Here is a 480702-nt window from a genome sequence, read left to right as displayed (position 1 = left end):
ATGTGTAGCTGCAGCCCAAACACCTCACTCTGGAAACCGTATTTTGGTGACAGCTACGGTTAAAGCCTGACCTTCAGTTCTGGGACAAGCTCAGGCTGTATTTCACAGGGTGTTGACTCGCACATAGCAGATCTGGCAGTTGTGTGTAACCACTTCTAGTTGTCTGCTCAGTTTTTCTCATGAAAGCTGTTATTGCAACTCATAACAAAGTTGTCACAAAGTTGGCTCTGGTTTTTGTTGGAGCATGAGCGTGAAATGGTTTGAGAATGGTGCGGCATCTCTGTCATTGAGCTCTTACTGCCATATGGGTAGCCAGCTGTGCAATAAGGAACCAGTAATAATTCCAGTGGGATCTGCATGTCTGTTGATATCCTCAGGTGCAAGTAAAATAGCACCAAGTGAAAGAGGAGATGCAGGCTGTTCTGTAGTTACTTGTGTATCAACACAGAGTAAGGAATGGGTCTGTGAAATTGGTGGTAAGAGAGGAAACCAGTCCTCTTGTCAAAACCATGAATTATTGTCTGCTAGCTTTAAAGAACAATGCAGTTTTGCAGAAATTTCTTTTAAATTACCTGAACCAGGATTAGGTTGCTTCTATTTTTAAGGAATGCCTATAAAACCTGACAGGCCATCTGGATGAACAGGATTAGAGCTACCAAACTCCCCCACCATGTGGAAGAAAATGAAAGTTGGAGCACTTTGCAGTTGCAGTGAACATGGGCAGAGAACTTCATTTGACAAATAGGGTGACTGTTGCTTTTCCCAGTCACTTTGATGAAGCTTGAGGGTTTTGCTTTTAAAGTTGTTTACTTGTTATGGCTGCTTATTTTGGGCTTTTTTTATTGCCTATGGAGAAAAGGCACAGTCAGAAGGACTTTGAGCCTTATGGTAATGTTTTCTTTTTCTTAATTAGAGCAGCCCTCGCCAATAGGCAATACTTGGATCACTTCACACAGCACGGCTTCAATTCTTCAGCAGTTCCTCTGGGGGCATTTTGGGCATACTATTGATATGGCAAATTCTCATAACATGGTGAATATACCTTTAATAGGACTTTTTGCAAAGAGGCTTTGTGAAGATTTTTTTTCTGATATTAGGAAATACAGTGTAGAGGAGACATAGCTGGTTAGAAAGGGGAATAGTCAAGGGTAAGTGTTACAGAAACCAGCCTTGTACTCACAAGCAGATCTAACAGCTGTGTGCTGCCCTGAAGGTAACTTGGGGGAATAAGTGGCCAGTATTTGACTTGTGCAGGTGTCTCTCTGCTGTACTCCCTCCTGCGTGCTAGGCTGTGGTATTAGTGCTAGAGGATATAGCTGGAAGCAAGTGTTTAATGCGCAGCCATGTCTAACACAGGTGCCTTTTTTCTTTCCTCCTGCAAGTTCTTTTCAGCCCTGTTTTACAAATGTGTGGAGCATGTCAGCAGGTTCCATCATGGGGAACAGCACACTCTCGACGGCCTTTTGAGATCTTGGTTTTGCCCAGGTGGCCATGGGCAGGACGTTCTGATGTGTGCTTGCCCTGCCTTCGGGAGCCTCTCCAAGCATCAATACCCTAAGAGCTGCCAGTCTCACTTTCCTTGCTCTGTCTACAGGCCACCCTGACAAAGGAATGGGCTGCACAGGGAACTGAACAGAAGCCTGACTTTAGGAGGTGATTTTCCCTGAACAGGGAGTAAGGAAGAGCTCATTACTTACTTATTTTCATTCTCCTTCATCCTTACCAACTGTAAAAAGGATCAACGGGAGTGGTTTCAAAGCAAGACTTGGTTTGGTGGTGTTTTTTTTGTTTTGTTTTGGATTTTTAAATTTTCTGTTTTTCTTTACTGGTATTGCCCTTCAGAGAGTGTTTGGATGTTAGAAACTGCCTGCAAATCAATTTTCGATTGAGAAACCGATTGAGAAACCGGGACTTCTGCTTTACAGCTAACCCAGTATCAAAAAATACATGGAAGTTACAGAAGAGGAGCAGGCCATTCCCTGCCTTCCTGCACTAGAGCTAAAATTAAAACACATCCCCATACTGGAAAACAAAGGATGTGCAGAGCAGACAAAATTACCCATATGCAGTCCTGTAACCCTTCCTGCCCCACAAATACTCTTGAGAACTCATTTCATCCCTGGGCTGGAATCCTTGCCCTCAAGACAAGGAAGGCAGTGGACCTTCTGACTGCCCAGGCACTTTCCCTGCAGAACAAAGATTAATTGTGAGCATTTTTTAATCCCATTTTTTCTAAAAACTGTTTGTGAGGGGGAGGGGGTAGGGGATGGACTAAGAACTACAGATGACATGGGAAATGAACAGGAATCTATTAATGTTGTATATGAGGAGTAGTAAATAATAGTTCAAAACTTACCTGCAGATGGTTTGGCAATTCCGGATCAGGAAAGTATTACTCTAAACCTGGCAGATTTTAGAAGCTATATACATTTTTCTTCCTAGACTGCTTCTTGTTATGGATTACAGATCCTGCTGTGAGACTTCCAAGCAAGCCCATATGGTTACGCAAGACAGTGAAACAAGACATGCAGGTAGTAGTAATAATTTTTATTTGCAAACTGTACTTGCCATGACAATGCTGCCTTTTGGGGATAATAATAAAACAGCCAACAAATTCAAGAGAACGTTGCAGACCTGTTCTATCAGAAATTTAACCCTATTTCAGCTTTTAGCATCAGGTGAATTGGAGATTACCTTCTCTTTCAACTGATCTCCTGGGAAGTTCCTGTTCATTTTGGGTTTGGATATTTCTTACTAGTCTCAACTGTTAGAATGCAAATTGTTTCTTTGTATTCAGGGAAACATACTGCATGCTTTATTTAAGTGTCTGTCATTTGTTGCTATCTTGCAACCTCTTCCATTGTTTTTTTTCTTTTTTTCCCTTTTTCATTCCTCAGTCCTGTATTAAGATTTCAGCATTATGGAGCTTTTGTATTGTAAAAACTATTACACAAGGCCCTTCATTATGGGAAGCTGTAAATCAAAGCACTGAATAAGTATTTCCATCAAATTGAATTGGATTGTTTGAGACGCAGTCCCGCTATGAGGCTTCCTTCCTGTCTTGACTAAAGTATATTTCTGTCTAAATATTTAATCCATATGACATGTTTGTGGTGGCAAGAGCAGAAGGGGAGTAAGGAGCATCCAACAGAGCTAAATATGGTCATTGTGGTCCATGATATAATAAGGAAGATGGTAGTTTAAATTTAGGTGAAATAATCAATTTTCTACAAAGAATCCGGGAAAAAAATGCTATGAGAATGAGAGGGATCAGTTATATTCAGTAAATAAAAATATTTAAACCTTCTTCTGACAACATAAGAGGCTGCAGCTAACAGGAAGAAGTAGTCAGGATTCAAATGCAGAATAGAAAGAACATCAAATATAGATGCTTCACTGATACTAAATTTGAGGGAATCTATTTCTATGTGATGGATATTTAAAACAGCTCCTGCTATAGGAAATGGTGATACCTGACCAAGTTTCTAAGCAATGCAGAGACAACAGCTTGACATGAAAAACACAAAAGCATTTGCTTTGCTATGCAGTGTTTCACAGGACATAGGCTCCACCCTTTCCAAGAAATCACCATTTGCTTGTGTAATGCCTTGACAAGTTATGGTGTGACTGAGTTGAAGGATTTCACAGGACAGGAGAGGGAACACATCCACAGCAGCATTATTAAATTCATCAGCACATAAGCAGACACAAGAAATGGGATTAGATTTCTTATTGGTAGGATGCTCCAAAGTGCAGCGGGGAAGCTGGCAGCTCCTACCGTTCTTCAGAGCAGTTCTAAAACTGTTCCCAAATGGGAAGGCAAAAGCTGCCCCAAGTTGTCATTAAGCGCTCTTTAGGTAGTCATAAAAAGCAAGAAATCAGGTTTGTAACATTTATACACCCTGTGTTTTGTAAAACATCATCTACATCATGTGAAGTATTACATATTGCTCGAATATAAATTCAGCATTTGCACAGCTTGACCACTACTAGAAATGCATTAACATTTTTAGGCTTGATTTTCTGTAGCTTTTAAAAAATAAAAGACATGAAAAGACTTATAATTATGGTGACAGCTCTATGCTTTAGAAAATGATGATGTCACTTAAAGCTCCTGTCCAAAAAGAGTCCCCAACCAAAAAACTCTTCAGGACTTGAAACCTCAACTCTGGAAATCAGTTTGTGGATTATTTTTCTGTTCTGAAGCATGGAAAGTTTATTACAATACATTTTATAATACTGTCACAATTGGCTTTCTGACTCATTAATCTGAAAAGCTGAACCACAGGAGACTGAGAGAGCAGGTGCTGCACCAGATCAACCATCAATCAGTTATTAAGATACTGGTCACTAAAAAAGAAAAGGTCTTGTTAAATTAATGCCTAGTGAGCTAAAGACTGGTTTGCTCCATGATAATTGCTTGAGAATCTTCCACTGGAAGGGGATATGCTTCTGATTACAGCATAAATCATTTCCATATGCAGTGAAATTCAATAGAGTAAATATTTCTTTTCTAAGGCGATTGTGACCTCCATTGCTATGGCGTTGTAAATGAAAACTTAAAACTATTGTCTTAGTTTGAAATTGTTCCTGCTGTCATTGCAGATTTTAGTTCAGACTAAGGATGAAAACCAGAACCCCTGTTAACTTCAGCAGGATTTCCATTTAATTCTCCAGTGTCGGAATTTCCCTTTTAAATAATGTTGGGGGTTTTTAATAAAACCACCTTCCATTAAAAAAATTATGTATAATTTGGCATACATATTTTGGCCATGGAATACTTTCTCCTGGAGAGCTGTGAAGCACACAAACATGTAGGTTATCAAAGAAAGCATGGAAATTCTCATCTATTCAAAGTCCTTGAATACTTATTCTTTTGTTAAGAGCAATGTTTCTATTTTTATTCTCTACAGTAGATTTGAAAGATGCTTGAGGAAATTAAGGAGTTCTTTTCAGAGCTCTATCAGAATTTGGAACATTTAATGAACAGTTACAGCAGAGAGTGAGAGAGATTCTCACAGAATTAAACAGCTACCACGTATCACTACCATGTGTTGGAAAGCATGGCAGACTTTCTACTGGCATCCCTCCTTCCAGGAAGGCAATGCATTTGAAACTTGATCTAAAAATGTTATTGATTAGGGAATGCAATAGGGAGGGCAGAAAACACTAGGTTCTCTTCTGCCACTAAACAATAATAAGGCTTAAGCAAGACATCTCCTCTTGCTATTCATTCATTTTCCCATGTGCAAAATGTTGGACTAATAATGTTATCCCCTCTGAAGACTTGTTTGATGCTTAATGAAATACAATTAATGTGTTGGTTAACTTCATATTAAAAGTAATGTTTACATCTGTAATGTCAATTTCTGTTTAGCAGGATATAGGGATTAAAGCCCTTTCTACAACTGTGAATCACTGTTCACCTATTTCCTCAGGTCTTCCATACTTGACTGTCTGGAGTCACAAAGAGGCAAAGTAATTAAAAGATGAGCCCTGACTTCTAAATCACATATAAAGAGGTTGTTTGTACTTCCAAAGAGAAGCACAAGAGATGGAGAGACTCCCACTAAAATACCAGACTTTGCCTAGAAAACTTTTTTTGAAGACAGCAACTCTAGTTTAGTGGTCTTCTTACCATAAGCTTACTGTACTTCACAATTTCCTTTACAGACTTTAGGTATACAAAAATTTTGTCCACTTTTTATATGAAAAATAAATTTGGTTTGATACTATTTTCAGACAGAATGAATTGCATTTCTAACTTCAAAGTTAGAACAAAACTCATAGCCAGAAGGTTCATGAAATATGTATGAGCCTCAGCACTTCATCTGCCTTTTTACTGGATAAAGGCATGTAGGGCTGGTGGCTGGAAGTGGCCTTGTCTGGAACTCCCTCTGGGATTCTTTCTATTCTTATGAATTCAAAATAAGGGTGAAGTGACAGCAAGCAGATGTCTGTGTTTACATGACTCCAGAACAGACCTCTCTGGAGAGGAGAGGGAAATTCCAAGAAAAAGCTGTGAATTGTTTTAACTCTATCTCCCTGGGATACCACAAAGGCAAATCTTTAAATATTAAGTGTCCTTGTTGTGGTTTAAACAAAACTGGTGGTTTTACATGGGAGTTCAGACATAACATTGTGCAGGATTTCACAGGATATACTTCTTTCTACCACCAACTGATTGACGGTGAGATTTGGGATTTGACCAAAATCTATGTAGCATTTCTTAGCAAAAGGTGCATTTCACTTACTGCTTTAGTCTATGGATACTGAAAAGGTCTGTATCCCATACCTCTTCACAACTAGAATCATCCAAGTTATTGATTTCACTCACTCTTTGGGACTCAATATGTATAGACACTACTTGGGACTTTAAAACTAATTTTTCTTTACCATTTTGAAAGATCCTTAAAATTTGCAGCTAGTAAAAAGAAATAATAATAAGCAAAAATTCAACAGGACCTCAAGACAAAAATAATGAAGCAGGATTGTGAAAACTGCAGGCAGAAAAAGCAGATTGAAAGCAGATTGTTACAGATTGAAATACCTTTGTAAATTGCTTTGCAATTCATGTTGCAAAAACAACACCATTATAAAAAAGATGGTCACAGGCAGCTCCCATTCTAAGATTCACTGTTGGAAAAGCTCACTGGAATTAACTTTCTTGTCTCAACCATCAGCAAGATTAGTTTGAAACACATTTTAAACTATTCAATCTTAATCTGTGAGATTTGAAAACACTTGTTTTTGCTTTGTCAGAACTAGGGGAACAGTGATAGTTCAGAATCAAAAAATCTTCTTGTGATACACATAGCTCTGAATCATAAATTAAATGTTTATTTTATAATAAATCAATACATTAAGAATAAAAAAATAATTTATGGATAGCTTAAGTCACAAAAGAGTGGAAGTCTTTTAAGAGAGAAATATCTGGTTCAACTGAAGTGTCAGCCACAGAAAGAATATTTGGAATTACTCATGGAAAATGACTCCAGAGAAAATGCAGGGCTTGGCCACGATGTTGTGGAGCCTGTGAAGAAACAGAGTGAGGGAATGAATGCAGGTCTTACCTTTCTTCAGCCTTCTACCCTTTTGTGTCTCTTATGGGGACACCTTTAACATGTTCTGGACTCCTGCCCATGTTCTGTGCTGACGCTTTGTGATATTACAAATGGCTGAAAACAACTCATGCCAGTGGTGTGGTTTTCAACGTGCAGACCCTTTCACCTGGCATTGTCTCCATGCCAGGAGGTGGAGGGGCAAGTTGGCTGAACTGATGATCCTGATGAGCCAGGCCTGAAACTGGATTATTTATTTTGGGATGCTTACCTAGAGACAGACTAGCTGCTTTTTAAGCCATATGCTTTGACTAGATGTGTTTCTGCTGTTTTTCTCTGATATATGAATACAGTTAGAATGACACCAGAACCTTGCTTTTTCCTTCTACTCATTGAAAGGTTTCAAGCATGAAAGCAGTTGCTCTGAAGCAGATCTTCGGGCTGTTCAAAAATGTCTAAGTAGAATTTAGCACTGAAGTAAGTAGTGCTGGACTGAAGTTGAACTGTCTTTTCAAACTGGCAGTAAATGATTAAGTATATTGAATAGGAAAGGTCCCTAGGCAGACAACCTTTTGATTTCTGCTGTCCACCAAACTCACTTCTCTCAGAAATGCATATCTGCTTTCTTGTCATTCATGGATTTAAAACCAGTAATACATCCTGTGGCTGCTGGAGCAAGAATATGTCGCAGACGTCTTTTGTGAAAATCCTTTTCTTTAGGACTTTTTCCCTTCTGAGAAGCTGAGGCCTCAGAAACAAAATGTAAACAATTCTTATCTGCTGCTGTGGAATGCAACAGGTCCATCTGTGATTGGCCCATCTTAGATGTTTATAATTAATGGCCAGTCAAGACGGAGCTATCTCGGAGAGCTGCCTTTTGTTATCATTCTTTTCTATTCTATTCTTAGCTAGCTTCTGAAGAAACCTTTCCTTCTATTCTGTTAGTATAGTTATAATGTAATATATATATATATATCATAAAATAATAAATCAAGCCTTCTGAACATGGAGTCAACATTCTTGTCTCTTGCCTCATCCAAGAACCCCTGGGAACACTGTCACAAGAATACTTGATATTTTTTCTTTCATGAGGTAGTTTTTCCTCCATCCAACTTGGTGTACTATCAATGAGGCTATCCTTAGTGAAAATATAAGTATTTAAGAGATGGTTGTGTTGGGAAGCTACCAGAAAAAACTGGGATCAATACAACACTTTCCCTGTGCCTCCTTCTTACATACTTTTTCTGTTGTCTTTTTAGAGTGGTTTTGCCTGTTTATTATTGCTAAATTTGCAATGTTTAACACAGATTTGAGCACCACTTGTCTGCATGTTCAGTAGTGGCTTTTTTTAAATCTGAAGGGTGGCCACTATGGCAAGGTCATGTCTGCATTTTTGTCTGCGTTTTATAGTTCTCACTGCACATCTGACAACAAAGTCCACCACTCAACCAGTGCAGGCTCATTTAGATGAGTCAGCAGGGATGTGTGTGACTTCATAATTCTGTCATCTCCAGCAATGTAAACTAACAGGACCTGTAGGGACTGAATGTGCTGGGTGGTTGGATGACACTGATTCCATCAAACCCTCCAGCAAAGCCCTGAAGGGTGGAGTGAACCTATTCCAATGGAAAGGGTAGGGAGGGCATACTTATTTCCATGGAAAACCAAGGCAAAGAGCCTTAACTTATGGCTGCTGTATGGACAGTACTGAAAAAAAAGGGTGGTGGGGGGGGAAAGAGACAATTGAAAACTCTCTGGAGAGGAAAAATTAGAGTAAGACTGCCTAAGTTATTTCTCTGGATAGAATTGGGTGGGGTTGTGTGTGTTAAACAACCACTGTTGGTAGGTGCCTTAAAACTGTTTGCTTGAAAAACAAAGTACACAAAGCCTTGTGGATATGTTTAATAATGTACTAGAATCTACTTTGCAAGCTGTAACACCATAGAGATTTGGTTTATGTGTACTGGGATGATCTAATAGCAGAGAGAAACTAAACTGGGCTGCTACCAGTAGTATATTCACAAAATACAGACAGTAATTATTTCTTCCTCACCCACAGCAGTGAGGATGACAGGCTACAGGACAGCCAATGAATAAAACATGCAGCAATTGTTGCAAGAGAAAATTAAATATCGTCAGAAAAAGCAACCAGATGCAATAGGTACCTTGAAAACACAGATTCAAAGGTTCTCTGCACAAGCTTTCTACATGCTTGGTATTTTATTTTAGAAACTATTCTAAGTACAGGAATGCTGCTGGTAGTGAGGTGTCTTCAGTTCCAACACTGACACAATTTGGCAGCTCATTCATTTGCAAACAGTTACCACAGTTTCTTAACCTGTTGCCCATAGTGTGCAAACAGCTTTCCAACATGTGGAAATTACCAACCCAATAATTTTCCTTAGTGTAATTTAATTGCCACAGGAATCAGGAGGCTATTAAAAATTTACAGACAAGGGAAACAGCCTTAGGAAAGTGCAATGCCAAGTAATCAATAGATTCTCAGTGCCTTCTTATAGTTATTAACTCAAGTTGTACTCTTGGACCATTTGCACATGTTAATTCTCCCTTTTATCTTTGTTACAATCCCTGAGATTTTCAAATCCTGTTTTTTCTTAGCTTGAAAAAAAAAAAGGCAAAGAAACTAAACTTCACAGACAAGTGATGAAGAAAGTCTCTTCTGCAAACTCAACTGTAGGAATAGTAACATTAATTTCCAACATCTGTTAAGGGAATATAGCTCAAAGCCTTCTTTTATATTAACCTAAAAATCTTCATAAAGCCACAGGAGGTGATGGTTTGATTTAAGAACACTGCAATTGCTACTTACAATCCAATTATTGATGATGCTACTCCCAAGCTGGCAATCAGTGCTTTTTAAAGCTTATGTCAGCCCTGTTATTTGTACTTTATGCTGTGCACTCATCCACAGAAGCTGTCAATTATCTTGATTCCTCTTCCCTTGTTTTAGCAGCAGCTCTGTGATGCTTGAAAAGAGAATCATTTGCCATCAGTGGGAAAAGGTTTTGTTCTTCCCTTTACTGGTATACTAACAGTTCCATCGACATCGTGTTCAGCAGGTTGAACTCACAGGAATTTACTCATACATACAACAAGGATTTGAACCCATTGACTCTACAGTAACAGCTTTTAACTACCTTGAATACACAGCAATTAGATTGTGGCAAATACTTATGGATACCAGGTTTAAGTGCAGTTTAATACAGCATCAAACAGCATGGTTACTGCTACACAGAAGCAGGGTGATACATGCAGATTTTTCGTGCAGATTATAATAGCAGGACAGTCAGCAGCATTAAAAACTTCTCTCTGGAACTGTACTGGTATGACCCCTTTTAGCTGCAGGAGTTACATTCTTGAACACAAATGTTTATACGACTAGTTCAGAACAACATTGTGTAACAGCCACAGATGAGTGAAAAAAGGGCAGTGGAATTCACCTGTGATTTTACTGCAGAAGATATTGATGAAACTTAAAATCCAGGATGTGCACTAACCAACCCCCTGATTGGGTTTGGACCCCACACAAAGCTGGTGAAGCAAAATGGATTACTATTTGTCTCAAAACAGCTCCTGGAATGGTCAAAGTCTAGGGGTAACCTCTAGGACAGGAAGGGTGGCCACACACCAAACATCTGCCCAGCTGTCTCCAGCCCAGGAGGCAAAGGTTTCTTGGTGTCATCAAGTAAGCAATGGGGATAAGATAAAGCCTTTTTTGACAGATCTAAAATAGATGAGTCAGCACCAGTTTAAAGGGAAGGACTAGATTTGAGGTTGAACACTCAAGAGTTACTTATTTTGTAAAAGAAAATTCAGAAGTTCAGATTGAGAAATTATTGTTAAGTCCTAAGTCAGCAAAACACACATTAAAGTGAAAATGGCAGAGAATGTGCCTTTTGAGACATACATACAAGAAGTTACTCTAGGCAAAAAAAAAATTTGGTTGTGAATTAATGACTGAATGCTGAAACTGCATTACTGTTGAGCATAAACACAACTTGATTTCTTTCATTTCTTGTACTGTAAAAAGTTGTTTGAACTATCTCAAATGATAAAAAAGTTTATCTAGTTCCCTATGTCAATTGGTATGCAAGTTTCTGAAAGCCTGAGATATGAAAATCATTACACGATTCTTCACCCATCAGCGTAGGCAATCCTCCCTCTCCTCTGCCAGTTCCAAGAAGATAGAAGGAAGGCAAGCACCAAGATTTGGGGACAAGAGAACGGTCTTTACTCTTGAGAATTTTGGAAAATATTCTACAAACGAGTTTAATTCATTGCAAGACAGTCACGTATAAAAGCCATGTATGAATTAGAATTCAGAGCAATTGCTAGGCAGAGGAATAAACTGCAGTGCTGGTAAAAAGCACTGATGGATAAATGGATGACAGAATTTTCAAACTGTAACACTAGATACTTACATATCCCAGCTGCATGAGCAAATCCTGTGACTTCAGTGAGATTACTCAGAAGCACAGCTTGAAAACCAAACATGCTATAAAAAATCTTTTCTTTAGAAGGAAGGTGAACAGCTACATGTAGAATTTCCATATAATGCATTTTTCAAATGCTCCCCCGTTTGATTTCTACTGAAGTAATTTCTATAAAGTTAAGAGCACATACAGATGGCCTTAACAACACAAGCAACCTGACTGCAAAAGTACTTATCCATTCTGCTGATCAGACACATTTTACCTGCTAAATGTTCGCAGGTTTGACATTAGGAAAATGCTACATCTCAATGCATTACTTCTAATTCTAAAGAGGAGGAGTTTAACATGAACTTTTAAAATCCCACTTTAATTTATATTTTAATATGCTAAATTATTTAACAATTTCAATGCATGTACTGAGTGCCACAGAAGAATGAATATTCCATATGATAAAGCTGGAATGAAACCCCAAAACTGAAGTTTGAACTATTATAGTGCACATCCTGAGGTTAATACCCACCCAGTGTATTGCTGCATTACACGTGTCCTAAGCTGACTTAAGTCCTTGTTACTGTTAATGTAGTAGTGATGCAGTTCAATTTTAAACACAGGAGCAAAACCAGCAGCAAGTGAATTACATTTTTGCTGGAAGAGTTACTAATGAGATACACTTTAAAACAACTGAAGAGATAGTCAAATGGACTTGACAAACACAAGGCAAACAAAACAGAATGGTATGGTGTATAAACCCAAACTTCTGAAAAAGAAGCTAACTTACCTTCAAATCTATGAAGTCTGTTGAAGAAAGAGCAATGCCCATATATTGTGTTCATTACAGAGGAATCCCTTCATTAAAAAGACATAAGGACTATTTTGTTTCACGGGCTCATGAAAAAATGATGTATTTTGTGCTTTACATTTTATCATCACATGCTATTCCAGAGTCATAGTGGTACTATGAAGTGTCTTCATTAACAAATGAGGAAGTGATATTACTCTCTCCATCAGATGTTTGCCAAATGGTAAAAAGAAAAAAAAACTGGTGAGGAGGTATGTTCTTAAGCTTAATAGATATCATGTCAAAAAAGGCAAAGATTAACTTGACTTTAAGAACATTATATTTATAGTTCTGAACACGTGTTCATGCATTTTACAGCTCTCCAACAATGACATATTTAAATTTTACTGTAATTACAGAATTTCTCCCAGAAGCCAGAAAGGTGAATAATTTTAAAGTTTTTGGTGCTGATTCTTGACCAAATGACTGTAGCTTTTAGCAGTATGATGTACTTAAAATTGTTGAGTCATATCCTGAAGTGCACTGAAGCAGCAATTTAACAGACGACATAGTGGAAGGTCTGCACGGATTAAACAGTGTTTCATAATTATTTTCTGTTCTCTTTCTGGAAGATTTACCTTCACCGATGTCTGACACCTGGTTCCAGTTGATGCCTGGGTCTACTGCAATGCCAAAGTGGAAAAATCCATCCTTGCAATGTGCAAGGGCAGCTCATACTGGCTACTCTGTAAGAAGTCCCACCTCTAACAGTCTCTTCTCTCAGGAATCCCTTACCTTTCCTTTCTCCTTTCCAAACCCAGACTCTCATCACATCTAACTGAGAACACATCATGGATTTACTCTCTTAAATAAAATCATATTCGTTTCTCCAAGATCACCAAATATTGCAAAAACTAAATTGCATTTCAATTACATGGGAAACGGCAAAGAAACAGGGCACTTGATTAAGCACACTGCAACTTTTTTTTTCCTGTGAGCTTAACAGCACCCGACAAGGTTAAAAAAACAAAAAAGGAAAGAAAAATTTACACTTCAGTTTTCACAATGATGTTGATTAACTTATGTATAAATTCTATAACTTGTCAAGTCATCTCAGTTTAGCTGGTACCTATTAAAGACAACAATACTGATAGCTGCCATTTAAGGAACCAGTTTTTGATTCTGGGATGAAGATTTAACCATTCTTGATATCCAGCAGGCTTTATGTTCTCAGTTCTTGAGGCAGCCTTTTTGGATGTAATACTAAAATAATAGGGTGAACCAGGGGAACACACAAGTGACATACTTTAGACTGTGGTCCTAAGAGTACAAGAGAGTCACAACATTTGAACATATTAAGCTCCCCTTACAGTCTGAAGTTGTTCCTGAAGGCAGTATTAACCTAACACATCTTATGCTGAAACAGATAAAGAGTACAGAGGACTATTCTACCTCAGCAAAAGACAAGTTACTAAGAACAGTTTAATGGGATTTCCTGTGCTTTTCTACTTAATCCTGCCTCAGGACTACAAAAATAAGTTTTGAGTACATAAGAAGCTTAAAAGAACACATGTATTTTGAAAACTAAACTAATGGTTTTATTTAACAAAGTTTTTACACTCTACCTTGGTTTAAAAGCCAAGATCAACAAACAAATAGTGTTAAGTTCAACAACAAATTTATCTAAATACTGCAGCTGTAACATGGCAAGTTAAGAACATGCCTGCAGCTGGAACTATGTCTTTTTTATTCTAGATTATGATATTCACTCCTGAATTTAAGCATGGATCTTCCATGTAAAGACAAGCTCTAAAAAACCCAAAGCATTGCTTTCCTCTTCAGTATAAAAATATAGCATGTACACACACAAATCAATTCTCCTGGCAATGATGCCTGCTCTAAGTAAAAATAAAAAATAATTGAAAAATATAAAATGGATTAAAAAAAGATGCAATGCACGTACTAATGTCAACTGTGTAACAAAAACTGTCACTCATTCTGTACTATTCTAGCAGGTGGATCCAGAAAGAAAATTTGCATTTACTTAAGCTTGATGTTTTATGCGTTCTTTAGACTTAAACTGTCAATGAGCAGACTTGTTACTATAATCCAGAAATTTCTAATACTGATCTAAATATATATATTTTTAAACACAAAAGCAAATAATTCCAGAATTAAGTTTGTGACTTGAGTTTGTTCAACAAATTAAACTTTCCAAAACCAATACATTTGTTTCCTGAGATGGCTATAAGTCATGTTTCAATTTCACATTACACTGCAATTAACAAAAATTATTATGCACAAAACCAGATGTTAACTACAGCATACAAGCACACTTACAGAAGTCACCTAATTTCAGTGTTGTGAATTACTGTGTTAATGTGTTCACCTTAACAAAGCTCCTAAAATATTCTTTATACATTACAAAACAAAGGTTTACAAAACTTTATTTTATTTCCAAGTTATTTCAATCTAAAAATGTTGAAACATAAAAAATACCACTTCCTAAAAGACTTTACAATAGAAGGCTAACAGTCTGGCATGGGAGAGGTAAGTATATGGAAACTTGCTTTAACAGTCACAAATCAGTCGCTGGTGATTAAAGAACACTGTTCTTCAGAGCTGGTAGGCACTTCCACATAGCCAGAAATGTAAGTTTTCCTACCACTCCTTTTGCCTCCCATACATAAAAATATCCAATGCAATAAAAAAGGTAGGATAAAAGGGTGGACATGTGATGAAATAAAAGTATTATCTAAGGTCTTGATTATTGTTCATCTTGTGTAAGTGTAAAGATTCTTTCCCAAAGTTTTCCTGACAAGATGGAATTATTTGGCCTTTAAAAGTGTTAGCTGAAATACCTCCCTTTTTTACCAGTACATGTTGTTTGCTCACTGCTGTATTGCTGGTTTATGTCTGTAACAGACACTGGCTCTAGGCCAGCCCATGGGTCCTCAAGCATTGAAGGTCTGTAATAGTTTTCCACATCATTAGAGACTCTTTTCTCTCTGCCATGCGCTGTACCAAATGGAGTAGATGTCCTGGGTGATCCCTTTGGAAGAAAATCATCAGGTAAAGAAACATTTAATAGTCTAATTCAAACTAAGAAAAAAAATGTAAAAAAAATGTAAAATGTTTCCTTCTACTGCAGTAGAACTCTGAAGCTGATTATTAATTTTAATTACTACATCTTGCATCTTCCTCGGGAAATATTAACTTTAATGTATTTTACTTTTAAGTGATGATTTACCAGGATAAGAAAAAAGCACTACCCACAATCTTCTTCCAAATACTTGTTTACATCAATCTGGCATATAGCTGCAGAAAAGCAGCTCATGCTATTTTTCATAATCTGTCAACATGTCTAAAAAAAACTGAACAACAAAACAGGGAGTTAGAGGCTGACGAAGAGCTGACAATATTAAAAAGAGCAGAAGTCAAATATTAAGTACTTACAAATTGAACACAGCATTCTATAATGCAAATAGCTACAAAGATTTCATTGGGGGAAAAAAAAATCTTCTTTTAGCCAAACCAGTATTCTGTGAAATTTGAAAACCCATGACTTTATTTTATATACAATCTCAGTGGTAATCAGTGACTTATTGGGTATTGGCTTTTGCAGGGAGCTTTTCATATTTGATTTTTTTTTTAGATCAAGGATCACAACAATTGCTTCTGTAAAGCTGCTACAAGTCTGCAGCTTAAAGAGTGCTGACATAAAGGAGCTCTATAATCTTTTTCACCTGTTAGCATCATCTATTGTTCTCCAGATTCACTCCTCTAAAAGGTGAAGTTCTATCTAAATCTGTATTTATTTAAATTGTTTTAACCAAAGTTAAGCAACCCATACTACCCAGATACACAGTAATCTTCAGGCATGCCCATTGCTTTCTGTATGGTCAGAGCAACAGGATGCCTTGAGTCTGGTTATCAGATTTTGTAAAACAGGGTAAAAGCACTTGATTAATGGCTGCTTTCCCCCACAACCCGGCCACCTCTGAATTTTTGGATCAGCAGTGATGGTATTTGAATTTGACTTATAAGCCCTAACATCTATGTAAATAGATCATGTAAAACAATTTTTGAGGAGAACTGAGATATGGTGCCATAAAGTGAAAGACCCAGTGTTTAGCCAGAAGAATAGATTTCACTCAAACAGCTTGAACCTATTTCTGCTAACGTGCTGTGGCAGGAATGTGTCAATGTGTTTCCAGCGAGAACTTTTCAGGAGCTCCTGAAGTTTGATGATAATGGACACATGATCAAATGTGGGAACATCCGTGTCTTATTTATAGAGCACATGTTTCTGATGATTCTTTGCAGCTAGGTTATGTAGCTAAGAGGATGATCTCAACACACAAGAATTTCTAAAAGGTGGCGAATTACAATATTGTATCAAACCCCATGAGGGTCAGCGAATCACCTCAGAATACATCTAAAAACTCTCTAAGGGGCATGGAGTTTCCTAGAATAAGCTGACATGCTCTAGCAAGAGACATTTATGTTAAGTACTCACATTTAGTAGCGAAAAAGCAGTACCCAGTGCATGCTGTCCTAAATAAACACAAAACTCCACCATCCCTAAATTACCACATTTAATGAAGACCTTTTGACATTGTAAAACAGATTGAATGTGGAGCTCATTTATTGCCATGTTTAATCTGCAGAAGGCAAAAGAAACATGAGCTGATATAATGATCTGCAGTATTCAGGGAAGGAGCAAAATAATTCAATGGTAAGGCTCATTCATATGGATTTATTTAATAATCTTTAATTTCACTACAGTATGATGCAGGTCATCTGTAACACTGACATTACACTAATTTTAGCATTTTTGAAATATAGGAAATTTATTATTCTGTAATACAAGATTGACAGCCTACAGTACATGTAAGCATGTAGATTAAGTTTAGAATACTAGTCATCACATGCTTTTTCCCCTCTAAATTATTTTTAGGGAAGAAAACCAAAATGTGATTATTTATGTTACAGACGAATGGAAAAGGAAATCAGCTCTACCTGTACAAGTGAAACCATTCAGTGCAAGAGGCACTATCTGGTACCAAAGATAGCTTAAAAAAACTTTCTATTAGTTGTCACTTATGCCAACAGCATTTTCTCAATGAACTTTCCTTAAAAAAAGTGAATCTATTCTCAGTACTTTTTCTCTAGATAACAAATCTCTCTTTGAAGCAGAAAACAACAGCTTTAATTGCTATTCATTAAAGGGTTACTGAGTGGAGTAATATTGCCTTGAAATTGGGGACAGTCACTCCCTTTATCAGCTTGCTTTGCCTGATGTAATTACAGCCACTGGCATATGCAGAGACCACAAAAACCACAACTGTATCATTTCAAAAGGGTGGTGTTTCTTTTACTTTCTGTAACAATTTTTGATCCATACCATTCCATAGCTGCTGCTAGCAGCTAGTTCAATAGTTCCTGCTGAGTGTAAGGAATAAAACATTACCTCTAAGTGAATTCTAAGTGGAGATGAGAAGTCACAGAATGGTTTGGGTTGGAAGGGACCTCAAGATCATCTAGTCTCAACTTTGCTCCCGAGGGCACAGACACCCCCCACTAGTCTGGGCTCCTGAAAGCCCCATCCAGCCTGGGCTTGAACAATGCCTGGGATGGTGCATCCACAACTTCTCTGGGCAACCTGTTCCAGTGCCTCACCACCCTCATAGTAAAGAGCTTCTCCCTAATCTCCAATGTAAACTTACTCTCTTACAGATTAAAGGCATTCTCCCTTGTCCTGTCACTACAGGCCCTTGTTGCAGAAACATGTTTTCATAAAATATAAAGCACCTCTGTGGAAAAACCAGAAAGTGCTGTATACTACTGGCCACATAAAGGCTGAGTAAGCCATTTCAGAAAAAAACAAGCTCAGTATGTTTTCCTTCAAGTTTTCTGTTTGTTTCAAAGAATGAAAATCTTCCAGCACAAAATGAGTACAGAATGCTAATGGCATGACACTAATAGAACACTAAGGTAAACATAAACTCTCTTTTGGATTTTCCAATGCAATTTTAAAGGGCCACTTAAGACTTTAATCTCAAAAGTGACTGTAGCATCATAAATGTCAAAGGTATTGGAGTTCACTTAACAGGATCTACAGAGGAGAGGGGACAATGCACATGCCTCACAAGAAACCTGATGCTCAGAAAATGCAAAAGGGCTTTCCATCTGAATCTATTTATGGCCTCATAGGCAGAGATCCTTATCCACACCTAAGCAGATGGGGACTCATGGTTTATGAGACTAATTCCCTCTGTGATTGCCTCTACTGCCCTCCCAGGCAGAACAGCTCGTGTACACGCAAAGTGCAGACTCACACATTTCTTCAGTCCTGGGCAAAGCTACAGACATTCAATATCCTCTGAGTCTCTGAAGGAGCTGCCATCAGGCCAGTGCTCCTAAACTACACACAAGGTCTAAAGAAGGAAAGGGGAGAGAATGTTGTGACAGTCTGAGACTGGATTCAAACTTGTACCTTCTTTATGTCATGTTTCTTACCTCAGAATGTAACCAGATTTTATGTCAGATTTCTTACATCAAGAATGGAGCCTATGGGAAGGTTCCCATCCTCAGGTGCTGACATGAAACTGACTAAAACGAAAGACAAAAGGATTCCTGCATATTCTTCTGCTCAATTAATTTTAAGGCACAGTCCGTTGACAGGGAAGTGAGTTTCTCGTGAAGTTCCAGCCAAACCAATCAGTGGTCAGGTTTGAATATTGACACCTGGTGTAACCACTGAAGACATGGATACACCTCTGGGATCACAGGGAGTTAAAAGCAGAGAACTCCCAGAGGACTTTCTCTTTCCTTCTGGTCAGTGCAGAGTTTGGACCTCCCCTGCCCGGCCACAGGCTGGGTAGGGGAGGGGAAGCCATGTGGCCTAGGCTGAGGTAGGCCGGGTGCCCGGACAGAGAAGGGGGAGGAAGGGAAAGGAACCAGGCCGGCCCCTGGGCCCCTGCAGGACACGACGGAGGGGTGGAGAAACAGTGGGATGTCCCAGGCAGCCCCCTCCCCAGAGAGAGAGAGAGGGAGAGAGAGAGAGAGAGCTGGCAGCACGGAGGCAGAGGAGGAAGAGAAGGGGGGAGGTGCGAGTTCAGCTGTCCCGAGGGCAGCAGAGCCCGAGATTTCAACCCTTTCTTAGACAAAGAAAACCTTGTGAAACACTAGTTCTCCTTGATCTCAAAGAGAAGAGAGACAGCCTGGGACCTGAGATGTCAGAAGAATATAGGAAAGAATCTTAGGTGGGAAGAGATGATGGAGTGGCCTTTGGCTGGACTTTTGTTGTATAGCCATGGACAGAATCATTTTTCATGTGACACAGAGACTGCATTTAGGGGGATGGAATGGTTTGAGCAAGAGAGTGACCTGCTGTAGTGATTGCCAGTGCAGGAGTGAGAGTGACCTGCTGCAGTGGTGCCATGTGCAGGAGTGAAGTGAACAAAGATGAGGAGGGTGTGGGGGTGCCTTCCACCTTCAGGGAAGAAGATCTCTGTTCTGAAGACCCTTGGCTGCAGGGGAGGTGAAAATGGGGGAGACTGTCGTCCCAAAATGAGAAACAGTTGTTTTTTTGGTACTTGGCAAAGCATCCCTAAAAGGAACCCTATAAGCAGTTTTGGTCCATATGCAGTGGTGAGAGCACTGTACATAGAAGGAGGATGTCAGGATGGCAGATCTTCTCCAGGTGGTGCCATGTGTGACATGGAAACACAAAAGGTTTCAATTGTATTTCCTGTGGTAGACTATGGTACAAGAGAGACTCCTCTCTCCCTTGATGAACTGAGAATTGATTATCTGAGAGGTGGTAACTTGACTGAGAATCCAAGGTTTTGTCTCATTGTGCTTTGGTGGAAATTTGGTGGGGGGAGGTGGAATCAATGTTTTCATTCTGAATTTTGTGTATTCCTTTTATTATTGTGTAGGTTAATAAAGTTTTTTTTTCTTTATTTCTAGGCTTGAGCCTGCTCTGCTTGGTTTCTGGTCACATCTCACAGTAACCATTTGAGAGAATACATATTCATGGGTGCACTGGCACTGTGCCAGTGCCAAGCCATGACAGGCAGGCTTTGAAAAAACCACTTAATTGAACAGCCAAAGAATGATCTTTTAAAAGGAAATTAGACATCAATGACATAAATTGTCCCTCCATAATCTGCAGCAGAAATGCCATACGCTTGGCTTTTTCAAAAGGCACTGAGGTTATGCAATCTGTTAGCTTCCACACCAGGAAAGTCTCTGTTGTGCTGAAGACAATGTATAAATTTTCTAATGATCCCCTTTCATCAGCTATGAGATTTATGAGTTAACTGCATCATAAGAAAATAACAAAATACTAGTCTTCAGTGGACACGTTACAATGCAGTGCAGGCACATTAAGATTTTACTAATCTCTATTAAGATGTGACTTCATTATCATATTTAATCCTTCAAGTATCAATAAGAGCACAAAAAAAAATTATCATTGTACTGCTCATATCACTTGTTACACTTTTAAGGCTTCTCTAATATTGCATAAAGCCAGTTATATACATAAAGCTGTTCTCCTGAGAACTGCCATCCCTGCCCTGTGTGCATTGCCAGTCACATATGACAACTAACACCGCTGGAAAAAAGCTTAACTCATAGAACCTACTGTTGCTGGCTTTCAGGAAGCTTTCAATGCAAAGCAAAGACTTTAAAATGAGAGTCTATTACCACAACAGATGCTTCTGCTTAAAGGAGCCTCAGCTTAATTCTTTTTAATGGAGCACTCCTTTTCTCTGTCCGTGTGCCTGGAAACTCCGTGTGGATAGGGTGTGGATAGGGCAGCTCCCACGATGGACGACAACCCGGGAAAAGTAAACGCACACCACCCTTCACCACTGCATTAAAGAAAACCGATCAGAGGGAGGCAGGAAGGTGATTGCTGTCGTTTTGGCCGGTGCTTAATTCTCTACCTTCATATGCCAGAATATGAAAAAGAAAGCTGCGCCAGCCTAGGGCCCTCTTCCCTTTCCTCATCTCACAGCTACCGGTGCTCTGTCCGTCCTCTCTACTGCGGGGGAATGGGCGGGGGAAAAGCTGATGTTGCCCAGTGAGGTTCAAGCCTCGCTCTTCCCTGAAAATCCTGTTGGCGGGTGGATGCTGCGCTGACACAAGGCCCCGGTGTGCCTTCCCCCAGCCGGCTACGGGCCTCGCTTAGAAGCAGCTCCCACCCTCTCTCTCCCCCTCCCTCTTTCCTTCCTCCCCGTGTCCCTCTTCGCCTTGCCCCATACCTGGAAGTGCCTCTGGAAGCCGCCGGGCGAGCGCTTGTGCTGCGGCGGCGGGTGCAGAGGCGCCCCGGCCGGGGACGAGCCGCCGTACGGAGCCGGGTACCGGGGACTGACGCTCTGCGGCCTGCGCGGGGTCTGCGCCCCCGGCGAGGGGCTCCCGAAGCGCCCGTGGAACCCGGGGCCGCGGGGCGAGAGGCCGCTGCCGTACGGCCCGGGCCGGTGGCCGTAGGGCGGCGTGTGGTGGGGGCTCCCGTAGCCCCGCGGAGAGGGCGGCAAGGGTCCTCCGCCGGAGGGAGGGCTCCGGAAGCCGCCGCCCGCATAGGGAGGTGTCGGTGCGCGGAATCCCGGCCGGTACATGGCCGGGACAGGCCGAGAATGGCGGCCGCGGGAGCGGAACCTGTGCAATGGCGGCGGCGCCGCGTCCGCTCGTTTCTCTTCCCCCGCCTCTTCCCCGCCGGGCGGACGGGCGGCAGGTTCCGGGCTCCAAACGTTCCGCGGCGGGAGGGCGAGGCGCCGTCCATCCCATCCCGCCTGGAAGCGGGAGGCGGGAGAGAGGGCCCAGCAGCCTCACACAGCGACCCGGCAAGCCGAGCCCGAGGGGTTCTGAGCTCCTTCAGCTGAAGAGGAGTAATCTGGAGTAGGAGTCTCAGAAGATGCCTGGTAACTCACAGGATGGGGCTTACGGCGTCCGTGGGCTCAGCGTGGCTGTCAGCGAATGCCCGCGGTTCTACAGCTGCTAAAAACGACGAAATGAACTCCTGTAAAGCAAAGCGAGTGTTTGCCTCACATTTCTTGTCACTACAGATATGCTCATTGTGCGCCTTTGTTCTGGAGTCTGAGCCTGCAAATGCTACGTGTTGCGGCAGTCCCGATTGAAAAAACAGAGTGACATTTAAACAGCACCTTAATGAAAGGGTTTTCCTCAAAATCAGTTTGAACTGTCAGCAATTGAGTGGTAGCTCAGGCAAAACTTACTCATACAAACTGGTGGCAAAATGCTACTTCGTAGGAGAACTTCACATTTAGCACAAAGTCAATTTAACAATGTTATTTATTCCACATTCCTGCTCTGTTCTCACATACATATTAATGCAAATCCTCAGCAGCTCTGAAAAAATGGTAAAGATTTTTTTATTGTTATTTATTTCTGACAGTACAACAAAGCACTACTTGGTTTTAGGACATTGCAACATAGGAAAATTAAGAAGGGCTTTCAGAACAGCAGTTAATAAAAGTTAACTATTAAAACAAGCAGAAAGTTTCTGTGCTTTATATACCAGTCTTGCTTTTCTTTAGCTTTAAACAGGTTTTGGTTTGTTTTTTTACAATGTGTTTACAGCAAACACTAAGTTTATATTCACAGGGAACTCACCTCCCCACTATGTTATACAATCTCTCTGTGAAAAATGAGGCAATATCTTTTAAATTCTAAAATAGAAAGAGACTAAAGCTGCTCATTTACATTTTTTGATAATCCTTTAGTCTGGAAGACTATCTGTTTTTATTGTGCACACAAGGTATGCCATGTCTACAGAAGCCAGTTTATCAATGTAACTTACCAAATTATCTGTCTCATTCCAAAAAAGCACAGTTTAATTTAAACCCTTTTCATACCATATGAATTAGAAATACATACCGTTGTGCACATGTTGAGTTATACTGGGGTAATTGTGCTGATTAATTTCTTCTTGTTGACAAAATTTAAAGCATCCATGTAGTACTTTTGTTTACACACAGCACGTCCAATGAACAAACCTGTCATGTAGATTTTCTCTATGTTCTTCCTCCGCATTTAGGCAGACTGACATGTGACATGTCTTAAGCCTGTGCTGCTCATCATGCTCATTTTCAAGCAGTCAGAAGTTTCAGTTGCTTTTGAGATACAGGAGTTGTCTTATCCTCACATATTTCAGACAAACAAATGCCAAACCTCTATGCAGCCTTTTTTATCCTGTTAGAGAGGCAAGAAGACACCATGGTGTTCCTGTAACAAGTCTTCTCCTCTGTCCTAATACAGACTAAAAGTAGTCTGAGGGTACTTCGTTCAGAGAAGAGTTGCTCAAAGGTCAGTTCAAGCTAACCCTTCCATAACTACACCCAGCTGAAGATACAGCTTACAGTGTGAGTGATATTGCACCTTCAGTGACGGCGAAATGAGGGGAAAGATCTCCCTCGTGCCGCTGAGCGCATCCAGTGCGGCTACCTGCCTTGGTAAGTGCGGAAAACCCTTCCGGGTGCTGGTGGTGGTGGAAGGGTTTTTACTTTTATTCTACCTTGGCAATGCTGTATGTCACGAGCTGGAATGTTGTATGTACGCCGAGCTGGAAGTACAAATTTCCAGCCGTCAAAGAGCGGAATTCCCGTCGCGAACATCTGCAGGACGCCTCCCTGCTTTCTGAAGTCCAGGCGAGAGCGCTTGATGGCACAGGAGCGGCGCCCCGTCCCGCCGTGCCGCGGAGCGTGCACCCAACCGGGAGCGGCGCTGGGTTCGGGCCTCCCGCCCGCGCCTGCGCGCCCCCCGTCCCGGGAGATCCGAGCCTGTCCCGGGAGCGGGACGGGAAGAGGGCGGCGGCGCCTGCGCCGAGCGCTCGGTGCTGTCGCGAGTGGCGGGGATGCTGCGCGCCGGGCTGGGAAGAAGGAGCCGGTGTTGCGGGGGGCTCTGGAGGAGCCCCTGCCCCGAAGCTGCCGGCGGCTGCGCCAGAGCCCTGAGCGCTGCCTCTGCCTCCCCTTCCCCGGGCAGCGGCGGCGGGGCGCGGAGCGGAGGCGCTCCCCCGGCAGGTACCGAGCCGTGCCGCACCCTCCTCCTCCTCTTCCTCCTCTGCCTCCCCTCTCCCGCCGCGTCGGGCCCCTCTGTCCCTGTGACCCCGTCGGTGCCGCTGGGGCGGGGGTCGGAGCCGCTTCTCGGGGGGCGCGGGCGCCAAACACCTGCGGGAGGTTCCTGCGAGGGCCGGGCCAAGGGGGTCTGAGCGCAGCCCCGGGACGGCCTCGGCGCTCGGACTTCGCCCGCAGGACGCGCCGCTTGTGACACGGAGCGTGTCGGCTCTCCTGGCAGCCCCGGCTAATGGCACGCCGTGTTCCAGGCCCCATCTTTTTGTAAGGTTACCAAAGTTCAACTGCCTGCAATTGTGCTTTTAAATTTTTTGAAAAACGAAATGAAATAAATCAAAGCTGCAACAAATTCATTGTTCTCTGGCTTCAACTTTCTCTGTTATTAAATAACAGAAAAATAGTAACAATAGCTTTGCTGGCACTAGAATCGGAGGAAGTTTGCAGTTGTGCCTCCTACTATGAACACACCAGGTGTGTTCCAGGCTGGAGTGTACCCACTGATTGTGAATTAGTCCACGGTAGTGATGGACTTGATTATAACTTACTGCATGGATAAAGTGAAAAAGTGCTGATTGTGCAGCAGTCATGTCCTCTGGAATTGAAAGTAATTGGAATGGTATCTCTTAATTTGCATTGTTGCAAATATTAATTGTCTCTTCTAGGTGCCCTCTTCTGTCACAAGTGTAAAGAAAATATTTTTGGAATATGACACAAGAATTGGTTTCTGTTCTATGGAATGGTCTCTCTGTTGGTTGCTTATTTGTATTGTTAGACTCGGCCAACCTTGGAACAAGCTATTGAGCTTAGCTAGAGAGTGTAAATCATATTGAGAGCGAGAGGGTGTATTTATTCTTAATCAAAGTTATTTATGGAAGATACATATGATAGTCTAATTCACAATAAATTCAAGCATCATGGGAATCAAGAGCTTACGCAGAGGATATAGTTAGAGCTGGGAGAGTGATTTTTCATTCAGTCATCAAGTTACTGGTATAAATAAAAGCAAAAATACAAGAGAAAATGTGAGTTTGCATTTTAAAAATTAAGACTGTTGAGTAAGAATTCTAATGAAGTCTAACTTTGGGTATGTCCCTGCTTAGGAAGCTAGTGATGAAAGTAAAAACTCAGGAGATATTTCTAGTTAATGCTGATGAATTCTGATCTCTTGTGTTTGTTTATTATGTGGTTTTGTTTCTTTTTGTTCCTACAATAGATAATACTCCCTTATTCAGGATTCATGTACCAGAGCTGCTGATGTCAAAAGGCTTTCTACTGCAGTTATTTCAGCAAATTAGTGTCACACTGCATATATAATCTAGTTCATATATATTTTTTTTGCTGAACATCTGCGTTCTTTTATTCTGAAGAGACTAACAGGTCTGTTCCTCAATTTTCAAAAGAAAACTTTTGATCTTTCTTGCATTTCTTCATCATCATGGATATCTGTTATTTACTGTCATTAAAAAAAAAAAACCAAACACAATGATATGTTTATCTTCAGAGCAAGAGTTGTGCTCTCCTATTCTGTTCCAGCTGTGGAAGAGTCCTAACCCCTGAATGGAGTGTTAGATGATGCCATAATGTGAGTCATATGATAGTTAGTAAGGGTTCATCAGTTTTAGTTATGCATAAATACATATTTACAGCATAATCTTAACATTTTTCTGGCTTTTTTTGAGAAATATCTTCATAGATTCCTACAACTTGACTGCAGGCAGAGAACCTGTTTGCTCTGAAAAGTTGCTATTGTTCTGATAGTGTATCTGTGAGTAGCCCTAAATATTGGTTCAGGATGAGAATAAGTGAGCTATCAAAGTGCAGCTCTAAAAGGTGTGGAAATAATAGAGGATACCTTTTTAAGCTGAAATTACATATTTTTAATTTTTGGGGAGCTTCAGTAAAGCTTTTTACATATTTTTGGAAAAAAAAGTAGAGGTTTTTGTGGAGAAAATTTTGCATCCAGCTTGATAAAACTAAAGTTATACTGGAGGGTCTGTGGTGTTTACCTGGCAGAACTGTTTTCCAATGTCTGGAACCCATGGAGGTGTGGAGCACTGAAGAGGAGTAGCAACCACTGGAGAGTAGTAGCCTTTAGGTTTTCCTAAAGGCTTTGAAAGTGCAAAACATGTGCCCTAGATGTATATGTTTTCAACATGGTGCTCAGTCTGCATATTATATTAAAGCACAAAACCTGTTAAATGGAAATCTCCCTGGAGTAAGTGGTAATAATGGAGGAAAATTTCTTCAAGTTGAACAATGGGATGCAAGTTTCCTTGTTGAGGGCAGTACAGTTAATGAAAATATTTTAGCAGAAACCTTGAATTTCTACTGCTGCTTCTCTGTAGCTTTCTTTTATTTCTCTCTTGATATAAATCTTCTTCCCATATGTAGGAAGGAGAGTTATGAGGGTGACTGAATGGTGGTTCAGGTCTAATGGAGGGAATGTGGAGCAGGTGGTACAGGCATGCACTGCTGCATGATATAGGAGATGCACCACAGTGTCCTGCAGGCTTTGAATGAATGTGGTTTGTTTGATTCCCACCCCCTCACCCCTCTCCCCACAATACGTTTTACATCCTTGTCTTACCAGGACAAGCTCCAAAAAGAGGCCACAAGCTGGTATGTGTCACTTTAGTGGTGTTACTGGCCAGGTGCTTTTGTTTTGTGTGAGAGACCGCCTTCCAAACAGTAGCTAAATGACCATCCTCACAGGATGATCAAGTGTTTGTGTCCCTAGCCTTCAATTAAAGACTGAAGGAGAAGAAGATAACCTAATGCCACCAAAGAAATAGTTGGCCAACCTGTGGTCTAGACTGTGAGATTATTTGCTCTGTCTGTGATGTTTATTGCCATTACTGTTGTTTCTTAGACCTGGTCAGGTTGGAAAGGGTGAGGGAAAGGAAGAAAGCATTGTGATTTCTTAGTAATTATCTTGCATGTGCAGCTTCCATTGAAAGTGTTTCTTTGGCTCATGTATTCTGCCTTAAGTTTTGTAAAGGGGATGTTCTTTTTGTGTTTGTGTGTGTGATGCAAGTGGATAGGTCTACACAGGTGAGAATTCACACTTTGTGAATTCTACTATGCTTGCCATTGGTCTGGTACCCTTACTTTTAGCTTATGTCATTCTGATGTTGCTTGCTAAAATGCTTTTGTTGTATCTTTCTTCAGATTAGCCTTTAAAAACTGTTTGAGTGTTTGTGGAAGGCACATATAAAGTATTGCTATAAAGTAGCTTTATTGTAGACTTGCTAGGGAGTTAGAATAGGTTCTGAAATGTCATACATAAGATTTTCCAACTTTGGAAGGCTTTACTAATGTAGTATGCACCTAATAACCAGGTTGTTGAGAAAGCTTTGTTATCCTTTATTAGGGAAGGGAGATGAGGGAGAATGATGAGTGTTCTAAAAACAATGTGTTTGGTTTTTTTTTTTGAGATTGAAAACACTGTTTTTGTTTCTTGTCAGGTGCTAGTAATGTAAAGCCATTGGATGGTGTGAAAATTCTTGATTTAACAAGGTTTGTGTTTTGTCTATAATTTGTAACAGTGTGTCTAAATGCAAATATTCTGATTGGAAAAACGAAGAAAACAATATTATTTTTTCATATTGAAGGGTTCTTGCAGGACCATTTGCCACAATGAATTTGGGAGATCTAGGGGCTGAAGTTATCAAAGTGGAAAGACCAGGTAAGATTTTTATTTGTTTATTTTAGATATAGTAAGAACTGGATAATAAGTGTGTATATATATATATGGATAATGTAAGGACATTGGATAATTGACTTATAATTAAATTTTGTATATTTTTTAGCTTAACACAATGGTTTTCTTCTTCCACTCAGCACATGTGCTTCTTATCCAAACAGTTTATAAGGATTGGGTAATGGAAAAAAATGCTTCATTCTTATGGTATAGCTACACTTCTTAGTTTGGAAGACCATTTAAGAAGAATAACAAATTGCATGGCATTTGGGTCTTTTTTAGAAATAGTCCCCTCACTTGGCTCTAAGTTTTATGTATCATTATGCATTTGAGGTGTGTGATTATACCATAGCAGCTGCAGGTTGTGTAATGCATTTTTTCCTTTAAGTTTCCATACTTTAAGTTTCTCTCCTTTGGTATTACTAGTCTTGAAACTAGTTGGTGAAATTAGTTGAGATACTAAACAATATTACAATCCCTATATTTTATAACAGTTTATAATAATTTATAACATAAATTGAGATACTAAACATGCTACAATAGAAAATATTGAATGTTTGGACATTTAATGAAACAATGAATTTTTGACAAAGATTTTGCCACATCAATCTATAGGTCATCCTTATTTACTGACCATTGTTATAAAGGTTTTCACTTTTGTGACCAGGCAAAGGTACATCAATTTTGTAGTATCAGATTAGACCAACACTGGTGGTATTCCAAACATCTGGGTAGTAAGAACAGAGCAATGTCAACAATTAAGTGTGAAGTAATGATTTTGGAGCTTTTCAGTTTTCTGTGATCAAAGAAGAAGGGCAGCTTCAGAATTCTAAATGTCAAACATTTTAGAAGGTGAGTAATCCTCTCTTTCTGTGAGAGGATGTCCACTTTCACAGGAGTATTAATCCAAAAGAACAGCAGCCCCACTAGCGTTCTACAGGGAAAGTATTACTGAAATGTTTTCCTTTGAAAATAGGTGAAAATACTTTCACCTAAATTACACAGAGAAGAGACTGCCCCTGCCCTCCTAAGCATCCTGCTTGAACCAAAATAGTTTTTTGAGAAATGTTGATAAGCAATTTATATGTTTGCATAACTTCTGCCACTGTAGATCTTAAATGGCTGTAGATTTTTGTGTTAGTATAGTGTATAGCATAATTGTGACAGTGGCTATGTAACATGCCACCTAAGGTTCTTCAGCTTGTTTCTGTATCTGGGTTTCTGTATCAGTCTTCCCTGCTGCCTCACTAAGGAAGGTTTTCAGTTATGTGAAGTTAACAAGTAGATGAAGGCTAGATATTGAAAAAGATACAGGAATGCACATGCTTGCTAACACTCAGGACAGTGATTCTATCTGAAGTTGAATTTAGCTTTAATTCTATTTAAAATAATTTCTAGCCTTCACGATGCTTAAGAAAGGTTAAAAATTGGAAATTAAGCCTAAATGATATTTTAATATCAGTGTCTGCAGCACATTTAAGGCAGGAGTTTTGGAAGGGCTGGAGGTGGGACCCTGCACCAGCCATCAGGAGCACTTCTTTAGCTGTTACTGTGCAGCATGTGACTTAATCAGTTGTTGTCTGTCAGTGGTATCTTGATGTTATGTCCGGAGTGTTTCAGGAATACCTTACTGACCAGATGAACTGTGTGACTTGGTGCAGGCAAGAGACTCAACTAAATTCTTCAGGACTGACTAAAAAGAATTGCATTGTAGGCCTATATAAAGTTAAAACAAACAAACTACCAAAAGAACTCCCAATTCCCCTTTCCCCAGGCTCCCCAAGAAAACAACCAAAATACCAACCCACAAGTGAAAAACAACCAAAAAACCTGCAAATACACTAGTGGTCTGTGGCAGTATTAGTATTTTCAAGACTAAATGGAATCCCAACACTAGCAAAAACTTTGTTCACTTCACTTAATTGCATTCTTTTTTAGGTGTTTTTTTTTGATATAAATATCCTAAAATAAATATTTTAAACTAATATTTGTCCTGCCTGCTAGATGAATCTTAGGTGACTTTAATGTAATATTGGAGAAAAGCTTTTTATTCTTATTTGTTGGGTGTGTGATATTTGGCAACTATGAATATGTGATGGTATTTCTTTCAGGAGCTGGTGATGACACAAGAGCTTGGGGCCCACCTTTTGCTGGGACAGAAAGTGTTTATTTTCTCAGTGTCAATAGAAATAAAAAGGTAAATGGGGTGTGGAATGGGACAGGAGCCTATGCTTTCTGTAATTATAACTGAATATAAAACACTTCTTAGTTTGATTCTTAGCATATATAATGGAGCAATACTTACATTGACCTAACGTTATGATGAATAAATTTCAGGAGAAAATCCCTAAGTTTTTAGAGCAACAAAGGTTGCAAATCTCTGGTACTGTGCTGTGGGCAGCTGAGGCAAAATAAAAAAAGCAAGAGTGCTCCTGATGGTCTTCAGTTGCTGGTGCTAATTAACTGAAAATGAGACTTGCTGAAAGCAAGGGGTATTTTATTTGAGTGATCATTTTTCCAGGTGCATCAGCTCAGTTGCCCTGTGTCAGTTGGCAGGAAGAGTGCTGCCATTATACCATGGTGAGGGTGGCTAAATCTAGCTTTTGAAACTTAAAATGAAGTTTCATGGCATACCTGAATTGTTTAATGGCTTGTTACCATTGAAACAAATGTTTCTGGTGTCCCCCTGTGTACTTGCCGTAATGGGTCCTGTCTAAATATATAGTGAACAGGCTGCCCACCTGTCAGACTGGTTTTGGTCCTTGTCTGATTCATTAATGAGATATAGTTCAGCTTGTTTTGCTGAGAGATTTTTTTTTTTTTTTTGCAGGAGGAGAAGGGCTATGTGTTAAAATTTATTTATCCAAATTAGCCATAGTGTGCAGTTTGACTGTTGGTTATGTTTAGAATAGGCTGATAATACCTTTCACATATTTTTTCCACAGAAATTACTGTTGTATTTATTTTTAATCCCCAGAGTATAGCTATCAACATGAAGGATTCAAAAGGAGTAAAGCTAATCAAAGAGGTAGGTTTTAATAGCATGTGAGGTGTCCTTGTTTTGTATTGTGGTGATCCTAAGTGATTCACAAGTTACACTAAGTAATAAGGATTAAACTCTGCATTTCAAATATTAATTTGATAATTTAAAAAAAATCGATGCATGCAGTAAATTTTGTAAATTACAGTATATGCTTTTGGACTCAATGTGCAATGTAACTTGTAATGACTTTAGATTTACATGATGACATGAAAACATCATCAAAATCTTCAAATTAAATATTGTGAGGAAATGGTCTAATAGCCTATTCCTTTCCTGTTGCTGCTGCTGATCTTGCTGTACTACTGCAGTAGAACGATTCCAGATGGACTGATCAGATGAAGCCAGTGAGCAGTCAGGAGGAGATGCTGTGCTCCAGTAAATGCAGTTTTTTGAATGTTACAGTGTTCAGTTGCTGTATATCCTCCTGAAAAACACTGTCCTGTAGGTGACACTTAGTATTGTGTCTTTTTCAGTATTTGACTTCAATGTCTTTAAGGTGATCCATTTCTCTATCTAAAAATAATAAAACCATAAAATATCACATTTTGTCAAACTTGAGTTTTGTCAACCCTTTATTTATTACTTGTTGAGGAATGCAAGATCTGCTACTTGCTAGTGGTGTGTTTTAAGCCCTGCAGTAGTAGCAGCTGACTTCTGTTACTGCTTGTTTCAGTATCAGTTCCAATCCCTTTTTCACAGGGACACTAGTGTCATGCAGTAGGTGGAATTTGTCTGGTAGTATTTTTTGTTGGGAATACTGCATAAAATGGAAATAGATTAAGTTTTCTGATGCTTTTGATTTGTTATCTGTGCAAAGGTACTTCATACAGAAATACTCTGGAGATTAGATATAGATATAATTCTACAGCGCCTTCTCTTTTTGCAGAACAGAGGCATTTATTGTTAATTTGTTATGGAGCTGTGTTTATCTTCTAAAAAATTTATAAGTAGAAATTTTCATTCGGAAAAATTTTACACAATATAAAAAATTTTTTGCACAGGCATCTTTTTGGATAAACTAGTCATATTCTAATTAAGTGCTATAAAAATTTTTGCCCTTGTGAAAGAAAATTAATTTATTATTTGACCTTTAAAATGGTGAAAGAGAAACTACGCAGAGTGTCCACTGATTCCACATGTGTGGGCTGAAGGTGTTTGAAGAGTTAAAGGCAGCTGGCCCTATGAGTCAAGATGAGGTGGAGGAAAAAGTGGCATCATCTGTTAAATATTTACCACACTAACTGTAAAAATGAGGAGACTGCCTGTGAAAAAGTAATTTCCTATATTTTCTATCCTTTTTTAAAGTGGCTTTAATAACCACTATAGCTTTCTGTTCCTTAAATCAATGCCATCCCTATCTGTGATATAGCAGCGTTGAAAACTGATGAAGCTCTGTTTGTCATGCTACTTGTGGAGTTGTTCATCCTTCTCCTTGATTTTGAATGATATGTTTTGAAAGCATTTGGTGCAAAGGTCTTGACATTCCATTATTCATCTCAAATGAAACTTCTGTTTGGAGTTTTGTCAAAAAGTAAGCGTAAAGGGAAGTTATTTATAACAGGCTTTTGTTTTCAGTTGTCTTCTGCTATCATCAGGACAGACCTGTATAGAATTGGGCATTGTTCAGCTTTGTATTTGTTACTATGACAAGAAGTGTCCATGTCTTTAAAGTAGCTGATGAAAAGTATAAATTGAAGTTTGTGGCACTGCTTATTCATACATAAATATGATCTGTGTCACCTGTGTAAGAGCTACAAAGAAATGTAATAAGGTTATAATTTTTACCTTTATTAAGCAAGGTGTCATGGTTAAAATAGGTTTTATTTCCCACATATATTTTGTGTAGTTTTAAGAGGGCAATTATCAATTTAGAATCATGTTAGAACAGCAGTAGAGAGTCCTCAAGTATATGTCAAAAACATAGACTTGACAATTAGTCTGTAATATCAAGTGAGCTGAAGAAATCTATTAATCAGGAATCCTGGCTGCTTTTCATCCTTTGGCACAACACTACAAAATATTTTTTCAAGGATCTATTCTTTCACACATGATTACTTGATTTCCACAAAACTATTCCTGTGACTTATTTCTTTCTTTCTATGTCACTTGTAGCCCTTTCTTCCCTTCTAGTGTTTTTGGCTGGCTGTTAATTTGCATTCCAAATATTTGTTTGTCTGAATAAAAATTATTTTTGTTGCCTTCAGTGATTGTACATGTGCCAGTCCCATGCTCTGATATCTTTCTGTTCTCTTTAGAACATTATTTATTGGTTATTGTCAGAAACTCATTTTAAGAACCTTAAGTATACTTCTCTCCTGTGGATTATTTAGCCTTAACTAATGAATTTTAAATTTTTTTATTCATGAAGAACTTGGGACTTGAATTGACTGGGAGCTGATGGCACTTCTTCTCTTCCACTATTTTTAGCTGAAAGGTCAATATGTCCCATGCATTGCTTTCTTACTTGATAAAGCAAGCTAGTCACACATATATATACACATGTATTTGTTTATATGTATGTGTTATGCAGATTCTTCTCTGTAGAGTTCTTGTAAAAACCAAAGCACACAAAACACAAAAAAATCCCCAAACAAAACACCAACCAAAACTTCCAAAAGATATGCATGGTTTCCTTTATAAAGTTAGTAGCATCATTCTTTGTTATTCAACTTAATGACTACTTTGGCATGAACTCTGCTGTTCATTATTTCCTGAAGCATAGATGTTGAGCCTATCAGTGTCCTCTCTGGAACAGATAGTATTCCAAGTCAGGTCTGTGTAGTATTGCTCTGTTAGTAGGTGTTAAAATACAAGTGATGTTTAGAAGAATTTTAGAGCATGAAGTATGAAATTTTAGTTGACAGTGGACTTAAGACCCCATTGAGACTGAAAATCTCTGTGCATTTTAAGAACATAGTTTGTTTTGGTGCCTTGAGAGGCTACCTAGAACAGAGGCTAGACAGTGTTAAAGGATTAAAGTAGGTATTTATTAAGGCCTTCAAAGGATACACCTTGGGCAGTACAAGAGCCTGGCCATGGCTACACCCAAGATGGACGACAGGTCACACGTTTTCACACTTTTATAAGTTCCGGTCCATTTATATATTGGGGTTAATTGTCCATTTACAGCTTCAGGTTATGAAGTCCCATCCTCCCAGATTGCTCTCCTCAATTCGCTTTTGGGCCTAAAGCTGCAATGATGTCCTTGGTTCTTAGGCTAGAAAAGAATTGTTTTGTCTAACTAAACTGTGAAGAAAACTTGCTAACACTTTATATGAAGTTCAGAGTTATATACTAATGCAGCATAGAATCTGGAAAAAATAAAAGCTAAAATGTAAGGCATCAGTTTGGATCAGACTGTGTATCCAGTTTTCCACAAATGGCAGAATTTTTGGTTCCTTGAGCATCATATCTACATGTAGACTGCCACCTTTATACATTAAAAACTATTTTAAATGAAAACTTTAGATGCAGAACTGGCACAGCACTTGTAATGTGTCTTGAAAACTCTTTTCTCTGATTGGCTGCAAATAGCATTAAGCAATTAATATATCAGTTATGCTTAAAAATGAGTGCACAAACATGTGTACCTGTTAGGGAGCATTTCTTAAATTCCTGTGCACTCACACATAACCCCACACAGTTTACCAGGCAGAAAGCCTACAAGTCCCTCAAGGCATACATCTGTCTTTTGACATGTAGTTCTCATGCTTCAGGAGTCAACTTGTGTTAGTCTCAGTGAAATTTCCATATGTAGATCTGCTTATAATTTTTATAAGAGAGGATGGAATTTAAAGCAAATCAAGGTTATATGTTAATCTCAAGATCAACAGATTTTTGGACTAGGTCATTCATTTGAAAGCAATGAAAAAAGTCATATTGCAGAACTTGACAGCACTATTGTATTTAATGTGACTTTAGGATCTCAATTTTAATTTTTTTAATTTTAAGTGTTGTTGGGCTCCCTATTCTAATTCTACATATAGGAAGTTGGATATATGGCCTTGTTATGGTAATTCTAATCAATGACTTGAAAATGAAAAAGAATTTTAAAATTATTTCTATTATGGAGAAAACATGAATAATGGAGATATATCACTTCACTTTTCCTAAGAAAAAGGGGGTGGAAAGAATGTATGTGAAGATTACTCTGGTAAACTGTTGTCAAGCCTTAGGAAATTGATGTGATACTGATAATACCACAGTTTTGTCTAATCACTCTAGATTTTTGACAGTCTTCTTTCTAGATATGCAGCATCTCTAATATGTAGCTTGCAGAAATGCACAATCTGACAGACAAAAAAGTATCTCTGTAGGCTTTTCTTTTATCAGGAAGACTGGAGCCATTTTGATTAGCAAGATTTTAAAATTAAGTTACATAGGAATTTATTCAACTTTTGGGAGCTAATTAACAGATTTTATTAATCCTTTTCTTTTCTAAAGCTTGCAGCAGCATCTGATGTTTTTGTGGAAAACTTTGTCCCTGGGAAGCTGGCTGAAATGGGTCTAGGTTATGAAGACATTAAAAAGGTTGCTCCTCACATAGTGTACTGTTCAATAACAGGTATTTTGTTTTCAATTCTTTATGTTCATTATTTCCTTTATTTCAGTCAAAGTGTTATAAAAGTCATGTGGTTGTATAGAAGTATGTTACTTTGATATCAGTTAAGATTATCTGAGAGTTTAAGTGAGTTCAGTTCAAAAACAGGTATAGAAAACTTTTGAGGAAGCAACCATGTCAACAGCTTAGTAGCTGTTCAGTGTCATTGCCATAGCAACCTGACATGTTCTATTGATATCCAAGGAGCCAGGATGGGCTGGCCTCCTTGGATTTTGCTTTAAACTATATGAAAACTGAGATTTCTTTTTTTTTAACTCTCCCAACAGTTTTACTGAATTAAATTACATATTGTGTAATAACATCTGGTAACCTTAGTGTTTTTTACTGCTCTGAAGTATCTCTCTCTTCAGAATTGTGCAGTTACCTGTTTATGGAAGTTTTGCATGACTTTTTACAGTCTATTGCTTGGTAACTGAAACAGTAGAAGAATTATATGTACTTTATAATGAATATAAAGGGAAGAATGAGATGGAAGTAGACACACGTATGCTGATATTCATATAAAAATAATAAGTCTGAAAAACTGCTTAAAAAACCCAACAAAAAACACCCCCAAAATCTTAATCAAGCACTAAAATGAAAAGTCTAATATTAAAATGCAATTAAATAACAGCAGAAATTACAGATATTTTTATACTGTTTTAAAATCTTAGTTATAAATCTGCTTTTCTCTTAAATTTCTGTAGAATAAATGGCTTTGTCGTTTTGGTTACTGGGTATGGATGTTATTTAATAGAAATCAAATAGCTTTTTAGTCTTTTGTGGTGTATTTATCATATTTGTGTGGCAAATGTCTGAAAATGTCAAGAGCAGAAAGACAATTATATTCAGGGCTTGCTGAGAATCTTTGTTTAAATACCTATTTAGGTTTGTCAATGGCTAGTTACTACAATGCTTATCACATTTGCTTGTGCATATAATCTCACAACTAGAATTTGTCTAGTGGATTTGCGTTTTTTGTTTGTTTTTTTTTTTTTTTGTTTAGTTGCTGTACCCATAATGATGGGAAATAATTAAAATTACATCCAAACAATCTGTGTGAGGTACAACACCCCCTCATTTTGTGTCAGATGCTCCAGTCTCTTAATCACCTTTGTGACTCTGTGCTTGCCTCATTAAGTCGGTGTCTGCCATGTACTGGGTAGCCCAGAGCCAGGCACAGGACTACAGATGTGGCCTCAGGACTGCTGAGAAGAGGGGAAGGATCTTCCTCCTTGGCCTGCTTGTCTCTCTTCCCAGTGCAGAAAATACTGCTGTCCTCTGCTACAAGGATGCACACTTTTATATGTTTTGAGTGCTCCCTCAACTGAGGTAACTCTTCCTTGCTGCAGACTTCTCCTCTAGGCTCAGGGACCTAAGACTCCTGAGAGCCATCTTTTTTTGGTAAATAGTGAGGCAAAAAAGCATTAAATGCATCCACCTTTGTGGCCTTTGTTTATTTTGCCATAGGTCCATGTCCTCCCTACTCTTCCTTCTGCTGCTGATTTGCTTTCATGTTGTCTTTTGTGTCTTTTGCCAAATTCAACTCCAGGTCAGCCTTTGCTTTTCTAACCATATACTTATATGATCAAACAGCACCTCTGTACTGCAGAAGAAGTGAAAGCACTTCTTCTGCTTTCACTGCTTGGAAGACAAGCTGAACAAAAATCACATAATCTTGCTGTTTAGAGCTTTGTGTAATGCATAACTTACAGTTATGTTCTATAATGGGAAACAATAAGCCTTATTCATAGACTATGGCAACTTGAAGTTGAAAGTGTTTGGGAGGTAAGACCTAAGTGATGTTTTGTTTGGCATTCATAAAGCAGCTTGAAATCCTAAATTATGGTTGTTTAAGTCTTGGATACTCAACAGGTATAAGCAATGTCTATTTAAGGATGATGCATCTTTTAGGAATAAAAATATAAGCTCCAGTGCCCTTAAAAAAAAATCAGCTCATAAATCCATTGAGTTAAAGCGGTAAATAGCAAAGCCTCAATCTAAGCATATTAAAAGAAGCAACTAGACTAGGACATGCAAGAAGTCACAATCAGGCAGAAAACTGATTTAAGAAGAATTCCTGATTGATTTCAAAACCCTCAGTGATGTGATTCTAGATATTACAATTCCTAACTATTTTGTGCTGTGGTTGACTTAGCTGCATTCAGATATGCTTGGGGGGTTTTTTGGGGTATTTTTGTTTTGTTTTGTTTGGGTTTTTTTGGTGAAGAGACATGGGACTAGGTATGAGGCTCTGGGACTCGAGTGTCAAGCAAGTGATAGTGAAGGTCTATATGGGCCAAGTCAGTCAACCAGCCACATTACAGCTACAGCTGTAAAAAAAGAAGGATGGGTTATTGATGTAGGTGACTCCCTTCTGAGGGGAGCTGGGGGCCCCATATACTGACTTGTCCCACAGGGAAATCTGCTGCTTCCTTAGGGTCTAAGTAAGAGATATTACTAGAAGACTCCTTGGACTGATTCAGCCCTCTGATTATTATCTAATTCTGCATTTCCAGGTCAGCTGAGACAGTTCCTACGACAATCAAAAACAACTTCAGGGCATTGGGATGACTGGTTGAAGGGATAAGGGCAGAGGTGGTGTTTCCCTCAATGCTTTCAGTAGCAGGGGAGAGTGCTGAAAGAAACATGAAAACCCTGATCAACACATGGCTTAAAGGCTGGTGCCGTTGGTGCAGTTTTGGCTTTTTCCCTCATGGGATAGTTTATACAGCACTAGGCTGGCTGCAGGCAAATACGGTTTGTCTTTCTAAAAGAGTGAAAAGGATTCTAGGCCTGTGTGTTGGCAGGGACAATTGAGGAGGCTTTAAACTTGGTTTGAAGGGGGAAGTAGGTAAGACCTAGGATCACTAGAGATAAATCTGGGGTGGCATGCTTGTGTCAGGGGTAAATTGATAGCCCAGCTAAAGTGCATCTGCATCAGTATGGGTAACAAACAGGAGGAGCTGAAGGCCATTGTGCAGCAGGAAAGCTGTGATGTAGTTGGCATCAGAGAAATGAAATGGGATGAGGCATTTAAATGGTGTGCTGCAATTCATGGCTACAAACACTTCTGAAGGGACAAGCAAGGAAGGAGAGGTGATGGAGTGGCTGTGTACATTAGGGAGTGTTTCAACTGCATAGAGCTCAAGGATAATGATGACAAGATTGAGTATCTGTGGGTAAGAAGCAGGGGGAAGGCCAACAACACAGACATCCTGATAGGAGTCTATTATAGACAACCCAGCTGGGATGAAAGGATGGATGAACTATTCTGTAAGCCTCTGGCTGATGTTTCACAATTGCTAGCCCTTCTTTTTGTGGGAGACTAACTTGTGGGATGTCTGCTAGAAACTCAACACAGTGGAGAGGAGGCAGTCTAGAAGGTTTCTCGAGTGTGTGGAAGACAACTTCCTGACACAACTGGTAAGCAAGCTTAGCAAGGGGTGGACTCTGCTAGACCTGCTTTTTACAAACAGAAGGGCTGGTGGGAAATGTGGTGGTCAGATGACATCTTTGGCATAGTGACTATGACATAATGGAGTATTCAATTCTTGGTGAAGTAAGGAAGGGGTCAACAAAACCTCCACCTTGGACTTCAGGAGGCTGGACTTTGGCCTGTTCAGGACACTGGTTCAGAGTTCTTTGGGAAACAGCCCTTAAAAACAAAAAGGTCCAGAAAGGCTGGACATACATTAAGAAACAAATTGTAAAGGCACAGGAGCAGTCTGTCCCTGCATGCCGAAAAATAACATGTCAGGGAAGAAGACTTACCTGACTGAATAAGGAGCTTTTGCTGGAACTTAGGGGAAAACCAAAAGAGCTTATCACCTTAGGAAGAAGTGGCAGGCAGCTCAGGAAGACTCAACAAGGGTGTTGTTTGGTCACATAGAAAGAAAATTAGAAAGACAAAAGCTCTTCTAGAACTCAATCTGGCCACCTCTGTGAAAGACAGTGGAAAGTGCTTTTATAAATACACTAAAAAGAAGAAGAATAGCCAAGGAAAATTTCCAACCTCTATTGGATGTAAAGAGGAATATTGCAACGAAGGATAATAAGGCTGAGCAGTTAATGTCTCTATTGCCTCAGTCTTCAACAGAAAGATGGGTTATCAACCAGCTTCCTGAGCTGGTAGATGGAGATGGGGAGCAGAACAGACTGCCTGTAATCCAGGAGTAATTAGTTTGTGACATGCTGTGCTAGTTAGACACTCACAAATCCATGGAGTGAGATGGGATTCACACAAAAGTAGTGAGGGAGCTGGCAGATGAACTTACTAAGCTACTCTCCATCATTTATCATCAGTCCTGGCTAACTGGGGAGGCCCAGCAGATGTGACACTCACCCACAGGAAGGGCCAGAAGGAGGATCCAGAGAACTACAGGTCTATCAGCCTGACCTTGGTGCCCAGGAAAGTTATGGAACAGATTATCGTGAGTGCATTACATTGCATATGCAGGATAGCCAGGGGATCAGGCCTAGCCAGCCCAGTTTGTGAGAGGCAGGTCCTGTTTGACCAACCTGATCTCCTTTTATGACCAGTGCCCACCTAGTGGATGGGAGAAAGGCTGTGGATGTTGCTACAGCAAAGCCTTAGATTCTGTTGCCCACAGCATTCTCCTGGAGAAGCTGACAGCCCATGGCTTGGACTGGTACACACTTTGCTGGGTGAAGAACTGGCTGGATGGCCGGGCCCACAGCCCACAGTGGTGGTTAGTGGTACCACATCAAATTTGTGGCTACTTCTAAGTGGAGTTCCCCAGGCTTCAGTACTGGGGCCAGTCCTGTTTAATAAAGTTATTAATGATGTGGACATGAGGATTGGGTGCATCTGCAGTAAATTTGAGGACAACACCAAGTTAGGAGGGAGTGTTAGTCTGCTGGAGAGTAGAAATCTGTAGAGGGTTCTGGTCAGGCTGGATTGATGGGCTGAGGCCAATAGTGAGGTTTAGTAAGGTGAAGTACCAGGCTCTTCACTTGGGTTGCAACTACTCCCTGCAGCCCTACAGGTGGGAGAAGAGCAGCTGGAAATCTTCCCAGCAGAAAGGGACCTGAGCATGCTGGTTGACAGCAGCTGAACTTGAGCCAGCAGTGTGCCCAGATAGCCAAGAAGGCCAATGGCATCCTGGCCTGTATCAAAAATAGTGATTGTCCCTCTATACTCACAGTGGCTGGTTCAGCACCTGCTGGCATTTTGTGTTTTTGGTTACAGTGATAGTAGCCATTACCCTATTGTGGATTAGGGTATTTGCCAGATCCTTGAAGTGGTTCAGATGCTGGAGTGCTGCACTCCTTGTGATTGTATTTGTCCTGGTTTAAGGAAATTTGGGAGAAAACCTCCAAAGGGGTTCCTCTAGAAAGCAGATTCAAGCAGCCCCTCCCCCAGCTGGTTTGGGAAAAGATTTCCTTGGAGAAAAGTGGAAAAAACTGTTTATTTAACAGGCAAAGCATTCACCAGCACAAAAAATAAAACCTCTTCCAACTCCAAAGGAGATGACAAACTCAGAAAGTCCCCTTCGTGGGCTGTAGCTTGGCTCACTCAGTCTCTTATCAGTCCCTCCAGCACTGGAAATGCTGAGGCCCAGGCCCAGCCTGGTGGGCCACAGGTGTGAGCTGCTGTGGGTGTTCAGTCCAGAACAGGTTTAAACAGGTCCAAAGAAAAAGAAAACCCAGAGTCCAGGGAACTTCTCTGCCTCAGCTAGCTAAAACCTCACTAAAAGCAAAGGAGAGCTCTGTCCCACCATCTGTCCGTGCTGCAGACAACACAGTCCAGGAGCAGGATGTGGGGGAGCAAGTGCAGTTTCTGATAACAAACTGTGTGCTTCTTCTCTCCCCCTTCATTCTTGGAACAAATCTTAAAGGTGCAAAACTTTAACAAATCTTAAAGGTGCAATACAGGAGATGTTATCAGCTTACTTTTCACTTATTATTTACTTTTCCCTCCTTTCTCTAAGCTATGAAATCTAATTCATCTGAGTTGTAGTAGTGTATGTTCCTTCTATCTTCCTTTTCTCATCAATTCTGATGGCCAACAAATAACAACACTAAAAAAAAGCAGAGCCATGGCAAAAAGGTTTCCCACTCTTTCAAGTCTTCATTTAAAACAAGAGAAGTTCTTGGTGGTTTAAGAAAGCAACTGTAATTTGTGGATTTTTTAATGTAGAAAAACAAACCTGCTTCCTTTTTTGGTTTTGTCTTTAAAAACAGCTGAAATGTTCTGTGAGAAATTTTGAAAGCATTCAAACTTCTCATTCCTATACAACTTAAAATTCAAGATTGAACTCTATTACATAAATTACTTTTTGTTAATGAAACATATATGGAGGTGCCTGCTTGTGGTGAATAGCCACATATTTTAGCAGAAAAATAAAAAATAAAATCTAGGAGACACATTTCTTAGAAATCAGAAAATAGGCTACTTTATAACTTAAACAGTATTGAGCCATTTTTCTTTAATGCAGGAAAAATTTTTATGTGGAGTTGCCTCTCTAAATTTTGGACAATTGAAAATAGTAAAATGAAATATAGTGTATTTTTTTCAGTAAGTCTAGGGTCATGTGTAGGTGAAGAGTTTATACATAGGTATGCTAGACTGCTGTCTCTTTTACGACACTTTGGAAGTTGTGATTTACAAACTGAGTTTCTTATCCAAACTACTCAGATTGAATCTATACAGCTTTGCAGTGAGTGCTGCAGGGTTTAGAGGATATCCGGGACATTTCCCAATGTTCCTGCTGCTTTGAGTGCACTTGAACTCCAAACTGCCTGTTCTTACTCACAAGCTGGCTTTGCTTGGCTAGAAATAGTTTAAATGTAATATATGTTGATAGTTCTGTGGTTGAGATTGGTTTAAGTTCTGGAAAATTGGATGGTTAAAGAAAATTATGTACAGGTCGCAAGGGAGTGACCATTTCTATTATGGTCTGCATCATGCTGTCACTAGGAAAGTCACAGTTTAATCCTGAACAGGAGAGGGCACTGTTTAAAAGGACAACATGGTTTCCACATCAAAACCTTATTTTTTTCTTAAAGCCTCTGAAGGTAATATGTTTTCAAAGAATTTTATAGTTTGTTTATGAATGATGAAATGTACTCCTCTCAAGTTCTCTACCCCAGCCCTTTGCTCTGCTAATCTATGTGAATTGTGATTATTCTTTTTGTGCAGGTTTGTTTTCTTCCTAATATTCTAGGAAGTAATACTTTATATCATATGCAGGCTGCTTTGCATGTTGCTGGTGATATTAAAAAATCTTGTTGTAGTATTTTTGGTAATTTTATTTCTTAGGATGTAATAAATCCTAATATATAATAAATGTGATGTTTTAGTTTTCTGCCTTTTAAAGAAATTTTACTCCTGTAAAGACTTGTTATTGTATTTATGCATGAAAAAAATTGAATACAGAATTACAGAACCAGAGAATAGGTAAGGTTGAAAGTGTGTCATATGGTCCAACCTCCTGACTCAAGCAGGGTCATCCTAGAGCACACAGCACAGAATTGTGTCCGGCTGGCTCTTGACTATCTCCAGTGAGGAAGACATAACAGGTTCTACAGGAAATTTGTTCCAGTGCTTGGTCATTTGGTGCATCTTCCAGTGCATCAGTCTTTGCCCATTGCCTCTTGTCCTAGTCCTTGGCATCCCTGAGAAGAACCTGGCTCCATCCTCTTGGTGCCCCCGCATTAGATATTTATACACATTAGTGAGGTCTCCCCTCACTTACCTCTTTTCAAGGCGCAAAAGGCCCAGCTCTCTCAGCCTGTCCTTTTGAGGGATATGTTCCAGTCCCTTATTCTCTCCATTGACCTCCAATGGACCCACTCCAGGAGCTTCATGTCATTCTTTTGCTGAGGAGCCCAGAATTGGACACAGCACTCCAGATGTGGCCTCACCTGGGCTGAGTAGAGGGGCAGGATCACCTCCACCAACCTGCTGGCCGTGCTCTTCCTAATGCACCCCAGGAGACCATTGGCTGCCTTGGCCACAGGGGCTCACTGCAGGCTCATGGGCAGCTTGTTGTTCACCAGGAGCCACAGGTCCTTCTGCACAGAGCTGCTTTCCAGCAGTTTGGCCCCCAGCCTGTGCTGGTGCAGGTTTTTTTTCTCCCCAGGCGTAGGACTGTGCAATTGCCTTGGCTGAATTTCAGGCATTGCTTTCTGCCCATCTCTCAGTCTTCCAGTTCTTCTCTTCCATCTCTCTTAAGGCCCTTTTGAAGACCATTTTCAAGCCCTCTGTGGTATCAGCCACTTCTCTGAGCTTTGTGTCACCAGTGAATTTGCTGAGGAGGCATCTGTCCCTTCATCTGAGTCACTGATGAACAAGCAAAACAATCCTGGGCCCAGGACTAAACCTTGGAGACACCACTTGTGACAGGCCTCCAGCTAGACCCTGTGTCAATGATCATGACTCTTTGGGATCTGTCATTAAATATAGCTATAATTGTAGAGAATCTGCCATGAAAATATACTTAGTTTCAACCAAAAGTAACGATGAAGATAAGTTTTTGGAATTGATATTTTAATTAACTTTGTGTTACTCTCACAGTTTATATTTCTTGGGCATTTGCACTCTCTACCCCACAAAACTTAGTTTTAACTCTGAATTGACATACAGGTGACTACACTAAACTGTTTGTTTGTTGGCAAACAGCATGTTGCTAAAGAGACAAAAATTAGGTGGAAAGAGTAACAGAAGTTTTATAGTGTTGTGGGTCACCTGAGTTTTCTATGGGTATGAATCTGGAATTGTTGTATATGTAGTTTTATTTAATGTACATAAAGTTGTAAAGATACATAAATGAACACATTTCAAAAAAGTAACTACATCCTCTATATATCTCTTGAGTGATTCTGGTTAACCTATGGAAAGTAAAATAGTTCTTCACTCCACCCAATTACATAATGTTTAGTAACAACTTAAGAAGCATTTGGTACTTCCCAGTATCTTGTTTTGTACAGATAATTTGTAGTGGCTTTCCCGGAGAAGAGGTAATGTTATAGTTTTGATGCATATGCTACTTTGTCTCTGGTATTTTCACAACAGGAAGGAAAAGACAACCACAATGTGTTTTGCTGGGCAAAGGCTAGCCCAAGCATCCTTCAGATCCTCTAATTTGTGAACTAACTGTGGTAAGATGTGGAATTGCCTGGATTAGGTACAGTTTTTAGACTTCCTCTTACCAAATGTTTCCGGCCCATAAAATTACACATTACTTTGAGTGGGTGTGTCTTCATGCCCATTCATTCCCCTGATTATTGATGGTTTTGTGGCTTCTATATTGTTTAAATCTGGATATAGTTACCTGATAGAAATGGATAGATTACCTGCCAAAAAAATGATAGCTTCAGTTGTAAAAATTGTTGAGCAAAATAGCTTCTTGATGGTGTAAATTATTTGTTGATAGCAGGCTAGTCAAAAGTCAGGTATTCAGAAGCTGACTAGGCAATGGTTGTAGTTGTAACTAAATAATAGCAGCCATATGAATGGTCTTGAGCATTAATCTGTTCAACAGCTTTTAAAATTTGTGACCCAAAGTTGCTAAAAATATTTCTTTGGGGTTTTTTTTTGTAATTACCAAAAAACAAAACAAAACAAAACAAAACAACAACAACAACAACAACAACAACAACAAAACCACCCAAAAAAACAAAAAAAAAAACCCACAAAAAAACCCCAAACCCGAAAAAACAAAACCCACCCCAAAAAACCTAGACACAACAATTTAGGAGAAAGAAAAGGAAAAAAAAAACCCAAAAAGGAAAGTAAAAAACTCACCTTGATTGCAAAACACCTGATTGAGTCAAATAGTCAATTCAAGCAGGATGATGTGCAGAATGAATTGGAAATTAGAATTAACTGATAATTACAGTTATCACTGACTTTTAAGTATATTAAAAGCAGCAAAAATTTGGAGAATATGTTAGTTAAGGAATTTGGAAAGTGCAAAAAGTAATATTGAGTATTGTGGTACCAGTATTCAGTAAAACATGTTCATGGACTTTTTTCAAAAAATGTATTATTTTCTGTTAATGGAAAATAATGCATTGTCTGATGTGTAAAAGAGGCATTGTCAGACCAAACTGAGTATCGTGCTTCCAGTAGTTCTTAATGTGTTTTAAGAATAAGGAGGGAGGTCTGGAAAATTGTGAACATTTATACAGCTCTTAAGTAAAAACAAAAATCACAAGTTTGCAAGCCTTAAGGTATGAACTTCAGTGCTCACAATGATTGAATAAAGCATTTGGAGGGGAAAAATATGAAGCTTCTACCTGAGCTTGAATTAATAAAAATAGAGTCTTCCAGCATTGGAAAAGAAAATTAAACTTCTCTAATCTGCTAGTTTTACATTATGCAGTTGGAAGATGGATGGATTAAAGAGTTTAATATACCATTTTTTTGGATAGCTGGAAGTTATCTGCGTGGGCAGTTAAGAGAAGTTTATCAGAGTCTAGAGATAAAATACTCTGAGACTATTTCTTGACAAGTTAATTAGCAGATACACAATTTTTTTAAGACAATGTAATTGGTTGTCTATATAAGGATAATAAACTTGTGCTATATATTTTGACTGTAGTAAAGTTTTTGACACTTTTGAGTAATTCTTTCACAGAAAAGCTAGGAAAATGTGATGTACAAGAAATAAAAAAACTTGGTTGAAGAGGATCAGAAGCTCTCTCATAGCTTGCTATGGATACTTCATGACAATGGAAGAAAATGCTTCAGAACTGATGTTTCTGGATTTTTTTTTGTTTTTCTTAATATAGATGATGGATTGCAATGTGGGCGAGTCCAAAATTTTGATACCATCATGTGCTACTGGGGGTTGTGGGGTTTAGATTTGAGAGACAGGAAGAACCTGGAGGTGTTTCACAGGTAGAAGGCATCACTTCCCTTACAGCCTTATACTGGCCTTTAGAATATTTCCTGGGGGTCTGGCTAACTCTCAGAAGAGTCATAGGGGGCTCTGCTCAGTTCTTCTCACTGAAGCCTGTAATTGGAACCCTTCCTAACAGTTTCTGTGTCAACACAACATGGTGATGTGATGAAGTCCTAATGTAAAAGATCCATTTTTAGTGGCCTGAGAGCTCCATGCGGCTCTGAAAACCCACAAAGCTGAAGGGAGTCAACTGACACAGCAGGATTAAAATTAAAGGTTACCTTGACCAAATTGTTTACATAAATATAAGAGGAAGGGTAGAATTAAAGATTGGAACAAATGCAATGTACTGTGCTTAATCAAAAATAATCAATATAATATAATTTGAATATAGTATGGGGAACACTGGGTTAGAAGAGGGTTCTCGGAAGACTTGGTTGTAAGGATGGGGAATGATCAAAGTTGAACTTGAGTCAGTGATGATATCATTAGATGAAGGACTAGTGCCATACTGGATTATATAAAGATGAGTATGGCCTAAAGGACTGTTTCTCTACCCTGCTCCACATTGGTAAGGTTGGAAGGTGAAGTCTACTTCTGGGTACCACATTTCAAAAACTATATGGAAAGCAGAAGAGAGTTGAGAGAAGAGCAATCTATAAGTAAAAAACGTTGTGTATGAAAGGTAGCTTGGAACATCAGTTTTTTTTCTTAAAAGAAAGGCTGCTGTGATCAGAAGTACTGTGGTTGGCCATCTGACCATCTCTTCCTAAAGCATTCTGTACATTTGCATGCAGCAGTTCTGCAATGAAGGTTCTTATAGGATGTGAAAGCATCAAAAACCTTTACTTATTGCATAGAATTAGCCAAACTGCTACTTAGAATTCAAAGAATGGCTGTCTTAAGAAAAGAAAATCTCAAGAAAACATTTTGTGAGATAGTAATTAAAATAAGGGTTCAGACCTGACAGTTGGGGAAATGGATTGCCGCTTTTCAGAGATCTAAGTAATTGGGACTACATGTGCAGTGTTCAAAATAAAAAATGATATGGACATTGAATACTTTAGTGTTTTTTTGCACTGCACAATATGCTGCTTTGTAATTCTCAGTGTAAACTGCACATTTGTGCAGATTGGTATGTGGTTCCTTGTGCAGTAAAGAACCAGCTTTATGGCATATGGCAGGAGCTCTAAGAATTTATTATACATCTCATGAGTAATTGCTCTGATCCCTGAGGTGGCCATCAATATATGGTCAAATGGACTGAGGCTTTTTGGACTGTATTAATTTTAAATATGAATTTCTGAAAGAATTTGGAACTGTTTTAACTTATATAGCACAAGTGTTAAATATTGTAGAGACATAACTTCATAAAGAAGTTAATTGTTGACTGAAAGTTTGCATGATGTAAATCAAAGCCAAGGAGCCAGTTCCCCTTATGCTTCCAGGCAGTAGGATGTTTTTTTAAGCTATTACTTTTTTCTTCCCACCTTCACTGTATGAATAAAGCTACTAAAGAAACTAATGAGACAGTTTTAATCTCTGTTTGTATTATAAGTGTTCACAAGCAGAATTTCTACAATGTAATATTTTAAAAAAACTTAATGTGGAAGAGGTAGTATTATCTCATAAGTTCAAGATATATGATTTCTTTCTAGACATCTAAACAGATTTGTGCCTTAGTCTGAAAAACTAATCCTATGCCATTTGAGTATTTAAGTTGTGTCAATTTTTCCTTTTGGCTGAGCCATCAAACTAGAAAACTTCTGTTTGAAGTGGCAAAGTGATTGCTTATGTGTGGAAATTAATTGGCAGAATGCATATATCCAAATACTACTTCAGTGATGTCAAAAAAGTACTTTTTCACTAAAACTTAGAAAAAAACAAAGAAGTCACTTGGTCCTGTGAATGAAGAAACAGTTCTTGTTTCTAAGAAAGGAATCAATTGCCACAGCAGTGCATTGGTGTATCAGTGGTGGTTTTAGGTGGTACTGCTAGATAAATTCCTGAGAGAACTATTTTGATCTGTTTCTGTAGGTTCTTTCCTTTACAAAAGGGAACTTTTGAGGCCAGTCAGAGTATATTTACATCACTTAATAGTGTTGTGTAGAAACAAAACGAGCTCTCTCTAAACCAGCACGGTAAATTGGACCTCAAGTATCATAGCTGCATTGCTTTTGTGGCCAAACTGATTGAGCCATTTATCATGGTATAGCAATATGTAATGTTGATTTACTCTCAGTACTTTTTTAGGATCAAAAGATAATTTGGGTACCTGCAAAACTTTAGGAAGGAAATTCTGGAAATAGATGTCCATTGATTTAAAGTGAGGCAGCACTATAGCTGATGCTTCTGAAAATAAAGTAGTATTAAGTGTCATATAGCACTTAAGTATCATGTTTTAAGGACTTGCTTCATTTTGGCAGAACATGTTTAGATAGTTCTGTGCCTCTCCTTTATTCTGTCTTGTAGAAGGCAACCTGTGCAGTCGTAAACCTCTTGGTGCTTGGCACAAGACCCATTCCAAAACAGTCTGATGCATTAGGTTTGGCACTTTGTGGCTAGTATTTCTTCTGAGGGTAAAGTACTCAGTATATGGAGTATAAACTGCAATCCTAAACACATGAAATTTAATTTTTGTAAATGTTATTTATATATAAAATAAAGCAGATATTGTTATAGCCTTCCGCAGTTGACTGCTTTATTCAGATTTAAATGAGGAGGACCAATGGGAGCTTTTAATTTCTATTCTTAGCTCATAGTGCCAATTATTATTCTACAGAAACACAGCTACACAAACAGGGTGTACCTTCTGATGGTGTAAAATAATTTGGTCTTAATTTCTGCTGCTTCTTCTTTTTGAACATCTCCTAAATATTTCCAGCTGTTTTGTATCAAAGGTGATCCATCTGCAAGGAGGTGTTTACCTCATGCTTTTCTAGACAAAAACGAAAAGCATATTAGACGTAGGATTATTTTTTTCTCTTTACTGAGATTAGAAATGTATTTGGTGGGTTTTTTAATGAAGAGTTGGTTTATTTTGTGTTGATATCTACTTTTACTGAAAAAAAAATCCTGATGATTGTGATGAAGACTGGGAAACAATGACTACACTGCTGATCCGACTTGCAGACAGATGACAAATAATGGGGCTACTTTGAATTACTTCTGCTTTTATTGTTCACATATTTTTCATATTTCTTTTTAAGAACCATGTGTTTTAAAAACCTGATTCATAGGATTTGAATTTTTTGGGACTGTGTGTTAAAAGTATTGTAATGTTTTTCAAAATATTCAGTTTTCTTTTTGGTTTAGTTTTTTGCTTATGATTAGGTAAGTTTGAAGTGTCTGCCTACCTTAAGTGACTGAAAATTGCAAAGGTTTTCTGTGTATTTACTCCTAAGCAGTTGATTTGGGAAATTTTTATTAACTTTATCTACTTAATCAAGAAGGTTATCAGCTATAAACTGTTGGAACCTGGATAGTACTCAAGAGTAGTATTAGGCTTAGCCTCTTCATCTTGTCATATATCTTTCTCTGTTTCTGGAGACAGAATATGCAGCTAGCTGGTCTTTTTGTCTCCATTTGTTTTCATATTTCCATGGTGCTCTATGCTTAAACCCCTTTAAATATGCTTTAACAACCCCTTTGGACAACCTGAGTTGCCAAGAGGTTGCGGAGTAAAATGTGAACCAGCAAGATTTGACTGAGGTGTGTTGCAGAGCAATTATGTTTGGTAGCTCTTGATTGGAGGAGAAACAAAATGGTCTTGAATTTGGAGTGTTTATGCTTTTCTAATGGTGATGGCAACAATGTTTTTTAACCTGTACCATACACAAAAATGTGTATTCCATTCTAGAGTGACTGAAATATAAATACTGCAAAGCTGCATTTTTTGGGTGTTTTACCATAAAAACAAACTTCAAGGTATCTCCTTCTATAGGATTAATGTAGTTGTGCTGTGTCAAGATGAAGAACCAACACTTAGTTTTCCTACTTAAAGCACATTCTTGTTGCTGGTGGGTTTATGTACTGCTTGCAAAATTAGCATAGGCCAAAACAAGTCTGTTCAAAAGAGGATTCTATAAAATTCAGCTGGTTGACAAACTTTTTAGAACTGAGCAAGAGGCTGTTTTCTATACAACAGACTTCTGTCAGCACAGCTGTGCTGGACAGGATTGTTAAGAGGTGCTAACACTGCCTGGTTTGGTTATTTTGGCAGAAGCATTAGCAAATACGTTATTATATTGACAAAACATTTCTTTTGCTGGTAAAATTGTTCTTGGAAATGTATCTCTGTAAATGGTTTTGCATTCTAGTATGAAGTACAATTTGGTCTGGAAAGCTGCATTTGCACTATACTTGCAGGGTTTTGCTAGTACTTCAAAAATAATAAAGGACTCTGGCATTGACACAGACCAAGCTTTTAAAATGTATCAGTAACACAAACAAGTATGAAAGTGGTAGAGACTGAGAGGTGGCAAATTGGAAAAGGGTAACTGAGAAGTGTATGGGAGCTGACAGAATCCCTTTTCTGTTGGTTGGATTGCTATCCTTGCAGGATTCACATCTGCTGCGCATCTTCAGGAAGGTGGGTGTTTTAGCTGACTGACACTAAGTCTTTGACTTTTTGCTACTTCTGTTATCAGCACACCACCAGCAGCTAGAGTGCATTAACTGTTTTTTTTCCCTGTAAATGATTGAGCTACCCTTTTGTATTGGCATTTAGCATCCTAGCAGGAGGGCTTAGCTGTTTTTTCCGCTATTAGTTTTTCAGTCACACATAGCCTGAATGTCCAGAATACTGTGAGTTTAGGAACAAGAAACAGTTGAAAATAAGTTCTCTTCTGAAACACTGTGTTCCCATTCTTTGTTCAGTATGAAGCATATAAAAAGTTTAATGAACCAGTCATAATTCTTCTTTGCTTTAATATTAAGTATTGACTTTCAGCAGTGCATGAAAGTAATGCTTTTCTTATGCCTTCTCACTCTATTGCTTGTTCTTTCATCTAAGTAGCAGTATTTTGTATAAAATCAAAAACTTCAGAATTTTGGACTCTGTCCTAATGAAGAATGCAATATCAGACAGAGAGCTTGTGAGCTGTAAGATTTAACACTGAGTTACTTTACAGTGAATGAAAACAGATTAGACACTGAAGATCCTGGATATGAACAGCACAGTACAACTGTGAAGACACTTACTGATGGTTTAATGTTTATTTTTCAGTAGCTATTATGCTTGGATTGGTGCCTAGCTAAGTTAACAGAAACAAAGCTGGAAGATTTTAGGCATCTTCAGAACCCATGCAGCAGGCTTTTGTAAAGCAGTATTGTGTTTGAGTTGCCATAGTCTAAAGAGAAGACTTTGATCATGAAAAGATCATGAACTGTTTTGTTTATTATTACTAAAAATTTCTCTGCTTGTTTCCAAATGAGTTATTTTTAGGGAATCTCCTGTCTAATAGCATTCTTATCTGCTTTGTCTTGTTCTGTTAATCTTTTTTCCTTGCCTGATGGACTTAGTTCATGACGATTGCAGGAGTTTTTCTTTGTTTGGTTTGTTTCATTGTTTCAAATGGTGAGGCTTTGTGATTTCACCAAAGAAGCAAGTATAACTAATTAAAATGGTGAAAAGATCCAGTGTCTTTTTTGTGCCCTTCCATGGTATTGTCTGTGGGTGTTGTTTGATTTGTAGGAAGACTGTAAGTAGCTGCTGTTGACCTGAAAATGTTTTCCAAGTAAGCATAAGGTTTTCATTACTTGTGTTTTTAGAATACTGTTATAAAATAAAACACTGTCAGTAGCTAGCAAACAGGAAAAAAACAGTCTTGGGTGTAGAAGACACAAACGATTGAAAAATAGCATGGTTTTTGTCATTTTTAGAAAACTAGATAGTGTCAGAATCTGGAACCTTTCCATGTACCTGATCATTAACAGCATTTTGTATCTCAGTGTTTATGCCAACAGCTAAATCCATTGATCTGTGAGTTGTCTTGTAGGGAAAACTTTGACATAGCAAGTAGCAAATGTTACTGTGAAGTAAGGATGTAATGAGAATAGGTTTGTGGATAACAGTCTTCTTGTAAGTTAAAGTTCTTGTAAAGAGGAAAGAATAATCTGTTATACAAAGGACAAGAAGTAACTGTTCAAATTTCTGCAAAAAAGGATTCCTATTAAACATTTATGAAAGCTTTCTAACAGAGAAGATGGCTTTCTTTTCCAGGAGAGTCTTTGTGGGTATTGCAAAGTCAGGATAAGGATACCTAGTGCCATTGTGATTGTGTCTTACAGTGACCTGACCACCACTTCAGGAGGAAAATTGGAGGCCAAAATTTTGTAACTTTTTAAAAGACTACATCTTCCAAAATTATTTTATGGAATTGCAACTACAAGTTGCTTATTCATATAAAATTATATTCTTCCTACAATTAGAAGGGGTGCTATATATCATGTGCCTGCTCAGAACATATAATACATGATTGTTTGTCAGTTTCTTGTATTTCTGTAAAATTAAAATAATGATCTTAAAATATATGGGAATGAATTCATTAATGAATTGAACTTCTTTTAATTTTAAAACTTAAAAGAGTAAATATGTTTATTTCCAGACCATGTATTTTACCATATCTTCTCTGTTTAAATATTTTGTATGTGTAGACTAAAGAGAACTAAAATCAGGCTCAAAAAATATCAGTTTTTATTAAGTTATTGAAATGGTTGAAATGACAGCCTGAGATTCGAAGACTATGTTGCATTCCGTATGACTTAATCCTCTTTGGGAATTAAACTTCATAGACTCCTTTTGAAAATTTTTGAGGAAAATTTTGGAAAGTTTAAAAAAAACAACTACATACTGATTTTGAGTTCATTTAATATGCTTTTCCAACTTCTGAGGCACTATGTATTTGATCTTAGAGGGAGAGGTCAGGATCAGCCACGCACATGCAACCCCCAGGGGAACTGTTTGGTCAGAGTCAGCTCCTTCACTGCACACTGCTGCACAGATTTTTCTGTCAACATAACTATGTACAGTCACAACAAATGGGTGTCTGTTCAGGTAATATCCACTTTAGAACGTACATCACCTGTTTCAGATGAGAAATAATTATGTAATTACCTTACATTTCTGTCATGGGATCATAGATAATCATGTCCTCATCAAAAGACTTCTCTGAGGCTATCCTAACACTACACTGCTTGGCTATAGCTTCATAAATATTAATAGAAAATACACCCTGCAGGTATTTCTTAATTTTACATGATTTTTTTCACTATAAGAAGTAGTAAGATTATTAATATCTGTTGAGCCGAAGTGTGGTGTCTTTCTGTTGACTCCTGATTGATTTCCAGATTAGTCAGATATTTCTCACAAATATTTGCTCCCTTACTTTAGTCATAATAGGGTGGCAGAGTTGAGTGGGTAGAGCAGTCCTAGCAAAGTAGGTGAGGACACACAGAGGTTAGGACAGACAGCTTGCCTCAGCATTTAACTAATTTCTGTGCAAATTTTGAAACCTGGATGTTCTGGGGAAATGTCATTGCTACATTGCTGGCAGTAATTCACTTCACTATTTTAATATTAGCTTTCACTATATAAATATTTGTAGTCCTAATATCAGCTGTATCTGTACCAAGCATGGAACAAGGAATGATTTGTTACTTTTAAGTGTGTTCAGCTGGGAATATTTGTGTAAACTCAGAACAGCAATGGGGAATTTGGGTGTCTATCAGCCTCCTTTAAGGTGGGAAGTAAAGTTTGAGTACCTAATCTCAGTGTCATCTAAAAGCTTTTAATTGAAACTTTGTTTTCAGAAATGGTCATAATGACACATTTAATTTCTTAGATCATGTAGAAAAGGGACCCCACTCAGATGGGGAAGCTGCTTCTGCCTTAAAATTCAGAGTGACAATTTAAACTTTCACTGACTTTGCAAAAGAGATAGCATCTCTTAAGTAATTATGCTTGGAGCTATGGAGGGAAGGACTGCTTTCTCTAATTATGCTTTGAGCTATGGAGGGAAGGAGTGCTTTCTTGTAACTTATATTTGGCATGGTATAAAGCTAGAAAATATGACCTAGAGTTTTGCAGACTGATTAAAAGCCTTTTGAAAACCAAACTTGTCTTGTTTGAAATGGTCTGTGACTGTGTCCCAGAAGTGTGGTTGGTGCCCTAATAGGAGTTGTGTGAGGCTGGGTACCCAGATCACATGAAAATTGAATGGAGTTGAACAACTGGCAGAGGCTCTGCCAGTGGTCCTCTTCTAGTCTTTCAGTAGCTAAATCTTAGCATAGAGTTTTGTGTTTGATTTAACAATTTTGTTTTATCTATGCCTTCCTACTTGTAACACCTGATTGCATTCAAAAGACAGGGTTAGAATGTCTAAATCAACATGTGTAAAAGCAATAAATACTGTATGCATTTGCAATCATCAATTGGGAAATGAAATGTTTTTATCAGATTGGTCAGATTTTATACTTGCTGACTTAAGGCTTATTTTTTTTTAACATTCTTTCATCTCTCTTGACAGTTTGCTCTGACTTCACCTTTCTTGTATCTGTTCTGATCTCCTGTAAGCCTGCCTATTCAGGAAGTTGTACTTCCTTCTCTTCTGACCAACACATGGCAAGCATTTTCCGAAAGTCGTTACTCGTTTTGCTAATGCATTTGGCAGCTCTGACACTGCAAAGTTTCTTATAATGCGTCTGTTAAACTTCGGCTTTTGTCATCGCAGAGAATTGCTTGTGTTCTTCTCCTTGTTTCATTAATCTTTATTAAGCAAAGATGTAAGCCGTCTTTAATTGAATATTTTCTTTTGGCAATAGAGCAAGCCAAAAGGTGTTTCTCATTAATTTGTTATTCAGCAGGGATAGCCATCTATCTGGATTGAATTTGTGACAATGTTTAGTTCCTATTTGTAGAAATGCCTATGTTGGACATATTTTTCTATGTTTTGCTCAGAATATCTTATACAGCCTGAATTTGTAATGTCATTTGTCATCTGGGAATTGAACTACAGGGAATTGGTCTGTGTTGACAACATGTCTCCATGTTGGTTTTTCCTATCCTTTTAGTACAATGTGTTTTATATTTGGCCTTATAAAGTTCTATCATGCTATCAAATAATGAAGAAGTGCAGAAATTATGGCTTTTGGTTTTCTTGTGCATGTGATACAAATATTTTGAACACAGGTCATAATGAGAAATGCTGACCTTTCTTTTTATGACACAGAAAATCATACTCAGGCTGTCCTGTAGATTTAATTATGATGCCATCATTAGCTTGAAAGCACATTGTATTGAAGAAGTGACAGTAGCAATTTCAGGTGTTGAATGAGTTTTCATTCCTCCTTTCCAGTTTCTGTGCATTTATTAATTTTGTGACATTTACTTCTTTCTCAGTTGTCTTTTTGAAGGTGCAAATTGTTTGTGACCCACTATCCTGAGCTGTTAAATTTCATGAAATACAAATCAAATACACAACAAGCTGAGAAATGGAGAAACATTTTTATTAAACTTCATAAAAATCCCAAATGAATCTAAACCAACCTACATAAAAATACTTCTTTTGGAATGATTGTTCCTGAAGTTATGATATTGCAACACAGTAGTGCCTGTTTATCCCAGATGCTTTCAGGCAGCTCCTAGCCAAAATGAATTTTTTTATACATGTTAGGAATTCTGTCATCATATCATCAGTAACTCCTAGGCAAGGAAATATGGTTTGTTCTGTATACATCTTGGAATAGCATAGAACCTACAGACATATGAAACTTTGTCTGGGACAAAGTTATTTAATTGGTCTGCCTGGTTTCTAAAAGTTTATGAAGAATGTCTGCCATAAATGTATCTAAAAATCCCACTGTTGTCTGGCAAAAATGTAGCTGACATGGTATTAGAAAGCTAAACATGTAAGAACACATTAGTCTCTTTTCCTAACAGAGTTCTTTCTGGAAACATGTTTGGGTTGGGGCTTTTTTTGCTACCATTTTTAAATTTAGTGTGACATTTTTGAACATTTGGCAATTTGGGCAGTAACACTTTTGTGCAGTCCAGCAACTTGTACTGTTATTACTTTTTTTTCGTAATCTTCAGCCTGACCTTTCTCGCTTCATAATATTTATTTCTGTTTCTCAGAACAGAATCATTCAGAGCGGATTGTAAAGCAAATTATGTCTCTCTTATGTGATAAATATATTGACCATTTAAAAGTGGATAAATTATTAGTAGTTTGTTATGACATGTTATTTTTTCCCCCAAACTTTTGTCCCATATGATGCCTGAAAGTATTATCATTTTTCCTGTGCTATGTTCCAAACCTTGAGTGCCATCACATGGCTCCTGCACACTAAACCCAGAACTATAAGCTTTGCTGTGTTAGAAGTAACTTTCAGAATAAATGGGCCTCTTTCATCACAGACAAATGTCACAATGTCACAGCAACCCCAGAATAGTAGGTAAGCTAAGATTTATTTCCTGTTGAAGAATGTTTTCGGGGTTTTTTTTGGTTTTTGTTGTTTGTTCTAATTTTTGTTTTTGGTTTTTTTTTAATGTATGTGTCTGATTTAACTAGAAAAATCTGGGAGAAAGAAATACTTTTAGTCTTTCCATTTGCCAGGAATTGTGGTGTATTAATACCAATGTAATTTAATCAGATAATAGCAGCAATTTGACTCTTTAATTGCATTGTGTCTATATTGCCAATATTCACAGGAAATTTGTATGCTTCAATTCATTCTACCAAACAAATATTCAGTCAGCTGCAAATAGTGTCCTGCATAAAGTTACTTCTGCCATGTCCCTAGCTAGTGATGAGTATCTTAGTGCTATTATAATTCACTGTTTATCTTGACATGATTATTTTTCAGTTTTGCTAGATAAATATTCTTAGACACCTTAAGTCTTCTCTTGTTGCTCCATATCAAAGGTTTGGCCATCAAACTGCTGGAGACTTTTCAGAACAGCTGTGAGCTGCACTATTACATGTTAGCCACCTTATTATATAAAACTTTAATTGTCATATTTATGCAAATATTAAAAAAAGAGATGTAGGAACAGGGAGATAATGATTTTTTAATGTTACATTAAGCATGTCTCATTTTGAATATCATACACTATGTAATGCTGCATACTAATAGAGAGTGATAGTGGAGATCCTGGTTAAGAAAATTCTTTAAAACTTTTCATTTGCAAATTTATATTTACTGACTCTATTTAGCATCCTCTGTTTTTCAGAAATTTCCAATTAGTAAAAGTCTCTTTCTTCCTTCTTGTTTGAGCTAAGGGTACTGGATTGCTGGTGGAAAGCTGTGGCATTTGCTTTGTAAATGGCTCGAGTAAACGCCCATTTCTCCCTCAGGCTGACACAAAGTAGCCGGTGCCAGTTCTTTCATACTTCTCATACCCAGTTAATTTTTCTTGCTCAGAAAAAGCTTCAAAGAGTAAAGGTTCTACACTTTCTTATGTAGAAGGTAGACTTGGCTGCAGGGTCAGAACAGGAGGATTTAGGTGTGACTATGCTGAATAAGCAAATAGTCCTTTGGTGGTTGTGATCAGTGGTGCAGGGTCTAGCTGGAGGCCTGTCACAAGTGGTGTCTCCAAGGTTTAGTCCTGGGCCCAGGATTGTTTTGCTTGTTCATCAGTGACTCAGGTGAAGGGGCAGATGCCTCCTCAGCAAGTTCACTGGTGACACAAAGCTCAGAGAAGTGGCTGATACCACAGAGGGCTTGAAAATGGTCTTCAAAAGGGCCTTGAGAGAGATGGAAGAGAAGAACTGGAAGACTGAGAGATGGGCAGAAAGCAGTGCCTGAAATTCAGCCAAGGCAATTGCACAGTCCTACACCTGGGGAAAAAAAACCCTGCACCAGCACAGGCTGGGGGCCAAACTGCTGGAAAGCAGCTCTGTGGAGAAGGACCTGTGGCTCCTGGTGAACAACAAGCTGCCCATGAGCCTGCAGTGAGCCCCTGTGGCCAAGGCAGCCAATGGTCTCCTCGGGTGCATTAGGAAGAGCATTGCCAGCAGGTTGGTGGAGGTGATCCTGCCCCTCTACTCAGCCCAGGTGAGGCCACATCTGGAGTGCTGTGTCCAGTTCTGGGCTCCTCAGCAAAAGAATGACATGGAGCTCCTGGAGTGGGTCCATTGGAGGTCAATGGAGAGGAATAAGGGACTGGAACATATCCCTAAAAAGGACAGGCTGCTGGAACTGGGCCTTTTCAGCCTCAAGAGAGATGACTGAGAAGGGATTTCATCAATGTCCCTAAGCACCTCAATGGAGGGTGCCAAGAGGATGAAGCCAGGCTCTTGATGGTGCCAAGCAAAAGGACACGAGGCAACGGGAAGAAGTTGATACACAGGAAGTTCCCCCTGAATATGAGGAGTGAGTTCTTTCCTGTGCTGGTGACCAAGCACTGGAAAAAATTGCCCAGGAAGAGTGTTGAGTCTCCTTCACTGCAGATACTCAAAAACCATCTTAACACCATCCTGTGCCATGTGCTCTGAGAAGACCCTGCTTGAGCAGGGAGGTTGGACCAGATGACCCATTGTGGTCCCTTCAAACCCCAACCATTCTGTGATTCTGTGTGATTCTCTGTTTCTGGCAATTTCAAAAGCTTGCTATGCAGATTAAATAATGCTTGACAATGACAATTTTTAGGAAGGACTTGGAGATCTAACTGGGGGTTATTGTCTTGTACTTGGTTTGATTGTGAAACTGCGCATTTTGCCGTAGAGAACACCGGCTCATACTGCAATGATTTTGAATTCTAGACACATGAGGATGTGACAGGTATCAGAAGAAATCATATCTTCCTACTACAAGGTATAGAATGTAGATTTGGGGAGTTGAATAGGGGTTTAGTGTGGTGCAACTTTCTTTTGCTATTTGCAGATTCTGCTTTACAAAAATCTAAAGCTTTATGTGAGATTTAGAATCTAGCCAGCTGCCTGACAAGCTGAAATGATTTAGAAAACATTGAGTTTTGTTAAATTAAAATTTAAATTCTATTGTCTGTCTGAAATCTATTACCCAAAATAAAAATACCTACATTGGACTTAGGGATCTAAAATAAATTCTTTTCCTAGTAGAGACTATTTAAATATTGACTGTAGCTTACAGTGATAAGCTCCACTAAAGGGGAGCAGGAGTGTGATCAGCTGCCTTATCTTACCTTCTGAGACCGTCACAGTTAAACCTATTCTCTCTGTATTCAACTGGGATTATCTCTTTACCGTAAAGTATTTTTCACTGTATCTAAACTTTAAACGACTAACTACATTTTATTTAACAGAAGCTTATATTTAGGTTTGAGGGTGTAATTGCAAATCTGCTTTTCACACTTAATTAAGTATGAGAGAACACAGGGTATTTGGACAAACATAAACTTTAGGTGGCATTTATATCTTTAGGGAGTTATTTTATATTTTTGTATATCTATGTACACATGTATATGTACAAATGTATGTATGTGTATATATTACAGTTACTTTAAAATCTGTGTACCAGGCTGAATATTTTTGAATGTAATTTTGGACTCTTCTTCAAGCTTTTTGTGTTTGTGTTCCTAGTTATTTCTAAAACATCTGCACTGGGTTGATCCATTGACCATGAAAATAATGTTCAGCCTTTGATTTTTGTCTGGATAAAGAGATCTTTCATTTTTAGCAATAGCTATTTCTCACTTAAGTCTACTTTTTCCTCTGGGAATCTTGTATATCCATAGTTCCTGGGGTGAAACATTTCCAATGACAACAGATTTTGTCCTCACACTAGCTTTGTCCACTCAGAATTCAGATCAAAAGTAGAATTATGTATTTTTTTCTTTTTAATCTATTGTGATGTGTGAAGACTAATTAAACACTCCATACAAGTTCTAATCTTAACCAGAACATCATTAAATAATACCTTTTATTTTGAAACCTGGATGTTACAAAGTGTGAAAAGGAGTTTAAAAATTTTATTTGTGAAACTGCTCTAGAAAAATGCAGATCTTGTTGCCTGTCACCTTTCCTGAATTTAGTGTTTGAGGGATGGATGTTTGTCCTTACCAAAGGAGCATTGCAAAGTGTTGTATAGTTGTTCTGTCTACATACTAAATGTTTAATTTTCAGATGTTTGCTGTTTATGAAAACATTTGTGTGAGTAGATGTGTTGAGATGTCTTTTCTTTGTTAGTAATTGAGGCCAGTACGTAGTTTCTCACTTACTTCAATATGCTTTTCACTATTCAATTAAAGTTGTTTTGAGTACTTTTTTTTATTGAGCAAGATTTTGTTTTTGAAGTGGCCCCACACACTTAACTGGTTTTAATTCTACAGTTCATTCCAATGAGATATTGGTATATGCCTAGTTAGAGCTCTTTGGAACATTTTTGGGTGGATCCAGTATATTTTATTTGCTAGTCCTCTTACATTTAAAGACATTGTTCTTTGCTGTAAACTTTAAGAATGTAAATATGAAAGGAAATACCATCAGTTCTCTTTGGGATCTCAAAGTCGGCTGCTGTCAGATTTCAAATAAAACTGGTTAAACTGGTAGATTTTTTCTTCTCTCTTGTGAGTAGTGACACAGATTTGACCATAAGAAAAGTGTTGATTTTTTTCTTGCAAAATATTTGTTTTGAAGCTACACTGATTAATCAGTGAATTGGCTGTAGTATTCTGATACTCGCTGTGACACTGAGTGTAGAAGTTGAGCTCCTCCACAGCTTTGCATGACATGGATTTCATGTCTCCAGAAAAAGATCAGGCAATTGAGATAGTTTGTAGTATAATGGAAAAATGTGTGTAGTAAGTGGATATTGTTTTGCTTAGTGTGATTTATCAATTGAAGTAAGAAGGTGCCTGAACTACAGTTTTCAGTCATCACAATCCTCTTGTAATATACATTAGGAGTAATTTATGAATTATGCACATAACAGTATCAGTCCAAGTGGATGAACTGAGGATGAACTCAATGAAAAATGATTTTTAGTTGTGTGCTTTTATTCACAAACCCAATGTTTAGACTGTCATGCCTACTGAATAGACTGTCTGAATATAGAGAAGATTTTCCCAGGCAAATTATGGAAAGGAATCTAGATGATTCAGGAATTTTTTACCTTGCAGTGTATGTTGATATAATGTAATTCTAATACTGTCCTCACAGGTAAGAATTAAACAGAAATGTTTTAAAACTAAAGTTAGATTAGGAATCTTGTCTTTGACAAATATCTTGTAACTGCTCCAAGGGATTTCTCTTAGAGATATCAGAAAAAGAAGCACTTAAATAGCTTTGAATGTGCTTCCTCTTAAATCTGCACTTAAATCTCATTATTGAGGGCTCTGCCACTATTAGAACTAATAGAAACCATCAATGAAATATGTTGCTCCTTCCCTGTTAACTTCTATCCTGTGTGATGGTGGTTACTGGTTACAGTGACCTCCTCAGCTGCTTGTACAAGACCTCCTCAATTGGAAGATTTTATGGTTGTTATTGGAAGAACATGATGACTATAGCAAAGAGAGGTAAGACAGCATCCTTCTGTCTACAGCTGTTTGTTTTAAGTTAATTATACATCTGAACAAAACTATATTTAGGTAGTTCAGTAAAAGTTCTCAGTATTTTGGACTTCATTGATGCCAACTCTTGGCAAACAGATTGTATGTACTTGCTAAGGCCTTGCCATCTTTTGTAAACAATGCTTGTTTTGAAGGTAACTCTGTTTAGATATGGAATAAAGTAACAGAAATGAGGAGGGAGCATTTAATGTGTCAAAACCATAGTGTCATGATTTTAGTGTTGCTTGAAGTATTTGAGGCATCCTTATGGCAGAGTGAAGATAACACAGGCAAGATGGGCCCTGTTGGACAGCAATTGTAGGCCTGTAGAGATACTGTAGATTCTCTGAAATAACATCTGAGTCCAACCTCAGCTGACACAGTGAATTACGAAGGAAATTTTATCCAGAAGGAATGAAACATAGCAGGGATACAAGTCTGTCTAGAATTAAGATCAAACGCATCCCCAACCCACAGAGGATAAATCCAAGTTTACTCTTACAAATGTGAAGGAATAAAGAGAATACAATAGTGTTCATTGGTTTTACAGGCTGGACAGCTTGTTAACAAAAGCTGAGGAGCAATAATAGCTTAAGTTCTACTTGTTCTTGATTGAATTACTAGTTGTTCTCTTTCTCTTTTAGGTTATGGTCAGACTGGTCCAGTGGTTCAAAGAGGTGGATATGACTCCATTGCTGCTGCTGTTTCTGGTCTCATGCATATCACAGGGCATGAGGTATAGTGCACAACTTACAAATTTCATAGAATCTTTGTGCCGTGTCCCAAAACTGGCTGCTGCATGGAACAAGTCAGCCTGCTGGTAACACATCTGTTATGCAAACCCTCCTGAGTCCAGCAAGAGGGAATCTAAGAAAATAATAGTACTTGTATACTTCAGCTATGTCACTCCAGGCTTGTAAAGAAAAATGCTCAAGAAACAGAAAGTTAAAGAAAAAAAGAAAAATCCTAAATCTCCAGTGAATAAATTGGCAATGTATGCTAACCTGTTAATGGTCACTTGTAGTCACTTCTAGAGCTGTAGTAGACACATTGTTGACAGCTGGATGATAGAACCGTATCTATGAGTGTGAAGTGTCACTGATGCTTGGATATTGATATTCCCTATGTAAAAATGGGAATTGTGAAGCTATCTAGATAAAATATCTGACAAAATAGATAAGATATCTGACAAAAGCTGGGTGTTTTTCAATCATTCTGCCTACAAACAGGCAGAAAGATGCCATGCATTTCTAGAAAAGCTTTATGTGCTACCTATTCCCACTGACATCCAAGATCTTTGTTAGCTGTGGCAGTGCAGGAAGCATATTATTAATTTAGTATCTGAATTCTAGACGTACAGAGAACATGTGTCTTCACCTCAGAAAAATGCTGGTCAAATAAACACTTAATTAAGCTGTCTTGAATCACCTACAGATGCAGGGAATGTGGTCCTCAAATGTCCCTTTTCAAGTGAGGTAGTGTTAGAAGTCTGTTCTATGCATTATAAATGCCAGATACTGTTCTAGTTTGGAGGTGCTCCTGGTACTCCGGAAGCAGTAGTGCAGATCTTGTGAGTACAATACTTGCATGTTCTAGATAAACAAGGAATTAATAAAGTTTCTGAACTAAGTGTCAGCTGTTCATGTTTGAGTATGTTGTTGAAAGCTAACCACATGATCTGGACACAACTCTATTGTAGGGTTGATATTCTGCCAATAGACTTGTTTTCTACTGAGAACAATGGCAAACATCAGAAGTTTGTACTTCTGGCAAGTATTGTTACCAGAGTTGTCCTTTTTATTAGGGAAAAAGCCAAAATTGAGCATTTTTTGACTGAGTAAGCTGAAACATCTTGTGCCTAGTTTCCTGAGGCTGTCTATTTCTGCTGTGTTACTGGTATGTACTCATAGGATGTTCCATCTCAGAACATGAGAAGACATGAAATTGAGTGCTGTCCTTACAGGCACTTCTCTTCAAATATATCATGTACATGTGCACTAAGCAATGACTGATCACAGTAACTGCAGTGTAAGTAAATTTAACATTGTGTCTGTAGAATGGAGGTTAATACTTCCAGTACAATGCCAGAAACTTCATGCACACCTCAAAATATACCAATCAAAATGGGAAGGGTATGCAAACTGTTAGAAAGGGGCAGATGTTGTTAGTACAACATGAATAAAGAAAGGTAGATAGAAAGATTGAAAAACACAGGACTTTTGTACTGCTTTTCAATAATATGTGAATGCCAGAACAAATAACTGTTATACTGAACAATTGTATATTATTCAGTATATTGAAAAGTTATATTATGAAAATAATAGTCCTCAGTGGTGTCATGAAGATAGATTTTATAAAAAGATTGTGTTAAGGTCTACACTGGAAAACCAGATGTTAGCATCACCTCACCAAGCTGTGAGGTAATGTAATTGTAGGAATCATTTAGCCACTGTCAGTAACAGCTTTGTCTGTTCACTGGGGGCTTCTAAGAGTTCATTCAAACTTAGTCACTCTTTTGCATGATGAAAATGAGCGTGCAAAAATTTGCTTGTTTTTCTTTATTTGAAGTTGTTTATGTGGCATTTCCTCAATTTCTCAAAACCATTTTTGGATGTATAGATGGACAGTATTGTTTCAAAGACTTAAGTAGTCAATGACTCCAAAAAAACAAATGTGCTTTTTGTTGTTGTAGTGAAAACTTATCCAAGTGGCTGTAAAATCATATGCTTGTTGGAAAGTAACTTCAAAATAGTGAGGTATTATTAATAGTAAAATCTTCCTTTTTTTTAAACATTTATGTTCATGTGACAGAATTGTGTTTAAAATTTCACAAAACTAAGTCTGAACGAAAGTAGAAAGCCTTGTTTCAGTCAACATGTAGAAAAGTGGCCAAAGAAAAAGAGGAAAAAAGAAAACATAATTTCATGCCTTTTTTTTTTTAATAAAGCTTAAATTATTTGTAGACTAGATAATGTGGAATTAGTGTGCTAAAACTAATAAGTTCATTTGAATGGGTACACTAGGGTCTGATTTTTTTTCTAGAATAAAATAGAAAATGCCACTCTTATAAACTGGAAATGAAAAAAAAAGGAAAAGTTATAACAGATGGTGTTGGTTTTGTATTTAGTTGCAGTAGCTATAGATAATCAGTATAACATCGTCAGTGCAAGAGTGCTCTTTGGAAACATCCCTTTGGTAAACAAACCATTGAATGCTCTTGCAGGATGGTCTTAGAAGCATCAGCTGATGTAGCACACAAATTGAATGAATCTGAGCAAGCAGTAAAAAAGCATCCACATACATGACTGAGGTGTTGAATGTTGAGGTATACATATTTACATCGATGTATAAATATTTACAGTTCCTTAGAAAGAATTTAATAATAGGGTACTAAAATTTTGTCCAGTATCTGACACATACAAAAATGTATAATCCAATAGCAGTATATATTCCTGCCTATAAAAAAAAATAAAAACGAACAGCTTGCACTTTTTTTGTTTATCTTTTTTTTCCTGGCATCACTTAATGGTAATAACTTTGAAATGCTTCTGAGTGATATTCTGAACCTTGAAATCAAGCTATAACTTCTGCAACATTGCAAAAATATTGGGACAAACAACTGCATTTGTGCTAGTCTTGTTTTTGCACAGTAAAATAGTGTCTTTAAATCATGGTTTTGTATACAGTAACCTGCAAGCTCTTACACATGTACTTGATTACTTGTGTATTAGAAGTTATCACACCTGTGAAATTTGAAATTCTAATTGAAATTTCTATGACTCATCAAAACAATAACTTGAAATTAATTAAATAAGGTCCAATTTGGTTACAAATCCCCTTCCATCTCCTAGTGGATTATTACATCAATTACTTCAATACTTGAAGTACCTTTATAGTGGTGTATTCTTTTTTGAGGAAAAAACATTTTTGTTTTACTGAATATGAGACAGCATTTAATCTGCAATCCAGAGATGCCATTCATTCTTCAGTTTAGTACCAAACAAAGTGTTACAAAAGAGTACACATGGTATATATAGCTGAGAGCTGTTGAAAAATACAACCATTGCTGGTTCATATTAGCTTCAGCAATTATTTCACATCTGTAAAACTACTGGACTTAAAATGCTTTTCTTAAACATGTAATTTCAAACCAATTTTCATTTTAAATGGATGATTTTTGTATTACTGATGTAAGTTTGGGAAGGGAAATGATGTCAAAGGGCAAAAAAAACCACCTCAGGAAAGGAAGCCTCTAAAACATGTTGTGGCTATGTCTGGCTGAGAATATGTCGACAAATTGTAAGGAATTTAGCAAACAGCAAAAATTAGGAATAAAAATGTAAACTATAAGATTGAGCAATCGCAAAGCACAGTGATTTAAAAACAAAAGGTCTGCTTAACTGGTATGAATCTTTATCCTTTCAAATGAGGAAAGGGCAATTCCTGATGTTGCACCTAATTTAGACTTCAAGCCAGCCCTTGAGGCTGGATGGCAGCTTTGTTTGCTTAAGACACATTCTCCCTGGCTAGTGCTACATTTGCTCTTCCTACCAGAACAATGAAATCCTTTTTGTCTGGCAGGGTGGTGGTGTTTGTCACTTTTGAAATAACTTGCTTGAATAAAAGATACTGTATAGATCCTTACTTTGCCCAGGTAAATGGTATAATGTTAGCTATACAAAGTACTGTTGTGCTAGCAGAAGCTCTGTCCAAAGGAAGGTTATTTCTCTGTGTGTTTAGCCTTATCCTTCATATAAAGCAGCTTCACATCCCTTGTTCTGCAGGATAGTGATAAAGCCTGAATGAATCCATTCCACAGTACTTACACCTGTGTGTCCTGCCACAAAAGACTGGTTTATGGCACAGGAGCTGATTGAAGCTGATTAAATGGTGAGACATGGCAGCTCATCATGAGTCTTGGTAGGAAGACCAAGGATGGCTAGAAATTGTGTGGACTGGTTCAGAATTATAGGTTATGGAGTGTTAGGATAAAATAAAGCCAACATGTTAAAAATAACATAGCAATGTAGTGCTAATAGTTTGTAGGAATGTTCTCTAAGGGGAAATTGTGAAAGTATTTTTAGAAATAAAGGTGAACTTTTTACTGAGGCAAAGGAAGTGTTTGCTTTTAAACATTAGATAGTTTAGTACTTGATGAGGAAGGTTCTGGAGTTAATTTATAACAACCTATTAAAATAATCCCAATTTTTTAATCTTCAAAAGGTAGTGTTCTCCTTAAAAGGTGAAATTAATGACACTCTGAAAACAGCGGGCAGTGTTTTCAAACTAAGAATGTTGCAGCACATCTGTTTGTAAACTCTAGTCTTTTTTGTTTCTTCTCAACCCAGTGAATGTAATGAAGTGCCAATAATAAAGAAAGAGCAATTTAAACAAGCTGATTACTTGCAGCAGATAATATGAGGGGTTTTTTTTGTTTTGGTTGGGTGTTTTTGTATGTGTGTGTTTCTTTTTGCTGTGTGGGTTTTTTTCTTTGATTGTTGGTTTTATTTTTTATTTTATTTCTTTGTGGTAGCTCTGAGGAGCATAAACCTTCTCATGGGCAAATTAGTTTTCTCAGTAGGCTTGTGCATATGAAAGTGAAGAATGAACTTTCCTGGTTTTCCCCAGAGTTGGGTACAATGAGAGTGGTAAATAGCTGGAACCTTTGAATTGTGTTTTCCATTGGGAAGCTGAAGTAGCTTAGTGTAGCATCTGGGGAAGGAAGAAATAAGAGATTATTCAAAACAGTACTACTTCCTAAAGCAGTGTTCACCTTAGTATTGTGTAGTTTATATATTATCCTATGGATATCTAGGCTATAGATAGTCACAGACTAATCCTTACTGCAGTTTGGATAAGAGTAACTAATTTTTTCCCAATTTTGCTATATTTTATACAGATTTTGTAATTTTTAGTCAATTTCATGACAAACAGTTATTATTTATCAATTGTAATGATTTTAAGTTGTCTTATGGTGGGCTTACTTGGGTGCCAGAACTCTGGAAGAGTCTCATTAGCTTTGCGCTGCTATTTTTCTTCACCGTTTGAAAACTTAAAAAAAACCCCAAACAAACAAGAAGTAAGACTTCAAAATAAGGAGCTGATGTGGTAATCTGATCATCTGACCTCAAACTTTTCATAGTAGGAAATGGAGAATATTTCAGAAGAAGCACTACAATAAAAGCCTAGCTGGGCTGAATTAGTAGTTCATTTTGCCATTGATTTCAGAGGGGACATATATCATGCCAATGATGTTACATGAAGATTCTTCCCTTGATGCTAGAAAAGGGATGACATACAGAAAAAGGATATTTGAACAAACAACTTTTCAGTGACTTCACTCAGAAGGTCATGAATTTGCATGTATTTGCATGTGTAATATTTACAAGTGTAAACAAAAATTTGTGTTTGTTTTCTTACTAGAAGCCTGGAGTGTGTATAGTGGAAAATACAAAACTGAACTTTCACTTGGGGAGGGACTGAAGATGAGATAAAAAAAGGGAATGAGAAGAATGAAGCAATATGGTTCTGTGTTTTAAACAGACAGGCAGCTGTGTCAGCATACTGTAGAAATTTTTTAGGCCTTTAGCTTCTGGACATAATAAAATTCAGTCTTCACTAGCTTCTCTTGTCTCTAACATTTTCTCTAACATTTTCATAGGATAATATATAAACTACTTTTCTTTTTGCATTGATGAGTTGAAGCATTATGTTATTAGGGACAAAAAGGCATAATAAATCCTTCATGATGTCAGTATGTGGCATCACAAAGTGGCGGTTTTGTGTACATGCTGCAAGAATACCTGGTTTTCAGTGGTAGTTTTTATACATCAGGTCACTCAAAGATACTAATTTCTTGCACTAGCTGCAACTGAGTGCAATCATCCAACCAATTCCTTATCTACCAAGTGTCTGGTTTAGAGACAAGTATGTCATGTGGGACGGTGTCAAATGCTTTGCACGGAACCAAGTAGGTGACATCAGTCACTCTTCCCAGACCTACTAATACTGCTGTAACCTTTCATAGAAGGCCACTATATTTGTCAGGCACAATTTGCTCATAGTGAAGCCATGTTGGCTGTCACAAATCATTGCTTATTTTCCATGTGCCTTAGAATAGTGTCCAGGAGAATCTGCTCCATAAGCCTGCTAGATAGGAAGAGGAGACTGGTGGGGCCATAGTCCCCTGCCTCTTCTTTTTTACCCTTTTAAAATATGGGGGTTATGTGTCCCTTTTGCCAGTCAGTGGGAACTTCCTAGGACTACCATGACTTCTCAAATATGATAGATAGTGTCTTAGCCATTCCCACTTCCAAATCCAGTTCTGCAGATGTATGTCATCAAGTCCAATGGGCTTATGCGCTTTCAGGTTCCCTAAATGGTCTTGAACCTGATCTTTTCCTACAGCACATGGTTCTATGTTGTTGTCTCTCCAACAGATATTGGGGTTGTTGAAGCCCCCCATGAGGACCGGGGCTTGTGAATGTGAGGCCACTGCGATCTGTCTGTCGAGGGCCCCATCCACTCTGTCTCCATGGATGGGTGTGCACAGCAGGATTATGTTAGCTGCAATTGCCCTCCCTGTGCTCTCAGTCAGCTCTTCTTCCACCCCCAGTGAAACTCCAGCTGGTCATTGACATAGATGGAAACACTGCCTCCTTGTCTCCTTTCCCTGTCTTTCCTAAAGAGCCTATATCCCTCCATTCCAACACTCCAGTCACAGGAGTCATCCCACCGTGTCCCTGTCATGCCAATAAGACCCCAGCCCTGCACAATTGTATTGTCTCTGCTTGTTTCCCTGCTTTTAATTTTTTCTTTGTTTATTGTTTTGTTTGTTTGTCTTGTTTCATTTTGGGGTGTTTTCTTTTTCTTTAGGATGGTGAGCCAGTTAGACCAGGAGTAGCGATGACAGACCTTGCTACTGGGTTGTATACATATGGAGCAATTATGGCTGGTTTACTTCAGAGGTATAAGACAGGAAAAGGACTACACATTGACTGCAATCTCCTGTCAACTCAGGTAGAGTTGTAAAAAAATTGCTTTTTGTTGTATAGATGTTTGAACCTAAGAATACCATTTGCATATAAATTAAAGTGCATTAGTTAGTATAACTAATGGCAACACTAATAATGATATTAGTGATCATTCTCTTAACTTGCCATTCTGGTAGTGACCATTTTATATGACATGGTTATTGTTACTACTGCACTAAGTTTGGTTTTCACTTTTTGCAAAGGACTGCCATGTTCTGTGAAAGCACAGGTTAATCAAGGTTTATGATATCACTGAGAATGCAACAGTTGTAAGTGAGTAATTGGAGACAGACAAGCTAAGTGGTGAAACCAATGTTGAAAGGAAGGCTTTGGCACTAGGTCACGTTACTTCTAGAGTGACTGAATAACTTGTACAAAATCATCCAGAATGTTAAAATATCACCCAAATTTCAAAGTAATGTAATCCAGGAGGTCTGCCTTTTGGCTCTGGGAGTTAAAAGAATGAAGTAAGGTTGAAGATGCAGCATTTTTCCTAGGCATTAAAGACAAAGTTGTTTTGTTCATGAAAGATATGGCATGTACTACACATAATAAGAACTTTAACTTTCTTCTTTGAATATTTGAACACCACTGGTGCAATGATTTATCATTTCTAAAAAGCAAGTGGCATTGATATGAGCTGCATATGATCAGATAATATGTTGTCTTGCTGATGTAGGTACTTGCTGGTACCAACTGAGCACATGGTACAGAGGAATTTTTGTTTTTGTTTTAAAATGTATGTCAAAATTGTATTTAGTCCTAATTAAAGAACCTACAGTGCTCCATTGTTTTCATCCTTATTTAATTGTATTTTTCTTCATGTTACAGCTGTCAGTACAGTTGAGAAATGACAGTGCCCATTGTGCTAAAAGTTGGCCCAGGTGTGAGCAAGAGGTTGAACACCTATATCATTGTATGGTTACAATGATTGAGACTAATGATTGAGTTTGCTCTACTTTTAGTGCCTACTGCTTTTGTCTGAATAACTATTGAAATCAGAAAGGAGGGGAAATCCTTGCTTAAATCAATAAAGAACTTCTCATTTATTTCGGAACAAATGTTTGTAAGAACTGAACTTAAATATACTTACATATATTTGCAAATGTTGTATCTGTATTGAAAAGATGTTTAGGGAAAAACAGTTCAGAAAAATATTTTAAATGTATATTAAATGCTTATTAAATATTTTGTAAATATATGGATATAGGGGGGGGTTTATGCTTAAGGTATTGTAGTGTTATATATTATGGCAGCTGCTCCTTGATCTTTTTAATTTCTAGTTTTATAAAAATACTTTTGATAATTTTTATTTATTTCCAGAGTAATTCTGGGAGGGGTGTGTGCATGTAATTCCTTGTTCCACTGGTTTTTAGCTTTTTTTTTTAATGAAGTCTTCTTGATTATTTTTCAATATTTTATCAAATGCTGAAAGCAAGAAGAGTTGAAGCAAGAAGGTGTTTCTAACTTCAACTCACTTATTTTGTTACCTTATTTGTCTTTTTAATATTTTTCCTTGATTAGTGTAGATTTGTCCATGCACAGAAATGTTCTTATATTGCAAAATTTCCACCTGAACTTCCACATCATCATCCTTTAGGCCACTCCTTTAGCATGCACAAGGAGGAGATTGAAGATCTGGATAGATGTTGGTGAACAAAGCATGTCACATGGTGTTTGTCTTCTACATGATTAGTTGAAGAAGTGCTAAATAGTCAAGGAAGAGCTTATTCTTTTTTTAGGGTTTTTTTAAACAGTAACCCCTTCTCTGCTCATTATCAAATTATAGTTATTTAAAAGTTATTAGAAATAATTTAGAAATAATTCTTTCTTTCTTTAGAAAGAAAGAAATAATTCCATAAATGCACACTCTCATTGAAAAAGAAATGTTTTCATTTACTTCAGTGTTGGGTAAATGAAATTCAAATAATTTGGTATATTGGAACAGAATATGGATAAAAGATGTTATTCAGAAAACAGCTCTTTTGTTTTAGATGACCCTGTTGCTTCAGTCCAAATTAATTTTAGGGTGTTGGCCCAAGACTGTAATGAGAACATCTATTAAATTGGAAGAAGTATTTATGGATGAGGTTCTAAAGATAAAAAAAAAACAACCAAGATGTGGTTAATGCCATTAAAAAGATGTGTTACAATGAATGAAAAAAAAAAGTAAGTGGCAGCTGAGTCTCTCTCAGAACATCTAGCTTCTTGGTATGTTTTCTTTCTTTTTGTGAGACTGCTGGTTACTTATAAGTCTTTAGGGGGAGTGTCTCTACTAAGAAAGAGTAGTACAAATCTGAAAATTAATGTAAATAAATAAAATACTCTTGCAATACTTCTGATGGTAATGAGTTCTTTTAAATGAAATTAGACAATTACTGTGGTGTGATCAGGGTCTTTAAAGATACATATTTCCAAAAAGGTTTTGGTTTTACCTCCCAACTAGGTATCTAAAACTAGCTTTTCCTCATGTGATGAATGTTTAAAAAGAAGGACTTATTGAAGTTTCTCATGGATGCTGCCAAAAAAATAAGGAACCTAAAGTTTTAGACTTTCAGTTTACTAGGTTCCTGTTGGTGTTGATTAATGGTAGGATCTAGGGGTCAAACAGAGACATCTTGATAACTTCTCCAGCAAGAGTTTCACTGAAATGTGGTAATTTTTAATGAGAAAAAAAGGAATCTACTATGCATACTGAACCATCCTATTTATAGTGTTTTGACAGCAGGGTCCTGTATGAAACTTCTTGGTTTTGCCAGCATTTCATGCACTGAGCTAATATAGCAGTGTGGTTGGATCTTTTGTTCATCCCTTCATCTGAACTGAAAATTGTGAAACTGGCCAATACATATTCATTGTTCACTGTTGATGACTTTGATGATGTCACAAAGGAATAAAAACCCCAGAGGTTAAGTCACTCAGGTAATTAGAAAATCTTGAAAATGGTTTGGTTTGTTTTATACAGAAAACTTAGCATCTAAATGTCCTAAATCTAAATCTGCGTCTGTGCTATCACTTTTCTTCATGCCTTGCAGAAATGCAAGAGAATTTATATTCTTTTTTGTGGAGGGGAGGGCTGGAAAATCCTTTTGATGCTAATTTCCTGCACAGACATGCAAATAACAAAGAGCATTGAACTGAATTCAGCCAACAAAGCTGATCTGAAACTTTTTAAAGAACTATCCCACTGACTGGCAAGTTAGTTTCATATTATCTGTGTAGAACCAAATTATAAGTGAGACTCTGTACTCTGAAAAAATATGATTTTTAGAATATCTTCAAATACATATCTTTTTTCAAATTCTGTGTTTTAAACACTTACTACTACCAAAGAAGATTTCTTTCCCCACAACAAAATAGGATTCTAGCATTTTTTTTTGAATGAGAGATATGGTAACTCTTAGAATGTGGTTTTGTAGTGAGCAGAAACTTTCTATATCTCTCATCTATAAACTTTTAACCTGTGTCATACAATTCCTTTGAAATTTTTGACTTTTAGATGATTCACAGTTGTAAGCTCCAGATCTTTCAGCATCTAAATAGTGTCCTTTAGATGATACTGGTAAATAAGAAGGAAGTGGGGTTTGGATTTGGTTCCAATTATGCAATTGTGCCTTTTCTTCTGTTGTGGCTTAAAAAAATCTCTTGGACGTTTTAATATCCTTCCTGTATTTAATTATGACCAGGCTCCAACAAATACTGTAATAAGTTGGTTTCATTTGGATTAAAAATCTGCAAGAAATATATTACATATAACATTTCTGCAATTTTGAATGTATTTTTTCCCAGATTCCACTGAGAGAAAAATATGGTTAACACTGTTTGTATAATATGATTGTTCATCAGACACTTCTCTGCTTCTAATTACTATGTTTTAGTTTGTATTTGCCATAGCAAATATCTTCTTAAAATGTTGAAGTGACTCTAGAAAGACCTAGAAAATTGGTATAAATTATTTTCTTTATTTCATTTTTGTTCCTTATTAAGCAGCTAGTTTACTGAGGGAATTATGAGGGTTAGAAGCTATTAGTTTTGTTTTTGTTTCTGCCTCACATTTTCCCATGATGATTCTGTTTAAGCCTTATCTATTTAAGGTGCTTTCAGTGCTATCTATTCAGGGCTTTCATGGCATCTCTTTTAGCAATTATTGAGTGTAGGTGAAACTGGTAACAGTTCCATGCTGCCTATAGGACATAGAAGGCTGAGAAGTAAGTCATGTGGAAATATCAGTCTTGGAACTTCAGTACTGCTCAGGTGTCTTGACTCTATCTTGTTGCTTCTCCGCTTGCTGAGAGTCGTGAGTTGAATGAATACCAAAATACCAAAAGAAAAATCATCTTTTTTAGAGGTTATTGCTTCTGGTGATTTTGGAGGCCAGCTATGAGGACTGTTACACAGTTGTCTTGGTTTTGGGTATGGTTTGAATAAGTCAGTTTTTTACAAGCTTATAAAGCATCATCTTTGCAAAACATCGTATTCTTAATCTCCATCATAATAAAAAATTGAGCATGTGCTGTATGGAGATGTCATTTTTTTCACTGTATAACTCTCATATAAAAAAATAACAAAATCGGAATTAATGTGAACATTTCTTTAAACATATACTGCACTTTAAACACTTCTTGGCTTGTATTCTTCACAATTTCCATTGAGGATAGCTGTATAACTAAGAACAGAATTTATCCCTCTGGGTTTTAAGCAGCCAGAATTTGATTGAATAGACCAGAAGACCATATACACATGACAGTAACTCAATTTAATATTGGTCTCTGTGGAATTTGTGTTATGATTTCTAATGATTAGTTATGCAGTCATTGGTAGAACATCCTCCAACTGGATCTTTGTTTTATTTAGAGGCTTTCTTTACTCTGTAAACAGAATACATATTCAAATTGCTAGGGATTTTCTTCTTTAAATGCTACCTAACTCTGTCTTTTTGTCTTTGCTACCATTGTTCTTGTGCTAAAGAAACCAAGCCTGAATGAGTTTCAGCTTCATTTTCCTATGTTGATCTGTCTCTGTCATTAATTAGAGAAAGACTAGAAAGGAGATAGAAAAAATATACCCCTTTTTTACTAAAAAAAAAAAAAAAAAAAAGGACACTGGAGTGGGTAGGGGAGAGAGTTTGAAGGTTTGAAGACAAAGGAAGACATTTCTTTTAATGAGTTTTTAATTTAGATGACCTTTAAATAAGGGTGTAATCTTGGTAATGGAATCAAGATGTTTATTACCAGCAGATCAGATTTCAGAATCATGCTGAGTATTAGGAGAAGGATAACCTGGGTAAATGAAAAGAAAGGGGAATGATTTAAGCAACTAGTACCAGAATAAACATGTTTAGTGTACCCCAAAATCTCACCTGCCCGTCTAAACTCATAGAAGTTTCAGAAGCAATTCTATAAGTTCATCAAACTAGGATAGAGCCTTTCAAGACATTGTGCTCCATTTTTTAATGTAAATAACAAGTAATAGGGTTTTAACTTGATGGAAGAGGTTTTAGTTTTATGTCATGGAAAATTTTAAGTTAACAAGACAGCTGATTTTTTTGTGCTGCTGAACCTCTGGAAATCTAATAAACCTTAACAAGTGTGACATTTTTGGGTATGGTGATAGAACTCTAGCTAAGGTTTCAACACTGCTTAGTTTGATGACTTTAGAAAACTCTTATTAAAATTTCTCTGTAGATTATAATTTATTTTTTAAAAAAAGGTAAAGGATGATGCTGAAACACATTTGAAATAATGACTTCCTTTGGTCTTCCTGCTGCCAGAATTTCTCTTTGTATTCAGCAGAGTATTGTTTCTCTGTTCATCATTGGTTTTGGCTAATCAGTTAGATTGCAAACTCTTTAGAGTAGTGACATGTGGTTAGGCCAAAAGTCACAACTTATTACTTACTATGTTATAGTGAAAGCTATAAAAAATATATTCAGACTCTAGTTTAGGACTTCTAAAACAGGTATCCATTAAATCGCATAAAAGTCATAGAATCATCAAGCTTGAAAGAGACCTTTAAGACCACGAAGTCCAGTTGTCAACCCAGAACTACCACTACAGCCCCTAAACCACTAAATCACGTGATTCAGATCAGCCACCTCTTAGGTGTCTCCAGGGATGGTGACTTCACCCTGGGCAACCTACTCCAGTGCCGGACCACCCTAACACTGAAATTTTTTTTCCTGGTATCTGAATCACCCCTATCTCAGCTTAAGGCCATTTCATCTGTAAATTATAGATTATAGTCCTCTTACTGCAGGCCCTACAAGAAGAGATCAGACCTCAGTACAACCTCCTTTCAGACACGTTTTCCAGACCTTTCACAAGCCTTGTTGCCCTTCTTTGGCCACACTCCAGCACCTCAATGTCCTTTCTAAAGTGAGAGGCCCAGAACTGAACACAGTACTCGAGGTGTGGCCTCACCAGTGCTGAGTACAGGAGGGTGATCTCTGCCCTGGTCCTGCTGGCCTCACTGTTCTTCATACAGGCCAGGATCCATTGATCTTCTTGGCCACCTGGGCACACTGCTGGCTCATACTGAGTACGCCAGGCCCCTTCCCGCTGAACAGCTCTTGAGCCACTCCTCCCCAAGCTTGTAGGGCTGCATGGTCTTGCAGGACCCAGCGCTTCCCTTTTGTCCTCACCATGTTGTCCTCAGCCCACTAATCAAGCCTGTCCAGGTTTCCCTGCAGAGCCTTCCTACTCTTGAGCAGATCAACACCCTCACCCAGCCAGTGTTTTCTGCAAATTTACTGAGGGTGCCCTGAATCCCCAGGCCCAGATCATCAAAAAAGATGTTAAACAGGGACCAGCCCCAAAACTGAGCCCTGGGGAACACGGCTAGTGACCCATCACCCGGTGGATTTAGTTCCATTCACCACAGCACTCCAGGCCTGGCCATCCAGCCAGGTTTTTATTAAGTGAGGTGTTCACCCATCTAGGAGGATGCTGTGGGAAACTGTCAAATGCTTTACAGTCTAGATAGAGTGCATCCACTGCCTTTCCCTCATCTACTCAGTGGGTCACTTGTTCATAGAATCAGATCAGATTGGTCAGCAGGACCTGCCTTTCATAAATGCATGTTGGCTGGGCTTGATCCCCTGATTGTCCTGCATGTGCCATATAATGGCACTCAGGATGATCTCTTCCATAAACTTCGTTGGAACTGAGGTCAGGCTGACAGGGCTGTAGTTTCCTGAATCATCTTTCAGCTACATCCTTTACATTTGCTAATTTCCAGTCAGCTGGAACTTCTCCAGTTAACAAGGATTGATGTTAGAAGATTCAGAGTGGTTTAACAAGTTCTTTTCCTTCCCTCGCTACCCTGGGGTGGATCAATGTGACCATAAATGTGATTGTCTAGTCAGTTATTTGTAAAAATTCCTTGCCTTGCTTTGAATGAATTTGGTAGTACTAGATTTTTCTAATAAATAGATTTGAAGTTATTTTTATTCTAGTTTCCTCTGTGATAAAGAATTTTTGGTTTTTTGTGATACGACTTAAATATTTTTGTAGATTGATTAAAGAATAAATTCCTTCTTCAATGTTGCCACTACTTAAAAAGCATTATGTAGAAGTGCTGTATTTTGACTCCAGACTCATTGGTAATAGTCAAGTCAAATAGAACTTTGCACCACATTTCTCTGACTTGCATGCTGTATAACAGCTTAGTAAATGAACTACATCTGCAATGTGAACAGCATTGAAATGCTCAGAAGAGCTTTATGGCCACTGCTTAATACTGCAGAGGCACAGAAATTATAATCTTGTAAAACATCCTATTTCAAACATTTCATTCAATTGCATGGATTTGTTTCTTGTGACATCCCTGTAGTGCATTAGCACCATTAAGTACTTAATGGACAGTGAATGGAGATTTTCAGTGTTAGAACCAAAGCCATTGTTGTTCTGCCGAGGTAATACTGTAGTGATTGGGAGATTTCACTGTGATAATAGGCAGACAACATTTGCACATTTCTCACACAACCAAAGAGGCATGACTTGTTTCTTTACGACCCTCCCTATGTATCAAATGAAGTCTAAAAATCTACCTATTTGCACTGCTGCAGTGCAAGCTATTGAAATTACTATTGTATTTTTTTTTAATTTGTTCACTACTGATAAGATAAAAATGACCATGTCAGTAGACAAACACACCTAAGTTTCTTTTTTTTATGCAAGAATTAATGCTGATAAATGTGGAGAACAAAAAGATGAGTGATGTAAATGATTAGACAAATGCATATTTTCATTGTAAATGGCACTGTTCCTATAATAAAATCAAAAGTGAAAAGTGCCTTAATACAGCATGTTTTGGATGTTGACGGCTTTCCATGGATAAGAATCCCTATTACTAATTAAATAAAAAAATAGTATCCCTCACAAAGCATGTATAAAATCCAGTTTGGAGCCTCTGGATATTACACAACTGCAAACAAGAACAAAAATTGCTATAGTTATTCTGATGCCTGTCTTCACAGGTAATTAAATTTTATATGAGCAAAATCTGTTTGTCTTTATCATATTTTTATGCTTTCTTGTTTCCATTCTCAGTCACCAAATACAGCTATTATTTTTAAATTAGAAAAGAATCATTTAGGTTGGAAAATAACTTTTAAGATCATTAAGTAATTCAGCACTGCCAAGTCCAATACTAAAGCATGTCCCTAAGTGCCACATCTTTTAAATACCCCCCCATATAGCAACTCCACCACTTCCCTGGGCATCTTGTTCCAATGGCTGACAACTTTTTCTGTGAAAATCTTTTTCTTATTATCTAATCCAAATCTTCTGGGTTTAGAGGCCTTTTCCTCTTGTCCTATCACTTGTTGCCTGGGAGAAGAGACTGGCTCCCCCACTTCACTACAGCCTCCTTTCAAGAAGTTGTAGAGAGCAATAAGAGTTATGTCTGAGCCTCCTTTTCTCCAGTTGGAGCAATTCAAGCTCCCACAGTGCTTCTTATAAGATTTGTGCTCCACATCCTTCACCAGCCTCACTGCCCTTCTCTGGACATGCTTCAGCACCTTAATATCTGTTTGGTAATGAGGGGCTCAAAACTGAACACAGGATTTGAGGCTGCACCAGATCTGATTATAAAGCACTGCCCTGGTCCTGTTGACCTCACTGTTCCTGATACAGGCCCAGATGCCATTGTCCTTCTTGACCACCTGGGCACACACATTGGCTCATGTTCAGCTGCTGTCAACCAGCACCCCCAGGTCCTTTTCTGTTGTGCAGGATCCAGCACTTCTTGTGGAACCTCATACCAGTGACTTTGGCCCATTGATCCAACCTGTCCAGGTCCCTCTGCAGAGCCTTCCTACCCTCCAGCAGATCAACACTGCTGCCCAGCTTGGTGTTGTCTGCAAACTGACTGAGGGTCCATTGAGTCCCCTTGCCCAGTGTGTTGTTAAAGATATTAGACAGAACTGGACCAAATACCGTGCAGAGAGCTAGTGACCAGCTGGATGTAGCCCCACTCACCACCACTCTCTAGGCCCAGCCATCCAGCAAGTTTTTTTATCCAGCGAAGAGTGCACCCATCCAAACCATGAGCAGAAGAAGACTGTGAGAAAATGTCAAAGGCTTTAATAAAGTCCAGATAAACAGCCACAGCTCATCCACTTAGTGAGTTACCTTGCCATAGAGGATCAGGTTGGTCAAGTAGGGCCTGCCTTTCATAAACCTATACTGGCTGGGCCTGATCCCCTGTTGGGCATGTGCAACATGACGATCCTATGCCTGAACCTTTAGGTGTTCCTTCCTGAAGAATATGCAGCCTTCCTAGATTCCTTTGTCCTACAGGACTTCTTCCCAAGGGACTCTCTCAACCAATCTCCTAAACAGGCCAAAGTCTTCCCTCTGGAGTTCCAAGGTAATTGTCCTCTCCTTCCTTCTGCAACAATTAAAAATTCTATCATTTCATGGTTGCTGTGCTCAAGACAGCCTTCCACTCCCACCCAGAATTTCCTCTCTGTTCACAAACAACAGGTCCGAGGGTTCTTTCCCTAGCTGGCTCTCACCAACTGCATCAGGAAGTCATCTTCCACACACTCCAGACTCCTAGACTATTGCCTCTTTGTTGTGCTGTATTTTCAAGACATCTAGTGTGTTGAAGTCCTTCATGAGAGCAAGGGATAGAAATTGTGAGACTTCTGCCAGCTGCTCATAGAGTATTCCATCTTCCCTTTATCCTGGTTGAGTTGTCTATAAGACTGCCACCAGGATATCTGTGCTGTTAGCCTTCTTGATTCTTACCCATGAATACTCAACCCCATCCTACCTATCATTTAACTTTAGAAAATCAAGATACAAAATGTGTTACAGTGTTAGAGAAATCTGTATACAATGTAGCAGAATAAACTTTTTTGTCAGTTCAATTTTTACTGGACTTGGTAAAGCTGTGTGAAATACAGAACACAATGCATTTGGTATTTCAATGCATATGTAGTCTTTCTTCAGAGAGAATAAATTCTTAAGAAAATAATTGTAGAAATTTATGGCTAAAGTTGTCTGATATGTCTGTTATCAACATCTGATTTCATTTGTTAGAACACTGCCAAAGTTTTAACTGTTTTGGCTGATTTTTCCATGCCATGGAAAAGAAAAGGGATTTGTTTTCAAAGTAACTTTAAAAACAATTCATCTGTTTCCAGGATCATGTTATGGGAAAATCCACTGATAGGCTTTTTGTTTTTTTTCCTTTTTTTCCTTTATGAGAAACCCAGTGCCTTCAGTTTTTGGATTTTGCACTGAGTTACAGACTAACTTCGGAGTTCTTAGTATTTTTAGCCTTAATGCTCTCCTTAATTTTTTTTAATGTAACAGGTTCCTTAATGATGTTTCTTTGTAATTATGAAGCTGAAGTAGTATCTTTCTTTATGCTTTCAGGAAAAAAAAAGACTACTATTTTATAATAATCAAGAAAATGACATTTATTATTCCTTTTAGAATGTGTTTTTCTTCAACTGGAGCTCATTTAAAAGAAATATTTTTTGTTTCCTTTTTCTCTTTAGTGCCAGTGCTGTCTAATAGCTTCTACGGTCAGGATTTTTATTTTTGATCCTCCACCTAAAATTCATCTGAGTGTGTAGAAGTTTATTTTTTTTGTTTGTTTGCTTGAATTCCTGTTTAATTGGAGAGATAGGAGTCCATTTAACATGTACTTACTCTTGAAACATACTTTGAAATTACAAGTACTACATCTGTTAGTTGCATCAATCTTTGCTATTGTTAATGCTAATTGAATCTTAATCAGGAGCTGATCTCCATGCTATGGGAAGCATCCATTCTGGTCTTTTATGAGCTCTAAATAGCTCATTAAAAGTAATTTGTAAATCAGTTCTTTTTTTGTTTCATTTCTCTGAACATAGCAGTTCTCCGCAATGCAAATGCATTGTGTTTTTGAAGATGTCTCAATTTCTCTCTATATGTAGTCTAAATTTTTTGATAAAGCAAAATATGTTATCAGACATCATTTTCAGGCAAAAAAAGTATTTATATAACTATGTATCTTAAAGTCTGTTTGCTCTTTTTATCTAACAACCTCTGAGAATTCGTATTCTAGATAAGGTATTCAAATACATTATCTCTTATTTTGTTTTTGCATGGTTTGGAGGTTTTTATTGTTTCTGGTTCAATTAACACCTTCTAGCACATCTTTTGTGTGACTGTGATTTGCTGTGTGCTATTATTGGTCAGGTGGCTAATTTGAATCAGGAATCCCCCATGCTGCATGTGATTGCTGGCATGGATTTGTATACCTGCCTAAGTGTCTGGTTGGAAGGTACAAGAACAGGACACTATAGGAGATCTGTATTAAAATTCTAGTTATTTGTCACTAAAGATCTGATTTTATCTTAACAAGATTGTAGTTGTGGCCAGGTTTATGCCATTTATGGATACTTCAGTGCCAGGAGTTTTCTTGTGTGAATGGTGAATTCATGATAATTTCCTGGAGTTTTTCATTGAGAGATATTGGTGTTACTGAGTAGAAAACACTTTTTACTGGAGCACAGTGTTCATAACATGACCACAGACATTTTTCAAAAATTGTCTTTAATAGTGTTAAGCCTTGACCTGCGTGATAGTAGTTTTACTTTTTTTAGTTAACTTTTGCAGGCCAGACCTGCTGCTTTGATGCAGGGACACGACGGATGAAGCAGTGGAATCTTGCTCCTTTGTGGGCAGTGGCTTTGCTGCGTACTTGCAGGTGGGAATGTCTGCCCCGCCTAGACGTGTATGCCACTCTTCAACTGATTTTTAGCTTCTGCAGATCTCTCAACTTCAGGCTGGATGGGCAGCCCTTACAAGCCTGAATGTAAGGTGATGTTTGTTGGTAGCACCTGGGAATGCTGTGGTTTCCTGCTGGACGCCTGCATGATGGGCTGCCTTGAATTGTGGCAGCTCTCTTGCCTCTAAACAAGGCTGTGGTTTCTGCTGACCAGTTAATACTTGCAGGAGTTTGAAACACAATTCCTGTGCAAAAACTGATAGAACTCCACTGTGCCTTGTGGTGTCATGCCACGTCCTGAAAACAGTTGGGTTGATGCTTAGGAATTGCATAATTAGCTGGAAGAGTGGGGGTTGCCTGGTAGAGATAGAGGTTTTGGGTTTTGATGTGGGGTTTTGGGGTTTTTGGATAATGCAAAAATGACTCAAGGAGCAGGAGCTGAGAGTCACTTGATGCACACGTACATGGAAACAGCTTCCATAAGGGCAAGAGGGAATAACTGCAAAAGCAAAATTAGTCAAACTTAAATGTTACTAGTGTCAAAATACTTATTAGGGAAAACATTAACCAGTAAAATCAGTCATTAGGTAAATATTAGCATAGGATCAGTGATTTTAAGAGATCTTTTATAGTACGCACCAAATGTGGATTGTGGTCTTATGTTCACACTTTTCTCGTGTAAAGATTTTTTTAATATGTCACCAGAAGTATGGAAAAGGTATAAATGGAAGATTATTGGCCTCTGTGTAACAGAAGGCCATGGAATTTTCTAGAATGATTTTTTCCTACAAAGCTATAAATTAATAATTGTGTTACTACTTCTGTAGCATAGCATAAAATAAGTTACCTATGCCAGTGCAGTAAGTCTACATGCTTGCTTTAAGAAAAAGCAAACAAAGAATGAGACAGAAATAAATTAACTTGGCTTAGAGTCAAAGCATTGTTAAGGTTTGTGGCAAGACAGCAGACACAAAATTGGAGGGAGAAGAAAGTAAAGAATATAATTAAAATGTTATTTTCTCTTTCCAGTTACCTGTCTTCTTTTGTTATTCATATACACTTGTTGAAATTGCATGTAAATGATTGATTGACTCAGCGAACTCATTGTAATAAATTATGTTTGATGTGCTATCTTGAAAAAAAATCTTTTGAAATTCTGTCTCTTTTCTTTGTCTGCTGACCTTGTGGCTTTTAATATCTTGTTTCCCATCTGTCTGATTTCATCATAATCTGAGCATAACTTTTCAGACCTTAATGCAGCTCTCTTTTTGTTCTGATTTAAGTAAGTCTGTTACACAAATATGGGATTTGGCCATCAACAGTAACATTAGAAAGGAATGTTGAAATGTGTTCCCTTTACTGACGTGAAATAAAGAAATGCTTATCTGTAGATATTTGATAATGCATATTTACAGTGCATAGATCTGTCTCTACAAGCAAATGAATACAGAGATGTCTGTATCATTGCATTACATCTGCTTTAATGTTGTAAGTTCAAAGGTTACTTTTGAGGATTATTTCTTAATTAAAGGAGCAAAGAAGTGGGTCTATAAGGTTTCAGGAAAGCAGTTTTAAGTATAGATTTTAAAAATACTTAGCTGACTATGTCACACAGATGTACCCAAATTCCAGTTTTAGAGATTGATTGCATTATAGATGTTTCTACTGCAAGAAGTGTCTCTATCAGTGAGGTCCTGAGTCTTGAATTACTGGGGAGTTTGGAGAAATAGACTTACATTCTTACAAACATTTTTTTCTAAAGGATATAACATCTATAAAAATGTTCATCTGGGATATCTTTTGTATGCTTGTAGTTCAGCAGTTTGCTTAACAGCTGTAAGATATAGGTAGATCAATTCTTCGTGTTCTTTATTAATTGCATAAATTGTATATGCTGAAAGGTTTTTTTGGACAGTCCCTTTTTAGTGGGACTAAATCTTTGGAAAGACCAAAGATAATGAACTGAGCCAGGAAGAGAGGAAAGGGAAAGGCACGGTAGGGGAAAGTTTCATGGGACAGTAGAAACAGAATTGTCTTCAAGTTTGCTGAACTTGTCAGAAAGTTATTATGAATGTGGCAAAAGGCCACAGAGTTCACTCAACAGTGTGTTTTCATATAAAACACAAAACATTGATATATTTACTTTATTTTGGTCTATATAAGCTTGGTGATGATACTATGGCTACTGCTAATAATTAATTTTGTCTGGCTAATTTGGCTGTGAATAAGGTACTCAGATCAGAGAAGGAAGTCAGAGGAAGCCAAAAGAATTTTCTTTCATGATTTATTGAAAAAACAAAAATAAGCAAACCAGTTTTATAGGCTACATAGGCATATGCATTCAAGCAAGTGGCCAGTACATTGATTGAAATGGAATTATTCTTCATACTAAGTACCAAGTTGAACTGAGACCTTGATATAGTCCGAGCAACTGTTAGTTCCAACATTGCCATCTTTACTAAGCCCTGACTTCCCTGGCATTTTTGGTCTCTTGCTATTGAAACAAGCATGAAGCAGATGCTTTAGTGGTCAAATGTCAATATCTAGTGAGCCTTATGTTTTAATCCCTTTTTTCCTTTTCCTGTACTGTGAACAAATGCTTTGGAGAAATCTAGATGTGTGGTTTTTTCCATTACTGAAAATATTACATTCATCTCATCCAGGAAGCTGAAGCAATTTGCAAGATATACCTTCTTTGTGCTAAGAAGGTATATTTTTAGGGTTAAAAGTCTTTTTGTGAAGAATTCTGTTTATGAGACTCCAATCCCTAATTCTATAGCATAGAATGTAGAAACAAATGAATATCATGAAATCTTGGCTCAATTGCATTCAATATCAATATTTTGGGATTTCTATTTCACTAGGTTTTAATTCACTTCATCCTTCCCAGAGTTAAGTTTGGTATAGCATTGCCTGTATGGAAAATGTGGAAAGTTAAATGCATATTCCTGGTCTCTAGAAGTAAAAGCTGATTGTAATGGATGCATCTCACTTCACTCAGTGAAATTTGTGGATAATGTGTTAGCTGTGTAGTGTTGCATGCAAATACAGAAGAATATCTAATGAATAATATTTCATCCTCACTGCAGAGCTATTTGCTGTGGTAGAGAAAGTATCATTATGGAGTATGACCCCAAAGTGAAAAATGGCAGGAATGATGGGTCAAGGCTACGTGTTACTAATAAACTCATTAACTCTCTCTATAATCATGGTGTTTCTTTCTATATTGCTGAGAAAAGTTGCAGACTAGGAAAAAAATTCTTCCTAGATACTTTCAGTACCATTTCCTTAACTACTGGGATTTTCCTGGGGACCAAAGAACAGACATGGTTCAACATTTTAGCCAAATGAAGTGATACTTGGCTATAAACAGCTGGACCTGAAATCCAGCTACAAAATGTTTTCCAAAAGTACTCAGGAATAAAGAATTTATTTCTAGTTAGTATATACAAATATAATTTTTTGTCAGTAGTTAGACACTTATTTGCTGTGTATTTTCTTAGTTTTTTTCCTGCTGTACTAAATTGCTCCATGCATGATTTACAGTTAAATATTTTCTTTAAATGTGACAGTGACACATTCTCATTTTCTTTTCAGAATACATAGAGAAAGAACAAGAAAATGAAATAGCTTTTGATTCCTGAGAATTCTGATATAATTCACATATTGGAATATGAATGGTGATCTCTGAATTAATTGTGTGTTTTGTTGTAGACTAGACCAATTAGTAGGTACAAAATAGTATAAACAATTTGATCATCAAAGCAAAATTTCTTTCATCTAATGGGAGAAATATGGAGAAAATAATATTTTTGGAAAAAATTGTTCACATGGTCTACTGTTGAGGCAAGCACTTGCACTTACTGGTGCAGCTAGTTAACAGAATAAAAAATGCATTGTGTCTGATGAATGAGTGATAACCTTCCATGGTAGCTGTAATGCTCTATTGTGTTATTTGGCTTCAGATATCATCAAACACTGTATTCCCTCCAAGAATAAAGAATAAGGAATCTGCCATGGATTATAACAGAACCACTGATTTTCATGCATTACTGCATCACAAATTTTCATTTGTTTTTCCTAAGATATAATCATACTTACAACATATATATTTATACTCTCACATTCTGGTTCCTAAGTTAGTATGCTGTATTTTCTTCAAAGTTAATACTTTTCCAGCTATGTCTGCCTAATAACTTGCTAAATCTCTCCTTATCTTCTAATGACAGATGATTTATCAAGACCCACGACTTAATTAATATTACAGAACATGTGGGGAGCTGAAGAATTCAGAAATATTTTCCATAGCTTGGACATGTAAAATGAGAAGCATGGAGAAAACAAAAAGATAATCTTGTAACTGAGGAAAAAGTTTTTGTGATTTAAGCATGGGATTGAGGTTCAGGAAATGGTGAGTTCTATCCCACAAATCCATCATGCTTCCCACTAGACTTCAGACAAGACACTGCTGCAGCTGACTATTCTGCAAAATATTTAGGGTAACACTCTCTTATCTCAGGATAGTTTAATGCTACATGTGTCCAGCATTACTGGTGTTATAGGGAGCATATTAATTTTTGAGTTTATGGAGTTGTTCTTAAACAAGCAGTTCTGTGATATAGCTATAGCCTGAGTTTTTCTCATAGTAAAAAAGTATACAAAATATATAATGTCTAAAGGATACTTTTCTGACATAAATATGTTAGCTTGTGTATCTAAAGCACATAGAAAGAAATCTCAGAGAAATTGTCAATGAAGTTCCAGCTTTCCTGAATACTATACTTTTTTCCATTTCCAGGTTGCATGTCTCACTCATGTAGCAGCGAATTACCTTAATTGCAAAATTGAAGCAAAACGCTGGGGTACTGCTCATGGGAGTATTGTTCCATATCAGGTAAGCAGAAAGCATTAGGATTTTTTCCCTTGGAATTCATTATTTTGTGTATTATGAGATTGAGAATTGACTTTTCCCATGACCTGTAGTCTGTAATGTGTCTGTATAGAGGTAGGACAAGGTTCTGTTGTTCATTGTCATTTCTGCATTTCGCATATTTCTTCATCAGCAGTAGATTAGTAACAGAACACTGAAATAGATCAAAGGTGTTTGCTGAAACTGGATGACTTTAAAGCTAGCATGATGACTTGATTGGTTTTCAACTAACAGAGAAACCTTTTTTTAAGGGTTACCTGACTTCCATTCCATACCAGTTATAAACTGAGATCTTTCAATTTTTTCCCTCTGAATGTTGGTGGTTTTATCTTGTGAGCCTACAAGAGCAGTCTAAATGACAAGATAATCTGGCAGTGCTACATATTTGTAATTTTCTATTGATTTTGCTACAAATCACTTCCTCAGTGAGACAACAGGTTGATAAAAGGAATTTAACAGAACTCAGATCTCCTCAGCAGAATTCATACTCTGCTACATCCAATGAAGGGTTGACATGCCTTAAAATAACATGACCTTCATCATATAAACAAACACAGGAAAAAAAAAATCTCACTGCAAGTTTTATCTTACTTTTGACCAGTACGGTAAACTCTTCGAGTAAACAAAAAATTTTGTTTTTTTCTAGCTCTTTATTTTGTGTTCTTAGTTGGAGGTCATGTCTTACAGAAACTTGAGCATATTTTTAACTAAGAAAAAATAAGAAAAATCTATGCTTTATTTCATATTTTTTGGCATTTCTTAGCAAGTGGTCATGTTTGTAGCTAGCCGGCAAAGCCTGTATTTCTTAATTTATGTCCAGAGTCCTTTAAGTCTTGAGAGGGGCAGTTTCCAGCATTTACTTGGGAGAACTGCAGCTAAACACTGCTGAGTATCTTTACCCTCTCCTTTCTTTTTACAGGAGGAGAGGGAAATTTAGTGCATAGTCTTCCCAGTGGTGAAGATCATGATGATCATAACTGAAAGATTAGCTCCTTGTGGCCATAAAATCTGAAGCAAAAATTTTCTACTATTATGCAGAACTCTTTCACTAGCTAGTAAAAGCCAGACCTCCTCAGGTCTAAAACCAAAATGAGCTGGTTTTGTGAGGACTAAGTCTACTTCATCTAGGAGGCTTTTTCCAATACTTGTACTACTGCACAATCCACTATCTTGTTATGCATTAGCTACAACAGATGGCAAATTGTCTCAGAACAATGGGGAGGTATTATGGCTCTTTCTGCAAGAATTAGTTTAGTCCTGCAGTATTCTTGTCTCCAGTGCTACTGGTGTAGCAGTATGGGTGAGTTTTCCAGAACCAGCTCTCATGACCCAGTGTAACCAGGTATTTACACTCTGCTGTGTTTCTGTGATGCGACCTTTTGGTGCAAGCCTTTTGAACTTTAGTATGTTGAAAGTATAAAACAGATCTGAAGTATCTGAAGTTTGTATAAGCAAACCCAAAAACCTGAGTAAACAAAGCATTTTATCTTCATCGTGTGGCATTTGGCTGAATAACTGAAACTTGTATTCTTTTATGTCCTTTTGGCCTTTGTTTTTCCACAGTCAAAATGAAAAGCATACATTGAGTATCCTTTGTTTCTTTTTTCATAGACAGCTCTTTAGGTCTAGGAGATTGTTTTAGCTGTTTTTTTATTTAATCTTTATTAGTCATTGTGAAAGTAAAATTTTTTTGAAAAATATCTGAATAAAATTATGGTTCCTGTGTTTCTGTGTGCTGTTTCTGTAGTAGGTACTAGAAATATTACCTCAATATTATAAAAGAATTTAATCTAATTTTCTTGTTCATAAACCAATAATTAGGGTGGATTTTTTATGGATGTAGTTGTGTGTGTATGTGCTTATGGCTTAACATTGCATCAGCTACTATCGTTGCAATTCTGATTGTAACCATAAGAATATTTTGGGTTTTAGAGGATTTTTTTTTTTTACTAACCCAAGCTATACTTAGATTGCAAAGTTCTTCATAAACTTGACTTAACCCTAACTGTTGCTATTGTACTGGCTTTACAGTTTCTCATACAGCTCATGTGTAATATTGCAATTTGTAATATAGAACAGATCTCTGATACCTGACTTTCATTCCTTATTCTACTTACTGAATATGCTTACTAAGCTGAGTTACACTAATCTTTACAATTTTTTCCCAAGATATTTTATGCATTCTATGCAAGTGAACTACAATTTGTTCAAATTATGAAAAGCACATTTCAGAAAATTGAATTTCTATATATTTCAAAAGAATTAGGCAGTGGCAAACTGCTGGTTGTTTTTTCACATGTCCTTTATTTTGTTTTCTTTTTTTGTATTTTAAGTGTTTATACAGATAATAAATTATGAAGTGAGACAGAACATGCAGTCCTGTACAAAGTGTCAGGTTATGTTAAATCATGGAGGACTGGGCAAAGATGAGATCCTCTTAGAGATATTAAAAAGGCAAAATCAAAATAACTTACATAATATTTCAGTGCGAGAGATGTATGATCAGAGTTACACTGACCAAAATAATAAAAAACCCTGTTAGAAGCATCCTAAAAATGTACATAAAAAGTACTTTTTTTGCTTACAATTGTTACAATAAGTGTTCTATATTGAATGTTATGGTAGCTCATATTTTATTGAGCTTCACCCGAATAAATTTGTTTGAGATATCTTTGCAAATGGCTCTATTTTTTTCTATTTACAAGGTCAAATTTACCTTTGACTGTAGCTCTGTCATTTCACTGAATTTCACTATTGCTTCTTGATTGAAATACTACCAGCATAATTTGTCCCTGAATGTGTTCTCTAGATTGACCTTTATTACTTTTCTTTGCATTTAAAAATATAAAAATTAAGCATTAATGGGAAGATGGGTTTTCTCCTTCCTGAAACTTTTATCATCTTTGGAAATCTGTTCCTGGTCTGGTCTGAGATGTTAAGTTTGGTGTGCAAGGGTTTTCATATTCTTCAGGTTTTTCTCATTTGTTGTCAATGTGCTGACTTTGTGACATGATCATCTGAAATGTCTGAGTTTTCAGTTCTCTGTGTTCATTACCAGAAGCCAAAGAAAAAGATGTGAATGTCTTTTGAGTATGTAATGTCTCCCAGGGTTCCTGTAAAACTAACTGTAAAGATTTACCACAGATTTTCAATGGAGGTGAAATTTGCAATGTGCCACAAAGATTAAGTACTCTAGATTCTTATCAGCCAAAATCAGGAATATTTTTTTGAGTCCTGAGACCTTAATGAGAAATTACCTACTTTGAGGATAACTGCTGTTTAATCAGAGCAATGTGGCTTGAATAGGTCACTCCAGTGATAGTTAATGGAATCAGAATCCAATGTGCTTGGTTTCAAGTGTTAAAACACAAACCTTGAGTTCTGGGCTGTATCTTTAATATAATTAGTACAATTTTTTAAAAAAACAGTTTCTATAATGAGACACCTTGTTTAGCAACAGCTGCTCCATGATTATCCAGAGGAAATCAAGGCTTCAAAACATCCGGTTTACATAATTGTGCTGAAAAGTAAAGTTCTTACTGTATTTCACTTGGGGTCATAAGGTCTTCCCTCATTCTAGTGGTTTCAGTAATGTAGCTCTCTGAGACCTGGACAATCACATTTTCATCTTTCAATTGATCCACTTGGAATTCATTCTCCTGAGAAAATCTGTCTTAGTGGAATGTTTACAAGATGTTTGATGTGGCAGCTTGTCACTCTGCCATCAGATACCCTGGGCAACTGAGCAGAGGCAAACTTTCAGCAAAAGGTATAGAGCTGTTTCCTCTCAGGCCATAATGATGAAAGTCTATTTAGAAAACTGAGAAAACAAGTTCTTGCAGATATCTACTGAATATGATTTTATTTTTGTTCTGGATTTTAAGACTCACAGGATTTTCTCAAGTATAGTTCATTTTATTTTCAGAACATTCAAAGGGCACAGCCATTCTAAATGGAAGTTGAAAACATGAGACAGTAAAGAAATTATTTTAACCAATTACCTTTTCTGTTGACTGACCTATGCACTTTAATAACTTGTCAGACCTAACACTAATGATTTGTTGTTACAAACTCACTTAGATTCTTTAAGTATCAACTTCTGCTTGTGCTAAGCATAAAATTTCCTTCATATGAGGAAATTATCTCAGGGTCAAAGTCAGTTAAATGTTATGGAAATCAAAGTATAAGCTCACAAGGAAGTGAAAGGTATGGGGTATTAGGAAGATGAGCACATTCTTAGATAAAATATCTCTGCATTATTTTTATCATCTGCATCTCATACTTTTTGGTCATAGAATTTCATACTGTCTAAGGAGTCTTACAAAGAAAATCCCACACATGTCACTTGTGTCTCATCACAGGAACAGAGAAATTCGATTATTGACCTGATTAATCTGGCAGAGATGCTTTTCACACAAAGGCACAATGTGCACCAATTTTTCTAACTCAGCTCTAGAGAATCTCTCAGAACTTCAGTCTCCTTTATTTTTTCTTTCAGTGAAGAGGACAGCAGAATAATGTCAATCATTTAGAAATTTCAAACTGCTTATTCCATCCAAGAATGGTGATATGTACTCATTTTCTTGTCTGCCTTTATGTGGTTTTATTGGATACTTCTGCAGTTAATGACTCTTGGAATCAAAAGCAACAAAGAATAGAACTTTTATTATTTGCAAAGTTTTGTTTTGTACATGAGACACTCCTTAAATAAATTCAAAATGGAAGAAAATCTTTCTGCTCTATATTTGCCCAGACTAGGAGAAGATGGAACTTATGCACAGGAAATATAGTAAAATACAGATCTTTTTTGTGGAGGGGGAAGTTTTAAATTCAGGCAATGAAAGATGACCCTTCTTACTCTGTGAGTGTTATCTACATAATAGTCATCTGGACTACTTAGACTGCCTTGGGGCTCCATTTTCCTATATTTTTCTTCCAAGCAGTGAAGCATACATACCACTAAACATGAAAATCAAATGTATTCACAGATCAGCTGACTAGGATCTATGTTCTCAAGCAGCAAAGCGTGTTTTATCACACTACATGGATAATATTTCCAAAGAACAGTTGGCCATCCTCACAATCAATGTCTTTACTCATATGAGGAATGCCAAATACTTTAGTGGCCTTGATCTATTTACCTATAGGTTGTTTTTTAACTCTGTCCTTCCTTATGTCTTTATCTTACAAGGCACAAGAAAGAGTGAAACCAGAAAAACTTGTGTCATAATGGATTCTGTAAAACAAGAAAAGAGGAATATAATTTGCAGGACTTTTCCCCTTTCTTTCTTTCTTTTTGAACAATTTTCTATTTGTAGCTTTCTTTACTAGATTTTTTTTCAGATGTTTCCTACTATAGTATGAAGACATTAACCACTATGCGCTTTTCACAGATGATTTGGTCTTATTGTGAATATGGAGGAGTTGGCACTCTGCTTGGTAAGAAGTGCTGGAGTATGGATTTTCCTTGCCATTTTAGTAATTGAAAAAGTATAGCAATCATCTGTGGCGATCTCTGTAGAAAGCTCATAAATGATGAGTAATTAATTCTAGTTATTCAAACCTGACAACATTATACTGATCATTTTGTGGGGATTTTCCTTCAGTGTGTTGTCAAGCCTCTCCCCTGGCAGAGCAGCTGTCTGGAAACCAGTCCAGTAGATTTGCCTTGGGCAGTTTTGGATATGTTCTCAGTGTATGATATGAGATGTAGCTATAAATTCATTCATATATATCCTCTCTTGTCAGAAACAGCACTTTAAAGAAGCTGACCTTGTATGCACACAGACAGCTTCTACCTGTACAAAGGGAATTTTCAGACTGAAATTGAATTTTTAATTGAAAACATGACACTGTTTTCTTTTTCTGAAGGAAATCCCCCTGGACCATTTCATTTTAAGCAATGCCTGCAAGGTATTTTTAAATGTCACTTATACTTTGAATTTTCAAAACAGGCATGGATAATCACAATTATTGTTAAGGAAGGATAGTTGACAACAGAGATAATCTCATTTTTTATTTCCTTCTGGGAAATGTCACAGGCTATTCTTGTATATGTACTTGAATATGTGTTCGTACTGACATATTTATTTCTACTCATTTAAATTGAATGTACATTAAGATTATTCACCTGTCACTTGTCCATGGATACATGAGAAAAACTCGAATTAAACCAGGATAGGAATACAAGTATACTCATTTTCAATGTCATTTGGTGGACATTTGTCTTCTATGTATACTGTTAATTGTTTCTTCCACATTTACCCATTGCTGAGGTGAGGGATCTAGTTGGTATTTACAGCAAACATGTTACAAGGCTACTGAATATTACAGAATTGTATATTCATGTCAAATTTAGTTCTTTGGAAGAGCAGCTTAACAGAGCCCTGATCAGTAGAGGGCTCTTCACATTGTAGCTGGTTGGAAAGTGATGAAAGCAGGATCTGTGGGATTGTAGAGGAGATACTGACTGCAGGTGGATCACTGCTTTCTTCTAATCTGTTTATTGGATCCAAGGCAGAAGAATGAACTTTGCTTTTTGTTTTCTTAACATATGTTTTATAGTCATTGTATTATTATACAGTGCAGCCACTCATGAGCTGAAACATATTTAAACAGTCTGAAAGAGAACTCAGAAATCTGTGTATCAGCATTGCTCAATGACTTTTGACATAATCGTCCTGCATAAAAAAAATAAAATTTAAAAAAAAATGTATATGCATGTACATAAATAGGTCCTTGTGCTGCTTATTTTTACCATGTGAAGCTTGTGTCAGTTTTGGTTGGGAAAAGTTGATTGTTATGGAAAGGTATGTCCACTAGATGTCATTCATGTAATCTAGTTTTTGTTGTAGCATTTATTTCTGAAGAGCTACAAAGGATGGTGGATACAAATTACTAACATTATTAGCTGTTTTTCTATATGCAGTGCTTTTGACTTTATATATGTGTGGCATGTTACAAAATAATATTAGGATTCTCTCTGTGATGGGTTTGACACATAATTTAGTCTAGAACTCCCATCTTTGCCTATTTTTGCTTAGAATGGCATTCATTGTTGCATGAGTAGGTGTGTTATATAAGAGCACCCAGGTGAGCTGCATGTAGTTGGTAACTCTCTGCAAGGAGAGACATGAGCATAGATGTCAGGGCATTATGCCCCAAAGGAAAACAAAAATATCATGTGATTAATAAAATTCCACGCCAAATGTGATCTTTTCTAAGCTCTATATAACTAAAACAGCAGTTCTTTAGAAAAGTGCATATCTTGTTAGGAAAGGGAACTCGAATTTCAGAAACTTACACAAGTGGATTTATATACTTACATATCTTTGCCACATAACGATGCTTAAATATCTGAGGGACTTAAATTAGAATCACTTTAATCTACCTTAAATAAAATACCCTGTATGTGGACAGGTCAGAAATGCATCTGTGTATTCAGTTGGGTGGGCTGATAGGATCTGTACTGACTGATATCAGCAAAGAGTTCTTTCACCCCCTGCCTCCCTCCACCCATCTTTGTAGTACAGCATGTGCTAGTAACTGCTAGACAGCTTCTGGGAAGCCATATCCATACTCTCATTGAAGAGCAAATGCTACAACGTTGGCCTGTGCTCTTTCCCACTTTCAGCTTGGAGCAGCTATAGTGAAACTGGAAGCTGGAGATCACAGCTTCCTCCAACCTCCCTTTCCCCTTCCATATGGAATAAAGAATTTCTCTGCCCTGTGTAGTCAGCCAGAGGGCAAGATGGGGAAGTGATAATCCTCTTGGAATGAGCACTTGCATGAAAAATGATAAATGCTACTTTGCATGGGGATTAACACTTGCTTATGAACTTGATTTTAATAGAGTGATGCTTCTCTTTCAGCGATGTGAAGGTTCATTGTACTCATAGACCTGATTAAGAAACACTGTTCAGCCAAAAGGGAGCCATCTGCCACCAGAAACATAAAGCTGTTCAAAACTGTTTCGCTCTTTTGCATATTGTCCTCAAGAATGTAAACCACTTACTTTCACATAGCATTTACTTCCCTAAAGAAAGGCTTGTTCCCCACATCTCATCACAACATTCTTCTTTCTCCCAGCATGAGAATTGCATTTCTGCTCACATTTAATGCATATGTTCGAAGTCTGTGCTTTATCTCCATGAAACTCTGAAACAGGACTCTCCAGAGGTAGTCCAATGAATGGAGTTGCTATATAAACTACATCTATTTTCATTTCTTTGATGGAAGACTTTGCATTATGTGTTGAGGATGTTCACAGGGCAGGTCAATCTGTCAATAGAGTTTGTGAAGCTTGTTTGGTATCTCTAGATATATTTGATATTAAGCACTGCTTCATAAAGTTTTGGTGCACAACCTGATTGCTACTTTGCAAGATGACCCCTTCTTTTCACAGTGAGATGACATTTCATCAAACCTGGTCATTAAGTTAATTTCCAAGCACTGATGCCTGCAAATAAATTTCATATGGGCTATACCGTTTTCTTGAAAATTATTGCCTTACTGCTACAATAAGGTTAGCTCCACTGGAATCACAACTGTGGTACTCCAGTACACTGCCACTCCTGAGAATTTAATGGGAAGGGTAGTGAGAGGGCTTCTGTCCTATTTTCAAAAATGACTTATGAACTTAAGAAGTATCTTTCCTGTTGTCTTTCCAAAGTATTGAAGATTTAAATGCTAAATCTGGTTATGTACATATGCTTTAACTATACAGTGTTTTTAAATGTTGTTTCTCATGCCTTTTGTTACATTCAATCATACATATAATGTTGCATGATGCTAACACAGGTATTTTTAATTATTAATTATTTAATGCTTTCACTAATAAAATTTGATGGAAAAAAACCCTTAAAATTGTAATCTAAGGCCTCTTCTATTATTAAACCACTATTATTACCAGAATTGGTTTGATTTCTTTACTTTTTAAGAAGTAGTAATTCTGTTGTATTGAGAGGGATTAGGGTGAAGGTGAGAGAAAAAATTTTTTTAAGTAGTTCTCTGTTTTGACAAAATCATACTTCCTGACCATCACCTAAAACATGCAGTACTCACTGTCTGGAATTTACTCTTCTAGTACAAATTAAACTAGAGAAATTGATCTTGCATCTGTATCCCCAAGGGAATCTCAACTAGTTTTATCCAGTCTACACCTTCACCTTCTTCATTATATCTAGGATAGTTTTGACAGATGTTTTTTCCAATTTCTATTCACCAGAAGTTTTACAATACATGCTACAGTCTTGTTTATGTAGATTTTCATGCCCACTGCGAGGAGTAAAAGAAGTAACTCTATTTTCAATAAGGAGGATAGAACCTGAATTTAGTGATAGGTTTTTGGTTATAAAGTTAGTGATGTGTTATGGCAGTTGATCACAATGTTGTGTCTAGCAAGTCTTTACATATGTAAATATATGTACATCTACAGTGCTCTTATTCCTGGATTATGTGAAGTCAGTTCATTCATGTTTCCCCCAAGGCTATATTTTTTACATCTCTTGTATCTTTTTGATTTTATGTCTGATATGATTTCCACTTTGATCACCTCTTCAAGTGACGTGTCCAGATCCACCAAGTGTCTTAAGTGGATTCTACATGTTTTTGAGTAACACAAAGAACTTTCACATGTGTTTAAGGCACCCAAGAATAGCTTGCTTTTAGTTTTTATCAGCAACGTGTTGTAATGTCTCCTTCATCTAAGGTGTTCTGTTGCCAGGGCAGGAGAACAGCATATAGTTCTATGCCTAAACTTTGCTGATTGCTTACCAGCTGCAGCTTCCTTTTGATTTACTGTTAAAAGGTTCTTGGGCTTCCTTTGTCTGTATTCCATATTTTTTGTTTTGCTTCACTGTGGATCATTTTGCACAATAGTTGTTAGTTATCAGGTACACTGATGACTCCAAGTCCAGTGAAGCCTGCAGAAATGAGGTTACTCTGCTGGAGTGACCTCTAAGTCTGAGGTAACAGAAGCCAAATGAATTGCTTGACTTTGATCTTGGTTTATGTCAGCTACAGCAAGTTGAGGGTATGCAAATTTTGAATGAGATGTCCCTGTGTGGTTTGGTGAACGTTTTAATTTTTGGCATGTTAGTTTTACATCATTAGTCATCTGTTTCTTCCTGGGTGTTTCTAGGTAGATGAAGCTAGAAATTTCAAAAAGTTGTAACAGTATGGAAGACCCAACTTGTGTTTCATGTTTTGTATTTTAGATTTTCTCTATTTTTTGTTTTAGAAAGCTACCACAGTAAAGAGTGGAAGTTAAATTATTTTAGTGGAAAGGCTGTTCTTTTCTAGAAAAAAATAAAAAGCATACAAAAGATTATCCTTTAATTTGCTGTCGGTTAATATTAGTTGTTCTTCATGTGGAATGGCCATAATAATAAATAGGAAGTTGATGTGACTTCCTTCAAGTAGAGAAACATTAGCTGAATCTATGTAACAGTTAAATCCTAACATATAGACAAGGAATATAGAATACTACAAATACCAATGTATGATCATGTCTCTTCTCATCAGAGACATGTTTTAACCTTGTCAAATTTATTTTTGGCATATATGGTTATGGTAGTGTCTAGAGAGCTTTGACCATGAATAATAGTTGTGACAATGCAACAAAGGCTTTTGTAGTATACACAAGTTGTTAACTTAGCTCACTGGGGCAGAGACTGCATTTTAATTTGGCTTGAGGCTTAGAGCAATGGACCCTGAGTCTTATTTTAGTGCTTTCACAAAACCAAGAATAATTTTTTCCTCTTTTGTGTACAAGCGTAAAGTATTTTATTTGAGGATGTAATATAGGACTGAATGTCTTGAAGTAATTTTATGATTTCACTTGTTTGTTCTTGATGTTACCCATTTTTACATGCTCAGTTGACATTCACCATTTTGTCGAAATTGGGAGATAAATAGGAAGTATAAATGGCCATCACATGACTCCTGATATTAGGAAATAATCTAGATTAGTTTTATACCTACAGTGTTTACTGATGTATTAAATCCATGAATAATGAGGAAGGCCATGGACAGCAATAATATGTATATTTGTATTAAGAGTCTGATCAGGTAGCTCATTTAAGCGAATGTTATTAGTGAAACCTCTTAGCACTCCTGCATAATTATGCTGTCTTTTCACTGTTACCTTTTCAAGCCTCTTGGAGATTCTTAAGTAGTTTATTTCCTGCCATTTAACAGTTTTGAGTAATAATGATGATGAGAAAACAGTTAAATAGTTTCTTTTTTCAAGTACCAGGTGCTGAAAGCAACTGAGAATGTCAGTGGTTTTTATAGTGGTTTCCTGTACAACTTGTGCAAGCTTCCTTGAGCTTGAGTCGTATAAGCCTTTGTCAGATTAAAAAAGATAAAATAAATGATTTGTAGTCAAGACATTGGACTGAAACTAAGAAATTTAGTTCTGTTTGCATGCAAAATAGCTGTGTTATTTCTGTTTTGGGTGTTATGATTTCATTTAATGTTACACTAATTTTTGGGAGAGTGCTCCCAATCCATTTTTAATACAAGGTAGAGCAGTTTCTTGAAATCACCTGTTCCAGATTACAGCAAGTAACAGAGTAGTAGTTATTTCCAGAATTTGTGCTGCTTTTTTTTAATCACATTTCTGTCTATGTTTTGAGATTTGATTGCTGTCTTTGGGATTTGAGTAGGGCACTTTTGCATGCCCCTGCTTCAACTTTTAAAGAGCTGACCTGTTCCTTCTACTTTTCTCCTCTTTGGTCTCTATTTAAATAGTAGGCTGTTCATAAGATGTTGAAAAGAGATGATTTGTGTCTTGCAGGCTGTGACTGCATGGCATTGAACAATGCAATGTACAGGAGCTAGTTTCAGTGCTGCAAGCAGGGAACAATCATAGACAGTCTTGGATGGGGCTATCTTTTCTCTATGTAAGATAATCTTTAAAAATATTGCTTTACAAAGATATTTGCCTGACTTATTCTGGGACTTCGCAACCCTCAGGCAGTTAATTCTAGTGCTTCACTATTTATTATCTCAGTGGCACACAAGGCAATATGCTAGGAATATTCAGATCAGATATTAAGAAAAGATTTCTAATAGAGAAATCTTTCCTCTTTTTCAATAGTCCTCTAGATCTTATAGGCTGGTATGTCTCAGACTTCTCTAGGCTAAATGTTCCCAGTTTGCTCAGTCTTTCCCCTTGGATCACATGTTCTAGAATTTACTGTTAATCTCTGACCTTTCCTTTTGGAACACAACAGTTTTGTGGCATCCAGAACCAAATGCAGTACGTTACTCCAGTTCCAGTTGCATCATCTTGAAGTACAAGAGAAAGAATATTTTGTGAATCTTTTGGGTTCTGTTGATGATCTAAAATTCCACTTTAATACTACCTTGCTGTTGCAAAGGAGCCTTTGTTAACTCATACTCAGTTTGTGAAACACGTAGATTCTGGATCCTTTTCTCTTGCATACAAATTATCTATGTCAATGAATTACTCAGGCCTAATTGTCGAACCTCCCAACTGATTTTCATTCTTGAATTTTACCTTCTGCTTTCAGATTTCATCTCCCAGTTAGCTACAAACATTTTCAGTTCTATCTAGTCAGCCTAGTACTTGCAGTTCCTTCTAGTTTTGTGGATCTTCAAGGTTGATGTATGTCCTTTCCTCTCTCCATATCTGTGTTTTTAATGAGAATATTGAAACGATCCATGAATAGTTGATAGTATTTTTTCAGATTGACAAAGAGTTCATAACCCCTTTGGGTTGATATCCAATCAGTTGATAATTTGTTTTCTCGTGTGGTCTTACTTAAATTGTACTGCCCTTCCCTGTAGGCTGGTGTGCAGAGACACACCTTAGTCAATGTATATGAACTTTGGAAGACAATTTTGGCTGTTTCCCTTCCTCTGGTTGTTTGGTGGTGAATGTATGTGTGTCCTTCTGAGAGGGAAGTGCTGACATATAATTTGCTTGATTTTATTTTTTTTTTTAATTCAATCACTCTGCACATTTCTAATCTCGAGTATCTCTCTTCTGTTCCCAGTATGATAGTGTGCAGCTTCCTCAGACTCAGCTGCAAGGATTCTAGAAAAAATATCTTAGCAAGTGCTTTAGCAGAGTGCTTGAAAACACTGTGTTTTCAGAAGTATGCTCTCAACACAGCATTTTCATAATCTAGCTCAAATTTCGTTGTATGTAGCCATGTTGGTGTGCTACTGTACCCTTGCTAATGAATTCCCTGAGTATATGTTTGTGTAGTGCAGAATGGAGTCATAGGTATCCTTTTAATGCAAATACCAAGCAACTAAAATAGGAACACATTGCAGAATGCAAATAGTAGGCAGATGGGTTGCTCCTGGAGATTGTCAATGTTCATAGGAATCAAGAGGGTCATCAGTTAGTTTCAGATTGCATTGATTACTGTGCTGAGCATCTTAGACACTCCAACTTAGTCACTGAAATGGATTACTGTGCCCAGCATCATAGACATGCAGACTTAGTCACCCAAATCCAACTGAATCCTTTAAAAGTGCAAGTTTAGTGTGGCTTCAAGGACATGTAAGACCTGTTGATTAATTTCTGTGTTATAGTTGTAGAATTTCACCTGGAAACAGAAGTTAAAACAATATTGTCTTGATGAATGTGCCAATTCCCCCTATATTATGAGTTCCAAAAATTGCTTTGGTGAAAAAGAAGGAAGACAGCTGACTCCTTTGCATAATTACTGAAGCTGACTTGGCAGCATGCTAGACTCTGTCTATCCTCCATTTTAATAAAAGCTTAGTCAGTTATTTGGTTTTTTCATCTTTGATTTCAGTTCCTTGAGGGAATCAAGACCCTGTTCTTGATTTAGCAAGACTTTACTGTCCAGATGTAAATGGTATTTTTTTGCTAATGTATATCAGACTCACCAGACTCATCAGTAATGTATCAACTCATCAGGACTTGGAAGGAAAGGCAGCTTCTCCCTGAAGCTCCAAAAATACTGAAATTGAGAAATGCTGATAGTTTTTGTTTTAGAGCATCTCATGGCTTTTAAGCCAGCTTTATGATTTTTGGGAGATCCGAGTGATTCTCAGTATGTGCCTTGGCATAATGTAATCATTCACTGTACCATCTGCTGTAATTCCATCAAGACATGCTCCCCTTGACATCCCTACCCCAAAACCATTTCTGATAGCATTGCTTCCAAGCTCTGCACCCATGTCTTCTAGTGAATAAGCACACCTTTCATGTCAGAAAGGCTGCTAAGAGACAAACCTAGTATCCACTAAATTTAAAATGCTGTTCAAATCCGTTGTAGTTGTTCTGATGTTGCACTCCAAGAGTGTCTTAAAACATGTAAGTAAAAGGGTTGTAATGAGCATTAGGAAAGCTGCAGACTGAATGTCTCTGGAACCCTTGTGGAAGTGGCTGCAGTGGAACTGGCAGCTCTTGGTGGCTGAGTGATGGCGTGATGGCAGTTTCAGCTCAGGCAGGGAAGACGCTGTGTTTGCCACATGTGAATTAATATAGTACTACTTTTTTACTGTTGAGGGATTAGCATACAATTTAAAAAAATATTTGAAGTATAGCAGAATAGGGGAATAGCTGAACCCATATTGCAGACAGCTGCTTTTTTGAGCTGATGAGCTAAGCTATAGCTCATAAGCTATAGCTGGTAAGCATCAAATAAGAAATTAAAACACTGCCAATGCATATGATAGGACTAAAATACCAAGTAAGAGCTATGCCCTTCAAGCAAGTAACCAGAAAAAGGATGAAAGACAAGAATATCTCCCTGCCATTTGGGCTAAGCTTTCCTGCTTAACAGTAATTTGTATCATATCCATTATTTTCAATGCATTTCTGAGTCCATACTTCATGAATAGCGGCCAGTGATAGAAAATAAAATTGTGAAAATGTAGTTCAGAAAAAGGGATGCTGGAAGCGATAGAGTTCTAAAAGTTCAGAATTTACTTTTTATCATTCTAGTTCTCTGTTTTGTTCTAACATGAGTACTAAAAATTATGAATAAAGTCAGACAAGCTAGACATTTTTTTCTTTAATTTTGTATCATCCATGAGCCCAAGATTTGATATTCATTTACAGAACATATCTTGCTGCAAATTCAGGTTAAGTATAAGAACCAGTGGAATGATTGTAAAAACCTCTTCTCGCTATGTTTACTTTATTTAAGTAAACATATGTATTTAAGTAAACATATGTATTTAAGTAAACAAATGTATTTACTACATTTACTTTATAAAAACTCAGATTCTTAGTTGTGGTTCATGCAGGTACATATAACTAGGATTTAATCAATTGATTCACACTGCATTGAGCTCTATCACATTAAATCACGTGTTAGTGGTAAGGGAAACATTCTGAGGCCAGTATTGCCCTTTCAGATTAATCTGTCAATAAAATTAAGAATACTAAGTTCACCAAGTTCTTAGAATAAGAAGGAGTATATGGACTGCAACATCATGCTCAGTTCTCTTAGAAATCAAGTAAGTGGAGAAGCAACCATAAAAATTTGCCAAGCTAGGGTTTAACTCAAGCACATTGAGACTACAGTGACTAGAAAAGGAAATTGGAATTTTGTGTGGCTATATTCTATTGTTTGACATCCACTGCCTGCTCCTGTGTAATTTACTTGCCTCTTTTGGTCACCTGACTGGAGACATTAAGTGGGCCACAGGGTAAGCCAGGAAATTCAGCTCTTGGCTTTCCAAGTCTGCAGCACAGTTGTTTTCCCTTTCCCCTTCCCCCCCTCCTCTCTCTTTCTTCACAGCTGGTCAGCACATGCACAATAATTGCTTAGGGCAGGTAAGGCAGATTTGGAAAGATACATATGGAGCACATGCAAATCTGCACTAAGTTTTTGGAATGCAGCAACAGAGTGAAGTTAATGTAAAGCAAGATTTCTTTTATGTTTAAAGTTTCTAAAACTTATAAAAAAGAGAGACAACAAATTCACTTAATAACCTTTCCTTTGCTCTACTACTGCTAACTGTGAGGGTCTGGGATTTTGCCAAAATATTACACATTGCTCAAGAAGATTACAAAGAAATCCCAGACATGCACTGGAGAGTTATTAAATTTAACATTTCTAAAAGATATTTTCAACAGCTAAATACTTGTTCGAGAACTGTTTTCCTCAACTTTCAAAAGTTGCCACAACTCAGTCACAGATAAGAACTTCCAGCTTTTTAATTGATATATAAATTGAGTTTAAAACCAAATCCACTACATTTCCTGTGGTAAAGGAAACACATACTCTTCAGTTGGGTTTGTCTCTAATTTGAAAATCATGTTCTCAGGAAATCCTGCATAATTTTTTTAACATAAACAGGAAAAGTATTTATTTGCTTGGGGCTCTGTTTGTGTGGACATGGGGGTGAGCAGAAATAGTGTAGATTCTGGAACTTATGTCTTAGTGAATATATCGCAGAATAAAGAAAAATAAATTCCAAATAAGGTGATTTTCTCTCTGATCATGGATGGGCTAGTAGGAAGGGGTTTAAAATGCTTTATTCTCCTTTATATGTTCTTACTGTTTCTCTGAATTTCAGTAATGAGGGCAATTAAAAATGAAAAGATGACAAATTTGTAGAGAAGGTTTCTTTTTATTCCTTTTCAGGTGTTCTTGCCTTGTCTGCAAAGTTGTTTTTCGTCATCTGGAAATGAATGATTTGTAAAAAGCAATTGTAAAATTGCTGCAGGATTTCAGCCCTCACATCCTTCTCTGCTCTCCCCCTCAAGGCCCTAAATTTACTTTTGCCATTTGTAACAGTTCAGTTGAGGGTTGAACTTCCCCTCCTGCTTCTTGTGAGCTTTCCTGATTTCACTTACTGTTTGAACAAGATATATTGGATTTTATTTTCTCTCCGTTATTATGAACTCTAGACTTCACACAATTGATTTTGTTTTCAGTTAGAAAATAGCGTTACACATTTTGAGTATAAATTGTGCATTAAGTAGGCTGCTTTTTTTTGTGTGGGTAGAAACAATCTGTAGAGTTATTGCAGGAGCTGAACCCTGTTTGGTTATAAAACTTTTGAAAGAAAAGGACAGAGATTTGTAAGGAACTATTTGTGGATACCTTTTTTAAAACCAGGATGTGATTCAAGCTATTATTTAACAAGAGGACTCGACAACCTCACCAAATGCAGAGAAAAATTAAGTATGGGAGCAGGTGCATGCTTGCTTTATTTGGATTTGTTTGTGGCATTTTCTTAAAAGTTTAAAGTTCAGTATATCACTCTAACAAACTGTGGTCATGAACAGTCATAGCTTCAGGGGAAAATTGGAAGCAGTGATAGTCTTAGCAGAAATGTTAACACTAAAGTTGCTCAGAGAACATAGTTTAAAGTGGAAAATCAGGTTAGTTTCCTCTTTTGTTTTCTCAAGGGTAAACTGTGAAGTAATGTAGTAACAACAAAATGATAGGTATTTCTTTATAGGTTTTTTAATTCAGTGAAACAAACAGATTTTTCCAGTAATCATTCTTAGAGGTATTTTAAGTATGTTAACCCAAAATGGTAATTATGAAGTGACCATATGTTGCCATGAGAAATACTTTGTGTGTTACGTTGCTGCACATAGCAGGACTTGCTGTGGAAGGGTATTTTTAGGAGCACTGAATGCAGTTTGAAAAGTCCACTTGGTGAAGTCATACTTGTGTTAGATTAATAACAAACATATTTGCCTCTTCTAGGTAATCTTGGAGGGGTAAGCTGGTTAAGCTACTACAGATTAGTTTTCCACCACACCTTTTTTTTTCCCCTACAGTATTCATATATCTGAAAACTTTGATTGCATGTTCCCCTTTCTCCCGTATGATCCAGGAACAGGGCATGAATTCTGATTGTGAATTTTTGAGACGAGTTTGTAGGAAATAGTAGTCACTTCTTTATATATATATGGGCAGTGCCAGTTTACCTTTTTTCTCTTTGAAATAAAATTTTAAATGCTCCATAGTGGGATTTTTGTAGCTATTTCTTTGATTTTTGAAGTTGATAAGTCTTTTGGTGGATAAGCTTGGTGGGAGCAGGATGCGTGGTTTATATACACGCTGTAAACTGTGAATTTTATTCAGAACTCTTGGATTTAGTTCCAAAAGTAGAACTAGTATGTATGTACTTCTGCATGTATTTTACTTGTTTTTAAACCTTGTGGGCAAATGTGGACTATACTCATGTCTTTATATAAGGAAATGTCAGGACTTCCAGGGAGAAAAGTAAAAAGCATGTGTCCAAATAATTCATTATGAAGAATTGAAAAGCCTTTACCATTCCTTTAATCAAAAATGTCAGATGAGGCGAGAATTTGTAGGCTACTGCTGCCATATGTGTTTGTAGTTTACAGGTGTGAGTCTAGTGTAGGTGTTTTTAAAGGATGTAGTGCCAGAGAATAAGGGATAGGAATCCCTCAAACTTTTCTCAGTTTAACCTTTTTTATTTCTCCTTTGCGGGCATTTTTAACAACTTATCTATGCTGTTCTTCATCACCAACAGTATTGCTCTGCCAGCAAAATGTACTGCTATTGGCAAATTTTTGAATACTGACTTTTTAGATGGGATAACAAACTATGTACCTTTTGGCCACTGATAATTATGTCTTTCTTGTGCAAATTAGTTAAGCTGTAGCCACAGAATAACAGCTGTTTTCTGACTTAGCCTTAGATCAGGCAGGAAGGCTGTGAATTGTGGTGTTATAAATTGTTTAGAGTTACTGTGTTTTTAATAATATGTTTATGAAAGTCTTAATAGATCTAAAGAACATAGTTTAAAAGGATTTCATTCTGTTTATGCATAAAGATATATATTTTTAACATTCCTTCCCCTTCACTTTTATTTTTAATCCTATCTTTTAGGAATCATTAAAAAATAAAAACTTTTAGCAGGTATTGCCAGGTATGTGGGGTTTTTTTTTTGAAATAAGGGGAAGATGATAGTTTATGAGAAGTAAAAGTTTAATCCACCTCTCAAAATTTGATGTAAATCTTTCCTTAGACTTCATGGGGTGCTGCAGTTAGACTAGGACCCTAATTCTTTCAAGAACTGAAGAGCTTTGTATCTTGGAAAACTTCTGAAGTGAAACTCCTCTTTGTACTCATTCCATTAATTGTCATGCTCTTCAGTTTATGACTCTGGCCAATGAGTTCAACATCAACTACTTGAAATAGCAAGTCTCCTATGTCTTCTCCAAGATTTATGCATCATACTTTAGAAGATTTTTTTCTAGAAATTAATGGAAGAGAAACCAAATCCTCATATATATTTTACATTTAAAATGCAATTTTCTTTGTTATATCAACTTTGATGACCACTTTACCTAGAACCATGGGTGGAAAAACAGACTTAAAAGAAAAAATATTAAATAAAATTAATTTCTGCAGTGATAAAAGCATTATAGTATCACATTTTCATTGGCAAAACTCTGGGGTTTTATTTGCAGAAAATTGGCAGAAACAACTGCAGGCAATTATGGGCTTCAATTCATCAAGGTACCTAAGCATATGTCTAACTTTAATTGAGTGAATAGTCATGAGACTTCAGGGGATTATTCATGTTCGTAAAATTAGACATATGCTTAACTAACTTGGTGAATCAAGGCAATAATGACTTAATAGAATAGTGAAGACAGAACAAGCAACTGTAACTTGCTCTGTAGATGTTCTTTGATTGCTCTGGTTGTTCAATAATTGTTCTTAGTGGGTGTATTTTCTGTTCTTTAGTAAAATATCCAGGCTTAGTAACTGTATAGTTTTGTTCATCTGCTATGGACAGTACCTTATACCCAAAGAGCAAAGAGTGTCTTACAAAAAAGTGAATTGAACCTGTGGAGGGCTGTTATGACTGTTCTCATGTATGTTAAGTATATTTAATAAATCACTGGGTTTTTTTACAGGACAGCAGCCCAGGGGCAAGAGTACTGTGCATTTCCTGCCAACTGTTATTTGTTAATTTTCTAATTTGATTTACAGTCATGGTACATACCATGACCAGTTCCCATCAAGACACATACCGATTTTTCATCTGAAGACTTTTCTTTGCTATGTGTTCTTGTAAGTGGTTTTGTGTTTTAAGGATGCACTGTGTTAGATAATTCTGCCTGAGACTCTCTTCAAGGGTTTTGTGAGAAGGCTAAACAGATTTGTTTCAGAGGGGCAACATGGTGATATCCTGAAGAGTAAGTGTTGACCAGAAAGAAACATGGGGACATGCAGTGGAGAGCAACTAGGAATTGAAAAATCAGATTATTTCTGGTTTAAAAGAGGAACATCATTTTAGGCAATAGTTTGCAGTATGGACATTTATGTAGATCAAAAACCTAGACTTTCATCTTGATCTGCAAAGAAGGATGTAATTTTGCTAAGTCAACTTCATTGATACCAAAATAAAAGAACTGATAAAGAAAAAACTTAAATTTAACTAACTGACGTAATCACTGATGCTGTACTGTTCAAGCAGAAGCACCTTTTGTCCTACAAAGAGAGCTGTGTACTCCTATATGTAGTTCAAACACTTTTGTTTTCATAGTTTTGATCAAGTTAGCCCTTTTTTCATTCAAAGTTAACTTATTCTCTTGTTTCTTTGTTTAGTACATTCTTACTTTTTCCTCAATAAAATTGCAACAAAGTATCTGGTATTATTGCAGTTTATCAGTATAACAAAATAGAATACCTAAACCACTTCAACTTATATTTATTTTTTTACTTAAGAATTGCAGGCTAGTGCTAGGAAACTTATTCTTTTTTAGGGGATTCTAGCATCTGGACTTACAAGTCAGTCCCTTTTTCTCCTCTCATCAGACCTAAATACCTTCTCAGGCATTTGACTAAGTGCATGATTCCTTTTATCATTATGGATAAATTTTAACTAAGGAAAACATATTGCTGTGATTTACCAGGTTTCTATGGCATTCTGCAAAAATCTGTGTGTTTATAAAAACCAGGAAAACAGAGGAATTATGATTAATGATTTTGAGAACTTGCAGTAGTATTAATTAAAGCTACATAAAACAGGCTTACAAAACAGTGAAGATTTGCTATGGGAAAGGGACTTTTTTTATTCTAAAAAATGCAAGTAGAAGGAAAGAAATATCTGTAAGTGGAAGGAAGTATATCCAGTTTGTCAGATGACCTTCCATGAGCTCATCAAACTGAAGAATTTTGCACTTTCATTTGTGTTTATTGGATAATGGGAATATATAACAAGGATAATGAAGGTAATGTGATCCAGGTGTACAGGAAGGAGCAAATGAATAGAAAAGGAATAAGATTTACGTATCTGATTTAGATAAAGTATATATGATACCTCTTATTTCCTTGGTTCCTTTCACTTATAACATCTTGGTGTCATTCCAAAAAACAAGTGAACAGAGTGCTATGGAGGTACATAATGAACATAAAATTAAGCAGGTGAAGATTTTCTTGTGAGAAATAAAATCTAACACAAGACATAATTTTATTGGTTAGAGCAGACATAAAATATTTGTACTCTTTTAGGTATTGCCAAAGTACTTTCTCCAAAGCCTCTGCATAATTAGGACAAATAGAAGTGAGCGCTTGATTGGGAATTACTTTCTTATCCCATTGACATACCAGGACATGAATAAGAAGTGGTTAGTGAACTGTTGACATGTAGCCTATTGGAACTTTGAAGCAGGTATGTGATTCTAAAATACATTTAAAACTGCTGCTTGCATGTATGGATGAGACTTAGAAAATTTCTTTTTCCCCTGCTGTACCTTATCCAATATCTTGTTCCATTTCAGATGAAGTGCTGCTGTCTCTCTGTTTTTGAAGTACTTTTGCTTTAGTAGAGTGATGGTTGTGTAATACATCCTGTTATACTATGAATTTAATATATTAAGGGATACCCTACAAAGCTGATACTGCCTTGTTAAAAGAAAGAACTGGGAAATGAGGCTCACAAGTTGTGCTTTGAAGGATCCTTGTAAAATCATATTGTTGACTATTTATAGTCATGTCTAAACCAGAATTGCATGGAGAGAAAAACTTGCTGGAAAGTTCCTTTACTTTGTAGGCTCTTTGAGGAGAAAGGCTAAAGTCAGGCTCGTTTTTCCTCAAGTAGTATACATAGGAGTTGATGGAGATCTGTTCTTTTTTATATTCATAAATCTAGACCTGAACTGGGGCAAGCCTAGTTGGAATGAAATACAGAAATACAAGCAAAATTATAGAAAGTGTAAGTGATAAACAGGTCTTACCCACTGGAGGAAGACTTAAAGCTCTTCTGGAAGACATGAGCAAATAAATAACTTTTTCTCTTTTTAAATGTGTTTTGTAACACAGTTATTTTTTTGATAAACAGAGAATATTTCTGAAGGAAAAGATTTTTTTCTGTATTATATGTAGTGCATATTAATTTTTTTAACTAGCAAAAGAAGGAGGCTTATTGGTTAATGCTTTAAAGCATGATAGCATCTGCCATTTGGACCATTCCACACAGTAAACTGCTTAGCCAGAATTGTGTGTCAGGTACAGAATAATGACTTTCCTAACTTCAAGAATGATTCTTGTATTACATATGAGTTATAAGAAAATTCTCTGTCTAGGTAGGTGGAGCAGGACTGCAAGTTGTGAAGGGTTCATTCCCTTAACAAAAAGTAGGTCGTGTGTGGCTTTAATTTTTTTCATAAGGCTTCGCAACTCCTTTTTCATTATATCTCAGAGTAATATAATGGTTTTAGACACTATGAATTTCTGTAGTGGACTTGTTGATTGACTACGTACAATATGGCAGAGGGATATGTGGATGTGATGTCAGGACAGAAACAACTACTGTCTATTTAAATTGGAGTAGAAAATGGACACTGCTGAGGTAAAGATAAGTACATAGCTGAAGAAAATCAGAAATATTGTTGGAATAATGCATCTAAACACACTGAACTATGCTGGACATCTTTATAGAAAATTAATAGCTATATATTATGTATTTTCAACAATATTAGTTTCTTAATCAGCAAATATGCGTAGACTGAATTTGTCATTGACTTCTATAGAATGGTTTCAGTTCACAGATAGAGCTTGAGGGGTAAATTAACCTAAAACTTCCCATTAAATTTTGTTCTATTCATTCACAAGTCAAATAGAATAGGGAAATTCAAAGCTATTTTTGAGAAAAAAGAATATTTTCCTAAAAAGTAAAAACATAGAGCTTTTTTTGTCAATTTTTCAACATGAAAAGACTAATTTAAACCAAATTAAACTGAAAGAAGGCTTGTGAACTAAAACTTCTGAATGTGGAGTTTCAGCCTGGAGTGTACTTTTTCATGACTGGATTACAGACTTCAGAAAAATGAGTTTTGAAGTAAGGTTATTGAAGTCCTTAAAGGCAGTGATAGTACAGTTTTTATATGACGTGATATCTGTTTGTGTGCATGGCTAATAAATTGTAAATATTTCATGGAACTGGTGTTTATCAAAAGTTATTTCAAAACCATAAAATTCCAAGATTTTAGATCAATGATTTATATATTTTTTAAATTTTAAATCAAATTTCATGTCTAATTTCTTTGTCTAATAGATCATTTAGATACTGCTTGGTTCTTAAGTCAGTCTGACTTTGTTCAAAGTAGTACAAATTTTTATGGAAGTCCTTTACCCATGTTCTGCATGCTTGGTTGGTGTTGTCAGCCCTGGAAGTGTGCATACATCAGTTGTGGCAGTATTTGTATTCTTATGCTTGCACTTGTGATGTATTGCCTTAATATTGGGAACTTTTAAAATGTGGACAAGATTATCCATGTGTATGTTTGATTGGTTTACCAAAGTTGAGTGTAATAGTGACAGAGATGTTCTTTTTCTTCAACTGGAGAAGTTTGTGAACCTGTATGAGCACTTTTAAGAGTGCTACTCAGTGAGAGTATGTTTGCCAGAACTACAGATTTTGTCCATGTGATCCTGAAAATGAGTAACTGGAAAAAATTGTTTACTTTATGAACAGAAAAAAATTCTAGCCTCTTTTCCTAAGTCACTCAACATGTTAAGAACATAAGGACTCTGTTCTCTGCACTCAGTGCATAGAAACTTTACAAAAACTGGGCGTGTAAAGATATAAAGAAAGATGTTTTTGTAATAACTTGGTGGGTGAAAAGGTACAATCAACAATGATTTAAACAAGCATCCTTATGCATCTAAACTTATGGACATACCTAAATTGATTCACATAAATTCTTACTGAAGACAAGAAGACTTAGTATTTTCAGTTGGAAGAGACCTACTTTGGTTTAAGTATTGCACAGAACAGAAACAGATCTAAGAATTTATTTAAGTTCTTTTTTACTCTAGATGATGGGGTGGGATTCACACTCATCTTGTTAAGACAGATAAAATGCATGAGAATTCAGTTAAGATCTAAAGAATTGTTTTTGAAGGAATTCTTAAAGGAAAGCAAAGCAATCACTGTTTGTTCCAAACACAATGTGAATACTGAAAATATAAGCCAGTTAGATGGTGTCCAACTAAATTAATCACAAGTTTGGAAAGCTCTAGAAACTGTTCACATGGATTCACCTGAAAATATTCCAATATCAATAAACAGACATGAAAGAAAAATCTATGTGAAGTTAAATAGTACTTATCAACAAAGAAATAATCCTTGTTTCTAAAGCCAAAGACATTTTGCTTTCCATAGCATCATTGTACTCATTATTTTTGGATTTTAAGACTGGTTGCTCTGATTTTTTGATATTGCTGTATCACTAGTGAGTGTTTCTGTAGTGGCAGCTTGACTACTGTCAGTACTTGTGCTGAAAGCTAGCTTAGGGTCTCTGTATTTAATTTCCAGTTTGTTCCATCACTGCAGTATCTTTCATTTCTCTTGCTTATAGTTCTTTAGATACAGGAAAAATGGCAAAATAGATTTAGATATAAATAAGTGGAGGTTCATATTTTGCTGTGGTAACCATAATGCACATGCTTTTTCCCAAGAAACACTTGTCACAAGCTGTTCTGATTTTGTTTCTGTATCATTCCTCTGAGCTGCTGTATATTCATCTCTTGTAGAAAGTTGATCTGATCATATGATACATTGTTGAGATTCTTATCTCAAATAGAATATAATTTAAGCTGGAGTTTTTGGAGTAGTTAGAATTACAAAGTGGTGTTTGTAGAGTTCTCTGGAAGGATGACTCAGCTTCATTTACAATCTGGTCAACATCTCTTTCTTTTACTGTGTCATTTGCTTAGATGTATTAAAAGTGTCCCATCTTATTTAGATGTGGTATCTATGGTTTAACAGTTTGGCATAGACGCAAAATGGTAACCTAAATAATGAGCGATAAAAAGGTACTGTGAATTTTGCTTAAATTTGGCATTTCCAAGCTTAAAAAAATAGGACAAATAGGACTATTTTAGACTACACTTTCAATTTGTTTTTTTTATACAGATGGCATGAATTGCTTCACAATGTCTCTGAATTTGAAAGCAAATGCATTTCTGTAGTTCAGTTTTGTGCTGGAGAGACATAAATGGTCACTAGTACCCTGTATTTGTTACCTAATACTGCCTTGGAATCTGCTGTTCAATATCTCATACTCAATCAAGTCTACATTTCACGACGTGGTACATAGGCAGCAGAACAAGAATAACCTGTGCATTTGAACACTGGAAGAAACAAAAGAATATTTGGCATACTAAAATATTTTGAGTACACTGGCAGGATACTTCAGTCAAAAGAGCTTCCTTTAAGTCAACAACTATAACTCATTTTTTTAGCCTCTTTTGGTAACATCTGTGTTTGAAAACTGGAATCCTTCTTATGAAGCTGTTTTTGCAGAGTTCTCTGGAAGAGTGACTTGGCACCATTCATGTCCTGGTCAGCATCTTTTTCCCTGCTGTGACATTTGCCTGTGTGTGTGAAAAATTTCCCACTTTATTTGGTTGCATAACATGAGTCCTAATTTAGTGCTGACTTGAACTTTCTATGCATATTCCCTTTTGAGCTTGTTTTTCTTCCTGGAAAGCTAAAGCCTGGGCCAGGTATACCAGTCTTACAGTCTTTTGCAGCAGCTCTTACTCTAGAGATAATGTCTTGCTGCCAGTAAAATTAAGTGTGGGTCACTCTTCTCTCGGCAATGAAAGCATTTCCTTTGACACATGACCATCTTCCTCACTCTGCACCCTTAACATGACCCACTACTATCCTTTCAGGGAAGAGCTGCCTGCTTTTAAGATCTTTCTAGAATTTCATGTCTTCCATTGAGTGGTCTTATGATGCAAAAAGGACACAATGAATAAGTTCAAAGACCATATTCATATATGTATATTTCTCATCTTGCTGTGGTTTTAAGGAATATGTCTCTGCAAATGATGATTTGCCCAGAAAAAAATTTGCATTGTTTTTTTGGCATGGGGTGTCAGTTTGGATTGAGGATTTTCACAGGGAATTGATGGATAAGTAGAAATTGAGTGTGACTTACAGTTTAGCTATTTTGCATAGCTGCTGTTGAATGTAAATGAACTATTTATTGGGACCACTGAGCAGCCCACAGACGCTGTTCAATCTTACTCTCATGAAATAAGGTATATACCTGGTATTGACCCACCCAGTCCATATGGGACATGTAAATTTGAGTAGGACTTGGTTCTTTTGCCTATTTTGTCACATTAAGCATGAGATTGTTTTTAGTTATCATTTTGACATGTGATTTGTATTTGTTATCCTTTAAAGACAAAGAATTTTCTCATGATGGTTTTTATTATTTAGAGTAAGCAAATACAGTAACTTTGGCCTTGAAGTAGATATTGCATTATTTTGATGCTAAGAAGTTTTGTCTGCTTTCATTATATAAGAGGCTCAATTAAAGTGTATTTCTACAGTTTTTAAATTTATGAGTTCTAAGGTAACTTGCAGGCAAATAAGAAAATTATTACAATGAGAAAATTCCATTCTTTTCATTTGCTTTGTAATCTCAGAAACACCCATAAGATGTATGAAAAGACATGATTTTAAATCCTTTTTAAATCTACTGTTCACTATGGAAAAATTACAACTGTGAAATCCAGACAAATAGTGACACACAATGCAACTGCTGTAGGGTGACACTGAAAGCAGATTGTGATTCCTGTAAACCTCTTTTTTCCATTCTCTCCCCCTTTTTTGTACAACCTGTCAGCTTTATTTATACTAAGAAATGACAGATATTTTTATCTCCCTAATAAAAAAGTGTGTTATTTCTACATCATTGAAAAAAAATTCGTAGTGCAGAATGGTACATTATATTCTACAGAGTGTGCAAGGGACACGCTGCAAAGAATGTTCAGTTTTTGATGCTCTCAATTGCTTGATTTTTTCAGGTCATAGTGTTGTAAATGTCAAGAGCCTTTGAAACATTTGAAGCAGATGTTCTACTGCCAAAGTGTAGCATTTGAACTCAAAATGAAACAGTTCCCTTAAACCTTGACATTAAGTCGTAACAGTTTCACTTCCCAATTGGATGTGGTATGAAGAAGATAAATAATAGAACTGTAGCGGGATAAAATATTTATTCTCCCATGAGGTGGAGAAGAAAAACATGTTTAGCATTTACTTTGCAATTTTATTTGTTCTGGCTCATTTCCCTCTTATACTCACATATATACATTTCCAGGCACATTTTAAAAGCAGTAACTAGGGCTTGGCTCACGCCCTGTGTCCTTCCTTTCCCCTTCCCTTTCAGTCTGAGTTTCTCTCACAGCTTCCTTAAACTGCCTCTTTGTCCCCATGTTCCTTCTGGGAAGCATTCATCAAAATGCTTTCACTTGTCCAAAATCTGTTGTGCTTAATCAAATGGATCAATTTCTATGGGAGGCAGTGTCATCCTTTTCAAATAGAAGTGCCATATTTAAAGACCCCAGGCTTTAATTTCCCAGGTTCTCAGTACCTGCTGCTCCCACTGTCATTGGGAGCAGCGTGGGTGAGAAAAGGTCTCTGCAATGAAAATATTTTAATTAGGTGTCCACTGTCATTTTGGAAATGTCTGTCTCCATTTTTTGTCTTGTGAACATGATGAAAGTTTCTGTCTGACATGTTAGTTATTCTACTGATCCACATATCTCATCCTATTTGCATTAGTGTTGTGTGCTTGACTGACAGCATCATGTTATAAATACTCAGAAGAACATAACAAACTTTTTAGGTCCTGTCACTCATCCTCCTATTGTGAAACCTATGGCACTAGTTTTGTGCCCTTCTCCACACACTATACTCCTGCTGTATTCTGTGCCTTCTGAGCAGAGATACTTTTCTCCCATATCTCCCTCAAAGTGAGTCTATCCAAAAATCCTCTCTGCTTGAGCAATGTTGGAGGAAGATCTGGAATTGGGCTGCAATGCTTTTTCTTTAAGCTAACAGAAGTCATCCCTCCCGTGGCCACTTCTCTTTTTCTGTGAATCCATCCAATGAGGAAGCTTGCAAGAGTAGAAGGGAAATTTAGTGGATAGTGGTCTTTTTTTGTTTTCTTTCAGTACTCAGAAAAAGTGGCATGGACAATGAGGATATTATTATTCCTGCAGTGATTAAGAAATAACCTCTAAGAAAAAAGTGGAATTTTGGTCAATCAGCACATTCTTACACACACACGTGTACATGTATCTACATGTAGAAATTGATAAATTACCTGTTCCTACTAAATTTTCCCAGTCATTCCAATTAGTCAGCAGAAAATACTCCTTGATTGTCTTGAGGAAGAAGTTGATAAAGATATAAATTAAAGCATCCAATTTAATTATGTAATGGGATCACTCTGTAAGCTTTATGCAGATACATGTGCTTGAAAGCAATGTGTACTTTTCTAAAGAAAATTTAGTATGAACATCATTAGAGTGGTACAGCATGTCTAGTATTTGTTGATTATGGGTGTGATATTTTTGTTCTGTAATAAGGTCTGTGTAGCAAAGTTGGCAAGAAATCTGGACCATGCACTTGCATAGATCTTGGAGCCAGAATGTACAAGTGCACTTTCAATGGTAACCTTATAAAGCAATGCTTTTAAGTGACGGGCAGTACTTAACATGCCCTCTATTAACAATGTGTACTGTGGTTCTGTATTGCTTGTTGAATTAGGGCTTCATCTGCACTGTTCTGTCTTTTAATAATCTGTCTGCTTTGTTTGGCTTCCTTACTGTAACCTTGTGTAGGAAGAAGATGATTTCTGTAGAAGCTGCAGAGTAACAAAGGTTTTTTTTCAGATCATCCTCTGTTTAGCCCCTTATAGAATAAAAAGCTATATCTGTCACCATTCTGAAGGCTTGGTTTACTAAGCCTTTGTGATATTTTATAATCTGTCTAGGAAGGTCTTCCAAGGGGGTAAGAGCAAAAGATTCTTCAACATACACTGTCATAGGGGTGGAGTAGTGCTGTGGAATTCTGATCAAACTGCTCAGTTCCTGTATTTTCAGTGGCCTTGGAAACAAAATAATAACAAGAATTATAGATTTTTTTTCCCTCAAGGGTGTAGAATGTAAAGAAATTTGATTTGTCTTATGGAAGGGCAACTTTGTTCTTAGGACCATCACAGTTTAAGTGAGGAGATACATATGCCCACACAAAGCACAATAATTTTTATGCAGTTTTTTAATACATATGTATATGCATATATATTCATACATGTATACATGTATATATATATATATATATAAAACCTTGTATGTCTGTAGGATTTAGATGTTACCTATCTGAATGAGGTTAATTGAGAAGCAGTTACTATAGGATGGTTATAGCTATGCTAGGACTACACGTGTATGTATATAAACATACATACACACACACACACATATTTATAATAGTTTAATATTTTAACAAGAGTAGTTACTTATATCGTATTGTAACCATCATTGTCAAAGTTACCCTTTCTCCTACCACTTTCTATCTACATCAAAAGGTTCTGCAGAGTAAATAGATCTCATTATATATTCTATGTAAATGAGGAATCTGAGACAGAAGTTAAGTAAGTTGTCAGCCACCAGCTAGAAAAGTCTGATTAGAAGTAGCCAAAAAGTCACCAGTTTACTTTGTTTTTCTCTGTTAAGCAGCACTGCATCTCATTAATTTGGTAAGGTCAATATTTAAAGAAAAAGTTTGTTCTTTATGCTTATTATGCCTAAGAGTATGTTCCAGTAGGAGGATATTCAAATACAGTCATATTTTCACCATAAGGGTGGTTAGTGAAACAAGTTGTCTGGAAAAGTGTTGCAGCCTCCATCCTTGCATTCTTTCAAGAACTGGTTCAATAAATCCCCAAGCCACCAATTCCGATCTCATTGTCCCAGCAGAGGATAGGCTGGAGACCTTCTGAAGTTTCTTCCAACCTGACTTATCCAATGATCCTACAATCCAAGGTTCATATAAATAAAATGTTCCACTCTCCTCAGTTGGAACAGCAGGAGAAGGAAAAATCACTGCAGACCATCCCTGCCATTATTCTGATCATACCATTTCATAGGGAGGGCAATGCCAGCAGCAGTGGCTGACTAAAGTAATGTTTTACAAATTGGTGCTGAGTGGCAAAGGCAGCAAAATTATGTGTGCTAGCAAAAGACTAAGGAGTAAGGAGCAGGCAGGAATACTGAACAAAGGGGGAAAAAGAAGCAGAAAGACCACAGTCTTCCCACCCTTCTGTAGTATAAAGAGGGTCACCATTCATGTTATTTTCTTTAAACAGAGTTGGTGACATCTGCTATGGTTCTGCCTGAAAACATATAGCAGCTGTGGGCTGAGAAAAACTGCCCAAAACTCTTCAAGATTGTTTTTAAAGTAAAGTTTTAGCCTTTACTGTTTCCATGACAATGCTTCAGTCATACAATTTGAATGGAGAATTTATAGGGAGCAAATGGGAAATAAGAATGTGACTCCAGCCCTTTGGAAAAAAGGGGACAATAAAGATCAGGACTTACTTGAGGTGTGAGCCAAACCCCTGCACCAGCATAATTGTAACTTAGTTGTGCATCTTGGCTCAGTTTGCAATGGTGTGAAAGCCATTAGTGTAGCAGAGGTGAATGCTGCAGGCCTTCTGTGCCTCAGCCCTGCAGTGAGAAAAGGCTGCAGGATGTAATACTGTAGGTTGTATGGGACAGAGCCCTACAGCTTCAAACTACAGGTAGGAGAGCTTGGTGGAGCAGAGAGAAGAGAATTGCAACCCTATTTTTCACAAGCTGAAACCACTGAAGTAATATTGCTCTTTGATTCTTCTTTTTCCATTACTTAGCATATTTCACCATATGAATAACATTGAAATGGAAATTTGTTTCAAAATGAAAACTTAACTTTGAAAAAGTAAAAATCACAAATGTTTTAAATTACTGCAACTTTTGATTTCAGTTTTGCCTAAAATGTGTCTTATTCTTTGAGACTGTGTGTTATAGTGAATGTTGCTATTGACAAATAAACATTTTTTGTGCTGAAAACCATTCAGTTCTAGTAGTATCCTGATGAATCTGACTTTGAATATATATTTCAGATGGCACTTAAGCATAGGTATCTACTGCATCCCTAAGCATAGGTGCAGAAATAGAGAATAAACTAGGATTAGGAGGAAAAACCCCTACCCAACATTATCAACAAAGCCTTTGATAATGGTGTTTAAAAAAGAAACAAAACAAAGGTCAGTTGCTTTTCAGCCATTGCAGCATTTTTTTCTCAGGTTGATAGCTCATGTGTTTGAATATATTTTTTTTCTTTTCAGTTTGATTGCTATTTTACAAGTGCAACCAGCTTATCTAGTATAGCTTCGTGTATTTCAAATAGAATAAGTAAAAAACTGTAGTAGTATGGATCCAGTTTCTGAATACTTACAGTAAACAGTTATGAAAAAGGAGGAAGGTAGGCCTTGAAAGCATAAGTACATTTAAAAAAAAAAAACCCATCAGCCTCTCAAACTTGTCTAGAAGTTGTTGATTCACTGGGGCTCTACAGGATGCGCCCATATTGGGGTGACAGGAAATTCCGTTTCCAAACAAATTTAAGTCCTAGACTTTCCCTGAACAGGAATGTCCAATTTTCTGAACTGTATATGTGTCTAATGTAGACTACTATTCTTCTGAGGTGAGAACACCACAGGCTTTCCTCTGGAGACATCAGATTGGACATCAGCTTTTCAATCAGTTAGGAGTGACTGTGTCAAGTTGCAACCTAAGCAATTGATGTTCTCAAAGCAGTTATCTTTTCTCTCTGTGTAACTTGTTCAATTTTTTCCCTATATGCTTTATTATTTCCGGTAGACTTCCCATTCCTGTTTCTCATAGCCTGTCCCTTTTCTTACATGCATTTTCCTATTTTCTTTTTTCCCATTTGGACTCCATCATGTCTTGAAATATATTTAAGATGCATTAATTTTCTCTTTGCTGTCATTTTCCATAATTTTATTAGATTTTGTACAAAACTGCAAGGCCTTCAGCTGCTGACCTGGTGGGAAATGCAAATATGTAGAAGATCCAAACATCATTAAAGTCTTTCTGTCTCAAATTAAAGAGTGCCATACAAGTTTTGTACTCTCAAATAAAGTGAGACCTGTCAATTAGAAAAAGAAAAATGCATATAGACTTCATCCAGGCTGTGCAGCCTGGCACAATTTTTAATGATACTGTATTGCAAGAGGAAATAAAATCTGAACCTGAATTCTGAATTAATCTGGCAGAGTTGTATGACCCAGGTGTTTTAGGAACAGCTGAATTTGTTAACAGTCAAGCCAGCAATGTTGTCTAGTGACATCTGTGTAGTTACAACAGGCAACAGAATGAATTTCAAAAGCATAGAAATGTTGTAAGCTTGGGTATGAAAATGTTAAATTTAAACCAGAATATTTATTGAAGAGTATAGAAACTATGCTGTTTAAACAGGAAGGAAAGAGAGCCCAAGATAAACATTTATCAGGCTCTTCAGAGAGCAATATTTTGTGGGAGAACATTATATTGCTGCACTGTAAAATACCAAGGACTGCAGGGGGGTTGTCCAGGTCCTTGGATCTGGTTCCATATAATACCATAGCATAATTCTGCACATTGAAAATGCTGCTAAGTCCTTTCTCTACAATGCTAGTAGAAAACAGTAAAACTCACAGTTTTGGTAGTGGATAGGAGTGACTATTCCACTAGATTTTCAATTGCTTTTATAAAAGAGTATGCTTTTCTTGAAATACATCTTGTTACATATTTGTATTCTCAATAGCCAGGTAAACCTCTAAATACAACTCATAAACAAATAGTTTAATCTGAAGTAGGAATGCCATTGTCACAGTCCTGATTGAATTGATTTAGACAGGCAATCAAGTCCGACTTTTAATCTCAGAGCCAGCATTATATTCTACCAGGAGGGAAGTCTACAGTGGTGAAGGCATTCATGATAACCCTTTTCAGCCTCATGGGAAGAGTATGCATATAGGTTTTCCAGTCCATGCTGAAGTTACAGTCACAAATTGTGTTTCATGATACAGAAAGGAGTTCATAAAATGATGTTGATATTTTTGTGATTGATGAAATGTGTGTATCAAAGCTAGTTCATTATTAAATGTGACAGGTAAACTTTTGTTAAGATGGTGAGCATATAAATGTCATTATTTGATCCACTAGCCTAAGTATATTTCGAAAAGCATTTGAGTCTTCACAAAAGTTTTGACAGCTGTACAAAAATCACTATTATGAATGTATTTATCATCAAAATTTGATGATAATCTACAAATCTGCAGATAACTTGGGACTTGAGATGTCTTGGCTTCTGTGGCAGTTCTGGGTGTTGCTTATGAGTTGTATTATGTGCTGATTGTGTGAGTTACTGGGCATCTGACCCTTAGTGAATGAATCAACTTGTTTTTCAGAGCAAATAATGAGAAAAGAATGTGTAAAGGGTGTTTCAAACTCCAATTTGTATGTCTAGGCTTTTGTTTATTTAGGAACTGTAATATTTTAGCCTGACAGGTTTCATTTGATTCAATTTACTACTGGATTTTCTCCAGTGATACAAGAACTAGCCTAAAAGAAGCCCTGCCTTTCCCTTGAAATACAGTCATGAGACTATTTTGTAACAATGTTACTGGGAACCATGGGAGCAGTATGTCTGTGAAGCCAATGGAATTATACAGAGGAAAGACTCAAGCACATAGGTAAATTTTGCTGCTCGCTTTTGCTCGTCTGTGACTTTCTCTGTTCAGAATCACAGAATCAATTAGGGAGGAAAAGACCTCTGAGACTGAGTCTAAGCTTTGGCCAAACACCACCTTGTCAACTAAACCATCGCACTAAGTGCCACGTTCAGTTTTTTCTTAAAAACCTCCAGGGATGGTGACTCCCCCACCTCCCTGAGGAGCCCAGTCCAGTGCCCAGTCACTCCTGTGAATAAATTCCTCCTCATGTCCCATGGCACAGGTTGAGACTATGTCCTCTTATCATGTTCGTTGCAGACTGCAGCTGCTTAGAACCGTTTTATTCCGTGTCAAGCAACTGACACTTTTTCCATATCCTCCATATCCTTTTCCTAGGAGAAAAAAACATTCAGAACACTTTTCCATCAAGGTTGGTGTACATATAAAATTCAGTGGCCTCAAAGGTGGCTGGTACTTCCATCATGAATAAAGAGGATCAGAAAATTCAGCTCTGAGTCACATCCCCTATTTTTTTAATTTTTGACTGTAGATAAAATTGATAAGCCTTTCCTTTTGGATTCTGAAGGATGGTTATTATATCCGAACAAAGTGGAACAGAAAACAAAAATCAAATGTAGCAGACTGAAGCTCCTAATTTTCTAAGATTAAAACTGTCTTAATATGAAACACACATACACAAATGTGTTGTAAATTCAGGATAATTTGAATCATGAAATTAATCTAAGCCAGGAACAGTTGACTCAAATGTTTCTTGTAATTAATACAAGCAAGACACTGGTAATTAAAAAAAAAATAATACTTACCCCCTAATTCTCCTTCATATGATGAAAATGCAGCAACATTTTCCTTTGACTATTGTTCTGTGTATCTTTTGTGGTGTTTTCCTCCAGTTGACAAACAGGGCATTTGGGTTGACAGATTTTTAGTAAATTTCACACAAAATCATATCACATGGACATGTGGAAAAAGATGATCTTTGCAATGGCTCCACAAGCTAAACTTGGCTGTACTTTAAAGCGTCAATGGCAGAGTCCTATTGGTTAGATGTGTGGGAAAATCGCAGCGCAACTGGCATAACCGCACTGGCAGAAGCTGCACTGGAAACAGGAAAGTGGGGCTGCTTTTCTGGCATATAGCTATCTCAGGAACTCAAATAAGCTATACCAGCAAAATAACTTTTCTTACACCATAGACTCTTACTCCATCAGAAAAATTGCTTGCATAGATCTACCATAGCTCCACTGCCTGGAATGTCTTGGATTTGTTTCTTAAGCTGTTGATAGAAATGATGTGTTAGGATATAGATAGCTTCTTTGGTTTCTGGGGAAAGACAAAACAAGGAACAACAAAGGAAAACAAGAGAATGATCAGGTCTGTTTTCAGTGGTATTTCTGATTTATAATGTGGCAGTGCCAGAGGCTCCTTCTGTATATGGATAACAGTACCTACCTGAAAGGAGCAGAGATTCAAAGTTTAAACAAGAACAAGATAATATTTTCAAGAAAGAAACATTAAGTCTAATGAGAACTTCAACTGATTAATACCATTCTAGGTATATGGCTAATTTCTTTAAATAATTATGGAAACCTCCTTTTAACTAAGATGTATATTCTTGTACAAAATCTAAAAGCATTAGCAGAAACAGATTTTAAAAGAATTTTGAAATGAGTTTTCCTCTAGATTTTTCTTGTCATCTTGACCACCATGGGTTTGTAGATCCATTTGTCTTAATAAAAAGAAATAATTCTAGATTTTCTGCCAATTTGGATTGCCACATAGTCTGTTGGTTGTGCTTGTCTAAAAAAATAAAAAAGTCTGTACAAAGTTTATCCTGAAGCAGATGAGAGAAGCTGTGTTAGATTAGAATTCTTTTGCATAGCTGTTCGTCAGCCATTTATTTAAACATCTTTTGTTTAATGTAGCTTGAAAGGGTGCTTAAACATTTGTTTGTTTGTTTGTTTTCCAGGAAGGTTTCTAAATAGTGAGTTTACATGAAACTCTATGACTACTGATATCCTCCATCCTGGAAATATAGTATTGCCAGAGCTGGTCAACTAGTCTCTCTTATCTTTCTGAAGGCCTTAAGTTACACTTCTGTAGAGAGAAAGCACACTATATTTTAACACTAGATTTAGCTACCTACATAAATAGTTAAAGAAATAGAAAGATTGCATTTCACATTGCACAATAATGCTATTATGCATTAAGAAAAGCAAATCTGTGATACTGTGTTTTTCTGTGTACTGGAAAGCAAGGATAGAGTAGAACTTAGTGATGTGGATTATTTTATACCTTAGCCTATTCCTCCAGCATTATTATACATTTAAAGACAGCATATATAATCTGTGCAGCAATAATCTATTCTTTCTTTAATGTTTCCTCTGTTGGATGTTTAGCCTTTTATTTTAAACATTTATTATCAAGAATAGTATATTCAGGGCAATAAATAAAAATTAGTGGAAGGTGGAAAAAATCTAAAAAGCAAAAAATCTTCCAGGTCCTAATTTATTTTTTTTTTTGTTCAAATTATTTAAAGTTTAGCTATCTTCTTTAGTCATAATTTTATTTATTAATATTTTAAAAAACTTTATGTCTGATTATTCCTATAGTAGGATTATGCAAGACTATGGCATCTGTTTGGTCTCTACACATGGTCAGACAACATGAGAGCCAAGCAAACGCCAAGAATGGTAAAAACAAGAGATAAGGTAGTCCTCCATAGTGACAACAAATTTGATTTTGAGAGTCACACTGAAAATGGAACATGAATTTATGGATTGTGTCAGATCTGAATGCCAATCCAGTGTTACTCTTAAACATGTAGAGTGCAGTGGAGCCTTCTCCTCCTGAAAGGGGAGAAGAGAAAGCACACACTTCAACTCACCTCCTTTTGGTGAAGACTAACACTATGGGCACCTCTAAAATATGACAGGTTTTTTTTGTATTCCTTGGGTAACAATACTTTTGTATTTCTCTATGCATGCCTTAGGAACAAGTTTAAGAAATGGGTACCTCTGTCTTCTGTTTAAAAATGTTGTAGGAGTGAAAACAACACAGTCCAGAGACTTAGCTATCTGCAAAACAAAGAAATGGCAATCTAAGCAAAGAGACTGGTTGTGCTATTCTTAGTAATATTATAGAGTGTATAGTCTTAAATGAAATTTTGAAGGTAAAGGTACTACTCTGTTTATACTGTGGTTTCAGAACTGATTGAAAGCTATTTTAATCTGGGGTTTTTTTTGCAGTGGGTGCTTTTTTAGCTGTTAGTAAAGTTTTAGCTGGAAAATAAAACAGAGGGAGAGCATGCTTTGAACAGCCCCAGCATCATAGTTTTGAATCTGTAAGATTGAATGGCATTGACAAAATTGAGGAAGATTAAATCCCTATGTAATGTACTAATAGTTAGTGTAGAATGAGGATCAGATACAATAGGAAGGTGAAACATAAGGTAAATATTTATGATTTCGGACAGTATGTTAACATTTATAACATAATGTTATGTTTTTAGAAACCTATCTCTTTGACTGTCTAAGGTGAAAGGAGGTATACTTGAAGAAGGGAGTAGTGTTGATTTTCCTGCCCAATCAACAAGAGAAGTCCCCCTTCTATGTTGCTTAATAAAGGCCAGTGGTTTTGTTCAAGTTCCTCTGGAAAATGTGAAGTTCTAAACAATTTTTTTATTATAGCCTTTTCTACTAGTAACAGATGAGTTTAACTTTCTTTGTCATCTTCATAATTTTCTTTTTTATGCACCTATATTTTGCATGGCCAGTGTTGTAATAGCAAGGCTAGTGTTGTAATAATAATAAAAAAAATTAGATTAAGGAGACAATTAGCTTGTACAAATTGGCTTTATTTAATGAAATGATGTCTTGTTATTTTTTGTTGACTGTAGTAAAGTCAAACCACTTTGCAGTGACTGAAGAGAATCTAGTGCAGAATTCCAGTTATGTAGTCTTTATAATATAAGAAGAATGAAGGGACTTGGTAATGCTGCTGAAGGTTCTTTCCAGATATCTTTTTCTTTTTCCATTTGAAAATAATTTAGAATAAATTTGGTGAATCACAATATTACAGCCTTTAATCATAAGCATGCTGTCTGATGCAGACATGGATGAATGATAATAAAAAAAATCACTTCTTTGTTAAGAATCCATTATCATTCCATGGTAATAAAAAAAAAAGATTTGTTCAACCTTGAATGATATCATAGCATCTGTGGTAAACAGCTAGATTTGGATGGTGTGTTACTTTGTGGCATCACTCAGGGTTGTATCATTCTATGTAAGCCCTTGAAAGAAAAGAGCAAGAAAATTACAAAAGGCAAGATTAAAACACAGACAATTTTCTCTGGCTTAAGATCATAAAAGGGAGGAAATTCATAGTTAAGGATCCAGACCTCAAGTATCTGAGCACAATGTAGTGGCAGCCTTAATTTTACATAATTGTACCCTGTTATAAGTAGACATTGGTGGTTTGATCCTGAATGATGAGTTATATTGCTCTTAGCAGCTGAAACCAGAACAATAATTTTATTTTAATGCTTGGCTTTGCTCCGTGAATAGAACTTCTTGAATCAGTTGTAATTGTTTTCTTTATATTTTCTTGCCAATTGAAATAAATCCTGATAAATAGTTGGAGTTTTTTTCAAAAGTTATCCTTAAAACTCTGCTACATAACATTTTGCTAAAATGGAAATGGGAAATTGTGAAGAAAAGCCAGTGTCACTCTTGGATTTCAGGAATTTTGAAACTTTTGTGGCAAGTTATAATGTCTATAATCCTGCAGAAGCTCAGTCAAAAAAAACCCAAACCAAACACTTAACTGATGAAGGAAGTAGTTAATAGTATTGTTAGCACAGAATAATCAGAATAATGAAAGTAGTACAGAGTTTTTAAAGCATCTGCAATTAATTGAACTTCTACTTCAGTTCTACTTTTCTTTAAAAGTTCTACTCCCCCAAGTTCTTGGAAATTGTAAAGAGGGTAGCAGAAACTGCTTTAAAGAATGTCAGACTGTGGATGCAAAATGGAGAGGAGAATAGGCAATGACATAGAATCTTATCTTGACATTTTAGCCTAAGGATATTGCTTCAAGGATTCCAAAAGGAAAGATTAGCGATTTCCTGTCAAGACAGGGAAAGGCCTTCAGCACTTCAAAAGCCAGAAGTGACCTGCCAAACAAAAGAATAAAAGCTAGTGTCTGACAAGGTGAGGCTGACTTGAGAGAGTAATGCCTGTGGTTTTCTCAGAGTCATTTTAATTCTGTCACTGTGCCAAGAAGCCACAACAGTATTTAAATGAATTGTACCCTTTCTGACTTGTTTCAGGTTTGGAAGGATTCACTGGAGTAGAACTGGGAGTTGAAGAGACAAATCCTAAAATACTGTAGGTTCCTTGCTAGAGCTGGAGCTCTATTTGGTTTTGAATGGTAGTTTACATCTTCTCTTGAGTAGAATATGGGAAATTCACACTGCAGATAAACTAGTCTCTTGGGTGTTTCACTGAAATGGAAAGGGCCCTGACCCACAGTCTGAAAAGTTGCAGCCCATGAGATGAGAGACATGAATTGTTCTGTGATAAATCTTTTGCTCATCAGTATAACTGTGGATATCACTAAAAAGATATACACATGAAAAAGAAAAGTATGGAGACAGAGAGACAAAGAAAACTGCTTGGTGAATATGAATTATACACTGAGCAGCATGGATAATAGCTGTGTGGAATGATAGCACCATGCTAGACCCACAGTGCAGTTCAACCATCAAAATGTTGCCTCAGAGAATTGCTGAATGTTGGATTTTCATGTCTGGGATTTAGTAGTCTCTTCTCTCTTCTAGTTCTGTAATCTCTTTAATGATACATTGATTGGGATTGTCTCTTATTGAAGGGAAACTGCCCCCTTTTCCATCTCAATGCCCATCCTTGGATTCTTCAAATATTCTCTGATATATATGTATGATGCTGTGAGAATCTTAGTGAGTTCCAGGGCCTGGGGTTTCCTTCTGATTTTTGATGCAATCTCTTTCACTTATATTAGAGTAATATTTTAGAGTATTATTTTCTCTGTTGTGACAGACCCGCGTGTTACGGAATCTTTTTCTCAGCAGCCCTCTCTGTTGATTTTTTTTTTATTTTTGGTGGCGAGGAGATGGTGGTGGTTTGGTTTTGTATTTTTTTGGCATGGTTACTGTAAGGTGCTTTTACCATGAAGCGCCTAATTGTAAATCCACATGCATGTCAGACCAGAGTGCTGTGTCTACACTGGCACTAGTGCATAAAGCTTTACAGGTAAGAGGTGCCCTAAGAGATGGCATTGCATGAGCTTTTCTGCAGTGTAATGTGGGAAAATTTTTTATCCACAGGCCACAATACAAAAATGCTTTTAACTTAACTAATTAAACCACGTTCATGAATTTTGTAAAAGCCAGTATCAAGGCATGGGTACAAGTTTAGATGATTATGTTTTCCATCTGTTAGCATGAATGCAACACTCATTTTAGGAAGAGCACATAATTCAGGGCATGACATGTAGTGAAAATAATTTCAAGAGTAGCTCATTGCCTTTAGAAGGCAGCAGCATGTTTTTCCAGGTCACTTGTGTAGATATGGAGACAGTTGATTCCCCATATGATGAGTAGCTGCAGAATCCTTATGCATCTTCTTGCAGATCTGGCATGGCTTCTTCTCCAGCTTGGAGGACATGCTCTTAGACCTTTGCAAAGAGCTTTGTGTGCCTGTGCATAAGAAGGACGTAAAGATGAAGGGAATACCTTCAGTACCTATATTTGCTGTGATGCTCTACTGCTGCTTTACTATTACTTGGTTTTGGCCAGTTATTTGCTGATGCCCACAATGTGTAATTATATATTTCAGCGGCTTCTTCAAAGCCAGAGGGCTGAAAAATGTTGGTTTCTCTGAAATTATGTTTGTTTTTTAAGAGGAAGTGTGAGAGTTTTGTTAAATTTTGCCCAACCTTCATATAGAAAGGATAATACTTGCCTGTTAGACAAGTTGAGGTTATCCAGATAAAAGGCCCCCAAATGGGGATATGAGGGAAGAATTTGTGATGGAGAGATAATCTGAAGATCCAATATTTTCTATTATTATTTTTAAATTTGCTACCAGCTTATTTTATTTCTGTGTCACATATGGAGTCACTAAGTTTAGTTGTTTAAAGCACCAGCAATTCTCAGCTGCCCTACCTCAAAAAAACCCTCAAAATGTGAGAACACCTGTCAGCAGAAATTTTTTTGTGTTCTTAGCAGTATATAGTTACATGCTGTTGGTATGACTTGGCCAACTGAGGCAAAATGGTATGGTCAGCCAATTTAATTGACAAAAAAATTCCTATGTCTGCTTACTTTTGAACCATACTAGCTTTCTGACATATCTGAGGGGGAGCAGGGATGGATTTCATTAGGATTAGGTTTGTGCCTGTAATCTGGCTACAGGCTGTTTATGACTCTGTCCATACCAAGAAATAAGCAGTTCTAGAGCTTGTATTTTATTTCCACCTAAATGCCAGCTGGGCCAGGAAAACAAACTGATCTCCTAAACATTATCATAAGTTTTTTATCCAGGTTTGTGTTTTGAGCTACATTCATCTCTGAAATTATGGCACTTTTTCTTGTGCTTCTGTTGGGTTCTTGACAACCCTATGCTACTCTAGACAACAAAGGCACTTGTAGTCAACTTCTCCCCCAAAAGGTCAATATCCAGATCTAATTCTTAAATTAGCTGTCAGTTTTAGAATAAGTACATCATTTTTGAATCAGATATTTGCTTATTTCTGTGTACCTAACAAAGTTTAGGAACTCCTATGTCTGTCATTATTCAAATTGATGCTGGTCTGTATTTACAAAATACTTCCTTGCCAAACCTCTGTCTTGGACATCCAGCTGTGGACAATTGTGTGGAAAGCACAATCTCCAGAGCAGTTAGTAGAATGACTGACAACTTGTTGGGGTTTGCAGAATTCCCATCACAGAATTCCCATGTCCTTCCTTCCCTTTCTTATGTGAAGAGGTGTTTGGGTTGGAAAGTTGTCCAGAACAAATGTTCCAGTCCTCTCACTTTAACTGTTCAGTACTTTTTTTGTAGTCTGGATGGGGGCAAATATGATCCCAAGTACACGATAATAATGCTTTTGCTTTCCTTCTCCTAACATGCCTGTGCTTTCCATGTGATCCTTGTTTTAACACACATTTGTGACATAACTTCTTTGTGATGTGTAAGTTTACATTCTGCTGACATGAGAAGAGAAAGGGAAAACCTAACAGTGCCCTCTGAAGCTATCTCTGAAGCTGCAAACCACTTGTTATAGGTGGCGTTTGAACAGTGTAAATGTAATAATGATCCATGGAAATATTCATTCCCTTCTCATTGCTGTCTGAGTTCATGATTCTTGATGTCAACAGCAGGCTAGCAGCAGGAGGTTTTCAAAACATCCAAGTAGTAGATGAGCACTGCTGTTCAGAGGGACGTATGCTCCTGTGCATAGGTATTATTGAAATAACCCTAGATCCCAGCCTGGGTGCTATCAGCAGTGTATTTGTTCTGGATCCCATTTTACAAGTACTTGTAGCAGCTCAGGAAACTCAGGAAGATTCTTAGGGTTCACATTCAGTTCACATTCTGCAATCTGGTGAAAACCAGGACAAATGTGAGGTCAGTTTTCATAGAATCATAGAATGGCTTGAGTTGGAAGGAACCTTAAGGATCTTTAAGTTCCAGCGTCCCTGCCGTTGGTAGGAACACTTTCCACTAGAAGTGGAAGTTATCCTTATTCTGTTGGCCTTGATACTCCTGCAGAGTTTCTTATAAATGAGCAGAAATTGTCTAGCCTAAACCTTGAAATGCCCAAACTCTCAGGGTAGGCAATCATATGCCACCACAGACTTCCTGTTTATTCTGGTTCATCAGGTTTTAAGTCCAAAAAGATTTTTAGTGGGTTTTAAACTTCTTTAAGGGAAGGCCACCCTCATGTTTTATACATTTGAAACCCAAATTTTTCTTTGTATGTGAAAGGAATACAAATCTTACTCTATAGGATCTTCATAGTCATCTGGAAGCTCAAGTCCAGTACACAACCATATGCCTCACTCATTTTAGTTGATTTGGCATTCTTTATGGCAGCTTAAGGTTGCCTTGTTTACTTAGTGTATTTTAACTTGTGCAGATTTTGAAAAGAAAAAGACAGATCAAGTAGCTGGAGAAATACATTCTTTGTGTCAAAAATCTTGTGCTTCAGTACATAACTTGATGTGAAAATTGGTATCCCTTCCTGCATAATTTTCCCTAGCAGCCATCCTTCCCAGTTATAAGCACAGATTTGTCAATGTCTAATAAAATGCCCAAGCTTTGTAACTGTGAAAGGAAATGTACATTGGAAGAAAATTAAATATACCAGAATCCCACTACTACTGAAACTGTCTCGTTACTAATTAGTTTTAAATGTATTTTGTTACTCTACATATTATTTTTTATACTGTTAAAATGAGGGTCTAAAACATCCATAGGCTTTCATCAGGCCACTGTGGGGAGGAGGAGTGAGTGCCCTTATTAATCTGTGCGCCTCTTCTCCTTATTTGCTCCTTTTTCCCCCTCCCCAGGTGAGGCAATCAGATATCAGCTCTGTATAATCAAGGGACAAGAACCCTTTTTCTGTGAAAGGTCATTTCATTGCCAACTCCAGGCAACAGTGGGTGGGCAGCACTTCAGGCTGTCATCAGGGTTGCAAGAGCAGGCCAAGCTTCTGCCAGCAGCCCATTTTAGTCCTTCCCAGTACAATGGCAGGTCTGTGTGCCGGGCTTGCTGCTGCCCATTTGATGCCAAGCCCAGTGTCACCAGAAGGCCATCTGGATCATTAGGAGACCAGCCCTTTGACTTCACCCATGCAACAGAGGGAGGAGAAAGCATGAGGAAGGTCAGGTGCCAGGCTGCTCCTCCAGACTTGCTGGCACCATCCCTTCACCATCACTAGACTGGGGCCCTTGGCAGCTGGGAACATTTCTGTGGCAAGACTCATTCACTCTTTAAGAGATGTTCTCTCTTACAGGAGATCTTTGCTGTTTGCACGTAGACTGTAACGTGACTGTGCTGTGGTGTTTGGATTGCAGTAGCCAGATAGTGTTAAACTTATTTGGCTACATGTGACTAATTAATTAAACTAATTTAACTTTATGCTATGTATATTTGCTTTGGGTTACTTTCTCTAAACTATTATTTATGAAAATGTGTGAAACAATGGTGTTTTTTGCTAGAGACTGCAGCAGAAGCAGTGTGTGCTGACGCTCACTTGTCAGTTGACTGAGGTGCAGTGATGCTGTTACAGTGTTCTGTCCTGCTACAAAGAAGGCCCTTCAAAAACCTAAATGGAATAAGAATTTGTGAGTTTCTTGACAGCCAGTCAACAGAGAAGAGCAAGGAATCAAATTAGGACTGATGCTGATGAAAATCACCAGAAACACCAATGTGGACATAATAAGTAACAGGGGTGCAAAATTGGCTGTATAAAATGTAACACTTTCATAACTTAAAATAAACAATTTATGGAAATTATCTATGGCAAAAAATGCAGTAATTTTGTGCTTTTCTTGATGTAACAGTGTTTTGCAGAGGTACATATAGTTCTTAACCTTTGAATTCACCGCTTTGGTATACGATTGAGCTTCTCTTCAGGAAAGTGAAAAGTAAGTTTTAGATTGACAGTAAAAGTAAATTTGCTGGTCATGCCAAGAAATTGAAACTCTATGGTACTGGGTGGTCTTCAGAGTCAGAATCCTGCCCTAAGTAAGCTCAGACACCTATGAACCTCTCATTATTAAATCAGGATTGTCCTTTGGGTGTTCATACTGTCATGTATGAGAAACAGGCTGCCCCTCAGCCATCCAGAGCATAAGGCAAGATGAAACTTCAAAATAAATGTAACAATTCCTAAGAATGAAGAGTTTGTTAAAGAAAAACATGAGTACTTGTGAGTGAAAACATAAAGGTTTTTTCCTTTCAAATCTGAAGGGGAAAAATATGGGATCAATTATTAAAATTGGAATTTTTGACTTCTCCTTTTGTCTCCTCCTACTGTCTTTTCACACAGTTTTACTGGTATACCTATGTCCATCAGATTTTGGGGCTACAGGGGCTGCAAGGGGATTTTGTATAAAGATGGATGTAGATTTTAGGGTGTGATAATAGAAGCACACTTATATTGTGTTGATTCTCCAGAACATGTGCTTTTGTAAAGGATAATTATGTTTGTTATGCAAAAGTCCTTTTCAAGGTGTAGACCTGATGATGTGTGATAAAAACTAGTATAGTAGTTTCCACTACACAGATTTCCACAGCTCTTTGTCAGTAGATAATTTGACAAATTAGGTAACAGAATGAAAATTGGTTAAATATTGGCTGGGAAAAAAGTAATTTGAAAAAAGGCATCATATTCTGGTTTCTAATTGTAGTGATTTTCAAAATTTCAAAATTTAAGTAATGCTAAGTTTTTGGAAGATAGATTTTTAATTCCAGTAATATGATATTAAATTTCAATATTTTTCAGACTAAAGGACATGATTACAAAATACTGGAGAAAACAGAAGTCTAAATTTTGTAGTTTTAAGGAAACCTAATAGAACTTTATAAGAAAATTAAGAGAAGTGCGGTTCTGACCTTTTTTTAGACAAAATTAAGCATTCCACTCATCAAACGTTGTTTTTCTAATTTTTTTTTAATAGATCTCACCAGCACTATTCTCATGGCCTGGAAATGAATTTTTTGCGTACATTCAGAACTTTAAGTAATGTGCATCTTAGATGTCTGGCCAGTTCAATATTTAAATCCTTGATTAGAGATAAATTAGTGTTTTAAACTAAAACAGACTGCATGCAATAAACCTTAATGAGTCTGACTTGAAACCACAAATCCAGGATACTGAAGAGTTAAGGTTGAAATATTTGAAATCCATCCTTAGTTCACTATCCTTTTTTTACTGAGGAGTAGATAGAATCACATAATATTTGATAGATATATTTATTGAGAGATGAGTAAAATAGGGTAAAAGCACATTTGTAGAGTGGATTGGAGTTTTGATCTCTGCAGCAAAATGGCAGTTTATGAACAGGACTGCTGTTTATTTTAAGTTATGAAAGTGCCAAATTGTGAAACTTGGCCAATTTTGCACCCCTGTAATTGTGTCACCATTGGTGTTTTTTCTGATTTTCACAAGCATCATTGCTAATTTGATTCCTTGCTCTTCTCTGTTGACTGGTTGTTGAGAAACAAATTATTTCACTCAGTTTTCTGAAGAGCCTTCTTTATAGCAGGACACTAAATTATTGAGACCTTTAAGTTCATAGCATTTCCAGCCCAGTCTGAGTTCTAGCTTACCTGCACTGGGTCATCTGCAGCTTGAAATCCCAGACTGATTGCAGGACTCAGTATGGTCCCTAACTCAGTATGAGTCAAATAGGTGGTCAGTATTATAAAACTCACCTTTGGAAACTGTACCACTACAACACTTAATTTCAAAGAGTAGAGAGGGAAAAGGGACAGAAGTAGTGACACAAATCCTGATCTGATGAGTTCTACTAAAAACAGAAATAAGAACTCATCTAGAATTACATTCAAAATAGCATTTTTAAAACCTCAAAACCTCATATTTGAGTACTCAGATCTTCCAGAGTTATGATAGTTTATGATTATTGGAAGATGTAAGAAATATTTGTCATTTCTGCATCACTAATGCCTGGAGGCCTGTATCAGGATCAAACTGTGGTCATATATGTTGTTTTTCAAAAGAAATGTTTTCATTGCATTCTTTTACTTTGAAAGTGAAACAAAAATACAATGCTTACAATCCCAAAATTGGAAGAAATTGTGTGAACTATTGTGTGAGAAAGAAAAAAGAATAAGGAAACATAGCATGGATTCAGGCTTTTGAGACATTATAAATGTTGAGAAAAATATTGTTTAAAAACTGGCTCTGCAGTGCCCTTTAAAATCAGTAAGCGTCTATTTTAATTCCCATATAAGTAGTAACTGGCTGCTGTCTGTATATATACTTAAATGTTGCTTGCTGTATAAGACCTTGTTTGCTTAATTTCAACCTAACTGAATTTTTATGGCTGTGCTATAAACCTCTTGAAAATAGTGGCTTAAATGGAAATGCTGACACAATATTAATTACACTGGCTCCAGTGTGATACTGTGATTAAAGTTTATTTATTTTGTATGTGCGTCTGTGTGTGTGTAATTTCATTGTTGAAAAACTAATGGAAAACTAATGTGGCAATGGAGAATGTGATTCTGTGCCTGATATTTTTCAACTGCAAGAAACAGTTTAAATGCTAGTTTACAGTACCAGATAATTTATTTTTAATTGAGGTATAGTTTAGGTATTTAAAATTTTAGAAGTTTGGGAAAGTGACAAGTTTCCCACTTTAAAACTGTTCACTGTTCTTACAGGAGTTTCTAAATGTCTTTTTGGGTGGTGAAGCTAAATGTATATTGCATTAGAAAATTAAGTAAATTGTTTCATTTCCTTGGTAGCATATGTTCTTTGAGATATTCTGGAGAAAAGTCTGAAAGTATGAGGGTATGAAATGCACTGTTAACATTCTATTACTATTGAATATGAAGTAACAACTGTAAAAGTCTATTTGATAAATAGTTTGTCCAACTGGTACTTTTAGATAACCGACCTATGGATTGCATCTAGTCAGTTGGGATATGAACAGTGCAAATATCTTATGGCCAGATGAAGAGTAAGTGAGGCAGAGAGAGATCCTGTCTCCAACCTGTTTCTTAGGACAGTGAGCTGGGATTGGAGAAGCCTTGGATTCAGTCTGTTTCCAGCGGTTCATAATTCTCATATTAGGCAAGAACTGGATAAAACATGACATGGTCTGGAAAGCAGTTCTAAGCTCTTCTGTTTCCTGAAGGAGTGTTGAGAGTAATACGCTATTATTGCCAAATGCACATATGTTTGATGCTGTGATTTTGTGTAAACTTTGCTGCCCCTTTCAGGAAGGTGCAATCAAAAAGAGAACTTTTAGTGGTTAATCATCTTTTCTTGTGGATCAGTTAGACAACATCAATTTTTTCTGGGTTCATGCATATATGGAACTTGAAGGCTGATCAGGAAAATTGTCTAATGAGTAGTAGGTTCTGCAGAAGTGAATCGTATGCCTGGCTGGTAGTCTGTGGTGTGCCTTCCTTACATCAGTGCCAGTGTTCTGCCTCATCTCAGGGACCAAAGCAATTATTCCCACTCTTGCCATAAACACCTTTCCTAGGAGCTCATGGCATCCAGTCGAACTTTTTTTTGTTTTTTTGGCAAGAGAATTTTTGCAGATATTGTTAATGCTAATCTGTCTGGTAGACTGACAGCTGTAAAGTTGCAAGGTAGCATGTCCTGCAATGTGGTAGGGAAGTGAGACTCAAGTAGTGTAGGTTGAAAAGATCAGAGAGGAAAAGTGAAATCTCTGTGTGGAATGTCCTTCTTCAGTTTGCTCGGTGAAAACATTCAGCATTCATTAATCCAGTTCATGAAATTTACATTTTTTTATTTTTACTGTTTGCTTTCACTGGAAGAGAGTGCAAAGTAGGCAAATAGTTTCAAAGTGTGTGGTCTTTATGGTTTATATGTATTGCTCAGAACTACCACTGACCACACTTCTTGGTCTTGTTCCCATTTGTTACAGTAATTAAATATTAAGCTGTTATGAAAGGATTGTGCCCTTCCCTTGAAAGAAAAAAGAATGTGACTCCTCCATGGTTCTGTGGTACAGCTGATGTTTTATTCAAACTAATGTGTAAAGATAGAGAAGTTATGTGCAAAGTTTATTCCATTTGTAAGGAATGTAATGATTCTGGATGTGAAGCAAAACTAAGAATCTCCTACACTGTAGTTCATTAGGTTGGTTTGGAGAGAGAAAAATCAACATATACCATAGATACATTTGGTTGGAAGGACAAGGGAGCCTGTACAGATCAGTCAAATCCTGAATACATCACCTTCTTAATTGTAGCCTTTAATCTGCATTAAGACTAGATAATGCTTGTCCTTAAATGACCTTTACATTGAATTGAATATTGCACTGGAAAATTTCAAAGTCTAATTGATGACCAATTATGTAATAAAACTGTGGCTCCAAGCCTGCAAGAGACCAGCTCCTCTGTTTGACCACACCCATGAATGCCAGGGAAGTACTTCAAGCTTGTAAACAAAGACCTGTGTATGGTCACCTAGAGTCTCAATGGTTCTGTAAATGAGAAAATGGAGGGGAGAGGAAGGAGTGACACTTGAAAAGCAATCTCTTAAAAAAATGTTAATGATATGTTTCAAAGCTTTGTTTGAAAATACTGGCTTGGCTTTTCCTGGTGTTATGTTTAAGACTTCACAAGAAAGTGTGTTTGTTCTGCATTGTTCCCAGCTGGTCCCAAAGTTTCATTCAGCCTCCACATGAAGCTGCTTGCTCCTATGTCAGCCTTGGGAGGGAGCTCAGAGGAGTGTTCTGCTGTAATGCCATCAGAGAGAGCTGCTCGTTGTGCTGACAAACACTCAACTTACAGAAATACTGTATCTAGCCTTTATTCAATGATACCATCATCACAAAATCTTTAGCAAGCTGTTTGATGATGCCAGTTGAAGCCTCTTGCTCTGTAAGACCCAGAGCAGTTGGAATGCATGCAAAAATTTAAGTCCCCTTAAGTCCTTTTCCAGAAGTTGCCAATACATACTGACTATCCCATAACCTTCAACTCTTCCCCTCATGATTCATATTTGGATGCTTTTAGGGATGCTACTATTCAAATTTATGATACAAAAGGCAACACTGTCTTGAAAGATACTTCAAATCCAAGGTTATCTAACATCAGGTATTCTCAATGAAAAGGGATTTTAAGTATCTCTACAGACCCTAATTGTTATTCACACTGGATAAGAAAACTCATAAATATTAGTTATGCATAATTTTTACCATATCTGATGTAGTACAAATGTTCTGCCAAGAGGAGGTCTGAAAAAATTCAAATATTTCAACCATTGACAGCCATTATCAGTAAACAGGCCAATATGGTAAATGGTAATGAATATAAGCATTTTTTCAGATAATTAACATCTCCTTTTAACCTCTCCTAAATATGGAATAATACCACATTTTGAAAAACCCAATACTTTGTTTTGTTGGTCTCTCCAAATATTGTTTGGCCTCCAAAATCTGTAGAATGAGCAAAATGGAGATGAGTGGTTGATACATGATCTACCAAGATATATTGTGCTGCCATTGAGGGACTGTGACAGGCTGGAGAGTCAGGCCATCAAGAACCTAATGGAATTCAACAAAGGGAAATATGATGTCCTGCACATGATAGGAAATAACCCATGCATCAGTACAGACTGAGACTGACCTGCTGGAAAGTAGCTTTGCACAAAAAGACCTGAAGATCTTGGTGAAAAAAAAAATGGAACATGAGCCAGCAATGTGTCCCTGTGAGAAAGAGATCATTCTCATCTGTATGAGTAGGAAAATTGTCAACATGTCAAAAGAGGTGATCCTTCTGTCTGCTCAGCACCACTGAGGCTGAATAACCACTCAATCCAGTTGTGGATCCACAACAGGGTCTAATTCTGGGGTTTTTGGAACAAGGACATGATCATACTGAATCAGGTCCAGTGAAGGGCCAAGAAAATAATTAAGGGGTTGAAGCATCTTTCATATGAGGAGAGATCTGGGATTGTGTAGCCTAAAAGGTCAGAGAGGAGGCTCAAGGAGATCTTATGAATGTCTATAAATACCTGATGAAGGGAACCATTGCCATAAACAACTGCAAATGTCCTAGTTGTTTTGATGACCATGTTTTGGACTCAAAAACTGACTTGGACTTCTGATAATTTTATTGGAATTGCCATATTTTTTGACTGGTCCCTTATATTTTAAAGTTTTTAGTTTGTTTGTTTGTTTGTTTGTTTTTGTTTTTTGGTTTTTTTTTGTGGAATCAACATGCAAATTGAAACACATGCAAAGATGTTTCTGTATGATTGATGATTGCCATAGGACATATGGACTTAAAATTCATAAAGCAGGAAATAAATACAAAGATTAATGGTCTTTCATTAATGCCTTCAAAGCTGGCAAATTTTGAAAGGCTATCAACTTAGAGCAGTGGAAAGAAAGGCTCTTTTGGCCTCATTATCTCAGCAAGTCTTTGCTTGCTCTAGTAGTAACTTAGACTAAGTTTGGCTTGCATCTTTATTGCGTAGTCTATGTAACACATTTAGATTTGGAGAATACTTGTAGACCACATAAAACGTTCCGGAAGGTGGATAGATTTTATATGCCACATGTTTAGGGAAATTAAAATATTTTAATACACAAAGTATCTCAGGCATATACTGTGTTCTAGGATCAAAGTTGGAAAAGTGCTGAGTGTTAATAAGGTCCTGGAACATCCATTTGACAGTGTGAGGTGGTGATGCATACACACTGGACCTTGAGATCTGCCTTTGAACATGCGTGTGTTAATGTCATGTACAAAATATCCATTCAATGGGAATTTACAGGCTATTTTCTTGGAAACCCTCAAGTTTTTGCACTACACTGAAAAAGCTACACCTTTGAATGCTCCCAATCTTTCTCTGCCTTTTCCATGAATAAGATTTCTAATAATTTTTTGCTTAGTATTTGTTTCTTGTCTTCACCAAATGATGTGCTATTGCTCAAGATACCTCATGGGAGTAGCAGGTTAACTCATGATTGTACTCTGAAGAATCTTATCAGAAGGCTTCATTCTTCAGAAGAAAAGGGAAGGGGAAAAGGACTTTTGCCTTGTGTGTGTAGTGCCTTTTATTGCACTAATGTGAAATGATTCGATGTGATGGACAGCAGTTTATCAAAACAAAATCTCATTAAAATCTGTCTGCACTTTGCCCTTACTCTCCTTTGTATAATAAGATTGTGAAGCTTTCTGTGACCAGATGGTAACCTGTGGCAACCTGTAGTGTGTGTACATTCATGGATGATGAATAAAACCATTGTCATCCTTAAATGTTGGCATCAACATTATGTTAGTAACATTTGGAAGTTTCTGCTTTATCAGCAGCAATGACTGGCAAATAATCAGCTGTTTTGTAATGGGAAGCTTAAAATAGCAGCTGAAGACATTTGAGTTAAGCTTCATGGAAAAAGACACTGCTGCATTTATTATGATACCATTTTTGTTGTGTAAGGATGACATGATTGTTATTTTAGCTTTTTAGACATACAATGCAATTAAGAATAATCAGTTTTCCCACACATTCCACAAAGCAACTGAAGCACACATGCTAATAACCAGGCCCTTAAATTCAGAGTGACTTCCGCTGCTGCATGGGCAGCCAGTGGGTACAGATGCATGCTTCACAGTGGTATGCAGCAGCTATTGTGTGATTGCAGCCTTCTTACAGAGACCTGTGTCTCAACAGAAGTTGCTGATAAATAATAAACTCTCTAAGATTTGCCCACAGTACCAATAGAAGTAATTTTTGGAGTGCTGAGGAAGAGGATCTGTACATATGACATATACTTTGTAAGCTGTAGCAGGCATCCAGACTGGAAGTTTAAAAGGATGTACAAAAGAATTCTGATTTGTATTTACAGGAAGTAGTAAATGGCTGCACCAATAAAAATTATTCTGTGTTATACATGCACACTGATACATACAGTGTTTGACTCATAATTTGTGTGACTTGCATGAGGCTGGTTTTAGAACTCTGAACATCAGCAAAGAAAAATCATGATTTGGAGAGGGTGTTCAGAAAACAGATTTTGCCTGTAACTAAAGGTAGTAAGTTTATTCAGACAGTTTTAATTCATAATTATTCCCACTAAAGGCCTCCCATTTACTGGGAGGGAGAGTCTTACATATTCTTTTACCAGGGTCTGCCATTATTTTTTTAGAGTGAGGTTTTTATGAACAGATTTAGCTAAGAAATGTTTATATGTTTACATACAAATATTTTTTGTATTCTTTTCTCCAATCTTTTTTCTTTGCTTACTGCTTTTCTCAGCATGAGTATGTAGTACCTTTATATGATGTATTTTACTAGACTTTTACTGTACTGGGGCCAAGTCAGTGGTACTTTCTTGCATGCTTGGGACTAATTCTTTGCTGAATTTTATCTTTGCTTGCTATCTTAGACTGAACTACTTAATTAAATGTATGAAAAATAAATTGTTAAGCCTTATGACTGGACAATACTCTTTACCATGAAATGAAACATAGAAAGAGCAAACAGGTGATATTTTAACTCTGATGCACAGTTACCTGCATTTCAGAGGACATGATTGTCCACATGCAATTTTAAAACTTGGACTATACCAGATGGTAAAAGAGTCTTAGTGAACGTATTTGTATCTATATGAAAGATTGCAAGTTGAGATAGCATATTGCTCTCTTTGAAGAGGAATAAGCCACAGTGGCATGAGAAGAATTTTAAAGTGTTTCCATTCCAGGACTTATATTTGTGTGTTATTTTACCAAAATTTATTGTGAAAATTCAGACCTTTAAATGAGAACATGATAGTTCATTAAAAAAAGACAAAAAAAAAAAAAAAAAAAAGAAAGATTTGTAGATGAAAGATGAGTTTCACTCTCTGCAAGAAAGGATTGAAAGTTCTTGCCACTATTAGTGCACCAGCCTATGCTGGCCTCTTACACTGAAGTCAAATTAATGGTGAAAGAACTTCTCCTAAATGTTTTCAAAAATTGGGCTAGTACTATGTATGACTGAAACTGCAGTTATACACCTTTGTATAAGAGAGAGGTATGGAGAAAAGAGGAATTGCATTATCCAGTTTTAGAAGATGCCCTAACACAATGGAAAAAAATTTAGGGTGTTGCCAATTACAGATTTTCTTTTTTCCAGTGGAAATCTTAAGTGAGATGGTTTAGACTGAAATGAAAGCTGTTATGTTCTACCCAGTTCAATGTTGTGTTTACCATGAAATGTGCCACTAAGGTCACTGTAATGAAGTCAAAAGTAAAAATTACATCTTTAAAATTGGACAAGAAGTCCCATTTCCTCCATAAGATCGATCTTGAGACTACTGACTAAGGAGATAGACTTATCTCCAGCTGAAGAGCTGTAAAGATGCAGTCTATCCCTTTCATTCCCATGGGAGTTCCTAATTTTTAGTTACTATTTGGCAATTATTTTTTGGTGTGTTTGGTCATGATCTGTAACATTTCAGTGCAGACGTCTGCTCTGAGTCAGTCAGAGTGAACCTGAATAAATTCCTCCTGGCAAGTAAACATCATCATGGCAATCCTCAGTCCTGTGACTGTGGGATGCATTAAGGGTAGCTCATGACACATTTTTAGCAAATAAACTATTAACCAAGATGACTTCTCAGCTCTAGGAAAAAAATTCAAAAAGAGCCTCATCCATCTTTGTGAATGGGTGACTTTGAGCACTTTTGTAGAACAAGAGATTGGGTCTGAATGGAAATGTTTAAGGAAGTCATTTGAACATTACTTACAGAGTTTCACTTCAAAGGTGTGCTAATATTTTATAGTTTAGTAACAGCTTATCACCTGTCTTTGTTCTTCCAGGCATTTAAGACCAAGGATGGCTACATCGTGGTGGGAGCTGGAAATGATCATCAGTTTGTCACTGTGTGCAAGGTGTGTGTTAGGCAAGAGTACAGAAATGTGTAATAGCTTCCATTCTCACTAGGAAAATTAAGATGTTGATTCTTCTTTATTATCTCTGTTTTTTATTCATTTTTTATTTTCTGTATGGAAATACGTGGTGAGTATAAATTCTAACCCTGCATCTGTTCTGACTGTGAGTTCAGAACACACCAGTTCTAAAACTTGTAGGTACTGTGCTCCTTTTGAAGTCTGTGCACATATGATTGAATCTACATCTACTTAAATCATTACCCAAGCACATTGTCCTTTAGAGACCCTAGCATGTGCTGATCTGTGCTCACTGAGAAACTTGTGGACTTAGAAATGTTACAGGACTCTGGGCTGATTTTGGAGTGGTGCAGAGACATGATGTTGAAGAACAATGTTTAAAAAAAATTGTTCTAAATGAAATGTATTAACATTCCAAATAAAAGACCCCAGTAACATGTAAGATGGGACAAGATAATTTTTGCATATAGCATTAGACAACGTTTCAAAAAATTACAGCTCTAGCTATTTTGGACATTGTGTTTTTTTTCTAGGAAATAGGATATTTAACATAGATTAATGACACTCAGGAAACTGAGCATTATTTTCCTCCATTTGTTCATGTCAGATATTTCACATTTCTGTGGAAGTTCATCAGTAATAACTGGAATATGTAGTAAGAGGACAGTGCTGTTTTGATTCTCTTTTAATACAGTTTGGGGTATGGATCCTCACCTCGCTATGTGGAGGGGTTCTGCTTTCACTTTGAATTGGCTCTTAACCTCTTCAAAATTTGCTCAGTGGGTTTTCTTCAAAAAAGTGTCTGACTACTACAGTCATCATTATCTTAATATGAAGGAAGACTAATAGCTGAATAAGTGTCTACCTGGCCCAACTCAGTTTTATCAAAGACTTATTATCTCATAAAGGAAATATTTCCAGAGTGTCCCAGGACATAGCTATGAATGTCTCCTTGGTGCTTTATCATCTAAAATGAAGAATTATGTAGCAAATGTTTGTCATCCTGCAATCCTTGAGTAAGACACAGCTGAAGATCCATCTCAATAGGTTCTGACTTCTTGATATGAGCAATCAGGCACTAAATCTTTAGACCATGCACTTTACCTGACTTTAGGGTGCAGCTGAGAGAATTACGGTGTGCCTTGTTGCTACATATTCTCTCTGTAATCATTAAAGAGTGAATGGAAGATGAAGCAAGGTTTTAATGGTTTGTATTACCCCAGAATATATAGGATGAATATTAAGTGAGATTAATATTATCACTGGTCTGCAGGCTGGTTTTTTTCTTTTTTATCTTGATAAATGTGTTCTGGTGTTCCTACAACTGAATATAAGAGGTACAGAGCATGGAAAAATGACAATTGCTTACATTTCAAAGGGATTAAAAAGGCAGAAAAAATACTTCAAATTTTGAGTAATTGTTAGATTTTTCTATACACCAGTTATCATATTTGTTTCTATAAAGAATGCTTTTTACCCTTATCAGGATATTATAGGTATGGATTTGGGCTGTTACATTGCCCAAAAAATAAAATGATGAAGAAGTCAGTGGAATGCTGGAATGAATGCCCATTAGAGATATGCTTTGTCCTAATCAAAGGTGATTTGGAGCTTAAAACAGTGTGAAGAGGGAAAGCCAATATGGGAAAAGAATTTTATTACAGGAAGGCCTGCAACTAGTGGACTTTAGTAAATACAGAGACAACTATTTCAAACACTGGAATTGCTATTAGAGAATCTTTCTGAGCTGAGTTGGTGCTGAAAATAGAGGCTGTATGGAAGCTGTTGCCCTGAAGGCACATAGTCTAGAGATGTAACAGCTGGCTCATGCTGTAAACAAACATTCTGCTTCGATCATTTCAGGCAAGCAGAAAGAAAAATATGGAATAATTCACTGTGGTATTTTCGAAATCAGTGACAACTAATGTAGCTTGTTTGAGGACTCAGATAATTGAAGAAAAACTTTGTGACACTGCTGGCTGAAATGCATTTCATTGTGGTCAAGTGTTACAACAGCACATCCTGACCTGTGGCTGATTTGGTCTGATTAGGAATACTGAGCGAGACTCTTCAGAAGACTGAAGTTTTGTGTACAGCAAGGGAGATTTCAAACAGATTTGCTAGTGTTGCAGGACACAAAAAAACGGAGAGTGTAAGCTCTGAGTGTGCATGTAGAGCTTGAACAAGGTCTCAAATAGAGAGCACCATTTTCATTCTAAATGTTCAGAGTGAAATAAAGAAAATGAGATTGGCAACATGATGCAGAAAGATGAATGGTGCATTGATGAATAACTTCTCAAGTGTGCATTTGTTAGTCACAAAAAAATTGAGAAGGACATATATAGACATGCAGCTTTGCACCAGATGGACATTAAGTTAAAGCTGAAATCAGTAACATTAATTAAAACAGCAGAGTGAGCAACTCCATATGATCATTTTTCATATAACACATCAAATGGAACCATGGCTTTCTGATTAATTTATTGGTTTTTAAGCTCACATAAGTATTCACTATCATTTAATTTGAACAATCTTACAGTTTTTTTTCTAAAGCAGTGATTTGTAACTCCAAACGAGCAGTATTAAGAAAATAATTTTAAGGGGTACCAATAATATTGATAAACTTCCAGATAGAAAAACTTAGCTATTTTCTAATGCTGATTTATGATATGTTGTGATTTCCATAAAATGGATTATATAAATGCAGAAGGAAAAGAAAATATGCTGTGAATTAGGTATTGATGGAAGATGCTATATTGATGTTTTATGTTACTTGCAGATAAAAATCTGCAGAAAAGTTTTGGAACATCACCATTGTCCTAGCATAACTTACAGATACCTTGCTTCCATGCTTAGCAAGCAAATATCAGAGAGATTGACACCGACTTGACACCCACTTACATGTGACAGTACACAAACATATGCATTCAGGGAGCAACTGAACGTGTTAATAAAACATAAATCCATTGATGATTGCTAAATATGTAGAAAACACCTTCAACTCAGAAATGTCCTAATCAAAAGAGGAGTGGAGTTTGGATGAATATTAAGGAAGTGTTGTATGTACTGTTCCTGTTCTTAAACTCTTCCTAAGCAACAGACAACGGGCAGAGATAGAATGATGGGCTATAGGAACTTCAGATTTGAGCCACTGTATTTTTTAAAGCTGTCTTAGAAATGGCCCTATAAAAATGTAGCATGTTTAGAATGATTATGACTCATCATAAGAAAAACTGAGCTTTAATGTGTGTTAGTGAGTAAAAATACATGAAGAATATGTGACAGTCTCTTTCTTTATAAGATTCTATGCTGCCTGTCTCTGTAGCTGATTTAATTGGTGTATTTTTAGAATTCACATTTAATTGTGTTTATTTATGTTCTATAGAAAGTCATTGTGGCACAAATAGGTAAATTATATTGATTTCCCACACAGCTGCTTTTCTAATGAATCCCTGTACAAAATAGGGATTCTGCATATTTAATTCCCCTTATAGTATAATACGCATGGTCTTCACATGTTGTTTAAAGCACATGTTTTTTAAAGGTCTAATGTGGCAGGTGGAAGTTAGACATCAAAAATGTATTTCTCCTTTCTCAGAGGCTATACCACCACTTTTCTTTAATAATTCTTTTGGAAAAAAAAAAAACTAAAAAAGACCAATGGCGTTTCAATAGAAAAAGACTTTTTTAAAGAAAATTTCTTTTGTATTTCTTTTTCCTTTTTTGACAGAGATTACTGAAGTGGAAAGAAATAATCTTAGACATATCTTTTCTCCATCTAGTTTATGAAGTACAGACGTATTTCTTTTTCTGTGACATATAAGTTAGTGCAGCATAATCCCACAGATCTATCCATCCCTATGTTAATAACTTACTTTTTTGGTGTTCCATGGTAAGAATTTCTCCTGACTGCTCCCAAAAGCTGTTAGCTAAGATTTGGATCTTCAGTCTGATTTCTCTCTTTTTCCTTTAATTGTTACGTTGCATCAACGAGGAGACTTTTTACAAAAAGAATTAAAAATTAATTTTTCATTTTTTTATATTAAATGATTGATAAATAGTGATTATTGGAAATCAGTTATTTTTTAAAAAATCAGTAATTATTTTGTTATATATATATATATATATTATATATATATATATATATATAATGTCAAGCACATTTTTTACTTACCTTTTTTTTTACTTAGATCCTGAATTTGCCTGAAGTTAGTAAAGATTCCAGATACAAAACTAATACACTCAGAGTCCAGAACAGAAAAGAACTTATTGACATATTATCAACCCGGTAAGTTAATTAAAAGGGAAGAATCTTTATTTAATCTGTAAATGCAAAGGGTAATGCATAACAAACCCTCATCATGTGAAAATTTTGTTTTACTCTTTTGAGATACTCTAGTTTTTATAATATGTATTGCAAAAGCTTACTGATGTTAAATAGTCAGCCTTTTGCACACAGACAATGGTGTGAACTAACTAAAGAAGCCAGACCACAGATTTAAGTTCTCAGAAAGCCTTTTAACTTCTCTTTAACATTAACTTGACTTTTAGTGAAACCAATGCTTTCTGCTTTCCTGGATGAATGTAGCACCTGGAAAAAAAATGCTTGGAGCACCATTTGCTTTTGCTGTGGGATTTTAAAGTTTTCAATGAGTGTTTCTGTATCCAGGGGAGTTCCACTTGCTTTTCTCCCTTACTGCTGATTCTGTATTGTAGTACTCTGTGCCACAAACTCTCCCTGGGCCATTCCTTTTGAAATCAAAAGGATATATGTTTAGTTTTCTGTTTGGGAATCATACTATTAAATAATTTTTTTAAGAGAGAACTGAAAAAATCTTTTATTTGAGAGATTATAATAGCTTAGTTATCTTCCTCATTCTGTTTGAGAAGGCCTTATACCTGTGGAGTGCTCTTCTGTTTAATGGAGAGGATGATAAATTTATGTAATGAAAGAAAAATCTTATCTGTGTAAACCTTCCCAAAGGTGGCTTTGGCAGCACCTCATACTTCTGGGGATGAGCACAGGAGGTGGTTAATTATTCAAGAAAAGTCATACTATCATGTTGACCAGTATTAGTCTTTGTCAACAAATGCATAACATTTATCATTGAGGCAATTTTACTGGGGGAGTTTAGAAGCATTAAGTCAGATGTCTCCCCTTTTTATTCCATCCAAGAAAAAGAGTTTCAGTTTCAGAGCACATCCACACTCCCCACTCTCAATCCCACATTTTTGGATATTGAGAACCAGAATCATGAGCCATTAAAGAGTGTAGAGGGTTATTTCATTTCTTCTGGTTGCACTTGTACTTTTGTCTCTGTCTGACCTGTATATTTTTAGATGTCCTGCCCCTAGTGAAAAAAACAAAGTACCAAGTGACTGCATTTTTAAATAATTATGGTGCAACTGTCCTTGATTAACTTTGGGAACTCTTCTTTTACATTCTTGTAACAAATGGATTGTGATAGTGCAAATGAGGCCACTTTTGCTATAAGTTTTGAGCCCCTGAAAGGCCATAATTTATCTTTTGACCTAATTTTGAGCTCTTACGTTATTTATGCATAGTTTTAGTTTCAAAGTTGGTTCATGTTGATTTATTACTTGGACTTCATTTAGTATGGAATTTATCTGATGTGCTCTGGTACCTTGTGAGAAGGCTATTTTGCCATCCATAGATCAGTTACTTGATAGCTTGTTGCCTCTGGTTAATTTTGGATGTTGTCTTTTTTTTTTCTCATGGGCAATGTCTGAGGAAGAAGATAAAGTTCAAGGAACAGTTGTTCTTTGAATTGCCAGAATTACAATTTGTTTTTGTATCTGTAGCTATTAGTTAATCAAATTTCATTATTGCTCTTCTAATTACTGCTTTATGTCTTTTTTTTCTCATAGTTTGTGTTCTGTTTTATTATTATAATTCAGGCTGAATTTCTGCATATTATATGCAAATATGTAAATGTATACACACTTTTGGAGTAGACATTTCTAAAGTATTCTGCTATGTCATATTATTGTGAGTTCATCTGGCAATCAGTTATAAAACACAGATATAACAAACACCTTCAATATTCTAATGGAAGTTGAATGTGTTTCCACACACATTCCATGGTAACTTTGCTCTAATTCACTAATGCACAATTTTTTGTAAAATTGTACATGGTTTATTTTTGAAGTTACTTAGAGAATTAAATGAATAGTTTCTCAGTGCTGAAAAATGTCAACCCTTGAGAAATGAAGGGAAATGACAAAATAGTAATGATAGAATTTCACTGAAAAATACCTTAATTTACTCACTGATTGCTTGATAGTATTACAGCTTCCAGCACATGGAAAATATAACCCTAAGGTGCATTACTTGGACAAAAACACCTGCAGACCCTTCTATTCACTCACTGTATGTGCAGTGCTGTCCACTTTAAAATGAATTTGTGGAGATATAAGCTGGAGCAGCTTAGAAGACATATTCTTTAGACATTGATTTTCTCAGTCTAGCAAATGAAGTTCAGTTGTGTGAAGTACAGTAGTTTTGTTAAGATGAGACACTCCTTTTCTCCCCAAACTCTCCTGCTGCCATTTTCAGTTTATACACCCTTTCTGTTCCACTAAGTCATTGGTATTTAAGCAGCATGTATGGCAGATGCTTGGTACTCTGCAGTTGCTTACATATAGCACTGCTGTTGCACAGTAGAAATAAGCATGTATTTTTTTCAAGCCTTTGATGTTGTTCTAATCCTAATAAACCAAGGCTCCACCAGAGCTTAGAGCAGGTTTCCACTGACCTATCTACCCTATTTCCTTGCCCTTATCCTTTTTGAACTGTTTCTGGAGCTGTTTTTTGTGTTTCACCTTTTCTTTTCAACTTATTCTTAATTTTCAAAATGAACTATCTGCAATTAATTTCTAACTTCTGAGCATTCAGTAAGTGCAAAAAGAAGGATTCTTTACTTAAGAAAAAGTAACCCTTAAGAAAAAGTGTTCACCAGGCTTTGTATAGGAATAGAAGGAGTTGTTCAGACCTACTCACAGGGTCAAAAACTTCCTGAAGTCTTGAGCATATAATTCGCTTCATGTGTGGAGCTGAAATTTTTGAAAGCATTGAACTCACCAAGGAGGCACTTGGTGGCTTGAGCAACTGGTCACTATTTTATTTTTAGATGCGTGCACAAAGGAAACATTGGGACAAGTGGTCAATGTTAAGGAATGCTGGTGTTTTTTAAGAAAAAGTCACTATATTGGGAATTCTTGACTCATGTGACCTCTAATTTAGATCAATAATTCTATTCACCACCTGTGGTAACCATGCCAGATTTCAGGGCAGTCAGGTAACCATGGGGATTATGCAGCACTTAGAAGAAATTGACCTTTAAAGAGAAGACTTCTCAGAAGGGTGTGAAATTATGTGTTCATCAAAGTCAGATATACTGAACTGAGTGAGAATATAAGATGGGGATGAATATGACTTCAGACATATATGCAACTTGAAACAACTGCTCTGAAAGGTGTGAATTGCTCCATTTATTTCAGAAAGAATTTCCTCATCCTGAGGAAATGAAGAAATGAAGAGTGAAGCATTCCTGTCCTTAGCTCTTTAATCCAGCTTGCTCTCTGCACATCTCAGTTCCATCTGTAGGGCACAAATGAAAGGTGGAGAGGGACAGCAAATAAGGAAGGATAAGTTCACATATCCACAGAGAATGTCATATGTCAATAAAAGTGAAGGGAAGGTAAACTCCTGTGGAGTGGTATGCTGCTTCTGAGAGAGCCTGCTCTCATACTGGAGCAATAGGAGGGATTACAGAAAACAGTTCCATCTCAAGACATGAAGTGTTTTTAGTTCCACAGTCTATGGGGAAATGAGTAAAATGCTGCAAGAAGGATATAGGCCCATGGGGCATTTTGAACTTGTTTTGCTACTGGTGGTGTTGTCCCTTTGCCATCTCTGGTCTCTTCCTTCTATGCTGTTTTTTTCCTGTTCCCATCATCTTCCTCCACTTTCTACAGGCCCCCTTCCCTCTCTTCATCTTATTTCCTCTTTCTCCTCCCACTGCTGGCATTTGCACATCTACTCTTCAGTAAAAAAAGAAAAAAAAAAAGAAAAAAAAAGTTTTGGTGCCTTCTGTATCTGCTTCTTTATTTATGTTACATTTTCCCCAAATGACAAGAAAGCAGAACTCTGACAAAAGCAAATTACCTCTGCCTTCCTTTCTTGTGTATGTGCCAAGAGTCAATTTAAAATGACCCTACCTGGGTGGAGGTCAGGTTCAATGGCTACCACTGAGGCCCCTGAGACTCCCAGCTCACGTGAGAACTGACAGACTACAGAGCACTCTCTTTTTTAAGTTTCCAGTGAAAACCTCTGGTTTGTGAGTTAGGTGTACATCTAACTCACAAACAAGAGAACCAAGTTTTAATTGTTGCTCTCTTCCCCCTCTGCCTCCCTTTCACTTTTGCTTCCACTAGAACATGATAGTACCAGACACAATGCAGATTATTTTGTATGTGTATATATAAGCAGGCATATGTCAAGACACACATATATAGGACTGCACATGAAATTTTACATGTGTGCAAAATAGTATAGTACCCATTTTAATAGTACCTAGTATAATACCAGTTTTAAAAGAAACTGCTTTGAGAAAGGGGGCTTAATCTGATTATCTTCTTCAAATTATCCAGAATTCAAACATTAATCCCACCATGTACCTCAGTAATGTAGACACATTTTAAGGGCAGCTAAATGTGTGCTCCAAGGTACTTTGGGAAATTAACCTGTAAATGGAAAAGAGTGTGTGGGGGTGTATAGGTGTAGGTGGAAGGTGAGTAGCAGACGTGCCCTCAGCCTTTAAACTGAAGCAGCTTCACATAAAGAAGAACACATAAATTCAGTATGATTAGTGCTCCTGCAGCTCTAACCAAATTATTGTGGACTCAGAAGTGTTAGGGCTGGAAATGATTCAGAGTGGAACTTCTATTCCTAGCACTCATATTTTAAGCCCCTTATTCTTGACTGTACACTACAGCTGCATGCTGCGTATGTAAGTGTGAGGGGAAAAGGAATGAGCAGGAAGGAAACACAGAGGAACTTGATCCTCAGTTAATAAAGTCGTTGCTAAATGGTTTCCACCTAGTAACAAAAGAGGAGGGCACCTAAAGGGGAAAGAGTATTGTAAGATGTTTAATTTGCCTGATGAGAAGCATTGTTAAATTCACACTTGTTGAGACACACCCAGCCTTTGTAAATCTCCTTCCCTATCCCCACCATTTCCTTTTCTAAGCCAAGTGCCTTGCTGACTAAAGTCACTTGATAACATTACAGGCATGAGCATCTGCTTGTTTACAGCTTCAGCAAGACAGGTGTTTGAAGTTTGAAAGACAATTGACTTCAGTGTGGCACAGCTGGTAAGGCTTACTTTCCCCAGTCACCTACCTTACCATCAGCACATGGAGGGTTGAGCTGTGTAGACAGTGGCTACCAAATTGCCACATTTTGCTTTAAAAAGCTTCATTTTAAATTTCTATTTTATGCTGACTTCTGTGTACACAAATGAGAGAGATCTAAAATGTCTCAAGCATCTGATTTTTGGACTGGGTAAGCTAATGTGTATTTTTTGTGGGTTTTTTCTTACCTTTAATAACCTTCTAAGATTATCATATCTGCGTGAAGTTCAAGATCCTTTCTGGGAAGGAACTTGCCGTCTCTTTTCTGATGACTTACATTTCCAACTTGAGGCTACAGAAATCAGTGATTTTAAATGGACTTTTTGACTTGTCTCTTGCTAGTTCCTTAATCCCCTTGGGTTAAAAGAAAACCAGCAACAAAATCAATGCAACTTTTCATCCTTCTCAACGTGCTTTTATTGATGTGTGTTTACCTAGCTGATTTTCAGTTAATTTGCACTTCTTTTGTCATAAGTATAAAAGTTATGGTCCTTTTTTTGTACTTGAGTAAAACAGAGGAAGGTTGGAGAAAAGCAGTGTATTTCTAATGTGCTTAGCTTACCACTATCTGACTACAAAATAATTAGTTCTTTTACATGCTGGAGTAACTTCTCAGTAGCCATAAGAAATGCATTTTACAAGATAGTCATGTTTGCCTCTGTCTGGTATGCCATTCCTTAAAAATCTTACATGGTTTTAAAGCAGCATGCAAATCTTGATAGAGGAAAGTCTGTTAACCTCTGGCACAAATTTAGTGCATAAAGGTGAAGATTTATTAATAGTTCTACAAAACTGGTAGCAATATTTATAGTATGCAATATTTATTTATCTATAAATAAACAATATTTATTTATCTATATAAATATTTTTATTTATATAGAAATATAAAAGAATTTTCATGGTGAATTTTTGTAACTGCAAATGTCTGGATAGTTTTTTTATGTAGCTACCACTTATAATCTACTGTATGTGACATCTTTTAAAGCATTTGAAATATCTCTCAGCAAAACCTGTACAATCATGTTGATCACGACTATTTTAATATTTTGGCTGTTGTGGTTTTCCCAGTGATTCACCAGTAACAGAAGAGTAGACACTAACAGAGATATTTACACACTATTGAGTAAATACTGTAGAATTCACTTTGAAAGCACTAATTCTGTATTCACTGTACACTACCGTTCTTTGAATTTTCCAAACAAATATTTTCTAGGGCTTTTGTTTTGTGTAGTGTCTTCCATAGATGCTACTGTAAGAAGCTGTACCAACCTCTTACTCATTTAACTACAATTAAAGAGGTGTTTGGTAGTGAAGAGAAAAAATATTCTAGGTATTTGGGAGTGAAGAGACTGTTGATAGAACAAAATAAAACAACAACTGTGATGCAGATTTGCGTTGTGCTAGAAAACACAGGAATGCTCTTGTGGACTTTAGCAAGAACAGAGGAGCTTTTTGTGATTGACCACATGTAGAAAGCTCTTACTAATCCTGGAGGTTGCTATTCCATCTGTATTTGGTAGCTGTCCAAATAACTTCTCTAAATTAATTGCCATAGGTTTCCTATAGAAAAGAGCAGTATTTTGCTTCAGTAGTTCTTCTAAACTTTGTGTGGAATTGGATATTTTTATCCATTAGAGAAACATGGTTGCCCTTCTACATAGGATGTAGCAAGGATTGAAGGTTTCCTAGGAAACATAAAATGGAATACACAAAGTGGATTCATTCAAACTTTTCAAGTCTTTGTTTCATTGAAAGACAAAATATTGCTAAAAACCACCAAATTTTATTTTAATAGTTATCAGGATGAGAAACTTAGAAACATACCCAAGTGCAATTAAAAAATATGGACACATTAAAGCCATTTCGTATAACTTGCACAAGTCCAGCAGACATCCTTTTTCTGTTTTACATGTAAAGATGCATTTCTTACTTTTTTCTTTAAATTAGAATTTGTTAGAAAGCAAAAAGGAATGTAGATCCTGCTTTTCAAGAAGCCAAACTATGCTTGTAGTTTATGTAAAAAAACAAGGTGTAAAACTTTTTTTATTTTATATTTAATTTTTGCCTTTTAGAGGTTTTTTCTTATATTGTACTGTAATTTTTTTTTATGAATTTGCTGAGTGTATAGTTCAAATTTAGATGTTTCCATTTAATGATGCCGGCTAGATTTACTAATTGAAGAAAAATATATTTAGTTGGATTTCTTCCAATTTCAATTAGTTCAGCTTATGCCACACTTTCTATTCTTAAAATATTTTAAAGCATGAAATGTATTTAATGTTAAATGTTCTGGAATTTGATGCCTCATTTCGATACTGCAACTTTAGTATTTTCGTGAGTGCTGTGTAATTTAGTGCGGAGGAGGCTTAGAGTATTGCTTAAAATGCAAATAAGACATCATGGAGACTTTGACCTCTTCAGGAAGTAAGCCTCAGTTCAGGCTTTGCAGTAAATGTCCTAGCAATGAATTTGTTCTTCATTGGGGTACATATCCTTCCTTTTTTAGAGGTGCTGTCAGAAAGAGCCTGAATTTAAGCTTCATACCACGAAGTAGTACAGTAAAAAGCAAATCCTATTGAACTTCTAAAATACTGGTAGTAATTGCAGAAGCTAAGCTACAGGTTTAAAACATTTTTTATAAATAAATCACAGGTAATTTAGAGGGCATTTCTGTGATTATACAGATATATATATGTGGCAGATGGAACATTTTATAGGAAAAGGGACTCCTCTGAAAAGAAATGAAGCTGTAGTTTGAGCAGTGTTGAGCTCTCCTGCAGTCACTGAGTATCTCTGAGGTAAAGATCCTCTTGCAAGTGTCATGTTTCAGAGTTCAGATGCTCTATGGTCCTGGATTCTTTTTTTCCCCCTACTAGTTCAGGTTTGGAAGATGGACCATTGTTTAGCCTTGTGTGTGTTTCCATCACAATGTTTTTATTTATGTATGTGTATATGTATATTTTTCAGTTAAGAAAAATAAATTATTGACTTTCTTTATAAAGTATGATATTTATTAAAAACAATGAAAAATCATAGAAAGACATTTTTAAATATGTTAAAAGAAAAAGGATTGGTCAGACCTTCTAAATTCCTGCTGGCAGAGCTTTCATTTTCAGGAGAGAATGTTAGTCTTCTACTTCTTGGAAGTTTTTGCTGAGGGTCTTCTCTTGTTATTTGGGAGTGCTGAGCATGTTATTAATGGGTACTTACAACCTAAACATCAGCCCTTCACTTTAAAATCATGGTTATGGTATTTATTTGTGTAAGTAGTATCACAAATTGTGTTTAGTTGGGGGAATAATACATACAGGTTGGTAAAAAAAATAAATTGAAATTTGTACAGCTGACATCGGAGGTAAAAATTAACATTTTTTAAATCTATGGCTTATCTTTTATCAGCTCTTGAAAGAGTATTTCTCCCTTAATGATGTACAGCAGATGTTTCAATATATAAAACATAGTTGAATGAGCAAAATAGTTCCATGCTGTTGCTCTCAAAATCTGAATACTAGACCTTTATTGGCAGTGGTGGTGTTCTGTTTTGGTTTTAAACAGTTTGCTTAACAATATGTTCCCAACAGCCTCTCTTTAACACAAATAAAGGGAGCTATTCCCCATCAGAGTTTCAATAAGAAACGCTGTGTGTCCCTTGAGGATAATAGACAATCTCATGTTTTCTACAAAATTGTGGGGTTTTTTTCCTGTCACGTAGGAAGGAAAAACCTAAGCGCAACCTTAAATTGTAGAAATTAATATAGAATCACAGAAATTTTGCTTAACATATACATAGATTCTGCAACTTGCATATACAACTTCAGTATATATTGAGTCACTCACAATGGTGTAACTGAAGAAGAATATATATCTTGAAAATTATTCAGATTTACCACAACATCAGGAAGTAGCCTACTGGTTATGCAGATATAGATTATAGACACCCCTGTTGAAAAAATTTCCTTTTCAGGCTATTCTTTAAATGCAAAAGTTCTGGTTTTTAGACTCAGGAAGATATTTATAAACTCTTTTTTAAAAAGAAGTATGGGAACATAACATAGCAGGACTTACTCATTACTAAGAGATCAATTAAATGTGATACATTGAGAATTACAATAATTTCCTGGTGATGGTGTTCAGCACCGTGGTTATGAAGTTGAGCCCAAGATTCCTCTTGCAGTTGTCCTGTCTTATTAGAAATGAGATAGTAGAATTTGAAGTGTCAAAAAGTAGTAGCTGAAAAAAGCTTTCCATTTATAACAAGGGATTTAGCGGGCCATGAAATATGAAGCATGTCTGTTGCTAGCAGGGAACAGAATAATTTTATATAAACAGCATGTGTAACTGAAGGGAAACAATTTTTAATGCAAATCTTATTTACCTTGTGCAGTAGTTTGAGCCCCAAACCTTAATACTAGATGGCTATGAATAACAAAAATATACAGATGATGAGAATTGTTGTTGAATGGAGAGTACTGAAGGGAACTACAAATTGTATTTTAGACTAAAATCATGGTTAATACCTGCAATCACTGAGGAAGAAAGGTTATCTGCCTCTCTAGAGTTACCTTTTTCCCAGTTTCCTGCAATGTACCTGGTTCTAGGTATGGCTCTGACAGAGTACTAAATTGGATAGACCCTAGATGGGTTCAACAGCAGCCCTGTCTTTATGGCTGACTACATCTTTACCATGAGGTCACTTTAATATTCAATGAAGTGCATTGCAATATTCTTTTATCTGTTTTATTTAGAAGCTATGCTGCATTATGCTTCATTCTTTCATGACTCATGCTTCATTTTATAACACATTTTGCACTTTTAAGGCCTTTTATTTTGACTTTTTTATTGCTCCTTCCATTTCTTCTAGAATTGCTTGTTGACTCCAGGAATAAATCTGCTAGCTCTGAGAAAGCGCCATGCATGTTTTGTGCTAGAAATAAAGCTGAATGTTACTGATGTTCTTCCAAATTACTCTTAAGGAACTGGTAGCTATAGAATACCGGTAACTGAGTGTCCCTTTTAAGGTTTCTATTAATTTTGTTTCCATCAGGTCTTTAATCCACATCTAATTTCTTTTCAGTGTTAGGTATATCATGAAGCCAGTCTTTGATTTCTAATAAGCTGGTAGACCTCTATGGTATTTATCTTCCTGAACTTTAAAATGCTATCTCCAAGTAAGTTTCCCTTTGATTCAGGATCCCAGATGACTGCAGAAAATACCATCTCTCAGTGACTGATATTACTCCAACGGTGTCTTTTCTTCATGTATGCAACTTCAGTAGGCAGATGAGGAAAGAAAATCTATCTAGCAAAACAGGGGAAATAGAGTGCTGTTACTAGTTATGAAATGGAATGCTTAGAAAGAAATAAAATTAGCTTTTTGCATGTGATACAAAGACCTGGAGCAATGTGTTCACCAGCATATAGGCACCGTGTATATATGCTGAACTGTGTGCTCTTAGGATAGATTGTGCAACCATACAGCAAATAAAAATGTGATCAGTCTTCTTATCTGACCTAAAAATGTGGATTTTAATCCTGATGTATGTTTTTGATGATGTTTTACATCAGCTTTAAATGAGAAGTATTGTATGGTACTTGCACTGTATCTTTTTGTTGTTAAATATGTACATGATGGGAAACGAATGTGAAGCACATTAGTATAATTACGGAAGGGAGGAAACCCATTGATCCTTATTTGAAACTGATGATAAATTCAGCTTTACATCATTCCTGCATTGCTTCAGATTATCAGATAGAAACAGAAGCTCGTTCAGAGATATTCTTTCTCCTATATCTTTGGGCTTTGCATTTCTGAAGAATATAGCTAGTACATTTTTGTTATTTTATTCACTGACTGGGAAGAAATCAGTGGAGAGGAGTATGGAAGCAGTGAAAGAGAAGAGAGATATGCTATACACTCCTTAGAATCTGAAAGTACACTGTTTAAACCACATTCATTCTTATTTGCTCTTAGGTTTTCAGAAAAAACGACGATGGAGTGGTCGCAGCTCTTTGAAGGGAGTGGGGTTCCCTACGGCCCAATCAACAACATGCAGCAAGTGTTCTCAGACCCTCAGGTTGGTCCTCACCAAGTCTCTTCTGTACATTACTAAATATGTCTTACAAGTGCTGAGTAATGATCACTCCTCCTGCCACTCAGACCTGATTTTGGCTACTTTAAAATGGGATTTGAGAGGTTCATGATGAATTGAGTGTCAGCCAATAGTAGGTCATATTAAGAAATAAATACAGATGTTTAAATGAATTATATGCTTGGGAACTCAGATTTTTGTCACAACAAATTAAATCATAGGTATTCCATGTCTCACATAGAGACTCTGTGTTTTAAAACTGGCCGGTAAAACAGAGGAAGAAACCATAATATAGTATATAATTGCATTTTATCACATAAATATGCAGAAAAGCACCTTTTTTTGGGCCCTGAAAGAACTATTTTTTTTGTATGGAGTATGGATAACCAAAATCAATTCTGTTTGAAAAAAAATGGGCAACATTTTGACTGGAAAAAGAAAAATTAAGCACAAAATCCATAGAAAGAAAGAAACCTTTTCTTGGCCTGGTGGTTTCAGTAGCTAAAAACAGTTCATCTCTGTATCTATTTTAAATATTGCACTGGATTACACCTATCCTTAATTATAAACAATATTTTTATACTTTAGTACCTGGAGAGTTATATTATCTTCATGTTCCCTGGTGCCTTCCTTGCTTTTTGACTCTCTGGCTTAGGAAGGGTTAAAGGGCCCAAGATAAACTGAATTATACTGTCTTGAGTACTGCAGCTGAATATTTTATGGCTGTTCTAATGTGTGATGAATCTTCTCTAAAATGATTTTTACTACAGAGAATCACAAGAAAAAATGATTTATCAATGACTATTTTGGTATTTTGTACACGTCCATGTCTGCTGTCAGAAATGTTTGTTGCGAATGTGATTGCAGTGTTGGGAAAATAAGAGCAGGCAAAGCAATCCCTGTCATAAAAAAATATTTATAATAAATGTTTGTTACAAATATTATTATATTTTAGAGGCATAAAATAATATTTGTTAGGTGACTGCAGGGAAAGAATATTTTTTTTATTAAATAAATACTCTCTTCTTAAAATGATGTAGTATCATGCCGTAAAGTATGCATGGGCCAAATTTTTCACTTCATAACTTTCACAGGGATTAAGATTGGGCTTTGAAGAACATACAGCAAGAGTATTTTACTCAGACTTGGCTCTGCTTAGGGCAACATTGGAAAAATATTCTGTGCTTTTTTGATGCTGTGAATTTTAAGAAGTTGAGTCTACTCTGAAAGAGACTGTTTTTAAAACATTATTTGTCATGGGCTGTTACCTCCCAAATTGGAAAGAGGATATCTTGGTTACCTTGTTCTTGTTAGAATTCACCTAAATAACATTTTCACATATATAACATTATGTTATATATATATGTTATTTATATGTATGTGTCGGGTTATTACTTGACATAGTTAGCCTATCAATAAAAGGTACCATGGTGCTTTGCAGTTAGATATGGCATGTTTTTTGAAATATTTTTCTGTAAGGGGCATGCTAATCTTTTCCTCATGACACTGCTTTAAAACTGTCTTTTCTACACACTTTTCTGAAATATGTGGCAACCAGTCATTTGAACTGGAATTTAATGCCAATATTTGTGCATAGCTGCATGTTATACCTTTATTTCATTTCTGAAAGAAATGTTTTCTCACAGATAGTTTCAGTTCAAAGGAAGCAGGGGAAATAAAAGACTGAGATTGTCTGACTGTGGAAGAAATTTATCACCTGAGAGACTGTAATCTAGGTGTCCTCTGCACTATGAAATTCCAGGTATAATAGGAGAAAAACAGCACCCACCAACAAGAACATACTCTAATCACAGCAAGATTTTTCATAGAACTATGAAATAGTTTGAGTTGGAAAGGATCTTTGTGAGGTCATCTATTCCAAAAACCCTGCAATCTGCAGGGGTATCTTCAACAAGATCAGATAGCTCAGAAGCCCCACCCAGTCTGATCTTGAATATTTTCAGGGATGGGTCATTTACCATCTATCTGGGCAACCTGTTCTAGTGTTTTCTGACCATCATTGTAAAAACTTTATTATGGATAATCTAAATTAACTTTTTTTATTTCAGTTTAGAGTCATTAACCCTTATCCTATCATAACAGGTCCTGGTGAAAATTCTTATAGTCCCCTTTTAAGTACTGAAAGGCCACAACAGGGAATCCCCAGAGCCTTCTCTTTTCCAAGATGAACATTACTAGTTTTCTCAGCCTTTCCTCATTGCAGAGGTGCTCCATCCAGCCCTCTGATCATCTCTACTGCACTCCTCTGGACTCCTCCAACTTGCTCCTTTTGATACTGTGGACCTCAGAGCTGGACACAATACTACAGGTGGGATCTTATGAAAGCAGAGTAGAAGGAAAGGATCTCTCTCTTGATGGGCTGGTCACACTTCCTTTGATGCAGCCTGAGACACATTTCACTTTCTGGAATGCAAGCAAACATTTCTGGCTCATGTCCAACCTCTCATCCACCAGGTCCCTGTATTTGTTCTCAGCAGGGCTGCTCTCAATCTTCTCATGCCCCAGCCCATATTGATCCTGAGGGTTGCCTTGACCCTGGTGTAGAACTTCGGGCTTGGCTGTCTTGAACCTTGTGATGTTCCCATGGGCCCACTTCTCAAGAATATGAGAGTCCCTCTGGATGGCACCCCATCCTTCAGGTGTGGCAACTGCACCACTCAGCTTGGTGACATCTGCAAACTTGCTGAGGGTGCACTCGATCCCTTTGTCTGTCATTGATGAAGACATTGAATAGCACCGGTCCCAAAAAGCGCCCCTGAGGGACACCTCTTGTCAACAAAATCATGTCTCACTGTGTCATTGACCCATACCCTCTGGATGTGACTATCCAACCAATTCTTTATCCACCTATTCATCAATCCACCCATTTTCTAATGTATAAACCAGAACCCAGATTTTTATCAAGTATGAAAACTTTGTAATAATTCTTCCCAGTGCTCACATTATAATGTGGTTTTCTCAGACTCAGTTTAGACCAGAAAATACAGTTCTAAGAAAGATGTCACTCAATTTGCCTATGATAAGCATGCATACTGATACTGTATGACATGTGAAACTCTAATTTTACTTAACACTGTTTGATCATAGCACAGTTAAGTGCTTCTCATCGCCATTTGCTCTCAACCATTGTGAAGAGTCCAGAAAAACATCAAACCCAGCGGTAGCTCAATTTCGCCCAACTCTTATCTAATTCTAATAGATAATACACAGGCTTAGCTAACATCTTCCTTTTTGTGTTACCATCAAGATTGGGTCTAAGCATTTTATTTACTTCATTTATTGCTGTTACCTTCCTCCTTCATCTTTGGATTTTTATATCCATAATACAAACCCTTTGCTTTGTTAGTGTAGTCTTGCACTGTTAGTGACCAAGATGCACTGCACGGATGTCAGCTCAGCTGTCAGTAATGATGTAAAGGGTGCTCTAGGCTGGTACCAGATGGAGACAGCAATCTAGGGAGGGGGCTGGAACAATGCAAGGGATGGCTAGAAGCACATGTGAGGAAGCAGGGGGAAAAGACTACTACAGGAGATGAATGAAATAGTCTAATGGAGCTCAATTGGCTACAGGCTGGTTGTGCTTTCAAATTTGATTTTAACTAAAAGGACCTCAGAGCTCTGAAGGCTGGGAGTGGCTTATATAACTCCTTCTATAAACTGAGATAAAACAACATATTTTTTGATCCCAGGACATTTCACTAATATCATTAACAGCTTCAGTCATACTCCAAGTGAGCTGCCAAAACCCAGGAAATTTCTTACTCAGCTGGAGCGCCAGGTGATACTGTTTTTCCATGAATGGAGTTAAATGTCCACTTTTCCCACTGATTATAATCTTTTATTCATTTGTGAAGTTAAATGAATACCACAGGCATTTGTACTGGTAAGTCAATCAGTCTGTGGAGAGAGGTACGCGTGTACTTGTGCATATTTGGATAAAACGGCTGAGAGAAAAAGGAGATTGCTTTCTCCCTCACATTTTTAAGAAATTTGTTCCCTTAACTAGCCAATGTTTGTGAAAGTTCTTACAAATGCTAAATAGAACAGTATAGACTATGAAAATTTATATAGTGAAACTTCTAAAAACTATTTTTAAAAAATGCTCTTTTAACCAGGCCAAGATAGTACAAACATTAAAAGAATTCTTAAACCATTTAAAAATCTTATGAGTGACCTCAGTATGGTCCCATTTTACATACCCTGGGGAATATGTGTATGAAATACAATGTGGTTTGAAGATTTCCAAACAAAACAAACTTAAAAGAGAATACCATTTTTAATAGAAACTATTCAAATTCTCCCAAAAGATAAAACAAAACAAAAACAGGTACGCACTGTACTGCAGCTAAGTATGCCAGGACAGAGATCTTTGCTGGTTAAGTGAGGTGACTGAAGGTGTTTTTTTCTTCTTTAGACCATTGCCCTCGCCTTTTTTGCACTGTAATTTCTTTCAACATTATTTTATAGCGTGTTCTTACTTTAATTAAATAGCTGGCATAATACAAGAAGCACCAAAACAACCCAGAAAAAAAAATGGGCAGTTTAATAAACTGTAATCTGGTGTTTTACTATATTAAATCCATTCATGTTGATGAGTTTTACTATATGAATGTTGTCAGCTGAAAATAAAATGAAAACCATGCAGTGGCACTTCCCCCATGCCCCCCCAGCAGTTCCAGTCATACCACACAAGTTGAGTACATCAGGTGTAAGACATCATCCTGATGCATCACTTCTGAGAAATATGGGGAGGGAAATATCGGAGCTGAAATATCACAGCTGGCCCTGATTTCAGCTCCTGCCAAACACCTGCAGACTCTAAAAGGATACCATAACAAAACTCCACCCTGTGGCAAGAGGCCATCCCTTAACAACCCTTCCCTGACTTTGCATCACTATAAAAATTAATTTAACATTTTTTACTGAAACCTTAGTCTTCCTGTCCCAGAAGGCCATTACAGTTCCTTTAGCCATTTCTCTGAATATGCCTCAGAAAAAAAGTCACAGTAAATTGAGTATTGAAATATCTGATAGCTGGTAATTATTGAATGTTTTAAGTTTATTATTTGTGAAAACTTATGAAGGAGGTAGTTTCTTTTTTTCGTTAACCTTCAGATTGTCTCTTATTTTGGAAGTTATTTTGTATGTATCCTGGCAAAAAAAATTCCTAGCACCTGGTAAAAGCTTCTGCATTCAGTTTTTTGAACAAATAGAAGAGCAAAAGTTATAAAATGTGTAGGGTGTTTTTGCTTTGGTGGTGTTTTTTTGTTGCTTTTTTCTTTTAATTGTTTGGGTTTTGGTGCTGGTTTGGGTTTGATTTTGGTTGGGGGTTATTTTGTTTTCTGTGAGGCTCCACCTTACAGAGCCTTTTTTTTTTTTAATGGGACCATATTTTAATTGTTATTCTTTGTTGAAATATACTTTTGTGGCATATTGAGGGCTGTCCCAAGACAAATGAAATTATATTCATGTTCATAATACTATAGGGAGGTTTTTTTACATGTAGAGGTTTCTGCAACTGAAAAGCAACTGATTGAAGGCCTAAGGCAATATGATATTTCTGGAAGTAATTCCTAATGGACAAGAGAGAGGAATTAAATTTTCTATGTGTCTATTAAATAAGTACTAAAACTGGTTGGAAATCTTATGATGGAATGTTTTTACATTTAAAAATTCCAATTCATTGAAAGTGAAACAACCTGATGAACACATCCAAAATTAAACTGTACTTTGAATCAGAAATTTAGCTGTATTCTTGCCTCTCTTGCTAAGTTGAAAATGTGTGCTGCCTGGCTTTGGTGTTTGAAGGCAAATTTTTACTTCAATTTTTAAATTCTGTGCAATGAAAAAACACCACACCACCAGCTATACCCAAGCCTTTAATTTTTTCAAGAGTAGCTCTCTTATACTGAATTACAAATGTTTTCAAGCTTTTGGCCTGTAGGAATTTTATGAAAGTGGATTCTGTTCTAAAGGGGAGTGGATTAAGAAATGGAACATATTTTGAAGAAGTAAAATGGAAAATCCAATTCCACTACAGTTTGTAGTATGTGATTTTCACATATACACAATTATGCGTTATATATATGTATTCTATATACAGATGTTGTAGGAAAGTCTCAAAATGAAACAGCACTTGTATTTTGGTATGAGAAATATTGTAATAGGAAGTGTATTTTAAATTTTGGCTGTAGTGAAATCTGGTCCATGGTTGTGCCATGTTTGTGCATGGCCTACCTCTGTTACAATGACTTGTGGAAAGCTTATAATGGAGAAGTCTTGAAAAAAACCCCTGTATGCTTATGTTAATGACAGGATTTTGTCTGTACACACTTTTAATATACAACTACTGTCTAGAAGTACTTACTACTTATAGACAGTGCTATAAGAAAAATAGTAGTAAAGAAGTAGCTCAACAATTTCTATTATGAGGTTTTGTTCTTGCTTGCCTTTAGCTTTACAGAATTTCCAGTGCTGGTTGTCTACCTAAATCTCAAGTAGATTTGGAACATTTCTGGTAAAATGACCCACTCATGGGGGATAAAAAGTTTCCAGAAATAAGATTTTTTTTCCATACCAGCATATTCTGACAACTAGGTTTTGCCTGGGAGCTCTTCTGCTCCATTTTAAAGAATTAGTTCTTTGTCCAAGAGACTTGAGCAGAAAGTTGATGGCAGTGTCACAGATATGATCTTTTCTGTTCCATGTTTTTAAGGTTAGTGTAAAGAAGTTGGCTGTTAGTAAAGAGGACTTGAGTCCCACACAGTGCATGCTTTTACCTGTTGCCACATATTCCCCAAGCCCTTTATGGCTTTTGTGAGCCTGAAGGTGTCAGTTTGGCTTGAGATCTAGATAAGAAATTGTCTACCTACGTTAGATAAAATGTTTAGGGTTTTTCCATGCTTGAATTTTGATTTCTAGAAATGCTACAATAAATAAGAACTATGCCAATATGAGAACTCCTAACAACTTTACTGTAGAACCTCTAATTCATATGCATTGTGATATTTTTAAAACAGGTAATGTCTTTCTGCTGTACCATCTTCCTGAAGCATGCAGGATAGGACTAGACTGATCATTAGGAGGGCATTGAGTCTGCCTCCTGAACCAGATTGTCTGTCAAATTCTTAATTCATTTGATTCAGAGTATAAAAAGAAGTACGAAGTAGCAGAAATATAGCTTTCTTTTTATAGAAGTTGAATGTCAGACAGGAATTTCTTCCTGCATCTGCCACGCAGTTCCTACATAGCTTTGGATAAGTCACTTCAATCAAAATATTAAAAGGTCATTTAATGTGTGTGCCTCATGTTTTGAGTACCTGCCTTGTGATGCCACATGCAAAATACATAGCAGTGCTGAGTCCTCATGGATGTAAATGAAACTGTTGAAAGTATTATTGGAGCACCTGAAAAATATGATGTTGTTAAAATAGCTGAAAAAATGAACACAGTGGGTTTATTCTTAATTTTCTCTATTTTGGCTTCTTAACCATGAAGTTGGAACTTGGAGAAGCAGTGTTTTAAAGATGCAGTAGTTATGCTTCTGTGAAGTATAACTTCTCATGTAAAAGCACCGGAGAAATTGGGAAATTAAATTTTTTATCATGTGATTTAACTGTTGTATATTAAAATAAGGCCTTATGAGAAGTGGCATCACTTTTGCACATCTTTACTGAATGATGGTGGAGCCTTACAGGAAATAAGTTGAGCATGCACTTAGATTGCACTGCGTTTTCTTTGTGCAAGCAAGTGATGCTTAGGAGCAACAATTTTTCAGAGGCCTTTTAAGTGTGTATATATATGAATGGTATGTCTTTAGCTAATCCTATTTTCAGAAGGAAAATCCTTCTGAGTCCTCAAATCCTATTTGAGAAGAGCATGATCCACACAAGTATTTGTGCGTTATGAAGAATATTAAGTTCTCAAAAAAGAGATCCATTCTCATAAAATACAATGTGTTTAAAAGTTATATTGCGGCCATGGCTGTTCAAGGACATGAAGAGCCACCTCACCTTTCTGGGCATTTCCTTCTAGAAGCACATGTGTCAAAAAGCCATGCTTGGGCATGAGGCATAGAGGCTGTTTTTGAAACCTCTCCGTTTTTGTTAGGCCTCAGTGTTAGGAGTCTATAATACATATCCCTTGTGCCTCAAACTCTTGGATTAGATTCTGTACTTGCAGGAGTTACACATTGGTTCCCTAATCTTGCAGCTCATCAAAGTGGCATCAGTTGGTTTCAAAGAATTTGTATTTGGTGTCTCACACTACCAGAGTGTGCTCAGGATAAGGCCATCAAACTTTGATCTACTGACTTAGATGTGTAAGTTCTGAGAAGTTCCCCACAGAGTGTGAACCCAGCCCTCATTTCTTTTTGTATAAACTGTATAACTGTGGAGTCAAAAGAGTTTTTAATTAACCCAGTTGTTGCATTTATGTAAAGTTTGATGAGTGTTAAGACTCTTATATGTATGGGAAAGAAAGGAATACAAGCATATGTCTGTCTCATCAAGTCTCTCAGCCACAAGTAAGTTTATATGCTGAAGTAATTGATTTTTTACAAGTTGATTTTACTTTTTTTCTGAAATCCAAGTATTCACTGAATCACCATCACAAAGTAATAGTGAGGTTAAATAGGCATTCTTTGCTCTCCCCACAGTATGGGAATTGTGAGACTATCTATGACTATTGGTTGCGTGACTCAAATCAGCTAAGTATATAAAATCAAGTAAGAAAACAACATTGTTTGTTTTGAAATATTTTTCTAAGGTAGATGTGACTTCATTTACTAAGCAAATTTTAAGTAGACTCAATAATAAACACTGTGATTTCAGATTAAATTTTAGACTTGCTTCAGTATAACTTCCTTGAACAAAGGGGTGCTTTTTGTGTTTCTTTTTTTTTTTTTGCAAATAAATGCCACCAAATTCTCTTTGGAGTTCATTTGAACATAGCCTGCAGGGGTTTTTTTGTGTCTCTCAGAGGCCATAAGGGCTGGTTTTTATCCTTGGTCTTTATTACTTATATTGATTACAAACTAATCTATTTATAAGTAGTGGGGTGAAGCTTTGTAGCATGAGTTAAGTTTTGTAGGCATGAAAATACTAAAGATATTCTGAAGAATACATATTTCAGAATCTCTCATATGATTGCAACTATAGATGATGGTACATGTAGTACAGGAAGGAAGAAAATAAAATGGAAAATCCAATGACTACAACAGAAATTGTGCTGTAATTGCAGAAACCATGCAAATCAGGCTTTACTTATAACTTGGTTTTCAGGTGCTTTATCTGAGTGCCCAACTTGATTAAAAAATCTTAGCTCAAGCCATGACCCTGGCCTGTCATCCTGAAATGACAAGATTTCCACGCTCATTTGCCTAAGTTCATCTTGGAGTCCCAATCACTGCTGAAAAAAATGAGATGCTGACATGTTTATTTTACACTGTAGTTATACAATAACATTTAGCAAAAATGTACTGTTTTAGTTTTATGCCTCTTAATAATAAGGAGAAATATCTTAGCCATCAGAAGACAAAAGTGGGCTGAGTAGGAGTGGGCTTTTGAAGATAGAGATTTCCAACCACCACAAAAAGGCATTAGTCAGTTAAGCTTTCTCTGTCATTGCCATTTTCTCTCCCATCTCTGAGTGGTTTCATGTAGGTTTATATTATTATTAAAGTAGACAGTTTATGAGGAAGCAGGAAGTGTTTCCTCACTGTGCACAGTCAGTCAGGCCAGGAACATAACCATTGTTCTAAAGAATTCATTCTAAGTTTAAAACTGCCTATAGCATTCAGATATCAACACTTGGAGCAGCCAGCTACATGCTGAAATTTTCTTCACACAATTTCAATTGGATTTCAGTTGGCAGCCATAGCATTGAATTAGAACAATTTAAATAAAAAATGGTGTGATTTTGTAGTATATGTTTTGAGAGTGAAACTTCTGTGGAATTACATATAAATCTGGATTAATATTGTTGATCTGCAATGTTCTTAAAAAAACAATCCTGAAAAACAATCTGGATTTGTTGCTAATTGAAAAACACTAATCAACAAAAAACCAGATTTTGATTAGATTTACAGACAGAACTTTGGGAGGACCCAGTTGATTTTTAATTGTTTAGGATCACACCTGAAACCCCTCATAGCTCACAGAATAGGAAAATTAAAATGAAATTACATGAAAACGAAATTACACTGCAATATGAAGCTAGTGTAGTAAAGGTGATTAATAATTGTATTAAATATGAGATCCTGATTCACATGTGAGAGAAGGGAAAGACAGAAATCAGGAATTTGAAGCCAAGTTTACAAATGGTAAGGGAAAAACAAAAGAATAAATTGAGATGCCAAGCAGATGGTATTTATACTATGGATCCCAGTTTAATTTCTAAGAAAAAACCAGTAAGTTAAAAAAATTCTCTTTAAAACCAAACAAGCACTGCTAAATTACTCTCTCATGCTTTTCTACCAGTGTTGCAAATATTATATTCTTCTGTGATGGGCTGTATGGATTGGTGATCAGAGAGTTTTGAGAGTCAGGCTAAGAATCTGCAAGGGCCATTTTGAGGGATTGCTATGTGTTTCAATGAGCTGGGTTTTGGAGAGAAACTTCTCCTAAATGTAGTCTGATGCTCTCTTGGCATAGAACAGGCAAATGTAATGCATTTTCCTGCAATCCTCAAGTCACACCCAAAGTGGTTGTGAACAGAAACACCATTTTGTCTCTGCACATCTTGTTCTTCCAGGTACTGTATTTGCACAGGTTCACAAATGAGAAAGAGGAATTAGGATTTCTCTACTCCTTCCTGGAATGCTCAAGACACCTGTTTCTTGAAAACAGTTGGTCTCTGTGCCAGTCATCAAGATAAAGGCTTTGAGTTTGAGAAACTCCTTTAAGCAGTTATGTAATAACAGGTTTTGTTAGATCTCCCTATTTTTCCTGATCCCCCTAAAAAACTGGGAAGTGAGAAGAATATTTCCTGACAACTTGAGTCTGCAAACTATCTCTCTCTTTCCCCCCCACAATTCCTATGTTTTTATGGTCCCTTAGATTTAAAAGACTTAGGAATCTCCCATCTTTCCGTAACTTTACTGAACTGGTTGGGTTGTGCGATTTCTTTCATGTTGAAAACTGCAGTAGCAAATTGAACTGCCGTTATTGATTGGTATATCCTGATACCAAGGCATGTTAACAAAATAGAAATGCTTTCCTACTACTTTCATGGCCTTGATTTTCATCTTTAGGTATTTTTCTAACTATTGACTCTGTTTTTAACATTTCCTTTGTGAACTTTATTCTTAGTTGTGTTTAACTGTCTATATAATATGTATTTTCTGGATGTAGCATTTATACCCAACTTATCCTATTGCATGGTATATTTTAGAGGGAACTTGAGTTCTGTTGATACAGTATTCTGTATCAACACCATAAACTGCTATATTTGAAAAGAGTTATACTTTGCACAACAAGCCCTATTTATTGTAAGAACCTGTTGGATTTTTCAGTGTTACACATTCTTATTTTTAGGGAATAAGAATATGTACTTAATAGGAGTGCATACTGAGCATTTCTAAGTCATGTGTTTTGAAACACAATATATATCCTTGATATAGACTGGTATTTCTTTAACTGCCTTTTTTTCTTAAGGCCTAACTTCAGTAAATACAGTGCTAAAACTAGTGTCAGTTATAAATATGTGTCCTTAAAAAAAGGTGGCATTTAGTGGCTCTGCAGTGAAATTTCAAAATATTTGGAAATTGTAATTAAATTAATTTCAGTAACATGCTTTCATGTCTTTATCCTCTGAATATGCTCTTTCAGAATTTAAAAAATGAAAATGATTCTCAGCCAAACAGCTGTTGTAATTGAAATTAAAGGCACAGCAAGACTAGGGTAATTACTAATCAAGTAGTTATCTAACTTTATCCTTTATTGGAAGCAGGTTTATAAAAGTAAAAGCAAATTATGGGTTCTTGTGACATGTTTGCTCTTCTATGAGACTTCAATCCATGCATATTTCCTATTTAAGAGCAAAATGCAAATGCATTCATTCTCACTGTGTATGTTTTACTTCACTTTTTAGATGAGTGATGGAAAAATAAGCATGAAATAAAAGCTCATGGAGATAGTTTATATCTTTACAAGTCATCTAGGAGAGGGTGCAGAAGGAAGTGTCACTGTGATTTCACAATACAATACACTTTTTCCAAACTTCTTGGCGGTTTTAAGTGAATTTGTGTTTTGAACACACCAAATACAAACAGATAGATAGATACAAACCTTCTGCTGCTTCAAAAGGAAACACAGATTCACTTACACTGTAGTTGTATTCTCTTGGAGATTATTGCCTTTGCACCAGCTTGGCCTCTGTCAAGTTGAAGGAGCAAAAGCCAATGCTGCAAACTTATTTGATGTAGATGTCTAACTGAGCATCTAAATAAATCCAGAACTCAGTGGGGCAATGGGTGAAACTGAAAAAATGTTTACTTAAGTATGAATATGGTTTGGTTTTGGCTATGTCATTAATTGAGAATTAATATGCAAGCCATGTGGATGTTGAAAAGACAAAAAAATTACATTAGCTAGACAGTGAGTTTGGTTTGTTAATTCCCTGTTTCCTTTATTTCAGATGAAACTTGCAGTAGGTAGGGCAGCCTTTGGGTCAGCAGGAAGAAACCTCAACATGAGTATTTAACATTAGATCACAAATTCATTTATAGAGGCTGCTACTTTACTAGAGGGGGTGTGGAGAATTTAGTGCTAATTACTCAGTCTTGACTTCTCAGCAGATCACAACAGAAGTAACAGAATTCTTAAATAGATTTTAGGTTTTTGTAATAAAGGTATTTTTCTAGGTTTGTGTCAGGAATGTTTTTTGCTGCTTTTTGTACACATTTTACAATGAAATGGGAATAAATAGATGCTACAACAAAGTATAAAATCTATACATAGCAACTAAAGGCTTGAAATTTATATGTATATTGTGTAATTAGGAATTATTTTACCAATAATAGAATAGGAGAACATAGTCTTGCTGCAGAGGAATCTTGTCTGCTGATCTGTGTGGTTACTTACTAAGACATCACATTTGCCTGAAGTTTTGAATCAAAAAATGCATTTAAAATAGATTGCAGGTTGATTTAACTGGATTAGAAATTATTATTATTATTAGAAAGGGGACAATGTGAGATTTGTTCTTAGAAAATCTCCATCTTCTGATATATGCTTATGAAGTAAGTTATGATCTTCTCAAAGGTATTGTGCCCCAAATTCCTGTTTCATGTTTAATTTTAGGATTTGCTCAAAGTCTCCAGAGAGGTTATAGAAAGGAATAAAAGTGTGTAGGGAAATTGCAGTAGCTGATAATATCCATCATGTTTTCTCTCTTTAGTGCCTGCATGTTTTAGTTGGTTGAGTTAAACAACCAACTAAAGGGAAGTTCTCCCTTCTCAGTCCCCTGTCTCCTGTCTTAGAGTCATTGCAGCTCTTCTCAGGAGAGTAAAAGACTAAGCATATTTGCTGACCTAACAACATTTTCTGTTACCAAAGCAAAGGATTTTTCCAAATGTGTGTAGCCTCATGCTAATATGCACTTTTCCTAGCAGAGAAGTATTTGACGGATAAACATTTCTTTCCTACTTTCTTGAAATACTGGTATTATGGACTGACTTTGCTCCTGTTAGAAAAACATACTAAAAGCAGGTTGTTGGGTTCCCACCTCCCCCTTTTTTTAATAGTCTCTGTCTTAGGATTTTGCTTCTTTAGACAACAATTACGTGAAATAGAATGGGACTAACTTTTTTAGTGAATCAATCACTAGAATATGGTTCTGGGAGAGATGAAATTCTTTGTAATTTATATCAAATTCATGAAATAATTTTAATTATTGTCAAAAGTTTAAATGGGAATAAAGTAGCAAGGAGAAAATCAAGCACTTCTAAAATATACTGTATCCTGGATCAAAGGTGAGATCTGAAGAAATGTTTCCCTTCACTCAGATGGATGCTCACTAGCATAAATGTTATGATATTCTATTATGATTGTGGCATTATTAAGATGGGAATTTTTTTTCCCCTTAAAGAGAAATAATGTCAATACTGAGGTTAAATTAATCCAAGCCATCTATTTTTCTGATCCAGTGACCTGCCTACCAAACAGCTGAGAACTGTGAGATCCCAGCAGCTACTTTGGAGAAGTGTAGCAGGAAGAGGGTCTGTCAAAGGAACCTGGAAGTAGTTCACAGCAGAGACATATAAATGGTTGTCTTTAGTTCAATTAAAGTATCTCATGCATCTCATACAAGCTAGATATTTTTCTTCATACTGAGGAGATCTGAGGTTGGGTATCAATTACTTGCCTGGCTTTGGTATTTAGAAACTTTGTAAACTTTTAGAAACTTTAGAAAAGTAACTTCATGCCAAATGTAAAGTTCATCTTCTTAATAAAATCTAGCTGACTTATTGCCCCAAATATATTTATGAGCTTTCTGACTTTACATATTCTTTGGAAGGTTTATGATAAATTCTAGATTTTTGGTAAAATGTTGTTTTTAAAACACAAATGTTTAAGAAAAATTTGACTTTTGGCTGGAAAATCTAACTTCATAGTCCTCTTTTTGTATTGTGGAAGTAACACACGCTTATGAAACAGTTGATTTTTTTTAACAGCTGACTTAAACTCAGTTAAATGTCTTACACATTTGAAAACACTTCTCTATTTTTTTTAAAATTGGTGCTGGTTTATACTGCCATAAATCAAGATAACCATAATGATGAGCAACAGCAAAAGACAGAATAGGAACACCTTTATTTCATCTATATTCATTTTGAGGCAGAAGGTTCTTCATAGATTGGGTGAAGTTGGTTGTCTCCACTAAGCTGATGATTTATAACTCCAGCTTTAAAGTGTGGCTAAGTTCACAGCTTTGCATACAATGGCAACAGCTGAGTGTTGATTTGTGCATTTTCTGGGTTTTAAACACCTGAGAATCAGTTGTTTCTGAAAGGAGTGTTCTGTGAACAGTTTAACATAGCAGAATTGGAATATGTTTTCTAGTTGCTAAATAAAATAAGTGCTAAGAAAGAGATAGCTACAAAAGAAACAAGTTGTATATGCTCTTTTCAGAACAAGATGGAATCTTCACCTGCTTACACTTACTTTGGCCTTTTCCTAAACTCAAACAGCTCCAGGGAGTTGAATCTGAAAGGTGATGAGCATTTTTGACCCCAATCCATCAACCAGCATGCTTCTCATGCAATGTTGCATTCACAACAGTGTGATTATTCATGGGTTTTTTTTGACACTTGACTAGTCTACACTTTAAAATGTTTAATAATTTTCATTTCATTATTGAATTTCATATATTCTTCCCACATAGGATTTTCTTTTAGTTTTTTTTTTGTTTCTGTTGAGACTGCCTGCCTCAAATGGTTTGCCTGTGTTCTGCATGGATGAAAAAGTAGGTGGTGTTGCTGGGTTGCCTTTTTTTTGGAATTGTTTGCTGTGGTGTTCATCCTGATATGCCTGGTCTCTTTCCCTCTGCTGGAAATACTGTCTCTTCCTCTTGCTGCTATTTGCAATGCAAATAAATTCACTGGGCCTTTTTAAAGATATGTGTATGTCTACAAGTATATATATTGCCTGTTTTATGCAGAAAACTGCAATTTTAGCATCTAGATGCACTCATTTAATTCTATGATGTGGTAGCCGATACACTATGCTGTCTTTTTTTTTTTTTTGAGTGTATTTTATTGAGATTTAAAAAATTCTTTGGGTTAAGGGGTGTGCTTCCAGCATTCATTTATATGCCACATTTCTCTGTAGCACTGAATACCTACGAACAATACCAGCAATGTTAATTAAAGGATATGCATTAATGCAAAAATGTGTAAATGCCATTATAATATAGTGAAAATTCTAGCCATTGTACTATGCACGGTAGCACAAAATTATTTGTCCAATTTAGTGAATTTACATATTTTTATTAATTGGAAACTTCTTTTATTTCATGCAGTGTTGCATGGATCATACAACGTAGTTTATGAGTTCAGCCTTTGTAAACCCAATGGTATGTAAAATACGGTCGGTTTCCCTGGGGTCCCTACTGGGGCCAATATTGTTTAAACTCCTCATTAATGACTTGGACAGGGGACTGAGTGAACCTCAGCACGTTTGCAAGTGACACCAAACTGGGAGAGAAGTTGATGTGTTGGAGTGTAGCTGCTATTCAGAGGGACTTTCACGGGCTGGACAAGTGGTCTAGCAGGAACCTCATGAAGTCCAAGAAAAGCAAATATGGGGTCCTGCACCTGAGACAGAAAAGCCTCAAGCAGCTTTACAGCTTAGGGATTGCCTGGATAGAATGCAGATTTACGCATAAAGACCCAATGTCTTTGTCTTCATAGCCAGCAAACTGAACAAGAGTCAGCAGTATGCCCTTGTGAGAAATGCTAATTCCTTGCTGCACATAAGTAAATCCTAGCACCAGAAGTGCATGTTGACATGATAAGAGGCAATGGGTGTAAGTTGCAGCAAAGAAAATTCTGATTAGATATAAGGAACAAAAGTTTTGCAGTGGTTTTAGTTAGGTTTAAATCAGATATGCTGTGAAATTCTCATCTTTAGAGACAGGCAGTACATGCCTGAACAAGACCCTGAACAGCCTCTGCTTTACAGGGAAATTGGACCAGAAGACTACTAGAGGTCTGTGATGATCTACCAATGATGTATTTAAAGTATGGCTGCATTCATTGTTTCAAAGACACAAGTAGTGGCCTCTGAGTAAGCATGAAAGCTCAGTTGTATGACTTGGCAAATGTTTCTTAATAGAGGATTTTGAGTGCAAGCAATAGTTAAAATAGAGAAGGTACAGGACTGTCAATATTTTAGTAGTTTAGAGGCATGTTCAAGCTGAAATTTCAGCAGGTATGCTTCTATTTTTTTTTTTTGCTTTTTACTGGTACCACTTCTGCCTTTTTCTGCTGTGGATGATTTTTTACACTAAAAAATTGGATCAGTCTGCCAGCACCTGCAGAATAAGAAGAAAGATTTCCCTGCCCAAGAGATATATTTCCGAATAACTCTTGTTTTTTAAGTCTGAAGGGGAAAAAAAAAAGAAAAAAAGAAGGGAAGAAGTGCTTTTTAGGGTCCACTGTATTAGGAAAAAAAGGAAAAAAAAGTGCATAAACCAGACGGTTTTATTTAAAGCATCCAGAGCTGATAAGGGAAAAAAATGGAGATACAACACACGGGCTGCAAATGCAGTTCTCATGATTTAAATCTGGAAGGCTATACAGTACATCTGTTTAACATCTTGCAATTTCAAGAACTGTGCCTTGAAAACCTTCTGTCACAGTGACACATGAAATAAAAGGTTATGTTATGACTTTCAGATGCAAACCTGTAAAAGCTTTATCTAACAGCATACCATCTTTTATTAACCCATTGCTGCTGCTCACCCATAATTCTTTCGCCAGTGATGTTGTGAGAGATTCTACTGTATAATAAATGTCAACTCTGCAACAATAATTTTGCAATTGCATTAAATTACTTGTTTGTTGTATGTAAATGGAAGACTTACATCTCTGTATATGTCCTCATTTGTTTTCTCTACTGCTCTTATTCGGCTAAATAATTTTTTTGATTAAAGAAATGGAACCAATTATTCTATTTCTGTCATAAACTTTGAGAACAATTAGAGTGACTCAGAATAATTTCAACAGTCTTGAGATTTGTGATGCCATGAGGGATGAAATACTATCATGGCTTGAAGATAGGACTCTTTATTCAGAGCTCTGATTTTAAGACTATGAAGTTAAAATAAGTAAGAGTAGAATAGTTGCATGCTCATTAATTTTTGGTACTTCTGCATTGAGTCAAAGATAAATGAGGGGCTTTATCCCCCAGAAATGCTTCATACCTTTTCAGATCAGATTGCACAAACTTTCTATACATAATGATTGAAGTCTGGTGGTTCCAAAACTAGAGTCTGGAGGCTGATCATAATGTTTGTCAGTTGTGTATTTTTTCAGAGTGACCTTGGTTAAATTTTTCAGCTAGGTAGTGCTGTGTTTTCCATACTTAGAAAATATGGAGAGTAATATTTACCTTGCTGAAACATGCTTTATTCACTATCTGCCAAACACTTTAGAGGTCTTTGGCTGAAATCTCAATGAGTGCTGCTATTTAATATGTTGAAGTGTGATTTGTTGGTTTTCTTTACAAGGCACAGATGGTCCCCAAGAAACAAAGAGGATTTCTTTACCTCAGGCAGCTGATGCCATGCATACAGCAGAAACATCACAACAGTGAGCTCTGCTGTATGACCTACACTGAGTGGGTGTGTGAAAGAGAGAGAGAGAGATAGCATTTCCTTCATAGACATACACACCCTCTGACCCAGACTAGGGAAGAATCTGCTTTGCAGAAGGTTTGCTTCAAGGGATTTTCCACATGTATTTTATTATGTTAAAGCTGATAGTGGTGACAAGTTGCACATTAAGTAACTGTTTCTTCAAAAATGTCCTGTTTATATTCTCTTTAGGAAAAGTGATGTAATACTGAGTTTCTCAGATAAACAAAGTCATTTGGTTATAGAGTATGTTACTATTGCATATGAACCTTGCTCTCATCTGCCCCATACCTATTCGTTTTAGGCCTCTGGCTTTGTACGATGATTACTTGCATGTTTAGGGACAAGTGTGTTCATATTCACTAAGTTAGTAGCCAGTGGTTTTCACCAGGGAAATAAGTTTAGTATGCTGTTAGTAATTTAGTTTCAAAAATATCGGCAAGGACTTCAACATAAGAGTCAGTGAAACATGTGGTCCTAATCATTCCCTTAAGAAGGAGACATGGTCTATTTTCCATTAGCAATGGTGCTCACAGCAAATGAATAAATATAGAATGAAATTTACATGCGTATTATAACTTTAGTGTGTGTGTATGCATTCAAACATGCATGTGTATACTTAGGCATACTCCCAGTGAGTGTAAAATGATGACTGTTGTAACAGAGCCAGCCTCGGAGAACAAGTTGGTTGGTAGATGAATTGGAAAATGCCGCTGTTTACAAATTAACTTCCCCTCCCTTCCCTAGGCACTAAAGTTCAAAATGTGCATTTGCATCATTTAACTGGTATGAAAGAGCTACAGTAAAGTTCTTGTAGCGGTGTTGGTCTTCTAATATAGCCCTTACTCAGGTACATAATGACAGAATTGCAGCCCTCACCCCTTGCAACATGCTGTTCCAGCACACAGAGACCAGCTTTAGCTGGACTGGTCACATAGAGTATGGCACTGAGAAATGGAAGTAGAGAACTGCTGTACTTGGCAGGGGTTGTTTTATCCCATTGAATCATGAGTGTACCAAGAGTCTTTCTATTGATGCTTTACCCACTTCCTTCTTAGAAGAATTGCCATAAGAGGGTATATTGACTGGCAGAAATTAAGTCCTGTTTCTTCTTTGCCTTCCTGCAACCTTCCCACTGCTCTACCTGGAGCCTTCCAATGGCAGAGCAGCAAAGCAGAGCCCTATTCTGCATTCCTCATTGTTAGGTTCCTGTGGGACATTAGAGCTGGGGCCTGGATTTATTTCCACTTTCTCTGGTTTTAGTTAGCTTTGTCATTCTTGACCCTCTATCATGCATAAGGGATAAAAACCAAGGGAGAAAGCAGTGCTTGGTTCTGCCTTGAGCATATTTTGAGTAGACCAGGTGTGAAGCAGAATGCAAACTACAACTCTTTTAGTGAAGAATTCTGCCTCACCTTTTCCCCCTGAATTTGTTTCTGAGGTAGCCCATTCAAAGATGACTGTTTGATAATATTCCTCTCCTCATGCTGCCATGAGCAGCATCTAACCTAAAGATGTGCATATTGGGATGACAAAATGCCTATGAAAGGAGACAGCACTCCATCATTTTCTTCTAGGCTTGGTAATGCCTGTGTTGTTACATCAGTCTTGGTCATTTCTTTGTTTTTTAATTCGTATGTGACTACATATGATCTTGAATAATTGCTAACTGGGAACCGTCTTAATAGTAGATTTCAAAGATAAGAATTCACACTGATGAATGCCAAAATTTCATTCACAGAATTTTGGATGTTTTTGAATAAAGAAAGTTTCCTTTTTTTCACAAGCACTGAAGCTGCTTCATATTTGACTAAAAGCAAATCCATGAAATGGGTTTGCTTATAGTTCAATTTATTATTATAATACACTGGTTTTTTTGAGGTTTTTTTGGTGGTTGGAATAAAGAGACAGGACAAACCTGTATTTTCAATTTTTTTTTTTTTTTTTTTTTTAAATGCAAGCTAGCTAAACTTAAATTATGGTTTTAAAGAAGAGATCAATTTTTCAAATACCAGTGTGGATTTTTGTCATTTTCCCCTCTCTTGTGAGCTTTTCATTGGGGATTTAATGGCATGCTGAATCTGGCATACTTGGAATGGCTAGCTCCAAGGCTGCAATATTAAAAAAAATTAGTGTCCACTGCTTATGTTGTGACTTCTCATCTAAACCAGAGTTTTTGGTACAGATTCCAAGTCATGTAATGGGCCTTGTTTTGCTGTGGCCTTTTCCTTCTCATGTACTATATTTTACCTAAAGGGTAATGCAAGCATTTTTTCACTTGTTAGTTGTGAATCTTCATTGCTGCAGTGCAGTGCCTTTTAAATGTGAAAGGTGTTGCTCTGATAATAGATCCTTACATTGGTGGCATATATAATGCAGTCCCACAGCTGTCAACTCAGCGTTTACCTACTCCTTAATACTTGGCTTTCAGCTTTGAGAAAGCAATTTCAGTGTACATCAGTTCTGTCTTAAATCAACCAAATTGTAGAGGCACCATACACCCTGGTCAGGTAGTATTTTTCCCTGAGATGGTTTAAAGATATCTTTAGCTGTACTGGAAGCTTCACTGTGGACATGCACTCCCTCTGTCACATTTTGGAGGCTGAAGTTATCGGTACCTTAAACATTCTCTAGTTTCTGTTAGTAAATTTGTGTAAAGTCCTGCATCTGTCACTTTTAGGACTGGTTGCAGATTATCAAGATAAATATCTCCTCCTTCTCTGCTGTATTCTTTTGCTGTATTGTCATCGCCTATGCCTAGTTTGGTGTGTTATTCATGGTCTTGTTTTCAGATGAGAGAGGATATTAGTTCACAAAAGTAAATGTGTTCATATAAGCTTCACTCAAGTCAACATTTTCCATTTAAGAAAACTGCTTGGGCAAGTCCATAACTTCAACAGGACTTTCAGCATGTACTTAAAATACTTAAATGTTTAACTGGAGAGGCATGGACTAAGTCTTTCCTGAATCAGAGCCATAATTTCTGAAGTGTCAGTTACACAACCTATTGCAGAATATGCTTTGACAGATGGATCAAGGTAATGTGAAAGCCACAGAAAGACATCTTTGTGGGGAAGTTGTTATTTCTTCTTATATTTCATTTTTTCCCCTGTGTTCATCTTGGAAATAGCAATTACTACTGCTTACTTTTTATATATATTACGTGTACATATATTTGTGTGTTTATATATGTCTACTTATCTGTGTATGTGTGTGTGTATATATCTATAAAAGTAAATTTCTCTATTTGCCTTATTGTTATTAGAACTTGATAGGTGCTATAGCAGAAGTTTTTTCCCTTTGCTTCCTTGTATAACAATGTACAAATGTGTTAATGAAGCCATGAAAATGTTTAAAAAAAAATAAATTGTCATTGTGTCCTCTTTCCAGAAAGAGTAAGACTTACATGTTCTCCTACACAGCTAAATGTTGCTGCTAGTGTCTCATTTGAGTGTCTGTCCAAGGTTATACTATCTGTCTCTGGACAAACTGGAGGAAAGGATCAATAAAAAGTTAAGGTATACAGGAGGAAAGGTGAACTGTTATCAGTCCTAGGTGCTTGGTAGAAATATATATGTATATATATATATAAATATATATATATATATAAAAATATAAAAATATATATAAATATATGTCCCTGAAGTTTAGAAGATTCAGCTGGTAGTTAGTCTGTGGAAGAGCAAAATTGTTCATCTAAATAGCCAGTGAGTTAAGGTAACTCAGAGGCATCTGAGAGAGGCTGAGCACTTTCAGAGATGAGTTTCAGAGGGAAAGGTGATAGTTTTATTAGATGAACTAACAAAATTAGTTAGCGGAAAATACATTGGCAGTCCCTGCTAAAGTCAGTAGGAGTTGACAGCATCTTATTTTTCAAAATTAGACTACAGTGTTGCAGATTAAAAGACAGACACATTCAGAGAAAAGATGCTTTGGGGCACATGCTTCATGTGGGCAACATGTTGTTGCCCTTATAGTCCTTGCTACTGTAAGAAGAAATTTAAAAAGAGGGAAATGCTTATAGTAAAGTATATTACTCTTGTCATAGGACCTGTTTTATCCATGGTTCCAAAAGATGCAGTTCCCTCCACCATTTTTCTGCTTCTGACATGCAGACAATATGCAATATTTCAATTTACTTTGCCTGGTTGGTATTCAGATTACAGTTATTAAAGAGCATCAAAAGACAAGGGAATTTCTGATGTTGATAAGTGTCATTGGATAACACTGACCACATGGGAAGTGCAGCTGTCCCAGCTGGTGGTGAGAGCAGAACAGGTGTTTGTACTCAGCACCTCACTTTCCCCCCTCTGAGGAGTTTGATTGTTTTCTTGTATCTAGAATGGTATGTACAAAAGTCACAAAAGAAGGAAAAATTACCTTGTACTGCAATTGTGTCAGTCTTAAATTTAAGAGCACCTTTTTATTGGTCATGGTTGTGAACTCAGAAAATAAATTTTTAAAGCTTCCAAGATAAAGTCATATTGAGAAGTCATACAGTATTGCTAAGTAACCAAAAATATGGGTAGTTACTGTAGACTATTTCAAGGATGAAGTTGAAAGTACATAGTGTACTAATTTTTCTAGTGATCCAGTGTTTGTTCACAGTTTCCCACTTGACTGTTTTTACACCTATGTTTGATATAAGTGTATACTTTGAAATGAAATAACCAACTCTATAATATATCCATTTCTTATAAGTGCATCTCAAAACTTTTTCTCAGAAGAGATAAGCAACTGTTGGTATTCCTATGTACAGGAAATGGAAGCAGTGGGACACTGAACTGGCTTTACATCAGTTGTATGCTAGTAAGGATAAAAAATGGTATCTCTTGTGTTATAGTAAAATACTGCCTAATTTTTTCTGTAGTTTAAAGATACTGGGAAGGTAACGAATATTTAAAATTTTTCTCTGCTGGTGTGGGTTCTTTGGTTTTGTTTGGATTTTTTTCTACAATGTGACCAGTATTTAAACCAGCAAGGTTAAACTGCTGTGAACTAGAATTGTGCCAAGTATCACTGATTGATTGTTAATGTAGTAAAACATGGTGATTTCAGTTTGGGGTTTACCATTCATTTTTAAGTTTTCTTGCATCTGAAGCTTGAAGCAAAACAAGAGAGTATAAAAAATTGGCAGAAAGAGTGATTGGGGAATAAAAATACCCAAGCTTCACTCAACTTTATAGTATACCTTTCTGTTGGATAAAGAAAATGCAAGCAGTATGCAAGTGAATCAAAACTATTCAGCAGAGAATTGTGTTCTTGGTTCATGCCATTAAGAAAATGAAGAGAGAGAGTGTGTTGTGACAACTCTGTCAAGCAGTGATTGATTTTCATCTGTTTTTTTACATTTTGTTTTATTCTTTTACTGTATTTGAATTTAGACTTTCAAATCTGCTTTCCTATGAAAACCACTTTCTCAAAGAGTGGAGCTGACTGTCTAACTCTGGACTGAAATGAGAAACCTCTGTTTGGCTTTTTGCTAATACATCACTCAGTGTGGAGATGATGCTCCTGTCCAGCTGGAAGTATTCAGTTCATTGTTCATCCATCGCCATCAGGATGTGTCATGGGGGTTGCCCTGTTTGTTCTATTTTTGCTTTACTCCTTTTGGCTGCATGGTTTAATAATTTTAAATGCATAAATGATAACCAGGACTTCATCCTAATACATATGTCTGTGCAATGTTTTTATCAGTAACACTCTTTTAGCGGGAGGAGAGGAGAACATACCTCATTTTGAATCATAGTCCAGCTTCCACTGGGTTTGCGTTCTGCTCCTTTTCTTCTCCCAGCTATCTTATGTTTTTCCTTTCTTGAGGGGTTTATTTTCCAACTTAACCATGCAGACAGATCTTTACTGCATGCTGTGTAGGGGACTGTGGTATCTGATGGATTAAGCATAAACCTATCCAGGAATATGATGGGTTCCAATTTGGTTTTGAGGATGATGTACTGTTTGACAGTAGGAAATTCACTTAGCAGTGCATCCCAAAAGGTAAAAAGGTGTGTTAGTTAACATAAGAAAGAACATATTGAAGTTAATTTATGATGTGATGCTAACTGAAGATGTGTCAGTTTAGAAATTTTTGTTGTGATGGGAGGAAATGTAAAATAAATGCTAAGCATGATTCTAGGATTGGCTCATATAATTAACCAGGTACTACTGGTAGAATATTCTTAGTCTTCTCTGAGTTTTTTCCATGTATTTCCTAACATTATGAACAACTGGAATGCAATAATATTATTCTTTGTGATGAACAACTTCTGTGTTCAGTTTTCTCTTTGGAAAATGGATACAATACTTCATCTGTATGTTGTGTTTTTAGAATTTATACTTACATATTTATTCATATGTGTATGTAATACTATAGTATTATATAAAATTTGTGTCAAAGAACAAGATACTAATTTCTTGAAGGCCTCTCAAATTCACTAGAAAGGGGATTAGTTGGTGTGGTGTGGGTTTGGTTTTTTTTTTTAGTAGCTATCTTTGTCTCATTCTCCTTGTAATTTTTATTTTTCATTTTTATGAAGTAAACACATTTTTAGTAAGTATGAAAATGACTACTTTTCATTTCATGCAAAAGATAGATCAGAGCGCACATAACAGTGTTACATAATTTGATTCCCAAATTTATTTCCTCTGCAAAGTACTGAGAGAAAAAAAGAAAATTTACAGCCCAAGTAAAAAAGCTTTTGGAAGGTACTCTATGAGATTTTGGTATTAACAATGTCCTGCATTTGTTCACTAGCTGGATAAGAGAAAAGAAAGGAAGCAGTGCACAGTTGCATACTGAGTAAGAAAATAGAAGGAAAGAAAGCTGTGCAAATTAAAAATGTGTGGCTTGTGCAAATTTTTTGTGAGAGTTTAAATGTATTATTGACCACTAGCACAGATTTAGAACTTAGTTGCCAACATGGTATAGATTAAATATGTTACCAAAAGTGCAAATTATTAAATGTTTCTAGCAATTTGTAGATGTAGCACATAAAAAAAAACCTTCAGTGGTAATATTTTTGACCTTTTACTTTACTAATTGCTTTAAACCTTTAGATAGAGATTTGATTTATTTTTCTTGTTTTTGGAAGAAGAGCTTAATATACTGCTCTGGTGTACTTAATTAGTAGCAAATCAGCTTTTGTTATGCTTTGTAATGTTACATAGCAGTCAATAGAAAAAAGAGGGATATTGTTGGTAAACATGAATAAATGTGTTTTTAGAATTTATAATTGATTAGATTACATGACAATTATTTAGATTCTGGTGGAAGTTTCTGTAATCTGCTAATAGCAGAAAATACAGTTTAATTACTAATGCCAAAAAAGGAGGCTGAACAAGGAAGGGAGGGAATCTTTCTACTTGTAACCACTTACAATTTTCTAAAAGCTATCCATATGGGTCCACTTGGTCTGGACTTATAGGCGAGTTGGTCTCTAGCCAGATACTCCATCTCCTTGAGCTTGCACCTCTCTATAGAGCTCTAATGTTCCCCTGAAGAGTACTTCTTTTTTTTTTTAACTCTCTAATTTAGATTTGGCAGTTGAAGCATGATGGCGATTGAATGTTTGGGGAATGAGCAATAAATAAAGCTTTAAAACTTCCATTGTTTTGTCTCTCAGTTGCTGTGCTATGCAGTTGCACAAGCATCTGTAGGCTAATGTAGTGGAAATAAGATTGAATTGCATCTGCTAAGGTCACATTTTGGTTAAGATTTCTTTCCTTTTTTTTTCCCCCTCAAAATCTCCAACTATCCTCATTTGTATCATAAATAGAGAAATATAAAGGAGGAGTGTTTTATTTTATTGAGCCAGTGTTCAACAAGGAATTGGATGAATGAAGGAGGTAGTTTGGCTAATTTGAACAACATACTTGTAATGAAACATGATTTCCCCACCCTGTTCCCTCCTCCAAATGAATACCATGTAATCCTCCTCTCTTCCTGCACCATGGTAACCTGTTGCTGGGCCTCAGTCTGTTCAATGTTTGTTATACACGTCAGAGGGCTCTTTCAAGCTGTGCAACCCCAATAAACCTCAGAGATCTGTGCATTTTTGTCAAACCAGTCTAACAAGGCAAAAAGCTACTATCTTGTGGAAAATATGAGGTTGTAGTGTGCTCTCCACACTCCTGTGGTGCTTTGAAGGCAGCAAAGGAGAGCATGTGGGTTTTTTTTTCTTGACTGTATGGAGTAAAGGTAGTTGGGTCACAGACTCACACCCAATAGCTGTGTCCTGATACTGGGATTGTAACAATGACAGGAGTTTGCAAAGTACAGAGCCAGGGCTGAGAGAAATCGCATGTAGATCACTGTACAGGATGCTGCCTTGGAATGTCTACATGAAAAACTGGAAGTTTTGTGGTTATCTTCCATTCTCTTGTGCAGTATAGTTTTTTTATGTAAATATCCAAAACCTGAAAAATGCTGAAATGACATTAAATCTGCAAAGCAATACACACAAAATAGTGTTCAACTAAAATAAGATCACAAAACTGGGCACGTGCAAAATAACTGATACTCTGCCAAGTAATTGCTAAACTGTTTATCTGTTTATTCACCTGAAGAAACCCAGAAATATCCCTTAAAATGTAAAAATTCATTTTAAGTGATTCAGACTCAAGATCTGGAATAACCAGCTTCCATCTTTATTATTCTCTGGAATACTCTAGTGCTATTTATTCAACCCCCCAAAGGGGGTTAAGTATTGTTATTTTATTGTTATTAAAAGTTTGGATTATGTTAGAAAATGTTTGGATTCTACAAAGTTTGTAAAATCATACTGGAAATTTCATAATGTACTTTCTTGTAAAGCATCTGACCTTTTCTTCTTCTGATTGTGCTTTAACAACCGTTCTCATAGTATTCTGGGAATGATCTTATTTGTTTTATTTAGAAGCAGGAAATGCATCTTATTTGAAGGGGTAATGATTACATTTTTTGAAATTTCAGAAACAGTTCAAATTAAGGTTTGACTGAGAAATCTGCTTTCTTTTTTTTTCCTTTCAGGACTCTAGTTCATTGGAAACATAGTTTGTAGTTGGAGCAAATAATGGCAGCAGGGACAAACTGTCCTGCGATATAGGGAGGATAGGTCAAATACATGCTACTGCATTCACTCATGTATTGTGCAGGCAAATGCAGCCTTCATCCTTCCCACCCTTTCTATCTCTCAACTAGATACTACCCAAGGGCAGTGTGTTCTCAATGCTTTGCTGTGTTTCTTCAGCCAGCATTGCCTGTGCTTTCATAGTTTGATTGTGGCATCTCTTCTGCTTTTAGCCACTGTGGACTACAGAGTGTTCTGAGCCTCTTGAGGTTAATTATGTGTACAGTTACAAATCCTGCTAGAGACTAAATCTGCTTTGAGTTAAAAACTTTGGATTATTTTTTTTTCTTCTGACAAAAACATCCATTGGCAAAAGAAGTGACAGTAAAACTTCATAAGTGTTTCATTCTAGCATGCGATGTGGATGCTTTTATTCTCAAAGGCAGCCATTTTGTGGTTTTCTTTTCAAAGGGACTAAGTGGAACAATATAAAGATGTATTCTTTGAAGTAAATGGAGGGAGCTACTGGTCAGTAACTGCTTTTGGGAATTTTGCCACTTGCCAACCTTATTCCTCAAGCCTTAAATCTTTGATAGCATACCATGCTCCATCTTTGTTAAGGAGAAATTCTATTTTATTTCACTGTCCTGGTGTAGATTTGACCTCAGAAGGTTTTGCCACCTATGGGCTTGACACTTGGTTCATTAGTGCTACCTACTGGCAGTGACCAAGTGGGTTGTGTGAAGGGTTCAGCTATGTCAGTGAAGGACCTCTGGTCACCTACATGTCACAAAAGTGTGTTTTGTCTTAATTGCTGAAATAGAAGTGGTGAGTTTAGGGCAGGAAAACAACAGGATTGGTAAGTGTGAAGCATCTGATATGCTCTCAGGTTGAATTGATATTTCCTTTATTTCAAGACTAAAGGAAAATGGTATCCCCTGTAATTTTATCGTCTTTGTGCTTGATTATATATTTAAGGAAAGAATATGTCATTCTCCTAATAGTTTCCACTGATTTTATATTCTTGTCTGTATGTGAAAGGACCTGTGATAAATCAAGAGACCAATTAATTTTCACTTTGTGGTTTTAAAATTGCCTAGGAAAGATGGATTGATGGATATAGGCGATCACTGTTGAACAGATGAGGGAAAAAAAAAAGCCACATTTAAAAGTGATCCAAGGACTCAGAAAAGCCCCAGCTCTACTGTCTAAACTTTGTGCACGTAAATAATAAGCTTTTGTGAAAGCCCCAAGGCTGCTAGGTAAAACCTGAAAATCCTGATAGATTGGTTATATAGTTGTCAGAATAGATGACTATAGACTTGGAACTGAAACATTTTAGCAGTCCATTAGCCATTTTATCTTTCTTGAATTCAGAGAAAAAGCATGTAAAAGACAAAATATATGCTATGAATATTTCCTTAAATATAAGAGGTTTTCTTCACATTTTGGAAATAGCTTTGAAGAATGCCAGTATCAGGCCTTACTTTATGGGTTCCTGGACTCTATACTACCCTCACAGTGTTTTATTTTTTTTATTATTGTATGCAAAATCTTCTACTTTCTTTTTTCTTAACTGAGAACCTTCCAGTTCAGCATTAAGCCAAGTGATTAACATCCTTCACAAGTTTTTTGTCCTTTTTCTTCTGTTAAGGAAGAGATTGGTGCCTTAAGAATAATGTACAATTTGATATTTTTGATTTTGGATGTGTTTGTTTTACTTTGGCTGAATCTCGGGACAGTATGGTCAAAGAATTTTGTTTCACATGTATTAGCAAGTGGTGAAAAGTGTTGAGTTCTGCAGGGTGACTAGATTCCATCAACAACCTTGAAAACTTCAGGTTGTAATTCTAATTCTTCATGTCTTCTGTCCCTTTTATTTCAAGGTCAAACAGCGCTGAATACTGCTTCAGTGCAAGAAATTTGTAGATCTTGGGACAGTCCAGAGCAATGAAAACCCATGGCTTTTGTGTTACAGATCCAAGATGAGAAAAAATGGCAAAAATATAATTCAAAATCTCATTTAGATGCTGCTTTATGCTTATAGATGTGATCACAAGTTGTGGAACTGACTCAACATCCAGTTGTTTGGAGGCGGTTCTGCTTCTCTAAATGCCAATGAAGGTTTTTTCAGCAAGCTTTACAAGGGCCATGGGATTCCTCCAAGAAGGTCCCCAAAGAGGACAAAGTTAGTTCTCCTGTAGTCTGGGGTTGCAATTGTACTGATCATCCTGCTTCCTCCTTGCAGGATGCTGGACATCATGACCTCACGGTCACTGCAGCCAAAGCTGCCTCCTCACTTCACATCTCCAACCAGGCCCTCCTTTTTTGTTTGAGCTGCACATTATTCCTTCTGGGTTCTTCTACCATGTGTATCAGAAAGGAATTGGGAGTGCTTTCCAGGAATCTCCTGGAGCGTTTGTACTTTGCTTTGTGGCTTCTCCAGCAGATGTCAGGGTGGTTGAAGTCCCACTTAAGAACCAGGGTATGTGTCTGTGGGGCTGCTTTCTGTAAAAGGCCTCATCTACTTCCTCTTCCTGATCAGGTGGCTTTTAACAGATAGCAACTGGGGCACCCTCAGTAGTCTGCACTTTTATGCTAATCCAGAAACTCTTGAGTAGTTCATCATCCTCCCTAAGGTGAAGCTCCATGCATTCCAGGATTTCCTTTATGCAAAGGGTAGCTCCACCACCATGTCTTTTTGTCCTGTTTTCCTAAAAGCATGTAGCCTTGCATTACAGTCATGCAAGCTATCCCACCATGTCTCTTTAAAAGTGATGAGATGAAGCCCTGTGACTGCGCACAGATCTCCAAATCGTCCTTTTTGTTTCCCATACCACGTGCACTGGTATACAGGCACTTCTGAGAGGTGTTCAAGCATGTCCGTTTCCCAGTAGGGGTGCATAACTATTGTATAAGACATCTCTTTGCAAACTGGGAGTGGATCATGGAGCTGTTTCCCCTGAATTACCACTGCCCTACTGGCTATTGCCAGAATCTTTTTAGTTCAGTGCTAGTACAGGATTCTGAATGGATCATTTTCAGTGATGGATTTGTACAGAAAATGTGGATGATCAGACCTTTCCTCCCACCATGTGATACAAAGGTGATACTTTCTTCAACATAAAACAGGAAGGCAAAGCTAAGCAATAGCAAAACTTTTCCTAAAAGATGTACATTTTCCAAGTGTCTATGGATATGGAGCTGCATTTAACATAAGTAACACCAAGGCAATCATTGACTTTGTAACTGGCTTTGAGGTACAGGATCTGAAACCTGAAAATAGATTTCAGGCTCTTGTTTTGAAAAGGTGAAGTTGGATTTAATTCACATAGAGCCTGCTTTTAATTTTGTTTCAGTTTTGACTGAAATAATTTTTGTCCATGAAAACTGTATTTTTGATAATTTAAAAATTTTTCTAATGGAGAATGTAATTGATATGAGAAATGTCAGCCAGAAGTATGTAAGCTTCCCCTCACTCTTTCTTACTAAATTTTCCAACCACTTGGAAATTAAAAAATTTCCCCCAAAATCTGAGAATCTAAAAAGTAATCTATCAGAAATTATAGATTCTAATGTTCCACTCCCTCAGGTGTGATAAGCAAAGCATTCCTTCAGAAGGTATGATAAATCTGTATATCACTCTGCCGTACAAGTCAAAACAACTGAAAGGAGATGGGATATGTTGATCTATTTATGGGTTTTTTTGTGCCTTAAACTATGTTTCTATATCTGTTCTCTGAAGAGTGAAGAATTTATGAAATAAATTTAGGAATAAAATAAAATCTAGTAAACAATTTACTCAACACTCTTTTAGGGATGGAGTGCTAACAGTGGCCTCAAGTAGCTTTAATTAATGGCACAGCAATAACAAGTGTAGCTTTGCTGACAGGTGTGATACTACAGCTCATGCTATGTATATTATTAAAAATGAGAAAATGCCTTTTAACAGATAAGGGGATGGCCCTTCATGTTCATCTTAAGGAACTGGATTTCAGAGGACTTGCTTCAGGTTCATATTGTATACGGTACATATTTTGTAGATGTTGTAAAATATGTTTATATTATGGTCCAGATTTTTTTTCCTGAAATTCCCTGTATCAGTCCTTCCATTTCATCTTATCAAATATTGATCATCATCTCTATGTTATGTAACCCCTTTTCAGCCTTGAATTCATTCTATTTTTGACAAATTACAATAAGTAATCAGAGTTTGCATGATAGGTGGTGGGTTAGGAGCTGAGAATGAGCATTCAAATCTGAGAGATTAAAGGGGGAGAGTCAGGAGAACGGGGAAAGAGGTGTTTCTTGCAAACTCTGTTGGCTATTTTGTAAATGTTTTGTCAGTGTAATAAAAATGGCTTCTCTGGATTTAAGAGTCTTAAACCAATATGTACTTCTAGAGGAGAGGTAGACACTGTGAAATTTTATCCTAAATTACTTCCAAATTTTATCCTAAATTACTTACAGGTGACCTGTAAAGCTAAAAGTTTCTGTCTTACTTCTTTAAAGTGCCATGCTGTTGCCAGTTACCAGATTGATACTGCTGGAAACTACAGCTGTTCTGTTCTATTACTTCCGCAACTGAAATTTGTTTATTGTTATCATAGTTTCAGTTAAACTGAGATTGGTTTTTTATAATATTAAGGCATAAAGGCAAATAATTTCCTTATTTTTTCAATAATAAAATATTAATTCCTAATTTTCCTTCCTGTCCCTTGTGTCCTGGAGGCAGGAGCAAAAGAATTTTAAAATCTTTTATTTAAGTAGCAGAGAGATGGAATTTTGTTTACCTGCTTTTTTTAAAAGTTAATTTTGCAGGCATTATATCCACAAACTGTTCATGTTTGCCTTTTCAGAATGTGATTACTGCTCATAAAAGCAGTTTTAATTGAATACTTATGTCATGAATGGCTTGTAGCATGCTTAAAACTACAAGCCTCTATTTATATGACTATAGTTTATTTTTTAGAGCTCCCTGTATAACAATACTGGGAAATTACTAAAGGATTTTTGCTATTCAGCTGGGTGATTTTAAAAGATATTGCTCTTATGCTGTACTATTGGCATTGCTGCTTAGGAATAAAAAGCTAAGAAAATTATCCCTTCCCCCTTTCAAACAAAGCCGCATCTTCCCCCTTTCAAACAAAGCCGCATCTAAAAAGGTCACAAAAGGAAACACACAATTCAAATAATCTCCTTGCTGTATCTAAGATTAACTTGGACACAGATGGTTCAATTTATAGTTTGATCTGGCATAATATATACGTTTAACAGAATCCTGTTTTGTATTGCTTCTATAAACACTAACGTCTGATAAAAGCATGCTGGCTTTTCTGCCATCAACTTGAATCAGAAACCTCTGAGCCAGTGCTTAGAAAGCAGGAGTCTGACATTCAGAGACATAAGTTAACTTTTTTAGCCTTTGGCTGCAACTTTTCTTAGCCTTATCCCTGACTTTCAAAAGGCAAAGTCATTTGTGGTTTTCTCAATTTAAGCTGCTGTGGATAATTATTAGGCTTTGTTCTTGCTGCATTTAGAGATGAAATGATTCAATGCTGTTCATTACTGCTCATTTCCGGACCACACTGTAGTCATTAAATTTCTGAGATACTATCTGAGAAATCACTGACATTGTTCATATACCAAAACTAAAATGTTTACCACTCCCTGCTGTTTGCCAGGCGTTAGCCCACCTGTCTGTAAGGGGAAATGGCTTTGGCATGATCAGGATCTTTATGGAAGCTCATGAACAAGCAGTCTTTGTCCTTTCTTTGTGGAAAGTTTTCCTTTTATATGCAAATAGCATTATCTAAAGAAATTAATTTCTTCCTCAGAATCACAGATTTCACTCAGAGATCAGCTGATTTTTATATTCCACAGGTGAAGTTTTCTCACTTCTCATTGTGTATTTCCCAGAAAATTCTGATCATAAGAAATGATATTAGCTTTACTTTGGAAAATAATAAGTGTATACTTTACTATTTTCAGCCGATTATCCTAAAGAAGCCAGGCACAATAACCAGAATACCTGACAGATGTTCAGTGAATTCTGAGAATGTGGAGGATCATATCCAATGTCTTGAATGTATCTTCGCAGTTTAGTTGGCACTGGTAACAAGGAGGTAAATAGTGCTGTACAAGGAGGTTTTTATATGTTTATAAGCCTGTCTGTGAACTGACTTCTGTTATTTCCAAAGTTGGAAGATTGACTTTCGCAAGCTTCTTAGTCATTGTAGGTCAGTTCAGCTTGGTAGTTATTATGTGGGTAGTAAGTACAGAATTGTTCCTATATTCCCTTAGCTAGGATATGACCATGGCATTTATTTAATTATATTTATTTAATTATATGAATATATTATATTAATTTAAAAAACAGTCTTTTCTCTGAAGGGAAATGATGGAAACAACAAATGAGTAACTAATGAAAGAATTATTATGGACTTAACTTGAAGATTAAAAGCTTGAATCTGGAAATGACAGATTCATGGAGTGATATAGTATCATGCTTGCTTAGATATACTTTGGGTGGGGGGTGTCAGGGTGGGGAGTAAAAGAAGGAAAAATATTTCCAATGCTTGGCAAAATGTAGAAGTACTACTTTTAGTGGTACTCCATTACATTTCTATGAAGCTTGCATGAAAGGCAAAGGTAAAAAGTCCCACAACTTACTCCTGTGATTGATAAAAGGCATGAGTTGTGTGAGATTAACCCATCTGGTTGGAGCATGGTGCTTATCACACCAAGGTTGTGTGATGTGGGTCCCATCCCTGTATTGGCCAGTCACTTAACAGTTGGACTTTTGGGTCCCTTCAACTCAGAATATTCTGTCATTCTGTGAGTTCACTGTCTGGCCTCCTTTAAAACTGTTTATATGATGAGCCTTCTGAATTTCCCAGCCTCACACAGGCAGGGGTAGTACAGACAGCAGCCCAAGCCCACTCAGTTCAAGGTTTTGAAGAGAGGTAGATGTTGGTAGTCTGCCATGTTTCTTGGAAAGCTTGGGATTCGTCCATCTGTTTACCTTCCTCATCTGTTTGCTCTGCCAAAGTCCAGATCCAGCTGTGGACATGCACAACTGGTGTGGTTGGTCCAAGCCCTGCATGTGAAGAGCTCAGTTAACAGATGTGCAGACAGCCACCAGCATGCCTGGCAAGCTGACCATGAGGAGGAAGGACTTTGGAAGCTGAGGCTGGAGATGACGGTCTTAAGATGTTCCAGTAGAGGATTTATTTTTTATTAATAAGCTTTGCTGATTTTTCTATGGAGCCTTTGAAAAATGAGGGTGGCCTTATATCTGAACTTGTCTTATATTTGAAGCCACATTATATTTGGGTTGGTATGGTAGTTCTGGCTAGATCCATGAGAATGGCTAGGGTCTATAAGGGTAAACCACAATGAGGCAGAGAAGAAAGCATTCAAAATTTGTTCTGGCAGAAATTGGTTAATTAACTCTGTTAGGCATTACACAAGACCTTAGCTAGGCTAAATTACTATCTTTGTTAAATATGTCGCTTCCCAGGAGTAAATCTGGATGAAACATCTTAGTATTGTTGAACTCATTTTTTCATACTGAAAGCACAAAAATTGTGCAATTGCATATATTGGACCAAAGAAATATATAAGTTTGCATTTTCCCATGAAACTCTCTTTTCCAGAAAGAAGAAAATCTACAGATAGAATTACAGGTTTTAGGTCCTATATTGAGGGAAATGAAACTATTTTCTTTGTCAAGCCCTGTAACTCCCAAAACTGGAACACAGATTTAAACAGCAAAAGCTGTGAGTGATATATTAATGATAATATTTTATGAACATTGATACAAGAACAACAAGTCAAGGCCTTTTGGAGATTAGGATTTTTCCTTTTTTCCCTTTTTCTTTCTCTCAGGGAATTTTCTCCCATTTGTTACCTAAGAGATAGGAATGACTGATACTTAAGAGACAAAGAATGTGGCTGGGGAAGGGTGCATTTGGCTAACCTCCTAGCTTAGGAGGCTTTCTCTTGGGAATACAGGATACTGTGAGATTTTGGCTGTGAGGTCAGGGGGATAGACTCAGTTCCTTGCTCACTCTCAGGACCAGAAGGGAATGTTCCAGTTGCTGCTACTGCAAGGAGAATTTTCTGCCATGGTGAAGTTCAGCCCTGTACTGCTTCCCCTACAGTGAGTGAGCTCTTGCTCATAAGACCAGCCATTTAACAGGGACCTTTTTTTGTTTCAACACCTGATCTCACTGGAAAGGACTTTCACCATCTACTTGGGTGCTGCAGGGGAAAACCCAGGACCCCAACCCCCTCCCCTCCTATTCCAAGGGAGAGACTTCTGGCTGTTTGGAGAGCCCAGCTGCTGCTATCCAGCCCTGCTCTTTTCTGCTGCTGCGTGAGATTTTTGACTACACTTTAACCCAACACCCTGTGCCTGCCTGGATACCCTGCGGCTCCTATTATGGCTGCAGGGTTTCTGCTACATTTTGTTTGCCACCCTGGGGTCTGCTTGCCTCTGCCATTCCAGCTTGCTGCTCTGAGGTTCCTGCTACAGCCCATTTTGCCATCTGGAGGGGCACTGGGACCAGCTGCCTCCCATGAGTTTTTAAAGGAAGCTCCTTTCTATGTCTTCCCCCAGCAGTGCCACCATTAGACATGGGAGAGGCAGCGGGGCTCGTGCCACAGTGCCCCCTGCAGCTGTGGGGGACTCATCGCACCTGCCCTGCCGGGAGCCAACAGCGCCCCTGCCGGCTGTGACTGTAACTGCACCAAAGGGAAAGTGCCACAGCGGGAGAAGCCTCTTAATGGGTTTCTGTTCTTCTGTTTGGTGTTGCTGCTGTTGTGGTTGTCTGTCTTGCTACATATTAACTAGTAAAGAACTGCTATTCCTTTTCCAATACTATATACACTTTTCCAGTGTTTTATATATATATATATAATATATATATAAAATATATTATATATATATATATATAGTGATACACAGGGCCTGAAAGCCCCATAATTTCAAAGTTGTAGTAATTTGGAGGGAAGGGGTTCATATTCCCCATTCCAAGGGAGGTTCCCCCCTTTCTTGGCAGACACCTGTCTTTCAAACCAAGACAAGGCCATCTTCAATGTCTCAAACAGATTACTTGGGGCAAATAGCCTGCATATTCTTCCAAATGCAGCAGCTCTTGTTAGATTTACATTAAGTAAAATCTCTTTGGATATGAGTTAGATGATTGAAATACATGTATTGATGTTCATGGTAGTAATTTCTGACTGTAAAAAGTATTTCATGGGGGAAGAATATGATTCTGAGCAGACAAATGGGCTAAAAGTGTATATGGAAAACCTTGGACATATAGGAAGTTAGAGACTTAGAGATTTGACAATTTTCTTCTCATTAATATATTGTATAGTTTAACTTCGACACAACAGTAGACTTAAGTAGGTTCAAGGTCTGTTCTTCTTTCCAAATATAGGAATGAATCAATGAAGGCAGCAGAATAATTTAAAGAAAAGTTAAGGGGAAATTAAGAGCAATTCTCTGTCTCAACATACAGTTCTAGAGGTAGTTTACAAAAATCATTCAGTCAACTCGGTTCATTTTAATGATGTCTGTTAAAAATAGAGATGCACTCTGTGAGTAAAAAAACCTAGAAAAATTGTTTTTGAAGTAGTCTGTGGGCTTTTAGAGGTAGAGTGTGTAATTAGGAGGTTATCAAAAAGTAATTCATTAGTGATTCAATTTAAAAGACATAACTAGGGTATAATTACTCTGGCCTGTCTTGTTACCATAGCTATGCTGAGAAACCAAAGAGCTGTCCCTTATGTCATGGATTTTTGCGGTATAAAGGAAAGTATTGGGTGGTACAATTTTCAATTTCCAGGTTTTTGGCTGTCAAGTGTTTTTGTGTTATTATTCTAAAGGACTTCTACCCTCTCACACCTGCTACTCATTGCACTATGTAACTTGTAAAGCTTAAACTTTGAACATGATTTTTACAAGCAGAAGATGAAGAAGAAAGTAGTGCTGCTGGTCAGCATTGTAATTGTTCAAGTAGCTGTGTAGTGTTGTATCTATTGTACATAAGCATCAATTATCAATAATCCGTTGCTATCTTGCTATAAAGCTGACCAAAATCTTCACCTAGATTATTGAATGCTCTATGTATTGTACAGAACTTTCAGTAAAACTGAATGCAGTGATCTAAGCATAGAATTCGTTATACAAATGAACAAACTGTTCTGGCAATACTCACTCTTGGTTGCAAATGTAAAGGTAATGAATGGCTACTATAGTCTATTTCCCATCTGGTTTTAACAGTCTGTTTCTTTTTTATTTTCTAAAATGGGCCTCTATTTAGCAAGTTTTTACTTTGGTAATTAATGAAGCACTATCATTTTCTAGTATACATCTGTGGAGCTTTTTGGATTGTTATTGTGCTGCCATGCTTAGGACAGCATCTTGAGTCAAAGCCAAAGATAGCTTTGAATAATTTGGTATCGAGGTACTAATGAGCTCTGCAGACATTTCAAATACAGTTTTTCCATTTTCAACCAGGTGTGGCTTAATCCACTCTATTTTTCCCATAAGCAATGTGATGTCCAATATATAACTTTTTCCTCATACTCCAAAAAATGTTTCCAAAAGGCTAAAATCATGCTTCTTGCAATACAGAAGAGACTTTGCTGACTTCTCTTTTCTGAATGTTAGATTTCCACCCTGAAATTTGATGGCCTGAGAATATTTTTTCCTAAAAATCTCAAATCATGAACTATACTAGTTTGTATTCTGATTTATATGTATGTTTAATAGTCTTAACAACTGTTTATGAATCAAAGTAACAAAGCTATTTCTAGAAGATTAATGCTCAAGGATAATTTTTCTAATTTCTAGCTACAACTGAGAAAAAATTACATTCAGATACCAAGGGAAGAAATCACGGATTGAATACCATTGGGAAAGCATTGCAATAATTGTAAATGAATTTATTGGGAATTAATTCCTCTTGATTTATGTGCTAAATGGAAGCATGTAGCACATTAAAAAGGTCTTGAATATATCTTGGTAGTATTTGCTTCTGCTTCTTAAGAGAATGTGTACATGTTATGCTGTTGATTTGTTTGCAGCCATATATATTTAAACTGTAAACTTTGTCTGCTAACATCTCTGTGCACATATCACAAGAGTTGTTCTTTGCACCAGCACCAGGAGTCAATAGTTTTGACTCATTCCAAGAAACATTATTTTGTCAGCTCTGATTGCCAGAAAGTATTGGCTCTGCTACTTAAAGCAGTTAGCAAGTTTTTTTCAAAATTGGTATATAGTGAGTATCTTATATTACTTCAGCATGCCCTTTGTAGCCTGCTCATTTTCTTCAGAAAACATTCAAGCTACAGGTTTTCTTCCCTAACACGTCACCCAAACTCATTCTATGGTTTTATTTCCCATGTGGCAATTCTATGTCATTCATCATGGTAATCAGTCCAAGGGTGATGAAATTTGGGATTCAATTTTTCTCTTGGGGAAGTCCATAGGTTTTGCTTCAGATCAAAATTGTGAGCCTCCACGTGTCCTCTTGGTATAAACAGATAATCCCACAAAGCACCTGCATCTACTAAAAATACCTCATTGAAGCAATCAAGACAACAAATCCTTTGATAATGCAGTAAATATCCACGGCTGTCCCGTGGATATTTCCTTGCAGATGTTTCCTTTAGTACAGTCATTTGAAGGATTAAATGTAGTGGAGAGGTTTCTTTCATTCCTTTACTACTAGCCAAGGTGTCTATCCAAAATTACAAATGCTTCATTGAAGCTTCATTGAAAGGACTGCATGTATAGGTATCTTAAGGGTACTTGAGAATCTTCTTAAGGACCTCCATATACCAAGAAATAATTTATTTTAATCAACTATCTGTCTTGAATGAAAGGAATTCCCACTCAATGAAAAAAAACCCCTCACATAATGATTATTTTGTGTTACTGCCATAATTCATGGGTTTTTTCCCATAGATAAAAGGTATACATATTGGAATTCAAGGTGACATGTTTTTCTATCTTTCTGGTTCCTATTACCACTGATAACAGAATAACATACTGTTTCTTTGGGTTTGGTTTTGTTTGGTTAACAGAAGCACAAGAAATTACCCACAAAATCTAAAAAAGGAAGTTTAAATGTATTTTTTATAGGAGCGGATCAGTAATAAAAACAATAAAACCCAGTGTTTAAGCTTTATAGAAATAATTTAATGACCAGCTGCAGCAATAAACACCTTTCCATTTTGATTGGGTCTTAACTCCTCCATCCAGTGATTAATTGCTCCATGAAAGACAAACACATTACATTATACCTTAAGTGTAACATCCTGTTTTAAAGATTCCACTAGTGCAGTTTAAATGTTTTTGATCCTGTTCAGACTTTAAAAGGATATTTTGAGGATCTTCCATTTATTATTACTTGTTGCATGTAATCATGACCAAGGCAATAACTGGCCAGTATTTTGTTTCTCGTATACAACTTTGGCCTTTCTTGTGTTTGTATTCCTCTTAGACAGAGAGTAATATTGTGGTGCCACAGCTTTTTTTTTTAAACACTGTGGAAACTAGAGGATGGAGAGTGCATTTTATTTAAATTGTGGGGAAAATTTGAACTTCTTAATAGTTATGTAACTGGTTCCTGTGCAGTATGGAGCATGCACTATTATTAAAGTCATACTCATTACAGATAACAAAATAACCACTAACACAGTGATTTTAAAATATTTTGGATATAAGCTAGATTTAACTGATGATGTAAGAGGGAAATAATGGTAGTCAAATCTCTAATTTATCTACTCCCTTTTTTGCACAATTAGGCTTCCTTTCCTGAGAAAGCATGAAAAATGGACTGTGTGACACTAGCAGTGAGAAATTTGGAGTGCATTTGCTACAGCAGAGGTTGTATCTGTATCAGAGACAAGAACTGCTTTTGGGTTTTTTTGAATGGCATTTCATTTCACTTTGTGTTGTCACCTCCATTGAAGAGCAATATCTTGAATTCCTTTACAGAATCACAGGAGAGTTGATGTTGACAGGGACTTTTTAAGGTCCTCTAGTCCAATCTCTGTGCTAAAGAAGGGTCATCTAGAGTCAGTTTCCCTGCATAATGTCTTGGTGGACTTGAATATATCCGTCGGGGGTGGCAGAGTCCGCATCCTGTTTCAATGCCCAGTCACTGTCACAGTAAAAATGTGTTTCTTGATGTTCAGACAGCACATCCTCTTTGTACCTGTTGCCTCTTTTCTGTCTCTGGGCACTGCTGAAGAGAACCCGTCATTCTTTTCTTTACACCCTTCCTTCAGGGATCTATATCCATTGATAATATTCACCCTGATATGACTTCTCTCCAGACTTAACAATTGCAGCCTTTTCTCAGCTGAGGGGCACTCCAGTCCCTTAATCATCAAAGCGGTCCTTTGGTGGACTTGGTCTTAAAATAGCTCCATATAAAATTTTATTTTGTTTTATTTTATTTTATTTTGCACTAAGATATTTGTTCTGGGATGTATCTTTAATGAAAAATCAGCACAATCTGTCAATTATTCCTTTAATGGTTCCCCTGATGAGCACATCCAGAGAAACAATAGATTCTTGAGTAGGAACAGGGTAGTGGCAAGTCTGGGGATCATTTCCCCCTTTAATTTCCTAGTATGTTATCATAAAATGGCCTGGGTTGGAAGGGACCTTAAAGATCATCTAATAAACCCCCCCACCCCACCACCACTACTGTGCACAGGGATACCTTGCACTAGACCAGCTTGATCTGAGCTCCATCCAGCTGGTCTTAAACACTTTCAGGGATAGGCCATCCACAACTTCTCTGGGATACCTGCTTCAGTGCCTCAACCACACTCACAGTAAAAAAATTTTTCCTAATATCTAACATAAACCTACTCTCAGTTTTAAGCCATTCTTCCTTGTTCTGTCACCATATACTGTTGTAAAATGTCCTTCTCCATCTATTTTGTAGGTACTAGAAGGCAGCATTTACATCACCCAGAAACTGCCTTATCTTCTCCAGGCTGAACAAACCCAATTCTCTCAGCCTTTCTTCAAAGAAGAGGTGCTCCAACCCTCTAATCATCTTGGTGATCCTCCTCTGGACTTGCTCCAACAGGTCAATGTCCTTCCTATTCTGAGGTCCCCAAAGCTGGACCCTCACCCTTCTGGCCATGCTGCTTTGGATGCAGCCCAGGACACGTTTGTGTCTCTGGGCTGTGAGTGCCCATGGCTGGGTCATGTCCAGCCTCTCATCCAGCAGCACTCCCAGGTCCTTCTCCCCAGGACTGCTCTCCGTCTGTCCATCCCCCAGCCTGTGCTGGTACTGGGGCTTGCCCTAATCCAGGTGCAGCACCTTGCCCTGGTCTTGTTAAACTGCATGAGATTCCCATGGGCCCACTTGAGCTTGTCCAGATCCCTCTGGATGGCATCCCATCCTTCAGGTGCGGCAACCGCACCACTCAGCTTGGTGTCTTTGGCAAATTTGCTGAGGGTGCACTCAATCCTTTTGTTTGTCATTAATGAAGATATCAAATAACACTGGTCCCAGTATAGACCCCTGATAGACATCATTTGTCACTGATGTCCATTGGGACTCTGGGCCATTGACCACTACCCTCTGCAAGTGGCTGTTTCAAGTAAGGGACATGTCAATCGTTAATGCATGTTCCTTTGCTAAGCCAGTAGTCTGCTTGCTTGCTGGATTTTCTGATAGCCACCCCAGAACCCAGAGTGAGTGAAACTTGAAGTATATGTTTATGAACTCAGAGAAATGAGGTGCTAATATCAAGATCCATAGTAGCTGGCTGACAGCATCCTGCTGGAAGCAAAGGGTACCAATCTTATAGGGTAAGATCTCTATAGAAATCTAGAGCTTAAGGATAGTGTTTAGTAACCATCCAGTTAAAAGACAGATATAGTCACTTTGGCCACTGGGAGAAATAGGTTAGGTTGAGATAAATCTTTCTACTCATTTAATGATCTAAAAGGAAAAATTTGACTAATCTAATTTAAATTGCAACTAGGTGAAATTAACCATGTTAAGGCTTGTGTAGTCCATAGTAAAAGTAATGTAAAGTAAAAAACAGATTCTTTATGCCTTGAGGTACAAGATTTTTAGAGCCAAAATCAAACATTAGCTTGAATAATGTTTATCAATTCATATCATTATCAATCTTTATCATTGGGCTTTAGAAATTGTTGTAAATTTATAGTTACTAGCACCTACTGACATAGGTATTGCAATTTGTCTACTTTATCCCCAGGAGCCAATTAGGCCATACCAACATGAATTGAGGTGTTTAATTAGACTGTTCATTTAGGTATTCACATAGGAAAACTTCAATCAAACATTTAAATGATGTTAAAGACAATGGGTTAAACTATTTCTTGTCATTCTCTTGTACTTGGTGACAAATCTGTCTGCATTTGAGTGGAGTATAATAGTGAACTACTCAGCTTTAGTACTTCTCAAGGGAATATCTGTCAGATATTTAGCTACTTCTTAAAAGCATAAACTCGTTGTTAACAGCTGTTTATTGGTTCCCATCACAAGTGCAACATTATTAGGGATTTCTAAAAAGGGGAGCAACCTGAAACTTTCAGTCTTAACACTGAAATTTAGTAGTTTAAATATGCATACAAGAAAATGGAAAACAACCAAAAATACAATAAAAGTGATAAAAATTCAATAGAAAGATATTTGAAGACAAACAAAAATAATTTAAAGTCAGTATATCAGGTAAAATTTTCTCAAACTTTCCAGTTTTTGGTAGAGGTTTGTTTAAATATTATTTAGATACAATTTTCACACATGATTTGGTGGATGAAATATGAAAATATGGTATCTTTTTGAGGTGGTAAAGACAAATTTTATTTAAAACTTGTGTCTTCCATGGCTTATGTAATAGTTTGCAGGTCTCTTTATTTCTATTTCTCTATTTTCCGTCGCAATCAAAGCAGTAAAACCAATCTAAAGATCTGTATGTATGATCTTATCATATTATGAACTTTATAATCTGAATCAATCTAGTTAAGAGATCAGCAAGACATGCATGGGACAGCATGTATAGCAAGTGGGACTCTGTGTTTCATCCTCTAATCGCCTAAGTTAGCCTTTGGTGTTCTAGGTCTGAAAGTGTATCTGTGCAGACAACATAGTATTAGGAGACCAGTTCACTGAGTTTTGATATACATTTGTATTAGAAGCACAAATGATTCTGCAAGATACATTAACCTCTGTCAAAGCAGGGTTAAAATAAATTTTTCATGCTCAGTTTTCATCATGTTATGTGTTAGATCATAGACCTGTGGATTATATCTTATTTTTCAGACTTTTCCTTGAAAGTGTCCTGTTTCAGTCTGATTTTTTTATATCTTTCCCATTTCAACTGAGTTATAACGTAAAAACTCAGATAGTTTCAAATTAACAAAAAACATGAGGCCTGTGTTTGAATTTCAACCATTACAGACAAGACCTTAGATTTAAGATATGTTCATGTTTACATACACCATAAGTATTTTGATCCTTGTTGTTATTCTTTTCTTGGGTGCTAATCATTTTTGTGCCTTATATATTTTACACAGGGTATTAAGGGCAATATCCTGTTGATAAAGAGATTTTAAAGTTCAAGTATTTCAGTAGTTCTCATTACTATAAACATGTCTGAACTTATACCCATTGATTATTCCTGTGCAAAGTCATGGTGGAATCATCCATTTAATAGTATACAGTGAAAGCAGTGCAAAAACAGCTGTAGCTTTTGAACTGGTATGGAAAAACTGCTAAAAATAAATGCTTATCACATCAAAAATTCTTTTAAGTAGTGCACAGAAAAGTTGAAAATATAAATTCACAACAATCAATTTAGAGAGCTTTCAGGATAACTTCTATTTGTCTATTTTAATATCAGCTGCCACAGTGTATAGTGTGACAGGACTGCATGTGAGCCAGCTTGTTGCCTGTCCCCAAAGCAACTGGCCCAGTCCCCTGAGGCTTTCCTGGGAATCCTCAGGAAGCTAGGAGAAAAAAAAAAAAAAAGACTACATAATCTTGCAGTTCCCAACTTACGGGTAAGTGGGGGCAGACAAACAACCCAACAAATGCCTGAAGATTTCTGACTTTGTCCAGGACTCTGGGTGTCCTTTTCCTTCCACTGTTTATTTACGTTCAGTAAAACTCAAATGTAGCTTAGGAAGTGGGCCAGTTACTGCTGTATTGAAGAATATTATTAGTCCATCTGATGCTTTGGCGGCAGACAAACCCCTCTCCTCCTTCATTCCCTTCGTAATGCACCTGGCCAGTTGTGCAATGCTACCCAATGAACAGCTGCTAACAATGAGGAAATTGTGCTCGTAAGAAGTAGCACAGGATCTGATGGTTATTATCTGGGGAAAAATTGAAGCATTAGGGAGTTGTTTCTAGCCAGGATTTTTTTTTCCCCAATTGAAAAAGTTGACTCTGTGTTGAATTAAACACTTTTTATCTTCTCTGTTTATGACTTTGTGGAACTGGTTTCTTTAGAGTACTCCATTTCCCCATCATTTCCTCTTCCCCTTCTCCTTTTCCCTCTCCTGCTCCCTCCTCCATAATTCATCTGGGAGGATTAAGGATTTTACAATTGAAAAATATCTATGCATTGGGATAACTATTTATACTATGATGGGTAACTTTTCCTAGCAGTAATGTTTGTCTGCAGTAATGTTACCCATACATGTGTACAGGAGTATATAGATGAGAATTAGCATTTGGACTACATTTTACAGAGTGTGTGTATGTAGCAAGTACCTCATATAGCCTCTCAAGACATTCCTATTTACTGAATGTCCATCCTCAAACATCTTGTAGTACATTCTAAAAACCTCAAAAAAACCCCAAGAAACAAAAAATCACAAGAAAACCCAACATAAAACAAAAATGGAGAGGCAAGACTTAGGCATTATTGAAGTTTAACTAATAACATAAACAATTCCATCTTTGAAGTCAGTTCTTTGGGCTTGAAAAAATTAACAGAAACTTCTAAACTCATGTGGTGTTCTAATTGGAGAAAGTCTGCCATTCTTCACAACCTGAATTAGGCATATTCCTCTGGAAGAGCAGTCGAAAGAATCAATATAAATAATGAACATAATGAATAATTTTCTGTGATACTTATGAAATTGGTACATTGAGTCATATCTTCAGTCTGGTAGAGTCCTTTAAACAAATTCAATTCAGAGTGGCTAGGCAGGAGTTTGGGAATTAACTAGCAGTATTTTTACCACTCTATGTGAAGGTTGCTGGGTTTTTTTCTTTAACAGTTTCAATTGATTTAGATGCTATCAAGGGACATATAGCAATCACTATGAATTTATAAACTCATTATTTTAGTACCTATTTCTCTGTACAGCTTCCTGTTTCATATGAAAATGATCCAACTGGAATACTCTGTCACAGTTTTATTTTTCATACTGAAGTAATTCTTACCAACTGACTACACTTCTATACTGGCATAAGAAAGTTAAAACTCTTTCTGGATTGATAGTATGTCTGTTATAATAATAACAAATGTGTATGCTGTTCTGTACGGAAATATGCAAAAATCTTATAAAATCTGTTATCTTATAAAATCTATTATAGCTGAAAGAGTTTTCAGGAATGGACAGAAAACAAGTCATCAGTAGCAGGCATGATTCATCATCTATTTAGCAATGGTCATGTTAAAAAAAAAATCTTCTAGAATCATTTAAATACAACTCATTTTCTCATGAGAAAATGAGACTATTTCACCTTGAAATAGTCTACAGACCCCATCCAAAAGAAAGCTGCAAAAAATGACAGTGAAATTACATCTCTCCTCTTTCTGTAATGAGGAAGAAAGGAAAGTACTTGTGATGTTCTGAAGCTAGTGGCTGAGGCATCATTGGATGAGCATTCAGCCTTTTCCGAATGATCTTGATGTTGTGCTTCCAGGCTGAATTTGCTTGTTCTTCTGACTTGTGAACCTGAATGTTGCCAGTCCTGAAATAACTGTGAATACTTTACTTGGAAATTTGCACTGAATCTGACATTTTTAGTCATAATTATGGCTGCTAGTTTACAATATCTGAAAGTGTTCTTAAATAAAAGCAGACTTCCTTGGAATACCTCCAGATGCCTTCAGAATTGGAATTTCTGATCAGATCAGCAGAATCCATGAATATCTTGCTGTGACCAAGGAAGCAAGAAAACCTGAAATCAAGCATCCCAAGCCTTTCTCTGTTGATGTGATTTAGGCCTGTCATAGGGAAAGCATTTGAAGCCTTGAGGAAGTTCTGGCTTACCACATAGCTGATGAAGAGTAATGAGACCATCTGGCCTTCATAATAACTGAAATTATCTCTGCCAGCTTCAGGGAAGACAACATTCCATCATTCCTACGCATGCCTAGCTAATTTTGGAGAAGTGTACATTCCATGCCAATGCCCACATAAATTGTACCTGTGCTTTTTCTTATCTCATGTTCTGTCTCTTTGTTTTAGCAAGATTGCAGAGTACTTGATGGGAACTCACTCTCTGTACTATCTTGATTCTCTTAGAACATGTATACCATGAGATAAAAGAAATTGTCTAAGCTCCACGTGAAATAACAAATGTCATCTTCTTATTGTTAATGTCACTTCTGCGTTTGACAATGTATGTACAGCCTGTGCAAGGTAAAAATACAATGTACATTCACTCTTCTAGGAGGTATAACATAGCATTTCAAAGGCTATACCCTTTACCTCACCTAAATATCTTTATTCTTCTTTATTATTCAGGACTTCCGAGAAGTTGAACTCCAGAGAAGTGTTGTTGTGCAATTCAAGCTTGCAGTGGGACTTAAATGCAATGTATTTCCCTTAAAATATTATTTATTAATGCTAATATGTTTGAATTTTAATTATTTAAAGATATGGAATTCCAGGCTAGATTATTCCATTTGTTCTAATGGTGCATGCTTTGTGTAACTCCACTGAGATGGGTAAAAATACTTTGGAATTCTTCAGTCAGAATCCAGTCTGCAAATAGCACTAGCTGCTGAAGTAAATGCAGCTGTTATTTTTGTCTGCATTCTGAGATAGATAGATAGATAGATAGACAGACAGACACATACATACATAGATTTGGGGTTTTTCTTCCTAACAATGTTTATTTGCTTAGCAAAAACTAGAAGAGGCATTTTTTTTCTGTTACAGCAGAGCAAAATACATTTTAGGAAAAAGGGAGAAGTTTACTATGAAAGACTTCAGCAGAACAGATTTTTGGTTTTGCACACACACTGCTTAAAGATTTTTAGTCACTTGTCAAGGTGTGACATGGTCAGCATCCATGCTGAAGGATCAATCTCAGGATTGTAATTCTGTGATAAATGTATGTCAATTTCCAAAGTTTCCTGCATGGAGAATGCAAATAATTTAGCCTTATCAAATAGAAGCTAGTCCTCATTTTGCATAAGTAATGATTTTTATGTTGATGTGGTTTTTTTCAAACATGAATCATTATTTTGTTTTGAGCATTCCTACTTTTATTATATATATATAATATATATTTTTATTCATTCCTATTGCTCTTAAGATTCTGTACTAGCCTTTCTGATCTAATTTCCTCAAGGACTCTTGTTAAGTATGTGTTAGGGTTGGGCAGACATATTTTATTGTGTCTTATAGCGGCACCTTTACATATGCAAACTCACAAGCCAATGTTGCTCATGCAGTTAGACCCACTGAAGTAAAGAACATTTATCTGAATAGAGGCATGCTAAAGAACTCCCAAACATCCCAAAGTATGAAATTTAATCTTGTTAGCACAAATCTGGTTTGGGTCTGTATGAGAGAACCTGCATGCATCTGTCTAATCCCAGGGGTTTTTACATCATTTCTCTGAATTAGGTTAATATGATCCACACTTTCCCCCTTCCCCATTTCTTTTGAATCATGGGAAAGTTTAAGATTTTACTTGTGACACATGTAAATGATCAATCCACAGCAAGTCTTCTGAATGAAGTTTATTGTACAGTATACTTCAGAACGTGAATAATAATGATAAACAAATAAATGTAAACAAAATAATACAAACAAATACATTCAGGCATCAGGAAAATAATCCTTTTCAAGTATCATTGTCAGAACAACCTGATGAGTTGGTCTCTTCAAGAGATTGATGATTTTCAAAAAGTGAGAAGAGCAAGTCAAGCAGCCTGGGAACCTGATAGGACACACCATCCCTTATTTTCGTCTTCCTGACTGTTATATAATTAAGAATTATTATTAATACCAAGAAGTTTCAGAGTTTTAGCTGTGCAGTCTGTTGACTTCAGAATTACCCTAGCAGTGTATGCTTGGTTGTCATTTGTGCATGTATTCAATCCCAGACTGCAAGACTACAAAATTCATTTTGCAAGGAAACAGCTGAGATGCCTCCCAACATGTACTGGGCGCACCTCATACACAAGCAGCTGTCTAGGGGACCTCCCTGTCCCTTCTCTTTCCACTCCTGGCTTTGCCCATCTGATCTGGCTGAGGCCTGGAAACAAACTGAATTCTTCCTATGATGGGCAACAGCAGAGGAGAGGTGCTAGATTAGATCTCCACAGGCCCTTTTGTGCTGTCCCCAGTATCTGCCTGCTCCCTTTAGAGCTGCTCTGGTCTCAGGGTCATGATTTTAAAGGCTGTTCTGAGTAGTTGAGTAATGTGAATTGAATTCTACCCCTTGCTTTCCCTTTGTAGCATGATCATCAAGCTAAAAGCAATGAATAATTTAAATTCTTCTCAGAATCAATCTTTAAAATAATATTTCTCACTTCTCCCTGATACGTTCCTTCAAGAAAGAGAGCATAGGGAATTATACCTAAGAGGGCAAATTTAGATTTTCTTCTTTCATTACTTCCTACTTAAAAGTAAAAGCACAAACAGTGACATTCTGTTAAATAGCTTGGAATGCTTTTGACACTTTTATTTCAAGCAAGACTGCAGAAGTAAAGCATCATGCAAATCATTCAACACTATGAATTTGTAATAAAATTCAGAATGGCATCTTACTCTTCATAGGCTTCCTTTTTATAATTTTTTAGGATTCAGTATTGTGATATTTAAAAGACATTTAAATACACAGAGAAGCGTTTGTTTTGGCATGAGAGGACAATAAAAATGGTAATATATTGGCAAATAGATGAATACTGAATTACATAGAGACAATTTGCCATTCAAAAGCATTCAGAATTTTAAAAATTAATCACAGAATCACAGAATAGATGAAGTTAGAAGGGAGCACAGTTGATCATGAGGTCCAACCTCCCTGCTTAAGCAAGGTCATCCCAGATGACATGGCACAGAAATGTGTCTAGACCATTCTTGGATATCTCCAGTGAGGGAGACTCCACAACCTCCCTGGGCAATCTGTTCTAATGCTCAATCACATGCAAAGTAAAGAAATTCTTCCTGATGTTCAGCTGGAATTTCCTGTGCCTCAGTCTCTGCCTGTTGCCTCTTGTTCTGTTGCTTGGTACCATCAGAAGAAGAGCCTGGCTTCATCCTCTTGACATCCTCCCTTCAGGTACTTATGGACATCAATGAGGTTCCCTTTTAGTTGTCTCTTTTCAAGGCTGAACAGGCCCAGCTCCCTCAGCCTGTCCTAATAAGAGAAATGATCCAGTCCCTTATTAATCTTAATTGCTCTCCATTGGACCTGCTCCAGGAGCTCCATGTTGCTCTTGTGCTGAAGAGCCCAGAACTGGACACACCACTCCAGATGTGGCTGTGTAGAGGGTCTGGCTGAGTGGAGGGGCAGGATCACCTCCACTAACCTGCTGGCAATGCTCTTTCCAATGCACCCCAGGAGACCATTGGCTGCCTTGGCCACAGGGACTCACTGCGGGCTCACGGACAGCTTGTTGTTCACCAGGACCCACACGTCCTACTCCACAGAGCTGCTTTCCATCAGTTTGGCCGCCAGCCTGCACTGATGCAGGGGGTTATTCTTCCCCAGGCACAGGACTCTGCAATTGCCTTTGCTGAATTCCGGGGAGAGAAGACAATTAATGAGTAGGTGCTCTATTACTGAGTATTCAAATTGTAGCAGTCTATCTCTTCACATTGTAATATAGGTCTGAATTGCAAATTATACAGTCTTTAAAATAAAATTTGGTCTGCTTCAGCCTCTTAATTATCAGCTTATTTGTGGTCACATAATTTGTTAATGTATGGTCATCCCAAAGCTGTATACACAGAATAGTTTTAGAATTCAGTGTGCTCATCTTTCCATGTATGTATATATTTCATTTATTGAATGATAATTCATTTATTGAATTCTGTGATACTGGAAGTGCCTGGAATTGTAGAGCTATGGCAGCTTGAGGCTCAGCCCTTTATACTGTCTCTAGCAGGCCACACACTGAAAACCCACTGTTGTATAAGAATATAAAAAGCACCAAACAAATGTTTCCTGTTTTTTTAGGGGTCAAGTATATAAATATAGCTACAGCCCTTTTTCCTGAGGTCAGTTAGTGGATAGTCTTTAGTGACTCCAAGAAATGGCTGATGTTTTAAAAGATGAGTTTTAAATTGCTTGGAAAGATTTACTAATGCACTCATGACTACATTATTCCATGAGGAACTATGCATGCAGAGGTTATTTGAGCAGTGTCAAACCTTAATGGATAATCCATGTATTAATTTTGAAGATAAGGTGCTCTCAGGCACAATTCTAAGGCATGAAGCATGTCAAAACAAGCTTCATTTATTTGCTGAGTGTCCAGAATCAGTGTTTAGAAGTGTGAATTCATTACTCTCTTGTACATTGCGTGTTCTTGCAGTCCTTGACTGGGTAAAATATCACTTAAGTAGCAACATGTACAAACCTCAGGATATCATCAAAGCCTGGAGACCACCAAACATGTTCAAACAGGAAGAGTTTTACCATAGGTGAAATTCAGATGTTACATCAGCTATAACGCTCCTGAGGCCAACAAATACCATTTAAAAGTGAATTAGTATGTGACGCTTTGGGGAGTTGTCTGCTCTCTCAGTTATTTTCCAGTGTGATGTGACCATTTAGGGCTGTTCTCATATATTAATACTTGGCCTTTGAAGACATAGCTTTTCTATCTGTATGAGTATTTACTAGATGTTCTTTTTCACATTACTTTGAGACTCATACCTTATTTTAATTTGGCAAGACATCTTAGGTGATTTTTTCGAACTGAGTTGCAAAATGTCGGTATGCTGGGTTTTTGCATTCTTACCCAGGGCACAGGTTATTCCTGTCACCATGTCTTTTGACAGAAAAGGAATAGGAAGTCAGCCACTTGCTCATGTTTTGAGAAAAGAACACTTGTATCATCTCCCTTATTGCTGAAAGAAAGAAATCCTCTCTTGTTCCATGAAATTGGACTGCTTTTGCAACCTTAAGATTTACAAAATAAAGTGCCTCTGGAGTTTTTCACAGCAAAACAGTGATTTTGGTGGGATTTGAAAGGATGCAGCAAGCTGTCCAACTTTCACATGCCTTTGTCCCGTAAGTCAGAAAAACTTCTCTCCAAACATTGCATTAGCTTTACCAGATGAAGTCTTCATTGACCAACACTGCTAAAAGGGCAGCACTTGGGAGTGAGTCTGTGTAAAAAGGCAGATGCTCAGTTCCATTTCGTTATTTGTCAGAAAAGCCTTTTTTCTTTGACCATCTCTTTTGGTTCCATTCCTGAATGTATTTTTTTTCCCAGCAATACTGCTTCCCTGTGGTTTCTCTGCTGAGTTTCTTTTCCACTTGATTTCAGGCTCCTAGTCTGCAGATTGATGATCCATGATGAAATGTCTTTGTGAATTGTCTAATGCCCTAGTTTTCTTTCACAAAAAAAAAAAAAAGAAAAAAAAAGAAAAAAAGAAAAAAAAAGTAACTAGTCATATTACAAGTTGCAGTTTCATTTTATATTTTCCAGAACCATTTTGATTGCTAAGAATGCAGCAAGGCAGTGAAATAGATGCAAGATGAAAACTTTAAGAGTGAGTGGAGGTGTGTAAAGTGATCCATGAGATCAATACCACTTATTACCTGCTTTGCAGCTCTCTGTGTATTAGTGTGTGTGACAGCGTTCTGGCTGGTCTGATTCAATGACATTTCCCTGATTTTGGTCCCATCTCCCAAGGCTGGTGGGTCCTGCTCCTTGCCCTCTCTCTGAAATACTAATTGCTTTTCTTTTGTACACCACTAGCAGACATGAACTATTAGCTTTTTCTTGTTTAAAGCTGTGGTGGCCATTCTTGCTCTGAAATGACATTTCAGTGTGCTCCTTCTCTGCTCTTTTCAGTCTGCTTGAAATGTTTTGTGTGTCTTGCATGAAGTCAAACAATTCTTTTGATACTTGACCCCACAGATTACTGACAGCCCAGTTCTCCTTTATTTCTGATGCAGTGTAACACTATCCTGCTCAAAAAAAATCTATTTAAAATAACATGATCCAGGAATTTAGCACGAATCCTGCAATCCATGGCCATGCTAAGCAGTATTCTGTTTCACAAGTGGTCCCTTTGAAGTCAGTTTAGTTACACATGCTTACATCATGTCTGAACTCGGTGCACTGTGTTTACAACATGCGTATTTGATATTGCACAGTGGGTGTACATAACTTAAAAAATAATAAAACTTTTATTACTTTGAGTAGTGTGCACATTAAAGAACAGATTTTCATTCGCATCAAGGCTCTTTGTGCTCCTTTGGCTATGCAAAAGGCCTTAAAACTGGCATAAATTCCATTAAAGACCAGTTGAAAACTCCCTTTTCACAGCCAATGCTGTGTAAAATGGTGCTGCATGTAAACCAAAATGGAGCCCTTCCCAAAGGAGATTTTTTAATTTCAAGGCAACATTTTCACTTTTTTGTTCTATTTTCCTGTAATAGAGATGCAATTGAATTAATCACTGTGATTTTTTTTTCTTAATTTTAATGTACCATGTTGTAGTAAACCTTCCATGATTAGGAGCTGACCTTTTTATCCTTGTTTCAATCAAATGTAAGCACTTTTTCTATTTACCTGCAAGCAGTGTTCATATAAACAATAAAAAGACTGCTTATTTCTTGAATTACCTCAAAGAAGCAAAACCAAAAAGGATTAAACCAAGAACATAATGCTAATGGGAATCTGTTTTTTTAAAAATTTTGTTTTTTATTTCCTATTCCCAGCTTGGGAAAGGAAGGAAATGCATAAAAATCATATTTCTGAAGAACACTGAGATAGATTTTTATGTCTACACCTTCTCAAATCTATGCTTTGTTTTTAAGCTCCAGTTCTAGTTCATAAGCATAAAATATGTGTTTAAGCAGCTAAAAAATGATCTACTGAAGCTTCAGGAATCTGGGAAGTCTGCGTTGATGGGCCAAAGCTCAACAAGGTGAAGGGCCTTGGGTCACAATAACCTCTTGTGGAGCTCCAGGCTGGGAGAAGAGTGACTGGAAAAGCTGCCCAGTGGAAAAGGACCAGCTTGTGCTGGTTCTCAGCAGCTGTGCCCAGGTGGCCAAGAAGGCATCCTGACCTATATCAAGAATAGTATGACCAACAGGACCAGGAAAGTGATTGTCCCCCTGTACTCAGCAGTGGTGGGGCTGCACCTCAAATCCCGTGTTCAGTTTTGGGCCCCTCATTGCAAGAAAGACATGGGGGTGCCAGAGAAAGCCCAGATAATGGCAATGGAGCTGGGGAAAGGTCTGAAGCACAAGTGTGATGAGGAGGGGCTGAGGGAGCCTGGAGAAAAGGAGACTGGAGGAGTACCTTATCACTCTCTACAACTACCTGAAAGGAGGTTGCAGTGAGGTGGAGGTAACTTCTCCCAGGTAACAAGTGCCAGGATGAGAGGAAACAGTCTTAAATTGAACCAGGGAAGGTTTGGATTGGATATTAGAAATAATTTCTTCACTAAATGGGTGTCCAGGCATTGGAACCAGCTTCCCAGATAAGTGGTGGAAATGCTGTCCCTGGAAGTGTTCAAAAAACATGTGGATGTGGTACTTGGGGATATGGTTTGGTGGTGAACCGGATGGTTCTGGGATTATCATTGGATTCAGTGGTCTTAGAGGTCTTTTCAAACCTTAATAATTCTATGACTCAGCTTCTACAGAAAAAATAATAAATAACTAGAAGTAGTGTAAATGTATTAGTTGTTACCTGCTAAAGAGATATTGCCTCTTGAAGATGACATTTTATTTGAAGCACTAGACAAAAGCTTGTGATATCTGGATCCATTTCTTGACTGCAGCACATTCATTGTTTGACTCTTGGTAATTCACTTAGTCTCTGTTCATCTCTCTATCTGTCTGCCAGCCTGCCTGTCCACTTGTCTGTTAATCCTTCTGCCTTGTAGAGGTGGTGTAAAGGTAATGACACTTATGCTTTGTGTGCAGGATTCTACTGAATACCTGTAGGGAATTTGCTAGAGTGGGAAAAAATGCTTTATGTTATTGTCAGTATTCCCTGTGTTTTCATGTTATTCTCCCCACCAGAGAAGGACAAAATGGCTGTTGAAAATCTTAAGAGAGAACCCCTGCACGTGAAACCAGTATATATCAGTACAACCATGGTAGACTATCATTTAATAAAGAGATTTCCTGCATTGACATAGAATATTTGGTTTCTGCTGTATAAAATGTTTATCCATACACAGCTAGTTTACAGCTTTCTATATGGTTCCTGAATACATCCTTCTCATCTTCCTTATTCTTTTTTAACTGGGAAAATAGGCAGTGTATTGGAATTTTTTTCTTTTTGTGCTGTAGGCTATAGTTAAACATTGAGGTCTCAGTAATTTATGTTTTTAATGGAGAGGGGTTTTTCCTTTTGGGTCATTTTCACAGAGAAAGCTAGGTTGTCCAAACATATTCTGAAATACATTGGGGGATTATGGTTTCAACACATGCATGCCTAGGGCCAAAGTATGAGTAACACGAAATTTTTTGTTCCATTCCATGAACAAACCACTGTTTTGTGGTGTAATACAAAACATATCTAAGCAGTTTAGATCACTATCAGGCATTACAACGTTAGGTTTTCTATTTATGTGACTACCCAAAGCTCATTAGAAACTCATTTTGTAGCTCTAGGGAAGTAAGAATAAAAAGCAGTGAAAAATAGTACATTGTATTCTGTTCTAATTATACTCTATTTACTGTACTTACTAATATATATCAAGTGTATAATTTTATAGTTGCTGAGCCCAACTTCCAAAACTTGTGAAGTCCAGGATTGTTCATAAAACTGTTGTGCGTGCAGCTTAACTGTGCAATTTTGATTGGACAAACTAACTTTTTGTGCATGGAGGCAGACTGTTAATTGCTGGTGCCTTCATGTAGTATGAATGTCCTTGAAGTGCAGTATTGTCCAGTTCCTCCTCTTCACCTGCTCTTAGGCCCACAAGAAAGTTGATGGTTGCCAGGCCCAAAGGGATTACCAGGCGGAGACAGATCTGAAATACCAGAAAACATTTGCAAATATAAGAGCTCAGTTTCTGGGTGTGGATTTTCACTATTCAGCTCTACACTCTGACTGCTGGTGTGAGCCTCTATAAAAATCACACCAGTGCTTTCCTTGGTCATGCAGGCAGAGGTTTCACGTCTCCATCAGACTAAGCTTGTGCATATGGGAAGAATCTGATGTGTTGACGTAAAGTATTAATGTGTGAGAACGTGATAGACAGTAGATCAAGGAAGGGGGGCAGGAATCTCCTTTTAAAGGGACAGTATTTTTAATTGATTCTTACTGTACAGTCAATTTTTTCTTTTAAGCTACAGCTCTGTGCCCCCTCTGGCATATTAGTCTCACCTTTTAATGAAATGATAAATGCAGAATATGGCACAGACAATTACTAAAGATTTCCCAGTTAAGGGCAGAGAGAGGGAAAAGAAATCATTAGCCAACAGAAAAAACCAAGGTTTTGGGCAACCTAGTTAAAACCCAATTATAATCGTCATGCTGTTGCCCCTTACCTGGAATGACTTTTTGTAATAAAAGAAGAAGCTGCATAAACCCAAACAAAAATGAGGTTTTAATTTTATTTTTTTTTTTTGTAATGTGAAATGAACCATTTCCCCAATAACAAAAAGCTTATCTCTATGTGCAATAGTAGATTGGAAGCACACTTCACAGGTGGTGTAATACACAGGTCTGAAGTACACTCAAGGCATACACTGAATCCTGGTGAGGCCACTCAGTCATGGCATATATTATAAGAGCATATTTAACAATGTTCTAGGTTATATAACACAGTTTTAAAGTAAGACATGTAAGCTTGTTGTTCTAACAGAACATATGTTTTTGAAGAAAAGCTGTGCATGAAAATGTTCCCTAAAATTCAGATAGAAGAATCCTTTCTTCATGCTCTCAGTATAACATATTACAGCAATAAAACGAAAGGACCATGATGTAGACTGAAAAAATATGCCTGCTACACAAAATAAATGCTGGTTTATTAGTCTGTCTTCTAGTGTATTTCAGTGCCCATACACCCACATATAGTGAGAAGATGTCATTAAATTAAACCACAGATATTTGTCCCCAGATTAAGGTCACTTTCACTTCTAGGCTCTCTTCTTATTTATTTTAATTAATGAGTGAAAGCTCTGTTTTTCTTCATCTTTAGCCTTCTTTCAGGCTTGCTGTTATGCACCTTGTTATAAATTCCTTGGCTTCCAATCAGGGTTTTATGAGCATGGAGGATTGTATTTAAAAATAAAGATTCTGAACACCCATATGTTTTGAGGTACAATTTCTTTCCTCAGAGGGTATGTAAAACATAAAACAAAAAAGCCTATTTTATTATGGAAATCTGAAAACAATCAATGAGCCTCTTGTTCAAAGTAACACCAGGTTTGCTTTAATTTTCAACAAATTCAATTTTCTTTAAAGTGCCGTTTATATGCCCACATTGAATTATAATAGTTAGTAGTAATTTATTGGGGATATTATTCCAGGAATTTTTCTATCTTCTGCCTTTGACCCTAGGGATGTGATAGTGGGGTATAAAGAATGTATGGTGTAGTATGACACAATATATAGTGCAGGAGAAAGCATTACAGCAGAAAGTTTGTTTAGAAGAGACACACTGATTGCGTAATATCAAGTTAAACAGACAAAATCATTTCCATAGTGTTTATAAACCATAAGGCTACTATCTACCATTGATTTTTTCCTTTTTTTCCCCCATTAAACTGTCTTCACATCCAATGTGTTTTCTTGCATGATTCTAGAAGAGAGTCATTGTAGCACAAAAATTAAGCAATGTTTGTTCCAATTCAAAGCTAGTGGTAACAAATAGAAAGTGTCTGCTGTGGGTTTTGGATGAAAGCAAGAATATTGTTTTCCTGCTAGTTTCTCTGTATAAACTAAGAGAATCTTGAACCCTTTTAATCTTTTCAATAGCGCCTTGCCATTATTTTCCTGCAAACTTTGAGTTTAAATATTACAAGATACTGTCCAGGTTTTCACAGAAACAGAATCTACCAATAGCAATTTCTAAGACTATTAGTGTAAAAAGGTTTTATTGAGGCTTTACTTTTTACTTTCTCTATTTTCTCTTCTTTTTTGTTTTTTTTTTTTGTTTTTTTTTGGTAGTTGCTTCTTGTTGTATGAGCTATGATTTAGAACTATGGGGAAACTGATATCTACAAACCCTTTTGCATGCTTTATGTCTGGCATCAGGACTTTTTGCCATGTCTTTACAGTAAGTCTCAAGAGTCCATTGGAATGAAGAAATAATGCATCTTCCTTCCCCAGCCTTCTTCACGTGATTGGAATTGAGGCTGCTCAGTTCTGTGAAGCTGAAATCTCTTCCTTTGAGTTAATCTTGGTCCTTATGTAAGCAAGATTGACCAGGCAGAGCTATTTTTGCTCTTGTTTGGGGGATTTCTTTGCTCCTGATGATAGATTGCATTGATATTTGATGAACATGTTACTAAACACAAGACTGTTATTTGAGATCTGAGAAATATTTAAAAAATGCTGAAACTAACAAATTGTAAGATTTATACTAAAATATCCCTTAGCCTCATTCAGGGAATAATATATACTGTTGATGGCCCTTATTCCCTCCCTTCAAAGCACTGTTGTAGAAAAGGCCACAAGCCCTGGGAGATCAGATTCTGTTTTCTGTGGCCTCACAAGAATTTTATTATTCAATTTCTCTTTTGTCTCTCCTCAACTAGGAGACCCTTTGCCTAACCTTTACCTTTGTGCATGTAAGACTTGCCATTTTTGATTGCCAGAAACAGTAGTGCCAGTGCAGCTGATTTAGCAGTGTCATTTCTGCTAGGCCACCCAAAAGACCAGTGAGTTGGGTGTCTGTCTGTAGTCAGGTGTGCTCTGCTTGTAGATGTGCTCTTCTTATACTGCTGCCATCTTTCCAGTAACACATCATCACTCCTGCACTGTTTTGGTGATATAGCATGTTTACAGATTGCTGGAGCAGCAGCACTCTTTGACAATGTGTTATTGCCATACATCGTGAGAGACAACTATTTTTGGTATGTTTTACTCTGAGGGTACTTTCATCTCAAGCAGTAGAGCTTGAGGCAATCTCAGGATTGCCTTTGGAAAATGTTAAGACAAATAAAACTGCATCTTTCAGATTGACCCATAAATGATAGAAGTGTGAAGGTGCAACATCTGAGTCACAGAGGGCCTTGCGGCAACTCTGTCTCTAATGGGATTTTTCATGTAGCACTCTCATATCCTCCAGAATCCCTGAGCAACAGTAATTTGCATTGTTTCTTGTTTTACAGTATAACTAAAAAATTACTGTTTAGTGAGAAGTATTCTTGTTTTGTTTTAATCATTAGGTGGCTTCTAAGTTGTGGGCAGAAGTGGGCATGAAAACAAAGGGCGTCTGAGCTCCGAAAACTGGGAGCATGGTAGGAGAGAATAGCACTTTGGCACAGCACATTGGTGGTACAGGATAACATTTTATGTAACAGGATACAGACCACAGGGCATGCAATTGGCACCGCAGGAGAGCAGAGCACTTTATGTAACAGGAGAGATAATCAGCATGTGGCTGGCATCACGGCTAAGTAACACATACAATGAGATGGGGAACAATTACATTCTTTCTCTCTTTCTCTCTCTCTCTCTCTCCCTGCCCCAGAGGTTACTGAGGGGAAATCCCTTCTTCCCTCTCTGAATAAGTATGTGATATTAGATGTATTTACTGGGGGAAGACAGGGATCCAATTTGATTGTGCTAAGCTTTTTATTTGTCTTAATTTAGTTTTTTAAAAGAACTAAATGTCCTTTGCTCACTTGCTACTGTTGGGGGGACAGACCAAACAATTGAAAGATTTTCTAAGAAAAAGAGTAACTATTTAATCACTGCAGTGAGCAGTAATTTTTGGCAACACTATTATACTACCAAGAGGCAATTTTAATAAAACAGTCCAGTGCTTCAGAAGCTCCTGAAGTAGTAGCAGTTTTAAGGAAATATGAGGATATATTTCTTTCACTGCTTCTCTTTTTAAACCTTTAAAAGAAAACCACAGTGCCTCTTTGGTGCCTCTTAAGTGGACACAACTGTTGATTTAGAAGAAAGACGAACTGGTCTTTATGGTTAAGCATTTCAGTCCAACACCCTCTTTTAAAAAGCTAAGTACTTTAAGGTTTTGTTTAAGGTTGCTCACTCAAATCCAGAGGGACTGTAAAACGTTGGCTGTGGAAAGCCAATCTCCTCACACCAAAGTTTCTTTGGTAGGACTCCAGGAAGGCTTTGGGGCATCCTGATTTCTGTCCACTCTTTGGCTTATAGTATTTCCTCCTTGTCTACTGAATAGCTGAACTATTTTCACTTGCTTATGAACAAATGGCCTGATGAATGTTTTGCAATAGTTTTTACGCTGGTGTAAACTCATGTATGCCAGTGTCAGGGAAAGCAGAGCGAGTTACACTGCAATATCCATAATTTCTTATCAAACTAATTATCTGTTGCATTGGATATCGTGTTCTGATGGAGTCTCACAATTCAGTGTGCCAGAACCTTTCAGATTAAGTTGCACCCTGTGTAGTATTGAAGATTGAAGGGGTAGGGTAGAAACAGAGAATAATTTGTAATTATCTCTGGTAGTTCGATAGCTGTCACTTGCTTACCTTTTGGAACACATGATTGTATACCTCATTTCCAAAATCTGGAACATGTGCAATTTTACAAAGGCAGATACTTAAACATGTGCATTTCTAAACTTACAACTGATCATAAAATTGAGTGATTCCTGTAATTACAACAGTAAGAGTATTGCTTAAAATATGAAAGTATATAGTGCAATGCTTCAGTAATTCACAGAATTCCAGAGTTGCAGAATGGCTAAGGCTAGAAGGATTCACAGGAGGTCATGTAGTCCAACCTCCCTGCTCAAGCAAATATCTAATGATGCTAGGGAAAGAAATGTGTGAATGCCTGCTTGCAGCATTGTTCCTACTATTCATTGTAAAAATGTATGCAAAAAAGTATTACAGTCAAAATTTAAATCAATAAAAGTGACTCATGTAAGTTTATATTACATGCATTTAATACAGTACTAATACACTGATGCAGCTGAAATCAGTCTTCAGATGGACTCAAATGTGGGCAAGTGTAACAAGTACATGTGCTTAGAGATTAGTAACCACACCTTATTTTGGGTAGAATGCAACATGTCCTCAAATCAATGTGCAGATTACTATAACATGAATAAAATGTAGATTGTACTCTGGGACTGAAATCCTTTCTCTTACCCATCATTGCAATCCATTTTTTGAGTCTCTGTGCCTACAAATGTCCTCTAAACACAGTATGTATACATGCATATAATTTACCACACACAATTGACATGTTCATTTCAAAGTTCTTAGTCAAAAAGTAACCCCCATAGGAGGAGGCTCATTACCTTTTAAAGGTTACATTAATAAAAAAAAACCAAAAAAACAACCTTATTCTTAGTGACATGTATCCAGCTGACATTTTGAAAAAACTTGACAGTAAAACCTTTCCCTATTCATAATAAGGTCTGGTTTAGCCTCCTAAAAAATTGACGTACAGATAATGTCATTGGCCTAATGGGTGAACTATCATGGTTTTAATCCAACTATCTTTCTTGAAATATTCACCAGAGACAGAAAAAGTAGGGAAAATATATAATTTTATTACACTTCAGTTGCTCATGGCAATATCCCATCTGTTCCTTTACTGAGAAAGGAAATTCCAACTACTGCTTTAGGCTTCTGTCAGAGGTCTGATTAGGAAGTGGTCAGATGGATGGACTTTGCTGGGAGGGTTACAGAGAACAGAACCATTGTAGCAGAATGTGTTTGCACCAAGGATTTATTCTGTTTTTTTGCAAGCTACACAAGATTTGCTTCTTCTTCAGTCCAGAACATTCTAAATTAATAGCTTTTCAATATGAAATAGCAGTAGACAAGAATAGACTGTTCATTCACAGTTTTCAATAATATAGCTTTTCTCTCCCATAAACCTTGCTTCCATCTTGCTTTTCTTTTCCTTATTTTAGTTTTCTACCTAGACTTAATATATCAGCTAATGCATAGAAATTTATCGCTATTGAAATGCAATAAAGGTGATCTTTCATATTTTTTCTTTTTTTTTTTTTTTTTAAGGAAAACAAAACCCTTGAGGTTTCAGGCAAGGTTGGGTTCCCTTTTACATGGTGAAAAATGCCATGTCATTAGATGTATAGCTCCAAGGACCCTGGTGCTAGTTCAGAAATGAAATCATTCCAGGATTGAATGATGGAGAGACACTGAAGCCTAAAAGAACAGTGATCAAGACAGATTTTTCTTTAAAGACCTAGTGAATATTGTCTTTGAATTGGATGTGTTGTTGAAGTGTACTTGAAAATTTTTATAGTTGCTCAGTTGTGTAGGAGATTACAACTTCATAAATTACAAGCAAAATATTTTTACATTAAAATATATTTTTTCAAGTTGTTTTCAAGTTAGCTTGTGCTACATTTTATTTTCAACTGTGTCAATAGTATGGATCTTACCCAAAAATTTAAATAAATGTATTAAAGCAATTTATTAAATTTATTTTTATTATGATAAATATTTACAAGTAAAGACAGTTCTTTTTTTTCTCTTGAAAAATTATTATAAAATGGCATCTAATGGCAAACAGTGTATTCTTCTATTGCTTCTTAACAGCTAAGGATTTAACTCAAGTATTATATCTTCTCTCCTCAGATACACTTTTGCAGTCCTGCTCTTTATGGTGTATCTAAAGTAGAGCACTGATTTTGTATGTCAGTTAATTTAAAATTCTCTTGATTGGAAGTTCCAGAATACACCTTTTATAGCCTATTGTTTGAGTTCTACACTTTATTTTAAAGGGTTGTGCTTCCAAGTGACGTAGTTAAGCTTACATATCAAAGCCCTTGATGGAGGCTGTCACAAAAAGTTATGCTTGATAAACTTGTCTGTGAAAAACTAACAGTGAAATACAATGAAAGCTAGTTTCTTACTAAGCAATTTCTTGTCAGTCATAAGGGACAATTAGCATTAACCAAGAAAGCAGGTCTTTTGAAATGGAATTGTCAGCTCTTTGTCTAATGAAGAGCCACATTTCTCACCTTGTAGTGGGGTGGAATTTCTTGTTATTTATTTTTCATTTTCAAGTGAAGAAGGAAGGGTTAGTGTCAGAAGGATAAAAAGGTGTTAAGTTAGTGTTTTCTTAGAAGCATAATGGACAACACCTGCATTTTAGGATTGGAATCCTGGTTTTTTAATCTAAGAACCACAATGAAATGTAAGAAGTTTTGAAATTTTTGAGTCCTTCAATATTAGTAGTTGAAGTGCAGTGAGTGATTAAATGTTTTTAAAGGGCTTTCTCCTTTTAATCTAGTGAATTTTTTCTCTGTTTGGGGGGGGGGTTGGCTTTTTAAAATTTTTTTTTTTATTATTTCTCTTTAGTCTGGGTGTAATTTTGTAGAAAACTCCTACAATGCCATTGGCAAATAAAATTCCTGTGAATAAAAGTATTGTTTTTCTTCTAACTTATGATAATGATTAGGGTATTAAGTGTGTAGAAACATGTTCGCCCAATAGCTTAGGACAAAACCAGCAAAACACATTTCCTCTGCTGAGCCTGTTTGGTTTATATCTCAGTTGATGGAGAATACTGCATCTGACCAAGGGCTTTTAAAGTACTTTTATTTTAACCTGAATTCATCACTTACACACTGATCAACCTGATGAATGTTTATAGTAAGCACTTCAAAGCTTGAAGTATGTTATTTAAATTTTTTTTTCTGTCAAATATATTTTTGTATTAGTCAGAGTGACTAACTCCAAAGAGTGTTTAGAGTGTAAAAGACATGCTGGGCTTCTTTCCTTTATTGTAGGAACTCCAAAACACAGCACAAATTTTCCTCCTGTGCATGCTTATCTGATTTCCCGGTTTTAACTCCTTTACTATAGCACTGAAAAAGAAATTGTATTGTTTTTGGTTACTTCAGCATCATGAGAATACTTTTATTGTCAGTGACTCTAAGAAACATGAAATATGTGGCAAAACATCTTAAATAGTACATGGAAAACAGTCAACTTTCTTGTGATGTTTAGGCAAATCTTTTTATTGGATCAAACTTGTCCTTCTTCTGCCAGTGTAACTTCTTTATAATGACAGGAGTTAGTTTGAGAAAAAATGCTTGTGCTTAGGCCTGGTCTTGTTTCTGGTGTTTTTCTGGGTTTTACTTTTTTTTGATAACCTAGTACTAATGCACATAGAGCTATGAGTTTCATTCTTCTCATGTAAATTGGGATAATCCTACTTCATTTTTCACTATTTATCCATTTTATCTACAGACATGGAGAGTTTTTGGAGCAAGTATTTGTTTTATATTTGTATTTTAACTGTACCAAGCTCAAATATATTCCTGGCAGAAACCACCAGATACAGTGAAAATTATTTGAAAAACAAGCAGCAATATAGAGTCCATGTAACAGTGGATCAGATTTGTACTGCTAAACCTCATATGGTTTCCTAAAAGATACTGGGTTACATCTGCATAGTGCTTCAGATTTCTAACACATGAGAAAGAGGTTTCTGCCTGAGCTGACACTTGCAACGTTTAGATATTTCTTGGAGAAAAAACATAGCAGTCATAGAAAAAGGAAATTGTGCTTTGTCCTTGCAAATACATCCTGAAGACTGTATTGTAGGTCTACCCCACTGGTACTTACACTGTTGTGTTAATAATAATGCAGTTTTATTGAATGATGATTGCCCCTCTTTTTCCCTGCCACATTTATTATGCAAGGTCAGGGACCAGGTTGTACAAATCATGTAAAAAAAAATCTTTGATTTTCAAGCTTTTGAAATTTAGATGTTGATTGGGTGGAACTAGGCAGATGTGAAAGCTCTGAAAACAACTGCAGTGTTTTCTACAGCAGGATTAGCTAGCCAGAATCAGGAGTCCCACACCTGCAGAATTCCGAGACCCCTGGATATTTGTTGTCATTTGAACTTTACTTTTTGTTTTTTCCTTTAAATGTACAGCCACAATCTGTGGAAATGGAAAGATGCTGCATGTATAGCAATATGTTGCCAAAACCAGAAAAAAAGCACAAGAAAGGGCAGCCTTCAATGCTCTATCCAGCTGCCTGTTGTGATTTTTTTTCACTGAAGCACTAGAGGGATTTACCAAATGCACTACCAGCTTTACATGATCTGAAACAGGCTTTAAAATGGATAGTTTTGTATTTTTCTGTCTACTCTCCAGGCTGTCTTCCTTCCCACTTTTTTTGCATCCACTTCTACCAGTGACAATGAGATAGCTAATTTTGGGTTTGTTGTTACTGTCTTTTAGGTGAAGATAGAGGGAAGGAATCTCTTAAATGAAAAACGCTGGTTTCATTTGGCCTTGTAATGCTTGTGTTCATTAGCAACTGTACAAAATAACTTGGCTAGCAGGAGTATTTATTCTAATAGTGAACTTTAGGAGAATGAACTTGTAAAACCAGAGAGATCAAGTTAGTGCTACTTTGGGTACAAGTGGAGGAATGCAGTACATGTGTGATATACTTCCAAATTAGTTTCACTATTCTGTGTGTTGATGCAGGGGGTAAATAGGATCTGGGCCTAATTTCTCCTTTTAACTTCTGGGGTTGGGGAAAAATAAATGGGCCCCATATTTCTGAGAACAATTTGTTGTGAGCAACACTTATACAGCTGTGTGGAGGGTGAAGCCTTTTGCCCACCCTCTTGCAATGATCTAGTGATAGCTTAGAAATGTGTCTGTAAGAGAGTGTCTTGGTTCATGAAGCCTGAAGAAGTAAATGTCTTTTAATGTGTGAGGCAGTGAGAATTAGGCCCTTCAAATTAGGGAACTGACATATCATGCAATATTTCTGTCTGGTGTCAAGTCATTAGCCCATCTCAAACACCAATATTAGATTTGCTGTTTGTCCTTCAAGATGATTCCATAATTCCTGCAATGCTTACAGAAATTTTTCAGTAATGGATTGAAGAGCATTAAATAACCTCTCTACAGTTACCAGACAATGAACAGTAAAGGAGTTTACTCTCAAATTTTTGTTCATCTTTGTTTTGTTCAAATTTTATTAATTTACCATGCTAATGGGGGGAGTGATGGTAGTGAAAAGAAATAGAGAAAGAGCAGCCAAATCTGAAATTAAAAGTTTAGAAAAAAATTGTCTGAGAATTCATATAGAAGCTAAGTATGTACCATGAAATTGTGCTGTTTCTCCATGCAGAAGTTTTCCTTCTGCAATTGCCTTTTGAGACCCTCCTTGAAACACTTCAGATCCTGAAGCACAACCCAGTGAGCATCAGCCTAATACTTGCCAAGGACCTTGCAGGTCATTGAAGTGAGTCGGTCTTTGACCTAGAGAAGTTAATTGTGTCCATCACCTGTATAGGATGAAATTTTTTATGTGCCTTGCAAATGTAAATGCAGCTGTCTGAGAAACAGAGAGTAGAAGCATATATGTGCAGTGAGTGAAGACTGGATATTTGAATGTTTGTACTCAATATGTAATCTGTTTTCACTTGCATCCCAAGGTTTTCTGCCTGAAAACCATCCTTCCAAAAACACAGAAAACAAGTGTCTTTTTGAAAATCTTATCAAATTTTTTTTATATAATATATAAAATATTCCTGAATTCCAGGAAGTTCTTTGCTTTGAGTATTGCACGAATAGCTCTTTTAAATTCCTCTTTTGTGTATTGTTACATAATTGCCCTATTGATTGTCTATTTCGTTTTTATACAAGTTATATTGATACTGTCATGTAGGATGTGATAAGAATAATTTGAGATTTTTTTATTATTATGCCTGTGTCTCTTAAGGTAGTGCTAAAAATATCATTTATGTCAGACAAACCTAGGTAAAACGAAAGTTAATATTCTATTTCATCAATGATCAGTGGGAAATTGTTTAGACATAAAGTAAAAGTGATTGGTATATAGAGAATGGAACCAAGGCATGGTTATGCTTTGAGAGTTTTTATGTGGGGAATTTGGGAAGGCAAGAGTACAAGTTCAAATGTGTTCCCTGTAGGCTTACAATAAAATCTTTACTGGTGTTTGTCAGTGCAGAAGTAGTGGCAGAGTCTTGAAACCCTGGGTAAGGCACGCTTGCTTCTAGCTTTGAGAAATCAGGCCATTTTTTGGAAACGACATAAATTTGGAAGTATTGAGGTGGTGACCATTGCTGGTAATCTCCCATTAGCCATCTGCATAATAAACACATTTGTTTTGCTGTTTAACAGATGAAAAATGGTTATTTGGCTAGTGTTTTTGGCTGACAGAGATCCCTCCCTGTCATATCTGAAGCTTCTGGGCAAGAGAAAGTATTAAGTTAAGCTCTCCTTGCTGATATTTTGGGATGAACAGAAGTTTTCAGATTTTTGGGCTGTCAGGCTACTACTGTAATGAGAACCAGCTTGAAACAAAGGGAATTGAGAATAAAATAAAGTTTCATTTTGGCCTAACAATATTTGGGTTTTGTGGTTTTTTTTTTTTTTTAAATTTTATTTTTGAACAGCTTAAGTCCTATGGACATATGAGGCAAGTACAGATTGTTGCAGCTGTTGAGCTTATTTTTTTATTCTCCTTACTATATTTCCAACAGAAAGAGGGAAATTTAAACTTTTTGTAGAGACAAAAAATTATTCAAATGTCAGAGGGGATCAAAAAATAGCAGAGTCTTTGTTCTTCACCTTCTTTTGCACTACAAGCTGTCAACCATTGCTAAAGCTGGTACAGCAGATATGTAAGAACTTAATGTATATGATAAGGTCTATAGTAGTTCATACAGTGAAGGTAGACAGTGAAGGTATATCAAATGTTGATATAATATCTAGCCTGTGTTTCTTCTGAGGTGCATCTCTGCCACACTAAAGCAACAAGGACTTTGCTTTTAGTTTCCAACTAATAAGAGAAACAGAAGAATTCTATAAGCTTCAGTCAAGCTAGCTGTTAGAATGCATGATGCACTGTTAACACCTTATATGGTGTGGCTAGCAATACTCTGAGTTCTGTGGAGTTATTTAGGAAAGATGGAGTAAAAGAGTGAAGTGCAGGAGACGTAAATATCAGAGACATGTCAATTTTTGTAGTGTATACCTCTCCTTTAAATGATAGAAGAGCTATTATCTGGAGTGACTATGTACCAGTCCTTGCAGAAGCTTCCAATATTTCCAAGTGATCATGATTACCAGGCTTATGCAAGATAAATGTTGACTTGTTCTGCTTAAAGAAGTAATTCTGGCTTTTTTGTTTGTTTTTTTTCCCCCCCAATTTTGTATCCATTCTGTCTTTTTACTAAGATAAAACTGATACTAGTCAGAGTTAAGTCAAGGTCTTTGACATGATATATTTTCTGTATGTCTCTGGGCTGTTCGATTACACTACTGGGAGGCAATATGTGTGACTGGTTCTGTCAATACTGAAAAATATATTCAGTTTGCTTGGGCTTTTCTGTGCAAGTCAGATGAGAGGAAACTTGCTTTTTGATCTCATGAGTTCTGCTCTTAATGCTACATTTTATGTTGTCAGGCAATGAACTCAGGATTGTGGCCACAATGAAAGGGAAATTGTTGAGGGTTTCTGAATGGGACAGTGTATAATAATTTATGGAGCAATGATAATGGTACTTAGGAGAAAATTAGCATATAAGAATTTGGTTTAATTTAATCACCAGTATGGTTAAAAAAGAATTTCTGAGCTGGAAAAGTACATCTGAACCGAGACAGTTCTTCTTTAAGTTTATTATATGCACTTCTGTCTGATTTTATCTATTGTATCCTTCAATACCCTTTTCTATTTCTCACCATAAAAATGCCCAAGTGTTTTTAGGTTCATTTATATAATTTACTTTGATGAATAAACTTGTCAGCTCTCTCCATGTGCTCAGTAACCATGGAGTGATATATTGTATTGGAATTCTAACTAAATTCCCTTTTTATTCCTGTAGTGCTTTATTTACTTGCATTCCAACCTGTACCAGACAACTTATTTCTTTTTGCCTTATCAGGCTTTTAAGGAATTTTAAATAAGATTGGCACTGTGTTACCTTAAGCCATGTCCTGGTTATTTACTTTTGGCTCACATGTGTCAATTCCCTCAATTTGGAATTTTGCTTTATTTTCACTTCTGCAGAAAAAATTCTGTTGATTCCTAGTAGAAGTGCAACGAATTCACCCCTTGTCCTGTTGCTGCCAAAGGTCAGAATCATCTTCTACATTCACATCACACGCTTGTGGCTGTTGTTTTTCTTTTCTTTTCTCCCCTGTGAATACATACTGACTCATTGAGCTTGTGTACCTTCCTTTAATATCATCTGCTACATTTCACACATGTTAATAAATCATTATTGTTCATTTTTGTGTTTCCAAATAAAGGCCTTGTTCCTTTTCCTAAAGTGTCATCCAGGTGTAGCTTCTCCTCTTGCTGTAACAGGTTATCTACACCTGGCTCATTCACTTCCATCTCATGATTTTTCTTACTTTTTTTTCTTCTCTTCCTTTTATTTCTGCCTCCTGAGAACAACCACATGGTGGATGCCTGGTCCCATTAGCCCGCTGTTAGTGGGATCCTCAGTAATATATTTCCACTAACATATCTGAATGTGATGTGTGATGAGTGAAACCTTTGGCAAAACCTTTTCTGAAGGTACTGCTTACTATTTTCCCCACCCCCATACTCAGATGTCATACTTCAGATAGCACAACAATCCTTTCCCTATGAATATTTGAAAAGCAGTAGATGCAACTTCTGAGTTGATGGAGATGGACACAACCATAGAGGAGTAGCATTCCAGAAAAGCCCAAGAATAATATATGTAATGGACTCATTTTCTGCTTGTTTCTAATTATGTTATTGTATTTTGAAAGTTGATACTAGAATCTAGTTTACCTCACTTTCAATCTAGCCATAGCTGACTGAAATATTGTGAGTGAAAATATTGTGAGGAACTTTTAGAAAATGGGCTGCATAGGACAGTGGAAGCATATTTCCATTTTCACATTAAGGTAATAACGTTAAGAAATTTCACATGGTGATTGTGAGAAGTATATACATATATGTATACATTAATATGTAATCCTACTTTCCTTTGCTTGTACCTTTGTGTCTTGGTTTGAAAGACAGGTATCTGCCAAGGAAGGCAGGAACCTCCCTTGGAATGGAAAATATGACCCCTTTCCCTCCGAATTATTATAACTTTGACATTAAGGAACTTTCAGGCAAAGATATGGGAAAAGGAATAGTTCTTTACTAGTATATGTATGTATAAAAAGGCACACAAGCAAACACCAATGGTGGCAAAACCAAACAAGAACAGAAAACCCAACAGAGTCTCTTCCCGCTCCTTGAGCGCTTTCCCCTTTGGTGCAGTTACGGTCACAGCCGGCAGGGGCGCTGGTGGCTCCTGGCCGGGCAGGGAGGCTGCGATGATTGCCCCGCGGCTGCAGGGGGCGCTCTGGTGCCGCTTTAGTCGCGTCTCCCTCACGTGGTAATGGCGGCTGGGCCAGATGGCGAGAACGGGCTGCAGCTGGAACCTTGGACCAGCGGCTGACACGGCAGGGTGGGCTCACTCGGGGCAGCAAGAGGTAGCAGAAACTCGCAGCTGTGGAGGAGCTGTGGCGGTGTCACAGCAGGCATGGGGTGCTTGACTACAGTGTAGCAAAGAAACCTCAGAGCAATGGCAGAGGAGGGGCAGGGGCTGGGCAGCGGCAGCCTGGCTCCCGAACATGGCCAGGAGAGGCTCCCTTAGAGGGGTAAGGAGCTCGGGGTCCCAGGGTTTCCCTTTAGGCACCCGAGCAGATGGTGAAGAGTTCTTTTTTAGTGAGTTAGGGTGTTAATAAGGTTCCAGTGCAACGTCTGCTGCCACAAGCAGAGTTTCACTCACAGTAGGAGAAGGCAGTAGGAGACGGAGCCTCGCAGTGGCGGCGCAGTTTGCCCACAGTTACAGCAGCCAAAGTTTCAGTTTCCCCCCAAACCGACAGCGAGAGAGAGCTAGGAGCTATGCCCAGCCCAAATCTCAAGGTATCTTCGCCCCTCCAAGGGAAACCTCTTCAGCTAAGAGTAGCCAGCAGCACCCTTACCCTGAACCATGGCAACTTCTTTTGTTTCACTGAAGTACTGGTCTTTACTCTCTCTTAGCAACATATGGGAGAAAACTCCCTGAGACAAAGAAAACAAAAGTAGCAGTCCTAACCTCTAACACTTTGTCAAGCCTATCACATATTCAGCTCTAACTAATCATTTAGAATTATCAATATGTTTACAAACATAATTTCCTATTGCCATTAGCCTCTTTTTATTCTGTACTCCTCATCTGCTGAATGTATTTGCAATTTTAAAAAAATTTTTCCCGCTGCTAACACTCTGAATTCCATTCCTACATCTGTGTGTTTTGGGTTTGTGGTTAGGTTGATTTTTTTCCCCCCCACAATTAATTTGATGCTGTAATGCTAGCATTCTTTTTAAGTGTCTTTTAAAGAAAGTAAGAACTAGAGTGGATTTTTAAATGCAATTCCTATCTCTGGACTACACAGAAGACATGTACAGCAGAGTGCACTGGTAACAGTAAGAGCAGTTATTTCTTTTTCCTGTCAAGAACACTGACTACCAGAGCAAGGGTACTAAGTTATCCATTCCTGACACATTTTATGTTTTTCCTTTACATTGCTGCTCAATTAAGTCTGATTTAAGTCAAGGCTTGGATGCAAGTTATACTAAAATACCACTAGAAACTAATAATAAAACTATTTAGCAGTTTACTTTGTCTCAGGTTTGTATTAATTCATATTAATTCTGCATACACTAAGGGTCATTGGTGAACTTAAGAAGATGTTCATTTTTGTAGGCACACAGTTTGTGGTAACTGGAAGTGGGGCTGTGGCCAAGCCTCATCCCTAGTGGGCTACAGCTGTGCAGGACAGGGGAACAGCATTGAAGGCAATGAGACACAGAGTGCCCAGGTGCACTGACCAAAGAGAACAGAGGGCACACAGGTGTAAGGCATGTAAGATGAAGGGTATCAAAGGTTGGGTTAAAGAACAAGTAGGGCAGACACTTGAAGCCTTCTGAAATTGTATGGTGCTACTCTGTGTATCATGGCTATCTCAACTGCAACATGTGCTGAGACATATGGTGCAACAAATTTTATTTTTTTAAGAGATTTAGATAAATTTCTAAATTTTAAGGTTTAGAAATCCCTAAATATTTCTGAAAATTTGTAGTTATTAAGGAATTTCTAATGTTTTTCATAAAAACACAGGGTGATATATCTGAACTTTTCTTTGCCACTGTAATTAGGTATTTTTTGGATATGGGCTTAGTAGTAGAAAGGCCAGTGACATGCACAATATTCCCTTTTATCTGCCCTTAGGCTTTGACATGGCTTCTGTTCTCACTTGTACATAGCCAAGTATAATAGCACTGCAGGTATGATATGGTCACTGGAACATAGCACAAGTACGTCTGCTGCAAGTTGTATTATGAGATTCAGCTGCACATCTTCAGCTTATGGTACTGCTGCTATATAAAGGTGTAGTTATGAAATTGTGCAAGTTTATTTCCTCTTTGCATATCTTTTCTTACCATCTGTTAGTGGATGAAGCAACTATGTTCTCTTCCTGTTCTCTCTAAATTATGTAGTGAAAACATTGGAATTTTTATTTGAACTTTCACAGCTTCTCTGTGGACATCCAAACATCTCCTGTTATAGAAAGTTGGTAAGATAGGAAATTTTTTAGCTAAACTAGTTATTCTTTAAAAGGTTTTTCAGGAAAATACTCAAAAATAATGTACTTATTTTCCCTTTTGATATTGAATGATGATGTTTTACTGTTTAATCTATCTTCTAAAGAAGTATTCAAATTAAATCCTGCATCTGTTCATTTTTGACTCTGGAAAATCACCCAAGAAGAGAAAGTTATGAATACTAATTTCTCCTTTATGAAATATTTAAAATAATCTAATTTTCTTTTAGGAGACCATTAAATTGATTTTGATACTACAATTTAGAATCAAAAGTTCTTTCTCTCCCTTTGTTCTATCTTTTGCAAGTCTCTAAGCCCTTAGTTTACTTAGCCTTCTAAACATTTGAGATAAATTTCCTTGGTTTAAAGTGAAATCACTGAGGAAGTTCAGTCCAGATTCACAGTGTTGTTTGTGCATGTGATTGGCTTTCAAGAAAATAGGAACTGTTTTCCCAGATTGTTAGTAAGTTTGGGTGGAAGTGACTGTCCAGAGCAGCCAGTGACAGCTCACAGTCATACATTCACATCTATCAGCTTCCAGGCTTCAATCCACATACCATTTCCTAGCTGCTGGAACTTTTGTTTTCACCTGAATTTCCTGCAGCCTTGGCATTCACTGAGACTCACTCTCAGTAAGTGAGGTCAGGAGTAAGGTGGTTATCACTTGGCAGCCCAAGTGCTGAATTCACCACAGCGGTCCGAAGGAAAGACAAGCAATGGAGTTAACTGTATTATTATGCCTCTTAATTGAATGTTATAAGGTAAAAACAAGTGAAAATAAATCATGGAAGAAGGGTCATTGTAATAGAAATACATTATATAGAACACCAAAAATAATATGCTTTTAGCAAAAAGAGTCAATATAGTTTTATGATCTGCTACTCTATGAGTTAATTTTCAATTTCTCAATCCATTTACTTAGGCATTGTATTCTGTCAGTACTGCTTTTGTAGACCAAGAAGGAATTTTTTTTCATAAGTCTTTTGAATTATGACTTCTGTTAAAAGATATTATTTTAATGTGTATGTTGTCCTAGTTTTTATAGAACAGTAACATACAGGAATAGGGAATGAAGGCGCCCAAGGATGCCAGATAAAAATGCTCTTGCATGAACTGTTAGTATGCTGCTCTGTGTTATTTAGCATTTTTGAAACCAATTCCAGACGTTTTTATTGGAATGGAAAGATAAAACAAAGGTCTTTATTGCTCAGTGCTGTTTCCAGTGACATGAATTCCAATAATTCTAATCTGACTGTTCCTTATCCTGCAGAATCTGAAAAGTCCATAATTTTCCTAAACATTTACATTACATGTCCCATTATAGTAGTTTTTACAAAATTCAAATAAACCGATTGAACTCTTTGGGGTTTTTTTTGTTTGTTTCCTCTAGGTCAGCCTGAACCTATCCTTCAGCTGCACTAATTCTGTAAAGAAGTACTGAATAAAGGTTTATATGTTCTGTGCCATAGGTGGAGAAGGTACCTCACTAACTTTCCGGTTTTACATAGAAGCATTTATATTTAGCCATGCAAGATTGAACTTTTTATTAAGGCTGACTTTATCATAAATGGAAAACATATTTCTATATGTAATTGTTAGATTCTGATGAGGTTTATGTTGTGCTGGCTGCCTTTCCAAAGAGAAAAACATGGCATAATTTCTGTGTTGATATATTTACAATGCTTAAAAATGATTTGTGTTTACACAGTCAGTGCCCATGTAGTCTGTGTTAACTTCCTGTCATATGAAAGAAGAAACAAGCCATTTTAAAATATTTTTTTGGCACCTGAAAGAAACAGAATGAATAGAACCCTTTTCCTTTCAGCTTGAAATAGCTTTCTGAGTTGGTAAACATTACGGTTATCTTGAATCATTAGGCAGACCAAATCTGCATGCTGGATGCTTCATCTATAGATGTTATTTGGTTTTTGTTTCCAGGATATTATATGGGAGTCAGTACAACATTTAATAATTCTAAAATATCCAAAACCTCTTGGTAACTGGAATTGATAGAGAAATTAATCACTTTTTAATGATTTGCACTTTTTTCTTACAATTCCTGTAATACTTTCAGGAAACACCTCTTTCAATAAAATTCTGCCAGAATTGGGAAATAGGTCATACATAGCTATTTATGTGTGAGGCATATTTATCTTTTGCCTTCATGGACATTTAGTGCTTTTTATTCAGTTTTCTACCTTGCATCCTTCTTCCACTTCTCATACCATCTCCCACATCTAGATTTGCCTTTTTGAGTATCAATAGCCTTACCTAGTGTTTACCTACGCTGCTGCTGTTATACAATAAAAAAAGGTAAACTTGCCTAAATATCAGGAGAAAGAGCAGCGTGTCTTCAATAGCATGATAACCAGTATAGTCAACTTCTACATTATACAAAGTCAGCACATTTTTAAGGCCATTAAAATTTGTGGGACTCTTTCACCTGCTTTCAGTAGTCTTAAATCAAATCATATTCTCTGTTTACCCTAAGCCTAACTCTTTCCCATGTTTTTTTCTATAATCTTCAGGTTGTTTCAGAAGCAGAACAACACAAAAACTGAAACCAAATTTTGAGCAATGGCCCTCTAAAACACTGTGTAGTTGTCCATTGGAAGCAGCAGATTATTATCTCCCTGTAATACTAATGATAACCAATCCATTTAACAATACTCAGAAATAATGAGCATTTTTGCAGCCGAGCAAGGAAATAAGCTATGCCAAATTGCAGAGGTGAAAGAAAACATTTATATATGGTCTCTATGTTCTGTGTAAAATGTAGTACATTTTGAAAGAGACTAACAATGGCAGCATTGCAACAATTTTGGACTACATTCAGTTTCCATCTGTTCATTGAACTTCCACCATTGCTGAGGGAAGATCAGTAATGAGTTCAAGAAAATGACAGGATCTAGTTCTTGGTGACCAAAATTGCAATTAGCAGATTTTTCATGTGCACTTCATTGTGTGATTTGTTTCATGGAACACCACCTGTGTATTTTGGTTTTAAAATCTATTTGTCTTAACACAAAGAGTTCATGACTGGAGGATCTTGTTCATAGTTCTGTCCAGTAAGAAATTAATTATGCTTTCAGTCTGCAAAGCAGGAGCTCAGTACTGAAGATCCTAGAGAGCACTGTACAGAGTGGCATCAGCATTCTCATCCTTTAAGTTCCCAAGTTAGAGGTGTGTTTGTTTAGATCCTGTTTTCCAGTTGAAAAGATTTGGTTTTACTGACATTTTGACATTTTCAGAGAAGCAAAATGTAGGTTCTAAGCTTGTACAGAGGCGTTTGATGCACTGTTCTAGTAAAAAAAAATCTCTAAATCTTAAAGTCAAATGATATAGGTCATCCTGATAAATAATAGCCAGAGTATACCTTGGAAGTATGCATGGAGCACGGCCAGAGCTGTGCTGGTATTCATTAATTTCCCAAACTTTTCCATTCTGAAGAGCAGCAGTTCTCACTGACATGAGAGCTCTGAGATTCCTCTTATTTACCCTTAGACCCCTAATCACTTCCAGCCATTGCTATCACAGAGAAATGCAAAGTCACTTGTATTGCCTTCCCCCCTTGGTAGTTGTTTGCTACATTTTACTTCTGCATGTCTGTGACCTGTGCCTGGTTTGCTTTATGAGGTGCTATGAGATGCCATTTTGAGTTTTCAGGTGTGAAATACCCATATTCTACAGCTAAAAGTATTTCCCTTATATATGCTTTTCACTGTTTTTATCTAATGTGTTTTTAAACTTGAGCTCTAGACACTTAGGAAGTCTTTCAGCATCATATGAAAATGTTTGCCTAAATACAGGTGTAGAAGTACTTGCACTCAAGTTTTGGAAAGTACTAATTGTCATGTAGTATGAGAAATACAATTTGGAGACCTTGCAGTGTCTCCCAGCACAGGCTGTTTGGGCAACACATACAAAAAACCTGCTCAGGTCTGATGGTTAATGCAAAATGATGACTTATGAGGTGCAGCACAGCACTGGATTTTTTGGGTTTGGGCCAATTCCTGAAAAAAGTCCCAAGGGCAGCTCTGCAACACATTTACCTTCAATACAGCAAATAGTCCTATTAGGATGTATATATCAGGTCTGTAATAGTCATATCTGGACTCTGCATCCAGTCTAACGTGAAATGCAGGGCAAGAGGAAATTAGTCCAGGGCAGGTCAATATGCAGAAGAGCTAGAGCTTGTAGGCTGAGATAAACCTGTCCTGATGCAGTGTAGAAGCACAGAGGAGCAGTTGTAGTGAATTTCCTTGTGCTCTGGTTCTGAGGAAACACTGCAGAAACATTTGGATTATGTATACGTGGAGCCAGATTGGGGTTGGCAGGTTACTAGTTTTGAGCTGGAACTCAAATGATTGTGCTTGTCCAGGAGCCATCCCTTTATGAAATTAAGTAGGATTTGTCTGGAGCCCCATACATAATAGACTCTTTCAGATTCTGTTTCTAGCATCCAGGCTTGGATAAGGTACCCATCCCAGTGTGAAAGGTGAGCAACCAGAAATGTTGGTGGAATATGTGCATTCACAGGCAATAGCACTCAATAAATGCATGGACTAGTGAACATGATTTTTTTCTTTTAAATCCAGAATGCTATCTCCACTCAACTGCTACTGCTATAATAATAGAACTTAACAACATACAACTGATTTATATGTATTTTAGGATTTTTTCTCCTTGCACCTTCCTTTGTTTCACATATGTTATGAGGTCATAGAAAAAAAGACACAGTTGAAATAAATATACACAATGGGATAGAATTAAGGTTGCTGTGGGAATGCCAATTCTGAATTTCCTGCTTTTGTTGTGATCGAACTGTGGAATGAAATCTTTCATTAGTCTTAGGTTTTAAACATTCTTTAACATAATTAAAATAATTTGTTAAACTTAACCCTTTAGACACAGATGCCCAAAGTAAACTTCTACATGTGCACAGTAGTATAGGGTTTTCTTCCGAACGAACTCTATTCATAACAACATCATACTGAGCTCTTACTGAACCTGGACCCAAGAAATAGATTGTGACTTTTGCTGGAGAAAATAGATGGTCAGCTGTAACAGAATTCCTGAATGCTTATGGGCTATAAATATTTACTATTTGAAATTACAGAGTAAAAAAATTATGAGTAGTTGTGGGAAATGTTTGTTTGTTGTTGTAGGTGTTTGGGTTTTGGTAGGGTTTTTTTGTTGTTTAGTTTGGTTTGGGTTTTTTTTTTGGGGTTTTTTTTTGGTTGTTTTTTTGGTTGTTTTTTTTGTTGGCTTGTTTGTTTGTTTGTTTGTTTGTGTGGTACTGCCATAGATTTTCTTGTCTGAAATAAAAATGTGTGAAAATGGTCCAGCAAAGACCATATAAATTTGTTTGGACATTGTAATTTTTCTGTTTCTGTAGTGCCTTGCTGTACAACAGCATTCTGATGTGACTGATAAAATAGGTAATATAACTATTTATGGGCAACACAAACAACATTCCTTTATAGTACTAATATAGTTTCTATTAAATTCTGTGGATCTTTCTTAGCCATAATGAAATGTATACATTGATGGAGGTTAGGACAAGAGATGTGTGTCACATTCCATCAGAATGTAGAGGGAGCAACAGTTTTCATGTAAATAGACCTCACTGGAAACATAGAGTTAAAAAAGACAAAGCCAAAACCTTCCCAAAGCAAAGCAAAAGGTGTACTTATTTAATGCAGACTGCATTATTGGTCTGGTGTTCTGTTCTTTTCTGATATACCTCTCCTCATGTATATCGGGAGATATACCTGGCTCATCTCTCCAGGTATTCAGGGTAGATTTTTGGACAATTTGGGATTTTCTGAATATCAAGGATAATATCTGGCCTTAGGAAAGTAGTCAGTAGTCACTGACTTTGGTAGGACTAAGGGTTTTACCCAATAGAGTTATTTTAAAGTTCAGGTAGTGTGATTTTTGTATCAGTTGATATTATAGATGAGTATGCAGGTTTTGGCCCACAATAAATGAACTAAGAATAGGTACCAGTGAGTATTTTTTCAAGTTTCTCAATTGCTTTTAAACTTTCCTTTCCCATAGAGGGAAATTTGACCCTGACTAAAGGGAGAAGGCTAACTTACCTGGCATAACCCCTTTTTTGAAAAAGGATAGTCAGTCCTCATATCAGAAAAATAAGCTTGTGGTTCAAATCAGTTTTACAGTGGTTCTTCTGGAGGGTGATTAGTCTGCTCTCATTTGCTTGTACTTGCACCTGAAAGGGACCCAAGTCCCTGCATAGAGGGAGGCTCTCAGAGTGTGCCATTACTGAAACTTTCCTTGAAACTGCTTCTACACTCATATCTTTCCATTATCTACAAAAGGTATAGTAACCCCATGGAGAGTTGCTGGAGATAACATACCGGCTGAATTTTTAGATTTCTGGCCAACAAGGGAATACATTTGATTTTTTTCTCAGGGCAATAAACAGCATTCATTTTTGCCTTTAAGTTTGGGAGATGATGTGTTCTTCTTAAATTGAGATAAGAGCTGAGCTGCTCTTGTTTACATAGATGTACATTGGAAAGAATTTCTGATTTTAATTCAGGAATGAATGCTAGCCCTGGCTTTGTAAGCATCTATTGAAATCATTGAGTGTTTAATACTTTAGCTTTTATTCATTCATTGATTTATTTATTTCCATCTCAGACTCTTTTGTATGTGCAGGTGTGTGCCCTCTAGATCCTTCCCTTTGCAGGAGATTCTGCATAGTGTATTTTTAAGGGACAAATTTCAATTTATCTGGATTCATGCTACTTGCATTTTGCATCATATGGAGTCACAGTGGCAGCTGGCAAAACTGTGTGCTCAGAAACATATTTTCAAAGATAACCTGCTTTCTTTGTTCAGTGGAAAGGGGTTAAAAGAATTCTGTGTTGCGCTGTTTGTACTCATGATCTCTGCCTGTAGATGAGGTGAGAAGCAGAGCCCTAGGTTAAGCAGCATCTGTTGTTTCAGCTCATTTCAAACAGCAAGACAGAATTTCAGGGGAAAGAAATGTTTTCTTTATCTGAATGTCTCTTTATTGTAACATTTCTGAAAGTATTTGCAGGTTGGTTAGTCAAGGTGAATGTACCGTGTTATGTACAAAACACTTGTGCAATGGTTAAAACAACCTGAGATCTGAGGCAGAACCTTCACCAGCTAAAGAGGATCACAGCAGAATGGTGGGAAATATTTTTTTCACTCAAGCAGTGAGAAAGGAGTCCTACTTCTTCCCACCTCTCCATATATAAACTCTGGTTATGCTCTGTCATAGTCACCTCATCCATGTAAGATCAGTTAAGAGCAGTTCAGTAGTCCATAACTGTGTATGGACTTTTAAGTATAAGGGACTGAATATTTTCTAGATAAACATCCCCTAAAGAAGTATAACCTTTGTAGTAACAGCCTGGTTATGGCTAAAAGGAGCAAAGCTGTGCAACTGAAGTTGTACACCAACATCTTTTTCATAGAAATGAATGGTCACACTTTCAGCTGTGGAAACCAGCAGAGACAGGGATTTGGGATGTATTGTTTATGCACACTATGAGGAAGATTTTTCCTTTGTACTTATCTTTTTTTTTTATTTACTTTTCAATCATTTTCCTTGTATTTGGAAAGGCAGGTAATATACACATATTTTGGTGATGGTCTGATATGATGCAAAGTTCCAGCAGTCTGGACTGCTTCCAAGAGGGTTTTGGGAGCAGGAATCTACTTTGAGGACTTGATTAAGACATCCTTCACTAGCCTTGTCTTTTGCATACAGTGCATTATGTTATGATCAAGCTGTCTTTCCATCTCTCTGTCTACCTGTTTAAATCAAATGTCTGCAAATGTACATGTAGATCTAGTGAGCAAAAAGTGTTGTTTTCTTGGACAAAACCTTCAGGTTTTGATTGGCTGCTGTATCAGTAGACTGGAATAATTACAGCTGTCCTTGGAGGCCTTCTATAAAACTGCAGGTGTTCAGCTTTAGCAAATAGTTCTTATTATATGGATAGACTTTTGGCAGCTAGTAATGATGTTTCCTGAAATTGAAAAATTATTTTCTACCTTACATGCTGGTTTTATATTACTGGAATATTGGAGAGGGAACCAAATACCTCTCATCGAGAAGTACTAAGGCTGTTTTTGTTAGCTGTATATATTTTCTGATTTTTTCTGTATTTTATACTGGAGTGCAAGCTTCTTCCTTAACTGTTGTGGTCAGATTTGACATCTCTTGCAGCAAAAGTAAAATTTTGAGGAATTAAGGAAGTGTTTGCTAACAGATGTTTATCCTTCTTTATACAGACCTAGCAACTGGCTTGCTGTCAGTGTATCACCAAACCCTGAGGTGAGGGGGTGTTGTAAAGCATTTAAAAATATTGAACATTATAATAGAATACTTTTAGAAGCTTTCTTTTCTTTTTTTTTTTTGGTGTCACTGAGTAAGGCATAGACAAAGATTTTATGACTACATATTTAATCCATTCTGTACCACTATCATATAGTGCTGAAAGAAAATGATGGATCATTTTGTTACAATCACTCTTTTGGACAGTGAGATTGATGGCATGCAATATGACACTTCTGGGGAACTGTAGTTTAATTGCAGGGAGATAACTTATTAGAATTGTATTTGTATTGTATTTAGTTATCCAAATGCTTGACTGGATAACTTGGTGCTCACATTTTCTTTAATAAGCCTACTTGACCTTTACAGTGCTAAATCAGTACCTGAAGCTTGGTAGTTCAAGATTCTCCTCTCCTAATTTTTAAATATTTCCAAAATAATACTTTGTTGAAGTGGGGTTATTTGAGTGTTTTAAGTATACAATATTGAGTCTCAATATACAAAATTGAGTCTCTTCTAGACACTATAGGCATGTCTTAAGTCTACCAAATCAGAATGCCTCCTCAGGGAAAGCATTGATCCTTTAAAAGGATCAATGGGAAGTGTTCAGTTCCTGGTTGGTTTTTTGTTGTTCTTTTTGGGGTTTTTTGTGTTTTTTTTTGTTTGTTGTCTTTTTTGTCATTTTATGTGGTGGAAAAAACACTGAATACAAAGTAAATGGGAATTTCTGACTTTAATAAATAGGAGCTGTGCAAGCCAACTCAGAGTGCCCAGGAGGACATGCAAGTTCTGGAAGGGAATACGAGGATGGAAGAGGCTTTTAGTTAATTTTGTTTATTTTTATGGATTTGCTCAATCTTTGAAAATATAGGGTTTTTTTTGTCAAATGTAGTCCAGGGAAAAAAATGCCATGCTTTGCCTGCTGTATGTTTGAAACTTTTATGTAAAGAAGAACACACCAAGTGCAGCTATTAAGTGTAAATCTCAAAATCTAATATAATTTTATCTGATGTTAAGCCACAGTGCTGCAAACGAGTTACTGCTGGTGGCATAAGTACATGGCCATATTTACATAAAGGTTCCTCTTTGTCTCCTTACCTATATTCCCTCTCATGTTTCTCACACCCATTTGCTCAGAGTTCTCCATTTTTTTTTCCATCATATGAAAGTATCATTTTCAAAGGGTTTTGCTTCTTGTGTCCATGTCAGCATTGCAGATCAGAATGTGACAGGGAATACCTGGTTGCATAGTTCCTTTAAACCTGAGCCAGTAGCACAGCAAAATGTTAGGGAGACCACCCTTTCATCTCACACAATTCACAACTTAAAAGTGAAAGGTTTGTTAATGTAATCCTATTTTCAATCTATAGAGGTCACCTGTAATGCACTGCTCTGAGGATAAATGCCTAGTACTCTTTGAAGTTAGAGGTTTCTAAAAGCATGCTTAGAAGTTAGAGGTTTCTTAAAAAGGCATGCTTAATGATATTTTGTTTTCTCAAGATACTGTGCTGAAAATTTTGAAGAGCTTTTAAACAGTTATTAACCTTTCAGTCAATTGTTAACTATCCTTTCCAATCCTTTTCATTATTTCAATATGCTTCAAAATTTTTTGGTTTTGGAAGAACTGAAAACTTTGAGCTAATCTATGATGCAAGATGTGGTTAGTAACTTCTAGGTGAAAGCACACTAAACCAAATGTATATTCCCTTGGTAATCAGTGACAAAGATAATATGAATTTCACTTGGAGAAGGATTGCATCATGCCAGTACATCATAGAGGAATGAAATGTAAACCTTAGTTTATAATGTAGTATTTAAACAGTTACAAAACTTACATTCACGATCTTGTTTTCTCTCTAAGTACACTATTGCTATGTATATGCCATACTGTTTTTCCCCAGTAAAAGAGTAGAACTTTATTTCACAGATTAGCTTCACCTAGTTTTGCTAGGATGGTGACTGATATGAGTATGATATGATATGATCCTGACTTATATGAGTAGATGCAGGTTGGCAAAGGTTTGCTGTAGCCCAGATGGGCTTTTGTGTATGCCTGAGAATTTGGCATATTATAGCAGGAATTTCTTATCTATAACTCTGTCTGTTTTGATAGCAGAATAAACCACTCCACCTGTAAATTGTTCAGCAGAAAACTTTCACAGTGCTAGAGCTGCATATGAATGTTAAACACTTTTCAGAACTGGGCTCCCTGCTTGCCTAGTGCAGCAGTGGTTCTTTGCTTGTAACTGCTCTGTTTCCTGACCCAAGCAGTCATGTGGGGAGTTCAAATTAGGTTAACAAGAGCAGGCTGACATAGAAAAGGCTTAATTTCACTAGATTCTACACTGAATCCTGTCTTTTTATTGTTAATGCCCTTTTGTTAATTTTTGTTTCTTTGTTTCATCTGCCAGAGAGTTCAGCTGGCAGCAGGGAGAGTTTCCTGAGCTGACTTGGCCTTGTAAATGGTTTTTAAAGGCTTACTGCTTTAGGAGAAACTCACTTTCCAGGGCTCTGCCACTTTCCTTCTTTTGATTTTTGTGTTCAGTCCCCTCCTTACCATTCCCCACATATGGTATGCACAGTTGCAATGACTTGCATATGTCCAGAAGTGTGACTTTCTTAGAGCTGATTCTCCTGTTCCTTTGTGCCTGAGCCAAAAAAGGACTGTGTTTTACACAAGGCTGCCAGCACCCTTCTCCCAAGAGAACATGTGTGGTCCCTCACATTCATCTGAATTCCCACTAACCCCAAAGATCAAGAATGTTTAGACTTCTTCCTGTCTCTGGTGGCCACCATTATCAAAATGACTGTGTCTGCCCAGAAAGTTAAAACTCCCTGCTAGTACACTTCCAGTTCTATCAATAATAAACTATGGAAAACATCAGTGTCATGTGTTGTGTTTAACATGAGAAGCTCTTTGACACAGTGTATCCTTGAAATGTTTATAGTGAGTAAGCAAAACTTTGAATTCATTTAATAAAACCTTCCTTTAACCTCAGAAATAGAGCCTGTACAATGAAGTTTTATCTCTCTCAATGATATTCACTCATATTTAAAGGGCCAAGCACTACATAATAAATGTAGGCAAGGACACTCTCTCAATTTCATTATATCCTTTCATTGAATTCCCATGACATTGAGGTCAGTTGGTATTCCTGCCCTCTTGGGTGGGCATTTCACTCCCAATGGCTCCTGTCTCTGAGGACAGTCCAAGGGACAGGAAGAAGAAAGTCGAGTATATTCCAAACTGATTTTCCTTAGGAGGTGGTTTATTACCTGCTTAATTCCCCTCCTTGTTGGCTATTCATGTTGTTTCTTTGAGAAAGAACTCTTACTTGATAGATCTTAACAATTGTCTTGTCAGTGAGCATCTTGAAGCTTGTTTAAAACACAATGCACTATAGGAGACAATGGGATGTGATGTTTTGTGAGAAGCAGAGCTGCTCAGCAGCTCTGGAGGAAACTACTACTTTGTTTTGAGGGGAGCCCAAATGGTTTTAAAAGAATGTAGCAAAGCAGAATTTTTCCAGTCCTAATTTCACCTTAATGATAAATGTCATTATCCCTCACTGAGCTTTTGCTAAAAGGGTAGGTGGGCCACTGGATGGCCAAAATGTCTATGGCAAACATCCTTAGATGCAGCTGAACTGATATTGAATGTAGTTGCTCCAGTGCTCATTTCAGCCTGCATTCCAATCACAGGAAAAATAGCTTTAAATTAAATACTACTACATGCATAATTTTGCAATTTAGCAGTTCTCTATAATAATAACTTAATAATAATAGCTTAAGAAGACATGCCAAAGAACATTAAAAGACCTGAAAAGAGGTCCCTAATATTCTCTAATGTTCCCTAATAGGGAACATTAATGTACCTCTTCCTCTCACTTAATCTCAAGCCACCAGGAGAGGCAGCAAAGGAATACTTTAGCATGCTTTTGTGTGGGGAGTGTTACATGAAGTGAGGTTGATTCACTTGCCTTGAAGAAGTTTCAGATGGAATTTGCAGGCTGAAAAATAGCATGAGAATATGCTGGAAAAGTGTCTCCACATATTTGTCCTCTGTACAATCAGACATTCTTGTGTTGGCCACTGAACTGCATGGACTTTTGATTTGACTTGGTCCAGCTATTCCTAGTTCTTAACATGCACTACATGGGAAAAAAGAAAACGGATCATTGGATGAGACCTACAGTCTTGTCTTAGGTGAAAATGTTCTCCTCAGTTTAAGCAAATGAGCTTATATCTTCCTCATTTCACTGTTTTAGCCAGGTATGAGATTTTTTTAGTGGAATCTTCTATGCAACACAAGTATGATTTCATTTGCTCCTTACAGGCCTCCTCTCAGGCCATAATTCTTGATTTCTCCTAATTAGTTGCTGTGGAAATGATTATGTCATAAACACAAACAATGGGAATATAAGGAGCAGATGAATTCTTAAGAAGCAAAGATTTGTTTTCCTGTAAATGACCAAAAAAAAAAACCCCAAAACCAACAATCCAAAGGAGAGGAATTGTAATACTATCTGCCTTGTCTTTCATCTCAGCATTTTGCAGTACTTCTCAAGTATTAATACATTAAAGATTTTTGAAAAGCTGCTGCAGAAATGGTGTTGAAACCTTCCATCTTAGTTGTCCTTGGTAACTCATGATCAAATCATTCTTGCTTGCAACTGAAATTAAGCTTGACTTGCAAACTGAGCCTTTGCTCTGAGAGCTGTCTGGGTTCTTCCCAATGTACGCACTGGGACACATATAACAGTAGTTATAGAGATCCTGTTGACCAAGTTATTTACATCTGTGCAGTCCAATTTACTTCAAGGCTCTTTTTGTCCCTCTTCCTTTAGATTTTTTGCCTTTGAGATTTTTAGGCAGTTCTAACACTTTCAATAATGTTTCCTCACTGTTTCCACACATTATGTGAAAGAACAGTAAATTGTATCAATGGAATGCAAGGTGGACTGGAATCTACACCTGTATCAATCTCAGCTATACTCTGCATTGGGTGAAAAATAAATAAAAATATATTTTTTTGCCTCTGAAGTCAGCACATGTGGCAATGTATCGTCTGAGGAAGGAAATCCATTGCTCTGCACAAACCATGTATAGCAGTGTTCCCATTAAGTGCTCAAAATGGAGCTTATATAGCATAAAGGCCATGTGAATTCACATGTGGATTTCACTAAGGGAGAAGTTCATTGACTCAGAAGATGCCTTTTTGCATAGTCACTTTTCAGAGTTGCGCTATATTTTTGGCATTCACAACACCTCTGTCATGTGAGTATTTATAACTGGTGCCTTTTACAGATGGAAAATCCAAGGCACAGAGAGATTATATGACTTGTCTAAAAGAGCACAGTTGGTTAGTGGCAGAGTGAACACAGAGCTCAGGGTTTCCGACTCTGTCTCCTAGACTCCGCAAAACATTTCTAGAGCAATATTGAAGTGATGTAATGTGTAAACAGAATTGTTTCCAAACAAAAATATCTGTCAGGTTACATTAAATATCTGCAACAGCTCTTTAAACATGCAAGAACAGATTGGCTTTAAAAGTATGTAGTCTTCTCTTTAGTGACAAGAGGGAAGACATACTTAAGTGTTAAAATATTTAGATCTCCCATTGATTAAAAATTTGTAGATATTATCCTGCTCTCAGTTGTGGAATAGGAAATCTACATGGTTCTTAGGCTTCCAGCTAAAACATTTTTTGAAACTGAAACTGTAAGTGCAAGTTAGTAAGTAGGACATTCTTGTCAGCTGCCAGCATCTGTTATTGGAACTATACACTAGTACATGTCCAGCATTGCCTTACGATATGCCAATGGCAACTTTATGGAACTCAAACATGCACAAAAAAGATATGTGAAAAAGGGCAAAATGCTTTTGCATAGTTTTTATATTATTCACATTACTGGAATGTGTACAGCATAGTACAGAGTGTAACAAGACCAAATGCTGAACCACATCAAGCTGTTCCCTTGTCGTGCATGTCATTTAAATATCAAATCTATAAGGGCGTTTACTGTGTTCTTCACACACAGAAAGACCACAACTGAGTGACTTAAAAGTATCCCATGAGTTTTTAAAAATGCGGACAAACAACTCTCTTCTTTTTGATAATTCCAAATACATTGTTCCATTCTGTTGGTTCTGCAACATCTGGTGTTTTATAAAGCATTTTAAAATGTCATCTCCCTTTCCCATTTGCCCACACCCTTCCCACTGCACCTTAACCCCAGCGGACCAAGAAACTTTAATTTATAAGGAAATCAGTGGAAAATCTTGCAAAAGGGAGTTAAGGAATAGTGTCTCTATAGATTTGAGCTATTCCGTAAATTAACAAGGAAGCCGAGTCAGCAATATTACTGTATGGAAGATTTCTGTGTGGACAAGGAACAAGATTCTGGCTGATTCAGTGGAAAGGTGTTATTAAATGACTCTTGAAGATGAGATTACTTAGAACATTTTGCTTGGTAGTGTTAACTTGATAGTCTTGGCATTAAGTCTTCATAAAAAGATCACAAGGAAGTTTCTCAAGAATGAAAGATTGTAATCCCCCTTGCCAGTCCTGGTATGTGTCCAATGTTTGACTTGTAAATTGAGTGTAGTTGCTTCACAGTTAGCAAGTTAGTGATCTTTGTAGTTCGTGCTTCAGGATGAGCTTACAGGTTAAAGAATCAAAGTGAATGAATGATAAGGCCGTTATTGTGTACCATTTGTCCATAATTAGTGTGTTTTAACAATTTTCATAGATGTTCTTTCCAGTCCATTGTAGCATAGAATTAATAAAATACTTTGAGATGTAGGTTGTGAGTAAAGGTACAAATCTAATACTATAGAAGTAACTGCAGAAAAATCTCTAAGCAAGTTATCTCTAAATATCATGAGTTGTAGGAGATCATCTTGCCCAATTTTAGCTATCAGTTAGGCATATGGTCTCAGCAGTTTGTATAGGCCCCATTTTCAGAGAAGACAGAAGGAGTGGGTACACCTCTGGATGGCAGTTCATCCTGCATGTCTAGGTGGGACTGGGAGCTCACTTTCCATCTGACTAAATTTGGATGGGTTGGATCTCACATTTATTACTCAGCACAGAGGAAGATGCTTCCCAATCGCATGCATTTAAAGTAAGACTTATTTCCTTAGCTCTTGAAGTCCATGGAGGAGATTTCTTCTCTATACAAATCATCAGGGTTGAAGAAGAGTACAGTGAACAGTTTACTTAGTGAAGTTGCCTTTTTCATAAATACACTGTAAATGTGTGTCAAATCCTAAAATAAAACACATCTAGCTAGAGTCAGAAGGCTATGTTAAATGTTCTGTATTTGTTTCTTTTTACCTAGCTGGTGAAAATTGGCAAAATTTTATTTATAGTGACAAAATGTCATGTTCAAATATTTTTTTCAAAGGAGACTGGCACACACTGATTTCTGATCATAATCTTGGTGACTAGGACATTCAGTGTTGTCCTCACGGTCACAATGGCACAGCACTTCACCTACTGTAGATTAAAATTACTAAGTTCTACAAGTGCTCTAGACAAAAAATTTCTTAAGAGGCTGAATAAAATTTCAGTGTTTGAGAAATCCTTTTCCCATTTCTGTGTTGCCTTAGCTAGTTATGAGTATCCAAGGAGATGCACTGGCACCGAAAATCATTAAACTTTTTCATGGCTGTTGTGCAGAGCTTGTGATTGTCACATCAGTAGGAGTGCCTTTACCTGCTTTTCTCTCACTAAAGTAACAAACAATGAAAGTACAATTCAGTAGCACTGTTTCAGTATGGATTAGAAACCAGAACATCTGTTTTAAGCTCACAAATAAACTTATACCTATTTGCTGTCATCTGCTTTCCTTCCTGTAACAGTTAATTCCTTAAGATTTTCCAGTTTGTGCTGCATTCAGACTTTCATTTTCCTAGCAACATATACTCCATATAAAGTGCACTTCTTGTTTAAATTAACAAAACAGAAATTATAGGGATTTATTTTACTCCCTGTAAATTAATTAAAGGGGCAAGTTTCAGACTGGAAGATGAATTTTTGCAAGTAAAGGTTTAGTAAAACTGTTCATGAGTATATTTATGCTGAAAGTTAGAGAGCGATGTAGAACATTTCCATAGGTGTAGTGGACACAAGCATTCTGGCTATGACCGAGATTGGTAGCTTTAAGAATGGGTTTAGGGGGAGGGTTATAGTTTTGAAGTCCAAAGGCCCAGATACTGACATTAAGGTAGAAAAGAACATAGTGAGTTTTTCTTCTGAGGAGCCTTGGTCTTCTAAATTCTTGTATAAAATTATGCTTTTTATAGTTTGTGGAAATAAACTTTGCTAGCTGCAGTTTTTAAAATGGACAGTTTCAGCTCCTTAACCTTTATTCCTATTTGTTGCATTCTCTTCTTCACTGTGATGAGTTGCTCAGATGATTGTGATACCAGCAGTGTACCATCAGTATGGTGAACTCAAGTCCTGTTACTATGCAAACACTATTGCTGGAGCTCTAGAAGTTTAAGAAATAAAGTGAAATGGTGCATGCCTTTCGACCGTCAGCCACGTGACCTTTTGTTCTCACATGGCTTAGTCCCTCTTCTATACATGACTTCTACTTGGGACTTTTTTGGCTTTTTTCCATTTTATTTCAGTTAGCATTTATTTCACACATCATTATGAGAAGCACTGCTTATGAAGATACACAGCTCTTGTCATAACAGAAATATTTCGTGTGCACCTGCAATTTGACATTTGTGTTTGGGGAATATTGTGGAGTGAATAAAAAACTGAGATAATTTAGGGGGTTTTGGCTCCACCTGCTATGGAATTGTTGTATTTTTTGGGGGAAGGGTGTTGTGGTGTTTTTCTGTTTGCTTAGTTTTTTTGAAGTTTATTTTTTTCCCAAGAACAATATGAAGGTGTGTTTACAGCCTTAAGAAAAAGGTACATTGTAGGTTACAATGCTATATGCAGAGAAGAAAGGAAAATCTGTAAGACAGATGGCTACTAACATGGTGTAAATACCCTATTTTTAAATGCAAGGGGGAAAAGGTGTTCCATATATAGTCTTCAAGCTGGAAGCTTCATGTTGTAATAGTACCATGGCAATATGCAAGTATTAATCACTTCCTGTTTGCTATTTGTAACAGCGACATCAAAAAAGCCCTGTTTTCAAGAAGATTTATATTCTTGTTGCTTTTGATGCTCTTTCTTCAGATGCCCTATTCAGTGCACTGAGTTCCTTAAGAACCACCTAGCCATGTGTGCATATGAAAGGCCCAGTAACCTGCTTGTACCTGACTCCTCAGAATCCCCCTGATGCACAAAGCTGTTTGCCACTGTGTCCAGTTGTCCCACCAACCCTTCATCACATCCTTGTGGCAAGGAAGGGGACGGTGTCAGGCTGTGCTGCAGCTGTGTTCTGCTAGGTCTCAACCAGGTGCTCACAGAATTAGGGAGGTATGAATGGCTTCCTGATGGTGTTCCCCAGCCTGCCTTCTCTGAGTAAAACTCTGCCCTGGAGAGTGTCTGGTCTGATAGCACTCACAAAAACAACATTGAAACTCTTTTTGCTGCTCATTGCAGTCAAATAGCTTTAGACTGAGAATGAGCTAATACTTCAGCAACTGCAGTGAAATTAAGATTTCAGTCTCATTTATCCACGTTAAGTGGAAGGACAAATAATTTGAGTTATGTTAACAATGCCTCAGTAATAGAAAATGTTGATACTTATGCTGATGGGAATTTTCTCTAATTGATCTTCTGCATCAAGGAACTGTTATTGGAAACTGATATTTCACACTTTCATACCATAGTAATTGTTACTTATTAAGTTCTTTTATATCATGATGTCTGGGAGTAAAGGGTTTTCCAAATACATGCTAATGTTCATTCAACTTGTCAAGTAAGTTTTTTCATTATGTGGTGTGACTGGAAAATGATTTGTTGTAAGCTTTGCTTTAATTCAAGAAAAACTTAAAAAGTAATTTCAATTTATTTTTTTATTAGTTTTACCATTTCATTCAGAGATTCTGTTTTTTGGGGGGAAGGGAAAGAGATTATTTTTGAGGGGAGACTTGCTGGCATGTAATCATGGTCTATTTTTGTTGAAAACTGAGTGACAAGACAGGACTCGAGTTGCAGTAAAGTACCTTATGGTACAAGGTAAACTATGTTTCCATGGAATATATCTTGTGATGAAAGCTTCTTTCTTAAGTACTCACTCTCTAAAAACGCATTCTTTCCAGACACTGTTGCTAATTTGTTCTTTGTCAGGTAATTACAAACTTGCTTCTCCAAAAGGAAAAAAAAAAGGAAAGTGAGAAAAGAAAAAAAAAGCCATATACCTACAGGAAGGCTTTAAAAATGTAGGTCCTGCTTAATCTGGTTTAATCTTTGCATATAAATTCATCTGGTTTTTGAGAGCTTTGTTTTGCAATTTGAAGAATGGTTCTGTGTTTATTTCTCTGAAATTTTTTGAAGCTCTTGTACTATGAGAAAAAACAATGCTGGCAGTAAGTTTGGGTATATAAGTTAAAGACTTTTTGAAATGCATGATTTTTTGCCAACTGTGGTTCCTGGTTTTAACTGACAAGCTATTACCACCCTCATTGAACAGTGCCCTAAAGAAAGCTAACAAGTTTGTAAGTGATGTTTGTGAATTCATTCCTGAGTTTGAATATAATGCTTTATCTCCAAATGTGCAGTTACAGAACAATGTAATTTTTCATGTACCATCCTCATTGCACAGAAGAGTCATGAAATAAAGAGAAAAAGGATGGGAAGATTTAGAGAGAGGATGTGACTCAGGGATTCAGGATCCTACCAGATCGATAGAGCAGCCCCAGAAAGAGAATGACATCCAGCTGCTGCAAATGGACAGATGGAGAAGAGGCCTAGAATGAAGAAAAAGAGTGAGTAGAGGAATAAATGTGTTCAGAAGTGGAGGGCAGAGTTGGTCCTTAATGCATTTCAAAAAGAGGAGAGAAGCAGTTGGATTTGGAAACCAGTAAGATCCTAGTGAAGACAAATGAGGATTGCTTCTTGGAGTTAGAGGATTGTTTGCTGGGCCTGATTTTTTTCTTTTTTTTTTTCAGGCAAAAAAAAGATGCAATCCTTTTTTTCCTTTGGTGATACAAAATGGTTTCTTGTAATCAGATATGTTTGATGCTGTCACTCCAAATATTTTTTTTTGAGTTTTAAAATAGTTTTAAAATTCCTTCATTCTCTTTAAAGGTGAATTTCAAAATGGAAATGTAATTTGAAGGCATCCACTCTGGAAATTGTTTAAGTGATACATGTTAGGGTTTGTGGGGATTTTTTCCCAGTTGAATATTGCTGATTTCAACCTGAAATAATTTTCAGGTGGGCTGAAAACTTACATTATTCACTGAAAGCACTACCCAGCTGTGTAAATCATGAAATATCTTGGGTCTTTTTTCAGGAGGAAAAGCTGTGTGAATTGATAATTGCTTTCAAATCCTTTAGATACTGTCTAATACAAGTGGTCCTGAATCCAACCTGCAGTTCTCAGCCCCTAATTGCATGCCAAATACCTGTGTCATTTGAGAGTTCAGACTGTTTAGAGTCAAAAAAAGAGTGTCAGCTCACACTGTTTTAAAGATCATGATTTTTTGCTGTTTCCTTCTTCCAGAATCAATTTTATTTCTTGTAAGTGCTGGGTCATATACCCTTTAGTTGTTGTAAGCACTGTTTTAAGTGAGGGTCTTTGTAAAATGAGGCTCTTTAAAATGGAAGCATTCCTAGTTATTTATGAAAAATGCCTAAATTTCTTTGGCTTGATCATAGTGAGAAAATAGAAATAATCTTTTCCTATCTGTTTGTTTTGCTTAAAATCATGAAAGAACACAAGTCTTCTAAACAAACAAACAAACAAACGAAAGCTTATTTTAGTGATAAATGATGCATGATACTGAGTGCTAGTAACATCCTTCTCTTTTCTAATAGTTGTCCCTTGGCACATTCATCACTGTGTGCTGCTTAGAGGCCTGTCTGATAATCTTTAGCTAGTTTTAAATCACAGATTTCTCCATATGCAGGCCACATGTTACAGAAAGCACTGAAAGTTCATGTGTGTGCACACACACTCTCAAAGGCTTTAAAGCATCCACAGGTATCCTTAAAGAGAGAATAAGTTAATAGGGGTGGTACAGGAAGAAGTCAGAGCAAAAGAAAGTTGTCAGATATTCATAAAGGTGCTACAAAGTTAGGAGAGAATTCTCATTTCTCTATGGTACACTTCCTCGCCAAGACCGTGTTGTCATTCACAGGCGAATTGGAGCCACTTGGGAAGTGGTGTCTATCTCAAAGACCATTGCCTGGGGAATTATGGGAGGATATTTGTGATAGTTGTTGGAGTAGGACAAGTTGTTGGTGACATAGCATTGTACTTACATTAAAATTTTATGGCTAACTTGGACTTAATTCCTGTAATCTGAGAAAGAAGAATCTGGTATGAGTGAATGCCAGTGCTACTGAACACAGCAAGTTCTTTCCTGGATTCCCCACTGAACATCTTTGCTGTGTCACATCACTTCTGTGTGTTGCCATGGTATAAAACAGAGTAAAATTGGGTGGCAGCTGTGCCACTTTTGTGCACACATGCATGGTATACTCACATGCACTATATACACTCTTACCAAATTTCAGTATTTGCTTCCAGTTAAAATGAGGATGAATCTAGAACCTGTTCTCCCTCTTCCGTGCTGGTGAAATAATTTATCCAAAATGAAGGCTTTTACCTGAACATAAAGTTTGTATTTCTTTTGAAATAGCCTTCAGGAAAAATAACAAATTCTTGTAGAAAATAAGAAACTTTCGTTCACACACTCACTTACTAGTGAGCAGCATTAATAAACGAAATTGAACTTACCTCAATTCAACGAAATTAAACTTACCTCAAGTACGCAAACAAATCTGTACCTTTTCAGTGACTAGAACAAGAACTATTTTATTGGTAAGTTTCTTCTAAACAGCCTTATTTCTGACTTCAAACAACTTTTGTCTAGAAAACCTGATTGAGCAGAAGGGCTGTGCTGGCATTTTGCAATTCTGTTGTCTGGCACTGCTCCGGTAGCGAGGAAAATGCAAATTCTTACTATGTTTACAGTCTATTTTCCACAAACTGAAATAAAAGAGAATATTTGTCATTTTATGTGATAGTTGATCAGCTGTTTGGTATATCTTGCTTTTCTGTTGTCTCTGTAACACTCATTTAATGTGGAGATAGTGGGGAATGTGCATCTGCTGTCCATGTCCCAAGAATGAAAGATATGTGAAAGATTCAGCAACACCCTCTTGTTCAAAGGCAATGAAAGAATAAATTTTGGATATAGGGTGATGTCCTTGGAAAAAGTTGTTACTTTGTAATGATTGATCTTGATCTAAAGATTTAAACCACCTATTAGTAGTTCAGGTTTGTTGGTTTTTTTGTTTTGGGTTTTTTTTTAAATTTTTATTTTTATTATTATTGATCAGAAATAGATCTGAATTTAAACAGGGGGTTAGTACCTGTACTCAAAATGAAGGAAAGAAGTCCACTGTTGCTGAAATAAACAGAGCCTTTATAAAATTATATGCTTTAAAATTTCTAGCATCTTAAAATTGAGGGAGAAGACTTTTTCCTTTCATCTTTTTTTGGTCCTCTTTTGTGTGCTGGGAATGGGTTTGGTTCTTGTTACAGTAGGCTACAGTGACTGGTCCAAGACTCCACTGGTCACCAGCAGCATTAAATGTGCTGGGAAAGAGAAATGTATTGCAAGACCAAGTTTTAGGTTTTTTTATAACTAGCAAAGTAGCTATCTCTTCTTACAGCATTTCTATGACTTTATTATCGCTCTTAAGCACAGTCAGGACTCTCTACATGGACAGAATGGATGCATGGCCTCACTATAGATATATGAAATATACTTGAGTATTTTGTAGTTTAGATGTGTGAAACTGTGTCTGCTAAGGGATAACTGGGGGCAAATGGACCTATTTCAGGAAGAGATTTGGCAAGAAAAGATTTATCAACATCATTTTCACACTCCAGAAAAAGTGGTGGGTTATATACTCACTGATGTATTATTTACATTGTGCACTGTGGATGGCACAAAGAAATTATATTTTAAACTGATTTGATATATTCTTTCAGTGAAGAGAGTCAATATGTTAGTGGATGTTCATGAGACTCATTAATATACTTAATCCTCATAATATAATACTTAGACTTTACTTAAAGGAGTTATGTCATGATGATCTTTTATGAAATACATAAACCAGATTGTTTAGGAAAAGAAAATCTTGGATGGCTAAAAGCTTATAACTGGCAGGCAAAGAAATCATAGATCACCATAGGAAGCTCTTTCTGATGGAAGGGGGTAAAATGAACAGCACTGGCATTGACTTTTTGTCATGGGCCATATTGGGAATACCAGTTTTCCATGCCGTTGGGTATTCCTGGCTACTAACAAAGATTTTGGCCACATTCCAATGTTTTTTTCATAGTTAAAGGTCTCACAGTAGCAATAATTTCAAGTCAAGTCAAGTTTTCTGTGTATTAAACTGCAAAAATCCCACATAAATATATCTTTCAATTCCAAAAAACATAGAAAAAGCCAGAAATGTAGTTGTTGCCTCCACAGAAGCTGTTGGCATTTTTGCTAGTTAGAAAAATGGCCAATGTGAACAGACCAATTTATATTTAAAAAGCAGATTTACAGTGTCAGATGATATGTCATTCTGAGCAATCTTGTCAACACATCAGGGAACAGCATATTCTGCCTGAAGTAATATGTAGGTTGAAAATCATGCATTACCTCAAAAAGACCACACCCTTTTTTCTATAATTAACCTATGCAAATCTAATTTTTAAGTAATTATATTAGCAAATACTTTCTGAAATGTCAAATGTGTAAAATCCTAGGAATCCTAGAGAGAAGGGTTTTGGTAAGAGGCCGAATATTCTGAGCACTTTGTATGCATTTGTGTGTTTATGCATGTTTCTCTATATATATATTTGAGAGGGCAAAGGATCTACATCTGAATTAGGCTGTTGCATCAGAGCACAAAATACTGCCAGTGCAATGCAAAAATAGAGCAGGGCATAAGAGCTTAGCCTAACAGGAAAAACAAAAGTTTTCTTTGAATCTGAGGATGGTTTTCATCTATTTTTTTCAGAGAACTATGTGACAGCTCTGTTCAGTTCCTCACTCAGTGGAAAAGTCTTTTCATTTAGCCAGAAATAAAGAGGAAAAGCCTTTCAAGAAATAGTCTGTCCTTAAAGTAGCTCAATACAGATATGGACAAGGTTTGGATTTTTGACATCAGCTTTCTCGTTTCTCCTCTTGACAGACAAATCAATCAAATAATGTTTATTAACTTGGCATAGAGTTTATAAATATAATTAAGAATCTTCATTTGCTCCCACTGATTCTTAAATTTTAACTTGTCTTTTAAAAGTCCTCAATATAAGATTGTCATATAAGCAGAATATTTTCTGTCTTTACTTGACAAGAGAAAGATGATTTTTAATATGGAAGCAAATGGGGTCCTTAAAATAGATGTGTCCAGTCCTTCAGTGGCCTTTTCCAGCCTTGTAAATTTCTCATGTCACAAAATGAAATATGGTCTATTTTTTTCATATGATAGATATATTGACTTATTGAACTGAATCAAACCCTAACCTTATGGGACCTGTGTAGAAACAGATATTTAAAAGATATTTAGCATAGATAAGCAAGAAAAAGTCCCCCAAGCCCGAAGGTCAAAATTTTAGAGCCATGTTATTGAACACTCTGTGTATTTCTGCCATGATAGATGAGACAAAATTTTTTTGAAAAAAGCTGCCATGAACAAATCATCAGAACAATAGTAATCTTAGAGTGTGATTTTTATATAGGATTTGTTTTATTCATATTTGGCAAGCAGAAGGCAAAAAAAAAAAAAAAGCTGGTTTTATTCCATGGTGCTGAGACCAAAATTCAAGTTTTCCTTAAAAGTCATTGTTAATGAGGTATTTGGTGGAGGCCATGAACTACTTTAATATATATTCCATCATTCTGGGCTGTATTTTTTTCTTGTTTTTATTCACTTTAGCATACTGAATGATTGAAAATCCAGCTACAGCTAGCATAGGCCTCATTGTTGGAGCTGAAGCCTTAGATGTGCACTGAATGGCAAGTGGTGAACCCAGAAAACTTAATGCTGTCTAAAGGAAGAGAAGGGCCAGGGTATTTGGATGAATACTTAATTCCTTATATCTGTTTTATGTCTCTAGTCAGCCTGGAAGCACAAATTTCCTAGTGAAAGAGGTACATGGTCTTTCCAAGAATTCTGCTCCCGTGCAAAAGAAAAGATTGGCTTCTATGAAAATGTCAGCAATGAAGGAAAAGTAGGAAATAAGAAAAAGATATTGTATAGTAATCTCAGCAGAAGAACTATTTTTAAAAATAACATTCTTACTGGCACAACCTCCTGGCCTATAATAAAGATTGAATCCTCAAATGACAGAACACTTCATTCCCTCATGTTAGAGAAAGGACACTGTCTAGCAAAGACTTTCAGTTGCCCAAAGCAGTAATTACTAGCACTCTGGAATGAGTCCAGAGATTATTTCTTTCTCTTCGATAAATTCTGTGACCAGAATTTAGTATCCTTCACTAAAATCTCACATGACATGCCTGTGGAAGTGTAAGAAAAAACCAAATCTAACCCTTCCCCAAAGAAACAGGCCTTTACAAGTTTTGGATTCAATCTGCAGATTCTGTCAGTTTTCTTCCATCTGTCATTTATTGTATCCATAGCTTTCCATATTTAAAAAATAGTCACTGTAATTTACCACTTAACAGTAATAGTTGCTTATGTCAGCAATCAAAATTTTTCCAACAAAGAAGGAAATTTATATTTTGCTTAATGTTTTCAGGAATTAATACATATGGTCACCATATTAAATGACAGTTCCAGTGTTTAATATTTTATTTCAATGTTTAATGAATAACTTTGTACTTCTGCTCATTTGGGATAGCTATGGGAAAAAAAAGAAACATTTTATTTGATCTGTTTGTGTTAAGGGATGGAAATTCAAAAGCACCATAGCTTGGCATGGAAACCCATCTGGTTAATTCAGTGGAATAATTCCCTTTTGGCCATCATTCTAATTGTTATGTTAAAACATGTTCTGTTTCTTTTTCCAGTCTGGCCTCTTGTACATACACAAAGATACAACTGAGAAATTGAAAGATTCCACTTAGGAAGAATTTGACCTCTTTCTACCAGTTCCTTTAGTCCTGAAGTATATTATGCATTTTTCACACAGAAATATAAATGTTTATTTGTTAATGTGCCTCCCCTAATTCTTAATTGTGTCTCTTCCTTGATCACATTTTTCATCTTTTCCTTATATTCCCAAAGTATTTTTATTAATGCAGCACATTTTTATATATATTGTAAATCATTTTAATGGAGTAGGCTATGAACATTCATTCTTGTTCTAGAGAGGAGACCTGCATTGCTTAGACAAAAATATCCTTGCATACAGGAGTGTATGTTCAAATTTAAGCTTTATTTTTTTAATGATTTATTCAGTAGTTGAAAACTACTGTGTTAGAATTGTACTCTCTACAGAAAGTCATGGTGATCCTTAGCAGAAGATAGGGATCCAACTAGGTGAAGTTATAAATAGTGCAACTTTGTGGATCTCAAACTAGGTATTTTTTTATTTTCCTGTTATGGTTTCCCCAGCAATCCCATTATGGATGTAAATGAACATGAAAATGGTGTAGATTATGCAAATGTAAATTATTGTCAGAGTAATAATTTAATATCTTTTAGAAGAGTTTTAACCATAAACAGACACAATCTTTTATGTTTGTGCTACATTATAGGTCCCATTTTAATTGGAACACTAAAGCTGGTGCCTTTGATTCTCTGTTTTGTCAGTCAATCAAAACCTTTTTACCTTAATTAATGTTTCGGGGATTTAAAGTTATGTTTTAAATAAGGCAGAAGGGGAGTTTGAATCTCTACCTTTTGACATTACATCTGCATTACCAACATAAAAATATGCTTCACAACAGCCTCCTCTCAGAAAACAAAGAGAAACATAAATTTTCTTTTCTTTCACAATAAAGCTCAAATTTCAGTCAGACTGTGATCACAATATAGTTTTGACAAAAATTCACAAAAGATTTTGCATTCCTTATAGTAAAGAATAAAAGAATTTCATGAAATCTCAAAATTTGCCATGAAATGGAGCTGTCATCTTCACTGTTGTTACTTCTGATCCTTCTCATCAGTTTTGCGCATTGACTTCAGTATAATATGGTGAAGCTCTATCATCAATAGATTCATTCCATCCTCTTGACTTTCATGCCATACTACAGCATGAACAATATTTTGACTGTTCTTGGTTTTATCTTTGGTAGTGGTAGGCTTGCTCCCCCTTCAAAAATATGTGTATTAAAGTACTGATCCTTTAATTCTTGTGAATTTTGATTGTATCCAGTATAAATAAACTGAGTATGAATGGAAACCTTCCATTTTTACATAAGTACAGCCATGTTATTTTTTTGAGGTACGTCTTACAAGATATCATCATCTGAGATCATACAAGGTATGATCTCAGAAAAGCTGGTAGCTGTCTGCTTTTTCCTAATTAACAGATATGAGACCAGAGCCAAGGCCTAGGCAGAACAATGTCTTAAGGTATTCAGATTGTAATGAATAATACATTTTCACTTTGCCCAGATAGTCACGTACAATATCCTCCTTAATATATGAAGGGCTGATGAAGGTTGGGTTTCAGTGGGAAGAAGGAAGCCTTTCCATATAGCATTAACAAGATTTTCTTTTGGCACAAATGTTTAATCACCCAACACACAAGTATGATCATTCAAATGAATGGTGTTCACCCAAATGTAACATCGCAAACACTGAAAGGCTTGAGTTGCACATTCTTTCAGAAAGGATAAAACTATTTTTTTTCTAATTTACAATTGAAAATTGTTGGTGTCTGTGTTTATGTGTCAGCAAGTGCATTTGGGTGCCTCTTGTCTGATCAAGACTCTCACTTTCTGTGTCCTTCAGGAAAAGAGAACCACCAAACACCACAAAAGGTGATATTTGAGCAGACAAGGCACTGAGCTGAGTCTGTTAATCTCTTATTAATCACCCTGACATTTTAAAGGATGATTTTCTTGAGCAGGGGAAAAAAAATTCTCCCAATAGCTTATTGTTAGGACTGGAAACAGGATGGGCAGTCAGAGGCCATTGATTGAATTTTCTGTTACCAAGAAACAAAATAAACAAATGTGTTTCATCCTGGGATTGTCTACCTGGAGAAGAGTTCTCAAGAGACAGTCATTCACTAGGCCTTTTGGCTTTGAATTGGGATCAAGCTCCCTAGATAATTCCAAATTTTGGACAGCTATCTGAACCATATTTCCCTATCACTTTTTGGTACATGTACTTTTCCTCATAATTAAGGGTTTTTTTAATATGTCTGGAGAGATTTGTTAACTGTTTGCCCCTGCATTTCACATCAGCTTTTAAGTTTATTGACCAAAACTCTTTATTGCTTGAATATGCTGTGGTAACCAGCCATTATTCTTGCTTGACAAAATTTTCTGCTTGTATTTGCATTCACTTACTTTCACATATGCACAGAATACATTGAGGTGCACTTTCAGAAGTGATCATGATAGGGTGTCCCTGTGGGAGGAAGGCAGTACTGTCTTAATTGTCATCACATTTCTTTCTCGGGTACATTTATTTGTTGGTTTTTGTGTTTGGCACAGGAACAGGACTGTGCCCCTACTGATCAGTAATCACATACCATTTACCACTCTGCTGATAAAAAGTTGTATGTGGCCTAAGACAGAATTTATACCTGGAGACTGATGGATATAATCACTACAGACATTTCTCTAAATGTTTTCTGTGACTCTAATGTCTCAAAGGCAATCTTTTTTAGAGGCAACTGCATTATTCTTTGATATTACTATTCTACTTCTTCTTCTTCTTCTTCTTCTTCTTATTTTCTTGAACTCTTCAGCATTTAATTTTACTTCTAGGAGCTATTGAAGAGATCCATAAATTGCTGATTTAAACAACATGATAATTTAAAGCGCTTTCCTTCCTTCCATTGCAACTCCAGAGAACTACCAAAAAATAATATTGCATGTAAGATCACCTTTCTACCAGCCCTCCGGATTCATGCAGCTCTGCTATATTTATGATGTCTGCATCATTTTATATATATATATAGGTATATATATATAAAATCTATAAGATAAGTTCTCCAGTAATTCCCAAATTCCCATACAAGTTCATCCAGCCCTGACAGCATTGCAGTTCTTCCTGTCAGGTTTTGTTCTCAGGAGGTGTTTCCAGATGTTACAAAATCCCAATATAAATGTTATATGTGTAGAAGTCACTTTTATTAAAAACAAACAAACAAACAAACAAAACCCAAACAACAAAAAACCCCAAAAAACCAACTTAAATATTTTCTCTAGCAGAGAAAAAAAGTTTACATCTTGTCTGAATCTACCTGATGTGTTTTGGAGTGTTCTCACAATACACACATGTATGTAATGTTAAAACAATTTCAACCACAAAAAGTCCTAGTGTCCTAGTGTTAATGTTTATGATATTTGTTCATTTTTCTTTCCAGTATATTATGAAAATGAAACACATTGCAATTAAAACCAAAGTGATTTGCTTACATTTCAGATTCAAACAATATAAGGTCTGCATAGACTCTGTAATGTTAGGGGGTTTTATCTCCAATAGTTTTGAATATTTCTAAGTATCATATATCTTATTAACAACTCTAAACACTTTGCATCATTTTAGCTTTCATCAAAAACTGTTCCAGATTGGTGAGTTGAAGTTCATGTTGTGTAGCTCAGATATTGCATATCTGTTCCCTATAGTCCTTGGTTTCATGATTTGTATGTGAAAAGAACAAACTATTCCTCACTCTGATTGTGACTTCATGGTCATCCAGTCCCAAAGAAATTTAGTTTAGAAATGGGCTTACGCATTTCCTGCAAATAACTGGTGAAGGAATTTTACAAATCTAGACATAATTAAGAATTTAAAAAATTCATAGCAGCTATTGAGTTATCAATTATATGTTTATTCAAAAGTCAGCTGAAAAATACATGGTATTATCTTCCTTGGAAATAGCTATGTGCTTATTCTGAAGTAAGTATTAAATGTAGAGTAAAGAAATGCATGTAAATTAGTGGATCAAAACTGAAATGAAATTTTAAAATACAGAAGTAAAAACTATTCTACTTTATTATAGATAAAGATCCTCTCACTGCCTCTCTTTTAGTGCTTTTTTTCTTCCCCTTCATGGATTCCTTGCACTACAGATTAGTATCTATGGTATCGAAACATCATTGTTATTGTTATGGTTATGATTATTGTTATTAGTCAGAAAAAATTTGTATAGCTGTGGGTTTTTATGTACATATACATATATATACATAAAAATATTCTTGTAAAGAAAGGCCATAAAATGCCTTGAGTATGAAACTGTAGTCTGAACATGATTTGGAATGAAGTGGAATCTACTGCAGATTCTAGGGAATATGCCATGTTCTACATCAGTCAGAATTCTTGAGTCACTGTCTATCCATGTCTCAATAGATTGTTTTGCTGCTAGTTTGGTTTGCTGCTAGTGAAGAGTTAAAGGGCCTTGACAGTGTTAGTTGTTATGGAACCTCTTGTACCTTGTCTAGGCTGACAGAAGATTTATGGTGATTCTGGTCAAAACAGAGATGAGTTTAAAAATATGTACTGTTCCAGTACTCACTGACTAACCATTGATAAGCATAGAAAGGGTGAAGTGGCTACTGGCTCCTGTATCTTTTTTCTCTGTCTTTCTTCTAGTGTAGTTGGCTGTTCCTCACAATGATCTATTGTGGAAGTAGTTATATGATGATGTGGGGGGCTACTGATAAAATTCTTTACTGTCTACATGTTGCTAGGACTTGATTTAGCACTGTTTCAGCTTGTTGTTCTATGTAGATATTGAAAACAAGCTAAGGGGAAATGAATAGTTTTGAAAACTCGCAAATATTGTTGTTATTAAGAGTGTTTTTTAGGTTATGCAAAGGACTGCCACTGAAGTCTTTGTTTGTGCTAGATGCTGGGTAAACAAAGAGGTGTCGATCATCAGTAGCCAAGGAGCTCACAGTCCAAATAAAGCAGGGGTAGGGTGGGGTAGAGGTATGAGACAAAAGCTGTGTGAACGATGTGATATTTGGGATAAATGTAATTTCCACAGATCTTGGCTTCTGTGACTGCCCACACAGTTTGAGGAGTCCATTGGTGGAGGTAGTTTCCTGTCACTACTTACTGGGCGTACCTCTTCAGGAAGGACTCTTTAATTTTAGAGCTCTACTCTCACTGAAGAGGTCCAAGATGATGGGAACGGATATCAGTCCTTTGCCCACTGATGGGTGGAGAATATTCCTCAGTCTCCTAGGTGGTGTCAGTTGTGTGTCCTGGCTTGACTCCAGACTATGCTGTGTCTAAAAGGTTAATTTCTACCAGATGAGAATGTCCTTGGCCTTTGACTAGCTTCTCCATGGACTTGCTCGTGGGAAATTTGATACTGGGCGGTAGTTGGCTAGGATCAACTTATCCAGGGTGGGTTTCCTTTCTGTGGATAAACAGAGCATGTGTATATCCAGGAATAGAGTTTGGGATCTTCTACCAGTGCTGAATTAATTTGGGGTGATCAAAGGTGATTTTTTTCACTACAGAGGTTCAGCATTCTGCATAAGCAATATTTGTATTTTCTAGCCTATCAGTAACTAATGCATATCTTCAGCTGCAGTATTTCAGCTGACTTCTCTAGTTGACTGTTTATATGAATTTGTACTGTTAATTTTACACTGTTCCTAATGTTAATGTTCTTACTGTTCATTTGCAAGGGTTAAAGTACTATGCAACCTATTTCTGCACCCTGCTTTAATCCCACAGTATCTGTGTATGATGAATTTAAGTTCATGAAGGCTGGTACTTCTACTGTAGTTGTATCTCTTTCAGTGTCAGTGAAGCCTCTTTTGTCTTTGGTCATTCTCTTGTTGTAGCAGAATCTTTAGTTTTGTTTAACAAGTACATTTGACAGTATTTGCAGCTAAAGTGCAGATTCTGATTGTTTTTTGTAACTGTTGGGGATGAGAGCACCTGATCTCTGCTTCAGCCTGTATTCCTGTCAACTGTACTTGCAGAATTGATTTAGTGTTTAGGATGCTGTTTAGTTTATCTTTATGCTTGATTTGTCTACATACTAATCCAAAAATTATGAAATTTTGGCTCTAAAAATGAGTTTTCACTTAACAGTGATGAACAGTAGGTCTTAAACTTAATCTAAGTTTTCAGCACTAGCTTTGTCTAAACAATGGAACAGTTGAAACTCAAGTTTTCATTGTAAACACAGAAAGCTGTACTGAAGGGACCAGTACTGTACTAGTATAATAATCTTGCTCTCACATCTTATATGTGTCAAAGCAAATTAGCTGCTAAAAGTTGTGGCCTTTTATAGGCTTGCAACTTATAGCTTCTTATAGCTTCTTGTACTAGTGGTGCTTTATGTCTGGTAATCCCCATTGTGAAAGCTGATGATTTCCTAGTATAAACTTAAAACTTCACTAGTCCTGCTGTGCTATGCCAATCCTATATAGGTAGGTTTGGTACCATGAAGAATTGATAACTCAAGGCAGAGAATTTATGACTAGTCTTATCTGTATTTTATGGTCACAGATGTTTTAGCTGATAGCACCATTAGTTATGATGACAAAATAATGATATTTCTGTGCTACTATTATTATGATATTGAATAACCTACTTAAAGTCAAATAAAAGAAACCATTTTATTTTTTTCCAGCATTATAGAAGATTATCATATCACTCTGAAAAAGACTCATCAAATATTAAAATTGTATTTTAAATGCTATTTTCATATTTAAAAACCAAGGGAACCAAGATTCAATTAATGCTTTTTCATTACCCTGAGTCTGGAATCCTGAATCGCTTTTCCAAAAGTTTAGGTCTGAGGTCAGTACCTGAGTTATGTTCCCACATGTGCTTTCAGTGGATGTTTGCTCGAATAAGAAGTAAAAGCTGTGAACAGAACTTAGCGGCTATTGTCCACCACAAAACAATAGGAAATGTCTTATTGCTTTCTGAGATTTGAATCTTCTAAAGGCCTGTTCTAGCACATGCCAGTAGGAGTCTTTTTGGTTTGCTTTTTCATATACATGCTTTAAGGAATGGATTACTGTTGGAGTGTAAATTTCTGATTTACAAAATATCAATTCTTATGTCCATCCTTCAAAAAGGATCAAAGTATGGAGGATTCATACTTTTGCTTGCTTCAACTTCAATGTTAATAATTATAACACTCCCTGTTTGATGTACACTTTACATTATTTTAATCTTCAAACTTGTGGTATTTCCATTGTAAAAAAGATGTTCCTAATGTCCCCCAAATGTTTTTCAAACATTATCACTGTGACGACAAACAAAACAAAACCTTTAAGCATTTTTTTGGTGCAGACAGAGCCGTTCTGCCTATTACTTTTATTTCAGCCTCTAGGCAAATGTTGGCTTTAAAATCTGTCACAGTCTGATTGATCACTCTCCAGAAAAAACAGGATTCAAGTAATTTTTAAAGTAGATTCATAATGGATTAACCAGAGTTGCCACATAAAGAAGAAAGCTTTTATTCCTTTTTAATGTCAGAGGAGCTGATATGCTCTGTTGAGCAGCAAAAGCTCCTGAATAGCTCAAGCATTCCCTAACTACACAATCATGAAAACTAGATGTAAAAAAGGAAGGAGAATTTCAGTCCAAGATGTAGTAATCTTTTGTTCTAAACTGCTGGATTAATACAAGTGATTAATACAAGTGATTAATTACAAGGGATTTACAAAACTAGGTCTCAGTATCAGAAGTACAAGCATATAGAAATGCAGCATGTAGTAATAAGTAAAAATGAAGGTGAAAACCTGACTTCATTGAAGTCAGTGGAGATTTCACTGTTGAATTTCAGGGTCCAGATTTTGTAGTTTTAAAAGTGTAATTTTTTGAGGTTACTGTTTAACTGGAGCAGGATTGATTCAATAATTGGCAAGAAGATACCCTGAGTTGCTGTTGAGGATTTTTGTTTAATATCTGGAAAAATAAACCTTGTCTATCCTAAAAATAGTGTTGAAGACCATAATTTTAGATGATAGTATTTGTTTAATGTTTTTCCCTTTAAAAATGGCTGAACTTGCTTACTTCAGAACCATATGCTGTGAGTTACATTTATGTTTGTTTTCTTCTATAATTTCATCCTGCTAAATTGTATCATAAGTTTAAAGGAATTAACACTCTCAATAAATAAAAATAATGCTTTGGAAAAAGAAAGAAATGAAAGTATGATCATGTATCTTACTCTTGCTAAAAATATTAAGAAAATGCTAAGGAAAGTCTTTCTGGAATATGCTCCCCTTTATGGCACCTCATTTTGGACATCTCAGCTCTCTAAGTAATATTTGAAAATATTCTCCAAGAACTTTTAATAAAATACTGAACTAAATCAGATTGCAAAGAATCACTCAAACATACCAGTTAACTATTGAAAATAGTATTTTCTAGTAATGTCTACCAGTATTCCCACTGTACATCAAAGGGAAAGAGAGTTAATATTTTCTTTTAAGCCCCATGTATTTAGCCATTCTTCAAAGTCAATAATTTAGAGTCTAAGATGCAGTGAGTACTTGGTGAAAGGGCCCTGTTTGCATACAACATGTTGTAGCAGCCAAATAAATGAGACAAACTTTTTTGGTGAGACTTGCTTCCAGAAGGAATAAAGCCCATCTCAAGGAAGCATTCTTCTCAGGAACCTAGCACCTCTGTTGGGACAGCTTACTGTACTGTGACAGCTTACAGTTTGTTAGTATGGCCTGTTTTCCTGAACTTCATTGACATCATTGGTAATTAACTGGAGACCAGTACTTTTGCCAGATATGAGGTGGATACTTTCTGCTTCACTTTGGCCTTAGGTTACTACCACATTTAGCTTAAAATTAGCAGCTCCTCTTTGCTGTTCGAAGTGGGATAACTCCTCTCACTATTCTATGTAGGTCTGCAATGTGAGAGTAATTTATTCTGCAAGTAATTCTGCAGGATGTGTGGAGATACGTGCTGTCATCAGCTGAGGTAGGAGTGATTCTATCACTGCTTCAGTGATAACCTAGTGTCAGATAACTGTGCTGTAGGTTGACTTTCAGAAAAAAAATCATTGATGTAGACAGATTTTGAGGCTATTATCATTTTTTTTTTGCCAGGTTACTGTGCTCTGCAATTTAGGTGTTGTATTTAGCCTTTAAAGAAAATACAGTATAAATAAATGATGTAGAGTCAGATAATGACAACAGTTTATTGAAGCTGTATATGCTTGTGCAATATTACAATGCAGTAATTTTCATATCTTGCAATGCTCCATTGCTGTTTGTGTATCACTTACACTAATGTAAACAGTTGTAATTCCTTTTCTTTAGAACAAATATGAGAACAGAGCAGATGAATGACACCATACTTGTTCTTACTATTGTTGAATAGCTATCATTATAATCTTTAAAGTCATGATATGGTTCAAAAAGTCAAAGAAAAAAGGAGCTATGATAATAGTTACATCTGATAGTTTTAACCCTTTTGTGCCTGGCACAAGTTTGTCAGTATGCTTTTGCTCTATGTAATTGGCTAAGACGGCTATATTGTATGTTGTAACATTAAGTTTTTTTGGCCTGCTGCCTGAACAGCGAGCTGTTAGCATCGCTCCATTGCCATAACCATGTAATGAGGCTGATGCTGAAAAATAAATAGCTCAAGACCCTTGTCACAGTAGCCTCGTCCCGTTTGTGTCTTATATAAATTGCCAGCGCACACTGTGCCTTTACAGCTCAACTTCATTTTCTGTTTCATGAAGGAAATTATTTCAGTTGTGGATTTGCAGTTTCAACTTTTTGCTTAGGGAGTTGACAATGTAAAATAGGAATCTTCTGTATGTTTAAGATTTGTCATAAGAATTAAAACCTTGTGGTGTTCTGGAGATTAGCAGTTGTGCACAAATTAAAATATGTTTCTCAACCTCTTCTGGTACTAAAATGAAACCATGATTTTTTGTGTGTGCTCTAAGGATTGTTTCTGAAAACCTGTTTTATTTATTTTTTAATCCATAGTGTCATCTGTTCAAAAGGTAAAATCAAAAAGCTTATTCACAGTATTTTCCATGATCTCTTTCCCAGCCTTTGGTTTACAAAGAGAATTTCCTTTAAAAAATACTTTTCTGTCTTGCAGTTCAATTTCCTGTAGTACTGGTTATCACAAGCAAAGTATTTAAGTTTGTGGATTGTGATATGCAGCCTCAGCTGGGAGGGGTAGAGGAAAAGGAGGGAGGTTGAAGGTTCCTTCCGTTCTTAAAAGTAATTGTCCTGATGTGATGGAAATTGCAGTCACCTGCCTAGTAGTGGAAAATCTTGAGCTATAAGGAAATCCACAGCAGCATCACTTCATTATAGCTCCTATCAACCTCATGCTGGACAGCAGCTTTGATGGGACTGATAAAGGCAGAGTTATTGAAACAACAGACATGCTTGGGGGGGGCATAGTTAAAACTTTTAAGAGCTTCTTGGTAAAGCTACTGCATAAAAACTGTATGTTCTTGCAAATTGTACTTGGAGAAGAATTTTGGGACTTAGGAATGTGTAGCTGTACATTTTCTTCAGGGATGTCAAATAAGTTATTCTAGCGCTGTGTGAGTAGAAATTAGATCAGATTTCAACCCTATGTTTTATTAAACTTTTATTTCCAATTTACCAAGAAAATTTGTGTTAATCACTACTGTTCTTGCGGTTACCATGGCTGAATATTTAAAGCAACTGGTCTTCATTACTTAGCACATTTCAAACTGAACCATTAACTTTTCTCCATCTTAATTGCCCATTTTTAAAATTACTTGCCTTATAATGCTGCAGTTCTACTTTTAGTTTTATATGTTTTATATGGGTGTCCTACATTCTTTTCCCTAAAATAGTATACAATATAGTGCAAATACAGTCTTTTGGTTTTTAAATGTAAGGAGGAATTCTTACCATGTAAACCTTCAAAAAACCAGGCAAGCGAAGATGATGGGTGTTTCTTTTTACCGATATCAGTCCATCTCTCTCCTTTGTTCTCCTAATTATGTCTTAGAAACATCTGGTAACTTTCTGCCTAACTGTCTAATTTCTATTTCTGTTTTATTAGCTGAACACCTGCATGCCAGCTGAGTATGTACAGACATTCCTGAATATCAGGATTGTTATTGCCTTCCTGACTTGCAACAAACTTGCAGTGTGATACTACAGTAAGATTATGATTATTCCCATGTTATTAATTTACAGATTAAAAAAATAATTTAATAAAACTTAGTATTTAAGGAACTAGCTTATTAAATCACTAGTTTAACAAATCCCTGATACTTTAGTGCACTACAAGTAAAATATGGTATTTACACTGATAAATACAGCATGTTCCTGCTTATCTTCTTTATTCTCTTAATTTCACTTTGTGAAAAGCTCTTCTGGCTGCTTTTCTGGATGATTAGCTAGTTCAGGAGAAGCTGAAGTCAAAAACTGTATTTTGGAAATTTTAAGTGAGCTGAAAATTCCATATAGAACTAGAAAAGTTTGTTTAAAACTATGTCAGGCTAGCGACTTAAGATTTATCTACAATGTGAATTAAAATCTACAAAGAGGATAAGTCAAATAACACTTTTATCAACTTACATGCCATTTAAAAAATAATAGCTGTAACACTAGAAAGAACTTTGTACTAAAATATTCATAAACCAATTAAATAGAGATAGTAATTAAAAAATACTAGAAAAAGGCTTGTGTGCTTCTGAGATTTTGTGTTCTAGCTATATCAGTTGAGCTAATAAAAGATATTGCCTCTCTTTCCAATTCCTGCAGCATGTAATAATTACCATTCCATGTTCTACATTGTTATTCTAAGAGCACCTAATAATCAAAGGCAGTGTTTCTGCCTTTTAATCTCACTAGAATAATAGAAATCTCTTTTGTTCCAGTTTCCTAAATTCTCAAATGGGATTGATAGCATTGCCAATTAAGCTTTACATGGCTAACTGTTTCACGTGTGTGCTCACTGAAAATTTTTTATCATGCCAGAGTCCTGCTATTAGACATCAATTACCCGAGCTATTGCTTCCTCTCTCTGTTAGCTCTACCTTACATACCCTCCTTTTGCAGCACTTGTCTCGAGTTCCCTTTCTTCAAGGCTCACAACCCATTGCCACAGTCCTCTGGCTATTTTCCTTTCTAATCCCCTGTAGGAGATTAATCCCAACTGGGTTGTTGGTGATTAATCCCAACTGGGTTATTTATGTACGCCAGTTCTGGCAGTCCCCTCTCAGCTGTGTTTGCTAATTCTTGTCTGAAATCTGAGTTCTGATTGTTGGTGCAGGGGTTTTCTCTTTCTTGATATCATCTGAAGTCACCCAGATAGGAGCTTTCTAGTGCCTTATTTGTCTTTTATGTTTCATAATTTTCCTCTTGTGTCTTTTCTTTGTCTTACTTTCTCCCATTCTGTCATCTTGGGCTGCATGAATAGGGGTGTTACACAGTACAGCAAAACTCATTGAGAACTAGCAGCCTAAGTGAGATGGGACATGGTTAAGTCATGGATGATGAAGAAGGGGTTTTAAAGGGAGAATGTAGACTGAAGAGCAAGAGAAGAGCTTCTGAATATCAATCATTACCTTGCAAATGAAACCATAGGAGATTCAAATGAGACTGGAAAACTTCAGCATGAACAGCTCTGTAAGAAATAGGTGGGCCTAAGTAAGAGAATGGCCTTGATGGCTGACCAGACTTTTACTGCTTCTCATTCTTCTGATTCCAAGAAACGGTGATGAAGAGGAAGGTGATAAACCATAAAGACTGCTTTGCGCAGGGAAATAATGGTAGAAAATACAGTACACTCAGCTGCTCAGAGCAATCAGAAACTCATATTGGAAAAAATCTTAAACAGCAGAGGTTTAAGTCTGAGACTATAATTCTTAGAAAACATATTAGAATTCATATGAAAAAGCTTTAAGGGCTTAATTTTAATTGACCTTGGGTACACACCAGGTCATGGCCTTTTAGGGAATTAGAACCAGAGCGTTCATCAGGGAACAATACAAGTTTAGAAGGTCAAGAACTGATTCCTAACCGTAAGTGCAAATGTTCTCATGTGTGTTTAATATGAACCGGGAAATACTTTGCAACATGTTGGTCTGGAAGAAATTGGAGCAGAAGTCTTAATATGTATTTTTTATATTAAATATGATATTTTGAATATGTTGTTTAGTACCTCCTAAAGTCACAAGAAAAAGGATAAAGTGCCAGATATAGCTATAACCACATGCTTTTTGTAATAATGAGATCAATAAAGAGCTGAGGCAAAGCCCTTCATGATGTGTTGTTGAAAATTTAATTATGGAGACATTGGTCTAACTAACTTGTTTTACCAAAACAGGAAGGGGGAGTCAGTGCAAAGAGTTTCCCACGTTAAATTTAGGAACAGTCAAAATAAAACAAATGCTAAAATTATCCAATTTACTTCAGGCTTTGTGAGGAAGAATGGGCAAGTAATTGTCAATTATGGAGTGGGATTGGAATGCAGGTTGTAGAGGGATAATTAATAGAAAGATATTTCATTTTGATTAGCGTGGCTTGAAAAATTGCCATCGGAAGTGGTTTCAGGCCTGCAGGGCGGTCTGCTGATGATGGGCAAGGGACCGGCATGCAGAAATTTAATGGGGTTATGAGGGGTTTAGAATCTATTACATTGTTGAAAATAAAGTCTTGAGGAAAAAGAAAGTAGAGCCTTATGATCAAGAGTTAGGTCTCTACTGGGAAGCCGAGGATTGTTCCCAGCCTGTGCCATGTAGTTCCTGTGTGGCCTCTGGCATGGAGTTCAGGGCTACATTGCACTATGCTCCAGGGACATTCTTGAAGGGCATAAAGCACCTCATCTGCCAGGATGAATATATTAGTGTTCCCTTCATCACTGGTCCAGGTTGGCCCTCAGGAAAAAGGGGTAGACAAAAGCATTAGTGGGTTTGTTGTTGGTGCTTCTCTTTCAATTTCAGCAGGTGGAGTTGAGCTGCGAAGTGGTCAGGCTCATCTTTGCTGAGTTTTTCCATACTGCATGCTGACCCCCACCTCATTTAAAGGGCTGCCAGGAGGAGCTGTGATTCAGCTAGTGCTGTAGTGCTATAGCTCTCTTTCAGGGTTTCTGTAAAGCAGCACACATGGCAGCACATTCTTCTGTTTCATATCCCTTCCTTTCACCGTCTCTTGATAAGCCAATAGAATATTTGGAAAAGGTAATACTTAACACCATCTGAGGCTTGTTTATCTAGTGCAAAGAGTACTGAGATCTTTGGGAAAGAAAGATAAAGTATGGCTATTAGTTTGCTTAAAATAAACAATTACTAATTTAGCTGATAGAGCTATTTTCATCTTGTTTTCATTTTGGTAAATAAATGAATTTGGGAACTGAGGCTTTGAGGAGAGGATATACTCTCTTTCCCCCATGCTCTCTCAGTGGAGACTTCAGGATGACTTAGAGCAAGGCTCCAAAATGGAAAATGTGGCTGCTGTGAAGAGGCATCATTAGCTCAGTATGTGGAAGCAGGCTGCCTACCTTCTTGCACGAACCATTTTACCACAAACAGATTCCTGTTCTGACACACAGCTTTCAGCAAAATCAGCCAACAACTGTTAGCCAGACATGACTGTCTTTGGCATTCAACAAATTACTTGCACATCAGACAGTGCTGATTACAACCGGAAAACAGTATAAATATCACATTTTATATTACACTTGTAAAATTGATTCTTTCCCCTTTGAGTTAGTATGCCAAAAATTTTTTTCATTGTGTATGGACTTCAAGGGGATAATTCTGGCTGCAAAATTACAAATAAACAGATTAATACATGTGTCAGTATCATGTTCTTTGGCTGATGCCATCTTCACTTATCACCTGTTTGCATTGGGCAATTTGTTCAAATAGAGTTTTAACTTCTGCTGCATTATGACATATGTATTGACTAAATACAAATCAAATTATTCATTTGTCTTTATTTTACATTTATATTGCCTTTCCTTGCTTTTCCAAAGACATTAATAGATTTCTCAATCAAATGACATTAAGTCCTGAAACTTTATAAAGAACTTCATATGAATAGTGCTTACAAGAAAATCCTTTGAAAAGTTCAAATGAATACTTGATTTTTGCAAGGCAGATAGGTCCTGATGCTTCTTGTGTTCTTTTCCTCATAACTAGTACTTTTGCTGGATTGAGGTTGCTGGAAGTTCTTGAAGGTCAAGAAAGCAGAAAGAAAAGGAGGGGCAGCTACCTTGATGAGTAAAGTAGATGTTGGAAATGACCATTATTGATAATTTTTTTCTGAGCCCAGAACAGAAGTAAAGGAAAATCTTTAAAACTAAGAAAATTGAATATAAATGGCATAAATTTATGTATTTTGTCCTTCCTGGTTTTTGTAGCAATTATAAAGCTATCGGGAAAAGTCACACTTTCTTAAGGGGCTGAGAGTTATGGAAAATAGCATAGGAATAATCAGATGAAAGATAATTGCAACTGGCAAGATCAACATCCTGCCATAGGTTTTTTTCAAGTCTGTAGTTGAAAACATGAGAAATGGGATAGGTACAACATCTTCTACCACTTCAAAAGTCAATCCATCCTTTAAAGCTCCTCTCTGCCTTTGAAAGGAAAAATCTTCTGAATTCCTTAAGTAAGACACATCTTAAACCATATGAACCACTTTCTGTGCTGACAGAATTTAGTTAAAGCTCATTATGTAAAAAGGTGTTATAAGGAAACTTTATAGAGTGAATGCTCTTTATAAACTGGAAGCTAAGGTTCAGCCAGTTTCCATTTAATCCTCCAATATTGCCTGCAGCAGTCAAGTAAATTTCATAACAGTCTCCCTCTGCTCCAAATGAAAACCATGTGCCTGCTTCATTTTTTACTCCTTTCCTAGTCCCTCCTTTCAAATCTGTCCTCAGTGCTTTAGAAAACCTTGCAAGTATTGATGAAATTGAGATAACAAAGTCAATTCTGGTTCTTATTAATGAGGCCACATTAGCACAAGTACTGTGCTTCCTAAAGAAGTTGAATTGCAGTCAAATTGTCATGTGTGTATGGCAATGGAAAGTGCTAAAAAGCATGTATATACATTGTCTATTCAGAAGTTTCCAAAATTAGGACTTTCATTCTCCACAGTGAAATAAACTTCAGGAGCGAAGCAAATAGGCAAAGCACTGTGATTTGATAAATACTTATTTTATTGCAATTGCTCTTGGGCAAGAAGACTTCATTTTGGGCTTTTTCTTATAGAATGTCAACACATTTAGATATAATGTATTCATTGCTTATTAGTCAAGTAATTTCAGATTATTTTCCCCCTGATTTATTATTTAGACACTTCTCCTCTAAGAGGAAAACATTTCCTGAACAATCACGGACTTTCTTCATGACCGTATCATGTTAGCACATAAAATTATCAGCAGGCAGAAGCTGATAATCAGAAGTCATGGGGATGTCTGTCCTTCTTCTAGATCCTTGTTCTGTCCCTCAGAGAGTGCCAGCTTAGTTAGAACCATAGAATATCTTGAACTGGAAGGGACCCACAAGGATTGTCGACCTCCAAGTCTTGGCTCTGCACACAGCACCCCAAGAGTCACACCACCTGCCTGAGAGCATTGTCATTAACAGGCTAAAATGCAAAACTGACTGAACAGTCTACCAACATGTTTTGGGTTTTGCCATAACTATTGTTTGCATCAGTGGAAGCAGAATCTGCTTTCTTGCTAGCTAATCCACAAACAACCACAGGTAATCTTACACAACTCCTTGTAAAGATCACCAGTAACATATATCTTGTAAAATTATTCCCAGTTACAGTAGGAATTAAGCATTTTAAGTCTATAAAGGAAATCTCCATTTACTATGGTGTGGTTCACATTGTGGAGCTAACTCAGAGAAAGCAGGCTGGATTCTAACTCATTTACTTTTTTTCCCTCAAAAGACTGCAATCAAAATGAAACACCTACAATTTAGTAATCAAATAAAAGGTAAATATAAGATAAGTATCTTGAAGCTACATTTGAGTGTCAGTTACATACATGGAACATTTCTAAATAATTTTTTATGTTGGTACAATGTTTCTTAAATTTGAAAGTGGTTCTAGCTTAGCATGATTTAGCTTCATCAAGTTCACCAAGACTTCGTCACCTTGAATAGCTGAGCAATAATAATGCCAACAAAAAAGCAAGCATCAGATTTATGACAGCTCTGTTTTCTTTGGTGTCATCCTGAGTGACGTGTTTATGCAAGACAAATAAGTAAGCCATATCTCCATGAGGCCTACTTGAAAAACTCCATTTTTTTTCTGGAGATGGAGTACCTCTTTTCGCTTCAAGTATGTGTTGATGGATTAAGGGAGAATGCAGGCAGGTCCCAACTGCCAACTGCCTGTAAGTAGAGCTTGAATGAAGATTGAGCATTTGTCAGTGCTGAAAGGGAAAACTGGGTTGTGCACACATCTGAACTGCCCTTTAACACATTAGACACTTACCACTTATTCAGGGCACATTTTCTGAACACATTTCTGCTTTTTCCTTCAACCCACAGAGTATTGACTCTAAGCCTGTGAATATTCTATTATATATAAAAAAGGAAACAACTGATAAGGAACATCTGTGTCAATGGATACATGGAAAGCAGTGCCAGTGAATCCCAGAAACACTAAGGATTTTATAATATAGTGAAAATTCATTTTGGTGGCCTGTCTCACCTCTGCTGCTGTAAATCAGAAGGCAGATGACTAATGTCCAGTGAACTGAAACCAGCCCAACACAGTATCTTGTCTGTATCTTTTGGTGTCCCATGTGCCTTTTATTCTTCTGAAAAATTGTGGAAATATTATTTTCCACATTTTGCACATGAGGAATTGATAAACACAGTCCTGGATACATCTCAGTACTAAACCAAGCATTTATGTGAGATTTTTGAGGTAGTTACTTTCTAATTGTAAGATCACTCCATCATTAGCAGAGTAATGTCATAATTATAGTAATGATAATTGTAGTCAATTATCAAAGCCATAATCACCCTCTGGATGTGTCTTTCTCTGTTGCCTATATGAGGGAAATGTGTTTACCATCTAGCAATCCTCTCTCAAGTGTTTAATGGTAAGTGAAGTGAATATGGGTCATATGGTTCATTTCCAAATCATCCTATACATGCATGGCAGAGAAGAAATCCCACAAATACAAGTTCATTTTTTAATGAGAAATCCTTCCTTTGACTATCTTTGCTATTTCACCAGGTTACATATTCCATTGCAGTCCATATCAGTAGTAACTGTCAATTAATTTTACATGGCAACTGTGTTTTGGTAATTTCTGGGTTTCTGTAATTGGAGGATGGGCTGAGTCAGGTCAACAATAATCATCTTTCAAAAACCGGCTTTCTGTTGAATACTGGCAGCTGTATTCAGGAGACTAAGGAATACATGAAAAAAACCCCAGAACTTTTAGTTTTTCCAAAAGAATATTTCTTCATATATACAATCGAAGTAAAGGATCTTGTTGAAATAATTTTTTTCTTCTGTTTATGTAAACTAAATGGTGTAATAAATGAGTGAGAAAATGTTTGCAGGTATACAGATTATTTTTTCCATAGAAATAAGAAAAGTATGTCTAAGGGAATCCAGTTTATAGGTTTTTATGAAGAAATTATGCTATAAGTTTTATGGGAATGAACATACAGTAAGTCTCTGACATGACTGCGTCCTCAAGGGAAATGCTATGATATTGGGCTTTTACATGATCTCAGAATCTAGATACTAGAGGTGGATCACACCACTGAAAAATCCTTCTGTACTGTGATAAGACAAGGACATTTTATATAGTGCATCTTCTATTTTTTTACTTAGTTTTAGCCTTAGAATTTCTGTCCATCTAAAAAGACAGGTAGATCTTAGCAGCAGAAAATTAAAATAGTTTTTCCTATTTAAATGTTGTGGTTTTACATACCAGCAGTTCTCCCTAACTTGTTGTTCCTTATTTACTGTTACTACTGCTTAAATATTTTAATAATATTTTAAAATGTTTAAATATTTCTGATGTGACTCTAATACATCAAGAGAAGGGCACTGATGCTGCTAGGAATGTCCACTGAGGAGCTGCTAAGGGCACTGGGCTTGTCTGGTTTGGAGAGAGGAAGCTGAGGGGTGACCTCACTGCTCCCTACAGCTTCCTGAGGAAGGGGAGAGGGGGGGTGCTAAGCTCTTCTCAGTCTCTCACTGCCAGGACATGGGGAACGGCTCAAAGTTTCATCCATTAGGGGAGATTTGGACTTTATATGAAGAAACATTACATGACCCAGAGCGTGGCCAAGACCTGGAATAGGCTTCTTGGAGAGGTGGTTGATGCCTCCCCCTGATCATGCCCAGCCCATGTCAGTGCTGAAAAGGCATTTGGACAGGGCTTCTAAAACCATGCTTTAACTTTGGTCAACCCTGAAATGCTCAGGCAGTGGGATATGATGATCATTGCAGGTCTCTTCTGTCCATTCTATTCTATTCTATTCTATTCTATTCTATTCTATTCTATTCTATTCTATTCTATTCTATTCTATTCTATTCTTCTTACTGGTTGTATGGCTCTTATTTAGCACAGAAGTAGTCACCTCCTTTGATCTTCCCTTTATTGTAAGTCAATTTTTGAGACTTCTGATCCGCATTCTTTGTTTGCTGCTTTGTTTTCTGGTTGGCATAAAACCCAAATACTGCAAAATTGGAACTCACAATATTTAAGAAGCACTTCTAACAGTTATTTAGATTCTTCTAGGCTTGGGATTTGTATCCTACATCGGTTATTATTTTTATGTCAACATTCATGTTCCTCAGTTAAGGAAATAAAAGGCCTTATATCACCTGCCTTTTAAATATCTCTTTCAAGCTCTGCATTTTGTTGACATCAGATAAGCAGAGTAGTGGGAAAGAAGACTTCAGATTAATTAAATACCTGAGCAAACAGGTGTTTGGAACAATTAATTCCAACAAAAAGAAACTCTAGTTTTATGCACTCCACTGTATGTAACATTTACATACATATAAATGAGATACAAAGAAATAATGCCTTCCATTTTTAACAGTATCCTGTGATGTTCTCTTAAAATATAATACTTAAAGGTATGTAACACTTGATTTGTTGTTCAATTCTGTTTTCAGGCTAGCTTAACATATCAAACATTACAGTACTTTCTGTTTGATCTGAAACACTAAGCATTTTTTAAAGTTAATATCTCCCAACAGTCTTCTTGAACAGTAGGTGATCAACTGGAAAAATGACAATAACTTCAGAATATCTCAGATGATGATAGTAATGGAATGGTTTCATTTACCAGCAAAATTGAATTTAATTTTGTTGCAACAGAATTATTTAATGAAGTTTTTTCCTGAAAAGTATAGAAGACACTTGCTTTGATACTCAAGTGGTATTATCTACACAAACTTCTTGTGATGTGCATGCAATAGTATGGTTTTGAAGACATTTATTGTCCAATAGTAGTTCTGGAAGATGAGTCCTTTTGCAGGACTGGAGTTAATTAAATAAATTTACCATTTGTAGGAAATACATACTGTATGATAAGGCAGTAGCATTTTAATCAGAAGAGTCAAAAAAAGAAATTTTGAAGCTTTTGTATTGTATTTAAATCGAACTAAAGTTGGAGCTACTCTCGCAAATCAGCTACAAGCTGAAGACAATTTCTTTTATTAAAATATTTTTATTTCATTTTATTAGATGTCACCCCTCTCTTCATTTTTATAGTTTGATTGCCTGTCATTTTAATTATCTCCTTGAATAGCATTCGATAGAATAAAGGTCTTATACAAAGCAAATTTTCAGAATGAGAGAGTTCTTCTGGTTGCACATGAGGGAGTTCTTCTGGTTGCACAACCTGCTTCAACTAAACTCACATACTGAGTGAAGTGTTGTAATTGATGGTATTGTGCAGGCTCTGAAATAGTTAAGAATCTAAAAAATGCTTTTTCAATTACATTGCTCATCTGCTTACATTTGCATGTTTAGGAAAAATGCTCTTCCATCATTACTGTCTGTGACACTTAATTGCTATCACATGCTAGTATTGCCTTAAGTAGTATTATGCAACAGGTGTCATTGCTGAGGTAGAGAAGAAATCCTTAACACAAAGCTGAAGAGACAAGGTTGAATATAACTTCAAAGTTTGAAGATATGAATTTATCCACTATCTTGGAGTGAAAGACAGGTGTCAGCCAAGGAAGGCAGGAATCTCCCTTGGAATGGAAAATATGACCCTCTTTCCTTTGAATTATTATAACTTTGAAACTAACAGCCTTTCAGGCAGAGATATGGGAAAAGGAATAGTTCTTTACTAGCATGTATATGGATAACAAGGCAAAAACCCAACAACAACGGCAGCAAGAACAAACGGAACCAGAACCCAGTAACAGCCTTCTCCCGGCTGCGGCACTTTCCCCTTTTGTGCAGTTACAGTCACAGGCGGCAGGGGCGCTGCTGGCTCCCGGCCAGGCAGGGCAGGTGCGATGAGTCCCCCGCGGCTGCAGGGGGCGCTGTGGTGTGAGCCCAGCCATCCCTCTGAGGGGTGAGCTGAAGAGAGAAAGAGAGAAGGGGCTTTCCTTTGCAAACCTACGGGGGAAGCCAGTCTCAGTGCCTCTCGGCAACCTGAATGGACTGCAGCGGGAAACCTCGGGAGCAGCAAGCTGGAATGGCAGAGGTGGGCACATCTGGTTTGACAAACAAAGTGTGTCAGAAAACTCTGGGCCCTGCCAGAAGCTTCAGGGTGGCTGGTTGTTGGGTTACAGTGCAGCTAGAAGTCCTGAAGCAGCAGCAGAGAACAGCAGGGCTGAGCAGGGAATGGCTCCCCTGGGTAGCTCACCAGCGATGGCTGATCCCCAGCTCGGGCTGTGCAGAGGGGGCAGTCGCTGGTGGACAGTGAGGCGCTCATGGGTCCCAGCGCAGCAGCACTGGCTCTGTCCTCCCAAGCAGCAGAGAAGCTAGCCAGTAAGCTCCAGTCATAGTGCTGAAGGAAAAGAACATAAAAAACAGGTGAAAATCCACACGGCAACAAGTATCTGTTGTCAGAGAATGTCCCACCATGTGGCCCTGGAGAGGACTCACCTCACTGGGAGGAAGCAGCCGCACCTCGCCCCCCCACTTCTCACAGGAAGTCTCAAGCTGGCTCTTGCCCATTGCAAAACTCCCAGAGCTAGGCTTGGGGGTGGGCAGTGACCATCCCAGACGCAAAACAAAAACAAAACAAGAAATGAGTATGGGATAAAAACCCATCCCTAAGACACTCTGGTGAACTGTTTGGTGTCTGTGAAAATTTGTGTAAGAATTTAAGTGGAAAAATCTGTCCTTTGTATTTTCCTTTTTCCATTTCCATCTTGGTCACAGCTTCTCTAGCAACTTGTACAGCAAAGTGCATTGGAAGCATCATATTTAAAAGTATTTTTGCTCACAGTCACATATGTAGTATTCACATACCACTTGCTTTTTACATTAAATTCTTACAGAGCATAAAATGCACATCAATGATGAAATAACTGTGAAATGTGGTATTTTCAAAACCATGCTTTGTTAAGTGCTGGAAAGGAGTTGAAGATACTGATACAAAGTGGGAACTTAGTCTTCACCTTCTCCATATACACTCTTGCACTTACATCCATTCTTGAATCCCAATTCTGTAGTGTAGGCATGGTTAGGACTTCTCTATCTTAAGTGGGTTTCTTACAAAGGCTAATGTTAATGAGATAGAGTATAAATCAGGAAAAATCTCTATGTGCCAGAGTTTCTGTTGATGAAAGTTCCTTTGACTACCCAGGACATCTAGTAACACTCAACAGCATCTATACAGTTTACCAGGGTTGTCTGCACATGTTGCTATACAGAATTCCTTTGACTTAATTTAAAATGCTGAGTTTTAAACCACAGTCACAGCTCCTTTTCTAAAGGGCTATGAAAGTCAGTGCAAGATTATGCAGGAATAAACCACTTACGGGAGGTGTGGTGAATCTCTGCCTGCAGTGGACTGAGGAAGTGCAGAGAGATGGTCTCATCTGGATGTCCTTTACAATACTAAGCAGGTGCCACTGTTAAGTGGCATTCCTCTGAGGATGAGCAAGTTTTGCAGTCCTGGGAAAGGTTAAGTACTCTGAGCTGACAGACCAGGACTAATGAAACAATGATGTATAAATAAACCATGACACTTACATAGCAGCTGAAAGATGGGTGGAGACTTAAAAGAAGGCTCTTGGGAACTCAGTGTGGTGTGCAAGGTCAGATAATATATACTGCTTATGTACGTTGTATTTGGCAATACAAGTGAGACTCCCAAGGACCATCAGAAATCAAGTGATATTTTAGCATCATGTTGCAATGCTGTTGTTTAATGGTTCGTATGCTCACTATTAGCTTGATATTAAATTTGTGAATTTTTGAGGCTTGTCCATTTTGAAATAACAATTCCTTTACATGGTGGACAAATACCTCAGTCATTTTTCAATCCAGAGTTGCATCTGCATGTGACTTATTTCAATACCACATGGCAAAAAGTGACTTCTGAGAAATCTCAGTTATCCAAAACCCTACCAGAATTTTCTCTTCATCATCTCCAGTTCCGTAAGCAGGTCTGTAAATGATCCCTGATGAATGTAACAAACATCCACAGAGTTGTTATGAAAACAATGGCAGTGGGAAGGTTCATGGTATTTTTACCCCACCAGTCTCCCACTTATGCCACACAGCGCTTGAAGGTGTGGCAGTCCTAGCTTATTATCAGTGTAATAAGTTATACAAAATGCAATACACTCGCATTTTGTCAACAAGTCAATTTCCACAAAAGAAAACATCTGGAAGCTTACTTTGTTGTTGTTTGATATAAGAGGTAAATCACAATGAAATAAAATAAAGCCTTTCATGTGACATTCTGGACACCAAAATTATATAATCTGTGTACAGTCTGGGATACTATTCTTAATTTTTACATTCACTTACATCTTTAAAAAGTAAATGTAATTAGGTTTTTCCATGCTTTTTCTTAAAAGAAACTACAAGCATAACATTTAAAGGCTGAATATAGTATTTGTAATAATCCAAAGTAGAAAAAATATTATCAAAAGCCAGTAATTTTTAACACCATTGCTAGCAGAAAATTACTGACAATTCTGATTGAAACGAGGAAGAAACAGTCAGTATTTCAGACTGTTGCAATAATAAAATCAATCTGTTTCTGTAGCAGCAGGTGATCAGAGTGGAGTTATCAGTGTTAGGAAAGCTATGCTGCAGCTGGACACTGACTCTTTGATTGCAGAGCCAGTGCTTTGAATATAGCCACACCCCGTCTTCCTACCAGCATGAGCCAGGTCTTATATCCAAATAGCAGTACAGCCAACCATCTCTGCTAAAATATTTCTGTGAATTTACACATTCAAACCCACCAAAAGTATGGTTTTACAATCACATCAGTTCTCAGGGAAAAAGAACATCTGAAAAATATATGTATATTTAACAAATAAGGACAGATTGTTTCCTCTGCCACATCTCCAGACTGATGGTGCAAGAAGTTGTCAGGGAACTATTCTTGATGATCTGAGGGAAGGAACCTGATTTTTAAGCACCTGGACAGCCCCTTGAAGTCAGGGTCATGTTTGCAGCCTTGAATATCAGAGAATTTATGTGATTAAATACAGGCTTGTATCCATGCATTTTTGTGCATTTTGGCCCAAGTTATAAACCTTTATTCTCTTAATCTCCTTGCTATTTGTTACAAATATTAAACATATCACATGCTAATAAACCCCTTGGGAATACTTCCTTCTCCACAAGAGTTAAAAACCTGATTCTTTACTGTTATATGGTCTGCTATTAGAATAAAAGTACCTTATTTTACTCTCATTACTTTTCAATATATCTGATGAAAACATAGGAGATTTATATAGACTTATTTAGCAGCTGTCTCATATTTACTTAGACTGTGAGGTATAAATTAAATTTAGTAATTTTTCTCAAAAATAAGTATGTGTTGATGATTAGAAGTGGCAAAGGTGTTTCTGCTCTTTCAGAATAGGTTTCCATTGTTTAATACTTTTGGATTGTTTAATGTCTCTTTTGTGCACTGTGCCGTGGCTGATTTAGCACTAAGGACTTTGTAATTTTTAATTTTCTAGAAGGAGGTCCTAGGTAAAGCAAAATATTAATATGAGAACTATTCTCAGTATCGGGATCATATCTTACTTTGATTATAAATTTGAAAGATGATTTAGGAAACTGAATTACTAAAAATGGTAATTGTCTGTTCAGATTGGACCCAGAAACAGTTTTCTGAGTAGACTCTCAGGGTGGAAGAAGGTGAGTCTGTGAAGAACAGACTTTCATAGGGTGCATGAGAAGAGGTCACTGTGGTGGGTATATTCTGTTCCACTATTATGAACCACTAAAATAATCCTGGAAATTTTTTCCAATTTCACCAACTTTATTCTCCCTTCTGAACTGAGGTCTAATTTTAGTCTAATGTGCAGGTTTCATAATTTCAGATTATTGATATTTCAGTTAATGGATGACAAATAGAATCTCCATTGGGATACTTACACAGAGCTTTGCAGAGAAGAACCTCAGTGGAAGGACTTGGCTAGAACAGTAGTAAGAATGGATTGCTGGTGCAAGAAATTAATGAGTGTGGTCTCATGCACGAGTTGAGAAAAATCTGGTATATGAGGGCTCACACCATTGATGTCAGTCATACAAAAAGTGTACAGGACAAGAATCAAATGGGCAGGAAAATGGAAAGAGGAGAAATTCTGGAAAGGTAATAAAGTGACAAACTTTAGAGTTAACTAAAAAATGATCTGGCCAACTCTCTGTTTCCACAAATGTATACAAAACCTATACATATCTCTATACCAACATGAGCTGAGTAAGAATAAAAAAGGTCACTTGAAAGTCTTGGCAAAGAAGAAGGATCTTGACATAGCAGCCATTAGTGAAGAACATTGGAATGACAAAAATCAATAGGAAAGTGTAAGACCTGCTATAAACTGAACAGGATGGACAGATTAGGTGATAGAGCTGGGTGAGCTATATTAGGGCTATACTGTTGAGCCTTCTAATCAGGAAACGAATATTGAGTCCAAAATGTTGGAGGATATAAAAGAATCCTCTAAGCTTAATGAAGTAGTAATAATGGGTGAATTCACCTGCCTTCAGCTGGTCAAAGGTAACATTGGGATAGAGTGTAAGGGACGCAATTTCTCATCACTCTCAGTGACTGCCTTTTGAAATGTTTAGTTCTAGAATATGCAAATGGAATTCCGGATATAAGTGACTTAGCAGAATGCAGGTAAGAAACTCTTAACTCCTGTATCAGAATGCACCATTTTTGATTAAAGTAATGGCTACTGTAAAACCTAAATTCAATATTGAAGAGCCAGTAGCTAGTTTGTAGAACCGTGATTAGTCTAGACGATATAAAAGCTCTTTAGACAAAAGATAAAAAAGTAAGGAAATTAAATTCTGACAACCAAGAGGGAATCTAGGTGAAGTGTTCTGTAGTAGAACAAGAGATGTAGCAGAAAAAAGTATTTATATAATGTGGCATGGATCAGGAGAAAGATGTATGCATCAGGCCTCAAAAGGCCATCCCCAGGGATGTCAATAAAAAGTAATTTTGCCTATAGCATATAGTAGCAAATAGCTATAAGGATGTGACAAAAGAAGAACTTTGTCAAAGCCATCACCTCACATGCACAAAAAACCCAACAAGTTTGGTGAGGGAGACAGTCTGTAAGACACTGGCCTAGAAGAAAGCAGCAGTAGAAAACAGGGACATTCCAATGAACTGTGATTTTCCTGTGTGTATTCATATAGTATCACAGACAGGGTGTTAGGGACCTTAGAGACTCTAACATACAGTCTTCACATTGTCAGAATAAGGCAATGGGAGAAAGGTAAATTCATAGGCAATCAGAAACAACAAAGCCAGATTTTATTAATTCACAAATTTGTTAAGAAAGCAGCCTTTCTTTAAATTATGTTCTGTCTCATGAAATGGTAAAAAGCTTCAAATATGAGAGATAGGTAAAGTGGAGATACATGTGATTAATTAATACAATACTTAGATATATATATATAGTAGAGAGCTAATACCTTCTCTAAGTGACCCTTGCATATTAGAAACTGTGTTTGGAAAGAAGAATAGTAAAGTTATTAGTGATGAAGGACAAACTTTGCAACACAATTTGAATATATTGGGATTTCTGCTTTGGAAAAAAAAGTGGAGGGGAAACATGCTGACATGCAAACCATTCTGTTGTGCAACAACATTCTAGGAATCCAAAGTCAAGCAGAACCAGGCATCAGATGGGGATATATTTAATATCCCTTCCAAATTTCAAATGACTTGACATATTTTTATTTGGAAAGGGGTACTTTCAGTATGTGGGATGCAATTCCAAGATGGCATTTTCTTCACATGTGCTGTTACTTTTTCAGGGGGTGATTATGGCCTTTGCTCTCTGTTCAGCATGTACAGGGAAAACTATTATTACTTTTTTGTGGTTTGGAGGCACGAGTGGTAATTTCATTTACCAACAGCCAGCTATCTTGTGGCTACAGAAATATGGGGAAATTGGTTACATCATTTCCTTTGTGGCCCTTAAAATCCTTTTCACTAAACTCTAGATGAATCTGTGAAAGAGCAGTACCTGAACAAATGCATATGTTGAGTGCATAGCTCCACATTACATAGAACTTTTAAAATTTGAATCAGGGAAGGAAGGGGGTGGGAGCTACACGGTTTGATATGTTTCTGATGCCAGTATCTCCTTTGGTAGGGATTTGCAGGCTTACCTTAGGTAGAATTGAAATAGGTAGATTTGAAACTTTGCTGGCAGTTTTAAGAGGAACCATGTTGTTATGGGTGGTTAGTTACATGCATCATCAGAAGTGATGTCTGTATTTGGAATAAAATAAAATGGTGTCACAGAATCAATCAATTAGGTTGAAAAAGACCTCTGAGATCATAAGTCTGAAGACCATCACGTCAACTATATCAGAGTCAGTCTTTCCTTAAACACCTCCAGGGGCAGTGGCTCCACCACCTCCCTGGGCAGTCAATATCTGATCACCCTTTCTTTGAAGAAATACATCCTAATGTCCAGCCTAAATCTCTCCTGGAGCAGCTTGAGACTGCCCTCTTCTCCTGTCACTGGCTGCCTGGGAGAAGAGGCCAACCCTCACCTGACTGCATCCTCTTTTCAGGTAGTTATAGGTCTTATCTCCAGGATTGACAACCCCAGCTCCCTCAGCTGCTTCTCACAGGGTTTATGTTCCAGATCCTTTATCAGCCTTGCTGCCCGTTTCTAGACTCATTCCAGTACCTCAATGTCCTTCCTAAATTGAGGGGCCCAGAACTGGATGTAGAACTCAAGGTACAGCCTCACCATGCTGCTGGCCACACTGTTCCTGGTACATATGAAAAGATTTTTACTGAAAGACTGAAGACTGTGCTTCTGATTTCTTTATGGCGATCTCACTGTAAAATGCCTCCCAAACATTGTTTGATTCAGAAAATCTCATGTGGTAATAGACCATATAGTATTTCTACCCTGCAAAATAACCCATATGGAAAAAAAAAAAAATTGATCTATTGATTGCCATCATCTTTTACATTCTCTTGGTTCATCAGTTCCTTATTATGAGCTCAGGTGAATACAGACACAGTAGAGGGCTCTACCACATCAGAAATATCATGACCATTTCAGCTATACAAGACAATGGAGGAGAAAACCATTGAGTTGTGTTTCTTACCTTTTCCTCTGGTTTTCCTTGTCCTTGATGGTAAAGGATGTGAATGTTGCAGTAATCCTTCATGTTTTTGAAGAATGCACATGAGAATTGGTGAAGCTTTTTATCAATTTGTTTTTGAGAGTCCTAATAGTGCAATGAATGGAATGGGAAATTGCCCAGTTATTTTAAACAGTGCTGCTGATGTAGGAAAAACATCCACAGTTCTTGACCAGTCATTTCTTGGTGATTGTTTTCTTCAAAACAAAAGTTGGTACTGAATATATCAATATAGGCTTAATTACTGTAGAAAATAAGATTAATAGAAATGTCAGTGTTTTGAGTAAAAAATATATCTGAGAGGAAAATTCAACACTGTACTAATAATAAAAATAATAAGGAAGCTTGACTGCATCTTAAGCAATACTTTTAAAAGAAGTAGTGGTGATCCTCAAAGATACTTCAGGGGTTTTGTAGTTGATTCTGTAAAGAAAAGGGATCTGGAATTTGAGTCTAAGCAAAAAGTACCTCAAAAGAAATTTAGGTCTGTCATATGAGAAGAAGAATTTAGAGACTCAGAACAGAGAAAATCATGATTTTTCTGGAGTCCTGAGTAGCTGCTAGACAATTAGTATACTTTTCTTTAAACAACTGGGTACATGCTTTTAGGTACATGCTTTAACTTGCTATCTAGAGAACTGCTTGTTCACCTCAACGTGTTGTGGATTTCAAGTTCAAATAAGTGTATTTTCTTGCATTCAGGTCCCAAATAATCAATTAAATGCATAAAGCAAGCTCGTGTAAATAAATTGTGGAGAAAGGAGGCCAAACTGTCAATAGTGTTTGATTAGGGGCATTAGTGGAAAGATTCTAAATATGAATTAAAAAAGCAATTATATTTTCTAATTCTGTCATTTGGAAAAATAATTCTGGATGTCTCACTTGAATATCTACTAAAACTGCCTTTAACCTTCTGAAATAGAAATAGAACTAATGATTTGATATACTGCCAAGCAATTAGACCAGTAAAGAGACATTGTTCCACCAGCATCTATTATTGGAAATATCTGGATTTCTAAATGTCAGCTAAATATGTTCATCCCACAAGCTAAGAGAAAGCCGACCTGACCTTTTGACACTACCTGTTCAGGAATAGGAATTTTTTAAGCACGCTATTCTACACAGATAAAGGGTTCACAAAATTTGACCTGGAAAGAATGGTCAAAGGAATTAGTTTTGTTTAGTCTAGAAAAGAACAGACTGGGGAAGGATGTGATTACAATCTTCCAGTACATAAAATAATGTTATAAAGATGATAGTGATTAGTTTTCTCTGTTCATTTGGGGAAAATACAAGAATAAAGATGTTTAATAGTCAGACACTTAGATTATGTATCAGGAGAAAAATTTCTAGTAATAAAAATGCAGAACAAGGTGCAGACTACATAAGAAAATTCTCATCTTATTAACTTGAAATTTTAAAGATTAATTAGACCAAGACTTGTCATTAATAGTCAAGGTTGCTGTGTTGTTCATGGTACGAGGTGAATAGATAGATGATCACTTAAAAGGCTTTTCCCATGTTTCATTTTCTATACCTGATACATTTGGCAAGACATTCTAGACTTGTTACATTGGATATGAAAATAATTGCCTAGTGGGTGCCTATCTTTTTTTTTTAATAATTCTGATTATATGATTAAGGTAACAATATTACAAGGATGGAAGAATAATAGGTAAAGAAATTATAAATATTGTTTAGTGGCTTTTAGTGCAGAACTATATAAATAAGAGCAGTAAGTTTGCTATTATAAATATCTTTTTCTCTGTTTCTTAACAATTTTGGTATCACACATTGTTTTCTGGGTGAAGTTAATAACAAGGATCTGAAAATTGTGATGAATAATCACCCCATATAGATATACACAGGGCCTGAAGCATGGCATACCCACTCAAAAGAATAGAAGAAACATCAAAATTATTTAGTCTTTCCAAAATGTCTGTAAAAGTTATGAACACAGCATTTCACAGTATGATCCATCACCAGCTCAAAACTAGCAGTGCAAAAACAAACAAGAGAACATAGTTTATATATAGACCGTTAGTACATATTGAAGGTTAATATGAAAGGGTGTGAAGGTTTTAATAGTCATTCTGTGTTGGTACCAGCTGTCTGTTGGTGGTTGAAAGTATAACGTGCTTGTAGCTCACTTTGTTTGATGATGACTCTAAGAGCTTAAAGATATGTTAGACACGTGCAGTCTTAGTGAAGCTTTTATTTAGCTGCATGAATATAAAGTAGTGTCAAACATCAAAGCTTTTTTCCTTCACATTAAACAGACTACTTGTGTTATAGCTCCTTGTATTTTCAGAGAGTCTGTGAAAGAACATGATAATGTTTATCTCTTTTTTTCCTCTTGAGTTTAGGAACTGATTGTATTTTATATTACATACATGTTTTGTTTTGTTTTGTTTTGTTTTGTTTTCCTAGGTACTGCACAATGGACTTGTGATGGAAATGAATCATCCAACAGCTGGGAAGATAGCTGTTCCAGGTTAGATGTTTAATCCTTTTTGCTGTATTAAATGCTACATGACATCCTGAGTGGTTCTGGAGCTCAGCTGAGGACATGACGCATCTTCACATTTCACTCAAATGAATAAAAGTTTAACCAGGCTGACATTTGTCAGATAGTCATTCCATTGATGGAATAGTCATTCCAGTAGCAGAAAAATGGGTTAAAATGTTTGTCAGAATAGCTTCTGGTTTTCATCGGTCAGTTGTCATAACATGAATATCAATTTGATAATATTTGCAAATTCCCACTGCTAGAAATGTTACTGCTAAATAATCTACGTGAATATGTGAATCTGGTTTTGATTTAGTTTGATTTTACAAGTTACCCAGGCTTCTTTTAGGGACATTTCTGTTTAAAAGAAAAAAAAAAAAAAGACAAAAGAGGAGGGAAATTTTTACTGAATGCTTAATGAAGCTCTGCCATAATGAAGTCTTAAATAACTATTTTGAACTTCCAAAAATACAGAAGTATATACAAAAGTAATGAACTAGTCCCTTCTCTTTACAGCTCTAAATGGACCAGGAACTTGTGTAGCTTTCCTTCCATTAGACTTGTTATGTAATGGAGTTAGGTTCAACCACAGCCATTATGAACATCTTGCAGTTGGCTTGGTTTTGATAATTGATCCTTATCTGATAACCTGTTAGCTAAAGGGGCAAATTTTTGCTTCTCTCTGCTTTTCTTTCTCCCAGGCCACATTGAGAATTGTTTCTTCCTTCATTCAAAGCACTATGTCATGTCTAGTTTTATAAGAACTTCTCCTTACATTGTGATTTTCTGTGCCAGTTCCATCCTCTGACACTGCATCCAGTTGTAATCAATTTCAGTTGACTTGAGCACATGTAGTGTTAGGAAGAATTTGGCCCATAAAATTTATCTTTATATTCACATCCTGAAATCACACTGGGATGCAGAAAGAATTATTTGAAATAAACCAATCCTGTATTAGATCATGTTTTCTTCATGGATAGAGGGGGTGTTTGTGTGTGTGGATGTGTATGCTCCATATTTGCTCTTTATCACAGTTTGCATTCCACATTTGGTCTCACTAGATTTCAGTGTTTGGTTGGCTGTATTGAAAAATGCTTTTCTAATTTAGATGCACATATCTGGAAATAACAATCCTTTTTAAAATAATTTTCTTACAGAAAAGTAATCCTGGTTTATTTACCCAAAATGAAAAGACCAATAAAAGGTTTTTGAGTTAATTCTTTTTTAAGAAGTAGAAATAAAAGCCTTACAGATGGTAGAGGAAGTGTGTAAGGTTTTCATGTTGCATACAATTTATAATCTATCTTAGAGAAAGCAAATACTCCTTAAGGGGATAGCTTAAACTGCAAGAAGAGGAAAGAGATGAAAGGAATGTTCTAATGTCTGTCAGCAGCGATAGAATGTATTGGCAAGAGAGTGAGTTTTTACATAGGTAAGCCATAGTACTTCCCAAATCCTTAGTAATTTTTTTATTTTATTAAACTAGTGACACTGCACTAAACTAAAATAAATCATCTTAGTCTCTAATGGTTTGCCATTTAGATGGACTTCTATGAAGAGTTTCTTGTATTGAAACAGATGGCTGAAATGATTATTGGATATTTGAGCAGGAAAAGTAGAATTCCTTCCTTTCCTGGCATGGGAGGATAAGGAGGGGAGACGCAGGGGAGGAAAGGGGGAAGAACACTTATTCAGTGTGAGCAGAATGGACCTATTGATATCTCTGGAAAGACAGTGCATTACACTGTCCCAAAACTAAAGTGAATTTGGCCACTGTTGATGATAGGTAATGGAAGTACCCTGGATTTGTCCTACTTAATGATATGTCTGAAGAGTACAGGGAAGAGTGTGCAAAGAAAACCTATAGTAGATAATTTCTTCTCAATGACAGTTAAGAAATAGAAGGTTTTGGGTTTTTTTTAATGTGGTTATATTTTAATATCTTGTATTTGGTAGAGAACAAGTTTACTAAGCTCTTAGTTTCTGTCTCAGGATTGCTTATTAAGGAAAAATAAGTTATTAATGTGAATGTTGAAACTGAATAGGCTGAAAATGTTTTTCTTTTAAGGGACTGGGGAGATTCTAATCCCAAAATAAAAAGAGATTGCTGTTATGTCTTAACCATATAAGCTAGATTTTAATGTGTCCTTTAGTAATTGAATTGGACATCACACTTGAGGCTCTTGATAGAGGTCTGACTTTTGCTGCCAAATAAAGTTGTGAGTGCAGTGACAGGCACAAATTAAGTGGGCCATGCTGGCAGATTTCAGCTCCAAGTATCACAAGGTGGCCTCTGTGTCCAGCATATTGATTTGCAGTAGTCCTTCTCCAGACATGTCCCCAGTTTGAGAGTTGATTCAAATCTGTGTATGAGTCCTCCTTTGGAGATCTTGCAGCTTGAAATGGATTTTGCCATTGACATTTGTGTTGGCTACATTTTTAAGGTTGGACTTGGTAATTAATACTCCTCCTCTGCTTAAATATCTTTTGATATGGTTATTGAATTTGGTTATTTCCTCACTTTCCCCATTGCCGTTTTTGTGATTCCCAGTGTAAATTATACTGTATGCTGATAAGTGCATTATAGGGTGATGGGAGAAATTGTACTACAAAAAACATTTTTCTAGTAATTTTTCTTTTCAGCATGTATCTTTATGGTAAGAAAGCAAGCAACCTTGCATCTTTCAAGTATTCATGAAAAATGTCTATGCACAAATAGATCGCAATGCTGTTACTACTATCAAGGTATCTCCAATTCAAGAACAAATGTGAAAAAGAGAGTTCATTGTGTCTTAGAGTGACTCTATAAAAGATTGTGAGAACATTCTGAAGAAAGATATGGTTCTGTGGTAGTTCAGTGGTTTCTTTAGGATAATGTTTCACCTATATAATTCTGTACTTTCATGTAATGATGTTGTTCTTGAACTGACATATACATACACTTGTCATATAGAATGTTATATACACTATATATACTTGTTATATAGTAGGTGCGACACTGTGAGAGAGCCCTGTTTGAGTCATTCTTGCCAGAACTGGTTCATCTGATTGTAGGGCATGAGAAATGTAGAGCACAGAAAGTATACTCTCAGGGACAAAAAAAAAGTGTTCTATACAGTGCCAGATTTCAGATGATACTGGATGGCACAGAGACACTACAGGTAAGTGAAGGGACAAAATTTCAAGAAGTTTTAGCATCTGGGTTAGTCTTGAACTACTTTGCCAATGAGTAATAGATTTTACAAAGAGTGGTAGTACGTGGATTTCTGGAAGCCACTGAGTATTCTGAGTGCCAATATGGAGCATAATGGGTGCTCCCAACCCATACTGATTACAAAGAAAAGAACTAATTGATGAAATATAGTCTTTCCCAAACCTTTTCAATTACAGTACCCTTATGTGATTTGGGAAACTCAGATAATAATACTCCAGCTTCTGCATTATCTAGTCTCTAATGTTGACTTTTAAAGGCTGGTGGTTTTTAACGTCAAAACAATGTTTGTTATCTTATTTTTTTAATGAGAAAACCACTATGTATTCAGCTGTCCCTAACAAACTAACCTTTTTAGAATTTATTAACTTGCAGGAACCTTTGTGAACTAAATTTAATTTCTGACCCCTTCTAAGCCTTAGCAAACTGGGGATTTGGATATAAGCCTAGACTTTGGAATCATCTCTGATCAAACAGGAAGCAATATAACTGTTGAAGTTGTGTAAATCACCTCTTCCAGACAAAACAAATATTCTTAGTTTTGATTATGTTTACGTTGTATGTTCTTCTCATCCCCATTTCCTGAGTTGACAAACACAATGCCTCTCCTTTGGCCCATGATATGCATCAAGGATGACTTTATTGCTCAGAAAGGCCAATCTCATACCTGGCTTCATAATTTCCTTCTGTGCTCTTGATATAAAGTTTTTGGGGGACTATTCCAAGCTCAGTTAGGAAAAACAGTGCAGGATTCCTCCTTGACATAGATTTCTTGGACTGAATTCAGGCAACTTATGTTAATTAATCAACCCACTCAGGAGAAATGTCCCTTTTTCCGGTCTTCTCCTGTCACTGTGCATTACAAATATACTACTGAAACAGGAAAGAATTTTTTTTCAGAGGTAGGCTTTTCCTGTTGTGTGTGATTCATGAAATGGTGTCATGGTTCCATGGAGACTAATTGCTATCAATCTCTTAGAAGAATGGTTTTAAAGAATAAGACAAAGAGGCAAGAAATCTAATAGGACTTCCCTATTGTGCCGCAGATTTCTTCCTTAACCTTGGACAAATCACTTTGTGTCTTACCAAACTAATTGTTTGCAGTGTTTTGGATCTTGGTTAATAATTGAAAACTACTTTAATTCCTCAGGGAAGGAATTTCTTGGGAAAACTCTGTTATTTTAAATATTTATTTTGATTTATTATGTATATATTTATACCTATTTTCTTCATGTATGTGGAAGACATAGTTAAGGAAACAGTGTTGTGTCTATGTATTTGATCAGAGCATTTCAGTACAGGGAGCAAATATGGCTGTAAGTGATACATGCTATTTTTTTTGACCATTTACTGTGAGTGTAGTATAGGAAGCTTCAGTAGGTCTATAAAGCAGAGAAAAGTGACTTCCACATGGAGGAAGTTTGCAGGAAATTAAGGAAGTCTGTACTCCAATCCATTATTTCCTGCAGCTAGGAGATCCTTCAATATAACAACAGCAACAACATAAAAAATCTCAACAATTTTTTCAACATCCTTTGCTTGAAATTCTGATTCTATCTGCTTCTCATCAGGTGTTTTTTCATATTTGTGTGTGCCTGTCTGTGTGTGTTTGCCTGCATGTGCATAACCAATGCGCATGGTTATGCACATGCATGCAAACACACACAGGCAAACACACACATGGTTATGCACAAGCATGGTTGATTGAAAAATTTTAATTTCACTTCACTGTTTATGGTACATTGGAGACAAACAGTTTCACCAGCATTACCATGACCTCATTTGTCTTTTTTAGTCATCAGGGCTGACTATTTATGTCTTTTACATTCACAGAGCTGATTTCAATTTTGAGGAGTCCATGACCATTACAGGAACTTACACAAATAATGTATGACAGCTCAACTAGCTATCCTCAAAGTTCTTTAAAAAATTAATAAATATATAAACAGTGTATTCACACTGATTGCAAAAGCAGAAAAGAGATGGTGGGAATGGCAAGGAATATGTTATTGGCTTCAGGATTATGTAGAAAGGCTAGTGCATCTTTTTAATGAGTGATGCTTTAATTTGGAATCTTTTAAGAATAATTTTAAAGTAAAACATTAATAACAAACCTTTTAACATTTTTGCTCCTCTGTCATATGTTTCCACAGTATTTCTCTACCACATATTTTAAAACTTGTTATACCTTTAGGAATGGTCTTAGTGCGACAGTTAATATTTTAAAGTTGTTTTTAGGAAGAAAAGGCAGCTATTTTGTACCCAGTTCTAGGTCTTCGGTTGTTGGAGGGAATTAAGAAACAGTGGAAGACTTTTCCATCAGTCTCAAAGTAACTGAGTATCAGTACTGACTGGGACCAGTACTGACTGGGTCACTCAAGCAATGGCTCTTCAGAACTGCTATTCAAGGTCTCTAAGCCAGACTCTTCTCTCATCACACCCTAGGTTTCTTTGTTGGTCTTTAGGATCTTGCAAAGTTGTTTTTATTTTATTGTATATTTTTCCAGGATCTGGCACTGCCATATAGGGAGGAAAAATAAAAATTTTTCAGAGGACAAATGGGGACATTTTTCTGCTTTGTCCATAATAAGTCAAGTAAAGCTGTGGTTGAGGTATTAAGTGTTGATGGGTAATAATACTTCTAGTTACTGGAGAATATTTTCTTTACATTTTCTTCCATGTGTCCTAAGCTATACTAGGATTTTCTTTAAACTGGACATAATTCTGATAAAGCATTAACTCAAGACTAACTCATTGCTGTCACATGGTGGGGGGAGGGAGGGGGTGAAAGGTGAAGTATTGACTGAATAGCCAAATAAATTAATGAGTTTTCCACCAATGTAATTGTCCTAAAATTCAACTTTGTCTAAAATGATGTGTTTTTTTCTTCTGTTTGAATGTGTTTCCCACTTCTTTCTTTATAAATAACAATAACTTAGAAAGTAGTTTCTTTACCCTCACTCTGTAACAAGCACAGCCAGGTGCTCACACAGTTCAGGGTGTGTGATTAAAAAGATATGTCTGCATGCCTCAGGTGTGTTGTAAAACAGCCAAATTACTTCAACACACATACATTTTTCATATATCTTTATGATCTTTAATAATTATTGGATAAGAAAAGGAATCTACTGTCAGTTAAAAAAGGGTTGGTTTCATTAAATGTAAGAATATGTTTTAAACATCCAGAAAATTTTACTTAATCCCTAAGATACTGAGTAGACTAATCCTCATTTGTGTTTCCTTCATATCATCTTGACCCAAGCCCTGCCTTCCCATCATGGTAAGAGTGATTGAACTTACACTGTTTTCTGTGAATCTAGACTGAACAATTTTGTGGTCAGCACTGGCCATTAGGTCATGTGCTTTGCCTTTTATCTCATTGATCGTGGAGTATCATCAATTTAACTCTTTCACATATTTTTGACTATAGATTGTGTTTTTCAGAAGTCCTCAAGAGATGGAAAATTTGGCAAATAAATGCCAAATATCTGTCTTTAAAGGCCTGATTACTTTAATTATTAAAAACCCTATATCTTCAGTTTAATACAGAAATTATATGTTTTTTGTGTCTTTCATGAGGTTTAAATATTTTTTGTACCATGAAAGTACTTACATGACGAAAATTTTATTTAGATAACTTTTTGACAAACTATATAGGGTAAATTGCCCAGATCTTTTCAGGTCCTCTCTGTAAGTACAGTGCACTTACAGTTTTGTAACTCTGTTTTTTTTATTGCAGTCTATGTACTGTATATATACAGGAAAAACTGCAGTTGTATAGAGTGCATTGCAAACTTCCTGACTGACTCTGGGCAAGTCTTTTAGCCCATGAAATTTTGTTTCTCACTTCTTCGTGCAAAAGGTTGAGATAATAGAATTCACAATTAACTAATATTTTTTCCAAATTATAATATATATATATATATATATATATGTATATAAAATGTAATATTTTGTGACATTTGATGCTATTTTTCCTTGTAGTTTATTAAAAGAATCATCAGATAGAAAGGGGCAAAATAAGGCTTATACAGTCAGCTTAGTTGTTCAGTTGCTTAGAGCCAACCATCAGTAGATAGAGTGTACCTGTTGTACATTAGTTAATTTATCTGTAACTCCTGAAGTAGGGAATATTTAAGTCCTTTGAGTCAATGTGAACTTGAAATTATTTTTGTTCTGCTTCCTTATACTTACCACTCTTGCTAATAAAGTCCAGACCAGAAATTAATGCCATATTACATCAAAATCAAAAACTAAAATGGTGATTTTGACCCGAGTCATGAATATTCTAAACAATTCCTCAATAATTTGAGCTATCAAAAATAATGTATTGCTGCCACCTCTTTTGCCCTCTGCCATTTTGCAAACTATTTTGGAACTCTTTTGTGATTCTGGGAGAGAAAGAAATTCCCAAGAAGTTTTCCAAATGTTTTATGACTAGATGTTCCTTTTATTTTTTTACCAGACTTTGTTTACTTTTATTTATCTGCTACTTTACTTTTATTTATCCGCTATTGGTCACCAAATTTGATTCAAATGTTGACTTTTTTTGCTAGCATAAACATTTTTTTATGCAAATAAAAATAGCTTGTCCATCCTAACGTAGTGTGCAAAATATTTTAACCTAGACAGAATAGATGAGAACTAGCTTAATCCAGGGTCTGTTTAAACACTAGGCATTGAGTCAAGACCTGATTAGAAAAATATCCCAGACACAGAGTCTGTTAAGGTACAAAACAGAATTCACTAAGAAAACACAGAATCCCTGTTTTGGGTCTCTGAAACTAGACTGAACAGAGAAAATAAAAGCAGATTACCCATATAAAAAGCAAATAAATGATCTATCAAATGGAGTTGATAACTTAATGAATTTTGAAATTTATTGTGAGTCTATTGCTTTTAATTAAAGTTATTTAGAGATTGTACCTTTGGCAGGACAAAAAAAAAAAAAAAATTGTGGAGTGTTCCTCATCGGTTTTCAACTAGATGTAGAGATGAAATGAAGCAGAAGTTTGCAGATTAGAACAAGCTTTTTAATATTCTTTGCTGACTGTTTTTAGAAACATCACAAGGAACAGAAAATGAGGCCCATTTGTGAAAACAGGCAGAACAATTTATAAACATGTGAGGCAAACAAAGTTTTAAGGCTGATGATGCACTAATACCCAATTCCCATCATCCAATTTATACAACACGTAACTTCATGCACACATCTGCTATTTCGAGCCCAGATACAGACATGCAAACTTGTATAGGCTTATAGCAATTTAATAGTATTCTAAAGAAATCAGAAGATTAGTGCTAAAAATTAAGCTACATTGCTTTGATTATGAGATAGATCCCTATATAAGTGAATCTATGATGAAAACTCTCCTTTAATTTGAAGCATATTAGTTTTCACATTTGCTCATACCTAGGGGGACAGAAAATTTTTAAAAAGTGCTACAGAATTGTCTTGGTAGTATTTACCTTTGGTACCTTCTTAAAAGGCTGGAATGAGGACTTATGTTGTAGTTTCTGAAAGGGAAGTTTTACTTTCTGCCTTCCTCTGTAATCACAAATCAATGTCCCCACTGTATAATTTAGTAGTTGTTTTATCTCAATACTGAATGTAGGGCTTAATAGTTTACTTTTCTACTCCCCATTTTTGCTTGGATTTCCTGAGAAAAAAACATCAGAAATGCTGACCTGTTCTTTTGCTCCTTGTAGATTCAGTTACCTTGCTCTAGCTTCTACTGCCTCTAAAAGTGTTGGGAGAATACATGGGTAAAATGTAGTTTTGACATGGCTGTGTAGCAGTGTTAGACTGCCAGAGACCACTTTAACATGCCCTTCAAGCACTTTTGTAAGAATGACAATGTAGAGAAACCTACTGGAGGAAAACAGTGAATTGGTGGAGTAATCAACTACCTTGGTGTCTTCCAGTTAAGCCATTTACCCTCTAAGAGTTACTATTCTGACAGATTTTAAGCTTTTCAAAATGTTAGCTAGTGTGGTGATACCTTGGAATCATCCTTCCAACTGACTTCAAGAAAGAAAGCAATACCTTGTTTACTACTTTAATATGACTTTCAGATTCTCACTGCTAGAAAGCTTACCACTCAAAGCAGCATCACCCACAACAATATCCCTGAGGTAATATTATCATTTCCATGAATTTGCATTTACTTTTTTACTTTTACATTTTTGTATTTGTTTTGGTTTTGGTATTTTTTTTTTAAGTAGGAAGTTTTCACTCAGGTGCTATATTTTAAGGCACAGCATATACTTCTCATTTTCAGGTATTTTCATAGATTGGTATTCATTTCCCCAAGTGTACACAGATATGAATCAAAATGTTTCATTGATTGTATTTAGAAGCTATAAGTCTAAAGTCTTATCTTCCTCTTTGAACTTAGTCCTATACTGTACCAGTTACAATGAAATATAATAATATTCAATAACATAAGTATAGTCCTATACTGTACCAGTTACAATGAAATATAATAATATTCAATAACATAAGTATTCATTACACTGGTATATCACATGTGAATATATTATAAACTCTTCTACACTTGACAACCCAAGGCGGTTGTTTGGTGTTAAACTGTAGAAAGAGAAGAATTAGGTCATTACAGTGCATGTAATTTATAAGTAGAGGTTATTCAGAAAATTCAGAAATATGAATATTTTTTGTTTAGTGTATAAACATTTTTTAACAAAATCTTGTATAAGAAAGAAAATTATTGTAATTGAAAACAAAGGTAATCCTTGGTGTCATACTGAATTTTTACCTGCTTGCCTTTGAACAGTATTTATTGGTAATTTTACTTACCTTTGATATCCAAGAAAAAATAATTTGACAGCCAGGCAAAAAATAATTATTTATTCATAAACCAGATTTCAGATATTGGGTACAATCAGGGAACTTACATGCTCTGATGATTTGTTGCAAATACATTGTTGATGTTAAATGCCTTAGTAAATTGCGGATGATTTTAAAACTCAGGATGAATGAATTAAACAAATGCAGTCTTCTTTGCAGTAAGACGTGTCCTTAGTAAAAGTGCTTTTCTCTTTTTTGAAGACTCTATTTGGAGCTTTGTCATATCATTTTTCTAAATTTACTCTAGGTATCAACTGAAAAGTACTGTAAAATAGGGAACCTAATATATGCAAAACAAAATGAAAGATTCCAATCCATGGTACACTTTGTAATATAGTGACTGATAATTACACAGAAATATTAAAAGGATCAATTTGTAGAGGCTCTTTAAAAAGCCAAGATATAAGATTGAAAGCTCAATCATAATTTAGGAAATTTCTGTCTTCTTGTGCTTAATGTCCTTAGCAGAAGACTTTTTTAGTAGTTCAAGATTTAGTTTTATATTTGAATAATGTAACTATTACCATCTCCTATCTTGTAAAAAGAAAGAAGTTCTGTTCCTAGTAACCAGGACATGTGAACCGCACTTTGGAGAGGAAGGACTGTGTTTTGGTTTGCTCATCATACTGGGATAATAGCTGATTTCTGCTTCCTAGCAGTTTTTAGCTTGTTAACTAAGAATACCTACCCAAAGACACCGATTCAGGCAGGAATGTGATTGTACTTAATTCCAGAGTTATTTCTGGGTGCAGATGTCATTGGTGTACAACTCAGCCTTTGAAAGACTTATGACTTTTGATTATAGATTGGTGTCTTCCACAGGTCTCGTATTACCAGTCTTTCCTAAATACTGAAACTGTGAAATAATGAGACATGCTGGTTGAGCAAACAATTTTGCCCTGAATTTTAAGATACAATGAATATAAAATTCACTCACAAGTTGTCTTCTTCCACTGGTAACGTTCAGCCTACAATAAAACCCCAGGTAGGCTGACCAAACGTAGGCTGACCAAATGGATTCACATCTATGTGAAGAGAGCTATATAATAGGAAAAAAAAACCAGATTACTAAGATGTGCACCAGATTACACTCTCATATAACCACTCACCATACAGGATATGACATAAATTATATTTTCTAATGCTATTGCATCTATTGGCAAAAAAATGAGACTATATAGCCAATTAGTTTTTCTTTCCTTTGTACTTCTGTTTCAAAGGCTTAAAGGAAAACCATACATATTTTGCATTGTGGTTATGTTATCTGTATGATGCTGAGATTTATTTTCTTTGTGTAAAAAAAGTAGATAAGTTTAAATTTATGGGTTTTATCCATATTTTTCTAATATTGTGTCTTAGGGCTTACCACCTCCACATTCACCCTAGTTTCTTTGGCGTATTTTTTTTTTCCAGTGATTTAATTTGTTCCAGACATCTATAACGTGGACACATACGCTCTCTGTATATTGTATACTAAAGGAGTTCCTGTACAACAGGATGTGCTCAGTGTGCCATTTATACTGTCCATTTGGATTAGAAGGAATTAAGTAATTTTACATAGCTATTGGCTATTTCCTGAGCATGTGAGTAAAACCTGTCGCTTCCCTGCCCCACAGACTGTTCACACCTTCAAGGAGATGCCCAAACCCTGATCTGCCCTACTTGGAGCCATCTCAGGGGCTTCCAAGAGTGGCCAAATGCCCCATGTCTTATCTACCTTGGGGGCAAAAATCCTTTCCATGTCTGACAGGGCACCTGTGGGTGCTTCAAACCACTGGGATCCCTGGCAACATCTCTACATTCCATTTCATATGACTGCTGTTCCCAGTTACCCAGGGGATGAGGATGGCAAGCTCTGCAGTGATCCTCAAGAAGGTGTTCCCTTGCTCTTGCCACTGCTGAAAAGGGCTGATAGCCTCGGGCACCTCCAGGGGTTGGTGGGTCATCTCATCTCCTGAGGGGCTTGCCGTCTGATGAAGATGACTGTCACAAACTGGGAATATAGCCCACTGCTGCTATTGCCATTGTCCCACTAAAACTAGCTGCACAGCTCCTATGTTAAACACAACCACTGGCCATGCTTATGAATGATGTAAAACACCCTTCAGTCACAGGGTAAAACTTTAAGAGTTAGTTTCTTCCTTTAATCTTTCTAAGAGTTATTTGCCTACCTTGTATTGCAGGAAGATGTTCAGGTCTTAGCTATAACTCTGTCAAATCTTTTTTGCCTTTAGTATTGAAGATTCAAAGTAATGAAAGATTGAGGAAGGTATTGCTCTTGTCATTGTGTACCTTGGTGCTAAAATTAGTATGCAATTTCAGACTATGTAAATAAAGGCATTTATATCATATATAAATATTTTTTGCTGTGGTGAAGACAGAGATGAAAGGCAGGAGTTTGGTTCCTTGGGTATGCAGGGATATAAAGAGCATGCATGATTTCCCACCAATTCACCAATGAACATTTGCCACTACACTGTTTATGATGAGGTTGCCTTCTTGGAAAGAAGTACCTAATGGTTTTGTGTTCTTTGCCATATTTTTTCTTTACTTCAATAGCTCCTTTTTTTCCTTTGCCTTAACAATTTATCCCTTTCTTGAAAGTGATGGTAGGCCTCCAAGCATTTGTATTGCTCCTTCCAATTGTCACTTTCTTCCGTAGGCCATAAGTCAGGGGGCTTAGTTTTGCCTGCATTCATTCCAGAGGGAAGTTATCTTTCTTGAACCTGAAAACCTAGAAATGTCCGTAGTGGTACAGGTGAGCTCTCATCAGGGCTTTGCACAATGCCTGCCTTTCCTATGGAAATATCTTGCCTGAGACACAAGAATGTATTTGCTTGTAACTCCTTCATAGCTTACAGTCATCCTGTGATCTGTTCATGCCTCTGGGAATATTTTCCTGCTCTGATAGTTCTCAAGTGGAGCAGAAACTCATGGCACTCTGCCTGACATGATGGTACCTATTTCTGGTCTGCAGGTCTTCATGCAAGGAGTGTTTATTGATATAGGGAATGTCACTTTTGTCAGAGCTTCAGCTGGTGGGGAGGATGCTGTAGACCTATACCATGAGATGGAGCTTCTTCTGTCATGTGAATGCCATGAAATCCGGAATATGATGTGGACAGTGAAACCTACATTTCTTCATAGTTTTCTGAAATGTAAATTCAAAAGATCAGACTGTGAACTTCCTTGTTTCCTACATTTGAGGACAGCAAAGCATGAAGGATGGAGCCTGAGAAATGCTTTAATGAGGCTTCTATTCATCAGAACCTTGCTAGAGTCAGCTCCACGCAGTCACAACCAGCAGCACAATCCAGCCCTCCACTGGACAGCTAAAGTGGTGATGCAGTTAGACTAGATGATGTCTATACTACGTCCCTTCCAACTCAACTATTCCATTTTGTTCTATTCTATTTTAAAAACCTCTTCATTTACATATTTCTTAGACCTTCTGTCCACCTGTGTGTCAACTCACCTCCCTCAAATCTTACATTCTAGCAAGAAAAAAAAGGCCTGACCTTTTTTATTTCATCAACTTAATTCTACCCTTCCCTTCCAGCCTAGCAGTAGTATTACAGATATATTCCACAGGCCATTTAAGATGGGCACCTGACATCAAGACAGCCTTTATGAAGTTTCTGTTGTATATTGGTTCTTTGTTTTACACCGGGAACATCTCCCTGAACTGTGGAAGGATCTCTTCCAGGCTTTTTCATAGAGACAAAATGCATTATTCTCTCTCACAGTCATAATGTGTCTGAGACCATCAGAGGTTAAGAAACTGGGCTGGTTTGGCAGATGTTTCTTTTTATTCTGCCAAAAAAGTCAACAATAGGTATTCATAATTCTGGGGAGGCTTGGAGGTCATAGAAATTACAGGGCAGGCAGAATAGCTAATGCACAAATAGCTGAAAAAGAAAGCGATCTTTTGGGGATTCTCTCCCACCCTTTTATTCTGCTTGTCCTAGGGGCTGTCATCAGTCAGTGACATTGTGCATTGGCTTCACCCCTTGGTTCTGGCTGCAGTGTTCAAGGTTTGCCATTACCCTGAATGGCAAAACCTCTGTTTTATTGCTCCAGGGGAGATATTCTTCTACAGTTTGTCTTACACTCAGCTTTCAGTGCTTTGTATAAGACTTGAAACATTTTTATCAGCAACTAGTTTAAAATAAATTGTTGGAACACTTCTTAAGAGAGAATGGGGAGCCACCACGGAATAAAGATAGCAGTTATTGTGAGGCAGCATGTGGTGTAGAGAAGTCATCTGTTACTTTACCAGTATAGAGAAACTCATTAGATTCTTATTTTCTGATCTTCTCATAAGATCATCCTTGCTGAGCAAGACATGGAGCTACCACAGAAGTATGGACTTTAGAGGAAAAATGGATATGGAGAAGTCACCAAAGAGCTAGTTTATGTGCTTGTGTCTGGGATGTTAATGGCAATTGGATGATCTCTGCAAGTAATGTAATAGAGTACATTGGACTTCTCAGATGTGGGGAACTCCCTGCCCATCTTATGCAGTAAAGAACAGTGTGATACAATAGTCTGTCAGGTGATGCTAACAACAAGAATAAAGCATTACTGGAAGACAAAACAGGAGCTTTATAGAGAGAAAAAAAGCAGTCAGGAGGCAATGAACAGCCATGAGACTTTAAGTCCATTAATGAAGCTGAATTCCCATATAAAAAATCCTTACTTAAGCTTAACAGTACTAATATATAGTGAATAAAGCATTGGCTGGGAGTGTAACCATGAGAAAAGTATAATAAAATATTTCTACTATCACTTCTGGTGAAAAAGAAAAGTGAATGAGACATAGTTGGTACAAACAATACCTAAAACATTGTAGCAGCTAATAAAAGTATTTGCTATACTGTGACCCTATAAGGAATGTAACTCTGTATTTATCTGAACCCAAGAAATAAAAGGGGCAATATGTGCTTGCCTCACAGTCACATAATCTGGCATCCACATGTACTTTTGGAGATATAAAAGATCACTTAACGAGAGACAGAAACATATACGGGGCAAATGATTCCAGCATATAGGGGATGATGCTGAAGGAAACAGATAAATTTCTTCGAATGGCAAGGGCAGCTGAACTGTCTAGCAAGAGGATCAAAACAGCATCATCAGTGCAGAACAGGGACAAACTAAAGGAAATTCAGAAACAGGACAGAGACAGACTGTACAGGAATGCAAGTGTTGGGTTGCAGGGTATGTACTGAGTGAAACAATACACAAAACAGCACAAACCCTGTCTAGTACTCAGCAAAAACATAAAAAAAGCAGAGAGCATAGCAAGACTTTCTGTCCAGTGTGTTGTAGCTTGGGAAATAGAGAAAGTGTTAATAGGTAGGGACGACATAGAGATTACAGTTAAAAGAAAGATGTCTTCTGGTTGTCTTGCATAAGTCCAGGTAAATCGGTTGCACAGAAGGATGCAGAGAATGATGTCAACCTGTTTATTTTCAGAACTGTTCTATCAGGTCTTAATCAGTTGACTGCAGTTCGTTGGTGAAGCCATCAGCAGCCTAATCCTACCAAGCTGGACGACTTTAATATGGAGAATTAAAATTCATGATGCAGGCATTTGAAGACAAACAGCAAATGCAGCCTGTGGAGAATAAGTTTGACAATCAAGAGATGTTATATACACAAGGTATTAATTTCCTGAGCATGGTAGAGGAGAGAGTGTTCTCTGTGTGTGTTCTTCTTTTCAGAAAATGTACGGTCATACTTCAGGGAATCAGACACAACAAAAATGAAGTCAGAAAGAAGCTTCAATACAGTGAGATGACTAAAATTCAGTTTTTGATAATGGCCGAGTAATGACAAATAGTTGATAACTCTGCAAGAATTGAATTATTATGTCTATTGAAACTTTTAGAGAATGACTCAGATGACTGTTGCTGAGAAAAATTTGGAGTAAACTGAGGATCTTCATTTAGCCAAACACCAAAGTGTATAATTGTATGTCAGCACTAATACACACTAGATTCTATAAGCTATCATCCACTTAACACCTCTGTCAGGTTAAGACTTTTACCACTCTGTGATTTGAGCTATGTGACAACACTGACTACACCTTTTGGAAGATAATTGCCTGATGTAAATGCTTTTGACCTGCACCCAACTTCTAAGGTGTTGCAATGTAAATTGAAGCTGTGAAGGATTCCCAAACATGTGGCTTGAAGCTGATGACAGAGCTATTAAAAATTAATGATCTGGCAAAAGAGACAGTCAGTGTCACTATGTAATAAGCAAAATATGAAGTTGAATGTAGACATGTAGAACTTGAGTAAAACTATGTTTTCTCTGTTAGCTGACATCTGGAGAGATGTCAGCAAGACCCTGGAAAAGTCAGCATGATTAGGAAGGCACTTGAAATGAAAGCAGTCCAATGTCTATTAGACATAGTGATTTTTTTTCTGGAATTACCCAAGGTGTTTAAAACAATTACTGCTCCTAAGACTCTATAGGGTAGCTAAAGCAAAATTATTTTGTTCTGTAGGAGCTTAGGCACATTTACTAAAGAGAGGAAGCAAAAAGGAAACACAGAGCCATGCTTTCTGAAATGCAGTTCCCTCACTTCACTTTTCAGCACTTGCCCAAAATCTACTTGAAGGAACATGGACAACATTGTGAGTTTATATTTGGGTTTGTTTCTTCGTAAAACTTTAGCAGTGTTATCTGAAAATATGCACTTCCCAAAAAAATCCCTGCATATGATAGATGCACTCAAGAAGACACGCCTTCCAGAATACTAGACATGATTTTATAAGACAAAATCTGCATCTCCAGTGGTGGGCTTCACACAGCCTCCTGAAGACCAGGCAGTAGTATATCAGTTTGTGTACCAACCATGGCAGTCTGAAGGGGCACTTATGACAGGAAGTTACTCTGTTTTAATCTGTGAAGAATATACTATACTGTATATATAGTGTGTATATATATATATATATATATATATATATATATATATATACAGTATACTGAAAAAATATTTTCTCTTTTTGAAGGAGACCTAACAGCAATCCTAGAGGACTTGGAGGGTGGTACAGTGTGCCTGAAATACACTTCAGACCTACTAATATAGATCTGAATGAAATGTCAACCAAGACTGTACTCCCAGATAGGAGCAAAGAAATAGCAATCTGAGGTGCTCAGACTGCTGACTGACCACAGGACATTGCACAGCTTCATGAAATATCAGCCCTGGTAAAAATACAGAGAAGAAAGCAAAGAAAAAAAAAGAATAAAACTAATAGACAAGCTTTCTGATGCAGCTGCTGTACGACTTGTTGAAGAATATATAAACAAAGATGGTACCAGACTGTCTGAAACTTAGGATGCCTGGAAATAGACTTCAAAATTAACTCAAAATGGGTCACATTAGCCTGGATGCTCAAAGAGTGACAGGAGAGACAATCTGGCAATAAAGAGCTTGTAAGCAAGAACAGTACTGGTGAACACTTCTCACTTTGCATTGTTCAGTTTCACATTCCTGCATCTCTTTCCCTTCACTCTACCATCTCCCTTCCTAATTTTTACCTTGGCACAGATAAATCAAGTCTACTGTGCAAAAAGGAAACAATAAACAGTGCAATGAGCTAGTAAAAAAAATCAGTAAAAAAGTTGATGATTTGATGCCATTGTGTAGATGAATTGGTCTGGTTCAGCCATCAAAAATCCACTTGCAGCAATAATAGAAACTAAAGGCTGATGATACTTAATAATAGAAACTAAAGGCTACTGATAGAGGAAAATCTGAGGATAGTACCCATACAAAATTAAAATCCAAATCAAAGTAAATAAGTTATAAAAAAGGGAAGTATAAAAAAAGAAATCAAAATAATCTTGATGCCAACAGAAGTTCAAAATCTCATTTCTTTCAAAAATTGTTGTACTTTGCTTGAAGCAAAAGTAAAATAAATTTACATATGGACATGGCAATGGCAATTTTAAGTTATACTCTTGATTCATTGAGTTTCAGCAGAACTATTCTGCTGGCCATTTTGAAGGTGTTCTGTGGTCAGAACTGGTGACTGTACAGCTGTATCTGCAGGAGAATGCAGCATTGGTGTGGTGTAAATGTTCCCACCATTCCATTACAGCATACCTGTAAGCAATCTATAGAGTCTTACATAACACTAGGAAAAAAAATCTTTGAAAGCACTTCAGATTTGTTTCTGCTTATTCCCTGTACCCTTTGAAACATCAGGATAAAATGCAAAAAGTGAAAAACATTCCTCCCTTCTGATGTCAAATCCTGTGCTTGAGAGAGGAAATGCAGCCTTCCAGGAAGGTGTCTGACCTGGCAGGTTTGCTCTGTTGTTCTCAGTGCTCTGAGAAAGTGTGTGGTATGGGCTTTACAAAGGTTAAGCAAAGTTTTGTGTTCTGAACTTCACTCTGGAAAAGAAGCATTTCATTAGGCAGCTGCCTGGAATCAACTTAATATGGAAAAGTGAGAAAGCTTGAGAGATTTTAGTCTCTGAGTACATTTCTTGCTGTTTCACACAGTTACACTTATGCAGAGAGAAACCTTTCTGAAATTTCAGGCTACATTTTAACATGCATATGTTTCTTAGAATGAAAACTTTACCATGGCTAAAATCCTTCTCCCAGAGAAGAGAAAGTGTCCTTGCAAACCTTGCTAGAGAGTGGCTTTGTCGCAGTTATCTCAGGACTGAAACTCCTTGTTGAACAAAAGCCTCGAAGTGTCATGACTGTTAGCCTACTCTGGACTTAATAGTAGCTATGGATACCTTTGGATGTGTCATGGAGAACTTTTCCTCTAGATCTGTCACTGTGTGTGGGTTCAGCCCCTGAAGTGAGTTTGTACAGCACTCTCCTGCACTCAGAGTGTTTTCTTCAGCTCTCCAGACCCTTTTCTTCCTTGTCAAATGGCAGATAGTGCAACATTTCACTAACAGCACCACAGCTGTGCACCGACAAGCAGATTGGGGCTCACATCAGACCTCTTGGGAGGCTGTTGGTGTGTATTCTTTTCCTATGAAACTTCACGAGACTTGTGGGGCCTTTTATTTTCCTCTATATTTTATATAGACTGCCTGTGTATTCATATTGTGTTAGACATTGTATTTAGACATGAATGTTTAACTACATATATAACATATTGTTAGATATGAAGAACTTGGCAGATGATACACAAAGTATGTGCAGATAAATTCTATTAAAAATATCCTGAAAACTAGAATAAAAAATATTTTAACTAGTCAAGCAGTCTGCAAGGGAGTGTGGGAAAACTATCATTTTGGACTTGGAAGAGTAGACTGGACAAATCAGTAACAATCCAACTTTTTTAAAAGAGGAATAACAATTGGAAGTAATTTGCAGTGGTGGGAGAGCAGAGCATAAGTGATTTCTTGGAGCTTTTTTTAAAAACCTTATTATCTTAAATTATTTCTTTGAAAGGTTTTCTCCCTGCTTTAATGTAATGAATTCCATAGCAATGATGATTAAGTATTTAGGGACTTTTACCAGGGATTCTTTAGAAGAGATGATGAATGATTTTTGGCTTCAGTTGCTAATTGACACAATAATCCATGCCAAGGGATTCCTCTCTAGTTTTGAAACTATATTCTAAAAAGAAAAGAGAATTGATTTGTTAGATAACACACTGATGTTGGGATTAATTGAAGCATGATGGAGACTCATACCTCTTTTTTTTTCATAAGAAATGGTATAATTCTTGTCTTCATGTTTTTGTTTCTTGCAATTTGTGATTAAAAGGATATGCAATTTTAATATACAACCTATGGCAGTACCTTTAGGTTGGAGCTTCAGTATGCCAAAAAAGAGGAAGCTATCGAAATAGTCCTATAGATGGTTTGAACATGTTAATTTTTTTTTTAAGAAGGAGAAAAAGCACAAACAGACCAGGTTTGCCCAGCTACCTTTTCTATAGAATCACTAATTTTCACCCTGAAGAGGTCAGGCAGATTTACGGAATAAAACAGGGCCTCAGGCCATGTAACATGGTTGTGAGCTAGTCAACCACTCATTTGTGCCAAGTAAATTTTGGAAATGATTCTCCTTTGCTGACAGTACCCTCATTACCGATTGTGTAGAGTAATTTATCAGGCATTTCTTAAAATAAACTGTTCATTTATGCTAATAGGACTTGGCAGGGAGGAAAAATTGGCAGGACTTGAAGTTCCTAGTGTTTTTCTTTTTTAAAACAAAAACTGTAAAGTCCTTAGTATTTCCAGCCACCGTTATCACAGCCATGCATATAGTTTATTAAAGTGACAACTAATTGCATAATAAATTTTCAGAATGGGAGAAAATTATTCCTATGTTAAGTTTACAAAAGCAAATAGTTTTGTAGTATTGTAAAAGCACAGTCATTAGTTTCATACTTGTACATTCCTTATTGGCTAAGCTTCTGTTATTAATGAATCACTTAGCATCTTTTCCATGACTCATCTATTCTCAGTGCAGTACCTCATCTTGAAATATCTCTTTGTTTCTTACTCCTCATGTATTTTCTGTTTGGTAGCTCCCTCCAAGGGGATGTTTTCTTTCTGCTTCATAGTGGGGCTTTGATCCTGCAAACAGCCATGCACATCAGTAACTCCTTGAAGTGAGTAGTCCCATTTGAACCTGTGGGACTGGTCAATAGGTACAGTTAATAACTTCTGCATGTTTGTAGGACCCAACTGCAGCCACTGTACAAAGTTTAGCTGCTAACCTTTGCAGCTGAACTAACTTATATTTAGTTCAATACATTTCACATTCAGTTGTCTTCAAAAAATAAATATATCAGTTCGTGAAAAAGCCATCCTTCTAGCCCACAAGAGAACATCCAAAGCTCTAAATAAGAAGAAAGTGTGCATTGAAACACACAAATAAGGACAGCAACACTGATAAAATGACTGCTGTAGAAAACTGTGACTCACCAAAAAACAATGCTTTAATCCAATGCCTGCTGAAGTGTAAGGGGAAGTCTTCTGTTAACTTCACTGGTGGTTAGATCTGGTTCTCATTTAACAAGACTAAACTAGATGCATCTCCAATTGTACATAAATTATGTGATAAGGGGTTTTTTGTGTGTTCAGTTTCTCAGCAAATGCAAGATCCGTTGCATTGTCGAGTAAAACTAAATAGTGATGTTGTTTTCGTTGTTGCTTTTTAATGAAAATAAATACAGCAGTAAGTGCAATTAGTACAGAATATACTGTGCTTCTTATAACGACAAATTAAGCATGACACATTGACCCCAAATTTTCATCATGCTCAGCCTTTAGCTGCAAATGCCAGAAACTCAGACAGTCTTTTTAAAGACAAACAACTTAAAACAAGCAACAGCACCTTAAATTGAAGGCTAAACCAGACTTTCTGGGAAGCTGTGATGATACCACTTAGATTAAGGCTTTAAATTTTTGCTGTCTTGTGCTATTGTACTTCATAGTTTGCAGAACTGAAGGGACCCATATCTAGCAAAATGGAGAACAAAAGTTATCTAACATTTTGCAAATCTTCAGCTTTTTAGACTTGAAACTCAAATTTAAAATGTGAAGTGCATTCCATGTACAATTACCGAACCTGGCCTTTTCTGCTACATGTCTATTACTCACCATCATAATTAGAATGTCCCTGCAATGGATCTAAATGTTTCTGCTAATGTTTTCCACTTCTGTCTGCATTCTTTTCATATTGTTTCCTGCCATTAATGCAATAAAAATGTCAGCCACAAATACCAGATTCCTAATGGAAAAGCAAAACAAACTAAAACCACAGCCAGCACCACAGCTGAAAAATATTATTTTTTCTCATATTCCAAATTTTTACAAGACAAACAATTATTTGAGGTTGCATCTACTATATGCATTGTTAACTAAGTTACATACATTTTTCATACTTGGAAATCAGAATTACTGACACTCACTGTAACTGTTACAGAATGGTTTCATGCATACATTTGGGTTGTCTGATCAGAGAAAGATGCAATCTTGTTTAAATGAGAGGACCATAATTGGTACTCTTGGCTTCTCCTGCTCTTGGAAAAAACACCATAATTTTTAGTTCAAGATATAATGGAGCAAGCATTACTTCTTTAATGTCCTCCAGCATTCAGATGATTAATGAATTCATACTTTTATTTTGCTATGAGTTCCTAAAAGATAGAAGGCTCAGAAGAGAGGATCCAAATATCTATTAGTAATGCAAGATGGATGGTTCTTGTAATGTGTCAGCTTATTTGTACAATGCAATAAGTAGCTTCTCTGAATTTTTTTTCTCTCATTACTTAAACCCTTCAAAGTTTCTGGCTGTTCTTAAATACAATTAGATTAATCATTTCTGTTTAATTTATTGACATGAAATTGGTGAGGAACTAAACTTAGAAATCTGAATTCTGTATAGGACAAATTAGTAGTGGTAGTGAAGTTCCTAATCTATTTATTATAACATATATGTTTGGAGAACAGATATGTGCTGTTCTCCCAGCACACACTAAAAAAAAAAGTGGCTTCTTTCCTATGGAATCATCTTAAGTGTAACAGAGGAGCAAAAATTGATAAAGATCATGAAAAAGCATTGAAATAGTACAAGTCAGCATAGAGCAAATGGTTGCAGCTCTAATTATGAATATTTTAGTTACTCACCCAAGACTAGTTTTCTGAGAAACTCCTGAGTTGCTTCTGGTAGTGAAGGTAAAAGGTACAGAAGAGATTACCTCATGGGTGATTTGACAATATATTCTTCTCCCTTAATACTATCTCTTAAGGAACAGTGTGAGGTGCAAAGAGCAGGTTCTGTCTGCTCAGAGTTAAACATAGACCTTGTATTGTGCAGAAAAGCTGAGCATTTCCTGTCTATTTATTTCAGTTTTCATTTTAATACAGGTGTTTTGATATCTCTTGCCATATTTTTGAGACTCTACTCCTGCCCAATTCAGTAGTTTAAACTCCGTCTGTAAACTCTTTGGATTAAGGATAGTTTTCTTCCAATTGTCTGTGCACTTGGTTCTGCTGAGCCTCTGTCTAGTTTAAAAACAATAGCAATGACTCAAAATAAGTATGTACCCTGAAGAAGCCTTCAAATGTTCCATTTTTTAATGCCAAAGTGATGGAAAATGGCAGGAGGTTCAGAACACCATGGATCCACTATGCTTCCCTTATTTAAATTTTCTTCTTCCTGACCCCCTTGGTGGTGGTTCTGGAAGCATTGCAGCATAGGAATTGACTGCTACTGGAGAGTAGCCCTGTTTGTTCATTAGAAGGGCTCCACTGCCTGTGGGGAAGCTTTGCTGAGACATGCTATGCAGCAGGCAGATTTACTCCAATGGAAGTCTCAGGTCAAAACACAGAATCTGAAAACCAATTATAATTGTACAAACAGGTAGCTGAAATGTCTCTTTGCCTTGTGCTCTCTGAGAAGAGCTGAGAAGAACAAGGCCAACATGAGGAATGGTCTTTTGCCTACTCCTTGCTGCCAGCTGCTCTCCATGTCTGGGTACTGTCATTATTGCAGCCATCGAGACTGAAAAGGTATCTGGTGCACACAGGAGGACAGCAGTGAGACTGTAGAGGAAAATGTCAGAGTTGCAGATTTACCTTCTTCCCACCAATCCCTGTTAAAAAAACCCCCAACAAACAAACCAAACCAAACCAAACCAGAACCAGACAAAAGCACCCCCAAAACTGCAAAGATGCTTTCTCAAGGGTCTTCTTAACAAGTTTTTGCACAGTGGTGTATAATTTGACACCACATAATTAAAAAAAAAAATTAAGTGCCACTGAATGCTGTTTTAAAAGATTCTGCATAGACATTCCAAATACAGCAATACTTCAGTAGTTCCATCTGGATTTTGTCTCAGCACATCAGCAATAGCACTGAAACTTATTAACACTCATGCAGTTCTGTGTTCAAGATCTTTCCTTTGAAAATATAAATGCAATGCCAAGCAAAGTAAAACTTGAAAAGGTTATCCTTTATCTTCTCAAACTAATGGCAAAAAAAATTACAAATCTAATTTAGTTTGCATGAATGTATAATATTTTTTGGCCTCACGAGGCTGTTCTCATTTTTCTCCAGCTGTAAATAATATGACTTAAATTGCTCAGTGAAGCAGCTCTATTATTTATCAGTCAAAAAACATTACAAATGATTGACGGGTTTTTATGAAAGAGGTAGCTGAGAATTGTTCTTCCAATTGAAATTCTAATGTTGTGGCATATTGCAGGGACAGTGTATATCCATCGGCAGAGAGAAAATCTGAAAAATTATCATTTTAAAAGTGTTTCTGTTTTCTCAGGTTTGCAAGTATTTCGTACATTTAAAACATGTGAGTTTTTAAGAAAACGTGATTTTTGCATGCCATGGTTGAGGTGCTTCTAAAAAGTGTATTGATTTTTAGGCACTGCTTACTGGCCTAATTGAAACCAAGTCTGTTGGAACAGGCATCAGTGGTACAATGAAGGATGACACAGGGACATCCAGGAGGTCTTCAGAATCACAGTTTACTGCTAACAAGATACTTCACCCACTCTGATTTCCCCCATGCAAAAGGGAAAGGACTGCAGGCCTCATAAGCCTTTTAAGATTCAAGATAACAGCTTTGCATGACACCTTGGAAAACCTTAAGCCATATTTCACATTTTCCTGCAGCATTTGGTTGAAAACATCAATTTGAAACATAGTCAGTTAATCTCATACATTGTAGGTTGTTGTGGTTTAGGAATGGTAATCTCCAATTTAGTACTCCCACAAAAACCATGGTCTCTCCCTCCAACCTGAGGCACAAAAGGTAAAGATCACAGGTTGAGATTTAGAACAATTTACTGGAGACAACACTGAGGTAAGAAAACAAACATTAACAGCAACAATGCTAGTGACAGAGGGTATAAGAAAAGAAAATATTCACATGGAAAATACTCTCCATTATAGACAATACCAGACAACTCCCTCTGCCACATTCTCTCAACTGGAAGGAGCCCCTTCTCCCTGGAACAGAGTCCCTTTCCCTTGCCCCGGAAATGGCCTGAGGTGGTACAGAATAACCTACAGGTCCTAGTCCTTCTCCCTCCAGGCTACTGCAAAAATTAACCATGTCCTGGCCAGAACCAGGACACAGGTAGAACTGAATCTCATTAAAAGTGATATAACACCATATTTTAAATCTTTTATGTGATACACATGTTCAGTACAGAGCAATACAGAAGACAAAATTGATGAAGACTACGTGTGATCCTCCTGCTATTTCTTTGTCAGATTTTACCCCAGTTCCCTGTGTCAGACACTGAGTTTATCACTCTCACTCCCTCATCAAATGAAGTTGTTAAAATACCAGGTTTACCTCTGCATGTTCTTTAACCTTATTTGCTCAAGTGAGTCATGAACACCATGCTTGACTAGTGGTCTATTACCAAGACAATCTGCCAGGAGATAAATACTGAAATTGTTCATAATGGATGTTGTGCATTCTAGAATCCTGCTGGGCAGAGCAGGCTGAAGTCAGTGCTGAATTCAGACGAAGTTTGTCTATCAAGCCTTGAAAACCTCGAGGATGGAGATTCCACAGCCTCATCTGAAAACTTTGTGCAACCTGCTTTCTACACGCAGTCCATGTTGGAGCAGTAGGAAATAAAACCCTTGTTCTCCTTTAGTTACAAAATTGCCAAGTGTTATCTGACACAATAGTATTAAAAAAAAAAAGGAATCTAGCATTATTTAAATATTGACAGTATCACCTTAAAATGGTTATGTTCTAAATGTTTTATACGAGTGCTGTGGAACTGTAACACATGCACATACTCTTCCAGCTGGACTGTAAAATTAATGAACCTCACACTTCTGGAACCATTGGTATCATTGTAAGGACAATAGTTTTACAAGAACAGTATTTGTATTGTGGTATTTTGTGGCTCTATTCTTAGAAGGGTAAGAAGACATGGAGTTTGTTTGAGGCATTTTTGAAAACAGTAAAAGCTTTTATTTTAACATTATCTTTTTATTTTTAGGCAAATAAGATCATACACACATATGCTTTTAAAATATTCCTAAAAGACAAATATATTTTCTGTCTACAGCTTTACCTTCAAGATAAATTCATTGCTAAAAGCACTTCTTGGACAACTGCAGGAGCTGAGAATGTATCTTGAAGTTCCTTTCCTTTTCTTTCTTTGTGAAGCTTAAGCCGATGCAGTTGACGTTTTTCGGACACAATCCATTCAAATTAGCTTTTTTCTTTTTGCTGTCTTTTGTCAAATCAGCTGTTGGCCTCTACCACACTGTCCCTTAGCTCAGTTATTTCATTCCTGTTCCTAACTGCATTATTCATTGAGTCAACCATAGTTGGCTGAGAACATTTTGAAAAATTCTTGTGATCATAAGAACTTCCCCAGCTGCAGTTGATGACTCTGCTTCATATCTCCCATCTTCTTACTCCAGCATTTTTTCTGAATCTCAATGGTAAGCATCTCAGTCACCTTTTCATCACTTTTAACATCAAACTCTTCTCTCCTCCTCCTGCTCTCTCTAGTATTTTGGGTCCTAAACAGTTAACTCTTTTTTTTTGTTTGTTTGCCTCGATAACTGTGCACTCTCTCCACATTTTGTGATTCCTTCCTCAATTTTATTTTCTCCATTATAATTTTTCTAATCTATAGCTCTTCTAAGATTACTTTTACAAATGTTTCATGCATACTCAAGAACTGGAGTTCTCAGTCTATGGCAGACAGCTGGTCTGCATCTCATGTTGTCTTGTCTCTGACAATGACCAAAATTTAGGCTCCCTTGTCAGAGAAAAAAATAAAAAGAAAAAAACAACCCCAAATAACCCATAATCTTCTTTTTCTGATTATTTCTGTCATCAGTTAAAATCAAGACTCCTTCAACATGTCTTCAGAGCAACTACCTGAGGCTCCTCTTTTTGGCCCTCTTCTTTTTTTCAGGGAAAAGGATGATAGAATCACTGATGGTTAAATTTTGGGTTGCACTCTGTTCTTCCCAGAAGTATCAGTCTGCCCTTCCAGAAATATTACTTTTTTTGAGCTAAGCTATGGGAGAGACCCTTGATGGTTGCAGGATTTTTTGACCCTGTGACTACAAAAGACTCTTAGGTTTATGTTTTGAGAGCAAATATAAATGAAGAAGGTCCTCTTAGAAATTATATGAATTGAATTAAATGTCCCCCTGTTTTAAGGGCTTCAAACTCAAATCCTGACCTTATGATGCACTATTGCATTTTTTTTTTCTCTGAGTGACCCAGCTGGAGTTGTGCCTTTTCCTCACTAGTCTGCCAAGGAACCTTTGTGCTGAATCACTGACTATTTCTACTGTAATTGGCTTGGACTTCTAGGGTGAGGGGTGCACTGAATGCATCTCCTTTTTTGCCCACTAATTGTTTTCTATGCCTCATGGGGCATTTTCTTCAGATTTTCAGTGCTCCTGTAATATTTAATTTGGAGCTGGATGTGTAGCAAAATGAAAATTGTTTCAATTTGATTAATTTCTTAAGTGTTGCTTGTCAGTTTAAGGGAATTTTGAGCAGTCTTTCGTCTTGATGAAGAAGGAGTTTTAGACTATCTTAAGACTTTCTGAAGGTAACCAACTGTCAAAAAACGTACTCAACTGTTTTTTGTTACAGTTATTCCAGCCAAGATTTGTGTTTATCCCTTTATTGGACCTTTCAGAATAAACAAGAAATAATGGACTAGTTGTGCTTACAATGCCCTATTCCCCACTTCCCAGGCAAATCAAGGATGTCTCTCAGCAGCAGAAGGATAAGGTAAAGTTGTGACTAGAGCAATTATGTGGGGTAGCAGGAAGATGATACAAACCAGTGTGATTTTCCTGAAGAGCTTTATTTCAGACTGCTCTTTCTGTAGCAAAAAATCAGATGAATCAATGCTATAGTATACTTTGATTTCCATTGTATTGGCATTTTGTCCACATGATTTCTTGACAGCACATCACTGTAGGCCCATGTGTGTGCACTAATACACTTTCCAGCTAAAATTCCAGAAGGCAAAGTATGGGGTCAGAGGTGCAGGCCTAGCTGCAGAAGACAGTCATATAAGCATGGTTCTTCTGTGAGTAGGGCAACACCTTCTGTTGCAGATAGAGTCGTGAGCATCACCCAAGAAAATATTAGGAGCCTATGGGACCTCACTGGCTCATCAACGCTGAAAGAATCAATCCATGTGTGACTTGCAACAACAAAGAAAGGAAAACCCTTTATAGAGATAAAAGCATAAAAATTGGCACTGAAATGCCTGCAGTGAGAGGGTTAGAAAGAATCCCTTGGTTGTAGGTCCCATCAGGTTTGGCCTCAGTTCTCTCAGTTCTCTCTCTCAATTCTTGTCATTTCTCTTTAAAGTGTAGGACACCTCCTTTTCAGTCAAGTTTTACCTGTTTCCTTAGGAGTGTGTCTTTTGAAAATCTACCTGAGAACATCCAATTGTCTCAAAGTGAATTTCCTTCACAAGAACTCACATAGGGAAAAAACCCCAAAACAAAAAACAAGCGTTGTCTGATAAAGGAAATCCTTCACTATTCATAAAATACTTTGGTTATTTGGGAAAAGAGGAAATTGCTAAGGATTAGGTTTACAGCACATGAGCATGTCTCATGTGCTACTCTGTAAAGCTTGTCAAGAAAAAAAAAAAGAAAGTGAATCCCAGTAGGCTTGCAGAGTTTTGCATCCTGTAGTTTATTATATTTGTCAGTAAAAGCACCAAGGATTATGGAAGTAGATTTATTAATTTTATGAAATCCTGGCACAAAGGATTGGTGGCGCTCTGATAGAAAATGAAGCAGAGCTGTTTTGCAAAAGACAAACATTGTGTACTTTAGTGAAAAGTTAATATTGCAGCAAACCTGTTGCAAATAAATCGCTCTAGCTAATCTCTTGGAAGTTACTCGCCTTAAAATCGATGGGATTATGTTTTATGTCTCCTTGTGTAAAGGAAGATCCTTGGTTTGAGTGGATGTTCAAATTCCTTGGGGCAGTACACAGAATTAGAACAGCTAAACATAACCAGTTTGGAAAAGTTTCCTGTTGCTGTTTTGGCCTTTGTTATTAATGCTTTAAAGGCGCATTGCTAAAATGAAGGTTCATTTTCTTTGCTTTCAGTGTCTCATCCTTTGTACAAGGAGTCCTTTGGAAGACTTAATAATATTTGATCCTTTTCAGAATCTGTCACTGTATGTTGAGAGGAAACTGAGACAAGGACAGTAAATTGTGCTGTAAGAGGTGTTAATTGAAACATGATGATTTGACCATTTTCATGTATAACAGAAATACAGCCACTGAGATCTGAATTGCTATAAGCCTTTTCTCAAAGTTATTAAATCATATCCATCTGAAAGCAGTTGCAAGCTACTTGCATAAAATCACTTCAAGGACTCTGTTCTGATCTAGTAGGCACGTAGTAGGCATGTTCCTGACTAGGTGCTGCATCAGAAAGATAGCAGTTTCACTTGTCTCTAAATAATTAGGCACTTCCAGTTGGTATTGGTAATAAAGTTCTGTTTTACTGGTTCTCCCCAGAAGATGGGTAATTCCTGGGCATAAATGTTCAAAGTGACCTTGCTTTTGTCTTTGAAATAAGCAAGGCAGTGTCCATTCTGGTATGCAGTATGCCCTTAGTAATCATAGCAGTCTATTTCATATTTGTCACAAGAATTAACTCATGCAAAATTTTTTAAAAGTTTGGCTTTTAATTTGTACCAATCTTAACTTTTTTTTTTTAATTGCATAAACTTAATTGGAAAATACAGCTCTGTTTTGCCTTAGATACTTTAATGGCTCTGTTATCATTTTATCAAAGCAATGGGTAAAATCATAAACCTCATATTGGGAACCACTTAAGACCTGTTATCCCCATTTCGCAGGACAAAGAGAAATTTCCCTAAGATCACAATAAATGAATTTCTTGTCCTTGAATACCTACTCATCATTGAGCCATTCTTTCCTTCCTGCAGAGGAGAAATGACAGGTTCTAGGCTCTGGTCTATCACTGCCTCTTCTCCTGCTCTTTTTGTCTCATCTCTAAGAGTCTGCAATGCAGGGACACTCACAGCTCACAAGTGCAGCTGGCTAAACATCCCCACTCTCTGTGGTCTGCACTCTCATTGCCCTTTGCTCTCACCTGTTCTAGTTTGTTTTGGAAAGAAAACAGGATATACCAGTGCAAATGAGACAGTGGCATGCCTAGCCAGACTGTGGACAGTATGGAGATTAGGGCTGAGTGGGACACACACCACGAAGGGAAGGTGTTCACTAAGTGTAGAATTCTCAAGCCTGTTGCAGCCAGGCAGATTGGTGTGGACCATAGAAAAAGTTTATTGTTGTTCTAAGGAAACTTTATTGGTCATATTGGTTACAATGCTCTAGTTGCTCTAAAAACTTCCTCTTTCCATGCTAGTGTTACTGAGACCTTCACAATAACCTAAGAGTTGAGCCAGCAAATAGTATCATCACTCATTGCAGCTGAGGAGGCTGGGTTATTTAAGCACGTGCTGAAATGGTTTGCTGGGTCACAACCTACAGAGTAACTACTTCATGTAAAGCTGTATAGCAAGTGAGGGCAAGTGCTAGAATTTTGTGTCTCTATCCAATGGTGGCTCCCCATCAGATTTGTACTGGGAATGTCAAAAAATTTATTTGATAAGGATCAGACTTTTTTGAGAAGGTAGCAACCTGAAACCATGCACCTCCTGTTGTTAATAATATCCTCCATGTGGACAGTAAACACCTAAGAATCTCAGTGTCTTAAAAATGGAGATGACTGTATGTTTGCTGTGTGAGCATATATATATATATATCTCAATATCTATCTTATTGTAAGTGCAAGTGTGCATGCATCTATACAATACCAGTACATCTGTGTATATAAGTAGGATGCATATCTGCGTGTAACCAGCTGAAATGGAAACCTAGATGCTCTGTTATGGAATTTATTTCTTCAAACTCTTCATGCCATTAATTAATGTAAATTACTCATGGTTATACTCAAGTGTAAGATCCAGAACTTATACTGCATTAATCACATGATAAATAGTGGAGTTTTTATGTGTTTTCATTCTTATGCAGAATGTATTACAACTCTGTGGAGTTTTTCATCCTTTTTTCCTTCTTTTTTAACAGTTCTGAAGAACTTATTCGTATATCACTGGCAATATTTGATTTGCACTTAAGGGAAATGCCACACCTTGTAGATCAGTCTGTTAACAAACCTCAGACTTTCACTGTTTCTACCCCTTAATTTAAAATTTTCAAATCATGGAAAGATTTTGATTTCAATGTATTCCCATTCCTATACTGCAGTGCTGTGGTGCAGTCCAGGAATTTTTCTACATGTTCCATGGTTCCATGTTACTATTATTACCATTGATTTTGATGTATCTGAATGAGGATTCAGATGTGGATCAACATAAATCATGATAGCATTATCTCCTAAATCATGATAGCATTTTCCCACATTCACAGTTGCTTTCTCTTTTCCCCCTTCTTTTTTCTTCCTTTCTTAAGAACTTTCCTTTAACCGCAGTTTCTCCCTGAAAGGGTATTTTCAACTTGGTACTAGTTTGTAATGAAAATAGCACATTATTTGTATTCCTTCATTAACATTTTTATCCAGAATACAAATAAAGGATTTTAATCACCAGTGATTTATTTTCCTGACATTATCAGTTTGTGGCCTCTCGGAAAGGGACCTTATTTCTATGCTCGGAAAATCTGAAAGCCCAGATTTACCAAAATATGTTGGTTCCTAAGTTATTTTTTGCAATCCTTTAAATTGATTTTACACTATGCTTAAATGACTAAATATTTCTTGAATCTGGTTCTAAATCTCTTATTTCAAAGCATCACTATTTATGGTCTTTAAATGTGGTGGATAGCAAGAGACAAAGCTTAATTTAAAAACTTGGATCTGAACCCCATTAAAAACTGTTCTCGATGTAAAATATAAGTTAGTATGAGTGGGATTAAGGAAATCATCACTGCTTTCATAAAAAAAATAATGAAAAAAATCACTTTATGTCTTTTTCAGTCTAAGAACATCCAATGTGAGCAACTTCTGTGAAACTTGTGGGTTTACTTGTATACAGATGTAAGGATTATTTTTGCATGCTGTTGTTTGCCATAGATTTCAACAGCAGTTTCCATGTGTCATGGGAAGTACACCATATAAATTAGATGTGTTCTCCACGTGTGTAGAACACACATCTGTGTCTCTAAACCAAGCAGAACACTGTTATTTTAATAGAATTTGGACTGATACTGTATAATGTTTTCAGGAGGATTCATAAGTCTTTATAAAAGAGGACAGCTAGAGCACAAAAATACTAATTGGGACAAATTTTTCAAAGTTGATAAATGATTTGGTTTCTTGATTTTCATTACCCAGCAGAAGCTATATTAAGCAGAGAGTGCACTTTCTGTCATTTAGGGCTACCACAAGCAGCTCAGATCTAATAGTATAAGCATCCTGAGCTCCTACACAGTAATTTGTGAAAACTGTGGTCTTATTTCTCTCTAGACATGTTATGAGTGAAAGCTGGTTGAGAATAAAGATGGAGAGGAGCCATTTGCTCTCCTGGATTAGCCTGTTGCAGTGCCATGCTCATGAAGCTGAGTATATAGACTTTTTACACAAAAGAGTCTACTCCTGTTGATTGACCTAGGAGAGTGAATAAAGATGCACTGGCCATGTCCTTCCTTTTGAGTCACTCAAGACAACAGCATTTGGATTTCCCTGACAGGAAAGGCTGTCATATCACTTTCTCATATCACATATCACTTTCTCATATCCGATGTAGAGGTCTGTGGTACCCTAAGATTGCTGTTGCATGTACATAAACAATATAGTTTCCCTGAAAGTTCTAAATAATGTAAAATGAAACAAGTCCACTGTATTTGATTTCTTGATCTGATTCTGGTTTTGTTTGGTTTGTGGTCGGCCTCTAAAGAAGACTGGATGACCCAGATAGAAATTACAAAAAAATTCTCTCTGTGTATTAATTGGCATTACATCTTTCATCATGAATTGAGGTTCTGTTTGCACTTTTAGGAGTCATTTGTTCTTTGCTGAATTTTCCTACACCTGCTTAAAACATATTGGTGCAGTGCATGCTGCAGAGTGGGGTTACTTGGCTTATCATTAAGGATAAATCCCAACTGCAGAGATCTAAGAAATCCAGAAGAAGAATTCAAAAAATATGGTCAATTTAGTCAGAAACACTTGCTGATGTTTCTGTCTCAAGCATTGCTTTCACTGCACAATATACAACTGGTCAGCTTTATGGAGGAAATAGGTGAGGGAGTACATTGATTAATGAAGAAACTGGAAAAATGTAAATGGTGAGGAATATCAAACATGTATTCTACATTTAAGGTCAGTAGAAGGTTTTGGAGAAGGAGTGGGAAAAGGAGCAAGTGAGAAAAAGGTTTAGGCTTAGTGGAAAATGCTGTGGGGAGTTGTGGGCTTTGGGAACCGAAAGGTGGATTAAAAGTTGATGAGTAATTGAGCTATATGGGATAGATTATCTCATGGTGTATTAACTTCCTTGTGTTGATTAACCTCAGGATGTTTAAGTAGGTGTTGGTTAATAGGAGACTAGGGAGAGGGATTTGGGAAGAATGGGGCAGTATGCATGAGAAGAGGGTGGGATACAGGATCTAGATGATGAATTGCTTGAGGCTGAAAAACTATCATGAGGAAATATTGGATGCTCCTCCTGTATTCTCACATGCTTTCAGGAGCATCTACTTTTGACCATTTTCAGAGACTGGTCTTGTGTACTGAGCCACTAAGCCACTATGAATGTATTTCTACTTTTATGTTAGATTTTATGGTCTCTGTGAAAGGGAGAAGGTTTGTCCACATGTGGTTATGGCTGGCAAATGAGGCCAAAGAGTAGTGCCAAGCAGAAAAATAAGGAGATGGCTTAGCTGGAAAGGCAGACCTCTCTGTGGTAACAATTGATTGGTTAGGCCACCTTAGAATAAGGGCTGAGAGGAGCTAGAAGGTGCTGGAATTAGAAGCTAAGGATGGCAGTCATTACCTTCTCCTCTAGAATCCTTAATCCTATTCTCCAGAAGAGTTGTGTTTTCCCAAACACAAATCTGTTTTTGTGATCTTCTGAGCATAAAGAACATTTCTTGCTGCAACCCACTGTACACCTCATCCTATTGCATTCACCCCCTGCATCCAGGTAACTTTGCTCTTAGGTTTACAAATGTTTTCTGGCACAGGGCTTTGCTTCAGTATTACAAAATAGAGAACTCTTGATTGAGTGGTACTGCTTGTGTTGGCACTGCAGCCACAACCATAAAAATTAGATTGAAACAACAAGTAACTTCATCAAACAATCTAGCTTTTCTTGAAAATATGGTTGCCTCCAACATCTTCAGTACATTTTAACAATGTGGAAATTTTAGTACTTTGTTAGCAAGATGTCTTTTGACTGGAGAGCCCTAAGAAGATGAGATGTACACAGAATAATTTCTGAAATATTTCCTCCACATTTGTGTTTTGCAGTCTGGTATCTGCCTGCTCTACATACCCATGGGAAGAAAAGATGTTGTGGGCCAGCTGTTTCTAGAAGCTTGCCAATGGGGTCTGTGTCATATCAGCAGTGTCAGTCATTCACCTTTGAGAATAGGATATAGTGTGTACATCCACAGAAATGAGAACTATTACAGGAAAATAGTATAAGCGAAGATACACTTTAGATTTAAAAAGCTTCAAATCCCTGTGTCTTCATAAAGTTTAAATGATCCTAAGATGCTTAGCAGAAATTACAGTTAATTTTTCAGCTCTAAGTTTGTGTGCTACTTATTTGAAGGAGGTGCAGAATTCATTACATTCAGCACAATTGTCTCTGCCTTCAAAGACTAACTAAGCCTGGCTAAGCAGTACTGGAGCCACTAAAATCTCAATAATACTTTTTGATAGCTAGTTATTATTTAATTTTAACTGCATTATATTGCACAGACATAGTTCAATAGAGTACCTAAATATCACAGTCAAGATCAGGGCTGTGATGTTCAAGAGTTTGCAGACAGAGGCCAACATGTGTTTTCTACCATGTTATGGGAAACTGTTTCCACCCAAGAGTTAGCTAAGAGTTTAATCCTGCAATTAGTATGCTCTCTGCCCAGAAACTATCACTTGCAGCACAGCAAGACAGATGTATTTTGGATTAGAAAGAAATCTTTCCCACCACAGAGTAATATGCAATTTATCAGATATAACTTGGGACAGTGGTTCATACTCCTCTGAAGCATCTCTGGGAGACAGAATATCAGAAAATTGTTATTTATATTTCATTCCAATACAAAGTGGAGCCCATTCTCTCAGTCACTGTACAAACAAATAGTAAGCAGTGACTGGAGTTCCTAACATTTCATAATCTAAATAGACAAGTCTAACATAACTGTACAGGAAATACAAAGATATGGCAATGGAACCTGATTTGCCTGTGATCACAGAGCTGATTGGTTAAAATCCAGTTGTTTGAATTCCCAGCTCAACAGTCTGTACTATGGTTGACCTTACTATTAGATGATTAGTTTCTTCTGATGAGTTTCATGTATTTTCATCATTTTCATTTGTATTTGGTCTTGTTTCTTTATCAAAACTGCTCTGCAGAGAATAAGACCTGGGAGGAGCAGGAAGCTAGTTGCACTACTTATGTGGAAAAGAACAAAGCTGTAATGTAACAGATCTATAACCAAGGTAAATTTAAATCTTTGCATCTCACAGCAAGCAGTTACTCTTACTGGAATGTAATACATATGTAGTATATATGTTTAAAAAGTGTACCATCGAGCATTACTTTAAACAAAAATAGCATCTGGCTTTGAAATTAATGAATATAATCTGTAACAGGTACATATATAAAGCATGATGTAATTCCTGGCATTCTTCTGTTGATATAGTATCTGAAAGTTGGGAAGAAAACATTAGAATCCAAGAAAGCGACACAAATTATTTGATTTTATGATTTTTTTTCCCTGCAAGTAGATTAACAAGCATTACAAACATGCCCTACACCTGTAAGATCTAGTTATATGGCAGGTAACTAGGGAATTTCTCTGGTTTAAAATGAAATCTGCACATTGAATCAGCCTGAGAACAGCTGGCTTAGAAATCAGCCTGAGAATCAGAATAATCTGTGAGAGGTATTTGTGTTAGTATTAAACATTTTTGCATGCTCAGTGCAGAAGATAACCTCTGAGTTTTGTGGCTGGTATGGCTTTCTGAAACTGGGCTGCCTTGTTAAGAATGGAAAGTTCAGTTAAAATTTAGTTATGAGAAACCTATAATTATAAAAACCTTGTGATTTACTGCTGAGCAATGTAAATTCATATTTTAAAAGGCAGAGTTTTCAGTAAAATTGTCAAAATTATTAGCAAATAAGGTCATTTCTGCAGCATGTAATTTCTTTTTGGGCAAGAGCTATATACTGATATGTAAGTGTATCTGATAAGCAATAGAAGGGCAAAAGAAAAAAGAAACTGTTCTTTAATATTCAAATACAAATAGAGTTGGAGGACTAACTAAAACATAAACTTTGGAAAGGTCTTTCTGGATACAAGGAATCAGTTCCTTATTACTGGAATTTTAATCAGATGACTAGACTGATCATTATATACTTTGTTAAATTGTACTGTGTTCAGGAGCAATCTACCAGCACCATGGCAGAGTAGGCATTCACTCACTTCAGCATCTCTAGTTCCAATGTTAGTATGTGAATCCCATTTTTTTCAACACAGCTACTTTTAATCCATGCTTTTATATATGCTATTGCAACCTGAAAAAAAAAAAAAGGAAATTATAAGAGAAAATTGACTAAAGGAAAATCAACCAAAAAGCTAAAATTAAATGGAAACAAAACCTGTTAGTATGGAACAAATGTGCCCACACACAGACTTGCTCAAAATAATTGTATTAACTAAATCCAACTGTTATTTTGGTTCAGGTTGATTTTTTTTTTTTTTGTTCTTTTTGTTTCTTGGTTTGCTGTTTTTTTTTGGGTTTGGGGTTTTTTTTGTTTGTGGGTCTTTCATGTTTGTGTGTGTGTGTGTGTGTGTGTGTGTGTGCAGGGAAGCCATAGGACCTCTGGCAATTAAAATGTAATTGTTCCTGTGGTGCAAATATTTACAACCAGTCTAAGACCCTTTCAAATTGCCAGTGCAGTGTAGAAGAGACAAAGCATTGCTGAAAATGAAGTTAGAGATAGCAAGACCAGAGGCAGCAAGGCCTTTCATATTTTATATGGATTTTTAGGAGACAGCACTTGCCAATCGTATGAGGTAAAATAAGAAGAGTGGTTGAAGGGTTTGCAGTGAAAAAGCAGATTGCTGAAAGCAGAAGAAATATATTAAATGAAAATCCACAAAAACAAATGGCAAAGGATAAAAGGTGAGGGGCTGTGTAGGAGGGAGGTGCAACTGATGATCCCAGACATTTGGGGATGGAAAAATTCCATTAAAACTAAGCACCTGCTGTTTAAGATTTGGGCTTCAAAATTACAAACCACGTCAGTAAAAGCATTTTGTTTTGCAGTTTAAAGGGCAATTGAAGGAAGCAGTCAAAGTATCAAGAGAAGGAAAAAGAGAATGGGGAAATATTTTATGAAACTGATCTGCACACATTTAAGGTAGGGTATTGGTTAGGCATGGCTGGTTTCAATTTGCTTATAATTTTTATTCTCCAGCTTTTCAGTTGTCTTCTTGAGTAAAAAGGGACTTTAGCTCAATTTAGTTTAGTAAGGAGGTAGGCAACCATTCTTTGGATGGCTTCCTAACCTTGTGCCTCATTCCTCTTCATGGGTGTGTCTGACTTAAATTTCTGGTTGTTAATCCTACTCTAGTCTTTGCGGGGGAGGAGAGATGATTTTTGACTCTTTTGCCCACTTTAGGGTAGAACACAAAACTGAAATCCTTCTAATGGAGTAAAGGCTGGCAATGTTAGAAACCACAAGAACTTTGATAGAGAAGCAGCCTATACTTAAGCGACATTCACACGCTCGCACTGGCATGCCCACAGAACAAAAAACCATACTGAAGGCTGCTTGGTTTGACATGGTTGTTTCTCCTGCCCATTCTTCTTTGACATTTGCAAGAAGATGAGTTGAATATCTTGTGTCAGGGGTTGGCAGCAAACAGTGGAAAACAAGAAAAACTGTTCCCAGCCCTCCACACTGAGACAGAATTGATCAAGTTGTCACTTAGAAATTACAAATCAATGGAAAAACCCAGCCTAATCTGCAGTGTGCTCTCTGTCTAACCCCATTTACAGACTGCAATTTAAGCACACCGCTTCCCTCTAAAGAACTTAAGATAAACCTGATGACTTACTTTAAATATGAAATTGGAAAAAAAAAAAAGAAATGGCTGAAAGAAGTTATATGTCTAGAATGTTAATTTCCTCTGCTCAAGGAAGGATACTCTCTCCTCTCCTCTTGTCTACTTTGAATACCAGATGTCTCTGCAAAGTCAAATTGAGGCATTTTGAAAGGGAAAGGTTTTCAAATGTCCTCAGCTTTTACTGGAAAATGGGCCCCTTTAAAGATGTCTCAAGTATGACACTCAAAGAATCATCCCAGGTTGCACAGAGCTTTTCAAAACTCAGCCAGCATTTTTAGTAGCCTATGCCTCAAAGAGTCTGGGCACCTTACCCAAAAAGAGCTAAAAATGTAATTTGCAGTTCTTCAAGTAATCCAAAACAAAGTATCAAATCCCTTCCCATCTTCCTTTGCCAAGGAAAGTCCCTTTGCACTAGAACTGGCCTCATTCTGCTACACAGGGGACAGCAGAAGTAAATGGAGGGTGGAGTGGGAGAGCTTTTGGAAGAATGATCAGGCTGTGCGCAGTGCTCAGCCCTACTTAATCATAGGTGCCTTGCTTGAAAATTGATTTCCAAATATTTCCATGGTGCTCAAACACAGAGTTACCTGGCTCTCATCTGTGATGAAGAATTTCAACCAACAGAATTTCCTTGGCAGGGCTGCAACTGATGGCTTTTCCCATTGTTTTAATACTCACTCTGAAAATACTTATTTTGTGTGGGTCACCAACCAGGGAAGAAAGTATCAACTGACTGTTGAATTTTCCAAATGTGGAGGTTTATATGCCTGTGTATTGTGACCACAGAGGAACAATCTGAAGACATATAGAATAAAGGAGTGTAGCAATATCCATACAGCATATGACAGACACATGATTTGACATCTAACTAAATGTCAAATCTTTGCCTTTTAAAAATAATATACTCCTTCTGAGAGTTAAGCTTTTGGCTAAAACAAGCAGTTGTTGAGGAAAAAATAATCAATGTAAAAGTCTTAAAAAAGTGGCTGGAAGCAGTTCTGCTACAGGTGGACTGAGGAAGGCTTTCATTTCTCAGTTCCTTTCTCTCGATTTCTCAGTTTTCTTTCTCTTTTTCTAAGATGGATGTTGCAAGACTTTAATCATCCTATATAAATGAATAAGTAACCTGTACTAATATACCAGTGGGTTGTGGTGAGGTTAGGGAACTTAATCAAAGCAATTTGGTAGACTGCTCCTGCCATAAACCATTTACCATCCAGTTCACTTTCTATTCTGGCTGCCAACCATTGCTGTTAAAGGGGATGTTACAGTGGGATCTAATACTATCAGATAGGAATTCCAGAATAGGACTGTGCAACAAACACCTCTGGTTTTGAAAGGAAACTTAAAGAAGCATGATGTGAGCCATCAAAAATAATAATTTTAACATAAATTCCCATTACAAGGTGTACCGAAAAGAGCTGTCTGCTCTTTAGAGGCATAAAAAAGGGACATAGAAAATTATTTATCTTCTGCAAAATAATCAGTCCTGTGTTCTGATGTCCAGGCTTACAGAAGGGTACAGAAGTAACTAGAGAAATACTTAAAGCACAGGCCACAGAAAAATGTTCTCTGGGAGCTGGAATATCAGGTTTGTGAACCTTGTCAGGCTGTTTGGGAACAAGAAATGCATTTTCAAAAGTTTCTTAGGGGAGCTTTTTGTGTATTCTTTTGAATTTGTGTTAATGGAAGGCCATAATGTTTTTAATTTTTAGTTATTTTCACCAGTTGTTTGGAGAAAGCTTAAAGCCTCCTATCCTGAAAAAGTGCCTCTTGAGTAAGCAAGACAAATTATACCCAGACTTTGGATTAGGCTGTGCATGTCCTTCAGTGTGAATTGTCTTGCATCCCTGAATTATCAGCTTCATGTATCTGGGCTTCAGCTGGTTGCCTAAAGAGTAAGGAAAAGCTCATCTGCAAGGAAGAGCTAGCTCATCTGCTCCCACTCTGATGATGCACAGCTGGCCAAGAGGATTACTTTTTGGGTCTCTGAAGAGCCAAAGAATCTAACTTATAGCTGGAGACAGGACACAGGAAAGGACAAATTGGTGCACTGAGGAGATACAGACTGGGTTGGCTGGCGTGTCTTATTCCAACATGCAGGCTCACACTAACCACAAGGCATGGGACTCGGAAATAGTTTTCACCAGGCTCAGTAGGAGAGCCTCCCCTCCAGGAGCTGCTTCCCTTCCTGTTCAGCTGGGGGCATGATTCACCTTCCACATCATGTGAGTGTGTTGCAACTAGGCAATGCTCTGTCCTTACAAGAGGCTCATTTCAGGTAGCATTTTGTTTTCTCTTGTTCCATGCATGTCAGCATTCTTCTCTCTAATTACTCTCCATACAATACAGTAGTTAAGGCCTTTTGGCTTGCAGTAAAGATGCAACATGAAACAATATGTGGCTTGACCATCTAAGTATCACAGGAGATTCAGACAGGCCATTTTAACCCCAGCCCTGTTGTATGGAAACAGTTTTGCTTATGGGCATGTAAGAAATTAATATGGTTTTTGTTCAGAAATAACCACTGTGATCATATTATGATCTGACCTCCTGTGTACTGCAAGTTCAGCTTCACTCTGTAATTTCTGCATTAGGTACACAACCTGTGGTTAACCAGCATCCTGTGGTGGGATTATGTATTGAGTTTTGTATTGATTAGGTTATGACTTGAGACAAATTATGTTTTTAGCTTGGATTTTCAGTAGTTTAGGCTTGTGTCTGCAGGTATTTCCTTTTAGAGTTTTGCAGGGATTCTCTCAGCAAGTTGTCTTTGCCATGTAGCTCTTCAGCTCCTTCCTGCAAGAGCAATAAAAAACCCCTAGAACACACCTTCCACAGTACTGTAGAAAAGGTACTTAAAAGAAATTCTGGAACTAAATAGCATTGTACTTCAAACTTACATCCTTGATAAACTCTATGTGTATCCTTATTATGACCTGAACTATCCTCATGTCCTTTAAGCCTTCTACAGTATGTGCTAGATGTATCTGACAGAGCTGTGTCTGTACTTACTGGTAAGCCATTGGCAGCCAAACAGAATAATATAACAGTTGCATTCTTTGGGGGCTTTTCTGTGTCATCAGGGCAGTAATTTGGGCATCTGTCCTTCAGCAGTTGCTATTTTTCATAACACTTTCAAGAATTTATTTACCTTGGGATGTCTACACTTTTGTCAAATTGACAGATTCAGAAGTTACTGTGTGTGGCAGGGACAAGGCAGACAAACAGATGATTAGAAAGACAGCACAGACACATAAACTTGTTTCCTTAGGAAATGGAGCTACAGATTATTGCCTAGGGAATTTATACTTCTTTAAAATTGCTACCTCTTTGCATTCTTACTGGTCATCTTCCTTCCTGTCTTTCTTTAAATCCTCTCTTGAGGTCTTTGGGGCTTTCAGGAAGGAGTGGGACCATGTGAGTCTATACAAAAAGTTGGGACAAATTTTAAGCATTGCGAGATGATACACGTGGGAAGAAGTAGACACCACCATACTGCAACTTTTTTAAAAGGCTTTTGGATGCCTATCACAAAATTGTGTTACTCAGATAGCACAATTATGTGGGATTACTCTCAAATATGCAACTAGAGTGACTGATAAATTATTTCCTTTACTCCAGCCGTCATGCAATATTAATTAGGTACAGTCAGTATTGTGTCTTTTGGAAAATGTAAAGAGTTATATAAATGTTGAGTGGGATTTACACTGATTATATCCAAGATTTTTGTTGATATGAAATACATAAAATGGTTTTTAATGCATTTTTTCACATGCAGCTTCAGGTGAGAAAGTGCTTTTATAAATGTACTTGGCAAAGGATTTTCAGAATTGTGTAGGGGATGTTTTGAATGCCTAAGTGCTGGTTTAAAAGTGGTCTCATTTTTAGACACCCATCATGGCTATCACAGATAATATGTAGTTACCCTCGGCCTGTCAAGTCATTCTTCTCACAATGCTGCGGTTTTAAAATTCTTGACTTGTCTGCAGTTGGACTCTCCTCATACCTCTCCCACAGAAGTCAGAATTGTCCAAATGAGAAAATGTGGCTTGTAGATATTTCTAGTATTGACACTATTTACTGCCCTACCAATTTTAATGTTTAGTATTTACTGATGATATATATGTGTGTTTCTATGGCACCTAGAGCAAGGTTTACTTTTTTTATTACCATTTGCAAGTTTGTCCATCCTCTCTAGTCTCAGTTACTGATTCCTACTTATCCTGCCAAAGTTTTCCCCCCTCTCAGCTGTGCTGGATGCCAAGTGTGTGACTGTGCTCTAAGTGGGGGAGGAAGTGGAAGCAGCAGTAAGGAAGGAGGGGCAAGATTTTGAATATTATTTCTTTAATTACTTTTTTTCCAATCTATTATGAGTTGTTCTTAAAAGGTAGATCACCTGCTCTAATGTAATGCAAAAAGAAATATTTTTCCCAGCAATTTAATAGATTCTCAAAAAGTCTCCCAAGCTCCTAAACTTTCAGATCTATGGTAAGAAAAAGAAAAATATGAGAAATTTCCAGTTGAGATGGAGCAGGTCATTAATTCTGAAGATTACTTTGAAGCCTGTGAGCACTAGTCATACTGGCAAGTCCTGTATAATGAGCTTTTTTGTCTTTTGTACTTTTCTGCTTCGATTTTCATCAAGGGGGAGAAACCTGATGGAAAGTGGGGTAGCCAAGCTGTGCAGTGCTGTGTGCTTGGGCACACCATCTTCTCAGCTGGGAATAATGGATTGACAGAAGTCATGGCTGGGACCAATGGGAAGAAATCATACACTCAAAATGCAGTTGCCCTGGTCTATTCCTCATATCATATCCCTGCACACATCATTTCCAACACCCATATATTCTTCATAGTAGCCATGAAGCCGCTCTCATGCACTTATTTTGTATCGCTTTCCTTTTCATTGCCTTTAAAGTCACTGCTTCTTTCCTGCTGATATCCTTCAGGCCAGTTTCATAACCAGTTGATTGCATGCTCCAAACACTTGACCCGTAGCATATAAGGGATCTGCGTGCAAATATGTTGGCTCTGGGCCATCATTCTTAACTGTTGATGATATTTCATTGGAATTGCAAAACTCCTGTGTAGCAACATCATGTTATTGAAAGAGGCATACATGCTTGTTTTGTGTGGTGGGTTGACTCTGGCTGCACACCAGCTGCCCACCAAAGCTGCTCTAGCACTCACCTCCTCTTCTCGTCAGGGGAAGGGGTTGAGATAAGAAAAATCAGTGTCATGAGCAAAACAAACTTAACTTGGGGAATAATTAATCTATTTCCCGTCAAGTCACAGTAGGATAATGAGAAATAAAACTCTATCTTAAGAGCACCTTTTCCCAACCCTTCCATTCTTCCTGGCCTTAACTATACTCCTGATTCTCTACCTTCTCTCCCACAGTGGTGCAGGGGGGTGGGGAATGGGGGCTTGTGAACAGTTCATCACAGATTTCTGCTGCTCCTTCCTCCTTAGTGGGAAGACTCACACTCTTCCCTGCTCCAGTGTGGGGTTCTTCTCATGGGTTATAGTCCTCTACAAACTTCTCCAACGTGAGTCCTTCCCAGAGGCTGTAGTTCTTCATGAACTGCTCCAAGGTGGGTCTCTTTCATGGTTTGAAGCCCTTCAAATGGTCTGCTACAGTGTGGAAATCCAGAGGGTCACAGGTCCTGCTAGCAAACCTGCTCCAGCATGGGCTTCTCTCTCCATCAGTCCACAGCTCCCACTGGAAGCCTATTCCAGTGTGGGTTTCCAATGGGGTCACAGCCTCCTTCAGGTGGCTCTGGCTTGGGATCCTCCAGAGGCTGCAAGTTGGTCTCCGCTGCACTGTGGATCCCCATGGGCCGAAGGGGTACAGCTGCCTCACCAGGCAGAGACCTCACAAGGTGTTCACTACAGGCTGCAAGGGAATCTCTGCTCTGATACCTGGAGCACCTCCTCCCCCTCAGTGACCTTGGCATCTGCAGAGCCATTTCTCTCACACATTATCACTTCTATCTTTTGCTTATTGTTCTGCAGGTTTTTTCCTATTCTTAAATATGTAGCCCCAGAGCTGCTATCACCACTGGCCCTGACTGGCTTGGCCTTGTTCAACAGTGAGTCTGTCTTAGAGCTGGCTAACATTGGCTTCATAGATATAGGGAAAATTTCTGGCAGTTGCCAGAAGCTGCTCCTGTATCCAAAACCTTGCAATGCAAACCAAATACTGTTTGTTTTCATATGATTCCTACATGTGTATAAATTACACTGTATGCTAGGGTAGAACTAACTAACAAGTGGTGCTGTGTTTCTCATTGCTCTTTTTTTGCAAAGGTAGATGATATGTTTCAAGCAGAATGTATACACATACATTAGCTCAAATTTTCCCTTTTTTTCCCTTGTCCCACTTGAATAATAAGAGATAATCATGACTTTTCTCCTGAGCTTGACTGTCCCCAGGCCTGATTTTGTCTACATAGTTTGAGAGTTAGATTGCTTCAATATGCTCTAACCTGTTCTGTAGAAAATGTGTTTTCCGGTGGCTGCTGTATAATGCTGGAGGAATGCTATTTGTCAGGACAAAGCAAAGATTATTACCTTTATCCATTTTTATATACTGTGCTTTGCACATTTAATAGAATTGAAATTCAGCTTTAATTTCTGCTGTGTGTAGAGTGAAAATGACTTTGCTTCTGCTGTTCCAAACTCAGCAATGCCCAGAGACATATTCCAAAGAATGCTGTGTATTTCACCTGTTTAGGGTGAGTGTTCAAAGGCATCTCACTCTTGCAGGATCCTTCTGGACCTGTTTCAGTGATTTTATCTCATTTTTCTCTTTTGCTTTAATGTGTTTGGTATGTCTTTAAGTAGTGGCTCAGTGTGATGCTTAGCAGTGCCATAGTAGATAGGCCCCAAAGAAAAAGAATTCTTTTTAATGAAGCTCAGTTCAAGTATTCAAGATGTCTTGGTACAATTGTCATTGTGGTTGCAATTGATAAATAAATTTGATTTATTGTCACACTATTAGTTCTTGTAGGTTATGTGGTGTGCACAGCATGTATTTTAGCAATGTGTCAAAATCAGAACGATGATAATAATAGCAAAATATTAGCTTAGAATTTAAATGTGGTGAAAGAGCTCTTTGCTTTACTGTCAGTGATAATCATAGCAAAAGGAGAAACAGACTCCTTTTAATTTGACAGGACAAAGATAAATTACAGCTACCACTCATTCTTTCATTGCTTTTTTCAGGTGACAACAAATGCCCCCTTAACTTCATGTCTGAATGGAGTATGTCCTGCTGACAGCAAGGATGCACAGATGACCACCACCTTACACCCCCTCACCAGTCACCCTGCTTCTACCCCAGCAAAGGCCTGTTTTCATCTGCAAGGCTCCTGTAACTCACCCACATGCAAATGCTTTTGACCTTAATTAAAGCAGTTCACCTCTCTCTGCCTCTAGGGATGGTTTCCTCATAAGGCAGTTGTGTTTAATTAGCATTTGCATAGCATTCTGCTGGTTGCTTTCCTGGAGCGTTGTTCAGTAGGAGCGTGGGATTGCTGAAGCCTGACTGGCAAGCTTTGCACCCTCCTAATTGACACAGAAGCCAAGTAGAAGTTACACAAGGAAAGAACAGAGAATCGTTAATGATGGATCATTAGCAAGTAGCTCCTTTGAATGAATGTAGATAACTTTATAACTCTATCAAAGTGAAAAGTAGCGTGATGAATTATGCATCAAACAATAAAAGCTCAAGGAAGACACTGGTTTTATAATTGCTCTGCAATTTTCCAGCATGCTCTAGTTTGTAAGATTAATTTTCTTTGGGAAGCATGAAGCATTCTGTCTGTTGCACACAATGTCAATTTTGGTTTTCTCTCTTTAGAGATTTTATTATGTGTCTTTCAATATCACTGCAAAAACTCCCAGGGTTTGAGATCTATAATTTTTTATGTTAGCAAAAATTTGCACAAGCAAATGAAAAGTCTATAGTTACTAAACCTTTGAGGGTTTGTTGATTTCTCGGTGTAAAGAGCTCCCAGATACACACTCCTGAAATAAGATTGCTTTGTATCTTTTCTTTTTAGTAGAAATTGCATAATAGTTCTGTGGCTATGTTGAATTTCTAGACTAATAAATCCCTAAAGGGCATTTTTACTTTGAAATTATCGTCACAAGCATTTCAGCTGGCAGAGAGATCATTCCTGTGGCTTGCACTACTGCCAGTTTTGCCCTCCTAGGGCTCCTACTCACTCCTAAGTAGAGGAGTTGATACAAATATTGCCCAGTGATGTCACCTTTCCCTTTAAAATGTACTGATCTTTCACTGAAGTTTTCCTCTAAAAATTGAACTTGGTGTGTTTGAAGTGAGTAGAATCAGAGGAACAAGTTAATAGGAAACTTAACCCTGATGTGAGCTGTTTCTTAGCTTTCATATTACAGTGGGTGAAAGGGACATATATTAGTGTGTGAAAGGGTCTGTGAGAGATCTAATCCATCAGCAAGCCCCAGGGATCAGCTGTGGAATCAACTATTCTGGAATAAATCTCCTTTCTAAAGACTGGATTGATACAAACTCTACAGCCTCCTCCCGTGGCTTGTTTCAGCATTTTGTTACCCTACCATTATAAAAGTTTATTTTTTGTTTCCTACCGTTTCCTTTGTTGCAATTTAAGTCAAGTATTTCTCATCATGGACATGAAAAAGGATTTCTTTCCCCCTTGCAGGAAGTTTGCATGGATTTTGGGGGGCGTGTTTAGGGTTTATTTTAGTGGTAGTGGTGGGGTTTTTATACATTTTTTGAGAACAGTTTTGAAGTTGTTTTTCTCTAGCCTTTCTCTTTAGGTCCATGATCCCACTTGGTTCAATCTGTCATGTTCCCTGTGAAAATTTCAGTTGCTGTCTTGTGGAAGCTCTCAGGTGTTCCAGATGGCTGTGCAGTGGGGGCCCCACACCAGACACTGCTCCAGCTGTGACTTGCCAGCTCTAACTAGAGCAAAAATGTGTCCTGCAGGCATCTCTCTTGTTTGTACACCCCTGTATGATGCTTGCCTTTTTCGCAACAGCATGATGTTGTTGACTCATCCTCACTTTGTGATCTAGAATAACCCCTAACTATTCCTACTTTCCTGTTGTCCCCTGCCCTGTATTTATGTAATGAAACATAATTCCTTCCCCTTGACAGTATTGAATTTCACCCTCTTTTATCAGACCATTTCTCCAATGTAGCCAGGTCATTGTAAAATGTGCTTCACAGGAAGTTATAACTTTTGATGTCCTCAGAAAGATGAGCAGGTAAGATCTGAGTTCCATCAGCCATCAGGTGAAAATAAACTGCTAAGTGCTTCATGCTGAACAGATTCCTCTGGAGCTCACTTAAAATGTTCTGTTTTAGAAGATCCCAAGAAGCAATTCTCTGAATATGATTTCCCTCTCAGTATTGCACTTTGTTTTGGATTTATCTAGACCTTGTTTCTTCAGTCAGTTTATGGAAAATAGCAGAGAATTTTCTTTCTGAAAGTCAGATCTTCATTTGGTGTCTTACAGGTTGAAGAATGTGTTGGTCTTGTCTGGGGTAGAGGCATTTTTCTTTTCAGTGGCTGGTAGGGGACTGTGTTTCAGATTTGTGCTGAATACAGGGTTGATAATATAGAGATTTTTAAAAATTGTTGAGCAGGGCTTTCACAAAGCCTTTCCTGCTTCTCAGGACTGGGAAGACTGGGAACATATGGGAGATTGAGAAGAGACACAACCAGGACAGGTGACCCCAGCTGACCAGAGGAACATTCCAGATTGTATGACATCAAGCTCTGTATATAAAGTGGGGTAAAGAAGGATGAAGGACGAAACTTTTGGAGTTTTGGCATTTGTCTTCCCAGGTCACTGTTACATGGCCCTGCTCCCCTGGAGGTGGCTGAACACCTGCCTGCCTATGGGAAGTAGAGAATTCTTGTTGTTTGTGTGCAAGGCTTTTGCTTTCCCTATAAAACACTCTTTATCTCAACCTGTGAGTTTTCTGCCTTTACCTGTTCTGATTATCCCTCTGATCCCACTGATGGGGGACTGAGCAAATGGGGCTTATCTGCTGGCTGAAGTTAAACCATGACAGAGGGTCATCTCACCTGGCTTGATGTCTGGGTGGTAAACCTCCCCATCTAGGACACTTGTCTACCCTTTCCTCTATGGAGAAACACAGGTGATTGCAGTTCATCTGGCCAGGTTTACTCATTTATCAGTGTCTTAGAAGACACTGTGTGTTCTTTCATCTTCAGTTATCTCCAAAGAGTATCTAAGGAACTAAACTTCTATATCTAGATTATTGATTTCTAAATTTAGATGGGATTTATCTCACCTCCAGCCCTTTTCCTGGTAGAAAGACAAGAGGTCACACTACTATTTGTTCTCAAGAGGTACATGCTGGCTGTTACTCATCTGCTGAGTATTTTCATTGTGATTATTTAATCCAGTATTGAATGGAACTTGAAGTTAAATTATTTGGTTTGCAATTCATCAACTGTAATTCCTTTCCTTTTTAAACTCAGAAACCATATATAGGATCCTGGAATCATCTTGGTTGGCAGAGACCTGTAAAATCATCAAGTCCAACCATTAGTCCTTCCAGGAGCATACTTGTCAGAAGTGTACCAAATCCGCTTGAAAAATACTGTATTTCTAGGCACCTTTTGTCTTATTTTATCTTTCCTGGAGGTGGATACTTTATTGTACTAAACACTTGATTCCAGTTCATGAAGGCTGGCAAAAAATAATAAAATGACATGTTTTATCATCCTGACTGACCTTTGCCAACATCTCTCCTCAAATAAGTAGTAGCTTCATGTAGTAAATTTACCAATTCATGCTGTGGTTCACTTCCCTTGCTGGTCAATATTCTATTTCTTCAGAAATAAAATAAATACCGTTCTGGTTTTTGAAACATTCTTTGTATTTCTTTGTATTTCAAAGCAAAGCTGTAGTTTTGTAGACAAAGATATAATGAAATATAACCTTTTTTGTAAATTCTTTTAATGATGTAATAAAAGCCATTATTATTAATAGAGGAATCATTTTGTCAATAGCATCAAATGTTCTTCAGTTTTGTATTAAAGAAGAGTTTTGAATTAGCAGTTAAGGAAACTATTGTCCTCTCTTTCTCCGTGAGGCAGCTAATCTTTCATTGCATGTGCTGAGTGCACATGCAATGAAAGTGCACCTCAGTTCTGTGAGGTGAGTGGGTGCACCTCACTTCTGATTCCAGCATGAATTTATGGCTCATTCTCCTTTCTGAGTCTGGTAGTAAGGGTATAGCTACTTGTCTGCAGGGAGCTACACTGAAATCAGTTCGCTACAGAGCACCACTAAAACATGACATCTGACTACCTGCAATAGAAGACTTCTTATCATTGCCAGCTTCCAGATTTTCATTTTTGAAATTATTCCTTCCAGAGCAAATAAATCACTGTTGATTTTCTTATGGCTACTGCTACTTGTATTTTTGATAAAACATGTAAACCAAACTGGTTTTGTCATTCTGTCAGTTGTGTCACTGCAGGATAATGGAGCACACTGCAGAGGTGCTTGAGCTGCTGCCAGCTGGGGATGGTGCTGCCCATTGTCCGTGCACTGCTCTGACAACAGTAGAAGGGTGTTAACATGACGCTGAATTGTGTCCTTATGCTTGTTCTGCCTCATGGCGTAGAAATGTGGGGATTTCTGCATCTCATCCTGAGTGGGCTGGGCATTGCTGTTCAGCAGAGAGTGGAAGACTGGCGACTCAAAGCACCCTGATATACATATACATATCACTGGAAAAAATGGGAAGATTTGCATAACATTTCATGACTATCCAGCAATCCAGCAATTCTGCATTTGAGTGACCTATTTAAAAGTGGCTTATTGGTATATTATTGCAAACTGGAATCTTTTTAGTCTGTAGTTTCAGAATATAACATTTTGATGGTAAGGACTGTGATTAGAACTGGTGTGAAAATGAGGTACTTTCCTTTAACAATTCAATATAAATATGGGTAGTAACTCTGGAAAATAATTTCCCTCCTATTTGTTTTTTTTTTATTTTCAGGACCAGGTGTCAGATACAGTGAATTTGCTATGTCACATCCAAAACCACCTCCACTTGTTGGACAACACACAGTGGAGATACTGAAGAGCGTGCTGGGGTATGAGGATGACGCTATAGAAGAACTGCTTTGCACTGGTGCTGTGGCTCAGCATGAGGTCAGATAAGGAACATTAGCTACATTCCTTCACACTGAGTTCACATTACTTTGTCCTCTCTTTGCTCCCTTCAGTTTCCCTAATGGGACTCAAAGAAAAGACATAATTTAATTCCTAATTTTCTTCCACGTGTGTTTGTATGATTTTAACACTGATGTATCAAATAAACAATCTCATGCTGTCTGAGTGAAAGATTTTCTTGGGGGGGTTGGGAATAAATGTAATTATACAGTCCTGTGTGACTACTCATTCTCTCTACTTCACATGGAAAATGGAGTCCTTATCATAATTACAGTAATTGCCTAAACATTTGTCCCCAGAAAGACATGATGTTAGTGAAAAGAAGCAGAAGCTTTAAAATCTTTATACTACTCTCCACTCACAGAAAGCTGCTTTGTGTCTTAATAGAAAGTAATTTATTTACAAATTGGTAGTTGATCTGATTGATTTTGAACAGAATTATCCATCCTGAAAACTTTGTTCATCTCTATTTTAGATCAAGAGTAGACTAACCATTGCAAATTTTACCTCTATTCCATGGAATTCCAAATTACTAATATGTCATTATATTACATTGCATAGTCATGACAATCTCAACGTGTTAGCAGAAAGAAGCTCTAAATTGGCACAGTTCTTCAGTTATCAAAAATACCTGTTCCAAGACCAGTTGAGAGACAAACTGTGGCTGAATAGTCTTCTGTAATTTTATTCAGAAAGGTTCGGGGTACTCTTCATTAAACTCCAGTTCGCAGAAAACCACATGCTGAATGTTGAATACCAAAACTTCCCTGATGGTTCTGTGAGTAGGTACTGATCCCTGTCTCTGACTCTAGTTACCATCCAAACCACCTTCATTATGGAGAAAGCACAGGTTGAAATCTTAACCAAATTTTTTACTCAGTCCAAACTCCATGGTTAAAACCTGACAGATCTTCCCCAAATTTCAAAATACCATATCCTTCAGTAGGGTCGCTCTTGAGAGTAAGGCACCATGCATGCAATGGAAGAAGCTGGAAGAATTTGATCCATGAGAAGTAGTAAAGAAAAGATTAAAGGAGAGCCCTTTCTTCTCCATAAACCAATTTGGCAGTTCTTCACTTACAGAAGACATCCCAGGCTCTTCTGTGACAGTATATAATTTACAGCTAAAGTAAACTCAGTGTATGGGAAGGGTTTAACTTTTGTTGTGTGCACACTGGGAGCGAGACAAAGTCTTTCTATTCCTAGCACTGAATAAAACTAAAATCAACACTCAACACACAATATCCATGTTTCTCTCAAAGTATCAGAAACAGGCCTGGCATTATAAATAACTTATCACTTTGTTTCCACTCTAACAAACAAGATCCTCTGTATTATATTTGAACTTCACAACTCTGCATTACCTTCTGGAAGAAGAAAAGAGGTTATTACATAATCAAATTGCAGTGGAACCCCACTGTGGTTGCTTATTTTTGAAGCCCAGTGTTTTGGTTCATTTGTTTGCTTGTTTTCTCTGGTTTTTGTGTCCTTCTAATTTTTTTTTCTGCACTGCATTCCTGGCACCAAACACCATACTCTATCCATGTGCTAAAGACATCATGAGATCCTGGAAGAGTGACTTCTAAAATAAATATAGAAATAAGTATGAACTGAGAATTGGGACACTGTAGGGGAAGAACTGAAACTGAATTGGAAGAGATTTTGATATAGTCCACTTTCCTTTTAATCTAAAGGGAACATCCCCTTTTTAATGAGAAAAGCAGAAATTTGAATGCTGTTTCATATAAAATGGATAATTTGATATTGAACTAAACTTTGTTTACTAATGAAAAACACTGTCAGATAACATTCAGAAATAAATTTTCTGGGTGTACTTTCCAAAGGGTTATTTTCTTCACATTTCTAAGAATCACATACATAAGGTATAGTAAAATATTGCTTAGTTTTGTTAGAGGATTTCTAAAAAAATCAAGATTTTTTCCTGTGCTTTTCCAAGCAATGGAAATAGCTAATCACCATATCCTTAGCTAATTGGCAGAGCTGCTTTGACTTTAACATGGTAATGCTGGTTTAAATAAGCTGAATATTGGGCTTTAAACTCCATGAAGTATTTTGTGCAGAGTTCACACACAAACAGTGTTTCCCTTTCTTTTTCTGTTTTTTCATTAGTGTTTTTCCTTTCCAGTTTGCTGTGTTGACAGTCAAATACCTAAAGGGACAATTGGAGACATTATTTTGTCTCACCTCCAGTAGTTACTGCAATAGGAGAAATCCAGATACCATTTCTCAGTTTTTAAGTAAAGCACTCACACACAGACTGATGCTTACCCCTAAAGTCAGAAATAAATGGAAGCCTTTAAATAGGAAGCTAGGAAGCCTTTAAATAGAAAGCGAGGAAGCCTTTAAATAGGAGTACCTGAAGCTAGAAATTCCTTTAGTTTCCAACATCTGATAATGAAGTTTTACCCTTTCATAAGTTTTGGTCTTTTGGTTTTGGATGATTTGGAAGACATTTAAATAATTACTATGATAATATTTAAGCTGTTATAATACCCTTTTGCTTTAAAAATTACCAAATAAATGCAGAAAAAGATATTCAAACAAAATTTACTGCACTCTTCTAAAGAATCTTCATTAATATGTGTCTCTAGAGCTCAGTTGCATTTTGACAATATTGTAATTTCAAAATGGTTTTCTCTTGTACCTCAAAACTTGGAACCATCTCATCACATGGGATTCTGGAGCTCATAAACTGAGATCCCTCCACTTTCGAGGAAGAAATGTATTTTGTGATGACTATACACAGCTGCCTCTGGCAATGAATATTTGTTTTTCTCTGCTTAAATTGGAAAGGAATCTTCTGGTGCTGCCATGATGTGAGAGTGTGTGTGGCACTTGCTTTAATTTGACCTGATTTATACATCACTGTGTTAAAAAACAAAATGAAGAAAAAGCCCCCAAAAGCAAAAGAGTGATATGGAACACATCTGTTTTCTAGTTCCAAAATGAACCCACTCATAGGTGTTTGCCAGGAAGCTTTAGCTACCATTGGAAAAGGAGCTTTCCATTTTGACATGTGTTCTTGATGCCATGGTCCGTGGCCACTTTGGCTCCATTCTCTGCATTTGGGGGTCCTATTGTTCTTTTATTATCTTCACTATTAAAAATGTTTCCTCAGCCCTCCTCATATAACTGTCTTCCTTTCTTTTCCATGCAAGGTAGTAAAGCTCTACACCAAGTATAAATCACCCAGAAAACTGCAGAACTGGTCAGGCAGAGTCAGAAGGATTTTGCATAGCGCGAGGCTCTCACTGAGGGATATTTTAATGCATCAAAAGAAAATTCTAATCAAATAACTGTCAAGTGGACAGTAATGGATTTTTTCTTGTTCCTGCATGGATCTTGTTCCTGGTAACTCTTCCCAGAAGCATGCACTTGGGAAGTCCTTGCATGTTTGTCTGCAATGGGTGCCCTGGAACTGACATACAAAAGAAGGTCTTTTTTGGTTAGTGGCCAGGAGGAACAATCTGCTATCAGAAGCTCACCAGCCTCAGTAGTGATCCAGCTGATGTGCATAGGCCAGTGAAGCCATATTGATATGAAGAATGGTCTGTAAAAGAGTATCACTTAATTGTCATGAAGGGAAATGCTCTTTTTCTTCTCAGGTCTATAAAATCAAAGATTTGTTATTTTGTCATTTTTATATCTTTTAATATTAAAAAAAATATTCCAAAACAGAGAAAGGGAAAATATCCCTATCCTTGACTTGCATACAAAATATGAGAATTCTTTTTTTAAGTTCATTGAAATAGATTGATGCCTGATGATATTAATCAGAGTTTTGGTCTTGCTTCTTCAGAAATTAAAGCTTGTCCCAAACATGTCTAGTGAAAATAGGTTGAGGCTAAAATAGCAGTCAGAAATAGTTCTTTAAGTGAGTGTACTCAAAAACTGGGGAGAACATTTTCATTAAATTGCCATATAGCTCTGCCACTCACAGAGCACTGTAAATCCTCAGCCCTGGTGAACCTGGAGATAAAAGGCAGCTAGACATCTCTGTAATTGAAATGGTCTTGATTTCTTTTACTATCTAGATGACAAGACACAGTTAATCCTTTGACCTTCCTAACATTATAGCACTGTTCTAAAATATATTTATTTTCCCAAAACATATTAAAATGTATTTAATTTCCAAAAGACAGAGGAAAGGTAAAGTACTTTCAGAGTTCAGGAATGCTGGCACAGCTGCTCACATTTCATGTCAGTGACATTAAACAGTGCCAGATACAGTACTTTTCTTAACTGTTTGTACATTGAGTTTAATGTGGCCTGATGAAATGCTAAAGATTATTAGCTGGTGAAAAAAAACAACGAACCTGAAAGCAGTTCCTGTAGGATCAAGTAACCTCTCTACACAGAGGCCTCCGTGATACTGGCCAATGTGATTAAAATACAGTGGTAGACAGTGATACAGTAACCTTTTTAAAGCTGACAATCAATCAATTCAATTACTGTAGGTTTCCGTTGTGACTGGAATTTGGAACAGACACGAGAAAAATGCCTGGCATCACACGGGCCTATGAAACTTTTGAAAGAAAATCTGTTTTTTGGCTCAGACTGTGCCAAACAATGGAGAGTGACCCATGCAAGGGTTAAGGTGGACATAATTTTCAGGTTTTATTCTGTTCCCTAAAGCTACAGCTAAAAATGAATTAGTAAGTACCAATTAGTCCTTAGTTATCAATAAATTCTTAAAAATCTGTTAGACACTTAAAAATAGTGTAGACGAGTATACAAAACTGCCTGCCTTAAAAAAAACTCAATATGGTTTAATTTATAGTGAGCAGTGTCACACTGCTTATTTACAAGGTACTCAAGGAAGCAGACTGGGGAGGAGGTCACTTCACTGCAATTGCTTCTGTGCATCAGCTATTTCAACATTTGCCTAACAACTACCCCAAACTAGCCAAAAGACCTTTTAAGTATAAAAAGAAATTTGAAGATGTGTAATCTGGTAGAGGATCCATACTAGGAGAAGGTAGAGTTTCACATTAAAAAGTTGAGTATAAAAATGCAGAGCAGTGTGTACATTTCCCAGATTCTCTTCTCCTGGTGGATTGAGCCTTGACTAAAGCAATCATGTGAGAAAACTGACAGTTCTCTGATAAATTTTTTTGGGGCTTTTCATCAGAGCCATCTCTCTCCCAAAGCCAACACTAAGGACTTTTAGCAGAAAGATGGAAGTACTGATTCAAGAAAACCACTGCAGAGTTTTCTGAAAGTCACAGTTTAAGTGTCTCATGCCCCTATTGTCTTCAGGCCAGGTAGCCTGGGGACATCAGTGATACGTGAAGTGTTCATCCTGTGAGTATACTGTGCTGCTTATCCAGTTTAGTCAGAGAAAAAAGGGATAAAATAAGGGATAATGAAGCTGTCACTCTACAAACCTCTACAGGTGTTACTAGGGTACCATTTTCTGAATTCTTCAGGAACAAACCACATTGTCTGACTGCCTGTACTCTGTGGCAGTTCTGCCCACTCGTTGTATCATGCCCACTCTACTAAACACTCCATTTGTATTTGATGGGGAGCAGGTTGAGATAGAGAAAGAACCTTAAGAATAACCAGGAACAAAGAGAGCAAACACTGTTTGAGACTTAGTTGCATCTATGTTGGCAGAGAACTCCCGATTCTGTAGTATGGTCGTAGGGCTGATGGCCTTGAATTCAGCCCAAGTATCCCTGTATCTCTGTAGAACAGTTCTGATTGTAACAGATCTGACAAAAGTTTACGTGACCAAACTGAATGACCACAGATCTGGTTGCAAAACAATATGAACTTTATCTGAAGACCTGGTGAGGCCTGTTACTTTTAGTCAATGATGTTAAATTGGTAGAAGTATTAATTTGTAAACAAATTTGAAACTGTTAGTACTTTTGAAGAGTCTGTCCTGCTTGCTGACTCATTTTGTGTGGTTTTATGGACTTGCTTCCTTCAAATTGCCTCCTAATGCACTGGTTGTCTTCTCTCCTTTGCATTTACAGCTGCATTTGTGAAGTTTTAGAGCACATATTTCCAAAACATTGTACCTCTGACCATTGAATTAATTCTCCTAAAGCATGAAAACTGTTTGAATACATTACAGATCTATTTTGTTCCATAAATATTGGACAATTAAAAACCTAATCCACTGTCCTTTGAAGGCAACGAAGGGGCATTCACATTTATTTCAGTAGGGAGCCTGAACCTCAGTACAACAAATTTGTGCACTCCAAGTACACAAAGCTTTAAATTCCTATGGTAAAAGCTCACAGCCTTTTCAGTGCTCTCATCCGGAAGCCTTACATTATTAGGGTTTTTATTCCTTTGGTAGGGTCATTGCACTTTCACTTTAAATCGTGATAGAAAAATTGACGTGTTTCTTGCATCAAACGCCACACAAGGCTTTATATGGTATTTGTACTTGCCTCAATGACCATGCTATTAGCAATGTTAGTGACATCAGTAGAATACTCATTTATTGAACTGCGTTTGGAGAAGAGAGGAATTCTAACTTTTTCTGTTTAGCTTTTTGTGAGAACTCTTGACTATTGCCAGCCTTGTACGCTCAAAAAACTCCAAAATCAGACCCTAAAGTAATCAAGAACAGATTAAAATGTTTGAAGATAATATTATGATAGAACAATATATCTAGATGTGATTTGTAAAGAAGCTATAGCAAGATTTTTGATAAAGGGCTAGCAACATCTCTGGTACATATTTGTCCATGGAAGAAAATGCAGGTCATTACTGGCTTCCTTGCAGGCCTGGAATTTGTCCAGCTTGGTTCTTTTAGCTTTAGTGAGCTGATACTTTTAGAAATTATTTCTAGGAAAACATTGGAAGTGACTTATAATGATGATTTTGAAATATCTGGTTGTTGATATCAGCAGCTGGATGATGGGATCAAGCTGATGCTATTAGCTAAATCGAAAAAGGTTCTTTCATGTTGTTCAGCATGTATTTGAATAGGTTGGAGGGGAACATTTACAATGCTATGAAAATAAACATTGTGTGACTGAAAACAGTTTTAAACTGCATTCCCCACCTCTTTCTACAGGTAAAATCAAAGACAGTTCTTCAAATTCTTCACAGAGAATGGAGAGAAAAACAAAACTCTTAAGGGGGGATGAGATACAGGAGTTCTTCTTGGCTTATCATAGTTCTTTTGACTCCCATAGCTTTAAAGAATTTAGTCTCATTCGAAGAGGACTGATCCAGTGATTGTTGGGCAAATTGAGGGCTATCAGAAAATCTGCATGCCACAGATTTCCTGTTTGATGCTGGGGAAGTCCCATTCCCTTCCTTTAGGCTATCTGTATGTAGTTTGGTACTTTCCATTCAGAAAGACAAAGTAAAGATTGCAAGCTGACCTGATAGCAGAGGCCATCTCTGTTTAGACAGATGGAATCCATTGTCTGTCTTGCAGAGGCATTGTGTTGATTTAAAAATGCTGCATGTGTTGCAGCATAGCAGAGAAGTTAAATTCTTTTGCAAAGTGAGGACATTCTATTTTTCCTGTAAAACCAATATGAACAACCGCAGTTTCCCAATCTCCCATTACTGAAACAGAGAGAAGCCTCCCCAAAGAGCTTGTGAAAGACCTCCACAGATCATTTGGGTATAAACAGATAGTATCTTTGTACCTAGTGGTTGCTTACGTATAAAATCAGGATCACAAGCTTTTAGACTTTGGCCTTTCTGGCAGCAACAGCAAAAAGTTCAGGAAGTTAATCTCATTTTCTGACTGGGATAGTGAATTTAGGGTTAAGGAGATTAGCTGCAATGTGTATTCCCAGGAAGAACTACTGACAGATGTAATAGAAGCTAAAAGAAGGTTTTACATCTAAGGCAGAGAAAAAATAGAAGAAAGGCAAGACAAAAAAAACCCCAAAAAAGAAAACAAACAAACAAACAAACAAACAAAAAAAAACCAACAAAAGAACCCCAAACAGGTAAAAGAGAAAAAAAAGGAAAGAAAAAAGAAAAACAAGAAAAAAAAGGAGAATAGAAAAGGGGAGAGAGAAGAAAGGGGAAAGAGATGATGAAACATATGAGAAAATTATAGGAGAAGAAATAAAAGTGGGGAAGGGATAGAGTGGGAAGGAAGGGAATGGCCTTGGTATACTGAGAAAAATCTGTCAGATACATGTTGCTGTGGTTGATCCTTGTGATAGGTTGAATAGTGAAACATAGCTTTAAAGGTGTGGGGAATGATCCCAGACAGGAAAAGGCAGAGGGCACTGGCAGTGACCTGGGCTAGCCTTGTGGAGACATTTTAGTAGGGTTGCAGGAAGGCCTTAGGCACTGCATTTGGTCACTGGAGTGTGCCTGGTGGTTTCACCCCAAGCAGAGGGGTGAAGTTACATGGGGGAGGAGAGACATCTGGACAGACCATCAAGTACAGCTACCTCCACAACCAGGGCAGGGAGGAACCCAGGGATGTCTAACTGTAAATAAGGCTCTTTGACTCTTGGAAAAAGTGTTCAAGTTACCTAAGCAATTATTCCAAATCAGTTCCCTGATCTGATGGTATGTGATGACTGCTTTACCAGTTAAAGAATTTCTCTAGAAGGGTGGACAAGTGACTTTTCCCTTTAAAAAGCAGAAGGTAACAGTGTTGTTTTCCATTTTCCTCACTCTGCAAAATTTCAAATGAAGGGCCTGATCCCATGCCAAGTGGAGCACATGGAATTACTTCCTTGCCTTTGATAAATTCTGGCTCAGCATTTAATTAATAGTTCTGATTTTATAAAGTTTTTGGTTTTGAACTTTTCACTCCACCTTTCCCAGATAGAAAGATGGAACCCACACTTACCTCATTAATTTCAGATGGTTTGTTTCTGCTTTCAAGGTGTGCGTGTGGAGCCCTCTGAACTTCCTGGACACAAATGAACATTAAATCTGCCTACACTTAAAAGTAGGTCTCAATAATGCCAAACTTTTTGAAAGTGAGTTTCAATCTGATTTTATTTGTAATGCTCATATGCATTCCAGGAAATACTGACATATTTGAACTCCAGGAGAACACATAGCAATGAGAAGTGGATTGAAATCTTACACGTTCAAATACAGAAGAAATTTAAAACTGTTGAAGATGTGCTAAACCTGTCATTTGAGCCTTGCTGATTAGTTATTGAAATCAGCCATTCAGAGCAAAAAAGTCCGTTTGATTTCAGCAAATATCCGGTTTTGCAATCTGCACTCTGAGTGAAAAATGAAGAGTAATTAAATGACCTACACTGTCACATCAAACCATACAGTTTAAATGTTCAGCTTCCATGCAAGTCAGGGTGGAAATGCAACAGCTTCCAAAGAAAGAAAAATCAGGAACTCGGGGTGTTATTCAAATTTAATGACAGTAACTTATCTTTAAGCCCGCCATGCTCAAATCTTAATTTTCCCATTTATGGTCCTGAAGAGACTGAAAGTATGTGAAAATGTATTTGGGCTCAAAATATACTTATTTCAGACATCACCATCTGAAAAATGCCCTTGCTTTTAAATCTCCCGACTATGCTGCCAATGTGAAGGGGATTTGCTCGGGAAGACCAGCTGTCTGTGAGTGTCTGTGGGTGCACTTGCAGTTTGACTTCTTTGAGAGCAACCCCAAGACCCAGCAGTAAGGCAGAGGTGAGCGGTATCTGTGGTGTCCTCCCCTCTCCTGCAGGGAAGGCAGTGGTGGGCATGGCAGGGAGGAGGGGCACACAGCACAGTATGTCGGGAGCCAGCTGGGGTCACAGACCTTACCCCGGTGAGAAGTAGGTCTGCAGGGAGGATTCAGTGCAAGCCTGGGGTGGAGGCACAACAATTTTGAGGACCCAAAGGAGGGAGGCCTTGTAGGGTATTTGGAAGTTGAAATTTGAGTTTGTCCCTTTCTTGGAAAGGAGATGACTCCGATGCAGCCAAGATGCTTTTTGAAGCCAGGCAGGGATGAAGGAAGGCTTCTAGGCTGTGGAGCAGGGTAGGTCCAGCTGGCTGTTAGCTATAAGATTCGGGTTACTCTGTCATGCCAAATCTGTGAGTGCTTATGGGAAAGAAAGACAGAAAAACTGCCAGAACATTAACGGTACTGCAGGTCTTTAAGTGTAAAAAGACCAGGATGCAATGACAAGTCTCACCTGACACATGCTCAGAAATTTATGGCAGGTAATCTGAGGCATAAAGGGCATCCCCTGAGCTCTTTGCTGACTGGATTCACCCAGATATCTCTTTATTACACTTCCTCCTCTTGTTCTCTTGTTATCCAGTTGCTTTGCAATGTCTCTGGGCAAGGACTGCCCTTGATCAGGCGTTCCTGTGTGTTTGATCAGAATAACAAGGTACTGATTTTACTTGGATGTTACAGTGATATGAGAAACTAGTCTTTTTGCATAGCTATAAATTTTTGAGGAAAGTAGCTGTCTTTCTTGTTGTGCTTTTGGAATTTGTCACCAAGAAAGTATCTGATTTCTTCTATCACTATGGGTTTGGGATACACTCAAAATGCCTGGTTTTTCTTCTTTTTTTTCCTTTTTTTTTTTTTGCCTTTGTTCCTATTTCAGATCATCAGCTCTTCCTTACACTTATCCCTTAGATTTCAGTCTTTTCCTCCACCCTATGAATGTTTGCAGTTGTCAAAAGAAGAAATGTGATAATTTGGAAGGTTCAGAGAAAGCATGTTTTGTGATTATTGTTTTTGTGATCTGTCCAATGTAAACTGCTTGAGAAAAGCTCTGTTCCAGCCACTCTAATTCACTTTTGCAGAATACTGGATTTGAAGTTGACTAAAGAGAAAGCCTTTTCTTTTAATGGGTACTCTGAGGGGAATGCAGCTTAACTGTTTGCTTTCTGTCCTGACTTTTAGCTCTGCCTCGTGGTGCTCAGAGGGAGTCCTATGTGGTTAACTTAAAATTAACCTCCCTCTGACATTTTTGTATTGCCCCAAAGGAGCAAATATGCCTCTTCCAGTGCTTCGAATGTTGTGGTAGAGCAATTTGAGGGTGCCCTATCTAAGTCTAGTTCCTCCTCCCTAGTGAGATCTCAAATAGTGACAAAGAATTGTGTGTCCTCCAGATGCTGCAGTCAGGGAACAACTGCCTATGCAGGCTTGAGAGGGAGATTCCCACAGAGTGTCTGCATGCAGTTGTGTTGCAACTGGAAGCACTGGTGGTACCTGGGAGCACAGTCCCAAGAGGAGAGCTGAGCCACACAGCTCAGCTTTCTGTGGATGGAATGACACCAGTGCACACCAGCTGGGAACACAGCTCAGTTTCATGTTCCAGCTCACTTCAGAGCACTTACACTCAGTGTTTACAAGGTTGCTGATGCTTGCAAAGGCAAGGCTATGTTCCCACAGCTGACTTTTTCTCGCTGATCCTGGAGAATTGCTGAACAATCTCTGGGGTGTATGCCAACTTGATAGGAAAGAATTGCCCTGACTCTCTCTTTTTGTTTGTTCTGTTGCTGTGGCCCCCTGGCAGCAATCATTCCAGGAATTAACTTTTCTAAAATAACAGGACATTTGTTTTCTCTAAACCTCTAACTTCTTTAACTCTTGCCAAATCAGAGCAGAGGTGGTGGGGAACTTAACTAAATCTAGTTCTTCAAACTGATCACGCCAGTAGCTGGACTTGTGCTTTCCGTTTTCTTCCCCTGGAAATTGCAGAGATCATGCTCACTTGGCCCTTCCACTCTGTGGGAGGAACCAGGCCCACAGAGGGCCCATATGTAGTACTGATGGGAGTGTGCAGCAGGGCACTTCTGTGCAGACAATCCAAAACTAGAAGGCTAGAACTTATAGTTTGGTGTAGGCACACAGTTTGTGGTAATTGGGAGTGGGGCTGTGGCTGAGCCTCATCCCTAGTGGGCTACAGCTGTGCAGGACAGGGGAACAGCATTGAAGGCAATGAGACACAGAGTGCCCAGGTGCACTGATCAATCACCAAAGGGACACACAGGTGCAATGCATGAACGATGAGGGGTATGGAAGGTTGGGTTAAAGGACAAGAAGGGCAGATGCTTGCAGCCTTCTGAAGTGATGTTCTGTATGGGCAGCTGCTTGAAGCCTTCTGGAGTGGTCTGGTGTTACTCTGGATGGGTTGAAGCCTTCTGAACTGCTATGATGATACCCTGTGTGTTGTTGCTGTCTCAACTGTGATAGTTTGGTACTTGTCATGGTGGCACTCACCACTAGACAGTAATATCCTCTCTTTCAATACAGTTTCTAAGGTGTTGAAGGATGTAAGATTAACCTTCCAGTGAAACACAGCCAAAGCCATGTTGTTTAAGAGCACATTTAGGCCCAAATGCAACGGCCATTCTTTCCCCTCTGGTGTCACTGCTAGAAAAGTATCCATCCACATCAGAGGGACACAGCTGGTGTAACAGTGATGCTAAAGAGAGTTCATGCTATTTCTCTTACTACAGGACATACATTTCTGCTTTGAAAACAGATTCCTAGAACATATCTAAACACAAGCTGCTGTAACCGGTAGTGAACTTAAATCACGACACTTCACTCTTCTGAGTTTGATGTAGATGGCAAAAGTTTTCCTCGAAAGGAGCACTGGTTTTGTTTGGTTGCATGGCAGCTAACAGCAGTATAACAAAGCAATCAAACTTTCAAAACCTTTCTGATTCAGTTCAGTGTCTTGTTACTCTCTCTGATGCATCTGTTAACCTTCAGAAAGCTACGTGGGTGTTTAGAAGAATAAGGTGCTTTACATTAAACACATTCTTTATCTGCCTCAGATAAAGAATGGGTTTTGGCAAGAGTTACAGAGGCAGGAAAAAAATTGCATGCTTAAATAGGGGGTTGGTGTTTCCTGACCTTTCTTCATAAAAAGCAGAAGAAATAGTTGGGTTTTTTGTGGTTTCTTTTTTTTGCCTTTTTTTTTTTAAATACTACTTAATGCATGTGGTGTAGTTACCTAAAAAAAAAAAAAAAAGAAAAAAAGACGTTTTTTTGAAGGAAATCAGCTAAAGCTTGAAGAAACAAAATTTGTATTTGGGGATTCTGGTGACATGAAAAATTCCTTAAACTTAATTTCTTGTGGAAAAATCTAGAATTATCTTTTAAATCAATTTATAAACATGATATTTCTTTCTTTTTCCTCTTGTTTTTAATTAGAAATTGGATGTAGGATTGGATTATGTGACTTGATTAATTTTTTCTTCTTTTTATTCCTTGTCACATACTGTTATTAAAACATTTTGGTGCATACAAATCTAGTCTTCAACATGAATATTGGACTCTTGCTGACTTGAAAATTCTGGAGCTCAAGTTGACATTTAAGCTCTGCCCATTGATTGTATAATACAATATGAGTAATTAACCCTCAATTTTTACTTACACATGTGTGTTCCATATGTCCATTAATTTTAACTCTTTCTTTTTCATGGTATGTGATACATCAGGTATTCCTTTTATGTGGTGCAGGCTTTAGTATTTCCATCAGTAAAAAGCTTTGGTCAAAGTTCTGCTCCTGTTTCGCAGATAATTGAGCCTCACAGGTCTGTTTGGGAGTCAAATATATTTTATGCTAATCTGCATTTAACTAATGTATCTCTTTCACTGAAGCATTCAGAGTATCAACTCAGTTTGTGATGGCTTTTGCCATTAGTGTCCTTGTTTGGGATATTGTTGAGACCAAAGGTCACTTTTGTGGAGCAAGTGGCATTTGTTCTGTGAATGTAAGAGGAAGGTGTGGGGTGTGTCTAGATAGTAGGTACCTGACCTAAAAAGGCTAGATAAATCAAAACTTTTTTGCTTGAATACAGAGATGAGGCATTTTTGCCAATTAAAAGCCATTAGGTGAAAACTTAGAGTGCTTAAATGGTAAGTTATATCCTTGCTGTGAATGTATAAAATCCTTCTGAATGACTAAATCAGCACATGAATGCTATTTCTCTTCTAATTTAATTAAGTAACACTTAAACATCATTGGTACTTGACATTTAGGTCCCAGTTTGTAGCAGCATCTGCTGTTAGGTTTGGGAATCTCAGAAATTATGAGTAGCTTACGACCTGATTTTTATATATATCTTTAAAAAAAAAAATTTTAAAAAATATAAATATATATGTTCTTAGATATTTGTTTCCATATCTGTAAATATCAGCCTTACCATAACTGGCCATCCAGAAGTATCAGTTGCTTTTAGGAAAACGTGGGTCTTTGGCCCTGAGGCTCGCTGTCCGTGTGCACAGGCGAGCCCCCCTGAAAGCAGGCCCCGCAGTTCTGTCTCCATTTATGCCAGGTATGTAAGCACAAGCCTCATGTTAAGCATGTTTAAGAGATCTTGTTGATTACAACGGGAGTGCTCCCACAGCTTATAGCTGTGCAAATGTTTACATACCTGGCCTGCTCTGGTCCTATATAAAGATCTGTCTCCTTTTCCCTGCAAAGCCTGTTCTGTCTGCTGCTTTGAAATTTCCCATGCTTCGCACTTTCCCCTAGCTGGAGGGAGGCTGCCCAGATCCTTACTAGGAGAAGTCCTTGTGTCAGAGGTTTGAAGACTGCAGCTTGCTGGGAATTTAAAGGCCAGTTAAAGCAACAGTAAACAAGTACATGCTGGTAATGAGCTTCGTGTCACAGGAGAGGCTTCTGCCAGTGTAAAGTTTGTCAGGATTCCCCAAACTTCTGTTTTGGATTTGTCCCTCATTTCCCTACTGTCCCAGAGAACAGGCTCACATATGGATCCGTTCCAGCTCCTGAATATTCTGTGATTATTTAATCACAGTATTTACATACTTTAGAAAGAAGAAATAGACTTTGTGTGCATCACTGTGCTTCACAGAGAAGGTTGAATATTGGGGCCATATGTATAAACACCTCTACTTGCAACAGACATTCATACATGTGAATGTGAATATTAATATGTATGTATAGTGTATATATATAAAATGAAGGTACAGATACAAAGATATCATCCTTTAAAAATAGGTTTTCTTTCCAGAAGCTGTAATAACAGGAGGACCAGAGAAAGGAATAACTTGCTGTTTGTCCAGGGTGCAAATGCTTTTACACTGGTGAAAAATAAGCCTGGCCTTCAGTCAGTCATTCCTCCACTTGTTCTCTTTGCTTGAAAATTATATTGTTGCTCTATAGAAGGAAAAACAACCTCTGAAAATAGTACTTTCTGGGCTCCAAAGATTTATACTCTGCTCTGTTGGTGCTTTGCACTAACACTTATGTCAGTCCTGCTCTGAAACCAAGTGTGGTAATGATCCTTTGATACATTTTGAAGTGACTTTTACTAGCTCAGAATAAAATAAAAAAACCCAAACAAACCTATGTAATAGCTGTACTGGCTTTAAAAAAGTACCTTGCTGCTCATGTGCTGTAACAGAATATGCATTCAGTGTTTACTTTCTATCAAGCAATTTGGTGTGCAATAGACTTTTATGAACCCAAGCCTAATTTTAATGGCTGTGATATTCCCTGTGATGAAGGCCCTGATTCTGCTAAGCAGCTGGACAGGTGTTCCCTTTGGCTCTTTAGTACTTGTTGGAGCACTGAAATGCCAAGAGCTTGTACTCAGTGATTTTATGTCCCAGAATTAATGGCATGTGGAAGTGGCAGGCATATCCTTATTTCCAGAGTTCCCCTTGAAGTACATGTTGCAACTATATCTATTGTGGAATATTGTGATAGTGGCCGCGAGCAGGGGAGTGATGGAAAGAAGATCCTGAGGAAGATTCCAGCTGAGATCACACATCCACAATGGCTAATCTGGCCTTCCAGAGTCCTATGATTACTGTTAAACATGTTTAGAGCTTTACTTTGTCCTTAAATAATGTTCATGTGGTGTTTGTTGTAGTCTCCAAACCCACAGTGCGCTACTAAGAATAGTGGATTCAGTAGCACAGGTTTTTCTTAAAGCATTTGTATCACTGCAGCTATGTCAGCAGCCCTGGTCAATAGTTTTCCCTCTACACAGTAACCAATCTGGGCTGGGAAGTGAAGTGTGTCTCAATTTATTTGTGAAATTACACTGGGCTCATGGTCAAAGGAATATCCATAGGCATTCCTCTAAGCAATTCTTATGCTTGCAGAAAAGTGGCACTCTGGGTTTTGTGGTGTGAGACTGCTATGGAGGAGCTATCTTTTGGAGTGTTACAAATGCTTCCAGAATACAAGTGCAACTCAGCTTCACTAGGACCTAATGTTTTGGAATAAGTCTGGGGCTGCATGTGGATAAGGATGACAGACAAATGCAAGTGAACATTACATCAGTGAACATGTAGTGACAGCTTCAATCTCTTTTAGGGGGTGACACCAATCCTGTTGGTAGGCAGCAACAGCAGCATCTGACAGGTCACAACTAGAAAAAAAAGAAAGTGCAGCTGTACTACAGGTTTCCTATATGACCTTGAGCAAGCTTAAGTCACTCCCTGATTTGGGTCTGTATTACTAGAAGCAAGAAAAATATCTCCTGTATCTCCTATGTTTATATGGTGAGTGATTCGGGATGGAACGCTCTTACTATACCCATGTGCAGCACATAACACAGGGGAGTTTTAAGCAACTAATATAAATAAGAGAAGTTCTTCTTCCAGCTCAAGGGATAACAAAACCTTTAGAAATCTAGCTTGTTTAAATGAAGATAAACAGATTTGATTTGGTATGATAACTATTGGTGTGGCAACTATCTGTCACTAGTGCTGCAAAGCAGAGTCCTTTATCTTTGTGGAAAAACATAAAAATAAAGGGTTAGTAAGAATGTTGTTCAAGCCTTAGACTGCTTTTCTGGTATATTTCTTTTAAACCTGCAGCCATACCCATTGACACACTAGTCAACCTTCTTGCCCCTTGCAAGACAAAGAACTCTAGGAAATTGAGCCCACTTACAGTAAATTGGACATCCCAAGATTCCCTGGTGCCTCCCTTCCCTTCCTGCTTTTGGCTTATTCTATTGAGAAAAGGAACACCAATATTGTTTTATGAACTGTTATCAGACATGCACTACTTTAAAGGCATGGTCAATTTTTACTGAGCCTGTATTTATCATCTGAGTTCATTTAGGCTCTTTATCATAATGACTTTTAAAACAAAAATACGTCCTCATAACAAAACACAACTTAGAAGCTTTCAATACAAAAACTGATTATGGTAGAATGGTTTGGGTTGGAAGGGACCTTTAAAGGTCATCTAGTCCAATCCTCTCACAATGAGCAGAAACATCCTTAACTTTACAAGGTTGCTCTGTCCAACCTGATGCTTGGTGTTCCCAGGGATGGCATATCTCTGGGCAACCTGTCCCAGGGATGGCCCACCTCTCTGCGCAACCTGTCCCAGTCTTTCATCATTCTTATTATTAAAAATTTCTTCAGTATATCTAGTCTGAATCTACCTTACCTTATTCTAAAACAATTATCCCATGTCTCTCTAAAATGGTAGTCCCTTGTCCCTTTGATGAATGCCCCAACTCCCTTAAAATTCTTTAAGCGTTGAAAGGCTGCAATAAAGTCTTCCTGGGGCCTTCTCTTGCTCTAGGCTGAACAACCACCACACCCTCAGCCTTTCCTTGCAGGAGAGGTGCTCCAGTCCTCTGATCATCCTCACTGGAAGAGGTGAATGAGGTCCACTGTCTTTCCTATACTCAGGACCTCAGAGCTGGGTACAACACTTCAGGTGGGATCTCATCAGAGCAGAGCAGAATGGCAGAATCACCTCCCTCTCCCTGTTGGCCAAGCTGCTTTTGCTGTAGCCCAGGACATGGCTGGATTTCTGGGCTGCAGGCACATTGCCAGGTCATGTACAGGTTTTCTTCCCCCAGCACCCTCAAGTCCCTCTCCTCAGAACTGCTCTCCATTTTTTTATCCCTCGGCCTACAATGATGCTCAGGATTGCCCTGACCCAGGCTGAGGACCTTGCACTGGGCCTTGTTGAACTTTGAGGTTGATATGATCTCACTTCTTGGGCTTTTCCAGGGTTCCCTAAATGGTATCCTGTCTCTCAGCTGTGTCTACTGCACCATTCAGCTTGGTGTCATCAAGTTGTACCCATTAGTAAGCCATAATTATAAGTAGCCATAATACAATGTGCCTAATACCTAGGACCTGGATTCAGATTCTGCTCTTATCAGTGAAGATGCCCATAAATGTAAGAGTGGTAGATGAAGCAGTTGAAATAATTTCTAACCCTCTAGGAAGCTTGGCTCTTGTTAGTGCTGCTTAACAATTATAACCACGATGCTGCAAAAACTCCACACTTCGTGGCAGTGATCTGTGCCAAAACTATCCTTTTTGAGTTGCAATTGTGCTTTGGTAGTAGAGGAAGAAGTTGGGGAAGCTGTTTGGTGAGTCACAATAAGATAGAGTGGAACAAGTCCCAGAGATCAGATTAGCTCAGAATCTGAAGCATCTTTGATAAGCACATTAAAATAGTTCAGTATCACTTTTTTCTCTTAACAAAAATTCTGTAAAACTTGTCTGAATATCAGTAGCACCTGCTTTGAGTGATTTAGAATCAGGACTTTTGGGCTTTTTGGTGTTTATTGTTATTGTTTGGTATGGGGGTTTTTGTTGTTTTATTTGTTCGTTTTTGTGGGGTGGATGCTGTTCCCCCCAAGATGAGAGAGGAAAGTTGAAGACCATCATAAATCTCACACAGGGCTTTTGTTTTCACTGTTTAATCCAGGAAGGGTAAAGCACATATTCTCAGACACTTGTCATTAAAAGACCCTAAAATGGATGGATAATCTTTTATTTTATTGACTCTAAAGAGATAAAAAACCAAATAACTGTTTCTCCCAGATGAACATTTACATTTCAAGCCATGATGGTAGGCATGTTGCAGGTTTTTGGGTTTTTTTCATAAGGAATAAAGACTGTGCAAGAGAGTCTAAGACTTTATTTATGTGTTTAAGAAGGATGAATGAAAAATATATGCCAATGTATAAACATTGAATTCTTGCATCTTACAACTTTAATCTTTTGTCAGAATTTTGTGGAAACTTCTTGTGTTGGAATGTTGAGTTTCCCAACTTTTATGAATATTTTTTCAGAGATTCCTTGCAAGGGAACTGAGCATCCAGATTTGAAGGTGTGTTTGAAATATCGATTCCTTAGCATTTCTGGAGTGTTTCAAGTTTCAGTGTAGATGACTGCCAAGTTTTTATGTTGTGTTCATCTTCAAAGAAATATCAGCTGCTGCTGGGACAATATGCAGTGAAGTTCATGTGACTCAACTAACATTTCCCCAAATTTACTGAAAACAATAAAACAAGCAAGTGAAAAAACAAAAACTCAAACCAAAACAGCACCCATACCAACCCTCCAAAAAGCTACAGGGCACTTTAAATAAAAATGAGAATCTGTAAGTTTGATGTGTTCTTTCTGGGAGAAGTTCTTGTAGTGAAGATCATCTCTGGCTCAAGATTATGAATTCTGATTTCATCCAAATCTATAATGTTAACCTTCTTATTTTACCAACAGGTAAGAGTGAAAATGCAACAATTTTTATTTTATTTAGTAACAGAATAAATATTGTAAATACTAGTAAGAGAGTTGGGTTATTTGACCTGAAAGACCCCAACTGGGTTTCTTAAATAAAGGTATCCTTTTCTATCACTTCAAACTATTGGTCACTAAACTTAATTGTAAAGTTTCTGCTCACTACATATAAAAAAAATACATGTAGATGAACAGTTGTATGTAATCACTAAAAGCATATAATGTATCAAACAGTAATATTTAATATATGTACTGTATTTATGAGACAGGGAAGCTGGTTGCTTCCCTCAGCATCCAACCTGGGTGCAAGAGTTCTGCATGCTGTAAGTATTGTTATGAGAGCTACCAGAATAATATTTTCATTATTAATTTTTTGTTGCTCTTCTGCTGGTCACTGCTCTCTTCAGTGCTGTGTTCATGAGTATTCATAGGACTCGAGCCACCTTCTCGTGCTGTGGAATTTCAAAGTTCCTGATAAACTTCACTCAGCATCCTACTTGATTGGATTGGTGAATCTAAGATCTGAATTTCAAGATAAACTATATCTGGCATATATTGTTGGTGATTTGGTGATGCAGCAGCAAATTCTGTATTTCTTGTATTTCTTCTCAAATGTACTTTTCTTTTAAGAATAAAAAATGAGAAAGTTAAATATTTGCACTACTCAGTGATGTGTGGATAAAATATTAAAGGAATGTTGTAATTGAAAGTTAGATTTGCACTTCAAAGAAGTCCAAGCATGTGAAGGTAACAAGACAACCAAGGCCCAAATGATGGTTTTAGCCCTACCTTAACCCGATACATTAATTTTTGTGCCTTTATAATAGCTATAAATATCTGTTCTGCAGCCTACTGAGAGTTCTTCTGGTATTGAAAATTTGGCATGTAAGCAAGTGAGTGGGAATCTATGGGTTTGAGTTATTAAAATGTGCAAATGCTTTCTAAATCTTAAGGACAAAAAGATGTGTTACACTTTGAGGAAGTGGCCTGTATATGTGAGTGAGGATGGTGGGATGCTTGTACAGGAAATTCAGTGGGAAGGACAAGGAAGGGTTTTTAACTTGTAAACCCAGTTTAGCTCCAGCTGGTAGTATGGTATAATTTTCTTAGGGTAATGTGAGGATTACATCCTTCCTGAAAAGGAAAGGAAGGTGCTTCAGTACTTCTTTAGCCCTTTTTCTTAAATCTGTGCCTAGAAAAAAGCAAGGATAATGATGACTGGGCACGCACATCTATGAAAAACTCAGAGCACAGATGTGGCAGAAGCCACAACTTCTCTCAGGGCAGGTGTCAAGGCAATATATGTGAATTGAAAGAGAAGAGAAAATGGTAAATCACAGTTAGACCACATCAAGTAATACTGGTAACTTACAGTGCTTTACTACTGCTGGTTATTCTGTTCTCACATCTACTCTTAACTGTTTAACTTATCTATATATTCCCTTAGAACCATAGGCGGATGTCATCTTGTTGCCTAATGGGTCCCCTGGTAAGCCTCTTAAGAAGGATCCTTCTTTGCCACCACAGGGAAAACAACAGTAAGAAGAAACATCTTGAGAATGCTATTAATACATTTTCATTCTTAAAACATGCTCTTTAAAGGTAAGGCTGAGAATTCTTGAAGAAATACTTATTCAGGCTAAATGCTCATCAGAACTGTAGTGTGTGGGCAGCTACTCTTTGCCACCAAGAGAGTGCCTCTTTGGGTGCTGGCTTGAGGACTAGTTCTGGAAAGGGGAAGGATAAAATTAAAAGCAAAACACAATGCTTCAGGGCCCTGAGAGCAGTGGGGTGCCAAGAGAAAAGAGTGGTGCACCCATCAATAACACTTGGGTTTATCTTGCTGCTGCAGCACTGCCATACACGTGCACAGGTTACCTGCTGCTCCACTCCTACTGCATGGCTGTCAGCTGGTGAGAGCAACACAAGGAGCACACTGCCTACTGCTCTGGGATTTCTCTTCCATTTGACTGATTTTTATTTTGGCACAGAGTGGCTGAGACTGGAAGAGAATGGCTGTAGCTTAGCTGTGGTTTGAAGGGAAGCATGCTGGAAAGCTGGGCAGCACTAGTGCAGCCTTGCAACAGTTGGTGTGACAGCAAAATGTTCACCAGGCTCCAGCACATCAGTGGTGCTCTGCCATGCAGGGGGAGACAGTGGCCAAACTATTCCTGTCTAAATCTGTGGGTGTATTCATCAAGACTATTATCTGGTGGCAACTTTTTGTATTTCTGTGGTTTCAAAATAAAAGCAGATGCCTGGACAGAGAGTCTCTTCCAGTTATGGCTGGGGAAGGAGAAAAGATCCTTAAGATGGTGGAGCATCTTAATTTCTTGTTTCTTAATGGTCAGCATTCACCTTAAAAAATGAGATGTTGCACACATGCCAGTGAAAATTCCCTCTTCAACCTATTAGGAAATGGGAGTGCTGAGGATTAGAAGTGCTTACCTAACTGTGGAAATGCTCTAAACTTAATGCTTACCTAACTGTGGTGCTACTGTGTATGGCTGAGTTTTGGGCTAAAACTTCAAGGCTAACTCTGTCCATCCTATTCTAACTAGTGACATGATAATGATGTGGCAGAGATGAAATGGCAGAGAAGTCAAATATGTCAGGCAAGGCACTGGTACCATTGTACAGGACACTGGAAAGCATGTTTTGGAATATTGCATACTTTAAAATAACTGTGTTAAAGATGAAATAAAACTAGAACATATGGAAAGTCTAGTGTGGATATTAAAAGATTGAAAATCCTATCTTATGGGAAGGAACTAGAAGAGATTGGCTTGTTTAGTTTAGCAAAATAAAGTTGAGAGACTATTTGACAGCACTCTATAAATACATCCAGGGCTAAATGCCAGAGAGGGGAAAAAGCTTTTCAAACCCAAGAGCAATATTTGCATAAGAACAAGTGGGCATAAACTTGGCCCTGAATAGAATTAAAATGGAAATCAGATGATTTCTACCCCTCAGTACAGCGAGGTCATAAAGCTGCCTCCCAGTAGGAGCAACAAGGGCATGCAGTATACTTTTTGTAGACAAAGAGAGGGACTATGTTCTACAGTGCCCACAGTTCTGACCCAAACTTCATGGCTGCACAGTTTTGTTCTGGTCCTGTGTTCCTAAGCACTTGCATTGGTACAGTGGTGACAGACATGTCCTGCTGCTCATGGTCATCCCGACATGAGAAGAACGTTCTCTTGCTGAAAGTGAAGCACTGGTGATAAATTATAGCTATACTAAGTGTCCTTTAGTGGCCTGGGGAAGTTTTCTACACCTCTTGCACCTGTGCTTGTAACTTTGTTGATGCCAAAATGCCTACTGATACCTTAGGAACTTTCATACCAGTAAGATTCCTCCTGTATGGAAGGGATGCAGGATGAGGCTTTTAATTGTGTAACCCCAGGAAGGAAAAGTAGCTTCCCTGACTGAAAATGGCAGAGGTATCTCAAAAGTAACAGCACAGAGAAGAAGAGGGTTTTTTTAATAACTAAAATGACTTTTTAAAAACGTTGCTAAAAAATCATATGACCTTTAAAGCTGATGCTCATGATTAAACATTTCTTTCTATGCTTAGACCAACACTTTTATAGTGTACCAAGACACTTAACAGATAAAGAAACCAGAGTGCAGAGGATTTTGGGATTTGGGGGTTGGCATGATGATGCCAAGATGCCAGGCTTTTGGTTTCCAGTTGGAGGGTCTGTCTCTTGCACTGTTCATCCTCTTGAATGACAGCACCCATGAAACTTAACAGTCTTTCTGTTTTTACCCACTCTTTTCTGTCACTAATTTCATTTGGAATCTTTGGCTTTTGAGCTGAAATTTTCCAGGCTTGTTCCTTTATTTGTCTGTGATATTTTAGGCACTTCTCTCTTTCCTAAAACTCAAAAAAGTAAATGCCTGTAAACTTGGTGGTGGACCTCTCTACTGCAGAGAGAGCTGAGGAGAAAAAGTGAAACAGGCACAGAAATAGCCTCCTGGGAAGCAGATTGACACGTAGTACTTTGGTAGCTTTGATTTGAGTCAGATGTAACTTGCTGAAATTTGTACTCTGTGCACAAAGGTACTTTCTGTACTGAGAGTTAATCTGGCAAAATGCATAGCTAAAGACAACCTTAAAAAAGATTGCAGTGGTACACAGTCAGAGATGTGTCAATTATAGTAATTTTCCCTGGGTTTTGATTGCTTTTCCTTGCACATCATATCTTCCTCCTATGTAGGATAAAGAATGTGTCTTCATGTTTTTCATTGCCTGCTACTGTGTTGTGCCATCGATGGACCTTGGTAAGGAAAAGGTACAACTTCTGCTAGAGAACGTTGCCCTGACAGAGAAAAAAAAAACATTTCTGGTACTGACCTTCATCATTAACCTTGCTTTTCATGCATTTCCCCCACAGCATGGTGTTAAGAAAGAGGGAAGCTGGAGCCAAATATTGTGCTCTTGAATGCTCCTTAGTAGTCTGTGTTGAAGGCTTTCTATGTACAAAGGTTTTCCCAAAAATTAGTTTTGGAAGGTTTTAAAACTTTACATATTGGGCTGAATGCCAATTGTATTTTAATTAAAGAAAGAGAATTGTGTTAGTCTATCAACATTTTAAATAAAAAGTGTTACTTGAGAAATGCAGAATTCCTTCAACATTTTTGAAAAATATTTTCTTATGCTTTGTTTAAAACAAGACTGTTAAAAAAAGAAACAACAAACAAAAATCTGGCAGACACATCTTAAATAACCAAAATATTTCAAAAAGAAAAATAAATCCAAGTAAAATGAAATTACATTTGGGAGGAGAGGTACCAAACTAGTTTCAGAGTTGGTATCAACTTTTTTTGTTAAGAAAATCTGTTATTAGTCCAGCACTGTTGCTTGATGATTCACTTTCTATCATTCAAAGCAATCCATTTTCCTTCTTAGGACTTCAAATGATGTAAAATTATGTATATCCACGCATTTACATTACAGCTGTCACTGTGCTTTCTTGTCAGCATCACATTGTCATTTAGCATATTTGGAGGAGGAAAGGGAGTTTGTTTGTTTATGATTTCAGCAGAAAAGTATTTTGGCTTATGCATTCTTTCTTTCCAGGAAAGAAAAAAGCCGCAGAACCTTTAAATTCTTTCTGATGTTTAAAGAATCAAAAAGCTGTATCTTGGGAGAGTACAAACATATGTAATTACCATTTTCCATAGGCCTATGTCTGATTCACAGCACCTAAATTCTTACCGTAATCCAACTTCCAAGTGGGCTTTTTTCGCTATATAAGAAGAGAAAATGAAATGAGATAAATTGCAGATTAGCAGATGGCAAATACTTAGCAGCCTATGCGAAATAATTTTTTTGGTATTAGTCCAGTTCCAGGCGGATGGATGTCCTCATCCCCAAACCTGCCATAACAAATTGCTAAGAAAGCTGAAAACTGACTCATTTACCACCTACTTTGGAGAGTTGTTCCCAAAGTCAGAGATAAGATAAATTTTGGAGGGGTAGTCTGGGGATGTCCACAGACATCTTCATTACCTGTGTTTTCCCTTTCTGTTAATAAACAGAAGCCTGCAGTCTCTATGGCTGTCAGTGTAGCACCTCTCACAAGCCTTAAAATTCATCTTAAATAAAAATAAAAAGCTACTATGTAGGCACAACAAAATTTACTATAAACGGGTCTTAAGTACATAATTACATGATAGACCCAAATGGCTCCAAAAGAGTTGCTCCAGGCTATTGTGTAAGCAATACTCCTTTGAGAAATATATAAATACATGTAATTCAGTATATAATACACATGTTAAAAAACTACCTAATTACATATTTTCCCAGGAGAATGAAAAGGCTCCAAAAGAGCTACTCCAGCCTCTCCAGTACACAATGTGTGTTTTATAACCTTTCATGAATCTCTTCCATTCTTTTTCCGTTAGGAGGGAAAAAAAAGTAAGGAAATTAAATACAAAACACCTACTGTACATTTAATTTAGAGGACAAAATGCAATGTTGAAATAACATTAAGGGTGTGACGCAAACCAAGGAAAGCCAGGAAATTGAGTGTAAAGGCTGTTACTCCATCCTTAACTCACGTCACGTATATAATGTTTCAGGCCACTGTTCTGTAATGGCAGATTTTAAATTTCATCACTTAGACCAGGGTTGTGGTCTATCTACACTTAGAGGTAATTACGTGGTTTATACTGCTGGAATACCTGCATATTCCTAATGTATTTATTTATATGCAGGCATGTACACATATGTTTTTAGGACCTTTTTTTTTTATTATTTTCAGCCATCTTTTTCTTTAACCTTGTGCTGAAATTGCTGTGGAACTTCCACTTGCCTGAGAATATGTATGTGTACCAATATGATGAAGGGAAAGAAAGAAATGAGTTTTGCCTTTGACTGGTGGTGGTGAGATATGTGGTTACTCTGGGGATCTGCTCTGAAGTGTGAATTCAGCTTTGGAGGAAATCCCACTACCCAGATTTACAAGTCCCCTTTGCTGGCTGGCAGTTTTGTTAGTGCAGGGGAGTGGAGGTGGAGATGTGTCTCTCTGGAGAGAGAGACCACATTTCCAGTGCAATGCTGGGATCCCTGTGGGGAGGGTGAGAGCCTGCTGTGCAGGCTCTGAGCTGCATGCTGCCTCTGCAAAGAGGCAGGCTGGAGAGGGTAGTGATGGTCTGATGTGTTCATAGCAACCTGTGTTACTAAGTGGATTATTATAAACACTGTTTTCCTTTAGAGCAAAAATATAATTTGTTCCCTCTCTTTTGCACCATTCCCTGAAAACAAACAAAATAGTACATACACATTTTATCATTAGAAGGATATGCTACATGCAAGTAAATTTCATAGTATTGTATATGAATTTCACCACAGAGCCCAATAGAATATGCTTCCATTTGCTTCATCTGTCCTGGATTTGTTAATACTGTTTATAAAAATCATACTTTGGGATATCGATGTTTATCCCAAGTGCTGGCCCAGGCAGAACAACAGGATTATAGAAGACAGATAAGTTTTCCATTCTTATTAAAATGTTCAGAGATTTTAATTTTTATTTTATTTTATTAAATAGATATGTTCTCTTCATGGAAGTGAATCCAGGGCCCTTCTAAAAAACCTTTTTCTATTTATTTTTTTTCCTCACAAAGAGTAAGACAGTAGTCTCCTACTTGAAGGGCTTTCACCTGGGTTGCAGGAGACCCAGTGAGTGTGTTTGATCAGCAAAGTTCCCCTAGGAATAAGCCAGAGTGATTTGCCTGAGTATAGACAGGTGCTGAGACGAAGAGCCTGGCGTGTGAAGGCTGTCAGTGTGTCTGTGGCCTGAAGGAGGCAAACATGGTTCAGGCCAGCTCCCTGGTGTCCTTATGAAGAGCTGTATGGGGAGTCTGTAAAGTCAGCTTCTGATCAAAACCAGGAATATTTCTGCTTAATCCAAAGCTGCCATTTGTCCATGTTTTCTTGCTGATTTAGCAAATCAGTACAGTTTCTTGAAAAACTGTTTTATCCAAATGCTCCAAATTTGCTCTAAACTTTCTGCAGATTTTTTTGGCAAGTGTCATACATAAAAAGTAGTTACAGAAAACTTTATCTTTCAGGTTCATGGGGTTTTTTAGGAGAAGCTTTGAAAAATTTCTTACATTTGTTTTATTCTAGCAGGTCTGACAGTGGGATTGCCTTTGTGTTCATGAATCCTGTTCCTTTGGATGGCAAGAAAATGTGATTTTTTTAAAAAAAGGGAATTTTAGCTCTCAGGTCTCACAAAATTAGATAGGTTGAGAGGAAGCTGCTGTATTATCAGAAGTTGAGGTAAATGAACGCAAAAAAAAGCACCTACAGAGTGTAGTCTTTACACTGGTGTGGCAATCTGCATCTGAAACTGGATTTAACAGTGTTTTCCAGCTGAGTGGTGCTGTTGGTTATTAGCAGCCTTTAGAGTGCTTCTCATATTATCAACAGACCCAGAGAATTAACTAGTTGGTGTTTGCTTAACAGCTGTACAGATGACAGAGGGAAATGACAGATAATGTCTCTTTCCTGCACTTTCCCTGATGGATATCCAGTGTTTGCACATTGGGTGTTTTTGTTTGGTTTGGCAGCAGGCTTTAGGGTTAGAGGAGCACTGGCTTGCTGTTAGCACTGGGACTGCTAGTCTTGTTTACAGGCACCTGAAAATGTTTGCATCCCAAGCAGGAAGCTGGAGCACAGTGATGGAGTCTGCTTAATGCAGTGTAGAACACCAGCAGCCTGGCTTAGCAGGGAACTTGCATGCTGGAGTTGGAGAAGGAGAGAGGGAGAAGGAGAGAGTGCTGTGGGAAAATGCAGTGAGCTGGCACACACAGCAGGTAAGTTGGCCTCCTGGCAGTTAAGTTGGCCTGGGGCACCTGGGTGAATCACTGGGTACTGGCAGTATCCCTGGTATCCTGCAGGATCCCCCTGCCTGTGCTCTCCTACCCTGCAATCCCCTTAAACGTTAGGTACAAAGCAGCCCTTTGAGCTGCCCCTCTCCTCTTCTGCTCCTAATGGCAGGGTGAAAGCATCTAGCATGGCCTTTCCAGTTCAGGTCTTGCTCTGGGTGTGAGGTTTCCTGGTTTGGCAGGGAAACAGAGCTGGCCCCAGGTTCTAAGTACACATACCTTTAAATCTGGACCTAAGTACTGGAATAATGTGGATCCTTATTCCTATCCTTATTCATATTTCACTTGCACCAGCAAGGGAATGATAAATTCCATAAACACCTTTAGCACACACATTGGATAATTTTTTCACTCTATGCTTTGCCTGGCTCTAATTTTAATAACAAATGTATGTTCAAGTGAAGACTAGATGTTATGCTGGCATTGGGCAATTTGTAATTATAGAGGCAGATAGTAATAGGACTAGACTGGTTTTATACTAAAAGATGAGAGATTTAGATTAGATGCTAGGAAGAAATAGTTTTCTCAGAGGGTGGTGAGGCACTGGAACAGGTTACCCAGAGAAGCTGTGGATGCCCCATCCCTGGAAATGTTCAAGGCCAGGCTGGATGGGGCTCTGAGACTTCTGGTCTAGTGGGAAGTGTCCCTGCCCATCGTGAGGCATGTTCGAAGTGTAGGATCTGTAAGGCCACTTCCAACCCAAACCATTCTATGATTCTATGATTTTATGATAGTTACTGAATTGTGCCTTTTTTTTCTATAACAACAACTTAGGATGCAGCAAACAAAATTATTAATTGGATTCTGGTTCCAGTTCTGCTTATAGAGCCCCAAAATATCTCTGTTCAATTGTGCCAGCCTCATTATTCAGTTGATAGAGTGGCTAAATGGAGCTTTCATCTGGCTTTCCTGATTTCTTTTAAGAGTCAATAAAAAAAAGACCATGGTGAGGAAAAAACAATTGAAATTCTGACCCAAAATTCTAACTAGGTGAATAGAAATGTACTTGTTTAAGAATATGAGATATCTACAGGTTGCTATTGAGTGAATTAGTGTCTAAATTGGTTGACACACTGGTTAATCCTTGGTTATTGTTTGTGTGCCTACTGTTTTAGAGCAGAAAATTTAAAGTACATTCCTATTTAGTAAAAAGTGACAACAGCCTGTCCTCTATAGGACAGAAGAAATTATTAAATGAATATGCAGAAATAGTGTCTACCTTGTCCTATTTGAACTTATTCTGCCTTTTAGGGTTATACCAGACACCTCCAACCCCATGAATCATAAGAGAGACCACAGTACCATATATGCAATCAGGAATGTGTGTGCTGAATACCAGAGAGCTCTTTGTCACACTCAGAATAAAGTTCCACTTCAAAAGATCGTGTTCTGCTTGTAGGGCTGGTAAGCAAATCTGGTGGGACTGTCTCCTGATGTAAATGCTTGAGTTTCATTGAACTTGAGATGAAGAAAATTCAATTGACAGGGCACTGGTCTTGGACAGGGGTGATGGAGGTTGAGGTTTCCAGATGATCACCTGAGCACTGGTCCTTGCATTGCTCCCTCCAGCTACCTCACTGTGAAATAGGGTTAAAAGCATGGAAAATGAATGCGTCCAAGGTGTTAGGCCTGTGAGAGGAGACACATGAGTACTGCAGATAAGCTGGAGTGCTGTGGGCTGAAAAATGCATGTGAGTATGTTCTTGGAGACAGGATCTGTCCTGAGCAAAGAGAGCAGGACCCAGAACATGCAGAAGAGAAGTGTGTCCCAGTGCAGGACTCATTAAGATTGGAGTCATGGCAGGCACACTGCCAGTTGCCTGCAGTTGACATCATGCTAGGAAAGTAAATAAGATGGCTTGCTCTAGATCTTATCACAGACTGGTAGCTTCTGCTGCCCCTCTTGTCAAATGGCTTGCTTTTCCTTGAGAGAAAAGTCAAATTCACCACCATGTGACTTGAGTTGCTTAGGGAGAACAACATGGAAAGTCACTTCTGCCAATTCACTTGTATGTAAATAGTCATGGCTGCAAAATTGATACCAGGAGATATTTGGGATCGTCAGGTTTTTTAGATGTCTCTGTGTGTTACAGGCACAAGGAAATATGTTCATTTTCTAAAAATAGGGTGTTGTATGCATTTTTAGGTTTTAATTTTATTTTGCATTTTGCCCTTAAACTGCCTTCCCAGTTTTTCAGCATCCCACATCTTGGCCCATTTTCAAATAACTGTTTAGTTAACAGGACTAGGAGTAGAGAATTCACTATACAAACTCATCCATTTTAAAGATGCTGGTAACTAGCTCTAAAAGGTCAGAATACTTAGATTTTTCCTGTCTGATTGTGGTCTAGCTGGGCTGAGCCGCCTCTAAAACACTGCGTGCAAACATTTCATTTCTGACAACCCCTAAAAATGTCTTCTTCCCAATTGTATCTCTTTTCCTGGATTATCACACCCTCTAACTTTGGCTCCAAGACTTAGAGATTAAAGGAAAAGAGAAGGATTACATCCACCTAAGTTGTGTTTGCCCTGTTCCTTCTCATCTGCCATGCCTGAGTCCCTGAAAAGGACTTATCTCCAGGCTCTCCTGGTGTGACCCAGCCATGTCCTCACTTGCAATAGAGTAGCAGTGCTGCATTTGTGTAGTGGAGCAGCAGCACTTTATTTCAGTTAAAGACTGAGTTCTCTCCAGCACAGGAGAATTCATTCAAGCCTTGAATTCAACTGATTTTAGCCTTGCTGAATAAATTTTGCTTTGTAAATTGAGACCACTAATCCATGCTGTAATAAGATTTCTGGATACATCATACCCTGCACATACTCCTGAGTGAATGTGGTGTGGTACACAAGACCATACCAAAACTCTCAAGTACAGCATGAATGTTTACTGTCACTTAATTCCCCATTAGTTCTAGTTTTCTATTTCAATGACTATTTTTTCATCCCTTGAAAAACACTCTTCCTCCTCGCTGTATTCCAAGGTAGGAGTGAGATAATTCACTATACCACCATTTAATTAATAACTTTGTCAGTCATTCAGTGAGTAATTATTTTATTATTACAGGAATGCAAACCACAAACAGATTTCCCCCTCTGTCCCTCTCCCCCCAGATCAGTTTGTTTGGTCCCAAAGAAAGCCTAGATGCCACATTACCCAAAGGACAATTACAGCCCATGTTTCCACCCAGGGCTTCTGTAGCTGCACTCTCTGCCTGATGGGTTTTTTGTTTGGGGTTTCACCCCCCTGCCTCTTGCTTCATCTTCCTTTCCTCTCTTATTGTTCAAGTAGCTTCTCTGAGTATTTTTTTTTTTTTGTATTCTGGTGCCTGCAGCCTGAGCATGTAGAAGCACCTTGGAATTAAGTGTCTCAAACCTACTCCTGATCTGTGTTTTTGCTGTAACCATTGTTTATGCAGTAGTCAAAAGAGACAAACAGTGTGAGCACAATCAGCAAGAGCACACTGGCAATTGCTACCTCCTCCTCTCTTCTTCCAGTCAAAAACAACAGTATTTGTAACCAGAGAAAGCCTTATGCAACACAAAAGCATCTCAAGTATGGTAAATGGCTTCCAATTGTTCCATGTGTCTAAGTAATTCCTGGTCCCCCACTTTTGATATATTTTGTAATTTTTATTGAAACAATCACTTATTCCTATTCTGTTAGTGTCTGGATGTTTTGTGTGGACAGTGTCTAGCACACTATAGATACTTTCTCTACCCTGAAAATTTTGCAGCCTCATTTAAAAATAAGAACACATGAAATTAGGGATGGGATATATGAAAAGTTCCAAAGGGAAAATAAATGTATTTTTTCTATATATTTCCAATCAGCAAAAGTGGGTGGGTTGCTGCACTGCAACAAGTTTCTGATGTTCAGTTTCTCCTGACTAATTAAGATCTTTCAAAAGGAAGCTCCTCTTCCATTTGGAGCTATGTTGAGATGGTATAAATCATGCCATTGCAGTGACTTTTTTCAAGAAGTTGGAAGAAGTTTTCCAGTCTGCCTGAAAGATCTCAAAGCACCTCTGGATGGACAGCCCACTTTACAAGCTAAGTACTGGAGACAGGTTTTACAAGAATTGATAGGTAGTTTTGAAGCTCTTATTTAGGTCCTGAATTGGAGGCATTTGGAAATATATTATTTAAGCATGTATTTTGGGATAGGTCTTCTCCCCTCCCTGTTTAGAATTTAAAAAATCCTAACCAAAAAGGAAGCAATTACTCCTTCTAATAGTTTCTGAAATTTTAGAATTGAATTCTCCTATTCTCAATGAAATTACATGTATATTAAAGGAGTGTCTCCTTATTTTCCATCATGTCCTCTCAAATTGCTCTTCTCCCCCACCTCCACTTTTGTCTAGAAAAGACCTCTAGGAAAACTAATAAGGATAGACTTTTTAAATTTCCAACATAAGATAGTTTCTAGGATATTTATTTATTTACTCATTCAGGTCACTGGATTGCTAGGACTCCTCTTCTGCTAAAACCTGAATTGGTTTTAAATAAATCCTGATGTTTTACACCACAGATGTGATGGCAGAATCACTGGGGCATGTTTCAGGATCATGTGCTAAGAACTGTATTTTACTGCTTGTGATTAACCCCATTGTTCCATATGCAGTGCAGTCAAGTCATCAATTTGCTGGCATAAACATGTCTGTCAAAGCTTGGTCTTCATGTATGCTACTTGGGATATGGGAAGGAAAATGGTCATGGGTCACTGTGGAAAGGCAGGAAAATATAAACATGTGCACCATGGTATGTGGAGCTGCTATGTGGAATCAAAGGAACAAAGGATAGGACATGGGACCTAGGGTTGTATTAGCAGCATAAGAAGACTTTCAGCCTATACTTATGAGAAGAACAAAATAGATTACATGCAGATGTATAAAACAAAGCTGTCTGACATTGAGAAATCTCGCTTTGCAAACCATTGACTGTCATTCAAGAAAGAACTCCTTATGGCCTTATCCTGTCAAAAAATTCTTTTGCATGGGAGAGTCTGTAGAGCAGAGGAAGGAAAATCTTCAAGACCAGGATTATTCTTTATGGCCCAAATAGGTGGTAGTGGTAGACTCATCAGGCTGCCCTTTCGATAAGACACTGAAAAATCAGAGAATTTTCTGCAGTAATATCAGCACGAAGAGTGAAAAACATCACTAAGCCTGCAGACCGTGAAATGAGAAAATGCCAAAAGAAACAGAGATTTTATTTCCTCAGCTGTTATCATGAGATCACAATCCTGTTGAGCAGTAAAGCAATGGTGTTTTCTAAAATGAGCTATGAATTAAGTGATCAGAGGCAATTTTTTTCTATTTTTTTATTTTCCTTATATTTTTTTTTAAAGCGACTCATTGACCCTTGGTGTCAAATCCCCATTTTGGGGTTTCTAGTGACAGGCACATCCACTGGGTCTGATTTTTTTTCAGAATGTGTTTAACACTTCCACTCCTTCCACCAAAGCCGTACTTCGGGTTGTGTAAAAGCATCAGAAGTTCTACAGGGATTTCTTCTGGAGCAAATATGCAAACAGCAGTCTGAAGGCTCCAGCTCTTAAAAGTATGGAGAACCTTAAATGGATGGGCTGGGATAACTGGGACGGAAAGAGAGACATCTGTTGAGTTGTTGAAAAGACATATGCTCCCAGCACTTCCTTTGTCATGCAGTTTGGAAATCCTTTCTCTCTGAGTTTATTGCTAATATTTAATTTAAAACCAAATTTGGATTGTTGACAAAATTATAACTTGTAAATGGACACTTCTTCCCTCCTTCTTCCCGGTTTGTCTGGGCAGTGCTTACTCTCCGATTTCCTCCTACTGCTGGTCCCAGCTCAGGTACCCTGGGTTGTGCTGGAAAAATGGGGACCTCACCCTGGCTTTGGCCTTATGTGAGAGGACAAGGTTGGCAGGAGAGTGGGAAGTGGTGGTTTGCAAGTTGGTAACATCTTGCTCTTCCTGTTCTCCTTCAGGACTGTAATCACGTTTATATTGGATGGAAAACGTGACTTTATTTGTGTATGTGTGTTTGTGTATGAACACTTAATGACATTTCAAGGCATCTGACAAAAGCTTAATTCCTTGGATTGGTTTCGTCAAATAATAAAATGACTTGACATAAGTATAATTGAAAGCAGATGTGGAAATATGGACTTCTAGCAGTCATTCTGCCCCCCCTCCCCCTGCTTTTTTTCTCTTAACTCTGTTCATGCCAGATATATTTTCATTTTTGTTTCCTACTTCCTATCTGCAGAACAAAGCCTGGGGAAGAAGAGTTCTGAAGCAAAGAACCAAAGAGTATTCATTTTGCATTTCAATGTCTCCTTGTAAAATTTCCACCTTTTCTGAGTTAATTTTCTTTTATGAAGAAAAGTTACTCTCCCCTCATCCTGAGCTCATCTGCTCTGTTATGTAATCATTCCTGTCCTCAATGGCTGTTTACTGCTATTGCTTGAATCTGAAATTGTAGGTTATGTGTTGGTCTCAGCTAAGAAAGCAGCCTACATTATGTTTTTACCTTCCCCCCCAGCTGGACTAAGTGTTGGATGGAAGAAATTATAAAGATGCAGAAATGAAATTGGGAAAATTGCATATGGGCAAAAGGTGGAAGGGTTCCTTTGCTGTGTTTTACACTATAAAATACATCGTCTTCATGGCTGCTTCTTAGCCTGAAAGGAACAGGATAAACCATCAGTGGTGATCATAGAATCATTTAATAGTTTGGGTTGGAAGTGAACTTGAAAACCATCTAGTTCCAATCCCCTGCATTGCAGGGACACTATTCACTAGACTAGGTTGTTCAAAGCCCCATCCAACCTGGCATTAAATGCTTCCAGGAATGAGGCATCCACAATTTCTCTGGGCAAACTGTTCCAGTGCCTCACAGTAAAGGATTTCTTCCTAATATCTAATCTAAATTTATCCTTCTTAAGCTTAAAGCCATGACCCTTTTCCTATCACTTCATGCCCTTTTGGAAAAAAAATTAAAAATTAAGTTGGAGTAACAACAATGGCAGTTTAAAGTGTCTAAAGTTAACAGTGATTTTCTTGAATATTCAGCCGTGCCAGCATCATGGTATCATTGTTCACACTGTTTAGGGAAGAAATGAGACTTATAAAAACTATTATCATCTTTGATTTTATAATCTTTGATTGGGGGAAAAGACATATATGACCAAGGACTGAAGGTCTCTAAGTTTTTTATGACTTGAATCTTAGAGACTGTGGTCTCTAAGTTACATGCAAATGGGTGGTCAGGTGGTCAGGAAAAGCTAAGAGAGGTGCATTGCATTACTTGCAGTATTAACGTAGAGGCTGCCAGCACACAAAATGTTGCCATCTAAACTTGTCCCATCCTAGAATCCAAAGTCATCCCAATGTTCTCCAGAACTGATGATCAATGCTTTCAGCTGCCCATGAGATTGAGATTCGATGATTCCTGCATTCAAAGATGAGGTGACTGGTCTAAGTGTGAAGAAGACCCAAATCTGCTTTTTGAATTCAGAAGCATTAGTTTTACTTCTTTGTCTGGGGCAGGGTGGGCCTGGTTTCCAAGGGCACTGAGACGACAGGGCTCCAACTGCAGGCACCAGTAGTTACTGTTTTTTGGAAAGTCTCCATTAATAAGCTGTGTTAGTAATACAATGCCAAGTTTAAAAGCAGCAGATAATATCTGAGGTGAGATCCTCATTTGAATTATGGGAGGTGAAATACACAGGCTGAAGTGCTCAAAAATTAATCTGAGTACAGGAAAGTATCTTAATGTATTCAGAGTTTAAAAAAAAGAGATGGAGAAGGATGGCTGGTGAATCCAGCCAAAAGAGGAACTGCCAGGAATATGTCAGGAGGATAATCTGACAAAAAGAATTCAGCAGGGGTGTTAGTCCTGCAGAAAAGTGATGATGAGGAGAGTGTAAGTTAAACAGCCTGCTCCTTTAGTGTACACTTACATGTGACAGGCACACCTACCACTCCCAAAAAACACCCTTCTATTTCAAGCAGGACTTCAGCATGGAAAGAAAATCTAGTATTAGACCAAACACACTGGAAATATTCTTCTAGCCATCTTTTGCAGCCCTGTGAATCTTCGGGCTCCTCCAGGCTGCTAGCCAACCCCAAATAGGAGTGCTGAGGAGACATCAGAGTTACTCTGTGTCGGGCATCTTTTGTGTCAGGTGTCTTGAGTTTACCCAGGTTAGCGTGCACCTCCTTGCAATGCACTGCACAGCTGGAATGATCAGTTTGTGCCATGGAGGTAGTGTAAGCTCCAGAGAGCTGAAATCAAGTGTGCCTGGTAAGTGTAACCCTGTGCTCAGTCTAGAATACTCATTTCAAGAAAGGAGATCTAACGTGTGTTTGTAATAGCTTAGAAGAGGTTAATGCTTTATTAAATGATCACTAATTTTTAAAATTATTATTAGCAATTTGTTAAATAGTAGAAATAAAAATTTCTGAGCTACTCACTTTATTGCTTTATTTATTAAGGCAAGTTTCATACTATACTTTTCAATATCAGTAGTGCTAAAGAGACAGATCTTACATTCCTTCAGGATACTGCAACAGGATGCAAGTACTTATAAAGTTAATAATTACGCTTACCTGTGTAACCACAAAGCATCTTGGGATTGGCCTAGAGAGACAAAAGTCTAAAGCCCACATCTCCAATCTATCTTCCAAACATATCAGTAAAACCATCCACTTGTGAAACTCTCATTGCATGATTCAGCTTGCAGCATTATTTCTTCGTGATGCACAAACTTATCAGATTTGTGTGGCTAAAACAGAGATTTGTGCAGCATTTATGGCAAGTTCATCTGTATGTTTTCTTTTTTGTCATATCAAAATGTCAAGGATGTCCATCAGCTTTTCACATGTACACACTGTTCTAAGTTTTGAAAACATAATCAGTGGAGGCATGTAGTCATCAGCTCCATCAGGTTGTTTTGTCTTCTGTAGGCTTCTGTGTAGTGTAGACCTTAGGTAAGTTTTCTTCAGAGCATTTGTTAAACATGTAAAAGTCAAGTATGCAGCTCTGTTTCCTACACTGGGCTAATTTGGTATCCTAGACTAAATGCGTAATAACAAACTGAATGTTTTCTCCTGCTAGGGGGTAAAACAATGCTGGCCACAAGTATTCTAGGTTATGTGCTCAGGGTGGTAAGCTTATGGTGGAGAAGAAATTTATCCCACTGTTGAAAGACTCCTGCAAAGTCAAAACTCTCTGGATCAGGACTCAAGGCTAAGTGTGATTTAGCTTGAGTGACTGTGGGGAAAAAAAAAGCCACAAAATGAAACACTAGATAGGTCTTCTTATGATGCTTACTCTTTTTTTCCTTGCAAATGAGATAGAAGTATAATTGTGTTCCGAAACTATGTATACTGGCCCTTGCTTTCAACATTTGACTATCAAGTCCTCTAAGCTGTCAGTTTTGACCTTAATTTTGAAGGAAGATTTCAGAACTCGTTACAATATGTGTTTGTGTTATTTCCATTTGTACCTCCAGGTCTGGAGACTTTCACCCCAGAGTTACTCTTCTCTCCTAATCTTCCCCTGCACTTCCCTTTTCCAGGCCTTTCCTTCTCCATTACACTACAATTCATGCTTCCATAGAGAGGTACATACTGTGGGTGCTCGTTCTTAATACTTGCCACCCACCGTCTCCTCCTGTGAAGGCCTTCATTTGTGTCTCTTCCCTTCCACATCCTTCCTCCCATTATTTGGGAAAGTATTTGTTGGGGGACTGCATAATAAGCTCTATTGGAAAGATGGGCTGGAAAGAGATGAGGGAGTGATACTGTTATTTCAGAAAGCATTAATGAATGTTGTCAGCCAAACCTTTGACCTGAGAGGGAGTGGTGGAAGCACAAAGCAGATGACGAAGGTTCTTTGTGTTCCCCATTACTGTTGTGCTGGTTTTCCTTGGCTGGAATAGTCTCTAATGTTTTTAATTGAGTAAATGCAGCATTCCCAAGCTGTTGTGTGACAGACAAACAGACAGACAAACCTACAAAGAAATGCCATAAATTTGACTGTGTGGGTTCACAAGATTGGTCAATTATTCACAATTAGAAAAATAAGGTTACATAAATGGTCAAGATTTTTTGGGAGTGACTAATTGTTTTAGATGTCTTATGCTTAGGATGATCCATTAAAACTACCTTAAAAGGGCTTGTGCTTTGGCAAACAAGTTTCCGTAATTTGGAAACTGAGGGTCCTTACAGATATAATGGACAACAAGAAAACCCAGAGATTATCAAAATCAGTTTTCATCTAAAAGTGTTGACAACAACGTTATGCACAAGGACATTGTTATCTGGTTTATATCAGTCTGTGAATCTTCTTCACATGTTTGTATACAGCCTTACAAATAAATGTTAACAGTATGTTTTATAAGTGATGTTGTATGTGAAAGCACTTTACTAGAAGCAGACACAGTTGTAATGTTCTGAAAGGTTGGGAAAGGAGGCTTAGAAAGAGCTCATCTGTTAGGTCTTGAATACAGAGCTGTTTACTCCCCACACACAAAGTATTTTAAGAGGGAATGGGGCATTGCTGGTGCGAGAAGCATGGGAAAAGCTGGGTGGTGCAGGCCTTAGTAGGCCTTTTCTAGGGTCACTGTAGAACAGGGGTTGCCTGGGGTAGGCAGGATTTCTGTGGACACAGCCACAAACTGGTCACTTGCAGCACCCTGGGAAGAGGCTGAGGAAAAGCAGCCGAAAGGTCACACAATCCATCCAGCTAAACAGTCCTGGTGGGTGGCAGTCTGAAATAATTCCTGAGCTATTAATTAGGAAGATGCTCTTCCAGGTTCCGGCCGAAGTCATAAGACATGCCGAGGCAAGGAGCCAAAAGATCAAAAGGACACTAAATATTTTTTTTTAAACCATTCTGTGGAGAGAGAGAGGAGAGAGCTGTCCGGGTCTGGTTCACACAGGATGTGCTGATAGGGCTGGGCTTTGGTCTAGGATGTGAGGAAGCAGTGTCTGCCTGGCTCTGCTCTCCTTGCTTTTCACCTAAATATGACTGTGGATTGTTGGTTTTGTTTTGTTGGGGTTTTTTTTTGTTTATTTGTTTGTTTGGGTTTTTTTGGGGTTTTTTTTTGTATTTTTTTTTTTTCTCTCAGTGTTAGGGTAGACCAGTATCTTGATTGGAAAAGGCTGTGTGATTACCCATGTTAGCCATTTGTTACAAGCCCTCAAGAAGGAGTTTTGCAGGTGTTGATTCCAAGCAAGCTCCTAGTTAGACATATGTAAGCCCACCACATTTTCACTCGATACTCACCTTTAATATCACATGAAATATTGACTTAATCCAAGAAAACAAAGCAGTGATGCCCAAGTCCAAAGAACAGGGAAGGATCAGGGAAGGATCTACATTGTTTATTTGGGAACAAGGGCAAGGTCAAATCCATGTTTCATAAAAGAAGTAGTTAATGAATAGCACAACCCAGAAAGCCTTGCTTACCACAGACTGCTCTCTAAAGGACTTCTCTTGCTCTTCTCATTTCCACGAGTCTGCTCTTTGTATCCTCTAATGTATGGTAAAGGTATGTGCTGCAACCTTTCCCACATGGACTCCACATGCCAGTTTTCACTCATCTCACACCCACCATTCTGTCATACCTGGCTGAAAATGAACAAGGAATTTGAAATTCATTGGGAGGAAACTGATATGAAAAAATGACTGTTCGACAATCTTGAATCCTTATTACCAAGGGAACTTTGCTAAACAGGGTAAGTATGGGAAACTGAAAGCAGCATGGCATTAATTTCTGCAGCAGCAGCCTGGTAGGAAGGACACCAAAGCATCTAAACTTGCCCTATGTACCATGGATTTGTTTCTTTTTTTCCCCACTTTAAAAAGAAAGGTAGGTCTTGAATGTGGAAGTAGAAGTTGTTCACTTTTTGCAGGGAAAAAGAAGCCAGCATTCTGCAACCCAAACAGGAAACATGACCGTAGGTCCTGATTGTCCAAAATCTTTCTTCTTCTGCCATTCCTCTTGTGGTTGCACAAGGGAAACCTCCTTTTAGTGGAATGTTTTGGTAGGGTCCAAACCGAGTCCAGTGGGGATTCTGTTGCAATTTTAAACTTGGAGCAGCTGCCAGCCCTTCCTAATGACATCAGTGACATTTTGATATACCAGAGCAAGTTCTCACAACTTTGGTGGAACTCACATAGTCATATAATGTGAGACTAATCTTTTCTTTAACTGTCATAATTTTTTTTTAAAATGTCTCACATTTTTTCAAATAGCATTGCAGAAAGGAGAAGTTAGAACAATAAATTGCAGTATGCCTCACCTAAAATTTTGGTGCCTATTCCTGATTGTATATGCATTTATACAAATATTGAAGAAAATGACCCTTTATAGCAAAATATTATTGAAAGGTTCATTAAAACCCTTTTTCCCCCCATGCAATTTAAGAGGGAAAGGCAAAGATAAGGCAAGCCTGCCAATTGTTTAATGACATTTCTGTTAGTGAAAATGCACTTTTTTAAGGTCTGGAAGAAACTAGTCTGTTTACACTTTTCAAAATCACCTGAAGGCCTTAGAAGTGCATGACTTACCGTAAATATGATTCAGATAAATGAAATTTCTCTAACCAAGAAGTCAAAGTACGGCTCCAGCAATTTTCTTCTATGATGCTTAGCTGATAATATTTACTTTATAAATTAATCATATTCTCCTATTGTTTCAGTTCTTATAAAAATGAAATTTGTCAAAATCAAAGGCAGGTGTACACCTTTTATTGAGCTGAGGGAGAGCATGTTATTAATTTTCCATTCTTCATACAAATACTGCCTTATAAGATGGCTGAGTGTGAGAAATTTATAGCAATCCTCTGCAAAATGATAAAATTTGGCACAATAGAGGGACTTTGTAGTTCCTGAGATAGCAAAGAGGAGCAGCCCTTCCTTTTCCACTACTCAAACTCCTGATAGCTGTGCATTTATAACGTATTAACAAAAACATTCCCGCCCACAGCAATAACAAATTGCAGAGTGCCTACCAAAGCTTAAAGGACAGCAGTCAAAAAGTGACAAGGAAAAGAAAACACGTTTGGAGTAATTTTGTTTCGCAGGTGTGTACTTGAGCACATGATGCCTGTAGTTTCTAGGCATATGTACAGTAGCTTTTTATAAAGATTAAACTTGATCCTCATTGACAGCTATAAGACTGAAAAATGTATTGGTGTAGTATATAAATCTGTACAAATGCTGGAGATACAGCAATAGAAAAAAAGGAATTTTCCCACAGCAGCAGTGAGGAGGAAATACATATTTTAAACTAAAAGTTTAATCTTGAGGGTAAGCTCTTCATGGTGCTGTCACATGAGGCATTGATAGAAATAAGTGCCAACCTGGAATCGCTTGGTGAGAGACACCATGTGACCTTCATGGAAACTGCAAGTCTAGATCAGAGAATGGATGAAACTTTTTCAAGTACAGGCTGGATAGTGGTAACCATGCAGCACAAATCCCAGACAGAGCCCGCCCTTGTGACCTAAGGTGAGATTACCATTTAGAGTTTCAATGCAACCTGGAAAGCGCAGATGACTCCTGAATATTTGTATTCCTCTGTGCTGGGGCAGACTGTGAGCTTTCAATCTTTAATTTGTCTTGAGTTGCAGTGTGTCCAAAGCACAGCTGTGCAGACTATCAGTCTCGTGCAGAGATTCTCTAGTGATTGTTTCTTTGCCAACTGAAGGCCTTCATAAAGGTTTTGGGCTGGATAATGGGTTACAAGGTCAGATCTCTGTCACTGACATTGACAATATAAGGCTTGTCTTGCCATGGATTCCTTGCCTGCTTGGGCTTTAAAAGGGAAAAAATACTCCATGGGGGGTTATTTCTACAGCTAAAACCCGCTGTTTCATTGTTCTGAGGGATGTCTTCCTCTGCTGGCCCTGACATGGCAATATTCTTGATGCTTGGGAAGATTAAGACACATTACTGTGTGCTTTTTAGCAGAGTGACCCATGCACATGTATGTGAGAGCAGATTTTGGTATTCTGTATGCCAGCTTTGTTGACAAAGCGGCTCCAGCTCCTTAGAGTCTGGGCTCTCAGTGCAAGCTAGGCTGCCTTCTCCCACTGAAGGGGAAGGCTAGCCACTGCATCATAAAGGCCAAGTGACAGGAATACCTCTCCCACTTATTTATAGCTTTTTGCACTGTAATCTCCCAGATATATGGAGAACTTTTATCTCCCTGAATCTTTCTGAAAAGGAAAAAAAAATATTTCCTTGGCACCACTCCTGTCTTTTCCTCTGAACTTTAGTTTCTCATATGCCTTTATACCCAACATCTGTTTGCTGGATCTGATTGTGAGCACACACTGGATGCCTCATTATGGATAGATTGTAATCTCTCTGTACATAAATTAATCATTTTACCAGTCTGGCTTTGCTGTCAACTTGTTATGTTGGTGGCCTTTGAGATTTTATTGCATACTCTGTTGATGAAAGCGAGACATATTTGCATTAGAAATTATAAACTCCAGAGCCAAGGGGAAGGACAAAGTATGTTTAAAGAGGCTATTTCAAAGTCTTCCAGGAGAGGGGACAAGACAAGCAGGTGACTAGAACCTCTTCTGTCCCAGAGTCTGGTGGCAGTGAGCAGAGAGTATTTTGAAGAGAAGATAAGAAGTGTTTCCTTACATCCCTCTTGCTTCTGGCAAATTTTAGGAATGAGCTGAAGAATGTTCCCAAACCATTGTATTTAATAGCTAATGACTTTTGGTTAAGGAAATGTGATCCTCCCTTTGGTCAGTAATATGTGCTGAATAGTGTCTTCAGATCCCTGCCAGCCATGTCTTCCATGAACCTTTGAAGATCTGTGGAAATTTGCTTGGCTTATTTTTCAGTTTCTCGTTTTTCAGATCCACAGAGCTGCTCCAGCTGAGGCCATCTAAGGATGTGACCTTAGGGTTCATGGCTGCGTTAGCGTGCTCTCTGCCATGGCTCTGGTAGCATTTTGCCACTCTCCTTGCTGTGAATAGTTGAGTAACATAAAGAGTCTGTCTGTCTTTCTGACCGGCAAAATAAAAAGAAGCAGGAAGGGAAGTCTGTTTCTTCTTTCTGCATGGCCTTTGGGACTGAAAAGGCTTTTCATTAGTTGTTAGGTGTGTATATATATGTCTGTATATTTGAGGAATAATTTTCCAAAATTTTATGGTCTCATAAACAAGCTGGGTTTCATCTTTTAAAAGCATGGCCCTGGTACATGATAGGAAAAAAAGAGCTTTTGTTCTGAAAGAGTTTTCTCAGTCATAAACCATGCATTTAGCTACTGAACTTGCCCACATTTTGTTACTGTTTTCCCTCCAAGTATACAATACAGTGTCAGATTAGACATTCTACAGTGTATTACAAGTCTTCCTTTTAGTTTCACATAAACAATACTGATAAATATTGTCAATCAGAGTTACTATTTTTTAACTGCATATGGTGAAGCTGTGGTCATGAGCAGGGCAAGCCCAGACAGCTTTTGTAGCTGCCTTTGCTGACACTAAAGCACTTGTAATTTTCTTATTAATTTCTTTGAACTATAGAAGGAACGTGCTGCAATGCTTTACTCCTGATGACAGACTATACACGTCCATATGCCTGCGTTTTGGCTCAGAATTGTCCAGATAGATGTTTGTAGTTTTTTTCATGTGCTATTGATGATTCAAGGGTTAGATAAATTTACTGTAGTGGGAGGTATTGGCAGAAGTAACACTTGTATAAACATGATCCTTTTAGTTATTAAAAAAAACCCTACCACTAAATCACTTTGCTCCCAGTTTCACACACCCAGAAGTTCTTTCTCATCCCCTGGGACAAGATTTGGTAAGTCCTTTCTGGTCATGATTTGCTTTCAGAGGATAATTTAAAGTGTAGATAATTACTGTATTTTGTTAGGAAATGGCTTAGCAAACCAAATTAAGCAGTATATTTTCATCCTGCTTCTTGGTGTCAAGGAGTGTAATGGAGATATACAATGATGTTGGCTTTGGTTTCATCTCTGTTAAGGTAGTCAATAGATCACTTGTAAGTATCTTGGTGAGTATGTCCACGTGCATTCTAGCAAAGTTGGTAAACCCATATGTAATAGTTGTCTTTTATTGACACTAAGGCTGCTGATTCATTTCCAGATGTAGTTCTCTGCCTGGGAGGTTTTATGCAGTACAACACAAAAACCTTAATTGTAGTATTTTTTTTGTTGTTTGTTTTCAATCTAGTTGCCCACTGATTTGGAAACTTCCTTCTGTGAATTGTGCTTAATTGTGTTACTATAGCATCAATTTTTCATGGCAGAGACAGAATTACTGCTTAAAAATGCAGCATTTGTTAGTCGCCCCCAAATTCAGATCCAACTTGAACATAAAATGAAAGATAATCATGCCTTTTGCTATCTAGGAATGACCTTGTAGGCCACTTGATGGATTTTTTGATTCAGTGAATGCTTGACTTGTAGCTTCTTTTATGTCCTACCATGAAAACCTTTGTAGGCCCACATGATAATGATTTTTCATAAAAGAGAAATGTTCAGTAGGCCATTTATATAAGTTTTTAGTTTGTGTTGGTTTGACAAAAGTAAAAGATACTAACTAGAGCTCTCAAATACAGAGCTAGAAGCAAAATTTTAAAAACTATTTAAAATGCATACGCCTAAATGCTACTTTGTATAGTTATAGGTGTCTGTGGAAGAACATGAAGCTGGTGTTTGTGTGGGTGCTTGCGTATTTACCTATGTAGATGTGTATGTGTGTGTATATATGGATCTACAACATCTGATATATGACATTAAGGTACATACAAAACATGAGAAAAGAGCAATGCTTTGATTGAACCCAAGCCATGTTTTTACAATTTCCTGCTGAAAAGGCAATACCATTAGTGGTGTCCTGGGAACATGCTTGCCACTTTCTGCAATGCATCTTTATCAATCTTCACGTGATTGAATAGATCTGGAGGGCCAGCTATCTCAGGATATATCAGAAGATTGCAGTGTTGAAATAATGGTTCTTTGGGGTGATGGCCAAAGCAGCAATCCCAAAGAATCAGCAAGACTTACTTGTTATTTCTCAGCATGGGTTGTTCTGTTCCCTTAGGCTCAATGATTATATTTGGGGAAAGTTTGAGTTGAAAGGCATTATTTTATTGGATTGACTTCAAGAAGTATTATACAACTATGTACACAGATTTCTCTGTATGACTTTGGAGTGTGGTTTTTCCAACTATGTAATGTGGTGTTATCTACAGCCCAGAAAGGTTTTGTTTGACAGTTCTGGTAATCCCTTATGAACATCACCAGATTAAAATTTTGATTTTGCTCTTTAAGTTTTTTATCCCCACATCTGGCCACACAGTCCTATATGCTCTATATGTATACACAGTCAAACTGTTCAGTTACAGTGCTGTGACTTATGAAAGAAAACTTCAGGAAGAAACTGTAAGCAAAGTTTATTTGGAGAAGCAGTGGATGGCACTGTTGGATTATAATTATAAGGCAATAAAACATGCAAATCATAAATTGCAATTTTTTGGAAAATCCATGAGCTACATGTAATGTAATATAATTCCTCGAAAGGTATTGGAGTTAAACCTCAGTAGAACATGATATTCAGGTAAGCATTCTTGCTCAATGGTTTATTATTCAAATCATTGGGGTCAGTTGAAGGGAGACCAATCCAATTTGGGTTCCAATATATTGTGGTGTTTTCCCTCATCCCAGAACTGCTGCTTATAGAAAATATTTTTTTTCATCAAGGGCTCCAGCTCCTGAGGGGGAAGGAGGGCTCTGGTGGCAGCAAGAACCTGAGTTAGAATGCTGGAGCAGAGCTATTGCTTCAGCCTGTTTAGAGGGGCTCACATTTGCCATCAGGTGTTGAGAGGTCCTGCAGGACACCAGCAGCCTGCAAATATTTCATGTAGAAACAGGGGCATCTATTCCCATGTGGTGCAAAACCCTATGCATACCTTGAATCACACTGATCTTGACCTATGCTAAGAAAAGCATAAATTTTGAAATAATTTTGTGCTGATTATGTGTACTGAGTTGAATTTTACCCTGCCTTAATATTCCTTTCTTGGGATACTTGCTGTTGTCTGCTTTACTTGGCATGGGTTGTGAAGGAACATTTGTAACATGGTAGGCCTGGTTCTTCCCTTGTGTTGTGAACATTTATTTCCTTTTTTACCACACTGCTTCCAAGGATAGATTTGTGGAGTTGTGGATTACGAAGAGCAAACGTTTTCAAGTGTTTGTTCCCCTGCAGTGATCAAAATATCTTTCATTATTAATTACCACAACCAAATTGAAAAGAAAGCAACAGGAAAGATAGGTTATGTTAAACCACAGCCTGAGGAAAAATCTCAAATTTTCCTTTGTGACAGGCAGATTCTATGGGGTTTTTTCCTAGGTCCTTCTCAGGTGCAAGTTCCTCCATCACCTCTTATGCTCAGGCATGTTTCTATGCAGTGTCACTGTTTCTATGTTGTGTCAATCTCTGGACGCTGCCTGTTCATGTCTACTTTACACCACATGCTTTTCTGGAAGAGAAAATACCTCTCCAGTACCTTTATGATTGCCAGACTGTGCAAAAGGGTGGTACAGGCTGGGGGCCAGGGAGAAACCTTTGAGATGGTTTTTCTCTTCTTTTGCTGAGTGCCAGGCCACACAGGTTTGTGGTGGAAGCTGTTTGACCTGCAGCATACAGTGTTGAAACCTTACGTGTTTTTATGCCAGACTCAGGCTGTCCTACTCATTGTGTTTTGAGAGGGGAAAGCTAGTTCCTAGTGCCAGACAAGAAAGGGAAAGAAATAAAGGAGGTTTAAAATAAAATATAATATGGTAGTCAGGAGGCATATACCTGCTGAACCAGCCCTGAAAGGAAGCAGGTGCTTTCAGCCAACTGCTCAAAAAAGGGAAGAAATCTAGAGGTCCTGAAGAGATGGAGAGTGGCAGGGAGCAGAGAGTGAGAGGAGAGTAGTGGCTGAGACAGTGGGGTGGAGGGTTGTGGGATCACTGACTGTACCTTCTTCCCCTTAGCTACTGCCCTTACCTCAGGTGAGGTGCATGCCCCTGGCTTTGCCAAGATGGGAGCCCATGCTGTATGCCTTAAGGGGGAAGGGAGGGAGGAGAATAGAACCAGATGTCAGATGGGAGGAGGGAGGAGGAGGTTTTTTGGAAATACAAAATACTGGAATTTTGGTGGGTTTTTGGGGGGAGGGAGGGGTTGGGGGGTGCTATTTTTTTGTTGATTTTTTGAGGGGGGTTTAAAATAAGAAATAGTAGGAAGTGTGATGAAGGAAGCTGATTGTAGGTGGAGAGGAGTGCAGAAGGAAGAGAAAAGGAAAGGAAGGGGGAGAGGGGAGATCTGAGGAGAGGTAGGAAAGGTGAAAGGGAGATCAGGGCAGTGCTCTCTCCTTTAACTCAGTGTACCATTTGAAATGGCTATATATAGTTAAGAAATGCTAACATATGGCACTCATATAGCATATGGCACTCAAAATAGTTAAGAAATACACTTGTCTTGCAGCCAAATGCTGCTTTCATTTGCATGGGTGTAAGTGAGGATAGGATTTATTTCATACAAAAATGTTTCTCAGATTCCTCTGACTGTTAAATAAAATAATGGGAGGGAGCTTCCCTTCTATTTTATCTTGAACCCTCTTTCATCTGTGTGCAGGAACTGAATCCCAGGGTAGAGCAAGATACATGTACCAAAAAGGTTCCCCCCACCTTCCCAGTCTCTCTCTGGTTTTGAGTTCACTAAGGTTCTTGCTGAGGGTTTACAGAAATTACTGGTGAGACTTACAGTCATTTCAACAGGCATTTAGTAGGCTCACAGTATCCACAAACTTGAGACAGTTTTGTAGGTTTTATTTTTATTTTCTTGGTTGAACTTTGTCAAATTGCTATTTTTTTTAATTTGAAGATTAAAGAATATGCTCAAAGCCATACTGCCAAAAGACATCTTGCTCCTTTCCTTGGAAAGTGTATGAATCTGTGAATTAAATGAGTGGAAAATACTGATTTCTGTTTCTCATTCTGTCCCTGACTGGCCTTAGTAATCATTTGCATCTGCAGAGCAGTTCTTAGATTTCCTGTTGCTTAGTTGTAGTTAGAATTAGAGGTGCCATTTGAAATGGGAGACGAACTATGAGGGATGTTGCATACATATGTGGAAAAGAGTAGTTCCTGTTCTTTAAGAGTTTATAATATAAATAGACAACAGACAATGGGGAGTGAATGGAAGGATTATCATCCCAAGTGAAAAGCCAATTTTTTCTGTATGGATGAAGCACTTCAACACTTTGTTACTTAAAGAAGTCCTTCCGCTGGAATCTGCATACTTTCAAAAAACATGCAACATTTTGCACCAAAAAATGAGAAAATAATATTTATCCCATTTAAGGAAGGTGGTTTGTTTTCCTGCTGTTTTTATTGAATGGCATGACCCTGAGAGTCCTCAGCTACTGCTCTCCTGTTCAACAGCATGGTAAAAATAAGAACTACAGCTCCACATATTAAACTCCCGAGTCCCGAGCTGCGGTGTTTTAGGCCACAGGGGCATCTTCACTCTACCTTTCTGTCTACCTAAAAAATTAACTTTTCTTTGCTCACTTAGACTTGGCAATGGGGTTTTTTTTGCCTGATTCTCAGTCCTGACTTCTGCTGTTCTACAGTTATTTGTTGAGGCTATCTTTCAAAACATGCTCATTATTAAGGGGTTAGTTAAGGCTGTCCTATAAAATATACTCATTACTTCCATCCCTCAATAAAAAGAACACTTTAAGTAGGCTTAAAAATGAACAAGAAATGTGAATGTGAGACATCATACTCAGTTGTGCCAATTTCATGCTTGACAAAGATGATGAATTTGTGTACTAATAATTGAACAGGGACATTGGTGAGGTATGATAGATTAGGAATAAGTTGCAGTACTTATTTTGCTCAGCCTGAGTTTTTTTGTGACTCCTCAGACTTATGTCTCGAGTGATACCTTTGCTATGTCAACAGGAGGCAAAGAGTACATAATCATCAATAATAATAACAATAATAATAACAATAATAATAATAATAATAATAATAATAATAATAATAATAAACTCTCCTCATTCAACTAGACAGTGGAGTTCTTAAAGTGCTATTTGAAGTGCTATGTAATTTGGTTTACAAGCTCAGCTTTAGGCAGTGTTTTGGACTGCTGTGTAAAACCTAGGTCTGGTCCTTTTAAAATATATGGACACATGAAATAGTGTTCCAATAGTGATGAAGGTGTCAGGAAAAGAATGTCTCCTTTCTAATATATCTTCCTGCACCAAAGTATGCCATGAGAAGAAGCTGGGGGTCTGTGTTTTTATTCCACAGTCAGTCTTGGTTGTAAACAACTGAGATTATAGTTGTCATTTCCCTCTTGTACTAGGTTTAAACACACTATAAACAGGGGACAATATGTATTACACATCCTATCAATTTGGTTGAGATGAATGATGAAATGCTATGGTAAATCCATAACTAAAAGCATATTTAGTTTGGTACTGGACTCATATAAACCATGAGGACAATTGCCTTAGTGCAAGCCATCCCTTCAGATTCATAAATCAAACACAACAGCCTGAAACACGAGCACACCATGTATTATCTCCCCCAGATCTGCCATATCTTGTGAGAGCTCTGAATTTTATTGAAGTCTGCTATCCTTTCAGAGTATGTGAACTTCTTGCCTCTATGGGACAGCAGTGTATCATACAACCCAATAAGATTTATATCACCATCACTCCCTATCATTCTCCTCCTGAACTTTTAGTGCTTCCTCCGCCTGCACATCCTTCATTACCTTCATAGTTTTCATGGAGATTTCCAGAGTGTGAGCCTACACACCACGAGCTGACCTGAAAAGCCATGCCATACAAAGTGCTCAGTGATGTGCCTGTTAGTCATCGGCCTAACTAAAAGTTACACTTACGCCAATTGCTTGCAGATACCTCAAGATGCTCTTTTGCTTACTGTAATTTCTCATTTAGAGCTCTTAGTCATTTCTTAGTCAGACCACCCCCAAGGGAAAAACTCTCCCTCAGATTTCTCATCTTTTTATATTTTTCTTCTTTTTTTATGTGTGTTTTTTGTTTTTGTTGTTGGTTTTTAAACCAACCTCCAGAGTAAGCAGATTTCGTGAATGCACCTTGCAGCTTTGCATTAGTCAGAATGCTCTAATAAGACATATCATGTTCCTTGCTCTCTCTAGCCTTGGAGCAAGTGGGGAGGGCTAAAGCATGTATTTTCAGTGTCAGCTTCTAGACAAAGAAAATGAGCATTATGAAATTCTTCTGCTAAGGAATTAGAAATTAATCTCTTTTGTTTATGAAAATCCTTAGAGAAAAGAGATGGAAATCAATCTGTGATTAACAACTGATTGCTTCTTTTTTCTATTGAAAACCTTCTTTTAAAGCAACTATTTCAATAATATTAACATGCCTTCACTTCAAGACATGTAGCTCATCAAGCTTTCAGTATCTTTTCCCCCCAGTACACAGACTCATTTTACTGCAGGTCACCCTTCCCTTGCTACGTTCTCAGCTTTGTGACAGCTTGCCTCTCTCTGTGACACCAAGAGATCTGTCACTGGATCATTACTGCCTTCTCCATCACCACTGCCTGTCTCCCACTACAGTCTTCTTTCTCTGAGTCTGTTGCATCAATTACATTAAAGAAACTGGAAATAAACCTGTGCCCACTCCAGAGCCTTAAACCTACACCACAGGGAGACTTTTCCTTTCAAGAAGAGGAAAGAATCTGAATAGTCGCTCCCATGAATATCCCACAGTCTTTATGTAACTTTTCTAAAATTAAATTCATCCATGTTATGTCTATTCCTTTCCAATGTTTTCCTGATCGCACGATACGATTCTTCCAGTGAAGACAACTGGTTTATATTCCCTTGTGAGTAAAGTGGAAACTTGTTAATGAAAATGTCATCACAGCAAATGCTTTTAATTCTCTCAGAACCACAGGCAGCAGTATGTATAACATTCACTTGCCAGTTGCCTCTGTGCCTGTCCATTGCAGCTACTGCTAGCTCTGGGGCAACTGTGTGGTTCTCTCTTTACAGATGGTAGCAGAGATTTTCAAGGAAGTGTATTAAGTTTGACCTGAAGGAAACTGTTTTCAAAATGGTACCCATTAGCAAAGCCCTGGCTGTTCCTGATAACTGAGAGTAACTCCTTGCATTTCCACAGGTGATATATAAAATAGAACATCTTACTGAGTAGTGCTTCCCTGTCTACATATTATATTGAAATTATGCAAGAGCTTAGATATGTTCCTAGCCTTAAGCATTTGGGTCTACATAACATAAAAATATCTTCATCTGTGGGCCTGAAACAGTGTTCATCAAAACTTAAAAGCACCCAATCAAGACAGAGCCACACTTAACTCAGTTTCAGTGTCAGAGGAGATAGATTAATGTATAAAAGGTAGACACCAGGGTTGTCACAAGAGCAGCATATGTACATAGCTCCATGGCATGTACAGATGCCCTATCTACCTGGTTTGGTGTGTGTGATTGCTTATTTGTGTATCTACCCATGTAGATCCTCTTCAGACAGAAGTCTGCTGGCCAGACGACTGTGCTTTAACCGGCCTGGGAACAGAAAGAGTACAAAGTTAAAAGAGGGCTGTTTACCAAAAAACCCAAAAAGCCCCATACCGAAAAAAAACCCCATACCAAAAAAAACCCCAACCAAAACAAAAAAAAAAAACAAAAACAAAAACAAAACCCAAAAAAACCCAACCAAAAAGAAAAGCCCCACCAAACCAAACCTCAAAAAACCCCCCCAAACCAAGTAGAACTCTAAGCAGTAAATGGAAAAAATGGAAATACTATACCAATATTTTTGTGCTCAGTAGGTTGTTGAAGGTCCAGCTGCTAGCTTTTCACCTCATCATTTAGGTATTCTGCTGTTCAAATCTTTTTCCCAAGGCATGTACCTTGTATTTACCACCAGATGAACCCTCATCCTCCTGGTATGATAGGCTGGCTGTTTTCTGGCAAACAGTTTGAGTTGCCTTTTTCAATAATTCACACCTCATTTTATACCCTCATATAGATTGGTACCTTTTCAGTCCAGCTACTATTTTTAGTAGAAAATGTTTTCCCTTATGGAGCCAGGGAGATGCGAAGCAACAGTATTTGCTAAAAAAATCCATCTGTCCTTTTTTCCCCTCCTGAATTTTAGCAACTTTTTTCATGTGCCTTAATATAATCTTCCTACACACATATTCCTCCCTGTCACCATTCTCCTGATAACTGATATAATCAGTGTCTAAGAAGACCTGTTGAGGTTCAGAGCAACCTGTGAAGGTGAACAAACAAGGGAAACCACCCTCAGTGGGTTGACCAAAGCTGTGTACTTTGTATTGCATGGGAGAAAGCCTGACAGCACTAGCTACACAGGATTGCAATTAAACCATCTTTTGTTCTTTTTGTTTTCAGTTGGTTGTTTAGCAGCTGCAGCAGCAGTCCAGTTTAGCATTGTGTCATTCATCAAGGGCATGGACCTGAAAGGATTGTTCCAAAGGCAATATGATGCCATATCTTTAAGTTAAGGATAGAGAAGTGCATTCACTACAGAAGCACTACTGAAAGTGTTTTAAGTGCTTTTCATTACTATGCTGAAGATATTTAGTGGCTGGAAAGGGGTTGGGGTGTTTTGTTGTGGTTTTTTTTTTTTTTTTTAAAGACCGCTTTTATTTTTCAACTTTCTCTGTTGCTTTGGACAGACAACACAAGGTTATATGTAGATATAAATATTAACAGGATTGTGGACACTAAAACCTATACTTACATATTTTCTTGCCCTTTTGACTGGATTAAGACCCAAGACAAGTGTTTGTACTGTTGGTATATGGCAGATACAAAAGAAGAGCTCTATATGCAGTATATGCTACTGATGAGTTTAATCACTATGTACATTACCAAGAGCAATCTGAGAACAATGATAACAGGAAAATTAGTTAGATTAAATATGTAGGAAAAACATACAGAAGGAGAAATGTCTCTATTTAGTTTAGAAGTCTCCAACACCCCACATTTGAGCCAAGCTGCTTGTTTTCAAACCTATAGAAAATTAATTCGTAGTATAACATATTTAATAAGCAAATTTTGACTGTTTCTTCTCTGGACTATCTGAGCACCTTCAAGTCAATAGCAGATCAATCTCAACTATCTTTGAGAAATTTTTTAAAACAACTTTTTTTTTTTTTAATATCATCAGGGATGTCTAAATCCTCAGAGCTGCCAGGGTATAACTGTGCTTCTGAGTGCTATGAGCTAAAACCATCAAGGGAGCTCTAATTTTTAGGCACCTTAATACTATTGACTCTACCTAGAGTTAGGAGTCAAGGCTGTGTGCACTGCTAGTGGGAGCAGTCATCAAAGCAGGATTCACAACAGATATCTTCAACGATACAGCAGTAAATTAAAAGGGAACTAATTAATGTGTTTTGTCACTGGAAGTGGGCTCATATTCATGTATGAGAGGAGTTGGTAAGCTCAATTTGCATGCATTTATTCCTAGGTAAAAGTGCAGCTGGAAGCTAAATGACTGGGGATAATGTGAATTCTTCCTCTTCAGGCTTTAATTAGGGGCTTTAATTCTGGTTTGTAATAAGGTACCTCCTTCCCTTTGGTTTTGAAGACATCTTAAGATCTTTTGGTGTTGGATACTGGCAAAGATCAGAATACAACCTGCTATGAATGGATGGAGCCTCCATTGCTATATCAAGGTGGAAAGTTAACTTGGGTCTTCCCTATGCCCATTAGCTTCTTATTAGTATCTGGTCCGTAAAAGACAGTACTAGCAGCAAGATTATTTTAAGAAATAATGGAGTAGTCGAGGGCAGAAGTCAAGCTTGTGGACAAAGAACCTACATCTTGTGAAGTTGGAAAAATTTTAAAATCTGTTCCCATTCTTTAGCATTTTCAACTGATTAGCATACTGGTAGCTTTTGCTGGCCATGGCTAGACCTCTTCCCAGCACTGACCACCCCAAAGAAAACAAAGGACTTTTAAATTATAACAACAAAATCAACAAACCAAAACCAAAAAAATCAGCCCCAAATTTGACTGAAACAAAAGACATTTTATTTTTAATTAAAAACATAATAAAATATTGATATCAGAATAGAAATTTGTAAAAGTTTATGCACTTCTCCTCTGAACAATGTCTCACAAGTTTGGTTGCTGCTTCTAACCAACATGGCGATTTTCCCAGTAGCAGCAAATGTTAGGTGGTCACAAGAAGGTGCTTCTTCACACCCTGACCGCTGTCTATCTCTTTCATCCTAGAGATCCATGTTATTTGAGAGCTTCTTACTTGCTAATGCACCTTGCAGGCTCCATACCTGTCCAGATAGGTCTTTACACTCCCCTTCATAAAGACAAATTTAACAAATAGCTGTCACAGCTAATCTTTGTGGCTTTTTTCCTTACCATGTGGGTTATGGTAAATTCCACCCTGATACAAGTCTCTCCATCCATAAAATAGGAAGTTCAAGCAACTAACTGAGAGCTGCAGTTTGGATTAGATTGTGAGGGTCAGATACCTAAAATTAGGCTTCAGCTGTGCTCAGCGCAGGGTTGTGCACTTGGAGCTGGGTGACTAACCTAGAGCAAATGGAGAACACGATGTCTCTGTTTTTCATAAGACCAAGAGGAGATTTTCCACAGACAGCCTGCCCTCCATTTTGAATTCAGTTTAGATACAAGTATTATTTTTACTGGAGCTTACTAAAAACACATGTGCTTTGAAACCAACTACATAAAAGAAATACAAGTATCAAAATGTAAGAAAAGTTGCAGAACTTTCACTAAGCTGCTTTTCTGTCAGAGAAAAGAGGTTAAAGGGTGGTAGGAGAAAGCAGGCTAATAGGAACTTAATTTTTCTGAAGTGTAGGAATATTGAAAAGTTGTATACCATAATTCTGATAGCACTTCTGCAATTGATTTTGAAAGAGAGTAAACTCAGTTTAGAATAACTGCTTGAAAGAAAATCTTTAGGTTCTTCTGAAAAGTTCAACTATAACTAGGATATTTGATAGAATGTATTTGGGCTAGCTGAAAACTACTAGGCCTTTCCCATGAGAAGAAAACTCCCTACATCTTCTATCTCATTTGACAGTGTCTAGAGACTTTTCCCTTTTTCTGTGAGAAGAGTTAAAGCAAGGATGTGTGTGCAAGCAGGACAGGAGGAAGGGCTCCTGCTTCAAAGGGAAAGGAAGTGTCTTTGGGGTGTGAAATACAAGAGAGGGTAAAATCCCACTAATAGTAACCATATTCCTGGTACTGAGGTTAAAATTACATTTTTACACTTCTGTCTCTGTGACTACTGCCCTCTGCAAGGGTCAGTGCAAAGGCAGGCACATGTTGGGTTAGAGCTTTGGTGGTCCATTCAGACAACATGCTGCTAAGGGCCCTGGCTTTCCTGTGCTGCATTCTTCAGCCATCCAGCCATGGTAGGGTGATAAAGAGGAAGGTAGAGTGTGGGTGTGTAGTTGGCAGCCTAGGGAAGGATTTTAATGAGAAAGAGTCCCATTCCTCCTTCTCTTCCTCTCATTTTTCCTTTTTTAGAAGAAAATTACAAGCACCTTCATAAGGGGACAGCTGGGAAAAGCAGTTCCTTCATTTAGCGGAGTCTTTGCTACTTCTCCAGTGTTTTTTGTTATCATGCACTCGAGCTGTACCCTTGCAGGATTCCTGGCGACACAGGAGTGATTCTGCAGTCGTGCCACTCCAAGAGTAAGGCCATCATCCACCATCAGCCAAACCCTATCTCTCGTTCAGATTACAGCACTGCTTTTCAACTCACAATCGCATTCCTTCTTCCTCCCTTTCTCCCCGTGGAAACATTCCATAGGTTGGAAAGTTGCCATGAATTGCCCCCCCAGGATCTTGTATCTCCTGTTTTAAACCAGCATGCTCTAGGAGCTCTGGCATTTCCAGACATTCCCTTGTGGCAGTAAATGGTACTTTACACTGTAGCTCAGGAAGCTTTCTTTTTTTCCTGTGTAGCTGAGAGTGTTATTGATAAGATTCAGTTCTCTAATGTTGCAGGACCATCTGTTACTGGAAGAGGAGAATACTTTGCATTTTTGGAGATAATTTGTTCTATGAGAAAAGGCAACTACTGAAATGCATTGATAGCTCAGTCCTGGAAAAGTGACTTCAATGATAAACTTTGTTACAACATTTAGTATTAAATACATACATTTAGTATTAAATGGCATCAAATGCCATTATAGTGATAGTCACAATGACAAGGTCCAGAAGTGAGTAGGCAGGGGTCACTTTTTTTATTTGGTGAGCTTTCCAGTAGCAAAAGGCCATTTGAGAACATGTATTTAATGGATTAAAGAAGTATCTTAGGCATCAGTTCTGGGACTCACAACATTTTTGAGGTGGGTGCCAAAGTGTTGCCAGCTACACACTGCTGTGATTTATTTCTTTATTTTTCCATCCACAGGGAGGGATATGAAGGTCAGTGCTGAACTACATCTGTGAGGTCCTCTTAGAAAGCTTGCACTATCTGTTTTTGAGTGGAACTGGCTTTGGATTCAACTAAGAACTGTGCTTTCCATAGAAGCCCTGATGCTGCAAAGAACTGACAAATGAAGAGGGGAATAACTGGTCTAGAATTGGTAAATGTTTAACTCCAAAGGCAGCTCTTTTCCTACAGATGCTTGTGCAGTGTTTAGGCAATTTAGTTTAGTGTCAATTCCAGCCACTGATGGAAAAAGCCCATCCTATAGAACACAGGAAGGTTGTGTTCTATAGGAAAGGGAGGAACTGGCAGGTTAAGCAAGAATGGCAACCTAAGATGACATGTCCAAGTTAATTTGTTTTTGAATCAAAAGAGGAACTGATGCTCCCAGTCTCTTAAAGGGATGTATTTGTTAAACCAGCAATTTCCAAATGCAGCCACCAGGGACTTTGTGTGCAACCACTGTGTAAAAGCTCACTTTTTATAACTCTGTTGTGTGTCTGGCAACTGTGACCACTGTGAATTTGCTGTGGCTACATGTGTGACCACAGCACAAATTAATTTGAGAGCTCTTGAGTCAAAGGCTGTTTTCCTACCACTATCCTTTGGAACTGTTCTATGCCATCATGTGCTGATGTGATCGAAAGTATTTTAAAACACACACTACCATTAAACAGCAATTTTTGAAAGCTCAAAATTATAACAGACCATATTGTAGCCCGATCTATTGTCACATTTAGGATTATACTTGGAAATTGCCTGCAGTAACAGGTGGTTAAAGCCAATATTGTAGGGACTCACTTTTAGCTGTTGTTCCTAAAACTTTCTGTTTAAATAGCTGGCAGGAGAGGTTTTCTGTGAGTAAATGGAGCATTTATACATGCTTTTGGGTTACAGGCTTGAATTTCCATGGCTAGTCCAAAGGAAAATACCAACAGCTGAGCTGTAAGTACTGGAAATATGACATCTATAATAGGCATATTGATGCAGTCTTAGCTGTGGTAAGCAGCAGGGAGGGAGCTGTATTAGCACAGTCTACAGGAATAGGAGCCAATGAGAATTAAACTTGCCTGTTTAAAAATCTTCTAATAAGTAAATTCCTGAAGATTTTATTTTCCAAGTTGTCTTAAATGTTATTAACAGAAGATCTTTGTGGTATTGCTGGAAGATAATACACAGAGGCACATTCAATATGAAAGTTTCTTTTATTGATGCGATCTGTCTTTGAAAAGTTAAGCTTTGGGGTAGGTTGGGTAGTCTGCTTAGGGTGAGGCTTATGGTACCTGCCAGTTCTGTGAAGGTCCTACAGACAAAGAGTGTCCAAACCTCTGTTACCAAGAGCATTGTTGTATATTCTAGCGGCTTTTTCCATTTTTGGATTTTTTCAGAACACTGTAATGACTATACAACATCAAGCCACATTAGCACCATGTCGTCTTTCATAGGAGCAATGCCCTTTTACAAGATGTAAGAAACCACACAAATAATGACACAAGTAACCAATAAAATAAAGCAGTGGGTTTTCTTTATCCCAACTGGAGCAGGCCAAGAAGATAATACTCCCACATGAGTGACTAAGAAGAGGGCTCAGTTGAGTGTGCACACACAGAGCTATTAATATTGAATTTATTTTTTCTTGAATCAAACTTGAACTTTTGCTTTCTCTTATTGATTTAAAATCTGTTAGTTGTGTTTTCCAAATAACAGCCTTCCACATATCCAGTGTGTAACTGCCCTTGAGTAAATGGTGGTGAGATAATTCAAGGCTGAGGTGTTTACTACTAAGGGAAAGAAGAATAAGCTATAACATATCTATAAAGTGTTGATAGTGTTCACGGGGGTGGTTACTAAGGAGTAGTTGACTAGAGATAATTTGGGTTTGTGTCCATAATCCCTATCAGGATAATGCTACAAAAGCACGTCTAGTGCTACTCTCCTCAGGATTTGACAGTGAGCATATGCTATACTGTCTTTCCCCAAACGAATCCTGAGAATTAGCATGACTGTCTTAGACTTGGTGCTGTTTGGATCTGTGTAGCTAAACAAAGTAGAACATTTAAGCAGCTTCTCCTGCTTATTTGTCCACAGGTATACCATGAATATACACATTAACATAGGCTGTAACTGTGTGATCACACGCCACTTGTTTCCTCCTACATCTCTGCCTTGTTTAGTGGAAGTGATTTGCTTGCCAAATTATGTGACACTGGAAACCAGATAGAAGGAAGTGTGTGGCAGTTAAGGGTGTGTAAGAGGCATACATTTCAATATCCTTGTAAAATGCCAATGTAGAATTCCCAGTTATGGTGTAAGCAATAGATATAAAGGAAAGAGTAGCGCTGAGCCTGCAAGTCACCATCTACAGCTTTACAAGAAGATAAAATGTGATTTATTTGATCTGGTAGCACTTTTATACATGCTAAGTGTAGTAGCATGCTGGTAGCATGGTTTGCATTGGTGAAGAGATAAATATGGAACTTAGCACTTCTGCCTCTTACCCTGCTTCACCCACTTGGCTTACAAAAAGTCTCTATGCATACCACAGGTCTTCTCCATGCATAAACAAGGCAGGGCCAACCCTACTAGAATCCCACTGTTGACATGCCTCTGTTTGACTTGCCTGCTAGCAGGTCTTGGAGACAAGTGAAAGGTTTGGCCTTCATAAATTTTGATCACAAGCATGTTTACTTTTCTTTTTTGGGAGATGGTGCTTTTTTTAGAGGTCCTTTTAGTTTGTACAGGATATTTGGCAAATTACAAAGCTCTCTTACATAAGTTAGAATGAAAGACAATTGCTAAGCTAGTCAGGAAAAAGATAACATTTGGTACAGGAGAGAAAAAAGAAACTAAATTAGAAGTACTGGCAAAGCTTTGAGCAGAAGCTAGCACAGCATCTGCTTCTACTACATTGACTTTAGTCAGTGATATCAGATTTTTCTCCTCACTGCTTCCATGAGAACTGAACTTATACACAGAAGTTAGGAGAAAAATGATAGGGGAATCTGTAGACATCATCCCTGGGTATAACCAGTGTTAATAATCTATAAATTCAATAAGCATCAGATTTAATCCTGTATGTCCTAAGAAAGCAATGAGGGAAATATGATATGGAAAAGGGGCAGCTGATGTTTCATTTTGAAATGAGCTAGGAGCAGTAGAAATTCTCCTTCATTTCCAAGTGTTTCCAAGAGTTTTGAATTCAGGATAATAACTTTTTGGGGAAAAAAAACCCAAAAACATATGCCTTGTGCAATATGCTCCCTGTATCACTGATCAAAAATTCTGTATTGTGGAGTCTACTTAATACATGCTTTATAAGATATAGCTGCTGTAAAACGCAATGGTATGAATTTGAAAATGTTTTGAGAGTAATCCAGAATATATAATTTAAAATAAAGACTTCAAATTTTTAAATATATTTAATTGTATGTACTTGACTACAGTAATAATACTGGATCTGACAGAACAACTCCTGATGAATAATTTATTCTTTTATTTTACTACTACTCCTGCTGCAGAGCAGCCCTGACTAAAAGCAAACAAAGCACCTTGTTGGCACTAATGCAGTGTTTTCCATGCTCAGAGCACTGGAAAAATAATAATTAAATTTCATTAAATTCTTGTTATATATGTGGTACAGTCCTACTGACTGAGACTGGAGGTTTTATTGTACCTGGCAACTTATACTTTGATATACCAAGTCTCTGAAGAATTTATGAATGGACCACAGAGATAAAGGTAATTGATAAGATGTCTCAATCAGTGCTGGCTTGGAGAAGAGCTGCTCTCATCTATTTTACAGAGGGAGTTAAACTAGAGTGAAAAATAAAGTGCCTTTGCAAAGATGTCACAGACTATCTAGGAGTATGGTTATGCTTTGCCACTAACCATGGACTGGATGAGAGATATTCTGCTGCAAGGCTGCATTTTAAATCTCAAAGGAAATGATGTTCAGATCATGTGTCTGCTATCAGGAAGATGACCTAGCCTGAGAACAGTCTAATATTTTACATATTAAATATCCCTCTCTAGATGTGCAAGATTTGCAGGGGCTGTTTCCAGGTTGATACACGTCCAGAAGTAACAGTGAGAAGGGGGTGACCATTTGGTGCTCACACAGACAGGAAACACGTCCATAGTGTCAAGAAGACCTTGATGGCAGGAACAATGTGTGAAAGACACCAGAAGGATCTTGAAGAGCAATTTTAGGCAAGTGGGCAGGCAACACAAACAAGGGAGAAGAGGGGTATAAGAAGAAGTGGAGATTATCATGGAAGCGTGAGAAAATTCCTCAGAGTATAGAAAAGCCAAAAGCAGGATTTGAAGAGAAGAATGTGATTAGATGGGTGGGGAAGGAGGGTGAATTTTTTTTTTTAGCAGCATAATTGGTACTATTGAATGAGAAGGAAGGAAGACAATAGTAGTTAATCAATTCTTGGCAGACTATATTACAAGGAATGCCAGTAATTCAGAAGAAAAATGTTTAGAGGAATGAGGATTTTTCGGATCTAAACAAACATCAATGGAAGAAACCAAAATTTACAGGTGCTCCTATATCTGCAAATCACAGAAATTTCTTTTAACAATTGCTTTACAGAAACAGAAGCTGTAGAAGATAACCAGACTAAAAATTTTGAGCAGCTAGTGAGTAATCAACAGGATCTTTGTGTCCTCAGATCTGCTGCCATTTGTCCAGAGACCAAATGGGAATTTCAAATGAATAGTTTATCTGCCTTTCCTATTGAAGAATATAATTTATATTTGCTTAACAGCTTCTGAGTACCTAAGCATGATTTATAGCCAAAGTATTGAGCCTTTGTTAGAAGGAGGTTGTGTTGCTCTTGTGCTTTAGACAGCAGCATGTGCAACATGAGCAACCATCAGACCATGTTATGTGGGTGTATCTGTTTAGCAGTTGCTAACCCAGGTGTGTAGCTGGCTCTCCATAGCCAGTCAACTCTGTGTTTTTTAAGGAGGAAGAAGGGGAAACGTATGATTTAAAACACGTAGGCAAAAATATCTGGCAAATCGTACTGAGAATATCCCTGCTATGTATAGACCCCTGAACTGCTGCACCTGCATTTGCTGGTGGAGGCTGTGGCGTCCAAGCACAACACAGGAACCTTACACCAACACAGACACACACAGCCACAAAACCATGGTGTGGTGCAGCTTGTAAAGGGATCTCTCAGCAGTCATCACCTGACAAGGGCTGCAGTTTGAGATTAGCAGGGTCACCCTGGTGGGGTGGGCTTGAGTTGTACAACAGCCTTGTAACACATTTGTACAGTTAAAAGAGCACCTCAGTGACAATGCACATAAATTTTAATCAGCTCACTTCATCTGGGCAATGGACAGAGATAATACGCTAGAAGGAGAGGGAGAGCAAGTCAGGGGGGGCAAGGGAGCAAGAACTCTGCTGGAATACATATTAAATTTCAAGTCTTAAGAGGGAAGTGTGAAAACTAAGAAAACATATTATAAGAAGTCACAAAGGGTACGGCCTGGCAGTAAATCATCCCTAAATCACAAGTGCATGCAGGAAGGTATTCTTTAATTATGTCCTTTAGCAGGCTGGCACCCTTACTAGATTGTCTTAGGATGGGGGAGGTGGGAGGGGTAGGCCCTGGCTGGGCCAGCAGAGCCTGGCTGCGCACAGCACAGCTGCGTTTTCTCAAGGTTCTTGAGAACCGGAAAAAGTCCTTTTGAGCCCTGGGCTGATACGTTGTACCATCTTTTGTGCAGCTGTAATTTTGACAGGGGGAGCCAATTTGAACTTCTGTAATCCTTAGCCCCAGACACCTCCAACGCCTGAGACTGTGTGTGTGTTTTTTTTTCCAAAGGTTTTTCAGCTGTGCTCTTGAGAAAGTCATTCCATCCAAAGAAAGGGGGGTGGGGGGGAGGGGCGGGGAGAAAAAAACATCTGTCTGACTTTGTCCAGGAGATTGTTTCTATAGCTGTAACATTTTGAAAAGCGGAGGAAAGAAAAGTTATTTTTCCAAGCCTGACTACCCATATTTTTCATTTTTTATATCCTCCTCTGTGATGGACATCATTTCCTGCCCCTCCTTTCTTTCAACCACTGTTGAAAAAAAAAAATAAAAAGAAGGGGAAAAATAAACCCAAGAAACTGATTGAAACTTGACTTAGAATTGCACAATGATCTTAAATTTTCCCAAGACTTATATTTTGGGAAGGAGCTGTTTTATGAATGGATATAAGGCTGACACATGAAACGCGTGGGATCTGTCTGAGTGCCTTGTCTGGGTCAGCTGTGACATCTGGCTCTTATGAATCTGGCGTATTGTGACTCACTAATACACAAATAGTAATCCTTGATAGTATCCACTTGTGATGCTTTGCGGGTGTTGTCACAAACAACATCGAATGCCAGAGGACGGCCTTAATTCTGGCCTGCCCTGCAGCCCTGGGCTGAGACGGCCGTGTGGGTGAAGTGCTGGGTGGAGGATCAGCAGGCTTACCCCATTCCCTCCGCAGCCTGGTGGTTCCCTCTGGTGCTGCTGGGCTTTTAGGTGATCTCACCTCACCAGTCATAGAATCACAGACTCATAAAACATAGTGAGTCAGAAGGAAACCATCAGGATCATTGAGTCCAACTCCTTGCCCTGTGCAGGATACCCCAAAAATTGCACTGTGTGTCTGAGAGATTCATTCTGTAATAAGCAAGTAAACCTTAATGCCTGAAGAAGATTCAGTCTGTGTGTTTCCCTTTCTATTTGCTACAGGGAAGAGCCTTCACTGATGCATGTCTGGTGGGTGCTGACATTGATGGAGGGCATGATTTGTGGTACAGGTCCTCTCTGATGTTCATTGTTGCCAAGGCTGTAAGGAGAGAAAACCAACATCCACCAGCTGTAATGATGTTTCGTGTCAAAGGGAATTTTGTACCTGCTTTCACCCCTTGATCTGTGTGTGGCATTGCTGCAAAATGGTGATAGTCATGATAGGGGAAAGTGTGTAGATTACTGTACCCCTCCTGATGCCTGTGAAATTGCCTGGACCAACTGAAAGAGTCTCTTGTGGTGCGATAAGGCACTCAACATTGGGACATGGTTCAGGATAAAAACACATCCAGAAATGCAGCAGTGAGTTGACGAGAGGTGAGTTTGCTTCATTTAACAGCAGCTTTTTTTCCTAACGTGTTCCTGAAACTAAGGGACTCATGAATTCAGGGTAGTTCAAAAGGTGAGGCAAAAGTATGTATAAAGTCTGGCTTGTGTTTCCTGCACCTCGTCTAGCTGGAGAGACTCTTTAGGATGGGCTAGGTGTGAGCTCTGGTCTTGTAGCTTTGGCTGTTTGGCTGTGGAAATCTTGATAACTGGTTTTCTGAAGTGCTGCATAAAAAATAGGTTAATTTTTAAAATTTGCTATCTTGAAGGGTACTGCAAATGGACTAACTAGATACAGATCAGTGACCATGGTGAGGGCAAGCAGTGATGCGCCAAGAGACCATGATAACAATAGCTCCTTTGGATGACAGGAATCTCATGTACAAGCTCAGAGGATAGGCACAACAAGATCATTTAATCCCTAGTGGCAGAAAAATGGGGATGGACATTACCTTTACTTTTACATAGGGATGAATTTCAAGAGATTAAGGATTAGTAGTGTCAGATCCTCCCTTCCCACATCTATTGCAGTAGTAATGTATGCATTATGAAGTCAGACATCTTATTTTTTTAGGGTATTTTAGTGTCACTGCTTGTGCTTGGTCATATGTCATCCTGAGCATTGACCTGAACTTGTGGAAGATGAGGAATTCTGGCCCACTCTGGAGAGTGCAGTACCATACTTTAATGGCCTCAAGTGTAATCCCAGATCTGACTGGGCTCCTCAAAGGCTGCATTTTCATTCTCTCCTTGGTGGTGACCTGAACCTGAATAAAAACCCAGCGTCTGTGGGGATCTCTGAGCCCCACATAGCTGTCTGGAGCCCCCGTATCCTCTCCTTCCCTCAGTCCTCAAGTACGCTAGGAGGTAAAGGAGTCAGCTGTGTTGCTACAGTGAATATTTTTTCTGTCATTTTTGTTGTAGCAAGTGAGGATTATTTGTGGATTATAGCTATCTGGGGAAAACTCTGCTCTAAGTCATTTTTATATGAGGAGGGATAGGCAGTTGGATTTTTTCTGCCTGTGGCTAGAGTTCACACATTGTCTCTGTAAAGTTTTAGAATGGAGAGAAGGCAGTGATTTATTAGTGGTTTTGTATTATAGCACTACCTAAGATGCCTAGTGATAGGTGAAGGCTCCTGCAGCCCTGCATGTTAATTGTGCTAAGCTGCCTTCAGACACACAACAACATGCAGCACTGAAAAACTGATCGTTCAAATGCAAAACAAGTCATATGCTTCAACAGGATGAGTGATAAATCTTGAAACAGAAGGAATGAGTTTCAGAAGCTTTTTTGTTGTTGTTTTGTTTCCTTGAAATTTCCCCACACATGAACAAAATCAATCCAGAAGAGCCAAGAAACCTGTAATGGATGAAATGTTTTACACATATGTGATGGAAAACTCTACTCGGTTAAGTCAAAAAGCAGCTTCTGAAAAACTTAATGTGGCTAGAAAGTCACAGGTGCCTGACCCTTCTGGCCCTGTTACCTCACTGCTGCATATGCTTGGACTTCTTTCACCACTTTTTCAAACCTGCCATATGGGGAGATCATATTCTGCTAACCCGAATATTCCAGAACACTTTGCAGGACCTCATGCCAGAGAAGATTCCCCACATCTCACCCTTTTATCCTCACACAGGAGCATTAGCAAACTAAATATCTCTCATTTCAACTTCCTCCCAGCCCCATTTTTTTGGCTCATGGATCATATCTCTTTTCAGCAGCTGTTTTTCAGCTGACATTTAAACTAAGTTCATATCCTTAAGGTTGATTTCTAACGTTTCCTCGGGAAGGAAAAAAAAGGAGCATGCACACACACATATATAGACACCCATCTTACCATGTGAATTCTTTGCTGAACTCAAATAATTCAGAGTACTCAGTAATACCTGCTTCTGGAGGCTATTGGCATCTCAAGCTCATCTTTATGGTGGATAGCCAACCATTCACCAGAGCAATACCCAGCTCAAGGGACCAATAATGGGCTGTACATAAGGCCGTTGCACCTCTAAGATGCTGGTTCAAATCCAGCCGAGGTCTGTTGTGATTGTAAAAGTTTATTACCATGTGATATTTGTTTGGTGGTCCTCAACCAGCAAACAGGTGTCCAACTCATAAAAGGGAGCAGAGGAAGAGTGCTGTGGTTACTGCACTGGGCTGAAGCACCAGATCTCTTGGTCTCCTTCCCAGGTCTGCCACAGATTGTATAGCCATGGGCCAGCCCTCTGTAGATGGTGATAATATCCCCACGGGAACATTGTGAGGATATGTTCATTAATATCACAGGGATGCCTAAATACATGGGGAATGAGGAGCTTAATAGAACTACAAAAACAGCTATTGTGTATTGGCAGCACCAGGGAGAGGCTGAGAGATGGATGGGTGTAATAAATGGTCTGCAAATGAGCTGTATCCTCATAAATGACCTGTACACTCTCAACGCCTGGACATAACATCTCCAAATGGGAGATGAATTACTGCCCCTGTATGACTTTTCCCATTTATACACAAATAGGAAATTGATGGTAGAGGTTATGTGCATTTCTTAAAGGGAGGTAATACTTGGTACAAATACTCAGAGTCTCCTGGCCAGCTGCAAGCAGAATATATCAGCCTTCAACCCTGTCATTTTGGTATACCTCTGCAAATGACAGTCTAGGCTGCTGCTTGGTTGTCTGTATGGAGTAAGTTTCAGTGGTATGGTTGGCTGACCCAAGGTGCTGCCTGGGAAAGGTCTTGCTCCATGATTTTTGGTCTAAATCTTTGCTTTCACCTCAGCTCTACATAAGGACAAGTAGAATGGGACCCACCTACACAGGATCCACCTGAGTCATGTTTCTTCTGCTTCCCCCAGGCAGAGTGAGGGGACAGGGTTTGCAATTTGCAGGGCACCACAATTTCCTGTTCTTTTTCAAGATGATAGAGCAGGAGGGAGTAGAAGCCAGTATTACTTCTCCCTTTTCCAACTGATGCTTGCTTCCTGTGTGTCCAGGCCCCCTGTGAGAGTACAAACACACTTGGGGTAAGAAGGAGTAAGAGGAAGTAGGTGTCTACTGCCAGGAAGGCTCCTGTCTCCAAGAATTTTTCAGTGGAAGAGATACGTTCCACAAAGGGTGGGTTTTTGGGATGGCCTTGAGGGATGCAAAAGGTATTTTTTGAAGCGTGAAGTATTTTTGTTAAAACTTCATCTGTTTTGTGATAGCCCACCCCTGCTAACTTCTAAGTACCTGGGAACCAGTTTGTTTCTGCTGATGGTCCTGTTGAGATTAATGGAGCGATCTGTGTGGGTAAAAAGTAGGTATGTTTACAGAATTGGGCTCTGAGCTCATTCTGCTGCCTCTTACAGTGGTTTTGAAGCTCTTTCTTATCTTGTTTTATCTTAAGTATTTTGCAAAAGGTACATTAAATGGTTGGGAGGGATTTTTTTTTTTTTTGTGGCGACAGAAACAGAAGAGCAAATGTTGTGGTTTGACATTTGAGAGAAAAGGAGCTAATTATTGTTACCCAAATTAGCTTTGGTCAGGAGTAAACTTAAAACGTGGAGCCACACGGAGAAGCATTTCATTTACGTTAGGGAGCAGTTACCAAAGTTGTTCCATTGATTCACTGGGGTGGCTCCAGCGCATCTGCACAAGCAAGCCCAGCGCAACCTGATCCTTCCAACTGAAAATCCTCCTGCTATGCCTGCATTTCAGACAGGCATGCTGAACTACTTCTGTGCTCTTCCCAACTTCTCAGAGTACTTGCCTCACAGTATTTGCAAAGCCTCTAACTGGCACAACTGCACCTCTGTGGATAACGTATTTTCCAGTGAACTGGAGGTCTGACTCTGAACGTCACCCTTCTCTTTATGCAACGTTTGGTTGCTCTAGGCTGGGGAGTATTTATTGACATTTTTTAATTAATAGCAAAGTAAAAAGGAAACTGCTGATATGTTCCTAAAAGAAACAACTATAGTTTAAACCAGAGAGTGATTCAGAGAGTCTCTCTTGATCTTTTGGCAAAATGCTGAGTGCTCCATGCTCTTGAGAATATGAGCTCACTATTATTTGAGTATTGTGCCAGCTTAACAATTCTTAGTGTCACTTGCATGAATAAGTAAAATTACTATATGTCATCTTGGATTTCCCTAAGCTGTAAAAATTAATCATGGCATTAAGTGTTTTCAGGACTTGAACTTTTAATATTATTTCCAGTGATCATAGCACTGGAGGGGGAGGCAGGGAAGGACTGAGACGGAGAACTGAAAAATCATATGTTGAAAATTTTATTATTTGACGGGAAAGTATCAGGTAAAACTGTTGCTGGGAAAGACCTGGTGGAAAAATGTGTTGAGATGTGGGTAAGTGCTGCCAACCTCCTGTTCCAAATTCTGCTTCTGTGCTGTCTAGCCTTCATTCGGTCCTACAGAAGTCTGTGCAATTACACCAGACTTGTGTTGCATTTCTGGAACAGAGATATATGCCTTCCTTCACTGCTCTTAACCAAATGTTTCCTTTACCAAATAACCATCATTTTTGTCCCTTTCTGAACTTTTCCACTTTATGAGATTTGGACTGAGCCATGACAGTCAGGAGCTAAGTATATATTTCCTGCAAAGTTTGAGGTGCTTTGGAAGTAGGATTTTCATTCAGTCTGTTCGCTAAATATGAATTTAATTGAGAATTGAGAATTCTCCTACCCTTCCCCAAATATGTTATTAAATGTAAGTAAAGAATGGGAGTGATGGAACAGGAGAAGGAAAAAAAAGAAAAGCATATTTATTCTTGATCTTTATGGCCTCTGCACAGAATTTTACTTTAGGCGGTTCACTGATATGATGTTCTTGTTTCTGATCTGTGTTCTTTCTTGGAATAGTTACATTTATTACTCAATTTCTTTTTATATAATGAAGTTCCTGGGCAGTACCCAGTAGCCATGACAGTTACTGCTTCGTGGAGTTTCTTTTCTCTTGTTCTTAGCTTTGATCAAGAAGGCTCACCCAGTGTCCCAACAGTGACCTCAGCACAGTGTCAACAAGGGGAGGGGTAATATCACTGAAGCACCATAACATTATTTATTTTGATCTGTAAAGTTAATGACTTGCCTAGCTGTTTTCTAATCCAAAATATTGAGCATGTTCTAACCCAAATATATAGGAAATAAATGAAAGACAGAAAGCCACTCAGAAGCCATTGCTAGACATAACAAAATTCACACTGGATCTCCAGCTGGCTGGGGTAATGGGGAAAATATATCTATTTAGAAAGCCATTTCCATTTTTATTTTTTAAATCCAAACGTAGGGGTGTAGAAGGCATTCAGTAGTTCTGTGTTATCTTGCACAGTAGCTAATCATAAAGTTTTGAAAACTGTTTATTCATAAACTGATTCTGCTCCTGACCTCCCCCTCCATGGCAAATATACTACTAGAAATCATTGGCATCTGTAAAGGTCATATACTATGTTTGTCATGGCACCGACTTAAATTTTTGATGAGTCATCCGCAAGGTTGTAGAAATAATAAATGTTGTAAGTTCTTCCAATTTTATAACTGTTAATTTTTGAACTCATGGGATAACAGGAAACTTCTGAAAAGAGGACAATATCTCACTTGTAAAGGAAAGAAAAGCTTGAAAACCTAAATATTATAAAAAAAGGTAAAAGATGAAAACTGTCGACTCTTTATTGTTGATGATTAGTTAGTTTTTGTGCATTTACAGAGTTCAATAACTTTTGTTGTTTCACACATATAACTACTATTTTTAGGGATAAAAAAACCTAAAGTAGTATGGTACTTTTTAATAAATTTTTTTTTGATAAAATGAGGGGCTGGTGTTTATCAACAGGAGCTAAAACAAAGGGAAGGCATGAGGAAGCACAGTGCTTTCTGTGGCTCAGCTGTCTGCATGCCTGCCCCAGGATCACAGTTCAAGTTGTAAAGCCACTGGAAGAGATCCATATTATGTTCTTCTGTGGCTGGAAATATGGAAAAAGATGTTAGCAAGGGTCCGTACATCTGTGGTACTGTGATGACCAACTTGGAAGTCAACTGGAAAGATGTCAAGTGAGATGAAACCCATGTCCCATGAATGGGCCTGACTTGATGTATGGAAGACTTTGAAGTGTCTCTTTACCACCCATCATTGTATCTCTCATGTCAAGAACTCTTAGCCAGAGTACGACAGTTACCGTAGGTAAACAATGGCCAAAGTAAGAAATTCACATGAAAAAATGTAATAGCAGCAGGCATATATTAGAAAGATTTAATGGTTTTGATACATGAGCTTGACATTAACAGTCCTCTCATTCTCAGTTTTCATGAGTTAAAACATAAACTCAACAAGCCAAACATGATAATGATTAATATTAATCTGTGCAAATTGAGAACATTAATTCATTAGAGTTTCAGTTGACTGGTTAACATTTAATTCTATGAGACAGGAAAATATGGAGTGAAAAATTCAAGCAGGATGTGATATTTGTTGTGTACAGGGAGTGTGTGACAATTATAATACTTGAGCTAGTTATTAGTACTTTTTTTTTTTCTGTCTGAAGTGATTCAGTGACCTAATACTGACCACAAGAATGCTTTTCCAATTTGCCAAATATCTGGGAGAAAATCTCTGACTTGAGCGGGGTTATTGTGCTTGACAGAGAAAATTCTGAAGATGGTTTTAAGTTCTGTTACATAGGATGGGAAATCAGACTGTCTGATCAAATTGCTGCTTCTGATCTGAAAATACACAGCCTTTCAAGAAAGGACCAAATTAATTTCTTCTTAGAGAAGAAGAGAAAAAAATCTGATTAAAGGAATATTGCTGGCTGAATATATTTAGAGATAATTCCCATATTTTTGTAAAAGCATCTTTTACACAAACCAGAATTTTACACCAGTCAGTAGACTTTTGGTGCAAATAATTTAAGTGGTTAAAATGGTCTAATTTAGAAAACCTTCTATTTCTACAGGGCAAAAAGGATTTTATGACTGAGCTACTTTCAGGGCTCAGAAACTGTAACTTTTTTTTACAAAGTTCATTGAGGAGAAGTACTAGAGATCTCACAGTGCAGATAAGATAGTGGGATGGTGACAAACATCTGATGCTCCTACCCTTCTCTTGGAGTACCCTGTATATATAATAATCCAATCTATCTAATCCTATATACCCATGGCCTTTGCTTTTACTTTATTAATTTCATCTGGAAGCTATTTCAGACCAGGTCTGCTTTCCTGTGCGTAATCTGAATGGGCTGTAATCTCAGCTGTGCCTCGTGGGTGCTAATACTTCAGCAGTTCTGAGGTTTTTGAGGGCCGACAGAGGGCTATTAGATGGTCTAATCTGACAATATATTCACACTGGCCATAGGATTTTGGAATGCCTTCAGGAAATAAACTCTTGGATGAAGAGCAGCTGGCTCAAGTTGAATGCAGTCAAGACCAAAGCAATTCTAGTCAGAAAGGGGGAATGCTTTGAAGAGTGGGCCAAGGCACTGTCTCCACCTTCCATTCATTGAAGACATATGGACTCTATTTATCAAAGTTGTGCAAAGCCTGTGGGTTCTGCCTCTGGCTTCTATGGCCAGGTAGTATTGCTTTCCAAAGGTTTCACAGCTAGCTGGGAAACATCCCTTCCTTCCTCCCAGGCAATGAAAACCTGAGGGCAGGAGTACCCAGCCCTGGGTTATTGGAACTCATTTGACCTGGATGTGTTTTGTCTGACAAATGATGCTTACACTGAGGATCAGGTTAATGTGACCACCTAGTGTTGTGTTTGATGTCTGTAGATGTTGCTGCCTCTTTCTGTGGTGCATGCTATCCTAGACATTCAAGTCCTCTTCTGATGCTTGGTGAGCTTCTGATGTCACTTTAAGTACTGAGAGTGGTTAGTGAATCAACACTAGCTAATCAAATCCAAATTTTGATTTGTAAACCACCATGAAAATTGTACTCCTCCTAACTGAGGCAGAACACATTGCCCAGAAGAAAGTATGTGAGAACCAGATGCAAGACTCTCTGAATTGGAGAATGTGGAATTGTCTTGCAGAGAAGATCAGACAAACCCTCAGTCTGACTGATCATTAGGAAAGAGGCTTTTTTGCCATCTGTTATATTTCATAGTTCAAACAGCTCTTAGTTCCTTAACTTTGATATTTTTTTCTGCTCTGAGTTTTTTTTTCAATTTTGCATTAAATTCTAAACCAAAAACTAGATTGAATTGAAAATCATGAACAATAATATTGGAAGCTTCTATTACTTTAAAACTTTCAAGTCTCAAATAATAATAATGAAAATATCAACAATGAGAAATTATCAAACTGTGTTTGGTATTAAAAGCTTTTGTGTATTTCTATTTTTTATGTAGCAAGGGGGAAAATGTAACTTGTGAAATAGAATGGCAACTCTAAATGCCTTTGTAAGGCATGCTGAACACAACAAAGAAAGTATAAGGCTTGTGATTATCTTCCCTGAAATGATGGAATCATAAATCATTTAGATTGGAAAAGACCTCTGAGATCATCAAGTCCAACTGCAAATCTGACACTGCCAAGTCTACCAGTAAGCCATGTCTTTATGTACCACGTCTGCATGTCTTAAATCCCGCCAAGGATGGTGACTCAATTCCTTCTCTGGGCAGCCTGTTCCACTGCTTGATAACCTTTTCAGTGAAGAAATTTTTCTAAATATTGATTCTAAACTTTCCCTGGCGCAACCTGAAGCCTTTTCCTCTTATCCTAACACTTGTTACTTGGAAGAATGACTCCTACCTTGCTCCCTTCAGGTAGTTGTAGGAAGTGCAAAGAACTCTCCTGGACTGTCTTTTGTCCAGGCTAAACAATCTCAGTTCCCTCAGACACTTCTTGGAGTGTGGGGCCTAAAACTGGACACAATATTTGAGGTGTGGCTCATCAGTGCTGCATACAGAGGTTCAATCTCTTCCCTGATCCCGCTGACCACATTATTTCTAATACAGGTCAGGATGCCATTGGCCTTCTTGGCCATCTGGGCACACACTGGCTCATGTTCAGCTACTTTCAACCAACATCCCCAGGTCATTTTCCACTGGGAAGCTTTCCAGCCACTCTGCCTCCAGCCCGTAACTCTACATGGGCTTGTTGTGGCCCAAGTGCAAAACCAGGCACATTTCACTTTGTTGAACCTTATACACTTGGCTTCAGCCTGTTGATCCAGGCCTATCAGATCCCTCTGTGAAGCCTTCCTACCTCCCAGCAAACTAACACTCCTACCCAGATTGGTGTTACCTTGCAAACTGACTGAGGGTTACCCTGTATCCACTCATTGATATGACTGATAAAGACATTAAACAAGACTGGTCCCTATACTGAGCTCTAGGGTTGCCACAAGTGACCAGCCACCAATTGGATGTAACTTCATTCACCACCACTCTCTGATGAACAGAGTGGTGGGTGGCCAGTGGTGAGAAGGGACCATACAGTCAGTGTTTTACAGTGAAGAGTACACAATCCTAGACATGAACATTCAATTTCTCCAAGAGAATGTTACGGGAAAGTATGTCAAAGGCTTAACTAAAATCCAGGTAGCACCCACAGCCTTTCCCTCATATACTAGTTGAGTCCCCTTGCCATAAGAGACCAAGATGACGAAACAGGACCTGCCCTTCATAAACCTGTGCTAGCTGGGCCTGATCTCCTTGCTGTCCTGCAAGTGCTGTGTGATGGCAATGAAGATGATCTGTTCCATAACCTTCCCTGGCACTCAGGTCAGGCTGACAGGCCTGTCATTCCCTGAATGCTCTTTCTGGCCCTTCTTGCAGATGGGCAGTACATCTGCTAACTTCTGTCATCTGGGACCTCCCCACTTTGTCAGAACTGCTCTTAAATGGTGGAACACATCCCAGTGAGCATTTCTGCCAATTTGCTTGGTACCTTTGGGTGAATCCCAACCAGACCCATAGACCTGTGTGTCTAAGTGGTACAGCAAGTCACTGACTCTTTCATCCTGGTTATGTGGGCTTCACTCTGCTCCACGTCTCTCTCTTCCCGCTCAGGGGTCTGAGAACACCTGGTCTTCCTGAGGCAAAGAAGGCATTAAGTACCTCAGCCCTTTCCTCATCCTTTGTCACTATGTATCCCTCTGCATCCAGAAAAGGGTGAAGATTCTCCCTAGCCCTCCATGTGTTGCTGATATAATTGTAGAAACATTTTTGTTGTCTTTCATGGCAGAAGCCAGATTAAGTTCTAGTTGGGTTCTAGCCCTTGTAATTTTCTCCCTGCCTAATGTCAAAACATCCTTGTAGTCCTTCTGGGTTGCCTGCCCCTTCTTCCAAAGGTCATGAAGTAAATAAAACCAAATCTGTATTCATTCAATTTTAGTAATATGCAATGAATTTAAATTAATTATATTAAAACAGAGAATCTGATAATTCATAATCACGATTGTCCAGATTGGATTAGATTTATGAAATTTTTTCATACCCACATTTTTTCCTAGTGAGGGGCTGTAATTGTCCCTCACCTATTCTCCTTGTTGCTAAGACAGTTCTTTAAGGTTCTGCTATGAGAAATGTGGAGTAAATTGAATACAAGAAAGAATTTAGAATTCTTCTGGTATCTCCAGCATGTCAGGTAAAATGCTGAAAGTGTAAATATTAAAATATGCATCTTGATTTCCAAAATTTATTGGAGACCTGGCATCTGTGAAGTATTTTAGATTTTACAAGAGCATTGGTTGTCCTCAAGATAAGTTGCTCCAAACCAAGTTAAAGACAGAGACAAACCCTCCTCTTTTTCTATATCCTGCATAAATACCAAGGCGTAATGACCTTGCTGTATACTTCCAAATATTCCTTTAACTGATGAGACAATATGTGCCAATGTTGGACCTGAGCACGTGGCTGGATTAGACATGAACAAAACTAATTATTTGCTTCAACAACATCCCACATGGACAAAAGATATAATGACATACAGAAATTAGGATTATTTTGAACCCTGAGTCAGTCAAACTCCTAAATTACTTCCTCAAAGAGAAGGAATAAGTACTTTTTTTTTTTTTTCTGTCTCCATACCTATAACTATTATTGTTCTCATTGTTATGAAGAATATCTGGATCAATTTTTCAGCTTTAACAGCAGCGGAAAAGCATAACAGCAGTGTATAAAAGTCAGTTTTTCTCTGGTGCAACACTGGTTACTTAGGGCAATTTCCCCAAAGATGCTGACAGTATGGCAAAGAAGAATCATATTTCTTTCTACCTGAAAGAAGGCTTCAGTTGTGAGAAGCATCTTTCTCTGAAAATTGGAAAGAAATATATACATAAAAGAACAAAATTAAAACTATATACTGGAGCTCCAAGTGGTATGTTTGGGTTTTTTTCAGTTGGGTTTGAGGACACGCAAAACCTGCTGTCTCCTAGAGGCAGAGTCAGCAGGGGGTGCCCTGCTTCTTCAGGAGATGGGTGAGGACTTCCTGCCCTAGGGAGAGACGGAAGGGTTTGATGCATAGGGTGAGGCACCACCCTCACTGACTTGTGCTTGTGGGAGAGAATTAATCACCATAGGCCACATCCTTTTCTCCTTACTGAGGTTTTGTTCAGTCCTCCTCTATCTAAGCAAGGACCAAGGAATAAAGTGAGTCAGGGCTGGTTGGTCTTTTCCTTGTATCTGAGTAACACCAAGTATAATCACTCCACTGGGGAGGAGGTGGTGTTTTGGAAGAGATATTGGTGAAATGAAGTTATGGATAGGACCGTATTCCTAGTTTTGCTTCTCTCGTCAAGGACAGTGCCCCAGCAACAGGAAAGGAGATTTGTGTTACAAGGAGGACAATCATTGTGACTGTGCCCTCATAACACAGAGCTCCATGTGAAAGGTGTATACAGCAGCACTGGGGACATATTCCGCTTCAACAGAGGAAACCTTTTCTTCCCATTGTTGGGTAGGGCACAAAGACAGAAATAACAAACAGGTTCCTGCTCCTTATTCAGGCTATCCAGTCTTCATCAACATTGCACCATAGAACAGAAAATAGCCATTCAATAACCAGAAAACAGCACAGAACACAGCAATATGTTATTAGGAAATTATTTATTTTGATTTGCAGATGACTGAAGAAGGCAGCTAGGGCTTTATTCTGCTTTTCTGTGGTGTCCTACAATCCATGGGAAAGTCCTTCATTTAGGAATCAATTTCCAAAGAGCAGCTCTAACTACCATGAAATTCTTGTTAGAGGATGTTCCTGAGAGAAGTTTAGTGATGGTCTATCCATTGGTTCCTTCCCCTGGCTCTCTGCATTCTCTGGAGATCATGAGAGGGATGGGGTATAAAACTGGTTCAGCATATGTCAGCTGTAACCTGCAGCCATTGAGGTGTTGGAGAAAAACGGGTACATAAAAGGTTTTTCAGGTTGATTTGCATTTCTGCAGTGGTGCAGAGGCATTAAAAGCAAGAAAAAGCTGTAGCCCACTTATCCAGCCTCACAGTTGGATTCAATGTGGTACTCTTGCTTTCAGGTCTAGAAGTCTGGGGGTGCACCTGCAAGCTGCAGGTTCTGGCATGGTTTTGGTGTGAGGTAACTGGGCAGGAAGATTGTATGTGTGAGCTAGTAACAAAGAAAGGAACTGACCATAGCCGTGTAGTTTTCAAAAGCCTCCAGAGTATGGAGTTTGGCTCATGATGACTTAGAAGTTATACCAAGGGATTAAGAAGTTTTTATTCTTCCTGAAATAGTTACAAATACAAGCAGACATTTGACAAAATAAGCTGTCACTAGCCGTCTTAGAGAAACACTTGCAGACAATGTTCTCCATAATGGAAAATCCATATATGGAACATAAAGATACTTCTTCATCAATTTTTGTTGTTGTCTTTGTTATGGATTGCTACACTGTGACTCTTAAGTAGTCCTTGATCTATTTCAAAGTCTTAAAGGGGGAAGGGAAAACCTATAAAATATATTGGCACTTTAAACAATAAGAAAAAAGAGTTCCTATGGTGCAGCTAAGGTCAGGAAGTAATTGATCATAGCAGGAGTCTGGATCCATGCCCTACTATGTCTGAAACAAGTCTGGTTAGAGAGCAGGAGAGGATGTTACCTCTGGACTGGAGTAATTGATACCTGAGACATATAGGAGGATTTTTGTTCTAGTCCAGGGAAGAAGACTAGGAAAGCAACATCTTCACAGGAGAGGAACTGCGTAAATTCCTATGCTGAACGGGGTAGCAAAAATTCACACTGAAAATTGAGGGACAGTTTTGCTGAATTATGAATTGCTGTTCCCTGCAATATTACCATTTGACATGACCTTCCATTAATACATAAAACACCATAAGAGAAGGAGGAAAGACCTCAGCAAACTTAACAAATTTCCATTTTGAAGAAATGGAGCAGCCTATGACCTGGCAGGGTGCCCCAGTATGACGCAGGGCTTTGTGGAAATCAAGTTGCAACAGTGAACGACTTGAAACAGAGTGCTGAGCTGTCAGATAAGTCACAGTTGGTGAATGTTAACTTCTATTTGTTATGTTTGGAAGACAAATACCATACCCACGTACCAGACAGGGCAGGGTTAGACTGCGGGGGTGAAGAAGGGAGGAAGGCAGACCAGAGGAAGGAAGATATCCTCTGTAAATAAATAGAAATTTCAGTCTTCCCCATTTACTTAGGCTGCATTGCTCACAACCCTGTTGTACCAGCAGCCAGCAAGGCGAGTCAGTGAAGGACCATTTCTGTCCTCCCAGAATTAGGACAGAGGGTGTGAGTTGTGTTAAATGAGACTTACATTTTAATACATTTATTGACAAAACTTACAGTTGCTGTCAACCCTATTAATGAAAAATCCATGAAAAACATTTGGTCTTATCCTGTTATTTATTCTTTGCAGATACGATGTTAAAATATACATTGCATCCCTGTAAATGACAACAATTGCCCATTAATAATTAATTGTGTAGTCAATGTTCGCATTACAGCGGTACACAGAGTTTTCAGTCAGAAAACTTTTTTTGTGATTAGTATGTATAATAACAAACAGGAAAGGAACTTGTGAAATTATAATATAGGGTTCCATTTATATTTAGGTGCACTGGGAATACTGTGGTGATTACCGTGGTATAAATAAAACAAGTATTTGCACATTTTACTCAGTACACCTTGTCAGAGTAATTTTGTCTAAATTTTCAATGGAAAGTAGTAATTGCTACTGAGAATGATTCCCCCCAATCTCTAAGTGCATAAAAGACGAGGTTTTAAAATGTTTGAAGAGATGACTAAAAATAATTAAAAACATATTTGCAGTTAAAAAATAATATTTCTCAGAAAACATTTGTGTTTTCCTGCTTTCACTTTTTTGACTATGCAGGTGAAAATAGAGGAAAAAGAACAAGTCACCTCCTCTGTTTATTTTATTCTTGGAGGTTTTACCTAACAAGGCTTGAATTGCAAATAGGGGCACAATTAAGGCAACACAAGGAGTATTTTGTAGATGTGCAGTTATAGAAGTGAGGCAGAAAAAAAGCTTATTTTCAGGCATTGACTGGTGTAGTCTGTTACAAGCACTAGTGTACTCTGTGCTCTCTGATGGTGCTCCAAAAGGTCCTAACACACTGCGTCATGAACAATGGACACAACTGGGCCAGCAGTGTTACAGCTCCTTTCTTGTTTCTCTGGCAAGTAACAGGATTTCCTAGGACTTGAATCTAATTCTGAGCTGTTACTCTTGCAGCCAGATGTCCAAGTAGCTTCTGAACAAGCTGAAGGCACCTGGCTTTGGCATTCAGTGAGATGCAGAGCAGTGTCCCTTGCAAGTCTGCTCAGCAGAGGTGACCCATCACACTTATGTCAGGGGATCTTCCCGCAATTTCTGCAAGAGAGGTATCCTCACATGTTCTCCCCCTACTCAGTAATGTACTTTGTGCTGTTCAGCAAGATGAGGTGACTTGTTAGGGAGCAAAGACCATATGACCCTCCCCACCACAGATAATTGCCTGTTGCCATGAGCAAGCTATGCAAGTATTTTTACTTCAGAGCTTCTTTTTGATTGTGTGCAGGAAAGTTAGCCAATGCATTTGAACACATTACACAGCATGTGTTTATCTTGCCTTGCTCATTCTCATGGAGTTGATACTGGCTGGTACAACCTACAGACAAGCTCATTGTGTTTTGGGTCCTTAAAAATAATCAAGTGCTTCACTTCCAACAGCAGCACCCTCTTTACTTGGTCCCATTCTTGTGGGCTCTTTCTTCTTGTGCAGTTAAGTGAATCTTGCGGCCTAGTGCCAACAACTTGAGCTGTCAGAAAAAGCAAGTAACTTCCTGATCGGGCCAGACTAGCCAACTTTCTTCTCTTCCCAAGGCCAGTCAGAAGCTTCTCTTGCTCATCTCTCCTTTATACAGCCAACCAGACAAAGATGACAGTAACAAGAGATTCTTATCTCCTTCCTGTTCATCCCAAGGGATAAGCTAATAGTTGATGCATAGATTGCAGTGGTATTGATAAGGTCCTGTGAAGTGCTTGTTTGCTGGGAAGGATGAAACAGGAAAGCCTTATAAATATGATTGTCTGGCAAAATATTTTGAGAATATAGAAACTATAAGTGAGATTGAAATGAAAGCAAGCTTTGAGATCCCTTAGTTACTGAACAATGGGAAAACAATGCTGTGGCTGGCTGAAGGTAATCCCCTTTTGATGAAACAAGACCCTCTGCAAGCAGGCAGGTCCAAGGGTCTAGAAGACCCTGCCAGCTTGGCAGAAGGGGCCCAAAGAGTAGTTTTTAGGGTTTAAATTGTAGCCCAGTATGGTAATGTAGTGATTCTTATAGGCTGTATAGCATTCTTATAAAATAGCATTTCTTATGGAAATGCTATAGGATTTCTGTGTTGTACTAGATTGGTTAGTGAGAATCGGAATATTCAACACAGAAGATGATTTATTGTATTGTAACGGGAACTTTGCTCACTTACTTTCCATACTCTTACTTACTTACTCACTTATTTTCTATGCCCTTACTCTTGCCTCAGCTCTTACCCCTTTTACTCTCTTATGCTTTTACGCTCTTATTCTCCCATCTTCTCTACCCCTCTCTTCTCTCGGGCCTGCTCCAAGCTGCAGCTGGCAGCTCCCAGCAGGGCCCTGCACCCACACCCTTTGTAATAAACCGCAAGTGCCACGATCTGGCTTCAGAGATCTCTCATCTCTGTCCGTCCCAACCGTGCAGAACCCCCCATCACTCCTACACTTGTTCTATTAGTTAACAGGGCAGAATCATTCTTTCAGTAACATCTTTCAGTGTTGCTATTTCAGTCCATCTGCAGATTTAGTCAGGCTTGTTACTTTGGTTATATCTGATGAAGTTTTCAAAGTTTTCTTTTTAATCATCATAGGCTTGAAACCCAGGTGCTTTAGTGTGGTCTTGTTTGATCACTAAATTATTGATTTTGTTTTAGTAGAAATTAAATATCCAATGTCTTTAAGTGTCTTTGACTGTAACAACTGTAAGCACAGTTTTGTGATTTTTTTTATCACAACCTTATCGTACCCATAATTTGATAAAGAAATTGCCTGCAGGCCATGGTTTTATTTCAGATTGCAGTTGATAATACACAGTAGAGATTCACAATCAAAGCCTGACTTTAAAGTATCAGAGGGTGTTAAGATGGCATGGTGCTTTCTAGACATATCAAACGTGCTCTGTTTACCACCATTCTGCCTGCCACGCTTACGCCGGTTCACCCCCGTTAATGAATGAACTGCTTGGACATGGTCTATAGCCTCTTGAGCAATTATTTTAGCCCTTGCTACTGCAGTCACAATTTGGCTAGAAATAACTATAGCTTTCTCTAAAGTTAGTTCTGGTTCAAGCAGTAATTGCTCACATAGCCGTGGTATGGCTATTCTGTCCACAGACTCCACAGAAATACCACTACGCTAGTAAATTCTGGGAGTATCATCATTAGTATTGGGCTTGTTCATTTTATGGAAATGATAGAATATGTTAAGGAGGAGTTATTCATATTCCATTGTAATAACTAAATAATAATAATAATAATAATAATAATAATAATAGCAACAGAATAAGTCAAAAGAATAAGAAGTAGTCAAAAAAAAAGACTACAGCAGGCATTAGTAGAGAGACTGACTTCTCAATATTTGGGCATCTGTTCTCTTTAGTAGCAAGACTGTATTTCTGGGAATTTTTTTTTTAATGCTTTGTAGATAAATCATTATTTTTAGTGATATGTCTGTGTTTAGAGTCCTAAAAAGGTTCAGAATCCTGCAGTGATAAGGACAGAAGAAATGTACATAACACCCTGTATCAAATGCAAGGCACCAAACAGGCCTGGTTAAGTAGGTTATTGGGAAAAAAAACAAATTAGAAGTAACAAAAGCTATATGAGGTTAAGCATAGACTAGCTACATGCCAAATTTATAGGAGTTGGATGGGGTAGCTTCTGTATTTCCACTATTCTCATCTTCCTCAGAGGAAGACCACTGAAACAAGTGTTATGGGAGAGAGCCAGCATGTATATTTGATGGCAAAGTCTAGGACTGCAATACAGGCTGCATTTCTCTAGGATCTTCTGACTAAAAGCTAAGATTTTATCTCAGAAATATGAATAAGCAAGTTGTGGTGCCAGTTAACAAATAGTTGAACACTTCACCTAACATGATGGGAAGAAACTGGGGACTTTCTGGGAGGGCTGACTAGAAACAAAGTGCCATGCAACAGAGACTTTGGAAAAAGTGTATTAGTGAGTCTCAAACAGTTGATATATATTCAAAAAGGTATCCAGAAATCTGGGTGGTTATCTGAGCTAAACTGAACCCATCATTATTAAGTTCACTCCCAGGATTAATGGCCATACAGTACAGTATGTGCGTGTTTAGTGAAGCCACAAATAAATTATGAAGGTTAATAAGTGTTTCTCTGAATAAGGAGAATTATTCCTCAGGGAACTATAAAATAGGCTATTAAGACCTTAACAAAATAGGCGGCCTCTACCATTTTGAGATTGTGGCTTGTTTTGTTAAATAAGGCAGTAATTGTTTTTGTTTTAATGGTGTGACTGGCCAGGTATTCCTGCTTGAGCTCTTTCACTGTTTCGCAGGGTGAGAAGGTCAGATCCAACCTTTTAAAATTTGATTTGGAAAATGGAACCAAGGGGGGAAAAAGTCAAACAGAATGGGGTTATGTGTGTAGTTACAAATCTATGGGAACACTCACTAACCAGGTCCTGCATGCCCAAGTCAGCAACAGTCTTCTCCAGGGTGCCAGACTTCTCTGCCCTTCACATGTACATGAATGCATAACTGAATCAATGCTGTGGATTTTCCATTTAAATGGATGGGGATGACCTTTGCATAACTGCTAGCTGGGGTGACACTACAGGAGCTCTTGTTTGAAATATGTAAGGTAAGGCTGCAACATAACTGCCTTGGACCATCATTTGCACATGAATTGACAAATGGTGTCACTGGGAGAACAGCGCTGTATTTGATTAGCAAGGTGACACAGGGAGGAAGATCAATCAGAGAGAAATAGTTTTAAGGAGAACAAAAATTGGATGCTGAGAGTATGAGAAATAAGAAAGCAAGGAAATAAGTATAACAAGAAATTAGCAAAAAAATGTATTGGTTATTATCTTGGTGGTTCTAGGAGACCTTTGGGATCATCTTCAGGATATGTAGGCAGCAGTAATAAACTGGACATGCCAGCTGAGTTCTGGGCCCTCACAGTAAGCTTCAGAGCTTCACTGATTCCAACTTGAAGTGTTTTTTAGAAAGACACATGGGCTCTTTTACAGCAGTGACCACTGATTTTCAGGGACCCACAAATCAACATTGCTGTAAATGCTACTCTCCCTTAGTATGGGCTACAGCTGCACAGTTAAGAGGAACTTCTCAGAGCTTCTGTTGTCCAATCTCACATGGCATGAAGCTTTTATGATTCCAGTTTCTTAGAACACAACATAAAAAATCCCAACCCACCAATCTTTGGTTAGTGTAATGAATTTCAGACAAGCGGGTCCAAAAATGGACTCTGTGGTCATCATGTAAAAGTCAATACTTTCCAGGGGTGATGACATTTTGTTATCATAATATTTCCTTAGGGTTAAAAGAAAAAATAAATGCTCCATCTCAGATACCACTGTGTGATAGCTGTTGGCATGTATTCACCAGTGTAAGTAGCTCCTGATATTAGACAATTTGGTCCTGAAGCTAGGTGAAAGGAACTAGGTTTTGCTGCAGATTTCTGGTTCTAAAGCTAGCAACAAACCTCAAGGCATGAAAATGAAGGCAGAATGACCTCATTCCAATTCAGATGCTGCATTCTGTGGGCAGAATTTGAAATTTCTTTCTTGATCTGGGTCCAAATGCTGAAGCAAGAATAGTCTAATCAAACCAAAGAAGAAGCGTGCATAAATACTTCGAAACAGAACCTGCCAGTTTCTGTAGAGCTGTGCTGACAAGAAGTTATTTCTCCCATGTAAATATCATTAGAGAAAAGCATTAGAACAAGAAAACAAACAAAAAGACACATTGATTTGAGGTTGAGTGCAAGAATGAGGATAGCTATAGCTCAGTGGGAGTTTTGCCTAGGATTTTATTGAATATCAGGACTTTGTGAATTCTGTTTTTCTGTAAATCTTTACAGAGAACTGAGATGCTGACTATTGAAATCAATATTCAGGTGACAGTTTGTGTCAAGAAAATGTGTGTGTGTCTGCAAATGAGTGTGCACACACGTGCTTCTAAAGATATCCTTTCCCTGTTTCGAATTTAACTTTAAAACTATTTTTTTAACATGTGGCACTGTCAGAAACACGGGGGAAGATCGATGCAAGCTGCTCTGAGCTATTTTCAGTCTGACTGGAAACTACCTTGCATTTTGCCCTTGGTTTACTCACAAATATCATGTCTGATCATGTCAAGTCCACAGGTGTTACTTTGTCATGCTTTCACATAGAGATCACGTTCCTCATTTCCTTTCAGTAGGAAACTGTAATGAATTATTTTAGCTAGTGATGAAAGATTTAGCATACATATTTACTTCATTTAACAAAGGGAAGTTGGCTTTTATTTTCAGAGAAAGCTGAATGTCAACTGTATCAATTTTGAGTTCCCTTCTTAGGAGGAAGCAACAAGCAGTGCATGCACTACAGACTCAGATATTGCAATGGATAATAAGAGAACTTTTTGAAGAAGATAAAAATCAATTAGTCATCCTGTCAAATTTTTTGAGGAAAAAAAATTAAGAGGAGACTAGTGGGGAAAAAGACAATTTCTGAAAGGGATGGTTGTTAGTGGTAGAAGTTCAGAGAAGTCAACTAAAGACTGATTCTTGAAGAGAATATTTGTGGCATTTCTTAGTAGAAGGAAGCCAGGAAAAATAGTGAAATATAAAAAAGTCCCATGGAAAAAGAATGAGACTCAGTGTTTTGAGTTGATGAGTAAAACATGCTTCTTGGTACTTGTTAAGGTTGTAGCACTGGGAAGCAGTTGACTCCAAGTTGTTTTTGCACCGTAAGCTGGTGAGATGTAGAGGTGCTGCCTTTGCAGGGGAAGAGTGTGGTGTGTATCCCAAAGTCAGGGAAATGTGGAGGACTCAGTGAATTTGGACAGATGTTTGTAAGCCTAGTGGGAGGTCCAGGTGATCCTTAGTGACTTGGAAAACTTTGGTAAACTTTTGCAAACATCTTGCAAGGTCCTTTCTTGGCTAATGTCAGTTTCTTAGCTCACCATCCAGCTTCTTAATTTCCTTCTTCTATCCAAAAGTAATTGCATGTCTGTCTTGAAGATCTCTCAACTGTGAGAGTTTCAGTGACTACCAGTACATTTCTTCTTTCTAACTCAGTGTTTGGTTTGTCTTCAGCAAAGACCATAACTTCAGTTTATAAAGAAGCATTTGGTATGGAACTTGTAAACAAATGTGTATACATGGGAGTAATGGATAATTACTTTGACAAAGTAAACTACAATCTAGACAGGATGGAAAATCCACTTATGGCCACTGTTGTAGTGAATGATGACATTAAGAACAAATAACTCCTTAGTGGAAACTGCTCAGAATTTATTTTAGATGGCAAGCACTTGCTTAAACGCAACAATGAGCAAATAAAGTAATTTGTTGAGGCTTGACTCTGTGTTAATGGTATGCCATAGTGTAGCAGGTGTCTATGCATACAATGGTTTATTTAATCTGGGTTTCTGAGTTCCTCTGAGTCTGCCAAGAACAAATATTTAGTACTGGAAATTCAAGCTTAAGAGATAATTTGGAAAAGGCAATTAGCTGGTAGGCCTTGCTGAGTTATAAAAAGTGGTTTGTGAGAATCTTCCCAAGTGAGAACATTCTCAGTCGAGGCCCAGGTGATCAAGAACTGCACGGTTGTCCTGCTTATACCTGCACACTACAGACTTGATTTCGGTAAAGGAGAAGAGCTCCAGCTTTTCATGAGAAGTTATATAATTTATAAATTTTAAATTATTGCTTCTATTGTCTAAATATGCTTTTATTGTCTTCAGACTCAATGTCTTTTAAAGGTACATATCGGTTTTAGACATTCAAAAGAAGAAGGTCAAAAATACATTCAAAAGGATCTGTTCCTAGCATCATCCAGTATGCTGCTCTGAGAATATGTATTTGTTTTTTCTGTGAAGGACATGTTTATCCTTCTCTTTGATAGAGCCTTGTAGAGTCAAGATCACAACTGAATGAAGATAAAATGAAGATGGTAAAAAATAAAGGCGATAATAAAGATGGAATGATAATGAAGAATTTACTAAGGTTGCTTTTGTAACTTGTTTCAGAGAAAGCTTTATTAATGATTTATAATTTTGTATATTCCTCCATGATACTTCAGTGCCAGTTACTGGTGGGATTGAATTAATATATGAAATCATGTAGATAACCAAAATGATACAACTTCTGCTCTATACACAGAAAATTATTGTTGTGGTTTGAGAGTATACATTTAGACTACAGTTTTTTCTCTGAGGGACAATTTGCTTGACTAAGTGACATAAGGCATTCTATTCTATAAAGACATCAGTAAAAAATTGTATGTATCTCCTCAATGACTGAAAGATCTGATTTTTTTGATGCTGAGTGCAGAATGTCATCCTCATTTTCTTTTGATTGCACTTTGATAAGCATAAGGTATCATTTGATGGGTAAAAGTGAAAAATTGAACTTTGGTTGCATTTTTCACATATTTCAATTTTATCTTTCTGAGGATGTTTCCTTTCAAGGATGTACTATTATAATAGTGGTTTGTAAATAGGCAGTGTTTAGGGAAGATAAAATAGTTCCAGTACTACACAATACAGTGAAAATATGTCAATTCCAATTTAGCTTTACATAGAGAAGCATCAGTGAAATAAAAGTGCAGTCTTATAAATGTAGGAGATAAACCTCTGTCTTCACTTTTCCAAAGGAAGACCCACATCCTGTGAGGTGCTCAGCATCTGCTGTCCTAATCAATACAGCTGAGAGTTGGCTTTTCTCGATAGGTTTGTACTCCTAGCCAGCAACTGTCCAGCTATAAGAAAGCATCATTGTTTGGCATGAGGAGAAAAAAAGAATTATATCTTTTATGGGAGATCTAAATCATCTTGTCATCATATAACTCAAAGATGGCCAAGTATGTTTTCCCTCAAATTTGTTTAAACAAACAAACGTAATTCTTAGGTTTGTGCCATGGAAGCCAAGTTTCCGTCCAGCATGAATTTAGGACATAAAGATTTGTTTGTGATGGAAACAATGCCAGACACTTCTGCATAGCAGCATAATGGAGCGCTGCTAGAATGTAGCTTATAAAACCAGATTCAGGAAAACAGAGCTGCTCTGTCTAATTTGGCCTGTGCTTTGTGATTACAATAGCATAATTGTGCAGCTTGGAAGCCTTTCCCTCTCTGCTGAAATGATGCAGTATTCAAACACGTGTGAGAGTGTTTCTTCACAAAAGGCCAGAGCTGAACCCTCTTCATATCCCCCAAGCCCTTCTCTGGGTTGGGTCCTCCTCATGCTGCCTGACTTCCTGTGGTGACTCCGTGCTGTCACCTACATGTGTCTCTCAGGACATCCCAGTCTCCTGGTACAACCACATCATCTTGTTAGGATATCTCATTTTTCTAGCAGTTTGTGGAGTAAATTTCTCTTAAATGGGAGTGTTTGCTCTTTTCCTACTTTAGATAGTTATACTTGGTCAGTGAAGGTTATGTGTGTCAGCCTGTGTGGATACTTGAGACATGCATAAGGGGTGCTTACTGAGTGAAAAGCCCTCAAATTTTGAATTCTTCTGGAGCCTAGTCTAAAGTTTCATGGAAAAGACTTATATGAAAAGAACTGAGTTTCACTTCCTAGAAAGGTGTGAATGTATAATCTTGTTCCCACAGAAAGACTACGAATGAAAAGAAGGAAAAAACAGCTTTTCAATTGCAATATTTATCCCTTCATGTTCATAGAGTCATGGAATCATAAAATATCATGATTTGGAAGGGACCTGTAAGGGTCATCAAGCCCAACTCCCGACAACCCTAATACTTGAACTCTTTCAGGCTGGTGCGGTGCCAGCTTCCCTGGGGACCCTGTCCCAGTGCCCACCCTCTGGGGAAAGAACCTTTTCCAAATATCCAGCTTAAATCTCCCCTAAGACAGCTTCATGCTGCTCCCTTGGTCACCACATAGAAGAGATCAGGGCCTGCCTCTACGCTTCCCTCATGTTCAGTGCTTCTGAATGTTTCATCTATTTCTTTGATAAGTAGTGCCACCCTTTGTACATCACTGACAAGGAAATAGATACAGACTGCATGTTGGTGAAAAAAGGAGAATTTCAGTGAGAATTTCCTGTAAGAGAAAGGAGTATGATGATTTTCCATCAATATATCATTTGGAAGAAAAAGTTATAATATTTTTATTGTGAAATCAAAACTCTCTCCTTAAAATACCGAATTTTAGGTATTCAACTTTGAACAAAAACAAAATATTAATTTAGGCTCAGAATATTCCCCCGCTTCATCTCAGATCAAAGTTTCCATTCCTTTCTTTTGGGGAAAATATGAGGAAACCCTATTAATTTATTCTTTTGTTGATGATGCAATAGGTGATGGGAACTAAATGTATTAATATATATTTGTACATACAATTATATAGAACACATGTTAGAAGCCAGCACATGGACCTAAATACAGAAATGGTAATTTAGGGTTATCTTTGTGTTCTTGGTTTCAAAATAACAGCTCCTGAGAAAAACTAATGAAATGGTTCTCAGGTACTTATGTGAGAAGCTTTTCTGAGCACTCTTGCAATCTCAAGTTAGTATTTGTGCTAAATATCTTTTTTTTTTTTTAATAGGTGCTCCATTCTGAGGGCTTTTTTTCTTCTGAAAATCAGAGATTTTATCTACTTTTACAATATTTTGAGAGACATCAGTTCAGTATCTTTTGATCCCCATACCATTCAAGTCATGGCAACCAGAGCAAAGGTTTTAGCCTGACATTGAAGTCCAGATCTTGCTCTATGTTCAGATATGTTTTTTTAAGTTAGAATGATTAATGAAATGTTAAGCCACTTGCAATTACAGCCTCTGGTAAAGAACAAAATTGGAAATACAGAAATCATAGGTGTTTTTTTCCGATGGCAACTGGGGAGAGTAGGATTGGTGGTGGTAGAATCTCATGGCTCATCGCTTCTCAAAATTTGAAGGTCAGAATAAAGCTCAAATAGATAAAGAGATTTCAGATGCCTCATTGCCAGACTCTGTAGTGGGGTAGAAAGTCTAAGCCTCCACTCCAGGAGTTATCCACCAGTCACAAAAAGAAGAGAAATTTTAATTTTGTGGCATGTGGTTAATTTGCCTTTAATAGTAGTGGGATCTGAAAAGAGACCTGTGAGTTTATTCTCTTAGTCATTTCTATTCAGCAAATTTAGCATACCCCTCCATGGGAGTTTCTTCTGACTCGTGACTGAGTAAGACCTACTGAATATCCTGCTGACAGACCTTCTAAAGATGCTTTAGAGTTTACATTTTAGATCCTCTATTTGGTAAATTTTTTTGGGCTGTATGAATCACATTGGCCTTCCCTTTCCAGGGGGTAACATTGTCTTCTGAGGAAAGGTAGACTAAATTTTCCTCTGTGTGTGTCTGTGCAATTGTTTTTTAATGTGTTCCCATGCCTAATGTCACTACTGAGTGCTACTGTCAGCAACAGCAGCTCCTGGCTTTGGCATGGCTTGCACACTGGTGTGATCTGTATCACAGTTTGGAAGCTTGAGAATGATTGTATATTTCTTAGAGACAGATATAAGCCATGTTCAAACACAGAAAATGATGAAGGATTAGTTGCTTCAGTGGTGACAAGCTTTTCTTGTTAAATGTTTGTATATATTTACAGTTTAAATGTCTTTAATTTCATCTTCAACTTTTGAACCATACCATCTACTTTCTTCTCTTCTCCTCTGAATTGAAAATTACTAAAATGAAGCCTGCTCTTATGTGAACTGTGAAGACATTTCTTTGAGTGATTTTAGGGCAAGAAAGGAAATAAGAGCAGAAACCGTAGACTAGTCTTGTCACCACATTTAGCCAGTGCCAAATGGAAATTGAACCGCAGGTCTCGAATTATGCTTTTAAGTCCTAAAATGAGTTCTGCTCAGATGAGCTATGCTGACTTTAGTGAAGCCAGGGCAGGCGTATGAGCCTTCCTGAGAAAAGAGTTTTGATTTCACAACAGAACTTAAGGCCCACAGATTTCAAGGGGCATCCAAATATGGTAAAAGAAGCAGAGAAATACTTCCTTTTTCATCATCTGAGAACTGTTAGTATTCACAATACTGTTAGTATTCATAATACTAACATGAAGCCTTTAGTAAATTCTAGGAAGTTTCTTACTACTTGGAGGAAGGGAAAAATCCAGCATAATAAGGGTTGTAGCTGTCTTTTGTGACTGCTGTTGCTACCCTGGACATAAACAGGAAAAGGATCTGATATACTTAAAATAACCAAGTTGGTTTAAAGAGGGAATGTGTTATCCTTGCTTCCTGTGTGTGAGACAGTTAATCACTGTCAGTAGCCAGCAGCATGGGTTTTCTTACAGAGAAATCCCTCTGTGTCATTTCACAGTATGTACTTTGGTGGCTGTCTTGACTCAATGACACAAGATGTAGTTTCCTTTCTTCATCATCCTGGGATGTAATGGGGTTTTCCTGCCCTCTAAGAAGAATTTTTTTTTAAATTCCCCTTAGCAACAATGACTAGATAATGAAGCCAAACAAGGAGATACCCTGCAGTTCCTATGATGACACATCTCACTGCTGCTGACTCACCTGGTGATATAAGACTTTCTGTTGGTATTTCTATAAATGACAAAAATAAACATCTGCTAAGAAAATCACCTCATTTGTTATACGTGACTTGTGTGTTGAGCTCTTTTAAGAACTCCAATTACTTAGTGTTAGGAAATAATACACCAGGATTAGAGCTGTTCTGCACTGTGTTGAAAGATTACAGTTTACCTGTGGCCTTTGTTTGTGGTGAGCTAATATGAGCCAAACTGTTTAAATTCTGTTCTCGATCTGATTCCAGATTTCAGCAGGCTGGAGAATGCATATTGGCCGTAACAATTCAAGATCCGTCTTTGAAATGTGTAGAAGGAGAAAGCTTATCATCAGGAATTATAGTCAGTAACAGTCCAAAGCCCTCATTTATTTGTTCCATTTTGTTTGTGCCTTAATGTATCATCCTGGAGTATCTATGTAAATATGCCTAAGGCTGATGTGAATGAGAGTAGAATCAAGCCTAAATAATGCTGTATTTCAGAGGTCGAAGAAAACATAAAACATGTGCATAGATATTAGGATTTGCAAATTAAAGATGCACGAAAAGGAGGTCTTGTTTCCTCCATTTCCTGAGGACTAATAAAATTACATTGCTCTAGACTAAGTATTTCTTAGATCTGATGCTCAGCTCTGAGACATTAAACAACTATATAGATTTTTCATGCCTTTTCAAGATGAAACAATTAATTTGTTTACTTTGAGGTGACAGAGGCTGAGCTGGGCAATTGCACAGCTGGCATTAGCCATCTGGGGAGTAGGCAACACAGGGGGTACTGGGATGGACTATTGTCAACCAGCAAAGCTTTGTGTATCCTCATAATCTATGGACCCACATATATATACACACACACACACACATATATATATATATATAGTGTGTGTGTGTGTGTGTGCCTTACCTACATGCTTAGCTATTCCCTCAGTGAATGTAGATGGTCTTGCAGCTTAGATATTACAGTCTTGTGACTAGATGGCATAGGTGGTGCAACCTCATGACACCATTGTGCTGACCCTTCTCCATATGTCTTCTCCAGCACATGAGGCCTGAGTTTTTTCTCTTTGCAAAAACTGTGATGATTTTGTCATTTGAGTGGGAAAATCTGCTGCCAAAAGAAAAATATGTTCTAAACTGTAATTTTAAATCCCTAGAAAACATCTGGATAGTAAACACTAGGGACTCAATTCTCAACTACATTGGTGATAAAGATCAAGAAATTTGAGGAAAAAAAAATCACTGTCACTGGGGAAATCTTGGGTTCTTGGATTAGACTCCCAAAGGAGCAGACGTGGGATAAGGGTGGCCTCCATCTAAGTTTCCATCTCTTGTGATGATTACAGCTAAGTTGGTCAGTGTAAGTCTGCAGCTAAGTCTACATTTAAAATGTAAATCCATTAACAGAAATGTCAGTTTACTATAAAGAAGGCTCTTGTGAAATTTCCTACTGAATACAGGGAGGTGACAAAAACACAGTGAAACATTTTGAGATTCCCCATCTATTTTTGCAGTTCCAGGAGGTTTGAACAAGTGCTAGAAACCAAAGCCTTTAACTGAGCCAAAGCAAATAAATCTTTTTGAGGTTCCTCTCGTATCAGTTACAAAGACACTTAAAACCTTTCAGGGACAGATGTGCTGCTGCTGGAAAATAGAAAAGAAAAACCAACTTAAAACCACTAAGTTTTTCACAGGGGGCTGGATTTTTTTAGCTATTAGAATAGATGGTTTGTCACAAAGTTCAAAAGCAGAAGGGATGAGATGTAGCTTATAAAAGTCAGGCAGAATTACAAGTGAATCATTGAAAAGATGATATTAGCCCATGATTACAGCCCTCACCTCATTACTTTGTACTGACAACTCTTTTGAACAGAGCTAATGATTAAACTAATAACTAAGAAAGCAAAACATGTTGTTCAGCCAGGCCTTGTTATCAAACACTTTTTATCAGAATGTTTCACAGTCATCTCATTGATACTGGGCAAAACCATGGTCATGATAACTTTTCCTACTCATTGACTGTTACTTGCATCTTGGTTAAACTGGAACGTTATTTGAAATATTAGAGAAATGTGTCACTTTGCTCAAATAAGGCATCTGTTCCAGGAAAATGTTATGTTTTGAAGATTAAAAAGAAGTTTTCTGGTTTTAAAGAAAGCATGTGGACATAAGGATGAGTCAGTTGGTTTGAGCAGTTATTGTACATGAAATTGTATTGAATTGTGTAAATATTAAAAGTACTTTGAAATAAATCAGTTTCCAGAAGTATTAATTTAATTTGTGTCTTTGCCTTTGTTTTATGTTTATCTTCCCATTTTACCAACCAATCAGCAAGGGAGAAAATAGCAAACTTTTATGACTGAAAAAGACCAGGAGATTACAGATGTAGTCATGTAGTTTTGGGATTCTGACTGGAGAGTACAGATGAAAGATGAGCTGCAACTGAACTCCCCTTAGAGTGTTAAGATATGCCAGTTAAAAGTTTAGGTTTTCTCTAAACACTAGGATTATATCTATAGCCTTGATAACTTGACAATTCTTAAAATAAGTGGAACTCAGGGGATACTGAAAACCTTATAAAATAGAATATTCTGAGCAGTCATATTTCCCAAAGCTGTTTAGAACAAAATAGGGGACAATGAAAGCAGAAGGGATGTTTAAATCCAAGGAGCTTTCAAGAATTTTGTAAGACTTTCCAGGGAGGTAGGGACGTATTTGTCAATTTGCCTAAACATCTTCACTCCATATGTTTTCACATTTTTCTCCTAAGCTTTTAATGCATTTTACATTAAACAGTCATTGAATAAAAAGAAAATTGTCCTGGGATAATTTCTGAAAGCAGGTTTCCTCTTTTGAGTGGTGTGTTCTGCCCATCAAGCTACAGATCTGGTGTCTTGCCTGCTGCTGCCCCAGCTGGGAGAGCCCTGACCTCTTGCCCACCTGCTGTCTGTGGGAAATGTCCTTCCAGAGACATTATAATAATAACACAAAGATTAGGGTATCCTAGAGCAAAAAAAGGCAGAGGGTTTAGCTCTTTACACTGGGAGAAAACAACATCTAGGTCCAGGACTCCTGAGGGATGTGCTGGAGCTTTTGGTATTCACGGAGCTCTGCGGCACAAGCAGAGGAGCCTGCCTCAATGGCAGGAGCACCTGAAACCTTGGGGTATCCTTGAACCACACAGGTCTCACAGGTGGAATTGCCCTGCAAGCACAACCATCCCTGCATGACTGAGTTTTACTCCAATGGATATTAATAGAACTTTATTTGGAGAAACTGTGCTTCAACATCTGTGATGGAAATAGCTTTTTGAAGAATGGATTTAAGATTACAGTTGTGGTACTCTGAAAGCACCCAGTTACCTATCCTGATGGTAAGGTCCTGTCTGCCAGTGAAATGTGAGTTGTAGTGCTATGGCTTTTCAGAGCATTCAGCTGTTTAACATCAGTGTTAATCTGATGCTGTTATGTGTGGACACCTGTGTATGCTTAAGCAGCTGATTCAATGGATGCTGATGAAAGAGAAATGGCCAGATTTTTTGGTCTGAGTTTCTCAGCTACAAGCAGAAGCTGGAGGATAAATTTTTGAAGAGGGGATAAAAAAATAAAAGGGTGTGTGAACTGTTGATCCTCACTGTACTTGTGGATATGTTCTGGATTGTAATGGACGCGGACAGTGATCCTCATACAGACTGAAAGAAAATAAATTAAAATGGAAAAAAAGTTCTCTGCCCAGTTCAGATTAATTCTGGAAAGTATTGTTTTGGCAGAAAAGTTACAGACCTCATCTAGAAACTGAAATAAGAAGACGCAGCAGTTAAGGCCTCTCACAAAGGTAGATTCTGACATTTGTCTTATCTTTCCCTTCTTCCTTAATGCCTACAATACTGAAAACTGTTTACAAAGCAAGAGATTTGCCCAGGTGCAACAGCAAGACAAAAGAAGCTATGTGCCCCTGTGGCAGGGAGGACCAGAGACTGCTGTAGAGAAGCTTTTAATTCTGCAGTTTCATGCGAATGTTGTCTTCATCTGCTTTGGGAACACTAAAGACTCCTTGCCTGACTTTTATGGACTCCTGGGCAGAAAGATCCTGCTACTTGCTGGTCCAAACAAACTGATGCAGCAATGGCTGCTGTCCACTATGGCTGATGTCAGGCACTGCCATTCAGCTTCTGCCCACTTTCCTTCAACTCCTGAGCCGTTGATTGCCTTTTCCAAGTGCTCCTGCCTGCACTTCAGCCAGCAAAAAAAGGGCAAAACCCTCTGTAATCTAGTGAGGTTGAAATATCAATGTGCTGGCATAGAGCTGACCTTCTGAAGCCTTTTGGAAATCTTGTGAAATCTTGTCTGGAAAGGTCGCAATAAGACACTGAACACGGTTGATTAGTTCATGACCACTCTACAAAGTAGTTGGGAAATTCTCTTCTTTAAGAAAAGGTTGTAAACTTGAATTGAAAGCTTCATGCAAAATGAATAGTCTGAGAAAAAAAGAATGCAGTCATGCAGGATGCTTGAAATGTTTTCTCTAATATTCAATAAAATCTGTTCTGAATTTCAAAATATATTGTGTCTATCTGTATTCTATATATGTAACGATAACATGAAAGTTCAAAATGCAGTATTTCCCCCTAAATTTTTGGGTTTGGAGTTGATGCAGTTCTGTAAAATATCTTCCTTTTTAAAAACTGATTTTTCTTCTGATGGGATGTGTAAATAATGATATTTTAATTAGGTTTATATAGAGTGTATTACCTCATACTGTTTTGATACCTTCTCTTCCAAAGTTGACATAAACCAGAACCCCCGGAATTACACAGAAAACATGAAAGCAATTCTCAATTTGTTGATTTAAAAGTACTGTGGCGAAGTCTCATACCCCTATTTTATTCATTTTCCCTTCTATGGAAATTGTTGGTATATTTTCCTGAAGGCTGGTTTTGTCATACTGTTGTATCCCAGATGATTTTGGATACCACAGAAAAAATCATGGTTAGAGGGAGTGTGTGAAATGTCTGGACCTCTGAAAGGTTCAAGCATGGAATGAATGTACTTCATTATCCCAAATGTAGGATGCCTTCTGCATTCATAAAGCAGTACTTTTTCAGTAGATGAGTTCTGGGAAAATAGCTAATGATTCATGAAAAAAATCCTACTTGCACACAGTTGGATGATCATCTTACTGCTACTTGCTTTTTTTCTAAGCACGAATTTGGGTGTGGGTGCACAGTGGCATGTGGATAGGGGAAGGGGGGGACTGTGTGTGCATGTGAGTTTATATATGGAATTAATATATGGATTGGGATATTCTTTTAAAGTCTGTAAAGCGTGCGTGCTGCTTTTATTCATTAGCACCTACAAAGGACTAATTGCCATCAGGCATGTAGGTGGAATTTTTGGCAGTAGGCAAGAAACGCAATAGGTTTGATGACAACCAATGATCTGCCAAAGCCTTTTCAGAAGAAGCAGCTAGTTGTCACTCACCCACCCCTTTAAATTCAAATGCAGATGCTTCCAGGGGGTGTGTGGCACCCATCCAAGTCAGCACTTGAAATGGAGGGTTTCTAACACTGTATGTGCAGACCGTGCTGTAGCTGTGGTCTAATGCACTGCCTAATGCATGAGGTGAGAGTGATATGTGAAAGCTGAAATGCAGATGGCAGAACACCTGATGGTCTGGCCTTTCTGCCATGGGGACAAGAAGATGACAAGAAGCCCACTTGGTGCCATGTCCAGTAGGACCTCTCACTGGGGAAGCCAAGGACAAAAGCTGGCTTTAGGCCTGTAAACCCCATAAGAGCTCTCACATAGCTCTCTCTGGATTTACAAGGGTGACTTTGCAGGGCCATGGTTGATCATGCCAGGCTGGTACCCTCATGTCTAAGCTATGGCAGCAGATTTCTGGCACCATCAGTACCAGGTTCATGTTCCCTGCTGGAGGAGCAGAAAACACTGACACCCCAGGAGGTCAGATAAGGCCCCTCTGACCTTTGGCCTAACTACAGAGGTGACGCTTTTGCCCTCTTATCCATTCAGTTCTTCAGAAACTAAATCTCTGATAGGAATTCTCAAACAAGTGCAGCATAAAAAAAATTATGTGGCCAGAAACTGCCTCTATGTTAAGTACTTGTACTGTTGTGAGCAGCACATCAGCTGTGGCTGAAAACTGGCCTAATATATATGGAATCTGCAGATGGATATCTGTTGTGTGGTGAAGCACCATCAAATATTGGTATAAGAAATATTACACAAACTAAATTTTCATATTCCATCAAAATGAAGGAAAGTAAACTATTTGAAAAAAAAAAGTTAAGACTATATTTGGTCTCAGCCTATGCTTTTGCAGTTATAAACTCTAAGAATTTATGTAATCCTTTAATTAGTTTTGCAGAGCAGGTATTAACATCTAAGAGGGCCTACACTGATACGACTGAGGGGATTGAGATGGGTCTCTGGAGTGTGGCTCAAATTGCTTTTATACCCCTGAGTCATAGGGGCTTCTGAATGCATTCCTCTCCTGTCACCTCAGATGACCTCCTTCTCCCCTCCCCTCCCCCACAAAAGGAGGAAGAGGTTGTAGTTCAGCAGGAATGTGGCATTTATCATCTACTGTGTTCTAGGGAGATTAGTAGGATTGCTTCTTCATGCTGGTTGTTTCTATATAGGCTATACGTTTTGTTTCATACCCATAAACTTTTGTTCAGTTTGTAGTTAGCTGTTAGGAGTCAGCACAGAAATACATGAACTCTGTGTAGTTGATCATGTGAAATAAATAAAAATCACTCCCAGAAAAGGAGGTGAGCAGTGAAAAACAAAAAATATTTTATATATTATACAGAAGTTCACATATTGGACTAACGGTGTTAGTGTAAAATTATTTCCATAAAATAATATTTTATCTGAAGTGTTTCTTAGGGCTGTTATGAGACTAATACATGCTTGCTAATCGCTTTGACAGCTTCAAAAAAAAGTGCTCTGAAAGTAATAGTTATTTCTGTTCTGCTTTTTTCTGTATTTTCCATATTACAATTGTGATCAGGAATTGGAACATCTACTTTTATCAAATGGTGGGTGGTATCTACTTCTGTTCTTATGCCTATTTCTCCAAGTCACAAACTGACATCAGAATAACAAATAAAGAGGAAACGTAATTGTGTGGTCCTATATTTCATTTCTCATAATGTCACAAAGAGAACTCATTCAAATAAAAATAATTTTTCATTTGCTGCGCATGTAATTAGTATGCTTAGGCAGCAAGTTCTTTAAATTAGTGAGACACTCACTTCAAGGCCAAATTCTGTCACACTTTACCACATTTCATGTAAGTCCTTGCCAAATAATTTAGTATTGGCCTTTATGGGGAAGAATGCTACTCATTGTATCACAAATTACATAGTAAATTTATTTCAGAAGGGGATCTCTGATTTGTTGGGGTCTGATGGTCTGTGGAGCCTTAAAAAAGGTAGTTCATGCCTTTAGAAATACTGTTTTCCTTATTTTCATTCTTTGAATTTCTTTGAAAGACTGCTTTAAAAAAAACAACAAAAAGTATTGCTTCTGCTTTATATTTAATGGAACCTATTTATTATTTGTTACACAAAAAATTTGTTGTTTTTCATGGCCAGGGTGACAAGAATCTTGTGATGCTTGTGAATGTTAAGTCACTGATGCTTGTAGGTGAAATTAGGGTTGCCTTAGATAGAAAGGCAAGATTTCAGCCTGAGCATGGTACTGCTGAGAGATGGAGAAATGTAACCCTTTCTATCCTTGGGGTGAACTGCAGTCCTTCAGATTACTGTAATCCGTATGACAACTAATAATTCGTCAGATAATACTTGTTATCCAGATACTGGCCAATGATCCCAGGGCTCTCCATGAAACTGCTCTGTTTCCCTGGTAATTTTCCTCTGAAGAACTTGAGAGATTTTTCTTTTGGTGAAGTAACCTTGACTACAGCTCCCTTTACTTTTGCTTTACTTTTTTTGGCTAGTGGATTTGCATGATCAGGCCTGGTCTTGGCTTCTTTTTCTCTCTTGAAATAGAGGTTCACTTGAGCAGTAGGATCACTGTAATAGAGAATTTCTTCTTGAAATTTCAGTAGCTCTTATCCTTCTCTTCTTGGAATTGGAAATGCAGTAATTAGACCTGAGGTAATCCCTGCAATACTCATGAAGCATGGTCTGTGGCATGATGCGTCTAACATTAAAAAAATATACACTGTTTCTTACTTGGAATCAACATTTCTGGATCAGGTCATAAAAATTCCCAATAAATAATATTTTACAGCCCCTTTAGGTAGCTTTTCCAGTGCTTCATAACCAGTATAAATAGACATGTAGAGAAAACTTTGTGGCAAATTAAGCCCCATTTTCTCAAGTTACTCCAAGTGCACATGGAAAACCTTGGTCACCATCATCTCCCTAACTCCTTCTTTCTTATTTGCATGCTGTCATTATGTTTTTGCTTCCCTGTCTCCCACAGAGTAAAAATGACCAACTCCTTCATCTTTTTCTCATGCTAGCCATTTTTCTGGTCTCACAAATTTGCCTTGATTGATCCTATGGCATAATACTGAAAACCTGCCTCAATTCTGTATTTGAGGCATCACCAGAAACAAGATGAGCAACATATCTACTGTTGAAGCAAAAATAGTTGAACCAAAGACAGTTTAAATAAATGTTGATGTTTAACTCAAAGGAATTATGAACTATGGCTATATAGGTCTTTCTGAGGTCAAATGAATCAGGAGGATGTACTGTATTTCCGAAGAGAGGGATACAAGAATGCGATTTCCTAAAACACAGTTTTACATTTCTAATGGAACTGGACTCCACAAGTTGCCGCGTTCTCTATTTGGTATTTGTTATAAACAGACATCACAATTTGCCAGACATTAAACACATCTGAGCATATCCACAAGCTAATTTGATGAAACATCTGTGTACATATGTGTATAACAAACCACAAAAGGAATTTTTACTGTAAAAGATAAGAGCAACTCTGTAGATTGCTTTTCTATTATTATTTTTTTCAAAATTATTGAAGTGTTTATTGAAGAAAGAGGAACAGAAGTGAAATGGATGACTAATTTTTTTGACTGTTTAATAAAAAGGATTTTCCAGTTGTGCCAAGCGCAGCATGATGCAAATCCTGTTGGTTGATCACCTCATTTAATGTCTGCAGAGAATCAACATTAGTTTACATTATTATTTAAGAGGAAATTATTTAGAGCATGATGTCAAGTTTCTGTTCTTCTTTGAAAGGGGAGAGACACATTTTTAAACTTCAATGTTGAAATTTATGGTTCTAAATCTAAGTTTAAAGTTCTTAAATCTCGAGAGGTGAAGAGGTTTGGTGTTTGTTGTGGGTATTTGGTTTTGAATTTTGGGGATTTTTTGGTGGCTTGTGTTAGTTGTTTTATGCTTTTTTGTTATTTGTTTTGGTTTTGGATTTTCTTGGGAAGCTAAGAAAATCCAGTGACTTAGGTGTGGATGTTAGTGGAACCTGTATGTTCTTTTTATGACATTACACAAGGCCCCTTTTAAAGTGCCTAAGAGTGGATTTTGGTCTGACAGACTTAAAAACTGAGTGATAAGCTACAGAATAACAGGACCTCTTTTAAGAACCTCATTTACGAGTAAAAGGATTGTTCTCTATGGAATATTAATCCCAATATTTCCGGGTGGGACGTGCCTGGCCTTGTCTCACCCTTGCTGCTGGACCAAAGGCGGCAGCTGTGGTGTTTCACCACAGAGATACCTTTGGCCAGGTGGGTGCTGCAGCTAGGCACTCGGAACAAATCCAGGCATAGTAGGAACTCAGTTTACCTCTGGTGGAAAAGGTTCAGGCGACGGTGAAGAGAAAAAGGAGAGGATTCTGCCGTAGAGTTTTAATCCAGAGTTTTATTTCGGGATGACAGAACTCTGACTCTTGTAACAGCTCCCAACAGAATCCAGACCGCATGGTCCCATCTCCTTTTAAGCCTGGGGACAGGGGGAGGGGAAGGGACAGGTGAGGCACCAACCAGGTGGGAGGAGGGGAAGGCTCAAGGGATAAAGACACTTGGACAGGCCAATGAGCCCGGACCTGAGGGGCATCTTTTGAACTTCTGCCAACCACACCACGACCCTGCTGGAATGTTAAGATTGATGGACAGCTCTCAGCAGGAGGGCAGAGGGGGAGGGGAAAGGAGAGGTTGGCACACCTGGGGGGTTGGGATAGGTGAAACAGGAAATGGCATCACACTGCAACAGTTCTGGTTAGTTCAAGATCTTCACACAAGCAAAGGATTCAACATAGCATCTCAATCTTAACATCATCATATTTCAGGGAATGCTGAAGTACACACCTTCCAGTAGGCAAACACTAGCACAAATGTCTCTCCTGGGAAGGGATTATCTCCTGAGTTCAGACCTACAAAAATATCTTAAGTAAATAAATAAAAAATTTCTAAATGCTTTAGAAATCTCACCACCATGTTATATCCTGTTGTTTCCGTTTACATGAAACAATGTGTTGGAAGAAGTTGATCCATTTTACTTAAGTTTTTAGTAGTGTGACATTAACCAATGTGAAGTCCACCCGATGGAAATATCATCAGTATCTTTGTGACTTTAGGTGGAACTGGGTTTCCACAAAAAGGTGTGATCTTTAGGTTTATCTTCCCAGAAAAATCATGCAAACTTCAATGTTATCCAGCTATATCTCTGTATCCCCTGCTGCTCATTAAAATCACCTTCTAGTGCTTTGATAACTCATTGAACATTAAGTCCTCTTTTTGTGGGAGTTGTAACATTTAGAAGTATAGTACTGTCACCAGCCTACAGTGTTAATCTGCCCATGAGGAAGAGCACGAAGGGTGTTCTTTGGTACTGATTTCTCAATACTGAAATATTTTTGAGGCATATCATAGGGTTTCTAATTTTTTTTCCACTCAGGAGAAAAAGGTGAATCCAAGAAGTTTTTGGCACCTGATTTATTATTAGAGTGTGATGAAGGAGCAAAGGTTTTATTGTTGCTTTTATTTTGTGAGCATGGAGAAGTTTTATTCAGGAATGGAAAAGAGATTATATGCTACTCTTGACCTGATACAGTTTTAAAAATGGTGCTTCAGAGGTACCAAGCAGATGTCTTTAGCTGCATAAATAATAATGGGAATAAAAAAAAGCTGTAGAGAGGGGAGGGGAGGGGAGGGGAGGGGAGGGGAGGAGAGGAGAGGAGAGGAGAGGAGAGGAGAGGAGAGGAGAGGAGAGGAGAGGAGAGGAGAGGAGAGGAGAGGAGAGGAGAGGAGAGGAGAGGAGAGGAGAGGAGAGGAGAGGAGAGGAGAGGAGAGGAGAGGAGAGGAGAGGAGAGGAGAGGAGAGGAGAGGAGAGGTACTACAGGCCATACGATGGCTGACAGCCATAACAGTAAAACAGTACAGTTAAGTTATGTTCTGTACCAAAGAATGTGTATCTGTTGAATGAATGGATTTCTTTGTTTTGCATTTATCCTTAAAAGTTGTTATTATTCCACACCTCAGTTTCTATGAATCATTCAGTAATGTTAAACAAATTCCCAAAAGTGAGCAAATATTAGTCACCTATTTCCTGACTGATACAGGTAGCTGCGTGGGTGGACAGGTGGAGGCAGGTTAGACTGTAGCTATCACTATATTTTCAACATTCTCTTTCTGCTAACTAAAGTTTTCCTTTTAATCCCCTGAACAGATCAACTGCATGGAGACAGGGGCAGAAGGATTATCCAGGCATTTACCACATGACTCAATATTAACATTTATAATTATATTAATAATTATAATAATGATAATAATAATTAACATTAATAATGATAATAATAATGCTAGATAAATATCCCAGTCATAATAGACAACTTTTTTTGCATGGGTAGTACAAATTTCACATGGATGACTTACCTGTGTATAGGCCTACATGATTTCATTGTATTTCTCATGCTTCACCTAATAGGATAAAGGCAACAAAAACTGAAAAGGCATTTTCCTTCCCTCACTTTCAAAATGAAAAGTACAGCTGTGCTTGTTTTAGCAAACAATATTAAGGCCACTGTAGTTTAGAGGTGCAGTGTCCAGATAGGAAATGGATTATCTTTGAATAAGAAGGAAGCCAGAGCAAATCATCCTTCTCTCCTTATGCAAGTCTCCTAAAATCCCAGCCTATTGTTATCACTCTGTCACATTAGGTCTGTCTTGCACTCCAGTTCTGTTCTCCAACAAAGCAATTTTCAACAAATCCAGTTCTGTGGTGTGGATTCACATAGTCAAACTCTCCCCTGTACATAAAAATTTTTGTCCTTCCCCTGCATTTTCTGTTTTGTGTGGCTTTGTGCCATATTGTAATGCTGTAACATCTAATTAACATAGATTGAATAGGCTACTTGAACAGAATTTCATGAACTTCTATCATAGAGTGGTTTCGATTTGGAGAGACTTTAAACATCATCTAGTTCCACCCTCCTGCCATGGGCAGAGACACCTTCCACTAGACCGGGTTTCTCAAAGCCCAGTCCTGGCCAGCCTCAAATTCTTCCAGGCATGGGGCATCCACAGCTTCAGTGTGAAACCTGTTCCAGTGTCTCAACACTCTCACACTAAAGAATTTCTTCCTAATGTCTAAAAAGAATCTACCCTCTTTCAGTTTAGAGCCATTTTCCCTTGTTCTAACACTACATGCCCTTGTATAAAGTCCCTCTCTAGCTTTTTTACGAGCCCCCTTTAGGTACTGAAAGGCTGCTATAAGCGGCCTTCTTGGATTTCTCAGGTGTTTGTGGCAGAGGCCAGTCAGGCTATGCAGAGGATAAGTCTGATGTCCCCAGTTTGGTTGTAAAGTATGGCTTGAAGGACAGCAGTGTTGGCTTCTGCCCGTCCATGTCATCAGCTGATTAGTAGGATGAACTAATCCTACTTCAGGATAAACAACCCCACCTTTCTTGTCTTGTCTTCATGGGAGAGGTACTTCAGCCCTCTGAGTATCTTCATGGCCTGCCTCTGGAGCCACTCCAGCAGTTTCACATCCTTCTTATACTGGGGACCCCACACCTGGATGCCAAACTCCAGGTGGGTTCTCAGCAGAGCAGAATAGAGGGGGATCATCCCCTCCCTTTCCCTGCTAGCCACCCTGGTTTTGATGTGGCCCAGGACATCATTGGCTTTCTGGGCTGCAAGTGCACACCGACAGGTGGCATCCTGCTTTTTGTCAACCAATATCCCCAAGTCCTTTTCCTCAGGGTTGCTCCCACATCATTCTTCAACCATCCTATATTCATTTGTGGCATTAAACTGAGCCATGTGCAGGACCTTGTGCTCTGCTTTGTTGAGCTTAATGAGGTCTGCACTGGCTCACTTCTCAAAGCTGTCAGGGTCCCTCTGGATGGCATTATCCCTCCCCTCCAGTGTCTTGACTGCACCACACAGCCTGCTGTGTTCAGCACACCTGCTGAGGGTGCATTCAATCCCACTGTCCATGTTGCTGAGAGAGCTGTTAAGCAGCACTGGTCGTAGTGCCAACCCCTGAAAAATACTATTCATCCTATGTTTTGGGAGCATTCAGTGTGAAATCCTCACTATTTTGGGAGAGTTCAGACTGTGTCAGTTCAGCCTTCCTAAATTATCAGACCCAGTGGCAAAAATTTGGTTTATTCTCTTGCTTCAAGCATGAGATGACAGGACTATAAAGATATGTTAATTAACCTAATACACACTCCTTAAGTGAAGACAACAGAAGCAGAGGATCATTTGCTTTATGGGAGTGTATTGTTTGGCAAAACTAGTCTGACATCTCCCCTCCTGAATATTGCCTTGAAAGATTTTTTGAATATATGAAAACACTTTAACTAGCATCAAGTGTTATCAAACACTCCTTGGAGAATATTTGTTATAGTGGTTCTGCAGAACCCTTCTATGTTTACATTAATCTCTTTCTTTAGGCCACTTGACAAAATCCTTACATAAACTACAGTCAGAATCAGTGTAAGACTTTAGTACCTCTTTAGATGTCCTTTCTTGCTTCAGCCTTTGGTTGAGACCTCCTGTTGCCCATCACATCTGAGAAACAGATCTGTCTTGCTTTACAGTTGATAAACAGGCTGAAGTCACTATCTTCTATTTAAAAATGAACGGCAAGATGGTGGAGCTCCAAATTTCTTAGGGCTGCACTTTTGGAGAGTAAATTGTACATAAATCACATGAGAGTTAGTCTATACCTCTTTGCTTTTATAAATGTAGTTGATGTTACATAAATGGACTCAGCAATTTATGCCAAATCAATGTGTCAAAACAATGTCAGTGTTGGCAATTCTTGACATATTATCAGATGACAATGCTTTCTTCACAAGGACACTCATTATAAAAACCCAAAAGGAAAGGGTAAGAGAGAAATCCTAAAAATCCTTATTTTTGATTGTGTTATAAACAATATATAAACATGTATAAAAATATATAGACTGCCTTAAGTTAATCAGTAGTTTATAACTTGAATGATTTACCATTCATTAGGAGCTGGGATGGGGAGAAAAGCATGTAAAAGATGGCTCTTGATTATTCTCCTTTTATATATAGCACAGTTTTCGGCAGTAATGAATTGATTAACCAAACAAATGAAACGCTGATTGCTCTCTGAAGAATTCTGACACCAGACTTCATGAATCCCTCTGTGGAGAAAGTATACACTCAATAACCCACCAGCCTTTTTGTGTGTGCCTTACTTTGGTTTTGTTATAAGTATATCTTTGCTGGTATTAAAATTTAATATAGCTTATACAATTAAAAACTCGTGCAATTTTTAAAAATATGGTACAACTTTGATTGCATTTCATGTGGTTTAACATGTTTAGAGAATTATTTTAAGAAGTTTTACCATTGTAATTAAATGCAGACATTTATAAATGTTTCGTGTCTGAAAGTTGTGTTTGGCTGATGCAAAGTCTGAAGTTAAATCAGCCTTACTATACCACAGTAACAAGTAAAATTTCATATTTATACTATTCTACTTTTTTTTGTAGGGTCTTATCACTCAGTGATAGAGACTATGTTCTCATTGATACCTGAAGTGACTATAGCTGTCTGCTGTAGCCCACCTCTTCCTGAAGAGTCATGAAATGAGGGGTTGCAGCATGAAAATTCAGCCTCTCTGTTGGAGAAACCTCACTGTGAGCTGCTCAGAGTCATTCTCACTGGCACGGCTGTCTCAGCTCTTCTGTCTGCGTGGCTCACAGAGGAGCCAGATGGGTCGGCTCTCATTTCTGGCTGTTAGCCTTATGGAAAGCTGGGGAGAAATCCATGGCCTTTAAGGTGACTCTTATGCACAGCAGAGGCCAGCATCAGTTTTGCCTTATTCAACTGGCACAGTGAAACATGAGGAACAGTCCAGCGGATGTAGAAGTAGTGACAATGGAGGTCAGTCCTAGAAAGTTTTGTGATTTTCTGCCATGCGGTGGCTGGAGGATTTTTTATTGTCTTTAGAAATGGAAGTAGGTTTTACAACCAGTTCAAGCATTGTTTCTGTTCCTTCTCTGGAAGCCCCTGAGTACCACACTGCCAGGAAACATGTAGGAAACCCCAAAAAATTCTGATGCCCAGTACAGACACTGATCCAGGAGCACCCTTACTCATAAGAGAGATATCCTGTATGTCTCTGCTTGTTAGGTGAGAAAAAGGTGAAGATCACAGCTCTGAGAGGCCAGAAGAATGTGGGGGACAGGGTAGGGTATGTGATAGTTTCTAAATTTGCCTTTGTAAAGTTCATAACTTTGTAATAAGCAGAGATATCCCCAAAGCAAACAGCAGTTCTGAGTTGAAACTCCATGAGTTTGTGGGATGTTTTGTTTTGGGTACTTTAAAATAAAAAGAAAAGAAAGTTGTTAGATCGTTGAAGGCATTTTCAGTAGTGGATAGATCACAGAATAACAGAATGGGTAAAGTTGGAAGAGAGGACAGTGGGTCATCTGGTCCAATGATGATTATTTTTCTTTGAATAATAGGGAGTAGGGAAAGAATCTGTCAGGAAGCCTCTGGGATTGATTGGAGTTTTCATTGAAAAGGCAGAGAAAACGCTTTCACATCCTCTTTTTTTTTTTTTTTTTTTTTTTTTTTTTTTTTTTTTTTTTCCTATCTTCTTTTTGAATTTTTATTCTTTCCTGAATGTACTGGGAACTTGCCATGTTCTGGGTCAGGAAAAAGACCACAGCCAGTTTATTATTATTTTTCCTTTTAATGAAGCTGATTTCTTTTCCCAGCATGTGCACTTTGCAGTCCACTGGTTTGGACAGGAAAATCTGTCCTTGTTAAGAAAAATACAGAATAAAACAGAGCTGTTAGCCCATATCCAAAAATATTCTATGTTTTTGTTTTGGGTTCTGCTGGAAACACTACATTAACTTTGCCTCAGGACACTAATTAACAAACTGGCCATTAATTGCTGGTAATAAGGAACTTGTCAGCAGTCATTGTTCCCTTAAACTGCCTAAATTCAAGAGGACAAATTTGGAAGAAAGTACCCCTCTGAAAGATCCCTGTCTTTTCTCTCAAATGAGAGAAACTCTCAGTAAGTGAATGAAAAGGACCTTGGGACCTCAGATAATGTTATTTTCTGAAGAAATAGTGATTTGTCTAGAAATGGCCAGTAATGTGATGCTAGAATAAGTTAACCTTGATAATGGTTCTTGCCTTTGACTAGAAACAAGCTTCACTAAAAATAGTCATGACAGAAAGTGATTCCATTTGCAAGGATTGAGGTGATAGTCATGTATGTATTTCTTGCCTGTCTTCAATTCTCCTGTTTGTACAAATAATGAAATGGTGACAGATAGGTGTGGTGACATTACAGACAGTAATAACAGTTGCTGTCATTTACTCCAGAGGTAAAAAGTTGGCCTGAAATTGGAACAGATATCTTAGGCCCCAGGGCATTGGGAAAGGGGTTATAGTGCTCGGAGTTAGGGGTGGAAAAACATTTCACTATACACAATTAATCATAATGTTCAGGCAGTTCCTAGGCAGAGTCTGACTTGTGTTCCAGAGATACAATGCTTCTATTTTCATAGTTTCTGATTTTCAAAGAAGATGTGAAAAAGGATATAAAACCAGATAAAATTCTTGTTCAGAGGAATTAGAAGTTGGCTCTTATATTCTGTAAGTTAGAGAAGACATGTAAAAAAACCCCACACCCACCAACCAAAAAAAAACCAACAAAAACCAACCAACAAAAAAAACCCCAAAAAACAAAAAAAAACCCAAAAACCCAAGCAAAAATCCCCCAGATATTTTTACTTGGAACAGAAATCCAGAACTCTTGATAATGAGAGTTTATTGCTCTGCTAATGTTTGGCTTTTCTTTTCTGAGCTAAGGAGACCAGTTTCTCTGTTGATGAAACATGACAAAAATGATAATTTCTTTTTTCCTCCATCATGTAACCTTTTTATTTCTTTTCATAACTTTTTAAATAAACTTTTAAACATCTGGAGTTCAAGGAATTTTACCTTGAAATACTGTGAGAAGGGGTAGATTTTGATTATCTACTATAGTATCTTTGTCTTTATTTTAATATCTCACGTTATTGTTGGAATGTTGAGATCACTTAGATATACATTGGTATTTGGATTATAAAAACTTGTGAAATAAATTTTGATGATTGCAAAAGGGATCAGTGGAGGAATAAAACTTGCTAACATTTGACATTTAAATGTATTAATGCATAGAGGAGTGTTGCTTCATATTCAAACTGAAAAAGTTTTTTTAAGAGTCACAGATCTTAATTCAAGAAAATAAATAACAAAATTAGATGCCACCCCTCTCTTCTATCTTCAGTTGCCTTCCAAAACTTGGGAAAAGAACTTTAATTTCTGTCAAGAAAAGAAAACATATAAATGCACATATCTTTGCTCCAAATCACTGTAAGCTTACTTATGCTGTTAGTTTATGTTTACTTTTTCAAGACATTTTGATATTATGGAGAAGTTCAGGGTTTGGGAGCTTGAATAGATTTTTGATTCATTCCTGAATATTTTTTCATTTTTGCCTTTATTAAAGAAGTATAGTGGAAAGAAGTACAGAAAAACAAGGTTTTCCCAAACCCAGACATTACTAAAAAAAATACAAACAACAGGAAACAGAAGTTTAAAGAGTCTCCAAACTGAGAAAGATTTAGTGACCTTATGGTGCCAAAATCAAGATCTATTAAACCTGATAGACTTTTTTTTTTTTTTTTAAGGACTGAGTGTTCATCCTTATTAACCCAGATTTGCTTAAATGAGTGTTGATTGATCTTCACTAGTTGCCAGATCCTCTCCAAAGTCTGTCTATCACTTCTCCTTAACTGTTCAGGGGAAACAAAATATAATGAAAATCGTGAGTCTTATCAGGAGACAACATAACAACAGGGCAAAACAGACCTGACTGGGGCAAATGAATCACATTTATTCAATTTATTGCCAATCAAAATCAGAGTAAGAAAATGAAAAATAGACTCAAATCTTAAAATCACTTGCTCCCATCCCTCCCTTATTTCTGGGCTCAGCCTCACTCCTAATTTCATTACCACTTTCCTGCCAGTAGCACAGAGAGATTGGGAATTGGAGTCACATTCAGTCCATCGCACCTTGTCACTCTTCCATTCTCACTCATTTCCCCTGCTCCAGCATGGGATTTCTCTCAAAGGAGACAGTCCTCCATGAACTTCTCTAATGTGAGTCCATCCCACAGTCTACTGCTTTTCTCAAGCTGCTCCAGCATGGGTCCTCTCCGTGGGGTCATGAGTCCTGCCAGCCAATCTGCTGCAACATGGGCTCTTCTCTTCATGTGTCCACAGGTCCTGCCAACAAACCTACTTCAGTACAGGCTTCTCACAGGGTCACAACCTCTCTCAGGCATCCACCTGCTCCAACATGAGGTCCTCCAGAGGCTACAGGTAGATATCTCCTCCACTGTGATCCTCCATGGGCTGCGGGGACACAACTGCTTCTTTTGTCATGAAAGAAAAACTAAACAATCTTTCATTTAAATAAAGGATTTTGCTTTACCTCAGGTGAAAAGAAAAAAGTTATTTTTAAAGGAAATTAACAACATACTCAAAAGTTCTTGTTCCATTCTAAGAATATTGTGCAGAGTAGGTATAACCTGCTCATCAGCTTTCTTAGAGTGCCAAACTGTAAGGCTCTTTTCAAGTTTGTAATTCCATAATTAATTAACTAAATATTTTGCATTGGCTTTGCCTTTGGCATCTTAATATAAGTTCTCATAGCCCTTTATTCTCCTCAGTGTCATCTGACCTGAGCTTTCACTACCCAGGAGAAAAGACTAGGCAGTTGTGTTTAGCTCTCTCTTCAGCAAAGCCCATTAAAAGACAAGGCTTGAGCTTGTTTTATTATGAATATCTCCTTGCTTTCCCCTGTTCTAAATGTAATAAACCTGAAAACAGGTGCACTGGTTCAGTTGGCATATCTTCTGCTTGCTCTTAGACAGTTCTTAGCAAAGATGCATTGTAAAATGGCGCACTATCTCCTATCCAACTGTGTGGCTTGAGTTTTCTAATATCCTGAAAAAATTGCCAGCAGGTAGAATTCTAGCTCTTCAGAGCAAGCAACATTTTACTTCCCCATGCAAAGACAATTTCCTCGCTTTGCCCATGAGTAAGACTAAAGTGAAGGAAGCAATATGCAGTTGGCATAAATCCACCAGAACCTCTGTACTTATTCCACTGTGCTATGAAAATCTCAAACTCCACTAACACAGACAGCAAAATCCCTGGGTCAATTATGTCCTGTGTTTGAACAACCATTCTTTGAAATTTTCAGCTAAAGCAGTTTGCACATACAGCAATTCTGTCACACATCCAGGCTTATATTCTCAGTTCAGAAAAACAAGGTTTAAGGAATCACAAAATATCTGTTAACTCATATCATTATTTAGATTCCATTGGTAAAACCTCAGCAGTCCACAGGACAGGTTAAAATATATTTCCACTGAAAATGACAGGTTTAAATTTTTATTTACTAGTAAAAATAAAAGTGTATTGTTTTCTGATAATTAATTAATTTGATATATTGAGATGTTACCTATAAATAGTATCCTACAATAATTTTGTCATTAGAGTAATATGACTTGGTGTGGTACACTTTATGCATTTCTGTTATGGGCAGCCAATATTTTACATTTAAATTAACATAGGAAATCCTAAAAATGGAAAATGGAAAAATATAACAAAATAATAGCCATAACAAGAAGAAATTCTGAGGATCTACTGTCTTTAATTTTAATGGAGACAAATATAACTCTTTGGAATAAAGACAGAATGTAATTTTTATGATATTGTGGTCTTTCACTGGCAAAGAATTGGTTCCAAAAATTATTTTTTCTATTAGGTAGAGACCATGTTCTGGCAGGGCAAAGTGGTATTCCAGAAGATGATTGTAATATTTGGACACAGAAATAGAGACAACTCAATTAGAATATAAAAGATTATTTAACTCTGTAGAAAATGCTCAACTGCCTCTGGAGTATTGGCTTGTTAAAACCTCTGGGTTTTTTTTCAGAAATGTGATGGGCTTTGGAACAGTATTTAGGAATCTTTTGATGTCCAGAAAAGCCATTCCAGTTAGAAAACCTAAGGAAATTCAAAGGGATTAGTACATTGAAAAGCTTACATGACTATCCTTCTAGTATTTACCTTGTAGAATAAACTTTTAATAATAGTCTTTTATTATTTATAAAAATATTATTTATAGGCTTTTATTATTTATTATTTTATGTCTAACAGAGAATCACATAATGAGACCCAAATGGTAGAAAATATCTTCAGACAAGAAATGTGAACAGCTCTTAGTATAGAGGGTAAGCAACACTGGACAGCGGTGTTTAAAGGCAATTAAGATTTTTTATGTGTTTCTCAATCAATTTGGAAAGTAGCAACAGGGTTTCTCCCCACTGTGTATGCTTTACCTTACAGTAATTCTTTATTTTGACTTTGGACTTCAAAATGTCAGTATCAATGAGAGAAAACTTCCCCCCTTCTTCCCCTTTTAAGGGTGTACGGAGCAGTGGTGTTACCTTGAAAAAATCTTGATTCTAAAAGAATCTATGAAAACTTATGAATTTTGCCATTAAAAACAAAGTAAACATCACAATGCATTTCTGCATGTCCTGAAATTTACTGCATTTTACTGCATGTGCTGGTTATATAAAAGCCAAAAACCCCTCCAACAATAAAATACTCTGAAACTGTGATGACTGGGAAAATGCTTACAGTTAAACCAAATGGATTGATTTGGTAGGAAGTGAATCACACAGACTTGGATGTTCCTCTGCTACCCTTCAACATTGTTTGATTATTTTGCTAATTCTAGAATGCTGAATTCATTCTCAGAAGACAACTATTGAGCATCAATACAAATTTGTTTTCCTACCTGCTGGGCATTTATTTTCCCAGCCTACTCTTTTTCAGAACTGTTAACACCTTTTGATCTTTATCTGTTTTCAGCTACTGTTGCCCAAGAAGTATAAATGAGAGTTTTCCAGCAGTGTCCATTACAGAGGATTAAATTTACAGGGGAAGATCCACTGTAACTTGTCATCACCACCCCTTTTGAAACCTTTGTTAGCATCCAGCTGCAGCCAAGCAAGCTTAGCTTTTCCTGGGTGTGCTGAAGTTTGCTGAGGCACACCCTGGTGAAGGTGCAGACCTTCACCAAATCCATACTCAGAACCTTTTCCCTCACCTTTTTCAGAGGCCTCTTGTGAAATGAGAGCCCTGGCTTCCCCCAAGGCAGGGATAAATGTCCTTGGACACAAGGCACACTCACAGAGGGATGTGCAGCAAGGTCTTCTCTCTTCATCACCTGGGTTAGTTACCTTGGCCTTTACCAGAACAGACTCTGCCCTACACCCCTGTCAGAAACAACTGAAAGAACTACTGGCCACAGAAGGACAGCCTTCTATTCCCCTAATCCTTTTTTTTTCCTGCCTCCCATCACCTTTGCTTTTGCTGTTTTCCTTCCCTCTCTGTCTGAAGAATCATGAAACAATAACAAATATGGGAAAGGCCTTTTTTTTTTAAGTACAAGAATACTTAGTTCTGTTATGCATACTACATATCACTTTGGGTCAGAATTTTCAATGTCCCATTTATATCAGATGGAGCAAAGTTGAAGGCTTCTCATCTCATGTCTTTTTTCCTGTCCTTCCTTCTAACCTGACAACCTGTGAGAGAGGAATGAATCTATATGCCAAGTTGATGCCTATATAAGCCCAGAAGGGAAATTAGACCACCCATCTTCCAACTAGGTACTTTTTTCTAGAAGGAAAAGACTGCATAGTGGTCTTCCAGTATTGCAGATAATTAGAATCTAAAGACATCCTGATCTTTGTAATACATGCACATTGTCAGATGCTTGGGATAGTTAATAATAATTTTGTGCTGTTGCTGCATTTTTGATCTCTCCTAAAGAGAGTAAAAGTCAGCTTTAATATTTCAGAACCCAATTCTACTTAAAGTAGATATTACTATTTCACATTCCTCATTTTTCTATGTTACTATGTCTATACAGTTGCAAATATAACAGTATAATTGACTTACATCAAGATAAAACTTTTTAAAATTCAAATTCTAAAGAGGAGATTCAGTTTGGATCCCTGACTTCAATCAGTTTGGGTTAATACACGTCCTGTTCCAAACTGTAACCCACATCACAGCATCTAGAATTTTATGCTATGTGAAAATTTTTCTACCAGTGGAAGACAAGCAGGCTGAGCTAGCACACCATTTTCCTAGGGAGGGCTACAGTTTTTGTCAACCCAGGAAATGTCTACTATAGAAAGGTTTCATGCTGGAGCAAGCTACACACATCACTACCCTCACACAGTTAGAAAGCTGCTTGCAGAAATCCATTGCAAACCAAACCAGAGCCAACCTGGCATGTAATAAGCTCACATAGGGGCAATGCAACACATGTCTGTATCTTGAAAGCAAAATCTATCCTGGTGCTAACACTTATGTTTCAATATAAAACTGTGACATCACATAGGTTTTATCCCTTTATAGGGATTATTCTCCTTTGATGGATTATGCCCTTTGGTATTCTCAGGTACACTGAGCTTATTTTATGATAGCACAAGTAGTTTTTAGGGTGTTTTTATTTAAATGCTGTGCATTATATTTGAATGATTTTTTTCACTTTCTGAATATTTTAAAAATATCTACAAATTATATTTATTTTTAGAATCCAATCTGATAAAAATCTACTTTGATCTGTATTTCAATTAAAGAAATTGTGTTGTAAAGGAGATTATAATTTTAAAAAATGTGGCAGTACACTCACATCTGATTTTGCAAAGGTATAAATAATTGAGGGGGTTTTGCATAGTCTTCTTTCCCTTCTATCCAAAGGATACATATTCTTAAAAAACAGGCTTCTCTGAACTGTCTTTTCCTATATCTTGTTTTGTTGAGAACAAAAGGGGGGGGGGGGCAGGGAGGGAGAGTTTAAAAATATAAGAGGAAAAACACAATGTAGAATAATGCTTGTGGTTATTCTAAGAGTCTGCTTTACTATTGACTATGGCAGTCACTGTTGGGCTTCTTCTCTCTTTTTCATTCTCTCATTCTACACTATTTCACCCTTTCTTATTATAATCTTAAGTTTACAGAAGTTCCTACATGTCCTAACAAGGTACCGGGATCAGCTGAGGACTCACTGAAAGCTATTTTGGAACAGTGGGATAATAAACCCAAATTTCCTCTGATCTCTTTCAGTTTTATTAAGGTACAATCAGGCTAATAGGAATTGCACACCAAAATTTAAGTTTAGGAAGTGGGAAATGCAAGCTTACTGCAGGTCTTGTGGCTAAACTGCATGCAAGACTTAGCTAAGAAAACATATTGGTTATTGGCTATTGTGGAGTAAATCCCCACATCTGTGGCTTCAGCCATCCCATCAAGCTATCTTGTTTCTACATTCATCTAAGGTCCTACTTCAGTGATTGTCTTTTCCATGCTAACTTGCTCGTGGGCCCCAGTTTGGTGTGATTTAACCAGTTCTTTAGTGAGAAACCTTTAGTGAACAAACCAGAGAATAATTTCATGTCAACAATGATACTGTTCAAGAAGGGTAACCAAAGAGACTGGGATTTTGGAAACAAGGTAATTCTATACTGGAATTACATATATATATCTATCTATAAGAAAATGTGATGGATGAGAAGGCCAGAGGAGCCAGGGTGCAGGAGGAGCTGAAGTCAAAGTATAACTTATTCTCGCTGACTGGCATGTCAGGTTTCCAAGAGAAGTAGTAATGTTATATGGAATGCAGCTTTCAATCTGTAGGTTGTTCCCCTGAGGAAGACACCTTTCACAGCCTCAGCTTTTCAAGAGTGCTCTCTCAGGCTGTGGATAATTGTTCTGGCTTATTGCAATGGATCTTTAGATGAGTCCTGGCTCCACCAGCTGCTGTGCACAGTATTCCTAAAGACCATGGTATATTTAGCCAGCTTGTGAGGACGGACATTTCCTTCCTGAGCCTGGGTATTGAAATGCATTTCTCCCACAGCTATTGTTTATACTATCAATGGAGGCCTATGTTGATGTGTCTTTCTAAAAATAGCTATTAAGCTATGTGCTTATCTGGATTTCTTGCTGTCTTGTTAAGGCCATAGAAAGTCCAAGTGAGAAACATTTCACTTGAGGTGAGTATTGGAAGGAAAACCAGGTGTGTTAAAAGGGTGAATTAATTAATGTGAAGCTTGTAATGATGATACCATTCCAAGATGAAGGTGGGAGGAGGATTTCACCTAGCAGGAAGGAAAAAAGAGTAGGCTTGGCCAGTGGTCAAGTGCACTGTACAATCTAATGCTGACTCTTAACAAGGCTCCTTCTTTAGACTGAGAAATACTAGAAACACCAACTCCAGCAACACGCTGGGGGTGTGGGCTGCGCAGACCAATCAGTCCTATAGGTATCTACCTGAGGACAGTGAGCATGCTGATGCCAGACTTCATCAGGCATGGCTGTATTTCTGCAGATTTCCATCAGAAATGAATTGCTAGAGCTGAGGTCAATATGGGAGATGTCACTCAGGTAAGTACCCTCTCACACCAATCAGCTAGTTTAGCTAAGAGCCAGCTGCCCTTTTACTCCAGCTCTCCCTAACAGATTGAAAAGCAGCAGTACTTTTTTTTTTTTTTTTTCCTTTCTCAAACAGTAATAGAGTCTCTTTAGAATAAACTGTTGCAACCTTACCAATGTGGCCACTCAGTTTCCATGGTTTAGGGCAGGCCTTGGAGGAACAAGTTCTTCTTATATTAGGCTTGGGATAGCAAGAATTGAAAGAATGAAACAACTCATGCGCTGGGTCCCTCTCAGCCATACTTTGATGCTGTTTCTTATATTTTCCATTATGTTTAATCTGTCTGTGTTTTCAAAAGAGAATAGGAAGAAGATGATTCTATTGATTTTTTAGTTTTAGACCTGACTGATAAACAGTTTAGCTATTTACCTCTGCTCAGTAAAATTATGCATGATTTGATTCATTATTGTAATAAAAAGGGTAAACAAATAAGTAAAGTTCATTGAAATGCACACAATTTTGTGTTTGAAAATGCAGTTCTAATTTAGCTCTGTTTCAAACCACCCAACAACTGTATGTTATTTGAAGATTTTATGGACCTGACTATAAAAAACACAGAAAGATCAAAGCCAAATAGTTACAAAATTTGCTAAGGAAAGCAAGGAAGGATGTTCTGTTGGTACAGTTTGAAATAATGAAAAATGAACATTAAGTGTTCAGGTCAGAAGAAAGAGATCTCAGGGAGAAAATGTTATATGCAGTCAGTACAAAGAAGCCTTTCAAGAAAATAGGCTTTATAAAAACAAATGAGAACAAGACATGAACAGTTTTATAGGGCTGCATTCAGCAAAGAGGGATTACACAATGAGAGAAAACACTGATAACTGCTCTGCAGAAGCCTGAGACGTTTCATTCCAGTTCTGGGAAAACAAAAAAGGTTAAGGTAACAGCTCAGTCTCTATATGAACTTGGAAAACTGGGCAAGAAATCCGATGACAGAAGACTCAGTCATGACAGGAACAGTGCTTCTTCCTGCCTGTGACCCTGCATGAGACATGGTTGTGGTGGGTTGAGCCTGGCTGGACACCAGGTACCCACCAAAGCCACTTTACCACTCCTCTCGTCAGCTGGACAGGGGAACAAAAATACAGCAAAAGGATTGTGGCTGGAGATAAAGACATGGAGAGAGATTACTCACCAGTTACCATCATGGAGGAAACAGACTTGGCTTGAGGAAATTATTTTAGTTTATTACCAATCGAATTCTTCCCCAGAAAAGGAGAAGCAAATTCTCACAGAAGCTGTCCCTGTAGCCCCCCATTATGAAACCCTTTCCACACAAATGCAATACAATTGTGGACCCTCTTACATTAGACATGGACTGAGGTCATGAGATACATGTTGGAAAATAGGAAGAAAAGAGAATTATTGATGATTTCTGCTGCATTTACAAGCGTGTTTTCTCAGTTAAACCATACCAACCAAGATATATGTAGCAACACAGCAGTGTAGGAATATTCTGGGGAGAAATCAGCTGTAATATTTAACAGTATGCACCTCTGTGAGGATATATATCTCTCTGCCACTTCAAATTTTACTGTGTATCTCATTTGAAAGTGAAATCATGAGCCAGAGACTCGCATTAAAGGTACACACTGTAGTGCTGGGAGCTGAGGGTACCCTGTTAAGGCTGGTCCCACATCAGCAGGCTCAGGCTGAAGAGAGCCAGCAAGGCCACACTTCAACATCAGCTCAGACCAGAGAGCAAAAGTAGTCTGTTTTCCTTCAGATCACCCATCAATCACTGGGAGATGAATCCATAGAGAAGAATGGGTAAGACTCCTTAAATACAGGGATGCCCTATGCACATTTCTCAGTGTCCCTTTCCAAAAGCCAGCCCATCATACCTCCTGGACTGGAGAGTTACTGTAATTTCTATCTTATTGCAATTCTCTGTGCCTAGTTTCAATGCAGAGCAAGGACCAGCTGATTTACTGTTTTCCTGAAGAATCCATGCACTTTGCTACCCTGCCAAAAAGGATTTAAGCTCCTTTACTGAGCAGACAACCAAAACACTGGAAACTATGAGTCAAAATGCACAGCAGCTGCATGGATCTGAACAAGGTGGGAGTAAGCCTCTGCTGGAGAGACATTGGACATTGTGGGACAAACTACCAGGGAAGGAGGCAGGCTGAAGACAGCAGAAACACTAAAGAAGCTGATGGCCAAGGCAGCAGAAAAGTCACAGAAAAATTTTTAGCATGACTTAAAGGCAGAGTTTGTAGGGAGGGAGTTGTCAGGGAAAAAGCACGGATATCTTAGAATTCAGCAGCATGAGGGACAAAGGGTTGGTCTCCATTCTCCATTAAGAAACAGTCCTTGGCCAGAGGTAACTAAGGTTTGAGCTCCCTGGTAGAGCTGGTGACTGCTTAGGTGGTTGATCACCTCAGGACCCAGTGAGCTGCAGCAGCTCAGCCTAGAGAAGAACTTATATGACATATCAGCTCATCTGACTTGCTTTTATTGAAGCAGAGAGCACTTGACTGAATAGCTATGCCAGCAGGTTCACAAGTCAGTAGCCCCAGCAAATGGTGCAGATAAACAGCTGGAAACAAGGCAGGGCTGGCAACATCTTCACTTGGCTCTGCTGCAGTAAGGTCAGGATGTGTGACCACAGCCTCAATATGGTGATCAGCCACTCAGGTCAAAATTACCTTCAGAGATGCATTGTTATTTTGGTGCCCATGTGCTAAATTGTGAGAAAGCAGCATGGCAGGTTTTTCTCCTTTAGAGAAAATGAGAAAGAAGGGAACTCCTCACCATTTTTCTGTGATTACAATGTTCAAAAATAAGCTTCACTTCTCTTTATTAAGAAGATCCAGCATAAATTATTGAAAAACTTTCTGCAGTTTTTTTAAATGAGTCTGCAGTTTGCTGAATGGCCAACATCATCACCTGCTAGAAGCTTTCACCCTCCTTTCAATGAAAGTTTGTCCTCTCTGGTTACTCTTCTCTGTGGTGGGGAAGGTGATGACCTCTCCATGTGAATGTTGTCCTCCTTCTGTCACACTCAGGGCTCTGCACTGCTACTGTGGCGACACCCAGGAAATTTTTTCCTTTCCTCAACTTTCTGGATGTGTCATGTTTTTGTTTGGTGACCACACTTACCGTGTCCCTGTCATTTTGGCTTCCCTTTTCTTTTGGTGTGTGTGCATTTCCCCCGGCAGCCTCAACTTATTCTGTTCACATCCCTTTCAGGATTATGTGGTGCTGAAACTGCAATGACTCAGAGAGTCACTCTGGGCAGCTGGAATTGCAGCAGAGCTGAGCACTACAGGGGGGAGAACAGAGGGCTTAGGCAAGGCATGATGCTGAGCGCTGGAGTTGGGAGACTTCCTGGCAGCCTTACAGGCCACCAGGGCAGCTCTGGGACTTTTGTCTGCGTTTCTTTTGATTCTGGCTGAGCACTTTCTCCCAGTCAAGTTTTTACCTTTCTTCTGCAGTCATCAGAAAAAAAAAAAACCTGAGGATTTTTCATTTGAAAAAAAATTTAAAAGACAAAAGGAGGTAGATTCAGGTATATTTTACATAATTCCTCAAAGAAGGCTCTAGAAATTGCTATTTATAATGATGAAATAATAAGAACAGAAAGACTTGTGGTGAGCAGATTGTGAACTCTTTGTTGGTTAGAGTAGTACCCTACAGATTTCAGATTAGGAGGAACTTTACTCTCCCAGAAGGAAACAAGAGGAGTTCCAAAGAAGTTTTTCTTTTTTGCTACTTGCTGCAAGTTATACTTGATGATACTCAGAAGGTACTGGTTGGTGGCCAAATAAAGGTTCAGATACATAAAGCTAATGTAATATGGTCCAGATATATAAAGATTCTTAAAAAGAAACTATCATTCTCATCTCCCATGGCTTTATCAATGTAAAAAACCTTCAGTACATGAAAAAGTTTGATTTTCAAACTTGTATGACTTGTAGTTTTGATCATAGCACTGTAATACTTCTTAATGTGGGTTTGTTTTAGTAACGTCTGAAGCAGGTACACTGAAAATGCTGCTCTTCTGTAGGAATGAGGCTGTTTGTCCCTTTTATTACAGAACTTCTGTTGGTCCCAGATTTATGGATCAGTGTTGTTTTCTTGTGTGGGATTTACTTGCAGTCAGGCTTCTTGTCTGAACTTCTTTTCCCATCAATGGAAAGTAATACAATTTGCTCAAGTATGAGTCACCTCGTCCTTCAGCAGATTTCTAAGACAGGTCAGATGAATCATTTTCTTGGTACTTACTTTTCCCTGCTGACAATAAAAGGAATCTAATAGAGCAGCTCTGATATATCCCATACATTTTGTAAGTGTCTAAAGCTACTTGAGATGAAACCCACTTCCAGTGTTTGTGGAAAATGTACACAATCTATCAACACAAATTGGCTTCTGGGTGAAATGGAAGCTATGGGTACATAACCTTCCAGCAGAGGTCTGTCCTTCAGTAAGAGAGCCCACGTTATCACATTGCCTACAGTCGTTACTTTTGTCTCTTCAATAGTTTTGTTGTGCACCAGCCAATGCCCAATGCAGAAAGACTTCCTGCTATGTTTCAGGGCAAATAAAAAAGAGTATTTAGCCTGATGAATTTCATCAAGTGTATGGCACTTTTCCAGCAAAAGGTCTAGTACCTATTTTTTTTTTAATTGGAACATTCCTGGCCTGTTTTATCTGGGGCATTTGCTAACATGTAGGAGCAGTAGCAGTAACATCTGACTTAGATATCTGCCATAACTTTGAATAGCTGAACTTGGGGCATCCTCATGGTACCTAATCAATGCAAAAATATATGTTGTGGGCTTAATTAAGCAGTAACAGACCATTCAGTAATGTTAATGCACACACACAGAGTCAAAACCACTAATTAATCTGACCTGCATCTTCCTCCATAATTTATTATTAAGCATTTGAGAATACAGAAAAGTGCATAATGGGCTAATCAGATACAGCCCTTTAATGGACTACGTGAACTGAACGCCAGAACTGTAAGAATTGGACCATTCCTGTTTGTATCTTAATCAACCCTGGCTCCTAAAAATGTGTCAAAACAGCTAGAGATTTTCTAAGTCACAGTCTTAAGTGTTCCTGCTAGCAATCAAGACATCCTGTTACCAATTCCATTCACAATTATCATTTTGCAGTCCGAATTGTTGCAATTTTTCCCACATTATAATTTGTAATACTTTTCATGGATTTGTTTTGTACTTAAACCTTCCTTGAGAAAATGGGAATATATTCAGTGGCTTGCATAACCCAAAGGTAATATTGAGAGAATTTGGAAGATGGTCTTCAATGGGATCTCTCAGGTTGGAAGTGATATCAGATAGGCATCTGCACTAACATCCTGATCAGAGTTAATAGTGAATTCAGCATTTAGACCAGATTGCTCAGGGCTTCATTGGGTCAGGTGTTTAAAGCCTCCATGGCAAAAACTCCACAACTTCCTGGGCAGCCTGTCCTAGTGCTTTGCTGTCCTCACAGAGATCCTTAGACAATTTGTTCCTGTTGGAACTTCTCCTCTTTTAGTCTGGGACTGTTGTTTCTCATTCATCTACCATGCCCCAACATAAGAGGAATTTGCATTCTTGCCAGCTTCCCTGTGGATATGGACAGACTGCTGTGAGGTGTTCCCAAAGCCATCATGTCTGTAGGTTGAACAACCTCTCTCTTGCAGCTTCTGCTCACAGGGCAGGAATGCCAGCCCCAACCATTCTGTTGGCCTTCACTCAACTCACTCCAGTTTACCAACCTCTTACACTGGGAACCAAAATTGGGAGGATTCAAAATGTGATCTAATGAATAGCAGATAAAGGTGAGTAATCATTTTCCTTTGTCAATTTGCTGCAATGTTGTTTTGTTTTGTTAACAAAGCCCAGGAAGCCAGGACACTGCTGACACATGCTTGGATATAAACATACATTGATGTAGTACCAGACTGTTGTGCTACACCTCAAGGATCTGCAGGCAAACGCTGGTTCTGAGCCAAAAATAGCATCTTTGTCTAGACAATCTTGGATATTTTGTAACAAAATATGTCAAATCTACCTGGCTGTCTGATTTCAACCCCAATAAATCAGATGGTTTCACAGCAAGCAAGTCTACTGTATAGCACATGTGCCAAGTTTATGTTTACTGTGCAAGTATAAAATGACTTTGATGCTTCCCCTTTTTATTTGGCTAAAGGGTAAGATATACTTAAGAAAATCTTTCCTAAATAAAAAAATATTTTTCCACAGAGTTGCCCCTTACTGATGGAAACTGGCTAGGAAACTGTTTAAAAGAAGAAACCCAGAAAATGCTGGATGAACTCTAATGACCTTAACAGGCAACCTAGCCCCTGATAAGACACAGGTGAACTAAATACAAAACAAGAGGAACAGCCTTGCCCTTAAGGGGTTGCAGCTGTGGGTAATTAAGGTAAAGGTGATAAAAGGGGTGGGTTTGCCACTCAGAGAAAACCTTGAGGAAGGGGACCTTGTGGAAGTAGGGGACTCTCTTCCCTTTTCTCCTTGAGTACCAAGAGCCATTTGGAGCTGGAAGGCAAGAACCTTGCCCCCTCCCCCCCTCAAGTATGAAGAGTCTCTTGAAAATGGAAGGTAACAAACTTTCCTCTCTCCTGGAATACAAAGAAGAATTTGGAAATGGAAGAAAAGGAGCTTGCTCTCCTCCCCTCGAGTATGAAGAGCTATTTGGAAATGGAAGGTAAGAAACTTTCCCTCCTATCCCTCTGTCTTACAAAGGAATCTCTGCTGTGATGCCTGTAGTATGTCTTTCTCCTCTTTCTCACAGAACTTTGGGTCTTCAGAGCTGTTTCTCTCACATATCCTTATTCCTCTCATAGGTGCTGTTGGGATGTGGTGTTTTTCTCCTTCTCTATTATGTTGTCCCAGAAGCTCTACCACTGCTGCTGGTGGGCTTAGCTGTGGCCAGTGGCATTGGCTCCATTTGTTGTAGAGAAAGCTTCTGACAACATCCTGTAGGATTCTACAGGCAACAGTCAGATGACTTAAGGCGTTCCAAGTGATGGTCTGTTGCCTTAATTTGGGCCTGTTTAAACTAAAGTAGAGAAGATGGAGTAAAGAGATGATGAAAGTCTTCAAATATTTGGAAAACTGATGCAAACTACCAGGAATTCTTTTTTTAGCATGCCATAGAAATAATGTAGTAGAAATAATGAGCTTATATTGCACAGATTAGATGTTAGGAAAACCTTTCTAGCATTAAGGATGTTGGTAAGTTTCTGTAGACAGCTGGAAAATTTATGTTGTTCATAGGCATATTTGATGAGTTCTCACAGCTATGCTGGATGAATATCTGTTAATAATGGATGCTGTGGATTAGAGGGTGGGCTGTGGACTGGATCAGGGACTAGGGGAGCCCTTAGGATCCTTTCCAGGCCGATGGTGGTTCTGCGCACTTAAATGCCTTGTGGAGCCTGATCAGCTGGGAGGAAAATTATTTCTCTATCATCAGACAAAAAGCTTTAATAACTAGCAAGCAAAAATCGAAACACTTATCAGTGAGATGATGAGTCTGTGTGAACACATTTAAAGACAAAAAGAAGTACTAAGGCTTGGTTATATGGCATCAGTTATTGTTTTGTATAATAGGAGAGTAACTTGTGGAGAACAAAGTAAGAGATTATGTTGCAGGAGCACCCTTGACCCATTTTCTAGAGCTGGGATTCTCACAGAGATAGTACCAAGATATTGAAAAGAGTTTACTGTGCTTCCAGAAGATTGAAACCCAGATGAATTACAAGAAATAACATGTGGACGAAGAAATTGGTAGAATTGGATAGTGGTAGGATGAGCTCATTTACAGAAGAATAGCTATCAACCAATGAATCTATTCTTGGCCAAGCATTACTGTCTGGCAGTGTTCAGTAGGCCTTGTGGCAAAAGCAAGCCTTGAGATGGGATGAAATCCAAATTTAATAGCTCTTTGAGTTAAACATAGTCTAATCTTATTAAATTATTTGGGGAATTTCAGGGAATTTTAGCGGGACAGGTGAAGGAGCAAGCGGTAAGGCTCAGTAGCTGGATGATTTTCTGAAGAAACCTGTTCTTACTGCAGCAAAGACACTGAGGAGGGGAAAGCAAATTCCTCCTTGTCCTGGCTGCAATGGCAGCACACTGATGTTGGTCAGGGAGAGGATTAGATGTGCCCAAGCAGAGTGTGTCCTCCTTGGGCATCTGTTTAAAGGGGGAGGGCGGGCTGCCCTGGTCAAAGTTATTCCACCACCTTTGCCATGCACAATTAAAGAACCCAATGGCTTCAGAGCTGGAAATCACTCTCAGAACCCTTAGGTTTCAGAACTGGTTCTCACAGATTAAGTTTAGCCATAATGAGGTAGTTCACTGTCCTTTCTGTCTTTTTCTCCTTAAATAAATTTTTTTTGGTTGTTGCAGCAAGATTTTGAGGATTGGTGAATTGCATGTAGAGTTTGAAAATAAATTGCTGGTCATTGTTGTCAATAAAACTATGAAAACCTATATCTAAGTACTATATAACAAACATTAATTAGGTGAAATATTTCAGGAATATATGTGGGGAACACATTTTTTCTTTCTACTTTTAGAATTAGCTTTATTTGCATTTCATTTTCTTTGTGTTATTCTTTGGGTTATTTAAAAATCTTTTGGAGTTCAACATGACAAGTTGTATGTGTGCATTGGAATATGATTTACCACATTTTTCCCATGCCATGAGTGTATGAATTCCTGCTTACATAAGAAAATATTTGAACATAAAAAGCAATAATTTGGAATCAGATTGTGCAGGATGAATCATGAGACAAAATCTCCTTAGAGATCCAAAAACATATTCTGGTATTTCTGCCAGAGTGTTTTCATAAAACATTTTTTTTCTTGAAAGGAAATGCTCAGAAGGTAATAAATAAAAATCATAATAAAAGGCAAGCAAAAGTTGCAACTTGATTTTGCAAAATGTATATGTTAAATGAAAGAAGAAATATACCTTTGTCCTCATATAGATTACATTTCCAAGCCCCTCCTGAATCACAGTTAAAGAAAAAACTTCTATTTTGCTGTCTCACTTCTTGTTGCTTAAATATAAATAGTATTATTAGATAGTGGAATAAAGTAGCCTACAGTCTTCATCCTTTTTTTTCTTTTTTTTAAAACCCAAAGCTATCCAAATTCCCATGTCCCTTATAATCAGTGTGACAAAATCATGGGCTGCAAGTTCTCAGCTCGCTTTCTTTCTTACATTGTATTCCTGTGCTAAAAGCATCAGCCTGTCTTCACCTGCCAGCCAGTTTCTGTAGGAAATGCTGCTTGAAGTTTCCACTCCTGTGTTAGTCTCACCAGGATCACAAGGGAGGTACAAGGTAATGAGTCTAACACGTGCCTCCAGGAAAACACTGCAGAAGGACCCCCATACGTCTCTGATGGGACTCTTGCTAAAATTGAAATGTGCCAAAAATGAATGTAGCAGTTTTTCTGAGAAAAGGAAAGACTTCTTTCTTTTTCTATCCCTTTGGAATGAGGTAAGGGATGCCACATTTAAAATGTGTTTTACGTACAAAATACAAAAAATGACTGCAGGTTTAAAAATTGTGCACCTATAAAACAGTAAGTCTCTGGCAGTTTTGAGTTGATAGAATTATGATAGAAATGGTAAGGTTGAAATTTTGTGGGATTTGCTGTTGAAGTTATCTGAAAGAGTAGTTCCCTGTAACTGGACCTATACTAGAGTCTCAGTTTATGTATAAGATTTGATGAATTTTCCACTAAAAAAATAATTTTTAAAAAAATGTATCAAAACATTCAAATTTAGATTTTAAAATCAGATTTTTTTAAATTTAAAGCTATTATCCATTTGAAAATATTGGACAGTTTTTAATATTTTAAATATTCTTTAATATTGCACAATATTTTAAAAGAAAAAATAACCTCAAAGTTGAGTATTTCTTTTTAAAAAAATGATAGACCCAGTTAGGATACACAGGCTCATTTCTTGCTTGTGGGAAAAGCTTAATGCTTCAATTTTTCAGTTCAACTTTTTGAGATCATAAAAATTCTAGAAATACAGGAAATCTGTTTTCCACTCCTGCACGCAGAGGCACAAACCTGTGGCCGCGCAGCGCATTATTTATTGGGAAAAAAAAGGCACTATATTAGTATAGTACTGTTTTACCAATGGATGTGCAAATACCTTCATGACATCAGGGAGGTAACTGTTAGTATGTAAGAGTTAGGAGCTAAGAAAAAAGCTGCTTAGCAAACATGCCAGGTTATTGACTTAAATGGCAGTCCCTGTTGTTCACCTTTCTGTAGTGGGGGAGGGAGGGGACTACATATGGAGCTCATTGGAAAGTTCTTAAACCTAAACTAAGTGGGCCCAAAAGTCCTTTCAATTCCTCTTGCATGGTTTGTGTATGTAGGTATTTTGGGGGGGGTTGGAGGGTGGTGTTGTAAAATAATTATATTGATCTTCAGCTCTATTATTTTCATTGCACTATCCATTATCATATTTCCCCCAAATAATTTTGGATCTACTGGCTTACTTCAGGTAAGTTTGCTAGAGGAATTAGGTAGTTGAAAGAGCAGAGACCTTGTCAATGTTCCCACACAGGAAAGGGCACTGGTGTGAGATTTCCCATAGTACATGCCAGAAAATTCACAGGATACAGAAGCCACCAGAATCACTGAAATTGCAGGGAAAAGAAGAAATTGGAATTTACACTTTGCTGTAAGCCACTGTTTGAACTTTACACAAGGAAAAAAAGTATAGAAATTATCTCTGTCACTCACAAGCTACTTATTTCAACCAACCTGTCTTTTTTTTTTTTTCCCTTCCCCACTCCAATCTTTTGTATGTACAAAGCTTTGCAAGCAAGCTGATTCCAAAGTAAAATCTTACAGTGACCTGGAAAGAATGGGGATGCCGCATGGGGAATATAGTGGAAAAACGGATATAGCAAAGTCCTGTATGGTGGGAAGGTAGCTGCTTGGAGAGCACAGCAGAGGGCTGACCATCATTCAGTGTTGCAGACTGCCCTGGGACTCTGAGCTGGCTACAAGTGTCTTCATGCCAGCAGGCAGCCTAGGGCTGAATAAGTGGCCTGGGAATGGCTGTATCCGCTTTTAGGTACATTTTCTTCATTTCAGAGATTGTATTATGAAGCCGGAGGGAGTGCTTCAGGCAGAATATATAAATTAACTGGTTACTGAACTGTGTAGGAGGGACTGAAGTCCCGAAAATGGAAGCTTACAATAAAACCTCTGTCTGTGTGCTGCAGAAAGGCGTTCAAACTGCCCAGGTCAAACCTCACACACTATTTCCAGCAGACGAAAGTGGTGGCCTAGAACAGCTCAGGAGACTGAACTGGTGAAAACAGAATCTTGGCTCACCACATGGTTTTTCAACAATTGCGTTAATGTAAGATTTCCAGCAGACATGGGTGGAAGATTCAGGATGTGAATCAAAAGACACTCTCATACTATCCCAGAGTTTGGAAATGGGGTTTGGCTGTAAGTCTATTATAAAAAAAAGCAATTTTGTAGCACTCAAATCCTGTTCAAGCTATCAAGTGTCCTCCAAAATTTAGAGGTATCTGGATCAAGCCTTCTTGCTATGGTCCATCTCTAATTTTCACAGAGTATTCTAAACTTCTGAATCCCCTTTCTGTCCTACTTTTCTTTCCTGATTGTATTTTGACTCTATTACCTTTATTTTTCTTGTCTGTTTAAAAATGTCAGTTGGGGTTTTACCAGGGAGTTTTATTACTTTGGAATGCATTAAGTTTTGTTTATCTGGTCTTCTTTCTCCAAATCCTCTCCCCACCTCCCTGTCCCCACTTACCCCTCCCCTCCCCAATCTGTTCAACAAATTTATTTTGTTCTTTAACTGCAGTTCCAAAGAATAAGCAGCAGTCACATACATTTAGCATTTTAGTCACATTACACTGTCTGCTCATAACTAGATACAGTGAAATACTGTTTGTGCTCTACACTACCAAGAAGTTTAGGGGTTTATAATTTCAAAACATCTAAGTGTATTTGTGTTGCAGTTGGAGTAATTTTGAACTATTTCTCCTGCAAATGTTTTTTGTTCCAATTACAATATGGAATTATATATGGATGATAGAAAAAATGCTATGACAAAGATATTCTAAAGCAGAATCCATGGCAAGCAGAAATTTCAACAGTATTTAGTACTCGCCTTTGTATGTGTACAGAATGTATGTTTATAGAGCAGCTTAGTTCATTAATTGATGATTTTATTATCTATAAAAGCAATGAGTCATCTCATCTGCATGTTAGAAAACTACTAATCTACTTAATCCAGCACACAGTCTTCAGCAGCAGTCTAAGCAGTGTGAAGACACAGGTCAATAGGAATATCAGATTTTTACATTTTTACACTTTTACACTCTGGGTCTGAACACAAAAAGCAATAGTGAAGCATGTATAGCCTGTTTCAGGATTATGTGTAGGGAACAAAAGATGTGTCTGAACAACCCCAGCTTCATGGGTACAACCATAACAATCTAGAAGTAAAACTAGTGTTAAGTTGCTTTTATTTAGCCATACAACAGTGACAAATTCAATATTAATGTGTTAATGTACATCTGTATGTGAAATGGACCCTTTCTCCTGGAATGAGGCAAAAAACCTAGAGTGCTTTTTGTCAAAATATTGAGATAGATCTATTTATTACATTTAAATACACCATCTTTGACTCTAGGTGCCAGAAAAGTTTAAAGTATGTTCTTTGCCAAAAATGTAGCAGTGACTGTTTAAACAGAAAGAAATGAAAAAAAAAAAATTAAAAAGTCTGAGAAGGTGAAGAATGAAGGAAAGTATGCATCTTTGTGGTCTTAGTATTACTTTTTTTTGCTTGAGTAACATTTATCAGTACAGGGCCTTACTAGCATAGAGATTTTGATTATGCTCATACAGTGCTTAATGCACTCAACTAAATTTACTTGGGGTTTTCCAAATTCAGCTGTGTAAAGTGTGTGCATAAAGCTTTCCTCTGCTAACAGAGGATATTAATAAGTTTGCATCTTCAATTGCTCAAGTAGTAGGAAGTTGCATTCTGTAAGACTGTCAGCAAGAACTTGGTGAGTGCCTTATGTATCTATGTTGAAAGATTTACTCAATCACAGAATTCCATGCTTCTCTTTCTGCATAACCTTTTCAATATTTATTGATAGACACTACTCTTGGAGTTTGCAATTAATCTCAATTAATGCTTTTTGTTGTTGTTCAAAGTTATTTGAAACACAGTCTGAATGCATGAAATTATGCATTGTTAATTTCCTCTCAAAAGTGCATTTAAAAAAAATAATTATTATCAGTGCTTTTTCAAATTGTGTCAAGGATTCTTTCCTCACCATACCAGTGAAACAATTGAAGAGCTGGCATCCCAGAAACCAATGTTCAGAGAAATTAAGCTAAATGCATAAATTCATTTTTGGGAAGTCTGAGATGTCTAAGGCCTGATTAGAAATTAGACATTCCAATACTATGAATTAGCTTGATCTATGCAACATGGAATGGCTGCAGTCACATCTGACCAGCACCTATGTAATTCAAAACTCAGCTTTCAAAGTATGCATCCAGAAAATGAGTTAATTTGGAGTTAAACAGAGCTTGTGACTATCTCAGACAAGTTACATACAAAAAGCTTACATGATAATTCAAAGGCCATAATTTGAATGTCTTTTCATGGAGATTAGAAAGCCTTGGAGCTATAACAATAAAGGTTACTAAACTTGTATCTTGTCAAACATGACTTAAACAATTTTTTTCTGCTTCCTCCTAAAAATTGCACTCTTGGAAATAGTCAAACCCATTTTATTGAAATTAGGGATAACGTATAATTCAGTCCACAAAAGAAAACAGTAAAAAATTCAAGCAATAATAATTTGTCAGTGTCAGAAGTGAAGAAAAGTGGGATTGTGCAAAAGGCTTCAGTGAACAGTGGTTGGCAGGAGAGCTTATTGCAATGCTTGCAATAATACACATCTCAGAAGTCACCTATCTCAATAGCAATAATGAGAGTAAAAGGATCAGTAAATTATACTGCAAATACAAAAAGAGATAGAAAGGATGCTATACTTCTTTCTTACCCCTGTGTTCAGGCAAGAATGACTAAACTGACTATTGAGACAGGTCCTACATTTTTGTGTAGGCCTGCAAAGCTTGTCCTCCTGTGGATAATTGATTTGTTCACAGAGACTATAGCATTATACACAGGGCTATTTGAGGATGGTAGGTCAGCAAGTTGATTCCCTGAAGCCTGCTCAAACTAAAAGTTTGCCTCAGGCCCAAGAAGCTTGCTAGAATGAAAATATTGTGGGAAAACACTGTATTTATTTGCTTCCTTTTACTTTAATATCACATAGTCTTCATTCTCAAATATAGCTGCACTGAGCTTCAAGGGTTGGCAAATAGAAACAAAATGCCAGCCTCCAAATAAAGCTGTATTCTTTCTTCTTCATATCTCACCTGCCATTGACAAGTGTTTCCCAGGCTGACTCACACTTGTACAGAGCCTGTGCTTGAGAAGATGCACAAGTGTATGCTATGGAAAGGTGGGTAGTAAATCCAGCTGTGAGTAGGAAGAGTCAAATATGTTTTATCCTCCCTTCCCTGCTTAGAAATATGGGGAGCAAAAGCAATGAAGAACAAGGTTAACTCAGGTTTGCCTCTTCCATCTGCAGTCAAAGCTCACCTGTGATGTGGACCTGATGCTGCTTTAATTCTTGGGCTGAAGTAGTTTAATTGACTACTGTAGGAAACTGGAAGGAGGAAGGGAGGCCTTCCTGTCGCCTGGACTTCTGTTTCAGTGGAGAAATTGAGCTGATTAACTTGCTGGTTTCCCTTTTCACACCCCTCGGCAGACATTCAAACAGCAAGGACACTGTTGGGTCTGCTTTGGCAATGTTCTCCATGTCTCTTTGTGTGTTTAGTTACAAACTTCACTGAAAACCTGCTGTCAACAGTAGTTTACCATGCAACACTGAATTTCTAATGCGAAGACAGCTTTGGTATAAAAGCTTTTTGTGCATTTTTCTTCTATGGACAAGGTAGCCTTTGGGTAGAAAAGGCTGGATTCTAAAAGGCTGGGATTTGAGAATAGTGATATCCTTAGAAAAGACTGACTAGGAACAAACTAATGCATGCTCCTGATCCAAAGGGAAAAAAATAAGTAACTGAAAATTCATTTGAAGGAAATACAGCTTTGTCTTGCTGAGGAGAGGGATCTAAGCATCAGATTGTTTCATTTAAAATAGTTATCTTGAAGGTAGTGTTACTTTTATTGTCTAAGCCCTGAACTAGAAAGCCTTTAACAATATGGAGAACTTCAAGCATGTAATGTCAAGGTTCTAATTGCCTCTTACAAATTAGGCTTAGTTCCCCAGGCAAATAAGTAAAAAAGAAAACAACTCCCACAAAAGAGAATAACTGTTCTTTTTCCTTTTTCTTGGTCTTTTTTTAATCCATTGTAAACTCATCTGTTATCATGACTTTGCATTTGTTAAAAATTTGAAAGGATTTTCCTAGAAGTCTCACAAATTATGATAATGCCATGGTGTTAGAATTCTTGGGGTTGCCTAAATTCTTCCAGTCCCTAATTTTTTTAAGGAATATTTACTGTGAAAGGAGGCACAAGAGGAGCATCCTGTTCTAAGTATTGAAGAAAGACAGAACAATAGTTCTCTTTGCTACAGGTAGCTCATACAAGTATCACCCTGTTGTTATGCAGCGACAGCCCAAAATAACACAGCTGAAAGTTGCCTTGCTACATACTCTGCTCTGTGGGACACTTTGTACAGCATCTGAACCCTTCAGACTCAGCTTGGTTGCCATCTATAGCTTGGTTCTGTGGTGCTAGACAGCAGTTTGCTAGAGCCTGTCAGAAAATGGAGAAGCTTATTTATTCAGTTTGAAACCACCGGACCATCCCTGGATATTTCTAGGCTTACACCCCGGGAGGGTATAGTAACTGCCTGGAGTTTGTCAACAGCAGCTAACACACTTAGCCTCCAAAGTTGTCCAGAAAGGTTTTTATCCTCCAAAAAGGTGGATTAAGTTTCTATGAAGCTAAGACATTATTTCTGAGTCAAGGTATTATAACATAACCCACCCCAGCCAGGTTTGAGGTTCAGCTGCAGGTGTAGGCGTGGGTATTTTGCAAGTGTGTCTCACTGTGACAGCCTGGATTTATAATGGACCCAAAGATAACTTTTTCTCTCTAAATTAAATGTATACTTTCTTCATGCAGAGCAAATGCAACAACTTAAGATTAATGAGCAGCTTTTCACAAGAAGTAATATAATTCTGAAGTTCAAATCATTAAGTATAATCATGAAGGAATGTCTGACTAAATAAACAAATAACCTCTATGATTTTATATGCCTGACTCTGCATGTTCTAGTGGGTTTTGACAGGTGTAGGATTACCTGCGACCATGATAAATGGTGATTTAAAAAAAAATAAAATTAATAAAAATAAGTAGGGCATCTGGGCATTATGTCACCTTCATTTAATGCTCTCAGGAAAGAGGAAAGTATGCCAGGCTTCCGGGGACTTTGTAAAATCTCTTTTCAACTGTTTCATGCAACGCAGGAAGTTAAAATGTAGGTGGAAAACCCCATAGAATGTGAGATTTACTTGAAAGCCTTATTACAGAGTTTGAAGCTAAAAGTGCATAGTCGACCTTAAATTTAGAGGTTCTCTTTCCAATACCTGATTTATAGTATAGAGTTTTTTTTTAATATCAATATTCACTTCTATTGCTTTTTAATATACAGTCACAATAATTGGCTGCTACAGGTTTGATCCTGCTCTGCATGCTACTGGATGTGTTTATTTACTATGATAACCTAACAAAGCTGTCAAGATGCTGATTTATGGTAGTGATCAGCTTGATATTTTCATTTTCTTTGCACATGGGAAGGCACTGCCTGCACAACATCAGCTGCTTGCAAATTAATTCCTGCCTTCACCCTTTTGCCTAGGGCACAACTATCCTTCCCTAACCTCAGCCCAAAAGAAGATTTCTTGTAAAGCGGATTCAATTGCAGTGTGACTCCTGCTTCTTCAGTTCCTGCAGTCATCTGAGAGTCAGGGAGTGAGGGAATAAATGGCTAGAGAAGAGGAGCAAATAGATCCATCTGCTCTGATGGCAGATGTGTTGTGTGAGCTTCTAAAAACCATGTCAACTACTTGTTCTTCCCTGAGCTCAAGGGGAGAGTGAATGGGCAGCATTGACAATCCATATGCTGAAATGAAACTGGGCTGTTTTAGAAAAGAAGTTGAGAAGTTGTACAAAGCCAGAAAAATAAAGTTATGTTCCCCTTGGAAACAGTTTTTGCACTTAGAATGGAAGGTAATTGCACTTAGAATGGTAATTTTGCACTTAGAATGGAAGGTCTTACATGGTTAAGAGCCTAGGTTTATGCTTATAGGGTGTTCTTCTAACAGTGTATATTTTTGAATGCATGTTGGTTTAAACAGAGACTCCAGAATATTTGACTGGCAAAAGAATCTATATTAGAAAAGTTACTTAGGGATGACCAGTTCAGGATGGATCTGATTCACCATAAGTGGAAGAAGAACTTGTAGAAAGCGTTCAGGTTTCCTCAGTACTCTCATAAATTAAAGACTATTGTTTTGGTGAAGGACTGTGTGAGGACCTAGGAAATAGTTTCTCATAAAAGAGATGAGGAAAAAATAGTCAATTCTTTCTATTCATAATTTTTGCCTTGGACTTTTAATGATGCAGTTAAAGTGAGACCCTATATTCAGCAACTCTTACTTCAGAGTCATCAAGGAAAAGCACACAGTTGCTTTCAGTAATTCCTTAACAGTTTCACTGTTCTATACTTTGGGTTTCTGTAGGAAATTACTTGGTTTCCATTTGTGCCCTATCATAACTCATAGTGCAAAGTTTTTAAAAATAATTCTCCTGGCCAAGTGCAGATTGCAAACTGTTACATAATGCTCCAGTGACGTAGTAGTGGGATTTTTCCAGCATTGCTGAATGGGTCGTTGTTAACATTTGGGGGGCGATTTGCAGCAGCTCTTGAAGAGCTGGGTTATGATATTAGCAATACTACCTCAGTATGCCATCTTGATATTTCATGAGTTCAGCTGATTTTTTTAAGCTGAACTTCTGCTCTAGTCAGGTTATAAGTTTCTCCTTCATAATTTTCATTCCATGAATCACTGAAACAGGCCCCAACTTGATATGAATGTTCTACCTGCCACTTGCTTACAAAGACATAATTGGCACATAATTTCAGCAGTTAAGCACAAGGGTTTAGCCGGAACATTTCACCACACTCAACAAAACCCACCTGGCTTCCAAGTTTCAAAACTTGTTAGCCAGTGATTTTTTAAGATCCTGAGTAAACAAGAATTATCTAAATTCACTATGGCCACAAATGGTTCCTTGATCTGCCAGCTATAACAGTCTGTGTAAGTTTCTGGACTTATCAGTTTTCTCTATGAAAATTTTACTCTTAAGCGAGAGGCTCTTCAGCTTGACTTTATAAAAATGTCCTGGTTCAATTAAGCTTCATTTTACCCATCATAACTGGTATCTCAGTTTGCAACTTCTATCCTAACTCAGATGATCTTTGACTAATTGTTTCTCACTTCTTTTCTTTTGTGGGTACTTTTTCAATTAGGTGGAAATAAAGTGAAAGTACTATTTTTCACTCTGCTTCAAATCCTGTTTTTTTTCCTGCAAAAGACTTATCCGCCTGCAGACTTTCCTTTTACATTCAAGAAAAACAAATGTGAGATGAACGAAAGACCATATGAATTGTAGCTGTGAAAATAAAATCAGTGAAAGTCAAGCCAAATTATTATGTTTTCTACTTGTTTGAACAACCATGGTTTGCCTACACTGGACTGCTTTTCTTTTTTTCACTAATTGCCTTCAATTACCTGAATGCCAGTTTACTCAAGGCAATTAACACATCTCTAAAAGTTAGTTTGGGTAGATATATTTCAGCATAAGAATTCTTGTGTTCCATCTCAGTGAAGTCCAAGAATAAAAAATCATGAGTGTCTTAGAAATATCTAGTCTAGCTTAAAAATATATATATTTTTAAAGAAACTAGTTGTTAGGACATAAGTTAAAAACTCCATGAAGAAAAATAGGTTAAAACCCCCCAAAGCTCAGCCCCTTGAGCATGTCTCATTTTAGACAAGGGATTCACAGTTGGAGTGGTGGAGAAAGAAAGCACAAAATTAATAAAAGTCACTGAAATGTAGCTGTAGTTAGATATAAAAACCTGGATATAATCTATATAGAGTTGTATAGGCCTATGAAGGGGGACCATGATTGGTGCATACAAAGGTCTTTGACATCAGTTCAGTGTTATTGAGACTTATGAAGGAGATTTATCTATCCTGCTGTCTTAGGCTGAAAATGCAAGATGTGGCCTGGGGATGTGTTTTCTATTGCCATCTGTTAGAGGTTGGACAGTTATCTTCTGTTAATTTGGCTACCTGTTAAAACGAGGTAGGGCAGTTTTCTTTATCTCTTCCATGACCCATCCTCCCTCTGGAAAATATCTGCTGTTAATGGACCATTGAGTGTCACTGCATGACTGATGAAATCTCATCATCCCATTGTGAAATGCTCCACGCAGGGGGAGGAGCCAAGCATTCCTACATGGATATAGCCTGAGATTCAGAACACCACAGGCAGCCTTTTCCACTGGATTCCCAGAGGAAGACCAGATCCATCTACACCACCACTGGGCCTTCAGAGAAAGACTACACCCTTCTACAGGATCACTGCTTCAAAGGAACCACATCTGTCACTCCAGGAGGACTGCAGCCACCATTTAATGGGACTGCTACCAACACCCTGACCAACAGAGTGTCAGGTTGTATTCTGACTCTGTCAATGTTGTTTTGCATCACTGCATTTTTATTTTCATTTTTCCTAATAAAGAACTGTTATTCCTACTCCCATATCTTTGCCTGAGAGCCCCTTTAATTTCAAAATTATAATGATTCAGAGGGAGGGGGTACATTCTGTATTTCAAGAGAGGCCCTGCCTTCCTTAGCAGATACCTGTCTTTTCAAACCAAGTCATCTATGCAGTGCAAGCCCAAGACAATTTGTGAAACAGGGCAAGAGATAAAAAAAATTTGTTTTTTTTTTATATACAATTGGCAAAGTAAGATTATTCCATACAGAAGGAACATGTTTCACATTTAAAGAAGCTGGAGAGTGACAATTTAAGGCTAAACTATGGAACTGAACTTTCCTTTACAAAAGCAGATTAAAAGCAGCAAATGGCTTAGTCAGCAAACCACAGTTACTTGTTCCAGAAAAGAGGAGTTGTGTAGAATTTAAGCAAATTAACCACAGCCTTGGACACCTGATCACAGGAGTCCAGGAACTGTAAAAATCACTGTTCCAAAACAGAATCATTGACTTGTGATCAATGGAGCACTCTTCAAACCCTGGCTGCTCTACCTCTGAAAATGTTAGCTGAAAAAAGTCCCCTTACATTTTTAAACAGAGAAACTGAACATGCACTGTAGAAGACAGGCCTATGGGCAGTTTTTTGTGTCCTTTAGAGGAAGTATGCCTGCAATTCCTTTGCTCTGGATACCAGTTAACACAAGCTACTGGTTCCATCCATGTTGTCTGTATGTTAAAGGTTTTTTGGACTTTGGCTTCTTTTATGATACCTACGTTTCTGTGATTTTTTTCCTTGGGCTATGGGTGTTTTGCTTCATATCATTAAATTAAGCAATCAATAGGCAGGTTTTTCAGAAGGATGTCACAACATTTTCATGAAGCTCAATATAAGGCAGTTTAGACTTCAAGAATATCTGTTTCTCTCTGGATCAGTTATGAGGCTTAGTTCTGGATATATCAAAGTAGATCTTGTGCCAGGTGCTTTGTACCTGAGCTTGGAATGTCAGAGGTAGATTTTGTTTCAGATTTCAAGGAAATTTCTGTTCTAAGTTTATAGCATAAAAGACTCAGAGCTTTATTAAAGTGGCTTCCTTCCCTCATCCCCCCATCTTTCTCCCCCTTATGGAAAAAAAGCATCCTTCTGCTGCTTGATTGACATTGCAGTTCTGGAGGGCAGCCCACACTGCTTGAACATGATCTTCACAGTGCAGGGATGCATGCTAGATTTCTTCCTAGTTATGCAACATACTGATTTTGTGCCAAAGCTGAATAAATTGTCATTCACAGGGCCACAGAGGAAAACTGTGAAGTGTGAGGACTAATCTGGGGGCCACAGGGAGGCTAATTCAAGGCAGACACGGCCTCTCTGGAACACCCAGAAGGTGCCCAGGCAGACTAACAGAGACACCAGCTGAGCTCAGCCTTTCTTGTTCCTTTCCACAGGGTTTCCTTTTTCTACCACTCTCCTCTCCTTGAAATGAGTGAAAATGACTTTACAGGTTAGGTGCCAAGGGTCGCTAGGTTTGCATTCAGTCGTACTTTCTATAGCCTATTCAGGCTACTGGTAGTGTTATTTGTTTTCTTTCTTGAATCATTAACTGACTAATGATGAATTTCTATTAACATTTAAGAACTATATTAACAGGTATTAACATTTAAGAACTATAAATACATCAGAAAAATGAACATGTTTAGCATCATGTACAAATGAAAGTGCAACTTGAAAAAGGATGGGATGATTTCCCTCTCTCATCAACCCTCCAATGACAGACGCTAATTGATAGCTCATTGAAGCCAACACATGTTGTCCTCTCAGAAGTTGGGGATAATCTCTTCAGGCAGCCAGGGTGGTACAGGGGCAGATTGCTCTTGATTTGAAGAACATCTAACAGTTGTCATTCAGAAATCACTTAGGTGCATTCTGCTCAGAAAAAAATTACACCCATCAGACTGAATTTCTACAACAGATCTGGACCTTTTTCTGTAGACAAAGGAAGAAAGGGTCTGGAAAGCAGCTGCAAGCATCCAGCCACATCACTGAAGAACTCTTTGCTGGCACATACATGTTGGTTTCCAGCATTGCACATCCTGCCTGTCTTTCCAAACCCTCATCACCATGGGATGTATGCTCTTGAGAAATTCAGCAGCTCCCAAGAAGAAGGCATTATTTATGCCTCTGTTTGAAAAAGTGCACAAGAATAACAATTATAAGGCTAAAAACATAAAAAATTAGATAAGCAAGATAGTTTTTATTTTCCATGAACATAAAGTAGTAAGATGAAAGAATACTTACAAGAAACCAAAAAAAGCTGAGTAGAAACTAATCTTTTGAACAAAGGCTCAAAACAAATTCTCAAATGAACATTTGTAGCTGGAGGAAACATCATATTTCACTATTACTGGGACTTTGTGGGGTCTTTTCTCCTGCAGAAGGAGGAGAAGGAAGGGTAGAGTATTTAAATACCTAAATCAATGGAGTAAATTGAATGTATCTGTCTTAGTGTCACCGTTCTTATGCCTCAGATAAGAGGCATAAGATGTCACTGATACCATGTCACATACCATGTCACTGATACCACCATTAACCCCCTCATATGGTGATATCTTGTTGGAATGTGTCAAATGTTTGCAATAGTTTGGTGTTAAATGTCATGGGATTAGAGCAAATTATGTAAGTCATCAGGTTTCTTAGAGATGCATTTTTGCAAATCTTCTTTGGTCACAAAATGAACTGAGTCACATGTTCTCTAAGACAAAAAGGTAGAATCCTTCTTTCAAACACAGAAAAGGGAATTTTACTTACAGCATTTCAAGTAAGGCCACAGGGCATTTCTCTATGAAACCAAGGCTAAAATTAGTTACCTCCTTTCCTATATTCATTTGGGTTAACTACATATATGTGTGACAGTATATGAAGATTGAGATTTTTTGACCTGCACATGAAAGACATACATGAGTTTTTCTGAGGAAAACTCATAACTATTTCTTCTACAATCCCCTGCCTACTAGGTCTTTGGCTAGTTGTGACATCCCAGCTGCTCTTTGATACCATGGTTTGCTCTAGCTGGTTTAGCACCATGGTATAACCTTTGGCTGTGGGTGTGCCCACACTCACATCCTGACCTTGAAAAGAGATTAATTTTGTTGACTCCTTCAGCTTTCCTTTCTTGTTTTTGAGACTGTCCCAGCAAATTTATGCTGTCAGCTTGGGCACTTGTTTGTTGTGAGGCATGATCTTTAAAGAGCAAGACAATATAATTCAATTGTAGAAGGAAAAATATCTTATGGGATTTTTGACAATTGGTTATTGTTCCTTTAGAAATAAGAGAAGTACTTTATTATTTTCACTCCATATCCTACATGTTATGTCTCAACACTGAGGAATAGAAAACTTTTATTTTTTACTGATCTTTCTCAAGAAAATAATCTTTTAGTGTTCCTAATGAGATGCTATCAAAAATAAGGTATTTTTGGTCTGGGAAGCCTTGGAGATAATAGAAATCTGTTTTCTCTTTCACGAACAGAATTCAGTACCTACATATTGATGTGTCTCTCTTGCTTATCTGGCTGGTCCAGAGAAAGATGTTCTGGGTTTTCTTCTGCTTTTCTGGAATTTGCCTCATTGCTAAGAAAGATTAGGTTCTCTTTAGATGGCCTGCAAGACCAGGGAAGTTTACATTCTTTTCCCACAAAGTTACCAGAGGGAAATCATAAAAGTGTAAGCATTCAAATTTTTGTGAAACTTTGCATTAATTTCCCACGGAAAGGGAAATTTCCAAGCAGTGGTCTCTAATTTCTTTCTGCCTTAATTTCTATTGAATTTTGGCCTAAGTAAAAGAACTTACTTTTGTTCCCTTTATGTTTTTCAGCCATGGACATCCTCATCAGCCATCATCAGAACTGATGACATCTATTTAATTGCAATTTGTTCCCACTGAAGATATATTGCTATTTTTTGTTTTGCCAAGGAGGTAGCACCTCTTCTGTGTTTTCACATATTTGCTGGTGCAAACTATGGTGACCAAAGGAAGAATCCTGCTGTCCATGTTCAATACATGGATAAAACCCTGCCTTTTACTCTCAGAGTTTTCTAGAGAATAAAGATAAGTTGTCACCAGTTGAAATGAGTTGATACACAGTTGTCTTCTGCATCCCAACAGCATGAGAGACTCACTGTGCCTTAGCAGTAATCAGGCCCCAAAAAAGAGAGTTATACTTGCTGGATTTGTTTTCAACCCTGTCCAATTGTATTTTTGCTCCTGGAATTCCAGCGGTATTTTTCTACCCATTGTCTTTTGTCCATCTGACAACTTTGTGGAGCTGGAAGATAGCATTACTCAAATTGGAAAGAATCATAATTTAATTCCTGCATTTCTACAAGAAAAGAAAAATAACCCATTCTGACTGTGAGGTGCAGGGGGTTGGAGGAACACATTCAGTCAGTTCCCAAACTCAGCTGGAGGCAACCCTAGTAATCCAAACTTTCTGGGATGCATGAACACTCTCCTCTGCAGTAACCCTTCATTTTACATTCCTATCTTTTTTGGTCCATCTGTCTTTCTCTATACAACTCCTGCATTCCTTGATTATTTTCTGTGCTACTCAGTTTTTAAACTCACAAATTTTCTTTCATGTTCTTTCCTCCTTACTTGTTCCCAGAGTCCCATCTGTGAAATGGGAGACTGTGCATAGTCCACTCTGTCCTCACTGCTGAACTGCCTGATGTCTTCTGGTGAGTGAAAGAGGAGCTTTTGTTTCCTCAGCTTTATGCTGATGGATTCATGCCACTGCACAGAAATGAAATGCCATTTCGGCTGTCTCTGTTCTTTCACCCAAATTTAAAGAGCATGTAGTTCTTTCTTCACTGTCTAATGGAAAGTAATTTCCTGTTAAAGACGTGAGGAATTCTTGTTTACACTCCTTGCTCACTTTATGCAGGGAGAAGACAAGCTCTCTCACTTTGTTCCTCTTTTCATAACCCCAAAGTTTATTGGAAGGTTTCACTTCTGGTTCAAGTCTCCGCTTTCTTACACAGACTGTGATGAACATCTCTATGTATTGTAAGGTTTTTGCTTGCTTTATGTTAGGGAATTTATCTGACTAAGGATTTCTGATTGCTGATTTCTTTTGAACAATAATGAAAAGAACTTTTTGGTTTCTCTTGAACTGTAATGAAAACCCTTTCTTAGTTCTCATTTCATGGTTCTTTTATACACAGCTGAAAGATTCCACACCTCTATCTGGAGACCTAAAGCAATTGCAAATACAAGAAGTATTCCCTGCCGTGCCCTCTTACTGATTTTTCCCATGCATGTTACCATTTCTTCTCTTGAAACTCATACCATATAACAGAGAGTGGAAATGAAGAATCTTTCTCATAGAGTTCAAGGATCCATCCTTCCTCTTCTTATCACTGTTTCAATTAGCACTGGCAACTGTTGTAAAATGTTACGGTTGGGAGGTTTTAACGTTTTCTTTGCCTGTTTTTTAAACATTTTACTGTGTGTAGTGTTTCTTTTCCCAGGAACACTGTGATGTTCCAGTTTTGACATTCAAGAGTGACCTTGAACTGTACTTTCAGATGCTTTACATACAAGTAGAAAAAAAGTGGAACATTTGGGTTCATTTTTGTAACAGAGCAGCCAGTGAAAATGTGTGGTGTGGTGTTTTTGTTTTCTATTTGGAATAAGTCTTTTGGCATAGAATTTGTATATAAGAGAAAGTAAAATTGTGGTAAGGTAGAAAATGCCATTGTGGTAGTGTATATATATCTAGGTAGTTAAAAAAAAAAGCATTTTCTCAATATTGCTGTGGCACTGGGGCAAAGCTATTGAAGGATATAGTTTGAATTATTCTGGAGAGTGTAAAAACAGCTGGCAAAATATCCAAAGTTAATATCTTGCATTATATAAATAACTGCTTTTATAGATCAAGGCTTTAAACATAAGCCCTTGGGAAATGAGACACTGAATTTCAAAGCAGGTGAAGATTTTAAAAATGCCTTTTGTCACCTACATTGATGTATTTATATGAACAACTCAGATGGTCATCACCAAAAAAACTGCCTCCTACTTTCCAAAAGCTGCTTGAACCTGTTTATTCCTCTCTTGCTGAACAAGCAGATATAAATTATGTTGGCAAAGATAGAGAAAATCAACTCTCCATTTAATTTCTCCTCAATCTGTTGAAATAAATAGTACTTGCTGACCCAAGCATTTCTTCCAGATCTGTACATGTGAATCCTGTCAGAGATGGTAGTTACAATAAAGTGAAGGAATAGAGTTCTTTATATCTTTGATTGCTATATTTTCTGACAAGTCAACTTCACATCTATGATGGTATTCCTTTCTTGACAAGCAGTGTTTATAGGTAGCTTTGATTGGTAAGTCCCACATCTACAGCCTTCTTGAGATGAGTTGGTTCTAAGCTACTTTGGCTAAGTTGCAGTTTTCATGTGGTTTAGGACCTGGGAGTAGAATATCCCACACCAATTTAGATTCAGACCAGGTAAGCAGTTTAACCTATTTTTTCAGAGACACTTGACATTATTTTCTGCTCAAATACCTAATTCATGTAAGCCCTGTGACAGGTAGCCTTTAACATTTTTTCTTTGATTTCAATAAAAAACAAACATTTCTATTCCAAGCAGCTACCTAGCTGTAAAAACCTTCTGGAGATGATCCTCTGGGACAAAAGGATTTCCAGAAGCTGCTTACCGACAGCAGACCTCCTCTTGATGTGTACGTTCAGAGTTACAGAATGATGTGAGTCAGCAGTCATACTCCCTAGAACTGTCCAGCCAGGTTTTGGATGTTTCTACAGATGGAGACTCAATCACTTCCCTGAGCAGCCTGGCCCTGTGCTCAGTTACCCCCCTTACAGTGAAAAAGTGGTTCCTGATCTCCAGATAGTCTCCCAGGTTTCAGCTTGTGCACGTTGCCTCTTCTCCCATCACAGAGCACCCCGGAAAAAAGTCTCACTCTGTCTTCTTCTGAGGTGCACTTCTTGCTGCTGACCTCCAGCTACACTTCATACCACTGATCACCACCCTTTGGGCCTGAATGTTCAGTGAGTCCTGAGCCCAATTTACTGTCTGCTCATCCAGCCTATTCTTCATCAGTTTCCATATGAAGATCCTATGGGATACAATGTCAAAATGCTCCCCTGAATAGGTTGGCAATGTCCTCTCCCCTCAACTGCCAACCTATTCAGTTTATTGGAGAAGGTTATCAGGTTGGTCAAATATGATTTCCCCTTTGTAAATCCATACTGACTGCTCCCAATTGTCTTCTTCTTTTCCATGTCCCTGAAAAGCATTTCCAGCATTAATTGTTCCATGACCTTACCAAGAACTGAGGTAATGCTGAAAAGCCTGTAGTTCCCTGGGTCTCCCTTCTTGTCCTTTTTAAAAACAGAACTGACATTTTCTTTCCACCAGTCACCAGGCATTTCTCCCAGCTGCCATATTGTTCTAAGGTAATCAGGAGTGTCCTTACATTTCATGACAAAAGATGTCATCACATCCCCCAGCTCCCTTAGTACTTGTGGGTGCATCATATTGGGGCCCAGGGATTTATATATGACCAATTTGCTTAAGTGTTCTCCGACCTGATCTTCATCCACCAATAGCACATCTTCCTTGCTCCAGACTTTCCCCCTGGTCTCTGGGGCCTGGGATCCCAGACTGCAAAGTCTTTGATGAAGACTGAGACAAATGTGGCATTTAGTACCTCAAATTTTTCTAAGTCCTGTGTCTCTTTCCCATTCAGCATCATGTCTCTGCATGATTGGATACCGTCCTATGTCCTCTCAGGGCGCTTGTCTCTACTTCCATCTTTTGTATACTTCCTTTTCATATCTAATCTTTGCCAAGAACGTCTTGTTTATCCATGCAGGTATTCTGGCATTTCTGCCAGGTTTGCTGCTTGTTGAGATAGACCCTTCTTGAGCTTGCAAGGGGTGATCCTTCAATATGAATATTTGCTTGGACCTATCTTCCATCCAGGGCCCTATGTGAA

At 37.6% G+C, this 480702-nt stretch overlaps 2 protein-coding genes across 4 annotated transcripts; one reads left to right on the top strand and one right to left on the bottom strand.

Moving 5' to 3' along the window:
* Positions 1-12610: 12610 nt before the first annotated feature.
* MPLKIP (M-phase specific PLK1 interacting protein) lies at positions 12611-22337 on the bottom strand. The gene is made up of 2 exons (XM_077179199.1): positions 21572-22337; positions 12611-15345 (listed from the first exon to the last, which is right to left on the bottom strand). Exons 1-2 carry the CDS (start codon positions 21923-21925, stop codon positions 15142-15144), a joined length of 558 nt encoding a protein of 185 aa, XP_077035314.1. The 5' UTR covers positions 21926-22337; the 3' UTR covers positions 12611-15141.
* A 1705-nt stretch (positions 22338-24042) lies between these two features.
* Positions 24043-338022, top strand: SUGCT (succinyl-CoA:glutarate-CoA transferase). 3 transcript variants are annotated; one of them, XM_077179180.1, is made up of 14 exons: positions 24043-24346; positions 27862-27913; positions 28009-28082; positions 30209-30294; positions 31075-31125; positions 35584-35704; positions 62791-62882; positions 70022-70165; positions 87206-87301; positions 141995-142066; positions 146275-146372; positions 157491-157593; positions 287112-287175; positions 332857-334292. In XM_077179180.1, the coding sequence occupies exons 1-14, from the start codon at positions 24181-24183 to the stop codon at positions 332907-332909; spliced, it is 1272 nt and encodes a 423-aa protein (XP_077035295.1). In that variant the 5' UTR covers positions 24043-24180; the 3' UTR covers positions 332910-334292. The 3 variants fall into 3 exon arrangements, with proteins under 3 accessions (XP_077035295.1, XP_054495762.2, XP_077035306.1); XM_054639787.2 differs by lacking the exon at positions 332857-334292 and adding an exon at positions 337685-338022 and having other exon boundaries at positions 24045-24346; XM_077179191.1 differs by lacking the exons at positions 27862-27913; positions 332857-334292 and adding an exon at positions 337685-338022 and having other exon boundaries at positions 24234-24346.
* Positions 338023-480702: the final 142680 nt, after the last annotated feature.

This window comes from Agelaius phoeniceus, chromosome 1, assembly GCF_051311805.1.
Source record: "Agelaius phoeniceus isolate bAgePho1 chromosome 1, bAgePho1.hap1, whole genome shotgun sequence".
In the NCBI taxonomy this organism is placed as follows: domain Eukaryota; kingdom Metazoa; phylum Chordata; class Aves; order Passeriformes; family Icteridae; genus Agelaius; species Agelaius phoeniceus.
The sequence above is the reverse complement of the archived record's forward strand: the minus strand, read 5'-3'. Positions and strand labels throughout refer to the sequence as shown.

What these genes read in the sequence shown, in the direction of transcription:
- MPLKIP (XM_077179199.1), bottom strand. Translation starts at nt 21,925, where the DNA reads ATGTACCGGCCGGGATTCCGCGCACCGACACCTCCCTATGCGGGCGGC. An exon ending in GCTTCCAGAGGCACTTCCAG is followed by an intron (nt 15,346 to 21,571) that starts GTATGGGGCAAG and finishes TTTCTTCCAAAG; the next exon opens with GGATCACCCAGGACATCTAC.
- SUGCT (XM_054639787.2), top strand. Translation starts at nt 24,181, where the DNA reads ATGCTGCGCGCCGGGCTGGGAAGAAGGAGCCGGTGTTGCGGGGGGCTC. An exon ending in TATCAAAGTGGAAAGACCAG is followed by an intron (nt 28,083 to 30,208) that starts GTAAGATTTTTA and finishes TATTTCTTTCAG; the next exon opens with GAGCTGGTGATGACACAAGA. An exon ending in AGTGTACTGTTCAATAACAG is followed by an intron (nt 35,705 to 62,790) that starts GTATTTTGTTTT and finishes TTTCTCTTTTAG; the next exon opens with GTTATGGTCAGACTGGTCCA.